This window comes from Lycorma delicatula, chromosome 6 (genome assembly GCF_047948215.1).
Source record: "Lycorma delicatula isolate Av1 chromosome 6, ASM4794821v1, whole genome shotgun sequence".
NCBI lineage: Eukaryota > Metazoa > Arthropoda > Insecta > Hemiptera > Fulgoridae > Lycorma > Lycorma delicatula.
The window spans coordinates 128281999-128858714 of NC_134460.1; the positions used below are offsets into that span (position 1 = coordinate 128281999).

The window sequence follows — 576716 nt, forward strand, 5'->3', positions numbered from 1 at the left end:
AATGAAGTGTAGTCAAGTTTCAGTTTGACCATTCCTGAGGTGTGTGGTTAATTGAAACCCAACCACCAAACCACACCGGTATCCACTATCTAGTATTCAAATCCGTATAAAAGTAACAGTATTTACTAGGACTTGAACGCTGGAACTGTCGACTTCCAAATCACTTGATTTGGGAAGAAGCGTTCACCACTAGACCAGTTCGGTGGGTTAGCGTTCCCCCACGGAGGCCCCGGTCATATTAAAGGGAGGTCGCGAATTTAGCCTACAACCTTACACGTAAAAAATAATGAAATCATTTTACCAGAAAAAAAGTCATTTACTTTAAACACCTTCCTTACATTTATAAGTAGAAAATAAATTAATGAGTTGGTTGCTTTGTTTTTCATTTAAAAGTTTTACGTACGTCGATCTACGTTAGAAACACACAAAAAATTGTTTTCAAGTAATAAAAGGCGATTCCTATCTTTAGTTTTTAGCACAACCTAGACAAATTACCCTTTTCACAAAGCTAAAACGTGGCGAAAAGGATTAATATTTTCAATGCTTCATGACAAAATTTTCAAATTTACTTCGACAAGCAAGCCAAAACGTATCTTAAATGTGTTCAGATGTGAATTGTAGTTGTACAGTTTTATCGGTAGACATTTGGATGAGCTGGTCGTGAATCTCAATTGGGAACTTAGCAGCTGCAATAACGTTTTCACTAAATGAATTCAGTACCCATCTCTTTGAAAAATCATTCTTACCTTCCGGGAAGTATTCCGCCAACTAAATTTTTAGCTCACGCAAATCCATCTTCATGCTATGCAAACTGTGGTGAATAGTTTGGATAGTTTGGAAGGACATTTTTTCAATGTCTTCTTCATTCAAATGTTTCTCAATATAATCGGAAGTGAATGGAAACATATCAGAATTTTTTCTTTGAAGGTGAATAATCCTGATATTAAGCTTTTTAATGAAAGCATGAACTTTCTAATTAATAAAATGTTTATATCATGTCCTTGTGAATTCACATTTACATCTTTTAAGTCCGAAAATACGTTTAAATAATAGTTTAACAAAGAGGCTATTCAGTAATGGTTGAATTATAATAAAATTAACCATTTTAACAGCTTTACAAAGAATTTGTTTGAAATTTTCCCGCATATTTTTTTTATGGCAAGAGCAGGTCTGTGAAGGAAGCAGAGCATCCATTCCGCCCTTAGTGTAAAACGATCTTTTAATTTTTTTTCAGAAATCCACTGTTCTTTCCTGTTATCACCTTTGCACCATCACTACATACTGCAAAACCTTTTTAACAATCTATGTTATAATTTTTAGTAGCTTCATAAAAAACATCAAAAAGACATTGTGTCCTGTTGCACGAGTAGGTACTGATTTACAAAACAACATATTTTCTTTGATTGATCTGTTCCTATCGCATCCATTTCTTACAAAACGTAAGAACTGAGAAATGTTTGCCATATCTGTTGATTCATAAAATTGAATACTAAAAAATACATTTGAACTCACTTGCTGGATTATCTGATTGCGACAGCCATATCATCGATTCGCCTTGACAGTGTGTCGTTAGAAAGTGGAATTCTTTTCAATAATTTTTGCTTCTTCCACGCCTGTTAGAACACTGACAATATCAATTACAGCAGGCAATAAGAGGTTTTCTGCGATTGTAAAGGATTTGGACAGTTTATCTATTCTTAATACTATGAGATAAAATGCTTCAAGTTTATTTTAATCAACAAGCTTCTATTTGATTTACAAATAGAAGCTTGTTGATTTTTCATGCTATTAATTTTCTTTCGAAAAATTCCAAGGGATTGCTTTTCTCATCCGGATGTTTAGTTTCAAAGTGTCGAATTAATTTTGATGACTTCATACTTTCATCGAGAGGACAAACAACGCCCTGTGACTTTTCAATGAGGTAAAACCATAATTTAAGTAACTGTCATTGTATAATCTTATTGTTTTATTACCAATCTATTCACAGAATGTAGGTGGTTCAATTCGTTTTTCAACAAAGTTATCCATTTTGCACTGAAATCTAATCGAGAAAAACAGTCACACCGTTTGACCGTACACTAAAATACCGAAACTCAATTATTATTATTTTCAACGAAACTACTCTTTTAAAAACTTAAATAAAGGCGCTTGCTCGCATTCTAAACTAAAATGACGTTATGCAATCCCTTACGCTTCTTTTATACTGCTGACAAGACGACGTGTTCAAACGTATCATATGCATGTTCGAACATAACGCTCTCACAAGGGATATTATGCAAGTAGAGCAAATTAAAAGAAGCACAAACACATCATATTGAAAGGTGTAAATTTCTCATGTTTTTACACTCCACTCATGCATGTTCATACCCGTCATTAATGTAGCTAAATAATTTTAACTAGGTTTCATTGGGTAATGGTTGGGGAGTCGCGCGAACTATCCAATATTTCGGAGCTAAAAAGGTTCAGAATCACTGCGTTACTATTAGCCACTACTATTCATTGTTACGTAATTTCCAGATGGTGAAATGTTACAATTTTAATTTTATTGGAAATATTAGTTTTAAGAAAACCTTTATTTCTTAAATAATTAAATATTAAAACTTTTTTAAAAAAAAACCGAAACAAAGTTGTTATACTTTCCTGACATTGGTTATTTATTCCTACATAGTTTAAAAATAATGATACATGAAAAATTTAAAAAAAACCGATATTTTTTTCTGCTAGTCCACCCCCAAAATCACCAGCCAAATTTTTTATTGATTTTTCTACGTTTACTGTGTTAAATTGAAGAAAATAAAAAATTTCCACTGAAAAAAGTACATCCAATAAAAAGTTACCTAAGATTTATTTTTTGGGAGTAGGGGTGTATTATGATAAAATTTTATTGTAATATTTTTAGTTTAAATAAACCAAAAAAGGTTTTACAAAATTTAAAACAAAATTGTTATTTTTAAAGTTTGATTGACTCCAATACCTCCAATATTCCCAAAATTATTTTTTTGAGTCGTTTGTATTACTACTACTATGACTAGAAAGACATACAAAAATCGATTAAAAAATATGCAATAAATAAAGAGATAGTTTTTCGATATTGGAGGAAAAGGGAGAATTTGAGGCAAATTCTGGAAATATTGTCCCCAGACCTTTACCAACACACTAACAATACACTAACAATATAGATGAGTTTCTGCGTCAAATTTCATTAAAATCGGTTAATCCGTTCAAATTTATTATGCTTGAAGTACGCCAGCACACGTACATACGTAATTATAAATTAAATATTATTAGTGTTTATGTTTTTTTGGGGACCCCCATTTTTTTGTTTTTTGGAGTTGCTGGGTTATGAAATATCGAGAAATGCAAAATATTCATACCGAATTTTTGACTGATTACCAAACTTTCCTTTCTGCACCGTATCTCTAGAGCTGTGATGCCAGGAAAGTAAAAAATATTTTTAACTCAATCCATTGTGTGAAATATATTGATAAAAAACAAACTATAAAAATCTGAAAAATGTTATTAAATAAATTTATATTTCCTATTAAATAACTTTTTTTTTTACATTTTCCATTCTTTACATAACATGTAAATATTTTATATTACATAATTATTTAATTGATAATCATACAATTTTGCCTTCTTCCTTTTCTTTCATTAAAAGAATTATTTATTTTTTCAATAGATTTATTGAAATAACGTTAACGAAAATCGATCTAAAAGTTGTCAATTTTTAACATAATAAATGTTCGCCTGTAAAAAATACAATAAATGATTTTATTTATTAAAAACTAGGCAAGAAAATGTCAAATAACAAAATATCACGGAACATTATTTTAATAGATTTATAGTGTATTATTAATATACAATGCCATCATGAAATAATTCTTTTCCAATCCTCATGACATTGATTCTTCTACAAGGACAACTATATCTTTTTTTTACGTAGGTATATTACGTGTTAATATATAATAATACATAGACTTAAATAATAAATCCATTAACTTTTCAAAATTATCTTTTTAAAACACTTCCTGATATAATAAAACTTCCAATACACTTCATATAAAACGTTACGTGTAACAACATTTAACTAGTTCCACTATACCACAACCATAGTCAAGGTCTGATGAGTAATTTTTTTACCACAAAACAAAATGTTACTTTCCTTCTGCCTTTTTTATATAAATAAATATATTACAACCGTATAATATAAATATGTTAATCTGCCTATGCTATGAAAAAAACTTGTTATACCACAAGTACAACTCACACTGAAAAACAATTTTAAAATAATAATACTAATTTTCGGATAGATTAGTTTCATTAATCGAGTCCAGCCTAATTCTCTAAAGAGATATTTTTATGGATCACGTAATTTTTTTAACAAGTAATTAAATAGGAAAATTTCCGGCTTTTTAAAAATCCAAAGAATTTGGAATTCTAATAAAAATAGCTGTACACATTATTGGTCAAAAAATTTTTTACTGGAAAATGAATTATCAATCATTTAAGTTTTAAAATGAATTATCTTGAAGTCAAACAGGAAGTAAATTTACAGGTTTATTCATTATAAATCAATCACCTCTTCACTTAAAACGATTGTTTTATTACCCATCGAAATTCTCCAATCAACATTTCTGCTTATGATTACCAGTTCTTTACATTAGTTATAATCAGTTCTTTGTTAAGAATTTGAAAATTCCTAAATTGTTAAAAACCTTTTTAATTAGCAAGTAATTTAAATATTTAAACGAGTGATATTTAAACAAGAAGTATTTCATAATTTCTTCATATTTCAACAATTGAGGACATTATTAGCAACTGAGAAAGTAACACATATTTCAACTTGGCGGTAGAATCAAGTGCGCATCTACATAGTTACAGAATTACTACTTTATGGCATGTTTGAAATTTTTGTACGTCATATTGAATCAAAATCTATATATATATATATATGTTTTTTAAATAGAAAAGACATGTGATATACATGATTTTACTGTAATATTTTACGAGAAAAACAATATCGAAAACCGTTTCTCGATAACCATTGACAAAAAATACAAAATTAATTACAAAACATACTTAAGTATTTAACGATCATATTAAAAATGTATAATAAAATAATTATTAAAAATAATTAATTATTTAAAAAATTACTAAAAAATTATTACAATAATAATAATTAGTATTATTTAAAATAATTATTAGGAATAATTAGTAAATTAAATACGTAGACGTACTAAATAAAATAACTAAAAAATAAATAACAATATAGAAAGCGTTAATGAAAACACATATTTAAATACACGTTAAACGGTTATGTAAAAAATTAAAGGTGGTTTATATTTATTAAACCCATCTTATACATTCTGTTTACTGCCGACTTGCCAATTATGGCAGATACAACCGTTGCAGCGTTTGCTGACGATACTGCATAAAAGTCCAGGTACTGTAACTCATTATATTCAAGATTATCTCACTCTCCTCGAATCCTGACTTACAAGTTGGATAATAAAGATTCACGTCACATTCACTCTTTGAAAAGAAACCTTTCCAACTCTTACTATCGTTAACATTCCAATTCCAAGTTCTACAGATTGTAAATATTTCGGTTTTCATCTTGACTGGCGCCTTACTTGGGTAAAACACATTAGATCTAAAGTTTAAAAACATGTACTGGCTAATAGGACATATATCTCGTCTCTCAATACAAAATAAATTATTGATCTATAAATCCATCTTGAAACAAATTTGGACTTATGGGCTTGAATTGTGGGGTACAGCAAGCAATTTCAATATTGACATACATGAACGTTATCAGACAAAAACACTGCGAAAAATATTAAACATACCTTGGTATATAAGCAATAACCTCATATATAATGATTTTAAATTACGAACCGTTAAGCAAGAAATCTTTCTGATCAGTCAACGATATCAAAATCGTTTGGATTGGCATCCAAATTATATGGCAGTCAATTTATTGGATAATACTATCAGCGATTTTTCAAGATTAATGTGAAACAATATTCTTGATTTGATATATCGATTCAATTAAATGATTTTATAAAACACCTTTACGAAGTCCTCTTCAATTTTATTTCTTTTCGTTGTCAACCTTTAAGTTACAAACCACTGGGTCTGTAGCTTCTGAATGATCATTCCAAATTTAGCTTATTTACTTATTGTCCAATTTTAATTCTGAACAGATTGTAAAGTTCTGTAAAGTTGTAATAAAAAAAAGAAAAAAATGGTAATTACTATTATTCAAAAACTCATGGTTTGATGAATTTTTTGCTTTCGTTCTACCAACGAAAATTTTTTAATTTTATTTTGTATAATTATTTTATATCAAAAAGTTTTATTAAAAAATTCTGTTACTTGTATGTGATAGATTTGTTTATTATTCCTAGTGAAGTTTAGTTTTAATTTCAGTGCCAAATTGAGGGTATTGTTTATTATCATGTATTATATAATAATCCTAATAAAGGCAGTTATTTTTATACGGATTTGAATACTAGATCGTGGATAACGGTGTTCTTTAGTAGTTCAAGACTACAGTTCATTTTCAAGACTTACTTCATTTGGAAATGAAGTAATCGAACTAATCCTCTGAAGTAATGCTTTACGGTGGTTCCGGAGGCTAAACAGAAAATGAGAGAATAAATAATAATCAATTTTATCTTCTTTGTTGTCATAAACTTGATGCTTAATATGTAATTAAGTTTTTTTTTTTGTTAATTGAATAAACATTATTGGGCTATATAATTTGTTGCCCAGCCCGTTGCTATGGAACGGCTTCGGGCTGGCCCGGGTAACAACTGTGAAACGACGTATGTGAACCAATTATTAGGAAATACGTTTTTTTTTTGGAATTCCACAAGGGATCCCAGGAAAGTTTCCCGACGCAAACTGATTAGGGATAAGATCATTGATGACATAAGTGGAATCTCAGGGAGTGAAAGTGGATCTGACTGGGACGTCATGAGCCTTCCTACAGTGACTCCTGAGAGGCAAACGATTCCTGTTTTATGTAACCAAAAGTGTCATGAGGAGATGTTAGCAATAACTTATCTCATTCGAGCATCTACCAATGGAGAGGTCTTCCGCAACCGTTGAACATGCAGAACATATTAAACCCCTATTGTCGTACTGTACGGAATTGTTGACATCAAAAAGTTATATGAAAGTTGTATTTCTGTTTTTCTTGCTGATTCAAGGTGATCTCAATGTGAGAGTTATAAATAGGAAACAGCCTCGGATTTTCTCTAATAGCAAAGAAAGTTATAAAAAAATTATTCAAGTGATATGAGAAAATAATCTTATAGGTCACATTCATGAGACGAGATGAAAGAACATTCAGAGTGGTTTTGAGAAGCGTAGACCACTCTATTCCTTTGACTGTAATAAAAGAGGATATTGGGAGACAAGGTCACAAAGTTAGGAGTATTCGCAACGTCCGTCATAATTTAATTTTAAACTCATGGGTTACACTATAACTGGTATAAATAACACAAAAGGTAAGGCATATTATTTAAAAGAAAAACCTATACTGTACCCAGAAAACAAAATCTTAAGACCAAAAAACATTTAACATTAAAAAAGATATGTTTTTCTATTTATATTTCTTAAATGAAACTTAGTCAATCGTAATCCGGTGCCCTAAATACCAGTAAACATTTAAAGAAAAAATAATAATAGGCGAAAACTTCAATGAAATTCAAAATTTAACTAGCTTACGTAATAATAAAGAAATGTAATCAAAAATATTTTATAAATACCCTTTCTGATTTTTAAAATCGTTTACCAAATTCGTTTTTTGTGAATTGAAAACAAAAACAAAATTTAAATTTATACAATAAAAATATTGTTGATTATATTGTTCATCACTACCCTAGAATATTAACTTAAGAATGAATCGAATAGTAAATTTAAATCTTTCAATATTTCAGTCAATATTATTAAATTTATTTCCATTATGAAAATCCAAATCCTCGTCGAAATATTTATAGATAACAAATTAAATATTTACTCCTCTAAATATATTTTATTCCCATGAGTTTATTTATTTTTGTAACCAATATATATTTTTTATCTCAAAATAGAATTTACAATCAGTTACAATCAGTCATTTACAATCAGTCTAAATATATTTTATTCCCATGAGTTTATTTATTTTTGTAACCAATATATATTTTTTATCTCAAAATAGAATTTACAATCAGTTACCATAACTAAATATGATTACATACAATCACATGTAGAGGAGAGGCTTTCACCGAAGCACCTCAAAATTACATTCTAATATTCCAACACAGAACATTCAGTGTAAGTACAGACAGTAAGTTAAGTCAGAGAACAGTACAAATGGCAGCTCCACGAAAAAAAAACAATCTAAAGGATTAATAAACAAGAGAATCGATGAAACACTGAGAGAAAAAAAACTAAAATTAATAACGAAAGAATAATAAAATTGAACGAGGTGAAATAATGAACTAACGGTTCACATTCAATTGAAGTTGCTCCAACTCAAATCACATTGTCACAAAGTTCCAACACGTGGAGTCGTTTTGTTTTAGCCTTCTAACGTCTTCTCTAGAAAATTAGTAACTAAATAATTTACGTGGTTGTTTAGCCGCAATTTATATTTTGTATCGAATCGTATTTCTTCTCGAACATACGGTAAATACAAATATTCGTGAATCTCACTGTTTCTTACGAAACAGGGAGCCTCTGTTATGCTCCTCTGTAATTTATTTTGGAATCGCTGTACTATCTTAGTTTGTGATTGAAATTTTACTGAATTATTCTTATCCAATAAAAAAAGATATATATATATATATATATATATATATCTTTTTTAACAGTAATGTACGGATTATATATATAAAATCCGTACATTAAATTTGTTTGAAAGAGTAAAAATTTTAATTCGAACAAATTCAACTTGATGTTAGGGTTTTCTGTTCTACTTTGTTATATTTCGTAATTAAAAATACCTAAAATGATAATAATTTCAGCTGTCTGTGTTCTTTAACGATAAATAAGGAATTCCTCAGGCTCGGTTTTAGGACCTGTTTTTTATTCCATCTTCACAGTGGATCTTCCGACACCGGACTATGTCACTGAAACCAATATAAAAGTAAATTACTGAAGCTATATATAATTCCTACAGCAACCTCTATTATGGTTATATAAATTTGATATACAGATATTGAATAGTATTTTTTTTTATTTTTGTATTTATTACAAATAAACATTTACTGAACTGTTAGCCCACCGGATTGGTCTAATGATTAACTCGTCGCAAATCAGTTGCTGAACATCGGATTTTCAAAGTCGAAGGTTCAGAGGTTTAAATCCTAGTATATTATTTGCTTTTATACGGATTTAAATACTAGACCAGGATACCACTTTGGTGGTTTTTGTCATCTTTTGTTTCCCCGTCCCTCAGAGCCGGATCCTGAACTACACATAAACTCAGCTCCGGGGAGTTCCCTCGCCTCAAATTACCTCGGAAGGACGCAAGTAGCCCAAGTAAATTACCCCCCCCCCCAAACAAGTAGCCGGGAGTCTGGCTTGCCAAGCCTTAAGTGAGGAGTTCCCAAAAGGGAATTCCCCACTGGAAGTCCGGTCTAGATGCCTTGCCTCTAATGGGAAACCCCCAGAGGGATCCCCCACCAGGACTACGGTCTTATTTTTTCCCGCAATGGCATCTCAAGGGAGTCCCCATCCGATAATCGTAGATGGAAGACCGAAGCCTCTCACCCTCCCGAGTGAGGCTGTCTCTCAAAGATACCATGGCGTTCCTATGAAGACACAATTCCAGTTGCAGATGAAGCCGTCTTACATCCCCGACCTCCAGGCGCATGACCATGTGATTTGAAGGACGAGCATCAAGGTTCCTGCTTGCAATCGTTACATACATGGCCGGCTTTACCGCACGTAAAACAATAGCACTCCTGTCTACTCCCGAACAACACTTTGCCCTGTGGCCGGAATTCCAACATCGGAAGCAAAGTTCATCGGAGGCACGCCGCATTACTCGATAGGCCATCCACCCTATGCGGACGTGCCCATCAGATAATAGTTGTTCGCCAGGATAGGCGGCACTGCCAACGTGACCATCTGTGTGGAACCATAAGCCGGCCGGATTGATAAGACAACAGTCACCGACTCACCAATTGTTTTGCGAAGGGGGTCCTTGTGGGGGGGGGGGTTGTTTATTGTGTGCACTAGTTGAAAAGATTGTTACATTACAATAAAACATTACAATAAAGAATAATATATATCTATATATATAGTCTGTAAATATTTTTTTTTAAAAACAGTAAAATATTATAATTCGAACAAATTTAACTTAATGTTAGCGTTTTCTGTTCGGCTTTTTTATATTTTATAATTAAAAATACCTCAAATGACAATATATTTGCTAATTTGAGCTTAATATTACAATGTTTAAATTTACCGTTATCAATAAGGTGAAAACTGAAAACCATTTTCAACCCGATAATGATTCATTCAAGTAATATAATAGTGATAAAACCAAGAAAAATAATACAAATAAAGAACTATGCTAAACGATCATTAAAATAATTAGAAAACAAGACTACATTACAAAATCCGTTAAAAAAATATTAATTAATAAAATCTAAAACTATATGGCAGTTTCCATTATTAAATAATCATGCTCAGTCAATATTAAAGAAATAATACCCAAAAAAATGTAAATAAATAAGTTATAAACTATTTATGTTCAAATTTAACCAGTTGAATTTTTAATAACCAATTTCTCAGACCTTAATAAATATTTAAATAAGCTGTATAAGTTAAAGTAGAAGGTTTTTTCCATTTCTCCGGATATTCATTATTTGAATAACTCTAAGAGAGAAATAATTTTCACAAATTTATGTGATTAATACACGTATTAAAAATAAAATTTACCACCCAAAGAATTCTTAATTCTAGATGAAACTTGGTTTAATTTTTAGTAATAATGCTTCTATTTATTTTTTTACATATTATTTTCTCAGTATCTACTGATGATAATTCTACAAACAACAAAATGGCTATCTAGTTTTATTATTCTAGTATAAAACTACAAATGTAAATTTGTGAAGTTGTTTTGTTTTCCATTTCAAAGGAAAAAAAATTAATAAATTGTATCTTTCAGAAGTTAAAAGTAATACAAACAGCCGTCTTCCGTGGCGCGAGTAGTAGCGTCTCGGCACTTCATTCGGAGATCCCGGGTTCGAATCCCGGTCAGGTATGGTATTTTCACTCCCGCTATAAATCATTCATTTCATCTTCTGAAGCATGCCTAACGGTGAACCCGGAGGTTAAACAAAAGAAAAACAAAAGTAATGCAAACAAAGGATTTTTTTAGCAGTTAAAAAATAAATGATTCTTACCGACGATAAAAAGGATAGAAAATTGATATTTTTCACATAATGCCTATATAAATCAGAATAATTAAAAAAATTGTTGTTTATAAGTTCAAACAATCGAATTTTAGAAAATTCCCCCCCCACATATCCCCCTAACATATAAGCTTCCACCCACATTTCATAACAAATCATGCTAAACCATCCCAGAAATACCAAAAACAAATAGATGCTAACAAATATGCACAAATACAAATACAAAAGAAATTTAAAAAGCAAATTTAAAAAATTTTTAGATTCAAAGAATTTCAAAACTGTGAGAAAATTTTCTGACGAGGAATATTTTTTGGACACAAATCAACTGATTTCCTTAAATTGTATATAAAAAAGAATAGTTTTATAATCATTAAAATACGAAATTAATGGAACTTTAATACGTATATTTTTCTTTATAACGAATTACATACTAAATTTTCTCATTAACACTGAGTTGTTTCAAAGTCAGATTCTGTTAATCTCTAATTATAATATGCTAATTAATAAAATTTTACTTCGAAATTAAAGGTAATATTTTTTATTAAAGTGATGTTGAAACTTCCAGTGATTTTATTTCTCACATAAATATTACTAACTAATTTTTGTACTGTTTTTCATTCACTGATCAGATGTTTTAAATTTAATTTACGATGAGATCATACTATTATTTATTTTAGGCTGCAATAAATTATTTGTCCATAATTATTGGAAATTCTATTTGAAAAAATTAAAAAGATTGTTGCAATTGGCAGACCATGTATTGAGTATATAAAATAATAGAAGATTTTAGACATCCTCCTTCAAATAGTGTTTTTTTTCGTTTAATAATGTGATTAACTCTATGTTGATTTTTTTTTAACTTTTTTCTTGGATTACAGTCAACCAATAGGAGGAGGCTCCTTTTTCAACAGCTACACAAAAACTAACAGGAAACCAAACCATCTGCTATTAGCCTAAGATTTATTTATAAATAAATTAATATTTATCGTACATGAAAATTAATAATCTAAAACGGTTATAATAGAGAAAAAAAATTTTCTTTAATATTTTTATGAGCGTTTTTTATTTATATTTTAATAGCTAATAAAAATAATCTGCAAATGAAATTTTGCAAAATATTAATCAGTAATTATCATAAAAAAAGTTTCTTATTCAATTTTACTTTTGATTTAACTGATAAGTAAATTCTTTTTTGTTGTTTGCAGAAAAAAATAATTTTTTCTGACGCAATTACATTTCTTAATTCACAGAATAATAAATCATAGGTGTATTTATAAATAATATTATTTTTTTAAATATTATAGAAATACCTGTTACAAGGATAATACTATACAGTTTTTATTAACGCATCTTCGTTTTTTTCCACCATAAGTGAAGAAAAAAAGAAGTATTATTAATGAAAAAAAAGTAATCAAAATTATGTAGAAGAAAGAACAACTAATTTTTTTATAATATAAACTTAGACTTTTTTTATAATATTTAAAAATTCTTGCAAAATAATTGAAAATATATCTGAAAATAAAATTTAAAAAAATAAATAAAAGACAAAAATCCCTATTGGCACGCCGGAAGGCGGAGGTAGATTTCACTGGTGCTAAGTAGGGGATAAAAAATTTCCACTTTAAAGTTAAGGTAGAAAAACTTCAAATTTACTCAATACAATGGTTGCATGTGAAAAAAAATTTTCACATGTTTATCATACGACAAACCCCCACCTTTTTACAATTTCAGCAATATTTTGGTCATCCCTTGTCATATCAAAAATTGTTTCATACAAAGCTTTAAGTAATTTTTAGAGAACTAACCGACCACTTTAAACCGATTCGGTACTGTGCCTATTAAGGAAATGATGATTTTTTTGGTTTTAGAAATCCAATTTTTTCCACTCTCTGAGTCAACGGTTGGTGATATAAAAAAGCATTACTTGTATAATTTTTAGGTCCTTATCCAATGAATAGTAGGAACTTTATAAATTCGATATTTTACTTAATAAGAAAGTTATAGCGATAGTTTGTTTTTTTCGAAAAAGCCCCCCATTCTACCCCCATGGTCCACTTTTTCCCATTAACGAACTCGACCGAGAAACTGGGTCGTTATATTTTATGTATCAATTTGAAAGGGATTGGCGCATAATTACGGCAGTTATCGTCTCCACAAGAAAGTGAAATATATATATATATATACATATATATATATACACACGAGTATTTAACTTTTAAACTGACAGTGGTTTTGTGGTCTGGAAGATGTGAAACGCGAAGATATATCTAAATTTTCTAAAAAGTCGAATCATGGTACCTATTACAATAGGTAGCTCTCTTATGAAATCTAACTAAACAAGGATGATGTTTATAGTAGTGTTAGACACTACGCCACTACAATCTCATAACCACCACCACCACCATAACTGAAGTAAACCAGACATAGACGCCGCACAGTTCCACCGGATTCTTTACATTATTACATATCACGGTCAACACAATCTTATTCAGTCTCATTTCTTATGTGATAGTAGTTACTGCTCCGTTTTCTTTTCAATATCACACCGTGTAGCATAGTTGCACTACTTTAATCAGTTCAAATATTTATCAACACAAAAATTATTCCAATAAATAAATATTCTACATATTGAGTTATGATAAAGAAGTGCATAATCAATCAATAAATTGTAAGTACTAAACAGTTTTATATATAATTATCAATATATTTTTTATTTTTTTTTTAACTTACGTAAAGCTATTTTTTTTAAACGTGAATAAATATTCTCTAAATGTTGGCGAATTATTTATTTACTATATTACGCAGCCTACTATTACTTAATCATTCGTAAAAACATTAAACAAATGTTTTTCCTATAATTCCTCCTTTAATTCAAGTTTTCGTAGTATCATTCTCAAAATTATTATCATAAATTTTTAACATTAACATATAAACATCATCACTTAATACTTTTCTTATTTAATTTAGGCTATATAAAAAGTTGATCACTTGTAATTAATTTCAATTAAAGTTAAGTACTTATTAAATTTAAAAATTTATGTCCTTAATAAAACTATTAAATTTCTTTCTTCTTATTAGGAGGATGGTATATTCGTTTATGTTCTTTCTTACATACGATCAGTGTATTATAAAATTGTAATTTTTATTGTTTAGATCAAATAACCGATTTTATTTCTATTACACCGGTGATTTAGAAAATTTTTAACATACGGTAAATGCAATTAAAAAAGCTAAACTAAAATTTAATTTAATTAATCTTTGAAATTAAAAAAATTTAATAAACGACATAAATTAAGATTTTCCGAAAAAATATTCTTACACTACATATAAAATTAAAAAATCTGATGTGGTCACCACATGACTTCCTTGTACGCCTATTAAATTACATATACACTTTTTTCTTTTTTTTTAAATGAAAAGTATATAAAATTTTATTTTATTAAAAACTTCTGAATTTTTTTTATTGTTATAATTGAATAATTATTTATTGTAAAATTTTTTTTCACAATCACGGGTTAATAATTATTAATAAATCAATATATATATAAATTTAAAAAAAATTAAGCCTTCTCTTGTAAGATCCAAATATTTCAATAATGAAACTTTTATTTGGCTATAATTCTGGAACCGATGAAAACAAGTACATTTATGATATATCGTTGAAAAGCTCTCAATGAGGGCTTATTACTGCACTTAAGAGTTTTGGTTCAGTCGATTGCAATCAAAGGGGAGGTGCATAACTAGATGTTAAAACAGTCCTACATCCAAAATTTTAACATCCTACGGCTAATCGTTTTTGAGTTATGCGAGATACATACGTACGTACGTATATACGTCACACCGAAACTAATCAAAATCGTTTCAGAGATGGTCAAAACGGATATTTCCGTTGAAATCTGAAAACCGAAATTTTTCACGATCACGATACTTCGTATAAGGAAGTAAAAACCGAAACCAATATTAAAATATCAATAATTTAAAATAATTTGAAACTTGTTCATAATTCTTAAGGTATTTCTTATGTAATACTCAACCACGGTATAATAACTTCCCAATAAAATAAATTATTTAAATTTAGTATTTTATATTATTAAACCGTTTGTATCTTAAGAAACCTAGCATCGGATGTTTGAGTAAGACAATACAAAGGCAATATTTATTGGAAACCAGGAGAGAATCCATCCTAAATCTTACAATATTTTAAAATCATTCATCCCGTATTTTAAATATTCAAAATACAAGTTATACAATCAAAAATAATATTATTAAAGAAAGTAATTTTTTTGTTACCAAGAATTATCTAAGTTAATTAAAAATAAATTAATCTTAGGGTAGTATTTTTAATGTAATTCAGTATCTTTCAGACACTACTCTTACATTGGATTTGGTTTTCATAACGTTCCTCTTCCGTGGTAGCTTTACCGTTGTTTTCAGTATCGTCTTTAGTAATTTTTATTTTAGCCATTTCCCAGATATAAAATATATTTAGAAATAATTTACACGAAATAAAAAACAATTAATCACAATTATTGTTATTGTAATAATTGTCGTGAAATACCAGAAATTTAGAAAAAAGAAATCTTTTTAATTATTTTTTTACAATCTTTTTACCTATAATAGCTGATAAATAATTGCATAAGTATAATTAGGTCTCAGTTATATAAGTTAAAAAATAATAATTAAATAAAATGTTATAAATTAAAATAAAACAGTTCGTTTAAAACATTACACAGTTAATATTTGTTTATATGTCTATAGTATATCATTAAAAAGAATATATTAAACCAAAATTAATAACGCATATTATATTTTTATTCCTTTTATAATATAGCATACTTGACAAAATATTTTTTTTTAACAAAGGAGATTTTCCAAAAAAGTTTTGATTGCAGAAAAAATTAACAATGAATTTTTACTGAAATTTATTTGCCGGGATAAATTATGTTTAGGATAGAAATCCACTGAATCCAAATTTTATTATCAGCAGGTTTTACTTTAACTTTTATTAAATATAGACAGAATTAGTTAAAATTCTGAAGTTCAAAAACCCGTATGAAGAACAGTAACTATTATTCAGAATTAGCTTATACCAACGATTGTATTTGTGAATTTGAACGATTTTTAAATGATAATTTGCATTACATAGCCAAATAATTATTCTATACGAAATTTGTTATTCAACATTTGGTGAATAGAAAACAGAAATCATCAAACCCCAATAAATTATCGACTAACGTTAACATTTGTAATGATAATCTTTAATAAACATTATGAGTAAACAGATCTTGCTTCAAAAATCCTTAAATTAATTAAAAATTAGTGAAATAGATTTTCTCATCAAACAGTGTATCAAAAAATAAAAAGTTTATTTTTGATTATTTTCAATTAATAAAATACATACAAAATATTAATAAAAACTCAATGAAAAGAAAAATAAAAACTCATAAATATTTTTTCGAAGTAATATTAAAATAACTTATAACAACTTATAAACTTCCTTTTTTTTGCTGAATTCGTTTATTTTCAGTCAGCTCCCTTATTGAAGCTATAATTCGTACTTTAACTTTAAGCCTGATAGTTTTAATTAATAAAATATTCTATAAATATAAAAGAATACTTCTGAAAGAAATGACATTACAATGAAGATGCTAGTAAACTATTTTTCTTAATTTACATTAAAATTAATTTATTTTATTTTAAAATGAGAAAAAACCCGATTATTGTATTAAACGATTATTACTTTACTTAAATTATAGTCTTATACGTACAAACCCTTTTAATATTTACATGCATGAGATTAAGATTTACTAAGATAAAGCCTTGAAAACAAGTTTAAACAGTTACGATAAAAACATAATATATTTATCTACAAAACGAATATATATATTACAATAAAAAAGACTTATAAATTATTATTTATTAAACAAATAAAAAATATATGAAAACTGGCTACGTCTTTTAACGTGTAACATAAGAAAAATAATTGATAAGCGCTTAGTAAAGTAGTGAGCGAATATCGCTGCCTTCAAATATCATTAATGTAACTGTTACAAAACATAATAATAAAAAAAAAAAACAAAACAAACTTAAAAAATAAAAACAACTTCCGACATGAATTTTAAATAAGATAAACATTATAATAATAAAATCCTGTTGAAACATTTTAAAACAAGATGCATTTCCGCGTTACAAAAAAAACAAACACACACGCACGCACGCGCGCGTTTCAATATTCTGGAAACTGGATAATACTATCGGTTTATGCAAATAATTCACGATAAATTTAATTATTCACAATTGTACAGAATACGTATACGTAAATTTCATTCATATTAATGCTAATTTACTCAAAACTATATTATAAAAAATAACGAAAATTATTTACTACTGAAATAAGTTTAAGTTTTTATTAAAACATTTAATTCATAAATTGAAACTAATAATTGTGAAAAAATCACCAAAAAGCCTTTTTATTTACATACTCTTATGGTATTATTATAAATAATATTCGGTTTCAATCACTTGTATGAGTAATGTTAAAATAAATCGCTTTTGACAAAGGTTAATGATAAAACATGTATATTTACACAAGCTAGTCGTCTTACCTAGAACCTATATTAAATTTTTTTTCAAAAATAAATAATTATTCATTCATTAGGTAAAGTATATTTGTTAGAACTTTTGAAGAGTTTTAAAAGAGGATATATTTAAAGGGTCAAAATTACGTTGTAAATTATAACAGAATTTAAACAAAAATTGGTGCAGCTTTGTTTCATGCATTTGACATTTATTAGTTGTAATTTACTATAACAGTTAATTTTAAATATCTACTTTAATATAATTTTAGTAAATTTTTATAAATCTTTAATTTCTATATAAATCGAAAATTATTTTGACTCAAATTATCGTAGTTATGGGGGAAAATAATTCTGTAGATAAAAATATTAAATTTTATGCGTAGAAACATTCAAGAAAGTTTCACAGAAATTAAAATCCATGACTATACTCATTTCCATTATTAAAAATTTATCATCAGAAAATATAAAGTATTAATTAAAAGAATTACAAATACAAATGTAAAAGCAGATTTATTTATTTTTATTAATATTTACCATCGGTACCTCATAGGGTACCTTGATTATCATTAAGATAATTACGTGAAGAAAAAAATAATAATAATTAACGCATACATAGGTTCAGCACCTCATATACAGATAAAGCACTAAAGTTCAATACTTAATACAGCACCAGGAACAAATCACAGGTAGAAAAAAAAAAACAAAAATAAAAACAATGTCAATACATAAAAACTACTCTATAAATAAAATAAATATTTCTCGATAATGGAAGTTGCTGTAGTTTGAGGACAATTAAAGAAAAATTCACTACACAGTGACAGATTCATTCTGTGTTCCTACTACTAGGTTCCTTCTCCCGGACACTCCTCTGGTTACATCTTCCAGGTCCAGCCCACGGAAGCGTTTTAATTGCCTGATGTCATCTCTGTTGTCCAACAGATTTACTACCAGATAATTTACATAATTCTAATCCCGGTTTATATCACGAGCTAAATTTTTGGATCTCTTCGTAAACAGAAGGTAATCCTAGATAGTCTTGATTTCTCTATTCTTAACAAACACTACACCTCTGTTACGGTCCTCCTTTACAGTCATCTGCGAAAGCAAATGACTGTAAATACTGTAGTAACACTTATTCAAACGTAATACCTATTTCAACATAATTAAATAAAAATAAAAACCTTCCAAAAAAAAAAAAAATTAAAATTTGTAAGTTTTATCAAATTTTCAAGAAAATATTACTTTCCAGTTTTAGCGGCAATCTTAGTTATTTTATGATTAAATTACGAAATAGCATTTATCAAGTCTAAAAAATAATTTTAAAAAATACGTTGGTGCCGTTTTGGCCACTTATATGATGTAATAATTTAACCGAAGGATTGAATAGTTACCTAATTCCAATCCTACGTTTCTTTAACCAATTACAAATATTTTTACTAAATTTTATTACTTACACTTTGCAAAAACTAATAAAATTTCTTCTAAATTAGTCGATTACGATATAAAAAAAAGCTTTTATAAGAATGTACAAAATTGAAAATGTACAAAATAGATATAAATAGTACATAGAATTAATAAATGATTAAATTTATTAATAAATAAATTTAATAAAGAAATTAATAATAAATTTATTAATTTTTTTTTTCCCGAAGGACAAGAGATTTTAGCTATACGAGTGTATTAGTAGTGTATTCCTACTTCCCCATTTTCGCATTACAAAGGAAGTAGGTTCTCCATATAATTTTGTATAAAGCTATACCACCACCGACTGTAGAATTATATATACACAATTTCTATTAGATGTCATCTAATATATAAAAAATAAACAATCCAAAATTTAACAAAATGTTATTTTAAATTTAAACAAGGATGTTTTACTCGTAATTAATTTTTTTTAAATTTGATATCTTGATTAGTTGAATTTAATATCTACCAGTTATAAAGCTACAAACAATAGCAATAAACTTGAAATAAAACTTTTTAGACGTTCCACTTCCTGTTTATTTTTACATCTCACTTATGTTTTATTTAATTTAATTTTTCGTATTTATTTGCTTACTTTTTTTTAAATATTGATTTATTATTAATAATCACAGCAGTATATATTATTTCTAAACAATTTAAAACTAAATTAATTAGTAAAACATTTGAACAACCTTCAAATTATTACAACTCAAAGCTATTATTAGCTTAGCTATTAAAAATAACATGAACCTGTAATAAAATTGTATTTAAAGTATAATAAAATAGCTTAATAAACTAGAAATGATGGCAATGATTAAAAATATCCACTTTGAATAATATAATATGTGACAGTCAAATATTTTATTAATGCGATATAAAAAAAGGAAATAAATATTTGTTTCATCAGTAAAAATCATTTGTAATAATAAAATTTTCACCATTTCTTCTTTAAATTAAACAAACTTAAAGTTCTTAGTTTGCTCTACGCTTCAATAAATTGCAGTAAAATTTTAAAACTTATTTAGTTCTTAACACTCTGAACTTAATATTGAACAACCATTCATAATTTGCAACCACTTTCTTTTTGAAAATATAAATTTCCTCTTATGATAAACTTCGTTTTAAAAGCCTTCTAAGTGAAAAAATTAAATTATCTGTTTTGAAACGAAAGAATAAATGATTGTTACAACTATCACGCAAAGCTCTATCGTGAAAGAAATGTGTAAGCTAGATGGAAAAGGTTGAGAATGTTGTATAATTGGCATTAACTCTTTCCAAATTGTATAAGGTTGTTTTTGTATGTACTACTACGCGCTAACTAAAGCCTATTGATTTATTGTTTTTTTTTCCCATGTACTAAAAATTCAAAAGACTGTGATAACGACGTTTTTATTAAAATCCTGAACGATATACTGAAATCAGGAAATACACTTAAAATCACTTTGAATAGGTTTTAAATTAATTAAATATTTATTATTACATTTTTTAAATAATTTAAAAAAAATTGTTTCTCATTTATAATAGTATAAAAACTCTGAGTATGTTCATTTTTAATGTATTATCTCTTTAATTAGATATTAATCCAAAATTTTTACATTTTCACAAATATTCCGCAACCAATTTTCGGAAAACCTTTACTTTGACTTAATTTTCATTGAAATTTTCTTTGCACTGTTAAATAGAATATGGATGACAATGTTTTACTTATTTCTATAAGAATATTGGAGCAAAAAAAAATTTCTTTAAACTATTGTAACTTCTGAACTTTTTTTTATTAAAATGTATGAAAAGATATAACGAACATATTATATCTTAGAAACAATGTAGACAATTAATTATTTAAAAATCTAATAGATGTTGAATACCTCTTTAATACAGTGAATACAGTGAATACCTCTTTTTATTTACAGTGTCAAATTTCCAAATTTATTTAAATCGTATTTTTAATTTTTTATAAAACGTAATGCATACAAATAAATTCAGAAAAAATAATCAAGCACATTATTAAATTTTTCACGACTGATATATGCGTTTTAAAAGGTAATGTATATCTTTTCTATTGAAGTGTTATAAGTGCATGGAGAAAAAATTTTTATTACCCAAAAAAAAAAACAATTGCTTGTAGTCCCATAATTTAATGTAAATCTATTAAATTTTGATATATAATCAGTTAGACTAACTACAACGTTTTACGAAAACAAATATTTAATCATATTTTTAAAATTCCATACCGATAACTATTTGTTCTTCGTAAAAACCGATCTCCGTGGCGCAAATGGTAGCGTCTCGGCCTTTCATTGGGAGGTCCCAGGTTCGAATGCCGGTCAATGGCATTTTCACAAGCTGCAAAATTGTCGTTTCATTTTATCCTCTGAAGCAATAGCTAACAACAGCCCCGGAACCTAGAAAAGTTAATTTTGAATTTTAATAATAAAAACTGAATAATGTACTTCATTACAATTTACCATTAATAATATTGGATATAGATAATTTATTAAAAGAGATGAAAACAAAAATAAATATTGTTACCGTAAAAAAGGGAATAAGGACATTAATTAGTAAGAATAGTATAAATTTAAACATTACGTTTTTATAATAATTAAAGAACATTCTCTAGGTTACGTCTTATATAGTATAGAGTATGATATCTACTTAAAAACAACGTAAAGAAACTGACAAAAATATTTTCGTTTTAATGTGAAAAAAGTCTTAATTAAACTTTTTTTATGTTTAAAAAAATAGGCAGTATTGCTAATTAATAATTTTGATAACAAATCGATGATAATAACATTATAACAACGACTAATATGATAAAGAATTAATGTGTAATATTATCACTTGTGTCAAGAGATCACGGTCAAATAATATAACATATTTCAGTAAAGAATTAATTTGAAAAACTATTTACCATTTCAAGTTAAATTAAAAAGACAAAAAATTTAATAATTCGGATAATATTGCATAATATTTCTGATATTTGTTTTATATAACGTTTTTATTTATATATGTAAATAAATAATTGAGTTTGAAATTAATTTTAATTTGTATTTTACTGAACATTATTTAGATTATTTCCTTACAGTAGTACAGTTACAGCAGTGCTCTATTTTGCGATTAGAACTAACAATTATCTTAAAATGAATTTTTAAATCAAAATATGACTATTTTTGCTAATATTATGAAGATTGTTAGTTTACGAAATTTACAAGCTAAAGAAATAATTGACAAGTCATTTGACAACATTTAAGCTGTACCGTGAGAAAATAAAGAATTGTTTTTTCTATAAGACGTCGAACTTGTTAAAAATAAAAGAAAGATTTTTGGAAATAATACATTTTTTTTTTTTCAAAATAACTAATAATTCTTTATTTTAAAAGATTTTTTTTTTTATCAAAATAAAGTCGTAATTTTGAGTTAGCAGTAAGAACTGAACAAAAAAATGATTGTAATATGCAGTACATGCGTATGTAAATATAAAAGCTGGCAAAGTATTGCATGAGTAGAGTTGTGGATGTCACTGCGATCAGACGTGCTTTCAGAGCTCCGTGTAATAGTGTTTTTTTGATTGGTTTTTTGGTAATTTCACTGGATTTGGACATAGTAATATATCGAGGTAAGGATAATGGACTGACGTACAAATTGTTATGAGTTTTGGACATGGACTACAAAAGTTATTAGAGTTTTTTATATTAGACATAATCTTGTATTAAGTGAAAAGTTTTACAGTTCTTTTGGATATTTTGGTGAGCTGTTGAGGACCTAACAATAGTGTAATACCTACTAGGAGTCATTCTGAGTTATTTCAACTCGGCAAAGTGTGTAAAAATCTATTTTGGATTAGTTTTTTAATAACTTTTAGGTTATACGTGGTACTAATATAAAAGGAAAATTTTCTAAGTGGTAAGCTGTGTCTTGTCTGCTACGTCACAGACTATACTGGTGAACAACTTGTGAAATTTTTCATAGTTAGTATTCAGAGAGAACTTTTTCCAAGTGTTATAAGCATATTTTACACGGGCTTTTCCTTTTTCCTCCATATCTTCCATAGTTTTGACAATAGATCCAAAATTCCTTCACATCTTTACGAATCAAAAACTTCCCGACCTTTTTGACCCCCCCCCCCCAATTTTGACCCCTCCCAAAATTTTTTGACCTAATATTCGAACAGATACATTTTACCTCCCCCAACCCCCGCCGGCCACCGAATACTTTTTTTTTGGGGGCACCTCACCGTGTGGGGTATCGCTCAACGCGGAATTGTCCGCTGACACCAAATCAAGGACATGAGACGTCGAGGCTCGTTACCTGTAGAAGATACAGCCTCTCAAGGGGCTGGAACCTCGAGGCGAAGTACAGGAAGGTGAGAGATCCCGACAGAAGACGTAGAGGGAATGGATATTGGGGTTACAGGAGTTACAAGCCAGGACAAGACAAAATGGAAACAAATAGAAGGACGAGGGGCTAAAAGAGCAAGGGCCGGATCTTCAGAAGAAGAGGAGGCTCCCCTCACACTACAAGAGGTCACCTATAAATTAGGTAGTGCATTATTACAATTGAGACAATGGACCGGCAAAGCGAGCGTGACCGCTATCTAGGCACATGAAAGGGAACTGAGCGACATATACAGAGAATTACAGAGACTGAGTGAAGAGACTCCGGATACGACTACCCAAGGTACACAGACAGAAGGTCAGTACAGAAATGAGATGTCTGACAAACTCGATGTCGATCTTTCTGATAAGCAGTTAATTGACAGACTGTCTTCACGATGGTCATCATGGGTGATGAACCGTCTAACCCAAATAAATGCTCCAAAAATAGGGGAGGACAGTTGTCATTTTGTTGACTTAAATGGACTGAGGCCTAGCAGCCTCAGGGTTAATAAAAACGAACTGGTTTTTCTTTAAATTTCCACTAGAACACTATCCGAAAAATAGACACGATTTAACCTAATCCTGAAAACCATAGCACGTTAATATATTATTTAAAGATAGATAAAACGAACAATTTTTCTATTTTAATTTTTCAGACGTATTTTGTACAACGTTGAACTTAAACAAGAGAGACTTTTAACGAAAAAATAATTCGTCATTAGACAGCGTTGCCTAAATGTTTTTTCTTACACAACCATATTTTCTACCGACATTAAGTTATAATCTAAATTATAGTCTAAACAGTTAAATAATTATTTTAAAAGTTTAATATTTTTAAAAGTATTAATAGTGAAAAAAATAATAATACATATTTTATTTCACTTTACTATAATTTGTGATTAATTATGAAAATATGAAATGAGTATATTCGGCTGAATGTTACGTTAAGCTAATTTAAAAAAATAATTTGTAATAAGCCAAGATGATATCAAACAAAAGTTTTTTGAGGTGCTTTTGGTACACTGAATCTTTATGAAATAACATTGTTGCTTTATATATAAAGTAAAAAATATATTTTTTTTAAATTCTTTTCTTTAAATTTATTTATCTATCTTTTTCCTGCTGTACATAATTATACAAACAGAAGAGTTCAAACAAACAGATTTTGCATTCAAAAATTAAGGAAAACTTGAATATATTACCGAAGCCGTACAACTGGTTAAGTATAACATTAATTTTCGAAATTTATAAACATTTTCAACTTTTCACATAAAACTTTTAATAAAAATAAGTATTCTTAATAAAATCTTTTGCCTTTGATGAGATTGTAATTAAGTATTTTTTACCTTATTATACAATTTTCTTAACAGAAACCACAAGTCATTTGAGTTTGCATAGCGGTAAAATTTTAATACTTAATTAAAACTTAAATTATTAGTAATTAAATCATATATAAGTGAGAAAGTTTGTGAATCAGTCTGTTTGTAACAGCATCACACCAGAACCAACCGATGAATTGCTTTCAGATTTTCAGGATACATTTTTGTTATCCCAGAGAAGGTTTTAAGTCGTAGATTGAGGCCCTAGTTTCCTTTGGGGTTAAGATCTTAAAGATATTCATTAAAAAACAAAAATGAATTCTTTTACTTCAATTCTGTGGTCACCATGAAAGCAGAAATATAATGAAGTAAAAATTAATTCTTTTTTCTTTAATGAATATCTGTAAAATATTTAATATTCTCATAAGTATTACAACAGCGAACACGTCGGTGTTCCAGATATCGGAGCCCTGACCGCCTAGTTGATAATAATACTATCACTTTTAAATTAGTATAAGTTACAAAAAAAAGGAATTTTTCTTTCGTTAAAAGAAAAAGATTGTAATTATAAAACGAAAAACCAATTGTAACAAAAATCATTAAGATTTTAGGTATCGATAAGTTTATTAAGATAAAAATCTCTGCAATTTATTTATAAAATCAAATTATTACATATCGCATTTTTTTTTTTGTCTTCAGTCATTTCACTGGTTTGATGCAGATCTCCAAGATTCCCTATCTAGTGCTAGTCGTTTCATTTCAGTATACCCTCTACATCCTACATCCCTAACAATTTGTTTTACATATTCCAAACGTGGCCTGCCTACACAATTTTTCCCTTCTACCTGTCCTTCCAATATTAAAGCGACTATTCCAGGATGCCTTAGTATGTGGCCTATAAGTCTTTCTCTTCTTTTAACTATATTTTTCCAAATGCTTCTTTCTTCATCTATTTGCCGCAATACCTCTTCATTTGTCACTTTATCCACCCATCTGATTTTTAACATTCTCCTATAGCACCACATTTCAAAAGCTTCTAATCTTTTCTTCTCAGATACTCCGGTTGTCCAAGTTTCACTTCCATATAAAGCGACACTCCATACATACACTTACAAAAATCTTTTCCTGACATTTAAATTAATTTTTGATGTAAACAAATTATATTACTTACTGAAGGCTCGTTTCGCTTGTGCTATTCGGCATTTTATATCGCTCCTGCTTCGTCCATCTTTAGTAATTCTACTTCCCAAATAACAAAATTCTTTTACCTCCATAATCTTTTCTCCTCTTATTTTCACATTCAGTGGTCCATCTTTGTTATTTCTACTACATTTCATTACTTTTGTTTTGTTCTTGTTTATTTTCATGCGATAGTTCTTGCGTAGGACTTCATCTATGCCGTTCATTGTTTCTTCTAAATCCTTTTTACTCTCGGCTAGAATTACTATATCATCAGCAAATCGTAGCATCTTTATCTTTTCACCTTGTACTGTTACTCCGAATCTAAATTGTTCTTTAACATCATTAACTGCTAGTTTCATGTAAAGATTAAAAAGTAATGGAGATAGGGAACATCCTTGTCGGACTCCCTTTCTTATTACGGCTTCTTTCTTATGTTCTTCAATTATTACTGTTGCTGTTTGGTTCCTGTTTATGTTAGCAATTGTTCTTCTATCTCTGTATTTGAACCCTAATTTTTTTTAATGCTGAACATTTTATTCCAGTCTACGTTATCGAATGCCTTTTCTAGGTCTATAAACGCCAAGTATGTTGGTTTGTTTTTCTTTAATCTTCCTTCTACTATTAATCTGAGGCCTAAAATTGCTTCCCTTGTCCCTATACTTTTCCTGAAACCAAATTGGTCTTCTCCTAACACTTCCTCCACTCTCCTCTCAATTCTTCTGTATAAAATTCTAGTTAAGATTTTTGATGCATGACTAGTTAAACTAATTGTTCTGTATTCTTCACATTTATCTGCCCCTGCTTTCTTTGGTATCATTACTATAACACTTTTTTTAAGTCTGGCGGAAATTCCCCTTTTTCATAAATATTACTCACCAGTTGGTATAATCTATCAATCGCTTCCTCACCTGCACTGCGCAGTAATTCGACAGGTATTCCGTCTATTCCAGGAGCCTTTCTGCCATTTAAATCTTTTAATGCTCTCTTAAATTCAGATCTCAGTATTGTTTCTCCCATTTAATCCTCCTCAACTTCCTCTTCTTCCTCTATAACACCATTTTCTAATTTATTTCCTCCGTATAACTCTTCAATATTTTCCACCCATCTATCGACTTTACCTTTCGAATTATATATTGGTGTACCATCTTTGTTTAACACATTAATAGATTTTAATTAATGTACCCCAAAATTTTCCTTATCTTTTCTGTATGCTCCGTCTATTTTACCAATGTTCATTTCTCTTTCCACTTCTGAACATTTTTCTTTAATCCACTCTTCTTTCGCCAGTTTGCACTTCCTGTTTATAGCATTTCTTAATTGCCGATAGTTCCTTTTACTTTCTTCATCACTAGCATTCTTATATTTTCTACGTTCATCCATCAGCTGCAATATATCGTCTGAAACCCAAGGTTTTCTACCAGTTCTCTTTATTCCGCCTAAGTTTGCTTCTGCTGATTTAAGAATTTCCTTTTTAACATTCTCCCATTCTTCTTCTACATTTTCTACCTTATCTTTTTTACTTTTATCGCATTTAATAAGTGATAAATAGACACAGATTCGATTAGGTAAATCGAATATCTTTCTGTTTTATATTTCCAAATTAATTTTGATTGCATTTAAAAATTTTAAAAACAATAGATTTTAATCTCTTTCAGAAGATGGAATTAATATTAAAAGAAATTAATTTTAAATAAAAGAAATCGTAGATAATATTAAATAAAATTAATAACACAATAACGACTGGATTATTATTTCAATAATCTAGTCTTAATGATACCAAAAGAAGGCGGAGAACGTATAACAATTTAATAATTATACATTCTATAAATAACGTTAAACTTTTACACTTTAACCTAAAAGAACATACTTTTTCGGAATTTCCAGTAATATTATAAAAGTAATTAGTTATAAAAATGTTTTAAATCACATACTTTCAACCTTGAATTATTGGCAATGATTTTATCATCTTGGAGGTTAAAAAATTTTGTGAAGGAAACTATAATTAAATATTATTAAAAAAATATATGCATCACAATTCAAAATAAATTGCAAAATCTATTGTTTTATTTATTTTTTTTAAGAAGCATGTCCTTGGCCTTTGTGTTTTTATGAACCACTTTTTACATGCATATAACATATTTTTTAGGGGACAACATATGCCATCTTTAAATACTGGTAAATAAATAAAACTAACTTTAAAACAAATAAAAATCGGAGGAATCTAAGTCGGAACCACAGCCTCAAACCTTTAGAACGTAGAATACGTTACGAATGGTGTAGGGCTGCTAATGTAACCCACTAGGTTTGGTCTAGTGGTGAACGCGTCTTCGCAAATCAGCTGATCCTCATTCATCCTCTGAAGTAATACCTGAGGTGATTCCCGGAGGTTAAACAGGAAAAAAGGGCTACTAATGAGCTATAAAAGACAATGTGAAAGATCACAAATTTAGCTTTAAAAAATACAAAATTTTATTGACAATATTATCACTCAAGTTACACAGTTGATTTAAGCAAGACATTATTTACAACAGATCAACGAAATAAGAATAGCTGAAATAAGACAAGAGCTCGACATTCTGATGTTCGGCATTGGTGATTTTATACCTTTGGAACTGCCATAATCTGTTTCACCCTCTGGTAGGCGTTTGCACGTTTAACACCCATTTACTGTGACATTTCGTCTAAACAAATAATTATCACAACCTTAACTACAATTTTTTTTAGCTTTTAAAAAAATATTATCGTTATTACAGTTAATAATAGATAGTATTCAATGAAACAGCTTTAATGACACATTATTCAATGTTCTATTACATCGAACCTAAGATATACTAATTTTTGTGTGCATCGAGCGGCGCAAAACAAGTCTACCCCCCCCCCCCCCCCAACTCACTAACTACACGTTGGCGACGAAATAATGTGCTTATGTTGTGCAATCTATAATTTTTGTTCCTTCATTTGTCAAATGGTATATCGTATAACGGTTGATTTTTTATCGTTTAGAATATATTGTAATATCAAACCTTACATGAAAACGAAACACTCGATTTTCTGGTCGGGGGCTTACTGCTGGCCAGAAAAGTAAAATATATTGATGTGAACGCATATTTAAGAAGGAAATCAAGTTACTAAGAACTGAATAATTTTTTTATTTTTAATTCAGCGCTGACTTCAAAATTTGTCATTTGAATAAATAAATGTTATTATTATTTTTATTACTTACTGCTTGTTTGTTTTAAATAATTAAACATAAACAATACGAATTAATATAAGTTTCAATAATTGAAGCTAAGTCCTATTAATAAGCTTAGTATTAATAATTTTATATTAATCTTACAATTTAATTAACTGAGGAAAAAATCTCTCGAAAATATTACCAGATGGGAATCGAAAGAAACAAAATTTAGCGAATTAAATAAATATCAATCAATATAATTTACTGCCGAATATAAAAAAGGAAATGTAAAACCCCAGACTTTTTACCCTAAAAAAGTCATTACAGTATATGTAAGAACAACTGTTGGAAAAAATACTTTACTTAGATGAAAATGGAAAAATTGTATTACTTACTGTTATTATAATAAAATTAAACTACTAATACATAAATAAATTAGTAATACAGTTGAATAAATAATTGTAGTATAATTTTACAAATATTTCTTAGAATTACTATTATTATATTATCATTTAATTAGTTGTTGAATAATAATTGTAGACTTTTATAACAAATGTTTAAAAGAAATATAATTATAAGATTGCAAAAAATTTTATCATTATGTAATAGCCCTAAAAGGCAAAAAAGGTCATTTAAAATAGTAATAAAAACGTGTCATTAAAAATAATATCACGTCCATTAGCAGTTAACTGATGAATATCAAACTATACTTAGGAATATCATATTACGAGTAACTTATTAGTAAAAACACATGGTTTTTTTAATAAGAATCTGGAAGTTAATAATTATTATTATTACTTTTTTTTAGTCATGTTGCAACCAAAAATAAATGGTTCAAGGGCTGCTCGTCTACTTACACACCTGTGCACGCTTAAGCACCCGCGCGCGCGTACACACACATATACACAGTCACGAGAACATATATTTACAGAGATAAAAATTTTCACACAAGCCTATGTAACGTTTATGTTATCATTTCCGGTATTACGACGTTCAGGCTTGTTTTTTATTGCAGATGTAGCTTAAAAATATTTGCCCAATATATTCTTATTTATAGAGAATTTTTTTGTTACATATATACTTTTTAAATGTCCATTCATTCCTTAGTGTGTCATTAAAACAAAATATATTACAAACAAAAATTACAACCAATATATTACTACAAATATTTAAATTGCTTAATCAGTTTTAAGAATTAACAAAAAATTGGTCTTTAAAGAAATTATAACTGTAAAAAAATTATCAGACTTTTAGTTGCCTTTCTTTTTAAAAACAGAATTAATTACACATAAGAAACAAAATTATCATGATCAAAGCAAATAAATGATAATCATCAAGATAAAAAACAATGATCAAATTATCAGGTAGAGTGTTTTGAGAATATTCTGTTTTCGTTTTACGTATAGATACTTTTTCGTACAAACAAATGTGTTGTAACAAAATAGTTATCCCATACTGTGGTTGTGTTTTAGTAAACGCGATCAACAATAATTACAATAAATTATCAATCGATCGATCGGTACGTCATCTAAAACCATGTTACTTATACGTTAATCAGTTATAAATATTATTCTTACCAAAATACTACGTATACCATTCTCAAATTATTTATGGTCAATTGTATACCAAATTTATGTAAGTAAGTTCTTTTCAAAGTCTGAGAATACACAACTAAATTACATAAATATGTATAGTCTGTTAAAAACATAACACAACTCTTTTACATTCCCCTCTAAGTAGCGCTATAGCTCTAGAAGGGAAAGTATTGCAATCGGTTCAATTTGGACATATGCGGTGGTTTTCATCGAATTTTGACGGTTTGACAACGAAGTAATCGAAAAAAAAACCGGATGGAAATTTTCCAGATGTTAATGTTCGTATGTAAATGTGTGAGTTCGGTGTTAGTGAGTTCGATATCAGCAAAAAAATAAATAAATAAAAAATGAAAATTTAACCAAAGTAAGAAACATTTAGTTATCAGTAGTAACATTCATACCTAAAAATTACTTCTTATACTTTACACTGATCCTATTTTCACCAATTTATTAAAAATTAAATTCTCTAAATTCTACAGATTTTATGCATTTTCATTTTAAACCGGTAAATTTTTTTTTCATATCACATTTAAAAATAGGATTTTTTTAATTGGAATTTAACCCTTTATTAAAAATAATAATCTGTCAGATAGTATGGCTTCAAATCCTTTTTACTTCCTTGTAGGAAGTATTGTGATCGCGAAAAATTTCGGTTTCCAGATTTCAACGGAATATTCATTTTGATCATCCCTGAATCGATTTTAACTAGTTTTGATGTGACGTTTGTACGTACGTATGTAATTTCAAAAACGATTAAAAAACGATTCAAAACGATTCAAAAACGATTAGCCGTACGGTGTTGAAATTTTGGATTTAGGACAATTGAAACATCTAGTTGTGCACCTCTCCTTTTGATTGCAATCGGCTGAATCAAAAGGGTCCAAAAAACTCGAATATAAAAACGATTTGGATTTTGGGCTTTTTTTTAACTACAGTAATAAGAGCTCATTGAGAGCTTTTGAACGATATATTATAAGTGGTACTTATTTTCATTGGTTCCAGAGTTATAGCCAAATATAATTTTAATTAATGAAATATTTGGATCTTACAGGAGACGGCACATCGATTCGAATCAGACATCTCGTTTATTTAGCTTTTTTTTAAAATTTAAATATATTGATTTGTTAATAAATTATTAACCTGCGATTGTAAAAAAAAAATTGTAAATAAATATAATTCAATAACAATAAAAAAAATATGAAAAGATAGAAGTTATTAATGAAATAAAATTTTATGTATTTTCCATTTTAAAAAATGTGTATATGTAAATTAATAGGCGTAAAGGAAGTCATGTAGTGTCCACATCAGATTTTTTTATAATTCAAGTCAAATTTCATCACAATTTAAATTTTCCCCCAATTATTTACGCTTTTGAAAATGTACCCGCGGTTGTATTTAATGAACCTTTGAAAAAAGGTTTTCACTGATAGCGAAATTGAGAAAAATCATATTTCCAGATGGATGTTTTTTATGATTTTTTTTTTTATTATTGTTAGAGTATTTATACACTATACAAATATAAAATAAAAACTATTTATTATACACGCGCCCAAATATACACAAAAAGAGAGAGTTTCTTACATTGTTGTAGGTTAGAATAACGTAAAAACCTTTCAGTTTTTAATAGATCTATTACAGTACAATCATTATATACAATAACTGGATTCAACATTTTCCAATGAATACACAAGACGTCCATATACAACACATAAAAAGCTATGATCTTGAATGAAAAACGTAAATCTAAGTCAATGCCATTGAATAAAACAGAATGTCTTAGCTGCAAAACAGATACACGAGGTCAGTACGAAAGCAGTCAATAGAAAGTAACCAGACCAATCAAACTACTTTCCCGTAATTATAGGAAAAAAGAAATCAAATCAAGTATTATATTTCTGTTTTTTTTTGTTTAAATAAACATTTTACAACTTGAGCTTACAAGTAAATATAATAATACGTTTTTATTTCTTAAAATTTATAAATAAAATAAGAGATTTAAATCTCTATTATATATTTAGCAATTTAGTAAAGTTTATTTTTTAGTAGTTTAATCAATAAAGTAAAATAAAGACACGTTCTCTACTTTTTATACCTTCACGTGATATTAGCAAAAAAATATATATTTTTTTTATGTTTTGTTAAATTCAAATAAAATTCTTCAATTATTTTTTAGTTTACTAAAAATAAAAAATAATTTAAAAGTCCTTTTTATTTTTTATCCACATAAGATGGGTGAGAAAAGAGAATTTTTTTTTTTTAATTTCTAAAATCAATAGGAGATGCTGACTAAATAAAAAAAAAAAAACAAAAAAAAACTAAATCTTGCGCGAGAAAAGACTGACGTTTCGTTATTTTATTTTGTTTTCTTTTGAAAACGTATCAACTGTCAAATCTAGATTTTACAAAAAATCCATTAAAAAACAGTTAACGTCGTAAACGTATAAGCATCAAGTTTAAACTCACTCACCACTGTGACTCACTGAAAAGCGCGCATGAAATATACACCACTACAGATTCAATATAATACTTTTATTTATATTTATTTATTTTTTTTTTTTTTTTTGTTTGTTTGTTCATCTGCGTTACCCCCCCTCTGGAACCGGACCCGCAATTAAGCATAAACACAGCTCTAGGGGGACGCCATCGCCTCAAACTATCTCGTCAGGAACTAAGGTTCCCCCCAGGTAGCCAGGACTAGATCTTTCAATAATTCGCCATGCCTCTAATGAGAGGATCCCAAAGGTATCCCTCCACCGGGACTCTGGTTTTTACGCCTCGCCTCTAATCAGGAACCCTCACCGGTTCAACGGTCTTACATTCCCCACCGCCTCGCCTCAAACGAGGAACACTCGAAGGGATCCCCACCGGTACTACCGTCTTAATATTCCCACCATGTAGAACCCCAGGGAATCCCCGTTCATCAACGAAGGTAGGATAACTAAGCATCCCATTCCTCCTTAACGGAGCTGTCCCATCTCATCCAGACCTCCTCGCAGATGGAACCTCATTTCGCTGGCGAAGCCCTGCAGCCATGAACCCCAAAGGAACGGCTCCACACGTTACAGGAGGGACATCTGGCCTCTTTCTTCCAGCACCGAAACCACCTTTCTTTTGACGACCAGCGAATCACCCGGAAGTTCAGCCATCCAGTACGGACACGACCCCTGTGTCAGCAAAGCACCCACCATAATGGGCGGCACACCAACCGTCGCCACCTGCGTGGCGACATACGCCGAGTACATAGAGGGTACGTCGATGGTCATTGAATCTCCAGCGACCTGGTCCAGATCACGCACCAACTCCTCCTCGATTGGTGAGCATATCCACATTCTTTCGCCAATAGGTGAACCCTTCGAGCACCGCCAGTCGATACCGCGGTACCCTCTACCTTGTCCAGGATTCCCTGCCTAACCTTGTCCGCAGTAGCACTTAAATCACATACCCGGATGTTGAGATCTTCCTCCTGACCGTTACGAGCAGAAAGGATCCCCGCCACACCCGGTTACACGCTTCGTCTAACTGTCCGGAGGAGATCCGCGTAGGACTTCCCCTCCGCTCTTACAACCACTGTGGCTGTTGGCTGCAAAAACTTTTTCACTGTGGCACTACTCGCCATAGCCTCCCCCGTGGACGTTTTCTCCAAATAGACAAGGAGTGAAACCACACTCCTTCTACTAGTATACTCTACCAGACGGTGCAGGAGCCGTCCCACTGTCCCACCCGTCCGGAAGGCTCACAAAATCAGACAGCACTGTCCTTCATCACAATCTGGGCGATGGCCGAAGCAAGATTATAGACTATCTGAGTCTCATCTCCAGGTATGTCAACCACTATGACATGCCTTTTCCCTCCAACATCCAGGGTCCCACCAACAAGGTCAGTAGCACTGGTCTGCCGCATGAAAATAATATAAACATTATATTAAAATACACATACCCTATCATCATGACCCTCAGAGTAGGTAACGAACGCTACCTAAATACGTCAAATAATTAACAATAGATACCGCAGATAAAGAAACGTCAACGTTCCAACTTGTAGCGTCATCATAACGAACCATGCTACTAACTTGTCTCGCTCAAATTTTTTCGACCTTAAATTGAGCGTAACTCAAGAACAGCTCATCTAGTCTTCACCAAATTTTCACATGCACTACTTGAAATGCATATTACAGTATATCTATATTTCATTGTAATTGATCTAGTAGTTTTGGAGATTTTTGACCAAAAAATTTTATACGTAGGTCCATAAACAAATAAATATATTAGGAAATCACAATTTAACTGAACGATAATTTCGTAACTCATACATCAAATCGTAAACAAAATTCATTTTCACTCCCACCATGTGCTCGATAGTATTACCGTAATTTTCTTCGAAAATTCGGTTAAATATATAACACTTTATATCGAAAATCATGGGTTTTTCGTACTATTTACATAATTAACAAGGGGAAAACCCCTCATATTTTGATTTTTTCTATTAAAAAGGATTTAAGGACGCTTTGGAAAAATCAAAAAGCATGAAGCATAACTACAGAAAACAGTAAACGGTACAACGATATCCGGTACAGTAACCGGATAATGAATGAAATTATGCTGATCTTGTCAGAATGGTAGCGTCTATGATTTCCATCCGCAGGTTTCAAGATCAAATCTTGAACACGTATGCTATTTTTGACAAGCTACCAAAATTCATTATCGTCCATCAGCAACTGTTAATTAGGTAAAAATTATTAATAAATATAAATATACAGTAACATAATTACAATTTTCTTAACAAAAGAAAATTAAACTAAGTTACAATTATTTACCTAAAACAAAAATATGTATAATTTATTTTTATAGAAAACAAACTATTATAATCAATTAACTGGCAAATAAAATGTTAATTATATAGCACTTAACTAACTCAATTTAATAATAAAAGATAATATTAACTTATATAATAAATTACTATAAACATAATAATTTGTATGTTATCTAATTTTAATGAGGTTTTTACCATATTTTCAATGAGCACAAAAGAATAATTCTATAAAATTGTTGCATATAATTTATTGTTTATCAATTATCTAATAAAACATTAGATAACTGATAACTTTTGTTTTAATCTATCTTTAAAAGGTCAGTTAATCTACCAAAGTTCAATAATAATATGCATTTTATTCTTGAACTTGTTTGCAATTTTATCACTATAAACATTTAACGATAGAGAAAAAATATATATATATATATGGGGGGAAGAGAAAGAGAGAGCATACTATAGAGAAATTTGTTTTTTTTTTATTAGACGTAAGCATTTTATTTAAAATTGATTGACTAAAATTTTGTACATGCAACAAAACAAAAAATATTTGCCTTTTTGTAACAAATAAAAAAGAAACCGTCAACCTATTAAAAATAAAACTCAGTTTTCGATCGCTTTGAAAATTTATTAATATTTATAAACTGAAATTTTCAATAGTTATAAAAAGAAACAGGAACATTCGAAATGTTCTAGAAAATTGAAATCCATTACAGATATTGCAGCGCTTCAAAATTATCTGTAATCATGTTAGCCAAAAATAGCTTTCAGATATAAAGAATATTACTTAATACATTAATTATTTAAGTCCTCTTTAGCAATTATATTATGAGAATGTACAAATTATATCAAATAACCTCATAAAAAAACTGACAACACAATTGTAGGACTTTCAGTTACGCGGCATTTTTTTATGCATGGCTTGCAACACACATACACACACAACTTAATTTAAAATATATATCATTTTATTTAAAAATAATATTTTTTTGTTTATTTAATTCAATGATTCTAACTAAAGCAAGCGCTCATACCGTATTTCATTCGCAGGCTTGTGGCGGTACTAGCGGCCACTTTAAATACTTTTTTACACTTTAAATATTATTCACTTATTTAATTCTACCGCTCACCTGTCACGTCATAACATAGCAAACGACTACAATAGCTGTACGTCAGTGCTACACTACTGCTCCTTATGGTGACAAAAGTACTACTGAAGTAGAATGTCCACTTAGCCACTAGTTTAGAGTATTTTTTGGGGTGGGGTTGCGATTTCGCAAATATTCTGCTTTGCAAATATTAGTATTTTTTAATTCTTAACAAATGTGCCTAAGAAAAATAAGACCTTACTTAGGCAAAATCTCGAGATATTGAGGGTGAGCTTGCTCTACAGCCAACCTCCTTTACCTTTTAAGTTGAAAATATAATGGTATTAATGCCCCATACATAGAAGTAATCTGATCAAGTTTGGTCAAAATCGGTCTAGTAGTTCTGGAGATATGAGATTTAGAATGCGACACCGAACACACACTAGTACATACTGACATCGGGAAAATTATCATCCATTTTTTTTGGCTTCCTTAGGTGTTAAAACGTCGAGATCCGGTGAAAACCGCATATGCCCAAACTGAACCGATTATAATAGTTTCCCTTCTACAGCTATAGCGCTACACGGGAAAGTAATATAGTTATAAACAATTAAAAATAATATAACATTAACAGGTATTATGGATATTAATACGAGTTCATTACTGACCAATTTAGAGGTAAACTACTTAAAACTCATAAAAATCTAATTATGTGGAATAATGAGCCGAAAATTAATTTTTCAACTTATTAGAAAATGGCTGAATTCATCTTTTGATATGAAATGAGATAACAGAAATGTATTGCTGGCTATATCTCTAGATAAAATATGATTAGCAAATAACAGCAGTCTAAAGTGTTATCAATGTTATTTAAGCTTTTTCTCCTTCATGAAATGAGGGGTTATGGGTATTTTTTTAACATGAATTGTGCCTACTTCACGTTCCGTTAGAATTAAACGCAGACTGACCCAAAAGCACAATATGAAAATGTCATGTAGGTTTAACTTCATTAAGCAGGGTGATTCAAGAATAACTGTTTTTTCTTCTATCCCTGATTGTCTTTCATCAGAATGGTCTGTACCGTACTATCAAAGAGCATTTTTTTGTTAAAACATTTTTGTTAAAACTATTTAAAATTTTTTTCGCTAATTATTAAAACCTTAAGTATACTTCCAAGGATTGTAAAACTAAATAATTAAATTTTACCACTATTCATTGTAATTTATTAAGAGAAAATAGTAAAAAGAAATAAAAAAAAACATTCCTTCTCAGATTCACTGAAAATGCAACAATTTTTAAAATCTTTTAATTATTCTTTCTCTTTCCGATAAATACAGGCTTTCGCCCAGCCTTTATTTTTGTAGCGTATGAAAAAATGCTGTCTAACCGGAATGGAAACCCAAAACTCTCTGGATGAAAAGCAGAGATGCTACAACTCCGCTACAAAGGTCAACGGAATGTAAATTGGTAAATTAGTTTTATAATTAATTAATGACTTTAATTGGAATTAACGATACACAAATCGAAAAACTCTTTGTGTAGTTTTACTTTTTTCATTGTTAAAAATTGATGCAATTTTTTAGAACACCTTTGCCCGCTAAAATGATTGAAATTAAGGAGTCCCAAGTTAAATACTAAAATCTTTGCGATAATTGTAAATAATTTTTATAAAATTCTTTCTAAAAGTATATGCTTTCAATTAAATCACAAATTTCCTAAAACTATTAAGCATAAGGTTACACTGATAGTTTAATTTCTTTACCCAATCATCGACTTTTATAAATGAGTTTTAATAATTTAATTTAGTTTTTAATAATTTAATGAGTTTTAATTTCATTTTAATAACCTCTACTGTACTATATCGAATAGAATACTTCTTTCAAACACTCATAAATTTATATTTGAACACAGTGCAAAAATAAACGAAAAAATATCTGCCACCATATTAAAATAAAATAACGCAATTGATAATATATGATGATAAATTAGGATCTAAATGCTATTTGATGTATACTGACTATTAAAAAATTCAGAATAAAAAACTATTAAAAAACAGAATAAATCTTCGATATGGTTTGACATTTAAACAATAACCAGAAGACGGAACTCTTCCGGACAGATTAACTTCAAAAATAATTGTAAATAAGGAAATAACAACAATTTATAATTATAGAATATATTAATATCGCACATAATGGTTAAATTATTTTTTAACTTTTTTTATTTATTATTCGACTTTCTGTTTATCATAAAACTCACAAACCTTTAAAAATATCCGACTACAATCTTATTTTAAAATCTTTAATGACTCACGACAAGGTTAAGTCTAAATGAATATAAATTACAAAAAAAATTTACTTCCCGAAATTATTATCGAATAAATTTAATTATGATTATCTTATTAAAATGAAATAAAAATTCTGTTATTTTACAATAATCAGACACAACAGCAGATATTTCAGACATATATTACACAATTAATGTTTGCTACATTGTACTTCGTCCATTATTAGTTTAAATAATTATATTAATTAAAATTAATCTTCCTTCATTAGAAATAAATATAAATACTAAATAAGAAAAAATTCATTAAAAAAAATCTGATCTTACACCACATGATTTCCTTGTACGCTTATTAAATAACATATACACATTTTTGCTGCACTTCCTTTAAACGTATTTCATTAAACTTATTTCATTTGAAGGTGAGATACGATCTTCCAGTTCTTTAATAAAGAATTTTTTTTCATTTTTTTTTTTTTTATTGAATTAAAAAAAAATAAAATTGCATAATCTGTATAAATTTTAAATAATTCAGCAAAGGAATTTTTTAGACATATTTTATAAGTAAAACACTGATCAAAGACTATTATTATTATCTCCGAAAAATATAATAAATAAATAAATAAATTACAATAATGATCTTCGGAAATTATTTATATTTAAATATAATATTAATTATATTTACTACACATTATTATTTACATTATTACACTAATGTAAAATAAATTAAATGAACGACACGTCAAATATTAAATAATGAATTGACCTAGGTTCAAAATTCGTTGGTAAACATAATGTAATATGAATAATATTCATATAAAAATGATCACCGGTTACGCCTTTTTTAATATTTAATAATTAATTAATACAATTATAATTAATATATAATTATATTATTTAAATTAAAAACAAAGGAAATGAAGTTCGATTCGAACCGATGTGTCTTCCACTTGTAAAATCCAAATATCTCATTAATTAAAATTTTATTTTGCTATAACTCTAGAACCAATGAAAATAAGTACCACTTATTTTTCATTGTTGAAAAGCTCTCAATCAGGGCTTATTACTGCAGTTTAGAAAAAGTCAAAAATCCATTTTTTTTTTTTTGGATTTCAATCATTTTTGGACACTTTTGTCCAAAAAGACTGCAATCAAAAGGGGAGATAACACAACTAAATGTTACAACAGTCCCAAATTTAAAATTTCAACATTCTACAGCTAATCGTTTTTGAGTTATGCGTACGTGCAGTACAGACGTCACGCCGAAGAAGTCAAAATGGATTCAGGGATGCTCAAAATGGATATTTCCATTGAAATCTGAAAACCAAAATTTTTCGCGATCACAGTATTTCCATTACTTCGTACAAGGAAGTAAAAAGTATAAATATAAGAAAAAATAAGTATAAATAGCGTACACAAACAGAATGTTAAAAATAAATAAAACTGCATAATCAGAATAAATTTTAAATAATTCGGTAAAGGAATTTTTTTAGACATATTTTAGTAGTAAAACAATGATCAAATATTATTATTATCTTCAGAAATTTTCGGGGTATAGATTACAGTTTTGTTCAGATCCAAGACCCGAACGTAATTTGATCTCAAGTAAATAAAATTACAGAATGTATGTGATATGAAAAAATATAAACGTAATAAAAAAATATTGATGAAACATACACAAATTAACAAGAAAATACATGAAAATATTATAATACCAATTTAAATAGTTTCTAGAGTGGAAATAAAAATGTAAGTTACCGAACACACATTCGGATGTGATCTATCTAAAATACAGAATAATAGAACAAAAAGTCGTAATTCTTATAGCAATAAATTTAAAACACAAAATAAACAAACTTAAAAAAAACCAGGAAGCTAAATTAAGATTAATACACAAGAATAAATATTTTTAAAAAAAATTATATCTATTAAATAAAATATTACTAATCAACCGTAGTTCATTGACAGCATCAAATTTATAAAAAGTTTTAACAGGAAAAAAACTCAAGGTACACAACTTATGTGTTATAGCACTATATTGTAACATTTAAGTGGTAGGCATTATTAAACTATACTATTAATGTTACTATATATAGTGTCTAAACTTTATAATATAATTACAACAAATACACGGTGTAGTTGTAAATCCTACTGACCTTACGTTTAGATATTGCTAAAGTACTACTACACTAATGTAAAACAAATTAATTGAATGACACGTCAAATATTAAATAAAAAATTGACCTAGGTTCAAAATTCGTTGGTAAACATAATGTAATTTGAATAATAATTCGTTGGTAAACATAATTTTATTTGAATAATATTCATCTAAAAATGGCCAACAGTTACGCCTTCTTTAATATTTAAAAGACAACTTCATTGATAATTTATATCCGGACTGTCCAAAAATTTTTAAAAAAGATTTCTATATTATATAATATATTACATTAGTAATGCTTATTTTCATTTTATTATAAAAATAATCTCTATTTCTTTGAAGCACATTATTTTTATTTAAGATCCGGTGTAAATTATAATGCATTCGGTAACAGATCATAAAAGAGAATTTTATCTTCCGTGTCTAGGCTTCAGCCTCCGAAGTCGTTATAGTTATAATTTTGGGGTATAAATGTGATAGAATTTGAGACACGTTTCTTTAAAGTCGCAATGATTTTGTTTTACTTCTAATGGGAGGAACGATTAGAAAAGTAGGTAATTAAGATCATAAAAATGATCTGATTAAAACCTAATTCATTTTTGGTAAAGTAGGTAATATTTCTTTTAATATAAGCATTAATTAAGCCATTTTAAAGTTTTACTTAGAAATATAGCATCTGGTTGTAGTGGATTATAAAATTTTATTAATTTGACCTATTTTTTATTTCTTTTACACAAATCATTCTTTGCAAACGAAATTAAAAAAAAAGAGAAAAAACTGCTTCTATAAGAAATAAAAGTTTCATTACTTACAAAGAAAATAAAAAAGTTGTTCAATCAAAATAACCATTAATATTAATTAGAAAATGTGGAAATTCTTTAACAAAAAGAAATTAAAAAGAAAAAACTTTGCATTGTAGTTAATTTCATCAAACTACGTCACCAAATCAATTGAAAAAGTAAATAGCTTTATTTTTAGTCTATATAAGTAAAAATGTAAATGTTCCTTTGTTCAAAAAACTTAAATCTCCGAAAATTCTTCACCGATTGCTTTGAAATTTTGACACAACATAACATTCGAACACGCCCGTGTTATTATATACCTAAGATGTCACACCTGTGACACGTAAAAACATGTTTTTTTTTTAAAAACAGCGCTATATGTTGGATTTAAAAGCAACACACACTATACTAAATATTTTACGATTCCATTTCAATGTTTCCGATATGTGTGTCCGCTATACACTAAGAAACTACTGTACCGATTTACGCACGAGGAAAAAGGAGAAAGGGAAAAAACGAAAAATATAAAAGGGATAAAGAGAAAACTGAAAAATAAAAACTGGGGAAAGGGAATGGAAAGGGGGAACGAGGAAGTGGGAAGGGGAAGAAACTTGGTGAAGGAAAGGTAAAGAGGGATGAAAGGGTGATATGGTAGAAAGGGATTGGGGGAAAATAAGGGAATATGATAAAAATGAAAATGGGAAAAGGAAAAGGGGGAAAAGGAGAAAGAATTCAAAGGAAAAAGGGAAAGGATGTTCATTTTGTTAATGTTTTATCAAGCTTTCAATTGTGTTCATTTAATCTATATATACTCAAATCTAGCAATAGCGAAGCGTTGCCGGGTCTGCTAGTATGAAATAAAAGAAAAATAATGATGATAAATAATAACGATATTCAGCCTGGAACTGGCAATTTGGATTTCACGATTATTATATTTTATTTTTAGAATTCCTAAATCAGTATACACTAAACCTCATTTGAAATTAGATTTTAATATTTTATTCATAAATCCGAACTTATAATTTTTTTTTAACCAACTTAAACAAAGGGAATTCGACCCGCACGTTTTTATTCTGCGGATTTAAACTTTTCTTGAGTTTTTTTATTTTTCTGTTCAGCCTCCAAAACCACCGTAAGGTATTACTTCAGAGGATGATATGTATGAATGTAAATGTGGTGTAGTCTTTTACAGCCTCAGGATTGAGACCGATTAGATTATCCAAATAATTTAAGGAGAAATGTGTTAAGGAAAATTAAACTATTTTATTATTATTATTATTATATTATCTATTATTTTTAATAGATTATAATACATTTTTACCTTCTTTAAGTCATGATATCTTAGAATTAGGTTATTATAATGCGACACCATAATACAACCTGATATTAAAGTATTTTCGCGTGGAAATTCAAGTAAATTAAAATTTTAAGGCTAAATTATAATATGCTTGAAATAAGATTAGCTCATGTTTGGTAATTTTATTTCGTTTCATTTTATTTATTTATTTTATTATTAAGACCTAATTTTGTTGCCATGAAGTTCATGCTGAAAAACTTATTTGCTTTCGGGAAGCAGTTTTGTTACAGGCTTACCATTTGTTAATAAAAAATAAAACAAACAATTAAAAAATCATTAAAAAAATAAAACCGACTTCCAATAATTTGCAGTCGACTTCGAAGAATATAATTTTAAAGAATAGTTTAAAAAAATCTGATGTGGATACCACATGACTTCCTTGTACGCCTATTAAATTACATATACACGTTTTTTTGCTGCTTCATTTAAACTTATTCATTTGAAAGTGAAATACGATCCTCTAATTCTTTAATAAAGTGAACAGTTACACAATTGCATGTGGACACTACATGCATCATGTTTTTTGTGTTGTCCGTACCAGCATTGTTTATTAGATTATATATTAATCTTGTTTCACGTCGCTTAAGAAGTTATGTGGTGCAAGTGAAAACGTGTTGGATCCAAAATCATATACACATCGGTTCGAATCTGACTTCATATAATTTTTGTTTGCAATCTTTTTTTTTTTTAATTTAAATATAAAGATTTATTAATAATTATTAACCTCTACAAAAATTTTGAATTAAAATGAAAAGTACGTAAAATTTTATTTCACTAATTACATCTGATTTTTTTTTATTCAAAAAGAGGTTAATAATTATTAATAAGTCAATATATTTAGATTAAAAAATAAATGTTAAAAAAAGAAAAGGAAAAGAAGTCGAATTCGCGGACCGATGTGCCTTCCCCTTGTAAGATTTAAATATTTCATTAATTAAAATTATATTTGGCTATAACTTTGGAACCAATGAAAATAAGTACCACATGTGATATATCGTTGAAAAGCTCTCAATAAGGACTTATTACTGCAGTTAAGAAAACGATTTTGGACACTTTCGGTCCAGTCGATTGCAATCAAAAGGGGAGGTGGTACAACAACCCTAAACCTAAAATTTCAACATTCGACGGCTAATCGATTTAAGTTATGCGAGATACGTACGTACGTACGTACAGACGTCACGTAAAACTAATGAAAATGAATTCAGGAATGGTCAAAATGGATATCTCCGTTGAAATCTGAAAATCGAAATTTTTCGAAATTACAGTACTTCCTTTACTTCGTACAAGGAAGTATTATATAGCATAGCTTTTTATTAAATTTGTCTTTTTTTCAACTTACTACCATATGCTATATTATATATTTATATGTAAAGGGTATCTAACTAATTATTACTGAGCTCACATAAATTAATCTCTCTCCATATCCACTATACTTTGTATAAAGAAATTTAAAATAAGTTTTAGGGAAATCCTATAACCTTTATTACAACAGCATTAGTAATGAGGCCAGCCGCTAATATTTTGTCCTTCTGACAACCATATTTCTTGTATTCTTGTACTTAATACCTGGGTTACCTCTACAAAATAATTAATTTTAAATGTCACACCTGTTAATTTTTGTTTGAATAAGTTTGGAAAAAACATACAAATATATTTATAACAATTAGATATACAATTATTACAATATACAATTATTATACACTATATATACAATTATATTTATATTTTTATATAATCATATACAATGTTATGTAATTATGAGATGTACAATTATATTTACAACATTTATTATATCAGTTATAACAACAATTAACTGGAAAAAGATATTAAAATTTACATATAAATCACTTTTAACAGTTTTTCTTTTTCAGATATATATAAAGTTAATTGAACTGATAATAACTGAGATATAAGGTTTATAAATGTTTTATATTCATTTTTTAATTAATGAAAAAGCAATTTTAGTGTAAATTTTTTTAAAGCGTAACATTTATAAAATATTAATAAAAACAAAATGATATACCAGTTGTTAAAAAGAATAATCATAAAATAAATATTTTTTTTTAAAATCAATAAAATTGATAAATTAATATTCAAAATAAACCTGCAAATAAAATTATGTAAAATACGTGAAACTTATAATTTCAATATAGTAAAATAGATAAGTACATCTGATAACACCATTATATTAATAGACTACAATACATGCACCATACCTACACAGTAATTTGGTTTTTTTATTATTTTATTTTCCTCTGTTATAAACATGCAATTTCATTTTATTAATGTAATTCATATTAAAAAAAAACTGAAGGGAAATTATAATTAGAAACACTTTTCTGATTCTTTTTTTTTATCCATTTCACATCTTATTGATTGGTCTTACCGAAGACATCTCGAATTTACGCTGATGTGAAATAAGCCCTAACCTCTACCAAATATCTTCTTTTTTTTCAATATCTTCATACAGTTTTGGCGTTCTAGAGCAAAGAATCCCAATTTTCAAGTGCTGTAATATAAACCAACCCTCCGTAAAAGAACTCCGCGTTTTTAAATTTAATTTATTTTATTGTACTTAGAATTACAAGTGTATGTTTTTTACTACATAAATATAAAAAGCCTAAAGTTTTTTTATCTTTAATATAACTCAATAAGAATACAGTTTACAGCTCTGTAGACGTCAAACCAATGTTCGATTTCATTCTATACTCTCCGGCGAGCATGGGCAAGTGACTAGACTTACTGTTGTACGAGTCAAAGGAGTCTCAAAAGAAGAAATCCATCGCAATCAAATCGGAACTTTGCGGTGGCCAAGTGATAGGAGATTCTCTGTTTATCCAGCCTTCTCAGAATCTGTCGTTGAGCTGTACCACTTCTGAATGTTGTGGAGGAACTCCATCCTGTTGAATAATTAGTACCTCCACACTTTCAATCTACGAAAACACAAAGTTCTTTAACATATCTGAGTACACTATGACCGTAAAAGTATGCTCATGGGAAAAAATGGACCAGACCTTTGATTACACACGATACCAAACTAGAAATACATTTTTGGATAGTTGGGGACGGATTCCATTAATTCGTGTAGGTTTTCTTAGCCTCATACTTGACAATTTTAGCGATTCATGACTCCATGAATATAAAATACTGTTTAATGAGAAAATAGAATGTGATACAGATAGTATACATCAGCAGAAATGAAGTCTAACGTGGTCGTTACAAATTGAACTCTTTGTAACTTACCGTTAGGTTTAATTTTATGATAAAGCTGTAGTTTTAAAGCACGAAGTTTCAATCGCTTGCCAACACCTTTGACAGTGCTTTATGGAACAATTAGTTAAAGACTAATATTAAGAACTGAACGTTTAGGACTTTGTTAAAAAGATAGTCGAATTTTTTTTGTGTTCCGGTTTTCAAAAAAAAACTGTTCACACAACTTACATATGCTGTCACCGTTGAATTTCTACAATAGGCTCACGTAGAGTTACTTTGTATGACAGTCATTAATTTTGTTTCTGTCAACCAATACACGCACTGTACTTTCTCTTGTGGCAACGCCATAGTAGTGAAGTCCGGGCTCATAATCGCTTGCCTGTGCAATAGTCAACGCAGCCGCTATCTGATGAGGAATGCGTAAATTAAAAAAATATTTTCTTTCGTAATAGTATACGTAATTTTTGATGTTTTTTTTTAAGTTAAAATTGGAAATTTATTAATACAGTTTTTCAGAAAATTTCTCCTTACATAACTAGATAGAAAAAACCTCTAATTTTTCACAGTTTTATTTTTTTATCGTTGTACGGCGCATTCACAGTTCATTGTTACTTTCACCGATTTTAATATACTATAATGTATTGTTAAATTAAAACTTTTTTTTAAGTAGTAAAAATAAATAAACATGTTTCTGAGTAACGTATAATTATATTCTTAAGCAGATTTTAAAACTTTATTTATATATAAATGTAACACCCAACAGTAAATAATATTAAAATAGTTATTGAAGTATATTTTGCTGCTACAATCCCTTTTTATAATAATTCATCTTTAATATAATAAAATATATATGTGTGGGAGTGGGTTATCAAAATACGGTAGCTGGAGAACCAACCGTTCGTAACTATGAATCATTAGAAAAGTAAACAAGTGCTGCAACCTACGTGAAATTGATATCACTACCTAACTTAACAAGTTATTCACAGTAGAAGTAAAGGTATTGCTGGTACAGTACAGGTTCTAACCAATATTCTTATTTTTAATAATGTACAACATTAACTATTTTTGTTTCCTTTCTGAGAATATTTTAATGCCAAGGTTATAATATTTATATTACGTAAATATAATAAATTGATAATCAGTAGACGTCTTTGATACCTAATGAATAATAGAGAAAACAATAAAATATACAAACTTATTATTAAAATGAATAATTTATAATTATATTATTAGTACATTCAAATAATAAGTATAGTTAAAAATAATAAAAATATATCGGATAACAATCTAAATCAGCTAAAAGAATTATTATAAAACCTACAGAATTATTCTAATGAACTATATTACTGTAATATTTTTTATTAATGTGAAGAAATTAATTTTTTTATACATTAAAAAAAAGATGCAGTATACTATATTGCACTGTATTTTTAGTAAAAAGAAGCTTACACGTTTTTACGATCAAAAATTCAGTGAAATATACAAAAGAAAAAATCCTAATAAGTAAAAAAATTATATTTCTGTGCAGTCGTGTTGAACACATCAAATTTTCTTGATAAAAAATTAAGACGTTATATTTAAGAGCTCTACATACACATTCACAGTAGTGTACAAATTAATCCGAGCACAGATACTACTTAATAAAAAATAACTTTATGTAGAAAAAAATCATATCTACACAATTTGTGAATATCTAGTAATTAATATGTTCTCCTTTATTCTTAATCATTTCATGTACACGATTTGGCATCGAATAAAAAAATGTACTACACATTTTATTTATTTCATCATGAAACCATACCGATATTATTGCTTTAATGCGGTTAATTTTTGGTGAAAAAATTCATTTTTGAGACTATTCGAAAGATTTTTCTACTTTTTTGGCATTAAGGCATGGCGCCAAATCTTGTTGGAACAATCCATTGTCTCGTGGAAATTTATTTTCAAGTTGTCTTATAACCCTTTCCTTCAGAATTTTGATATATATCAAACACTTTTCAATCTACCATAAGCTGAAAATAATAAACAAGGATCTTCAAACGTGAAATAATCCTAAAATACTTTTTCTGGAGGTGTTTAACTGATTTTGGATATTAGCCGGTGATGTATTTTCATCTGATGCTTTTCTAACTATGAAACCCTTTGACCCTGAACATAATAATGTGACTCTTCGGAAAACATAACATTTCTCTAGCCGGCTTTGGTCCAGTTAGCGTGTGTTTTGACCCATAAGTACATTTTTTGCACACTGCTGGTATTAAACGTTTTCATTTGAGCGACAAGCTTTACGGCTAGATGCAAGAAGTTGGCGTCTAAAATTGTCACGTGTAAATCTGTTCCACTGGCTACTAATTCTCGATTTAACTCCACAGTTGATAATTTTAGAATAAGTTTACTTTTTCCCATTAAACCGATCTTGTGCTGGAGTAGTTTTTCTTTTATGGTTACATTTTGTCATTTCCTTTGAGGTGAAAAGAACCAGTTTCATTAAATTGTTTTAAAATATCATTTACTGTCCGTAGTCCAACACCACATTCAGAAGCAATTTTTCGTTGGATCAAACAGATATGCTCAGAACGAGAAAAAATTTTCGAACGCTTTCTTAGAGCTATGTTTATTTTTATAAATTTAATACACAAAAACAAAAAATGGGAAAATATGATTTTATAATAAAAAATTAAATAAAATTTCACAAAACAATACTTATAACAAGAAAATTGCTAAATAACCAAAGAAAAATAACCTCAAATTACACAGAAAACTACAGAATGGGTGTGGTAAAGCAGTGTAGCCGCAACATAGAAATAAAAAAAAATTCACCGTGTTCGTATTAGTTTGAAAGCTATTATAGAAAGAACACTTAATAATTTATGCAAGAATCAGGTATTAAAATAAGCGTAGAAAATGTGACAAAGAAAGATGTAATAAAGAAAAGGACGATACAAGGTTATATTATAGCCTACTTCCCTTGCTTTTGTAAGATTTTCTCTAGCTAGTTTTTATATATAAAACAAAGTAATGAAGGAACTGAAATAAATAATTTGATAGCGGAGTAACAGTACAGAGAAAAATAATTTAACGTTAAAATTTGCTAAGGATATTTTTATTTGAGCTTAGATAAAGAATTTAAAAAAAATAATAATAAATTATATGGATTTACCGAAGGAATATTCGTTTTATAAATAAACACATACTAAAACCATTAAACGAGTAATAGTTTTCCCAGAATCACTTGAACCATTTTCAATTATTTAACATTAAACAATGCATTTTTTGGAAAATGAACACTTATTACTGTAATAAAGATGAATTACTTGTAAAAAGGATTAAATAAGCACTTTTTTAAAATTTTTTTCAATAATTTTTAAATGACAAAACCTGTTATCATAAGGATTTTTTTTTTTTTAAATATACGAAATAGTTTTATACGTAAACCAGTGAGAATAGTAGCTGTGCGTGTTACATACAGTAAAAAAAATTACAAAAATATATTTGATTATTATAGAAAAAATTATTTTTTAAAAAAGCTTTTATTTAACTAATATTAATATTAACATTAATAAAAAAAGGAAACAAATTAGAAAAACCCTCTAAAAAGTAAAAAAATAATAATTAAATCAAATTGAGAAATTAAAAAAATATATATAATATATTAACAAATATAAAAGTGCACTGAAAAGTAAAAAATAAATTATATAAATATCTAATAAATAAATTTAATAATTATTAAATTTTAACGCCAACATACTTGGCGTTTATAGACCTAGAAAAGGCTTTCGATAACGTAGATTGGAATAAAATGTTCAGCATTTTAAAAAAATTAGGGTTCAAATACAGAGATAGAAGAACAATTGCTAACATGTACAGGAACCAAACAGCAACAATAACAATTGAAGAACATAAGAAAGAAGCCCTAATAAGAAAGGGAGTCCGACAAGGATGTTCTCTATCTCCGTTACTTTTTAATCTTTACATGGAACTAGCAGTTAATGATGTTAAAGAACAATTTAGATTCGGAGTAACAGTACAAGGTGAAAAGATAAAGATGCTACGATTTGCTGATGATATAGTAATTCTAGCCGAGAGTAAAAAGGATTTAGAAGAAACAATGAACGGCATAGATGAAGTCCTACGCAAGAACTATCGCATGAAAATAAACAAGAACAAAACAAAAGTAATGAAATGTAGTAGAAATAACAAAGATGGACCACTGAATGTGAAAATAGGAGGAGAAAAGATTATGGAGGTAGAAGAATTTTGTTATTTGGGAAGTAAAATTAGTAAAGATGGACGAAGCAGGAGCGATATAAAATGCCGAATAGCACAAGCTAAACGAGCCTTCAGTAAGAAATATAATTTGTTTACATCAAAAATTAATTTAAATCTCAGGAAAAGATTTTTGAAAGTGTATGTTTGGAGTGTCGCTTTATATGGAAGTGAAACTTGGACAATCGGAGTATCTGAGAAGAAAAGATTAGAAGCTTTTGAAATGTGGTGCTATAGGAGAATGTTAAAAATCAGATGGGTGGATAAAGTGACAAATGAAGAGGTATTGCGGCAAATAGATGAAGAAAGAAGCATTTGGAAGAATATAGTTAAAAGAAGAGACAGACTTATAGGCCACATACTAAGGCATCCTGGAATAGTCGCTTTAATATTGGAAGGACAGGTAGAAGGGAAAAATTGTGTAGGCAGGCCACGTTTGGAGTATGTAAAACAAATTTTTGGGGATGTAGGATGTAGAGGGTATACTGAAATGAAACGACTAGCACTAGATAGGGAATCTTGGAGAGCTGCATCAAACCAGTCAAATGACTGAAGACAAAAAAAAAAAATTAAATTTTAAAATTAAAAAGTAATGAAAAAATTTAGTTAAATAAAAGCGTGGCGCAGTTTTTATAATTTATTTAAAACAACGCAACATTTATTTTTACAATAATTAATCTTCATTTTCATTTTCAATAACGACGCGAGGAGGCGGAAAGGTCTGCTGGAACCTCTCCAGTTGAGACTGAATATCTTCAGGTAACAATCTGGGAAAATACATCCACTCGCTTTCTTTGTACGTGTTCTCACATAGGTGAAGTTCATCTTCGAATTCTGCTAGTAACTAAGCCAAATTGAACGCACTCTTTCCGCAAAAAGTTTCATTTTAATTAATTATGAATTTTTATTTAATGAATTCATAATTACAATTACAATTATAATAATGATAATACTTGATAATAATTCAGAATACCGTCAAAATGTAATAACATTGTGCAAGATTACTAAATTTAATTTTTATTTTTAATCTTATTAACCCTTAAAGGTCATCTCAGTGCAAATTTGAACCATCAAAGAATTAAAACTTGAGTTATTTTATTACAGATAAATAAAGTATATACATATACTAAACAACCTCATTAAACAAAAAATATATTTCAAAATACAGCAAATGTCTACAAATACTTATTCGAAAACATTGTTATAAAAACTGCGCCACGCTTTTATTTAACTAAATATTTTCATTACTTTTAATTTAAAAGTTTAATTGTTATTACATTTATTTATTGGTTATTTATTAGATATTTTTATAATTTATATTTTACTTTTCAGTGCATTTTTATATTTATTAATATATTATATTATTTTGTTTAAAATTCTCAATTTGATTTAATTCTTATTTTTTACTTTTAAGAGGGTTTTTCTAGTTTTTTTCCTTTTTTTTATTAATGTAATATTAAATTTTTATTAGTTAAATAAAAGCTTTTTTAAAAAATTATTTTTTATATGTAATCAAATATATTTTTGTAACTTTTTTGTTTTTTTGTAATTTTTTTTGTATTTTTTTTAATTTTTTACTTTTAAGTCTTAATGAAAAATAAACTTTTTCATCCAAAAAAAAAATATTCTTAACAATATTTATATCTGAATTTTATTCTTTGTTCAAGTTTGTTTGTTTATTAAGACTAAAATATAAAAAATTTATTTTTACACATCGAAGATACATACGTGTACCAAATTTCAATCATTTTCATACCATAGTTCATGAGAAATGAAAATTTTCAACTAAATGCATGAATTTAGCATAGGGGTAGTGCGTGGGGACATGGGGGTGAGTTATGACTCACCCACGTTTAGAAGTAACTAAAATTCATTAGATGGTTATTGATTATTTATTAGATGATACCGGAAGTTTCAATTGAGGTATGCTTGAATAAACAACAATGAGATTTAAGGACTAGAACATTATTTTAACGTTATAAATAAAATCAAAAATGACTAATCTATAGTAATTTCAAAAAATAAACAACCTCTTTCGGCATTATTTTATTATCAGCATAAAAATGACTGATTTTCAAAAGTTTTACCACGACTTTGTCAAGTTTTTAAATATATATTTATACATTTTACTTTTGATGGCAAATAAAATAAATAGTTTTTTTCTCCGGATGATTTATGACGTAACTTGGAAAATTCTTTGTTTCTTTCTTTTCCTGGTTAGCCTCCTGTAATTACCTTTCAGATAATACTTCAGAGGATGAATGAGGATGATATGTATGAGTGTAAATGAATTGTAGTCTTGTACAGAATCTCAGTTTGACCATTCCTGAGATGTGTGGGGTTAATTGAAACCCAACCACCAAAGAACACCGGTATCCACGATCTAGTATTCAAATCTGTATAATAATAACTGACTTTACCAGAACTTGGAAAATTCTGAAGTGTTTGTTTTTTTACTTCCTTGTACGAAGTAAAGGAAGTATTGCGAAAAATTTCGGTTTTCAGATTTCAACGGAAATATCCATTTTGACCATCCCTGAATCTATTATGTCTAGTTCGGCGTGACGTCTGTACTAAGTACGTACATACCTTGCGTAACTCAGAATCGATTAGCCGTAGGATATTGAAATTTTGGATTTAGGACTGTTGTAACATCTATCTGTGCATCTCCCCTTTTGAATGCACTCAATTGAACCAAAAGTGTCCAAAAAACCCCAAAATTAAAAAAAAATAAATTGAATTTTGAACTTTTTCTTAACTGCAGTAATAAGCTCATTGAGAGCTTTTCAACGATGTTTCATTAGTAGTACTTATTTTCATTGGTTCCAGAATTATAGCCAAATGAAATTTTAATTAATTAAATATTTGGATCTTATAAGGGGAAGGCACATAGGTCCGAATCAGACTTCGTTTCCTTTTTTTTATTTAAAATATTGATTTATTCAAAATTATTATTAAAAATTTTACAATAAATAATAACAATAAAAAAAATATGAAAAAATATCAGAAATTATTAATGATCTAAAATTTTTTGTACTCTTCATTCAAAGAAAATGTGCGGATGTAATTTAATAGGCGTACAAATAATTTATGCGTTGTCCCACATCAGATTTAGTGAAACATCCGATTATTCCTTTTTGTTTTCATTTTGTTAACGAATACATCTTAATAAATTTAAAAAAAACATAGTATTAGATAGATAAAGACATACATTTATCTAAAGAGTAATAAAGGGACTTTAACTCTATCCTAATATTTCAGTTAAGAATGTTGAATTAATAATTCTATATATATTTAATGTTAACTAATATTTTAGCAATTGTGTAACTGTCTACTTCTCACTTTATTAAAGAATTACTGGATCGTATCTCACTTTCAAATAAAATAAATTTAAATGAAGTGCAGCAAAATATGTGTATATGTAATAATTTAATAAGCGTACAAGGAAGTCATGTGGTGACACATCAGATTTTTATATTAAGTTTGTATATATTGATTTTTATTTACTTACTCCATTTCAGTGACAATGTTTGATAAGTAAAACTTAATCTAACATTAAAAAACGGGTCATACGTTTTCTTCGGTGATCTTTTTTTCAGTACTAAAGAAAGATAGATGGATGAACTGTTTTTGTATGATTGGCTTTAAAACTTATTGGATTTAAACTATCTTTCAGCACAATTTAAAGTAGTCTTTCTGTGCAAGCTTTCAAACGATAGTAACAATGGTAATTATGATTTATCGTAAACTATTAGTTCTAAACCTTTTTCTGCCTGAACTCATTTCAGTCAGGTTTATAAAAGTATCTCTACGTAATGTTTTTATAAGAATATACCTAGAGTTGGTTAGACACTGCCTGAAATTTCTTCTTTACTGATTTTTATGAAACTCAACAATTATTATATTTTCATGATAAAAATTTAAGGTAAAATACAGATCTGAAAGTAAAATATCCATTTCATATAAAGTGGAGTTAGATTAGATGTAGAAAATCATTTTTCACAGTTTTATTTAATAAAAATAAAAATTAATTCTAATATTTAACGTAAAATAAGATATATTCTGAAGTAAAAAAACTTAAACAAAATAAAATAATTATTTTCCAAATTGTTTTCTGTTCTAAATTCAGATAAGTAATCTGAATATTAATTATTATTAAATTTCCTTAACCCAAAGGGAGAAACATCCATCAAAAGAGACAGTTCTAGCCTACTTACTGGTCTAGTAATCTTATTTTTTACACATACTTTTTTGTAAAGTTAACCAGATAAGCCAGTTTTTAAATAGAAAAATTGGAAGAATTCCTTAAGGCATTCTTTATCGAACAAAAAAAAATCATGAGCTGGCCATATTCAAAAAGAATATATTTTTTTTTAAGTTTATCCCTTCAATTAGAGTGTATATTGCTTATCGTATAAGGATATCACAAATTAAATGACTTAAATAAACTGGTTGGTATAAATTAAAAACAAATTTAGCCAACTCATATTAGATAAATGTACAAATTTTATTTAACTCACAAAAAAAGTGTACATGAACGTTAATGACATGTATCCCTAACAAAACACCAACTGTTTACACAAAGCGCAAAAATTTAAATATCAAAATGCGTATACATTTATTTTTAAAAAAATATAGATACATACATATAAAGTGATTTGGAGAAGTGTTATGTGATTAAAAACATCACGCACTACGTGAGCGGGTGACACGCAGCACGATCCTGGGAGTAACGTGAAATAAAAATTCAAATAAACATGAATCTGGAAATTAATTTTTTTTAACTACGGACAGATAAAAATTTTTACTTGATTACGGCTTTATAGGTAATTATTTATTGATATGTAAAAATTCTTGGTTCACAATATACGTATCATTTAATTAGTAAATTAAAAGAGAAAATATAGATCGCAAATTATTTTCTTCAATAGTTTCAGAGAGTTATAAAAATCAAAACAATTCTTATATTTCCGCTGGGATTAAAAACATTAAATTAAGTGTTATTTATGCCCATCCTATCATTGTCACTTTAACACTATTTTAGTACTTAAAAGTAAGCTGTTAAAAGTAAAACCATGTTAGGAAGTGCAACATTTGGGTGAAAAACCGTACTTTGGTTTAGCAAAAAAAAAAATTAAATATTTGTTAACGTGTAAAATAAATAAAATACAAATTTGAAAAGAAAATATACGTTTACGAAATAATATTTTTATTTAATAAATTTAAAAAAAAACTGGTAATGAGATTCTAAACCAAATCAAACGTCAAAATTTACTTAACCCTAAATCTAAGTTAATTTAATTAAACCTTTCTCAAAAATTACTGAAAATAAAGTTTTATATTTTAGATATTAATACCACAAATGTCTCTTGTAGGATTACATTATTTTATATTTAAACCACAATAAAGAGTTAACTTCTCATTTCCTGAAGCTTGTAAAAAAGCATTTTCAGACCCATTTTACTAAATTATCATTCTTCTCCTAGAAAGAAGCTTTATGAGAGTATTAAACTATTTGTGAATCAGTCACATTTTATCATACGAATGATTCACAACCATAATAATGCAGGTGACTACATGAGTTACTCCCAAAAATTAGGAAACGTTTTTCAAGAGTAATAAGATCTAATGCTAGGCTTTTTAGGAAGAGTAAGGGGTGAAGCGGTTCAAGAGATGCAGGTGATATTCAGCCCTGCAAGTAACAGCCTCACTATGTTCACCAAAGGTTGGTTGTATAGACCAGATAACACCATTACTTTCAAAGAAATAACTCTGGTCCCTCCTTTACCTCTAGTATTTTACATCGTATTAAAGACTAAGATCGTTAATGTAAAACGGTAAATTAGATATCTTTATTTTTTTTAAACAACGTTTTATATAAACTCCTTCAACTCAGTAAGTAACAATTTATGAAAAAAATATTAATTTAAAAAATTGAATTTAATTTTTTATTATATATTAATTTATATAAGGATAAACATGTTACATCCTATAATTAAAAACAGTAAACTGTATATTATAAAATTGTATATTAAATAAAAAAGTAAATAAAAATGAAAATCATCACTAATTTAACCAAACTGTTAAATAAGATCTATGATAATAGATAGATCTGTAATAATATGATTTGATGTAAAATATTTTTACCATAAACTTTGTAAGAAGAAAATGTTTTTTGTGAGAGAATTCATAATATTTAAGTGAAGTTACAGTTACTTAAATAGCACAGCTTAAGTTAATATTTACTTGCTATTCTATGATGCAACTGGTCTAAATCAGGTTCAAATCTAAATCATATTTGAATTTTAAATTTTATATTACCGGTTTTCTATAGTCTTTAATAATTGATAAACGCAATGTTTGAGGAATAGTAATTTCGAAAAGGGAAAACTAAATTCCCCTATTCATGAATTTAAAGTGTTAACAAATTTTAAAGAGATCAGTTGATAATATTTTCCTTTAAGTGTAGCTGCCCAAAACAACCTCAATATTCTTATTTTTTATATTAATACCTTTAATACATAACGATGAATTACTTCTACGTATAATATCCATAAATAAGGAAAATCACGGAATTATCTTCTCTGTTTAAAAGAATATCACACAAACTATGTACTTCAAGGAAAAAAGTCTCTTTTTCCTTATTCTATTAAAGATGAGGAGAAATATTTAAGTCTACATCGAAAAAAAAAGACTGAATCATAATTTAATTGGAAAACAATGAATAATTTTAAGACAACTGGCTTAAATTGGCATTAATATTTAAAGTATAACATAAGTTAATAATCGATTAAATGCACTTTAAACAAATAATTCAGTATGTTGTATATCTCACCTAAAGAGGCAAACAAGTTTGGGGCAGAGCTGTACAGCACCTATACACGCAAACAAGCTATATTTATAAAACTAAATTAACCACTGGGTTCAAGGTCAGAAATGAGAAATAAAACGTGACTCCCAAGAAAATTATATATTTTAGTTCAACTTCATAAAACAAGAAATAAATTTTGGATAATAAATTATAACTTTACCTTAAGAAAAATTATGTACATTAATTTATAACATAATTATTAACAAGGAAATGTTCACTATCATAAAACAAAATAATAATTAAAGAAATATTAAATAAATATAATAAAACTGTTAGTGGTAGGCATATAATAAAGATATCAATAATAATTTAAATTTTACGTGAGAAAATAAATTTTATATTTATTATTCCCGTATCGATTAATTTTACTTCCATTATAATAAATTCTGACAACATAATGAAAATAATAATAAAATTTGTAATTTGCGAAGCTTTTAAAAGATACTTCCTTTAAAAAAATATAAATAAATATTTTTTATTATAATAAATCTGTAGCAGAAAAATGTATTTATTATTATTTACCTGTTGTATAAAACTAACAAATAATAACAAAAAAAGTAAACCTTAATTAATTTTAATCAAACGGCTAATCAATTTTTTTTTTCATTATCCCATTTGATTTTGAACACAAACATTACGCTTCTCCTAAAAAAAAACTGACAACGTAGTTGTAGGACTTCCCCGTCACTTGGTTTATTTCTGATGCACGGCTTGCACACACAACTTAATTAAAAATATTTATCATTTTATTTAAATATAATAACTGTTGTTTATTTAATTCAAGGATTCTAAATAAAGCGCACGCGAATACCTTATTTCATTCGCGCGGGTGTGGTGGTATTAGTGGCCATTTTAAATACTTATTTACACTTTAAATATTATTCATTTATTTAATTCTACCGCTCATCTGCGACGTTACAACGTAGCGAACGACTACATAGCTGTAAGTCAGTTTTATACTAGCGCTCCTTATGGTGAGAGGGGGTATTAATGACACACTTTACCCACTTAGCCACTAGTTTATTTAGAGCGTTTTCTGGGGTGGGGTGCGATTTTGCAAAACTTTGTTTTTGGAAATATTATTTTTTAATTGTTAGTAAATGTGCCTAGGAAAAATAAAACTTTAATTAGGCAAAATCTCGAGATACGGAGGGTGACCTTGATCTACTGCCTCACCTCCTTGACCTTTTAAGTTGAAAATTTAATGGCATCAATGCCCCATTTATAGAAGTAATCACCAAGTTTGGTCAAAATTTGTCGATAGTTCTGGAGATATAAAGTGATTTTGGATATGAAACCTAACTCTGAACACACCTACACACACACAAGTATATACAAACATCCGGAAAATTTCCATCCGGTTTTTGGATTCCTTAGTGTCAAAATGTCAAGATCGGGTGAAAACTGTATATGCCCAAATTGGACCGATTACCACACTTACCCTTCTAAAGTAAAAGTCTTTAAGTATAATAACAATATTTTTTAAATTTTTTTAAAAATTATTTTTATAAAACATTTTTTTTATAAAAACATATTTTTATTTCTTCAGAATTGGCTTTAAATTAATATTAATAATAATAATACATGTTTCAAATGGTTAACATTTTTTTTTTTATAATAATTTTTTTAAATTCTAGTAAGGGTTTACATCTGAATAAAAATTTAAACAAACAAAATAAAACTGACGTACGGAGTTTTACAAACCAAATTTTTTCGAAAATATTATTTCAAAATTGATGAGTCGATAAACTTCTCAGGCAAAAAATAAATATTTGTTATAATATTTTATAATTATATATATTATATTTGTTATAATATATTTGAATTAATATATATATATATATATAACCATAAACGAAACAAGCAATTCAAAATCAGCTGATGTTTGAAGTCGAGAGTTCTAAATTTCGAGTCCTTGTGCGGCAGTTGCTTTTATACGGATTTTAATGATATACTGTGGATACCGGTGTTCTTTGATAGTTGGGTTTCAATAAACCACATGTGTCAGGAGCGGTTGACCTAAGTTTGTTCAAGACTACATATAGACCGGTACATTTACATTACACTACACTACATCTGCAGTTACGTTAGACCAGTCAAGCCGGTAACAGTAATTCCATTTGCTTATTAAAAACACACACCCAGACCCGACAGGATGCAAGATTTGAGGACAAACATAAAAAAATTTTAAAAAAAATTGAAACAAACAGGAAAAAACATTATGAGTTAATATAAAGCATGTAAAAATTAATAAACAGAGATTAATTAAAAAGTACCAGACATGGCATTTTTTACACACGCTACAAAAAATTTATCTCATTATCAATCATTGGTAGCTGTTGAGTGTATCAGCCAGAAGAAACGGAATGTAGAGAAGCTAATTACTGTTGGTATTTTGATTCTTCAAGTCAATTACAGATATTCAACATATCTACTCACTGATCTGAGGGAACAGATTACAGATATTTAATTGTAAAAAAAGATATATATATACTAGAATATACATAAAAGAAATTTAAAATTGATTTTTAATGAATAAGAAGAGATTATATACAAATATTTCGTAATTAGTGACAAAAAAGATCGATAATTTTTTTAGGTGTAGTATTTCGATAAAGTTTTTTTCGTATTTTAGTGTTCTGTGTTTTCATTTCAAAACTGACCTCCTTAATTCGTTCTTATAAACAAATCATTGATACTTTCTACAGTTAAGTTATTAAAATATTTATATTACGTATAAAAGCTATATTATATTATTTTATTTTATTTAACTGAATTATCTACTGTTTTATTATTTATGATCATGTAGTTATACTTAAGTCGCTAATGACTATAATTAGTGATGCGACTATAAATAAAAACATAAAAAAAAATTATTGTTTTAATTAATTTAATTAATTATACTTGTATCATTTAAAAAAACGACTTTTAATTAGATTGTAAAAATAATAAAACCATTTTTTATAAAATTTTCACATGCATAACAACAAATAAACTACTACAGCAAATTCAAATTTTAATGGAATTTTAGCAGTTTGAACATTTTTGAGCTACAGATTTAATTCATACTATATAAAGAAATAATTTAAGTGAATGATAAAAACATTCATACGTTTCTTACCTCTAAAATAAAGAAAATTCAATTTCATCCGCTAATCCCATCATAGAGCCAAAAGTAATACCGTACTTCTCTTTGAAAATTCGGTATAAAAAAACTTTTAATTACCTTATAAACATATGTTTATTGTGGTTTTATTATTCTTTTTTAATACTTATAGCGCAACGTAGGAGTTAAAAGTTTACAGAATATTAGCAGATTACGTAATAGAAACTTGCAATTCTAATCAAGGATAGCATTAATATGTTGTTCTTCCATATTAATGCTGTAATGCTTCTGTCTTTTTTTTTTACATCAGTAGCATGAGCCACAAAATTAGATATCACTATCTTAACCTTTGCTAAAGGCCGAAGTTAAAAAAGTTTATAAAAACTTTAATTTTTAACTATATTGAAAATTATTTATTTAATTTAAATATACTGAAAAGTTATCATAAAAAATTCATACTTTTTAGTCCATTTTAAAACGTGCCCACACATCCGCATAAGAACGCACACACATACACATTTATTAAACATTTCCGAGCAAATCATATAATGTGTTTTAAATAATCAAACAATTTTCATTTTTTAGTTCAGAAAAAACGTCACGTACTATCCAAGTGAAACAGAGTAAAACATCAAGTTTTTTACTTCTATTTTACTATTGAGTATTTTCTCTTCCATTGATTGAAAAGAGCTCTGCAAAAGTGATTGAAAAGAACACTCTGTTTGGTCGTATTTTTATTTTTTCGTCATATTCCATACGTATTTTCAATATTTAAGATGTAAAAAGATTATCAAAGCGAACTAATAATATTATTTAAAACAACCGCTCAGGAAAATTTTTTATATGTATATACAGTAATATAAACAGAACCAGAAAGCAACACAGGAATATGTTATAACTGCACTTGTCATGAAGTAGATCTTGAAGTAAGTGAAAAAATGGAGAAAACCAGTTTGTTGAAGAATTTATATTTGAATTAATGTAAAAAAGAATACATGATGATTGATCCTGTGTTACATCGTGTAACATTTCCGTCCCAGTTAAACGTACTCTACCTCTATGGCTTGAATCTGCACTGCTCACAGATGGCTTTTAATAGACTCATCGGGTTGGTCTAGTGGTGAACGTGTCTTCGGAAATCAGCTGATTTCGAAGTCAAGAATTCGAACGTTCAAATCCTAGTAAAGGCAAACTTTTTTACGGATGTGAATATAGATCGTGGATACCCGATGTTCTTTAGTGGTATTTTTTTCTCTTTTATTTTTTTTTTTTTTTAATTCCATCCCCCTAGGCCCGGACCCGCCGCGGAAGCACACTCGGTCCTAGGGGTGCCATTGCCTCTAACCTTCCGGGCGACCATGCCGAAGCCGGCTATGCCGTCCCCGGCACGGGGTACCACCCGGTCAGCCGGGTAATAATTATGTTTAAATAAAATTGTATGATTTTTATATGAAAATTAGTAATTTAGTCTGTGATTGAATATATTTAATCTAATACATTATTATTAGGTGATAATAAATTTAATATATTGATTTAAGATCAAATTATCCGATTTTTAAATATGTTATTTGTAATTATGCGATTTAGTAGTGGGCGTTTTTTGTTTTTTTGGATCTTACGAAAGAATTTCTAATTTGGTAGCTTTAGAAAAAGCCAGACCAAAGGTTGAAGCACTTTTATGGGGTAACATTGGATCTCATTACCCTTTCTAATATAATTCAGTATAAATATATTGGAAACAGTAGTAAGCAGAAAGAGAAAATCAAAATTATCATCTAGGTAATATTATTTAAATATCTTAACTCCTGTAGGGGAAGACCTTATGACGATCCCGGTCGCCACACCACCCCCTCCGTTCCAAGCCTTGATGGGCTTTACCGGAGGCTTAAAAACGCACCGATGTTTCCAATTCGTTTACAGCAGTACTCGGTTTGTCTCCCATCTGTTTCTAATTTTATATATTCGCTAGTTTCGAAACTGCCAAGTCTAAGCCCTTGAAGCATTTTTTCCAATAACTTTGTTTATGCTTGGTCCTCTTTGCAATTCTCGCTGGGCAACATCGTCTTCTACTTATGGTGGTTTGTTAAATCTAAATACTGAATAAATTAGAAAACGAAAAAGCTTTCACTAAACATTTTGAGAAAACAGAAAAGCGTTTTAGGAGCCAAAAAGTCATAAAGGTTCTCAATATAAATAAAAAGAAAAAATTATCTATTTCTAAAACTAGATTACTTTTATTATATTTAAACCATCGTTATCAGCAGCAGAAAATACAAAGGAATTATTATACAAATAGATGATTGAACTAAAAATTGATACTGATAAAAAATGATAAAACATTAATTGTAATTAAACATTTCAATTGTTTAATTACTTTAATATCTGAATATTTTACGATTTAATTATAATTAATTATTCTTTTTTTAACGCTCTCTGATTTTCAATTTATTTCAATAATATTTGCGTAGCTCTTACTTAGTATTATATCTCAGATGACAAAAAAAATTAAACAGTTTCATTTTGGTTTCAATTTATCTGATTAATTTTCTTTAAAAATCTAAGATTTAGAAAATGAATTCTTAAGTAAGAATTTAAATTTTTATAAATTTAACATTTTATAAGACGACACAGCTAAGGTCGCATAACCAACGAATATCCTGGTGTTTTTGTTAAGTAACACCATATTCCTGCATCAATGCAGGAGATCGGTTTCGCATCTTGAGTTAGAAGGGGATCTTTAGTAAAAAGGCAGTCGCATACTATCTACATACACGGTTTATGTAGAATTTTTGTAATGACTTGCCAACTATTTGCCGATTACAAGTAGTATTATAGTATATTTTACTCGTATTTGTAATATTTTAGATAAATTTTAAATTCAAATTATTTGTACATTAAATATTTTGAGAACATTTTCATATTATTCCATTGGACTGGTCTAGTGGATCGTCGCAAATCAGTTATTTAACAGCTGATTTTCGAAGTCAGAAGTTTTGAGGTTTAAATCCTAGTAAAAGTTAGTTGCTTTAATACGAATAGTATTCAAATCCATATTCAAAGATAGTGGATACCGGTGTACTTTGGTGGATGGGGTTCCAACCACACCTCTCAGAAACGCACACCTCTCAGAAATTAATTAACCACACCTCTCAGAAATGGTCCGCCTGAGTCTGTATAAAACTACACCTCATTTACATGTCATAAATATCATCCTCATCAAATTGGACCGTGGGGAAGGGTCCAATTATTATTATACGCTATTTAAACAAGATTGCAATATACATATCAGAAAAATTAAATAATTTTCATGTTGATATTTACTTAAACATAATATAAATAACCGGAATGTTACAAAAAACCGTATAAACATTTTAAAATAGAATAGCTGTTATAATATTGTCAGTATTATTATTAAAGGGAAACGGTGTAAGTCCATAAGTTCCCACAGACACACAGTTTCCTCGTGCTCTTTCAATAAGTGCTCAAACTGCAAACTACCATCCCACCTCACTCACTCTCTTTCTGTTTAGCCTCCAGAGCCACCGTAAGGTATTACTTCAGAGAATGAGTGAGGATAATATGTATGAATGTAAATGACTTGTAGTCTTGTATAGTCTCAGGTCAACCATTTCCTGACATGTGTAGTTAATAGAAACCTAACCACCAATGAACACCGGTATCCACCACCTAATATTCAAATCTTAATGAAAGTGAATTGCCTTTACTATGTTTGAACCTTACAACTCTTGACTTCGAAATCAGCTGATTTGCGATGACGAGTTTATTCACTAGACCAACCCGATGGGTTCACCGGCCTGCAAACACTTTTGAACTCATTGCTGTATATTCCTGATGACATTGTCCAGAATAGCCGCAGTAATTGCTTCACAAGCCATTTCAATCTCATGGCGTAGTTTCCACTAGTGATTGAGGCGTCTTGCTGTGCACTACCTCCTTGTCGATCCCCACAAATAAAATCTAGGGTTAAATTTGGCGAAAGGGAGAGTGCTCAATGGGGCCCATTCGTTATACCCAACGTCCCGGTAAAATGTTTTCCAGGTAGGCGCGCACATTTGAATAAAAGTGTGGCGGAGCGCCATCTTTTTGAATAAGAAACGGATCGTCATCAAACAAAACCCTAATGAATTTAATACCTTTCTTTTTCCTGTTTAGCCTCCGGTAACTACCGTTTAGATAATCCTTCAGAGGATGAATGAGGATGATATGTATGAGTGTAAATGAAGTGTAGTCTTGTACATTCTCAGTTCGACCATTCCTGAGATGTGTGGTTAATTGAAACCCAACCACCAAAGAACACCGGTATCCACGATCTAGTATTCAAATCCATGTAAAAATATCTGGCTTTACAATGAATTTAATACCTGAACAGACGACGCTTCACTTGTGGCTGTGTGAGGCCGTTCTGATCTTGCCTTTCATCACTGTTCTTTCCCTTTCTAACTTATCTCACAAGTGAGCAATGCTTAGGCGTGTTGTTGCTTCAATTCCATATTCCTGCCTCATTTGTCGTTACACTTCACAGACATTCTGGAACCTCCAATGCCACTTGAAAATGTTTTTTCGTTTCTGAAATGATAGCCGTGTTTGTGTTATCGTTGCATTTTTTAACTGATTATTAGCATAGTGTAGCGCATCATATCGATTAACAATAACGCCATCTGTTCTGAACGATAGTGCTACACGTTAAAAGCGTAGCCAATACTAATTGAAGCGTATCGCTTATAATATTGCTTTTATATATGCTTTTATTAGTATGCTTTTAATTTTTTTAAAAGCTTGGTATATATTTTTTATATTAACAATGCTTCTTTAAATAGGGAATAATAAAAAAATATGGTTAAAACTAGTTTGAATTCTAAAAACTTGAAATACCTGCAATATTATTTTATTTATCGTTTGTGATAGAGTGATGTAAGCATTAGTAATACTTCAGGATCCCGTTGGTTTTTATTGTGGTCATCCAAGGAAAACAACTGTCAGAATGGTTGAAAATCAAAAGTTATTACATTATTTTTCATTGATTAATTTAAAGAGTTATTAAAACCTGAATTAGTAATTAAATAATTCATAAACGTAATCTGTGTTACAGTTCTAACTTATTTAATTTTCACCACCTGACTGCAACGCTATCGCTTTGTATTTAAAAACGTGAAGAAGATATTTAAATCTTCATAAATGTATGAAGTTATTATTTTCAATCTGTAGAACTATAATCAAATCGAATTAACTTCAAACAACAAACCGTATCTTTTTTAAATCGAAAAATAATTTTTAAATAAGCGTGAATTCATAGAAAATGAATATGTAATTTTTTAATAGAGAAGTAAAAGTTAAAAGGTAATTAGTTAATTATAAGATTAACAAACACAAAAATACAAAGATATTAATTATTTACAGGAAAGGTTCAGTTAATTTAAAAAAAAAACCAAAGCCTTCGGTAGAAATAAACAATTATACGGTAACCATATAATAAATTCTCTAATATTAAAACAAAAAGAAAAAAATCTAAAATACTCTTATTTTAACGTTTTCTAGCGATGTAAAATAAAAGAACATATTGTAATTTAATTGCGTTGTTAAATTAAATAAATATGATTCATTGTTATTGATAAATTCCCAAAGTGTCTTATAAAAGAAAATTATGACAAAGATTAAAATCAAATAAACAATACCAGGAATATATTTATTTAACATATTGATACAATTATTATTCTTTAAAGCGTGTTAAAATTTCCATTATTGTACGTTTCTACATTTTAATGAAGTTAATATCTACTTTATGAGAATTACAATAAAGGAAATAAATAGTTGGAAGATCAATTGATTCCGACCAAACTCTTTTCATTCAAAATTATGAATATTTTACTACGGTACTAAACAAAGCTAAATTTAAGGAAGACATTTTAATATTAAAAAAATATAAATTTATTTTTTTCATATCGTCATTACATATGCAAACAAGGTCAGTCAATATGACTTGATAATATAAATGAGAAATATAATAATAATTTATATATGAATTTTTTTTATATTACATATAAAAAAATTCAGTAAAAAATATATTTCCAACAAAAATAATAAGTAAACACAATTATGAACTTTTATTTCATTATTTATATTGAATACTATCGTTTAATATACAAAGCAGTGATCTGAGGAGACCGTAAACAACTCCCGTTAACCTCCATTTTAGAAATCGGCACAACACATACACACACACACCCACACACACACAGATTAAATAAATTTTTTTTTGTCTTCACTCATTCGACTGGTTTGATGCATCTCTCCAAGATTCCCTATCTAGTGCTAGTCGTATCACTGCGGTATACCCTCTACATCCTACATCCCTAACAATCTGTTTTACATATTCCAAGCGTGGCCTGCCTACAGACTTTTTTCCTTCTACTTGTCCCTCCAATATTAAAGCGACTATTCCAGGATGTCTTAATATGTGGCCTATAAGTCTGTCTCTTCTATTAACTATATTTTTTTCCCAAATGCTTCTTCTTCATCGATTTGCCGCAACATTTCTTCATTTGTCACTTTATCCACCCATCTGATTTTTAACATTCTCCTATAGCACCGCATTTCAAAAGATTCTAATCTTTTCTTCTCAGATACTCCGATCGTCCAAGTTTCACTTCCATATAAAGTGACACTCCAAACATATACTTTCAAAAATCTTTTCCTGACGTTTAAATTAATTTTTGATGTAAACAAATTATATATCTGACTGAAGGCTCGTTTCGCCCGTGTTATTCGGCATTTTATATCGCTCCTGTTTCGTCCATCTTTAGTAATCCTACTTCCCAAATAATAAAATTCTTCTACCTCCATAATCTTTTTTCCTCCTATTTTCACATTCAGTGGTCCATCTTTGTTATTTCTACTACATTTCATAAATAAATTAGATTAATTAAATTATATATTTTCTTGATGTGAATATAGCTAAAATTATAATTACAGTAAATATCATATATAGCGTTAAACGATACTAATATCGTTATAATAATCGATAGTTACATTAACCGGTATAAAGTAGTGGTACTACTTTAATATGCATTCTATACGGATATCCTAATACAGTAATAATAATAATTTATTTAAAATAATACGGAATAATACGAGTAATTTATTTTGTCAAAAATATTACAAAAAAAAACTACGCAATAATAAATGCAAATACAGCAGAGCAAAACAAGAAAGGCAAATATTGTAAAAATTACTTTTTCTGCAAAAGGTCGGTTATTTTGCTTTGTTTCGAACATTTTTTATTGTAGTACAGTTTTTAAAGGTTCTTTTCTAAATCAAAACAAACACTCTTTGTTTTTCATTAGAAACTTCTGTAAAACTAAGAAATCGGCAAACGTTTTCATTGCCGCTAAAACTTCTGGATGGCAGGTTGATACTTCATCGCTGTCGCTGTCGTTGCCTTCATTGTCATTACTTGTTCCCGTCTATTTCTACTAATACTGAAACCACTATACATCATCATCTGTAATAGTTTCATGCATTTCTAAATTTTTTCCAACCTCCTGATAATTTTCAAACAATGCATTTGACAACGATTGGTTTTCCAGAGTTATTACCCCATTCCGCTAAAGATTCTTCACATGCAACGTCAATAACTTCGCCAGCCTGTGGTCAGAATAGTTATTTGTGTTTCCGTCTGTGTTATTTGTGTTCAAATCCGTATAAAAGTAACGACTTGTATACGGATCTGAATACTAGATCGTGGATACCGATGTTCTTTGATGGTTGGGTTTCAATTAACACACACTCAGGAATGAAATTAACACACACTGAGACTGTACAAGACTACACTTCATTTACACTCATACATATCACCCTCATTCATCCTCTGAAGTAATACCTGAACGATAATTCCCGGAGGCTAAACAGGAAAAAGAAAGAATCAACTAATTTAACAGTTATTTTAATGGCTTTTTTTAAATACCACTTTACGCCGTCAATTTATGGTTAATTTCTAGTTCCTTAAATACTTTTTAATGCACCTTAACAATATTAAAGAATAATTTTTTTTATTATTTTGAAGTGAAAACTTCTTTAGGCGCGTTGTGTCTGAATTTTTGTACATACGAATTACATGGGAACGTGGGGAAAAAATCGCTGACTCGTATTTAAAATCTGTAACGTAACGTAAGACGCTAAGCATATCTCACAAAATAAAACAGATGGCGCTGATGTGTGACCGCGTATTTTAAAATAGTTTTAAATTGTTGGTTTTAGCTAATTTATAGATGAAATCATTTTTAACAATTAAAAATTAGTTTGAATTAATAAAATATTTATTTTTTGCAGTAATAATTTATAAAAATTATTAACAATTATTAAGTAGGTATTTACCTACTTAATAATTTTTAACTCGATTCAAATAATCTCACATCAATCAACGCCATCTCTTGCATTTTACGAGAACTTACAAAGACCAGCACTATGTATATTGTACATTCTAAAATTCAGCAGATTCAAACATTTTCTTTTATACTCGTCGTATTTTTAAATTTAACAAATTAATACACAATAAAAATTTCCTTTGTATACATTTAATTCACGTAGAGTTGGGCATGTAAAATATTATAATAGGTTATAATATATATATTCTGACCAAGCTTTATAATAATTTTAAAAAAATATTTTATTAGGATCAGTTATGGAGCAAAATGAAGATAGATGTTATAGTTCAATAAACAGCTGCAAAAGAGTTACTGACGATGAAAGCGAAGATGAAAATTTGACTTATTAAGTATTCAAAAAAGGAAAACATGAAGAGAATGACAGTAATAATGAAGAAAATGATGAAAAAATAGTGACGAAGTAATGGCTAAAAATGAACATTCAAAAGAATTAAGAAGATAAGTAGTATAGGGAAAGTATAATCAGCAGTATAGGGAAAGGCATAACAGAACATTTTCTCAAAAAAATGAGCATTCTAATGAATTAACAAGAATGCGTCTTCAGTGATATAGAGAAAGGCAAAGAACAATTCTTCACAATCAGAAATGTCTGATGAAAAAAACACGAAAAAGAATTAACAAAATTACGTGTACGAAAACATAGAGATAAAACTGAAAATTTCTAACGAAAAACAAAATAGAAACGTAATCGCAAAAAAATTCACAGAGAATTAGAGAGCACAGGATGGAACAATTGCATGCAATTCAAACTTCACAAATTGCAGGACCATCAACAGTAGATGTTCCTCTTTTTCCCCATGTTCCCATGTAATTCATATGTACAAAAAATTCTGACACAACGCGCCTAAAGAAGTTTTCACTTCAAAAAGTAAAAAATATTTAAAATTCATTAAATAATTTTTTTTAATTTTTCCAAATAACTGAATAAAATAGACATATTTCTGAATAAAGCCATTTGGGAAACGATTAGTTCCAAAATTAATTTAGGATAATAGATAAGATTAATTTTAAATAATTAATAGTGTCCATCTTTAGTTTTATCTTGAGGAGGGGGCAACTTCACTTGACCTCATTAGAGTTAGAATAAAAAAATTACGTGCGTGTTTCTACTGAACATATGGTTCGCGTCCTGCTGGTTAGTTAGTAAGTTAGAATGCTTCCGACCCGATTCGTCGGAAGCATTCTCAGGACCAAGTAGAGCGACCAGAATAGTCGTGAACCAGGTGAAATTTAGGTAGCGGCCTTATCAGACTAAGATAGGAGGATTCGGCCTGAAATATGTAAAACGGTTACCCTCAGAACTTTGTTCTAGTAAAAGTACGTTCTGTGTAAAACGAGTTCTGGTAGAAAGGGTGGTTTTAGTCGTTAGTCTGCTGATGGCGGTTTAATAAGTGGGTGTCCGGCACTGCGTGCGTAAATTCATTTCCATCTTTCTCTCTCCCCAGAAAAAAATTATTATTATTATTAAATTAATAATGAATTATGTTAGCTTATACACGCAATAAATTACGTTGGTTTTCCTAAAAAGTAAAAATAATGCTTTTATATCCTATTTTATTTTCTCCATTAATTTAATAATAAAAATAATAATACTTAGTTATTTTAATGAAGTAAATAAATTAGAGAAATAATGGAAATTTTTAAAATACGTAGAATTAAATTTTCCGTATGTATAAATGAAAAATAAATAAAAAATTATAAAAATTATACTTTTTAATGACAAAACTAACTACTAAATTGCATAATTCATGCTAGATTACCTATAATTACTAAATTCTTTCAGACATAATTTCTATACGAGTAAATTAAAAGTTAAATGTTAAATGTTAAAAGTTAAATTAATTGTTTTTATTATCATATTATCACTACTAATGTATAAAATTATAATTTTTTAATATAATACTACTAGTGGTAGTTTTCAGCTTCTATAGGTTGATTTAAAAACAGTAACACATTATAGGTTTATACAATATTGCTGAAATTAAGACTTTTTTTCAGGCTGCTATAAAATTAGATTGCAATGTACAATCTAATTTTTATTTTTACAAATAACTAATAAAACTGATTTTTTTAAAACCCTCATAAATACTTCAATTTTTTTTTTTTTTAATATTGTCGGCAATAAAGTTAAACTACTAACAGCCTAATTTGAGGTAAATAATAAGTCTTACTTTTTTACAGACTTCAGAAAAATTTAACTTTAAAGAATAATCAAGGACGTATTGTTTTCTAATTTCAACTGAAGATATTTATCCGGCCTCCTTGGCGCGAATGGTAGCGTCTCGGCCTTTTATCCGGAGGTCCCGGGTTCGAATTTCGGTCAGGCGTGACATTTTCACACGCTACAAAAATTGTCATTCATCTCATCCTCTGAAGTAATACGTAATGGTGGTCCCGGAGGTTAAAAAAAACTGAAGATATTTAAGTTAATCTTATTATTATTTTTTTAATTAATTTTATTTTACATTCTTTTGGTTTTAAAATATTGTAAGATTAGCTTATTTATTTATACTGACCGTATAAAAAAGTTGTACGCAAGGTATGAAAAGATGAGATATATGCAAATTGGTAAAAATAAAAAAAAGTACACAATTAATACTACTACGCAATCTGAGGAAATGTTCGCTACAATGTGGGAAAATTCATTAAAATAATCCACTTACAGAAAAGAACATGTATACATTAAAATACATATATGGATTTAATTAAAGATCTTTTCCTTTTCTGAAACCGGATTAATCTCAGAAGATCTAAGCTACACAAATAAAAATTGGTTAGTCAAAAAAGAGTTAAGTATACATATTTTTTTTTTTTTTTACATAAACAGCTTAGTTCAAGGTCTTATAACTTTTAAAACCTTTTTTTTTACCTCAACCCAAATATTTTCTTAAAAAATTTAATATGTATATGTCAAGAACTGACATGATGTTTTTAGCTGAATATCACTTAACTTTATGTGAGCTTGACGTGCCTATACCCAACCGTATATTCCCCAATATAAAAGGCAACGGAAAACAGTTTCTCTTGCCAATTTTTCAAGCCTAAAAGCATCAGTGCTTTTTATTCCTAAGAGTGGCCATAGCACTTTTTGAAGGACTACTGGTTCAGATCTGTTGCGTACATTATGACACTAATCATATATTAAGTATTATTTTTAATAATATTCTTAATATCAGATTAATTTAAAAACTTACAAACCTTCAGAATTAAAAATTCTACAAGGTAAGCAAATGAAAATTAAGTAAACTTTAAATTATTAAAAGAAAAATTTATAGTGCAAATAAAATTTGGTTGCAATAAAGAGAAAAAAGGATTAATTATTACTTTTAAATGAATGAAATATTTATTAAAGAGAAAATATTAAGAAAGACAATACAGATTAGAAATAAATAAAGATATAGGCAAGTAACAACTCATCGTTTTGTACTTGAAAATGGTAAACAAGAAAATAATTAAAATAGCCCACCACTTTCTTCTTTCAATGAGCGTAACATTGGCCGTTCAGTGACACTTGTAGGTCAGAGAGAAAAAGTTTGATTTTTTAAAACTGAATTTTTTTTATATGAATTATATTTTTTACTCATATTTATTTTACAACACAAGTCATATTCTTTCGTTGTTTTCATAGTAGTCAATAAATTTGCAACAAATCTTTTTTTTTCAGTTATATTAAAAACAAAGTGAAAGTGTTTTTATTTATTTTATTTTTTTAATTTATTTATATTTTGGAATACTCTGAATCCATTCTATTAAAAATCATAAAATATAAAAAATAAACTTTGCGTGTATGGAATTGTTGATGGATACATTTTTAAATCTGAGGAACAGTTAAATTTTTTTGTAGTACTTTATGTATTAATTAATTTATTATAAGGGGTATTAATTTATAAATAAATAAATAGATAGATGTACAGGTGAAAAAATATTGGGAAACGGTACATTTTGAATGTGGCTAGAATTGATGAAAAAACTTTGTTCGACTTTAGCCAAATTTTTTCAACTTATTACTTCGATTTTTACTTTTTTTTCTAAATTAGACCTATTAAATTAAATCTATTGATAATAGTTTTTACTGCTAATAAAATAAATTGAAATAATTTATTCCTATTTCTAAAAAAACAAATTCTTTATCAATTTTTTTATTTTGCCTAATAACAATTATAATTACAATCGGCTTTCCTGCGGAGCCAAAGTAAGTTTACTGACAAAAGCACGTGATAAGAAGGTCCTTAAGGAACCCCCAAAATAAATAATACACAATAAATAGTTGCAAGCAAACTTAAATTCAAATATGAAATTTCAAGCTCAGTCATTATCACAAACCATTAATTTCAGCACCATATAGTCCACAAAACAAACATTAATAACAAATAAAAAAGAAAAAGAAAGAGAAGTAACAAGAAATTAGATTCGACACCACTGAACTTGACGGTGTTAGATCCCAAACTGTTACGCAGACCGTAAGTAGAGTACATGGGCTCGTTTCATCCCTCGGATCTCTTTGCTGTTATCGAGTAGATTAATTGCAAAGTGGTTTACATGATTCTTAAGCCTCTGCAGGTATTTGACATTGCGCTGTTGTGCAATCTCACGAACCGATGAGAGCTCTAGATAATCGTGAATCTCATCATTCCGCGTGAACCACGGAGCTTCGGCAATTACCCTCGCTACCTTGTTCTGAAATCGTTGTATAATTTCTACATTACTTGTACTAGCCGTTCGCCACAATTATACACCGTACGTCTAGATTGGGCGCAGGATAGCCTTCTAAATTAAGATCTTGTTGGATAACGTGAGGCCTGTGTTCCTCTGTAGCAGCCAACGAAGTTTCCTGTACTTTGCGTTTAGCTGTTTCCTCTTCATCCTCACGTGACACTTCCAGGTCAAACGCCGATCCAGGTGAAGTCCCAGATACCGCACAGTCTCCGTTTGCGGGATCAAAACACCATCGAAGTACACACCGGGACAGTCACCTCACCTTTATCAATTTGAATATTTTTTCTTCTAAAGGACATGTTGTTAGGGAGAAAATAGTTTTGACTTAAATATAAAAAGATAATACGAAATTTATATATAAAAAAAAATAATTTAACCACTTCTATGTTGAATTTAATTACTTAAAAATTTCTTCTGAGGACAAAGTAGGATGGATACTTTTCCGGAAAGTTAAAATTAAGGGAATTTTTATACTTTTTACTGGTTTAATAAATTGGTGAAAATGTTTAGAACTTTGTTTTGAAGTTTTTTAATATAAATATGTATTGGTAAATTGAAAATAATTCCCGATTTAGTCTGTGAGAAAGGCCTTAGTGAACTTTCTATTCCACGAGGATCTCAATAAAGTAAAACAATATCTACATCAACGTTCAGCGTACTAAAATAATTTTAAAAGAATAAATTACACCTTTATATTATTTTTTTTTAATTATTTCAAATTTTAATTTAATCGTCTTTGCAAAATTCTGCTTGCCATAATATTAATTATAGTCTTATTTAACTTCACTATCATTCTGATTTCAGACTTTTTTATTTAAAAACTTCGAACTTTATTCAAAAAATCAATCTTTTTTGTCCCAGCTGGCTCTTTCCCGCCCATTTTTCACGTTTCAGTTCTCAATTCTATGTCAAACAATAATTTGGCAATTAAATTTATTAACTATTTGTCGAAAATAAAAAAAGTGCTTCAATTGGATAACAATAAATTCAATATTCGGACTGATTTCTTATCAAAGCTGTTCTTTTTACTTATTTCCACTTTGAACACTACTAACAATAACTTTTCAAATATTTCTATTGCTTTTTTTTACAAAAATTCTAAAATGCGTATTTTAGGTGCCACAGCCTAGTCCCTGAAAGTAGCCTGACTCAGCACAAAGCTACTCTCAAAAATTGTATTGATATTCCAAAAAAAAATAACCATTCAGACCTGACTTATTACTGACAATGAATTTTTAAATAATGAAAAAAAAATTGTATAAAGGTGAATTATCTATTAACTTTATCAATTAGGATAAATGATATAGATAAATGTAAACTTAAATAAGAAAACATGCATGCAAACACGTATATATACGGATACCTTATTATATAAACAGATATTACGTGTTTTTAAAATTAAAAAAAAGAGATATATATATATATTTGATATAAGACATTACTTAATAAAATTAAAATAAATATAAAATGCTTAAAGATAATTGCATTGAATTTAAATACGTAACTGATAAAAAAAAAATAAAAAAAACTTACATAGTACAATTGACTACTGAATTTTGTTCTTTTTGATCCTACTAATGGAATATAATAAGGGTATTGAACTAAATTACGATTTTAGAACGGTGAATGAGCGAGTGATTGACACAAAAGAAATATTTTCTTTCAAAGTAAAGTTCATTAACATAACCCTGAACTTTTTTTCTCGTACAATAACAAAACCGTTTGATAAACTACATGTTTATCAAATACATATTTTAACATATTTTCATGACTCAAAATACAATTTTTATCAAATCACACCAAATAGACTGTACTATTTACACTAAAATAACATTGAAAAAAGTTTAAGCAATGTAAATAAAAAATATATATAATTATTAAATAAAGAAAATACTCAATCGGCTTACAATCTGACAAGACAAACTTAAACATAATACGGTATATATATATATATATATATATATATACCGTTAATAACTACCGTCTATAACATACCGTTATTAACTTGCGTAATTCAGGCGCCTGAATTTTTAAGCATATTTTTTTTAAATATTAAAAAATAAAATATTCAGTTAAATAAATACCATTTTCTCACAGATTACCACATTTTAGTTTCTTTATAAGCCAATATGAGTGTGTGTGTGTGTGTCTCTCTCTCTCTCTCTCTCTCTCTCTCTCTCTCTCTCTCTCTCTCTCTCTCTCTCTCTCTCTCTCTCTCTCTCTCTCTCTCTCTCTCTCTCTGTGTGTGTGTGTGTGTGTGTGTGTGTGTGTGTGTGTGTGTGTGTGTGTGTGTGTGTGTGTGTGTGTGTGTGTGTGTGTGTGTGTGTGTGTGTGTGTTTAAAAGAATATTTTATGAGTGATTCATAATCAATGCCTAGCAAAACCTATTGAAAATAAATTGAGTAAATATGATTGATAATATACGATGTAAATGAACATTAAAAGTGAGTTTTTTGAAATTCCAAGTAAAGAATTAAAACGGAGAAACAATGAAATTTACTATTTTTTGATTTTATCGGTAACAGATGAAGACATCTCCCTGATTTTTGGTGTGTGTAATTTTCATATGAATGGATACCTAAAAACCAATTTCTATTTTTTTTTTTTAATTTCGAGTTTAAAGGGTTAAAATGGGGGTACATTAAATTTGATTATTTTTTTAATTTCTCTGTAACCAATGAAGATGTTAACTGAATTTTTTATGTGTGCAATCTTCATGCAAATATATAAAAGCCAATTTCTAGATTTCAACTCGAAAAGAGGAGAAAAAATAAAAATATTTCGAAAAAATTTTGTAACTTTTTCCCATTTACGATTTTACTAAACGAAATATTCACTCGATTTGGCCTTACAAGTACTCTTCAGATAAATATTTACGAACCATTTTCGAGTTTTTTGAATTTTATTATTTTAAGGGTGATTTTCATATTTTAAAAAAATAAATTGTTTTTTATATTTTTGCCGTTTTATGCTACCGCTACTGAATCAATCGTTGTGCGATTTGGTAACATTGTGATGCTAATTTATGTTTGTAATTCTAAGAATATGTATTTCGCGAGCAAAGCCGCGATAGGAAATCTAAAAATAAATTAGTGGGTCCTGTACTAATCAAAATGTTGCTCTAAAAAAATTACAATACAATGATAGTTTTTATAAAGTGAACAGACTTGAATTTTTATTTATCATTATTACTCTTACAAGCATGAATTTAATGAACACAGAGAGGTCCAGGGGACAGAGCCCTGACCGCCTAACCATCCCCTTACCGCGATGGGAATCGCAAGTAACCATTTAGTGCGGGCAAAGCCGCGATGTGGATGCTATATATATCCAAACACAAAGTAAGCATTAATACCTCAACAATCATTTGAGAAGACGAAAATAAGTAATTAAATTAGATACCTCAAGAATCAACGGGAATCTTAACGAAAATTACTATTGGTTATCATCAAAGAAAACACAAAAGTTGTGAAAACAATATGAACTGTCGTAATTTTGTAAAAAAAAATACCCCAATTGAGATTAAAGTTATATCAAATACAGGCCTAACATTTTTCCATAATTTTGTAGAGTACGCATTTATAAAACAGAATACAATTTAGTAAAAAAAAAATGTTATTCTCTTTTTTTTTTAATATAATTTCCAATTTCTTTTCCTAACTTAAAGAGTTATTTATAACAGTTTTTTAATATAGTTAATATGTTAGAACATCAGCTTTTATTATTCCACTTAATTTCAATTCCTTTTGACCGTTCTTAAATGATCGTCTTTGAAAAAATAATGTTTTCTTTCTCTGTAAATATATATTACAGGAAAGTTTTTAAGGCTCAAAACAGGGGGTGAATCATATTTACCGTCAGAAATATTTTCCTTCTCTTATTATTAGACCTTTTTAAAAATAAATACAGGTCACCAATTTCTCTTAGGGAGGTTAGTATATCTGTAGGACTTAAGTCACGCCGATTTATTAAGTTTTCCTGTAGTCTAAAACACATGTCGCATATTTTGAATATTTAAGTAGTTTTATGAATAAGAAATTAAATTTCCGCCGTCTGTGAAATTCATTAGCAAATATAGTTCTAAATATGTTAATTTTCATAACTGAAAGATTTCTTGACTTTTTATACACGATTTTACTACTGTGATATAATTTTTTAAGCTTGAAGTCATTTTGAAAAACAGTTTGAAGATCGAAAAAACTTAAGATCTCTTAAAATGTGAAATTAAAAAGAATATAAAAAAGACTAAATATGAATTCAAACTACCAAATAATTTACCGGATATTATACGTACTTTCATCCTACATTTAATACTTAAAATACTCTCAGATTTTAAAAATAAACTAATATTACAAACATCATCTAACTGCACAAAAAGTATTTTATAAAGTAGATGTAATGTATAAAATTCGAATTATTAATGTCATACTGAAACGAAAATTTCCTTTGTATTTCTCAATTGGATGTTATAGTTCCTGAAATATAGCTGTCGTATTACCTACTGAAAATCTTTAAACCTTTTTAATGATATCATCCTTAGATACTCAAATAACCACGAAACAACTACAATTATTTTATACTAGTATGTTGTCTTATTAATCAATTTGTCAATACAAACAAAGATTATTGCGAAGCATTATTTTGGAAAGATTGAGTTAAACCACCCCGCCAACTAAAATATTTACGGGGACGACAGACAAATGATTTAAGTTTTTAAGTGATAAACGGCGTCTACATTGTGCATGGTTGTTTTTGTTTGGTAGTATTTTATGAGCAAATGAATTCGGGCAAACTTGGTCTGAGCTCCCAAGGAGCGAGGACAACCGAGACACGCCCGTAGAATATCTCGAAGGCACCCCTAAATATTAAATAAGTAGGCTGTAGTGACTAGTTTTAGAAGAGGAATAATTTTGCAACAATTCTTTCATACTAAAAATTGTTATAATCAAAATCTCTTTAATTTCGCGATTTCCTTCGTTCATATTCCATCAAAGCTTTAATAGCTGTAAAAATATCATAAATATTTTAATTTTAATAAGACCTGATTTTTCAGTAAATACATGAAAAATTATTAAACATTAGTTTATTTTGTAAAGAATTAAAAAAATGGATTACAGAAAGATCAAACCAACGCTTTTAATAATAATTTGTTACGTAAGTTAGAAATGTTAAATATTAAACTGCTATCCATATTAGTTATAAACCTATAATTACAGACATAAATGATTTAGATATTATCATAATAATTATCCAAATAATTAATAAGTATTAGAAAAAAAATGAATATAAAGATAATTTTTTACACTTTTATTATTATTATTGTTTATTTTTTTTTTTTTGTGTATAATAGGACAGCTACATAAAGCCTTTGTATATTACACAGTAGTACATAAAGACATATACAATAATTATAATAACGTTACAATAAGTGTAAGTTAAGAAATTAGATATAAATTATAAAATACAAAATTTAAAATATATATAGTTCAGAATACAATTTTTTATAATAACACATTTTCAGATTAATATTAATTACATTTCATAAAAATGAAAGTAATAATTAGTGTTTTTATTATGTTACACTATTTATTATTATTGTATTAGTCTTAGCATATATGCAAAAGTACAGATAAATATGTACACATAATTTAGTATATAATAATTACATAGTCAACAGTTCATAAAAAATTCAAAAATCACAAATTTAAAAATGCACATTGTTCAGAATACAATTTTAAATAATATATTTTAATAATAATAATAATAGTTAATAAAAAGTAACTTACCTAATAGACATAGCCTTCTCATCAAGTAACAACATCAACACTAAACACAACGAGAAGCTACAGAAATATACAGATGTTGCTTTTGAAATTAAAGAAATGTGGAATCAAAAAGAAGTTTATATAATCCCGATAATTATATGTGCGGAGGGAATAATACATCTACTTTGCACAACAACAGTCTTGAAAAACTGAAGATCCAGTGGAAGTCCCACGCGCTAATCTAAAGGAGCATGATAATTGACACCTGCCATGTTGCCCGGAAGGCACTTAAGTCAAAAATAGCAAGCCTAATCTCGTTGGTATAAATTACTCCTAGTTTAAGGAATGTCACCGGCAAAAGTAAAAGCTGTGGAAGTGTGGGATAATAATAATAATAATAGTAACAGTAATAATAATTAAACAATTTATTATCAATATTCACGCATAGAAAATTTTAATATCAAATCTCATCAATTAGAAGATAATATTTCTACATTTTAACAAGTTATATAAATACAAAAAAATTATTAAAAATACATTTTTATAATCATGTCCTATTATTATTTTTAAATATTTTATTATAAGTTGTTTTTTCAAACCCATCCGGTTGGTCTAGTGGTGAATGCGTCTTCGCAAATAAGCTGATTTCGAAGTCGAGATTTCCAACATTCAAATGCTAGTAAAGTCGGAGTAACTTTTATACGGATTTGAATACTAGATAATTGATAACGGTATTCTTTGGTGGCTGGATTTTTCAATTAACCACAGATCTCAGAAATGTTCGACCTGAGACTATACAAGACTACACTTCACTTACACTCATACATACCGTCCTCATTCATTCTCTGAAGTAATAGTTGATTCTGACGGTTATTCTCGGAGGCTAAACAGGAAATAAAAAAAAATAAGTGGATTTTTCAAAAGAAGTGCTTTTTTGCCAGTGTATTCAGGAAATATTTATTTTAATTCAGTTTATTATTAATAAAAATAACTTTTAGTTTTTTTGAAAAAATTTCCGCCCGGCCTTTCCTTTAAATAGTGATTTAAGAAATCCAGACGATAAGTCTTTAAATGCTGTTAACAAGTTGCATTCAAAAGATATTAGTTAACCCTTGAGATAAATTTCAGCAATATTTTATTGAAAGAACAAAAACGTTTCCAAAAAAAAGCTAATTAAAGTATTATCGAAAAAAGGAAATTTAACTGCAATATGTTTATGATTATTATTTAATAATTACGTTAAGCCGTAAGTAGAATATTGAGAAGTAAATTATATCTTAAATACAGAAAGATTCAGGAGGAAAGGGAATAATTTGGGAACTGATTCTAGAGCTTGAAATAAGGAAAACAAGTTCATACAACGTCCGAAGCTTTGTTTTCGGGATACGGCTAACGAAAAATAAAATTCGCCCGAATTTCAGTTCTCCCAGTGAAATGAGGTCATACTTAAATTTTTACTAAACTTAATGGTTTTTTTAATTTTTTGAACTGAAAAATCGAATAAAACAGATCCCAGAACTGTTACGTATTTATTATTCATTTAACAAAGTTATACTTAGAAACGTAAAAAACCTGTTTTACGTCATCGAATTTTTCGGTATTACGTTAGAAATCATGAAAACTGTAGAAGATACAGTTTTGGAATCTAAAAAAAAAGAAACCATCAAGTTTACCCCTTATATACTGCCATAAAAATTTCAGTAAGATCTCCTTTCACCGGGGAACTGAAATCCGAGCCAAATATTACGTAACCCGATAACTACGCATTTTCGGACATATGTTTGTATGATTTTTCCTTATTTCAAACTCTATAATCAGTTCCCAAATTGTTTCCCTTTTCTCCTTTTCTTCTCTTCTTTTCTTTCTTTTTCCTTTTTAGCCTCCGGTAATTACCGTTCAGATGAGGATGATATGTATGAGTGTAAATGAAGTGTAGTCTTGTACAAGTTCTCAGTTCGACCATTCCTGAGATGAGTGGTTAATTGAAAACCAACCACCAAAGAACACCGGTATCCACGATCTAGTATTCAAATCCGTGTAAAAATAACTAGGACTTGAACGCTGGAACTCTCGCCTTCCAAATCAGCTGATTTGGGAAGACGCGTTCACCACTAGACCAACCCGGTGGGTATTCCCTTTTCTCCTGGATCACTCTATACGTTACATTAATAAATAAATATTAAGGATGCATATCAGGATTGTATAATACCAGTTAGAAAAGAAAACGAAGATCTGGAGTAGAGATTGGTAAACACAGATGTAAGAAAACAAAGATAAATATCAGCTGTATTATTATAATTATATGATAATATGTATTATTAAATACATATAATGTATTATTATTATATGATATCTATTAGGATGGAGCCGTTAGAGAATAAAAAAACAGACTAAGGATTTTAACCCACCGGGTTGATCTAGAAGTGGACGCGTCTTCCCAAATCAGTTGAATTGGAAGTCAAGAGTTCCAGCATTCAAGTACTTTTACACGGATCTGAATACTAGATCGTGGATATCGGTGTTCTGTGGTGATCGGGTCAAACTCAGTTAGACCATTCCTGAGAATGGTCTAACACCTCATTTACAACAGCTCATTTACACTCATACATATCATCCTCATTCATCCTCTGAAGTAGTACCTGAACGGAAACTGAAGCAGTAGTACCTGAATTCGGAAGCTGAACAGGAAAAAGACTAAAGATTTTAGAAATTGATGAAGAGTTTTATTAGCATAATTTTTTAATGATTTTTATATTTGCTAACAAAGAAGTAATTACATCTGATAACGAAGATTCTTTACAACACGCATAGTTTTAATTGGATTAAGATAATTGAAGAATACAATTTGAGTATTTCCTTCATTAACACGGTTCTTTCTTATCCAGTAGTATATAAATATTACTTTTATATTATATATAAATATTATCAGATGAAAGTTTTCCGTTGTAAAGAAACATTAATATTTCTTTTAGCCAGACCTCAGGGGCAACGGCTCATCTGCATGTATAACAACAAAAAAAGATTAATAATAATGATAACTAACGCAGGACAACAACAACCGTAAAAGTAATAATAATAATTTATGTTGACCTTAGATCTTATCTTTTAAGATATAAATTACTATTTGATACAAAAATTATTAAGAAATTTAGTAAAGAATTCAAATTTTTAAGTTAAAATATATCAAAATTTACAGAAACGGTTGTTAAAAGAAAGGCTAACAAGTTTAATAAAATGCGAGGTATTAATAAAAGAACTCTATGAATTAAAATAAGAAGAAATAATATGATGATGAAATTGCATAAATAATGGCGTTACCAACTAACTGGTCTATATGGTAATGAAGCCTGGTTTAAAGGTTGAAGGTTGATGAAAAGGTTATATGCAGGCAGCAGAGATTCGTTTTGTTCGATATATCATCGGTATTACTCGATAAGACAAGACTATACGTTGAAATATATTTAATTTAAATGAAAAACCCGCTGAGTATAAATAGAATGCATAATAATAATTTTAAAAAAATATTAGTGAAACAGAAGCCAAAAGGATATAGAAATGTAGAAACCTAATTAAATATGGATAGTAGTATTATTAGTACAGTCTTTAAGCACTCAAGTGTTAAAAGGCTTGAAGTGTGAAGAATAATAAAATGTAGAATATGAATAAGGCATTATTATTTATTCAATTTTTTTAGACATTTAATTGTATATATAATTTTAAGATTAACAAAATTGGAAATTGAATAAAAGATCTGTAAATTCTGGCGTATAAATTAACATCATTTAAAAAAGATATTTTGGAAGATTAGAAATAGAGTTGCTAAGTAAGTCAATAGAATAATTAATGAACAAATAAATATTATTCTATTTTTAACTCAGAGATGGAATAATAATAGAATAAAGTTCATCCGGTATTACAATGTAGTAGTAATCTTGAAAATATAATCAACATTAATGACCATTTCATAAGTAGATATTACAATGATAAATTTTTATTTTATATGCTTTTTTAAAGTAATATTTCATTAAAAGGTTATAGGCCTATATTTACTAATTAAAATCACGATAATGACATCGTAATACTAATATAATATACTTCGTATTAATTAATTTATGACGTACATAATATTAATTAATTACTAAATATCTGGAAGATATTTGACTAAATGTAACAGTATGCAAAATTTTTACACCTAAGATATACCTGATGTACAAAAAAGGCTTTGGGATGAGGTGTATAATGTTGATTTAAGGCTAGAATCGAAGAAAAAAAGTACACTTTTAGTTGTACACATGGCCGTATATTGATTCCCTATCTTTTCGATTGACAGCGCCACTAGCAAATATGACGACACCTGAACAGAATTGTGTTTTGCAGTTTGTTAGATGTGAATCTGTATTAACAGTTCAACGTGCATGCTATAGAAAGTTTAATTGTGATCCTCCGAGTTACAGTAACAGTTACCGAAGGCATAATCGGTTTAAACAACCGCATGGCTGTGTAAAGGGAAGATTACGGGATGACCAAGGATATCCAAAGAAAATATTGAACGAGTCTGGAAATTTTCCTGCTTTAAAAAATTTGTTAGAAAGGCGGCCGCGAATCCAATGCCGGTGATACAATTTAGAGTGGTTTAAGAAAACGCGTCTACAGCTACTACAAGCATACGCATTAAAGTGTTTTAGCTCTATATTTAATAAATTAAATTAAAATTTTGAAGCCTACCGATTATGCTGCGCGTGCCGACTTCGTGATCGAAATGTTGTCGCATGAAGATGACGACTTTCTCGATAGTATTGTGTTTAGTCAGTATTTCATCTTACTGGAAGAGTTATCACGCATAATCCCCGTATCTGGGAAGGAAAATTCCCATAAACTCTCACAATACGAAAGGACTTTCCAAAATTAAATGTTTTCTGTGCAGTATCCCGACGGCAAGTTTGTGGGCTTAAACAAGCGTAAAAGAAGTTGCTTATTTAGATATGCTGGGTGTACGTTCATTTTCTCAAATGCAAGATCCTCTGGATCATTCGGGATGGATCTGATGTCGGAGCTTGTTTGCGATGGCCTCCAAGTTTGGGGTTTGGAGTTTTATAAAGGATCTTATGTATATAACTAGGCTAACTACTGATGTACTGATTTGAGGCACAGGATTGAAGTAGCTGTGGCTTTTATTAATCCAGATATGTTGGATAAAGTACGGGATGAATTCTCCTTTACGTTTAATATGTGTCACATCATGAAAGGTGCTTACATTCAACACCTAAAGGACCTAAAAGACAAGCCTCTTCCCCTACGAAGATGAAAGTCTTCCCCTACAGAGGCAGGATGTTCACATTGAACAATTTTAGGAAAAAACTGTATGGTTTACTCTTTCATTTTATTTATTTCAATATTGTATATTAAAGTAAGAGATAATAAATAGTTTTTCAACCCCGATATCCTTTTTTGTACACCTCTTTCCTTTTTTGTCGTCTTTTTCTGTTTAACCTCCGGAACCACCATAAGGTATTACTTCAAAGGATGAATAAGGATGATATGTATGAATGTAAATGAAGAATAGTCTTGAACAGACTCAGACTGACCATTCCTGAGACGTGTGGTTAACTGAAACTCAACCACCAAAGAACACCGGTATCCACGATCTAGTATTCAAATCCGTACAAAAGTAACTGCTTTTATTAGGATTTGAACCTTAGATCTCTCGACTTCAAAATTAGCAGATTTGCGATAACGAATTCACCATTAGATCAACCCGGTGGATTCTTTTTTTTACAGCAGCACTATTAGATTTAACAGTGTAATTTGTAGTACACCAAAGCAGGAGTAGATAGATTAAACAAATCGCCTCATCACTTTAACGTTTATGCTTGGGATATATTCGTTAGGATAACATACAGTTAGACAGAACATATAATGAAGGGTGTATTGGATGAAGACCGGTTTGGATATGGAAAAAAAATCGTTGCAGTTCCCAGACAACTAATTTTAAAAGGAAGTATTAAGATGAATAGCTAAATCTGAAGAAAGTATTTTATAATGTTTTTTGATGAAAACAGGATAACCATGCGAAAAGAGAAGAGTTATTTATTATCGGTCAGGAATCAGGTAGCAGTTCTGCAAAAGATGAAATATGGTAAAATCGGATCACAAAGGATCAGATGTCCCTACTGATTTTCAATTTGTGTATAGAATAGACATACTATAGAGTGTAAATGAAAATTTTGATATTTCAAATTACCTAAGAAGTGAAAGAAAAGATATTAAGATTTGCTCTTTTGACAGAAATAAATAATGAATTAAAAGAGATTTTGATTACCATAGAATCACAGCTAGAAGAAGAGGAATTCAGTACGGAAATAAATAAGTATGAAACAAAGATTATGAAATGAGACAGAAATGTAGATTATAAGGAATTAAGATAAGGCAATTCAAATTTTTCTTATTTATAAATCAAAAAGAACGGACGAAGTAAGACAATCATCACAACTATGGCACAAAGATAAGTTACTACTATAAATATTGATCTAAGAATTAGAAAGTATATACTGTAGTAAACTGCACCCAGCATAATTAACTTTGTGGTGGAACCGGTTTGTTGAACGTAACTAGTAATTAACATTTTATTCTTGTAACGATGATACTTACCAACATGTCCCAGATTTACAGAACCATCAGGTTGTAAAAGAACAAAGTTTTTCATTATATTTTGGACTAGTTAATTGTATTGTTGTTATTTATAGTACATTTTAGACCGCGTTGGCAACTTTCTTAAAACTATTGAAAAAAGAATTCACATTTTCCCGTTTTAAAGCTTTTATCGGCTCGGCTTGATACTTGATACGGGAAATACTGTCAGACTGTACACTGATGGAATGTTAAATATAAAAAAAATCATTAAAAAATATTTAAAAAAATAGTTTTAAATTTATTACTTTCATTACTATTTTTATTATTATTGATTTACTCATAAGATAATAAATTTTATTAATAGACAGTGCCCTTGCCTAAAAATTAACTATTAAAGCATACGAGTATTACTTAATAAGTTCTTTAAAAACCATTCATTATAAGTGTTGCAAAACTAATAACAAGTTATAGTAGGTTACACTTTGTTATTAGATAATAAAAATTTTCCATAACATAATGAATATATAACTGTTAGTAAAATTACAAAAAACAATTACAAATTACAAATTAATCATATTATGAAACATAATACGTCTATTCTTTGTGATACATTAATATGTTCTTACTTTCTCTTTCTTCGTTGCAGCCTGACTATTCCATTCTCATTCTGTAAATAGATTCTCTAAAATCAACTTAGTTGATTAAGGCTCACTTCTCATCTTAATCAACAGACTGTAGTATTCATACACATACACATGCGAGAGCGCTCGTGCGCAGTTGTACACAAACCTCTTATTTCTCTCTAAAATTTATCTAACTATTACTTAATCTTAACTAACTGTTGATCTCCTTATCTTAATCCTTGCCATAGTATAATAAAACAATCATTAAGAGTTCCTGATCAGTAAATCAATAGAAATATCTTAAATTAATAGTATATATACTAATCTTATCTTGATTTTATATACACACATATATATATATATATATATATATATATATATATATATATATATATATATATATAAGAATGGAGAAACCATACGTTACTGATTTATCTCTTGTTTGTCAAACCAATACACATCGGTACATTATACCAGAAATAGTATTCCATTCATGATAACTGAATGGCATTATAGAATGTAGGGCAACAGTTCAACAAATATAAATAAAATTTAAACTATTTCTACAAATGAGATGCAGTCAACGAATGTAGAATGAATGTTGTACACATAAATATCTGCATCTGAATATAGACATATTATGTAATTTTAAGTGCAATAAACAAATTCCACAATTGTATTATGTATAGAATAAAGAAAAATTTGCTGAGTATTAAACAGTAATACAGTACTTTTTTAAATTTTTAAATTATTTTAGCAAAAAATAAAGTACTATTATCGGTTAAAATGTAACATCCTCCCTCATATTTCTCTCGTCTTAAAGATAATTTTACATCCTTGAAATACCAGTTAGAAAAATCCCAAAATCTTAATTACAAATTTTCCGCATGTATATGATCTCTAATTAGCTCTTAATATTTCGAAAAAAGGTTTAACTTAGTCATGAAATTTAACGAAGTAGTTTTGTATTACAGAGATGAATGATTCTACAATATTTTTTAAAAATCGCTTAATGTTAGAAATGAGATATGAAAATGCTATTCTCTTGGGAAGCTGAACATAAAATTACCATAAAATAAATATTTTATTAGTGCTTGTTTTCTAACTTATTTAAAAATAATCGTTAAAAATAGGCCAGTTATTGATAATAATATCTTTTGAAAATTACTCTGTCCATGCTTAACATATTTTTAATAGATAATCCTAACTTTTGATTCTTTTAATCAATTGACTACTTTTTTTTTATTGCTTAATTCTAAATGAAATGTTATCAGGATTAGAAAATATCAGGATAGAAAACCAACCCTTTTCTATTCTCATCAAAGTTTCAGGTTAATAAAGCTTAAAGCTAAAATTTTTTGTAATTTTTAGTAGGGGTACAAGGAAGTCATGTGTTGTCCATATCAGATTCTTATTTATTTATTACCATTATTATAAATGTTTGAAGGCATTTAATAAAAATACACAGGTTTGCTGGATTTTGTTAAATATAGATTAAAAAGAATTAAAAAATAATAATAATTGCACTTTAATTATGGTATCTGACCGCGAAATAAAGAAAATTCAAAATTTTGGTATTACGTGGATGGTGAAAATAGAACTGAAGAGGAATCATATCAAATAAGGAGAAAAAACAGAAAAAACTGGTAGAGCTGGGGAAGATAAACTAACACACCGTACGCGACCGCGCAATGGCGGCTCCATTATTGTGGAACTGCAGCACCCCCTATTTCCACTTGATGTTATCGATAACCTATAATATAATGAGTCCTTTTTTCTTTAATTCTTTCTTTATGCTTGTAGAATACATAATCAATAAGCTTAATGTCAGTAGCCATCCCAAAGTTTATGAAAAAGATACAAAATTCTTTGTATAGAACTGTGCGCTTCACAGTTCCAGTGACGTGGTGTTTGTCTATTGTGCGCATGCGCACATAGGAAGCTGCACGCAAGGCTGCAAGGGAGAGAGAGCACTGTCGCTACCACAGTGCCGACCCTGGCGTGCTGGTGGAAGGTAGTTTTTTTTTTTACTTTGGGTGTGTACGGAACATTCCCTATTCGTTCACTTTTCTAGTTTAGTCGGTGGAAGGAATATGAAAGTGGTTTAGTTGTTTTTTTCAGTAGTGATTCAGAAAATGGCGAAAAGCAAGGGCTCTTCTTTGATTGCCAAATCTGTCCAAATACACGCTGGAAGGGCGAAAGAGAAGGTAATTAGTAAAAACTAATTAATTATTTGTTTCTGTGTACATAGAAATTAAAATTAAGCAACATTGGACTATACTATTTTTAAGCGGACATTTTATTAAGTTATTATCTAATAATACTAAAATATATTATCTGTATTGAAATTTTATTACTTATTCTGTTAAACTAATAGCAACGAATAAAGCACAATGTGCTTAAAAACCGTGTACCATATTTTTGAATGTGATGAAGTGTAGAATTAGATTATTATTCTGCTTCCAGTTATTCTATTTGATTCATTTTAAGGTTCTTTTATTTTACAGAAAATTATAACCATGGCCTTGAAAAGGCCCAGAAAAAATTTTCTGGAGCAGACCCCCCCCCCTCCACTAATTTTAGCTACGAGCCGTCACTGCGATCGTGTAGCCTACTACATAAAAGATTGCTAAAAATTAATTTTATTTTATCGTAAAGGAACTTTTATTTTCAAGCTAGACAAGCTCTTATCAGTCGCCCCATAACCGTAGTTGAAGTCTTTTACTTTCGTTTCTTTTTCCTGTTTAGCCTCCGGTAACTACCGTTTAGATAATACTGCAGAGGATGAATGAGGATGATATGTATGAGTGTAAATGAAGTGTAGTCGTCTTGTACATTCTCAGTTCGACCAATCCTGAGATGTGTGGTTAATTGAAACCCAATCACCAAAGAACACCGGTATCCACGATCTAGCATTCAAATCCATGTAAAAATAACTGGCTTTACTAGGACTTGAACGCTGTAACCCTCGACTTCCAAATCAGCTGATTTGGGAAGACGTGTTAACAACTAGACCAACCCGGTGGGTTTGAAGTCTTACTGTATTTGTATAACCTAACCGTAGTCGTTCACTTTCTACTTAATGCAAAAATTGCTTAATTAGTAATGGTTCGCAATTTCTTTTTAACAAAGTAAAAGTCCTCTCTCTTTTCTACTACAAAATTCTTCTCTTTTTTTTTTATTTACTTTTTGGTTGGTGAAATTACACAGAAACTTTGAAGCTTTTACGTGGAATATGGAAATGGAATTTTGTAGTCCATGAAAAATGTCTTACCGGCATAATAATGGAACAGTGAAAATTCAAACGTTACAGTGAAAAGAAGCTAAAATGACTTCTTATGTTTAAAAGAAACATTAGTATTATAGTGCATAAAGTTCATTCTAAGAGTAAGCTACATAAAATGTTCAAGATTGTAAATTATTTGTAAAAAAAAAAAAAGAAAAAAAAGAAGAATAGATAAAACAATAATTATACAACCATCCAGTGAAGATCTAAAATATAGTTAATAAGACGCATGTAGTTGAAGGTCAGTACTAGTTTTGTGCTACCAGTATACGTGATTCATGTAGTAGTTTTAATAGTTATAGAACTAGTTTTCATGGATGCAAAATGAAGGAATATCACATCCTACGTCTTAACGTTCTGGTCGTATAAAAAAAATTCTTTTTACAGAAAATATAAAACAGATTACAGATTACAGAATTTCAGAGCTTATTTTATTAAGTGGTTAATCACTTATAAATAATTTTTAATGAAGTTGTTCAGCAGCTTTCATAAACAAAAAATAAATACATAAAAATTATAACAAAAGCAACTAATATTTAAGAAAAATATTTTACACTATATACTTAGCATTACTAGAATTATAAAATGAGGAAAGAACGTAGCTTATAATATACTTTTATTCCGTTATTAAAACCAGTTTATTACTTTTTCTAGTACATAAAAATGAAAGTAAAACTGAAGCAACTTTTAAATTCTTAGCGTTGTTTATTTTTATAATTATAAAGTTTTAAAACTCAAAGAAATAATTATTATTGATAATTAAGTTTATAACATAATTTGAACTTCTACCGCAAACACGCATTTAAACTCAAAATTATATTTTAACTAACATTGAAAGTTAAAAAAAATAAAAGTAAAGCTTAAAAAAATAAAATAAATGTATGAAACTACACTCGTCTACTCTTTTACTATAACTGAACGCAAACATATACAGAGCGTTTCATAATATTCTTCGGAGTTTCGAAAATTCATTAACAAAAAACTATTTCGTGAGAATAAAACAAGAACTGTACGAAAGAGTACTTCAAATAGTTTTTTCCACATATACTAGGCAGTTAGTAAACCATTTACTCGCTAGGCGTCGACAGTAGAGAAAATGGCTGCCACGGGAAGCGAGAAGTCGTTTGTTAGAATTTCACTGGTCAAAGTCAGTAATTTCTGTGCAACGTGCGTTTCGGTTGAAATTTCATAATGAGCCACCAAGTGACAATTCAATTCGTGCACGGTATAAACAATTCAGTGAAACCGGTTGCTTGTGCAAGCGAAAATCAACTGGTCGTTCATCAACCTCAGAAGTCAATGTCGAACGTGTGCGTGCAAGTTTCATTCTCAGCTCGTCAAAATCGACTGCAGCTGCAGGCAGCGAATTAGGAATTCCGAAAACAACAGTGTTGAGAGTTCTCCTTAAACGTTTTTTATTCAAACCGTACCATTTTCAATTAATCCAGCGTCTTTCTGATGGAGATCAAACACGCAGGCTCGATTTTTGTTTACAGTTTGTTTACAGGAAAAGATGTTGTTAGATGAAGGTTTTCTAAACAAGATAATTTTCAGAGATGAAGCTATTTTCTATATTAGTGGCAAAGTAAACCGTCATAACGTGCGTGTTTGGGGAACTGAAAACCCACACGCTTATGTGGAACACATTCGGGATTCTCCAAAAGTAAACGTTTTTTGTGCGATCTCTCGTGAGGCAGTGTATCGGCCGGTCTTTTTTATTGAAACGACAGTAACCGTGATGATATACCTGGATATGTTACAATTATGACTTATGCCTCAGCTACTCAACGACTTCATTTTCCAGCAAGATGGTTGTCCTACCCGTTTTCATAACGAGGTTCGACAGTACCTTAATACAACCTTACCTCGGCGCTGGATAGGATGTGCGTCTGAAGAAGACCAACTCATTATGCTGTGGCCACCAAGATCACCAGACCTCACGCCGCCATGTGATTTCTTTCTCTGGGATTACGTGAAAGATAAGGTGTTTATCCCGCCAATGCCGCACGATATCGCTGAGCTAAAGGATCGCATAATCAATCCAATCAATATCGAAAATTACATGTTAGAACGAGTTTGGCAAAAGCTAGACTTTCGTGTTGATGTGTGCCGTGTCACCAGAGAACCACATATTAAACATTTATAGATTTTACCAAAAACTGTTTGATTTCCTGCATCACCTCGTACAACTTTCATTTAGGTAAGTGAGAAATACTTTTTTTGTACTGAATTTTTTTAACTTCTAAGAACATTATGAAACGCCCTGTATAACACATGTAAGTAAAGTTCATTTAATTAAGGTGAATTTACATACTGTGCTCCAACTGTACTGCTATTGTTAACCGTTAACAGGTTCAGTTTGCATATAAGTATACAATGAGTGTTATCAAAATGCGTTTTAAATTCTCATTCCAGCGTGGCCACCTCCTAAAATGATTTAATTAAAAAATTGTCTGTTGGACTGGTATGATACCTAACATAAAACACTGTATCGTATCTATTAATTTATATAATATATAGTTTTTTTTTTTTTTTTTTGTCTTCAGTCATTTGACTGGTTTGATGCAGCTCTCCAAGATTCCCTATCTAGTGCTAGTCGTTTCATTTCAGTATACCCTCTACATCCTACATCCCCAACAATTTGTTTTACATACTCCAAACGTGGCCTGCCTACACAATTTTTCCCTTCTACCTGTCCTTCCAATATTAAAGCGACTATTCCAGGATGCCTTAGTATGTGGCCTATAAGTCTGTCTCTTCTTCTAACTATATTCTTCCAAATGCTTCTTTCTTCATCTATTTGCCGCAATACCTCTTCATTTGTCACTTTATCCACCCATCTGATTTTTAACATTCTCCTATAGCACCACATTTCAAAAGCTTCTAATCTTTTCTTCTCAGATACTCCGATTGTCCAAGTTTCACTTCCATATAAAGCGACACTCCAAACATACACTTTCAAAAATCTTTTCCTGACATTTAAATTCATTTTTGATGTAAACAAATTATATTTCTTACTGAAGGCTCGTTTAGCTTGTGCTATTCGGCATTTTATATCGCTCCTGCTTCGTCCATCTTTAGTAATTTTACTTCCCAAATAACAAAATTCTTCTACCTCCATAATCTTTTCTCCTCCTATTTTCACATTCAGTGGTCCATCTTTGTTATTTCTACTACATTTCATTACTTTTGTTTTGTTCTTGTTTATTTTCATGCGATAGTTCTTGCGTAGGACTTCATCTATGCCATTCATTGTTTCTTCTAAATCCTTTTTACTCTCTGCTAGAATTACTATATCATCAGCAAATCGTAGCATCTTTATCTTTTCACCTTGTACTGTTACTCCGAATCTAAATTGTTCTTTAATATCATTAACTGCTAGTTCCATGTAAAGATTAAAAAGTAACGGAGATAGGGAACATCCTTGTCGGACTCCCTTTCTTATTAGGGCTTCTTTCTTATGTTCTTCAATTGTTATTGTTGCTGTTTGGTTCCTGTACATGTTAGCAATTGTTCTTCTATCTCTGTATTTGAACCCTAATTTTTTTAAAATGCTGAACATTTTATTCCAATCTACGTTATCGAAAGCCTTTTCTAGGTCTATAAACACCAAGTATGTTGGTTTGTTTTTCTTTAATCTTCCTTCCACTATTAATCTGAGGCCTAAAATTGCTTCCCTTGTCCCTATACTTTTCCTGAAACCAAATTGGTCTTCTCCTAACACTTCTTCCACTCTCCTCTCAATTCTTCTGTATAAAATTCTAGTTAAGATTTTTGATGCATGACTAGTTAAACTAATTGTTCTGTATTCTTCACATTTATCTGCCCCTGCTTTCTTTGGTATCATAACTATAACACTTTTTTTGAAGTCTGACGGAAATTCCCCTTTTTCATAAATATTACACACCAGTTTGTATAATCTATCAATCGCTTCCTCACCTGCACTGCGCAGTAATTCTACAGGTATTCCGTCTATTCCAGGAGCCTTTCTGCCATTTAAATCTTTTAATGCTCTCTTAAATTCAGATCTCAGTATTGTTTCTCCCATTTCATCCTCCTCAACTTCCTCTTCTTCCTCTATAACACCATTTTCTAATTCATTACCTCCGTATAACTCTTCAATATATTCCACCCATCTATCGACTTTACCTTTCGTATTATATATTGGTGTACCATCTTTGTTTAACACATTATTAGATTTTAATTTATGTACCCCAAAATTTTCCTTAACTTTCCTGTATGCTCCGTCAATTTTACCAATGTTCATTTCTCTTTCCACTTCTGAACACTTTTCTTTAATCCACTCTTCTTTCGCCAGTTTGCATTTCCTATTTATAGCATTTCTTAATTGCCGATAGTTCCTTTTACTTTCTTCATCATTAGCATTCTTATATTTTCTACGTTCATCCATCAGCTGCAATATATCGTCTGAAACCCAAGGTTTTCTACCAGTTCTCTTTATTCCGCCTAAGTTTGCTTCTGCTGATTTAAGAATTTCCTTTTTAACATTCTCCCATTCTTCTTCTACATTTTCTACCATATCTTTTTTACTCAGACCTCTTGCGATGTCCTCCTCAAAAATCTTCTTTACCTCCTCTTCCTCAAGCTTCTCTAAATTCCACCGATTCATCTGACAACTTTTCTTCAGGTTTTTAAACCCCAATCTACATTTCATTATCACCAAATTATGGTCGCTATCAATGTCTGCTCCAGGGTAAGTTTTGCAGTCAACGAGTTGATTTCTAAATCTTTGCTTAACCATGATATAATCTATCTGATACCTTCCAGTATCGCCTGGCTTTTTCCAAGTGTATATTCTTCTATTATGATTTTTAAATTGGGTGTTGGCAATTACTAAATTATACTTCGTGCAAAATTCTATAAGTCGGTCCCCTCTTTCATTCCTTTTGCCCAGCCCATATTCACCCACTATATTTCCTTCCTTGCCTTTTCCAATGCTTGCATTCCAATCTCCAACTATTATTAAATTTTCATCTCCCTTTACGTGTTTAATTGCTTCATCAATCTCTTCGTATACACACTCTACCTCATCATCATCATGGGCGCTTGTAGGCATATAAACGTTAACAATCGTTGTCGGTTTAGGTTTTGATTTTATCCTTATTACAATGATTCTATCGCTATGCGTTTTGAAATACTCCACTCTCCTCCCTATCTTCTTGTTCATCACGAAACCTACTCCTGCCTGCCCATTATTTGACGCTGAGTTAATTACTCTAAAATCACCTGACCAAAAGTCGCCTTCCTCTTCCCACCGAACCTCACTAATTCCTACTATATCCACATTCACCCTATCCATTTCCCTTTTTAAATTTTCTAGCCTACCAACCTTTTTTAAGCTTCTAACATTCCACGCTCCGACTCGTAGAATGTTATTTTTTAATTTTCTGGTGACCCCTTCCTTAGTAGTCCCCACCCGGAGATCCGAACGGGGGACTATTTTACCTCCGGAATATTTTACCAAGGAAGGCGCCTCCATTGTTGCTATGTGAAAATGCAGAGAGCCACATTTTCTTGGAAAAAAAGCAGCTGTAGTTTTCCATTGCTTTCAGCTGCGCAGTACTCAGAGGACTGAGTGATGTTGATACGGCCGTTTAAGTCATTGTGACTCACGCCCCTAACAACTACTGAAAGAGCTGCTGCCCTCTTTCAGGAATCATTCCTTAGTCTGGCTCTCAAAAGATACCTCTCCGATATGGTTGCACCTTCGGTCCAGCTACTCTGTATCCCTGAGCACTCAAGCCCCCTCACCAACGGCAAGGTCTCATGATTCATAGAGGAGGTATATATAGTATATATATACATATATATATATATATATATATATAGTATATATATATATAGTATATATATAGTAATATATAGTAGTAATATTTAATTGTTTTAAATCTGACAAAAATCACGATAAATTTTGTTTAAATATATTTAATATTTTTTTTTACAAAGTTATTTATATAAAGAATCAAGAAAACTTTTGATATTGCTGTACTACAAACACGGGATTCCCTAGTAATAATGGGGATAATGAGTACTGATGTAAATCAAAATGTATTTTTACCCAACTACAGAAAGGAGGACAAGGTCTACATAACCACCTACTTGTACGTAGGTATTATATATGTATGTATGTTACCACCTACCATCTAAAGGAACCCGATCTTTGCAAAACAATTTCTTATTATTTACCAAGATATTTTTTAATCATAGATAAATAGAGCAATGAAAAAAATTACTAGACTATCAGAATAAATTAAAATATTAAAATAAAACTTTTGTAGAAAAAATTTCTAATTCGGTATTAAGGAGCAGCTGAAATACAAATACTCATTTTTAATGCAAAAATCAGAATTTAAAAGATAACGGCGCTGTTATAAAATACAACATAATTTTGTCCCCATCGAGGTCATCAATGGGTATTTTTAAATTTGTTTAACGACAGGAATAAAATTATAAGAATTCATATCAGCCATGAGTATTTTCACATGAAGCCAATTTATTTGTTAAATTATTAATTAAAAAATGTACCTACAAAATTATTCAGAACATTACCAAAGGAAATAAAAAAAAAAATAAAAAAATAAATTTTATTGTAACCTGTATTTTTTTTTTTATTTTTTTTTTAAAAGGCTTTTAAATCTAGAAAAACTAATAGTTTTACTAGATATTATATTAAGGAATTCAAAAGAAATAAAGTTATTACTTAAAGATTTTTTTTCTTATTACATCACTTTTTTTTTAACTTAATTTCTTACAAGTTTTGATAACAAAATTTACGCATTTATTAGTCATTTAACAAAACTATTGCATTTCAACCGTAAAAAATAGTTTTTCGTCACCAAAACTTTCCTTTTTAAGTTGGATATCATGAGCACTACGGGAGATATAGTCCTGGAACAAGTTTTATCGATTTTTCATATCAAAAAACATAAAAAGCCATCCAAGTTTACCTCTTAAAAATTTCATTATGACCTCATTTCACCGGGAGTACGGAAATCTGGGCCAAAGTTTTCGCTAAGTCGATAACAAAGAGTTTTTTGGACATATTTTTCTATGACCTTATTAAAGAAAAAAGCTATAAAAGAAACAAAAAAAGGGCTGAAATAAAGAATTTCAGTTCTCTAATTATTTCCCTTTCCTTCTGAATCACTGTGCATATTTAAAATAATATATATCATAAATTTCTAACTATTATAAAATTATTTATTATAAACGCTTTGTACATTTACGTTATTTTTATTTTCAACTATCTAATTTTTTATAGTCAACATATAAAACTGTTAGTATACTAACAAATAAATAATAGAGTATTGCAAAGTGAACTGTTAGATAAATAGAATAATTAACAATAGATTATATTTTATTCGTTTTTTTTTATTATATTTACAAAAAAAAAATTATTTTAAACTTTTGTGTTAATTTATCACGGTGGCATTATTATTTAATTATATATAACAATTACGATGGTAAACTCACAACAGGCTTGTCTATGGATTTCTGTATTTAAATATATTATACATAATTACATTTTTATATAATATGCATGAAGATGACGAATTTCTCGATAGTATTGTGTTTAGTCAGTATTTCATCTTAGTGGAAAAGTTAACACGCATAATCCCCGTATCTGGGAGGGAAAATTCCCATAAACTCTCACAATACGAAAGGACTTTCCAAAATTAAATGTTTTTTGTGCAGTATCCCGACGGCAAGTTTGTGGGCTTAAACAAGCGTAACAGAAGTTGCTTATTTAGTTATGCTGCGTGTACGTTCATTTTCTCAAATGCAAGATCCTCTGGATCATTCGGGATGGAACTGATATCGGAGCTTGTTTGCGATGGCCTCCAAGTTTGGGTTTGAAGTTTTATAAAGGATCTTGTGTATATAACTAGGCTAACTACTGATGTACTGATTTGAGGCACAGGATTGAAGTAGCTGTGGCTTTTGTTAATCCAGATATGTTGGATAAAGTACGGGATGAATTCTCCTTTCCGTTTAATATGTGTCGCATGATGAAAGGTGCTCACATTCAACACCTAAAGGACCTAAAAGACAAGCCTCTTCCCCTACGAAGATGAAAGTCTTCCCATACAGAGGCAGGATGTTCACATTGAACAATTTTAGGAAAAAACTGTATGGTTTACTCTTTCATTTTATTTATTTCAATATTCTATATTAAAGTAAGAAATAGTAAATAGTTTTACAACCCCGATATCCTTTTTTGTACACCTCTTTCCTTTTTTTGTCGTCTTTTTCTGTTTAACCTCCGGAAACACCATACGGTATTACTTCAAAGGATGAATGAGGATGATATGTATGAATGTAAATGAGGAATAGTCTTGAACAGACTCAGACTGAGCATTCCTGAGACGTGTGGTTTACTGAAACTCAACCACCAAAGAACACCGGTATCCACGATCTAGTATTCAAATCCGTACAAAAGTAACTGTCTTTATTAGGATTTGAACCTTAGAACACTCGACTTCAAAATTAGCAAATTTGCGATAACGAATTCATCATTAGATCAACCCGGTGGATTCTTTTTTTTACAGCAGCACTATTAGATTTAACAGTGTAATTTGTAGTACACCAAAGCAGGAGTAGATAGATTAAACAAATCGCCTCATCACTTTAACGTTTATACTTCGGATATATTCGTTAGGATAACATACAGTTAGACAGAACATATAATGAAGGGTGTATTGGATGAAGACCGGTTTGGATATGGAAAACAAATCGTTTTAATTCCCAGACAACTAATTTTAAAAGGAAGTATTAAGATGATTTATTTAATTATAAGGCATTATTATTTAATTATATACAACAATTACGATGGTAAACTCACAACAGGCTTGTCTATGGATTTCTGTAGTTAAATATATTATACATAATTACATTTTTAATTATCAATTTATTTTAACATAATTTTGAATTTATAAACATTTTTGTTTCTACTTTTATGCAAATAAGTAAATTTTAGTCAGATCTTATATCACTTAAAAATTTAAATACATTATCACAATTACAATTCTTTCAAAAGAAAAAATGTTGTTTCCTTAAAAAGAGATATTCACGGAATATCATTGGGAGATAATGAAAAATAAATGAACAGTTTTTAACTGCTAAGAAATTAAGGACAAACTAACTTTCAAACTACTGAAACTTAAAACAACATTTGCAGTGGGTGGTTATACGTACAGGTAAATGACCTTAAAATAAAATAAGCGAATGAGAGGTGCCGGTTAGTAACGGGGTAAAGTATACATAAATGCATTTACCATATATGTTCGGTCATCAGCCCGAGAGACTTGTTTGACCTGTACCTTCTGTAAAATATCCTCATGAGTTGTAGCGGAATCATTTTCATGAAATGTAGGTCATTAAGATCTATTGATCAAGGTTTAAGGAAGAAATATGTTTTATATGAATTATACGAAATAAGAGATCTATGATAAATCAGGTGGGATAATTATTTAAATAGGTTTAATAATTAGAAAGCAGGAAAAAGTAACATTATATTATTATGCAAGAATAAAAAACAAATGTAAAATATCACGGCCAATGTCAATATCAACTTCAGACTTATAAATAAATGTATCGATTTTTTTAAAAATATGTTATAAAAATAAAAAAAAGATCACGTGCTGTATTTAGTATGTCATTATTTATCTAAAACGTAATGTGTACGCGGCAATTTAGGCTATGCCTGAGATTTCATGTAACGAATTAAAAAAAGTCAACAAAAGTTGAACTTGATTGCAACAGGAGCAGCTGTTATCAGACGAACGTGTTAAAATAAAATGCTGTAATCTCTACACACGAAAATTTCAACTGTTACTGGTAGACAGAAAGCATCTTATGAGTCAGAAAGCTAATAATAAAAAAGCTTGAACAAGTGAATTAAAAAAATAATAATACTGTTAAAACTTGCTAGCGAACGACATACAAATTCAAAAATAAACAATTGTACACATTTAAAATACTAAAAGCCAATTGATGAAAATTATAAGCTTTAAAATAGAATTATAAATAATGTTATGTAATTTTAATATAAAATTTAATTTGGATTAGTCTTACCACAAAAAAATTAAATAATAAAATTGTATTAAATTCAAATTATTCAATACGTTCGATATCTTGTACAAATATAATACTTGTTACGTATGTGCAAACCAAATTAAATAATTTTTTTTTTATTATTTCAACAAATTTGTTTAATTATTAACGGAATAAATACTTGTTTATAGTCCTCTAATATGTTGATAAAATTATTTAAATTAGATATTTAATAACGGTCTATTACACAGAGTGTATCACGAAGTTTTGATGGGAATTTCATAAGCTATTCTACTCCTGAAAATAATGGAAAAAGTTCATATAAATCCTAAAATGTTTCGTTTGCGAGCAACGGCTAGTGAAAACTTTCACTCGGATTTCAGCTATCCCGGTAAAATTAGGTCGTAATGAAATTGTTAGGATGATAATTCAGGAGCAGAATTATGGATTTCTTATGGTTTTTGGCCTGAAAATTGATTAAAATAGTTCCCAGACCTATATGCAGTAGCTTTTGAGAAATATGGTGTGTAGACCAGTAAAATGGAGTTAAAAACCCTGCTTTTATGTTTGCCGTACAATAACTTTGTTAAATGGGTAGTAACACATAAAACCCTTAAACAAAACTGGTACAGAATTTAAATCAGAACAAAATGCTGTAAGGTAAATTGAATAAAAGAAAGGAAAGTTAGAAAGATTCGAATTTTATTCAGAAACAGTGTACAACTGACCAAAGTGTATATACGTACAAATTTATAATAAATGTTCAAAAATGAGCCCAATACTTTCAACACATTTTTTGGCACGTTTCTGTTCTTCTTTTGTTGTTCTTTTTAGTTCCTCAGGGCTTTCCATAAGTTGCTCAGCCGCATCCATAATGCGGAAAATTTAATTCCTCACAAGAATGTGTTTCTGTTTTGTATACAATACTTTTCATTCATCCCCAGAAAATCCTATCCGCTAAGAAAGACATCGGGCACTGATACCTTTCTTTCTTTTTTTCTCTTTAGCCTCCGGAACCACCGTAACGTATTACTTCAGAAGATGAATGAGGATATGTATGAGTTGTAAATGAAGTGTAGTCTTGTACAGTCTCAGTTCGACCATTCCACGATCTAGTATTCAAATCCGAATAGAAGTAACTGCCTTTATTAGGGCTTAAGAACGCTGGAACTCGCGACTTCCAAATCAGCTGATTTGGGAAGACGCGTTTACCACTAGACCAACCCGGTGGGTTACGTGTACTGATGCCTGGACTAAGCTAAACTGCATCATAGTAATATCATCAATAATAGCGTCGTGTTGGACAGATAGTTCGTAGCTGGTATGAATACTGGGTATTGAAGTTGTTTTCCGAAGACTGCTAAAAGTTTCGCTAATTGTTTTGCGATTTAGAATCCTGCGATTCAGAAAACGTACTTCATATTCTGCTGTACCTTTACCATTTCCCAAAACCGAAAATGAATACCATACAGCGTATTCCTCTGTTGTAAACAAGTACCACATTACTTCAATGGTAAACCGATCACATTCAATCTAAAACTCAGAGAAAACCTTCATTAACGAGACCACAGTTCGCAGTACCCGGTATACTGAATGCTGTGAACACTAATACAGTACTGTGCATTCTTGATCAGCTATTATTATTTTATTACCAACTATGAAATAATAATTTTTTCAAATAATTTATTGTACTTCTGTCATTAATAAAATAAATTATTATCTAAGTAATTTTTATTTTAAAATTGTGAATTTTCCAGTTTTTTTTTAATTTTTTAACAGCAATTTTTAATACTAAATTTTGTTTTTACAAAATATTCACATAACAAAGAAAGAATTTCGTTTTTGTTTACATAAAATAAGTACTTTTCTGACGAATGTTGATCAGGCAAGTGCTGCCTGATCAACATTCGTCAGAATCTGCCACCATGTGATGTTAAATATTAGTTTTTACTTCTTTTCAACATAATTTGTTTGTATTTTGTTAAACATGTGTTTTTATTCATTAATTATTAGTGCGTAACAAGCAACCATACTATAAGGCCTAGTCGCCAAGCTTGTTGGATTCAATCTTATTATATTATCGTAAGATGTGTTAAATTATGGCGGGCAGTATTTTGAAACACATTCACCGGGTTGGTCTAGTGGTGAACGCGTCTTCTCAAAGCAGTTGATTTGGAAGTCGAGAGTTCCAGCGTTCAAGTCCTAGTAAAGTTAGTTATTTTTACCCGGATTTGAATACTAGATATTGGATACCGACCGGTGTTCTTTAGTGGTTGGTTTCAACTAACCACACATCTCAGGAATGGTCGAATTGTGACTGTACAAGACTACACTTCATTTACACTCATACATATCATCCTCATTCATCCTCTGAAGGATTATCTGAACGGTAATTACCGGATAATAAACAGGAAAAAAAATAAAGTATGTTGTAACGTACTGTTTCTAAATAAAATGCAAATTTTTCCAATCTTTCTTTGTTTTATACAACTTATCTTGCACCTATTTGTTCAGAATTAAATTCTTCTACATGTTTTGTTTAAAATTTTTATATACTTATTACCCATTTAACATTGTACGTCAAACATAAAAAACAAAGTTTTTACCCTAATTTATTAGTTTTACTCCAGATTTCTAAAAATCTACTGCAGATACGGTTCTGAGACCTATTTTATTCAATTCTCAGATCAAAAACCATAAGAAATCATTAATTCTGCTTTTTAATTATCGTCCTAAAAATTTCAGTACGACTCATTTCACCGAGCTACTGAAATCCAAGCGAGATCTTTCACGAGCTATAACTCACAAACGAAACATTTTATGACGTATGTTTATATGAACTTTTTCCGTTAATTTTACAAGTAGAATAGGTTATGAAAGTTCCAGGAGAATTTTGTAATACAGTATGTATATAATCACAACATGATTTTTTCCTGTAGACAGAATGTGAGGCCAACTTGGAATAATCGTCGATTAATGATTTAGGTATATTATTTATTAATGTAAAAACCTATTGAAATATAAATTTAAAAAAAAACTGGCAAGTATTGCATGACTTTCTCGACTATTAATAATAAAAATTACAAATTTAGAGCCAAAAAACAATATATATATATATATATATATATATATATTATGAATAAAAGATTTTAAGAAATATTTTTCTTAAAGTATTAATGTATGGGCTAAGCGTAAAAGATTTGTTTGAGTAAAGTTTTCTCTAAATCTAAAATTCCCTTCAATAACGGCTAAAATAAGAAAAAGAAAATTGTCAAAAAAGTTTTTCTACATATTAGGTCCGGGTTCTATGATTCCAAAAAAAAATTGTAATATTTCTTGGTAACTCATTGTTTAACATTTATTATGTTTATGGTGAAAAATTATTTTTAATCAACTTTTGATATTCGATCTAAACGAGCTGTCAATTTTTTGCGATAAAAAATCTAATGTTTTTGTAGGAAAAAGATAATCATAAAATTACAGAATAGATTACGTAATTTTTCAAACTAATAGAACGAAGAAAATCAAAGTACGTTTTAAAATTGTTTAAGAAAAAAATACTTCCTTCTTTAACAAATTTAATTTTATTTACATCAAACCATCTTTCCACCATTTCAATATGTTTTTTAACATACTCTTTATTTGATTATTTGATTTTGGATTATAGAAATTTATTTGTGAGTGCAATTCTTACTTACTGAAACTCATAAACAAATTTCATAAAATTTCTAAGGTTTCTGAAAACCCTTCTCCGTTTTTTTTTTTTTTTTTTTTTTTTTTGTAAACCTTTTCATAATATATTTTATTGTTGTAGTACGAGTATATATGTTACAATTTCTCAAATAATAATTTAACACAAATTATAACAGAAAGTACTATTTTTAGTCCAGATATTTAGAAAATCATATTACATTTGACTTGTCTGTTTTTATTCTTATCCATATGTTCGATCATAAACCTATCTTGCATATTGAATTAAATTACGTATTTACTGTATTAAATTACGTCTCGGCCGATGGATGTGGCTGTTATGTTGTTCTTCCTGACACCGAGATATTATATAAACTTAATTATGTGTTCTTTTGCGAACACTCCGCCTTGAAAGTTATGGAAACCCGTAGCGATGACAGCTTCCTAGTAATTATAGACTGTAAAAATGTATTTGAGAGCTTGAGCTGCAAACGTTCTGATCCATCGTCCAGATTATTCATGATATCCTTTCAAGGATAAATAAGACTGTGGTACTGGTATGAATCCCTGTCCATTGTGGCATCCGAACGAACGGGCCGATGAGGCTGCCAAGAGAGCTGCAATAAATGGCATCCGAATACAATCGACATGTGAAAGAGACTTCATGAGATCAGTCCGTGTAAAAGTGCGGGCTCAGTGGAATAGATTCTGGCAGCTGAGTCCTCCCACGGTATTGCATAACATCCGGGAGAATGTGCTCGAGAAACCTCTTTCCCCGAGCAACAGAAGAGACCAAGTCATCTTATCTCGGCTAAGTATTAGACACACCAGGATTACCCACGCTCACCTACTTGGCTCTCCTCAGAAGATCTGTGAGGCTTACAAGGTTAAATGGTCCGTATACCACCTGCTCTTTGATTGCCCAACCTTTGGAACCGTCCGACAAAACTTAGACCTGGGTTCGGATATGAAATTTCTATTAAACCAGAACGAAGGTATAAAACGTCTGTTGCGGTTCCTCTCCTACAGTGGAATGAAGAATACGATTTAGTGTTTTTTGTATTTTATTTTGTATTTATTGTTGTCACTTGTCTATGTTTATTCTTTGTTGTTTATGATTTTTGTTGTTTTATATAATACTAAATTATAGTATATCTGTAGTCGCTAATGACTATAATTGTTGTTGCGACTATAAAAAAAAATTACGTATTTTATGCATCTTTCGATTTTTTCTGATTTTTTTTTAAATGAATTTCCTGGTTTAAGAGTGAAATAGCAAATCATTTATCAAAAACATTTTTAGAGATGAATACGAAGAATTTAAATTGCTCTTATTATATTTTATTTTAATTTTCGTTACGAATCCAATTACCTTTTTTATCAAAATAACTTTAAAAAATAAAAATCAAATAAAATCAAAATAACTTTAAATTTATTTTAAATAACTTTTAAAATTATAAAATTAGACTGCAGTCACCATTTTAATAAACAGTCTATTACCGTTTGCTAAAAAAAAAGTTAAAATAGGGAAAAAATATTGCTGTATTTATAAAGGAATGTTATTAAGAGATATTTTACCTAACATGGAATTATTAACCAAATAATTACATAATTAATTATATAATTTGGATTTAAAATTACACTTATGTTTACACTTTTAACTAGCCGTACATTAGATGTAAACTCTTTAAATTTTAAAATCGAATTAAAATGCGAAGCCTTGGAAATCAACCGACATTATTAATTATCTACATATAGGACACCACCATTATTTAAGGTTACTATTTTTTTTTTATTTGAAAATTTCCCGACCTCAATAGGAACTCATTACTAGTAATAATGCAATTGAATAATATAACGTAAAGTACAATAGTAAATGAGATTTTAATGAGTTAAAAACGAAAGTGGAATTCTGAGTAAAGTATCGTTTATAAGTTCATAATATCCTGAGAATGAAAAATCTCGACTTCATTAGAAACTAACTAATGGGGAAACACATCAGTTTTTAATGAAAAAACTTACTAAACATCTTAAAAAAAGTTATGCAATATAATAATTGAAAATTATTTTTTCAATCCAATCATTCTAAGCTCTATTTGTGTCATTATGAGAAAATAATTCCTTTTTATTGAAAAATAATAACCAAAGAGTATCAACTTTTTTCACATTTTTTATATAAAAATATTTATTTTTAATTTTCATACAGTTAAACAAATGTATACGGAAACAACTGATTATTTCTACAATCGTTAAACATAAAATTACTTGTTTGCTTGTGTTAAAATCTTTTAATTTTAATTTTTTAAGCAAAGGTACTCAACAAAATACTGTAATAAACGACTAAATAAAGTAATATTTGTATATTAAGATCACAATTTCAAATATTTTTTGACTTTTTGAAAATTTGGGGGTACATGTATCTGGAAGCTTTTTTACTGATTAAAATATTCACTAAAATTGATTTTAAATAAATTAAAATCGAAATTTACAAACTTTTTCGATATTTTTTTTTTTAATTTTAGAGCCTAACAGGGATATTAAGTTATTTTGACTTGATTGTTCAAAAATATACGTTTTAAGCATTACAAATGAAATTGCGAAATATTTTGTTTTTGTTTTTATTTTTTAATTTTTAAGACTCCGATACTCAAAGAAATGCACTCGAATAAAAATTACTTTTTTAGAAAATAATCTCTAAGCGGTGATAATAAATTCAAACAAAGAACTTTTCAAAATATTTAAAAAAATAAAAAGATAGGCTACAGCCATAATTATAAATAAATAAGTTTGTTATTTTCTAGTAAGGAGTTGAAAAGTTTTGGCTACTTTTTTTTTCAAGAAATACTAAGATGTAAATGAAATACTATGATTTTTGCATTTTAAATGCAATGGGTAACTTGTGAAATGTATATATATTTAAAATAATTATTTTCTTTTTTTAATTAAAAAAATATGTTTTGTTACCACAATACCATTTGAGTGGGACGTTCAAACATTTTTATAATGGTATAAAGGACGATTGATCTAGAAAATATAGGTACAAAAACCTCCCCACTAACTCTTTTTCTGAAGCGAAGATATAGCTAAAAGAATAAAAATATATAAAGCCATTTTTTTGGCATGAGAATGAATATTAAATAAAAACTATTGGTAATTTGTGATCTTGATAAAAAAAACTTCAACTGTTGTAAGAAAGGTTTTTCGCTTAAATTCCACAGTAAAGATTTTAAATTTTAATTCTCCCCAAATAACCCCACCCCTTTTTCAAATTTTTGAAATCATTTACACATTCTTTCCCCTCCAAGGTAGTACCTGTCTACCATGTTTGAAGAAAATCGGTCAACGGGGCCCAGAGTTATAAGTCTAAATGCAGGTCAGTATGTACAAGCAATTGTTATACAAATACGCACTGCATTGTTCATACGCACAAAGACCGTCTGACAAAAATAGATTTGTTTAGACTTGGGAGCATTGGAATACAGATTTTTTTCACAGATTGTTTACAATTTATTAAATAATTATTACTGTTAATTTTTTTTTAAAATGTCTCCTTAAGGCAAAATATTTTAGATTTTTTTTCATCGAACTACAAACTTTCCCGTTAGAGCTGCAGCAGCACATATCACTATATCCGGGAAAGTAAAATTCAAACATTTACAGACATATTTTTTAAAAGCATCAAACAAAAAACCAATTTGTTCTATTTAACTCAGAAGAATTAAGGATTAAAATATCATGAAATCCAGGTACCTATTGAATTATGTTCATGAAAATCTACGAGAACAGCTAAACGCATCATTTTTGTATAACTCTAAGCTTAAATAGTATTCAATATTTTATTAAGAAAAAATTCAGAATATTTTTTTGTGGAAATATATTACACACATATTTTTACGCAAAAAAATATATCGGATTATGGAACTACTTGACAACTTTAGAACAATGTAAAACCCTGAACTTAGTAACCAAATTATAACATTATACAGTTAATTATCACCAAAGACTTATGTTTTTAATTATTTTATATTTTACTGCACTAAATATTTTTATTAATGAACCAGGGTAAAGAATGAAACCAGTAATTGAGGTATGTCTTCAGATAGGTAATACATATCTTCGAGGTATATATGTATGCCCTAACAAAAAAATACAATCAATTTTTACAGAAAACTTTCTGTAAAAGTAAGTTTTTGAAAAAGTAATTAACAATTTTTTTATATAAAAATATTAAATAAAAAAAAAACAAGTTCTGGATCTGAAACAAAATAATGTAAATGACAGAAGCAGTATTCAAAGATTAAATGGTACACTACCCTACACAAAAGTCATGTGATATAACCGAGAGAATTCAATAAAAATTAACTTTTTAAAAAACGACCAATCTTCAATAAAAAAAATTAAAATAATTTTGCTAACCCTGAAAACGTTTACGTTAATTCCCTGGGTTCTGTATAAAATATGTGTAATCTCTATTACACCAATTTCGATTTGACAGATCTCGATAATTTTTAATTTACAATTAAAGGAGAACTTAAAAGCTTTATTAAGTCTGCGCGTCAGTAAATATTTCTAATGGTGAATGCTTACCACAAAAAAATGACTTTTGATCGTATTAGATAATAATTTCCAATAAGTATCACGATTATGGGTAAAATGTTACATTTCGTATAATGAAAATTTCCGAATTAATTTTGAGGGATTAAATATAATAATTCTGATTTTTACAAGTTCTTAAGAAAAATTACTTTTTTTGACCGCGAATAAAAACTATTCATCCATTTCTTGATTTTTTATTTTTAACCAGTATTGAATGAATAGTTTGCTTTTAGACTTTATGAGAAGCATTTTATAATGAAAAGAGCTTTTTTTAAATTAATTTCAATTAATTTTTATATCTGCTTTGAAATAGGAGTACACGTTTTTTCACTCGCTTAGTTAATATAAAGTTGAATTAAAATCTTTAAAAAATGTTTGAATCAAGTATTATTTCATACTTTGAAAATGTCCACTCATGGTCCAAGAAAAGTACAATCTACTCAAAGAATGATAGATTTCTGAAATAAAAATTAATTTTTTTTTTATTTCTGCCAAAAATAGAAGTTTTCAAAATATTTTATTTAAAATATGCTAAATTTAAAACGAAAATCTGCTTCCATAGGTAGAAAGTGAATAACGAATACATTTTGTGTTACTAGCAAACCGTGGTAGAGCAATTTTCATGTCCAGCCAAACAACCGATTCAAGTTTCAGTTTTAAACTTAAATAATGTAAGAAGTATTAATATTTAAACGTTTATACGTTTCCCTTACCCTTTTTTACCAATCCTACTGTAACAGCTTTCATAGAATAAAAATAGCATTTATTATTTTTCCATCAGATTTATTATAATATTATAATAAGTTGTAAAATTATTATTATTATTATATAAAAGATTTCTAAATAATATATATTTAACCATATATTTTGTCTATTCACAGGTTCCAAATGTTAATGAAAAAATCGTATTTCAATTCACTCAGAAGGTTCCAAATTTAATACAGGTAAACAAAAACTTTATAAATTAATGAATTTATAAAATTGTTCAATAGTTTGTAAACAAAGTCTAATGTTATTATAGTTAACCTAGTAAATTGTTTGGACAGATTAGTTAAATGAAAGAACAAGGAAATTCAAAAGAAAAAAGAGGAAAAATTTTGATTAATAATATCAAAAATAAAAAAGAGAACCGATTTACGTAATTATTGGTAGAAAAATTTGTTGAGAGGGAGAAAGAAAAATTAGTTTTTTTATTAAAAAGTTAAGGGGGTCCTACGAGTGGAGATTGTGTAATGAGGAGGTGGATATGTTAAAACAAGATAATAATTATAAAGAAAGGACTCAAACCTGGTGAGAAATTATCAAACAGGGAAAAATTAAATTTCAAATATCGTACGATTTCTAAACACCTAAAATCCCAATGAGCAGTCGACACTATTTTATTTTAAAAAATTAATGAAATGAAGAATAACAGGTGCTTCACTATTCATACTATTACCTATTATTACCTAAGTTTCTATTAAATTCTTTTAATTGTTATTCCTGCAATAATTCAAAGAGGTGTAGCATATAAACAGAAATAAATACATCAATTTGTTGCTTAATACTATCTATCCTAATTTTTATTTGGCGTTTCCAATATATCTCAAGTCCAAGAGAAACGAACCAAACCTTTTTTAACTTTCAATAACGATTTTTAATATGTAGCCAACCCCTATGATGAAACGGTGTTATTAGTATAACTACAGATTAAGAAGGAAACTTTTTAAACTATCATACGACTGAAAGCCGCTAACAACTTAATAGACTTGATTTAATGAAGAAAAAATGGAAAATCACATTTAAATTACCATAAAATCTTTACACAATTTTTGGTATACAAATTAGTCTTTCTTATAAAATCGGTTTTATTCGTTCATTCAAAAACGTAAAACGTTACTTACGGATTTAAAATATTTAGAATATTTTTGCAACATTCATATTTTATTTCATTAAATACTTTATTATTAAAAACTGTAACATTTTTTTTTTGTTTTGCAAAATTCTTTAAAATCTTCTAATCATCGTATCATTTTTTATCTCATTAATTATCGAACCAGATTTGAAACATCATTCTTGAATCTTTAATTGTTTTTAACTCGTAGTTTACCTTTTTTTTTTTACATCTAATATCAATAAATTATAATTACACAAGGTGATATTAAGTATGGAAATGGCTTCACATTTCAAATCTCAGGGATATAGGAGATAGAAACAAGTTGTAGCAAAATTGCTACTTTATGGTACGTTTGAAAAATTTTTATCCGCCATCTTGGATTCACAATATTGATTTTTTTTTATAAGAAGGTGGACATGTGACACATCATTTTAATCATGTAAAATTTTACGAAAAAAACTATGGTGAAAACCGTTTCTCGACAAATACCTTGGTTATCGAGTTAAAAGCAATCAAAGTTGCAAAAAGGGAAAAATCACATTAGTAATAAAACTACGTAAAACGCCCCATAGCTACTTTTTTTTATTTCGTATTATCTGTTTAAATGAATAAAGGATTTTTGTATGTTTAAACGAAACATTTCCAGATCATTGAATAGGTCGAAGAAGATCTGAAGAATGATCTGCCAAATCTCAAGATTTGTCTCCTCTAGATTTTTATTTGTTTTTGTTACTTAAAACATAATGTATACAATACAAAACGTGTAAAGATTAATAACTTGAATACGAGTATAATTGACGAATCTGCACTTATACCACGAAACATGACTTAAGTTATAACCGGATATTACTTAAGATTAGAATACTGTCAAGTGGAAGCATTTTGAATATTTCTTGTAGAACGGAATGCTTTCAAAATGTATTATATTAAGTAATTAAGGACCAAAAACATTTAATTAAATTTTAAAAATTGAATATTGTGATACTTAAAGTAAATAATATCAGTTGTTGACCTAGCCTTTCAATTTGTAGCACTGTTGAAAAATATTAATTCTTGTCTATGTAGTGTTATTTGTTATTGTGAAGCTTGCTATTATTAGTGTTTGGACCATTAATTCCAACATTAACTGTTTAAAGTTTGCTATTGGTTATAATGATAAAGATAACATGAAATAAAAAAGTTACTACAGGGAGTTTTTACTTCGTTTTATTGCTATCACGATTTTACCGTTTTGCAATATTTATTTTAACTTTAATTCAATATGGCGAATCCAAGATGAAAAATGTCAAAACACCATAAAATATTAATTTTGTAATATTTTGACAATGTAGATCAGCACTTGTTTCTATCTCGTACCTCTCAGTTTTGCAACTTCATCGTTGGCGGCTAGAATACGGGACTGGCGGGCCTGCGGCGGGTGTACCTCTAGCGACTAATCGGCGATAACCATGACGATAGCCGAAACGGGAAACGGCGAAGGTGATACGTCTGTGTTGTTGGGCTGGAGTGTTAAAGGCAGGGACTTGACTGTATTTATCGGGATCCTGAATTTTCGGTTGGTACACGAGGCTCGAAACGCTGATGGCTCGTTGATGAGTGCGTGTGAGAGGCAGCTCCCTAGAAAATATATCAGGAGAAGCCGCCCGCCAGTTTACTGGTGGACAGTCGAAATCGCGTATAAACGTAGGGAGTGCTTATCGGCTAGGCGGGGGTCTATGAGGATGCAGTACAGCTTAGCTAGGTTAATATACACGGCTAGATTAAGCCTTGTAGCTGTAGGAAGCTACAAGAACTGTTCAGGATGATTAAAGCTAGGGAGAGAAAATATTGGAAGTGCTTACTTCAAAAGATAGAGGAGACCCCTGAGAAAAACCATATAGATTGTTAGTCAAGACGATGCTGAGATCAAGGTCCTCAATTACCCGCGATGTCTCAGAGGTTGCAAGAATAATCGAGGAACTTTCTCCCGTTGGGGATGTTGCACTGGAGCGTGAGGAGGTGGATATGGGACGATGTTCCCAGTGGAGGAACTTAAGGCAGCCGTGCATCGAGTTCCCTTGCAGAAGGCATCTACTCCTGACCGCTTACCAAATGCAGTTTTTTCAAAGCAGCGATTGTAGCTGTGCCTGAGATATTCTTAAGGGTATATAAAACATGCTTGAGCAAGAAGAAGGGATATTCCTCAGACCGAGACCGATATTACTTCGGTCCTTAGAAAATTACTTATGATGGGGATTTTAGCGTCTCACTGCCCCCTAAAGTAACGATAATTGAATTTTCAGACGACATAGCACTTGTCAGAGGCTGATATCCGGACGGAGCCTGTCTGAAAAATCGGGGACTCCTACACTGCTATTGGAGCTTGGATGGTTGAGGCAGGACTCAGCTTGACCCCGAAGAAATTCCAGTTTGTGGTTATATCCTCTGCTAAGCGTATAATTACCTTGTCAGTCGACGTGAATGTGAGAAGAATAGAGTCAAAGAATTCAATAAAATATCTAGGATATAGGCTATAAGCAGAGCCTGCTTGCAAAAGCAGGCTCTGGAAGCTGCGGAGATCTTGGCGAGGATGCTTCCCGTGGACTTAGCGATCGCACGCAGGAGAAGGCTACGAGAACTTGGTGCTTGAATCCGACTGAGAGGAGAAAGGCGAGTTTGGCGATCACGGAGGAGTTTATGAGAGCATGGCAAGAAAGATGAGACGGATGTGAGAAAGGCAGGTGGACCTACAGTGTAATAAAAGATATTGGAAGATGTTACAGAAGAACCCACGGCTCGCTGGATTTTAATTTAAGTCAGTTGCTGGCGGGCCATGGGAATTTTAGAGAATATCTACTCCGTTTTGGGTTGTATTCCTCAAATGGATGCCCCAACTGTGAGGTTGAGGAGTCGGCGTTACATGTGTTTTTTTTTGTCCTAGTTATAACACAGAAAGAGAGGAGATGATGGATGCCACTGGAAAAAACGTAATGTTCGAACCACAGGAACTAATGGGTATTATGCTGTGTGGTGAAGAACATTATTCTGCCGTTTCCGGATTTGCAAGAACGGTAATGACGAAAGTACGCATTATAGAGGAAAATCGTAGGCCCAGAAGGGGTCGTCGAAGGGTGCGGGGGCGGACAGGCACGCGGCTGAACGCCTAGGGGGTCTTCCGTACGTGTGGGGGTCACCTGGGTGCGATGAGGTCGTGAGCACTCCACTCCCGCATCAGATGGTGACCCGTGAGGTAAGTTTGCTGTAGTGTTCGATGTGCCTGTGATGTGTTGATGTGACTGATTGATGTGATGTGATATGTGGAATGTGTAGCGTGAGGTATGTATTCTGGAGTGATGAATCAGATGTCGTGGAATGTGTGAAATTTTACACATTTTAGTATGATGTGAGGACTTTAGTCTTTAGTGATGTGAGGATTTTAGTGGGTGTGTGAGGCAAGTGTCTGTTGATTGTGGTGTCTGAACGTGTGTGAGGGTGTATTCCTCCTTTCTGAAAAAATGCACACCAGCTGTACTAGGAAGAGTGGATAGCCAGGAGAAGGAGGTTTAGTCAGTAGTGCGCAGGAACACATATGCATCTAATAACCTGCGGAACCTGTTAGGGAGCCCGACACTGCCTAGGCGCCTGTAAATGGGGTTCCTCCACCTCTTAAAATAAAAAAGTATCTCAGTTTTGAAATACAAAGTCGTTTCCATACTTGAATATATTATCGTGTGTGTATAAAGAATGTATCTCGAAATTCTCCCGGGACTTTCGTAACCTATTCTACTCGTGAAAATAATGGAAAAAAATCATATAAACATATGTCCTAAAATGCATCGTTTGCGATTTACGGCTAGTGAAAAATCTCGCTCGTATTTCAGCTATCTCGGTGAAATGAGGTCGTACTGAAATTTTTAGGACGTTAGTTAGGGGGCAGAATTAGTGATTTTTTATGGTTTGGACTGAAAAATCGAACTGGTTCCAGAACCGTAGGCTTTCACTAGCCGTAACACCCAAACGAAACATTTTAGTGCATATGTTTACATGTACTTTTTCAATTTTTTTCACGAGTAGAATAGGTTATGAAAGTCCCAAGAGAACTTCGTGAGACATTCAGTATATATAAATATATATATATATATAAAATGATGGTTTATGAGCATGAACTAAAATATATTTTAAAATTATTAAAAATTAAAATATATTTATAATTTTATTAAAATTAACTATTTATTAAGTATTACAAATTAGAGGAATCTGTACATTGCAATCCTAACAAAATTTTCCCAACAACATCTCAGTAATTGCGTTTTAAATTATTTATAATTTATTATTTACATATGAGAGATATAATAATATTTTTTTAATAAAATACAAAAACTTTAATTTTAATAATATGATTAAGATATTAGGTGCAATACGCTTCAAATAATTTTCAAAATGTACGTATCTTTGATAATTCAATCCAATGAAGACTTTTATTGAATTTAAAAAATTCTTTACGAATAATTCATCTTTTTAAATTCTAGCCTAAAATCACTGTCTTAATATTTCTTTAATGATGGTTTAGAAATGTTTTTTTAAAATCTTAATTGACATTAAAAATATTTGAACGAATTTAATAATTAATTATATTAAGAACTTTACTTCAAACAATATTTGTTTGTAATAGCTTACCATCGCTTTAAGCCATTTATAAATTATTTGAAGTGAGTTTGCTCTTTTGGATAAACGTAACAGTATTAAAGCTTACGCAAATTGGTTACCCAACACATGCTGGTAATATAATGACGTATATATACCGGAATTTCCTGGTAATACAGATGCAAATAAATATTACTAGTAAACAAGTCAATCAAAATTAATGTAAAGCAAGTACAATTTTAATTATATAATTAGATGAATATATAATGAAGTAGTAAAAATATACTACCTCTCAGGTAAACCTAGAGCGGCAAATATCTTAGGTACATAAATATTAAATAGCACAGGAAAAAATCAACTACTACCAAATTAAAATACCTTATTCGTCGTAAAAAAAATATTAAAACATTTTCAAGGTTACCGACAAATCTTAATATTCGTGGTTTACAATGTAGTTTAATCTTGCATAATGAAACTTGATCTCCAGTAAATTAAGAAAATAACTATAAAAAAATGAAAAACAAAACAACTAGTTAAAACTTGTTTACCAAAACGTTATTAATTCTTTAACAACGTAGTATATATAATAGCAGATGAAGCCTAATTTCAGAACCATTTAATTTATTAAATAAAAATCCCCAAAAATTTTGTTCGGTAACATTTGTCTCATTTTAATGTATTATAATTCCTATTATGTAATAGGAATTATAATATTTGTGATTGTAATTTTTAATAAAGAAAAGCATATTCAACTTTTTCCAAATGTTTTACAAGTTATATTACTCGGTAGTAAATCCAATCTACAAAATATTAATTTGAAAAAGCTACTTTTTTCAAATAATATATAATTAAGATGTGACAGTTTTATTTTCATACCTTATTATTTATATCATTTTTGTAAATAAACCAAATCACACGATTCTTACAGAGAAAAGTTTTAATATATATATTAAAACTTTAGCACCCTTTATAAAGCGTGCTAAAAATTAATAACTATTACTTTCTTAATCTTTTCTTTTAACAGATTTTAAAAAAAGGATATAGTAATTTTATTTATTATTATATTTTTATTTATATTTAAGTCTTATTCACGACTACTAGGACTTTTGAATTTTGTAAGGAAAATTTAGTAATAGTAATAAGGGTTCTACTGACGATAACCTACCAATAAAAGATTTTTTTTTGTCTTCAGTCATTTGACTGGTTTGATGCAGCTCTCCAAGATTCCCTATCTAGTGCTAGTCATTTCATTTCAGTATACACTCTACATCCTACATCCCTAACAATTTGTTTTACATATTCCAAACGTGGCCTGCCTACACAATTTTTCCCTTCTACCTGTCCTTCCAATATCTTCCAGTAGAAGATATTTTAAACAAAAACTTACACGGTCAGTTGAAGGCTTGAGGATATTATTTTGTTTGCCAACATTACTTTTGTTTCTGATGAATTCACTAAATAAGTTTTTAGCGTATGAAAAATGTAATTATTCGGACAAGGGGTCCTCTAGATGAAACGCTGAGACATTATCACTCCGCTAAGAAATTGGCAGAGAGAGATATTATATTTATTAGATTGCAATAGCGTTAGTAACTGATTTTTAAATAATTTCATATAAATAAAATTATTAAAAAAAGATTAGTTGGAGACACGAAATAAAAATAATAGATATTTCCGAATTCCAGAAAACCTTAGCTTACAGTCGAAAGTAATAACCTAATTACGGCTGCCAGTGGATAGAAGCGGTCCATTCGCAGGTGCTGGGCTTTAGTCTATCAAGACAACTATAATGCAGACTTAATCGCATAAAAGCCGGATATGGTAGTAATACGAGTAATTACGTTTTGAACAAATGGGTATGTTTTGTCAAATGGGCTGGTTATGAGTGTGGTGAACCGCTCCAAACTGTTGAACATCTAATCAAGTAATGTCTGCAACGAGAATACAAGGGATATCCACAAGATGTATTGTGCTACCCTTACCTGGAGTCGAATGACTGAAAAAAACTGAATGTAAATTTATAACTAAAATTGAAATTTATAATCATACCTATATAAATATTATATACTCCGTTATTATAATTATTTGAATAAATAGTTTTAATATTCTGGACACAACACATCTACATAACGTACGATAAATAAATAATAGTCTTATATACTTTCTCTGATCTTTTTCTTAGTTTTATCAGTTCGCAGATATTTTCTCCTTTGTTTCATAATTTTTTTTTTATATATTTACTCGTGCTTTAAATAAAAATAATACTAACATACTTAAAAATAAACATATTTAAAAAATATGAAAAAATTATTCAAAAGACGTACTGAGATTTAAAATTAATAATATTCAATTCGACTTTAAAAACTGACTATGAAATCTGCACTAAATTAAGAATTGATAAATTACTAGTTATTTTTAATTTGACGCGGTCTTCAACGAAAATTCGAATTTATTTAAGAAAACTATTATTTTTTCATTGTGTTCCGTTCCACGTCAAGCAGTTCGGTGCTGCGATCTAGTGGGTTCTAGCGCTAACCGGAAGGTGAGGCCGTACTAGTATTCTCCGTTAGAATCCCGCCCAGTGCGGTCGCATTATTCATTTTGTCCGGATGGGCAATTAGTGTTAGCTATAATCTACGTTAGGATACCGCACAGTGCGGTCGTGTTTTTTCATTCATTTCAGTCCAAGGGGACTCATAGTTTCTTGATAATGTCAAGTTCAATTACGACTAAAGTTTCATACATTCTTAAGTTTAATGTAACTATTGTAAATTAATTAAAATGTCAAGGGTGACAACAAATTAAATATAACGATTCAAGTAAAACATAGCGTTGCTTCATTTCATCATCTACCATCTCATCAAAAAATACAGTCCACACTAACTCTAAATTCTACCATATCTTATTATGGTCCCCGGGCCGGATAGTCAAGTCCAGGGATCTACCATATCTTTTTATGGTCCTTCGTCACCGGATCAAGCAGATCGATGTGTCCCTCTGTATGCCTTACGTAAATCTACCTTGCAATGAATTCGCAAGGTAGGATTCGTAAGGCTGGATCAAGCGATATTTATAATTTTATTTATAAGTAGTGTTAAATAGCATTACTTAATCTTTCATAGGAACTGTGAATGTTAATCTTTATCGGACTGTGTACATTCAGGAGTACGAGGGGCATTAGGATAAAATGCGTAAAATTCAATACTGATTCAACAATCAGGGCACGCATAAGATTATAAAAATAGTTGATACACACAAATTACCGAACAGTGAATCTTCAATAATATTAAGTTATATAATAAGTCAGTCTTCAACAATAATAATGTTTTGTGAATTTTAATGTGTAGAACTATACTGGGTTACATACGTGCACTCAGTTGCAAGCAAGCAGTCGCAATCAAGGTCAATATCAGCGAATGACGTCATATCGAGTATACATTAGAAAAACAACTTTATCACAACTTATCAATTTATTTAATATTATCTCTATCAATACCGTAGTTTAAGTCAAATGGAATTTAAAGATTTAATTAAGAAACGAGGTATTATGAAAAACTGCATAGCAAAAGTAAAATTATTCATTAATAATTTTAATTTCAAATCAGACGGTTACTATAAAATTCACTAAACTATTAGAATACGAAAAAACATTTTTTGAAGTTCAATCTGAAATAGAATTGCATAAAGATAAAGATTTAGAGGATATTATTTTTGATAAACTTAAATTAAAACATAAAAAACTAGAAATTTTTTTTTTTTAATTTCAAACGCAATTGAGTCAAACAAAATAATTGACAAACCCAATCAAATGACATTAAAACCTTAAATTAAAAGGGCTCAATTAAATTGAGCCCTTTCACGGTGACGTGAGAGCATGGCATAATTTTTTATTTTTAATAGTTTAGCCCATAACCGCAAGGAATTTTCCGATGTTGAAAGATTTTATTACCTTACAAATTTCTTAAGAGGTAATGCTTTAGATGTAATAAAAAATTTACCAGTAACATCTGAAAATTATGAAACTGCCATAAACTTACATAAAGCTCGTTATGACAACAAACGACTAATTGCAGCTAAACATGCTATAGATATTATTAATCTGAAACCATTAAAAAAGGACAATTCTGAAAATTTATCTAAATTCATTGATCAAATTAATTCAAATATTAATGCATTGAAGAATCTAAATATTGATTATTTAGAATTTATTATGATACAGTTAATTACTCAAAATTTAAATTTAAATACTTTAAGAGACTGGGAAAAAACATTTAACAATTTCCAAAGTTAAAACAACTCATTACTTTCTTAGAATGTAAGCGTAAACTACTTGAATCCACAGACACGATGTATTAAAAAATGTACAGCCGCCTAATGTAGGTTTTAGCGGCAAAAAATATGATTATTCAAAACCTAGTTCTAGTACAAATTAATTTTATGTAAATAATTCTATGTGTAGATTATGTAAAACTTGCAACCATCCATTGTATCAATGTAAAAAATTTTTAAGTTATAATGTTAATGAAAAAAAAAAATTGTATATTTCACAAAAAATTATGTCTTAATTGTTTAAGTAAACAGCACATTGTAAAAAGGTGTCAAAGCAATCGTAAATGTAAAAAATGCTCACAGAAGCATCATACGCTAATTCATTTAGATAAAACGCTGCAAGAGTCAGCAATTAAGTCTTCTAAGCCGAATCAAGCTCCTTCGGCTAATAGTTCATATTGTACTTTAAAATCAGAACCTAACAAGTCTGTTTTACTTCCAACATCTGTAGTTAACGTTAAAAATAAAAAGGTAATTTCATCCAAGCTAGGGCCTTACTTGATTCCGCTTCGATGATTTCATTTTGTACTGAAAAGTTTGCTGTTAAACTTGGGCTTAAAACAAACCTGTTTTAATGCCGATCACAGGTATTAGTAATGTTGTCAGTAAATCTAAGTTAAATGTTGATTTAAATATTAATTCTAGATATGAAGACTATAATTTTAATTTGAAATTTCATCTACTGACATCTATTACAGATCTGTTTCCAATCAAAATGAAGCCTCTTTTCCTCAAGCTTGCCAAGTAATTAACCAAGCTATTTATCTCGATGATCTGCTCACTGGTTGTGACAACATCGATCAGTTGTCACAATTATACAATGATATTTCGTTATTGCTTAATAAAAACGGACTTTCACTACATAAATGCCATTCCAACGTTCCAGATATGTTTGACAATTCTGATTCTTTCATCAAATTAGACAAAGATGTAAACATCAAGACACTTGGATTATTTTGGAATCCTCAAGGTGATGATTTCATTTATCAATTCAAACCAAAAGATGATAATTATTTTTATACTAAACGTTCTGTTTTATCAATTTTTTCTTCATTGTTCGATCCTTTGGGTCTACTTGATCCTACAATCGTTCCATTTAAAGTGTTCATCCAAGATTTATAATGCGCTAGCCTTCAATGGGATGGAGTTCTTCCCGCTCCGTTAGCAGAAAAATGGAATTTTCTATATTCTCATCTCAAATATTCAAGTAATTTTAAGATTCCTAGATGAGTTAAAATTAGTTTTAGTAAAAGTTATCAATTACATGATTTTGTGATGCAAGTAATAGCGCAAAAGGGCGTGTCTTTTCATCAGATCTGTTGATAGCAATGAACACATTGAAACCCACTTATCGTGTTCAAAATCTAGAGTTGTTCCAGTCAAGCAAATCTCTAGTCCTAGGTTAGAGCTGAATGCGGCTCTTCTATTATCTCGTTTATTCAATAAGGTTATTTTAGGTATAAGATTTGATTCAATCCACTTTTGGTTGGATTCTCAAGTGGTACTTTACTGGTTGCCATCGCTTTCTAATCGATAGAAAGTATTCGTCGCAAATAGAGTTGGCGAAATTCAAGAGCTAACTAAGGAATACTTATGGAAGCACATTCCTTCAAGGGATAACACCGCAGACATCCTGTCACGTGGTTGCACGTTTTTTGCCCCCCCCAAAAAAAAATAAAAGTTTTGGGGATAATATTCGTACGTACATACGTATGTACATATGAACGTGTGGTGGCATGTTTGAAGCTTATTAACATTTGACTGGGTAAAATGGTTTTTATGAAATTTGGCACAGAGACTCGTATATATGGTGCAACTTTATGGTAAAGATTTGGGGTCAGTATCTCAAAGGGGTGGGATAGGTAGCTTCTTGGGGTTAATTTTCACAAAGTTATGCAAATATAAACCCATTTTATCATGCTTATCTTGCCAATTAAAGGAAAAAATTGCCCCCAAATTCTTCCACTTCCATAAAAATCGAAGAAAGCTATCTTTTTATTTATTGCCTATCTTTTAACCGAAATTTTTGTCTTCCTAAGCAAAGTAATGTTAGAACAGTGGTCTAAAAACAATTCTTTGGGAGGACTGTATTGTGGGTCGATAAGCCAATCAAAGTTTAGAAATATAAACTTTTTTAATTAAATTTGTTTTTAAATTTATTTAAACTTTTAATAATAATACTACAATTAAATTTTATCATAATTCATCCCCATCTCTAAAACAGAAATCTTAGGTATCTTTTTATTAGCTGTACTTTTTCCAGTGGAATTTGTTTTAATTTCTTCCATTTCACACAGTAAACGTAAAAATATCAAAAACGTTTTTTGGCAGGTCATTTTAGGGTGGAGGAGGAGAAAAAAGTAAAAAAATCGATTCTTTAAATTTTTGTAACTTTTTTTCATTATCATTATTTTTCCGCTATATAAATACATAATACCAGGAAAGTATAACATCTTTAACACCTTTTTTCCACTGAATGTTTTAATAATCAAACAATATAAAACCATCGTCGTCGTTTTCTTTTTGCGTCTCTGTTTTTAATATATTAACATAAAACAGCGAAATTTATTGAAATTAATAATCATCTAAACAAATCAAATGAATTACTCACTTTTTTTTAATCTAAGAAACATCTTCTAATCATATATTTACGCTTAAGTCTAAAAACTTCTAACTAAAACCACATTTAACTACATAGTCAGTTCAAGAATTCTAACATCGTAAAAAAAAGCAATGATATACATTTATTTCATAACCTCCATTTTTAACATCTGTTAGAAATAGTAATATTTTTACTTATACAAGGAATTTGGTAATTATTGAAAAATAGTAAAGATAAATCACGATTTTTACATTGATATGAAATAATTTCACATTTAGTTTGCCATGGATTTTATCATATTTTTCATTAACAGAATAGCTTCTATTTTAGCTTCAGTTAATTTTTGAGTATGAGGATTATCCTTAATATTAAGTCGAAATTAATTGTGTTATTGAAAAATATTATATTTATATTTTCACATAGGGCAGTACCAACCAGACAATATGTGTGACAAATATGTGACAATATGATATGTGACAAATATGTGTTTTAATGTCGTATATATTTTATTGTTCTAATTTCTTCACTTAGTAAAAAATAAAATAGCAGGTAATATCAAGTAATTTAATACAAATAAACCTGTTTATTTTTACATACAGCATTTTTTTTTTTTTACTTTCTTGTACAAAGTAAAGGAAATATTGTGATCGCGAAAAATTTCGATTTTCAGATTTCAACGGAAATATCCATTTTGACCATCCCCGAATACATTTTGACTAGTTTCGGCGTGACGTCAGTACGTACGTATGTATCCAGCATAACTAAAAAAAAATTAGCCGTAGGATGTTGAAATTTTGGATTTAGGACTGTTGTAACATCTAGTTATGCACCTCCCTTTTTGTTTGCAATCGACTCAACCAAAAGTGTCCAAAAAAGCCCAAAATCAAAAAAATCTGGATTTTTTATTTCTTCTTAACTGCAGCATTGGGTGCTTTTCAACTCTATATCATAAGTGGTACTTATTTTCATTGGTTTAAAAATCATAGTCAAATAAAATTTTAATTAAAGAAATATTTGAATCTTAAAAAGGAAGGCACATCGGTACGAATCTTCATCTTCTTTTTTTTTAAATTTAAATATATTGATTTATTAATTATTTAACCGTGATTGTAAAATGTTTTACAATAAATAATTAAACAATAAAAATCACAATAAAAAAAACTTATTTAAAAAAAAACAGAAGTTATTAGTGAAATAAAATTTTATGTACGTTTAAAAATGTGTATATGTAATTTAACAGGCATTATTGCATATGTGTAAAGAACATCATCACTGAGGCATACATGCCCGATCTATAATAAATTGCCAAAAATTCTTATCTTTTAATCCATTACTCCTATTTGACGTTAATAAAAACTAATATTTCAGCAATTGTGTAACTGTCCACTTTATTAAAGAATTGGAGGGTCGTATCTCACTTTCAAATGAAATAAGTTTAAATGAAGTGAAGCAACAAATGTGTATATGTAATTTAACAGGCGTACAAGGAAGTCATGTAGCATCCGCATCAGATTTTTTCATCAAAGTAAAGCTTAAAAATATTACAGGAAAAGTAACTTTATAACAATACAAACATCATATTATTTTTGCATTTAAAGATAAACTTAAAAATAATTAAATTAATAAAATTTATTTATAACGGTAATTAAATTTAGTCATAGCCATTAAATAAAAATAAAAAAAATTAATTAATTGTTTTTATTATATGTGAAATATTATTTAGATAACAAGAATGAAATACACAAAGATTTAATTAATAAAATAAAGATCAGATTTTATCGTTTAATTACTGTTATTATTATTATTATTGATTCTGTTATTGTTTAACCCGTTTATACCGTTACTTCTAGGTTATTTATTGTAAATCTTAGTGAACTGCACTACATACATTCACAAAATAGATTAAAAAATAAATAATATATACTATGGAACCTTCCTGCAAAAAATATTGGATATATTTAAACACAAAAAGGCACTGAAATTAACTTTATCAAAGAACGTAATTCATACAAATAAATGTTTGAATAAACTAAAATAAGGTAATAAAATTATAGATTTAAAAACGCTTCGTGAAAAAAATTAAAATCTTAATAAGGACTGTAAAATAAGAATATCGTGCTTTTAAAACTGTTTAATATCTCTAAATTTTGACTTACAATAATCAATCAGAAATAAAATGAAAGAGTAATTGTTTTCAATGTGAAAACTTAAGTCACCTCAGCACATATCTAACCGATAGAAGAGTTTTAATCAACATGTCTGTAATAATGAAAGTGACAGCTCCTTTAATCGTATGCCTCAAATCGGGTAGATAAGTAGGTAGCGGAGGTACGTACAAAAGATCCTTTATAAAACCCAATATGAAAAAAATCACATCGGTGAGATCCGATGACCTTGAAAGTTTCCGTAATTGTAAAAATTCTGATAGATTTTGTAGTACTGTAGAAGCCGGATGCGTGCGTAACAAATGATAGTGATTCATCACTTCGTATAGATGTGGTTTGATAGCTACGGAATTGGCTACTATGGCTCCACTGTTAAAATTTTAAACATTGAACGAGTTTCTCTTTTTTTTATTGTTGTACGATGTTTTTAATATACAGTAAGGAATTTAAATGGAAAATTATACCGCTTATTTCTAGATTATAAATTTAAGAAAATTATTTACAATAATTTTTTTTTTTAATACTTTTTATAGTCGCATCAAGAATTAAAGTCATTAGCGACTTATCGGTGTAATGTAACTGTACCGGTAGATGTGCAGTCTTAAACAAATTCAGGTCAACCATTTCTGAGACGTGTGGTTAATTGAAACCCAAAGAAAACCGGTATCTACGACCTAGTATTCATATACAAATAAAAATAAAAACAACTACCTTTATTAGGATTTGAAACTGAGAACTTCGACTTCGAAATCAACTGATTTATGACGACAAATTTTCCACTAGACCAATCCGGTGGGTTAAGCATAAATTTTTTCTGATCTTAAATCTTTTTATTTATTTATTTCACTAAAAACAATTCTTCTTCTAGCTGTGTTATACAGGCAAATGAAAAGTTATGTAACAATGAATTAATTAATTGATCCACTGAAACTGGAAATTTGCTTTCAAACTGGTAGGAATTAATGGATGGGTTAATAATACTTATTTCTAGCATTATAGCTATAACGTATATATAAAACAATAAAATAATCTCTCCTTATTTTGTCTTTCAGTAGCAGGTGTGTTATAAAAAGATCATCATGCGTTTTACACAGTCAACGTGCATTTATATCTAAGAGATATTTTAAATTGCATTTAAAGTATCAGGAGGATTTTCTGTAGATTTTTCTTAATCAAACGTACCCAATAAACCAACAATTTGACTAATAGTCGCTTAGTTTTAGAGAAACAGGTAGTGTACATGAACGAAAACGATCAGGCCAGCTAACAGTTTAAATACTAAATCTTAAGAACTTGTTCGCCTCGAAATTTCACAAAAAATTTCAGCAAATCGGAATTGCATAAGGTAGTGTTTACAATGTCACAAAGAAATTAAAATTATGTCCGTATAATATTCATGCTTGTAGGAATTGCGAGAACCTGAGCATGGAAAAAGAATTTATTATTGCAAATGGTATATGCGTTTGTTCGCGGTAATATTTGAATTTTAAATAACATTTTATTTATTGATGAGGCATGGGTTCACCTAAATTGTATGTATTTAGCCAAATGTAGATAATAACCGATATTGGAATGCAGAAAACCTCACGTTTTCTACGAGACTATATTATATTGAGAAAAAATCGGAGTTTGTTGAATAACTTTTCGGAAGAGATTAAGTGTTTCCAACATTTTACTGTTTAGCCTTCGGGAAAAATCGTAAAATATTACTTTGGAGGACGAATGAAGATGATATGTATGAATGTAAATGAAGTGCAATCTTGTACAGTCTCAGGTTGACCATTCCTAAGATGTGTAGTTAACTAAAACCCAAACACCAAAGAACATAGGTATCCACGATCTATTATTTAAATTCATATAAAAATAAAATAAATATAAATAAATAAAATAAAAACCTTTATTTGGATTTGAGACTTAGAACTCTCGACTTCGAAATCAGCTGATCCCGATGGCGAGTTCACCACTAGACCATTCTAGTGGGCCAAACAGTTTACACTTCCCAACACTACCAGTAAATTATAACTGACTTGATATAAGGTGAACGCGGTTATTAATTGCAGTCAAAAATTGCATCAGCTCCCACAGCGAATAACACAATATTGCTATCTCGTGAGTCCCTTGGGAGAAAATAATTTCCTGCGGTTTATAACCATCTATATCTCCAGACTTATCGTTTTTTCCTTGGAGTTATTTAAATGGAAAAGTGTTTACAAATAATACTCGTACAATTGATCGACTCAAACGGAACACTGAAGTCAAAATATCCCATATTAGCGCTATATCCATTAAAAATGTGGCAGGTAGCATGAAGAAAATTACTGATCTTTAAGACTGGAGAATATTCCAAACATTTATTTTATGTTAGTTATGAAATTATGAAATATCTATTTATCCCTCAAGATTTAATAAAGTTTTGTGACACATTGGTATTTATCTATTTTTTCCCCATATAGGTTGAATTACTTTTCGCTCACTCTCTAACTTCATGTAGAACAGTAAAGTTAAACAGCATGATTACGTCACTTTTTTGTCTTATAACTAATAGGAAAGATGCTTCGCAATAATCGGCAAAAAAATGTACGGGCCGGCTTAAAAAAAATATGTTAAAATTAACACGAATTAATACACACTGAACTAATTATTAATTTCTGTATCAATTATTTATTTATTAAAAGATAAAATGGTGGAGTACAAACATGATATTGATTGCGAGAAGACAGATCGAGTCAAACAAGTAACGATTTTAAATTTTTCAATGCTATGAAAATCTAATCGATCAAGTAAGGAAGATCATAATATTATTTAATTGATTAACATAAGTTTTTTCATGTAATACCATAAACCAATACCACTTTATCGTGTTTATTCGTGTGTTTTTTGACACTCATAAATAATTTACTGTTAAAAATATTATTTTTTCAATAATAATTGCATCAGAATTTTAATTAAAAAAATCTGTCTACTATGTGATGTACAAGCTAACTATGATACATTTCATGTTTTCCAAGGTTAGTTTAGAAAAAGAAAAATAATAGTATAATTTTTATAGTAATAGAATTTAACATTTTTGTCGTTGACAAGTAAAATAAAACCATGACTATCTAATGTTATATAATCTATATAAATAAACGTAACTAATATGGGTGTGTGATATTGAATATTATTTACTACCTACGCAGTTGTAAGATAAAAAAATCGTATAGGTATTGCTTATACTACAGATAAACAGCGTTACTATTAAACAAGCACAAAGACTTAACATTTAAAAAATAGAATAAATTTATACATAAAAACCATAAGTTAATTAATTACATTGTTTTTTACATTTTTCGGTTTGTACTAAAATTTATTAGTTATAATTAATTAATTGTTTTAAACTTTAAAACAGGCCGGTAAAAAAACTGTTTAACAATATTATAGGGAATACCATTTAAAAAATGCATCAAACCATACCCTGCATAACAGTAACTGAAACATGACATTAAAACTATGAATTTTACAAGTTTTAGGATGGATTAGGGACAAATAATCGAAAGTTATGAGTATTATACAATGCAGTTGCCAATTCTCGGGAAATTACGTGGTAAATAGTAAAGTATTAAGAATATATTTATCAAAAATCTGAAAGAATGGTCTAATTGTAGACCCATACGTTTGTTTTGAGTGGTAGTTAACAAAATCTTAATCACCAGAGTGATCGCCTGTAGAAGAAGCAGATTTTTTAAAAATCATCTTCTTTTTTAATTTGTTCTTTTAAAAATGTATTATCTGCATCTGTAAAGCAACATGTCTTGACCGACTGATTCATCAACGCCCAGCAAACACTACTTAAGATAAGTTTATTAATGATTGTATACATGTTCTTCTTACGGTGTAAGTGCAAACTAAGATAGATTTTTTGAAATTCTGATTTTAAAGGGCTAATATGGATTTTGAATTTTTTCAGCAATCCGGCTATTTATTTTTTAATTTCCCGGTAACAAATGAAGATATCAACTTAATTTTTTGTGTGTAATCTTCGTGTAAATATCTAAAACAAATTTCTAGATTTTTTGAAATTCGACCTTGAAAGGGGGTTAAGAAAGGTAAAAAAATATTTGAACTATGATTGCAAATGTATAGTCACAAATTTTCCCCGTTTCCGACTATATTAAACGAGATATTCACTAGATTAAGGCTTGCAAATACTCTTCAGACAAATATCTAAAAAAAGAAATGTTCGGATTTTTTGAATTTAGATTTTTAAGCGGTGCCACGATGCACGGCGCGACGGCTCAATCAATACAGCCACTGTTTACTGTATGTACGACGTGACTGGCTGCACCTATCTCCGGTTACTTGACAAAAAAACATAAAATAAAAGTAAATAAAGACTTTTTTTTTAAAATGAGAAACGAAGTCCGCCCACCTCCTACTGGTGTTTGTCGAAATACGGATAACCAGTTATAACAATATTTTTAAGATGGAAACCAACTGTTTTGAAACCCACATTCTTAGATCACTCAAAGTTACCGGTCCTGTACTGACCAAACTGTAGATCTGAAAAAATTACAATACACTGATATTTTTTTTATAAACTGAACAAACTCTAATTTTTATTTATCATTATTATTCTCACAAGCATGAGTTTAATGAACACAGAGGGGTCCAAGAGACTGAGCCAGATGGGCAAATCTGTGGCTAGATGGGAAGGGCGAATGAAGCGTTCCATGACCGGCTAAATACACCCCGACCGCGACGGGAAACGGAAGTTACCGTATAGCGCGAGCGATGCTGTGACGGGGATTTTATATATATATATATACGAGGTGCAACAATAAAGTAATGAGACTGATTTTTCTTTGCAAGATGTGGCAACCCTGCAGCTTGCGTAGGCACACCATCTTTGACCTTGGTCTATAAGCTACTTCTAGTCCAAGCGGCACATTGATGCAACTGCTCAGTCGTGAGTTGTGCTGTAATAAGTGAACACGTGTTTGTGTCTCTCGTCACAGAAATTAAACCGCAAAATATTGCGCAACGGTATGCCATTTCTTTTTGCGTTAAATTGTATGAAAACGCGACAACTTATGGTAAGCTTCAGAAGGCTTTTGGAGAGGAGGTTATGTCAAGAGCTCAAGTTTTTCGGTGGCATAAAAGTTTTAGTGAAGGCAGAACGAATGTTGAAGATGAAGACCGCAGTGGACGACCATCAACCTCACGGACAGATGTCAACTTGACCAAATCGTACGATCTGATCGAAGATTATCCGTGAAAATGATTGCAGAAGAACTCAACATCAATCGGGAAACGGTTCGTCTAATATTAACTGAAGATCTTGGTACGAGAAAGATTTGTGCAAAACTGGTCCCCAAAAATCTCACATAACAACAGCGAGAAACACGGAAAAATGTGGCAGCCGATCTGTTAGAGCAAACGGAAATCAATCCAGATTTGTTGAGCCGTGTTATCACTGGTGATGAAGGTTGGTTTTTTTCAATACGATCCAGAGACAAAACGCCAAAGTTCGCAGTGGTGCTCAAAGGGATCACCCAGACCAAAAAAAGCTCGCATGTCAAAGTCAAAAGTGAAATGCATGCTTGTGTGCTTCTTCGATACCAAGGGAATTGTTTATAAAGAGTGGGTGCCTCCTGGACAAACAGTTAACCAATATTTCTACAAAGAAATTTTAGAAAGACTTCGTAAACGAGTTTACGAAGTCAACATTGCTGATAATTGGATTCTGCATCACGATAATGCGCCATCCCATACTGCTCTGTCAGTACAGCAATTTTTAACCTCAAAACAAATTTCAGTACTACCACAGCAACCTTATTCACCAGATTCGCTTCGTGCGACTTTTTTCTATTTCCAAGAGTCAAAATGGCGGTCAAGGGACACCATTTTCAAACAACACAAGATGCCCAAAAAGCTGTGATGAGGGTCTTGGAGAATATTACAGAAGATGAGTTCCAGAAATGTTACCATCAATGGCAGAAGCGCTGGAATAAGTGTGTGCAATCAGAGGGGAACTACTTTGAAGGAGACAACACTAAACATGACTAAAACGGTAAGCAACATTTTTTTTCACATCAGCCTCATTACTTTATTGTCGCACCTCGTATATATATATATATATATATATAAAAATATATAACTTCTCTCTATATCCAAATTAACCAAACCTAAATTTCTAATTCAGGCAAATTGATTTAGTTCATTTCTATAAGATTCTGTTCAAATTTCTCTCCTTCCCTATTCATCTTAAGACCTCCTTAATTCGTACTTTTATCAATTCATCTAACTTTACAACAAACAATTCATCTATGGTAACTTTAAAACTCTAATTTTGAAAAAAGTTGATGACTTGACTTTTATGCAAATTGGCAGTTTTTAAATTTGAGTAGAATGTACAATTACCAATGTATTATAACTGTATATTATCCAATATTTTTAAGTTTTTTAGAAAAGGTTTAGCTTTCTAATGCAAACAATTCAAGAATTATTGCAGTTAATAAAATAAAATTATTTCTCATTAATGAGAAAGTTAAAAAGAAAAAAAATTGAAAAAATTTTAATGTAATGAATGATTTTCAGTAACTGGGTGAAAGAAAAAATAAATATAATAAAATTTTTTGTGTGTGTCGATTGGTGCCAAAAATAATTATAAAATGTAAAATCAAGTTATAATAGTCCATACATGATGAAAGTACTGTATAACAATTAAATTTTATTGTTTTATTTTTTTACTTCTACATGACAACTTTTTAAGTTATTTTACTGTCTGTCATGATAACGGAAGTAATAATTTTTGTTAAATTTATTGTAACTCCTAAACATTTACACTAAATGGCGAATAAATGAGAATATAAATACAGAATCCATTATCAGAATTTGCCAAAACATTTTAATGTTATAGGAAAATCCATAAAAGTACAGAAACAAATTTGTAACAGCATAAAGTAGCAGGAAAAATGCTACAGAACTGTAAAGAGACCCCCATTAAAAAAAAAATAAAAAACGTATGTAATAAAATTCAACACAGCAAATTCGAAAAATAAAATAAATATCAGAAACTTTTTTATTTTATTTAGTAAGTTTTCCAAACAACATTTTTAAGTTTAATATACATGAATAAATTTCGAAAAGAACAACATTCTTCATCGCCTACGTAGGCTATAAATAAATAAAAAAATTAATAAATTTCCGCTAACATAAAGTCAATAGTTTACTTAATTTTTCAGTATACCTGAGTTATACCTGATAGTTACCAATGCACCTACTCATAAATTATTCTATGATCAAAACTCCTACTCATAATTCCAAAAAAAGTCAATAAATTTTATTTCTATTACTTTCCTTCCATAATTCTAAAGCTATGCTGCAAGAAGGAAAGTACCGTAATCAGTCAAAAAGTGGGGTGCGGGTTTTTATGTATTTCTCGACGTTCCCTGACTCAGTGACCGAAAAACAAAAATAAAAGTGGGGGGTAATGTACGTACTGTACATATGCATGCACTTCTGTTGACCTGTTTGCTTAATAACTTTTCAACATATAAACAGATTTTCATAAAATTTGGCATAGAGACTCGTGAATATAGGGCAATTTGTTGGTGAAAGTTTGAGATCAATATCTCCATGGGGTAGAGTAAATAATAAAAAAAAATTGCAAATAATCAAATGTAGTAATGAACTGTTTACAAATAAAATCCTAATTTTACTCATTTTTATTCAAATTATTTTAATCATTTTGTTCAAAATTAAATTAACTTCTTTATAAGTTTTATTTAAAAATTGTATGTGCTTATTACCCATTTAACAAAGTTTATTGTACGTCAAACATAAAAAAAGGGATTTTTTATCAAATTCACCCCAGATTTCTCAAGAACTACTGCAGATACGATTCTGGGATCTATTTTATTATTCTATGTTTTACGTAAAAGATCATAAGAAATCACTATTTTTTTCTCTTCAATTAACGCCCTAAAAATTTCAGCACCACCTCATTTCACCAAGGCAACTGAAATCCGAGTGAAATCTTTCAGTAGCCGTAGCTCGCAAACGAAATTTTAAGGCATATGTTTATATGATCTTTTTCAATTATTTTCAGAGTAGAATAGGTTATGAAAGTCAAAGTTCACACGTGCTCTTCGTGTGTGTGTGTGTGTGTGTGTGTGTGTGTGTGTGTGTGTGTGTGTGTTTGTGTTGAATGTACGTAACGTACATTCAATAAACCGGTTCTTGGCTTTATTAATTAAATTTATGGAAGCAATTTTCTTTAGTATGTAAGACTGCATTATACGGGCATGAATAAAAACAAAAAAATATGATCATTGTAGTTTATGGCATTATGCAAAATATTTTTATTTTATTCAGTTTCTAATGTGTTATTTTTTATAAATGAGCTTCTTTTTTTAATTAAGAATTTTAAACTAGAAAAAAAATAGTAAGATAAATAAAACGACTACTTATTAATAAATAATGAAATAGTTACGAAAAAATAAAATGTTTAATCTATATATATAAAAATGAATGTTTGTCTGTCTGTATGTCTCTTATGCCTTCATAATCACTATATAATCACTATTTGGAGAAAATTGCATTTATGGGATCGGATTTGGGTCATGTTTAGAATATATATTAGTTACGTGAAAACAAATATTTTTACAAAACATGGACCCGCTAGGTGGTGCTAGAGTTCAGATATTTGAAAAAATTGTATATGGACCGATCTGGGACATATTCAGAATACATATTAGTTATGCGAAAAGAGAAATTTTTGCAAAAAATATACCCGCTAAGTGGCGCCGGTGTCGAGATATTTACGAAACAAAGAAAGAAATATGCAATCTTTCTTCTTCTATAGATATAAAAGGCAGTGTTCGTATGTGTGTCTGCTATAGACTAAAAGACTACTAGACCGATTTACGCTACTGGTCCGATTTAAAATGAAAGAGGGGAAATTAGGAAAAAGAGAAGAAGAGAAAAGAGAAAAGGTAAAAAGAGAAAAAAGTTGAAAGGGAAGAAGGGAAATAGGGAAAAAGAGATAAAGTGAAAGGTTAAATTTTATGAAGTTCCGTAATATTAATAGTTTTTAATGCTTTATCAAACTTTCAATTGTATTCATTTAATATATATATATATATATATACTCAAATCTAGCAATAGCGAAGCATTGCCGGATCTGCTAGTATATATCTAATTACTAATTGCATAATATTTTTTACATTATTTTACGTTTAACTTGACATAAAAAATCTAATCATTTTTGTTAAAGTAGAATCTGCTCCGTAAATTAAATTTCATTGGAATCTAACTAGAAAATAAACTGTTATACTTATCTGGTTTCGGATGGAACTATCGAAACTTTTCGGAGAAATAATTTTAGAATATGTCTACTCAGACTGAATAAAATAAAAAATTGTAAACTTGTTAATCTCTCATTTCCAATCCGAGAGTTCTAAGGTTCAAATCCTATTAAAGGCAGTTATTTTATACGGATTTGATTACTAGATCGTGGATACCGGTGTTCCTTAGTGGTTGGGTTTCAATTAACCACAAATCTCAGGGAACGGTCGATCGGAAATTGTACAAGACTACACTTCATTTACATTCATACATATCATCATCATTCATCCTCTGAAGCAGTACCTTGCGGTGATTCCGGAGGCTAAACAGAAAGAACAGATTAACTTAAATTGTAACGTTTACAGAATATCTATCACCCATTAAAGATATTTCACTCACTCAACTTTATTAATTCGCAAACAAACACGTAAAAATTTAATGAAATCTTCACTGATAGTGATAAAGCATCAGAATAAAAAGAAATATAAACTATAAGAAAAATTGATAAAAGCGTAGTTCTATTTTTATGAATTTGTGTAGAACAAGCATAATAAGAAAAGTACTTGTTTCTAATTAGAGTACATGAAACATTTTATATTTTTATCAGATAAAAACTATTTTTGAATAATTAGATAAGTTTAAATACTTATTTCAAGTAGTATTCATAATTTTAGTTTCCTACTTTTTATAAGAAAATTTTGGATTTTGGTAAATAAAAAATCAAGGTTTTTTTAAATGGAAGAAAATTGGTATATTATAGAATTTTTGTACACCTGTGTCATGAGTTGAAAAAATATAAATGCCCTTATATTAAATTAACTACCGATATTTTTTTTTTTTTTTTAATTTTAAAATAATATTCAAAAATAATCTAATCATAAAACTAGCTTAACAGTTACCAGCTTACTAATATTATGTTAATCTGATCAATGAAATTGTGATTTAAAATTATCATAATTATTGGGTAAAGAAATTTTATATCACCGCCTACTGAAATAGTAAATATTAACAATAATACATTTTTGGAAAAGGAACAACAATATCTCAGTTAACAACATTTCTTATTTAGCGTTTGTCTTTATGTCTATCCAACTCAACCCACCGGGTTAGTGGTGAATGCGTCTCCCCAAATCAGTTGATTTGGAAGTCGAGAATTCCAGCGTTCAAGTCCTTGTAAAGTCAGTTATTTTTACACGGATTTGAATATTAGATAGTGGATATCGGTGTTCTTTGGTGATTGGGTTTCAATTAACCACACATCTCAGGAATGGTCGACAAGACTACAGGAATGGATGTACAAGATTACACTTCATTCACACTAATACATACCATCCTCATTCATCCTATGAAGTATTATCTGAACGGTAATTACCGGAGGCTAAACAGGAAAAAGAAAGAAAAGTCTAACCAACTCACCGTACATCTAACAAAAGAGTATAGTGAGCAAACGATAAGTTTAAAACTATCTTCAAAGAATAATAGAACAATAATTAAAAAATTTTTAAATACTGTTTATCACCAATATACATCTCCAAAATTTCTGAGGAAAAGCAATCTTTATTACGTAATAAACTTAAGGAAATAAACGCACAATAATTTTTTAATAACATTTTCCTCCCACCACCTAGGTAAAAATGCCTTGATTATCCGAAAATTATGAAAAAGATAAAGGCCTGCTGTCAGAAAGGGGGGTGAGTTATTTTACAGGTGACAAGTTTTGTGGTACCTTGGAGAATAAGTATAGTTCTTTTCAACAATACCTTTATTTTTGATCCTTTAATTCCCATTTCTATTGTGCGATTATACCTGCTACATCTATCGAGAATGTAGAATCAATGCATTCTTACTGTGTGATCTGTTAAGGGGCGAGTTATTTATGAACTGACCTCTTGATAATTTCGGTTCTGTAGCTACATGCTTTATCATGTAGCTACAATGGTTGCCAAATGCTTATGGGATAAAACGAGGTCTTCTTACATCTCCTAAAATAAAAATGTTTTATATCTTCTTTTATTGATTAAAAAATTACTGTGTCATCACGTATGTTATTTTTTAGTAATAAATTTTAATGTTACCTACATCAACCAAATTGATGGAAAATACTACTAACAGCTTAATTGGTTATTCGGCTGACTAACCGTCAATGATGATGTAATCATATACTTTATAGCTATAAGGGGTCTGAATTCATAATAATGAGACCTAAAACCTGTCAAGGCCTTTTGGTGACAAGAATAGAACAAAATTACAAACAAGTAAATAACACGTAAATCAGAGGCATTTTCATTAGTTGCCTTAAATAAAGAAAAATATAAAATGAATAGGAAAATGATGATTCATAATTTCAAATGCAGCAATAAATATGAAATTTATTGTAATCATATAATTTAATAAATAATTTGTAAGTTTTTGAGTCGTACAATAGTTATAAAAAAACTATTTTGTAACGATTAAGTCTGATAATAATTCCAATTTTAACTATTACATATTGGATAAAATCAGTTGCCTTACTCTTAATTGAATTTGCAGCCTATTTGGACTAATATAATCTGAAATTAATTTAAAAAAATAAACTCAGTCATAACACCATATTAAATTAAATTCTGAAACTTAATAAGTTAACTTTGATTACAATTTATGCACATTATGAGCTGCTGAAATTTCTTTTTACGGCTAATATTAACAGATTATCCGGAGGTAAAATATTTGTCAGATACCTCTCAACATTAAATAAGTCGAGAAATATTATGAAATCACCAAAATAGGTCTTATTAGACATTTAAATATGTTCATTAAATATAAAACTTTTAATAATGAACATTAAACAACAACAACAACTTACAGATAAAAACAATAATAAGTTTATATAAATATTTTTTTTGTTAGTTTTATCTTTCGTGAATTTTTTTTGTTAAAGTTTTAGAGCGCAATTGAATAAACCAGTATAAAATGAAGTACCGTCAATTACACATTATTATTATTTATACAATTATCATAAAAGATGATAAAATAATATTTACTAATTAATTAAATATTATGAATAGATATTTATTATTAAATCATGTTGTTCTAATTATAAAGCAAGGCTGTACTTTTTTATAAGTGACTTAGTTTTTATATTATTTTTTTGAATACATAACTACAGAATTATAAGTAAATTGTAAATAATTATAAAACTCATGTCAATAACAAAAAAGTTATTACACACAAATCTTTTTTAAAACTCTCTTTAATTATTTTTTATTTAGTTCTGAGTTGTAGTAAAAAATGTAACTAAAAACATTTACCAACTAAAAACTCGTATATCCACATAATTTCTTCGTTAAAAAACCCACCATGCTTCACAGGGAAACAACTGTGTGGCACTGTATTCTTTTGTAATTGGCGGTTGATTTAAACAATTTTTATTTTTGTTTATCACAACTCATTTTCCATCCGTTATAAATTAAAATTACAAACATATGTTCGTAAGAAACAGTACAGTGTTCAGTGTAAAAAATGTACAGTGTGAAACTAAAACTTCCTACTTTACCGAGTAGAGAAATAAATTTTATTTTAAAAATGGCCGCAAAAATTGCGTTAAAAATTTTTCGTATAAAATCGAATCATTTAATATCCTGTCGTGTGTTCGCGGCTCGATTAGGATATTGAGAGACTGTAATTGAAAATCTTTATATAATTACAATTTATTGGTTTAAAAACAAGACAAATCAGTAATAATAATAATAATAATAGTAAACGACAGTCATAAAACAACTAGTAAAAAAAAAGTATAGTAATCACAAACATTATAATAATCATAATAATATTAGTAATAATAATAATTACAGACAATAAAAATACATCTCACAACAATAATAAGAATAATTACAATAATAGCGACAGTAAACTATAATAATAATTTTAAATGTCAATGCACAATCATAAATGTCAATAATAGTAAACAGAGATTAAATGCAAAACAGAAATTTAAAGTAAGCGTCAGGATTTATTCACAAATAAATAAATAATGAAAACCAGAATTCAGTCCGGTTGACAAAAGATATTACATGACCGCTAGTCTTAACACTTTTAACCCCCAGTCTTATATTAACAATAGACAAATAGGTAACACAAGTATGTAGTTCTTTCACTGGAAATACCTTTGCTGTTCACAAATAAAACAACTCTAATAGTTAACGAATGAAATTTGGTACATTATCTCTTTCACTTACAGTTTTAGATTAACTCACCGAACTATTTCTTGTTTTCGTGTACTTAGAATTACTCGTGGCGTCACCTCAGTTATATCGAACTTGATTCACATCCCAAACCGGTAGGGGAAGACACCCGCCTTGTTACGCTTGCGGTCGCCACACCACCCACCACCCCTTCGTAGCCATGATGGGCTTTAACGGAAGAACTTAATTCACAGTGGAAATTCGCTCCTTTACTGTCCTCGCAGAATGCTCTCGCAGACTCCCCTCGCTGAACTGCCGTCGCTATCGTAACGTCTCGCTTGACTGTGGTTTGCAAAACTGATCTTTAAATGGTCTTACCCGGAGTATTTGTACTCCTATCTTCTTTACCTGCCGGACCAGACCCAACTCGAAGGGTGAGAACGCAATTGAGCCCTTTCGTTCCCATGCATTCCTAACTTTGGTCCGGTAACTCTTCTCACGGTACAAATATTTGTTTATTGTGTGTCAGTGGGCAGTATTACAAAAGACGATTGTTAAGCGGACCTGTTACCTTTACTACAATAGTCCCTTTTTGGATTCCTCCCATTGTTGTATTTTCTACTACTTAATTGGTAAGAATCTGTTACTCAAGTCCCTAAACCGGTCTTGTTATAATGCCAATGCTTACAGTTAATATTATGTTTCATCTGTCTCTTTTCCAAAGTAAAATAAAATAAAACCGAAACAAATATATATAAGCAAGTTAATTCTTTGTTATAAGAAAAATTATTTTTATAATTATATGATATTGCTATCAGAAGTCAAAACTTGAGTAGTAGCGAATTTTATCGAAATCATATATTTAACAAAATAATTTTACATTTATCATATTATTACTGTAATACATAATAATTATTATGGTAATAATGTATAATTATTAATTATTACTTACTATATTACCGTATTTTAAATATAATACGCCTATTAAATATATAATTATTTTATCTGTTTTCAAATCTTAATTTTTAATTCACTGTTATTAATATATATTACCAAAATGTGCGCCGCAGCGCCCCGGGGAGCCGCGGTCTCTTCACAGAGGCGCCGCGAAATATTGTAAAAGCTTCATAATTAATTGAACCAAGACATTTATTAATTTAATGTCTTAAAGTAATAAAACAGTGAAGATACACGAGTTTTATTTATTTTTATCTCTTACTTACGAGTAGTCATACTTTTTTACTTAGGGTAGGGCGCCATGGAAAAATTTTAATTGAAAAAGGGCGCCGCGACTCGGAAAAGTTTGGAAACCACTGGATTACAACATTTGAGCATACGTATTCCTTCAAAGATATATGCGTCAATGTTCTGGTCGGTCTGCACAAAACATCGTTGCAGTGTATGGGAGTGTAACAATTAATCCTTAAACACCAATACGCCATCAAGCACAACAATTAAAGATTCACGGCCTCCAGTACAACGAATTTTGAAAAACAACAAAATTCAATTTACGCAAGATCTGCTTCCGTTATTATTATGCTTCCGATTAGCTTTATGATCAATAATGTTATTAAGCTTAATAAAAATAATATTTTTATGTTCGCTTCATAATCCGTAATGCGAATGAACTGATATTACGAACGTTCAGTTCATAAAAGATCAAGCGTAGTATACAACTAGCACAGAAGAAATAGAGCAATGAGACTTATATTTGGTAAGAACTCAGTAATCAGATAAAATGAAATATTATCGGAATAATCGAAGATAATTAAACGTAAATACCTCTTATCTACAAAATACATTCATTTAAAAGATGGTACGAATTAAATTAAAACTAGAAATAAAATTAAAATCAATAAGAAATTGATAAATTAAGTTAAAATATTTTATAAAATTAACTAAATAAATTTAAAGAAAAAGCAGATTTAGATTAATAAAAGTAAAAGAGAAACTTGTATAATTAAACAGATATTTAAAGTATAGGTGGCAGATTCTAGAAAAAACAAAATAGGAATTAAATATCGCTGTGTTAAAATAAGAAAAAATTACATCCGGGAAAATTAAATGTAAAATATTATTAAAGTTTCAAAAACATTTTATATTAATTAATCTATTTTAAAACGAATTTAATTTTTTTTAATGGAATTTTGTAACCTTTTTCCGTCTTAATCCACTTAAAAAATATATATATATTTTTTTTTTTAGAAACATAAATTTATTCCATAAAATTCCACCGTATACAATAACACGAATAATGAATTTTTGAACATGATATATCCTTAAAAGTATTTTGATCATCTTTTAAAATGTATTAATAATTTTAAAATTAATTAACAATTTCTTAAATTAATTAATTAATTTATTAATTAATTAAATATATTAAAATTATTTTTAATTAATTTTTTTTTCATTTTTATTTTTAAGTTTTATAATATGATGTAATAGTTTTAACAGGAACTGCAGATGATGACTCATAAATATATTTATTATTTAAAATATTACAATGTTAATAATAATTTGTACTATTCTGAATCAATATGATGGAATATGCGTTTTCGAAAGAAAAGATATTAATGTTAATAATATTGTTTGTGGTGGAATTGCAGAAGCCAATTCCATAACCTTGACTATTAAGTATGAAGAATTCATTATAATTCTAATAATTTTAAATATTTATTGTAAATAAAAATTCTAAAATAATATTTTAAATATTATATTCAACATATATTTCTTAAAAATATTTATTTATTTAAACCCTAATAATATTGAAATGCAATTTTAAAAATCAATAGAATCGACCATTGTAATATCGGACAATTCCTTAAACTAAAAACAGCAGTAAATATTGACAAAAAAAAAACTTTTAAATCTGAAAATAATAACTTTCTATATAAAGAAAGAACCTGGTGTCTTCAAGAGAATACATCTGCTACCTGTTATTAAAATATTGGGTCCAGCGGAATCCTTTGTCGATCAAAAAATAAAATTTGCTTTAACCATATTTGTATTTTTTTTTTTTTTTTTTTAACCTCTCGGATCCGCAGTTGATCATTTTTTCCGCAGAAGATAAGATGAATACTTTGTAGCGTATATGAAAAATGCCATGCCTGACCAGGATTCGAACCCAGGAGCTCCGGGTGAAAGGCCAAGACGCTACCACTCGCGCCACGGAGGCCGGCAACCATATTTGTATTAAGTTTCTTTTCCCATCATAAAATAAACTAAAAGACGACTCTATCTGAGCCAAATATATAGTGGCTGAAATTTTTTTTAAATACAGTAAAAGAGGTTATAAAAAAATGCTTCAATTTTATTCAGATACTTCATAACTAAGTTTGTAAAAAACAAGAATGAATTGAAAAATCATTTTACTATACACAGTGTTTCAGGACGTATTCCTCAAACTTCACACACAGATTCAGGATATCAAAATGAGCAAAAAGGTTCAACTGATAATTTTTTGATTGTTTTCATTTCCTTCATTAAATGTAATAAAAATTATTAGTAATAGGTAATAATAGTAAATTAATAAAAATTATCAGCTTTCATTATGCTTACAAGCGTACTGTCGGGTTAATTGTCTGCAATAACACGATTGTTTGTCAACAGATTTTTATAAATAAGGTGTCATTTTGTTCAAAATAAAATGCTTAATAAATTTTATAATAAGTAAAAATTTGATCAAACAAATAAATACAAAGATATTGAAGATTAAAAAATAAAGTGACCGCTATTTTGAAATTTCTGAAGGTGACGTTTTCAAATATTTTTATTTTGTACAATAAGACACTGGTCTTAGATTTTCCAAATTTAATTAAAGTAGGTTTACCCGTTCCTGATAAATAAATTTTTGTTGAAAATCACAAAGATTTCCAGAAAGAAAACAAAAGTAAAATAGGACTTACGTCGATATGAACTTTTTTGCTAATTTTAGTGTCCTGAATCAGTGCCTGGAGTTCGGGGAATACGTCCAGAATAACCCGTATACTAATAAAATATGGAGTTTTTATTAAAAAATTCAGTTTTTTGATGTACACATGAGTCTTTTCCCAAAAAAATATTTTTAATTCAATGAAATAACAACAGGTAAAACACTTATATTAAAGCATTAAAAAAGATAGTTAAAAATATATAAATATGATGTGAGACTACCAACTAATGCTAAATTCTAAAAAATTAAAATTTATCAAAATAGGAATAAAAAAAGATCCAGCTTATCAAGAAAAAATAAAAGGAACTTGACAGCTTAATTTAGATAAGGTTGAAATATTTGTTTTTAATACTAAGTACTTTAAACTAATACTAAGTACTTAATTAATACTTAAAAGATTTAATTATGTAATCTCTATTTATGTACCCTATTTATGTTTTATTTAATTTTATTTCAGAATTAATTTCATTTAGTTAAAAATTTCCAATTAAAAATGACTATACTATTCTAAAAAAAACTTGTACGAGAAGAGAAACTGAAATCGTGTTTAAATTCAACCCTTTAAATTATTATGGATTTACTGTAAACTTTTAAACAAAGCAATAATTTTTTCTAACTCGTTTCCTGTGTTTGTATTTAGGAAAAAACTGAATGAGTAGAGTTAAGGTTAGGGTCATTCAAGTCTCACACCTCACACTTATATACTTCCCGGAAGACGTAGACAGAAATGGCGTGAATTCTTAGAAAAGAAGAGAAGTTCCAAATAAGTACGATGACTGTTTAAATACTATTTTCTGGAAAGGAAAAAAATATTCTTATTTTCAAATTAAAGGTGTAACTTATTTTTATCATTACGTATAGTACAAATTATCATTAAAAAATACTTTATTACATTTTTAAACCGTGAAAAAGTGATTTTTCAAAAATCATAACAGAAATCTCAAATAATGAAAGGAAATAAAAAAATTGTTGAAATCCATATTATATTAGTAAAAATGGTTAGACCACATATGTACCCAAAAAACTAAATCTACTTTAAGTTAGTATCTAAATCTGAAGAATAGTTAATAAATGTACATTATAAAAAAACATTTCATTAATTAAACAAACGATTTAATAATTAAACAAAAAAATTATTGGGTTAATTCTGATCTGAAATCTGTAAACAGAGTTGAAATTATAAAATCGTAAGGAAAAGATTACAATCGAGACTGTAAGCTATTATTAAATAGTTATTTCTCCATTTCAGTAACGCTAACTAACAAATTATCTGATAGTATAATTATTATCTGAAAACGTACTGCAACCACTGTGAATCTTTGCAAAAGTTAATGCAAGTTAAGTTAAGTATCAATATCCACCTCTATAAAATGAGACAACAGGACTGTTTTCGTGTATCTCAACAGAAATATTTAGGCTTACTTGAGAATGGAAGCATTTCCATTGCCAATTTTATTTAATCACCATTTATCGAAAGGCGTCACTAGGGCCCCCGCTGGTAAGTATGGCAACTTGACAGAGAGGCGATGACGCTACTTCTATAATCTTTAAAAGAGGATTTCTCGACATCTTCCTTACCTTCAAATTCATTGTATTAAATAAATAAGAATGATTTTGGATATATGAATTGCGTTTAAGAATCCTGAATAAAAATGTAATCTTATGCACAAAAACGTTTTTCGATTAGCATTCTTGTTTTTTTATTGGAGCGCATCAAAGGCAAAGGCCCACAGTAACTACTCTAAAGATATTCAGACTTCAGAAGTGGTCCGACCGAGATCAGCTGATCCTGATCGGTCAAGAACGACTGTACCAATTTTCATCATATTTTAACATGCATATCTAAATTTCAATGAAACGGAATGAAATGGAAATTGTTTCGCGTAAAAATTTTTTACATAGGCATATATAGATATATATATATATATATATATATATATATATATATATATATACAAAACACATCACGTCAAGTTATTTTCAAGGTTTATTTAATATTTGATTTATATTGAACACGTTCACGCATACAACTACGCTTTTTTCAAAACAGAAATTTGTCTCCGAACTTAATTTTAAAATAAGAGATCTTTTTTTACAATAATGATTATTTATGAGCAAGTATGACTTTATGGTCCGCAATACTTTGTAGATTAAACTTTCATCGGATCATTTTCCTACTACATCAAGTTTCTTTTTCATTTCAATATATGACATTTTTATTAATTCTACGTGAAACTCTATGTACAATTCCATCTTCAACTCCTTGCAAAAAATGAAATCAAAACATATCCCGCCCATTTTATTTTTTCATGATTTATTTAATATTTATATTGAACATTGTTCATGCATGCAACAATGGTCAAAATCCCGTGTGTTTTCCATTGAAAATAAATCGAGTAACGATGTTGGTCGATTCCATTTTTTCTACAGGGATCCCATTTTAATACGAGACATATTTTTTTATCCTACAACGTATTCTACAGGATGAATTCAGTAAAATACGAAACAATGGCGACTCGTAGCTAAAATTAAGGGGAGGGGGGAGGTGCTGCTCCAGAAATTTTTTTCTGGGCCTTTTCAAGAACATAGTTAATATTTTCTGTAAAATAAAAGAACCGAAAAAAAATGAATCAAACAGAATATCTGGAAGCAGGATAATAATTTAATTCTACACTTTATCACATTCAAGAATGTGTTATTAAGTGCAACACACGCGGGAACTACCTTCCACCAGCATGTCAAGGTCGGCACTGCGGGAACGACAGTGCTCTCTCAACCCTCGCATGCAGCTTCCTATGTGCGCATGCGCACAATAGGAAGTGGCCAAACACACGTCAAACACGTGGCCAAACACACGTCATTCAAACTGTGAAGCGCACAGTTCCATACAAAGATTTTTGTATATTTTTCATAAACTGGGAATGGCTACTGACATTAAGCTTAAGGATTATATATTGTACAAGTATAAAAAAAAATTTAAAGAAAAGAGGATTAATTTTGTTAAATATTATAGAGTGAAAATATGGGGTGCTGTAGTTCCACAGTGTCTATACGCGAGCCGCCACTGTACACAACACTATTAAGAATACTATTTTAAAAAATAAGCTGTGATGCACTTTGTTTCACACACTTTGATCCCATCTCTTTCGTTTAGATAATATATAAATGGTTCGCAAAAAAACATTAGCTCAATAAAAATATGTTTCGGCATAGAGTTGTAAGTAGAAAAAAAAGTCTTATATTGAAATATAAAAGAAACTTCATATAGTAGGAAAATGATCGAATGAAAATTTAAGCTTCGACAGAATGTATATTGATTTCATTTTTTGCATAGAGTTGACGACGGAATTGTCTATAGTATTCCACGTAGATAAAGACATACTTTCTTTTTCCTGTTTAGCCTCCGGTAATTACCGTTCAGATAATTTTTCAGAGGATGTATGAGTGTAGTCTCAATTCGACCAATCCTGAGATGTGTGATTAATTGATACCCAACCACCAAAATCACCGGTACCCACGATCTAATATTCAAATCCGTATAAAAGTAACTGCCTTTAATAGTACTTGAACGCTGGAACTCTCGATTTCCAAATCAGCCGATTTGGGAAGTCGCGTTCCCCACTAGACCAACCCGGTAGATTTATCGGGTGGGTCTAGTGACTGACGTCTTGGTTTATTACTGAACAACGCCCAACGAACCCACAGGGCAACCAACCTAAAGCCGAAAGAACAGAATATACCGCATAATTCTAAAGTATATTGCAGAGTAACTTTCCGAACGCATTATTTAAGAAACTACCACCCCGTTTTAAACTATAATTTATGCAAGAACTTTCACAGGATAATTTTGATCGCCGAGTCGAGTGCTAAACTCGAATTAAACTTTTTAATTCAAAAAGTAATTATTTTATTTCCCCCATCACTCTTCTGATAACCTGTACAGTTTCCTTTCGTTACTGAATATTCCACATTATATATAGGAAAAGTACCACATTATACTACATTCGTCTCTTACTATACGCTTTCATACACAAATAATTTACAGTTAACAAATATTTGTATACCGAAATGTTATTCCATTCATTATATTACAATCAATAAAGATGTAAACTCCCAACAAGAATAAGTCATATTTATTTAGATTGAATACGTGACATTAACAACATAGCTAAAGGCGGTTTGTAGCACTTAAGTTGCAGTTTGATGAAATGACGATTTATTTTTAATCTTATCAATTAAAAACAAAACCATAAAAACAAATAATTAGACAAAGCTATAAACAAATATCCAGACAGTACACTTGTAAAATGATTACTTTGCATCAAATATTAAATTTAAACTTTGCAATGGATGGTAAAATACCAACAGTAATAATAATTTAAAGCTTGAAAGATGGTAGTGACAAGCGTATATTTTACCGAATTTTTTAATAATAAATGTATAACTTTCATCATATTATTTAATGACTGTGTTAAATACACATTGTACGAAGAAAATTAAATGCAAACTTACAGAAAATAAGGATTATAAATTTTAATGAAAGAGATAAGGAATTTTATACATTTTTCCAAAGCTAAAACAAAAAAAATAATTGATAAAAAAATAAAGAAGGTTTATTAAAATTAGAAAATATTACATGTGTTAAAACTCAGCTTAAAATAAAAATCTTTAGCTTTTATTTACTGATGAAAACTTGTACATTAATGTTACCGAATACCGGTTAACCTATACTACGTAGGCTTCGATTCTCATATTTTACGTATGCAACCCACCGGGTTGGTCTGGTGGTGAACGCGTCTTCGCAAATTAGTTGATTTCGAAGTTGAGAGTTACAACGTTCAAATCCTAGTAAAGGCTACGGATTTTTATATAGACTTTTATACGGATTTTAATACTAGATCTTGGATACCGATGTTCTTTGGTGGTTAGGTTTCAATTAACCACACATCTCAGAAATGGTCGACCTGAGACTGTACAAGATTACATTTCATTTATACTCATACATATCATCCTCATTCATCCTCTGAAGTAATCCTGACTGTGGTTCCGGAGGCTAAATAGAAAAAGAAAAAAAAATTTTACGTATGCATAAATTATATGTTAAGCTAGTTATTTACGTATGTATATTGCTCGTATTTCAGTGTATTTGGATGTACAGTGTTTTTACGTTGTCTCGTAAAACCAAGTAATAAATTTGGATCCAGTATTTAATTAAGAATGATTAAAAATATTTCATTGGTTACATTACAAACCCTTAAATATTATCCATCGAGGAAAATTAATGATGGAGAGCCCAACATTTATCCAAACCATTTTTTTTTTGTCTTCAGTCATTTGACTGGTTTGATGCAGCTATCCAAGATTACCTATCTAGTGCTAGTCGTTTCATTTCGGTATACCTTCTACATCCTACATCACTAACAATTTCTTTTACATATTTCAAACTTGCCTACCTACACAATTTTTTCATTCTACCTGTCCCCCCCAATATTAAAGCGACTATTTCAGGATGCTTTAATATGTGGCCTATAAGTCTGTCTCTTCTTTTAGCTATATTTTTCCAAATGCTTCTTTCTTCATCTATTTGCCGCAACATCTCTTCATTTATCACTTTATCCACCCATCTGATTTTTAACATTCTCCTATAGCACCGCTTTTCAAAAGATTCTAATCTTTTCTTCTCAGATTCTCCGATCGTCCAAGTTTCACTTCCATATAAAGCGACACTCCAAACATATACTTTCAAAAATCTTTTCCTGCCATTTAAATTAATTTTTGATGCAAACAAATTATATTTCTTACTGAAGGCTCATTTCGCCTGTGCTATTTGGCATTTTATATCGCTCCTGCTTCGTCCATCTTTAGTAATTCTAGTTCCCAAATAACAAAATTCTTCTACCTCCATAATCTTTTCTCCTCTTATTTTCACATTCAGTGGTCCATCATTGTTATTTCTAGTACATTTCATTACTTTCGTTTTGTTCTTGTTTATTTTCATGCGGTAGTTCTTGCGTAGGACTTCATCCATGCCGTTCATTGTTTCTTCTAAATCCTTTTTACTGTCAGCTAGAAATCTAAATCTTATCAAATAAATATTAAAGAGATTCTAGATTAACTAGAGCAGTATTAAACTGAAATATTTCCGGTAGCCTACAGTAGGTGTAAAATATTAACTCCCAGATTTATTAAAAATTTTAAATAAAACTAAAAAATTTTTCTGTACGTGACTGATTATTCTAATAAATAATATCCCTTATTGTAGATATCAATAAGTTGTATTCTATGTTATAAATAAAAATTAATACTTTTGATTTTGACGCTATCTCTTTTAAGTACTTGACCTTTTTAATTAAGATCTTATTTTGCACATCAAAACTCCTAAATTTTTCTTCTCACAATAAAGGTATATATATTAGGAAGAATATACCAGTAATTGGCCAGAATCTAATGAAAATACAAAATCTTTGTACCGTATTCCAAAACCGTAATATTGAAATTATTCCCGAGATAATTTAAGAATCTAATCGTACAAACAACTTAAAAAATTTAGTTCTCAAAACTCAATTTATAATCGTATACCGAATTTTATTGAGTACATTTTTAAATTTTTGAACGATTTACTGAACTTTATTACCAGTAATCGGACGCAGGTAGTTAGTTAATTCTACTGCAATGTTTAAAACTGAAATAATTCCAAAATCTTCTTTAAAAAATACAAGGAAAAATATATAAATACTTGTAGGGAAACACATACAATATAACATATACAAAAAACACGTCTGTTTAGGTGTTTCTTGTAGAAACCTGTTTACGTGTTTCTGCACGTAAATTATTAAGCATAATTTTTATCAACGATAGACATTTAAATGAAATGATTTAAGTTAGTTTTTCATTACAAATTAACTAAAATAAACCAAGGCTCAATAACCAAGATAATATTTAACCAAGTAAACCGCCTGGTCACACACACTAAGTTTAATCAGATCTCATTCAGCGGAAAAAATTGACAGAATAGCCATCATTTACCTCAGTTAATTCATAAATAATAAAGAATTCCTTCTAAGTAAAGCTGCATTATGTTTATTTCAGTTGGCTTATTAGTAACAGCAAACCGGTATAATATGTAAAATATAATATAATCCCACATTTTTTTCATGATTTTTAAAAATAAAAAAATATTTTTTTTTTTATAAAATAGCAAATATAAACCGCTCAAGAACCCTTTATAAGAAAATGTAAATCTATGACTACATGAATATTTTGACTTTTAAACAGTCATCATCAGTATATACCAAAATTACACATTAATACCAACTATACCATAAAATAATAAATTACAAATAGGTTAAAAACAATGTGAAGTGTACCAACCTCTATTAATTATAAAGAAAATTTACCTACATTAATGAAATGAAGCAAAAAAAAACTTTTTTTCTATCGTTTAAAATATTTATATATGTATACGTATAATCATTCTCTCAAGAATAATAAGCCATGCTTCCGGGAAAAATGAGGAGTGAAGTTTCTCTGAACTTTCTTCTTGAGTTGAATATACGTTTTCAAAATCACATACCAAAGCCACAGATATGTTGGTAATTGTTTTTTATCACAAGTAGCTATGTAATGAATTTACAAATTTACTATCAGAGAGAACTTCATTAACTAACAATAGCTGTATTTCAAAGGGTTTGTGTAGGTCACAGCCATTAGAGAAACGATAACACATAATGGAAAGAACAAATCTATTTAGTTTTTCTATAAGACACAATATCTGCATATTATATGAATAGTTTTACACACAAATATTCTATTTGTTGTCATTTTGGAAATATTTTAATTCATAAAATATTTCTGATAAAATATATTACCAGCTGATGAATTTATTTTAGTCGAGAAAATGGATTATTTTTTTATTTTTTATAAAATCTTTAAAAGGGATCACTGTAGATCCATTTACGCGATCGACATTCTATTATTCCGACTAATCGAGAGTGTACTGTACTATCAATATTAACTAATAAATAAATAATAAATCTGAAAAATAGCCCAAGAATTAGCTGTTTTACAGCAAATGGGGAGAAAATCTTTAGTAACTTTTCTACGTACAATTTAATAATTCAGAATTAAGAATGTGTATATACGTACGTTAAGTGATTACAATAGTAAAAACCTTTAGATAATGACTTGATATTAATCAAAAACTTTCGAAAATAGCTAAGTAATTGTTAATTAATAAAAAGTTCCAATTCTAGGCTTATCAGGGAAAATGATGCGTGAAGTGTTTTCCCGTTAGCTTTTTTAAATATATTGATTTATTAATTATTATATATTTATTTAATTATTATTATTTTAATCTAATTAAAATTAAAAAATGTTAATTAAATTATATTTAAATTATTATTTTTATTATAATTATTTATTTTTTTGTAAAAAAATGTATGAATTCAATTAAAAAAAAAAATATGAAAAATATCAAGTTTTTCATGAAATAAAATTTAATGTACTTTTCATTAAAAAAAAAAAAAGGTGTAAAGGTAATTTAATAGACGTACAAGGGATGTTGTCTGCATCAGATTTTTTGACCATAGGATTGGCTGAACAATTAGTATCATTTATTATTCTTAATAAGGAAAAAACTCGTAAATAATGTCTTTTTTACCTCAGATTCTTCACATGTTTCATAGACAAATGTAAAATCTGAATAGATAGTATAAGTCAGACTATTGTATTTCTTTATATTTTAAAATAATATGTTATACACACACAATACCTCAACTGAACAGAGGAAAATGCACGAAATAAATTTTATTAATCACGAAAAGGAAGAATAAAATTTAAAAAGTTAATTGTTGACACTAAACTGAGGTATTTAATAATAATTTTCTTTGTCGTAATTCAGTGGTGAAAATAATACAAACATTAATGTCGAACTAAAGCTATTTTTTATTAAATAACTGATGTGATTTTTTTCCAATTTTGGATTATTAAGGTAGTAGATAAGGTTTGGATCCAAGTAAAAATATTATTTACAGTTCAACTATATTATTAGTTAGGTTTGCCTTAATCTATTTTTATTTTTTTTTCTAACAGAGGTAATTAAATTACAAATAATAATATTAATAATGTATCATTTGCCTATTCCAAAAAGTATTTAAATAGGGTTTTTAAATTTAACGAAGAATTAATAAATATACCTTTAGCCCTATTCTGCCATCTGCCCGTAACAAATTGCTTCCGTCTCACACTCCTTAAATGATCACAATTGAATGCTTTCCCCAATATCCCCACCACTATACCAAGTACCCCTCTTAACGTCTGACAACGACGCCTCTCACCGGCCGTCGTTACATACTTACCCAGTTTGTATCGTGGCATCGTTCGCGTTAACGAACGCGCCGCAGTTGTTTGCTTATTGATTTCAATAAATATTATTATTGTAATCATTTAACAACAACAACGATATCGGTCAAATATTAAATTACGTTCGTAAGTGCGGTAAAATCAAAGCGGAGTGTTTTTATTTTATTTTTCAGTGCTACCGTTTATAAGCATTACGTTACTATTATTAAAAATGAAATTTACAGCTCAACGGTATATTTTTTAAGATTCATAAATACATAGATATATATATATATATATTTTATTTATACTTAAATAATTTGTTTTAAAAAATATTATATTATTTTAAATACAAATACATAAACGGTAATTAAATTATAAAGCACCAAAAAAACCCGAAGTAAAAAAAATCTTATTTAAAAATTATAAAAATAATAATTTTGAAAATTAGAAAAAAAATTAAAACTTTTTTAAGTTTTTTTTTTGCTTATCTAAAACAGCAAATACGTTTTTAATCTACTGAAGAAAGTTGCAACAGAAACCCAATAAAATGTTCAAATCTAAACTAATTAGTACTCATATTCTAATAAAAAATTGAAAATTAAAGATGAAATAAATGAATTGATTTTTTTTTAAATATAGATTTAGGCTGTCTTCTGAGACCATTAAATAATAAAATCATTTTGGTTATCATTAAATTAAAACTAAAAATTAAATTAATTAAAATTTACTGAAAAAAAAATTCATCAATCATTTGACAGAGGCACTATTATTGCTTTCTCTGATGACAATGGTGTTTCTCATTCATCCACAATGGTAAACAAAGTGAAAACTTCACTTATAAAGATCTGAATTTTGATAAGTTTGGTATATCGATGTGAAACAATATTTTTGCCTCGGGGTAAAGGCACGGGAAACCATTTCACTTTTATTTATTAGTTAATCTAGCCACGTCAAGGTTACGAGTAACTTATAACTGACGTCAGCTTATGATCTTTTTTGTTAAAAAAACCTCTCGTACATGTAAATTTTAATGTTTGTAATAATATAGGTTTTGATTACTTTTAATGTTGGTAGTTTGTGTAATGTTATTCTTCCGTGTAAATATTAACGTAATTTTTACATATTAAATGACTTCATACATCGGTTTCTACACTACATTATTCCAGTTGATAATTTGATTGGGTTGATATTCAGTTGGTATTTTACATGGTGACCTACACCATGTAGTGGTCTACTTTATTGTTCCAAATTTTGTCTACAATTTTTACAATTTATTCATCTTTGTGCAAATTAAATAAAATTAACTAAATCTGGGCGTCTTCACAGATGATTATATAATCTAATTTCATTTTTTATTTATATCTATTTCACTTTAAAATCTGTTCATTTCAAATACCTTATGTGTAGGATTACTCTGTATTATATTTCAATTATCTCTACTCTTTTCTTCTAAATTTTTCCTAATCTTCTATAATTTTCTTCTCTAGTATTAATATTAATTATACAAAGGTTTAAATAAAAGATTTTTACTTCTAAAACAAAAATGTTAAAACAAACGGTTTTTTTTATACGAAAACATAAATGCTCACTTTGCTTGTAATAGGCTTATGATTTGTATTACTTCTTTCATGCGTGATGTATATTTAATCTAATACAAATAATAATACTTATTTTTCTATAAGTATAATTATACCAATCAAAATGTTTTTAATAATGTAAAATTAAGTAAGGCTTGCATATTAATTCTGATATTTAATAAATAAATAGCAATTTAACTTTCTAAAAGGTTATGTTAATGGTTATGTAATTAACCATTATGAACTTATTTTAAATACATTATAAACGCATTTAAAAAGAAAAATAACAATAATAAACATTAAGAATAAAACTGAAAACAAGCAGGCACATATTTTATTTATTTACAAAAAGAGTTTTATATTTACTAACATATTTCAAAGAAGCTAATTAATTGGTAATAATTAATTAATATTAAGACTAATTAACATTCTTTGCAAAGTATATTATTATAAAACTAATTTTATTAATTGTAAACAAAATATAAGTAAGAACCCAGATTTAATATAATAACACAATTTTTATTATTTTTCGTAAAATTGTACATAAATGGATTCTATAGTGCAGAATTAAAATAAGTTTTTATAAAAAAATCCCAGCAATATTAAACAAATAATCTCAACCAATAATAATTAAGTACAAATCCACTTTCTTACCCTTTTAAAAAATAATGGAGTAACAAACATTATGTTACCTTGCTCCTAATTTTAATGATAAAATTAAAATATGCGGTAATATTTATCGCCACGTTCAGATGGACAGCTGTATTTCTCAGCCGAGTTCTTGGCCGGAAGCATTATAAAAACACAAAAAATATACCCACTTTTTAAATAATGGTAATTATACGATTTTTAAGGAGATCTATCATTCGTATTTATTTTATTTCTGAATTATTTTTAATATTTTTTTTAAATTTAATAAAGGATGTTTGTTTTAATTAATTAATTATAATCTTTAAAAATAGATATTTATTCGAAGAAACTGGTCTTTGTAACTATGTATACAAACAATACAGGTAAAGTTGATTGTTTGTTTATGTTTTGCCAACATGAAATATAAAAATTTCCCAATAATACGGAAGTTTAAAATACCAGTTTTTAAATTAATTTGCTGTCTTTATTAAGGAAAATTACAACGAATGGTTTGTTTCTTAGATGCTGTAGTTAGATCCTAACATAAAATATTCTTATTTTCTTATAAGTAAAAACTGTTTAAAAATAAAACGAATAATGAAATTAAGCAGAGAATAGGAATTATATTGTACGTTTAATTAAAATTACAATAAAACCATTAAAATTATAAAAAACTATAATTAAATTGTAGCTGCTGCTTGCAAATCTGTGACGTTCAAATTTTAGTTTCCTAACGTCCTTCTTAACCTGAATCCGTGTAATTCTTGAGTTAGACAAACTTACTACTAGTTTAGTACCTTATTCTATGCGGCTGCTACAATCGTATTGTGTTAAAACAAGATACAAAGGTGTATGTAACTGTAGTTTTTATTACATGGAAAATTTTCCCTTTTAAATCATTTTAAAAGTTCATCAAACTTACCTATCTGTCTTCATATATATTTCTAATATTTTTATTTAAAAACATTTACTTCTGTATCTTTTTTTTTACCTCCGCGACCACCTTTAGGTATAACTTGAGTGGATGAGATGAATGACAATACGTGTGAAAATACCATGCCTGACCGGGATTCGAACCCGGGACCTCCGGATGAAAGGCCGAGACGCTACAACTCGCGCCACGGAGGCCGGCTACTTCTGTACCTAATTTTTTTTTATCTTTCTAAAATTTTTATCTTTAGAAGAACTTAAATGACCCAAATGCAACTTAGTACTGTTTTGTAAAATTTAGCTAAAAACTTACAAAATGAAGTTATAAATTGATGTTTTCCAATTCCTCTTCACACAATTTTTGATCTCTATAAATCTATATCATCATCAATATTATTCTTTACATCAATGTTTTAAATGTATTCTATGTATTCCTGACCTTGAATCTTTTCTATTGTTTGTGTTTCACAAAGTGCTATAATCCATAATAATTTTATATTTTTTTATACTAGCCTTCAAATAAATTTTAAAAAAGTAAATAAAGAAAACAATAAAAAAATAAATAAAAATGTCTTTCCGTATACATAATTTAAACCCCAAGGAAATTTGTATTTCTTGTTACAGATAAACGGTTGACGTATTCGTAGCAACCAGATTTATTGTAATAAATATAGCATTTTTTTAACAATTTAAAAAGACAAAAATAATAATATGAGATTCTTTATTTTACACGTATGTGTATTTTTTATGTAACAGTATTCCTTTTTTCAAAAACTCAGATTTTAATAATTTTTTTTTTTTGTCTTCAGTCATTTGACTGGTTTCATGCAGCTCTCCAAGATTCCATTTCTAGTGCTAGTCGTTTCATTTCAGTATACCCTCTACATCCTACATCTCTAACAATTTGTTTTACATATTCCAAACGTGGCCTGCCTACACAATTTTTTCCTTCTACCTGTCCTTCCAATATTTAAAGCGACTATTCCAGGATGCCTTAGTATGTGGCCTATAAGTCTGTCTCTTCTTTTAACTATATTTTTTATATTTTTCCAAATGCTTCTTTCTTCATCTATTTGCCGCAATACCTCTTCATTTGTCACTTTAACCACCCATCTGATTTTTAACATTCTCCTATAGCACCACATTTCAAAAGCTTCTAATCTTTTCTTCTCAGATACTCCGATTGTCCAAGTTTCACTTCCATATAAAGCGACACTCCAAACATGCACGTTCAAAAATCGTTTCCTGACATTTAAATTTATTTTTGATGTAAACAAATTATATTTCTTACTGAAGGCTCGTTTCGCTTGTGCTATTCGGCATTTTATATCGCTCCTGCTTCGTCCATCTTTAGTAATTCTACTTCCCAAATAATAAAATTCTTCTACCTCCATAATCTTTTCTCCTCCTATTTTCACATTCAATGGTCCATCTTTGTTATTTCTACTGCATTTCATTACTATTGGTTTGTTCTTGTTTATTTTCATGCGACAGTTCTTGCGTAGGACTTCATCTATGCCGTTCATTGTTTCTTCTAAATCCTCTTTACTCTCGGCTAGAATTACTATATCATCAGCAAATCGTAGCATCTTTATCTTTTCACCTTGTACTGTTACTCCGGATCTAAATTGTTCTTTAACATCATTAACTGCTAGTTCCATATAAAGATTAAAAAGTAACGGAGATAGGGAACATCCTTGTCGGACTCCCTTTCTTATTACGGCTTCTTTCTTATGTTCTTCAATTGTTACTGTTTCTGTTTGGTTCCTGTATATGTTAGCAATTGTTCTTCTATCTCTGTATTTGAACCCTAATTTTTTTTAAATTATTTTAATAATTATTTTTTTTAAATCTTTAGAGGAAACACCTGCCATAGTCATTTATATCAAATAAATCAGTGAAAAATTATTAAAAAGTATAATTATAAATTCCCATGGACTTTTGAGGTAATTTTATTTTATGTTTACTTGTGTTTTTTTTTTTTTTAATTTGGAATTCACTCTATAATGCAAAATCTGTAATTTTGCTATTCGTGAGAAACAAACAAAATTTGTTGGAAGATTAAAGGAAAAATATATTGTTAAACAAATAAACTCATTAATTCTAAAGAATCTTAGTTCACGCTATTATATTCACTTTTTAGGAAGACGTTCTTTTTTTTAATCTTTTTTTTATATTAGCACCCCAAAACTCTTCGTCACAAAATCAATTGTTTAACAGCTGATCTTCGAAATGGATGGTTCTAAGGTTCGAATCCTAGTAAATGTTAGTTGATTTTATACGGAATTGAATACTACACAGTAAATAACGGTGTACTTTGGTGGTTTGGGGCTCAATTAACCTCACGTCTCAAAAAAATGTTTGGCATGAATCTGAATTGTTTTAAAAACTTTGTTTTTGTAAGATTATGATTTCAGTCGTTTAATTAATTAAATTATCAGATTGCTTATTTCATTTTCTAGCTCTAAATTTTTTCCAATTTAATAACTTATTTTTTAGTTTAACTTTAACTCCAAAAGATTTCTAATTCTTTTTTTTTAATACTTTTATTTATAGTTGCATCAACAATTAAATCCATTATCGATTTATCGGTGTAATGTAACTGTAACGGTAAATGTGTGGTCTTTACCAAACTCAGGCCGACCATTCCTGAGACATGAGGTTAATTGAAATCTAACCACCAAAGAACATTGGCATCCACGATCTAATATTCAAATCCGAATAAAAGCAACTACCTGTATTAGGATTCGACTTCGAAATCAATTGATTTACGACGACGAGTTTACCACTAGACCAAACCGGTGGTGGGTTTTTAATCTTTTGGAATATGAAACAAAGCACTTTTAAAAAGATTTTATATTAATGACATCTTTTATTTTTGGACCCAAAATTATAATTGTTATTACAATTTTGTAATTTTATTTTAAAACCTTTTTAAACGTGGCCGATATCAATTGATTTAATTTGATTAAAAGAGAATAGTCCAGCATTAAAAAAAAAAATTATGCGAAATTCATGTCGTATTTTTAAAAAAATACAAACATAAATAAAAAAAAATAATCGGACCATGACTCTAACAATAGTGTTCTAGTTTCCGTAAATCACTCATATGTAACGAACTGTATTAATACTACTATTTTATATAACCTAAATTTAAATATTTTTTTATTTTTTAAACCAATATTTTATTTTTTCTTTATTAAAAAAAATGTTAGCAATTTTAATACGAAAAAAGGAAGTTAAGAAAAAATTCACAGAAAATTATTCTTTTACTGAAAAAAATAAACATTACACGTGCTGCTTAAGATAAATGATTGTTTTTTAAAAATGACAAATTTTTTTGTTATATTCATTAACCAATTAATTGCAACAAATTAAAATCGTACAAATAATTAAATTACAATAAATAATGCAATACTATTTGGTTAAATCCTTGATAAGTAACATGATAAAAATAATATATTACCTAATGTTATTAATAGTTCCTTTTTATTTATTATTATTTTCCTATTACTTTTATGATTTGTGGTATATGATAAAGCTAGAATGCCTGCTAAATTAAAAAAGATAACTAAGTAAAATAAAATGGAACAAATATACAATTAATATAACCTAATACGTAAATAAATATATTTTACGATTCAATAAATTTGAAGTACAACACAAAACATATTTAATATAGTCGATAAATAATAATAATAATTAGCTTGCTATTAACCTATTTAATATTTTGCAACGTTACGTACTCATAACACAAATTACTCCGTTCACTAAATGTCATTTACATTAAGAATCTCTTTCTTTCTCACATATTTATTTCTATTCTTTCGCAATTCTGATAAATAGATTGTGCAATAGTTTCAAAAAAAATTTGATGAAAAAGAATTAAGATTTTTTCTAAGTATAATGTCCTGTTTATTATTTTCATTATTTTCTATAAACTGTCCTTCTTTTATCAATCATAATCACTTTTAATGTTTCCGCTATAATTATGAATATATTAACAACCGCACTTTTACTGATTAGTCTCCACAACAACTCATCTCTATGTAGTTTTCACCTCCACAACAACCCATCTCTTTGTAGTTTTCAATTGTTATAACATAAAACCATTAATAAGTTACTTTATGAAATACTGTTATTTTATTTATTCCTTTGTCATTAAGAAGCATTCATCTACTCCAACATAGTTGCAATTTTTTTCACTGACCAATTTTTTCACCCGTCCTATAAAATTTGTTAAAAGCAATTATTTTATCATAAAATAATATATCATTCTAATACCGAGACACCAAACGTTTATAGATAATACAGATTGTCTATCAAAGTACCGCAATCAAATACTTGCACGCGACGTGTAACGTTACTAAACAGCCGATGTTCCGGTAACTGGTATTGAATATAAATTAATCATACAGAAAGAAACGCTTATTAGAATCTCTTGTACGTTTGGACCGACGTAATGTTGTTGTGCGAATAATTTTGAAAGCATGTGGATGGAATATATGACTGTTGATTAATATAAGAATATTTTTCAGAGTATTTAGTACCACGGGGCAAGGCTGTAAATTTAGAAGGTATAAATAATGCCAAAATTATTCCGTCAGCCAATTAAGCTTTAGATTCAAGAGGGACTGGCCCTTAATTATAAGAAAAAACAAGAAGATTGAATTATCAAATCTCAGAACTCTCTGCTCTGTTCTGTACATTTACAGAACAGATCAGAGAGTTTTCAGAAAGCCAGATATTCTGTAACCTGACAGAAAATCTTTGCTGAATTTGACCATTGTCTTGTGCCTCCTCAGGGCGAACTTTGGCTTCCTCCTTGCGTAACGGGTGGTACAAGGTCTGGACAAGTCGGTCGGTGATTCGTCCAGTGATCTACTGCTTATCGACGAAGAGGTTTAGCTCGCTTAAAACGTTGGTGTACTTTTAGTTGTACCATGACAGGTCTGGTGATACTTTAGCTGAAACAAATGGTGGTCCTGGACCAAGTTCTCAGCTAACACAAAATTGTTGTTCTTTACAAAGTTCCATTGTATATGGAGAGGGTTGATTTTCGTATCCCTCAGGTAGGCATACCAAGTTCATCGTAGAGTTTGATTTGCAACAACTAATTCTGACGGATAAATAGATCTTCACTGATCCTTCACTCCTTCACTGATCTTTGTGTTAATCAGAATTATATAAACATAATTCCCTTCCAAGAAAAAGATTACATTCATTCAAAAAATCTCGGTTACTAAAACTTTCAACTATTACAATTAAGTAAAACGTATCATTCCTTTATTATCAAAAATTTTATGAAAAACTTAAGACGTTTATTTGAAGGAATTTTTACTGGAGCAATCCTAAACAATTTTTATTTGAAGCAATTATTAATTTAAAAACAATCCATTATTGGATTAGTTAAATTATTTTCCTGCTATTCAAGTTACAGCAACGCTGTATACATCAGGTACATATGTCAGCTACAATTTTAAATTTAGTGGGCGGCAAATGACTGCATCAATCAAAGCCATAGAGTTAATTGTTAATCACTTGTGGCTACACAGAGGATGCCCAAAAATATGCTTAGCTGTCACTTCTACTTTAGCTATCTTAGCCCGAAAAGAATGACAAGAATAGATTGTGTAATGAAACAAATACGTATTCCGTTTCATTGTGTTAGAATGCGTTATGTAAAGTGTACTTACTGTCTCTGTCCAGTTGGGAAATACAGATTATGATTTCAGATTGAAATTTTTAATTACATTTTATGTTTCAATCGTTGAAAATCACAAGGTATTTTATTTTCTTGCCATCAAATGATATACAGTCAATCATAAGATGAAAGACGTGTACATAATACAGTATACAGTAGTTTCTTCTCTGGAATTTAAATTTATTACAAATAATGTAACTAATCCAATAATGGATTGTTTCTAAATTAATAATTGCTTCAAATAAAGATTGTTTAGGATTACTCCAGTAAAAATTCTTTCAAATAAATGTCTTTCGTTTTTCATTAAATTTTTGATGATATAGAAATGATACGTTTTACTTAATTGTAATTGTTGAAAGTTTTAATAACAGAGATTTTTTTAATGAATGTATCTTTTCCTTGGAAGGGAATTTTGTTTATATAATTCTGACTAACACAAAGATCAGTGATGAAGAATTCAATTTAAAAAAAAATGTATATATAACATATGGAATTAAAATTCAACTTAGCTTGAATAAAAGAAGATAAAAAGCTAAGGAAAAGGTGTCATGGTTAGAAAATTTAGAATATAGAGAACATAAAACCTAGTAGTAAATTTTGAAACATTTTGAGACCTAATTAAAAGAAAAAAAACCATATAAAAATATTTAGTTTAACCAATATCATCTGATAGTTTTTCCGACAAAAAGAAGGAATTCTGATAAATTTAAATTATGATTCAAGCTAACGGAACTCATGAAATGAGAACAAAGATAAAAGTTACATGATTCATTAAAGTGGGCGTTTCCTTACCCAGTAAGATAAAATAATCAGACCTTGTAAATATCTGTAATTACATAAAATAGACAGTAAACATATTTTTATAAATGTATTTTTAATTTTATTGCTAGTATAACCTATGATTACTTAAAATATTAATTGACTAGAAAGTATGTCTTTACGAAACTTCATTTTCTTAATGATAATTGAGAGAAATACTTCATATGCGGTAAAATATTTTTTGTTACTTCATCACCAATAAATAATATATTTATCTATGTATTTATGTATTATGTATTTAATTCTATCAGAATATACCTGCGCAATGGAAATATTTAAAGTAAAAAAAAGTAAAACTATAATGAACTGAAGATAATATAAGTTTATGAACTTATTGGTAAAGATAAATAATAAAATACAAACAGTACTATAAAATCGTTTTAATAATAAATAACTTTATAAATAAAGCCATAAGATAAACAAAATATTATGTCAGAAAGTGTAGTTGAAGTTTTACCATGTGCAGGAGACGGAATCAGTTGTGGGAGGTCGGATTTTACACGACCGTTACCCCCGGTAGTGACAAGGATTCCTACAAGGGTGGAATTGACCACCCTGACAAGAATGGCTAAAAGACCGGCCGTTGATATCGAATTTCAGGATCTTTCATACACAGCAGGTAAGTCAATCAATAAATATTACTAATACTATATATATAAACCTAAAATACATTAATATTATTTATATAATACATTATCATTAGTAAAAAAAGTTGCATTAAAAATATTATTGTTCTTAGTTTTATTAAGGAATTTATATTAAATATTTATAAATTTTTAACGTTTTTTACAAACCTTAGAACAAAAAAAATATTCTAATTTTTTAAGAGAACAGCTTGTGGAAAATATAGTGTTTCAAAGTTTCTGACATTTTTTATTTGCTTGATAAATTAATTCGCCACGGAAGTTACAGAGAAGGTTGAACGTGGGAAGATGGAAATGCAATTTTGTACAGTATGAAAAATGCCGTGCCTGACCGGGATTCGAAACCAGAACTTTCCGGTGAAAGGCCGAGACCCTACACCACGCTAAACAATTATATCGATTCTGATTGCTATCATTTTGAAAAAAATAATATAACTAAAAAAATTCATTACAAAGTACGTAATTAGAAAAATTTATTCCCATCAAAATAATTCTTACAAATTACTTTGTTTTCAACTTATTTAAGGTGTTACAAAGTAATTTATGAAAATTATCATAATTCAAATTATATCTTAACCTAAAAAAATATGAAATAAGTTATAAAGAAAAGCAAAAATATCAAACTATTTAAAAAATGACAAACCTGTAAAGTAATCCACAATTTTCAAAAAGAAATTTATTTGCTATAAAGAGTCCCGAATTCTTAAAAAAAGATTGAGACTAGAAGTAACAACTCACAGGTTAATCAACGAAGAAAACGTCATGAATGAAATACGGAAGAGCTATTTACAAAAAAAAAAAAATACAGTGTAACCCCGCTATAACGCGATTATCGAGGGACTTACGTGACACCCGCGTTATAGGCTGATCGCGTTATTCTGAGAAGTAAATTTTAAATCACAAAGGGAATCGATTAAAAAAAAATAGGAAAAAATCAAGTAATAATGGTTTAATAGAAAAAGCCAATACAGTATAATGTGCACTTACACAGAAACAAGTTAAGTGCGGAAGATACGATATTTTTTCTTTGAACGTAAATTATTTTTTAAAATAACAAGTTATTATTTTTTGTTTCGCGGTTGTACGTTTCTTCTTTATAATATATGACTTTACACTTTTGTAAGTGCAATAAATGATGATCATCACTATCACTTTGTTGCTCCATCCATGTTATTACACTACTTATATTTTCCAGAACGTCTTTTATTGAGGGTGTAGACTCCGTAACAGCGACCTCAGCGGCACCTTGCTCTTCTTCCTCCGACAAATTATCGTTAGGTTGTAGAACGGAGTTTACAATTTCTTTGTCGGTCATGTAACGGGCAACGGGTGTTTGATTGTCTTCTTGAACCCACTCATTGAGATCACTTAAAGATAATTCTTGCCCGGTTGAATTTGACAACTTCAGTGCGTGTTCGTCAGTAAAAATATGAACATTTCCTGTTTCAATGTCTTCTGTGTTACTCTGTGACAATACCGACCAACAATTTTTAATTGTAATAGCATTTACGTTACTCCATACTGTTCCAGCGCTGTATACAACACTTTTTAATGACAGTTTTACGAAATTCTGTTACTTGTAATTCTGAGTTAACGATAGCGGTCAGTAGCTCTCGTCGGTAAGAAGCTTTAAATGCCCGAATAACTCCTCGGTCTAATGGTTGGATCAAAGATACGGTGTTCTTGGGTAACGGGTAAAAATATTGCGATTATTTTCCCATCTGTATTTCAGCAAGTCAGTAGGCGGATGAGCAGGGCAATTGTCAAAAAGCAATAAAGCTTTTTCTTCCAAATTTCGAACCCGTAGATAATTCTTAACACAAGGCACAAATTCGTCGTTAAACCACGTTAAAAAAATATTACACGTCATCCAAGCATTTTTACTATTTTTAAAAATAACCGGTAATGAATTCATATTAACGTGTTGGAAACAACGTGGGCTGGCGTACTTGCCAATGAGCAACGGCTTCAATTTATAATTTCCTGACATATTGGCACACAAAAGAAAAGTTACCCTTTCTTTGTTCGTTTCACACCAGACTTATTTGGTGTACGCTTCGCATCTAATGTTTTTGTTGGCAATAGTTTATAATAGAAAGCAGTTTCATAAGAATTATACAACTGTTTGTCACTGAAGTTATTTTCTTCTGTAACTGTAATATTGTTTGTGGAAAATATTCAGCTGCCGTCGCATCTGCTGCACGAGATTCTCCTTCTATATTTACTTGGCCTATGCCATGACGGATTTTCTATCTCGATAACCAACCGCTAGAAGTACTGAATTCTTCTCCATTGTTAAGTTGTTCATGAAACTTTAGTGCCTGAGCTTGAAGTATTGGCCATGATAGCGGCACTACTTCACTCCGTTTTTACAAAAACCAAAGGTACATACACTCATCTAAAACTTTAACATCACCGAGTCTAACCTTTTTGCGATCAAGTTCGACCGTCGTCTACCGAATCAATAAAAGAACGCAGTTTATCTTCTTTCACCCAACCACGTACAGTACGTACATTCAGTACACCGAGTTCCCGGGATAAACTGACTTTCGAACGACCTGTCCTAATCTTTTCAATAATTTCTAATATTTCCTTTACAGAATACATTTTTGGTTTAGAAATATTAGGCAAATACGAATTAATCAAATACTACAAAATGTAATAAATTAACCGACGTAATAAAACTTAAAGATACTGATAAACACAGTAAAAGCAAAAGCAGCTTAAAATAAATCAAACATTCAGTTTCCGTATACTATGCCTTGTACAGGCAACACATTAATGGTCTTATCGTTGTTACAGGAAATGAGTCATGTACAGTATATCATAAGAATTTCTCCTATTACTGTATTAGAATCGCAGTTTAGTTTTATTAAATCATGTTTTTGGGAATTCCAAGGCTTTCAAACTGGTCGTGACTAACTGATAGATGTTATATTAGAAGAGTATTGTTGACAATTTCAAATGATTTATGAAGGGTTTTACATCGTTATCGAATACAGTGGTCGGGTGACTAGCATTTCTTCATCCTATTTTATTTTTTCAGATATTAAAATATTTTTTGGGGAGCAATCTGCGGCATATTGAGCCGCGTTTTAGCGGGGCTGTACTGACTGTACAATGCTTCTTCAGTAATAATCTTTATTTCAAAATAAATAAAATACAGTTATAATCTTTATTTCAAGCGTAGTTCCGACGATCACGTCCTAGTTGTAAAGTATATAAAATTTTAAAATTTTCAGGTACAATTATTACGAACATTTTTAAATAAAAAAAAGAGTACATATTTTCTCTGATATTTTGTGATTTTTATAACATACTAAATAGTTAATCGTAAATCGAAAAAATTCCAAGTTCAGATACTAAAACTTTTGAGTATGAGATGGGTTTTAAATTGATTCATATATTTAACATAATATATAACTTATTAATTATCATATTATAGATGTTCAACTAAGTCATATCCTTTAAAATATTTGTTAAAAGTAGTTAAGTAAAAGAATAGTCTGAAAATCACATTACATCTGTATTAGGCCTAAATATTACGCATAATATATATTAAGAATAGTTCTATTCCTAACTCCAATAAAAGTGATTATATTTTCTTGATTCAATAGATTTTAAAAATATTATTAATAATTATTTTTAAAAAAGATGGAACCGAAATCAAGGCCGTGTAATGTGATACTGTATATAAAATTATAAGATTCCCACTGTCCCTACCGATGCTGTATGTTATACATAATGAAATGTTATAGTTGGTCTGAAAAGTTTAAGACGAGATATCTCGTTTTTTTATGATTTTATTAACGGTGCTACACATCCTGTGGAGAAACTCACATTACCTGTCCTACAGAAGACCATACAACATCATCTAACGTGACACAATATCAGGATTCACATTGTCCCTACCTCTCCGCCGGACGGGAAAAAACTTTTTTTGAGAATTTTCAGACTGACTTTTTGTGTTTAAAAAGTTTTTTCAAGATCATGGTACAAACGCGAAAAGCAACAAGATTTATTTGAATCGGATTAATATGAAAATAGTTATGCGCGAACGAACATAAAAAAAATTATACGGACCGAAGCTTTCTTTTTTGATGTCGGTTAAAAACTTTTAAGCATGACGGAAATGTTGTAAAATTTATCTTAAAAACTATTTTTACAATCGAACTGTAATATTCAATTTGAAAACTTTCAAGGCATTTATCGATCACTAATATTATCTTAAAAAATTAAACTTAAATATAATATCAATTTAATGTTTTTTTTTTTTTTTTTTTTTTATATAAACATTAAGATTAGAAAGCTCTGGTTTTACTAGAAAGCAATTCAGCTTCAAATTTGATTTTTTGTTTAACAATTAGATAGGAAAAAGTGTCCTCCGTAGATCTGTAGGCAAACCACGCCAAAGAAGACTATACATGCAGTAAATCCAAAGTTGACCGTGTCCTTAGTATCGGAATTATCAGGATTATCTACCTAAAGAGAGTTCACAAAACGTAAATATACCTAAATCTTTTGTGAGATTTAGGTATATTTTAGTACGGATAAAACAACTCATTACTATTAATTATATTGCGTTGACTAGCACATAAATCGATGTAGAAACAAACTGCTTTTCTTGCAAAGCAAATTAATATTTGTTTAAGTATAACGGGAACAATTAAAGAGATTGTACATTTTTTTAAAAAATCAACTTAACCGTATGGGGTTAAAAATGAAGATGATCAAATGCCCTCTACAGAAAAAATCTATTTAAAATATTTTCATTGTGTTGTAAAAGAAAATTAATTACGAAGCATTATACATGTATTAAATGTTTATACAACAAAATAAAATTAAGTTTTAAAGATGTCTAATTAATTGTTCTTTCATTTTATTTTAAATTATAATTGTTTCTCTTCCTAAAATATTTAATTCTTTTGTTTTATAATATTATACATTTTGTTTTAATAACTAATTAAAATCTCCCACGTTTCGATATGTTTTATATTTAATAAACTTCGAAATTTTTACGTTTGTATTTAGCTTTTTATAAACTATTATAATATCGTATTTTATTCAAAATCAAATTCTCTACAAGTTTTGTTTAAAATTGTTATATGTTTATTACCCTTTTAACAAAGGTATTTTACGCTAAACATAAAATAGCGCGTTTTCGACCAAAATCATTTCTCTTTTACCAAAAAATTCTCGAATACTACTAAAAATACAGTTCTATTCTACATACTTTTTCAATTTTCAGGGCAGATTTCATAAAATTATTAAATTTATTCTTAATATGGGTCCCAAAAATTACAATCTGGTTCATTTTTACCGAAAGCGCTAAAATCGGGATGAAATCTTTCTTCAACCGACACTCACTAACGAAGCGTTCCCTAACCAAGTTTATAGTCAACTCTCTTCTTTAGTTTCACCAGTAGAATACTTCCTGAAAGTTTGTTACATTCTTCGTGAATCATTCGGTTTATGACTATTTTGTTTTTAAAAATTAAAAAATGGATTATAAAAGTAGTATTTACACTTTGTAAATTAAATGTTGTAATAGTTACTAAAAAAGAATAAAAAATAACCATTATAGGCATTTTAAGGCACGAAACCGATTTTAGTAACTGTAACTTTTAGTAACGGATTTTAGTAACTTTCCATTTCATTAGAAATAAATGTACTGATGATACAGTGTTATTTTATCAATAACAGAACGCAAATATTTATCATAAAATAAATAAATAAAATAAAATTTCTTAACGAAGTTTTATTTATTTTATTTTAATCTATTTATATATTTGTTCAAGTACTTACGTCATTTTCAAGAGTATTATTAGGAATGATTCATTATTTTATAATTACGGTAAATATGTAATTTTATTTTAAAAGGAAATTTTAAATAACATTTTATAATTATTACTACGATATTGAAAAATTAATTATTTTAATTAAGAAAAAATTACCAATTTAAAAAGATTTATTTAGGAATCACACTAATTAACTTTAATATTAGTAACTGAGTTAAACATGTTTTGTTAAGAACATGTGATTTAAAATTCTCGAAAGAGTTTACTTCGATCGTAATAATGATTTTAAGAAAAATTTGTATTCTTAACATCAGTAATTCAGAGTTTTGAATATATTAAATAACATAAATTTCTATTTATTTTATAGAAATACCAATAATTTTTATTTATTTATTTTTAAAAAACCTTTGAAAATTAAGATAACAGTTGATGCAAAAGTATTAAAGTAAATCGTAGATTCTTAACCTTTTTTTTGGAAAAGAACTATCAAAAGATACATTGTCAGTTGCGAGTTTGCCCGTGCTATACAGTTACTTGCGTTTCCGCATCGATCAATTTTATATTTTAGATTTTTTAGTCAGGTGACTGGAGGCGGTGCACCCAGTCGCATCGAAAATGTAGTAACAGTGGTTAACTGTTTACTTCACACCCCTTAAAAAATCGAAATTAAAAAAAAACCCGAAATTTTTTTTTAGATATTCATCTGAAGAATACTTACAAGCCCAACTCTATTGAATATCTCATTTAATATAGTCGGAAATGGGGAACATTTGTAATCATTGTTCAAAATTTTTTTTATGTTTCTTCACCCTTTTCCATGTTGAATTTCAAAAAAGAAATTTGTTTTTAGATATTCACATGAAGATGACACACACCAAAAATAAGTTGATATCTTCTTTGTTACAGAGAAATTAAAAAAAATAATTAGTAAATTTCATTCACTCCATTTTACCCCTTTAAACTCACAATTTCAAAAACTCCTGCCTTGGTGTGCATTTGCACCGTAAGAAGAACATGTATACACATTTCATCAATTTATCTTCATTCGTTTTTGTTGGCCGTTGATTATGAATCACTCATGACATCTTTAATATATACAGAAAGTATAAATATTGTTAATGATTATTTGATCATTTATTTTTTTAAATGATAAATTAAAAAAGTAAATAAAGAAGAGAATTTTTTTTTCTTCCAATAATATATATTAGACAATATTTTGTATCGTTTTCAGTCCAAGATAATTAACTACCAAAATATCAGTCGACGTCTTTCTCGTATGTTATGTATAATCAATTATGAATAGTCCAAGGTAACCAGTTTCATCAACTAAATTTACCTTAAATAACAAGTGATTGGTTTTATGACTGACCTCGAAACAAAGATTAATCAGAAAGTAATTTAAACTGAATATTTGTAATTACCTATCCCGTTAGTTAATATTATTGCATTATATATTGCCGATAAATAACAGTAACTAAAACTATTACATATTCCAGCTTTTAATTATAAAAATACAATCACTGTATTTAAAATATAAATTTTGAATAAAAATATATATTTTTAAATACATTTGTAGGGTGGGGTACATATCCCCGCCCTGTATGAGGAGTTTAATAAAACCTAACTTGTTTTGTAAAAAAATTATATTACGCTCTTCAACATTCGGTATATGCGTTTAAAACCTAACCTATTCGTAGACACACGTAATAATACTCGTATTAATATACTATTCGTAATAATATTACGAAAATAGTTTTTAATAATTTATTTATTAGAATTAAAATATTACCACGGTAATTCGATTGTATAATACAATATTATATGTTCGATTACATTTTTTAAAAAACCTGATTTAATCTGAAGAATTTCAGACTTTCAGGCTTACTTTATATTTCTAGCCTACGATACTATGCTACATACAATACTACTAAATCATATCTACATTGAAAGAGAAGATAATTCAAAAAATTTATTTTCTGTTTTTATTTTGCAATTTTTTATCTTTCTGGTTCTTTCAGTTAAATGTTTACCAATCTCGTTTGATTATTGGATAAATTAAATTTAGGGACTGGTTGATACGTATCGATAATGTTAAAATATATTCTGAACAAAATATTTCCAATTAGGAAACTATGTTTATTAACTATATTTTATAAAGTTTAGTCCATCCAGTTTGAAATAAATTTTTTAAGAATTTTTCTGGGTTCATTTAATAAGAACGTGTAAAATAAATTGTTGTATTCAATGTTTTCATAAATACTCATTGTTTGATTGAAATTCAGCAATTTATTTTAAAACCAATAACTCAGTCTATTCAACCAGTCCCAGAGCTATCCTTACGTCACTTAAAATCCTAATCAAAAGGATATTAGAGCTTCGCTCCTACCAAAGCTCTAAAAAGTATTTTAATTATTCTTAATAATTAAAAAATATATTTTTATTAAGCTTATGTTATAAAGAATTTTGAATGTTCATTTATCCTGATTCACGTTTGTGACGTTTTAATTTATTTTAATTATAAAAATTGTTAACCAATTAAAAAACAAATTATAATGATAAGGAAAAATTGCGAATTATTTGTTATAAAATTTTAGAAAAAAAAAATTAAATTTACTAGAAATCTTTCACAATAACTTCTTTTTATTGTAATTTAAAATGGTGTAAAAATATTTTACATTTTATATCAATAATATGAATTAAAATCGAACTTCCCGATTCATAAAAATTAAAATATAGCTTTAAAATTTGTAAATCCTTTTCAAAAAGCCTTAATTAATATACTTTATATTACTTCCTTGGGAAGTTTTATAATCGCGAAAAAAGTTTTGTAATACCCGGTTTTCAGATTTCAACGGAAATATCCACTTTGACCATCCCTGAATCCATTTTGGCTACTTTCGGCGTGACGTCTGTACGTACGTATGTACGCATATATCTCGCATAACTCAAAAACGATTAACCGTAGAATGTTGATCTTCTGGATTTAGGACTGTTGTAATACCTAGTTGTGCACCTACCCTTTTTATTGCAATCGACTGGATCTAAAGTGTCCAAAAAAAGCCTAAAATTCAAACAATTTGGATTTTGGGCTTTTTCTTAACTGCAATAATAAGCCCTCACTGAGAGCTTTTAAACGATATATATATAAGTAGTACTTATTTTCATTGGTTCCGGAGTTATAGCCCATTAAAATTTTAATTAATGAAATATTTGGATTTTACAAGAGGAAGACATCGGTTGGAAACCGACTTCATTTCCTTTTTTTAACTTTTTTTTTTTTTAATTTTAAATATATTGATTTAATAATAACTATTAACCTCTGATGGTAAAAAAACTTTTACAATAACTAATAATTCAATAATAACAAAAAAAAATGTAATAAAAAATATAAATATATAAAAAAATATGTAATTTAATAGGCGTAGAATGTTATGTGTTTTCGACATCAGATCTTTTTTTATTGTTTTCGAAGGAGTGGCGACAAGACGCGAGATATACGTTATGGATGCATCCTGTAAGATGGATTCGAAAGTGTTTAGGATCAATCCAACATTTAATGGGAAAGTTTAAGTGAATTACTTGTCGTAAAATTCAATAAATTAATACTCGGAGAGTAATTAAAAAATATATTATAATTCTTTTTTTAAATTAAAATCAATATGTTAGCTTTATTAAATTTTACTTAATTTTCACTTTTTTAAACAGGTAATGCTGTGGAAAGTGAAAATGGTAGAATAAGGGTAATAATTAACCAAAAAATGTTTATACTTTTTCCAGATGTTAATGATGTATAATATCAACAATTTTTCCTTTACTTACAGATGTAATGCTCTGATTAATAGGTACAGTAACATATATAGAGAAGCAACTACTATCATTCTACGGTCTGAAGTTACGAGACCTACTTAAGCATAGTAAAATCAATTTTTTTTTTTAATTCTAATACAGAAGTGATCCTTCCATAAGATGAAATGAGGAATGAGGAATTTCAATAAACTAAATTTAGATTGGAAACTTAAATTTGAATTAAAAATATTCTTAATATTCTTATTCGTGCTTTTTTTATAATACCATGGTGAAGTGATTTCAGATCACTCTGATTCAGTTTTTTTTAAAATTTAATTCTTGTAGCCCACCGAAGTGGTCTATTGGTAAATTCGTCATCACAAATCAATCGTTTAACAGCTGATTTTCGAAGTCGAATTTTCTGAGGTTCAAATTCTAATAAAAGTTAGTTACTTTTATACGGATTTGAATACTACAGAAGGTACCGATGTACTTCGATGCTTGGGGTTCAATTAACTTCACATCTCAGGAGTGGTCGGCTTGAGCCTATACAAGATTACACCTCATTTACATGTTATACATATCATTTTCATTTCATTCTATCATGGTATGGGGGTTGCTTATTGTTCACTAGTTGAACAAATTTCAGCGTACACATTAGGAATAATAATTTATCTCTTGTACTTATATTACATTTTATTTTTTACCAATATTATTTTTGATAATTTTATTAGGATATTTTTTATATCAATAATTTTTTTCGTCTGTTGTCCATTGACCGATCACAAACCAAGCTAACAGGGACGATTTTCCCTGCTTTCGATACGGCAATCCATTTTTTTTTTCACTCAGTTACTAAGATACTTGCGTACAAGCGTTTTCAATTGTTGTGTATTTCAGAAGTTTAGCAGCTTCTTCTGGTATTTCAAACTAGTGAAAAATAAAACTGGTTTGTAATGATTACTTTATGTACCACCTGAAGTACTAATTTATTTGGTAAATTCTTAAGTTATTATTATTATTATTGCAGTTATTTTGTAAAGCTACAATATACAGATCAAGTTGAAATAAAAGGTAACCTAAAATTACTTGTAATAGGATTTTATATCCTGTATTACTGGCTTATTTTAGTAATTAGAGTTCAATTTAGGTTTTAATTTTCTGACTGGATTAACATGAATCTAAAAGGTACTCATTACTTTAATGGAACCAATTAATCTTATCATGAGAATGATAATTTTATTTTTAAAGATTAAAATTAAAATTGTATCTCACGTTCGATTTTTTCATAATAGGCATTGCAAAAACTACGTACATAGTAACACAAACGTAATTAGTACTTGAAATTTTTTTATTCGAAACAGTTTGCTTGTAAAGAAAAATACCAATAAATTAGTATTATATGAATAAAATATATATGTATAAATTTTTCCGTCACAAGATTATTAATAAAAAATCGGTAATGACATTGCTAAACTTTCCTGGTAAATGATGACCCGAAGTATCACCCCTTCCCTCATTTTCTCCATCGCTTTGACAGCCCAGACTTCTAACTTCAATAAATAGCATACTCGTAAATGCCCAATGTATAAAAATAAACTTGCTAAATTCAAACAATTTTGATCCAGTCAATACCTAGTTATTAACCCAAGCAGAAGCTAGCTAACACCCGTACGCAAGAAAAAAGGGATTCTTTACTTCCCTTGCATATGGATGCAAGGGAGTAAAGAATAATTTACCCCCTTTTTCCATTTCCCGATATTTTATATCCTCCCGGAATTCAAAAAACCAAAAGAGTATTGAAAGACGTGTTTGGTAGATAACTATACGTTTTGTCACAGTAAGTCGATTTAAGCTTGATACTGTTCTAACTTGATCATTTCTTCTGTTATATGTTTGTGACGTTTTAATGACCAAAGACGTTTTCTTATTTTCATGACAATTTTCGTTAAAGATTCATTGTTACTAGATGTAACGATGTGTCCGGCGTTTTTTTTTTTAATAGTATCTTCGTTTTAAAACAGCAGCCTGTATTGGCTGTTGCGAAGAGGACTAATAAGACCTATTTTTATATTTATAAATATATCTATATAAAATCATAAAAAAAGACGATATAGTGGAATGATTTCCTGAACAGTCGTAGTCATTGTTGCCCATTAACATTGGCAAAAATAGCATTCAATTTTGCAAATTCGCTTCACTTATATTTAAAATTCACTTTACAATTCAATTTCGTTTTTGCTTAATTTGTTATATTCAATAAAAATGAGCGAGGTCTAAAGTTCACATAACTACTGGTTATGTGAATAGATTAATGAAAAAGATAAAAAGTATAAACAGTTTTTTCTCTTTAGTAGGTGAAAAATAATTGGTAAAACGGAGTAAAAGTAATGAAATAAGGCTGATTGACTTTAGTTTTCAAACAACATAAAAGAAAAGTAATATTAAATAAGCATATTTACTCGTATCGTTTCTGCTAATAAAAAATAACATTAGGTGTTTATTACTCTTACGTAATGTTATAATTAACAGCGACGTGTGACAAATTTTGAAAGCTAACATTAAAACATTCCAGTAAAATGTTATGCAACACCGGAATTTCGTATTACGTTGAAAAACATAAATGTAATAACATAAAAGTAATTATACTTACAAATAACTAGGTGTTAAATATACTGAAAATCTTTTTCAAATAAAATTTGTAGAAAAAGATTAATTTTAAGTTAATAATATAAAAAATAAACGAATGTAATATCAACAAAATAAGTTTTTTTTACTAAAAATATCATGAATAATAATAATAATTAATTATTCAAAATTACTGTAATGGTTATTAATGAACAAGTTATTTGCACGCTGCATAATCGAATTACGAAAATAATGAAAAGACTAATTAATTGTTTCTCTTACATTACTTATACAAATATAATACTACGTTAATAAAATATAAAAAAAGATTTATTCAGGAAAATGTCAATAATAAATGAATAATTCTTTAAGAAGATTATTTGAATGTAATTTTACTTTAGTTTTAGAAAGTAATGTATAGTAATGTTGCGTAATACGAATAATATTCTAGTACATTGTAATGATAGGTTTAAATCTTTGTCACTAAAATGTATTACAACATTATGTAAGGATAAGTCAAATTACTGTAGGGTTTTACTTACTAGAATATATATTTTCATTTATTAAAATCAGAAGATAAAAATTAAAAAAGATATTATTTATTTTAGGAGTTATTAAAAGGCTAAGATTTGTCGAATCGGTATTTCACCTGTTTGGCTTACTGATACAATAAATATTAAAAAAAAACCGAAATGATGATTTGATCAAAAGCATGTGGTAGCTTGTAGAAAGGACGAAATATTCAACATACGACTTTTGTAAGAGACGAACAACCCCACTTATAATAAAATCAAAGACCTCAAGATAATGGGTGTCCATTCCCATCCCGCTCAATAATCATGAACTGCCTTGATCATAGTTAAAAATTTATTAGATACAGAAATATCAAAAAAAAATTAACTGAATTACAAACTTTTCAATTATTCTTTTACTGGAGGTAATAATAATAGTTTATTAGTTCATTAAACGAATAGTAATAATAGTTTCACCTATAAAATAATAAAAATCAGCATAGGGCTAAAGGAAATCCAATCTGATCATCGTATTCATAAAATTTAAGTTTTAAAACTACGATATGCTTATTATCTTTTAGTGGTATAGTAGACTTTATTATGGGACCACGAATTATGAATAAAATTTAGTAAAAAAAAAAAAAAATATTGAAGATTTTTTGCTCATATCAACTCCAGTATTATTAAGTTTAGTTTTAAAACAGTTAAACTATGACAGTTCATTTTTAAATGATACGTAATCCTTTTGTGGTTTACTGACACCACAAGTTATAAATAAAACACAGTAATATAAAACCAGTTTTAATTATTATTGTGGCATTGTGTACAGTTACTAATAAATGATAATATTTAGATTAAAACTGCATTAGGACAATAAACATTTTTTTTTTTTATGACAAGATATATGTTAATTAAAATACAACATTTTTAAATAGTTGGTACAGTGGGGTGAAAATAAATTTAATTGAATAGTTTAATAATACACCTGTTATCCCAAATAACCTGAGTACCTGAGAAGAGAAGATTAGAAGCCTTTGAAATGTAGTGCCATAGGAGAATGTTAAAAATCAGATCGGTGGATAAAGTGACAAATGAAGAGGTGTTGCGGCAAATTGATGAAGAAAGAAGCATTTGGAAATATATAGTTAAAAGAAGAAACAGGCTTATAGGCCTCATATTAACGCATCTTGGAATAGTAGCTTTGAAGTTGGAGGGATTGGTAGAAGGGAAAAATTGAGCAGACAGGCAACGTTTGGAATATATAAAACAAATTTTTAGGGATGTAGGATGTAGGGGGTAAACCGAAATGAAACGACTAGCACTAGATAGGAAATCTTGGACAGCTACATCAAACCAGTCAAATTACTGAAGACAAAAAATAAACAATGAACTTTAGGTGTAGGGTAAATACCCCCCCTCATGTTTGAAACAAACCTTATTCTATCTCTCTGTTTACGCTTAGGATAAGATTTTTCAAGTTTTATGTAAATTAAAAAAAAATATATAATAAATCGAAATCACATTCTTTTACAGATTTTATTTACCGTTATTGTTGGATACAAAAATCTATCTAACACTATAGGAAATAAAATCTCGATATAAATAAAGTTCGATTTATGTTAATAAAATATTAAGAATGAATAATCTTATTTGTAATTATTAAAAAAAAAAAAATCAATTCGATAACAAAGGTAAGAAAGAGTGCACATATCACATATGTAAGTATACTTAAGATAATAGATAAACCAGTTAAAAATATATATCTACTATGCATTTCTCTACATTCTAAGGAAATTTTTTTTCTTTTAACTGCAATTATACCTGTTTGAATTTTCTCCAAATGTTTTTAAATCTAACCTAACAATTGTATAATAATAATAAATTATCCAAACTTGAATAATATTGCTTATGATATAACTATGTACAAACATTAACTTCACATTACAAAAATCTTACAGGTCAATAAGTCTGTAAATCGATTTTATTTATTTTTTTACTATAGATTACTCTTTAAAGCTTACTTAATTATCTATTTTTATTAACTAAAGTATGAGGAACGGCTGAAATGTAATACCTACTGGAACAAAAAAGGGTGACCAAAATTCCCACAAACCGAGAGGCGCTGTGATCTTGTAGTTTCATTCTCCTACTTAATAAAACAAAAAAAACAAAAAAAAAATCCTTAACCACGCTTTCTCAATTTTTATTAATCATCAGTTAAGTAGAATCCATTGTACGTGCTAACAATACGCGGCTAAAACTATATGCAGCGATTGAATTTTAATCTGTAGGAAAAATGAACGTTAGTGGCATTCATCACCGTCAAAATTTCATTTATGGTGATGAAACTGTTAGCAATCGTTTGTATAGTGGGTACATTCTGTTTAAATGGTGATAGAAATTAGTAGAGTTAGGCGCGGGGTCTCTGATCTTCCGCGTGAAGCCTTTTAGCTTAGTCCTGAAGGCTACGTGGTAGAATTAGGTGTCTGATGTCTTCTTTGAAGGCAAACATGACTAGTGCGGAATTTACGGATGTGGATGTCTCTCGAGACATCTGGATGGTGGCATCTCACGAGGCCAGACTGATGACTGTGGAATGTGATCAGTTTGAAGGCAAGAAGATGTCCTCCGATTAAAAGCCATTCAAGGCTAGGAACAGAGGAGGTGGTGTAGCAACCAGATACGCTACGAGGCGGGATTTCTTCTCGCTTGGGGGAGGGGGGATTGTGATGATGAAACTGTTGAGGAACCAGGGGGGGCGACTGGAATCGTCACAAGACGGGTGTCTCCCCATACGGGGTTAGGATGATGAAACTATTAATCGAAGTATTATGAGTGGATGGGAAATAAAATTTGGTTCATCAGAAGCTGGTAACGAAAATATTGAGGATGAACCTAATTGTAGACTAGTGTATACGATTTATGCGAAGCACCAAAGGAAGTGGAAGAATTGATTTAAAATGACTGTCGTATCACACAACAATGCGTCGCTACCCAGAAAGGTATATTGAAAGAACGGGTAAGATACATTATTGTAAAACTATTGTCAAATTTGTTGGCGGTGGATGCCACGCAAACTCAAAGAAAATTATAAACAACAAAAGTAATGTTTCAGAAACGTTATCGTGTACAAGAAGATGACTTCCTTTTCAATATTATGACGGGAGACAATAATATTGTCTCCCGTGTACCGTTACAACCCAGAAAAAACAGCAGAGCATGAAATATGGTTCCTGACAATCAAAAAAAAATTCTCTTAACAGTGTTCTGAGATTCCAAACACATGTATGTGACTGATTACTGATACGTATATAAAAATGACTACACGTGGAAAGTGGGTTGATTGTAAATTCTGTGTGATGGATAAAGAAGTTAAAACACTTTAGGCGGTGTGTGCGTCGTGTTCGATAAACCACTTAGCCGATAATTCTACAACACAATAATCCTTGGCTGCAGACATTAAGAAGTGCACCCGGCAAGTCTCTACTGAAGTTGAAATTTGAACCTACTTCATACTCTCCATGTTTAACAGATTTGGTGACCTGTGATTTTCAATGCATACCGCAATTAAAAGGAATATAAATAGTGTTCATTTCACTGCGGATTCCATTCTTCATTGATGGAATGAGAATACTAGTTCACCGTTGATAGAAATGTGGAAAAATAAATGTAGGATTTTAAAATAAATAAAATGCAATTTTATGTTGTATCTTATTCATTAGACTCTTTTCATTTACAAATTATGAGCGACTATGCATTACGTTTCACCCAACCATCGTAATTTAAAGATAAGATGCTGATACAGGAATAGTTTACCGTTTTCTGCACTGCTGTAACTAGTAAAATTTATTATTGAACAATGGTATGTTTGCCTACTAATAATTAATCAACTATTTTAAAAGTTACTTCTTCGAATATTTTTATGTGCAAATTATTTCATTTTTTCGCGTACTCACAAAACCTCTTACATGTAACCCAGTTTGAGAACTAGAACCAGTGTTCTAAATTTTATCAGTATAAGAATTTTAAAATAAAAAAAACAAGATCTCAAAATGTGCACAGGTTTCTAGTTCGTGGTAAGCTGACTAAAAGGTTTGAGTACTGCTGATGTATGAGTAAAGTAAGTAAAATTTTAAATATTTGAATCTCACTAAATGAATTATAAATCATTTCATACATTTTTTTTTATATATTTGTGTGGACAATAAATGCATATTTTTTCCATTAACTTATATTACAAAAAGAAGAAAAATATGTTTAATAATGCTGATGTTAAAAAAATAATGGGGTAAATGACTTCGCACATTTCCTGTCCATATGCATATTTTAATCAAATATGTATTTATTCTTTACTTACATTGTGTTTAGCCTACCATAGCTTAAAAATAAATATTTGAAAAAAAAAACAATTATCCTTCAAGATAGAGGAATATTTATCTTGGTAAGAGCAATATTCTGTTCAAATTTTGAAATTTATTTTTTTACTTTGTCTAACTTACTCTTTTACTTTTTCTCTACAATATTTGTTTTTACTTCCTTGTAAGAAATAAAGGAAGTATTGTAATCGCGAAAAATTTCGGTTTTCAAATTGCAACGAAAATATCCATTTTGATGATCGTTGAATCCAATTTTACTAGTTAGGCGAGACGTCTATAAGTATGTGTAGCCTAACTCAAAAACGATTAGCCTTAGAATGGTGAAATTTTCTATTTCGGACTGTTGTAATATCTAGTTATGCACTTCCCCTTTTGATTGCAATCGACTGGGTAAAAAATGCGTATACAATCTGAACTCTAAATAAAGCGGGGTTACAATTTTGAAATATTTGGATTTTGGACTTTTTTTAACTGCAGTAATAAGCCCTCGTTAAGAACTTTTCAACTATGTATCATAAGTGGAACTTATTTTCATTGTTTCTAGAATTATTGTAGTCAAATAAATTTTAATCATTGAAATGTTTAGATTTTACTAGAGGAAGGCACATCGACCCACCGGGTTGGTCTAGTGGTTAACGCGTCTTCCCAAATCGGCTGATTTGGAAGTCGAGAGTTACAGCGTTCAAGTTCTAGTAAAGCCAGTTATTTATACATGGATTTGAATACTAGATCGTGGATACCGGTGTTCTTCGGAGGTTGGGTTTCATTTAACCACACATCTCAGGAATCGTCGAACTGAGAATGTACTAGGGTACACTTCATTTACACTCATACATATCATCCTCATTCATCCTCTGAAGAATTATCTAAACCGTAGTTACCGGAGGCTAAACAGGAAAAAGAAAGAAAGGGGAAGGCACATCGGTTCGAATCCGACTTCATATATATGTATTTCTTTTTATTTTTTTTTTAATTTAAATATATCGATTTATTGGTAAGCTATGATCGTTACTTATTTCTTTCTTATTTATTTATTTTGTTACTTATGATCGTTATTTATTTATTAACCTATGATCGTAAAATAAATTTTAACAATAAATAATTCAATAATAAGAACGCGAAAAATATTTTTTAAAATTCAGAATTTATTAGTAAAATGAAATTTTACGTACTTTTCATTGTAATTCAAAAATTATCCGATACGTTCTTACTTACGAACATCACATATCTGCTTGACCGACGTGAAGCAAAATTAATATCAAATGCTAAGGAGATTTTCAGGACCATTTTTCTTGCGTATAATTGAATATTGCGTGTTAGTATTTTGTGATGAAGACACGTAAGCGGTGTACTATTCACACACGCAATATGGTTAAAATCGGTGTCCCGAAGCCCCTGTCTTCCCCTTGTTAACTACAGTAACATGGATCTTAGTTGCCTTATACTAATTTAATAAAAACCATTTCTTTTACAAAAAATACTTTCAACAATGACAATGATTCAGTGTCTTTAAAGCCTATATCCATACTATATACTGATGGTGGAACAAGCATTGCTCATTATTCGGAATTTTTACATAAAAATTTTAATGTCAGTCTTTTGAAACCAAAGTATAGACGAAATGTGAGGCCTACTGAAAATTCACAAATTGTAGTAACAAGTGTTATAAATTCAGAATAAATATACAAAGACAAACTCTCTACACCATAATCATTTTAAACCCAGTAAAAACATGTTAAAAATATAAACTAAAAATTTAGTAATCTTTCCAGTTTTGTTTTTATTATCACTGAATTTAATGAAAAAAAACTTGGTTCTCCATTTCTCCTGTATAAATACATAACTTCTTTTTTTATTTATGAATTTTTTTTTTTTATTATCAAGTCTGCTTGATAATAAATATCAGTATACAATTTAAAACCTTCTCCTATTTCGTTTTTGTTTTCATTTTGTTGATGGTTATATCAAAATAATTCAAAAACCATAGTATTAGATACATATAAGATTTACATTTATTTAAAGAATAATAAAGGGACTTTTACTTTATCCTAATATTTCAGGTAAGATTGTTGAATTAATAATTGTATAAATATTTGATGTTAATAAAAACTGATATTTTAGCAGTTGTGTAACTGTTTCACTTTCCATTTTATTAAAGAATTGGAAAATGTGTATATGTAATTTGATAGGCGTACAAGGAAGTCATGTGGTGTCAACATTAGAATTTTTTACACATAAAAATGTTAAACTTTCTTTTCTAGTAACAAAAGTATTCATTAATTACTCGTTTAATTTTCAGTATTTGTCAATTTTAAGTAAGTATTTTTAGTAAGTTTTAATTAGTAATAATAAAAAACTAAACATTCGAATTTTTTTCTAGCCTTTTATAAGTCTTTGTTCTGTATAGACGTTTTTATTTCACTTCTGAAATCTCATTAATAACAATACATTTTTCATAAGCCTACTCATTAGAATTTTGGTCAAACTCGTCTAGCCGCATACATTACTTCCTCAATGGATAGTGATGATAATCTATTGTATTCAACGAAAACCTTGGCGTACTCTGACTAACGTGAAAGGTCAGGCTTGAACTAAATGCCACAGCTTGACGTGGTTTTAAGACATAAAAATTGTCAACGTATAAAATTTGAATATTTTGACCATAGAATGATCTTAATTTTAAATGTAATGTGAGTTTGTTAGTACCGTATTTACGTGAATTCCTGTGGTTTTTTTTCAGATGAAAATGTTAATAACTGGTTCTGGTACTACTCAACTATTCGTAAAATAGATTTTTTTTTAAACTTAAGCCTTCAAAAACGGATACAAATTTAGTAAAAAAAAAAAAAAACATTATTTTAAACAAAAGCATAATTTTTTGTTTGCCCGATCCCTAACAACATACTTGAAAAAAAAGCCGTAAAGAAAAATTTCCGTAAAGGAAATTATTTTACTCTTATAGTTTATAATAATCCAATGTGATATAATTATATTTGTATTTAAATATATCTCTTTAACCGCGATAATTATTTTTCATCAGAATAAACTTTACTCGGTTAAAAATAATAGTGAAAAAATTCTCAGAAAAAACTCGTGGGGGGGTATGATTACCCGAGATAATTATTATTAAACCAGTCATTATACTTCAAATAACCTGACTGCTTAAGAAATACAATTTTAAAAAAAAAATATTTTAATTTAGGTTACAAGTGAAAATATATCTGAATAAGTCATCTTTAACAATTTTTCTAAACGTTAAATTTAATATATAACAACGTTGTAGTCAACGTTGTTGACTACTATAACGTTGTATGTATAAATGTTGAATACTAACGTTGTTGTATATTATACAAATAGGTATATTTTATTTTAAGCGTTATGATATGGTATACTTGTCATGAAGGAGCAACGTTGTAAGTGAAAGCTGTATAGAGGATTGTGCAGTTGTTTTGCCATCTCTACCCAACTAAAAATGTTTAAATAAGAAACAAGAAGAAAAATTAACATACGTTTACGGAAATATAATAAGCACAGATCTTTAAAAGTCACTGAAACTTATATATTTATAAAAGAAATATATGTGGGAAATTATCTCAAAATATGATGAGTAAAATAACGATGTAACAAACAATGATAATGAAATTTCATTTTTGTTACCGGATATATTGTCCACCGTGCAACAGAAATTTCTCTTTTATTTAAAGAAGCAATAAATCTCAATTGCATAGGAGCCTAAATACATGATAGAACCGGTAGTCAACATTAGTTCTAGTTTTCTTGTATTTGTCATGGACAGAAAGGATATTAGCGTTATTGACACATCATTAAAAAATCAAATTTAAAATAACACATTATGTTTGACTGCATATTACAAGTGATAATCTTATAACTCTTCATAGAAGAAAAATCATAATCTTATCCAAATCATAATCCGTAACAGTATTAAAGAAGTGCGAGGTACCGGAGAGCATTAATATATATCGCCTGTAACACACAGTGATTTGCCAGTTGTTTATACAGGACATTCTGCACTAAAATTAGCAAAACGAGACCTTGATATAAGTCGGTTTATTCCGATAGAAAACATATGTTTTTACAAAATGTTTTAAGTTAAACTTAAGTGAGTGAACACCTACTACTGAAATTTGTATACTTATTTTTTTATAACACATATTTTAGTATCGTTCACAGATCTATTACAGATATAGCCTTTCGTTTTCTGTTTAGCCTCTGGAATCACCGTAAGGTACTTCAGAGGATGATATGTATGAATGTAAATGAAGTGTTAGTCTTGTACAGTCTCAGGTCGACCATTCCTGATATGTGTGATTAATTGAAACCTGACTACCAAAGGACACCGGTATCCACGATCTAATAATCAAATCCGTGTGAAAGTAACTGATAATACTAGGAATTGAACCTTAGAACTCTCGACCTCTAAATCAGCTGATTTACGATGATGAGTTCACAACTAGACCAACCCGGCGGGTTATAGTTATAGCATATACCTCTTACACACACACACACACACACACACACACACACACACACACACACACACACACACACACACACACACACACACACACACACACACACACACACACACACACACACACACACACACACACACACACACACACACACACACACACACACACACACACACACACACACACACACACACACACACACACACACATATTTATATATATATAAAAGGCGTCGTAAACAAAATATATTACATAAATTTAGATTTTTATAAAATTATTTTTTTTTAATGTAATTCAGGCTATTTTTTTTGTGTGTATATTCATTAAATATACTAGAAATAAAAGATTTTCTTTTACGATACCTTTGTGTCATTAGCAAATGCAATAGTTTTAATTTTTTTTTTTTTTTTAAATGAAGTACATCAGCTTAGTTACAACGTTACTTTTTATAAATAAGTAACACGCAGTTACCTCTATGGGAAGATATTAAAAAAATTAATAGTATATGTGATGATTTAAAACAGGTAATTTATCTTTTTTGTGGATATTAATTATTATTATTAGGCATTGAGGTTTTTTTTTTTTTGTAAGGTTACAACGTTGTTTAGGATAACCAATTTATTTTTAATATAAAAGAAGTACGTAATTAATTTTCATATTCTTCATGAAAAATATAAAAATAATCGTAATCCATTATTTTTAAAAATTAACCAACGATTTCTTAATTCAATAAATCTATTAATCTTACATTAATATTTATAGAAGTCCATTAGATTTATTGATATTAAAACAATTTATTCTAGTTAACAAATAATGGCAATGAATTCAATTATCATTTGCATTTAATTTGAATACCATTATTTTCATAACTTTTATTTTGAAGGCCAAAGGTCAACGTTCATTTTAAATAATAAAACAACCGTACTATTTGTTCCTTAAGTAATTGTAATTTATATTAAATAAAATAAGATTTATACGACCTTATAATAAAAAGATAAATTCAATTTTATCTATGTTTTAAGAAATTCAAGAACTAACTCTATACTGGAGACCACATTACTAAACTGATCTTGTTTATACATCCTTCCAAAGAATAAATGAATGAGTTTATTATGAAAAGAGGACAAAAGGGAATGTATAATCTTTTTCTATTTTATCATTTTTTACCCGTAGAAAGACACGCTAACCTTCCTGTGCATAAAGTTGAAGGCCTGGCCTATCGCTATATTTTAACGCTAACCGCTCCTCGATATTGTCATCTTCCAAAATTTTGTTAAAGGAATGTTTTAAACAACTGCGTAAGGGACCAATTCATCAAAAAATAGATTAGGCATGATGGCGTTTAGATTATCATATGAATCAATCGATTAAGAAGAAATCTACACCGGAAGCAGCAGTAGGGTTTTACGAATACGGAATAAAATTTTAAAATTTTTTTCAAATTAGAATATATTCATTATTATAAATAAACAAATATATCTTTTGTTTATTAGTTTATATTTTTAAAAGCATGTTATGTAGTTTTATTTGATACTTTAGTATTAATAAATTTATTTTTTTGTATACAGAAATAATTAGTACAAATGCGGAAATTTCTTGTATCAGTGATACCGTATAATAAAGATGATTCATCAAATACCTATTTCATGAATGTTAATTATATTACATTCCAGAGTTCTAGGAATTAAAAAAGAACATACAAGGAAAACTCATTATTCTACCCGTGTAAAAATTGTAATTATACTTAACTGAATAATTAGCAATGTAATTTCAACTGGTATACTAAATTGATATTTATAGGTAACATATTTTTCGCGTGTGGCTACGAACATGCCTAGTTGCTTAGGAAATTATTTTTTTTTAAATTCAAAAAATTGTTTATTTTGGATTCTTGTACGTTATAATAGCGTTCTTAAACGGCTTAAAAGCATTCGTAAACGTACAAAATGTTATTGCAAAGGTCATATTCATGAAATTGTTTATTTCTTAATTTTAACTAATTTATTTATTACTTCCTTCTACGAAATAAAGGAAATATTGTGATCGCGAAAAATTCCGGTTTTCAGATTTCAAAAGAAATACCCATTTTGACCTTCCCTGAATCTATTTTGACTAGTTTCGGCGTGACGTCTATACGTACGTATGTACAAATGTATCTCGCATAACTCAAAAACGATTACCTGTATGTTGTTGAAGCTTTGGATTTAGGACTGTTGTAACATCTAGTTGCAGCTCCCCTTTTGATTGCAATCGAATGGATCAAAAGTGTCTATAAAAGCCCAAAATTTAAAAAAATTGAATTTTGGACTTTTTCTTAACTACAGTAATAAGCCCTCATTGAGAGATTTTCAACGATATATCATAAATGGATGGTTATTTTCATCGGTTCCAGAGTTACAGCCAAATAAAATTTAATTAATGAAATATTTTGATCTTACAAGAGGAAGGCAGATCGGTTCAAAACCGACTTCATCCCTTTTTTTTACTTTTTTTAAAAAATATATTTATTTATTAATAATTATTAACCTCTGATTGTAAAAGATTTTTTACAATAAATAATTCAATAATAACAATGAAATAAAAAAAAAATATGAAAAACATCAAAAGTTATTAATGCAATAAACTTTTATGTACTTTTCATTTTTTTTTTTAATGTATATATGTAATTTAATAGGTGTACGAGAAAGTCATGTGGTGTCCACATCAATTTTTTTTATAGAACAAAAAGTTAAATTTCTTTAAAAAAACGCGTAAAAATTCCTTTCACTCGCTTCGAAAATTTTATTCTTATTCATATATGAAGAAAAATTCCACACTTTTATAAAACCTTTTTTAAAAACACACTGCTTGGCGCTACCATATTCCTAACTTTACCGGTATTATTTGGTAGTATGTGTTTTTAAATTATTATGAAGTATATATAGAAGAAATAGATACAAGAGTACAGATTCAATACCAATTACTTAATGCCCAAACAATAATGGAAATTTCGTGGGACGAAACCTACAGGTGAATAGAGGTGGTGGACTGGCAAGTTCCGGGTTTAAGCCTTACAAGACAATTGTGGTGGCAGACTTAATCGTGTAAGAACTGAATATGGTAGATCTAATTACCTTATGAACAAGTAGAGCAAATCACCTACGGATTGATGTGAAATTGTGAGCCTCACCAAACTGTTGAACATTTAATTAATTATTACACATAGTGAGCATACATGGGAGATTCGCAGCGTACATCGTGCTAACCCCCTGAATGGCTGAAAAAAACTGGATGTTAATTTGTAGCTATATTGAAATCTGTAATTATACCTATGTAAATATTATACATTTGCTACTACCCATATTTGTGCGCGCGCGCGCGCACGTGTGTGTAACGTTTGCTTTCATTAAATGATTACCTACCTATTTCTTTTCTATTTTATTTTAGATTTTTTTTTTACTTTTATATAATGACTATAACTTGTAAAATTGATACGATAAATTACTTCTTTTTTTTTCATAAAAATAGATTCATAAATTTACAGGTTTTTTTTGTTTTACTATGTAGAACAAAATAATAAAATGTATATAACCTTCTGTGCAAGATGCAGTTGAGTAATAATAGATTATTTCAGTTTTAAAAAGGAATAAACGACTCGGAATATAAAGGTCAACTAAGTTTGAATTATAATTTTATCATAAATTTAAATCAAATGTTTCTTTATTCAAATATGAAGTACTTTTTTTTTAAAAAATAAATTATTTATTATCAACTTTTTATAAATACATCCTTAAATCATATCTTTAAATAACTAAATGTAATAAAATTAAGGACAAGATTTTAAAGAAAAAAATACATAACTCGCTCGTAATTTACTTTCTTTAACTCAGTATACAATACGAGTAATAATAATAATACTAATAAAAAGAAAAATATTATAAACCTTCATAAATAAAGCAATAAAAAATAAATAAAATTTTTTTAGCAAAAATACATAATAATTTTTAATAAAAAATTATTTTCTTTTATACAAATTGTGAAAATATGAACCAGAAGATTCATTTTATAAAATTTGCAACTGAATATTAGTGGCTTAATTCAAAATAAGATTATTCCAACGTAAGCAAGAATAATGAAATATTACGTATTAATTCCATCGATTCCTTTTTGACTTTTATCTAAAAAAAATCTGATGTGGACACTATATGACTACCTTGTACGCTTAATAAATTACATATACACATTTTTTTCTGCACTTAATTAAACTTATTTCGTTTGAAAGTGAGATACGATCCTCCAATTCTATAATAAAGTGGAAAGTGGACAGTTACGCAATGGCTAAAATATTAGTTTTTATTAACATCTTTTTACAATATTTATTCAACAATCTTGCCTGAAATATTAAGATAAAATAAACGTCTATTTATTATTCTTTAAATAAATGTATATCTTATATCTATCTAACACTAGGTTATTTAAATTATTATGATGTAAACTTCAACAAAATGAAAACTAAAACAAATAATCAGATGTTTCACCAAACCTGATGTGGACACCACATGACTTACTTGTACGCCTATTAAATTACATACACATTTTTTTTTTAAATGAAAAGTACTTAAAATTTTATTTCATTAAAACTTCTGTGATTTATATATATATATATTGTTATTATTATTATTTATTCTAAAACGTTACAATCGGAAGTTAATAATTTTTAATAAATCAAAGAATTTAAATTAAAAAACGGAGATTAAGTTTAATTCGAACCGATGTACCTTCCCCGTATAAGATCCAAATATTTCATTAATTAAAATTTCATTTGGCTATAACTCTGGAACCAATGAAAATAAGTACCACTAATGAAATCATCATTGAAAAGCTCTCAATGACGGCTTATTACTGCAGTTAAGAAAAATTCCAAAATTCAGTTTTTTTTATTTTGGTCTTTTTGGACACTTTTGGTTCAATTGATTGCAATCAAAAGGAGAGATGCACAACTAGATGTTACAACAGTCCTAAATCGAAAATTTCAACATCCTACAGCTAATCGATTTTGAGTTAATCGAGATAAATACATACGTGCTCCTCGCCGTCACGCCGAAACTAGTCAAAATGGATTAAGGGATGGTCAAAATGGATATTTCCGTTGAAATCTGAAAACAGGAAAATTCCGCGATCACAATACTTACTTTACTTCATACAAGGAAATTATGATTCTTACAGCTGTTTAACTTCTAATAAATCAAAATGTAATAGAAATATAGTTACGCCTCACCTATAATTATTTAACGTAGTTTGTTTTTAGCTTTCAAAAGAAGGAATTATATTTTTAGATTTCATTAATAATTAATTCTTTTATCTGTTATAATTACCCATTTTGACCATCCCTGAATCCATTTTGACTAGGTTCGACGTGACGTCCACACTTACGTACGTATCTCGCATAACCCAAACACGATTTGCCGTAGGATGTTGAAATTTTGGATTTAGGATTGCTCTAATATCTAGTTGTGCATCTTCACTTTTGATTGCAATCGACTGGACCAAAAGTGTCCAAAAAAGCCCAAAATCCAAAAAACTGGATTTTGGACTTCTTCTTAACTACAGTAATAAGATCTCATTGAGTGCTTTTCAGCGTTATATCTTAAGTGGTACTTATTTTCATTGATTACAGGGTTGTAGCCAAATAGAATTTTACTTAATGTAATATGTGGATCATATAAGGGGAGAAAACACATCGGTTCGAATCCGACTTCATCTCTTTTTTATTTTTTTTTTAACTTTTTTTTTTTATTTAAATATATTGATTATTAACCTCTGATTGTAAAAACACCAGCTTATATCTAGAGATATAAGCTGGTGTAAAGGCCAGCACCGAACACACGTACTTACATTAAAGTACGGGAAATTTCTATCCGGTTTTTTGGGTTTATTAGATGTCAAAGCGTCAAGATCCGGTGAAAATTGCGTATACCTAAATTGGACCGACTGTAATATTCTCTCTTCTATAGCTATAGCGCTACCTAGACGGGAAAGTAATATTATTTTAAAGATTTTCATTTTAAAAATTATACGAAATAATTCTTGTTACTAATAATAAGTATTTTTGAGATTAAATTGTAAATTGATCCGTTCGGCTGTTTTATTAAATTTACTGCATGGAAATTAAAAATTTTGAAAGGCAATATTTTATGCGTAAAATGTTAACCTACCTTTTATTTTAAACATGCAGTATAATAGGCATAAATTTTAAGATAAAAATCTGTAACTCTACACAACTGACATTAAAAAAGTACGCTACATTTTTTTTTTTTTTTAACCTTGATTTGACAAAGTAAATTTATACATATTTTAGTACTATATGCGAATAATGTATTATTGAAATTCTTTGTTCATACATTTTCGTACCGTGGTAAGTGTAATCTCTTTGACTTCAGTTCTTGAAACAAAAGTCTTGAATATTCAACCAACCATAAATTTTGTTAATCTGTAAGTAATTTTTAAATTAAATTATATAACATGGCTAATTTAACTTTAACTACGAAAGCAAATAAATCTACACTCTTTTATAATACTCTCCGACAAGCGGACAAGTGAGCTAATAAACACAATGCAGACACAAGCAGCAGAACACGTAAGTCTAACTACGTGACAAGCCGGCGAGCGAGCCCACAAACATAATACACACAAGCAGCAGAACACAAAGAGAAATACGTAGAGTTAAAAATATTCAATACTCTTAACGAAGTAAGAAATATTTCGAATAGGTCATATTAAATACAAAACAAGGATTTGTATATTCCATAGAAGTTTTTTTTAATACTGTTCTCAAAATAAACGATCTATTCTAAAATGTCCTTTAGAAGCAAAATGTTTTAATAGAAAACAGTTGACAGCAGATAGCAATATAATTCATCAAGGAACACATAATTTGTTTTTTTATCTTTTTCTTATAACATCAGACATTCGATCTTTTACGTACACTCGAATTCAATGTAGAGATTCCTTTTTATTAACAAGAGATAAATAAACAACAAAAAAGGATATTTAAAATGAAAACTATTTGAAAATATATCTACCCGTTTACTAGAAGAATCGTGTTACTCTTCATTTTTTCTTCAAAGGAAAGGGAATCAAAAAATTAATAAAAAATCAACTTTGTTTCTGGTTAAATGATAATAATAAAATTCATTTAAATTTTAAAATCCAATGTAAGTTTTCAGTCGACTTTTTGTATAACAAAGCAGAAATGAAATTATATTAAAACAAAATCCTAAATGCAAATCATATATTTAAAAAAAAATTCCGGAACCTGTTCTAAATGACAATTAATAAAACTATTTTTAATATTTTTTATACAAGTTTACGATATTTGTTTAGGTCAGTAAAATTTAAAATAATAATTAAAGTTGTAATTTATTAAAAAATTTCATTTTAAATATTAATTTGTATATAAAAAGTTAAAAGTATTAGTTTCTCTATTTAGAAATTTTATCACTCGGATTCATTTGTACCTGATTAAACGGTGAAAAATTGAGGTATAAGTTTTTGTGATAAACAAGGTTTGAACAAGATATTCTATCCAGATATTTTATTTAAATAACTAGAAAAAATCTGATGCGGACTACACATGACTTCTACGTATACCTGTTAAACTAGATTTACAATTTTTTTTTTAAGTAAAAAGTACATCAAATTTTATTTCATTAAAAATCTCTGATATTTTTTGAAATATTTTTTTTTTTGTTATTGAATTAATTATTCATCGTAACATTTTTATTTACAATGAGAGGTTAATAAATTATTAATAAATCAATATATTTAAATTTAAAAAAAAAATCTGATGTGGACAATACATGACTTCCTTGTACGCCTATTAAATTACATTTACACATTGTTTTAAAATCAAAAGTACATAAAACTTTATTTCATTAAAAACTTACGATACTTTTTCAATTATTTTTTTATTTTTTTGTTATTGAATTATTTATTATTCGTAGTGAGTTTTTTTATAATGGGAGATTGATTTCCTTACTTCGTACAAGAAAGTAAAAATAAATAAATTATAAGAAATCAATATCAAAATCTATAAAAATAAATGACAATCTTCGTTTTGTGTGTGTCCTAATAACTCGAAAACTATTTAACAGATTTCGCCGAAAATCTCAAAATTATCTGAGAAGTGTTTACATGTTATTAGTTCCATATTATTTAATAATATAATAATAATTTATAAACATACTATTTAATCACATAATAACAGTCTGAGGAAGTCGATATTGACATAGACAACGGTCTATAACGGCAATGACAATCGATATAAACGATATCTCTCGATATATACAGCGACATTAAATTTATTAAAAGAAGTTTTAGGTTATTTATTTCTACGTTTTTTATAATTTTTATTGTAAGATTGGTTAGTTTAAACGGTGGTAAACATTCTGGCAATAGCGAAACAGTAAGCCGAGTCCATTAATGGTGTTGTAAGAATTTATCTATAATTTGCAATTTTAGCCCGACAACAAATTTACTATTAGTATCATCACCTAACACACTCGAGTCATTTTTAATATTATACAAAAGATTCATTCCTTGGTGGATATTGTGAAACGAAAGAAGTAGTAATACAAGCTGTTAATATATAAAAAATATGCACATACATATTATGTAAATTATGTTAATATAATTATGTAGAACATACATATATATTACGTTAAATTATGTTAATATAAAATGTCACATTTATATTACGTTAAATTATGTTAATAATATAAAATGTCTTACCACATAAACAATTCCAAAGCCATCAAAACAAACATTACGCGGTTACAAAATTTGTAAACAGTAATTCGTAACAGAAAGTTTTACTTGGTTAAATATAACATTTCAGCGCGCGGTGTAGTAACGACAACGTTGTGTACCTGTTGATACAGGTCTGTGAACACAGCGATGGTGCGCATGCGCACAATGCTAATAATTCCGTTGCTGCGTTAGCTCACTTCTGCCAGCAAAATAATTTAACGTTTAAATACAAGCGTAGACATCAACATAAAAATTTGTTGGATTACTAGGTCTTGAAAATAAAATACAATGTTTAAAGTTTATCCCTTTTATATATTAGTAACACATTTGAAACCAGAACTCAAAATGTAATAACAAAATTATCTTATGATTAAATATGATAGTATGGAAAAACATTTGAACGAAAAACAACAAATCACTAAGAAATTGAAAGTTCCTACTAAAGCCGTTATCGTTTAATTTAGGAGCTTTTTTTAAAAAATGCTATTAAACAAAATCCTAATCGTTTTAAAAACCCGTAAAATTAGTCAGACAAATATTTTATAAAAAAAAAAAGAGCTCAAGTAAAAAACGTTGAGCTCCCAATTCTAAACATTAATAGCAGCAGTGCTCCATGTATACTAGTCACCAAGTCAAATTTTAAAATTTTTGGTTTAGCCAATCCCGAGTTATTAGATACCTAAACATACGCGCGCGCGCGCGCGCGCATTCATTTGTATGAACAAACATAAGTAACTTTATGAAACCTCTTATTTCATTATCCCGTGAGTGCAAAAAGTGATATTTGACATCAATATTGTGCTTTCTCTTGTAGTAGTATATATAATAGCATAACTGCCGGGATAATAAATAAAAAGGGGATTGCTAAATAGATAAAAGTAACCATTTGATTTTTTTTTATTCCAGTTATTGCTTTAATCACATTTTATCGTCTATTTTTCTTCAATTAATTTCGATTTTTTTCTTTAATATTCTATGTAGTTTAATTTAATTAAATAATTTCTATAGTATTCATTTTAAAAATACAATTGTTGCAAATATATACCCATAAAACTGATAATATTTTTATGATATCTATATTATATGTTTATGTTAAATATTACAAACCTAACTTTTGTATGCGACGTAACATGAGTCATAAGTCACTCCCAAATTATAACTTAGCCAACCTTAAGAATAAAACAAAGCATCTCATGCTGGGATTTTATTAATAGTGGAAGGGAGGGACTAAAATAAATTTCCGTTAGGCAATTTGACATCAAAATAGGCTGTATTTGAAAATCCTTACCTACCGATTGATCTTTTGTCCATATGTTAGGGGTGATGAGGGAAGCTTAACACCAGATTTTTAACATCCGCCCTCCCATAGATTTTTGAAAAACTCGAAATACTCAAAACGTTTTTGAAATGCTTTTTTCTCTGAATCTATGCATTTTAGAGAAAAGTTTTTCAAACAAAAAATGTAGAGGACATTCTCCTCTACAATTAATCTCTTTGAAGTTATGCCGTATAATTTGAAATTGAAATACTAGGTGGCGCCGAAGTTGTATAAAACGTTGTAAACGGAGTAAACGACTAGACAGGTTTCGAACATGTACCCAATTCACAACATTTTCACACTTTCACAAGCTACACTCCAAAACGGTAATTCGTACAAGAAAATTGTATAATTAAAAGTTGTCTGCTTTTTTGAGAAACAACTTTTCCAAATGCAATACAGACGATAAACAATTTTTTCCTGTGAAAAAACCGAAAAAACACGTTTTTTACAACTTCAGCGCCACCTAATATTTCAATTTCAAATTATACGGCATAACTTCATAGACGTTAATTGTAGAAGAAAATGTCCTCTACATTTTTTGTTTGAAAAACTTTTCTCTAAAATGCATAGATTCAGAGAAAAACGCATTTCAAAACTTTTTGAGTTTTTCAAAAATCTATAGGAGGGGGGGTGTTAAAAATCTGGAGTGAAGCTTCCCTCATCACTCCTAACATATGGAAAAAAACATCAATCGGTAGGAAGGATTTTCAAATAAAAATACAAATTGACTGTACTATTTTCAAGCTATGCACTTTGCATATCAACATATTCAACCCTACCAACTGATGCCTTCATTCTGTACCTCACTGCGTCTGGCTGAATAGTGACCATCATTACTATCAAGAAAAGTAACTCTAACTGGCGATTCTTGAATCTCGAATGCTTTACACGCGTCAATTTCATAAAAAAAAAGGCTTATATACATATAGTGTAAAGTAACAAATGAATGTAGCCATTTCCGTATTGAATCAGTGCGTTATGTATAATGCTTCAACTCAGTAGAGTAATATATATTACGTACCGATAATATCTACCTAATATATCTAATACTGGCATTTTCTATAATTGTGTATAGATAATGCTGATAGTTTTTTTTTTGTATATAATTACAGTAAAAAGTAAATTAATTTATTTAATTTATCCTAGTAGTTTATCATTCTAGAGCTATGCACAGGAAGTATGGTTATCAATCAAAAAACGGAGTAAAGTTTTTTTTGCATTTCTCGACTTTTCATGACTCAGGGTTCCCAAAAAAACAAAAAAAAAGTTCGGAGTGGTGTTCATACATATTTTCATGTGTTGGCGTGTTTATAGCTTAATAACTTTTGACCGGATGAACACATTTTGATGAAAATGAAATTTTATAAGGAGACTCTTGTATATGAGGTAATTTGTTGGTAAACTTTTGGGGTCAATATCTTCAGTTGATGGGAGGGGGTTTAGGTAGGGTCAATTTTCTCAAAATTTTACAAACATAACGCCACTTTATATTAAGTTCAGTACATGCGTGCATGCCTATCTTACCACATTTTTTTAATTTTTACAAAAATTCCCCCTTCACCAAATATAAAAAAAGCTATCTTTTTACTTATTGCATATTTTTAATCCCCTTTTTTTATGTCTTCCTAGGCATAGTAGTAGTGCAGGCGACAAAAAAAATATTTGGGGCAATATTGGAGTTAGGGAACCGATCAAAGTTGAAAAATATAAATTTTTTGAAATTTTTTGGATTTATTTCAACTTTTAATATTATTATAAGTATTAAAAAATATAAAAATACTACATATATAGTATTAAAATAGACTTTTAGTAATAACATTAACGTAAAATTTTATCATCTAATCCTTTTTCCAAAAAAAAATCTTAGGTAACTTTTTAATGGTTGTATATTATTTAGTAAAGTTTTTTTGGTTTCTTCCATTTAAAATAGTAAACGTAAACAAATTCTTGGAAGATGATGTTGGAAATAGGAGATCAGAAAACATAAAAATACCGATTTTTTTGAATTTTTAAAACTATTTTGGTTTATTTAAACGTATAATAATAATTTTATAACAAAATTTCATCATAAATTACTCCCACCCGAAAGTAGAAATCTTAGGTAACGTTTTTCATGTATAATTATTTGTCCACTACGTAAGCATAAATAACCAATGCTAGGGAAGTATTACAACTTCGTTATCAGATTTTTTAAATAAAATGTTACGGGTTCAAAAAAGTAGGAATTTATTACTTTCAATCACTATTTTTCAAAGTGGTGTAATGCTCAGTATGTCTTTGAAAACTATCGATCCTGGATTTAACTATGATACTTTTCTCCTCGTCGTTTTATATAAAATTAGGCAAAATTTTACAAATAAACTTATTTCCACGGTTTAATTGAACTTATTTTTAACGATTATTTATGTATTACAAAGTTTTTTTCCTTTATATTTGCAAAATATTTAACGTATATTTAAAAACTGATAATACTTTAATTTGCTAATACCTATTGCTCTAAAAATTATTTTATTACCATTATCAGATTAAAACTCACGTCATCATATACATATTTTCTGTTGAACTTTAAAAAGTAAATATATTTTACAAGAACTGAACAAAAAATTCATCTTACCTATAATCATACATTTAATAAAAATTTAACTGCAAAATGAAAAGAAATGTATGTGAAAGATGACACGAACTTAAATGAAAGTTATTCACCTCATAATATAAAGGAAAGATTTTAATAATAATATTTATTTTATGCATATATGTATATGCGCGTTAATTATATTAATATATTTAGTTTATTTCCTGTAATTTTTCTTAATTTAAATATATTTTACTGACGTTAAACAAGTGAATAACTCCTATATATATATATATATATATATATATATATAGAGCAGTGTACATGTTACAGATGCATAGGCAAAAAAAATATCTCAGTGTGAACAACCGCATATCCTTTAAAAATATTACACCATAACGAATAACATCTAAAGTGGCGACGTATAGCTGTGCACATTGCGTGCGAGAGAGATAAAAGATAGGACGGGTGGAACTGTTTTATAGTCGGTCAGTTTTTTACGAAAACATCTCGTATAGCTAGTTCCCTATATGAGATGCGTACTTAACACAGTACGCAGTACATTGTCAGTGTTTTCAGGAAAGTTAATAGTGCGGTAAGCCAGCCGTCAGCTTATGTTCACAACGTCATACGCCGCCCGCTATAAATAATAAATAACGTAAAATAAAATTGCCACACTTCCTGAAGCAGAACTTTACAAATAAAATATTTCAAGGTTAAGGTGTAAAAATGTAAAGTATTTACAACCTTAAGGAAAAATTAGAAAAAATATATTATTTTTCTATTAATTTTTTTTATCGTGTACTATAGAATTAAAAAAAAAAATGCTGTGCACTTACATGTTACAGTAGATAATTGTTTTGTTGTACTCGTGCAATTATAAAAGCAATAAATATTATTAATAATGTATTTTTCTCTGGTAAATATAATTACGAAATTATCTAGATCATTTTTTAAAACCTGTTCATATCATTCCGTTTCTCAATTTATAAAACGAAAAAAGTTTTAATACATTGTATTATATACAGAATCGCTTAAACGATACCTACAATTGTTCTAAGTCTACGCATATATTCTATCACCTAATAATATTTTATCTGGACTACAAACAAAAAAACGACATCGACTAAAACAATACTGACAATCTATTAGCAACTGAGATCTGACTGAACAATGCCAACAACGCAGTTCGTGAAATTACCCAGTGTTGTATTAATTCTTATTATAAAACCGATACAGAAGGTTAACTGCCATAAGGAGAAAATGTATCAGACACTTTAGTTATTTAAATCACACTATAAAAAATTATAGTATGATTCTAACCCAATCTTAACAGAAATGGAATATTAAATGTATCTGATAACAAAATCACATCAGTAAAATCATGATTATCATTAATGATGATTCATCATCATAATTAATATCATTTATGATGATGAATCATATAATTAAAATTATGATGATGAAATTGAGGCAGACTTTTCATAAAGGATTTAGAAATCGGGGAAGATTCTTAGAATTAATTTCATACACAAATCAGATTATGAATGATGTAATACTTTGTTATCGGTTTTTAATTACAAAACAAACCCTCTATTTATAATCAAATTTCGATAATAAAAACATTATCAGTACAAAATACAATAAAAATGAAATGATTTAACGATCTAAAGATGTTGTTAGCTAATATGTTATCTTATTGTTGTTGTTGATCTAATATGTTGTTAGCTAGCCCTTGGAACTTTTCTTTTTCCTGTTTAGCCTCCGGTAACTACCGTTTAGCTAATACTTCAGAGGATGATAATATGCATGTAAATTAAGTGTAGTCTTTTACATTCTCAGTTCGACCATTCCTGAGATGTGTAGTTAATTGAAAAACTCAACCACCACCAAAAGAACACCGGTATCCACGATCCAGTATACAAATCCGTGTAAAAATAACTGGGTTTATTAGGACTTGAACGCTGAAACTCTCGACTTCCAAATCAGCTGATTTGGGAAGACATGTTCACCACTAGACCAACCCGGTGGTTTTGTTAGCTAGCCCTGTTTCTCTAAAAAACTCATGATCATATAAAATTAAAATATTTGTCTACAGATGAATAGATAACGAGTGTGAGCCAGTATGTTTTCACTGCTTTTGTACTCATATAAGTTAATAAGAATTTTGGAATTCGATATTTTTATTTGAAATTAATGAACAATTTTTTCAGTTGGGAATGTATAATAAAAATACTGCAAATTATGTAATAATATTGGTAATTCTAAGGTTTAGTTCACTAATATTAGTAGTCTGCTAAGTTACCCACCGGCTTGGCTTGGTCTACTGGTGAACGTGTCTTCCCAAATCAGCTAAATTGGAAATCGAGAGTTCTAGCGTTCAAGTCCTAGTAAAGTCAGTTATTTTTACACGGATTTGAATACTAGCTCGTGGATACCGGTGTTCTTTGCTGGTGGTTGGGTTTCAATTAACCATAAATCTCAGGAATGGTCGAATTGGGACTGTACAAGACTACAGTTCATTTACAATCATACATATCATCCTCATTCATCCTCTGAAGTATTATCTGAAAGGTAATTACCGGAGGCTAAACAGGAAAAAGAAAGAAGAAGTAGTCTGCTAAGTAAATACGAAATATTACTTTTTTAATTATGTTTAAAGAAGTTTCTTCTTTAATCATACTTGGAAACGTAGTTTCTGTAATTTAAATCCATATGAATATTTATATTTATTCTGACCAGTAGAATTTATTTTACTGCAATTTATTAAATTTATTTCGTCACGGTACACTGCATATTTTCCCTTTACATTAAAGAAGTAAAATTCCAAAGTGACATAAACTGTAAGAAAAATTTTAATTTTTATTAGGATAAAAAAAAACTTATAGAATTTAGTAATTAACCGATGATAAATGTACAGAGTGTCCTTAAAAGGTGAGGCCAAACTCTACGAAGTGATTTTCTCTAACATATTGAAGAAAAAATGTCTAGCAAACATAGGTCCGATAAAAGCATATTTTTCTGTATGTCTGCCATTTTGTATTTCTTAGGAAAACAATTATTTTTCAAGAACGGTTGGAAATAACTCAATAGAATTTATTACTTTATTTTAAACTAACATTTTTTAATAGGAAAAAAATAACGATATTCTTCGTTAAAAATTTCGAAATGGCGGTCGTAATTCGTAAGATATTTAAGATTAAAAAATTAAAACTACTGCCATTTTGAAATTTGTCAACAAAGAGTATTGTTATTCTTCCCTTATTAAAAAATATTAGTTAAAATAAAGCACAAAATTTTATTGCGTTTTCTCAAACCGTTCTTGAAAAATAATTGTTTTCCTAAAAAACAGAAAATGGCGGATAGACAGAAAAATATGTTTTTTCGGGCCTATGTTTACTGGACATTTTTTCTTCAGTATGTTAAATAGAATCACTTCCTATAGTTTGGCCTCACCTTTTAAGGACATTATAATATATATATATATATATATATATATATATATATATATATATATACACACATAGTATCGTAAATATTAAATACAAGTTCAAATAAAAAACAAAATATTTTTAAAAACTAATAAAAACAAAACAAATTAAATTTGAGGATGACCTTGCGATATATCTGAACTGCGTCATTAGGGAAGCTGACAAAGAAAAAAAAATAATCGTTTTTTACTGTGGTGGAATATTTCTGAAATGCGAAAGATTTTTTTTTATCACTTAAGCTGATATGAAATCGTAGTCATTTTATTGTCACTTCAAAATAAAATACGATAATTCTGAACTCTCCACACATTTCCTCTGAGGAATAAATTAAACGTAGGCAAATCTAATCTTAATTTCCTACCTAAACTAACGGTGATTATATTTTTTTACATATAATACTGTAAGTAGTACTAAGTAGTTTATACACAACAAAAACAATCAGAAATTTTTATACGAAATAAAACGCATTTTCAGTTTTATGATAAAGTTTTTATTTTATTACTTAAAAATATTTACTTTTTTAACCATTCACTATAGATTAAAAACTCGGGTTTAATAATACTTAGATACATGAAAGTAGCACCAATGGAAAGTCAAAAGGTTTATATTATATGTGGCGCACATCACATCACATGTACTCAATGTGAGTTCCCTCTGTCACGCGACACAGATCGAGCCTGTAGTCCAATTCCCGCCATATACGTGTAACAATGGACGATCCACTAATGCAGTGGCCTCTGTGATGCGAGGATGAAGATCCTGGATGATAGGTGATTAACGGTGGCCGATACACGTGTTTGACAAAACCCTTGAGAAAGAAGCTACAGGGAGTACGATCGGGAGAACGTGAAGGCCAACGCAATCGTTCACTACCGTCACGGCAAGCACGCACAATCCATCTCTTTGGTAGTTGCCTATTCGGTTCACGTTTGACATCTACCTTGAATTTCCTGTTCCTGTTGTGAATTTCTGTGGACTTCAAACGAAACTCTCTCACACGCTCCACAGTTACCTCGTTTACTGGTGGACGGGCGGTTGAATTTCGCTTATAGGTCTATTCGTTTGCTTTAAAATTAGAATACCACTTAAGAATATTTGGCACTATGGGTGCATCTTCACCAAATTTCCTGCTAAAATTAAGTTACTCAGTGATAACAGACTGGCAAACATGAAAATTCAGCACTCAAAAAGCCTTCCTGACTTCGTTGGCAGCCATTTCTCTCCTATCGCCCTAGCAATGAAATCAACATGCTGTACCAACCGCTAAAAATGTTTGAGTTCCCCTTACCACTGATGCTGAGAGTTATTAAACGTTACATTTTCAAGTTGTTAATCGGAAAGAGCATTCGTAATAACCCTATAATTATTATTACAACACTTCTTTCTTATTATTTAAAATATCGAAATTAAATTCCAAAAACGCTTCATGAAATTTTCATGAAGTAAATATAACTTTATTTTTGTACGTAATACTGAAATTTTTAATATATTTTTATTGCTAATAGATAATTTCATCACTATAAAAGGAAAAATATATAAACAAAGGATAAAAATAGAATTTAAAAAACAAAAAATAAAAAAATTTCTTATTTGATTTAACATTAACAGATGAAAAAAGTTGTAATTATCTCCTCACCAATCATTAAATGACAATTTTCCTACAAGCCCATGAAATAATTAAGGAAAGTTGTAGTAACAGGCAAGCTACATCTAAATTAATTAAAACAAATGCTTACTCATATATGTAATCTTGCCATTATAGAAAGAGGTAAGTATTTATTTACCCCTCAAAATTTTAAAATTGTATTCTCTGGAAGCGATTACATGATAGATGTTCTACATATGTACATATATATAATGTGTGTGTGTTTACGCGTGGGCTAGAGCAGAGTGTAGGTATATCGGTACAATATATACCAAGCAGTAGTCTGTTGTAAAAAATAAATCGTTTTGAAGTAGGAGCGTTTTCTAATGGTGGTTTTTTGTGGGTTTCACTATTGAGAGGTAATTTAAGAACTAGTGTAAACCAGTTTTGAAACGACCGGTGAAGAATTTGAAATGGGCACGATTTTAATTAGAGTTGTATCCTAAAATTTTTTACATCAAAATTTGTTTATTTTTTTTTAATGCCAATTATAATTGTCTCGACTCTCCCTCCCTTTCCATTTAAAATTTTTATTTTGCTCTCTGGTTGCTTGGGGAGTGGTCTCATGCCAAAAAATACACTGTTTGGAGATGAACCATTTTCTGAATTTTATTTTCTATACTTAACATTTGAAAAGTCATTTAAGGGTTGCCAAATTTTTTTTTTAACATCTTGTGTGTGTGTGTGTGTATATATATATATATATATATACTTATGTAATATTAAATTCTTGTGAACACTTTATTTAAATAGCCGAAAACGTAATAATGTGTGACGCTTTAAGCTATATATTTATATACCCATAGTGTCTGTATATGTATATTCGGCTATTACTTTTAAAAAGATGTTCACAAGAATCTAATATTAGTTTCTTACAACAACCCATAAAAATAGTAGTAAATTAAAAAATCGTTTTAATACATGTACGCCCGCAGCTGCATACAAGTCTTGAAAATAATAATAATTATTCATCGTAATAAAGGAACGTTTTCATATTATTCAAATTTTTTTTTTTTAACTATTTTTAAGATAATTCCTTTTGTTTTTAAATTAGATGATAAAATATTTCTCGTGGTAGTGCCTAATAACAATTATTATATTCCTAAAGAAATATAAATATTGCACGTTTTAATATTTATTTAAAAAAATAAATGAATATTACAAAACACGTCTTTATTATAATAAAAATATAAAAGAAAACTTCTCTATCTTCTGGACACTAACTTGATTTATAGGTTACCAATAATATTAAAATTTTCAAATAAATATCTTAGCAGGGGATATTGAGATAAAGGATAAAATTTCCGAAATAAAAACTGAGAGAAATATTTTTGTAATGTCAACCGCAGTAGATACATTTTTTACTATACAATATCAAAATAAAATGTTAAAAAATAAAACATCAACCCATTGCTAATAAATATTTTTTTTAAATTTAAGTTTAAATGAAACACGTTTAATTCACACCGTTGTAGACTACCAACAAAGCATTAGGCAGAATTTTTTAATTAAATGATAGCAATAGTAATGCTAATAGAGCAACAAATTCTGTTGATTAGTTCATTTTTGTAGACCTTTAGAAAATTAAAAGAAAATCGACTAATCTACGGGCTTTAAGAATTTAAAAATATAAAATAAAACTTCTAGTACATGTATCAAAAATTAAATAAAAAATTAAATTTTAACAAATTTTAAAAGGTATTTATTTTAATTATATAATAAAGTTACATATCTATACAAAAATAATTTGATTATACAAATTTCACTTAACGTGATAATTTTGTATAACCAGTTACTCGTGTAAAATGAGAATTACCTATACAAGGAAAATAATTACGAGGTATTTAAATACTGGAATATACTTATTCAAGCAGCAAGATAGATATCCATAAAAAATAATTATCATATATCAAATAAATTGTATTATCGTATTAAATTACGCTAGTGTATTCATATATATTATTAAATACAATTACGGGCAAATTGACGTTCCTGTTTCATTTTCTTATTGTCTGGAACTTTTTTTATGTGGTTCAAATTAGTGCAATTTGGGTATATATTGGAGGTTTCTCTTAATCATTATTATTATTTTCATCAATAATCGTTATTTTCCGATATTAAGATACAAAACCAATAATTTTGTTATTAAAAATAGTTAAAACAGCCTTGAAACTTGTTTATAAGTTAAGATATTTTAATTAAACTAAATATGCTATCAAACACATTATTTGAAATTTTTACTTACGTAACAATAATTATATTTTAAGAATTATTCTATATTAAATAATTCTATTTTAAGAATATATATATATATATATATATTTTTTTTTTTTTCTTCTACCTCCGGATAAATCTAAAATTTATAACCTATCGTGTTGGTCAAGTGGTAAATTCGTAGTCGTAAATCAGCAAATTTCGAAGTCGAAGGTTTCAGGTTGAAATCCTAATAAAGGTAGTTGCTTTAATTCGAATTTGAATACTAGATCGTAGATAACAGTGTTCTTTAGTCAATTAACCACACTACTCAGGAATGGCCGGCGTGAGTTAGTTCAAGACTATATATTTACCGGTACAGTTATGTTACACTAATTTGATGAACCTGTTGCGAGTACGACCCTTTATCCGTACTGGGATTCCTCCTCATCAGAAAAAAAAGTCGCTAATGATTTTAATTGTTGACGCGACTATAAATAAAAGTTAAAAAAAAAGATAAATATTTAACAACCCTACATTAATTACTTATGTGGTTAAAATATAAATGAATGTCTGTAACAATTAAAAATTACTAGATTTTTTTTGTTTATCTGCACAGTTAATTAGTATGTAAATGTCATGTAATGCCACAAACATACGTATTTAAAAACAATCTTCAAGCTTGGTAATAAATCTTTAATTTAAGAATGTATAGAAAAAATATTCGTTGATATTGTTTGTTTGTGGTGCACGATTCGTGTTTAAAAACGGAAAACCAAGAAGCCGAATAATCGTGATTGTCATCGATACGTCGTATGAAAGTAGCACAAATATTAACGATAAATGATTAACAAGAATATACCTGTACTTTGTAGTATAGTTGATCATTATCCGCCCATTGGTAATACTACTTGTAATAAAAAAATATTCCCGATTATTATACACAATATTTGTTCCTTTCTAAAACAACACAGAATGATACTGTTGCAAAGATATCCTTGGCTCTCTTCATTACGATATCCTTCTGAACTATTTTACCAATTGGATATAATTTTCAGTGTTTAAATTTGTGTTTTACCACCAATTAATAAATCTACTAGAATATGTGGATCGTTATTTCAAAAAAATATTTATCGATTGAGATTTTCTTTTTTTTATAAAATATTATTTTTTGTTTTTAAACTTTACAATTGTTAATTAATTGAACAAAAAATATTCTAATTAATATTGAAAGTAATCATGTAATGAGTTTTTAAATTTTCAGAGAATATTTAAATAAATAGTATCTTCGTTTACGTAACTTTACGCCTAGAATAATATTTATTCAAAACTTAACTGGAAAAAGCTTTTTCGAAATAAATAAAACAAATATTTCCACGTAAAATGTAAAGAATTTTATTCGTTTCTCAGATAAAAATCTTAATTTTAATTTCAAGATAACTCCTAATTTATAAATTAGTCATACAACCAATCTTAATAAAAAGCATTCGATTATAATCCACAACGAATAATTTTCACTTGAAATTTTTGGAACCAATAGTACATTGTATTGCGATAAATAAAAATATATTTACTGAAATTTGTAAATTTAATGCTAATTACGGAAAAAACACTTGATTCTCATCAAAATCATTTAAGAATAAAAAATCTATTAGTTTACGGAGAAGTGGATAAAACAAAGCATTCAATAAAATCATCTTAACAACATTTATATTAATAATAACTATTGTTTTTTTTTTTTTTTACAAAATTTAACTCAATATGACTATGAAAATAAATTACCAACTTAACAGTTTGCTACCGAAGTTATGTACCTTACAACTTGTGCAGCACCTTATTCTTTTAAAAAGAAAATCTGATGTGGGAACTACATGACTTCCTTATACGCCTATTAAATTGCATATACACAATTTTTTTAAAATGAAACGTACGTAACATTTTATTTTACTAATAACTTCTGATTTGTTTTCATTGTTATTGAATTATTATTTATCGTAATTTTTTTTTCCCAATGAGTTGTTAATAATTATTAATAAATTAATGTATTTAAATTAAGAAAAGAAGAAGAAGTTTGAATCGTATCGATTGCCATCCCTAGGATTCTAATGTTTCATTAATTAAAATGTCATTTGGGTATAACTATGGAACCAATGAAAATAAGTATCAATTATGATATATCATTGAAAAGCTCTCAATGACGACTTATTATTGCAGTTGAAAAAAAGTCCAAAATTCAAATTCTTTTGGATTATGGGCTTTTTTGGACGCTTGGTTCAATCGATTGCAATTAAATAGGGAGGTGCACAACTAGAAGTTTCAACAGTCCTAAATCCAAAATTTTAACATCCTATGGCTAATTCTTTTGAGTTATGCGAGATACATAGTACGTACGTACGTACATACATACATACATACATACATACGTACGTACAGATGTCACGCCGAAACTAGTCAAAATGGATTCAGGGGTGGTCAAAATGAATATTTCCGTTGAAATCTGAAAACCGAAATTTTTCGCGATCATAATACTTCGTACAAGGAAGTATAAATCTGATGTGGGCCCACATCACTTCCTTGTACGCCTACTAAATTACATATATACATTTTTTTTAAAAATGAAAAGTACATAAAATTTTATTTCAGTAATAACTTCTGATTTTTTTTCATAAGTTTTTTTTATTGTTATTAAATTATTATTTATAGTAAACTCGTTTTTACAATTTTACGTTAATAAAATTATAAATCAATATATTTAAATTAAAAAAAGGGTTAAAAAAGAAGGTTAAGTTTGATTTAAACCGATGTACCTTTCCTTTCTAATATCCAAATATTTCATTAATTGTAATTTCATTTCGCTAACTCTGGAACCAATGGAAATAAGTACCACTTATGATATATCGTTGAAAAGCCTTTTTTGGACACTTGGTTCAGTCGAGTGCAATCAAAAAGGGAGGTGCATAACTAGATGTTACAACAGTCCTAAATTCAGAATTTCAGCATCCTACAGCTAATAGTTTTTGAGTTATTCAAGATACATACGTATGTACGTACAAACATACATACATGCGTACGTACTTACAGAAGTCACGCCGGAACACGTCAAAATGGATTCAGGGATGGTCAAAATGAGTTTTTCCGTCGAAATCTGATAATTTTTCGCGATCACAATACTTCCTTCGTACAAGGAAGTAATAACTGTGACAGGCGCTACTGACGTATCACATGTCAACTATAAATAAAAAAAATAATTTGTAATAAGTTAAAATATAAAAGGTAAAAAAACAATTAGGTAAACAAATTAGAAAAAAACATTATCCAATAGTATTTTTATTTAAAACTACATTCCTAAGTTAATGATTTTTTTAGTAACTATTCTTCTTTCAGTGAAAACAAAATTAATTAAAAAAATAATTAAATTGTTTAATTCGAATAAAGTTAATACGACTTAGACCTCCAAACAGTTCTATGGTAATTAAAACAAACTATAAGTCAGTTCACGTATTAATCAATCATTAAAGTCAGTTCATATGTAATATGAATGAGTTTCTTACCTATGAATGCTCCATGAAAATATAAATGGCCTTAAATTATATTTTACAAAACTATTTTTAAACAATACACGTATACATATTTAACATTTTCTGTTAACCTTGAAATACATTTGACAATTGATAAAAATAATTAAAATACCTTTTTTAGTTTTTAATAACTTATAAATTACGTATCTGAATTATTTTTATAGGTAATTAACGCCTAATATTTTCTTTTGTGGGTAGAAATAACTAATTACAGGGACAAATTTTCAAGGTGCAAAAGACAACAAGTTATATTGGGATTCCTGGGTTTCACAAACGTTTTTACTTGTAATAAAAATAGCTTAGTAAATAAAATTGAACTAAGTTTGATTATAATTAGGTCAAAGTCAAAAGAAAGTATTTACTAATAAAGTTACGACGCTAAAGATAATAATCTAATACATTATTAAGTTTTAACACTAGACTTTTTTTATTCATTTATTTACATTTAATTTTTTAAATAAAAATCAATATCAGAATGGGTTTTTCATTTTAATAATAATCAAAAAGTAATAAATTATTTGGGAATATATAATATAACAAAGCAGTACTTGAATAAATTTAGAATAAATGTAGGAAAACCTATCTGATTAATAAAAATTTACAATTACATAATATGAGAGTTGCAGATCTTATGGATTTTAGCATTTGTTTCAATTAATCGTCAGTAATGAATGCAGATCTCTGAGCGAGACAAAAATAAGGCATCTTCATCGAATAAAAAAAAAACCTACTAACAGTTTATAAAAGGTTAAGTTATTAATAAACTAATAAACAAAATTACATTTTGTTAAAATATTTGATAAATGTATTTTTATATCAACAGACAAAAATATAAATACGGTTTCAAAATTTGAAAGAAAAAATGATTTATTTTATTTTTAAAAATGTTTTTTTATTTCATCAAGACAATGATTTCTCGCCAGGATTCGATTCCGGGACCTCCACACGAAATGATCAGATGCTACCTACTCGGCCACGGAGGTCGGCTCCGTTTTTACTTCAATAATTTCAAGAAACAACTGGTATAGCTCTTTCTTTAGAAGAAAAAAAAATGTATATATATATATATAAATATATATATATATGTTTTTATTTCTAATGAAAAATACATTTTGCTCAAATTTCGTGTTAAAGAGATAAAATTCAATCCTTATGTAACGTATAATAATACCACTACTAAAATTTTAGATAAATGTTATAGTGGAGAATAAATTCCATAAGAAAATTAAAACAAAAAAATCGAAAATCAGGTGTAAAAAAACATAAAGAATTTTGTGTGATTGCTATTATTATTGTCCTAGATTTAAACTGAAACTTTTTGTTACCTCAGTTCTTTAAAAACAAAAAATATTTTTTTTTTTAATAAGAAAGATTTAAAATTTCCAAGAAAAATTACTTTTTTAAAAAGTTTTTTTTATTTATTATTTTACTTTTACAATAGTAAAAGTATGGTAAAATTAAATTCGTAAACATAAGAAAAAGTATTGATTATTTTAATACTTCAGCATATCCTTTTTTTTTTTTTTATTACTTCCAGGTCCGCAGTTAGGTATTGCTTCAGAGGATGAGATGAATGAATTGAAGCGTGTGTGAAAATGCCATGTCTGACCGGGATTCGAATCCGACGCTGCCACTCGGGCCACGGAGGCCGGCAGCATATCATATCCTAGAAAAAGTTTTAATTTTACTTTTGTTCACAATCTTAGCTATCTTACCGAAAAAACCTAATATGAAAAAAAATGTATCATTCAAAATATATACTTTGAGTAATATTCTTATTATTTATTACAGCTTATTAGCCCATACAACATCTGATAATTATTAGAATTAAGTAAAATTGTGAAATAAATAATATAAAATACTATATTAATATGGGGTTTTAAATGTAGAAATCATAAATTTATTCGTAAAATTTATGCCATTAAAATTATACATCCATGAGAAATTACGCAATCAAAATAATGTATTGGAATCATTAATATGAACAATATGAAAAGAATATTTTATGAAAACTAATCTTAGGTAAAATAGTAAAACTAAACCTTGAGAAGACGATATAAATTTGTTCACTACTACTTTTTATTTTTTTATTTTTTTTATTTTATATAATAAAGGAATAATAATATTTGTTTAATACAAAATTAATCAATTATCAGCAATTTTAAATGTAATAAAAGTAAATTAAAAATAATCAGTTACAAATTGAGGAAAATAATAAAAAATAACAATTTTAGCTTTTTTTTTAAAAAAGTAACATTAACCCAACACAAAGCAAAATAATTGTGAATTTTGTGCTTGTGTGTACGAGCGTGTTCGTGAGTAAGAAAGAAAGAGATCGAGAGAGAATCTGCGTATAATCTTAGTTCAAATCTCAGAATAATAACATAATTATATACATCCAACTAAGCTCCTCTCTGGTTAGTTTCAAAGAATTTATAATAACAAAAGCAGAAATCATAAACTTGCGAGTGCTCTGTCTACTTAAAACGGAATAAATTTATATTATATTTGAACTGATAAATACATTTTTTAAATATTGAAATAAAATATAAAATATCCACCAATTATTTATTGTACTTATAATACACAGTTTTTGTTGAAAGGAAGTAAGTTATTTTTTAACGTAAAATACAGTTGGATAAGAGGATTCGAACGGTGTAAAATATTCTACATTCCATTTACACAGAGATACGGTTTATTAGTATTTATAGTTTTTATTATTATTGACAATAGTAGACGAAATTAGTTTATCGTTGTATTCCACAAATATAACAATGAGATAACGAACGTTAAATACAGATTATCCTACTGATCTGATGGAATTATCGTAGGACGGGCATATTAAACGATTTTATATTGTACTGCATTTAGAACGTAAAATAATTTTAAAAAAAATTATATAATTTAATCTTTATAGTTCTTTTAATATCGGTTATAAAAATTATAACTACTAGTTATAAATAATATTATTACTACTATCGCCAGCAATGGTTATATAATGTAAAACAAAACTCGCTGTATTTGTACGATTTTTTGTGTAGCATGTATGCAAGCACACTCGCCTCCCTACATACTATTTAACTACACTTACTACGCATTTTAAAAATATTAACCAAATTTATAGATATACATTAGCGAATAAAACTTCCACCCAGCAAAACAAAAGAAAAAACTATTCAAATTTTGTTTAGAAGATTATTAATTTAATATTATAAAATAACTACTTCATTAATAATAACTGTTCATTTTTTTGCTGCATTTCATTTAAACTTATTTCATTTGAAAGTGAGATACAATTCTTAAGCAAAGTGGACAGTTACACAATTGCTAAAATATTAGTTTTTATTAACATCAAATATTTATAAAATTATTAATTCCACAATCTAATATGAAATATTAGGATAGAGTAAAAGTCCCTTTATTACTCGTATTATTAGATCAGTATTATTCGTATCTTCGTGAGTTGCTGATTAACAAAATTTTCAGATTTCTGGTATGTGGTATGACTAAAAGTTAATGATAATTAAACTATTCCGTTCAGTGAACTCCTGTATACTGGTTACAAATGTTAATTTCGACCTTACGGTGTAAAATATTCAGTTTTTTTTTATTGAATTATTTGATGAATAATCAAGAAATGAAAAAGAAACAATCATACAGGAAAAAAGAAAGATAACGTGAAGAAATATGTTTAAAAAAACGACAAGAAGATGAATATGAAGAGGAAAAAAATGTTAAAACCAAGGAAAGAATAAAAAGATTGAGAGGATAATTAATATAAAGAGAGAGAAAATTTTAAAACTAGAGATCGTGTACACAAAATAAGATCATAAGAATATATCAAACCAAAGAGCGATTAAATGATTGGCAACAAAAAACAAATAAACGAAGTGATGATCGACTTAAAACAGTGATGATAAAATTAAACAGAAATTTCAGAGTAATTAAATAAAATTAAAAAGAAATTAAACCAGAAAATCCAAAAATAATACGATTCTAAATTATAATTTTCAATTAATATTATATAATCAGATGTTTCACCCAATCTTATACATATACACATGTATAATGCCTAGTAAATTACATATACACATTTTTAAAAGTACATAAAATTCTATTTCACTAATAACTTCTGATATTTTTTTTTTTATTATTATTGTAATTTTTTTATAATCAGGCTATAATTTATTAATAAATCAAAATATTAAAATTAAGAAAACAGTTAAAAAAATTAAATAAATAAAAAAATCCTTTCGGCACGCCGGAAAGCGGATGAAGAAATCACCGGTGCTAAGTAGGGGATACAAAATTTTCACCTTAAAGCTAAGAACAACTTCAAATTTACTCAATACGTCGACGGTTGCATGTGAAAAAAGTTTCAATGTTTAGCTTGCAACAAGCCCCAGCTTCTTACAATTCCAGCAACTTTTTGTTCATCCCTTGCCGTAAGGGCTGGTTATATCAAAAATTGTTTCAGACAAAATGTTTAGATAATTTTTGAGGACTAACGACCATTTTAAACCGATTCGATACTGTGCCTATAAAGGGAGGTATGATTCGTTTTTGTCTTCGAAATCCCATTTTTTCAACCTCCTGGACCAATTGCTGGTGATATAAAAAAATTTACTTAGATAAGCTTTATGCCCTTATTTAAATAATAGTAGGAACTTTAAACGAATTGGATATTTTATTTAATAAGAAAGTTAGAGCCATATTTTATTTTTTCGAAAAAGCCCCCTATTTCCACCCCCATAGCCCGATTTTTCCCATTAACGAACTCGACCGAGATTTTGGGTCGTTATATTTTATGTATAAATTTGAAAGTGATTGACGGAAAATTACGGCAGTTATCGTGTTCACAGGAAAGTGAAATATATATGTACATAAATAAATGTATATATAAACTTATGAACAGACAATGATTTTTGGGTCTGGGGGATGTGAAATGCGAAGATATATTGAAATTTTCCGGAAGTTGAATCATGGTACCCATTAAAATAGTTGGCTCTCTTATGAAATCTACCTAAAAGAAAAGGAAATGAAGTCTGATTCGAACCGATGTGCCTTCCCCTTATAAAATTCAAATATTTAATTAATTAAAATTTCATTTAGCTATAATTCTGGAGCCAATTAAAATAAGTAGCATTTATGATACATCGTTGAATAGCTCTCAATGAGAGAATTATTACTGCAGTTAAGAAGAAGTCCAGAATCCACTTTTTTTGGATTTTGGGCTTTTTTTGGATCAGTCAATTGCAATCAAAATGGAAGGTGCACAATTAGACGTTACTTTCTAATCCAAAACTTCAACATACTACGGCTAATCATTTTTGAGTTATGGGAGATACATACATACGTACGTACATACATACATATATATATATGTACGTACAGACGTCACGCTGAAACTGGTGAAAATGAATTCACGGATGGTCAAAATGGATACCTCCTTTGAAATCTGAAAACCTAAATTTTTCGCGGTCATAATACTTCCTTTACGTCGTACGAGGAAATAAAAAATTTGATTTAAAATTATAATTTTTCTTTTTTGAAAATCATATATTTTCATCAGTAATATAAGAGAGATTTTCTACTACATTAAATCAATATGAATTATTAGTCTTGAATAAAGATGACATTAATAAATAGGTTAAATTTATAATATTAGTTAATTAATGATGATCTATAGACGTAAGATTAAATAGATAGGAAATTAGAATTGAGGAAGCAATGAGGAAAGTAAACAAAAAATGAAGTTTATCTTAACCATTCTGAAGAGGAATGGCTATTAACATAGAGGAATGGTTCTGGGACATATCATGAGAGGAGAAGAATATTGATTGAACTGTATTAGAAGGTACGTAAAACGTAAAAATTATAGATAATTTAAAAAGTACAGAAAAGTTTGACTGGGAATAGAGATAAATGAAGAGGAGAAATTATAAAGGAGTTTTCTCAAGGCAGCATTACATTATTAAGTGCATCAGAAGAGAGTTTTTAGTTTTCGAAACGAATAAAACTTCAATTCTAATCTTTTGGACACCAATACCTTTTCTGCATCCCAGATTACAAGTTTTTTTCCTATTTAATTACATTTTTTTTTACTCACTTTTCGAAGAAAAGTACGGTGTTCTTTTGGTTGGATGGTGAGAGTGGGAGGTAAAAATGAATTTTCTTTTCGTTTTGAAGTATGAGTAAGAAAATAAGATTCACTTAAATTGGGGTTTCCTTATATATAAATATATATGCCTATGTATAACATTTTGTGACTAGAAACTCTCCAAAACTACTAGATCAAATAAAATAACGAAAAGTCGGTCTTTTATTGGCTTTAACTCCGGTTCCTGTGAACTGAATCGCCTGAAAGTTAATAGGATTTCCCGTTAGGTTTATATCACTCCACCAAGTTTCGTCAAATTCGGTTAAGATTTGCTTCCAGTAGAGCGGAGGGAAAATAACCTTATATATATAAATACATAAAACAATACCGGACACAGTAACAATTTTTTATCAGATATGTTTTGGTAACGGTCACTATTTAACAACTCTTTTGGTTGAAGAGAATAAAATATAATACAACATTAAAAGCAATTTTCTTTTAGGAATATCATAGTTCGATTTCCAAAGTATATATATTTATTTATTAACCTTTGCAAATATTTTTAAACGGTTTTTTATTCACACGTCTTATAATACAAAATAAATCTATCACAAAAGAATTTCTTCAAAAAAAGGAGACAAAAATTAGTATTACATTTAAATAGATAAAACGGTAAAAACTGATTTATAGAAAACCATACGAGAATAAAACTGGTTTAGATTAACTACATGACAAGCTGCTCGAATATTATTTAATAATGTTAAAAATTATTTCAAAGAAAGATGTAAAAAAAATTTTACGCTTAAAGATAAAAAAGAAAACTATGGACCGTTATTAAGACCAGCTGTTTAAAAGATTACTTTCCGATTAAAAATCAAATAGTATTTTAGTCATAATAGCAGTAGAAAGCGGAGAAAGTGGATTTATTCTCACTTTAAATCTTGAATCTATACTGAAATTTACCTTTATACTTTTACCTTTATAAATTGAATCTTGTATAGACGCATGTTTATCCCTACCAGCAAAAAAAAAAATAACATATAATAAAAATTACAGGATAATTGCATAGAATCGTACATTAAATATAGTACATTTAATTGCGCATAATGAAAATAAATAATAATAATATTAAATTATAAAACATAATGTAAAATCTACATATCCAATAAAATAAAGTTTTAAAATAAAGTATTATATATATATATATATTAAAAACAAAGGTTTTTTGTTTTATTTTTATTGAAAAATATAAAATTACATTAGAAAAGCAATTTGTAGAATAATAAATTTACGAATTAAACTAGTCATATAACTAATAATCTTCTCTTTGTATCTTTCTTTTGTTACTTGAGAAAAAACCCACAAGAAAGTATAGCTTTCCCTAGTCGTACAGTCGACATCGTTCAAGCAAGAATTATTATGATACAATTCTGAGAATATCCATACATTAAAATATTCATAACCTGTATTTTTTTTTCACTATTCACAAAAAAATCATTACAATAAGACAATTAGATTAATAAATAATAAATGTATTTATAATTTTAAAAACGAAAAATATTTTAATTATTTATTTAAAAAGTAATTATTTATTAGACTGATGACGACGATATATACAAATTATTTCGCTCGTTTTAACATATAACGAATGAAATTAAATATATTATTATTGTTTTAATTATAATTTTTCATCTTGCAGTAAGAGTACATAAATTCAATTATTATAGAAAGTTTTTAAATCTGAATGAGTCGTCTAATAAAAGTCACGGGTGAATGAAGATACATTAACATTTTGAGTCGCTTATTAGAAACAACTGCGATAAAATATAGCCTGAAAAAGGCAAATAACCCAAAATCACAAATCTGATCTATTAAAATAATGTGGACAATGTTGATGCAATAGATGGATTAAAGATGACAAGCAGAAAAAATATGTCAAAAAGTAGGAAATTGTGGTCTAATTTCTTGGTTAAAAACAGTAATGAAAACCATCGTATTTATTTACTTTTTTTATATATTCGACACACGTAATTATTTTCTAAACTTTCGCAACTTTCCCTCATCACAGTATTACGACATACTGCAATTTCATTTTTAAAATGTATTATATAAAACAAATATTTACTACAGTATATATATTATATTTTTTTTAAAAATGCAAGTATAATAAAAATTACATTATATATAAGCTCAAAGAAAAGTAGTAGGAAATATACATATATATACATTATATTATTAAAATGATAATATATATATATATATATTACAATTAGTTCCTTATTATAAAACAATCGGATTCAAATCCAGATATGGTTACCCATAATTCAATTTGAATCTCAATCTTCCTGAGAAACATTAATTATTAGGTGTTAATTGATGACATTGTCTCAGTATTTGATGATTATAACTTTGAAAAGAGAATCTGTTCAACTCTAATTAGGCTAAAAGATTATTCAATACATACCATTATTACCTTAACGTAGATAATTAAAATTAAAGGAATAAAACTAAAAAAGGAACAGACAATAAAGGCAGACAATACAAAGTCAAAATCAATAGAATATATATTTTCCCCCATTTATTAGTTTAAAATTACTAAATATAATATTTTAAGATGCATCTGATTAAAACATAAGTAATTCAGATAGTAAATAAATTAAAACGATGCATCATTTATTATGTATTTACAATAAAAACCAGTTTACAAAAATATAATTTAAAAAAAACCAGTTCAATTTGTTAAGAAAATTATAATAGGTTATAATAACAAATAATTCGGTCTAGGTCATTGCTATTTAGTCTGCTATATGTATAGTCTAATCTGTATCTCAGAAGAGTATAATTATTGTCTACTAGCCCAGGAGGTAAAGTGAAAGCGGAAATTACACACATTCAAGTTTTTTTCCTTTATAACATGTATTACATAACAGGCATTAGTAACATTTTACTTTCATTAACACAGACTTACAAAGGATAGAAATTTAAAAATCATTAGCTGTAATAAATATTTTTTTTTTGTTACATTTCATTAAAAAATAATTATTAATTATATAACTTTAATATTATTTTTAAAAAAAAACATTTCAATTTAATGATAATAAATCATTTTTTACAAAATTGGGTCAAAACATCTTAAATATGGAAATTAAATACTAAAGGATGATGAAAATTATTGACAAGAAAACAGTTAGGTGGTTCATATAGGTAATGCTACTTTAAACCTTTTTTTACTACATCTACATTTTCTTTTTAAAAACTACTCACTTTAAAGATTGTACACTTTTACATAGCTACATAGTAATTACTACTATTTACATTTTAGAGAAAACTGGATAAAATTATTTCGGAGAACAAGACAATGGGAACAGAAAATATGATACTTATCCTGAATTTGTTTTTATTTTCTTGTATACCGTTACATAAAAATTTATTTAAAATTATCTGGATTTGAATATTTTGATATGATATAAAACTAAATTTCTGTTTAATGTATACCAAAAGCAACTTATCTGGTAAATACTTTCTTAGGATTATATTAAAAACATACACAGGAAAAAACATAAAAATGTATATCAGAATAATTAACCCAGGAATTCAAACAACATGCAATCAAACTGAAAAACATTTTATTTCAATGCTATATTTTCAATAAAAAATGAGTAATATTAAACATTTCATAGGTACTGAAAAAAAAAGAAAAAAGCACTTATGTTAATAAAACATTATTTTAAGAATTATTATTGTTAAGGGTACGGCAACAAATATTTCTTAAGTGTACTTTGGAGATAAACCAACAAGCTAAGGTTTGTTATCAGAAAGTGATGGAGGCATAGTAATCCTATTTATAAACAATTTTATTTAATAAATAAACGAATCGTTACTCACTTTCAGGTCTGATTGGGAAAGGAACGGACTGTTTCCCCATCGCTCTTGGCCATACATATATCTATCTCTGTACTACTATTTGGGCTTTATTTAGCAACTAATACTAATTTTTATGTTTATAGACGTTTACATTGATAATACAATATTTGTTTCAGTTTTTACGCCGTTTTTTCTCATAAGATAATCGCCTTCTAAGATTAGATATACTTTTACCTTTAAATTATTCCCTTTCTATGATCTATAGAGGTGTTGAACAAGGGACGCTATGAGGCGCAGAGGCGTAGAGTGTATGTTGCATTTTTCAACGTAGAAAAGGTGTTTGATTGAGTTAGATGGAATAAATTACTGCTAATTTTGGAAAAGAAGGGAATTGACTGAAAAGAGAGGCTACTAATAAAAGAGCTGTATTATAACTAAAGAATAAAAGGAGACGAAATGATTGGAAGAAAGGGACTGGAAGGGGAGTGAGACAGGGATGCTGCCTGTTACCACATATCTGGAAGAAATAATTAAATGCTATCTGAATGGGAAAAGAGGAATAAAGATCGAGGAAAGAAGAATAAAATGTATACATTTTGCTGATGATATGGCGTACTGGCGGAGAACCCAAGTAAACTAAATGAATGCATAATGATTTAAATGAAACTTGCGAAAGTCAGGGTATGAGGATCAAAAAAATGAAGACAAGATCTATGGTATTAGGTTGAAAAGAAGAGAGGATTGAAATTAAGATAGGAAATGAAGTTTTAGAGCAGGTGAAGAAATTTCAGTGCTTAGAGAGCTTTATAACTGATGACCTGATTTGCGCAGTAGAAATTAAAACAAGAATACAAGAACTAAGCAAGCATTTAATAAAAAGGGATGTATGCTGTGTGGAAACTTAAACTTAGCGTTAAGGAAGAGATTAATGGAGTGTGATGCTCAATGGAGCTGAAACGTAGACGATGAGAGAGGCAGATAGAAAACGGATTGAGGCTTTTAAGATATGGGTGTGGCGCAAAATGATGTCAGATGGCGTAACCATGTAACAAATAAAGCAGAAAATGAACAAATGAAGAAAAAAGAAACGTAACAAATGAAGGAGAGTCGAAGAGAACAGGAAAATGCTAAACGTGATTGAATGTAGGAAAAGGAATTAGTTAGGACATTGTATGAGAAGAGGGTGTTTATTAGTGGATACGATAGAAGGCTTGGTGAACGGAAGGAAAGGAAGATGAAGGAAAAAATTTCAAATGATGAATGGGATTATGGAAAAGGAAAAATATGCTGAAATAACAAGGTTTCTGTCCTTTTTAAAGAAGAGAAAAAGATGGAGAGCAGCAGTCGTGCGGGACCTGTCTCAATGCCAAAACACTGTGAAGCAGTACGAGTATCATCTTTAAAACCATCAATGCAACTGACCTTTAAAAATATACTCTTTAGATGAATTTAATTATTTTTGCATTACAGTTTATTATAACTAAAATCATGTACATTAACAATTTAAATAATAAATAAAATAATAAACTATGTATAGAAAAACAAAAACAAAAAAAACCAATGATTAAATCAATGCAGTAAAAAAATATCCAACAGAAATAAAAATAACTTCGTTAAAACGAAATACAATTATAATATAAAGCAACGTAAAAAATTTAGTTGATTTAATAAAGAAATAAACAGACAAAAAATAACATAACGATTTCTAAATTTACGTAGTACGATTATAAATATTTAATAAATGAAATACAGGAAGCGGAAGAAAACTTTGAAAACTGCTTTACTAGCTTTACAGATAAAATATAAACACAAAAAAATGTTTAACCAGACGGCCTTGTCTTGGCTCAATAGCGTGTGTAACAAGTTCTAACTCTTTCTCTCTGCAATAAAACAAACATATTCGTTTCTCTTCCTTTCACCAATATCACTTTTAAAGAAAAAAATAGAATCCATCCATAATTTTTTAGTTGTAAAATGTTAAATACAAAGTGATTAAGAAATAATTATTCAACGACCTATAATCTTCTTTGATAAAGTATATATTTCTTTATATTAAACAATTTTCTTTTCCCCACTTTTATTATTAATTAGATTTTTAAAGCGCTAAACACTTTTTTTAACGATTAATTAAATTATTTCAACTAATTCTGATATTCTACGGAGATAATCTTAATAATTCATGCTTTCAACAAACATTTCTAATATATGGTAAAGGTTTTTCTTTATTACTCATTTTATATTTTAAATAATTAAGTTAATTACAAAAGTTTACTTAGTTGATTGATGTTTAGTTTTCATCGATATAGCTGATAGTATTTAAGTTTTTAACAATTATTATACGAGGTCAATATTTTCAATTAAAGAAAAGTAAAAATATTATTTTTAATTGGTTGATTTTATTTCTTGTTAAATGATTGTCTACTACCCCAAACCGAACCCTGAGAAAAATTCTGAAAATGAAACCGACAAAAGTTTTTTTTCTGTTCTTTTATTTGTAATTCTTTTTCCATAATATTTTTAATTGTTTTCCCAGTCATTTAATACTAAAATATTATTCCATTAACGGTGAACGAATTCCCAATTTGAAATTTCAAAACATGATTATTAAAAATCAAAAGGTTGAGTTTTTAACCAATCTTAAAAAAGAAGTGGTTTTTAATTCAACTCGTAAACCAAATTTTACTAACTTTAATTATGTTTTTTAAGTTTTTATTTTTAAATTATGTTTAAGCTTTTTATTTCAACAATTTTCTTTTTAATTTATAGAGGAAATTCTTACTGAAATCCAGTTGTAAATTTTTTCGGCTTGTATATTATTTTATTGGAATGATGAGATGGTCACATAAACTTGAAGATTGTGCGTGGGATATGAAAATGATTTTTTTTTAGCGTATGAAAAATGTCATACCTTACAGGGATTCGAACCCGGGACCTCCGAATGAAAGGCCGAGACGCTACCACTCCTCCACGGAGATCGCTTTACTTATGTAGAATATTTATTAAATTAAAAATTATTTAAATTTTTTTTTTTATTTTATTATTGTTACTATTGGATCACTAAAGCATAGATAACAAAAACCCTCATTTTATTCTGATATTTATTCTTCTTCTGGTAATTACACGTCTATCCTCAATTACAGCTACTCTAATTCCTTTATTTATTTATTTTTATGATAGGGCATAAAGTTTGGTGCAAGCGACAAATTGACAAGTTTGACCGGGTTTCAAAACCAAACTCTGAATGAAAGGCAGAGACGCTACTACTCCGCCATCAAAATATTATTGAACAAGCATTTATATCACTGAGCAACGATTCAAAATTTTATCTCGCGAAAAAAAGAATTGGTTGGAAAATATATGTGAGGAAAGAATGTACAGAGTGATTCACGAATAATGTAATAAATTTTCAGGGCATGATCCATTGATAAAAATAAAGAAGAAAGTTCATATAAATATAGATTCGGAAGCGGTTCGTTAGCGAGTGTTACTTAACGAAAGATTTTGGCCTTATCGGTGTATCTTCGGTAAAAATAAGCCAGAATGTAATTCTTGAGACCAAATTTAAGAGGTAAATTTAGTAGTTTTTTTTTTATGAAATCTGATCTGAAAAAAATGGCCCAGAACTGTATTTTCAGTAATTTTTAAGAAATCTGAAGTATTAAAGATAAAAGACTGGAGGTAAAAAACAGACTATTTTATATTTGTCATAAAATATCTTTGTTAAATGGATAATAAATACATAAAATGTTTTAACCAAAATTTGTGGAGAATTTGATGTCGAGCAAAACGGCATGAATAAGTCCACAGAAACTAAAAACAAAGGTAAGAATTTCGAAGTTTATTAAAAACGAAATGAAAAATTTTAACTAACTATTAAACAAAACAATACTACAAAAAATTAAATAAAATGTGTTAAAAAAATAAACAATCGACATTAAAAAAAAATCAAATAAAAACACATCAGTAAAACAATTTATTAGACATATTTAAAACTAATTAAAAATTTATTTTATTTTATTTGTTTAAAAAAAATTATTTCACGAATTGGAATACTGATTTCAACAATGAAGTTTTTTGTACTGAATATTATGTCAAACATGAAATAATATGTTTTTCAAACCCAATCTTTGTCTTTTAATATAAATTTCTTTAAAACTACTACAAATATATTTCTGGGACCTATTTTTTTTTGGTCAGATTTTTTATAAAACCATTAAATTTATCCGTTAATTTGGATTCCAAGAATTACAATCTGGCTTAATTTTACCGTAAGTGCAGAAATCAGGCCGAACTTTTTCGGCAGCCGACACTCACTAATGAAGCGTTTCCGAACCTATATTTGTATGAACTTTTAACAATAAAATATATGCTGAAAGTCTGTTAATTCTTCTTGCATTGCATTCTTGTCTTATTTAACTATCTATAACTGTCTCTTTAATTTGTTTCTCCGTATTTGTTTTCTTATTTTTACCAAGACGAAGATTTAAGAAGTTAAGTCACAAAAACATGTCTCATACAGACAGCGCCAGCGTTTAGGTCTAATCGTATTTTAATTAAAAGAAACTTTAAAAAAATAACTACTAAACAGAAAAGTCTTGCACTAAACATTAATTTTTTTTCAATTAATTTCAATTATTTACAGTTCATAGTAAATTAAATATTAATAGGTTGCTGGTATTTGTTTTTAATTTAGCATAAAATTCAAAAGTAAAAAAGAACTGAAAAAGATTTTTTTTTGTTAATCTTTACTGATGTCTATACGTCGGCACAAAGTACAAATATAATTACACAAACAAATTTGTTGAACTGAAGTTCAAGGTTATTTTTTTTTATTTTTTATTTTTTTTTTAATAACTTGTCCAAACGAATCTACAAAACTACAAAAAAGATGTAACAAATAGAATATTTAAATACCATGGAAATTAGTTGCACTTGAAGGCCAAATAAAGAATTAATTTTCTATATGTTATCATTAACAAATATTTATTAATATTTCGAAATCAATTATATTTAAAACGTATTTCACATACATGTATAAGAGAGAAAGATGTTAAAAATAAAATTACGTATTCACAATATTATTTCTTATTGGCTGATTCAATCGTTTCAAATCATATCTCGTTTTACACATCCTTTCTACAATAGGAAGTATCTAATAAAAATATTTGAAAAATTCAATAAACGATTTATCCTAATAATTTTTAATTCCGTACAGGATTTTTCTAGGAAGTAATAAGTATAAAAGTTCTTGATCATGGAGGTCTTCAGTAATATTTTAAAAAAACAAACACAAGTTAGGTAGCTTTATATAATATAAATTTAAATTAAAACCTAAAACAACTTTAAAGTTAATTTTTAAAATCAGATTTCATATATTCAACTTCATAAAGATAATTAATATTCAGACAACTTCATGTTGTTAAATTTATTTTTATACGTATTAAACCAGTTTAATATATAGAATAAAAGTCAGGTAACATTTTCATAGTGTAGGTTTATATTTTATTTTAAAATGCATTACTTGCTATATGAATTTAATAAAGTAAAATACAATAGTTAAAAAACTACTTCCCAATGTCATAAGCAGGTAGCAGATACATAGTCCTTGACTCAAATATCAAAAATTATTTAGAAATTATCTAGAAAAAGAAATTATAATAATATGTAATCCCCGAATTTAAGATATTCCTAGTTCAAGCTCGGTATAGTTAATTAACTTCATTTCTTTATATCTCCTTACTTATTTTTATCAAGTATAAATTTCTTGCTTTTCGCATTTCTAATAAATGGGTTTTTTATTCTGACAGTTTTTATTCTGACAGAGGATCTAACCATATTAAAAATTATAATAATAATAAGCAAAGCCTAAATATTTTAGAAAAAATTAAACCAATAATAAAAACATCTTGGAAAAAAAGAAATTCACAAATATATAGAAAAAATAGGGAATTTAATCCAGAAAACAAAATTACAGTTTTATAGACATTTATGCAGAATGAACAGTCAAAGATTGATAAAAAAAAATTTCAAATTTCTACATAAACGAGCCACAATGATCAACTGGTTTAAAGAAATAGAAACAGATCAAAAAACATCAAACGTGTCTAAGGATCTGTGTAAAGATAAATTTAGAAAAGTGATTCGAGAATCTAAGTTTCCAGACAGAAAGAAAAAGAAGGGTATAAATCTGAATAGATGGACGGAAGAAAGGCGACGACAATAACAAATCAAATGAATGAAAATCTTTTGGGAAAAGAAAAAGAACTCAAAACTATGCAAATATGATCCGTAGAAGACGGAACGAAAGAAAAAAAGGCCATCTTTTGAAAAACGTTATAATAACTTACGATTCTTATTTTCTTTAAGTCAGAGCCAACTTAAAGCACAGTAGCTTTTGTTTTTTAATGTGGTTCAAAAAGTGTAAATTTAAAGGAGAACTGATTAGTGTTATTTATTACATTTTAGTGAATTTTTAAAATTAGTTTTATTATAATAAATTTTACTTAACTGTATGAAATATTTTTCTATCCGATCTTAGTAAGATTCCTGATTATAAAAGAGACCTTAGTAAAGTTGCCATCTGTAAGTAACCCTCTTTTCATATTTATATGGTTGCTTAAATCGATGACCCATATTTATAAAGGTAATTATTAAAATCCCAGGTAAAATTTATTCAATTTTATATACTCAATTAAATATTGAGTAAATAAATTTTATATTGGAACAACACATAGTATTCAATTCTCTACTAAAATTAGCAAATGAAAAAAAAATCATAAAAATGTGTTATATTCTGCTTTTATGAAAAACCTGTTATATTAAATTTCAATTAGATATAAAATGCCTAAAATTACAACGGTACTAAGTTTTAAAAATGTATTTGTAAAGTAATACAATAATTAAATAATAATTTCCACTTACCAACTATATTTATTATTATATCCGAGCGCTTTTGGATATTAATCCATCATCAGGAACATTTATGTGTTACAATTATTTCCTTCATAAATTAATGTATTAGATGAATTTTGAATTTAAAAAAAATTAAAAATAAATAAATAATTGATTGTCGAAATGTAAAAATAATATCGACGTTGTCCGTCATGTCAGTATGAAGCTCTCAGTTGTTATCAAACAATGAAGGACATCAATGACAGTTGTTATCAATGACATGACGGACAACGTCGACATTATTCTTACATTTTGAGATCAATTGTTGTATTTGTAGTTTTTGTTTTTAAAAAATTCAAAATTCATGTAATATATTAATTTGTGAATGAAATAATTATAATCCATAACATATAAATGTTTCTGATGATGGATTAATATCCGAAAGTGCTCGGACATAATAATAGAAATAGTTGGTAAGTGAAAATTATTATATAATTAATATATGTCAATACCAACGGGCGATGATTAATTATAAAATTCATTTAAATTAATATACATCCTTTTCAATATAATAAACCTAAAAAATGTACCTTTACAATTAAAAAAAAATTTTTTAATTATTCGTTTTAATTTGTAATGTGGGTATAAAAATTATTCAAATAAAAAAAAAATTCTGTTTTATAATAATGAATTAACGGTTTATATTACAAATATAACAACCAGCCATTACTACCATAATAATACTTGCTGAATCATGTTCTTATGTCAATAAACAAATCTTTTAATTATTTATTACATTAATAGAATAAAAAATAAAATAAAACACCCCATCAGGATAAAGTATGGACCTAACAAAAGATTAGACATTATACTACAAATTGATGTGGAAAACACGAGTAAAGTACATTAACCATTTGCTAAATAATTACAATCATAAACGGATAATAAAACTGTAAAAACGATTTAAAACGAAATCTTTGATATATTATGCAGAATTGTTAAAAAAAGTATAGTTCAGCTATCATTTATATACAGATTACAATAAAAAAAAAAAAAAAATATTAACTAATTTTAAAATGTTCAGTTATTTACAAATAGTTGAATAATCTTAAATAAAATAATTAATATATGAAATAACTGTGAAAAAATAGAGAAGATATTCTTGTTCTTATTTATAAGAGCATTAATAAAAAATTATTTAAATATGTTATTTTTATACCTTGTAATAGAAAGTACCCCAAATTCAGACTATTTTGTTTAAAAACGGTATAATTTAAAAACTTATTAACAGAGTAACGTTGATTCTGTTAAAGAAAATATTTTAAATAACTGAGAAAAATCTTTTAAATCGGCCGATAATTAGCTAAAATTAACAGAAGGTAATAAAATAAGGTATTTTTATGCACTAAGTAATTGGGCTGAGTCAAAGCGAAAGTAGTTCTGTTTTTTCTGATGTGAAATGTAAGCTTCAGTATTTTTCAGGAATAAAATGTTTTTTTGTTTTTTTTTTTGTGTAGGCAGAATATTAATAGATACAAACACATTAATAAGTTAAAATTACTAATTCATTATGTTATTTGTTTATATTATTAGTATATATGACGCAAAACAGTAATCTGATAGTCCATTTTTAGCTTCTTAAAAATTAATTCTTATCTGTTATAGGAAACCCAAGAGATATTTACTTTTTATAAGGAATATACATAAATATAAAAAATGTTTGATAATAACAATTTTTAATTTTTTTTAAGATGTTTCAAAACGGAAGAATATGATTTGATTTTGAAAAATGAGTTGATTTTGAATCTAATGATGATAATACATGAATGTGTGGTTATCATTTAGTATTATCAAAAAGAAAGATTGCATAATGTTAATAATTCAGTGTTATTTCATGTACGCTTAGTAGAAAATATTTCGTAACTATGGTTAATAGAAAAACAGTTTTTAATAATCAAGCTGGCTAAAACACCTGTGTCGTGAAAGAAGTATTTAAAAAAATATTCTCATAAAACTAAGACATATATAAATTTAATGTTAAACTACAGTATGTCTAAGAAACATAACTCAACATCGTATGTATGTATCTGGTTTAAGTTAAACTTTCACGTGGTGTATATATATATATATATATATATATATATATATATATATATATATTAGATCACCTGAACTAAATTATCAGATATTTTGTTTCGCTTCGACTGATATGTCTTTAACTGTATGATTCATCTAGTAAAGCCTATCACTGAAATTCTTAGTATTAAGGATGTTGCTTAATAAGTAAAAAAAATTTAACCACCTGATTCAAAGAATAACTAACTCCTGCGGCTTGAATAAATTAGCATAACTACCATTTAACAGAATTTTGTAAGGTTTTCTTACTCGCCTCTTTTTTCTCCCTCCACCCTCTGTTATACAACAACATCCATATATATATTTATTTATTTATTTATTAGATAGGTTATAAAAAATAAAATAAATTACAATACAAGCTACATATATTGTTTTCTCATTACTTATATATTTACTCAACACTCATTTATGAAATTAATTTTAATGCATAAATTAAAATAAATTTTTATGCACGTCAAAGTACTATCGTAACTTTATTTTCAAGAATACCTTGACATCAGGCTTGATTTTGTAAATACAGCTTGTTTCTGAAGCGAGTATGTAACAATCTAACAAAGGAAAAATAGAAATACAAATGATAACGCGGCTGAGTTCGGCTCATCACCTTATACTGCATTACTTATTTCAAACATTACTTATTCCAGACATTATTTCATAAAATCTTAAAAAAGAAGATAATTAGATTTCATTTTACATGTGTTTTACTGTAGTAGTGAGATATTGTTTAACAAAATAAACTTGAGTTTTGAGTTTAGATCAAAGTTCAAGGAAATTATCATAAATCGCTCGTGATCGAGGTTCAATCACGTGCAAAACATTTTATTGTAAAATATCGATTGTATTTCTTTTCTTTAAACTGAGATCGAAGGTGTTTCTTTATAACAATTATTTTTTTAAATCTAATCTAACAGTAAGAATAAAATACTGTTTTTTTTTTACAGTACAATGTAGTTTGACATTTAGATCACATTACAATTATCTTGAATATCGACATTTGATCACGTTTGTACTTTGTACTGATAATTGCTTTATATATTACTTTTTTATAAAGTAGTTTTTCGACAAATGCTAATTTTGTACTAAATTATATAAAAAAAATAATTTGTTTATATTACATATACAAAAATAAAATAATTTTCTATTACAAAAAAAAAAAAAACTAAAGATTTTATTTTGAATCTTCATTTTTATTGTAGTAAAAAAAAATTAATAATTTCCTCGTACTTTTAATAATCTGAAATGTAAACAATGTATACATTATCTTGATAACGTGAAAATTTATCCCGGTACGAAAATTGGTAGACTGGATTAGCTTTGTAAATAAAATAACAAACTATAACATAAGTTTTATAAGTAAGGTTCCAAAAATGAAAACACAATAACACAACTTACAAAAAAAAATTTTTATAATACAAATTCTTTTAATCTGTCTTTTGTATTAATTGATTAGAAATAAACTGTTGAATGTTCCAATATTTAGTAATGATTCCTTTATAAGGGAATACTTTAAAATATGAAGGAAGTAGTTGAAATAACAAATTTTAATTCATAATGTACTATTAAAATAAATTAGGACACACTCAACATAAAACATAATAAACAGTACATTAAGATCAAATTTTTTTATAGCACTCCGTTTACGTCCATGGCGGAGTAGTAAAATCTATGTTTATCATGATTGGTATTAATCATACTCTAGAAAAATCACCAATAAGCGATATTAATTATTCGTTGACAAAAAAATAATAATTTTTATGTTATTGTGCAAATTTGTTTTATTTGGATGAAGAAATTAATTAAATCATATAAAAATCAATAGTTGAAGTTAACATTTGAATAATCTGTTAAAGTATAAAATCTCATCGATTATTATTTAAAAATAATATCACTATCATGGAAATGCGTTTCAAAATTTTTAGGAATGCTTGTACATGAATTACATTTCATAAAGTAATAATAAGCAACCAGTGGTGGCTCGCGTATAGGAACTGTGGAACTGCAGCACTCCCTATTTACTTTTGATATTATACAGGTGATTCAAAGAAACGGGAAATTTTGAAAGTTGTGTTGGTAGCCGTGGGCGATTGTTACCACTTGATAAGTGGCGCCAGCCTCTCTAACCTAACCTGCCATTTAGTTGTCATGGATCCTTGGAGTGGTGCGCAACGTGCATTTGCTATCAAAGAGTTTTACAAAAACAATGACAGTCTGGAGGGAGCGCGTAGAGAATTTCGCCGTCATTTTAATTTGGGACGGCACGACCGTGTTCCATCAGCACATGCAATTAAAACATGGATATCTAATTTTGAGGAAACTGGTTCGGCAATGAAAAAGAAACCTCCAGGCCGTGAGCGAACCGTCTGTACACCACAGAATGTTCAAGCTTTACAAGATGCTGTCACACGAAGTCCACATCGGTCAATCCGTCGTCTCTCAGCATCTTTACAATTGCATAGTTGAAGTGTTCGAAGAATGTTAGTGAAGGACTTGCAGTACCATCCATACAAGTTGCAGATCGTCCAGGAACTGAAACCGAACGATGCAGTTGTGCGAGCACATTCTGTAATAAAATGCTTCAGAAGATAAATGATAACGAAGAGTTTGTTCACGAACTGTGGATGTCAGACGAAGCGCATTTCCACCTCAGTGAATTTGTTAACAAGCAAAATTTCAGATACTGGGCACAAGAAAATCCTACTCAGCTAGGATTTTCTTGTCCGTTGCACAGCCAGAAAGTGACCGTGTGGTGTGCTATGTCATCTTACGGTGTTATAGGCCCTTATTTTTTTGAGGATGACAACGGTCTTGCGATTACAGTGACGACATGAAATAAAATTCATTTTCTAAAAAAAATTTTTCATTAACGTTATTTAATTTTTAAAATTTCCCGTTTCTTTGAATCACTCTATAGATAATGTTTAATATTATGAGGCCTTTTTTAAAATTATTTCTTTATACTTGTACAATACATAATCCTTAAGCTTAATGCCCGTAGCCATCCCCCAGTTTATGAAAAATATACAAAAATCTTTGTATGGAACTGTGCTCTTCACAGTAGTGTTTGGCTGTTGTGCGTATGCGCACACAGGAAGCTGCACGCGAGGCTGCGATGGAGAGAGAGAACTGTTGTTCCCGCAGTGCTAATCCTGGCGTACTGGTGGAAAGTAGTTGTTTTTATACTCCGAGTGAGTATGGAACGTTCCTTGTTCGTTCCCTTTTCTAGTTTAGTCGGTGGAAGGGATATGAAAGTGGTTTAGTTGTTTTTCCAGTATTGTGATCAAATATGGCGGAAAGCAAGGGCGTTTTGATTGCCAGATCTGTCGAAAAACACGCTGGAAGGACGAAAGAGAAGGTAATTAGTAAAATCGAATTATGTAATTGTTTCTGTGTACATAGAAATTTAAATTAAGCACGTCTGGTCTATAGTGTTTTTAAGCGGACATTATATTACGTTATCTATAATACTATAAAATATTATCTATATTGACATTTTATTATTTATTCGGTTAAACCGAATACGGTTATCAAGCACATTGTGTACCATATTCTTGAATGTGATAGAGTGTAGAATTAAATTATTATCCTGCTTCCAGATATTCTATTTGATACATTTTTTCGGGTCTTTTATTTTACATAAGACTTTAACCATGGCTTTGAAATGGCCCAGAAAAAATTTTCTGGAGCAGCACCTCCACTAATTTTAGCTACGAGCCGCCACTGAACGCAACACAAATTGTCCTATATTATAACTTATTTAAACAACGAAAATTTCGCAATACTAAATAGTCAGTACCGGAATACATCACGAGGTTTAAGTTACGTATCATCTTTTGTACATGAATCATTAATATTTGATGAAGCTTTATATGACTTTTAAGTATGAAAATATGTACCGTAGTAACGTAGACGACTAGCACTTGCCTTTATGTGCTACAGGAAAACAATTCGAGATCAACCTGACCAGTTAGTTAACGGTCCCGGCTTCTAAATTCCCAGCCACTATTATTGTGGTTGGATTATAATTATATTCTCATTAAATCCTAGTCGGATGATCCAGAAACATAATAATTTTCATAGGGTTACTGTAACCACAACCAGCAACAGTATATTCATTGAAGAACAAGGAAAGCAGCTACCTACGACCACTGAATCAATAAAGCTACGAATTGTGAGACTTCTAGAATATTATACAAATGAAAAACTACGAAAATAATATATTATTTAGTATTAAATGATAAATGTAAATAGCTTGGTTAACAATTACGTAAAACGAAATAAGCTTGAACTCGAGAAAGCATTCGGTTGCTTTCATGTAATATTAATCAAGAATGATAATACAAGAATTTAGTACAGAAAGATTTCAAATCAGTTTTATTACTTTATAAAAGTAGCTAAGGAGACACAAAAACCAATGATTGTAAAGTTAATTTCTAAGAAAGAAGTTGGTTTGATTTCCTAGACACAATAAAAGTGAACGCGTATCACTACATATATATATATATATATTGACTGGTTTAATGCATTTCTCAGTACCTTTCTGAGACATTGTAATCCAATTTTTTTTAAATCCTTAATCCTCAGTTACCTCCTTTATGTATCCTAATCTTAATCTTCTCGGGGAATTTTTACCTTCATAACCTATTATCACATCAAATTATAATATCACTAAGATTTGGCTAATGGAACCTTTACGCAACATTATTTTTTATGTAATTAATATTTTACTTCAGAAGTTTCTAATAATTTTAATAATAATTAAAATTAATCATTTCTATATATTAATTATTATATTCTCAGATTAAAACAAATTATTTAATATTATTTTAATGAGAAATCACTAAAAAAATAAACGTTTTTTAAGTATTAATTAAAAATAATAATTATTTTTAAACAATATAATATACTGGAAGGTCAATAATTATAAAAGTATAACAAAATGATGACAAAAAGAAAATCAACAAAGAATTTCCGCAACAACTTGCTTCTTTTTAGTTAAATTAGCATTAAATAATTAACACTTCATTAAAAAATAACAATAGAATGATATTTTAAATCACTTGTTACAGTAACAAACTATATATTTTAGCATACAAAGCAGTATTCCTAACATGTAATATGCTTCTCTAGGATTACTGTGTAATGAATATTTATTTCTTTAAAAAAAAAAATTTGCTTACTCAAGACTACCGTTATGCATACCAATCTATTACTTTTTAATCTATTCTTTAATTAATTATTCATAATAACTCGTTTCGTTCTGATTAATTAGAAATGTAATTATTTATCAGTCTTTTATTCCTTTAGGGGAGTTTTCAGGAAATTTCCACTTTAAAACCATATCAATTAAGACATCAACAGTATTAAAAATGTTCTTGGAGAAATATTCAGCATTATGGATTTTTCCTTCACAATGTACTTTCCAAATTAAATTTAAATAAAAATTTGTTACTGTAGTACAAAAGTCCATAAATTCATAACAATTATTCCTTATAGAGGAAGTCAAATAATTATTTCACAACGTGGACTATGTTTGTACTGGTCTGTATTATCTTGTTTTGAAAAAGTTGTAAAATTTTCCTTACCATTCATTATTAATATATATTCCAAATTCTGCTGGTGTAAATTAAATTAAAATTATTAAAAACAGGATAAAAATTTTTAATCGTGAAAAATACATTTATATCATGTATTTTCCAAGTTGAACATAATTAAGAAGATATTTTTTCTTAAATTCCGTGAAAGAGTTAATTTATCTATTAAAATTAATAAATCATTGAATAAAATTGAAAAATGTAGAATTAAAAAATTCTTTTTGATGTTAAGACAGAGCATAATGTTACCAAAATCAATAACGTAATAACATGTTGCTTTATTTTTTTAAAATTATTACAAGGTTTTAAGGAATAATACAGTTTTTTCATAGTGAAAAGTGTTTTCCTCAGTTAAAATTTATTTTATTATAAAATTCATTACCAAATAAAAAAAACCCATTCAGCAGACTGGTAGATTTCACCAGTGCTAACTAGGGGATAAAAAAGATTTTCATCTTAAAGTTAAGAAAAACATCAAATTTACTCAATACGACAATGGTTGCATGTGAAAAAATTCACATGTTTAGCATACGACAAGCCCCATACAATTCTAGCAACATTTTTATCATCCCTTGCCGTAAGGGTTGATCATATCAAAACTAGTTTCAGACAAAAATTTTAGGTAATGTTTCGAGAACTAACGACTACTTGAAAAGGAATCGATACTATGCCTATTACGGAAGGTATGACTTTTTGTCTTCGAAACACCATTTATTTTCACCCCCAGGGCAAATAGTTGGTGATATCAAAAAACTTTACTTATATAAGTTTTTAGGTCCTTATCCAAAGAATAGTAGGATTTTTAAACGAATTCGGTATTTTACTTATAAGAAAGTTATAGCGATATTTTGTCTTTTGTTATTGTTTTTTTTAAAAGCCCTTTCCATTTCCACCCTCATGGTCCAATTTTTACCGTTAACGATCTCGACCGAGATTTTTGGTCGAGTTATTTCTAAGGAACAATTTGAAAGTGATAGGCGCAAAGTTACGGCAGTTATCGTGTGCATAAGTGAAATATATAGCTCAAAAGTATATATATAAAAACTTTTGAGCTGACGTTGGTTTTGGGATTTGGGGGAATGTAAAACGCGAAGATATGTCAAAATTTTACGGAAGTCGAATCATGGTACTCATTACACTAGGTAGTTTTCTTATGATACCTTATGATATATCTACCTAAAATGTACACCACAACAATAATTCAATATTTCAAATGTTTGCAATACAGAAATTTTATAATGATGTTTGAGGGTTCTAAATCGTTTACATAAAAACTGAGGTTTTATATGTTTTAATTTAATAAGATGATATAAAAAACAAAATTCATTTAAAATACATAATAATGTATAAACATAATTTTTTTAATCTGATTCTAAATAAATCTTTCGTTCTCTTGACCTCAGCAGTGAACAGAATTTTCACTTATTTTCCTATCTGTTTCGCTAGATTTTTTTTTAACGCTCTAATATATTTAAAACACTAAAAATACAAATACTTTAGTACTTCTGATTCAGCTACCAAAATTTCTTTCTTTAAGAGTGATATCTTCATTATATAGCAAGACCCTGCGATGAAAACTGTTATACTCGATTCACTTTGACCTATCCTGCTGTAAACAAACCGCACGGTGTTGTAATAAACTGTCTCGAAAGTTACGCATACAAATTACATGTTTTAATGTTTTATATCTTCATTTCGCGCAGACTGAATTTGGCAACAGCTATATTTAAAGTTATATCGCTGTTGACAGAACACGATAGACGATGAAGTATTATATAAATACTGGTGAGAACAAACAAACCGAGTTACCTGGCTGCACTAACACAGTCGTACAAGCTGCAGTAAAATTTCACTACACAGAAAACAGCTAGAATAATTCTTGTACTGAACACGTATAAGGCAGTTATTCTCAATTGGGCGATAACGTTCCCTTGTGGACGCTGGAGGCCTTCAGGGGGCCGGTAGCAGGCTTACAGAAAATTGGGGGCGTTGAGGCAGTCTAGGAAGGCAATGACTGATTTTTAAAAAATGCAGAAATGATGTTTTCCTGATATTACAAACTAAAATTATATACTTACTACACTACTACAAAAAATTAAAGGGACACCTATATTTTATGATAAAAAATGATTGTATTCGAATTATTTTTGCAACCACAAGGCTTAAAGAGACGAATAAAAAAGCTTGAATACTTTACTTTTTGACAATACACTTCAGATTTAAAAAAATCATCAAATAATTAAAAAAATCAGTGAGAAAAAGGTTTAAAAATTTGAAAGTTTTTCTTCGTGTTTGGTCGAGCGCATGAGGAAAACGATTTTTTTTTCAGTAAACAGCATTAAAATCGTTTAAAAGCCTAAGACTGTAGCTCTGTTTAATTTCTTTTTTTGTATGTCTACGATTTTTCTGAAACGAAATATTCCACTTTAAAGAGAAAATGCAACTTTTGTCTTTAATGTTGCATGTCTCTCGATCTAAGCAACGTTTTGCTTAGCGTTTTGATCTAGTTTTATTGACAAATTGTAAGGTCTTTAATGTAGCGGTTGCAGTTTTTGACTTTTGTTTATTTTGTACCGAGGTATTGAAATGTTCAAAGATTGAGACTGTAACAAGTATCACCCGTTCTCAGGTTAACCCAAGATCATGTCACAGTCTCAATCATTAAAGATTTCAATATCTCGGGACAAAATTAACAAAATCCATAAACTGCAACGCTACGTTAAAGACCTCACAATTTTCCATTAAAGCTAGATCAAAATCCTTTAATTTCCATATTTATTTGTATCAATACGTTGCTTAGATCGGGAGATATGCAGCATTAAAGACAAAAGTGGCCTTTTCTCATTGAAGTGGAATATTTCGGTTCAGAAAAATCGTAGACATATAAAAAAAAAGAAATTAAAGCTAAAGTCTTAAACTTTCAAACGATTTTAATGCAGTTTACAGTAAAAATTCGTTTCCCCCATGCGCTCGATCGAACACGAAGAAAAACTTTCAAATTTTTAAAACTTTTCTTCTCACCGGTTTTTTTTTAATTTGATGATTTTTGAAATCTGAAGTATATACTGTCATAAAGTAGAGTATTCAAGCTTTAATTTATTTTTTATTCATCTCTTAAGCCCCTTGGTTGCAAAGTTAAAACAGTTTGAATGCGATCATTTTTTATCATGATATATTGGTGTTACATTAATTTTTTGTACCAGTATTTAATGTAGCAATAGTACGAAATAAAAAAATAAAACGGTTTTATATAAATCCGTATAAATACGGATACGGTTTTATATTTACATAAAGTATATACTTTATATAGCCACTTTACTAACGCAAGTTCGAACCTCCTATTGTTCTTTGTAGCAGTCACCAAATGTGTTATTTTGACGACTTATTATAAATATGTCAAAACAAATGAGTATTTATTATATACAAAGGATTATTATACAATTCTCAAGAAATGAAAGACCGACAGGAAATATATAGACAACGCAAAATAAAATTGATGTTGAAAAAAATAAACAAATATATTTTTAATTTTTGAACACGTATTAACCAATTATCGGATATTATATATTTTTATACTAAATTACAGATTACGTCATCCTGTTTAAAATGCCGTTTAGTTTTTGAATCATGTAGTATTTCTCAAACATGTTTTAAAAGATCTAGTCATCAATGCTTAAATCAATTTTTATATGACTAAGTTGCACGAGTTAAACAACGCGATTTGTTCTAAATTGTATAAATTAATAGGTTTATCGGTGCTTGTTCTAACTTACTCAATTTGAATTCTGTCACATGCGGTAAACGAGTAACTCCATGTTTATACCTGTCGGTGCATTTCAAACCTATGTAAAGGCAGTAATTGTTTCTTTTATTTCCATTAGCAGTTTCCCGTGCAATCGGTTGCAAGTTTTTTAAAGTTAATCTTTCACTCACGTATTTCTTCCATGTAGGAAGCATGCTAAGTATGCTTCCTACATGGACGAAATACGTGAATAAGCCTTCCAGGCTGCAAGATAATTTTAATAAAATGCACTAAGATAAGAAAGGCAAAGATGTGACCTATTTTTAACACCTGGAAAAGAAGTACTTAACTCAGCAGTCATATCAAAACATTTTTCACGGCTTCCAAGTAAGACGACGACGGACTTTGAGCTTCGTACAATATCTCATTGTTAATTGCCAAAACAGGCAAACCACACACTATTAGGGAAGATTTAATTTTACCGGTAGTAAAAGAAGTAATAACCATTGTGCTCTATAAACCAGCGGCAGATATTATCCGAAAGATTCCTTTGAACAATAGTTCTGGGCAGACGAATTGATGAGATGGCTGAAAACATCGAAAAATCATTATGCAATCATCTGAAGACTTGCCAGTTTTCAATTCAGTTGGATGAGTCCACTTTACCAACTAATGAAGCATTGTTATTGTTATACGTGACGTTTATCAAAGATGAGAAAATATTTCAACAATTATTATTTCCTAGAAATTTAGAGACAGATGCAAAGGTAGAAACCATATATAATACACTGAAAACATTTTGTGACAATTAGGAAATCCTTTTGAAGAATATTATGTTAATTGCTACTGACGGCGCTCCGGCTAAGACAGGGCCTCACAAACGCTTCATAGCGTACTTAACACGTTGACTGCTGCAATCTGTAAGGAAAGTCACCGGTTGGATACCGCAATGTATAATGAAAAACATTCCCGTCAGGCCGTAAGAGATAAAAACTGATTATGGTGTGCTGATGCATACGTTTAAATATATATATATGTGTGTGTGTGTGTGTGCAAAAAAATTTCCACATTTCGTTAGAAGTTGTGTCAAACCAGTCAATGGTTTGATACAACAATAAGGACAATATTGACGCAGCAATAAGAATGTTTTCTTCTGTTTTAAAACATGAAATAGGTAGCATTTCTGTTGATTTCAATAACAATCATATTTAAAATTTTATCATCAAAAACTCTTTATAAATCTCAATTATTGTCAAAGCTTCTTTATTTTGAGGGAATGAATCATGATAATTATATTTTTCTTGATCTTTGAATTTGACATGAAGAGGTAATTTGGCCTCGTCAACTTCACGCCATTCATCTTCTGTCGTTTCCAAATTTTCTTCTACTTTTCTGTCTTTTCGTCTCAAAAGACTGGTTTGGAACCAACTTACCATTATCGGATGCAGTGTCTGAAACGCTGTCAGGCTCATATTCAGATTCAGATAAAGAAAATATACTTCCTTCATCGTCACTATAAAATATGGCAGTTCTTCGTCAGTCAGTACCTTTTGTTTTGAACTACGAGATTTTAATCCGCTACATCTAGGTTGACTATTCGTAATGAAATGAAAAATAATTACAGTATATATTCGTAAGTGCGAAAATAGCTAAGAGCAAAGAATTGTTAATGCAGTCTTGAAAAAAATTAAATAATCAATAACCGGTAACAAAAAAATTAACCAAATTCTAAACTAAAAACCATAATGAAATTCAACTACACATATATAATGAAATGTGTTGATGTAATATTAGTCTTATTTTCACTAATCTTAATATAATGTAGCATACATAATAAACGATAAAAACCCTACTAATAAAACAGTAATTAACTATGAAACTTACGAAAACACTTAGAACGGGAATCAAACTACAAAACGCAACATAGAACTAACCATAACAAGTAGACAGACAGGAAGTAATTAAACAGAAAATGAAGTGATATAGAATGGCACAAGTCTATAAATAACATTATCTGATATTCCTTATAGACCGCAAACATAAAACAAAGCGTTCACAACAGGCCAAGAAATATTATTATGTACATTGTAAAATTAATGCTGAGAAGCCAGCGGGCCTACTCACGACCTATAATTATTACAAACCCGAGTAACGCTGGCGCATCTCACGGCAATCAACGTCATAAAAAATAAAGCTCCAGACGTGCTTGCTGTACATTACGTCATTCATCGCCAATATTTAGTTGCGAGAAACCTGAGTAAACGCCTGCATACATCACTGCAATGTGTTATCAGAGTAAATAAAATCAGAAACAACTCGCTAAATGACAAATTATTTAGTCAGCTTTGCGTTGCCAATGACGAAGATTTCAACTGTTTGCTACTTAGCACAGAAATGCGCTGGCTATCAAAACGTATTTGTTTGTCTCGATTTTACAGTCTGTTTGACTCTGTGACAGAGTTCCTGGAAAACAAAGACACAGAGTTGCCTTGCAACCTCATTAGTTCAAAGAATGATATTGCGTATTTGACAGACCTAAATAAATCTTTTAATGATGATAGTTTAAAAGCTATGATAAAAAAATGTTAATTTAATTAAGTTATGTCAATTAAATGTTAAGTTATAAAATAATTTAAAAAAGAGGTATATTTATTTTTTGTGATTATTATCGAACTGGAGAAATAATTATTTTGCACTTAAGGGAATGCTTTACAAAAATATAATTAGATGTGTAATTCGTTTTACAGAATAACTTCTCTTCTCAAATCTAGTTTCTAAATGTTCATTGGCTAATCATTTCTAATTAATGTTTAACATTTAAAAGCATTAGGTATAATAATAGGTATAATAATAACAGGTATAATAATAAAAATACATTTATTACACGTAATCTAAGCAGCAAAGATAAAAGAAGCTACGACAGGATAATTACAAAATTACACTTACTTCTACTAAAATTTAATTATTTTAATGGCTTAATAATAAAACTACAAAGAAATATAAATTAATTACTGGATATTTATATGTAGAAAATTATTTACGATGGGTTACACGAGTATAATTTATAAAGTGTAATGTAGACTACAACCTTGAATTTTTAACAACATAGCAAGTAATATTAGGTGGAATATAAAAATAAACAATATGTCATGCTTTAATAAGATTACAATTTTTTTTGTTACTATTTGAAACAATTTATTAAAACAAAACTGTTATAAATTAATTTATATCGATAAAAAAAAAGATAAATAATAAATATATTATTACTAATTTATTTTATTTCAAATTATTAATGATGCTCATTACATGCAATTTAATAGGGAAGTAAAATGTATACCCACTGTATTTTTCTGATTTTTAGACCACTCTTGATTAGTGATATCAGCACTTAATTTTTTTTTTGTTGTAATATTGTATAAGCACATAAATTTAGATATTTTTTCATAAAGGCGGATTTTATGTATACAGTGACACTTCCCAATAACGGACTCCTCTTAATACCAGACACATTTAGATTCCCCGGAAGTTTTATAGTGGTATTAATTGATAAAATACTTCTATCCATTTTTTATACATTTTATCCATTTTATTTTATCCTTCTATAAATAACGGACGCAGACAGTAAATTTATCTATAAAAACTGTTCAAACAGTTCTGAAAAACGGACAGTAGGAATAAAAATGTAATTTTCCGTGTTTTATACTCAGTGCGTCTAATTTGTTTATCTGTTGTGAATTGCATCACTACCCTCGTAGACGTTGATGTTATGATATCAATCAGTAATTTATCATCCAGCCTGATTCATCATCAGTTGCTTTGCAAGTGTATGCTGTACATTGAACGTGTGTAATATTTTTGTTAGCACTGTATTTTTTCTTCTAGTACATTTTATATAATTACGTTTACTGTACGTCCAATTTTTTGTATTTTATAGAAATCATTACAACCACCGTAACCTCAACTTAATAAAATATGGCAAAATTGTTTTTGCCATAATTTCTATTTCAATAAAGGTTTGTTACCTTATTACTAATTTTTGTTACCAATTTCACTTTCCAACTTTACTTTTTGAAATATTAAAAAAAAGTTGATAGCTCAATTTGTGTCTCATAGCAACCGGTGGATAACGAGACACCAATTGATGTCTCAGAATGTTTAACATAAATGAACTGAATTATAATATCTTTTACTAACTAACAACTGATTGCATTTATTTTTAATTCTACAACTCCAGAGTTGTTTGAATACTACAAAGTCACTCTCTTTGATTGAATGTGAAAAGTCACATTTTATTGATAATTATACCTAGAATTGAAATCTTTTAAGTAAAATTTGAATTTATTATTTTTGAGAGTACTTGATATTAAAATTTAACTATACTTTGTCAGTAAATAACTAAAATTAATTCACTCACATTCCATTACAATACTTTTCAATTATGTTTATTTTGCTTTTTATTTGGAAATTTAAAAAAAAAACATTCTTTAATTTCAAATTTAAAGCAAAACTTCTGTGCTACATACAACATAAAAATATACAGAATTTTATCTTTAAGGTAATATGTAATTTGATATAAAACAAAATTAAAAATAAACAATAAATAATATTGCTTCTTAAGTGTAAAATTGCACTAAGACATCATTTGATGGGCCGTATTGGATTGTGAAGCTGAGACATCAAATGATGTCTCATGGCATTTATGTATGTATGTATGTATATATATATATATATATATATATATATATATATATATATATGTATATGTATGTATGTATGTATGTATGTACATGTTACGTATGCACGTATAAACGTGTATGTGCATACACGAGATTGAGTTTTAATATTGAATTTAGTAAGTCTTGTTTGTATAAACAAACAATACTTTATTGAAATAGATAACAGCTAAGGAATTTTTCCACTCATCCTCTAACTGAAAGCGGTCTTTGAAGATACAATATAGAGATCTATTTGTTTCGTTTAGAGGTGATATATCCTTTTTTTTTATAGTTTGGTAAAGTTTCATTTCTGTCAATGGTTCAACGAGAATCTATTTCGCCTTCAGTGGTTTTAAAAAACCCAAATGGAGCTGAGGACGAAAATAATTTTTTTTTTTTTGTCTTCAGTCATTTGACTGGTTTGATGCAGCTCTCCAAGATTCCCTATCTAGTGCTAGTCGTTTCATTTCAGTATACCCTCTACATCCTACATCCCTAACAATTTGTTTTACATATTCCAAACGTGGCCTGCCTACACAATTTTTCCCTTCTACCTGTCCTTCCAAAATTAAAGCGACTATTCCAGGATGCCTTAGTATGTGACCTATAAGTCTGTCTCTTCTTTTAACTATATTTTTCCAAATGCTTCTTTCTTCATCTATTTGCCGCAATACCTCCTCATTTGTCACTTTATCCACCCATCTGATTTTTAACATTCTCCTATAGCACCACATTTCAAAAGCTTCTAACCTTTTCTTCTCAGATACTCCGATTGTCCAAGTTTCACTTCCATATAAAGCGACACTCCAAACATACACTTTCAAAAATCTTTTCCTGACATTTAAATTAATTTTTGATGTAAACAACTTATATTTCTTACTGAAGGCTCGTTTAGCTTGTGCTATTCGGCATTTTATATCGCTCCTGCTTCGTCCATCTTTAGTAATTCTACTTCCCAAATAACAAAATTCTTCTACCTCCATAATCTTTTCTCCTCCTATTTTCACATTCAGTGGTCCATCTTTGTTATTTCTACTACATTTCATTACTTTTGTTTTGTTCTTGTTTATTTTCATGCGATAGTTCTTGCGTAGGACTTCATCTATGCCGTTCATTGTTTCTTCTAAATCCTTTTTATTCTCGGCTAGAATTACTATATCATCAGCAAATCGTAGCATCTTTATCTTTTCACCTTGTACTGTTACTCCGAATCTAAATTGTTCTTTAACATCATTAACTGCTAGTTCCATGTAAAGATTAAAAAGTAACGGAGATAGAGAACATCCTTGTCGGACTCCCTTTCTTATTATGGCTTCTTTCTTATGTTCTTCAATTGCTACTGTTGCTGTTTGGTTCCTGTACATGTTAGCAATTGTTCTTCTATCTCTGTATTTGAACCCTAATTTTTTTAAAATGCTGAACATTTTATTCCAGTCTACGTTATCGAATGCCTTTTCTAGGTCTATAAACACCTTAGTCGTTAATTTCTTGGAACGGAAAACATTATTTGGCCATTAAAATTTACAAAATTAATTATTAATGACTTCTTTTTACATAGTTACTTAAAAGCAATAAAATTAAATCATGCTAAAAAAAATAATGGAATAATAAGACGATGTTCGATTTATTAATAAAAGAAATATCACCTTAATCGTAAATGACCGGAAGTGACGTTAAAACCAAACATTGCTCACATGCATTTAAATGAATACTTTATTTTATAACCTTTAAAATAAAACCTGTAAAAAAATTTGATTTTTTTTACGTATCTGAAACAACCAAACAGAATAATAAACAAATAATACTAAATTCGTAATTACAGTTTATTATTCATAATCAGTAAAATTTTTGTATCTATTAACAAACCATAAAAAAAAACATTAAAAGTAAATAAATACAATAAGCTGATACACAGATATTTAAAAATATTATTTTTTAAGAGTATTATATTACTTCAAATTCCACACTAATATTGTAATCTTCAATACGTTTAATACTGTATACTAATTGCTTAATACTGAAATTTCTAACAAAGAAAAAAGTAATTTTCTAATAATTTTATTATACTTTTATAAAATAAAAAAATAAGGTTGCAATATCGCAGTTTTAGTTGATCTAGTACAATTTTCCAGTACACATCCCTAAATAAACCCACTAAAATATTTTGATTGGATAACTATTCCTTAATAGAATATTGCCGAAGAAAAGTAAGTAAATACATGATACCAGTCATCAAATATGTTTTAATTCTTATCAGAGGCTCTCACATCTTCCCTATCTTATTTCTAAATAATAGTTGTCTTCACATAATTGCCTAACTGCCTAGGTAACTCTCTTTTGCAATTTACAACTGTAACCTGTAATGTAGATGATGGACAAATGGATATTAAATTGAAACACAAAAACTAAAATAAATATTGAATCTCTTTAATGTATTTATTATAACCTACTTATAAACAGGGATGAAAATGTCGTCTTAAAAACCAGTTTAAATATAAATTTTAAGTTTCTTTCTGGCTATCCACTGTTCGTATTAACATAACTTGTCTTAATATATAAACTAACAGCTTTTAATATATATACTAACCTACGAATCTCGCCTGTTCTTTCCTGCTACGATCAATATAATGAATAATTATTTACAGATGTGACTGTAATACTTATTTATTTTTCTTTATGTTAAAAGACAAATAAATTCCATTTTGAATTTCTTGAAATTGTATACTTTGAAACGTTTTTCTTATAAATCTTTCATACGTCAAATTGTCTTCTTGAAATTTTTACTAAAATATCACGAAAGGAAAAAGTGAAATTATATATCTAAAGGCTTTACTGGCAACACGCCAACAAATTATCGACATACACCATGCAAAAAGGATGATACAAAATTTAGTTGTCTGGTTTCAACGAATTGGATACTTTTTTAAAAAGTTTCCTTAAAAAAAAAAAATTAAAAGCGTACACTATTATTATAAAAAGATTTACCAGATTTTTTCCTGGAACACGTAAAATGAATTCAGTAAAAAGATTAAGATGAACTTTTTCCTTGAAAGAAAGAAATACATGTTATTAAAAAGGAAATAAAATAAAACTGACAGAAATTAATTAGAGGGTGGACGATGGTTTTCCGTATGAAAGCCTGAACCTTTCTTTAAGGCTGTAGTACGAAGGAACTACTTTGTAGCAGAAAATTATCAAATTAAATTTAAGGTTGGTCAACATAAAATCATTTCTATCATGGTAAATTTACTCAAAATCACGTATAAGTTTCGAATAAAGAACAACATAATTTTTAAAATATTTATATATTATGTATCTGGTTTTGATTTCATATTGAAATTCTATTAAAAGATAAAATCCTTTTGAATAACCATATATATATATATATATGTATATATATATATATATATATATATATATAGGTTTCTATAAAAATAATTCAGTATCACACAGTTTTATCAGTTTCAAGTCTAAGCTTCTTTTATAACTATCACTACATCAATCAGTTAAAAATAAATAAATGTGAAGAGATTAAACCCATTTATTTGCTTCAGTATATATACGTGAATTTAAATCAATAAATTTATTCGCTACAGAAAATAAGCATAAAACATTTTCAATATTATTTATGGTTTAAAACGAAATAAGCTTACATTTAAGTAAAGAGTTTTATTTTATTACAATTACGTACGGTTACAATATAATAATAAATCTTCCTTTTATTTCTGGAAAGATGAAAAATATGATAAATGATTTTCTGACTTCGTTTTATATTGTTCTCTCTCCAGTTCTTTAGATTATCTTCATTCATTTATTTATTTTTTTAAATCTCTCATTTTATCTTTTTTTTACTGTTAGGATTGTACTCATATTAGTTTTCATATTTCAAATCCTTATCAACAACTATTTTTTAAGCATTTCTTTTTAATTTTTATCTAATTTTATTTCTTTTTTTCATTTGATTTGATGTACTATTTTCATTTCAATGGCGGCTCGTTCCTAAAATTAGCGGAGATGATGCTCCAAAAAATTTTTTTCTGAGCCTTTACAAGCCAATGGTTAAAGTTTTCTGTGAAATAAAAGAACCGAAAAAAATGAGTCAAATAGGACAGATGGAATGAGGATAATAATCTAATTCTACACTTTATCACATTCAAGAATATGGTTCACGGTTTTTAAGCATAATGTGCTTAAAACCGTATTCGGTTTAACCGAATAAACAATAAAATGTTAATGAAGATAATATTCTTTTAGTATTATTAGATAACTTAATAAAACGTCCGCTTAAAAACACTATAGTCCAGTGGTGCTTAATTTAAATTCTATGTACACAGAAATACTAATTATTAATTAATTACCTTCTCTTTCGCCCTTCAGCTTATTTTTGGACAGATCTGGCAATGAAAGAGCCCTTGCTTTCCGCCACCTTTTGATCAATACTGAAAAAACTACTAAATCACTTTCATATTCCTCCACCGAATAAACTAGAAAAGAGAACCAACAAGGAACGTTACATACACACGCGGAATATAGAAAAACTACCTTCCACCAGCATGCCAGGATCGGCACTGCGGAAGCGACAGTGCTCTCTCTCTCTCTCTCTCTCTCTCTCTCTCTCAATCTCTCTCACTCTCTTTCACTTTCTCTCTCTCACTCTCTCTTTCCCTCGCAGCCTCGCGTGCAGCTTCTTATGTGCAGATGAGCACAACAGCCAAACACCACGCCGCTGGAACTGTGAAACGCACAGTTCCATACAAAGATTTTTGTATCTTTTTCATAAACTGGGGGATGGCTACTGACATTAAGCTTAAGGATTATATATTGTACACTTATAAAGAAAGAATTAAAGAAAAAAGGACTGGTTATATTAAATATTATCGATAATATCAAGTGGAAGTAGGGGGTGCTGCAGTTCCACAGTGCCTATACGCGAGCCGCCACTGTTCCATTTGCAAACTAGCTCCATAACTCGGAGCTCTTAATGGAAGAAAAAATTTTTATGGGATGTGGTATAATAAAGTTTTCAAAATTAAAATGATGTCACCAAAATTATGAAATAAATCTGAGATAAAAATTTATTTTTTAAACGCTTTTCACATATACTTTTTAGTAATAATCTATTTAGAAAGCAAACAAATTTCCTGAATTATGGAGGACGGGATAACCACTCATCCTCTAACTGAAAGCGGTCTTTGAAGATACAATATAGATCTATTTGTTTCGTTTAGAGGCGATATATTATTATTTTTTTATAGTTTGGTAAAGTTTCATTTCTGTCAATGGTTCAACGAGAATTTATTCCGCCTTCAGTGGTTTTAAAAAACCCAAATGGAGCTGAGGAACTCATCGCGTAAAAGCCACCATACCTATTAATTTAAATAAATGCAATACAATAATTATTAAAATTATTTGAATTTATAAGTACAATCCAACTTATCAGCGACAAACTAATAATATTTATCTCAATAAAACCATATTTAAATTTAAATAGAAATTTATCTATTTCCTTTACTATGTAAAAAAATTATTTCACAACAGAAATCGGGTAAATAATTTATTTCTTTACACTATCTGTCCCAGTTTTTCTTACGGTTCTGCCACAAATAAAGCACCTAAGCTACAATAGACTATTCATGATTTGCTTTTATTGTTTTTTATGAAAAGATTTCTATGCTTCCTCTTCATCCAATCCATACACTGAATAAAGTTAAATATCAGCTTTACTTCGTGGGCTTAGTATACTGATATGCGTTAGTATATTCAGCTCTATGAAGAATACGAATAGGAAACCATTTTCGCAACTTCTAACTGATATTTACCTTTTATTCCTCGTATGGGATGTTTAATACTCATAAGAATGGTTGTACCGTCGAAAGAGTCAGGTACTGTCGTAAGAGGTTGTACATTTCAGGTAAATTACATTTCTTTTATGGCACGTAATAAAAATTTATTTCCTGGTAAGTACTAACTAAATTAACAACGCGTAGCTTCTAGAACATTGAACTTTTTAATAACCTCATACTATTACATAATAAAACGGTAAAAAATATAATTTTTTTATTTAAAATTTAAGGGAGAAAACCAACAGGGAAATAAATTATTCTCTCATAAACTAATCTCAAATAAGAAAAAAGAAATAAGTAGGATATTCGAAACAGTGTAATTTATATGCATAATTGTGTCTGGAATTACAAAAATTGTACAGTCAAATTCATTTTAAAAATTAAATTGTTTCCGCTTTAAAATAAAACACACAGTTCACCACAAAACGTTTTTTTTTTTAAATGATAGGCAAAAATATTTTCTAATGTCGGTTAAAAACAAATTAAAATTTAAATCTAATTTTTAAAAAGACACCAAATATATAATTAACAGTCACAATTTCATATTGGCTGCGTGTTTATGTGTAGGTGTGTGATTTTTATGTTTTATTACATATTGTTTTCTCTTCCTGGATTAATATGTATGCGCAAAACTGTAACATACATAGCCTGCATAATAATTCCAGCACGACCTGGCGGTAATAAAATTAAAAAGAATAAAATAAATAAATAAAATAATCAGAAATTAAAAAAAAGTAACTTTTAAATTATATTATAGTTATTTCACGATACATTTTTCTCTGTACATAATAAAAAATCTGAAGTGGCCACTACGTGACTTCCTTGTACGCTTATTAAAGTACATACACATATTTTTTTTTTAAATTAGAAGTACATAAAATTTTATTTCACTAATAACTTTTGATTATTTTCCATATTTTTTTTTTATTGTTATTGAATTATTATTTATTGTAATTTTTTTTTACAATCAGAGGTTAATAATTATTAATAAATCAATGTATTTAAATTAAAAGAAAAAGTTAAAAAAAAGGAAATGAAATCAGATTCGAATCGATGTGCCTTCCCCTTGTAAAATCCAAATATTACATTAATTAAAATTTTATTTGGTTATAACTGCGGAACCAATGAAAATAAGTACTACTTATGTTATATTGTTGAAAAGTTCTCAATGAGGTCTCATGAAAGTTAATGGCTTTTTAGGGCTTATGAAGGCAGTTAAGAAAGAGTCCAAACGATTCCAATAAAAAGGGGAGGTGCACAACTAGATGTTACAACAGTCTTAAATCCAAAATTTCAACATTCTACGGCTAATCGCTTTTGAGTTGTGCGAGATAAATACGTTTGTACGTACAGACGTCACGCCGAAAATAGTTAAAATGGATTCAGGAATGGTCAAAATGGATATTTCTGCTGAAATCTGAAAACCGAAATTTTTCGCGATTACAATACTTCCTTTACTTCGTACAAGTAAAAATACACGTTTTTAAAAAATATATTATCACTTTATTGCCGTAAACTTTAGATATTTTGTAAACTATACGGTGAATTATATTAATTTTATCGCCTATATCCACTTAGCGACTCAATCATTACCGATTATATTCTCCCAAAAAAAAAATGGAATAAATTCTTTACTATGAACGTTTTCTTAGTCTGACCAGTTTAACTAAGATTTGTCCAATTTTCACATTGATAATGATAAAACCAACCTTCGATATGACAAATAATACTTGTTACATACATATACATGTTGTTTATCAATATTACAGGATATCTGTGGTTTCCTATTATGATAAAGAAAACACAATATTTTAAAATACTGTTGATTATTTCAGTAAAATGACAGTTTTTTAGTATCGCATTAATGTGTTTGGATATGGTTTTGGAATGCCTCGGTTCGAGGAATTCCAAAACCATCATATAGCATATGATCAATTTCCGATAGAGAGACCTTCTAATTCATAACAATATTATCAAAGAATAAAATTCAAATTGAACCGGACAATTTATGATTACATTAAATAGTTCTTATTATTTCTACTTAAAAATATTCCTCTGTTAACCTGAAGCATATTATACATATGTATAAGTTAATGTATTCCATTTCATATTGGAAATGAGTATATAAATTTATTGTTTTACACTAGTATTTTTTCCTAGTATTTATTGTTACTGTGATGAATGTAAAACACCTACAAAAATACTCCAGCTATAGCTGCTTTCTCTGAGAGTAATGATGTTTTCTCAAAGAATAAGCAGTATTTTTTATACGATTACTAAAATGAAGGTATCACTTATGCTGAACGTCAACTTTTTATGTAAAAAAAGGACGACACAGTGCCTTATTGGAGAATACGATCACTTCATTTCTTATTAAATTTTCCTATTAAGCCTGCTATAGAACAGTTATTAGTTTTGAGATTGACTGTATCATTTTCAGAAGTGACATGTGATCCATATCATGTTATTTGCAATCATTACGATTGTGAAGTTTTACATAAAAATACTTAATCGTTCATAAAGTATAACTACGAATAAAAATAAATTATTATTCATTATTAAAATAAACTTAATTTCGATTTATAGGAATCTATAGCGTATTATTTGCTACATTAATGTTTGTTGTTAAACAGGATTAACCTTTAAATTTCCAAGCGAAAGGTTGACCGAACTAATTTAAATTTAATGATATCGACCTAATCGATAATAACTCTCTAAGAGCTATTTCTCTGTTTTGGGCTAATTATTATAGACACAGCCTGACCTCATATGTCAACCAATTGACATATCAAATAACATGTTATATTCTAACATTCAGTACATAAACAAGAGATACAGAGGCTAACGTATTCCGATTCAACATATTGCACTATATATCCGGTGATTTCCGGAGTATTATTTAAATCAATCGGTCCAATAAGTTAAGTGTGTTTTTCTTCCGTGTTGAAAATGTGTTTGAAAAACTATTTTTTTTTTTTAAGTTATTCTATTATCATAAAATGCAAGAATATAATTTAATAAAACCGTGATATTTAATTAACACCCAGAAAACTTAAAATCTTCAATTTGACATTCACTCTAAATATGGATTTAATAAATCTAATTGAAAGTTTATTTCATAAAAGTATCGTAAATTATGTTCCCTTAAAGGAGTGTAACAGTTTTTAGTTTAATATCCTACCAATCTGAACTTTTAATTTTGCTACGTAAAATCCAAATTATTTGATTATGTGTTACGAAACTTGAACACACTAACGATTTTAATTTATTATATGTACAAAGATAAATAGTTAATCTAATATGTTAAAACTGTTAATGTAATAGTAAAAGTTATGCTTAGATTTTTTTTTAATTTGCTCTACTTGCATCAACGTAAAAAATAATAATAATAATAATAAATAATGAACTACAGTTTCAAAATTAATGGAAGTAATTCAGTCTCAGCAATGCTTTGAATAAAGAGGTTATTACTGTGTTAACAATGGTAGGGATTGGTAAGAAACGAGAGATAAGTTTTACTCAATACTCAATGTTGTAGCCTACACTTTCTCTTGGTTGTTCTGTCGACCAGGAGAGAAATCCAACTTAAGACCATCCGCGTGACAGATTATGTAATTTTCATTCAATACAAGATAAGGCGTAGTTAAATATGTGAGTGTAACATAATTCGTACGCAGTATATTATTTACTGAAATCATCATCTGAAGATAATTTTTTTTTGTGATATCATAATGAATTTTTGATCTAAACGACCAAATATAAACTTTCGTAATCATCAAGGATAAACAAAAGTGTGTTAGTGATTGCGTTTACAGACTGACGCATAAGGAAATGACCGACAATAAATTCTTTCTTTAATTATTGTAATTTAAAATATAAAAAGTGATCCGTTAACGAATTAATTAAGAATGCAAGTAGATTGTTTTTTAAGGTTTTTTTTTAAATAAAAAAAGAAAAAAACTGAAATGCAACTTACGCCTAATTAATTTAATTACATGTAACAAACAATAACAATTACGACCCATTCAATACAATCCATTTTTCCATTTTTAACCAACAAAATTTTACCGGGTGATATACAAGGAAGTTAAACTGTTTTGTCACTAACGTTACCTAATCAGATAACAAAGTAATAATAATGAAATTGTTTTTAATGAATGCTCTGTTAATAGGCGAATATAAATCGCAAAGTGTTTTCGCAGCCTATATGGGGAAAATCTACAAAAACTTTCTTTTCAAGAAATGTTCAAAAAAAAATTATGATAAAAGATTTTAAAATCAATAAATTTAATTAACTAACGGCAGTGAATCAAAAGTAAAGAATTTATTCGTTAAAGAGTAAAATAAGTATTGATGTAAAATTTCGGTTAGAGAGGACCGCTTTCAAAATATAGTAAGAATATAGATAACTCAAATCTTAAAATATTGTTTGACCCAAAATTTGTTTTGTGTTGTGACATTTCTGTTATAACTAATTAATCAGATTGTGACTTTTTTAACGAGTTTTGTTTCACAAATACAAGATATTATTTTTTACTTAGAAAGCTATTCAACTGCGTATATTGATTATTTTGTAACTTAAACAATTAGGTGAGAGTGTAAGATGACAATAATCTTTTCATCATTGGTAACCAATAATATTTACTGTGTAACTTTTTCATATATAATCACTAAATTTACAAAAAAAATTTGTCTTAAATATCACATGTAAGGTTTAGATTTTCATATACTGATTATGCCTATATACAGAGTGATTCAAAGAAACAGAGAATTTTAAAAATTAAATAACGTTAATGAAAAATTTTTTTTAGAAAATGAATTTTATTTCATATAATTGTACAAATGTTGCCATTTTAGGATACATACATTTTAGTTTATATTTTGAAGACATCTTCCAGGTGACCCCACAAAAAGTAATCGCAAGCTGAGAGATCAGGCGATCTGGGAGGTCATCTAGTGTCACCATTTCGTGAAATGACACGTTGTCCAAACAATCGGCGTACAGCTGCCATCTATATTCGTGCAGTATGTGACGTTGCTCCGTCTTGTTGAAACCAGGCTGTGCTAAGAATTGGTGGAAATCTCTTTTGTTGTTCCACAACAAAGGTTTCAAGCATGTCTACGTAACGAGCCGACGTCACTGTAATCGCAAGACCGTTGTCATCCTCAAAAAGATAAGGGCCTATACCACCGTAAGATGACATAGCACACCACACGGTCACTTTCTGGCTGTGCAACGGACAAGAAAATCCTAGCTGAGTAGGATTTTCTTGTGCCCAGTACCTGAAATTTTGCTTGTTAACAAATTCACTGAGGTGGAAATGCGCTTCGTCTGACATCCACAGTTCGTGAACAAACTCTTCGTTATCATTTATCTTCTGAAGCATTACATTACAGAATGTGCTCGCACAACTGCATCGTTCGGTTTCAGTTCCTGGACGATCTGCAACTTGTATGGATGGTATTGCAAATCCTTCACTAACATTCTTCGAACACTTCAACTATGCAATTGTAAAGATGCTGAGAAACGACGAATTGACCGATGTGGACTTCGTGTGACAGCATCTTGTAAAGCTTGAACATTCTGTGGTGTACAGACGGTTCGCTCACGGCCTGGAGGTTTCTTTTCATTGCCGAACCAGTTTCCTCAAAATTAAATATCCATGTTTTAATTGCATGTGCTGATGGAACACGGTCGTGCCGTCCCAGATTAAAATGACGGCGAAATTCTCTACGCGCTCCCTCCACACTGTCATTTTTTTTGTAAAACGCTTTGATAGCAAATGCACGTTGCGCACCACTCCAAGGATCCATGACAACTAAATGGCAGGTTAGGTTAGAGAAACTGAGAATGTACAAGACTACACTTCATTTCACTCATACATATCATCCTCATTCATCCTCTGAAGAATTATCTAAACGGTAGTTCCCGGAGGCTACACAGGAAAAAGAAAGGTTAGGTTAGAGAGGCTGGGGCCACTTATCAAGTGGTACCAATCGCCCACGGCTACCAACACAACTTTCAAAATTTCCCGTTTCTTTGAATCACCTTGTATAAGTTAAATAGAATAAATAATTTTTAAAAATTAGTCGATAAAAGAAAATTCTTCGGTTTGAAAACAGTTCACTTCTTTATATAAATATTATAATTTTATTTAATGTGCATTGTAAGTAATTACACAAGTTTTATGGATAATTAATTCAAATACAAGTTTTACATAAAAAAAAAAAAAAAAAAATAGACATCAGATGGTCTTGAACTTTAGACCGGTCCGATTGAGGTATAAAGTGCCTCGTAGTTACCATTGTAAATGACAAATAACTTGAAAGGTTATATTATTAAAGTAACATATGTAAATTATATTAAAATTCAAGCTAAACACTGTTTACAAAATGAAGACGCCTCAGTTATTTACAATGATAAAAAAAAGTTACTTTATTTCCATCCTAGAGATTTGTTCGCAGGTATGTCTTGAATACCATACATTGCATGATTATCTGTTATTATCACTGTTCCTTTTTAACAGAAAAAAATGAAAAAGACTATTTCCAGTTTTCAGATACAGTTTCTTTCAAATTTTTACCAACAATATATAATTTACGTTCTGCTTAGAGAATATTTTAAAAACACTTATGTACAATAAAATAAAATTTAGATGTAATTTTGCATCATGAAATTTCAATAAAAACAAGAAAAAAGAATACGAAGCATGCTAAAATGATGAAATGAGTAGACAGAATGGATTTGTCACACTATGAGAAAGAAATTTAAGGATGAAAATGATTTGAAAATATGAGACAAAAATGGACCTGTTATTTCCCATACCACTCAGACATTTAGATTCCCAAAAATTAAATTATCTTTTATTAGAGATATCTAGAAGAATACTAAAAACGTATGAAGGTACCCAAGAACTATGAGAATGGAAATTCATTTTAAACAACAATAAAATTATTAAAACAACGCTGACATTACATGGACAGTGTCAGTTACATATTTTTGACAGAAACCTTAGTAACCTGGTACCAAAAACTAACTAAAATCTTTGGATATGTTTAAGATTTATATAGTATTAATATAAGGTTTCATGCTGTCCGTAGAACAATATATGTTCTCTTATAAAAAAATTCTCTGATAATAATTAAGAAGTCAAATTAATCCAAGTATTGGAGAGGGTTCATTTAACTTGTTATCTTTAGTATCACTTGAGATATAAGCTAAAAGGAATTTTGAACTCGAATAAGAAGATAAATGTTTAATTTATTAACTTAACATACACTATGTGGTATGAGATGTACGTATAGATAAGTTTAAAGTAAACAAACCTTATAAATTAAGATGAGAAGACATCTGTCTGCATACTTTTACCAACTTGTGAGAAGGAGAGGAATCAATTACTTAGTATAACATGAATACTAGCAGCACACACCTTAGATGTTATAACTTATTTACTATACTTTCAATATTGGATTTTGTTTTTATTATTAAATATAAAAAATAGACCTATATACTTCAAGAAAAAAAGTAGAAAATTCATGATAGAAAGCAAAATTAATATCAACTTTCATTCACAACCACTGTAATGTTCACAAAGTTATCTTGGTCATTATTCTGTTTGTAATAAAATAAGATAATTTAAAGTATGGTTAAGAGACAAGCTAGTTAATTTCAATAAATAATAAATCTTGGAGAATACATATGAAAAAAAATTTATAGTTAGTAACACATTCAATGAATTGGTTTGCTTGAAATTAAACAGTAGTCCAATGAAGAAATAGTATTAGATATTTATCACATTTTGTGTAAGAGTTATAAAATGGTATTCAGACTGTGGTGTTTACAGTATGGACTATTAAAAAAAAAATTAATTATTTGTAATAAAATATTTACAAGAATTAATACAAATTATAAACTACTGAAATTATTTCAATAAATTATCAGTAGTTAAATCAAAACAATACCTGAAATCATTCTGTTAAGTTATAAGGATTCTTCTTCATATTATTTGTATGTGATACAACTTGCAGTATTTTTTAATATTATAAGCAAATATATTGTTATTTTTACATTAAATTCACTTAATTTCAATCTGAGTGGAGAAATCACTGGGTATTTACAAGTAATCATATATAATTTCAGTTTACACCTCTGAAATTAACCATTTCCTTTGTGGTTTTAAATGGATAATATATACTTGAGAAAGTAAATATATGCGATAAACAAAAATTCTGAATAAAGTAGTAACTGCATTCATGTTAACCTGATGGTATGCATTAATTTTAACATCGTAAAGAACAACAACTTGAAAATAAAAAACAATATGGTCAATATTATCTCATTATATATCTCATTGTAATATATCAGTTATCATAGATCATGAAGTTGTACAATACTGCATGCATTTACCTTGAGGATGAGTTTGTCATAGGGGATTAATTTAATGAATGAAGACCTCTAGCAGTAAATCATATTTTAAATTAGAAAAAAAAATTGGTACAATTCTAATCGCTTCTTACAGTGAAGTCAGTCACATATTGGTCTAAACAAATTATTATAATTTATACATTTCATTACAATACACTGTAAATTATATTATTCAAAAAGATAATAATCATAGAATGTTAAACTGATATTACTTGTACATTAATTCTACTTTCTATGTAATTTTATTTTTATTATGTCTACTGATAACAAAATTTCAAGAATTTATGACAATTATCACAGCATCACTAAAGCTTTCATTAGTAGAATGCGATTAAAACAACAGCAAAATAAGGAACAGCATTCTGTGCTGCACAAGTTTTTATGGAAAAATATAAATTAACTGCAGTTACTATTTCATAAAGTAAATAATATATATGATAAAAATGCAATGATATGAAAAATTCTATAATTTTCCAAACTGGTTAACACAAACACGTTGATTAAAGGGAGGTCTGTTCTTACCAATTATTGATATAGGATATATCTATTCCTAGAAATCAAGTAAATATATAAATTATCCTGAAATAAGTTTTTAAATTAGATTTGAAGTTCCGATAGAGCTTCAGGTCTCTTAGATTATTTGAAAAAATGTTGTATTGTTGAATGATATGTAGAATAAACTTCTTTTTAACTTATCATATATCCTGCCATTAATAAACAGTGAAAGTTGTATAAAAAAATTAATTATAATTGAAGAATATATATATATATATATATATATGTTACTGTCACTTCACACATAAGTATATATAGCATAAATATGGTATCAGTTTGTTACTGTGTATCGGTATCAATTAAAAACTGATGAACTAGTAAACATGTTTACCTTAATGCAAAAATTTAGAGACAAAGCAAAATAAGATAAAAAATTCTGATATGAAAAGTCAGATAGGTGATATCGCTTTAAAAATTATACCCTATTACTCCATGCTGAAGTACCATTTTTTAATAAGCAAAATATTTAAAAAATGATAACACAAAACAAACAAAACCATGCTATTTTAATAAGTTGTGTATGTTTCATGTGTTTAATATATTTTAATGTTTTGTGCAGACAGGCGAAAAATTATTAAATCCATATCAGGATGTTTCAAATCAGGAGAAATGACAGCTATCATGGGTCCATCAGGAGCAGGCAAAAGTACTCTAATGAACATTCTTGTAGGATATGTGTAAGTTACAAAAATTATATTATTTAAAAGTTTTGCTTGTACCGTAAAATGAAAATATAGACCTGTATTCAAATCCCACAAATTAAAGAAATATTATTATAGTTGAACTAACAGATAAATAAATGAAAACTCTTCACTCAGTTGCAGTTTTTGACAACTTTATCTTACTGTTAATTAAATCAACCTTACTTGATTACATTGTATTATTTGTTATTACTCATTCTAACTACTATTAGGAACTGAATTAAGATGCTATAATTTGTTGAGGCAGTAGTTAAACAGGTTATGCGATCAGATTAGTAGAAGTAGAGTATGGTGTAGTTTCTCGGTTCAATGTCTGATACACTGATTCACTATGCTAACACCTGGAATCTCCGTATGGCGTGTAAATACATCATTCATGTATTAGTCAATAGATAATTCCAACATAAATATAAAAGTGGGTACAAGCATAAATTAGGTCTAGAAATAAAAGTTGACTGATTGATGATTAACTTTCATATTATGTCAATGTAACATAGAGAACGGAATGAGATGTTTTGTGGAAATCATAAAAGAACATTATTTAAATATAACCCATCTTTTTTAGGACAAATTTATGGAGAAATTTCATATGAAATGGTACCTGCGATAGTTGGACAGTTATTATATTGGTAGCTATGATAATTGGACAGTTTTTAAAAACTAAAGCAGTTTTAATTAAACAAATTTTTTCACCATTGAAGAATTCCTTTTTCTCTTCAATCAAAAATTAGTTAGGTCTAAAATTAGATTATATCTAAGTTTAACTTTTAACCCATCAGGCACCAAGTCCACAGGGCATCCTCAATTTTATTTTAGATTAACTTTTAATAAATAAAAGTTATTTTGATTACTTTCAAGAATATTGCAAATGTATAACATGAGACTAAATTTTCATATTTTCTTTTTATGAATTTCTCAATATGCAAATTATTGAACGTAAGTTTTATTTCTTCAACGTGGTACATCATTAACTACTGTAAGTGGCAAATGGAAAGAATGGTTGTGGAGTATGTATTGTTAAAAACATAAATTGGGATTAAATTTTTGTTAAACGGAAGAATAACTTTTCATTATTAAGAAATGAGATCTCAAGTAGAATTTTATGAATGCCAAGATTTTTGTCATCATCCAGGTTAACTCATTGAGTTTTGTTAAAAATCATTTATATGATGAACAAACTGGCAAAAAATTGATTTTTTTTTGTCTTCAGTCATTTGACTGGTTTGATGCAGCTCTCCAAGATTCCCTATCTAGTGCTAGTCGTTTTATTTCAGGATACCCCCTACATCCTACATCCCTAACAATTTGTTTTACATATTCCAAATGTGGCCTGCCTACACAATTTTTTCCTTCTACCTGTCCTTCCAATATTAAAGCGACTATTCCAGGATGCCTTAGTATGTGGCCTATAAGTCTGTCTCTTTTTTTACTATATTTTTTATATTTTTCCAAATGCTTCTTTCTTCATCTATTTGCCGCAATACCTCTTCATTTGTCACTTTATCCACCCATCTGATTTTTAACATTCTCCTATAGCACCACATTCCTAAGGTTCTAATCTTTTCTTCTCAGATACTCCGATTGTCCAAGCTTCATATAAAGCTTCCATATAAAGTGACACTCCAAACATATACTTTCAAAAATTTTTTCCTGACATTTAAATTAATTTTTGATGTTAAAAAATTATATTTCTGACTGAAGGCTCGTTTCGCTTGTGCTATTCGGCATTTTATATCGCTCGTGCTTCGTCCATCTTTAGTAATTCTACTTCCCAAATAACAAAATTCTTCTACCTCCATAATCTTTTCTCCTCCTATTTTCACATTCATTGGTCCATCTTTGTTATTTCTAATACATTTCATTACTTTTGTTTTGTATTTGTTTATTTTCATGCGATAGTTCTTGCGTAGGACTTCGTCTATGCCATTCATTGTTTCTTCCAAATCCTTTTTACTCTCGGCTAGAATTACTATATCAGCAAATCGTAGCATCTTTATCTTTTCACCTTGTACTGTTACTCCGAATCTAAATTGTTCTTTAACATCATTAACTGCTAGTTCCATGTAAAGATTAAAAAGTAACGGGGATAGGGAACATCCTTGTCGTACTCCCTTTCTTATTACGGCTTCTTTCTTATGTTCTTCGATTATTACTGTTGCTGTTTGGTTCCTGTACATGTTTGCAATTGTTCTTCTATCTCTGTATTTGAACCCTAATTTTTTTAAAATGCTGAACAATTTATTCCAGTCTACGTTATCGAATGCCTTTTCTAGGTCCATAAACGCCAAGTATGTTGGTTTGTTTTTCTTTAATCTTACTTCTGCTATTAATTTAAGCGCTAAAATTGCTTCCCTTGTCCCTATACTTTTCCTGAAACTAAATTGGTCTTCTCCTAACACTTCTTCCACTCTTCTCTCAATTCTTCTGTATAGAATTCTAGTTAAGATTTTTGATGCATGACTAGTTAAACTAATTGTTCTGTATTCTTCACATTTATCTGCCCCTGCTTCCTTTGGTATCATGACTATAACACTTTTTTTGAAGTCTGACGGAACTTCCCGTTTTTCATAAATATTACACACCAGCTTGTATAATCTATCAATCGCTTCCTCACCTCACTGGGCAGTAATTCTACAGGTATTCCGTCTATTCCAGTAGCCTTTCTGCCATTTAAATCTTTTAATGCTCTCTTAAATTCAGATCTCAGTATTGTTTCTCCCATTTCATCCTCCTCAACTTCCCCTTCTTCCTCTATAACACCATTTTCTAATTCATTTCCTCCGTATAACTCTTCAATATATTCCACCCATCTATCGCCTTACCTTTCGTATTATATATTGGTGTACCATCTTTGTTTAACACATTAATAGATTTTAATTTATGTACCCCAAAATTTTCCTTAACTTTCCTGTATGCTCCGTCTATTTTACCAATGTTCATTTCTCTTTCCACTTCTGAACACTTTTCTTTAATCCACTCTTCTTTCGCCAGTTTGCACTTCCTGTTTATAGCATTTCTTAATTGCCGATAGTTCCTTTTACTTTCCTCATCACTAGCATTCTTATATTTTCTACGTTCATCCATCAGCTGCAATATATCATCTGAAACCCTAGGTTTTCTACCAGTTCTCTTTATTCCGCCTAAGTTTGCTTCTGCTGATTTAAGAATTTCCTTTTTAACATTCTCCCATTCTTCTTCTACATTTTCTACCTTATCTTTTTTACTCAGACCTCTTGCGATGTCCTCCTCAAAAATCTTCTTTACCTCCTCTTCCTCAAGCTTCTCTAAATTCCACCGATTCATCTGACACCTTTTCTTCAGGTTTTTAAATCCCAATTTACATTTCATTATCACCAAATTATGGTCGCTATCAATGTCTGCTCCAGGGTAAGTTTTGCAGTCAATGAGTTGATTCCTAAATCTTTGCTTAACCATGATATAATCTATCTGATACCTTGCAGTATCGCCTGGCTTTTTCCAAGTGTATATTCTTCTATTATGAGTTTTAAATTGGGTGTTGGCAATTACTAAATTATACTTTGTGCAAAACTCTATAAGTCTGTCCCCTCTTTCATTCCTTTTGCCCAGCCTGTATTCACCTACTACATTTCCTTCCTTGCCCTTTCCAATGCTTGCATTCCAATCTCCAACTATTATTAAATTTTCATCTCCTTTTACATGTTTAATTGCTTCATCAGTCTCTTCGTATACACACTCTACCTCATCATCATCATGGGCGCTTGTAGGCAAAAATTGATAAAAATGAGTAACTTTTTTTAACTGTATATTAAATGTAAAAATATCATAGAAATATTACTCTGAAAACAATGAAAAATGAAACATTATTATTATTATTTTTATTTTTTAACATACATTCAAAACAAAAGCAGCTTTTAAAAAACAGGAAAAGAGGTTTTTTAAATCGTGTCATCAAGGTATGATTAAAGAAAAAATTTGTATTTTAATATACTATTCATAGAGCTTCATCGAGTCAGTAATGTTAAAGTGAATTTGTACTATTTATTTATTAGACATACTTGATAAAATTAGGGCCAAAACAGACCTATTTTCTACTTATTCAGGACATTTAACATTATATATAATAAAATTTTTTTGTATTTGCTCTAGCCTTCGAACATAGCATATCAAAATAACTAACACCTAAATATTTCTAAAAATAAAAATTGTCTAAGTAACTAGGATTATATTAAGCAGTACTTTTTGAAAGCTATTAAAAATAGAAAGAAATGAAAAGATAAAATATGGCATATAATTAATTTTTTTTTAATACTTTTATTTTCAGTCGCATCAACAATTAAAGTCATTATTGACTTATAAGTGTAATGTGACTGTACTGGTAAATCTGTAGTGTTGAACAACTCAGGTCAAGTATTCCTGAGACATGTGGTTGATTGAAACCCAACCACCAAAACACACCAGTATCCACAATTTAGTATTCAAAGCCGAATAAAAGTATTCGAATAATTAATTTGTTTTTCTAATAAGTTAGATAAATAAAATCAACATTTTTATTATTTTTAGGAATTAATTTATTATTAAGTTTACTAAATATATCCTCAACCATATCCATAAGCAGTGATTCTATTAATTTTGAGCATCAAAGTGTTTTAACTTCATCAACGAAAATAAGGCTCAGAATAATAATAGATTAATAAGGAAACAGAAAAAAATTAGTATTTTATATAATAAAAGAATAAAATTTTTTCCAAGTAATAAAAAAATTTTACAAGAACATAAAATAAAATTAATTATATACAAATTACAATTTATAATCTTTTACAAACATATATTGTTATTAATGTGTATCTTAATCACTGTGTAGAAAAATGCACTGTACATTTAGGTCCATTGTGATTACACATATTCACCTAGTTGTGCTGTAAGCAGTATGAATCAATTGTCATTACTTTAAATGAATGATAAAAAAATATATATATAAAATTATGGTAGATTTTTAATTATTTTTCTACTGCTGTGACTAATGTGATTTATGTTATATATTTTTTAGTAATATCTTTTTTTTGGGCATTTTTATTTTAGAACAAACAAAGTAATGGAAAAAATAAATAGGAATAATAGAGTTACATGGTATGACAGTTCAAAATTGTTGTAATTTAATAAGATTTTTAGTTTTTTTTAATGTGACTAGTGTGATTTCATCATCATGAAATCAGCCTGTAGTACAGGCTGGTGGCTGGTCCCTTACTACGACTGACTTAACTCACATTTGTCCAAGCCTATTCCTTCAACCCCTTGTAGTTTTCAAACTTCACCTCATCTATTAATTCATCCTTCTTTTTCCTTGCTTCATTTCTTCTTGTAATGATCCTTTTAATATAGTTTCAAGATTCGACTTCCAACCAGTAGCCTTTTCTTTTGTGTACTTTCCACAGTGTTATTTTATGTTAATTTTTAAAGAAATAATTTTTTTTGCTTTTGTATTTTAGAACAAATGGAGTAACAGGCAGTATTTTGACAAATGGATTTCCACGGCAGATTAAATTATTTAATAAATTATCAAGTTATATAATGCAAGAAGATTTATTACAACCAAATTTAACAGTTAAAGAATCAATGGTAATCGCAGCAAAACTTAAATTAGGAAACGAACTTTCAGATTCAGATAAAAATGCAGCTGTAAGTATTTATGTTTCTATAATAAATAAAAATAAAATACGGCACAAATTAATAATAAAATATGACACAAATTAGCTATTTAACAGCTGATTTTTGAAGTTGAAGGTTCTGAGTTTAAATCCTAGTAAATAAGTTATACGGATTTGATTACTAGACACTGTACTGGTGTACTTTGGTGTTAAATTAACCACACATCTCAGGAATGGTCAGCCTGAGTCTGTACAAAACTACACTTCATTTATGTGTCATATATATCACTTCACGTTATATATTGGGCCATGGAGTTCATTATTGTTCACAAGTTAAACAGATTACAATGTACATATTAGGAAAATAAAATAAAATCAGAATGATGATTATTTTACAGTATAAAAGTTATGAACAGAAGATCTACATATTAAAGAATAAGCACTCAATGAAATCCTTTTTTTATTTTATTGATGTCAAATTAATTTCAGAAAAGAATTTTTTTAAATTAACAAATTATTAATAATTAATTTTGATTAGCACACAAATATACATTGCATAAATAAAAAAAAGGTAAGTATACCCCATAAACAACAAAAGAAACTCTTGTAAAAATTGTTTACATTAGGAAATCTAGACCATACTTGTACCACAAAATGCAATATTAATTAACTAGAAAGGCATCAGTTAACTAAATGATTTACTTAACTGTTGCTTAAGTTCATAATTACTTCCAAGTCTGTATCTGGTTGAGTATTACGAAATTCCATATTACCAGAGAAAGTGTTATTACTTCTTGAATTGAGAACACTTTGATCATTTTATTAATTATTTTTCAAGACAGTATTCTTCTCAATTTTTGCACAAATTCTATTGATCTTTCTCATTCTCTTCTGAACACTGGTATGTTGCTGACTGGAAGATAAAAGTACAACTAACTGGGACATAAGCCTGGAAGTTATCATTTGACGGCCAGTCTTAAGTGAAAGCTTGAAAGTTGCTGGAGTATATTCTTTCCAAGTCATATTTTTAAACCTATTTGAGAACTAGGTTCATCAATAGTGTATTGTAAGATAATTTAAAATATAATATTTTTATAAATGGAAAAAATCAAAAAAATCTTTATTCTGTAGAGTGAATTTATTTCACAACCCAACATTTTTACAACTAGATTTTTTTTATTGTTTTATGTAACATTAATTCAGGACTTATAATTTTATTCCATTATAATCTTTATAATGGAATAAAATCTTTATAATTTTATTCCATTAATCACATTTTACTGAATATGTTACATGTCTTTAAAGATAAATTAATTTTTAATTTACTAATTATTCAACTAAAAGATTCATTTTTACTTGATAATCAAATGATATTGTTGTCCATCTGACCATAAACAGTTACCATTAAAATCTATAAAAAAAAAAAAAAAAACATTACAACTGATTTTCTAGTGGCAGTGAATCTATTAACCATAAATAGCACAAAAATGCAGCTTTTCTAGCATATCACATCAGACATGTAAACATATCCATATCAGCTGACAGCTGTAAAGAAGAATTCAATACAATAAGATATTTAATGTGTTGAATGCTATTGGCTATTTATCCAAAATTACAGCAGACATTTTAGATAAAATACAGAATAACAAAAACACACTTATTTTTTGATAAAGATGAAAACGCTAAAATATACTAACATTCACTTACCAGCATTTTTAAAAAAATAATGTCACTGTCATCAATCATTTTTTTTCCGAATATCTTGTAAAAAACTGGATACAAATAAAAAGATACTCAACACAAGATCCAAATTTTATATATTGCATATAAAAAAATCTCAAACTTATACATTTGAACAAAATGAAATTTCAAATGCCACTAAATTTTACAAAAAAAAAAATTAAACAATTAAACATATCACACATTAAGTATACTAGTCTCAAATACTGAGTATTCTATAATGACCATTGCCTGCAACACCAATAATTGAGAAGCTTGATCAGTGGTGGTACTCAATCATTTTTTAGAAAAAAATAATTTCTGATAACATATTTTTAATATCCAGGTGAGCAACAGAAAACCAAACTGAGCTGGCTCACTTATTTGAGTCTCACTTCTAATGCTGGTCCAAAATTGGCACCTCTCAAGCTTCTCTCTTATCTCCTGCTCAAGCAGTATAACTAGAGCGTGTTACTACTCTTGTCTATTGTTGTCATTTGTAAACTCTTGATTTTCAATGGAGTATAATTTCATTCTTTGCAGTTATTTTTCTAAAATACCTTATTCGATTGAGGAAAGGGTTGCTATAGTAGAAGATTATGTATGTGCTGGATCCTTTCTAGAAATGCATTAATATTTGCAAAACGATTTCTGAATGTCAGTATCCCAACAAAGAGAAAGTATCCCAACTGATGTTCAGAAATAAGATTTGATTAAAAAATGCTGTAGTTTAGTTTCAAAGGCAAAACGAAACAGGCAACTTTATATTCAGACTCCATAGGTCACAACCAATATTCATTGCCAGTCTGAAAAAATCAGTAGATAAATTATGACAACACAGTGGTGTAAAATATAAATCTTACCATACGATTCTTCATGATTTAAATTTGAAACCATACTGTGCAACAACTTAAGAGAACAGGCAAACTGATGTCTTAATTATTGTGACTGGCTTGTAATATATATATATATATATATATATATATATATTTATTTTTTTTCTCTTTTTGTATATAAAACCAAAGGATAAAAATGTTTACTAGCACGCATTAAAGCATCTTTTACAAGCAAGAAATGTCTACAGAGAGTGGTAGTCTCCACGTTCCTCAGGTTTGATTTGAATTTAATCTGCAAGTTTCTCATACGTATTCAAGCCGAATGTATATAAATTTTAACATCAATTTTTAAGTTATTAAATTTTGAAAAGATATTAAAATTAATAAAAATTTAATAAAATTTTGATAAGTATTAAAAAATATTTATTTATTCTCTCTATGATAGATAGAGGCTATGCCCATTTATAGCTGCTACTCTAAATCCTCTTTTTTTAATAAAAATGAATTTTTAACATGTGAAAAACACTAAGTCTCACCAAGATTCAAATCCAGGACTTCTTGAATGAAAGGTGGACGTACTAGTACTTAGAAAGAAAGGTTAGCATTATATGAGAAAATAGCAAGCAAATAAGATGCAGGGCCATATTTTCATTGACATACACATATGTCATTATTACATTTCACTATTACGTTATCAGAACTCTTGTTTAAATTTATAAACATATATATAGTTCAATATTATAAAGTGTTTATTAACCATACATATTTTTCACAAAATTGTTTAACAAGATGTAAAATTTCAACTTCCAATTATAAATTTAAAAATTTATTTTTTCACAGGTAGAAGAGATTTTAAAGACACTTGGACTTACAGCTTGTGCTGACACATACACTGAAAAATTATCAGGTGGTCAAAGAAAAAGAGTGTCTGTAGGTTTAGAACTTGTAAATAACCCTCCAGTTATATTTTTAGATGAACCAACAACGTAAGTATTTGAAATTTTTATGATTTATGACAAAAATTATATTTAACTTGTACTTTAGTTTATACATCAAAATTAAAAAATTACAAAACTTTTAAAATATGGAAAACCGTTCTTTTCTAGTTAAAAGCAAATATTTTATAATTCTTCTCCCTTCATTAATATTTTTATTTTAAATTTACCTTATTTTAAAAGCAACTGTCTTTTCATATTGTCTTTCTAAGATTTAATTAAATTTCAAGCGTCTTTAAAAATGCTAAGATAAATTTACAATTTGAATGTGACATTTATCTCTCATTTGTTCATAGGAATTGTAAATAATAGCTGAAATTTTATCAAATGAAAAATGTTTTTGTATAATTTCTCTAGCTGTGATTTGTTACCTTGGTTATATCAGGTATGGTATTTGAAAGAGTAATTTCACAGAGAAATACCTCTGTGTACAGTGAGATTAATAAGTACACTTATATAAAACAGTTATAATAATAAATTACAGTTTTAAAACAAAACTTAGAGAATTATTTCATGAAAATAACGAATTTGCAAATCCATATAGTATTATAAACATTTTTAAAGCTAGATATTGAAAAAACATGATCAAAACGCAAAAAGAAAATGTGTTCAAATAGCATCCAATGTCAAAACTCCTTTTACTAGAAACATAAAGATCTGTACTGGGAGTCTAATGGACTGAGGTAGTGTAAAAATTAAATGCTTACCTTTCTATGGGATGTTGATAGATACTCATAGAAACTATATAATACACTAATTATATTTCTGTAAAACAAATTGTTAGGGATGTAGGATGTAGAGGGTATACTGAAATGAAACGACTAGCACTAGACAGGGAATCTTGGAGAGCTGCATCAAACCAATCAAATGACTGAAGACAAAAAAAAAAAAAAATTATATTTCAATTTTATTAGTTCATAATCGTGTCTCCCCACAATTTTTTTTCAGATTCTTGTAAACAATAAATTGTAGAATGTTGAAAGATGTTACGTGGCTAAGTTCGTATTTTCACCTACTAGCTACCAATAGGGTATCAACAAAATGAATTAGACTACACAATCTGAAAACTTTCAGTTTATCACTACATTACAGTTATGAAATCAGCACTTCTGTTTTTTTTCTAAAAATTCTACTATCAAATGTAGTTATCAATTTGGGCTTCCAATACGACTGTATTTGTATGCATCCAGTAAAAGAAGTATGGGTTCTGCTGCACTATATGAACGAACAAGGGAAAATATTTAATAATCATCTACTTCATCAAAACAGAAATATTAATTACAATAAATAAAATTAAAACAATTAATTATAGAACTATGAGAAACCTAATCAGATGATGTAATGCATTAATATATAATATGTGTAGAATGAATGTCATTTAAGAGTACTTACACTTATATTCATTTGGCAAATGATCAGATACGCCAGCTAGTGATGGCACAAAAAGAAAGGTTGCTCCAACAACAAAAGAACAGATATAAATCATAACAGTATGTTTATTGAGCTGCTCTCTACTTTACATGAACAATGCAGTTTTGTCATCTCCTATAACATAACATAAAAACATACAAAAATGATGAAATGAGTAACAGTGAGGTGTTACAATCAGCTCCACTATCACTTAATCTTATGTTATGAAATACTACCTAATAAATAATGCTAATCACAACATTGGTTTTATGCACCTTCATAAAAAAATTTCTATCCTGTACATTTCATTTTTTTCATAACACCTAGTGCTAGTTGTACAGGACAAAGACCATTCAATTCTGTGTCAGAGCAGTTGTTCCTGTGAAACAACATAAAATCACTGGTACGTTTTAGTCATTGTTCCAGTCAACACTGCTAATACCACTAATACTAATATGCATTTAAATAAACTAATTTAAGTTAGTATATGGATGTGACATCTGAAAAATCATTCTTATAATTCATTAATTCAATGATTGACATTATAACATTGCATTATTTCAAACATTCATCACAAAATGTAAATATTAAAGTTATGAAGTAGAACATAGGTAAATTATTTTTTGTCATCTTTTATTAATTAAAATGCACATAATAATTTTTAGGGGGCTTGATATTGTTACAATGAATCACTGTGTACAGTTATTAAAAAATTTATCAAGGCAAGGACGTACAATAGTATGCACAATACATCAACCAACAGCTTCAATGTTTAATATGTTTGATAATGTATATATGTTGGCAAAAGGAATGTGTGTTTATCAAGGATCATCACAGCAACTAGTACCTTTCTTAGCTAGTTGTGGATTACAATGTCCATCATCTTATAATCCAGCAGATTATGGTAAGTTAAAGAATTCTACACTAAATACTTAAGAAGTAATGAATAGAATCAAAGAAGAATAAATGATCTTATAAATCAATCATATTTAAATACATCTTATTTATTTATCTAGCCATCTAAGTACCCCTCATTAACAAGTTGGTTATTAAGTAAACAGACAATAACCAGGCCATGATTTATCATATTAGTTGTACCTAATGGTAGTCATATTGTCGCTGGCTTGCTAGTATAATGAGTTTTGTGAATTGTGAGTTTATGAGTTTTTGTGAGTTGTGAACATTTAAGAAATATAACTTTGTACAATATACAGTATAAATAGACGTACACTCCTAGTATCTAATTAAATTAAGCATTCACACACCAAGTTTTAGATTAAGTATCATGGTATGGACAAAAAGATTTAATAAATATGTATAAAAATTAAATTTAGTCAGTTAAATTTTAGATTTGTAGATTGCCTAAAAAAAATTCCTTTATTTTATTTAAGCTATTTTAAATTCAATAAAAGACTGATTTAGAGGTCTAATTCTGAAGGTCTTATTTTAGCTGATTATAACTCATGAAATCCATAACCATAAAAGATTCATCCATAAAAGAATTTATGACATAAGTTTTTATATATATATATTTTAAAATAAATTCTTTTTAGACTCATACTCCTTTGGACTACATACAAATATATTTTATTAGATCAACCAAAGTACAGAATAAATAAAGGAGGATGACTTACCTTATCCCACTACATATGCTGGAGGGCTTTCACAATTTACTCGCATCTTCAGCTGTATTATATGTTCATTTATTCATCTCAAATTACATTACAATTTTTGTAAAATAATAACATATCATGGATTTATTTATTTTATTTAAAATTTAAAACCTTTAATCTTCTTATTTTTAACTTTTATTCAGTTAAATTAAAAATAGGCAGTATAGTAAAGTAAGTTCAGTTAAGTCGACAATATGTGCAATTGCTTTACTTAAAATTATTTTCATAGGATTTTAATTTGAATTTTAATTTGATTTTATGCCTTGACGTCATATTTTTACATATGTAAAAATTTTTACAATTTAATTTTTAATATTAATTTTAATTTTTCATACATCACAATAACAAATATAAATAAAAACTCAGTGAAAATAGCTCACAAATATTTAATGAATCTGTTTATTATATAATGAACAACAAAACAACAAATAAAGCAACACAAGCAACAAGCAATTAATTGTATTTATAACTAGCAGACCTGGCAATGCTTCTTTATTCCTAGACTTGAGTATATAACTGTATATAAGTATATATATATAGAAGAAGAAAGTCTGTTTGTATTAGATGAACACAATTGAAAGTTTGATAAAACATTAAAAAAATGAACATTATGGAACTTCACAAAATTTAACCTTTCACTTTATCCCTTTCCTCTGTTACCCGTTTTTCCTTCTACCATTCCATTCTTCCCTTTTCATCTTTTTTCCTTTTCCCTTTTCTGAAATTTACCTTTTCACTTTTTCCCAATGTAATTCGATCCAGTAGTTTTTTAGTCTACAGCGGCCACACATGCGACCATTGCCTTTTATATATATATATATATATATATATAGAAGAAGAAAGTCTGTTTGTAGATTTGTTTGTTTTGTAAATATCTCTTGACACTGGCGCCACCTAGCGGGTAATATTTTTTCAAACGTAAATAATGTATATTCTAAATATGAATCAAATCGGTCCATAAATAAAATTTGTCAAAATATCTCAGCTCCAGCACAATCTAGGGGGTCCATTTTTTCAAAAAATATTTCTTTTCATGTAACTAATATATATCCTGAATATGAGCCAAATCGAACCATAAATGCAATTTTTCTAAATATCTCGACCCCAGTGCCAATTAGCGAGTCCATTTTTGTAGACGTATTCCTTTCCATGTAAGTAACACATATTCTAAATATGAGCCAAATCAAACTATTTATACATTTTTTTGAAATATCTCGACCACAGAGCCACTTAGCATGTCCAAACTAATTCAGAAACCTTCACGGGCATGTGCACAACAACTCAACAGTTTCACTGCAATCGTATGAATGGTATAGGAATGCATACAGTTCAAACAAACAAACATTCATTATTTTATATATACATATATATATGTAAGATTTTGTTGTTTATAACACAACTTTATTAAGATTTTCTGTTGTGTCCCTTATTTCTTCTAGGTAAATGCCAGAGTAGTTAATTTTGTTACCACTGGAATAGCAAATCTTACTATTCCTGATATTATATGTGTATCTTGAAATAATATTATGATCTGAATGATGAATTTATTTAATAATGAAGAAGAAAACAAAAGCAATGAACAGACTACAACTAATGTGAAGTTCAAAAACCAACACACAACAAAATAATTAATAAATAAATGAATAGAATACCTTCAAATGTAAAGCTGTAAGAAGCAATCTCTAAATATTATGCTAAAAAGTTAAAAAGATAGTTATAACAGTAGTGATACAGTCTCTTTCAGAATTCTTTGTTTGTTAAATCAAAATTGTGATTCTTATTGCTATTAATAAGATACCTTTTTAAGAAAACAATTTTGGATATAACAGCTCTTAAAAACAAAACTATTAATGTTTCTCATCGTTATTACTATTTGTTTTCCTTTCAGTATTTGAGGTATTACAGTTTGATATTATTAAAGTCATGACAGCAGAAATTCAGAATGGAAGAGTTGTGAGGTTTGATCCAAGAGATGACAAAGAGCCAAGATCAAAGTTATGTAAGTAAGATACAACTGTAACGTTAGAATGTGCACTAAAATAATTAAACTGATTACTAAACCATTATAATAATAATAATACCTTATTATAACAATAACATAGACAACGTTTTTAGTAGCAAAAGGTAGGAAATACTTTCATCCATTTTACCGCCAATCCTTTACCTTTCTCTTTAAATATTATTTTATTTCATGGCTGTTTAAAGCTATATTTGACAACAAGCAAATTTAATACACCATCTGCTATCAATAAATTTGAAGTAAACATCATTATAAACCTAACATAAAAAAAATAATAAAAACCTTTATGTTAATGTAAAATAATTGTATTTTTACAGGTTGTGAGGTTGTGATTTGTTACCTAAATTAAGGGATATCAATCTTATTAAAATAAAACACTTTCTTTATAGAACATTATTTATGCTTTCTAACATTTTTAACTATTACATTTGCTACCAGTTTAAAATAAATCTCAGTTCCTTAGAACTTATCAATCTGCTTTAACAGAAAAGGTAAAAATTTTGTGCATAAAAATACACATCTTTTAACTGTCATGAAATGCAGATAATTAAACTTTAAATAACAACAGCAATAATCTTTTTCTTAATGCACTAGTTAATAGGCAACTAGTAAACTAGACAACATAGTCAACTAGTCAACATAGACAATTAGATATAGCTTTATATCTTTCTTTACAATATTATTTACTATTGAAACAGCTGCAAGTGATTAATTTAAAACATACTGTAATTTCTATGAACTAAGTCTTCAGAAAATTTGTTGAAGGTTAATTCAAGTTCACATGCTGTAACAACATTCACTCAACTTGTTATAATATTTTCAAAAGTATATTACACTTAAGAAAAGTAAAAAAAAAATTTAATGATTACAGTTTTCAAAAAGTAGTTCATGTGATAATATAGTATTGTAGTAGCTCTGATGAAAATTTTTCATTTCTATTTTACTATTACGCTTTATAAAAAATTATGATAGTATAAAATGATTAGAATAAATTAGTCATTAGGCAATGGTTTCCGAATGTCTAGATTGAATGAGCTAATTATAATTTTGCCATCAGTACATGATGGGCTCAAAAAGAATAAACTCTATTCCTCCATGATACAGCAAATTTTGTTAAATTTATTAATAACATTGAACATTTTATGCAGAAATTTATAATTATTTTTAAAACACAAACAGCAGCCAGTATATATTTTATTTTATCATTTTTTATTATTTTTCTGGAGAAAACTATAGATTTGTTCTTTTCATTTACTTCTTCTGTAACTAAAAATGCCTTTTATATCAAATCTTCTGTTGTATTTGTCAACTGCCTCCAGTTAACCAACTGATGTTTTTCTATGTTTTAGCTTACAGCTAGACTCTGACAGATAATAAAAGAACATTGAATTCATCACAATCTATGCTGGATAATTATACCTAATATTTTTGGTTTAAATAATAATTTTTCTGATATATATCAATAATGTACTTATATGAAAAAAAACTTTAAGAACCAAATTAAAAATCAGCCTATCAGAAACTATTATCATAAATGACTAATGACAGTAGACTTTTTTTGAACTAACTTGATTGAAACAGATACCATTCTGGTCAGGAAAGAAAATTGTGAAATCTTGTAATACTATAACAATTACCAATTTCATAAACATTTTTAATATTGAAAAAAAAATAAGAATAACATAATTTATTGTTAATTCTTGGTTCAGCTTTTGTATATAAGCATATGTAAGGGATTAAGGTTGCTGCTTTATTTGATAATCATCTTAGCTCCATGCTGAGCTAACATTTTAGATAACCTATGTATCCAAATGAACTCCTTAGACAAATGTTTGCTGGAGAGGGCTATCTTGTTCCTATTTATACAAATAAAAGTCAGTTTTAATATAATAAAAATTAAATAATTCTGAAATGCATGTAATAAATCATATTAAAGCCACAATTAAATTATGAAGAAATAGTTTGATATCAAATTGCCTCAGTTGTATTTAATTGTTTGTTTAAGATTTCAGTTTCACTTATTTATTTATTGATCATTTATAAAAATTTTATAAAGTATAAATTTGCTCATAAATTTCAGTTTTAACGGAAAATTGACATTACTTATTTTTTTGTAGTACGTACTGCACTGTAGAATAGTGCCACAAAGTACGAAGCTCTGCACTTGACGACTAACACTAATTACAAAGTTCTTCATGATCATCATAAAAAACTGTGATAAAAGATTTTAGCAGGTTTACCAAATGATATAGTATAATCATCATCATACGTCTGATTTTGTTTTGCTTTTTGTATTTTTATAACAAAAAGTGAAAGAAAAAATGTATTATTTAAAAATTTTCATAACTTTTTGAATCGGCAGCACATCATGAAATGTAATGTATCATATAAACCCAATGATGTTCGTATCATGCAGTCTGGTATATTTTTCAAATACATAGATTAAAAGTATAAGAGAAACTCAGTTCAAGGAAAGTCTACTAAATTGATTAATAACATAAATTAGTAATTAAAATAATTAATAATATATAAATAATTTACTAATTGTTGTAATAACAGATAACAATGACAGCAACTGTAATGGTGATGGTGGTGATTATAACAGCGCGGGTGATGGTTGCAGTGATAACGGTGATGGTTGTAGGGGTGATAACAACAGCAATAGTAATTAGTAGTAATAATATAATAGCAATTAAAAAATGCCAGTTTTTTTAACTAATAATTTAATACCTAATTTTATCCTAATACCCTTGCTTATTCATCTGAATGTTTAAAACAACTCACTTTCTCCTTCAGAGAAGATCAAAAAAAGAATTACCATATTTATTCGAGTACCCCTCGCACTTTTTTTCTTGGAATTGGAGAGAAAAAATAAGGGTACGGGGCTTACTTGAAACATAGCCTTTAGCCAGGATAATTTACGTAAAGTAAATGTTTTCTTAGAAGTACCTAAATTCAATCACATAAATATAGTTACATTAGGGTTTCGTCTATCAATACCGGATGTCGCTTATACAGAATACATCCTTAATTATTAACATCCTGTTCATATTATCGATAGGAACGAAGTTAAGGTATTTTTATAAAACTGTTCATTCTGTATAGGCTGCATCCGGTTCTAATGACACTACAGTTACAGTTATCAGTTACCCATCGTCGTCTTGACTATTCGCCATAGTCATTGTGCTGTTTGTATATGTGGACGGTTATGTGCATTTTATCTGTTTAGTTTATCTTGTAAAATTTAATACGGTGATTTAATTTAATAACGGCATTAAAATGAGTACAAAAGGACAGTGTCTATGATATTTTACAGTAAATGAAAAACTGCGCATTATAGAAGAGGCTGAAAAAATTGGAAATCGGGTGGCAGGAAGAAAATTTGACGTAGATGAAAGCTGCATTTGAGACTGGCGTAAGAAGAAACAACTTCTGGTGAAAGGCGCTGGTAATAAAAGGGATTTTTCGTGGCTGAAAACCAACATACACTTACATAAAAAAAAAATTGTATGACTTTATTATGGAAAAAAGGAAATGCGGTTATGCTGTAACGACAGAAATGTGTCAATCATATGCTCGTTAAATCGCTAAATCATTGAATAAAGTTGATTTTAAAGCAAGCTGTGGATGGATAACACAATTTTTTGCATGAAATGATTTGTCAATAAGATGAAAGACGACCATTTTTCAACGACTTCCAGGCGCTTATGAACAAAAAACATTACATTTTCACAAATATATAATAAATCTTAGAAAAGATAAAGGCTATTTGCCTTCTCAAATAGGAAATGCTGATCAAACCCCTGTATATTTTTAAAGGCCATTTGACAAAACCGTAAACAAAAAAGGTGAAAAAAGTGTTACGATTCGCACTGGTGGTAATAAAAAACAAAGGTGTAGTGTTATGCTTTGCATTACTTCTGATGGATCAAAATTACCTCCATACATTGCTTTTAAAAGAATAACTCTTCCTACCATACAGGTAAATGGAGTTATTATCAGAGCACAGGAATCAGGTTTGATGGACGAAACCTTAATTTTAGATTGGATCAGGTGTGTATGGCATTAGCGATCAAGAGATTTACTTAATAAAAAAAATACCGGTGTGCTAGTAATGGATAGTTATTGGGGGCATACGACTGATGAAGTGAAAAACATTTTAAAAAGGGGTATGACAGATCAAGTAATAATTCCAGGCGGACTGACATCTCTATTGCAACCACTAGATGTCTGGATTAATAAACCGTTCAAATCTGCATTAAAACAACTGTGCAGTAAATGGATGTCTGATGAAAATTTCTTTCTCACGCCTACAGGAAGAATCAAACGCCCAGATTTTCACCAAGTTTGTGTTTGGATAAAAGATGCTTGGGAAGGTATTTCCATGGAATTAGTAAGGAAAAGTTTTAAAAAATGCGGAATATCTAATGAACTTGATGGTAGTGATCACCTTTGGCAGAGTGACATGGAGACTAATGGTAACTCTTCTACAGACATTGACAGTGACGTTTAATTAAAAATAAAATCCCATATTATAAAGTGTATTGAAATGATCCTTTTCAACATGATACTTTCTTTTCGTTTTACTGGCCTACCGATTCTGAACTAAACTAGTACTTACGGTAATTAATGTAATATTAATATTGTAATTTAAATGAACGAATTCAATGCTTTACTTTCTGAATATTTTCGTATTTACATATTTTTTTATCATATCTGTTGCACTTTAAAATACCAGTATATACTCAATTTTTTTTTTTAGATTTTCGGTCCGGAAAATCGAGGTGCAGGGCTTATTGGGTTAATGGGGGGTACTCGAATAAATACGGTATTTTAAAATGTAATAAATGCATTAAAATTTTAATTGTTACATGAGAATTTTTTTTCCTTTTTTTGGAAAAAATTGAATCCTTTGAAAATAATTAAATAAAAACTACAAGTAGTAATGTATTTATTTAATTGTTCACATATTATGTCATTTATTAGAATTAATACAGTAAATTATTCTGATTCTTTGTCAACTTCATATAAAAATTGTAATCAAAGAATTTACACCTACTAAAAACAATGATCCAAAAAGAATGAAAACAATGCCTTTCTAAAGAAAGATTATGATTCAATAGTTCTGATGCCAGCAGATAGATAATGTTCAGTAAGAAAAAAGTACAAGTCAACATTTGAATGGGCAAGAATAAAAATACGAACCAGTCAATACTTGGCTGTTTGTAGAGTATTATTTACAGGAAAAGCAGAATTTATAAAGCAGAATGAATAAAAAATGAGGAAGAAAAAGGTATTAAATTATTTGTTTACAATTACTTATTTTTAATGCAAAATACATTACAAGAGTAAAACAGAAGATTGCTAACTTTAAAAAAATAATGTTAGTACACTTTTTCAGAAACCTATGTCAGTAGTCTTTTTTTTTCAATTGTATGTATTGTTATATTATATTTCCCATAGATATATGGGAAACTTTGTCATTAAAAAAAAACTACAACTATATAAACCTAATTTAAAAACTACAAAAAAGATATGCTTTCTAATGGTAATCTTTTTTTTTGTTGAAATTGGTACCAAATAATAAGCAAATAAGCGTAACACATTACTACTAATTCATAATTTTACATTAATTCATAAAAAATAGAAATTAAAAAGAATTGAAAAAGAGTATATTGATATTTAGTGGATTTAAGTCTGCTTTATTTTTTATTGTTTTAATTTAAAATATGGGTAAGCCTACAAGAAATGTTACTCCTATAAAAAGAGATTAAAAGAAAATGTAAATAATGAAAATGCTGCATTTTTTTTTTTAAATAAGGAAAGACATGAAAACAAATATAGTAAAGAAATATCTTCTAATTGTGAGTGTGAGATTATGCATTTTATCTTCATTCCCTAGTAAAAACAATTTAATCAAATTGTGTTTAATAAATTTTTAGTATTGTTTTAAAAATAGTAATTTGGTTTAACTATATAAAGTAGAATAAGGAAAATTCAATTGGAATAAAGAAAATATACTTTGCATTTCATATTACACATGTGTGTTTTTCTTCATGTATTTAAGAATTGAAAAAGAAACAAACAACATATGTCTCATAATATTTAGAAATTATCCACTCTTTTATGTTTTTAAGTAAAAACGTATTTATCACTTTACCATATTCAAAAAAACATCTCTGCACTAATTTTTATTCATTTGCTTTTTCCCTCTATTTATTAAATGCTCCTTGTGTGCCCATCTGCAATAATAAATAAAATGTATATTTTAATAAAATAAGGATTAAGCTTTTTGCTAATTTTGTTTATTTATCAATTTGAAAAATCAACATGATATCAATTTCTTTATCAATATCAATAAATAAGCAATGTTATTCTTAAACTGCACGTTTTCCTTATTAGGTTACAGCAATTGGTAGCCAGGTTCACAGAAAAAACATGTACATAATATTTAGAAATTATTCGTACACAATTTCATTATTTAATCAGTAGCTAATGTTTTTATTTAAGATTGTGCTTACTGATCAGTTCGACTAGTCCTGAAACAGTATCATTGACTAAACTAGAACATTCAATAATATGAACTCTAAAAAAAACTATTTGTTTGGCTGGATTTCATTTTGAACCATTCATCCAGTCAGTTGGTTGATGAGTCATTAACACAGACTGAATAAATATTTGAATAATATGAGGAATAAACATCTGACAACATTTTTATGAGAAAACATAAAATTTCCTCTCTATGAGAAACAGAGACAACTGGTGAGAATTATACATTCACACAACCACAATATAAATAATCAATAATCATTATAACAAACATGTATGTCTCCCTTCAACATTTAAAATTCTTCTTCAATAATTCATATTTGGTGAGATAATGGTCGTCTAAACACTATAAATTCAAGTTTTCTTCAACAAAACCCTCATCATATTTCTTTTGTACATTTGTTGGTTACATCGTCACGCATATGTACAATGATGTAACATGTATCCATACAACATGCAAGTGTACATGCAAACTAACACATTTATCAGCCAATTACACTAAAGAACTCAATACAGTAAAACATCTTGGACAGGTGTAATGGCTACCTATGTATGTCAACAAACATTTATACAAAATTGCCAACATTTTCAGTAAAGAAGATTCATTAACTCTGAAAAAAGAGCAAAATACACTTGTATACAGAATATTGGCCCAACTCAGCTTTATTGTTTTCTGTTTAGCTTCCAGAACCACTGCAAGATATTACTTCAGAAGATGATATGTATGAATGTAAATGAAGTGTAGTCTTGTACAGTCTCAGGTCGATCATTACTGAGATGTGTGGTTAATTGAAACCCAACCACCAAAGAACACCGGTATCCACAATCTAGTAATCAAATTCGTATAAAAGTAACTGCCTTTACTAGGATTTAAGCCTTAGAACTCTTGACTTCGAAATCAGCTGATTTGCGATGATTAGTTAACCACTAGACCAGCCCAGCAGGCTTGGCCTAGCTCACCTGAGAAACAGTTTCTTCCATCAACCCAGGTGTATACAATTAAACTAAAGTGATTGCACTATATTCTGATTAAACAGATGACATGTACAATCATTTATAAAAAAGAAATATTTATAAGATCACAAAGAATACAGAATCAATGTTTGCAAATCACCACATTGAAACATACACACATTCAAAAACATAAAAAGGAAAATGCAAATTTTACATGGTACAGATGGAAACCAAGATCTTAACACACTGAATATAACATGAAATAACATGAAATGACTGAATAACATGAAATTTGTAAAAATCTAGATTTGACACAAATGTATTAAATAAATATAGATCTAAAAGGCTTCAGTTGTAAATGTTTAATAACTTTTAAGTGGTATTATGTTGTTGGTTGAATATTATTACAAATTATATTGTGTCGAATTATCTTCACTTTGATTTACTAAACTGACACTACTTTTCAAGACTATGTTTAAACAAATATACTTTTTTAAAGGCATTTTAACTACGAAAGAGCTCTGAAACAGGTTTTGTTGTTAATGTGAATAACAATTGTGATGTTTCATATTCATGACTGATGTGAACCATTATTTATGATTTTATCAAGATGCAACCTAGTAGCAGTATATGTTAGAAAGTATTTTTATCTTATTTGATGTCTTACATTTTTTTCTATTTTATTAAAGCTTTTATAATACACTACAGCTTTGTCACACTAATAGGATGTTGGACAGATGAGTTATACTCTTTCATCTGATGAAATACAGCAATATGAAAGCACTTATAACCTAGAGAAAAGAGATAAGACAATAGAAAAATGAATGATATTTAAAATATTTGTTAATGTTTCACATATTTTTTTCCTAGTAATTATATAATAGACTAAAATGTAAATGTATATTTTTATATTAGGTCGGAAGGAGACAATAGCAACAATGCCAAGTGTATTCGGTTCAGACAGTGATGCACTACAGTTTCCAACCTCATATTTTGAACAAGTATTTATTCTTCTAACTAGAATGTTAAAACAAAAATGGAGAAATAGTGTAAGTATAAAATGGAGAAATAAGTTTTATAAAATGCTCTGATTAATTCAAATATGTCTGTAGTGTAGCTTAAACATATTTGAAGAATATGCTATAGCATAGTTTTAAAAATCTATACTTTTAACTCATATCTGTAAACCATATTAGCAGAACTGAAAGATAAGATACTGAAATTTCAATTGTTAAAACAGTTTAAGAGAACAATTTGCTGTCAACATTAAATTATGTTTGTAATATATATCACTTTAAGCTATCCCAGTTACAGCTTCTTTTTTTTTTTTAACATCCCCAAGGCAACTGGTCCCTGCTGGTTAGAATAAATCGGTTGCCTCAGGATGTTGTGGCAGCAGCCTGTCCCCCTAGTTTGGCCCAACCCATAGGCCACCCACCGGAGTCCCCCTGGATTACAAGGACATCCTGACTCTCTCTTCTGGGCAGCCAAAATGCTCCTCCTCAGGGAGGCTATCCATCCTCATTCATATCCTACTAGGATCCAGGCATGCCCTCTCGCTCCGCAAGGGTCCCCCATGCCATCATTAGAAACATCCCGACTCACCTGCTCATGCATGCAGGCAAGCCAGGATGTCCTAGACAAGGGGGGCTGTCTACCTGTCCCTACACGCTGCCACGTTTTGGATGTTTTTTCCACTCTGGCATTCCAGAGAAAGACACACACAGTCACAAAAACAACAATCCACAATAAATATAAATATGAAAACTGAATAATATAAAACTAAATGTATTTTGATTCAGATAATATATGTATAAATGTATTTTGATTATTTAATATATTAATCATTTATTATCTTACATATCATTTAAATTATCAAAATACAAAATACAGTAAACACAAGAAAGTAAATCATGAAAAAGAAATTAAAACACCAGACATAATACAAGAACACAATATAAATCATAATATATAATTCATAGTCATAATCTTAAAAAGGGGGAGTCATCCTCCCCCTTCTGGGTTTTGGGTTACTATGCAAGCAGCTGACTTAGCCACCTCGATCCATCCTTCCTGAGAGCGGAGCATGTAGCCTATGACCATATCAAGCGTGATCACCACTAAGAGCTGAGACCGGAAGGTGTGATGCTATGTATCAGCAGAGCCACAATACCGGCATGCTGCAAACTCCCTGCACGGAACCTCGCCAGATAGGAACCAAAATTTCTATTCCCAGTTAGGAACTGAGAGAAGCAGAAGTCAACCTCCTCCCCGCATTGCCGTCCCACCCAGTCCTTCATCTCCTGGATAAAGCACCTGGTCCAGCTGCCCACCTCCTCTGCCAGCGAGATAGTATCCTTCCTTTCGCCTCCTGTGCATATAGTCTGGCAAAATGGAGGCCTCTCTCCACCATCAGTAGTTGGTGGAAATTACACCTTCTTTCATAACTGATACATACATTCATTATTATTCATAAATACTATGTATATATATATATATATATATATATATATATATATATATATATCACACACTGGAGCTGTGAGTGGTTGATGAATCTATGATCTCACAGGATTTAACAGCATCCTGTGCAAATTACAGCTAGTCTTTCACCTATGGATTCACCTAATTTTGTTCATTATATTCATCTGGTTATTTACTAGTTTCATTAAGAATTCTCTTAAGGAATTAGAAGCATACATTTCAAATATTCTATGTTCTAACTGTATTTCAATTGTAATGAAATTTCAGGCAATCAGCATTCAAGGATTGATTACAACTGTTTATTAGTTTTATTTGGTTTTAACTGTCAGTTTTGTAATGGATGATATTGTTTTAACTTCGTTCATCCAATAACCTTCAATTTGGTATAGCGATTTTGGCTATTTGATAAAGGATATGAGCATTAGTTTAGACAAAACTCAGTGGAATCAGAACTTAAACCATGATAATAATAAATCAAGACAACCAGTAAGTAATAGGTAATAAGAGAAAATCCAAAGTAATTAAACCTTTAACTTGGATTTGAGCAAGGTTTAATATAGTCTTATCAATGACAATATCAACCAACAGATTAAGGTAGTGAGAAGTATGTCCCAGCATTATTAATTATATAGTGCAATTAGCCAAGATTCATTCTCAAAATAAGTTATTAAAACTGTCTTAATAAAACAGTTATCAAGTAAATGCAAATTCATTTAACACATTTATGTTCACTTCTGTTTCAGACGGCATTGAGCTTACAATTAATTCATCATATATTCTCAGGAATTGTAATTGGAGCAATATTTCTCGGAGTTGGTAATAATGCCTCCAAACCATTTGAAAATTTTAAATTCGTCCTCTGTGTTGCTGTATTTTTCATGTACACTCATGTGATTACACACATATTAACATGTAAGTTGTTTAAAAATAAATATTAAAATAATACATAATAATAATAAATCTGATTAAGATGGTAATAATTTTGAAAAACATATCAGTTACTTATGATACACAGTAATTGCATAGCTTTAAAGGTCAGTGTCATTCATTTAATATATCTTTCTGATGAAATTTTACTTGCCAGAAGTAAGGTTACCATTAGAAAGTGCATAAACCAATAACTACAGCAATTTAATTTGTTATTAATCATGGGATGCAAATGTATAAACCAGCAGAAGTGGTGGTGTAGAAATAAAAATAAAAAAAATTAGTACGTACAAATTGATGACATAAAGCCTATTGAATAAATGTTAAAAAACATTATTCTTATAATTTAGTTGAGAGATATTTGTACTATTACAATTCTGATGAATCTATTATAAGTTTTTCTTTTTAAAATTTATAAATATCTGACTTTGCATAAAATAATAAACATACACAATAAATAAACAGAAAACGCTGCAAAACAATACTTGTAAATATGAATATGTTTGATATTTCACTAACAGCATAAGTATAAATAAATAAAAAAAATTACTGTGCTGTACTGTGCAATAATACACAACAACAAAAGCATGAATACAATATTTATTAAAAAAAAATTCAATTTTGTTACAGTAGTTTGTGAGGATTAGATGCAAATTGTCTAACTACAGTTTCAACTACTTGCTCCTAGTTAGCAAAAACCCATTGTCAGTGATTGCTTAACATAATTAAACTATTTAATCTGTTTTCACCAATGGTGCTTCTTGGCCATGTTTTAATTTGACGAAGGGAGCTAAATGAACATTCAATAGTACTTTTGCAGAGCTGTGAAAGCAATATCAGCAGAGCCTTTCTAATAGTTGGAAAAAATGATTCGCACTTTTTTAAAACCTTAATTATGTTTGGCATTTTCTGAACCTCATTCCACATTTTTAACCACAATTACTTTTCTCCTTTAATGCCTTCTAAATTGTAAAAAATTGCATATGATGAAGTACTTTTAACTCCATTCCTTTAGTGAAACATCTCTCATGTTATTCGGATGGAAATTTATCAAAGGGGATTTGTCTGCAGAAAATCTGACTTCTAAATATGATATGATGGAATCCAAGTAAGCAACTATTTATTATCTTCCCCAAAATTTGGATGGATTTTTAGCTGGATGATTGCTTCTATGCTTCTATCAGCCAGCAGTGTGAGTGGCAGTTATATCAACATTTAAATACATTCCAATGTCATCTGCTTCTTTTAAAATGGCAGTTGTGATGTTCTCTTAATCTTCCCGATGAACTTGTAGCATGTCAAGAATAGTTTGAATGTGCTGGTTGGCTTTGACTATCTCAAATGTCTTCAATTGAAGTGCATTTGCTATGGGTTCCAGTATAGTGGAATACTTAGCAATTAATGCTTTTGGCAATATAAATGAAGATCTGTACACTGCTCCATTTCCTTCTTCAACTAAGGTCTCTAATGCATTTATAATATCAATGAAGTGAATCTTAAAAATACAGATACTCTTGTCTCCAACCATCTAGTCTCACGCAATTTGGGAATGCTAACAATAAGCTTGTGTCCTAAAACAGACTCACGAAAAAATGTTATCTCTTTCATAGTTCCAACGCAGTTTCAAATTTATGGAATAATGCTTGAGATGTTCATGACAAAGTTAAGCTTGTGTGAAGAGTGGAAGCAGAAGACTTTTTTGTACTTTGTCTCAAGATTGCCTGCACACTCTCTTCTTTCTAAGAATTGGTGTAACATTCATCAAAACCTAACCCAACACTTATCAACACTCGACACTTGTCAGGGTCGACATAAGTACAAATTTTAAGTTACATGATTTTAAAGTAAGAGCTGCACTTAAGTAAATTTACGGTACATGGACAACAAGTTTAAAAAAAACATGTTATATTTGTCACTTTAGGCTACTTACCAAAAAATGTTCTAATATCCATTTGTTATAATAAAGTAGATGGCACGTTATTCATTCTAGAGCTTTGTTAACGTAATAAAACTTTGGCATATAATATTATAATGTAAAAATAATCCATTACAATAATAACACAAAAAATAAATTACCTTCATTCAATTTCACACATACTAGAACATTAATTAATATTTTACAGATACTGCCAAATTAGCAGAATTATGATTTCAAATGTTAGTCTATGCTAAGAAATCTTGTTATCAAAAACCAACAATAGCTGGGGATGTTAAATTAATTTTTAAAATAAACAAATTAAATTAAATGTATAATTGGTTTATTCAAACACAATCAAAATTAAACCCTTTCTATATATAATCTATGTATCAAATTTGAATTCAAACTTCAAACTGATCGATTGAAATTTTATCACTTGCATATTACTTAATGACAAAGAGGGTCACTGAAAAAAATCGTTTTTGTGTATGTCTATAATTCACTGTTTTTAATTTCTAATTTAATCAAGTGCAAAATAACTGATTTATTATTTTTCTTTTTACAGTACCAAATGAAGTGAAATTATTGAAACGAGAATACTTCAATAGATGGTATGGGCTGAAAGCTCATTTTACTGCTCACACACTTCACACAATACCAACCACAGTAAGCAATATGTAATATTAAATAAGAAGATAGAATTGTACTTTATTATAAGTAAATGTTATGAATACTAATTCATCAAATTGCCAAAATTTCAAATAATTTGAACCTACTAATGTATCCACAGTTCAAAATAAAGATATAAATTATTACACAATTAACAGAGAAAATATTACAGTTCTCACTGCAATCTTGTAGCGCACTGAATAAAAGTTCTAATATTCATCGAAAAAATGTTAACTAATGGTTAATAGTAAATATATATCAATACTGATAACAATAAGAAATAAAAAAAAAATTCTGTTTTAAACCAATAGAACCCCCCCCACCCTTTAAATAACCTGATATTTATAAATTTACAAATACTTAATATAAAATTACAATAAACAAAAATGATTAATTTCCCTAAAGAGTTGAAACAATTAAATACATTTTTCTATGTAAACAATCAGTTTCATTTTTTTAAGACTATGACACATGTAAAACACTTTCTGTTACTTTTACACAGATCTGAATATTAGATTGTGGATACCAGTGTTCTTTGGTGATAGGGTTTCAATTAACCACGCATCTCATCTCAGAAATATCGACCTGAGACTGTAGAAGACTACACTTCATTTACATTCATATATATCCAATGAAGTAATAACTTATGGTGGTTCTGGAGGCTAAACAGAAAAAGAGAGAAGTACAAAAAGACCAATCAAGGTTGTTTTCTCTGAAAGTAATGATGTTCACTGTATAGCCAGTCCATTATAGTGAATAGATTGAATGTGTCTTTTAAGGGAAAGCATCATATACATTTTAGTGGGCTTGGTATAGTGATATACAATAATAGTTTAATTAGCTCAGTGATGAAGACAATGGAATATCATTTAAATCCTCAGTTTAGACATCAAATATGGCAAGGGACATGTTTTTCCTAATATTTAATATTTGTGTATTATGTTAGGGAGTGACTTGTATTTCATATTCAATCATCTACAACCATTTGCTTATGGTGCCAACACTCATACACATAGAAATGAAACATGTATTCTAACTCCAATTAATTTCATGGAACCTACAAACTAAGGATTTATCTAATCTTTAATTTAATAACGTAATAAATTATTTAATATTTCCAAAACAATGCTAACTTCTATGTTATACATCGCATGCAATCTATCACTGCCCTGAATGAAGATAGTTCTTTATAAAAGTCAAACATTGATATATATATTTTTTTCAATTTGTACTGATGTAATATATAGTTATATGGTAGTGTAATGTGACAAAGAAGTTAAACACTTGACTTTCTAAGTTGAATGCCAGCAGATCTAAGGCCTGTAATCACTTATATACTTTAATTCTATTTTTCAACCCTTATCTCCTGACTTACATTTACAGTTGATTTCTAATTAACAACTATTACAGGTTTAGTGAATTGGAATATGACAAAGCTACAAGTATGCAATGTCATTCACAAACCGAATATGATTTAAAAATATACAAATTACAATTCCAACCAACAATGTAATTAATTATTACGTTTCAGAAGTTATTTTTCCATCTTCAGGAACATCTGAAGATAACAAGTGAGATGCTTTTATAGACTAGATGAACAAATGTGTGACTTATTTTATAACATGACGATTGATTTTACATTTATGGAAATTTATTTTATTTTTGCTTTAATATACATCAAATTAACATGTGAAGTGAATAATTACATAAAAGTTTATCATTTGTTCCTGAAGATGGAAAAATAACTTCTGAAAGCGCTAGAATATAATAATCATTTACATTGATTGGTAAGTGGAATTATAATTTATACATTATTATATTACATATACCAACAGGTCATGTTAAATAAAATTATTCTAAGAGATTTGTTCAAACCAAGTAAAGATGGACTGAATAATTTATACACTTTTAGTTCATTATTAAAGTAATTAATTTTTTCTTTTTTCTTATCATTTCAGGTATCGTTAACCATGATATTCAATTTCATTGTTTATTTTATGGCTGATGAACCACTAGAAGTAGGCAGGTTTCTGTGGTTTTCTTCTTTTGCAGTTGGTACAGCACTAGTAGCAGAAGGTCTGGGAGTACTTATAGGCTCCAATTTTAATTGTACTGTAAGTATTAAGTGCTTTGGTATTATGTAACTTAAGTATACATAAATCCAGTTTTCCTTCTTAACCTCAAATTTCTGTACAGTTCAGTATAAAAAGTTCCTCCTAATTGAAATGTAAGAAATGCCTAACAGTGTGTTTAAGAATAATTAATGTTTTGTTGAACAGACTTCTCCCAAGGTATTTTTATCCATTGTACATATGAATAGTTTCTAGATGTTAAAAACAATCATAAGTTCTGGGAAAATACATATTTCTTACTGATATTCTTCTACCTGCATACTGCAAGCAGTTTTATTCAGGCAGAATTATGTAGTTTTAGTAATCATGCAGCAAGAAATACACTAATGTTTTCATAATCATTTCATGTTCTAATGGAATAGTGATGATTCTTACTAAGTCTTACCACCTGCAGATTTGATTCAGTGCCAGTATTCATAACATAATATCAATTTATATATCTATTATACATCATGTTTTAGGAATGATTTGTCTTTTTTTCCACCTGTTCACAAACTGATTTCTTGCCTAAAGAATTCATGCTTTTGAACTTCCCTTTTAGAAGTTTTTGAACTGAATGGCATTAAAAAATTGAAAAAAAAATTTATCTGTTTTTTTTTTATAACTTTCAATTGCTACGTGCTGTTTTTAACCAATTTTTATAATGTTAACAATGATTAGAAATTGGAATCTGGTTATAAAGTGACCATGGTAATGCAATTGTAGAATGAAGTGGTAATATAAAAATGTACAGTAATTAGTAATGAAAACACAGAGAATAATTATCATTTCACTCAAGCAATGAATTTATAGAATACGACTATTTGTTGGATAATTAGAAACAACTAAAATAATTACTTCAGATAATAAAAGCTACTACAATTGCAATTTAGATTATTTATAGCAATAAAAGTATTGCATCTGGGCAACTTAGATTAAAATGTAATTTAATTTCTTCATTCATTATCTATGTAATGCTTTATTACGTGATTGACTGGATAATTATTTTTATAATTATAAATAATATACAGCATAACATATAATGATGATGTGTCAGTATAAAAGGACCTGAATTTAATTGCAGAACCAAATTTTATTATACTTATTTTATTATTATTATATTTGTATACTATCACCTCATTAAGAAAAAAATAATATAAGACATTTTTTAATTGTTGTGTATTTGTAATAATTTTTTTCAGTGGAATTTTATTGTGATAACATTCACTGTTAAAAATTTGTAAAAGGTAAACAATATTAAAAAATTCGGTGGAAATAGCTGAAGCAAAGAGAATTTACAAATGAAGGTGTTCTCAACATAGTTATTGCTAGGTTCTCTGAATAAGATGGAACTCACCTACTTAATTTTATAGAGGAGTTTTATGATCTAATGATGGAACATGCATTCACAAAGTCCAAGTGCAAATTATGCTTCACAATTATGTGGTGCATTCTGTTCTTTCAGCATTAGGTTGGTTGCTCTGCAGGTTTGTTGAGTGTTGCTCAGTAATACGAGGTTTGTAAATCAAGTAATGAAACAGAAATGAGTAATACTAATTATGAGCAACATTATGCAATCAAGTTTTGTGCTAAACTCAGTGAGAAAGCTACTGAAACTTTTTCAGAATTGAAAAAGGATGTATGTAGATGAGCTCTGTCACAAGCCCAAGTTTTTAGGTGGTTTAAAGCATTTTCAGATGGCTGGGATTCCGTTGCGGATGATCCATGCTCTGGAAGACCATTAACGTCAAAAAGTGAAGACAATGTTGAGCAAATCAGACTTGATACGGTACGACTGGCGATTAGCTGTCAGAAAGATTACAGAACAATTGTATTTGTACAATACCACAGCCCATCAAATTTTGACAAACGAATTGGACATGAAAAAAGTTTGTGCAAAATTGGTCCCAAAAAACCTCACTGTTGAACAGAAAAACAACAGGGTGGAAGTGTGCCACAATCTTCTAGGGTGAATTGAAACTGAACCTGATTTTCTAAAAAATGTTATTACTGGTGATGAATCTTGGATATTTGAGTACAACCCAGAAAAAACCCCAGAGCAAGGAGTGGCACACTTCAGACTTACCATCCCAAAAAAGCAAAAATGAGCTCAAAAATCAAAATCATGTTAATTTGTTTCTTTGATAGTAATGGCAATGTCCATAAGGAGTTTTTGCCTACAGAACAGACTGTAAATCGATATATTTACCGAGAAATTCTTGAAAGACTGCGGAAAAGAGTTGCCCGTGTGAGACCAGCGATCAAAGACAACTGGATGTTGCATCATGACAATGCACCTTGTCACACTGCACTCTCAATTAATGTGTTTTTGGCAACACATTCCTGTGTTTCTCAACCACCTTATTCACCTGACTTGAGTCCCTGCGACTTTTTACTGTTCCCGACTTTAAAAAACACCTCAAAGGACACCATTTTGGAACAGTCGAAAACAAAAAAAAATGTAACCAACCAGCTGAAGGATATTCTGTTTTCTGAGTTCCAACATTGTTATGAAGAGTGGGAAAACCGTTTGCAGCATTGCATGGCTTCCCAAGGAACTATTTCAAGGGTGATAGACTCCATGTATTATTGGATTGTAAATAAAGAATTTTTCTGAACCAGTCTCATTACTTTATTTACAGACCTCGTAAACCAAGATATCAGTTGTTGAGTTGTGATTAAACACACTTCGTTTTGTTTGTTGGAATCAATATTTGCGAAAAACGTAATGATTCTTGTGATGATTTTTATACATGCTAGTAATGTCTATGTAGTAAATGATGTTTATTCTATTCTATAACTATTTCTTTTGTATCAGATTTCAAGTTTTGCAAAAAAAACCACAAATTATTAATTTCTTTTATTAGTTTATTCAACTTATAATGAACAAATTTCCACTGTATTACTTTAATTTGATAACTGAAACATTAAAAAAAACTATTTAATCATTATAAGAACAAAACCTACAACTTTCTGATCAGTAAAACATTTGTTTTAATATAAATTTAGCCTACAGAAAATTTCTGGTCATCAACTGACAGGTGTAGTGCCTCATGATTACTAGTCCAACTCTAACTTGAGATTGAAGAAATTTAATTGTATTCACTTCATTTATTAATACCGAATATGATTTAAAAATGTTTGAAACAAATACTTGGTATAATATCACAAAGTAATGAGTTTGTAAACACAATTTTTAATTTTTCTCTTGAAAAATATTGTAGGAAAATATGGTGTTTTATTTCTTAAATATTCATCTTGTAAAGTATAATAAAAATACAAAATTAGGCTAAGGAGATTTTCAGCCAGCTCATAATTTCCTTCTCTGGAGGGTATGGATGTTTTAAATCATAGGCCTCTGCAAGTTCATTTATTTTATCAAATACAACTTTATTACACCCTTTGTTAACTGTTGGGCACTAAAAAGTTGAAAATCTATTTCCTGACAACACCATTGTATTACTTAAAATTCCATTATATTATTTAGCAAATTACATTTCTGCTGGCCTGCTTAAATATAATGAACTGAATTACCCAAGTAATTCTTTCAAATTTTTAGCTGGCAAATCAATTATTGTAAATAACCAGTTCATCAAATTTTACAACACCTAGACATGTGAAAGATATATGATGGAGAGGAATGTGAAATATTGGCAACCCATTGATTCAGTTTCACTTTCTCAATAACAAAAAAAAAATAGTAATTTAAAAAAGTTCTTAAATTACTTTTTCTTTGAAACAACTAAAAAAAAAAGATTGAACATTATTAATTACAAGCATTTTGAAAGTGTTGTCCGGTCATTATAATGTGCCAATTTTCATGAAAAAATATTTGGTCTTACTTTTGAATTACTAGATTTCAATTTACATGTCATCTCTTTACACTTAACATTTTCTCTGCTGTTAAGATAGTTAAAATGATTAGAAAAGGATTTTTTTATTCTCCTTGTTTGTGAACATCAGGAAAATGGGAAAAACAAATTGATTTCATTATTTTCAACAATTTATAAAGTAAGAGTCAAGGAAACTATTAAGTCAACTATAAATTAAAATTTATATTTATAAACTTTATTACGGTCTCTTGGTGATAGAATAATATATGATGGGCTTAAAACAACATGAGTCTTATCAATAATAAATTGAGAGTTTTTTAAGTTAAATGTGATTATCCTAGTATGTGAATAACATACTAGGATAATACTAAGGGGATTATGCATATAAATGCATAATCCCCTTGATAATTCTATAAATTTTGCTGTAATAAGTCAACAGTTACTTTCATTAATTAAACAATAAGAAAAATAAAGAACCTACTTATTAATTAATGAAAACTAAGGATAAAGTATTTAACCCTACTTTATTTCAATAAAATTCATTTGAAATTAGTGATAAATAAATATAACCATAAAATATAACTTTTAAAATAATTTAAACAAGCGATGTGTTCTAAAAGACAAAGACCATCTTACAATGAAAAAGTAAGTTTTTATACATTACCATAGAATGCTGTGCAAACACAAAACCATACATATTAAGTTTACCTTTTGTTCTCTCAAAAGGTTACATTAAAATCATGTTTTTGATGCATAAATAACTTTTTACAAAATATTTAATACAATAAAAATAAAAGCATTAAATTCTAAAATATTTAATACAATAAAAATAAAAGCATTAAATTCTATCAGATTAATATTTTTACAACTTTTAATTTACATTTCTTGCAGAACATATCTGAATAAAAAACTTATTTCATTACACTATACTATAATTTCAAATTAATGGCTGAATAACAATCCAATCAGTTAAATTACATCAGTATATTAAAAAAAGTACTTGATAAGTTACTCATAATGGAAGTAGAATATTTTTAAAGCACTGAATGATTGACTTAAAGATCAATGAAGCAAATCTTATTTTAAAACATATAAGGGAGAAAAAATGTTAGTCTTAGTCATAATACTATTATGATGTATATTAATTAAATATATGTTTCTACAATGTTTTACATTACACAAAGGTTTTTGTAATAATTTTACTCCAATGACTTTACCTTGTAAACTAAATTTCAATCCAAATATTAAAGAAATTGAATGTAAAAGGAAAAACAGCACATTTATACTTTTCAGGACAAAAGAATTGTATTTGAATTTGTAATGGTTAATATGGAACTGTCTATAAATATTGATATTTAACATGATTATGAAATACATTGAATCAAAATTATCAAGGAATTATTATTCTAATTCTTTAATTTTATTATAATTTCCTCCTCATAAATTATTTAAATTATACTATACAACTGGGAATTATTGCATCTAAAAAATCTGATAATGTAATATTTTTTGCCTCTTGGATAAAACAGTAAACTAATCCTATAATTTTATGGTTCCACACAACAGCTAATCTCAAAAGTGTCCTGAAAATTAGTTGAGTGAGAAAAGGATATAATGCAGACTGTCTGAACTACATTTAATAAATGTATATTAATATCTAATTAATATACTGTCAATGTTCAAGCTCAAAGTAGTCAGAAAAAATGCAATGTTTCAATGATGTAGTAGAGGATTGCATTTGTATTAATATTTTACGAGAGCTGTCTTACAGAACTACCTACTACTGTAAGACTTGACTGAAATTCACTGTTATATATGCTGTTAATCAAAATTTGACTAATATTTATAAGTAGTATTAGGACTGGCAGTAGTCATATACTTGTATACTAAACCTATGGCAGTACTTGTAAATTATTTTATCCATATTAAGAACCTTATGTATAATATAAATCTGAATTTAATGTACATTAGAAATAGTGGGTGTCTGAGAATTATCTGAATAACTCTGGTATTGATTAAACAATTTATTTATTAAGATACAAAAAAACAGGCTGCATGAATTTAGAAACATTAAAACTGCAAGTTTTTTTTACCAGTAATCAAATACATTAAATGTGTGCTGCATTAGTATTCACGAAATATCCAAACGGTAATTTCATGTCACGTTCGTTGTAACATATCCACATCTATGAGTTCAAATGAGTTAACAATCCTCTCCTTATGGTCATCAATATTCATTTCATAAGTTTTTTGTACATTATCCTTGATGTAAAAATCACATGGAGTTATATCCTGTGGTTAAGGTGGCCAAGCAATCCAGTGATTTGGGAATGTGTTGTTAAGGGATTCACACATTAACAAATCCCAATGTGGCGGCACTCAGTCTCATTGGAATATGATTTCGGGTTGTAAATCTTCAAGCCGAGGATAAACAAATCTTTCTAAAAAGTCCAGATGGATGTTCGCATTAACTGCTGATTCCACAAAGAAAAATGGTCCAATCATACGATAATGAAGCAGAACACTCCAAACGGTTCAGGTTCTCTGATCCTCATATTCAAACATTTCACTTTTCCACACGTGAAATGTAGCCGTGTCAGAAAACAACTTTTTTAAGTTAACAATTATTATTTTCAATCATTTCCACAGTAAATTCCTTTCTACCAGTATGATCTTATGGTATAATATATAGTAAGTAATATTTGTAATTTATAAGGATGCAATTTTAATCGTTTCTTCAAAACATCAAGAATGGTAGATTGTGGAAGATTTAACTTGCAGGCTGCAACTCAAGAGTTCACTTCCCCGGGTTGCGAACAAAAGACTGACAAATGATTTCAATTTTTTCATGATATTTTGAGCCTTATGTTTAACACTTGTCAGTTTCTTTAAATTTAATCATACCATGAATGAATACTTGTCTAGAGGGTGGTTATAATTTATACACAGTTATAAAATTGTGTCTGACTTTGTTTAAGTAAACCATTCTCTGCATTGTGCTTTCATGCAATTAGGTATCCAATTGCAGCGCTATCTAGTATTTGTCAAGGGAAACTTTATGAATTACCTGTTAGAGTCCAACCATTAATTAATAGGACTACTACTTTTTCCTAATAAGACGTCAAAGCTGTTCAGATAATTCTCACACATCCAGTGCTTAAAAGGATTGTGTCCTTCAAAATATGCTTAAATATATCCATAATTTTTATATTATTTTACCAAATCAATCTATCAAATTATATAAATGTATGTTTTTCACAGAACGGAGCTGTAGTTGGACCATCAATAATGGCATCTATACTTATGGTGTCAATACATGGAATGGGTTATGGATTATATATAACACAATTTATGCAAAATATAATGAAACTGAGTTTTCTAAGATTTTCATTGGTTGGAATGATTACATGTTTGTACCAAAATGGAAGAGCCCCACTGGAATGTAAGGATGAAATACACCCATACTGTCACTACAAAGATCCATATATGTTAGTTCGAGATTTGGGAATGGCCAAACAAAACATAGTAAATCAAATATTTGGTCTTATTGGATACCTGTTATTGTTTAGACTGGTTGCTTTTCTTTCACTTAGATATAACTTAACTCTAGATTTTCGCAGTCATGTGTTTGGTTATGCAAAAAAAATGTTTAAGAGAAAATAAAATATCATATACACTGTGTACCTGAAGACTCAATTTTTATACATATATTTTGTCTTATTCACAAGACATAGCACGTAAATTAAGGAATTATAAATACTTTTTATAATTATTAATAAATTATTTAACTATTTAAAATAATGTAATTTATTTCTTATATCCCATCCTTCATTCCTTTCTAGTTACCGTGCAATTGTTTCTTCTACCTATCCACATTAGGTTATCCAACCAGTTGGTGTATCTGTTCCACTCTATAAATTCCTCAGTTTGTTTTTCAACATATTGTTCTCATATTATTCTAAATAAAATGAAAACAATACCCTTGATAATTTTTCTACCTTATTTTTAATTTCAGCTTCCAAGCTGTTAACAAAGTTAGATTCTGTGATCCAGTGTTTATAAAATTTCATTTCTATGCTTTATTAAAAAATTCAATCTTGTGTTGCAGAAAATAATTTTAATCTTATTCAGAGTGCTATTAAAGGCTAAAATCAAGTTTCTTGTTCTTTCAGGAAGCACCTATTTTTGTTTAAAGAGATTAGATTAAGGAAGGATCTTTGTAAGTTTAGGGCAATAAGGTAACTAGATCAATGAATTGTGTCTTAATTTGGCCAGCTTGGATGGTAAGTTGTATATGGACATACCCTTCCTTCAAACCCCTTGAGAGCCGTTTTCCTTCACAAGGGTCCATACAATTTAAGAAAAAAAAAACTGACTTCAAAAATCAGGAAAAATGCTAGTAAACACAATTTTTGTAACAGCTTTGTATTTTTAAAAATTCAATAGTTTCTTAATGAAACATTTTATAAAATTTTTAACAATTTCTAAAAATCTTGATTTCTGAATAATAGTGCAGTTATATAGTAGCAATAAATGTTCAGGATCTAAACAGCATACAAAATAGTAAACAGATTAATATGAAAGTAGTTGTAATTCAACAAATCAATGTGATAATGGTATGGTATAATGGGTAAAAACTCATCAAACTTTTTGCCAAAAGTACTGACTGAGAATACACACAACTATGAGAAGTGGAACAAAAAATAAGTTACACCCTTGTCGTGTTCTTGTATTGAAAGGTTTATATTAATGTCTTGTGATGGCAGCAGTGGTTGTGTTTCTTCACGCTCCTCCAGAAGCAATTCTGTACGACATTCATACATGTGTAGTGTCGTTGTCAATATGGAGTGTCCTCTAGGTTTCATCCAGCATAGAAGTGCATTCAGTAGTCCAATTTTTGCAGGCAAAAAATTACAATTGTGAAATTCATCGCCAAATTGTTGAGAATGTAATGTCAAGCCCCATGATCACAAAATGGTTCCAAATGTTCAGAAACAGAAGAACAAATGTGAGTGACACATACGATGGGAGCCCAGCACGGAGCATGCTGAGTGTCCTTCAACTGCAAACATGACAGATAACATGAATGAAATGATCTTGAGTAACCGGCGCATTAAATTTAGAGAGATTGCAAGTGAACTTAAAATCAGTTATGGTAGTGTTTGCAATTTTTCATGATCAGCTTGGTTACTGTAAGATGTGTGCCATATATCTGTTGACTGACAACCACCAACATCAATGTTTTGCATCTGTTCTTTCTTTTCTTCAACATATTCTGGGATTGGTCCACAGTTTTTGAAACAAATCATCACAGGGAATGAGAGCTGGGTGCTTTATTACACTCCCGATACTTAACGAGCATCACATGAATGGAGACATAAAAATTTACCACAGCCAAAAAAAAGTGAAAACATCCCCACATGTTCGAACGGTTATGCTGATAGTCTTTTTCGATTCTAAGGGAGTTGTTTACAATGAATTTATGCCCCAAGGAACAACAATCAATGCTAAATCTAACTGTGAGACTAAAAAAAATTGTGTAAAGCCATTAAAGATTGAAGACTGAGAGATGAGGTTGTTTTTCTTCACAATGCTACCCCTCATTCAGCTCATGTGGCAAAGGAGTTACTGCAAAAATTCAAGTCGCAAGTGTGGTCTCACCTGCCTTACAGCTGTGACCTAGCACCCTGCGACTACCACCTCTTTGGTTCTCTCCAGCAAGACCTGGGAGGGGGGCTTTTTGCTAATGATGATGAACTTAAGAAAGTGGTCCTTAAATGGTTGAAGGAAATAGGACAAAATTCTTATGAGAGTGAAATTGAAAACTTGTCAAAATAAAGAGAAAATACAAAATAAGTCTATTAGATCACATGTCCTCCCAAAATTTAAAAGTTATAAATCAATCTTCACTAATTAATAGCTTCAGGTTAATGAGCCAACATGGCATTCTTCCATGCTGCTCGATGTTCATAAGTTTGTGAAACTTGCTTAATTACAATACAGTTCATCATTGATAAATCATCACATTTTCTTTTTCTTTTCTGTTGCCGCAGAGTATATTTATTTTCATGTAAATCTAACGCGTAAGTTAGAAGAGAGGAACAGCTATTCCCATAAATGACCAATTATAACATCACTCCAACAAGTGTTTATTGTTTGAAATATATAAAAATGCAGTGTCAGTTGCAATGTAAATATTAAGTGTGATAATAGTTTAAATCTGTGGTTTCCAAAGTGTGCCGTGGCACATTGGTGAAACATGAGTTTCTTTCAGGGGCGTCACACAATTTTACTTCCAATATCAATTCAATGTAATAGGACACAAATTCTTGCGGAGCTGGGGCAACCATTAAGTTACTGTTTGTGGAAGTCTCTATAAATGCTAACTAGATGATGCAATACTATCAATTGTCTCAGTACTTCCTCCTATTATCTATTACTTTGCGTTTACATAAATAAATGCTTGTATTAAATTAGTATTTGGAGCTTTTGAAGTATTACTGAACAGTGTTGTGATTAAGTCAAATGAAGTTTTCAAAGTATTTTTTCTAATATGCATTTCTAAAAATGGATTGGTCTTTACTAACAACAATAAGTGTTGTAAAAGTTAAAATAAAGAAGGCATGTAAACAACCAGTGGAGAGTGTAGAAGTTAAAAATCAGGAATGATGAGGAATTATGAAGATGGACAATCATTGGATGGCCTTGGATTATATACACTCAGCGCCCTGACATCATATAGAATGTTCTCAGAAAAAATTATTTAATAATAAATTTGTAACAACTGCTATTCAAAATAGGAGCTATATAAGTATGTGGTCTCCTATCAGGTTTACACTTTACTAAGTGGTCTACCACAGTAGGTAACCTATTGTGACAAGGTTAACAAGCATTAGGTTATGTTGACGACCTAATGATTCCATGTACTTAACTTAGTACAATATCTTCATAACCTAATGCTCGCTGTTTAACTAACATTAAATATACAAATTATGTACGGCTCAAATTATATGCCTGGCAGGAATGTAAAGCTTTCAAACTTTTTGGTTTCATTTTTTTTTATATCACAATGGTATATCACATACTAAAGTAGCAGCTCAAAATATTTAACATAAATTTGCATAGCCATTATTGCTCTGGTCAAACAAAAATATGCAGTCCAGTTATCTAATTCAAAACTAGACAAACAATTAGATAAGACAGAATGTTTATTCATTTATCTATGAAATTAAATAATAAAATTATGACACCAAATGTTTCATTTGCATGCTAGTAGAATCAGTCAATGAAAAATAATATTATTTTGATTATGAAAGACATAATATTACAATTAGAAAGAGTTAACAAAAAATAATTAAGATAAAATAAACATTTTTTTGGGGGTCTCTACAGGAATCAAAATCCTGTTACATACAATATCTACACAGATTTCATCATTGTTGCTAAATACCATACACATAATTGTAAAGATTGGTAACAATAAAAATTTTTTAATGTTTTTCCTAGTGCAACAACTCATATTTAAGTACATTCAACAAATGGGGTATGTGAATCATACTCTACTTAAAGGAAACAGCGTGTTAAAAATCAATACGTTAATGTTACGTAACATTATTTATTTTAGTATCTGAAATGGAACTTCCTAACTGATTTTCATGTAATTACAACTACCCTCTGGTAAACCTCAAATTTCAGTTCAATAATAATCCACCAGCATTCAATTTTTCTTTAATAATTCTCCATAAATATAAAATTGTAATGGAAATGCTAATTATTTGCTTCTCAAAGATTTTCAGGGAAGAAATCTTCACAACATGAATCCGTTTGCAGGAACATATTAAAACTCATCTCTCAATGAACTAATTTAAGTTTATCTAATAAACTGAATGTTTTTCTTACACTAATTTCACTTTTAGTGGATAAAAATCCTTTGTAATTGTTTCCTTTACACTTAATGCTGTACAGATATGGTAAATTTTCAGAAACTGGTATTTTCCAAGACTGCAAGGTAAGAGATGTACCTTGCCGATTTGCAGATGGCATAAAAATACTTAGTACATCAATAATTCTTGTTAATGCCAGATGCTAACTAAACAGAAATTATTATTTTGCTTCATGCCAAACCCAAAGGGATACCAATTGGGAAACTTATGCATGCACCTTTTAACCTTCCTCTTAAAATTTCATGTTTTGTGGATATTTTATAGTGTCAGTGTTTTATCTAGAACTACTTACTACCACTATTTTACAAAATTTAGTTGATAAACTTTGTCAATTAAAAATTAATGTTTTTTTATTGGGTGATATTGTAAGAACTAACATAACTTAAAACAAAAACTAACTACACCATGCATACACTAATAAAATATCACTTAATTGTTTTATTACAGCTAAATAAAAACACACAAATTGAATTTATGTGTGCATGTTAAGAAAAAAAAAATGTTTTCCTGTAGTAAAATTTGATCTAGGAAAAAGCTTGAATTTTTATCATGTTATTCCCATGCTGAATTATAAATGGGTAATAAACGATTTACTAATATAATACTGAATACATTTTTTTAAATTGTGCTAATTACAAATATATGTAATGGGATGAACTATTACAGTTACAGCAATACATTCAGTGTTTGATGTTTTAAAGGGTGTTTCTTAGAAAAACTATCAAGCTTAACCAATGTAAGAAATTTTCAGTTTACTGCTTAATATCTAAGTTTTAATTTTATTTGAATGGAAATTTTACACATAATTGAGAATTATTTACCACAACATATTGAATATATTGTTTATACAAAAAATACTTAAGTAAGATTGGTATTAGAGTAAAGATTATGTATGTGGTTTAACATAAATATAAGCAAACACAAATTTGGAGTTAAAATTACCTATTCTTAAAAAAAAATTTTTTTGAAGTGTTACTTTATAGAATTCTAATGTTTATTAAACAGATTTTATTCTCCGTTGATGGTAGTAAACATTATTTTTCAATAGAGTAAAAATAATAAAATCATAAGTTACACAATTCTGTCCTTGGGCAGAATATGAATAAAGTATAGCCATTTTGGTCATACTTTTACCAAAATGAAAACTTTAAATGGGGTAAATGTAAAAGAAATATAGCAGTAAAAGCAATGTAAGCAAACTGGTTACATGATTACACTGATACATAGTTTTTATTTCTTAACATGCGATACATGATTTTAATTTTTTTTTATGCTGAAAACAAATATGAACTCTATCACCCACCATGAATAGTTAGCATTTTAAGCTCCTATATTGAATTTTGTTAGCTTTTTTTTTTTATTGTTTAACTTTGTAAGCTATAAATAAAAAATACTAGACAAAGAATTAATACTTAGCATAATCACATATTATGACAGCATATCTAATACTGAAGAGTGAGCCTTCATGGACAAGTTAATCATGTGTGGAGGTCAAAACATGTTGTTTGTATTAAGCACTGAATTTAGGAATGAATTAATTTTGTTCAGTCTTATTGCCGTCATAAATTTGTTAACAGCGCAGTGTCATAATGCCTTTTGTTATGCATGTGGTGAGTTTTCCAATATTCAGTTAGAACATACCTTTAATTAAAAAAGCATATCATTTGTACTTTCAGTGTAAAATTGGTGATCAGGATAGGATAAGATGTGGGCTCCTCATATAGTATGCACTAATTTTTCCATCTATTTAAGAGGATGGCTGAAAGGTACACAGAAGGCTTTGCCATTTGGTGTACCTATGGTTTGGCTTGAACCAAAGGATTATGTAACATACTGTTACTTTTGTTTAAAAAGTGTGTCTGCAATATCTAAAAAAAATCTAAACATACTTTAAAATATCCTTCATTGCAATTTGCAATCAGGCCTGTACCTCAGAATGAAATTATTCCAGTTCTTGAGCCACCTGTCCTGTGAATATATGTTTTGAAAGCAGCGATTAACAATCAAGCAGTACTGAAAAAGACAGCAATGATTTTGATTGTTGAATTATCTTCCAATAAGCCACATTTTATATCACAAGGTGAATTAAATGACTTGTTTAGGGATTTAAATTTACCAAAAACTGAAGGTGAACTGTCAGGATCAAAACTGCAAGGTTGGAATTTATTTCAAAAAAATTTCTCAGTACTTTATTGATGAAAATTATCTGGTTTATTGCACAAATATCAATGAGCTTATGTTGCACTTAGGAAAAGTTCATAAACCTGAGGACTGGTGCCTTTTCATAGTTTTGTTCAAGTATAGTTTAAAAGTGGTTCTACTACAACAGTAACGAATATCCTTCGATACAAATCGCTTATGGTATTAATTTGAAAGAGGCATATGATGTAATGAAAGACATTCTTGAAAAAATAAATTATACAAAATATAGCTGGAACATATGTGGTGATTTGAAAGTTATAGCCTTTTTGTTTGGCTACGCTAAGTACATGTGTTTTCTTTGCGAATGGGACAACCGAGCTCGGGATAAACATTATGTTTCCAAAGAATGGAAGAAACGAAACAACTTAATTCCACATAGGAAAAATATAATTCACGAGTCCTTAGTTGAACCCAAAAAAATACTTAAGCCCTCTCCAAATCAAGCTAGGACTAATGAAAAATTTTGTATAAGCAATGAAGAAATATAGTTCTGGATTTTTGTAAATCAGGCAGAAATTTCTGAATGTAAGTGAAGGAAAAATGAAAGAAGGAATATTTGTTGGTCCTCAAATACAAAGTAGAGTTGGTCAACGATGTAATCAGACAATTATATTGTTAATCAACTCCTTACTTCATACAGACCTATGAGATGTAATATCTTTAAAAATACAATTTTTTTTCAATAATATCTGGATTTTTCCCGGGCAAGACACAAGTGATGAACATAGTGAACATTTCCACCAATACATTTCAGTGATGGAAAGCTGCTATATAGGGAAATTAAATACTTGCATGCTAGATGATAACTGCTGGACATTAATTCAGGATGTGCCTGAGGCTGTTTATAAAAGAAAAGCATCAGCAAAATTATTCAAACACAGGTATGGCCATGCAAAATTTCTCCCTCAAGTTTTTTTGCAGTGCAATTTATTTAAAACTAAGAGCGATAGAAAAATTGTATTTACAATCTGTAATGTACGCAAAAAAACAATTTAAGAAATGGTATCACACTTAGAGAAACATTAAATAATTTTTTTTTGTGCTATAAACAGAGGCTAGTTAACTTAGTTATCTTTGTTTTTGTAAGCAAATTATGAATGGAACCAAAAGCAAAAAAAAAAAAAAAAAATCACATTAACACGTTCTGTATGGTTGTTTGATATTAACAGAATTAATTGTCTAATTCTGGAGTAAACTAATCTTATCCTTGGAGCAAAGAGGTAAGCTGTTACAAAACGACAGCTCTTGTCCCTGTGGTCAAGAACACACAGTTTTACAGAGTGCTCTATTGGCGTCCACATCAATCTTTTGTAGCTACATAGTTTACTATACTATACTATGCTGTGCTGTACACTACATGAAGTACTTATTTATCTTGCCCATTCTTGACTCCGCAACAAGAACCATGGTTAGAGTAAATATAACTTTTTTGAAATTTTTTACAAAAAAAAATTATGACATTATACAATACTTTTTATCAATAAACAAAAAATCACACACACACTTTTATTAAGAATAAACCAGTAAATACATTTAAAAATCAAATTAGAAAATTTCAATAATAAATCAAATTATTTTGTTATCCATAGAAACAATTTCAGAAAACCTAAAAGATTTTTAAACTAATTTTTCTAAGCTTAAAACATATAAAATGTAAACTTTTACTTTGATATTTTTTATATATTATAAAACAAACTTTAAATATATTTTATAAAAAACAACTTTTTGGAAAAGTTATTCTAATAAACAATTATATCATATATATGAAACTGTGTAGCACTAAAATATATTTGTAGATTATTTGTTCGGGCATCAACATTAAGAGATTAACTAAAAAAAAATACAAAAAATAGGAATTTTTGCAATGTGTTAAAAAACTGTCACAAACCAAAATCATTATTACACAATTTTCATTAAAATAAGTAGGCCTACGTCATTTATTACAAAATCAAAATATATTACTATAATAAAGCATCAAAAATGAATTTAATTTGTAAAACAATATTATTTTTAAAAAAGTACCTAAAATTGAGAAAAAATTCAAAGTTTAAATTGATCTATAAAATTTATACTTTTTTATAAAATTATTATACATTATGAAATAAATTTAAATGATAGTCATTGACACTCCAAGCACAGTCCGGGGTTTCACATTCACCACAGTAACTTATTACTAATCTTTGAGTAATAAGTGCTTTTTTTTATCAGCCTCTTTGCTGCCCATATTTTATGTAATTTTAAATAACACAGATTTTCCACTTTTTTCTTGCGGTGCCTTCAGGTCTGACGTCTTGGAGGAGTAGGTTGTTCTCCTGCAAGAAGGCTTGTCATAAGTAGAGTGTTTTTGTAGATCAACACAAAGCATTGACAACAGCAGTTCCACATAATACTTCAAACATTACTTTTCGATACCACTTATTTGATTTCCTTAAAACTGAATAATACATGAACATTTGATCACAGAGATCTATCCCTTTTTTGGCTACATTATAATCTTAAAACAATGAGGTTTTTTGATCACTTCATTATTTCTATTAATTTTACCACTTGTTTTAGTGTTGCGTCGTGTTTGGGATCAGTTGTCAGCATTCATAACCTGATGTTTATCCATCCACTTCATATAAGTTTTATTTTACCTTACTGAAGACCAAATATAATTCTGATCATAATCACTACTAAATGGTTCACTTTCACAGTCAGGTTGCATCTAAGCTAATGCAACTTCTTTCCTCATGAAGACATAATGTTATTTTATCTAAAGAACAAAATGACACTAACTAACTAGATCAATGATTGTACACAAACTGAGGAGCAGCATTGTAACACCAAAATAATTAATTGAACGATCTGACAAGAATCAACATGTCTGTATTCAATGACCCTATATGATGCAAGACGTAAGAGCAATAAAATATGTCTTCTAACATGCATGAATGATCTTGTCTGTTTTCGTTATAGACTCTTGAGAGCAAGAGCCGCTGTAAATATATAACTTCATAACATAAAATCGGGTCTTGGCGCTACACACAAGAATGTTATGCATAGAAACGGCTATTGACCCCAGGGTCAAGAACAAAATAATCAATAAAAAATTAACACTACATGGCTATTATTTTTTTGGAATACATATAATGAGTAAGAAAAAAACAAATAAAACAACCCCACTTTTGATTAAGTTATACCAAGAATTACACCAGCCACTAGTAAATGAAATTTTCTTGACCTCAGGGCCAAGAACCATAAGTACTTCAACAGCATCAAACTGTTTCAATTTATCTGAAACTGATAAAAAAGCTTTTAATCATTTAGTAACAAAACAAAACAAGTCACTTTGTTCCATCTGTATATAAACTTCCATATGGGTGTACCTAGACCATGAACTTAGTATTGACAAACAAGAGTTGAAATTGAAGAATATCTATTCTTCTCACCACAAGTGTCAGAATTTAGTTATTTCATTAATTTCTAAAACATGTCTTCCATATCACTAATTTTGTTGAAAACCACCACCATTATTCATCAACAAACAGTATAACCAAAACATCCAACCAACACTAGTAAAATGTGACCATCTGCACACTAATTTACCAATCTTAATTTTCAAAGATATCCTTATTTACCACCAAATTACAGGCAAAAATATGGTGGACAAGAATAGCTGTTCAACATAAAAAGGACTCTTAGGCTATGTGGTAGTTTTATGTTGACTGCCTAAAAATTTCCTATGCGAAATGTTTAGTTGTAATATTGTGCAAAGTTTTCAATTCATATTAAAAGTTAGTCACTACTGGGGAAAATAACAAGAGATTACGGAGAAAACAATTTTTTTTTGCCGACAAAGTTATAAAAAAATCTGGGAATATATTCTTATGAATTTGACAACCTTTACTTCTTGCAATACTGTATCTCAACATAAGATAAAAAAATCTTACTTTTTTAAAACCATGTAGGTTATATTCTTGTTTCTGAAGATCACTAGTATACTCCTAATGGCTTGGAAAAATGATTAATTTCAGTTTATTACTTAAGGTTTAATTTTATTCAATGAATTACTGTACTAGATAATAATAGCTGTGAAAGTGGAATTCAGTACAGCTATACTATACTCCAAAGCAGCTGTAAGCAACACCATAGCCTCTTCTAATTATAGGTATATATTTTTTTGGGAGAATGAACCTATCCATGATCTATTTTAATGATAATTTGAAAGAACATTTTTATTTTTTCTTGTAATGTTCTGGATGACGACTTCTTATTTTTATGGATATTTCAATGTTATTTTTTTGTAGCAACTTATTTGAACCAGAGGCATCAAAAAAATAATCCTCTTTATTTTGCTTGCAGTTAAACATAATATTTACCAGTGCATAGAATTATTACAAATCACAATTTTCAAACCATATCTAGTGGATTTATTTGAAATAAACATTCAAAAGGTAAATTTTCTTCTACACATAAGCTTGATCATAATACGGTTTTAAGTTGGCAGTGAATGTATCTCATAACACACAAATGCATGGAAGTTAAGACCTACCACTATCTTCTGTAAAGATAACTTGGGTCAAAAATTTAAACATAACACTTGAAAGTTTAAGTTTACTGTAAATGCAAAGAAAAGCTTGATATTGACAATAGGTTGTACAAAATCTGTTTATATGATTCATTAAAGGTTTGCCATTGAGTAGACCCCAGGAGAGATAGTTACTGTCAATGAGTAATATTGCGGAAACATTAATATCAAACTAATTTCATACATACGGGAATAAAATGTTTAAATTATGCAATCCTGTCTGGTATACATTACAATCTGCAGTATATTCAGGGAAAATGCCTGGTAGACCAGGCTGTGCAATTCATTGATCCAAATGAACACTCACTTCTAGGGGCACACTTCGAAGTAAATTTTTACTATAGAATTTAATGCAGCAAAAAAGCACATAATTGGAAACAAAATTAAAGTGGAATTGTAGTTGCAAAATAGAACGATAGGCGGTGATGTCCATTCTCTTACCACAAAACATACATTAGAAATGAAACCAACTGGTAAAAGTAATAGATCAGGAGAACCTGTGGTCATAACACACTACAATAAAGGAAAGCAACTTCATTAAATGACTTATTACCTTTCACCACTCTGTAAACAATTAGGTGGCATTTGAAGTATTATTAAATACTTCCTCTACAACAATTTTCAAGGAAACAAATGCTGGGAATTGATCAAAATGGCAACCCAACTAATGAAATAAGTATAAAAACATCACAAAAACAGAAAAGGACAAAAGAATCTTTGCATTAGGAGTTTTGTATAGTTATGCAGACATCGCTCAGAAATTGTCAAAAGTCTCAACCCAAGTGGAACATTTATGTGCTTAAAGTGTTTCACAAAAACTCATTAAAAATATAATGAAACTTTTTAGAAAACTAAAATAGTGTTACAATTGATTGATCTTTTTAATGAGGATTACCAGCACCTCTTCATAGTACACAAAAATTATGGTGTACATGAGGAATGCCAGCTATCTCACTTTTTTTACCTTCACATGGTGTATCAATAAAATAAAGTTTTCTTATCAATTTTCAAGTTATTACATTTGGTACCTGACTAATGTTCTATGAAATTCATTGGGAACCACTGACTAAGAGTTGCGGATTGCAAGCAATCCTTACAGTAGCAAACTTGTTAATATTTCTACTAGAGAACATATGTTTTTATGAATGCTCAGACAACTGTCTATTGTTTTACATTTTCATTAACAAATATGCAGGTATGAAAAATTTGCTACTTATATCACCAACTAAAATGTAAGGTACAAGGTGTATGGGGGAGGGGGGTTTGACTTATTTTACTCAGTACTGATAGTGTCCTAGTACATATGGACAGTATGATAGTATCATATGGACAGCTTTTAAGTGATCAGCTGAATGGATATTCATTACAAATATCTTAATTTTTTTTGTATATTTTAACATTAACATTACTGAAATTCAGAAATAAAGTATAAAAATGTAAAGAACATAACAGCACAGAGTTAAAATTAAACTAGAGAAAAATCTTTCTCAAGGTAGCTTATTTAAAAAAAAAAGTCAATTTACAACATTGTGGCATACCTTAATTGTCTACAAGATACATTTAAGACATAAAATACATTTCAGACAAGGCCTTACTTAAAAAGTTTCATTATTAGAGATTACCAATTCCAATAATCCCTGTAACCATAAAGGTGTTATTCAAATTAGTAAACTGATACAAATTTCCTTCTCCAATGATTTTTGATAAGACTGACAATCTACAGGTGATATTCACCTTCTCTTTTTTTTTATCAGGACTGATAAAACATTTTTCCCCAGAGAATTTCTGGAGGGTACACAAATTTTTCAAAGTAAATCATCATCTTAAAAGTGATTAGCAACTAGGCTGTGGCCAGAAAATTTTTATTTTGATTTAGTATTCCATAAAGCTTTGTATCAATAAAGAAATTTCTGTTACTCAAACTTCTAGTATTAATTTATTGGGGAAAAATATAATATACTCAACCTGAAAGCTTTCCCTCAAATTCTAAAAAAAAGTATATTATTTTACAGTATATAATAGGATATATCTGTAAAAAATTACAATTAAAAAAAATGTGCAAGAGTGATTCATAATATAGACTAAGTGATACTACCAAAGATTAGTCAAATTCCAAATAGTACAGTACAAAGTATTAACTTGCCATAAAATTAAACAAATGAGAAATTATTTGGTAAAATTTTCACATTTGCTAGGTAAACAATATGCTGAAGCCTTTCTTATATAACCTGGTCTACAAAATAAATGGTTCAGACATGGAACACTAGCAATAAACATTACTAAATAAACAAGGCTGTACAGTTTTTGTACAAATCACTAATAGAGTAATTTTACTTAACTAACATCTGCAAGGGAATATTATATTGACAATTTTCTGAATTGTCAATATATTGACTTTGTTGTAATATATATTCAATTGTTCATTTTTAATGAATTAGGAGTTAGGTTTTTTGTTGAAGTTGTACCTGAATTTAATGACACTACAAAATGCTGCTTAAGGCTCTTTACCTTGTTTGCAATGCATAAAATCTTGAACACAACACAGCAGTGAAATTAGTGATAGGCAAGTTTATCTTATAAATATTTCATATAAACTTTTACAAAAGTAACTTTCATAAAAACAATGCTAAAATGGGCAAGGGTAGAGGTGTAACTTTCACATTCTTGCCATAAACCTTCTTTCACTGGATTTGAAAAATTCAGTGTAATTCAGTTTAATACTTATAGTTTGCCTATTGAGAAAACAGTTTAGCTTAGTCAAAAAAGTAAACATTTTGTGGACAAGTTCACACAATTTCCTCACCATTCTTATTCATATTCTGTTACTGTTGCAGTGCAAGAAATGACCATGGCAATATGTTCGGTACAAATTACATCAACATTCCTTTGAATACCTCTGAAAAAATTCCTTATAAGAAGTCATCATTGTTCTCGCTTTGGGTAAAATTTCAAGATTATTTTAGCTACATGAAACTGCTAAACCAGAAAACATTTGGCAGAATTCTACACAAGCAGTGGTGGCTGGTTTGGTTTTATAAACTAACTGCTCTTTCACTCAAAAGCATTCCACAAAAAAATTGAAAGTGATCTTTGGAAGAAGGCCTTTATGATATAAATAATGCAAGCTCTCAACCCGTGCTTAAAGAGAAAGTGCAATTATCAAACAAAAAAAGATGGTAATTGTTTCATGGTTAAAGAAAATACTCATATTCCTGAATTGATGTCTATTATTAATGAACACAGAAAAATAGACTGCGACCTTAAAGTTGTTAAGACTGCCAATGATAAAATTAATTTGATTATAATGTTTCCAAACTTTTGATCATGTAGGATTAAGGAAATAGTTTCAAGACGTGATACAGTAATATCTTATTCAATGCAATATTCAAAATGACTTGACAAAACCTGCCTGTAAAAAAAAAAAAAAAATTTGGTACTGCATTATTACTGTGGTGTAGGGAGAATGAGAAACTTCAGGCTGAAGGGGGAAAGAGTATGAAGTACCTTCATTGGCAATCTGTGAGAACCGAAACAATATGCTAATATTACATTTATTTATTCTCACCTAATGAAAATGGAACTATACAGTAGAACAACTTGCAAAACCATAGTTTTTTCACAATTACAAAATGGGTGGCTGAAACAACAGACATATTTAAAATTTTAAGCATACAGAATATTTTTTGTGGTAAAATGGGCATTGTTAAGTACTATTTCAGTTCTCCACTACATTGAGAATTTAATCATTATCCAGGTTATGTACATTACACTTTCTTCACAAAATTATTCAAAACAATGTTTATGCTACTATAGTCATTATACAAGATTTCCAGTTTTAACACTTTTATGTTGGAATTTATCATTTAATAACAGTAAGCAAATTCTGTTATTTCAATAAAGTATTTATAATGACACAGGTGTAAAAATAAAGCAACTAATATAGTTTTGAGTTGTCATTTTATTTTAATGACTAAAACTACAAAATATGTACACTAAAAAAAGGATAAAACATACACATTTCTTTACATTAATACATAAAAACATGTAGAAAATTACAAAATAGCAGTCAGCAACTTATAAAACAAAATGTTTTACCTTCCTTTAAGAAATCCACCAAAACTGAATGTTATACACCTTGATATGAACATGAACTAGAACATTTATTTAGGCAAGGGCTAACTACATCTTAAATCTTACCTTTCAGGGCTAATTTGTGTCTATAGTCACAGTAAATTAAAAAAAATACTCCACTACCCTGTAACTTTTTGATCTTTCAATTTTAGTGTAGTTTAACAATACACCATAATTAAATTTTCATGAATGTTCTTTGGTTTCACTATTTTAAATCTTTCACAAATTTGTCAACTAAATAAACAATGAATTTTTAAATTAAATAATTAACAAGAAATCAAAATACATATTTTTTTCCAACACTTAAGTAATAACTATTGTTTCTATAGGACTCTTTCAACTCCTTATCACCTTTTCTTACAAACAAAATCTATGTGTTAAAACAATTTTGTGCAATGACAAAAATTTACCCACATACTCTCATTTGAGTGTCAACATACCCAAAAAAATTCAAAATTTCTAACAGTTCCTACATATGATACTCAATTTAACATCAAGGGCATATTAAACATTATTATCTAACACAATCTGCTATTTAACAATTGTATCATACAAATACATTTATAAGATTTTCATAAATTATTCTTATATTAAAGTGAACATGCACATCTTACAATTCTGTATGAAGCTAATTTGTAACATCAATAAACTGTAGCAGTAATAACAGACTGTAAGTACTTCTTTTAGAAAAGAATTACTTACCAATAATTACAGCGAATACTAAAGAGCATTTGGGTTGCGTAACCAGACTTTGCCTTTTTTCAGTTATGTGAATATGAATATTTTACAATTTGTATTAGATTAGCTGTTGAATTTATCGATGTTTGGTTACATATATCGTCAACGTATTATAATGTAACTGCTGATTATTTTTTTTTATAATGAAACAAATATTTATGATAATTTTTTTTGAAGTATGTAGTTATTACCGTAGTGCTGTTAAGGATTTTTTTTGAATGTAAATAAATAATATTAACAGTTTATAATGTCGAAGAAATAAGTAATGTTTCAATACAAATAAAACTGCTGTTAATGTATATTAAGTAATACTGTTAGCCGTAAAGAAAACACAAATTGGCGCTTCAGTGCAATAGAGCTATATTTTTACTAACAGTTGTGGTTAATGATAAAATAGTTAAGTAACAATTTCACCTTCGATCACAAAAAATTACTATATAAATGAAAGGAAGACAAAACTAAATCCATTGTCACACTGAGTCTGTAAATGAACTGAAATTGTTGATGGCGAAGAGGCGACATGCTTGCCGAAGAGGATCAATGACGTTGCATCAGCGTAGAAACTTTTCAATACATACTTCGTCGCATCGTACTGAAAACATTCGACATAAATGTAAGGCACCGTTGCAATATGTATAGATAAATAAATAGAAATAATAAAATATTACATAATGTTAACGAAGAATTTGTAGAAAGCTCCTTATGGCTGCGTCGTATGATTACAGTTAAATGAAAAGCATGCAGATCAATATTTCAACAAACAAAATATTTAATTCTAAAAAAAGAAACATTTGCGTTAAAATTTATTATAGAAATATATCAGTGATGATTTAATCGTGTGCTTCAGCTATTTAGTAGAGAATATAAAATGCTACTTTTTTGTTTGTTTTAAATAACGTAGTATTTAACGTTGTTCAGAAGCGTATAAGTGATGTACTACACCTAATATTTTAAACGAAGACTAAGCAACTTCCATTACTAGGCATACTTTTTGTATCTGGATGGTTACTAACAATAACCATATGTATAAATCGAAGCCAAAAGCTGTAATCAACACTTGCATCACCCACAACTTAATTTTTTTTAGAATTAGTACATCATAGTATCAATTTTTTTTAGTAGAAATGTAATTGTAATATAGAGCGAAGCATCTAAAAACAACCACATTCACGAAACGCATTTAAAAAAGTATACAGCAACATATGTCTCAAAATATTACTAAGGCAACATTCAAATAAAATTTTTATAATACATTCGTAAAGCAGCATAAATAATGCCAAAATATTTTCTTTATATAATATTTTCTATGATCCTTTAATAAGCATACATACATGAAGATTATAGTTCACGTGCCATACTTGCGCAGTTAAATTAAAGCTAAAGACAAGAATAAGTATTACACATTACATAGAAAAAACCGACATGAATGTAAAGAAAAAACCATGGACCACTCCATCTTATATTGCTTTGCGTTGCCTTTTTCCTAAAATTTTAACCTTTAAATTTTAATAAATTTCATACTAATCTTAATATCTATTATCGTCAGATGTTATCTAATAATTATCAACGAAGGTTATCTGCAACACCAACCGACCCACCTTTGTTGAGATTAAGTTCTGCTGAAGTCCTTCAGGAATTTGATTGCTCGATACAAGTCACTGCTGTAAAAGATATCTTAATCCCTATGTAACAGAAAATAATGAATTTATAACTGGAGCAAGTTAATTCTATATGTAGCACAAACCACAATCCAGTTGACTGTGGGTACAGAAATAGAAATTGGTTAATAGATTCTACAATAACCATCACAGCAAATCAAGTGATTTTTCATAATAGTATTAGTTTCTTCGAATACAGTGAACTCGCACTTAAATGGGAGAACCCATCAGATAATCTCCAAATTACTAACAAATAAATTTTTATTTTTAGAAAACAATCATATTTAGTTTTTGTCAATGAAAACATCCAATCCAAATTAAAAAAAAGATAAAGTATTACAACTTTTCGGTTTTATATCTGTATATTTATATATGTATAAAATAGCCCAGCACTTAATTTATGGGTGGGGGGGGGGATCAGCATGGCTAATGAGAACATAATTCTAACAGACCTGCTAATTAAAATTTTTTAATCATAAATAATAGCTTTCATGTACAAAATACATTTGCAGGGAAAAAAAGATTTTATCTTGTTTTTGGTAACCTAAGAGAGGTTCATGCAAAGATGACATCAGAGGTTCTCTGTTGCCCATTTACAAATTCCCAATTTATCATTAGAAATATTTATCTCAATCATAGGAATTAATGAATTTAACCTAACCTTTTTATCTCTAATTTCCAAATATAATTGTCAACATTTTAATATAACTAAAAACAATTATAAAAGTAATAATTTAAGCTTCTTACATAGAATACAAAAAAATTAATAAAATTTGTTGAGTACTGATATCAGTGCTTTCTTTTATACTATCCCAGTTAAACGAGAGTGTACTGTATTATGATATCAGTACATTCTTCAATGTTATCCCAGTTAAATGAGAGTGTACTGTATTAGAAGTTAAATGTCTCAAGAAAAATTGCTCACTTACAAAAACTTCACAGTGGATATAAAATGAGCTAAGAACATCCAACTATCAGGCAGGGAAGAAGTCTTTTACAGTGAATTTTTAATTTGGTACAATATGAGGCCTGGAAAACGATCTTTAATAAATTGCACAATTATCTAGCAATGTAGTAGTTAAAACTTTGTAGTTTTAAATTACAAGTTAAGAATGAATAACTTCACATGATAAATTACAGAATTTAAAATCTCATCATTTTAATCACTATTTAGACATGAGACAGAATCTTGAAACATGTTTTATAGCTTAAGACTGGTTTCCAGGTCTCTATTAAAAGAAAAATGTGGAATTTGCATCAAAATTTGGTAAATAAATAATAAAATAAATTAAAATAAAAAACAAATTTTTTTTTTCTAAGGCAATTTTATGCTAAAATAAAAACAATTAAGAAAATGAACCAAGCATGAAATTTAAAAAATTTTGCCAAAGTGAGAATGGAGAAAAAGATGCCATACATATACATGAAACAAAATTGCATTTAACTAATGTATACTGGGCAAGATGTATGAAAACACTTATATATTTTTTAAACAATAATCAGTTCAAACAGAAATTCAAATAATATGCCTGTTATAATGTTATTACTGCAGACAAAACATATTACCTCATATATGATAATCACTAACACGATATAATAATTTACCATTTAATAATGAAAAAAAAATTGTACCTTTTACCTAAGAGGGGACACACAATTACACTAACATACTGATTTTACCACCTCCCACTTCACTACTCCACCTATAGGCAGATTTCATGACTATAAAACCCTCATTAACAAACTGATCCCGATTACACTCAGATCTGATCCATCAGCCTTTTAAATACTTTATATACTGTAGTAAATGAAACAATTGGGCAATATATTTTTTATCATTTTGAATGTATGTATTGTAGTAGTACCTTCCACGCCCTACTGGTGATCGACTGCGGTATCTTGCACCAGAGCTCCTCCCAGAATCTCCGTAATAGCCATTGGTTTCATATCCATCACGAAGTGAATCACGACCTCCACCTCCTCCACTACCACCATAAGTGCTTCCACGGCTACCACGATATCCTGATTCCCCTCTACTACCATATCCATCCCGTCCTCCGTAACCATCCCTGTCATAATCATCTCTGCTAGATCGTCCCCCATAACTACTGCCACCTCGGCTCGACCCTCCAAATCCAGAGCCACGTGATCTACCAGAATCAAAATCATCATATCTGCCTCCACTGCTTCCTCTTCGACTCAATCCACTACTACCCCCTCTTCCACGAAAGCTACCGCTACGGTCAAAACCACCCCTACCACGGCTGAATCCCCTATCACCATCTCTACCACGAAAACCACCACCTCTTCCTCCTCTTGAACCCCCCCTTCTGCCCCCTCTACCACGACCTCGTGATATTTCTACTCGAAGTTTTGGTCCCAAAAACGTAGAATGATTTAAAGAATCACACGCAGCAATTGCATCATCACGATTTTGAAATTCAACGAAGGCAAAACCTGGGGGATTAAACGCAACCCAAACGCTGTTTAGTTTCCCGTATTTTCTGAATTCATCTTCAATATCCTCCTTCTTGATACCATCACTCAGCCCGCCAACATAGACACGAGTACCTCTTACAAATTCTCCCATCTAAACAAAAAAAATCAATAATATTTGTTAGAAAATTATTTTATTTTAGAAGACTTACTTGCTAATATTTATAGAAACCAGTTATATATTACACGACAGCAGAAGCATCTTTCTTAACATTTACAGGTTGAAGTTCTTGGAAGATGTGTTACTTCATTACAAACATAATTAACACATTTGTTATTACACAAATTTGGTAATTTTGTTAAATAATCAAATAACATTTTTACAATTTTTTTTTTACTCCAAAAAATTGGAGGTAAAATATAAAAATTCACAATCAAGTTAAGATTAACTACAATTAAGAAGAGATTCTTTACAATACTGTAATTTAAGATATGTAAATATCACCATTCAGTCAGAAGTGTACCATAAGTTAAATGGTATGCACAGGCATTAAATGAAAGCAAAGAATCTCAGATTAAACTTTAAGAAGAACTTAAAGGGCCTGTTACCATGTAAAAGAGTGCCTGCTCAATTTCCCATGAAGTTTTGAACATCAGCCTGCTGAAGTTTACACAGTAAAATGTTCAAACTTAATGTACTTTTCTGATTACAGTAACTTTTATCATAGTTCAATACTACCATTTTGTATTTAATTTAAATATCACCTCTGTTAAGTTTATTTAATGCTTATTAAAAAGGGTTAACAAGTGTTAGATATATGAAGTTTTGCCCAGAGAATAACTTATTTTTGATGCTACTTTAGAACTATCCCACCTAATTTATTGTAAATAGCAACTAATATTATGAATTATATACAAATTGTATGATTTCAGTTAGACAAGATTAACAAACAAATCAACCATTAGATAACATTTCATTACACTTAACTTCAAAATAAACTAACACACTTTTTTTTACACTCACTACTAACATTAATTAACTGTAAGAACTTAAAAAATGTTTGATTAACAGTTTATCACTAGCAGACTAATACCATCTAATGTAGACACTAACAGATGTGATCTAGACATAGTATCAATGTCTGCCGGCATATAACATTTTAACCATCCAAGTCAGTTTCTAAGTTATGTATTTCTTAAATGTGGCCCTTTTCTAGCTAACTAGGCAATAGGATCAATCGCAGCACTAAAATAAACCCTAATTAATAATTATTATAGATAGACCAATGCGGGTTGGAAAATAAGAAGCAAATTTTTTATCACAAGCCATACGTTTGAAATCATTGTTTAACTCGAAAAAGTGATCTTATTCACCTCACTTTGAAAATTAGGTGAAGGAAATTAATATTTCAGAAATATAAAAACAAAACAATTTTAAAAGCTTACAACTCCTGACTAATACGAATAAATCTTTTTTGGAGTAAATTAAATTCTATTAATTTAGACTAAGAAAATGAGCACACAACTTTGACAAACATACTTTGTAATGTTCTTAGAATAAAACTTTTCCTTGTATGATCCACATTCTTTTTTATCACATTATTACTGAAAGCAATGGAAAACCACAGCTGCATTTGCAATGCAAAGTAGCTCTCTGCATTTTCATACAACAAAGATGGAGGCGCCTACCTTGGTAAAATATTTCAGAGGTAAATTAGAGTCTAAAAAAAGGTGGAAGGTTACAAAATTTAAGGAATGAAATGAATAGGATAAATGTAGATGTAGTAGGAATTAGCGAGGTTCAGTGAGAAGACTTTTGGCCAGGTGATTTTAGAATTATTAAATCCACTTCAAATAATGGGCAGGCAGGAGTAGGCTTCATAACAAGATGATAAGGAAGGGAGTAGAGTATTTCAAAATGCATAACAATAGAATCATTGTAATAAGGATAAAATCAAAACCTAAACAATGATTGCTAACGTCTACATGCCTACAAGCACCCATGATGATGAGGTAGTGTAAACGAAGCAATTAAACATATAAAAGGGGATGAAAATTTAATAATAGTTGGAGATTGGAATGCAAGCAATGGAAAAAGCAAGGAAGGAAATACATAGTGGGTTTATACAGTCTGAGCAAAAGGAATGAGAGGGGGCAGAAGAGTTCTGAACAAAGTAATTGCCAACACCTAATTAAAAATCATAATAGAAGAATATACACATGAAAAAAACAGATTATATTATGGTTAAGCAAAGATTTAGAAATAAATTCCAATGCAAAGCTTACCCTGGGGTAGACACATTGATAACCTTAATTTAGTGATAATGAAATTAGATTGGGGTTTACAATCCTGAAGAGGTGTCAGATGAATCAGAGAATTTAGAGAAGCTTGAGGAAGAGGAGGTAAAGAAGATTTTTGAAGACATTGTAAGAGGTTGAGTAAAAAAGATAATGTAGAAAATGTAAAAGAATGGGAGAATGTTAAAATGGAAATTCTTAAATCAGCAGAAGTGAACAAAGAGAACTGGTAGAAAATCTTGGATTTCAGAGGATATATTGCAGCTGATTGATAAACATAGAAAATTAAGAATGCTAGTGATGAAGAAAGTAGAAGGAACTATCTACAATTAAGAAATACTATAAACAGGAAGTGCAAACTAGCAAAACAGTGGATTAAAGAAGTGTTCAGGATTGGAAAGGGAAATGAACATTGGTAAAATAGACAGAGCATACAGAAAGTTATGGAAAACTTTGGGGTACATAAATTAAAATCAATGTGTTAAAGATGGTACACCAATTTATAGTACGAAAGGAAAAGTTGATAGTGGAATATATTGAGTTACACGGAGAAAATGGTGTTATTGAAGAGGATGAAAGGGAAGAAACAATACAGAGATCGATTTTAAAGGAGCATTAAAAGATTTGTGGCATAAAGGCTCCTGGAACAGACAGAATACCTGCAGAATTACTGTGCAGGGCTGGTGAGGAGGCGATTGATAGATTATACAAACTGGAGTGTAATATTTACAAAAAAGGGAAGTTCCATCAGATGTCAAAAAGTGTTGTCATGATACCAAAGAAAGCAGCAGTTATATGAGAAGAATACAGAACATTATCTTAATTAAGCATGCATCAAAAATTTTAACTAGAATTCTATACAGAATTGACAGGAGAATGGAAGAAATGTTAGTAGACGAATTTGGTTTTAGGAAACTTATAGCGGACAAGGGAAGGTATTTTAGATTTAAGCACTCAGATTAATAGTAGAAGAACATTTAAAGAAAAACAAACCAACAACATACTTGGCATTTATAGACCTAAAAATTTGACATTTGATAACTTAGACAGGAATAAAATACAGCATCTAAAAAAAAATTACGGTTCAAATACAGAGGTAGAAGAACATGAAGCTGTAATAAAAAAAAGAATGTAGTCTGACAAGGATGTTCCCTATCCCAGTTACTTTTTTTAATCTTTACATAAAAATTAATATCAATATTTACATAATGATTAATATCATTAACTTAAAAGAACAATTTAGATCCGGAGTAACAGTACAAGGTGAAAATATAAAGATGCTATGATTTACTGATATAGTAATTTTAGCCAAGAGTAAAAAAAGGTTTAGAAGGAACAGTGAACAGCATTGGATGAAGTCCTACGCAGAATTACTGCATGAAAATAAAGAACAAAAGTAATGAAATGTAGTAGAAATAATGATGGACCACTGAATATAAAAATAGGAAGAGAAAAATTCGTAGAGGTACAAGAATTTTGTTATTTGAAGTAGAATTACTAAGATGGACAAAGCAGGAGCGATACAAAATGCCGAATAGTATAGGCAAAGAATCCTTCATTCAGAAATATATCTCTTATTTAATAAAAAATTAATTTAAACATCAGGAAAAGATTTTTGAAAGTATATGTTGGAGCGTAGCTTTATGTGGAAGTGAAACACGATTGGAGTACCTGAGAAAAAACAGGAATGTTAATCAGATGGGTGAATAAAATGACAAATGAAGAGGTGTTGCGGCAAATTGATGAAGAATTTGGAAAAATATAGATAATATTATAAGACTTATATTATAGGACACATTAAGGCACCTGGAATAGTAGCTTAATATTGCAGACAGGTAGAAGGAAAAAAATTGTGCAGGAGGCAAAGTTTGGAATATGTTTTACATATTCCAAACGAGAGTATTAACTATAAAAAACCCCAAATATTGCAAACACAATTTGTGAAAACCTAAAATTTAATTAGTTTATAATTTCTAAATTGCACAACTTTTAAAGCCCATTTAAATTTTATACCCTTCAAATCTGCTGAGGCAAAAGTAACTAATATTTAATTTTTAATTAGCAAAATAACTGTGTTAAAACCTAAGTTGAGTAAAAAAAAGGTAAACATTTATTTACCTTCTTGTAAATACTTTTTTATTTGGCAAAGAAACTTTTGCACAGACATGTATTTTTATAAAGCTGTACATGATACTACAGGAAACTAAAATTTCAGTCTGTACTTTTAACTACTCTAGTAGTTAATGCAATACAAATAAAAATTATAACTCAGCTTTTTTTAATCAGTATAACAATATTCCTGTAACTTGATAGCTCAATGAATTATATTCTTTATCTGAAACATATGATTAACGGATACCAAATTTTGGATGCTACAGCATATAGAAAATTTATGTAATTTCAAAGGAATTGAGAGATACCACAAAAGCCTGCCTTCCCAAAAAATTAAACTAAATCTGATTATTTTCCAATTTCAGCCTAACAATCTCCGTAACTTATATTTGTCATAATGACTGCTGCAAATTGTCATGTAACTGATCTTAAGATTCCATTTATATAATAATGCCGATCTATTAATAACTGTGCAATTCTAAATCCTATTCTATCATATGAAGAACATACCTTTACATTTTATGGTTTCCACTAATAGTAATTTTGCTTCACTAAACCCAGAAGTAGAATTTAATGTGTTCATCTACATTTTTGAGAAAAACCTTCTGCAAGTGCAATTATTAAGAAAAATTGATTTATTCATAGTTAATGAATAATGTACTTTTCCATTACTGAATCTTCTCACTGTATACAAAGTCAAAAATACTCAGGCATCTAAGCTCTAGTGCTTGTGGAAATTTATTTAAGTCTCCAACAAAGTTGTGATAACAAAAATTGTAAGTTTTATATCCAAATAATTCCGATTTAATTTAAATGTAATATTGGACTAAGGATTGAGAAAAAGCGATTTCAAAAAAAGTAAAAAATTTGTTTAAAATAATTACTCAGTTCAAGCAGAAATTGTTATATTAAGAAGAAAGGAAAACAATCTTATATTTGTGAAAATTGGCTAAGATTTAAGATAAAGGATAGAAGCTGAAAATATTTTTATATAAATTAAAATATATAAAAAAACTTTTGCAGTTCTGTGCAAATAATTAGATTATCATTTCAGATGCCCTGACTTTCTGTCAGAATGCACTATACACATTTGATAATCGAGTAGAACCTATACAATGCTGCAACAGAGTGTATTTATCGTCCAACCTTAAATTGAGCCTAGCTAAAGAACAATTGATCAGAAGAAAACTGTACACATTCCAAATAAATGTAAATTAAACCGAGGTAGCATTTTGTTCATTTGTAAAACACACCCATAGACTAAAAGAACGAACATTTAAGCGTATGGTACAGCTATTAGAAAAAGCATTTTTCACTCAATGTAGCTCTACTGTTTATGCTCACTGCAGTACTAGATTTTTGTTTACTGCTTTTGAAAGCTTTCTGCTTTAGATATTTGATGTTTTACAGTAGTAAAAGAATATTTTATGACTAAATTAAAATGCAAATGTGGGTGATTATCCTGAACCAAGACCTATGGAAAACTAGTAAGATGAGAGGGTGAGCAAGTTTGTTACTTCCAAAGGATTGCTTGTTTAGGCCAAAACAACAGGTCTAAAGTGAAAAGGAAAATATTAAAAACCTGTAGAGTGGTAAGACTTAATGAGCAGGATGCTTATCTGATGGGCTTGACCAAGGTTTGTTGTTGCCAGACATAGGTTATCAGAAGATTATTTTTTATGTGAAATTTACTGTTACCACTTTTAGTGGTACAAGATTTGTTTTCTATGTTTGACTTCAAAATTGACAGTCTTTTTACACACTCAAGAGGGTAAAGCAAATAAAGGGAGAAATGAGGTATGTCATTTGAAGCTTTTTGGTAATTTCAAAGTGTACTTTGTGAAACTATCCAAAAGCCTTAAGTGAGCAGCTGGGTATGTGGAAACATCACAAGTGTATTTACAGTCCTGCAATGTCAACTTTATACAGACGATTTGCTACACACCAGATGAATTAATATACCTTTTTTTAAAGATCGCCTGGCCTGGCCAAGAACAATGATAAAAATGACTAGTGGCATTGAAAAAATTAGGTTTAAGGCTAGTTCAGTTAGTCACACATTCTAATGTAAATGTAAGAGATGAAGAATTTCTTTTTGATTTTTTATGTTGGCGTTGGAAGAGGGGAGGGAAGGGCATTCCATGACTTTTCAGTTTTTGATATACAAAACCAATAATTATATATATTTGGCATTAATCTGTCCTACTTACCTAAAGGTATAAAATCATTACAGATTTAAAAAAAAATTGAGGTATACCACCTTTTTCTTCTCACAAATCAACCAATCTTCAGTTATACACACACCACCAATTTTATATATAAGCACCCCCCATTGTGGAATTACATTTCAAGCGAAATTGTATTTTCATTCCTCATACAATTGAAAAAAAATTCTATTTCACCCTCCCACCAAACACTTGACAAATATATTGTCTAATAAAAAAATCTTCAATAGGAAACACTAATAAGGCAAGAGTTAAGATTTTTTGGTTATGTACTAAGACATAACACTGTGCCAATGCAATTCCTGGTTTTCAATGATTTTTGTAAATTCTCCTCCCATTTAATGTTAAACTGTATTTAAGCTGGCATACCACTTGACTAGTCAAAAGCATAATCAGGTTTTATGATTAATACTACCCGAACCACTTTTTATTAAGACACCACTTTTTATTAAGACTAAACTTTTTAGACTAGGCTTTTCTTGTTTCCTCCTCAATATTGCATATCATTTGGAAAAAAAAAATTTTTTACATAAGTTTTTTACCAATAAAATAGTATTTCCTATTTGGTTTTTGCACACTAGTATGTTATCTGAAATTCGATTAAATTCAATTAATTATAAGGGTTAAGTAATTTTAATCATGTATATTCACTACCAGGTATCTCCAGGTGAAAATTTAATTCAAGGCAGTGGTGGTAGTTAAAAACAAAGACCCCTTTGTTTTATAAAAGGGGATTTTGATCCAAAATTAATAAATTTTAAAATTTACCAATTTAGTTTTTACAAACTTTATGGACGTTAAAAATGCAAGCAATCGCAGCAAAAATAAACCAAATTACCTAAACGATAAGAGTACAATTAAGTACCTACAATAAGAATCTCAATTTTCGACACATTACAACCATTAATCTTAAAAACTTTTTTTTTATTACTTTAACTCGTACGTTCTGACCGCTGTTTAGGTTTGCTTGAAATATTAATTATTAGGCAATTTATTCTTTGTATAAATAATTTACCCCTCACTTTTTTAGTATCTGAATTAAAACAATTCATTTTATAAGCCAGTGGCTATAAAATTAAATTATGTAATGGCTGTTTTAAATTATTACGATCTCATTAAACGTTTTGAATATTGCTTATTTAGGGGCTACAACCAAATTTACAATTAATTGCGTCCATAATACGCAGGTCTGTATCATTCGCATCACAAAAGGGCGGTAATCCCATATCAAAAAATTCGATGAGAATTACCTTACATTTTAAAGAATTAACGTTTTCTTACTGAGCAATTTCTAAACCAAATAATATTAAGTAAATGAAAAATTTTAATAGCTTATAACACTCGAACTTGGAGAAGTCAAACCGGGAATGGACATCCAAACATGAGATCGAAATAAATTATGAATATTTCGTAAAATGATAAATTCAGGTCAGTAAACAATAACACCTTACACTCTAAAAACAAATGCTAACAATTGGCTTTCATTAAAAAAAAAACTATATAGTAAGAATTACCTTAAATAAAACTTGAATCAGCAGCCGTCTGAAACACAGAACACCATCCAAGAATCAATACGAAGAAGAGGAAGAACAAGCCGGCGTCACTTTGTAATAAGGGGTTCACACAACCATAGCCAGAACTATTCTCGACCCCAAAACCTTTTCCGGTACTTCAACTATCAACCTTTAAAATTTAATTAAAGAACTTTCAAAAATAATATATTTTGTATACACACATTTAATTGCTTTTATTTTTATTGTTTATGTTACAAGGTAATTATCAAACAAAATTCACATTTAAAGACTAACAATATTTGTAGTCTATTTATTAAATTCATGTTGTGTAGTTTTCTTTTTCCTACCTTAATTTGGGTATAAAATTTGTATTTAAGTATATTAAATTTTTTCCTCGAAATATATATAACTCGAATTGGAGAAGATAAATAATAAAAATAAGTAATATTCAAGAGCCCTCTGTCGGCACAGAGAAATACCAGCTATATGTACTCTTACACTACTGATATTTGTTATTTGCAACTATGTACTATATATTGCTTGCTGTTTTCGACTGGTTACAGATATGTAAGATTTTTGACAAATAATGCTTTATGTGAGAATATCAAGTATATTATTGTTAAAATAGACATACACATTTTTTATTTATTGAAAAAAGGTATAGCAGTATTAATAGAGAGAAAATAAGTCTTCTTTATAAAATTTACTGAATTTTTACTCAGTACGAAGTTATTAGAAGTGTGCGTTGTTACAACTGATCATTGGGTTGTGAATGAAACAGCTGATTGTCAATTTACTATTTATTGATCCCTAAATTAACGATTAGTGTTTCAAGGAGTTATTTATTTTTTTCTTTATTTTAGTTGAAGTGGTGTTTTTGGTATAAACAGATGAACACTAAAGTGACAAAAATGCCGGCAATGAGGGATACAAATGTAGTGAAGATTGCTGTAGAAATGCAAGACCAAGTTGCTCAGCTTATAGAATTCAAACAGACGCAACCGCTGGCAGCTACAATTCAGGAATTATGCAATGGTTGGGGATTAACAGAACCAGATCAGTATGCGTTGCAATTTTCTGAAAATAATAATCAAAATTACATTACGGAAAAGAATAGAAACGAAATTAAAAATGGTTATGTGTTGAGGTTAACTTTTTCTCCATCTAGAACTGCTCATGACATATTACAGAAGCTGAATTCTGGATCCAATGAGGAAAAAATTACAGCTTTACAAAAATTATCCAAGTTGAGTACAGATGTAACATTTGCTCTGGAATTTATAAACAAACAGGGTCTTGCACTGATTATTAATCTTATTGAAAAAGCAAAGTGTAAAGGTGAAATGTTAGCACATTCACTAATGTCATTTGTTGAATTAATGGACCATGGTATTGTATCTTGGGATATATTAGAAACACCTTTTATAAACACTGTTGCTAGTTATGTTAATAATCCATCTTCTGCGCAGGACAGTAGAGTCGTGAAAGCGTCACTTTCAATTCTTGAAAGCATTGTTTTAAATAGTTCAGGGAAGTATGGACAAGTAGAAAAAGAAGTTGCTTTCACTAACATTATAACACATTTGCAAACACAAAGTCCAGTTATTCAGCAGAATGCCATTGCATTAATCAATGCTTTATTTCAAAAGGCAAATCAAGAAAAGAAGAAAGAAATTGCGGCTGCTCTTTGCTCAAAGCAGGTTCGAAATATAATTATGGGAAGTGTGATTCACCCAGCTGGAGGGCAGGTGAGTGGAGTGCTATTCTTTTTTATAGAATACTTGCCGGTTTATTTCCATCTTGAATATAGATTAAATATATTTAAAATCTTCAAAATTTTTTAGGTTTTATAATATTAATTTTATTGTATTTTTGGCATTCTGTGAACTTTATGCTAAAATATATTAATAATTACCCAGAATTCATGGAATTACCTCCAACAACATTTTGGAAGGTATTGTATAGTTCCTTCATCAATGGACTTCTAGATGTGTACTACAGGTTTTACTGACTGTAAAGTTGTTTAAACAGTAATCACACTTTATCATTCCACTCTGTGTTAACTGATTCAGTGTAATTATTTAAATAATTATAATTTCAAAAAAAATACATTTCTATTTTTAGTGTTTAAAGTTGTCTGTTGCTTATTTATTTAGATGATACTAAATTTATTCTAATATATTTTTTGGATGAAAACATATGGAATCTTGTAGTTGCAATGGTTTTTTACATTGTACATAACTGTTTTTGTTTGCTGCTGGCTGGTAAGGTGAGATTAACTATTGAATGTGTATTATTTAATTGTATTTGTCTATTTATAATCTTAAAAAAATGCTTGAAAATAAAACATGATAACTCCTTACATTATGTGTAACACATCTTGGCTTCTTGCTGAACCTTTTAAAGAGGTAAAGCTATTTTAAGAGTAGAATTTTTAATTTTCTTACATTTTACAGTCCAGTTGAGGTAAATACTGGAATTCAGTTCTCAATATATGTTTAACAATATAAAAAAAAAGTTGGGGGTTTGCTCTTAACAATTCCCAAAAGTGCTGTTTATTAATCTATGACTAAAAAAGATCGATTATTGCAGTAATTAATAAGTTTTTATCATTTGATTTTGGATAACCACTCATATTAAGGAACCAAAATCTTTATAACGTAACAGAGTTCAAATTGAGGTAAGCTGTGAAAAGTAACTTTAAGTTTCATGTAAAGGAGAAAACTCACAGTCAGTAGTCAAACCTTTACATAAGATTATTTGAAATAAATAAATTAAACTTCAAACTGACTTCACCCATTTACAAAACTTAACATTTATTTCCAGATATTGATGATAAAATAATTATTTCATGTCATGGTGTATAGATTTGTAATGTTTAATTGCGTGGAAAGTTTATAAACAAACAAGGTGGAATTTTTTTCAGATTACACAAGAATGATAAGATGCATTTTTGCTGTGCATTTCTGAATACTCTAATTATGAATATAACATTAAAAATTGATATAGAATAAAAATTATTTTGAATTTTTATGCTGTTTTTCTTTTTAAATAGGTGGGAACAGAGATGGCTCATCAGCTTTATGTGTTGCAAACGTACATATTTGGATTGCTAGAACAGAGAATGAATAAAACATTAGATTCTCAGGTGAAGTAAATTATGTTATAATTTTGTTGTTGGTGATATTGTTCTAAGTATTTTGTCTGACTCAATGTACTCTATTCTAGTTTCTTGAGTAAACAATGTTGTCTCTGATAAGCAGTTGTGGATTTTTTTTCAACCTCCGATTGTACATCTAAGTAAACAAGAGATAGGTGGGAGCCAGGTCTGCACATCGTGTGATTACACCCTATATAACCACTGCAACCTCTGCCATTGCCAGCTCAATTACATTGAGCTGAGCTACAGGCAATTGAATATGGTCGCTACGATTGACGCTCCCATCGAGTGTGATATGTTTTCTGCAACAGAAGAATGTAGCACTGCTGAAATCCATCGCATAATGAGTCTAGGGTATGGTAAAAACTTCATGATTGATGGTAGTGTACGGGAATGGTTTAGGAAATTTACAGAAGGGGGAAAGAACGCATGTCCATTGCTACTTTACATCTGGTTGAACATGTTGATGAGTTTGTCTGTGACAAACGGAGGTTTATGATGTTCTGAGTGAACTCTTAGAAATCCCAGAAATTACTAGGTCTTCTCTGTACACAATTGTGACTAAAGACCTAGATACAGGAAACTGTATGCATGTTGGGTGCCAAAAATGTTGATAAGTGATGATCACAAAATGTGATCATCACTTATCAAATAACACAGCGAATGGCATCAGCTTTAATGTTTCTCACACGTTATGATAATGAGGGGGGAAGAGTTTTTAAAGTCTGTCTTTACTGGTGATGAGACTTGGATCCAGAATGATAATCCAGAAACCAAAGACCAGACTAAGCAATGGTTGCACACTTCTCCAAACAAGCCTAAAAAGTTCAAACAGACACTGAACAACAGGAAAACAATGGCTAAAGTTTTTTTTTTTGGGACTAAAGGTATCTTGCTGGTGGACTTTATGAAGGAGAAGAGAACAATAACAAAGGAAGTTTATTGTGAATCTTTATGTCGCCTCCAGAGCGATCCAGAACAAATGAAGAGGCACACACTCGTCCTGCATGGTTTTGATCCACGACAATGCACAAGTATTTTCACAATGATGTCTATTTGTGTACTGAGCTACTTGCCAATTGGTTTGATAAATTTTTATGAAATTTGATGTGGATGTATATGTGCAATATTTACTGCTTTTTGTTTTCTTATTTTTTATTAAAAAGTTGATATTTGGATTTAATTTATATTCCTAAACCACTCCTAGTAGGAAATGTCCAATTCACTCAAAGATAATCTTTTTCTCTTTACTTTTTTTGGTAGCAATGCACAGTGACTTATGTAACAATGATAAAAGCCATGGTTCTTTATTAATTGTAAAATAAATAAAATTGAATATAACTTAGTAATTTTTTAAATTGTTAAATTGTTGGTTAAATACATTTTCAATTTATTTATTGTATCATGCATAATGCATATTGAAAAAAATAAATGTTTGTGGAAACTTCATTTACTTCATTAATTTCTAAGATAAAAAGTTCAAACAAAAACCACATTAATCTGTGTAAAACATAATAAAATAAAATATTTTTTGGGGATAATACAGATTAGTCTTCATGTCACACAATTAGTCATAATGTTTTTTTAACAAGAACTGAATTACATTCAAAATTGAAACCATTATGATTATCTTTTTTCTATTTAAGAAGTACCTGAAGTAAATAAATGAATTATTTCTGAACAGAATTTTTCGCTGATGTTGGAGTTACAACTAATAGTTGTAGTGAATTTTAATCATATTAATTCTTCAACACAAATTATTACCCATACTCCCTCATCTTTGGAATTCTGGAATGAAGTACTCTGAGCATGTGGATGAAAGAATGTATCAGGAATGTACAGAAATGTATTTTTCATAGTTATCAGCAACTGCTGAGTTCACTGAATGCTGTGTAGATTTCAAATACATATTACACAGAATTTCTGTAGGGCTTATAGATGTTGTTTGTTGAATTTTCTTAAAAGTGTCTTTTCTTCTGTAAAAGAAGAAAATATTTGACATGTTTAAAGAAAGGGTACACTTCTAAAGAAGATGTACCAGCAACAAATGTTTGCTTGTACCTCTTCTGTTGAGGTATAAAGTATAGTTATCCCTGAAGTATGATTGAATTTATTTGGTGAAATTTATATACTACCAATAGGTGTATATTAATTTGAACTATACTACTTTAAAATTTCTAATAAAGTAAAAAGAATATTTTTTAAACCTTTTAAATACATAATTAGATATCTTTGTTATGTGTTCCTTTTGAGTTATTTCAGTTTGAATATAACCAATTTTTTGCAAATTACAATATCAAGGATGTGTGAAATGTAAAGAAATGATTTGTAGGTTACAGACTTTCTCAGGAGGTTGTCTCCTGTAAAGCCTTTGAAAAAAGAAAAAAGTGAGTATCTGTTCCCTAAAAATACTTAATTTCAGAGTTGAGATTTTGTGTTAATATATCTTAGATTTTTAATTATATTTTTTGTTCTATTTCCTTCAGTATAGGCTAAAATATTGAGCTTAAAATGTAGTATGTTTTTTGTAGATTAACATGGCTTTCATGTTTCTTTAGAAAGTTCTAATAGGTTTAACAGTTTTACCAGTAACCTGTGCTTTGTTTGTAAATGTTTTATGGTGTGTAAAAAGTATACCTTAAGCTCTAAAATCAGTATTTGATGAATTATAAGCAAACACTGAAAAAAATGTGCCAGTGAGTGCTTTTTTTGTTCAAGATTCATGGTATATAACAACCCAGGAACAAATATTGGCTCCCCGAATACAGCAGAAACCATTTAATGTGGACATTTTTGATCTGTATGACAAGATAACAACTGAAAAATGTTATTGCAGCAGCGGGTTTGTATTTTCTGACTTTTATAACCATACCTTCAGAAAGGTATACAACTTCTTTTCACAAAAGATAGCATAAATATTACATGGTGAGAATAAATAAATTTTTGGGCCGCTTGTTTTCAATCAAACTTTCACCTGTTACACTATTGTTTATAAAAAAAATTTTTTTAATGGTGAAAACAAACCCTTCACGATGACAAAGAATGGGATTTTTATCCACTTTTCTTATGAGTTCTTCAGCTTTTTGTTGTTGCATCATGGTATCTTCCACATTCACATGTTCATAGATGTTGTGAACTACTTTTAATTTGAAATAAAACTGATTTATTTTTAATGTTGCAATTTATCTTAAAATTTAAGTTTTCATTTGATTTTTAGTATATTTAATAGTGTTAAACTTTTAGAAAAAGTGTGCTGAAATTTTAAAATTACACTGCTTCTTTAAACACTCATTTTTGGTAATTTATCTTAATGCTGTAAAATGGAAAGTTTTTCTTTGATATTTAAATTATCACCTTTTTTTAAGTCCACAGTCACTGCTATTTCATGGATATTTACCAAAAATAACAAAAAAGCGAAAAAATTATGATCAATCGTTCACAATATACACATTTTATAGCCAAAATCTTAAATCTTTTTAATCTTTACATGGAACTAGCAGTTAATGATGTTAAAGAACAATTTAGATTCGGAGTAACAGTACAAGGTGAAAAGATGAAGATGCTACGATTTGCTGATGATATAGTAATTCTAGCCGAGAATAAAAAGATTTAGAAGAAACAATGAACGGCATAGATGAAGTCCTACGCAAGAACTATCGCATGAAAATAAACAAGAAAAAACAAAAGTAATGAAATGTAGTAGAAATAACAAAGATGGACCACTGAATGTGAAAATAGGAGGAGAAAAGATTATGGAGGTAGAAGAATTTTGTTATTTGGGAAGTAGAATTACTAAAGATGGACGAAGCAGGAGCGATATAAAATGCCGAATAGCACAAGCTAAACGAGCCTTCAGTAAGAAATATAATTTGTTTACATCAAAAATTAATTTAAATGTCAGGAAAAGATTTTTGAAAGTGTATGTTTGGAGTGTCGCTTTATATGGAAGTGAAACTTGAACAATCGGAGTATCTGAGAAGAAAAGATTAGAAGCTTTTGAAATGTGGTGCTATAGGAGAATGTTAAAATTCAGATGGGTGGATAAAGTGACAAATGAAGAGGTATTGCGGCAAATAGATGAAGAAAGAAGCATTTGGAAAAATATAGTTAAAAGAAGAGACAGACTTATAGGCCACATACTAAGGCATCCTGGAATAGTCGCTTTAATTTTGGAAGGACAGGTAAAAGGGAAAAATTGTGTAGGCAGGCCACGTTTGGAATATGTAAAACAAATTGTTAGGGATGTAGGATGTAGAGGGTATACTGAAATGAAACGACTAGCACTAGATAGGGAATCTTGGAGAGCTGCATCAAACCAGTCAAATGACTGAAGACAAAAAAAAAAGTATATATTAATATAGATGCCCTTCCTCACCTTAGCAAAGAATTACAAAAATTTAGATCTGATTTAGCATTTTCTTATTAATTTATTTTTATTTCCTGTTTAGGATCAAGATGCACATGATAAAATCAAAGAACTTAGAAGAATAGCATTTGATACTGAAGGCATGAATGCTACAGACACAACAGTTCGTAGGCAGATGGGTGTATTTGCAAAGGATTATAAGAAACTTGGTTTTAAATATGATATAAATCCAGCTTTAGATTTTACTGAAGCTCCTCCTGGTATGTTGGCGCTAGATTGTATGATTTATTTTGCACGTAATCATACTGAGAGTTACACAAAGGTAATTTGATTCATTGTATTTATCGCTTGGGGCTATTTATTTAACATTTTTTGTCTTTTATTTAGGGTTTTTTAAAAATATTTCCTAGTTGTTTGAATGTTAATATTCTACTTATTTTTAGATCCTAGTAAATTCCTGTAAAATATTGTTTCTCTGTTCATCTCATGTCTATATAGTTGTACAAAATTTAAACTTTAGCTGATTTAATAATACATTTTTCTTGCATTTGCAGTATTAAGTTCAAGAAGTATCCACATAGTAAGTTCTAATGGACTGCAAAAAAAAAACTTACAAAGAGTTTTTATTGCTATTTGAAATACACACCTTAGTCTGTACTTTTACAGATGTTGTGGTGTACCTAACCCATCGGGTTGATCCAGTAGTGACCTCGTCATCACAAATCAGCTGCTTTTGAAGTCAAGAGTTCTAAGGTTCAAATCCTAGTAAAGGCAGTTATTTTTATACGGATTTGAATACTAGATTACATATACCTAAGTATAGGTATAACATAGATTAGTTGTACCTATAACAGTAGGTCTTAGTACATAGTACTAAGACCTACTTATACTAGATACTGGTGTTTTTTGGTGGTTGGGTTTCAGTTAACCACATGTCTCAGGAATTGACGACATGAGAATGTACAAGCCTACATTCATAGATATCATCCACTGAAGTAATGTGGTTCTGAAGGCTACAGAAAAAGAAACACATGTTTTGGAAAGTTGTTATTTGTGATAATAACCATGTTTTAACAGCTTAATTGACTTAGCAGTTGGCAGATTGTGGAACTGCTAATCAATAAAGTTTAGCCTGTAGGGTGGATTATGGTATTATTCCATGCCAAAGGTCAAGATGATTTTACATTGTGATAGCTAGTGTGGATGGGCGTTGTCATGAATCAACACAACTCTGGTAAACTTTAGTATCTTAAATATTTTGCAAATAGAGTCTGCATTAATTGCAAAACTTTTTAAACAAAATATCTACTAGTAAAACTCCATTTTTATTCCCAAACATTGTGCACATGATCTTCCAATGGAAAATATTTGCTTGAATTTTATCTTTGTTGGTAATGAAGTGTGCCTCAGCTCTGTGGGCTGTTGTTTCAAATAAGGAGTCATCTATGATACCTGCTCTTTTTCTCCACTGACTAAATATCTCTAGATGTCATTCATTGCCTTACACTTTGAGTTGTGTAAAAAAGGCTAACGCATTGCTGCTGTTTCATTTTGTGTTGTTCCGTAAGCATCTTTAGCATGTATACAATTTCTGATAGTTGAGTTTTCCAGAAATAGTTTGTGAAGAAGTGTACGTGTAATTTTTGAAAAATGTAGAAATCCTCTAAATTACTAATTCTCTCTTAAGCTGTACACACAAAATTGCTACTAACAATAGTGACCCCACTCTATTCATCATTGTTTATATTTTTGCATCCTTCATTAAAAAGTAGCATCCTTTCCATACTGTTGAGTTACTCCTTCATGCTTTACATAAATTTCATAAATGTTTTGGTAATTTCACCTAGTTTAACGTTCCTTGCACCCAAGAAATGTATCGCAGACTGAATTTCATGTTAATGAACATTTTGATTTGCTTTTATTTTATAAATCACACAATCACAGTGTGTTAATGTGATATGTATTTTTTGTGGTTCATAGAAATTAAAAATGGATTAAAAGAAGAAAGTGGGAGTACTACAGTGACTTTTATTCAGCAGATTATGTGACATGGGTATCGATTTACTTCTAAGTAAATTCTGTACTCATCTACTTTATTTTGGTACATGATATAAATAAATTGAAAAGAAAACAAAATTGATCATAACAAAAGTGATGTATAATTCTGTCGTAAAGAGTCAAACTGAATTTATCAGCAGTCTTCTGTATTCATGCTGAAGTTGACATGATCATGGTTGAAAATAGAAATTTACTTTTTGATATTTTTTCACTCCGTACTCAATGAGAAACACATGAACAAAATGTTATACTAGCATTACTGTACTGCAATATCATTCTTATGTATAAAGGAAATGCAAGACAAAGTTACACATTCCTTGTATCCAAATCCAAAATAGACGACAAACATACTTATTACCCACTAAAATGTAGACACTTACTTGCAACTCACAGCGTAAACACAACTTTTTTACAGATGCTATATCGCCTAACATACATGCACTATTGTCAGACAAAACTAAATAGAAGAACTCAATACCTAGTAAAACATCTGGCACAAATTGATAGCTACTAATTGTCACACATAGACAACTTGCCGCATAAAATACAAGACGAAATCAAAAATATACCTTGAGACAGGAAATATGCATCAACCAACAGATACACAAAATTGTCAACATTTTCAGAAAATAAGATTACTTTGTCTCTTTCAAAATTACTAACACATTGATGAATATAGCAATCCTGAAATTTATAATTAAATTTGCAGTGATTGGACAAATGCCACATTAAACAGACTATAGACACACATTTACTCATAGGTACAAGAAACAGATATAGACACTACACACATAAACCTCACCACCAAACTCCAAACTTTAAACTTCACCACTAAAACACAGTAACAGAAAAACCAAAAAAATGTAATACAATATATTTATTTTTTGAATTTAATTAGCACAGTGGTCAATACCACTGAGTGGTATTTCTTCATCAACTATGTTAATGAATTATATGAATTTAAAAAAAATATGTATATATATATATATATATATATATATATATATAAATAATATTTGATATATTTGAGTTTCTGATAACAGTGTTTCAAAGACACTGATGAAAGTGCTAATAATTAGCTCTAAAAGCTCTTTGAAAGAGCAGGTTTCATTAATTTGAAGAATTTAAAATAGTTTAATACTTTAATAATTTAAAACTTATCATATTCTGTCATAAGAAGAATATTAACTACAATATAGATTTAAAATTGTAAGAAAAATGGAAAATACTACTTTTAGAAAAGGGTAATGTATTTCAGTCTAAAAAAAGAAGTACATTAATTTTATATAAATGTTATTATCTAATAATGACTGTGGGTATAAAAAGTTTATAGAGAGTTAATAAAATCTCCATTGCAATATACTAATGTAAGAGCAGATTAAAAAGCATGTTTTGATAAAATGTTGCTGTCTATTTGAGGGATTAGTTTAACTCTGTAATATGGCATAATTTGTAACTTATAACGTCTTGTAATTGTGATGTATTTTTATTTTTCTGTAGTTGTTGAATGAAACCACCTGAGATAAAGAAATAAAAATATTACGGAAAATTAATTATTATGCCAGAAATGATTATGCTTAGTCTGGTTTAAAAGTTTTGCGTACTATCTGTCCCTTATGCGAATATCAGGTAGTAGTATATATTAGAAAAAACAGAAAACTGTGTTTGCTTTTTAGAAGCAACATTGTTTCAATTTCTAATTTAATAGCCTTCATATGTTATAGCGGACTGATCTTTGTTTAAACATAACAGAAGGCATGATGATCAGACAGTCCATGTTTATTAGCATCACTGCTTCTATCAAATTCCAAACTTATTGACAGAAGAACATTTAACTCCATTGTTCTGTTTAAATAATACATACTTGAAGTTCTGTTGTTACAGAAATTAAATATAATTAAAAAATCCTGTTATATTTTCTAATTAATTAATATACCTGGTGATCATTTGAAAAGTTACCATATTTATCTTTTAACAGCTATCAGTCCCATCATATTTTTGTTTGCAGCATGTACACTATTCTTGGGGAGAACCTTTTTAAAATTATTTTCCGAGGGTGGAACCCACTCTCTCCACTACACCTACCCCATCTCAAAAATCTTAAATGGCAATGGTATCATTTAATTACATTAATTGATAATCTGAAAAAAATAATGAATTTTGGTGAAAAGAAAATAAAAATTTGGGCTAGGTAGGAAAAACTATTTGAGGTGGTATTTTTTTTTAAATTTCAGTCCAACAAAAATAACTATAGAATTACATGATATTACTTTGTAAACCATTTGAAATAGTCATAATCTGTAGATTAAAACTGTGAAAATAATTTTTTAAATTATCAACTCAAAATTTTGCCCTTGATTGTTTTTTAAATCTTTAAGGGTTGAAAACTTATTTTTTTAAATGAGATGATGTAGTTTGTAACACCTCATTGGAAGGCTGTTTGAATGACAAGTAATTTGGTACAAATAAAATAAAAATTGGTTCACTGATATTGAACTTATGATTAAAAATGTGTTTTTTTTTTAGATTATGTTGGGATACAATGTTGAAATCATCTGTTCTTAAAAATATGGATTTTAGGTTTCTCCAGCATTGTAAAAACGTACCAGTAAACACAGCATTATAAGTTAAACATACGAAAACCAATAATAACTTTACTGGCAGCATGTTGAAAAATTGATTACCTTATTATAACAGGTTATAATTTTCTGCCAATTATTGAGATCTTAGTTTTGGTAAATTTTTGCAAATTTTATTCTTTGATATAGTATGCAATTAGTGGCAAAAAGTATTTATTTCATTATCATGTTTTATTTAAATTGTTGTGTTCTTTAGTTAAAATTGGCATTTGGTTTATGTTATTGTTATACCATTTGGACTTTCATTTTTTGTCTTTAGTAAAAAAAGAAGTGTGCGGGAGCCAAGTTGGGACTGTAGGGTGGCTGGGACAGTGTTGCCACGTTAGATGTGGCCAGGTAGTGCGCCATGGCGAAGGCAGTGTGGGCTGGTGCGTTGTCATGGTGAAGTTTCCAATCGCCATTGATGTCTGGTCTGATGCTCGGATTCTTGCTCCCAGTCTCTTGAGAACTTCTACGTAAAATTTAGAGTTAACGGCTATCCTGGGAGGTACAAATTCATGGTGGACGATCCCCCTGATGTATAAAAACACAATGCGCAATGTCTTGATCTGTGATTTGCTCATTTGAGTCTTCTTGGGATGAGGGGACATCGAGGTGTGCCATTCGGCACTTTGCCTCTTCATTTCAGGGTCGTACTGGAATATCCTTGTTTCATCTCCCATAATAGCATTGTCAAAAAAGTGAGGATCATTTAAAAGCAATATAAAATTATCAGAAAAAACTAAAAAAATATATATAAAAAATGAATACACGCCACAGAAAAAATTAACAATACTGACATATACTACAAATAATAAATTAATTAAATATATTAATAATAATTATAATAAAACATTCAATATTAAAAATTCTAAATTTAATAAACAAGGTGTGTATAGTCTAAATTGTAAAGATTGAGATATGATGTATATCATTATAACAACCATAAATTTTCCATATGCGCATAAGAACACATCGATGGTACTAAAAGCAATACCCCAAAAGTTCCAATTTTGCTAACACTCTTAGATAATGGTCATACATACAAACAAAATAATTTTATAAAAAATTTAGATATTTCCTATAATCATTTTAATAGACATAATTTAGAAAAATTTCACACTGTAATAACCATAATAATTTAATTAATGAACAAAAAATTTTTAAAGAAGATAAATTACTCAATACAAATATAAAGAGGTAATAATCATAAACAACTAAAATATCATTTTTGATAACAAAGCTTCCCTTAATTCTACCAGAATTCACTATATTGTCTTGTAATTATTTTCACTATGACTGTAATTATTTTAGTTTTTGACTTACTATATTATTTTTATCTCCTGATGGTCTGAAATAAACTGAAATATCTTGAGAAAATAGATCTTTTTTGCTGGTAAGGTGGATATCAAATTTTTAATTATTTTTTGTTCTATTAAAAAAAATTATCAACTGAGAAACCATGTTTAAAAAAAAAATTAATATTTCTTCATGTTAGGAAGCTCATTATTGAAATAAAATGAATTAACATTTTCTGATTGTGGTTTTAGTAAAATTTTCCAACTTTTCAATTATTTTCACATGCTTTCAAGTCTTTTTAGAGCTAACATGTTTGCCATCAATTTTGTGTTTCTTTATTGCATTAAAAATTGTTCTTTCACAAACAACTGTTGCACTGCTTGCTTTCTGAGCAATTTCTCTAACTGCAGTTTCAGGATTCTTTTTTTAAAGTTGTATATAAATTGCTGAATATTTTTTTTTTTGGAGCTACTTAAGGGTTTTCCTGATTTATGTTTCACAACAGAATCATTCATATTTAATACCTGTTTGGCACAAAAAACACATGGTAGATTAAAATTAATGAAAATAAGACTGAATAAAACTGTTATAAAAATGAACTATAAAACTGTATCGTACTATAAAGAGTAACACGATAACAAAAATTGAAATTCTTTCACTGAACTGAATAATCTTATGAAGAATTACAAATGATGTTATTGTTATTAAACACCAATGATTCAACAAAATTTTTAATTTATTAACATTGGCATGTCATGGTTCCAGACAAGTGATAGCTTACATATATTGTTATATGTAAAGCAATAATTGCACTGTGTGAGTGACAGAATGATTCAAACTAAACTACTGGTATGTTTCATACATGCTGAATCCTATTTATATTTGCTGCACCGTTTTTTGAGACAAACTACAGTTGTCTACATTTTCCATGTAATTTGAAGTATAATTGGGTATTGTGTTAACTCAATAATGTCATATTTAAATGCCTACACAGCTGACTTAGAAATCCTATTTAAATTCCCTGGCAGTATGTTGGAGAACACGGTAATACATAACAAAAATCATATAAAATCAACCAATAAAGATTTTTCATTGAAAATTTACATGAACATTACTAATACAGTAAACTCACCACCTGTGATGCCTTAGTATGTTTGTTGAGTGTGGTACACTTCAAAAAATCTTTCTATATAAAGAGCAACACCACACTTTTTGCACTGCCATACAGTTTCACTTCTTTTTCCCCTACCATAGCATACAACTCACTGTTTTGTCACTTTTTTTCTTTTCTGTAGAGGGAATATGAATTGAAAAGTGGGCTCACATTTTTGCCTGCAGTCTCATGGGGTTGGTACTGGTTGAAGGTTGCCCTCATATGCATTAGTTTTGTTACATATTTTATCAAACAAAGGTTCCATATATTCTGAAAAAAATTTGAAGTTCTTAAGGGTGGATCTGACTTGGACTTATTCAATATATATTCACAAACGCCACTATGTTCGATAAAGGAATATGTAATGGGGTTATTTTAAGTTTTTGTCCAATTCCAATAACTTTGTTTTTTTCTGCGTTGCAGTATGTACGCGCTTAGAAGGGCCTATAGTATCATCGCTTTCCTCACTAATTAAAAAACTCACTAGATTCACTAGAACTATCACTACAACTTTAATACTATATCACTATAACTTTTATTCATCATTAGAAAAATCACTATTTAGAACACTTTCTAAACATTTTGTCACTATCATCACCACAAAACCTTTTCTCCACCATGATGGCTACTGAGGTCATCAAAGAAATACAAACAAACAGATAATTTTATTTTGATAAGAAGCAGTGAGCGAGGCTAGAAAGGGAATTTATGAAAATCACATGTCTCCACTTCACTGCAGAATACATTACAATGCCATCTATGAGCTACAAACTGCATGTATATGGAGCACTGCAGCATTGCGACCTGAGGTCGTCATATGACTTAACGTGCCAAAAAATCGCATGACAACCTTTGGGTGTCATATGATTAGAATGGTTTAAAACTATCTGTAGTGTATTAGACTTTATTTAAATTGAAATGTAGTTTGCTTGTAAAATAAGTATAGTTAAATGCTTGTGATGATTATGGTTGTAGGTTGTTCTTGAGAACTCCTGCCGAGCAGATGAACACGAGTGCCCATTTGGTAGAACAAGTATTGTATTAGTAAAACTTTTATGTGATGTTTTGAGGATTGGTGAACCGCCTAGTGATCATGGGCAGAATTACTATCCTATGTTTTTTACTCATGATCATCCTTTTGAAGAATTTTTTTGTATATGTATTGTTCTTCTCAATAAAACATGGAAGGAGATGAGAGCAACTACAGAAGATTTTGTCAAGGTATAAGAATTATAAAAAAAACTATAGTCTTACAATGTATTAATTTCCTGTGCCATTAGATATCAATTATTTGTCCTATTCAAGGTCAGTTTTGTCACAAATATTTATAATGTCATTATTAAATAGTATGAAATAGAATGAAGTAATATGATTGTCATAGTGTTTTAATAAATTTATTTTCTTTTAATAAAATAAATAGCATAACCCTATTTTTTACAGAACTAGTTCCTCAGACATTAAATCTACTCTTGAGGTTAGCTTTGTTAAAAACTAACCTAAAATTGCAAATCATATTCTATCAATAAAAATTTCTATCTTCATTAGTATCAATCTGATTTTAAATTTATGTTCTCAGCTTCATATCTTATACGAGATTGGGAATTTTACAAGTTCCTGTTAATAATAATACTTTTGCTCAATTAAACTAAATTTATAGAGGCATAAAATTATTGAAACTGTTAATTGAAGTAAAAAAAATGTCTTACCTTAAAGCATTTAAAGTTAACTGGTAAGAAAGATAAAGAGTTAATTAAACAATAAACCATCAGTTGTGCAGTGAAATGAGTTAAAAAGTAGATAATTTTAGATGTTACATTTTTTTATGATTAACTTTTAATTAGGCATAGCTTCATTTTAATTATGTATTTAATTAATTCATCTGAATGTACTTTATTATCTTGCAATTTTCTTATTGTTATTCTCTTTGTTCTTATAAGTAATATGAAGTTTAACTTATATAATTCACTCGCATATGCCTGTAACTACTGTGAAAACAAACAATTGTTGATCCAGTGATGTTCTCTTACATTGTTACTAGTATGAACTAGACTATTTCCACCACTTAAGTTTTTCTTTGGTGGGGAGTAAATAATGATGTAATTGTATTAATTTGGTATTTATTTTGTTATTTTATCAACATTGTATAATGTTCTATTGCAAATAAATAAAATAAAGGAAATGTTTACACATATTGAACTAAGAATATCCTAAAAAAAACAACAAAAACAAGTAATATAGATATTTTATTCAATTGGATATATTCTTTGTAACATTGAATTACAAAACAGAATTACTGCAGGACTTTCAAGAAAAATCTTGGTTTTTCTTGTGAAACTTAGAAAATCTGATCAAACTTCAAAATTATAAATAAAAAGGTTATACTAGCAATATTATTAAATAAAAATAATAATTTTATCAAATAGTAGTGATGTAAAAATAATAAATAAAATAATTACATAATAAAATAAATTTTAAAGATGTTAATTGCTAAATATTTAAATTTATAATGTATGCAAAAAAATTGTTTTTTTGCATAGCCTTGATCATCAAGCATCAAACTATGACCTAAAATAAAATTTATGGAAAAAATTTCAAAAAACGTTCCTGTTAAATACAAATGTTTGCCAAGGAGATGACCTTTCACCAATCAATTAGATGGCCTCTCTCATCTATTCCAATCAACTGTGTATTGAAGGAAGACAGTGATAATGTATTAAAAAGGAAATTAAAAATCTCAAAGTAATCAAATCTTTTAAAAATGCATTTCTTTAACAAAAAGTCCTTATCTAGAAATGCAAAGTTAAGAAACTGTTATACCATAAGTTTGTAAGCTTTTGAAGGAGCTATAAACCATAATTTATGATGAAAATGAAAACAAAATAAAATTCAGATTTTTAACTTAACAAAGAACATCCCAAAATGTTTGTAACGATCCCTTTACACCAAATTTTCATTAGTCCTCGCAATTAAAAATACAGATGACAGAAAGTTATTAAAATACCATTTATTTTTGAACAGACAGACTATTTCACAAAATTATAAGTGGATTAATTAAGGTGGATATCACAAATCTCTGTATATACAACATCTTATTATCTTAGTGTATACCTTTTTCTGTAAAACTTGAGATGAACTTGGGGCCTGTTACACCCTTTTTAGACTTTATTATATTCTTTTTACTTTTGTTAAACATTATGTTTTTAGTTTTACATTTAGTTTAAATTTTAATTTTATAGCTGTGATATTAGTTTTAAGTGTTTTTTTTAAAGAGATTTTAGCTATGATATTAGTTGTAAGTTTTTGTTTAATTTCTTAGTTTTTAATTTAGTTCCAGTATGTTTTATTTGATATGCTGCTTTAATTAAAATCAGTTAATTATTTGTTGATGTTTTTGTATGTTTGAATCATGTATTAATTAAAAATAATTGAATGTAAAATTGTTCTACTCCAAATATTAATTACTGTCGCCTTTTCCAGAGCTTACTTAATTAAATTTTCTTGTGTCCAAGATAGTAGTGCTCATATTCAAAAGTGCTCATTTAAATTTAACCAGTGTACAGATCTGAATACCAGTCAATATTTGAAACTACCATCATATGATTTTTAGCCAGATGCTTGTGTATTGTACATGAAAGTACACATTTAAATTATAAGTATTATACACTTATGCTCTTAACTGATACAATGTTGTTTAACAATTTTTCTTTTAATAGGTATTCAGTGTTGTGAAAGAACAGATTACTAGAGCATTAGCTTCTCAACCTGCTGGTCTAGATAAGTTTAAACAAAGATTACAAGTATTAACATATGCTGAAATAACAAACTTATGGCAACAAGAACGGACATCACGTGAAAAATGGGAGTCACATGCAAGACCAATTGTTGAACTTAAAGAACAGATTACCCCGGAGATAATGGAATTGATTCAACAACAACGTCTTGGATTTCTTGTTGAGGGAACGCGTTTTACTAAATACTCACAGAGAGGCCAGGTATTTATTTAATTATTTTTTATTGTTTATTAAAAAAATTAAATAATTTTGATAATAAAACTTTAATAGATAGTTCATTTTTCTTGCCTATATATAAATTAGAATGCTGTATTCTATTGGGTGTGGGGCTCTGTATTTATTAAAATGTTCTGAGATTGATATTATCCAACCAGCGAACTCATAAAAAATCTACATACAGTCACAGAGTATTAGCATATTAGATTTTTTTTTCGGCTTGAAACATTAAATTTTATTGTATACTCTTATGTACTGCTTCTTGGTTTGTCCACTATTAAATACTAAAAATTTATGATTTTGGATTTGTTATTTACTAAGTTACTCTAACTTTAGTTATCAAAATTATTGACTGACTTCAGATCCCTAATATTCAAATCATGGGAAATATATCTAAGCCCATTTTCAATATTGATGACATTGTATTTACTTTCATTCTTTTAATGATAAACTAAAGAAAAAGTTAATAATTATAATAATATTTTGAATGAAAAACTTATCAAGATATTGTAGTGTTATTCCTGAGATTATAAATATTTCTTTTAATAAAACTAAATGTTTATTGAGAAAATTAAAGAAAAACTTATAAGTGTGAGTAAATTAAAATGTAGTTTGAGTAAATAAAAGTTCACTGTAGTATGTATAATAATAAATTATATTAGTAGTGATAAAAAAATAAAAGAATTTTAATTTTTATCAAAAATACTAATTATTATTCGATATTGGTATTATCCCCTTCAAAGTAGGTCCCCCAAAGGTTCAACACACACATACCAGCATTTTTTCAATTTTCAAAACATTGTGGAAAGTCGTTTTTGGTATGACCCTAAGTTCATTCAGTGAGTTTTTTCTTTATTTCATCTGTTACTGCAGATTGTTATCCTTTAATGCTCTCTTAATCAGTAGAAGCAAGAAAAAGTCAAAGGGTGTCCACTGTCTGGAAAATGTCTGGAAAATGTGAAGTTTGCGGCATTAATATGATGTTATTTTTGGTAAATAATCATGAGTAATAGTAAAGTGTGAGCTAAAGCATTACTGTGGTGCAAAATTTATAATTGTTTTACACATTTGTGGTCATTGTCGTATGATTAAACTGTTCAAAACTGCTAAGTAATACTGTTTATTGACCTTGTGGTTTTAATTAATAATTGAAGATGCCATTCTTAAAAAACAGTTAGGAGAATCTTAAATGCAATTGACTTGGCATGATTTTTTTCATTTCATTTCTTCAGAAAGTTTTCATTGGAATGATGGATATTTGTTTCAATATCATAGCTGTGCACCATGTTTTGTCATCTGTTATGATATGTTTGAGGAATCAGCTAACAATTGTTTTGTAAAATTTTTGTAATGTTGCAGTTCAACAATTCAACAGTTTTGGAACACTTTTCTTGCTTCTTGTTTCATACCCAAAATGTCGGTCAAAATTATTTTACCTCTTCAGCTGCTTCCCTAATAGTGATTTGACAATTACTGATCACAATATTGTTTATTATTTCAATATTTTCATTGGTTGTTGATCTGTTGGGATATCCAATCCTTTTGTTGCCTTTGACATCTTTCACGGCCTTCTTGAAACTGTTTGTTGCACTCGTAAACCCTTGGTGTCGACATAGCATTCTCACCAAAAGTCTTTCTAACATCTTCACTACTTTACTACTTTTTATTCCATTTTTAATGCGAAACCTTTGTCTTTCATTTTCAAACAAAATTAATCCCCACTTGTAATGAAGTATGTCCGAATTGGCAAATTTGAACTATGTGTTTAATATAGCTGAAAATATTGTTGTTATTCATTTATAGATGGCACTGCCATTTCTTGGGAAAAAGGTGAACTTAGTCCAAAAAACAGCATGCAGAATTAAAAAAAATTCTCTTAGTTTTTGATAATCCTACATGTGTGGTATACAAATATTTTAATAAGCCCAGCTATTACCCTTGCTGCTTGTAGGATTAAAAATTATTTTCATTTGAATTTTGCCTTATAATATATTGTACATTGTAGTTTACTTTCAATTATTTTGGAGAACAAAGATTTTGACAGTGAAAATGTAAAAAACGTTGTATGAGATCAAGTAAGTAATCTATTTTTATTGAAATTTTTACAGATATGTTGTTATTCACTTTTTAATTTAAAAATGATTTCTTCTAATTATAATTTTAAAATGTGATTTTTTGATTGTGTCAAATTTATTATTTCAGTATAATTTTTTTGCAGTTATGGTATTTGTATTTTTAAGGACTAACTTTATGACTTAAAATTGATTATTATTGAATTAATTGATCATTAATCATAATATAATTGATCATAACTTAATTGATCATTGATTATTGAATTTGACATTTTTTTAGCCTTCTTCCAAACAACATTATCTTTTTCATAGTTTTTGTTTAGAGTGTTGGTTTTTCTAAAGCAACAAAATTAAGAAATGTATGAAAAACTATAAGTTTATTTTTTAATGAGAGTAGAATTATACAATAATATATATTATTTGTAGCTATAACACTGTTAATATAAAATTCAGAGCATAAATTGTGAAAAAGAAGGTTTGCTAAAGTCTGAAGTACGGTGAGGAATTTCCTAGATTTAATTTATCACACAGCAAAAACTTATGTAGTTAGAAATTGCATCAACTGGTAAAATTCACTATTGTGTTACGTAGATTTCTGTATTATAAAGAAGTAAAGTTGTTTTGTGCTTACTTAAAGTTCTTCAAATTATTATTTTATACAATTATTAGAGATATACATTTTTAGACATTAAGTTTTTACAGATATATTTTTCAAAAAAAATTGTTTCCTGTTTTTTTTTTTTATTCACAGCGTTTTAATAAAAGAAACTTCTAATGATTTAATTTATATTTATCCTGTATTATAGAGAATTAAAGATAAATTTTGGTATGTTCGACTTTCTCCAAATCATAAAGTATTTCATTATGGGGACTGTGATGAGAAAAGTGTTCCTACATTAGAAGAGCTACAAAATAAGTTGGCTGTTGTTGACATCAAGGCATTAGCAACTGGAAAAGAATGTCCACACATGAAAGATGTCAGGTACATAATATATATACAGTGTGCTGTTTATTGTTTGCCCTTTCTTATTTTAGGATTCAATTAGTATTGCATAAATTGTTAACCCCATTAATAAATTATTAACTGCTCTTGGTTAAATCCTGTTTAAAATTTTATCATTATTTATGTGATCTGTAATATTTGTCTGTAATATAAACTGTTAGCATCTTGTCTTTTATTTGAAAAGCTCTGGGTTCAAATGATCAGGTTAGTTAATTTTTATCTCATAAAAAAATAATTATAATTTGACATAATGTATCATCAAATCAATAGTTATAATGAATAAATAATTATTTTTTAAGTATGAATATTTTTAAACTTTATTCCAACATTTTGTTTTATCAAACTTTCAAATCTTACTGAGTTCTCAGGAAAAAGATGAATAAAATTTGTTAAAGATTCTTGTATAATAAATATTTTATTAGGATAAGTAATTTATTTTAGTGACACATTGAACCAGATTAAAATAAGGAAATAGGAGGAATTTACATTTCAAATTAATTTTTGTCACATAATCCAACTTAGAATCAAGTGTTAGTATTGTTGAACTGTAATTCCAAAAGAGTATATTGATATTTATTCAGGAAGACATTTGATCACTTTATGACATTTTGATTGATTAGAAAGTGCAGTCAATCTGAATTTTTCTAACCTTCTAATATGCATTAATATATTTTCTTACTGTACAAGTGTTTTCAGACATGGTCTATATTCTACATAATAATATATATATTATTATTTCTTTTTACATATGTTTAATGTTTCTCTTGTGATCCCTATTTGTGATCTATTTGTGATCCCTTTCAATGAAGTGGTTAGTGTGGTAATTGTTGGCTATATTACAGTGAAATTAAATCTTAAAATTTTTTTTAATAACTTAACACAGGATAGTGAGCAAACACAATACAATAGGGGTGTACAAATAAAACTTCTCTCACAACCTAGAGTTCTAAATTTGTCAAGCAGCATGCAGTTTTAAAAAAACGGTATGTGCACACATAAACAAACACACATGGGTGCGTGCTCACACACATATAAAATAATCATACTATTAAATAGGACACACAAATCTGTTAGGTTTAATAAACCCATGGCCATCATTTAATTAACTGGTTCCTGTAAATCACCAGAGTTAAACAATGCAGGAAGCAGTTTCATTCATGATGTTGAAATTTACTTGGCTAATGACAATAACAATTTTGTCACTTAAAATCTTATGTAAAATTTCTACATTTTGTTTCTTTTCCTTTAGCTAAATTGATTTTCTTAAGTAGAAATTTATGGATTTTGTTAGAAAGAATTTTATATTACAAATTTTAATTAAAAAATATAATTCTAGTTTTTTATTCTGTTAATTAGTCAAGGTTAGATATAAAAAAATAATATTTAAGAATAATATTCATGTAAACATTTTTTGACATAATGAAAGCAATTTTGGGTAAGCCAGTACTACAAATAAAAATTGATTAAAGAAATACATTTCAAACATACATGAATCTTGATTTCCACAAATTGAACCACATCCTTTAGAATTATCTTTTTTGATACAGGCATATTCATAAAGTAAGGGCCGTTTGGTAATTAAAAAAAATTATGTCGTGAGAAAAGGCTTGTATTTACAGTTTTAGTTTTACTTTACTAGATATCTACTTCACTTTTTCTCATAATCGCCATTCAGTTCTAAGCTCTTTTCGTAATGTTACATCAGTTTCTATACCCGCTCTGCATAGATGTTGAACCACCTGGCAATTTAACCAGTTGACAATGACAGTCTTGAGTTCCTCATCGTTTTCAAACTGTTGTTGATCAAGCCACTTCTTCAAATACAAGAAGAGGAAGTAGTTGCTAGGTGCAAGGTTGGGACTATATGGAGGGTGGTCAAAAAGTTCCCAACGAAAATCTTCTTCTTCTTTCTTAAGGCAGCGATGCACGTTGTTGTGAACAAGGATTACGCCAGACGACAGTTTCCCATGTCATCGATTTTGGATCGCGCATCTCAGTTTGGTGAGCATTTCGCAGTACATGTCAGCTGTAATTGTTGATCTGCGTTCCATGAAATCAACCAAAATGATGCCCTTTTTGTCCCAAACAAACAATAGCCAATATTTTTCGATTCTATTATGGAGATTGCTTAAACTTTTTCGGTTTTGGGAATTTTAATGGCACCACTACATTGACTGTTGTTTCAATTCTGCGTTGGTATAGGATATCGACTTCTCGTCATCCGCAACAATGTGGGAAAACAAATCCATCTCTATCTTGTTGATAGCAGTCCAGAAAAAACACATGTCCACTGCACATTCTTTGATCTTTGTGTTGGTTGGTGAGCATTTTTGATACTCACCTTGCATACAATTTGTGATATGCGAGCTTTTCTGTGACGGTAGTGTAGATACGAATGCGTCTAACATGTGTAAATTCATCAGCCAGAGAATTAATCGTCAATCGCCGATCACATCGCAGTTTGCAGATGTGAATCCCCAATATATGTTTAAAACTTTTATGTACAATAGAAAATTCAATTTGAAAGAATTTACTCCAAGTGATAATCAAGAAGAAAAATCCACCACTTTTAAATAGTACATTCTGGTTTAAGGCTTTAGGGAACCCAAACCAGTGTGCAAAAGTGAATCAGAAAAATTTTTAAATATCCAAATGTCAAAGTTTAAATATAAATATTTGTTTGGAACTCTAAATGTTTATTCTAATCAAAATCTGGAAACAGAAAAAATTTACTAAAGTTTTAGAAGAATGTAAAATAATTATTGTTGTAGTTCAAGAAACTAGGTATTTAGATGAAAACATTCTCAACTCAAAAAGTAACAGAATACTTAGAGGAAAATCTGCAGAATTTATCCTTAAAAACTGCCATTTTTAGGAAACATATTCTTTGTCCATAAGGAGTATTTGAATTAAATAGATGTTAAATCCTTCTCCAACAAGATCTCTATTTTTAAGGTATGTGCAAAAACAAAACCTATTATTGTAACATCAATTAACCAGAACATCAAAAACAACCTGGAAAAAGTAGAAGAAAATTTCTAGAATGAAAAATCTTGAATAAAAAAATCTTGAAAAAATGAATATAAAAATTCTTCTAAGAGATCTCATTGTGCAAACTGGATGGGAAAAGAAATTCAAAAAAGCAGTATGAAATTATCCAGATCATAAAACGATGAATCAAAATGGTAAAAAGTTAATTAACTTCTGCAGAATTTCCAATCTGAAATTAATGTAAACTCATTTAAAAAAAATTACTTAGAAAACAGAGAACTAGATTAGTCTGATTCCAAATCTTGGAGAATTTCAGCTTGATCATGTAGCAATTACTAAACAAAATTTTTAACAAGTAATGAATTTAAAATTCCAAAGAGATGCAAACTTGGATCATTATCTTTCTAAAATCAGATGATTTCTGGAGAACAAAATGAAAAAATGCAATATTTATGTAATCAAACTGATTAGAGATCCTAAAAAAAATAAGAATTCAAGAATGTAGTATCAGGAAATTTGTCTGAATTAAAGAAACAAATAAAAATTATTGCACAGAATACTAACACTGTACTATTAGCCAAAAGGAAAAAATATAATCACTGTAACTGGTGGGATTGGTGGAATGAAAAATTAGTCAGTGAAATGTAAAAAGTGGAAATCATTCAAAAATTGAAAAATTCAACTGTAAAGAATCATTCCAAATTTTCAGAAATGCCAAAAACATTTTGAAAAAATATCTGAGTAAAGTTACAAAAGGATTTCTCTACAGATAGTTCCAAATCAAAATAAAATGATATTGATACAATTGTTTTTGTGTAGAAAATAAAATGGAAACTTTGGATTAAATAATGAAGAAAGGTGAGAAATTTTTGCCATTTATTTATTTTTTAAATTCCTAAACTGTGAAAATCTAAAGAAAGATAACTATTGAATCCAAAAAGCAACAAAAAACCGCCAAATTCAGATTCTCTGTCCAAAAAATAAATCAATTGAACCATCAAATTATTAAAAAATAATAAATATGCTAAAGAATATTCAATAACTAAAGAACTATTAAAAGTAGACAGACAAAATTTAACTTATTTGTGGTTAATTTTCTTAAAAATTTGGGTGGAGGGAAAAATTCTCACTAACTGAAAAACTGCTTAATTCACTCCTTAGATAAAAAGGACCCAATAATTATAGAGAGATTTTTCCTGTAACATTCCTTCTAATGTAAAACATTGAATTGGCTGAAATTTAACTTAATCTTCTCAAAGAAATAATGGAAAAACCAGATTACAAATCTCCATAGAAAAAAAATTAATTCATGAAAAATATAAAAAGTGCACTGAATTCATTAAATCCAAACTGGAAAAAAGCATAGAACAAGATTTTAATATTGGACTTCAGGAAAAAGTTTCTTCTTATTCTTCCAGTAAATGGCTTTAGGATTGCATAACTGGTAATATTAATCAAATTTAGCAGCACTTGCTTGTTTTTGAAATGTGTCATATTACTGAGTATTTTTAAAAAGTTATGTTTATGTTAGTGTATTTATTTAAAAGTTGTTGTGCCGTGAAAATTAAAAAGGAATTCATATTTTAAAATCTTATTGCAATAAAGGGAGGAATGCAAGGAACTCAGACTGCCAAAAAAAAACATATAATCTTTAAAGACAAGGTACAGTATCAGCATGTGTGGCAAAAAGATGGTTCAATTGTTTTAAAGTTTGGAAATTTTGATGTCAACAATGTACCTTGTTTTGATTAGCTAGTTACTGAAAAAGTTATGAAATCATGGGAAAAATATTGCAAGGCACATATTAGCAATCGTCATATCAGGAATGAACTAAATATTGATCATAAAACAGTTTTAAACCATTTCAAAAAGGCTGGATATAAAAAACTAAGTGTTTGGGTGCCATATAATTGAGAATGAAAAATTTAATGGATCGAATTTCAAAATTCGAATGAAATCATTTTTGAAACAGCTCTTTTAATGAAGTTGTTTCAAAAATAAATTGAAACCGTAACAAAAAATGGATCACATCCAGCAATAATGTATAGAAAATATTGTGGTAAAAACAAGCTAAAGCCCCACAAACATTGGCAAAACCAGGATTGATGCTCAGAAAAGTTATCCTGTAACTGGTGAGATTGGAAAGGAATTCTTTATTATGAGCTGGCCACCAGTCTAACTATTCATTCTAACCCATCTACTGTCAACAACTGGAAAGGTTACACAAAGCAGCTGAGATGAACTGACCAGAATTTGTTCAGTAGGAAAGGTATCATCTTCCAACGTAACATTGCCAGACCCCACGCACCTTTGATAATCCATCAAAAGTTGAGAGAGCTTGATGGAAAGTTTTGATGCATTTACCATGACCTGAATCCCAGAATTCCAATTGTTCAGTCTCTACAGAATTCTCTTAACAACAAAAAGTTGGATTCAAAAATGGGCTGTGAAAATCACTTATCACAGTCGTTTATCACAGAAGTTCTACAGTGACAGGATTATGATTTTGCCTCAAAATGGCAAAAGGTAGTCAAACATAATAGCACATTTTTGATTTAATAAATCTTATTGCAGATATACAAACTTGTTATTTTTTTGCATTAAAATACGAAGAAACTTTTCCCTATCCCTTTATTTAGGAGAAGAAATAATAAAAAAAAAAGACTTGAAAAAATGAGAATCCATGAAAGAATCTGAAGAATGGTTATTCCATATGGAATCCACAATGAAAAATTCTAAGAAAACCTTAGGACCCGCAAAAGAGAATGAATCGTGGATAATGAAAAATATATAATTTTAAAAATGTATAAAAATCCAAAAGTTTTTCAGATTCGATAAGAAAGAAAAGATTAATGTGTTATGGGTATCTTACAAGCATGGACGAAGATAGATTGACAAAGAGATTAATTGAATATCTTAAACAGTAAAAATTGAATTAACATGGTTGTTAGAAGTTTAAAAAGACTTAATATAAACTTAGATTTCTGAATAGGAAATACAGTATTGTGAAATTTTTTATGAAGAAGTTTAACAATTGGAAGTTTCTAAGCCAAAAGTAAAATGAATTAAGATCAAGAAAGATAGAAATAGCACAGTATAGGACAATAATATAGGAATTAACTTATTTGTATTGTCATGTTACATACAGGTAAGTAATATATTAGCTCTACTTAAAAAAAAACTTTTGTTCTTACCCCCATAGATATTGCTTAGAAATGGTAAAATATGAAAACTATCAGGAGCACTATCAAACATAAACTACTTGGGCAAGAAAATTTATTCTATTAAAATAATTATTCATGTGTCTGAAGAACTTAACTTATCAAGACTTTCGTTCATGAGTCAAGTGAAGCTCCACCAAAAAATAACAGGGAAAAAATACAAGAAAATGGCATGCAGATGTTATTCACAGTAATGATATAGCTTCTTATGAAAGATTGTGACTTTTCATTCACTAAAAAAAAAAAAAATACACTTAACATGATAACCGGTAATGTTGTTTTGTTATGCATATTTCTTCATATAAAAGCTATTTTCACTATTAAATATTAATTAATTGATATTACCTGACCTAGCCCAGGTAAATCCTGGAGCCAACTCAGGGGCTCCTCGGGGTTAAAAGGCAGAGATTTTTAAAAAAATTTATTTAATATTATTTTATTTAATCTAAATTTAATTATATTATTTTTATAATATTATTAATTCGACTGATTTGAACCATTCATTTCCAACCAAGCTCACACAGTGATAGACTCACAGTTCACAGTTCATTTATTCAATTCATTTGTGCTCCAACCAGCAAATCTGCACTATTAAACATAATTTTTTTATTTTTTCAAGGTTTTTCGACACGAAATATTCTAAAACCTAGTTATGCCTAGAAACATGGGTAAATTTTTATCTAAAATAAATCACGGTAAAACATGGTGTAAAACAAAACAAAAACATGGTGAAATGGTCCATTTGTTTTTTATTTGTTTTTTGTCAACATATATATCATGATGAAGGTGATAAAAAATATTATAACCAATTTAACTGACATCAAAACCACCAAAAACTACAGTTTCATTTTAAAAATGTTAGTTAATCTCATTATGAAATCAAAAAAATTGTGAGTAATGCAAACCCATGAAAAACACTTTCAGAGGGAAGTTATCGAATCTGAAAAAAAATGATATGTATAAGATTACAAAAGTTTCCATAGCTTCAAAATATATATAATAAACAGTTTAGAAAAAAAAAGTGAAAAAGACAAGGAAGCTACTCAAATGTTAAGAGCACATCTGTTTAGAGTAACATTATTTTGTAATTTGAACAGTCCTGTGGCAAGTTAACTTTTATAATCTTAAAAATATCAATTTTGTTTTGGATTCAGGACAAATTATTTTTTAAGGGATACCTTCATAATGTATGTGTTTTTCGGCAGTTTGTATTATTCACAATTTTTTTGATTTCATAATGTTTTTGTCATAGGAGATTCACTAACATTTTTACAATGAAATTTTTTCTTGATCGTGATAGATTTAATTTAATCTAATGAGATGAACTAGATAAAAATAATGAAATAAAAGCTGAAATCAAACCTGGCAGACCTATTGTACAGTGTTCAGTATCTGTACAACAAGCTATTGAGAGTAAAAATTATACAATTTTCAAATTCAGATCCTATGTTCTTGGCTTTCCTTTTATAATTTTAACTGAGATTTGGATTGATAGCAATTGCCAGCAGTATTGATTTACTATGTAAAAAGCGCTAACTGTTTTCTGTTTTAATTAAAGTGGTTAATGAGAAATTATACACTAATAATAATTAGAATTCATTTTTTAGACTGCTCCTTTATTTCATTTTCCATAGGTCAGTTTGAACTGTCAGAATGCAGATGTTTACTTTCTTGCCAAGATAAATTTCCTGACATTTCTTCATCATTATTGATTAGATATTATGATTTAAAAAAAGACCTGTAAAATATTATCTGTTTACAGAGGTCGTAAAACAACTCATCAGCTAGCGTTTTCTCTAACATTGGATTCAGTGGAAGTTTCATCTCTTGATTTTGTTGCTCCTGATGAAGAGACGTTTGATTATTGGACAGATGGCATTAATACACTTTTAGGTTGGTATTTTGAGTATATTTGTATATTTGATGAAGAGGTGTAAAATGTTGCAGTTACATTGTAATTTGTCTTTTAAAACACAGTTAGCCCATGCATCCAGAAAGTTATATGTCGGCTTACAGTGATGTTGGTGTTACATATTTTAAGAAGAATAATTAGAAAAGTTAAGTTAAGAATAATAGAAAACTATGCACAATAATAGATTAGTTTATATGTTACTTTTCCTTACAATTATAACATGTATTAAATATTTGTGCTAATCTTTTTTAATGTATTAAGTGACTCTTGGCACAACCTCAACATTTGTTGATGTTATTTTTGTAAATAATGAATTGGATTGAGAAAGAATTCTTTTTAGAATTATGGTGTAGATATAGTTATGATGTAAGTATAAATGAATCTGAATTAGAATTCAACGTCATTAGAGCAATGATAGGTATGTCCTTTTTTAACTTAATGTCTAAACGTTTAAAAAAAATAATGAATTAATTTATCCTATCCCTCTTTTTTACTTTCATATATAGACCTAGATTTATATAGCAATAATTCCAGGATTATAAAACAGTGAAACCGGTGTAGCGTTTTTCATGAGAATCAAGAAAAATAATCATGTTTACAGGAAAAGCTTGTAAGTGTGAAATGTTAAAAATTAGGTAATTCTTGTTGTCATGAACTACCTAATTGAATCTTACCTCTATTTTACACTTTCCTGATCGCACAGTATAAACCACCATTCACACTTCATGGCAGAATAATAGCAATTTCACTTTTCAACTGGAAGGTTCTTGATTCAAATCCCACACTTGGCATTTTTTTATGTGACAATGCCATTTAAATCTCTCATAAATTGCTCTTGTAGAACTTTAAACTTTGAGAATATGCTTCATTCTTATCCTTCTGCTTTTATTTTCCAGCCATACATTTGAGTTAAAAAGTTACAGATCCCTTTTTTAATAATGTTTTGTTATGATGATCATCACTACTGGGCAGTATTTAGTGGACTTAGCTGGTGTTGATTTTTGGAAAACGTTTTTCTCACATTATTAGTTTTATGTGGTCTGCTGTATAATGAATACTCTTGGAAGTCAGGTGACTTATTTTTGGTTTTGACTACTAAAAAGGCATTGTCTATAGATAATGTTAAGACTATAATACTTTATGTGTATATAGGTGAAATATTTTTTTTGTATTCTCCCTCATCTGTAGATTCTCTTCATTACCAGGTGATTCCATATTCCTTAATTTATCTTCCTTAAGAAACTTGAAAAAACAATTTCTTTGCTTCCTTAAAACCCTTCTAAACTCCTTAACTTTCTAAACTTCCATAAAAACCAACTAATCCATTTATTCTCCTACATTATCAGATGATTTTGTTTTATATGATTTATATCTTTCAGAAAGATACATTTAGTGTAATTAAATTTACTATGCACTGGATTCAGAAGTTTAAATACTCACCTACCTAAAAAAATTGTAAAACTGTACAATTTTTTACTACTTTTGATATTTTAAGAACAGTAAATGAAATACTAAAAATTAAATTCAGTCTTTTATAAATTTCATTTATGGAACCATGTATATCCTACCTCTTATGAATATGTTTTAGTCAATAATTGAAAATATTGCTCCTCAAAAAATGTTGCTTTAAAATCTGATTTGTTCTTGACTTAAGTCTTACAGTTCACCTAATGTTAGAGCTATCTGGGTAAATTTACAACTGAAATCTTCCCCAAAGTTCAATAAATAGCTTTGGTAAAACAAATCAATCCAGTGAATTTCTAAATTTATGTGAAGGTTGATACAAACAAATATAATTTATACATGTGTTAAATTAATGATAATTTTTTTACATTACATTTGAAGTTATATTGATGTTATAATTTTTCTACAAAAAATTAAAAATTTTCCTTTAACAAATATGGAGGTGCCTTCCTTGGTAAAATATACCGTAGGTAAACTAGTCCCCAATTTGGATCTCCGGGTGGGGATTGCTAAGAAAGGGCTCACCAGAAAATTAAAAAATAACATTCTATGAGTTTAAGTGTGGAATATTAGAAGTCTAAAAAAGGTTGGTAGGTTAGAAAATTTAGAGGGAAATGAATAGGTTAAATGTAGATGTAGGAATTAGCGAGGTTCGGTGGGAAGATTATTATAAAATCATGTGACCAAAAGGACTTTTGGTCACATGATTTTAGAATAATTAACTCAGCGTCAAATAGAGGGCAGGCAGGAGCAGGTTTTGTAATGAACAAAAAGATAGGGAAGAGAGTTAGTATTTCAAAAAGCTTAGTGATAGAACTATTGTAATAAGGATAAGTCCTTATTGTTAACAATTGTTAAGTCTGTATGCCTACAAGTGCCCATGATGATGATAAGATAGAGTATGTATATGAAGAAATTGACGAAGCAATTAGATACATAAAAGGGGATGAAAATTTAATAATAGTTGAAGATTGGAATGCAATTATTGGATAAGGCAAGGAAGGAAATACTGTGGGTGAAAATGAGCTGGGCAGAAGGAATGAAAGAGGGGACCGACTTATTGAGGTTGCACAAAGTATAATTTAGTAATTGCCAACAGTTTAAAAATCATGTTAGATGAATATACACATGGAAAAAGCCTGGTGATACTGGAAGGTATTATGTAGATTATATCGTGGTTAAACAAAGATTTAGAAATCAACTCGTCGACTGCAAAGCATATCCTGGAGCAGACATTGATAACAACCATAATTTAGGGGTAATAAAGTGTAGATTGGGGTTTTTAAAAACTTGAAGAGAAGGTGTCAGATAAATTGGTGAAATTTAGAGAAGTTTGAGGAATATGAGGTAAAGAAAATTTTTGAGGACATCGCAAGAGGTCTGAGTAAAAACGATAAGGTAGAGAATATAGAAGAAGAATGGAAGAATGTTAAAAAGGAAATCCTTAAATCAGCAGAAGTGAACTTAGGTGGAACAAAGAGAACTGGTAAAAGAGCTTGGATATCAGAGGATATATTGCAGCTGATGGATGAACGTAGAAAGTATAAGAATGCTAGTGATGAAAAAGATAAAAGGAACTATCAACAGTTACGAAACACTATAAATTGGAAGTGCAAATTATCAAAAAAATAGTGGTTTAAAGAAAAGTGTTCGAAGTGGAAAGAAAAATGATCATTGGTAAAATAGATGGAGCAAACAGGAAAGTTAAAGAGAATTTTGTGGTACATAAATTAAAATCTAATAACGTGTTAAATAATGATGGTACACTGATTTATAATATGAAAGCAAAGGTCGATAGGTGGGTGAAATATATTGATGAGTTATACAGAGGGAATGAATTAGAAACTGATATTATAGAGGAAGACGAGGAAGTTGAAGAGGATGAAAAGGGAAATACAATACTGAGATCTGAATTTAAAAAAAAGCATTAAAAGATTTGAATGGCAGAAAGGCTCCTGGGATAGACGGGATATTTGCAGAATTACTGTGCAGTGCAGGTGAAGAAGTGGTAGATTATACAAAATTATGTGTAATATTTATGAATAGGGAAATTTTCATCAGACATATTATATTATTATCAAGAAACCAAAGAAAGCAGAAATAGATAAATGAAGAATACAGAACAGTTAGCTTAATTATTCTTGCATCAAAAATCTTAACTAGAATTCTGTACAGAAAATTTGAGAGGAGAGCGGAAGACAAATTTGGTTTCAGGAAAAATATAGGGACAAGGGAAGCAATTTTAGCGCTCAGATTAATAGTAGAAGGAAGATTAAAGAAAAACAAACCCCAACATACTTGGCATTTATAGACTTAAGATCAATTTAAGAACACTTGAGATGTGGAGTAACAGTGCAAAGTGAAGAGATAAAGAAAGATGCTGCAATTTTCTGATATAGTAATTCTAGCTGAGAATAAAAGAGATTTAGAATAAACAATGAGTGGCATGGATGAAGTCCTACTCAAGAACTACTACGTGAAAATAAACGAGAACAAAATGAAGGTAATGAAATGAAGTAGAAATAATGTAGATTGACCACTGAATATAAAAATAGGAAGAGAAAAGATTATGGAGGTAGAAGAATTTTGTTATTTGGGAAGTAGAATTACTAAAGAAGGACGAAGCAAGAGCGATATAAAATGTTGAATAGCACAGGCGAAACGAGCTTTCAGTCAGAAATATAAATTGCTTACATCAAAAATTAATTTAAACATCAGGAAAATATTTTTGAAAGTATATGTTTTGAATGTAGTTTTATATCGGAGTGATACTTCGATGATCAGAGTACCTGAGAAGAAAAGATTAGAAGCTTTTGAAATGTGATGCTATAGGAGAATGTTAAAAATCAGACAAAAGTGACAAAAGTTAAAAATGTTCAAAAGTGAAAAATGAAGAAGTGTTGCAGCAAACTGATGTAGGAAGAAGCATTTGGAAAAATATAGTTAAAAGAAGAGATAGACTTATAAGCCAAATATTAAGGCATCCTGGAATAGTCGCTTTGATATTGGAGGGATAGGTAGGTAGATGGGAAAAATTGTGCAGGCAGGCAACAACGTTTGGAATATGTAAAACAAATTGTTAGGGATGAAGGTTGTAGGGGGTATACTGAAATGAAACAACTGGCACTAGACAGGGAATCTTGGAGAGCTGCATCAAACCAGTCAAATGACTGAAGACAAAAAAAGTACTTATAAAGAATTATGTGTACAATAAATTGAAAAGATTATACAATTAAAAATTAGAATGATAAGTGCATCATAGATTTACAATAAATTGAAAAGATTATACAATTAAAAATTAGAATGATAAGTGCATAGATTTTTGTATGTAATTTTAGATAGTTTGGTGCTTATCTCTGAAATTTAAAATTGCAGTACATTTAATTGGAGTATAGTTAGCTCATTTTTTCCAAACATAAATTTTCAAGAAAAATATACATTCATTATTATCTTTTGATTTTATTATTATTTTAATTTTATTCAGAATTATAATTTGTTATTTGTTATATTTACAGGTAATAAAATGGTTAGTAAAGAAACAGATAATGACTTAGAAACATTGCTATCGATGGAAATTAAGTTACGTCTTTTGGATGCAGAAGGAGTTGATATCCCTCAAGAACCACCACCGATTCCAGATGATCCACCTAATTATGATTTTTGCTATGATATTAAATAATTTCACTTTTTTATTCATGTTTAAAAAGACGCATGTTATATTAATGTTATCGAATTATAAGTATTTATTACCAGTTTGTATCTGCCAAATAATAACCTAGCCATATAATTAGATTTTAATATTAAGAAGTATGGTATCTCAAGTCAGATTGGGATAAAATAGTGGATTTGTGATATGAATATCTAGTACATATATTTAGTTTATATTAGTATTTTATATATATATTTTGTGATGTTTATGTTATACAATGTGTATTAATTATTATTTACCTGAAGCGTTACATTTAAAAATGGTTTATATGTATAGATGAGGATTATGTGAATGCTTGTATCTGTTTGTGAGTTTGTACCTGTTTTTTGAATGTATACAAATGAGTGATAGTATGTGTGGGTTTGGTGCTCTAAACATAAAATTAAAAAAAAAAAAAAATTACCATCCTGTCCCCCTTTTAATTAGTGTAATTATTATTGTTCTCAGAAAATCGTTTGACAAATGAAAATTTATATTCAAAAATTATATTATTGGTAACCTCTTTTATTAACAAAAAAAAAACTCATTTCTTTCTTAGTGCAAATATTACCTTCCTTTTTTTTGAATTGAAGTTTAAAATAAAATGTATGGTACGTTAAGTTTAATACCTTAAGTAATTAACAGATAATTTAATTTTAAATGATAAAAACTTAGATAGTTAGAGTGACTAGCACTAAATTCTATGAGGGATATCTCTAAAGTAAAGACTGCTGGGAAATTTCACTCTTTAAGATTGGCGAACGTGTGTCGTTCATGCCCTGCAGTACACTGCATTGTTGTCTGTAAGTTATTGTGTTGCAGTATCTTTGATTACGTATGAGTTATTATGTTATAAAATGAATAGGAAAGTCGGTGTTGCTGCCAACTGTGAAATACATGGAGTCATACGTTTTTTAAACCATCACAACGTTTAGCTGGATGAAATTTGTAGGCAGTTGGTTGTTGTGTATGGTGATAATGTAATGAATGAAAGAAACATCTGAAAATGGTGTGAAAGGTTTAGAAAAACAGAATTAATGTGGATGATGAAGAACATTCAGGGAGGCCTTTGATAATCACTGAAGACTTGTTGAAATGCGTCGATGATGAAATCAGAAAAGATCGTCGTTCAACAATTCCAACCTGGCTCTTCTCTTTCTTGATATTTCAAGAGCTGTTATTGGTTGCATTGCTCATGATCATTTAGGCTGCAGAAAGGTTTGTGCACGTTGGATGCCGTACATCTTAATAGATTGTCACCAAAAAATCTGAATGGAATTTTTGATGCATTGCACAGAAAAAGGTGATGAGTTCCTTAATTCGATTGTTACCGGAGATGAAACACGGATTTCGTATTACATGCCAGAGTGAAAATGGCAGTCAAGTGAATGGCTTCATCCTCAATCACCAACCAGACCAACAAAGGTTAAGCTATACAGCCATTTGGATGTAAACTGATGGCCACAATCTTTCAGGATCGGTTTGCTGATTGATTTCATGCCACATGGAACAACTATAAATGCAGAAGCCTACTGCAAAACTCTACATAAGTTACAATGCGCAATTGAAAATCGGCAAAGTGGGCAGCTGACTGACAACGTCGTCCTGCTGCATGATAATGCACGTCCACATGTTACGGATCTGACATGTGATTTACTGATAATGTTTTGATGGAAAATTTACAATCACTCACCATATGGTCTGTACTTAGCTCCTTTTGATTACCATTCGTTTGGGAAATTGAAAGAATTTTTGAGTGGTAAGCAATTTGCAGGTGACAATGAACTTAAAGATGCTGTTAATCAGTGAATAAATGGACTGGTGGTAGAAGAATATGACGAGGGTATATTGAAGGTGGTGTATCGCTATGATAAATGTCTTAATTCATGTGGCGATTATATAGAGAATTAGTATAAGATATGTAATTTAAGAGAAATAAAAAATATTTATAAAGTTTTCAGAATAAATTTTTAAATGGTTTTTACTTTAGAGGTAACCTTTCGTATTTTTGAAAGTTTTTCTAAGTTTTAAATTAACATAAAGTGGAAGTTTAAGTAAGCCATCAAATTCATTTCACCAATTATTATTCTTTTTGGTAATTATTGCCTTATACCTAATTAAAACCATCATATTTCCTTTTTTTATAAGAAATTAATCTTTTAATATATGAATGATATCAGGATCTGAAGCCAGAATCTTCCAGATTAAAAGTATAGATACTATCACTCCATTATTGACCAGATTAGGAATAAATTTATGCTTATCCTTGATTCATCTCTCTTTACATATAGGGCATACAGCTTGATAATATATTAGTTTCATTTATATTTAATAAGTTTTAAAGTGCTTTTCTTCAGATTCAATTAAAATTTCTGTAATTTTATATATAACTGAGAATAGTTTCTAGATTTTATCATCCTTCGATTTTGGTGCCACCTTAATTCCCACCCATTTTTTTGTATGAATCTGACATATAACATACTATTCAATCTTGTATTAAAGCTTATTGCATATTAAAAAAAAAAAAAACAGACAGTTTATTACTGTTATGATACCAAATGTTTTAAGTTGTATGTTTGTAACAAAAATACCTTGCTTATATAATTAAATCAAAATTAATTGTGGTTTTGTAATCTACATGAAATATCTAGAAAAAACCTCTTACAAATTTTTAGAGGTTTTACATTTACATTTTAATTTGTTAACATGTTCATTGAATTTTTCAGCAGAAGTCAAGTCAAGTCCCATTCTGTTAATATGACTGAGTAAACTTATTAGACACTAATAAATAAATTTCACTGTATTATTCAGTTACCATTCATTAAAAATTTTTTTGATGATTTTTTTATATGTTGAGTATACCATAAAAATGCTTTTAAAACATCATAAAGCTGGTGGTAAAATTAAGTTTACTTTAGTTATTGTTTATTAATTAGTGTTTTCTATTTGTAGTATTATTCAGCACTAATTGTTAAAAAAAGTTTTAATTACTACTAATGATATATGAAAAACTGTTGTTTTTAAAACAAATCAAACTAAATTTTTAATTCAATAGGTGTGTTTTAGTCACTTAAAAATATTTTCAGCAGTGTAGATGTAAATTTCGTTAGAGACTCTTTTATTCTTATAACAATTTATTAAAAAGAAAATTCTAACATAGTTAAGAAGCAAGATTATGCAAATCAAGCAGTAGCAGAAAATATTTTGAAATGAGTAAAAATCCTGCATTATATTTTACACTTTGTTCATTTTTATCAAAAGAATTTTATATTTTATTTATTACTTATCATCATGAACAACAAAATCTTTAAATAGTGTACCTAGTATATCAATTTATTATTAATTTTTTTTTCTGAGTTGATTCCATCATTAATTTTTATTTTAGTATTTCCTTTAGTATTACATTTTACTATTGATTTTTTTTTCAGTATTTTTGGTTTCACCATTTATTAAATCATTTTGGCAGTTATAGAAATAGGTTTATGTAGCACTTAAATTTTGAATATAAATTCAAAACGGTTTTGGCATCTTGGGTAATATATTTTATGCACAGAACCCATTCTTTGGTTTTTTAAAAGAATCAAGCTTTTATAAAATAATTATATCAAGAATACAAATATTAGCTATATTTTATAAAAAATGTATTATGTTAGGAAAATTGGAGAAAAATTTTTATGACTTTATGTAATTGATGCAAATTTCAGAAAAGAATGAAACTTTATCATAATCATTTTAAAATTAAACATCGAGCTAGATTGCTCTAGTTTGGGTTAGTAGACATTATTTTGTGATTAATAATTAACCTGAAATTAATGATAGTTTATTTAATTTTCAAAATTGATATTAATTTGCAGCTTGTTTAATAATTACAATTATAATTTTTATGTAAGCATGAAAAGAAAAAGAAAATGTGTGTAATCATTTAATTATAAATGCTTTAATTTTTATTTAAGAAAAAAACAGTCGTATAGTAGTAAACTATCATGTTAAGTATATCTAAAAATGTTAATTAATGGGTGAAATATACGAATGATCAATTAGTATTTAGGTTTGAATCTCAAAATTATGAATACAGATTATAATTATGTCATTTAGAATTATTGTTGTTACTGCAATGTTTTTTCATTCATCTTTGTTTTCAATGTCTAATACATCCTAATATGTTTATATAATTTTGTTTAGGGCTAAACTTAAGCTGTGTTAAAGGTTAAACATAAGCGTGAATGCCTTGTGCCTAAATTAAACATATGGTTTTCTATTTACTTCTGTTAAATTGAATCTTTTCTTTTGAATCACTTTTTAGGCATTCTGTGAATAATTATTTTGTTTTATTATAGGTGTATTGATTATTGATGCAATCCTTTTTATTTCATTTTAAAATTATTTGCAAAATTTAAAATAGATCTTACGTAATAAGCCAATTGTAGCAGTATTTTTAATCAAATGTTTCCAGCTTATCTACAAGTTTGTATATGTTCATTTGTTGAAGTGTAATTCTTCAAATGTGAAGGAAATGTATTAGCATATTAGAAGTTTTTTACTACTAACTCCTGGGAGTTTCCTTTTTCAGAATTTTTGCACTTTTTTTTATTTATTGTAACTATAGCATAAAATAGTGAACATTAGTGAATTTTTCTAGTCTTTTATTTTTTTTTTAATTCAAAAAGATTTTAAGTTACTTAAAATTATGTAAAAATTTAATTTTAATTTACAAAATTGCACTATAAGTACATCTAAATGTGTATTTTTAAAGTTTCAAAAATATAATGGTAGTATAGTCCAGTCATAATAATGTGTTTTCATCTTTTTTGAATACCATTCATTCCAAGTTTTCTCAATTACATCTAATCTCTTTCCCCTGAATTGTAAATGGTTTCCCTTCTTAATTTTCATAGTTAATAACTTGGAATTTTAATTTTTCTTCTACTTTTGGAATGAAAACAATTTAGATTTTTAAGGGCATAAAGACGCCCTTAAAAGATTAGTTGGTGGAAAAGATTTAGTTGGTGCTATATTACCAACTAAAGAATCTTCCAAAAATAGAAGAAAAATTAAAATCACAAGTTATTAACTATGAAAATGAGAAAGAGTTTAAGAAAAATGATTCTTTCACCATGAATTATGAACAGTTCATGGTGAAATATGTCATAATAATTTATTTATGAGTGAACAAGTTATTAAGATGGATGGTTATGAGATTTTAATGAATGATATAGTTATTGTTGCATTGTTTAATTAAATTCAGTTTTTCTATCTATGCTTGTAATTTATTTATTGTTCTATTGATGATAACAAGCTTCATGCTGAATTACAATCGCTTTAAAAGAATATTTATTTTTTATATAAATTTTAGTTTCTTTAAAAATAAGTTTTTGCACAATATTGTTATTACATATTTTTAGGAACTTTTATTATTCTTTACTCATTAGAGACTATTTTACAACTTACTCAATAATTTGCACATCCAGTATAGTTGTAGTTTTCAAAAATGTAAAAGTTTGAAATGGTCAGGAATTTAAAAAAATTGTCATTAAAATTATTCTATCTATTAAGATTCTATCTATAAAATATATATATATATTAAGATTCTATATATTCTATCTATTAAGATTATTAACTCACATATTAGATGGAAATTATTTTTTTAACTCAAGCTATATGATTTTTGGTTAAGGGTTCTTGATTAGCCATAAAAAACTAATAACTATCTTTATTGAACATAATCAACTACTGATAAATAAAGATAATTTAAATAAATAAACCACTAACCACAAAAAACTCAGAGAAGCACTTTCACCCTGATTAGTGCATAATCACCTGGATATAAAATAAATATTTATAAACTACAAATAATACGAGTAATGCAGTAACTAATAATTAAAATAAAGTGTCTGATAGTTATTAGAATGATCAGTTTATTATTTACTGTAGTAATATATCTCTATAATCTGCAGATTCATTTGCAATGAGTTTTCAGTGCTTTCTCTCTTGAGCTATTCCTTTTAGTTGTTTGTAGCTTGGACTGATTTTTACAACATTTTTTTTAACATTTCACCTGTAGTACCACAGTATAACATCTGAAATGCTTCTAAATCCTTTTTTTCCATAGTTCCAATAATCCAACTGTCAGCCACACACATACTACATTCCAGACATTTGTTTAAGACTTTTGCCATATTTTTAAACTAATGTTGGCACTTAGTAGCCGCTATGTTTTGTTGAAGGCTATCTGTGCTAGACTGACTCATGTTTTATAATTCAGATTGATTATACAATCTGGTGTAATGACTTCCCAAGTATTTAAATTTTTGGATTTCCTCTAAAGCTTCACTTTTTAGTTGTATTTTGTACTCTTTTATTATCTTCTTCATAAGCCATTACTTTTGTGTTGGCTTTATTGATTTTAAAATTGTGGTAAAAATCTTTTGTATTTTTGAAATAGCAACATTCACATCATACTCATTTCTTATAATGACTGATACGTCATCTCCAAATCTTGGCATGTCTATTTCTATCCCCTGGATTTTGGTTCCTATGCTAATTTCTTCTGTTGCTGCCTCCGTTGCTTTTTGGACTTAGGATTGGTGATTACACCCTTGTCTTACTCCTTTTTGTTTCTCTTCTATCTGTATGCTGTTGTTATAATAGATTAATTAATAATTAACTATTTTAATCAATCTAATAATCACTGTTGAAAGATACTTTATATCAATATCATTTAACTCAATGCACTGTACATTTTATATGTAATTTGTAAATATTTTTATATTTTTTTATTATATTCAGCTTGACAATAAAATACTTTTAAAGAAATTGTGAACTTTTTTCTGGTTGGTTGTTACTTAAATTATCTTATTAATTTATGTTTAAGAACTTCTTAAATTCAGTTGTATAATGTATTCATTTTGATGCTTAACATTTTTAACTGAATTCGGAATAGTTATAAACTTTGACAGGCACGATGGGAAAGTTATTGTTTTGTGTCTTTTTTTAATAATTATTATTACTGGACATTATTAACGATTTATTGAAATTAAAAATGTGTAGATTGTTTAAATTTGATTAAAAATACAGTTTTGTAAAGACTGTGAATTAAGATTTTAGATTAAATTTTTAAATTATTTTAAGTAGTTTCATAATTTTATATTTTGAAAAACACCATTGCTGGAAATCTATGCATTGTTTAAAAAATAAGGATAGTTATTGTAAAAAAAAGAAAGGAATCTAAGAATCTAAATTTGGAATATTTTGGAAAATGTATATGTGTTAAAATGATTTTTTACTTTCTTATTTTATGTAAGTTATTTTTGGATATTATCTTTTGATATTGATATTATTATCATTATTATACAGTATTGTAACCCTATAATATGTAAATTGTTTTTTACTTGTGAATGGCAAGTGAAATTTTCATTTTTGTATGACCTGTTTCAGGATTATTACATCATGTTAAATACATATCAATTTTACTGAAAAAAATTATTAAATTTTAAAATTTATGAATTGGTGAAGTGGTTTTAGCAAATTTTATTTAATAATTTGTCAATTATATGTTTAAAAAATATATTAATTTAATTAATTAAATATACTAAATTAATTTTAGTATACCTGAGAGACCTCAGATAATATTTAACTTTTAATCATTTGTTTAATTTTTTTATTTTTGTAAGTACCTGCTGTGATGCAATAATTCATTTCATAAATGAAGGATTCACCTGCTAAAATAAATAAAAAAATAAAGCAGGAAGTAATTTCAGATTTTTAATATAAAATTTTACCTGTTTTTGATTTGAGATATCTTAAGCAGAAACCTGAATTTAAAAAATACATTTTTTAAATTAAAGTTTTCATTTGCAAATACGGTTCAATTAAAAGTTATTGTTTTAAATTGAGCCCTCATGTATCTTCCTAAAGCACCCCCAAGAGGCTGCTGATGTTGCAATTCGGCAACTTATCAGGTCAGTCTGTGAATAAAAATTCAGTAATTTGCACGTGGGCCTGACAAACTCAGCTCAACCATTCTTGTTAATAATTTTAGTCTGTGTTCAAATTAAGTGTTTTAGTGTTGTAGGTGTAATTTTAGCCAGTTGTGTAATCTAAAATGGGAGGAGAATGAGTTTTAATAGTAAAATTGTCAGAATTATATGTGAAAATTTAAGTGAAGTTTACGATTCTAATGCTGTTTTTTACTTTGAACTGTTTAGTAACCATGATAGCAATAGTGAGTGTTAACTTAGTGATGGAGAAACAGAAACTGTAAAATCGGAATTGCCTTTTGTTTCTAGTGTTCCCATGCCCATTTCGGCCAATGCTGCTGATACAGATTCAGATATGATGCAATCGCGTTTCTGTTTGGGTAGAGATAAAATTCCAAATAGAGGAAAGAAGTTTTCCTGCAAAATGTCAGAACTAGGCATTATAATACAGTTTCCATGCACATATCCGACAGTGTGAGACAGCAGTGATTTGTACACTCACCACTAGAATGCTGATTACTAGAAAGTGATCCAAATATGGCTTATCCCACAAATATGAATGAAATAAATGCTGATTTTGGCCTATTGTACATAGCTGGAGCTCTGCATGGGAATAAAATGAACATTGAAGAATTGTGAATACTGATGAGGACTGGTGTAGAAATTTTTAGAGCAACTATGTCTTTGAAGATATTTAAATTTTTGAACCATTGTGTCAGATTTTGCAACATAAATACCAGAGAGGAAAGAAAAGCTACAAATAATCTTGCTGCTTTGAAGAGCCTTCTTGATATCTTCATCTTAAATTGTAATAAATATTTCAATCCTTCAGAAAATATGTTTTTACAAAATGTTGTTCCCTTACAGAGGATGATGCAGATTGGGAATATACATCCCCAATAAGTCAGCGAAATATGGGTTAAAGGTTTACATTTTAGCTTGTTTTAAGACCTATGTTGTGAAGCATTTGAAAGTCTGTGCAGGTGTTTGTAGCCAAATGGATCCTTCAAACTCTGTAATAAAATTGATGACATTGTTTTGTGGCTTACAAACCCAGCAAAAGGCTCTGAATGAAGTCTGACAATTGATAATTGGTTTAACTGATAATTAGAAGTTGAAAGATGATAATTTCAGTATTGAGGGGACATTAAAAAAAAGTAAACCTCAATTTTTGCCAGACCTCACATTATTTCATATCTATGTACCTATGCATTTTTGGTTTAGAAGAAGAAAGGAGAACTGATCCGCAACAAGGGAAAAGAGGAAGATGTTATAATTGTAAAGACAATAAAATGAAATAAGTGTGGTGGGTCTGAAGCATGCAGAAATAGTGAGTGGAGACTGTTTCAAAAAGTAAAGAATTTACTGATAATTTCATTCATCATGGGTTTCTCTGCTAATCTATGTCAAATAAAAGCTTACATTGTTATCTTTGTAAATATGCACTTAAGATATTAAAAAAATAGGAGTTTTCATTTTTTAGATAACCTTTTATTCAAAATACTTACATTTTTACTATAATAAAAATTGGTATTTTTTTTTATAAATTGCTAAAAAATAGCTAAGCCTTTTCAAAATTAAATGTTATCATATGAAATAAGATAATTTGTATTTCACTATGATTTTTTGTAATAAACACATTTAGTATTGATATATTATGTTTTATTTCTTTTTGTATGAATATATTGGCTCAAAAATGTATGTCATGAAAATCAGGTATAGTCTTGCCCAGACTCAGGCCAACCATTCATGAGATGTGTTCCAAACCACCAAAGTACATCGGTATTCACTGTCTAGTAACCAAATCTGTATAAAACCAACTATATTATATGAATATATATATATATATATATATATATATTCATATATATATATATATAAGGAAATTAAATTTTAAGTGAATGTATTTTTGTACTTCTCATACATCTAAATGAAAAGAAAATCAATTTCACCTTCCAACGCCACTATGTATCCAAAAGTAAAATGTAATTTTCTTAAAAAAGTTGGTTAAAATGATTTTTTAGAAATTATAACTGTGATGATACGAGGGTTATTTTTTTTTCAAGGTCTGATCGGTCACGAAATTAAAACCACAGTGAAAATAAAAAAATTTTTTATTTGTAACAAGTACATAGTTACGCTATTTCTCTACATAGTCGCCACTCCAATTTAGACATTATTGTAGCGTGGTACCAACTTTCCAATATCCTTATCATAGAACGGAACTGCCTGTGTTTTCAGCCATGTTTCTACGCTGGTCTGCAGCTCGATGTCTGTGCCAAAATGTTGTCCTCCTAGTCAGCATTTCAGGAAATGAATCGCTCAATACAGAAATTGTGAACCAACGATTTTCTCGAATTGCCTATCTACTTGCTGAACAGGATCATCGGTTGACACTTGCTTCCTTCCCTGACCGCCTGCATCATTTACATCTGTATGTCCTGCTTTAAAGTTCCTGCACCATTGTCACACTTTGCTGTCACTCATTGAAGTTTCACCGTACACATTACTTATTCGTCGATGAATTTCAGCTGCACTACACCTCTCAGCCTGAAGAAATCGAATTACCGCACGCACTTCACACTTGGGGGGAGATGCTATTGTTGTAGACTTGTTTACATGCTAGCTGCGTGTTCAGAACTAAACGAAGTGACTCGGCGTGATTGAAGGCCATACTAGAGACGCTGCGCAACACATATGTGCAAAGGTTCATCCGATTTTTGCGCAGGTTTTTATTTCGCGATCGATTGAACCTTGAAAAAAATAACCCTTGTACATAAATTTAAAGCATGTTTTACATGTTTAAAAAAAAGTTTAACTAAGATTATTTTAAATGCTAAAGATTTTTGCTTAAGATATAATAAATAAACAGATGAGACTATGCATATGCAGCAGGATCATATTATAATTTTATGGTAGTAACCAGTTTGTAGATTAATGTGATCGTTCTGTGGTAATCTTAATGCTAGAAACCAGAAAAATGTCTGACTATGAAAAAATATATTAAGTAATTTTTAAAAAAAAATTGATAGATGCTACATAATATGTCTGTATTTTTCATTTAATCAAATGAGAAAAAATATTACTGATGAAGATTATGTTTTTGGTATATTTTTAAGTAATTGAACAATGTAAGTTTGAATCAGGATTAAGACTGATCAATTTTTTATTAAAATCAAGTCAATAAAATCAAAAAATCATTTCATTAAATCATTCAGGAGTAGTAATATCTGGAAATATAGTAGTTAAGTCTTATAAATATATAGATAAATATTTTGTAATTTTTTTTGTTGTACATTTGTATCATAATGATATTAAACTTATGCTCTGATAAATTGCAATTAATAAAATGTTCATCTTGTTTCCTCAAAAAGTTAAATACTCGTATTTCACAATTATGTAGTAGAAATAAATTGTATATGTATTTTTAGTGAAACAAATTGCGAGTCAATTCAATTCATTTTCATTGCACAAATATATATATATATATATAATTGTATAATACTTGATTTATATGTACAAATTATAATGTAATGTGTACAGCATAAGTTAATTTAAGAAACTGTGATTTTCTATATAAATATGTCATAGTATGTGGTTATATTACTTCGCAGTTGATGTTTTTTAAGATTTAAATATTTTGTTTTTATATGCATCATTTACTTTCTGTAAGAAGTTTTACCCCTAATTTAGGTAGTAAAAATTGGATTACAACCAGTTAATAGGTTTAAACCTGTACTGTACTGTTATAGTAACAATGTGTTACACCAGCTATTACTCTAGTTATATAATGAACATATGTGAATTGTTAAGTAGCAATATGTTTGCTGATAGAATATTTTGATTTATTTTTGATTGTTATCATTGAGTTTAGCTGCATTATGCATTCTTTTTTATCTTCATCTTCTCTATTATATTGTTTTCCTAGTCATACTTATATTAGATCCTGCAGTTTACAGATTTTTCATTGTAGATTTACTTGATGTACTATTGTAAACTGATTAAAAATAATTTTGAGTAAAATAAACAGTATTTGCAGTTAAGAAGTGTTACTTATTCTCCAGTTATTGACATTTGGCTACAATCTCTGCAAATTTTTTCATGAACTTGAGTAACTCAAACTGAACAAGTTGTTCTGTCCAGTCCAGTTTCAAATTTTCTTTATTTGTGACTTCTTGTTTGGTCGTAGTTTGATGTGGTATTTTATTACTGATTAGTTATTAGAACATGTTTTTTATAGTTTCAGAAAAGTAAGTCTTGTAAAATAGGTGTTTATCTTTTGTTATTACTATTGATTAGTAATCAGTATTTAACTGTTAGGTATAGAAAATTGTTATTAGCTATGTAATCTGTCCGTGGTATTTACAAAAATCAGTAGAAAACCTAAATTTAGAAGTTTGTTAAGTACTTTCATTGCCTAATCTTCAGAAATATAGCATCATAGGATAAATTCAACAGTCAACAAATATGTATAACTTCTGAACAATTCTGGTTTTAACTTTCACCTCAACATTAATGTTAACAGCTATTCAGCACTCCAGATGATACATGCATTTTTTAAATTTATTTTCTTCCTGTCAACGGACTATTATGATGACTAATATGTTGCTGAAGTTGTTGACTATGGTGTCTCATGACTTGATTTGCTCCAACCTCACAACGAAGTCCTGATCAAAAATACTTGGTACATATTACACAGTTGAGACAACAGAGCTAATTGTTACGCACACTGCATTTGATCTATAATTCTATTTGAATTTTATTAATTGGATATTACATTTGTGAAGATGTTTTTATCACTTTATGCAACTGTCGTTCCATATTTCATCACCTGCTACTAATTCTTCATCTATACACTCCTTGGACCCTTTTTGTTGCCAAAGAGGCCTAAAACAATACTTTTTTCCACTAATTATACTGAATTTACTTTGATAATAATCAATTTGGAATTCCATTGGCAAACAAAATTTGTGAATGGTTATGTGATGTTAAGATTTTGCCCTTCACATGATGATTTTTAGAAATATTTTCACTTTTTTGGGTATATAAATCTGACACATGAATCTATATATCTGATCACAGATTAAAGAGAATGCTCATAATAATGTTTCATACATCTTTGTAATTAATATCTTGTTCAGAAAATAATACATAATTTATTTAAAAAAAAGGAATATATAAATGTATAATTTAGTTTCTTTGCATTTTTTATCGAGATATGTTTCTTACCTTTTTGATTTTGTTGCAAATGGTCTATTTTATATGCGTTATTTAGCCTGCAATATTTTAAATAAAAATTCACTTCTTTAAATTTTGATTTTTAAGTCCATATCAAATTAGATGAGATTAGATAAGTTTTTATAGCTTTTTTGCTTCTGACATCAAAAAGTCAAAATTTAAAAATTATTTTATACTTTTTACAGTTTTTATTATTATCGTTTAATAGCATAAACTCACTTTTTTTAATCATCTTAATTAATGATTAGTAGTGTTGTTGAAATAATATTATCTGATTTTACTAACTTTTTGTAAATAGAAAATTCTAAAAAGAAAAATGCTAATCATTAATTTCATAGAAATTTTACTGTTTTCATTTTATTTCACTTTACTAAAGATTCAGTAGAATTTGATTTAAAATTTCAAAATTGTTGGAGGTAGAGTTTAAAATCATGTTTTATTTAAAATGAGAAACAGTACTTATTTATTATATAGATACTTCTTTAAAATATTTCTCTACTTAAAACTAGAAATTAAGAAAATAGTTGAATTTTTCATCTCTGTCATGATTACTATGGTGCTTGATTTAGTAATATTAACTGTTTGATCCTATAATTGTAACATACTCTTACAAATTAAAACTAGAACAAAGTCTGTATTGTCATACAACTACTACTTCATGGATGAAAAATGTGGTAATATTTTGATGATATTATCAAAGCATGGTTTTTGTATGCCATGGTTTGTTTCTGTTATTTAATCAATCTTTCATCAAATTATAAATTATTGATTTATAAAGGGTAACTTAATTCTAATTTATTTTTCACAGAATATGTAGCACAGAAGATAGAGATTTTATGAGTACTTCTTTGTTTGCTTAATTAACCCTCTAATGCAGGTATCAGGTTGCAAAAGTAGGAAATATGTGTATGTATAAATTGGTTAATTATTTGCAAATATAAAATAATTTGGAAACTATGCTCAGTAATAAAATAGTATAAAAAAATCTTAATTCAATTTGAAGTAAATCCTAGAAAAATAGGTATTGTGTAATAGATGAATAATTTTTGAAATTAATTTCACATTTATATATTAAAATTAATTTTTATATTTGTATGGCAGCCAAGTAATTTATTGTACAAACATATGAAGCTAATCTATTTCCATGATGTTTTTTATACCCCTACTACTAAAAAATTGTTAACAAAAAAAATAAGTTGTTAATATTATAAGAATTTAAATTATTCAATTATTAGTTGTCTTAGTAGATGCAAGTTACACTGGCTATGTGTTGGACCAGTTGCAATGGTAAGTATTAAAATTCTAAAATAATGGTCATTTTATAATGTTATAACTAATAATTTTTTTTCCAAAGATTTGTAGAAAAATTTAATTATTGTAGATTTCAGTTCTGTAGTCCTTTTATTAAACATTCTAATTATTTTCTGTAAGAAAATTAATAAATTTTAATTCATAAAGTACATTTCTAAACAATATATTAAATATAATTGTAAACTTTTGTAAATCAAACTAACTACGTATTTTAATCATCTGTAAACAAACCGAACTAAATTGTGTTCCACTCATTGTTGTTAGGGCAACTGAAAATATTTTGAAGTAAGTTTTTTATAAATTTTCTATTTCAAAATTTGGTTTGTTTGTAGTTACAAAAGTAAAATATATAACTAATATTATTGCCAATTTTCATGGAAGATTATTCTAATTATAATAAATATATTATTTTAGTATTTATTATACTTTTATTGAATTATGTTATCAGTTTTTAAATATATTGTCTTTACATACTGTCATTCCATTTTTTACTTGCATTCAGTATATATTTATTTTATATCTATGATTATATTATAATGTGTTTTATATTACTTTGTTTTATTGGTTACTTTTATTTAGCGTGGAATTTTAAAAATAAATTGACTTTTCAGTAGCACAATTTATATTATTATTTATGATGAAAAGCATGATTATATATTATTGTACAAATAAATTTTATAAATGAATCACTATACCTTGCAGTATCTTATTTTATTTTCATGTTCCGTTGGTGGTACATAAAACTGACGTTTTTAAAATTAACCATACCTTTATTTTTAAAAAAATATTTCTTATAGTTCATCAAAGTTAAACAATATTAGTTGCATCTGATGTTTTAATGAATATCTGTTTGTTACAAATTGCTAAAAATGCTATGTGAAAAGTTCACACTATAAAACTAAACCCAGTATAAATAAATCTGCATTAAATTATGACAAATTGGAATCAGCATTATATTAATTCACAATTGAATAAGAAAAAATGAAGCACACTTTGCAGTGGCCTCTTATTTCTTTCTTCATAATATTGAATATGGGAGCTTTAACAGTAAGCAATTAGAAAGTATTATTTCCTGCTTGGAAAGATCTAAAGAAGCGACTTTTACTAATGTATTGACTAAGAAAATTAATATTTGTTACAAAAGGATATGTATAGTTCGAGATAAGTATGTAACTGGAAGAGAAATCTAGTTAATTATGTCATGGAATAATGTTTAGAAGATAAAAATTCTCTGAGCAGATTCTCTTAACAAATAATCAAAGACAACAGGCTGCTACAAATACATTGATGTAAATCAATTACTACCAAGTAGAGAAGCTCTCGTTAATCAATTACTGATAAAATAGGTTTATATATTTTATCAGCTTCAAAACTGGTATCTTTATTTCCATTACACTGTGAGTAAGAAGACTGATTTTGTGCTGTTTAAAACAAATGAAGTGTAAAATTTGAAGAAATGGCTTGTAATCTTGTGCAACATCAAAATAGTAAAAATGAGATGGATTGTCAGGAACTGCTGCATGGAAAAACCTGGCCCATTTATTGTCATGGTGTAGCACTGAGTTATATTGTAAACATCTATTGTTGACTCATGTTATCATGCAGTTACAATTCAAATACACCTGTGATCTAGAAGTTTTTTTGCTCTTTTCTCTTCTAAAATTTCTCAAACCAGGCAGGTTGAGTGGTAGGATACAAATAATTATAATCTCAGTTGATTTATGATCATTCATAAATGAAATCAGACTATATCCAAATATTAAATGAAAAATTTTAATCAAACATTTGGCTAAGTATTTTCAACAATGATTTTCCTCAGTTCAAAACAAAACTTAATATAATTACCAGTTTTTAAAACATAAGAACTGTATAAATACTATAATCAGGAATCCATTTTATTGGCTAGTATATTGTATTCAAGTTGCTGTAGTTGCTGAATATTGCTCAGTCTTCCTCCTTGATAAAATTAAATGAAACATTTTGGGTAGTAAATCATTTGATCATTTACACAATTTAAGGAAATTCAATATATTGAAAACATATTAAGTCTGCTCTTTTATCAGTAATTTAATGTTATTTAATTAAAAAAACCAAGGCAAAAATTATGATTGCCTATAACATTGATTGCTTCTGCAGTCTTTATTTAAAAAATACACAATTACAATAAAATAACTAGTTATAAATTTATTTTACATTATGTATATGTATTTTTATAATGTATATTTTTTTTTTAAATTTGCATAATTGTTCTAAAGAATAATTTAGATAAAACATTTTTCAAAATTCTTTAAAGAATTTGCTTAATTGTTCTTTAGGTGAGTATCATAGTTATATTTTATTGTCTTTGTTACTGATAAAATTTTTATTTTATATACTGTAATTATATTATAATTTTGTACCAATTTGAAGTGAATATAATTCATTCATATTAAGTTATAAAATTTTATTTATGTATTCATTCCTTTGATTCGCTTGGTATTAGTCCCAATTATGGTTATTAATAAGGATTAGAGATAACATTTTATTGCAAAAATGCCACATCAAATAGGATTTGAATTAAAACTTTTACTGCTGTTCTACAACACATACCAACATTTTCCTATGTTAAGGATAGAAGAGAGTGCCCCAAAAAATTGCAGGTAAAAAAAAATTTGTAAAGACAGTATGTATTACTGTCCAGTTTATACTGCGTTACCAGCTGTTTGTTTGAATAGGAAGTATTTTCAAATGTATATGATAACACTTAACATTATTTGGTTTCTTTAAATGTGGTTGTGTGATGTTAAAAAAATTGTCAAATTTTATTAACATATTCAGTGAGGTTGTTCAAAATAATGCAGACATCATAAGCAGATTGGTACTAATAAAGAGAGCTTTTAAGCAGAAAATAACCTGCTTATATTAAGTATAGATCTAAGAATTGAAAATACATTCTTGATTATATTTGTATGGGCTATAATGGATTAACATGCATAATAGGGAATACAAAAATACAGGTGTTTGAAATGTGTTAAAACTAGAGGATGTTGAAAATTTTAGATTTAAATTTAAAATTAAGATGAGAAAAATGTTTGGTGGAACCTTGTAAAGTATATGATTAGCAGAGGAAGACAAAAACTGGAATATATAAAACAGATGTAGCAATATATTGCAGTTAAGAGATTAACTTGAAATACAGGTATAGAAAATAACATCAAACCAATTAAAAAACAAAAAAAAAAGACTGTAAAGTTAATAATGTCATTTGTTTAATGTACAATTTTTATTGGTCTGATTTAGTTTTGTTGTGCTTTTCATATTTAGTACATAAGATTGTTATTCTTTTATGGCTGTCACTTTAGAAGATTTAAGTGATACTTTCAGAGAGGATATTTTACAGAGATACTGATAGAAGTTTGACAATAAATTAAATTCCAATATAATTAGTAGTTTAGTTTTATTTATTTTAGATCTCTTTTTATAAAATAATTATTCGAAAAAAATATAATTATTTATACGCATAAACCAGGTAACAGAAATATCTTTGTTACACAGCATAATACATAAGCTTATGAGGTAAAATTTAATTATGCTTTATTTCTTCTTTTAATAAATTGTCTAATTATTTAAAAAATCTTTAACCATTTAGTTATCAACAGTATTATATTGTTGATGTGTTTTTAAATAATAGTGATGATTAGATGAACCTGAAGTTTTTGCATAATTTAATATGCACATAAATAAAATGTTTAAAATACTTTGCAATTGTTTTCACAAAATTCTTATTTATTCTGCATAAATTTTATTATTTTCATTTAATTGTTTCAGTATTACTTCATATAATAATAATAATAGTTTTATATTAATATGAAGCACAGCGTGATCATTTTACCTATATAATTTTTACACTATATATAATTTCATTATAGACTATAATACAGAGATGCTTACATTTGATTTGATCCATGGAATATATTTATGCACCGCAAGAAATATATCTAATAGCAAGTATTGGAAATATCCACCATTTCCTGAATGCAGGTCTGAACCCTTTGCACTACATTTTTTGACACCTTTGTAGGACATCAGGACTAATGAAATTAATCACAAAAAATATGGTCTGAAAGATTTGGACCTGCCTTCAGGAAAATGGTGGTTATTTCCAAACTTGCTGTTGACATTTATCTAGTTGTGCATAACTACATTCCATGAATTGGATGAAATGTGAGTATTATTATAGTCTATAATGGAATTATAATGTTTAGAACCATGACGTGCATGATAAAATGATATCATTGTATAATGACTCCTTTTGTTATTCATTCATTTGTAATTAATTTATAATGCTGCTCAGATTAAGGTTTTTCTGTGGTTTTCCTTGATTTTTCTGGACAAATGCTTAGTAGTTCTATATTGTTATTTATGCACACTTATGTTATAATATGAATAAATAAAGTGTTTATTTATTGTTAAGTGAAATATCCACTTAATTTTAATAAATTTTTTTTTATAATTATTGTTTATAACAATCTCTATTTAACCTAACCTCTCTAGTCACTACATTCTTATTACTTTTATCTGTAAATTTATTTTTGTAATTTATGTTTATATTCTTTTTAAATTATTCATCTGTGCTTCAAAATGTTATAATGATCACTATTCTATCCTATCATTAACTTGATCATATCCTTTAATTTATATAAATATATATATGTATATAAAATACAGGAAAAATGTGTTTAAAAAATTGATAAATTATCAAAGAAATTATTTGATTTTTTTGGCTGCTTTGGTGGTTAGTAGGAAGTAAAAGTTTTCAGATATGTCTACAACTGAATCTCCTGTAAATTCAGGTCTGAGAATAATTTATCTAAAATAGAAGAAAAGTAGAAAAATAAAAAAAAGTAGATAAAATAAAAGTGATTTATAGTTTTATTTGAAATGGTCATCAGATTTCATAAGTTATTAGATTATGTTCCATATTATAAAATAGCCTGTAATTTTATTTTTATTTATTTAATGTTTGTTTAACTCAATTTTTATAGCCTATTTATACCTTTTTTTTATTAAGGCATCTGTTTTTACAATGTTTCACCGTAGAATTTTTTTTTAAATTTTAGATAAAATAAAAGATGGAAATTTATTGACATAAAACTTCTGTTTTTTATTGCAATTTATATTTTTCTGATCAATTTTAAAATCATTTGTTAATTGTTTTATCTATCATTTTTTAAACTATTTTTCATCACAATTTATAAATTCAAAACCAAATGTGTATTACTTAGTTTTTACATGTTTAATTCCATTAAAATATTATAATAAAAAATGTATTTTTTTGTAAAACAATTCAACGTGTTTTTTTTTTTACTATATGATATCGGACATCCTTTTGCATGTATTTTAACATGGAAGAAGAGATCATAAAAGAAATGATAGGTGAAAATAAGACGGACCATGTGCTGGGAATTGAACCCAAAATCAAATGATTCAAAAAGCAACCTGGTAATCAGTACACTATTGAGCCAGCCATTTTAAAAACATAATAATATTTTTTTTTTATTTGATTAAAATCATAATTCAATCACTGTTTTAACAACCCCTTCCCCCTCCTTATAGAATAAATTTAAATTGTAATATTGATGGTGAAATAATATAATTTTTTTTTTTTTAACTTTATCTGTGTTATTAAAAAAAATACTGAATAAACTCATTTTTCCCATATTGACTTATTGAATATATATATATATATATATATATATATATATGTATACACTCTGACATCACTATATACATACACACACATCACTGAATACATACACTTTATATATATATATAAGGTGTATAAAAATTTACACTTTCTTATTAAAAATTATTATTTTTAAAAAGAATAATGTTTTAAGTGCCATTATAAAAATAGTTATTTAAAGAAAAAGAAAATATTTTATAAAGTTATACGTAAGTACAATGGTTTTGCATATTACAAAAAATAAAAAAGTAATGCCAAGTTATGATCGATTTTATTAAATTATATCAATAACCTACACAAAAAGTAAATAACTGGTATAGAGTAAATTATGAACTGATGGGTTGCCGTGTCAACTGAGTGCTCCCAACTTCGTAACATCAATAACTCAATAACTAAAAGTCTCAGTGTAATAGAACCTACAGTATTCACGCTCCACGCTTTAAGCATTTTTATATAAAATTTAAGATTATCGGTTCAGTTATTTGGACACTTGAAGAATATAAAGTTTAATTGACCAACATAGAGACATACACTTATGTATTCATCAAATATCATTTACATCTCGTAATCTGGTTAAAATAAAAAAAAAACATAAAATAAAAAAGTAATTGATAGATGAAACCATTACTTGATGAAAAGACATTATAACAAAAGAAAATAAACAAATATATTTTATTTGGTTTTCAAAAAATTATTAAAAAATCAAAACACCTGTTTAAGTAACTAATACACGAGTATTCTGTTTGTAACACGTGAGGTAGGTACTGTGTACCTAAACAGCTATTGAGGTATTTTATAAATAATTTAGTGAAAATAAAATAACATATTGTCGACATTCTTGGCTAAGTAGGTAGAGGCAGCATTTCGTCCGAAGGTTCTGGGTTTGAATCCCGGTCAGTCATGGCAATTTTTTATACGTTACCAATTTCCATCGGGCTAATGACCATAGCTATTGATGACTGATCTTGCATAACAAATAAATAATTATTTTATTTTATAAATAAAATTAAGTACGAGTGTTTTGATAATATTTCAAATTTGAAATGAAGTTACAAGGTGAAAAATTATAATTTTTTAATTTTATAGTGTTACAATACACAAATATATTTCGTATTTTGAAGTTGGAAATGAAGAATCTTATTTTATGAAACAGTTTTCCGCTTAGCTTTAAAAAAAACTATTTCCGAATTTATTTCTAATTTTTATGATTTAAAAAAGAATTTTAAGTGTTACATGTTATTGTTTTTATCGTCATACATTTTTAGATCAAATGAAACAGTATGTTTAGACATTTTTTTTACAAATCACAGAATTCATATTTAAAAATAATTAGTAGTTTTTCTTATTAAAAAAAAGATGAGTTATTGAACCTATCAAACTTAGTTTAGTTCTAATAAAAAAACAAAAATAAAAAAAACTAACGAATATTTAAACTATGGGATTTTATTACGTTTATAGTCGAACAAGCATTTTATAATAAATTATTATTATTACTAGTTTTTATTGGTCCATACATAACTGACAAGCAACTGAAATTATATAAAATAAATTGATGTCGGATAAAACGAGTATTGTTGCAATAGGAAAGAGAACGAAGGGGGGCTTCGGGTTGCCCGACTCGTTTCTCCTGATCACTCTCTCTTTCTCACTCTCTTTGCCACTATTTTCAAAACGGGTAGTAAAGAGGGTGGATGGTAGAATGGAGACCAATGAGAAACTCAGACGTATAAATGCGGATTGCTCTGTGGGAGTTGTCACCCCACTCCAAATCCAGCCTCTCTCCTACAACCATTATCTATGTTCTCTGCTTTGCTCCGAGGCCGCCATTTTGGAGAGGCAAGGATCCACCATAGTTTTGTATTTGTGTGTGTTTATGTGTATTTGTATCTGTGTTTGAGTATGAGGTATACTGCTTTTGCAGAAGAGACTTTACTCGAACCCCCGTCCGTTCGTCTTTTCTCGACTTACTCTCCACCCTCTGAATGTGCTTTCAAGGAGTCCTACCGTCTTAAAAAACTTGTAACCTTTAGACTTTCTCTTATCTTTTATTACAGCCATATTTTATTGCAAAAGTAATAAAACTAAAATTTTAAGAGGAGGGAAATATATCTCATTTTAAAATTTTTCTTAATAAAGATTATTTTTACTGTGGTCGGTTGCACATCGTGAATAAATTAAATTCTTTAAGGTCGTATCAAATTGAAAATATTGGATTCAAGAAACATATAAAAATTACTATTAGTAATACAGCGAAGAAGAATTAGTGCTTTAATATATATATATATATATAAATATATCCTGTGGATCTTATAACTTAAACTAATGAAACAAGTTTAAGATGATTTCTTTTAAACATACAAAGAAATAAAGATAAATATAAAAAGAAAGTAAACATTAAGGATAAATATATTTTTAAGAACAAAAATATCCTTATAAATGACAAACCGAGGATAGACTATGTATAACACTGGTTAATATTCGTAAGGTCCTACGTTAAGGATTGGTCCTCCTTTTAGAAGAAAATACGGTAGCCTTGTCATATTTTTTATTGCTAAACACATGGGTTTGTATGATACACTTGTTTTTTATTTCTATGGATGGACTAGATAAATCAAAATAAAATATATAACTAAAATGAATGGAAAAAAATTTGTTATAATAAGATTTAAACTTAACGAAAAACGGGTTAAAATAAATTAAAAAATCTTTTTATATTGAAATAAATTATAATGAAATTTAAAATTATCCCTTGAAGCCTTTTGTGAGGAATGTAGGAGTAACGCAATTTACCCACTTTTCTCAACCATCGGTAAACAAGTGGCTGATAATACTAGGATCTCCACTTTGACACATTTTAATTTCTTTTATCAATAAGAAGAGTAAATTACTTGATTTGTCAAACAACAAAAAAAGATGTTAGAAATAAAGCACATATACTAATTTTAAAAAACTGAAGAAGATATTAAAATAATATTATTTTAAGCGTAAGTTTTCTTTGGTTCTTTTATCTCAAACGATAAACCCTTTGCTAAAACAAATTTGAAGAAAATCTGACTTATAATTAATGAAATGCCGAAAGGAGATTTTAATTTAATTTAATTTTTTGTTACTTTGTTTTGTGACATAGTTAAGGCCAAAAACGTTTTCCAATTTTTATTAATCTGCAGTAATTTATCATGCTACAACTCAGAACGACATATGTAGTAATGATGTCTCTTAAAACTGTTGGTTTTAAACTATAATTCTAAGGTAGGAGGTGATGGTGAGGTGGAGGACGCTTCCTCCACTAAGCCATCGCTATTAACAGAGTGAATGCGTGGCCCTCCCTCTGCTTATAATTGACCCACTTCTATCGTCATCCACCAATCCACCAGTGTGTTTCTAAACGGCTACGCGTTAGTTACTTATCTTTCTTTCTTTATTCTGTCTTAAGCGTAATTTTTTTTTTAGACCGTTCTTCTACTATTATATCGTATCCTGCTTTCCTTTGTACACGTTTTACACGTTTTGTCATCTTATTTTCAGAAAAATACAAAAATAAAAATACAAACAAAAATGGGGTGTACTAGTAGTCTTGACAATGATTAGTAACGTAAGATGTACCTAAGACCAAAGTTTGCGACATAACTGAGCAATGAGATTAATTATTACAATAAGACTAGTCAATCTGCGTGGTAATGTCTTGGCCTTTCATCCAGAGATCCCGGGTTGGAATGCATGGCATTTTTCATACGCTACTAAATTTCCATTTTGTATTCCTATGCACAAGCTGCGAGCTTATATGGTGAATTAATCATCTAAAAAAAAATTATCATCGGCTAATCGTTGATAATTACGCTAGGTAGTTTTTTTGTACTTTATTTTAATTTTCACTTTATTAATTCAATTTCGCTGAAGAATTTGATTCGGTAAATCCAGTACAATACAATTGAGGACAATTGTTTGTAAACTACGGTTATGAAATAGTTATCAATCATTTTTCAATAAAATAAATTTATTAAAAATTTATTTCCTTTTTATTTGGTTGGAAACTGTGTAAAATAGTTGTAATTAATATCTTATAGGATTTTCCTTTTTGGTAAGACATTTTCTATCACGAACTTTTTTCAAATCAGCCGTTTTTGAGCTATTTATGGATATAGATTTAATTAAGCGCACGCATGTACATATATTTTTTTCTTGGAGTTAGTGAGGAAAAAAAACAGCTTAAAAAGCAAACGTCAAAAACTCTCAAAACTGCAGTACTTTTCTCCTTAGTTGAGAGGGAAGGCAAGGTAACTTTATGTAAATAGATAAAAACGTCGTTATTAATTATAAAATGAATTGAAGTATATCTATATACGTATAAATGTGTGGATTGTGCTTGTTCGCGCGCGCGAATGAGCGAGTGAAATGAGAGAGAGAGATAGATAGATAGATAGTAGATAGATAGAGAGAGAGAGAGAGACCAGTGAGAATGCATGCGTGTAGATGAAAATGAGTTCAGTTTAAAAAAAAACTATACATTTTTTGTGTTGCGTTGTTACCGTATACCTAAAAACTACCTAAAACTAGTCAAAACTCACTTCCGAGGACGATGAAGCCATTCTAAAAAATTACAAATATCCCACGGCAAGAATATTCATCCTCGGAAGTCCTCTTTATTCATTTCCAACGGTAAATTACTTCACTTCACATTTTTTCTTTAAGGAAAATAGAGAACCAAGTGGTTTCAACGTTGAATTTTTATCGAACCGAATATACTACGCATGTCTGAAATCCAGCAAAATTCTGTGAATATTCATTCGTAAAATTTATACATTCACCATTGAAACTAGTTATACATTACTCTGTGAAAGCAGATTTAGCTGGTGATTTAGATGTTTTATATGTGTCATTACAATCAGAATGATATATGGGTTAGCATGCAAAACAGCAAATATATATTAGTGATCTTTTGAACCGTTTCAGTTTTTCATTCGAAAGGTTCCGTTCTGAGTTCAAACTGCAATTAGTGTTATATTATTTATGCGCTAGAAAAACTTCATTTCATATTTCCACGTACAAACTTGTAGGTTTATAGGATGACTTAATCACATGAAAAAAAATTATATTTATTATAACTAAAGTAAAAAAATATCATCTAATTATTATTTACAATTGAATTTAATTATAAATGTTATAATTTCACAGCGATTATTATTTATTTTTTGTTATACTTTCCTAAGTATTATTTTTTTAAATTGTGCAGCAAATGCTATTTAAAATAATGTTCGTGGATATGTATATATATATATATAGAGAGTATGTGACTGTGTGTGTGAATGTATAAATATTTATGTATAAAATATATGCGAATATAATAATTTAAACCACATCGATGAATATTTTGACCTTGTGCATCACATTATTTAGCTTTTGGTGGGGAAAATCATTCCATTACATGTTTCATAGATATAGCTTGAAATGAAATGTTAATAATAGAGCTGATGGAGGGAGAATTGAAAGGGTTTTCTCCCTGCTGCCCTTCACCATCACCGTATCAATGTATGTAGGTGGGAGGGGGTGGTTTAGAGAGAGATGAAATGATAGGAGAAGAGGATATGAAAGCGTGGTAGAGCGTTGTGATCCATTTGACACAAATAAAAGTACTATACGTAATATGTATGTTCTATCTCCGCCCATTTCGATGTAATCAATAGCTATAGTCATAATAACGCATTTACTAGTCTGTATGCAATTTTTGTCGGTGTACAATACATGTGTGTTCGGGTTTGATGATATTTTATCCTTTGTACAGATGAATAGTTAGTTACGTAAAGCTTTCAACAAATATGGAATTTAATTGCTATGAACAATAAAATATAAGGGTACATACATAACATTAGTACTACCAAAAAAAAAAAATATATAAAAATTCAGTTAATTCAAATTTATCAAAATTTGACGAAATATTTAAATTGTAAATTTTAATTAATGAGAAAAATCCAAATGTGAGGTTAGAAAAAGTAATTAAAAAATTATTTTACCTTTTAGTGTAAAATTTTTGCTTCACAGCCTCATTTTAAAATCATATTTTATTTTAAAATACGTAAATAAAACGTACGAAAGAAATAATTGTACTTACAAAAAAATATCACATCTGAGTTTACTTCAGGTGTAATTCAGTATAATGTTTGCATTCACATATCAGACCGTCAGAAATAAATGGTTAAAAATAAAGAACCATAAATAATATAATTAATTAATTACCGATACGAAAATTTTAATTAAAAATTTATAAATAATTATCTTCTTGGATTTGATCAGTTAGTTCCCAAAATTTTATGAATGCCAATTTTTCAAAGAATTATTTTACCAACGATCTTTACCCCGGTCATAAAGCTGTATGAAATGAGAAAAAATCATTAATTGAGCATCCGTTTTTAAAGAAAGTTACTTAAGAATTAAGATTCATGATACCTATAGTTTAATTACGTATCTGAACTTTTTGTAAAAAATTAGAGCTAGACAGTTAATTTATAAGGTGAAAAATAAATATTATACTGATGCATATACGTTTGAATAATGAAGACTGTATTCTCGTAAAGATGATTTTATTTTAGAGTTACCTCTAAATAAATAATAAGTTATTTGTTGATTTAATTATTGAATAAAATCATCAACACATTTAAATTAGAAGGTATTTTAATTTTATCGCTAAATGTAAATGTAATTATCTACGCCGATGATTTTTATGGTTCAATGCAGAGATAAATTAGCCTATGTACATACTGAAAACTGAACTGCATGAAACAAACTCTAAGTTTGATTTATCGAAGATAATTTTGTTTCTGGAAAATTATTCCTTGTTGTTAGTGGTCATGTATAATAGTTAGAGTTTTGGCCTCTAGATTGGTCGTTCCTGGGTTCGATTCCCATCAATTTTCTGGTATTATTTTTAATACCATTTCTATAAAATATATGTAAAACAGGCTAAAAAAAGTAAATATAAAAAATAAATAAATGTAAATAACCTAAAAAAGAATATTTTTTAAAGTTTCCCGGTGAAGATGACTGAGAAAATGATGAATGAATGAACAATGAGGTTTTTAAATATATAAATTTTGTGGGTACAAAAATAAAAGTCTGTCAGATTTATGTCATTTCTACTGATCTGATTATATATGTATATTTATTTTTTTGCCAGCAACATTATTTCTATTTACAATCAGTCCCAATTAACCGGAACCATAAGTAAATTTCATTACAATAAACAAATGACATGCAAAAAAAGAGAGGTTACCATGGAAATTTCTTAAGAATTTATTAGTGCATACACATGTACGCATATGTATAAATATCTCGTATAGTAATGTCAAGTAATTATAATACAGATAAACAATTAAATACACTGATGAGTCTAAAGTACATCGATCAAGCCCATAATATAAAAAGAAAACAAAAAAACACCAAGAAGTATATCTCATAGTTATAAAAAATTCTCAAAAATCGAACCAAACGAAGAAATATTAGAAAGAGAAAAAAATTAAAAATAAATATAGGTAAAAGGAAAAAATAAAAATAAAAAAATTATGAAAACAAAACGAGAAAATTTTTCGAAACATAATGTAATGGATTCACCTATATCTTGAACTTAAAAATCCGATACGTGCAGACGGTTTAGGCGCCAAACGTTCTTAAAGAGGTTAACTGCGAGCCAATTCACATATTTGTTAATCTAATTTGTATTTTGTACTGAATCGTTTATCTTCTCTCGAACGCTCGGCACTTCCAAATAACCATATGTTTTAATGTTTCTTATAAACCACGGCACCTCTGTTATAGTTCTCAGTAAAATAATATGAAATCTCTTAAAGTTGTCAATGTTACTCTCTCTTGTAGTATCCCACACCTGAATGCCGTAAGTCGTGATAGGTTTCAGGAATGTTATATACAATAATTGTTTCTTCGATAATGATAATTGCGACTCCCTGCCTAGCAAACAGTACACCTCCTTGAATTGAAAGCTGTTACTGTGTTTCCCTGTCGTGAGTCCTATACATCAGACGGCGATCTAGATGCAGACCCAAATATCGCATGTTGTTAGAATGCGGGATGAAAACGGCATTCAGTTGAACTCGAGGGTAGATACTCCCTCCCGATCTGTTTTAATGAAACTAGAGGTTTGATTTGGTTTAGACTCGGATTAAAAATTACGCTGTTTAGCATTTAAAACATATCCCGGGAGAAATTCACCTCCATTGTGAGGGAAAAACATTTCATTTTTCTGCCTTTTTCTCAAGTGAATATTACCTTACCGAAATAATGGGCACAAATTTTACACACACACACACACACACACACACACACACACATATATATATATATATATATATATATATATATATATATATATAAAAAATCTTCGCAAAATATTTATCTACAACATTTTTTGATACGATTAATATTTTTCCCGTTATTGGTATTCGTATTTTGGTTATAATATCGGCTTAGAAGGTTGATTGTCATCATAATTATGACAACACATCCGTTAAAATAATAATAATAAAAAAAATAAGTAAAATAAGACGATAAAACTGTATAATTTGTGACGGTGGTATTTTCTAAAGCAAAAATGTGTATAGGACTTGAAAAATGCTTTTTATTTATTTATTACTTTTTCATGTGAAAATAATACACTGTAGAGGGGATGATTATAACATTTTTACAAAAATTGGTACGGGTCATTCAGCCTCATCATTTCAATAAAAAGGTTTGAGAGCAATATTCAGTTTTAAATGTTTTTCCTATTTTAATTTTTGTAAATATACAGAATGTATTACGACCTACTTCCGGTACTTTTAATAACCTTTCCTAGTCGTGAAAAGAATGGAAAAAGTTCATATAAACAAATGCCCTAAAATGCTTCGTTTGCGAGTTACGACTAGAGAAAGATTTCCCTCGGATTTCAGCTACCTCGGAAAAATGAGGTTGTACTGCAATTTTTAGAACGTTAATTAAAGGGCAGAATTAGTGATTTCTTATGGTTTTTGAGCTGAAAAATCGAATAAAATAGAACTGCCGTATCTGCCATAGTTTATGAGAAATCTGGGTGAAAACCAATAAATTAGGATAGAAAAACCCTATTTTTTTATGTTTGACGTACAATAACTTTGTTAAATGAGTAATAAACATGTAAAACTTTTAATCAAAACTACTGGAGAATTTAATTCTGAACAGAATGGTGAAAGATAAGTTGAATGAAACAAAGGAAAGTTAGAGAATTTCGAATTTTATTTAGAAACAGTACATTACTACATTTGTCATAAAAGTACTTATTTAATGTAAATATAAAAACAAGTTCTTTTTTGGTGATGTGGAAAATTTGTAAAAATAAAATTTACTATAAAAAATTTCTGAAAAAACTAAAAAATTGGAAATTACAAAAAAAAAAAAACATTAGATACGAAGTTTTTTATTAAGACAAATACAAAAAAATATTTGAAAAATTATTATTTCAAAGTTGGCAATAAAATAACAACAGCTGATCAACAATGCGTAACACTGTAGTAGTGTTTAAATCATTCTGTAAGGTAAATTAAATACATCGGGAACTGTGAACTGTGCTGTCGTTAGCGAAGGTTTTATGTGAATTTTAGTTTGAACGTGAACGGTTTGTCATTGAAGTAATGCTGTACTTATTTGCAGCAGAATAATAAGCTGATATTATATTTTGGTTATGTGTAATGGTAATGCTACAAATGCTGCAATAGAATATGAAAAATATGTTTTCCGAATTGCGGGATTCCAGGTCAAAAAACAGTTAGCGCAACTTCTCGCAATCTTCGAGAAATAGGTTCACTACCTGCTATTTGGACAGTTACGTTCGATCTGTCCAACACCGGTATTATAAACTTTAACAAAATAAATTTTATTCTTATAAACAGACAATTCAATATCTATACTCTGGAGACGGTCTGCTTTGCTTGGAATTCTGCAACTGATGGAGTACAAATCGACAACTCTACATGTTTGTTTTGTTTACCAAGAAGCAAATTTCACTCGAGATGGCGTCAAAAACTTAAAAACTTACGCAATGAGCATACATGGGCAGAAGTAAATCCTCATGAAACGGTGGAAAGCAATTTTCAACACCGATTTAGCGTCAATATATGGTGCGGTCTTCTTCACAATCAGCTGTTTGGACCGTTTATATTACCTGGCCGCTTAAATTGTGAGGTCTACTTGCTTGCACATTCTTAAAGAAGAATTGCCGCAGTTGCTTGAAGATCTTTCTCTACCTGAAAAGTATACTTCCAGCACGATGGCGTCCCCTCCCCACTAATTTCACCTGGGTAGCTGAAATCCGAGCGAAATCTTTTTTCACTAGCCGTAACTTGCAAACGAAGCATTTTAGGACATTTGTTAATATGATTTTTTCCCCATTATTTTCACGAGAACAGGTTATGAAACTCCCGGGAGAACTTCGTGATACACTCTGTATAAAGTATTCTACCCAATTTCTGTTGTTTGTTCCCACGTTTCTTTGGTTCTCGTGGATTATTACTGAGCAGCTTTATTAAACAATTTAAATTAAAAAACCCACTTAGCAACAATTTTTTGTGTTCAAGCGCTTTCGAAATAGAATTCCATCATCAGGAGCTTAAAAAATGTATATTATATTCTTAATAAAACTAAAACTTCGTTGTCGTATGCAAAGTTGTTTATGTAAAGTATATAAAATATAACAATGGACGTCATGTGTTTAAAATTGTGTCGACTTAACGTGCTGTCATTATGTATGTCTCCACTGTTATGATAAAGTGGAATGGAAACGGTATGGTCAACTCACTCTATAGTTATTATTTAGTTCTTGCTTATACAATATATAATTATTAAATCTTGTTTGTTCGTTTATTAATTTATCATCGTTAAAATATATGGTACTTTTCTAAATTATTGGTAATGTGTATATTATTTGAAAAATCGAGTATGTAAATCTTTATTAAATTATCCAACAAGTGAATTTTATATCGTTTTAATTTAGGGTGAAATCTATAGTAAAAAATTGTAATGGTTTCAGTAAATAATGTAATATTTAAGTCATGATAAGAGAGTAGTAGATAAGTCTTGTGAGAAAATAGTATCAGTTCAATCAGTTTGATCAAATTGTAACGCACATATGTTTTACTAAGTTTAATTGTGGAATCGGAATAATTGTTTTTAAAAAAAGAGGCGAAGTATCACGTTGAATAGAGAAGGTAGGTTTACAGATTATGTAGGTTTATTTTAATCTTCCTATTTTTTAGCTAAAAACAAATTTGTGTTGTATTGTGCAATAGATAAGAACAGCGTAATTTGCAAAAGCATTTCCAGAGTCAGAGAGGTCAGAGTCAGAGTCAGAGAGGTGTCAGTGTATATATTGTGATTTTGACTTAACAATTGTGTAAGTATTAAATAAGAGTAGCGATTATATAGAATCCTGTAGAATATCGGTTGTATTAGCAAAAATTAAGTAGGACGTATATTTTTAATTAACTAAAAATGACATTAAAGTGAGAAAGGATTTCAAAACAAGAAAAGAAGTCAATAGAGGCATTGTTTTAAATTTAGTCAAGATTTATACGTACTAAGCGCAATCAAAGGCTTAACTATCACCTAGAAAGGTTTCTGTAGTGCAAAGTTGGCGTTCAAAAGCGGGTACAATACAATCGATTACTCTGTATAATTGTTAAACAGCTGTGTGGTAGGATTTGAAAACGAATTGATACTTTGAAAGACGACTGCGTAAGAGTCAAAAAATTGCACATCATAGTACAAGATGAGAAATAGGTTTATATTAATTAGTTGTATATAGTAGTTTAATAAGTTTTAAAAACATAGTTAAAACTGAAAGCTTTCATTGCATCGACTAGTAAGTAGTCCTAGGAAGGGTTATAAATTTAAGTTAAATATACGATGCTCTCTCGAGGAAGTTGCATCAGAAATTCATCGGTTATTGTCATAACCAGAAGGATTTTTTTTTATTTAACCTCCAGGTCTACCGTTAGGTATTGCTTCAGAGGATGAAATGAATGATCTGTGTGTGTGTGAAAATTCCATGCACATCGGGATTCGAACACGGAACCTCCGGATGAAAGGCCGAGACGCTACCACTCACGCCACGGAGACCGGCAAGGTTTTTTGTTTGGAAGTTTTTAAATATATCCAGGAGCATAATATTTAGTCCATTTATAATCAATTGATATTAAGATCTGTTTCTAGCGGAAACTAATACAATACTGCTAGAACATTTCTTAAATTTTATGTATATAAACCTTTTAGTTCATTATTTAATTGATGATGATATTTTCTTTTTAAAGATTTCAGTCTATAGCGTTGCTATCTGCGCCTCCACTTTCTGCTTTCTTGATAAAGTTTTCTAACGTGACAGAAAGTTGGGTTTAGTAATAACAGCTTGATATAGGGTGCTGCTAATCCATTGTGATGGTTGAAATATAGCATAGAATAGCCAATAGAATGTTATATCGTTTTCTATTTTCAATAGAATTCTGAAATTGAGATTGTCAGTAACGTTCTGAAATGAGCTCCAGTCCATAACTATTAAATAATATTTTGAAAGTTTTTCAAGTTTTCTTTAAAAAAAAAAAAAAAACATGTAGCAAGTATAACGCGTAGGAGTTGCAGAGTATTTTGGTAACTAACTACAGAAGTTTGAAATTTTTTTAACAATATTCATTCAAACCAATTTATTTATTTATTTTCTATTTTTAGTTTACAGCTTGATTTTTCGTTTACTTAATTCTCGATAGGTCAATTATCTCAAACTATTATTTTATTTAAAAAAATAATTTAATAAAGATTAATTTTATAATTTTTATAAATACCTTCGTGGTTAATTAGACTGAAAAATATAAAGTTTTTATTAATATAAGAGTCATCGATAAAGGTTGCAGCAATAAAACAAATCATGTCTTCCTATGTAATTGAAATAACGTATTAATTGAAACTGAAAAATAATCGAGATATGATCAAGTTTTTTTAGACGTAACCGGTCGTGATCTTCAGCCGATGTGCACAACAGCACAACGCACAACGCCGTTGGGCCACTATCAGTCAGTGAAATGAAGTATAAATCAGTTATAACTGTTTGACGGACTTTCCGACATGTTTATGGCAAGATCCCTCTCATACAAACAGCATTAGTCGGTGACACGAGCAGTTTAAAGAATCTGGCAAGGTGGAAGTGAAAAAGTTCCCCGGACGGTCCAAAACGAGTGACGAAGTAGTTGAGCGTATACGCCAAAGTTATTTAAGAAGCTCTAAAGAATCCTGTGCTCTGGACTCCGAGAAGCCCAGATTTGACACCCCAGACGTCTTTCTATGGGGATAAGTTTAAAACGTTGTCTTCAGTGAAAAAATCAGAGATGTCCAACACTTAAGACAACGATCACGGGTTGATATTGCCACAGTTACGCCTGCGATGATCCAGCGGATCTGGGCAGTTATCGATTATCGGCTGAATGTTTGGAGAACGACTAATGGAGGTCATAGTGAAACATTGTAAGATATAGAAGTAAACTTTTTAAGTTGGTGATTTTTAAAAAAAAATACTCGTTTGATTATATCTAGTAATTTCTGAGATACGATTTTTTTAATTTGTGCAATATTTTTTGATGACTGTATATTCATTAAAGATCAATATATTTTACAAGTAAAGAATATTTCAATTATATAAAACAAAATTTGGAACTTTAAAAGACTCAAAAACCGTTAAAATATTATACATATTTATGTAAAATGTTATTACAGAATTTTATTGTATGTATGTATATATATATATTTTTTTTTTACGAAATCTTTTCAAGCACTTTGATACCCTGTAAATGATATAATTTACAGTTTTTATATGGAAAATTGTAATACTATCTTACATTTTAAATAGGGTTTTGGCTTTTAAAGTTTGTGAATTATTATTATATATAGTAAAACGTTAATTTTTTTTTCTAGAAAAGTTATTTTATTCACTTAAATGTTAGAACAAACACTGCTTAAATTATATTTCAAATTCAAATATTACAGTTTCGATTTGATACATATCCATTCAATTTCACTACGGAAATCAGATGAAAGATTTATGTCATACTTCATTGAATATTATGTTTTTTTAATATATGTATAACTTTAAAGAATATAGACTTATATATCATTGAATGTATTTGTCTGTTAGCTCAATGATCTGTCAGTCAGCCAGCAGTCTATCACTTTGTTCTCATCATTCTCATATTTTCACTTCGCTTATGATCGTGAGCTCCCCCCCCCCCACACACACACACTGTGTATATACATACACTGACAAACATAATTGAACGAGTTGCTATGGTTTTCATTTAAATTTATAAACTTAAGTTTTCAAAATTTCATCGGAAAAATATTTTAAAGATATAGTTCAAGAGGGTAATTAGGTATATAAATTAACTCAAAATAAACATTTAACAGGTGTTAAATTAATTTAATTAGATTAGAATTAATTACATTTTTTTTGTTCGTACTCATAAAAGAAGCGTTGGAAATTTATCGTTTGAATTTCTTGTTCTGAAAAAATACTTCAAGAATTGTACTTCGTAATACTTAAATGTGTTATAATTTAAGGTGTACGTATGTATATATATAACTAAGGTCACGTAATATTATTATTTTATAAAAGTAGTATAATATTGCTCAATAACTATTGAGAATTGGCTGAGTTTTGATATACAGTTAAACTAAAATGAAAAAGTCGATGTATTATTAAAAAAAATAAGTTTTAACGTCGGTAATATTTTAAATAAGATTTTGGATTTTAAAGTTTGTAAATGATTGTTAGACTTAGTAAATCGTCCATTTTTCCTGGAAAAGTTATTTTATTCAGCTGACATTTTAGGATAATTATTGTTTAAATTATGCTTCTCTCGTTTATACCTCTAGTTACTTCAGAAATTTATATTAAAAAAAAGATAAAAGAAGTGTTCAAATATTTTTTATTTTAATAAATAAAAATTCAAAACCTATTTTTTCCAATATTTATTTTTTTATTTACTCGTATACTTAATTTTGATTGTTTGATGATTTACTTAACAAATATAAATAAAGAATATTGCTTGGGAGTATGCTGTGAAAATCTGCTATGATAAAAAAAAAATAACCTGACTGGGATTCGAACCCGGAACGCTCTGGATGAAACCTTCACATTGTCGCGAGGTTTGACATATTTCTTAAGAAATAATTGAAAGTAAAACTTGCTTCTACTTTTTGACCAAAATATCGTTGAACAGAAATTAATACACAACTTTTTGTTTTAATATTGTAACGTACAGTTAACTGTTTGCCAATTCACATACTGAATGGTTGAATTAATGCAACATACGATATCGATTTAGTATCATCATCATTTTTCACTTTCCTTTAATCCAAGTTTCCTCGGGTTGGGTTTTCTACAAAATTTCTCCATCTGCCTCTATCCATGAACCATCTCTTTTCCTTTACTCTCACCACATCCTCTCCCTTGTACACTTCCTCTATAACAGTATTTATCTATCTCATTCTTGGTCTACCCCTTCGTCTTCTATCTGTTTTTTCTGCATGGATCACCTTGTTTGGTATTCTTTTCTCATCTATTCTTTCAATATGTCCAAACCACCTGAGCTTTAATCTTCCAATTGACTCGACAAGGCTTTTCAATCTCAGTTGATCTCTAATCATATTGCTCCTTGTTGTCTTCCCTAACATGCTTCTCTTAAATTTCATTTCTACTGCCTGTACTCAACCCTCCATCTTTCTGCCAACTATCCAAATATCTGCTGATTTGGCAAGAATTGGCACAATGTATGCTTTATACATAATTCTCTTACATTGCCAAGTTATTTCCTTGTTCTAGATCAGACTTCTTACACGATGGTAAAATCCACTTGCTTTCTGTATTTTTATACTTATTTCTTTAATCATTCTCCCATCCTCAGAAAAAAAAAACTCTTCCCAGATAAGTACATTTTTTATTCTTTCTATTTTTCTACCATTCACAGTTATGTTCATTGAATTGCCCTTTTTTCTTTCTTACACAATCACTTTACTCTTCTCAATACTAAAGTGCATACTAAATTTCTGAATTTCTTCTTCCACACATTTATTGCGCATTCTATATCCCTTTCAGACTCTCCCCAAATAACCAGGTTGTCTAAAAATAACAGGTTGCTAGTTTCCTCTGCTATTTCCGTTTTAACTTTGTTGAATATTCCATCCGTAGTTATAAACAAAAGTGGAAATATCACACTTCCTTGTCTCAACCCATTCTCTACCAATCTGACATCCCCATTCTTATCCTGACGCAACTCTGGCACCCCTCACACTTAAGTTAACTGTCTGAATGTCCGGTTTATCTACATTTATTTCTTTTAGCACCTGCCACACAACTTCCCTATCCTCGCTATCATATAGCTTTACTATGTCCAGACGCCAATACTAATTTCTTATTTTAATCCCACTTCTTCTCACTCACTTATCTCAGCGCAAATATTGCATCTGTAGTGGATCTATCAAATCTGAACCCCATCTGTTCCTCTCCCAACTCCCTCTACGTCTTCCTTTTGATGAGGTTTTCGAATAGCCTTTCAAACAGCTTCGCCATGTGTGGAAGTAGTGTAGTAGTGCAATAAATACCTCAGTAATTATTACACAAGTAATTATCGATTTAATACATAAATAAAAAATCAAATAAACAAAGAGAAAGTGCAGTAGTTAAGTAGTTTAGCATAAAGTAAATATATTTCTTTTACAAAAATAATTCTTTCAAACTATCTGTATGTGAAGAGGTATAACTGAAGCAACGATACTATACGATAAAAATACGAACTAAAAGTTTCACAGAAAAGTAAGAAGTTGAAAATTTTAGTTAAAAATTCATTATTTTTATGTTTGAAAAGAAAAATTATATTAACGTTTTATAGAAAATAATTTTGATTTATATTTAAATTTAGAATATTTTTCCGGTAAGTTTACGTTAGTAAAAAGCAATCTGATTTATGACTATCATTTTTCAGTATTTAAGTCTTTTTGATAAGTAAGCTAGATCGTAAAATCGTCAAACAAAATTTCAGATCATTTTTAAATTGGTGTAAATAATTTCCAAAATATTATCTAATTAGAATGAACATGTTTTATGTTTAAATAGAAATTACAATCTAAAATTTAATTAAAAAAATGTATATTCCGATTAATTTTGAATTAATTTTCTTTCTTTTTGTATAAGATGTGTAAAATACAAATTTATTATACTTCCAAATTTTTTTTTTTTTTTAGAACAAAATAAATGATTAATTCATTATTTCAAAGAAAAAACGGATATAACTTCTTTGAATGGCGAAAAGTATAATTAAACGATTCCTTTGAAAACCAACTTTGTATTAATTAAAACGAGATAAGTTAAAATTAATTTGGGAAAGTAATAACGTTATGCAAGGGAAAGAAAACGAAACTTAAGAACTGAGAAGAGAAGTAAACGCGGAGGTAGTAAAAAAAGAAGGAGAGAAATATTGAGAAAAATAAAGTGAGAGGGAAAGAGTGAACTAAAGATTGCTTTAAATAGCCCACTTTATCTGCTCTGCTAGTAAAACAAATACTTGTGTAAAGACAAAATGTACATTTTAATATTAATATTTATTAATATTAAAATGTATGATTCTATTATTTTACAGAATAACAGCATTATTTTGCGAAAATATGAAAATACCTGGTATTTGTGTTGTTAAATAATGGAATAATTTGGATTATTTTTTTGTTATGTATAATAAAGTGCTATTTCATTGAGTCCTTGTGTTTTATATTTTCGAGTAGAATACTTCGTGAGGTTGCTTTACATTACATTTGCCTCAGAGAGAGACTGAGAGAAAGAGAGAGTGAGAGTGACGGGGGAGGGATGGCGAGAGAGAGAGAGAGTGAGAGGGTGAGAGAGAGAGAGAGAGAAGTGAAGATCTGCACAATGTAAATAACTATATTATAATAAGAAGTTCAGTGAAAATCGGTTCATATGCTGTTAGTTATTCGCGTTAACGTACAGGATATCAATAATTTAAACAAATAGCCAAACAATTTAAGGTTAATTATCGTAATTAAATAAAGCATTAAATTTAGTTGTTAAAGATAAAAAAAAAAAATCAATATTATTACTTTAACATAGTCGTTTTCGTTATTCTTCAAAGCAAAGGATTCCCCAATTTAACGAGATCACTCACACACGCACACACACACACACACACACACACACACACACACACACACACACACACACACACACACACACACACACACACACACACACACACACACACACACACACACACGCACGCACGCACGCACATACATACATAGATACATACAGACACACACACAACAACAACAACAACATCTTCATAATATATATAAAACCTATTTCTGGAAACGCTTTATATACTATCTGTGTTTTTTATGTCTGTTTACGTAAATATTAATATTAGAAGAACGGATTGAGAAATTTAAATAGAATTCATTATACGCGTTAAAATAAACATGATTGATTATTATTATACTAACAGGATTTACAAGTTTCGACAGTTAGCCAAAAGGAATAAAAGGTAAATAAAAGCAATAATTAAAATAAAATAAATAAATAAAAGCAAACATTTGCCTTAAAAAATATGAAGAAAAACATTTTTTTGATGGAATAACTTTCAAGCTTAAACTTAGACAACACATAAAGAATGCTTTAAAAAAAAATAATAATTCGTAGGTTTTTAACGTGTTACTCTTAGAAAAATGACGTTTAGTTAAATTTAATTAACTTCATTTATGATTACTCAACATTTTTAAATGTTGGGAAGTTAATTTCAAAATAATATTTATTCAGTTTAATTTATGTGGTCTTCTTGCTCTAGCTTTTTATTCAATAACAATTTCGAATGTTTTTTTTAAAGAATTTTTTTTGATTCAATTGATGTATATTCAATCATTTGTATCATTATATATCATTATTTGTATCATTTGTATCATTATTTGTATCATATATATCATTCAATTGATATATATATATATTAAAAAATTCTTAATATAAAATAAAATTAATTTTTGATACGTTTTTCTTTAAATAACGAAATAATATATATATAAATAGTAGTTCTTTTCATTTTAATTTCCATATTTATTAAAAAAAAAAAATTGACACAATATGATTCTTGGGTTAATTATCTTTCCATTATGGGATTTTAATGTTGAACAATATCTCCTATAATTCGGGTATTTTAATTATATTTAAATTTAAATAAAAATTTTACAGTGAACTTGAGATTTTAGCTATTATAAAAAAAATAAAAAAATAAAAGAAAAACGAAATTAAATTTTTTTAAAGAAAAAATTAAAAGAAATGAAATGCTGCTATTGATTTAAAATTAATATTTCCCCCGTTTTGAAATATTTAAGAGAAGAGGTTTTATACTTACATTTGTAAGATAGAGTGTTTATTTTAACTATTCCAAGTTTAATTAAAATATTTAGATCGTCTTCTCATTTGAATCTCTATTGAAACAAATACAAAACTACAGATAGACTGAAAAATGAAGCGTTTCCAGACATACTTTTATAAGAAACTTTTTGTTTAAATTTGTACAACAAAATTTACTTCTTAAATTTGTACTTGTATTTTTTCAGGGACACTCTATCAATGCACAAATATATGTAATCAACGTACATCATCTATTTAGAATTTGATGTTTAAACACTTTTATTTTATACGCTGATGATTTTCAAACAATTTCAGTTATATACTTTGGAAAATTGTATCTACTTTGACACAATTTTATAATGATTGAGAACTCCTATTAATTGAAAGTCCATTTAATTAATGGGGATTTACACTGGCACAGTAAATGTCTTACAATGTTAGATAAAAAGAAAATGGAAATTTAATACTCCTTTTCAAAATTTATAGAAATATGCTTGCGCAAATTTTTCTGCAGTTCGTTCGACAATAATAAAAATTAAAATACCAAAAAGATTTTCTGGAGACATATTTCCATCGTCTTAGAAATTTTTGGTTTTACAGTGTTTAAAATATGATTTTATGGCTAAAATTTAAAAATCAATAATAATAGTAAAGAAATTGAGAGAAAGAGAAAAAAGAGAACAAAGAAAGAGAGAGAGAGAGAGAGAGAGAGAGTGAGAGAGAGAGAGAGTGTGTGTGAGTGAGGGGCTGATGGACAGACAGAGTGAGATAGACAGACGGGCAGACAGCTTGACAGACGAATAGAAAAGTTTTATACCTCATTTAAAATAGTACAGGTTTACATGTAATACAGTATTCGACAAAATACACATACACTGAATCATATTAAAAGATTGCAATTGTGATTCTGTATATAATTATAACGCACAAAAAAATTTATCAAAAAAAGTTTTCTAGCTTTGTAATTACAATTAATAAATACTTGGCTTGATTTGTTCATTCCTTGACTTTTGTTAAAATATTATACGATAAAAAAACTAAATATGAAAAACAATTGAAGTCTACATCATTTCTATACTTAGAAAAGAAGCGCCTGCACGTTGTAAGGTATGCAATTTTAAATACACGTGACAGTACGCAGTCGTAGATTGTACTGCGCGAGTTGACGGTTATAAGCTATTTTACATTTATGCCATTGACGACACAAATTTGCAAAAAAATAATTTAAAAAAAAATAACAAAAAAAGAAAGATTATTTTTGTTTTGTTTTAATAATATATTAAGTAAGATATTGCGTAAGATGAAAAATAAAATATTTTATATTTAAAATCGGTTCAGCAGTTTTGGAGTTATAAATATAAATAATATTCAACAAAATTGTAACAAACGAATTTCTTCCGTGAACTGTTAACTAATATTCATCAGAATTCGCTACTAAAGAGAGTACATTTTATTATCTCTGACTAATTATAGTACATTGTCTTTAGAGAGTGAAGGGTGGTTGAGGGTGTACTGTGTAATGCTTATTGTATAATCTAGCCTCTATAACACAATTAATTAAATTTAGTAGTTTTTATAGGAAAAACAGCTGTGTAGATGATTCCTATGTTAGCTTACGATCGGGTAGGTAATTAGTTCAATCCATCGGCTTGGTTTAGTGGTAAACCCGTCTTCCCAATCAGCTGATTTGGAAGTCGAGAATTCAAGCGCTCAAGTCCTAGTAAACTCAGTTATTTTTACACGGATTTGAATATTAAATCGTGGATACTGATGTTCTTTGGTGGTTGGCTTTCAATTAACCACACATCTCAGGAATGGTCGAACTGAGACTGTACAAGACTACACTTCATTTACACTCATACATATCTTCCTTATTCATCCCTGAAGTATTATCTGAAAGGTAATTACCGGAGGCTAAACAGGAAAAAGAAAGAAAAAAGGTAATTAGTTGAAGCGGTGTTTAATGAAAATATAACATGATCAGGGCGGGAATCGAATCCAAGACATTCAGTTTCAGTTGGTTGCTCTAATATTAATTAATCTAAGCAGCTTTAGGTATGAAACGTATTTTCACCAGTACATTATACATATGTGTGTTTATTATAAGTTTTGTAATTTAGAAAGTTATCTTACAAGAATAAGAGCATTAGTACTTACTAGAAACCAGTGAGTATGATTAGATTCTACATTTTTATATACCTTACGTATATTTGAACTAAACTGATGGAATGATTCAATCCAATTTTTTAAAGAGTAATAGAGATTTTTTAGTTAGTTTCATTATGCCTAATCTACCAGCCCATTACTATAATCTTGATCACAAAAATTAGATTTTCAAACTATAATAAAAAATAAATAAGGTAAAAAAAATAAAAGTTAGAATTGACTGATTGCTGTGAAATAAAGATGTGCTCTAGTTAAGTTTGATCAAATATCATAGATTAGGAGTAATATTACTAATTGAAATCGTATTTTATTAATGTTTTGGTTTAAATTTTATGATCTCTTACCAATTATAAATGGACCGACTATTCCGATTGTTTTCCTGTATAAAATTATGAATGACTGATCGTCAGTTTAACTGAAGATACTTTTGGTTATGATGGATCCGAGCCGGGAAATTAATTTCCATTAATCGAGCCAGGATGTTAATTTCCATTAAAAACAAAAACACAACGGAAGGCTGAATGTGAAATTTTGTCGGATGTTTTTGTTTTGGTATAGTTTGTATTCAATAAATATTATGTCTAATTTTAGATCATGATTCATCTTTAGTTAGTTATAAAAAAATCATAAAAAATTAATTAAAAAAATTATATTAAAAAATTTATATATATTAAATATAAATATATTAAAAATCCACTCTTAGCATAATTTTAATGATAGTTTTGACCAAGGTTTAAATAATATTGAAATTTAAATAAGAAAATATAATTTAAAGTCAACTTGTTGAGCCGTTTTTTTTCATATCCTACTTGATATACTTAAAAAAAATATGTATTTTCCATTTAGGACAAAATATTTATATTTATTCAAGTCGGCATAGCCCTAGGTCGCGGGATGAGTAGGACCAAGGAGTTGAGTATCAGTGCCTTTCGTTGAGATAGATTATCTAGATAGAAACCGATGCGTTTCTATCTAAATCACAAAACTTTACGTTTCCCATGAAAAAATTAACATACCAAACAGTGATATTAAATGGAAATATGATATTACAATTTTAGGATGTTAAGTACTTGGAAATGTATCTGAGTACGAAATCATTTGGAGTAAGCATATATAGAGTAATAGTAAACAGTAAAAATGAAACCGTTTTTTTTTTTTTTGGCTTTTTGGTGTGTTTACAACTGTTTTTAAAGGACAAAGCACCTCTACATAAATGCGTAATAGAATTTGATATGAGACTGAATTCTATGGGATCAACGTGTAAGCTAAATATTCCAATAAAACAATGATTTCAGTCAAAACAGTAAGCATAATCACATACTGCCACAGTATGTTACACATGTAACCCTTTATCCAGATCTAAGAATATGAGAGTAGAAATAATATCTCATAATCTCAAATATCCTCCTGATATTTGAGATTAAATATTGAGATTAATATTAAAAATTAGAGACATTAAATATTTCTTTAGCTATTATTTTCTTCTTAGTCAAACCTTTCTTCCGTAAGTGATGTAAAATACAAGATGAAGAAACAACAAGTTTATAAAGAAGAAACAACAACAAAGAAGAAATACATGAAGAAACAACAGAAGATGAAAAGACAAGTGAAGAAACTACGAGTATAACAAATTTTGAGGACATGTTCTTCGGGTTTATTTATATTTATTATTGAAGTTTTAGTTTGAAATATATAAGATGATTATTTGTGGTTAAAAATAAAGGAGAAGGTTTACATAAACATAAGTTTGGAAACGCTTCGCTAGCGAGTGTCGGCCGGCGAAATAACTTTCCCTGATTTCTGCGCCTTTGGTAAAATTAAGCTGGACTGTAATTCTTAATACCCAAATTATGGGATGAGTTTAGTGATTTTACGTGAAATCTAATCTAAAAAATTGAAAAGAAATAGGTCCCTGAACTGTATTTTTAGTAATTTTGAAGAAATCTCGGGTAAAAGACATAAAACTGGAGTCAGAAAACACATAGTTTTATGTTTGGCGTAAAATAATTTTGTTAAATGGTCAATACGTTTTAAATAAAACTTATAAAGATCTGATTCTGGGTAAAATATGAATTAAGTCCATAGAAACTAAATAGTGCAAACATAAAAATTTCGAAGTTTATTAAAAAACAAAAAATATTAAAATATGGCAGATTTTAACTAAGTATTAAACAATATCGCAGATTCTTCGTGAATCACTCTGGATAATGATGAAAAATAAATTACTGTAATACTAATATGTTTTACTAAGTCAGTGATGGTATGCTAAATGAGTATTTTTTTCTACAAAAATATTTATCACAGATTTAATTCACTGATAGTTGTTATAAACTGATTATAGTTTTTCCTTAGTTATAAAAAATTACACAATTTTTATAAAAAGACTATGAAAGACCATTTTTTAAATTTTTTTCAGAGATGTATATCTCTTAATATTTAATTATATTTTTTTATAAAAATATAATAAATTACAGCAGATTTAAATAATTTTTTTAAAAATTTCATATGAATAAATAATAATAAAATTTTGTAGATTATTTGTAGTAACATTTTTTATAGATTAAAAAATTTTAAGTTTTGGAATTCCATTAAACTGATTTAATTAATGAGAATTTTAATGGATGAAAAATTTTCGAAGAGATATTATTCAGTGAAGAATTCAGATATTTATTTTAACATTTTATTTTTCCTAAAATTTATAATTGAAAATAAGGATGAACTGATTTTTCAGCCTTCATGTATGTAATAATAAAGTTCAGATTTTATGAAAGATAAATTGCTGACAACAAGACTTACTGCTAATACATAATATGAATTCAAATGAGTTATCTCCTTTTTCTAAATCAATTATGATAGTGATCTTTTCCAAACTGTTTTATTTAAGCGATGTTATTATTATTATTATTATTATTACTATTTTATTCAAAAAAATTATTATATTTTTAACACAACAACAACAACAACAACAACAACAACAACAATAATAATAATAATAATTTTATCTCAATTTTTAATATCGGGGCCCTTTACACCCCGTAAGTGTTGTGTTTGTCTTTGTTGTTTTTGTCTTAATGTATTTTGTGAAGTTTGTGCTTTTAAATAAAATGTAAGGGCCCTTTACACCCTTACATATGACGTTCCAGATGGTGATACTAATTTCTTTTAAAGAATGTGTTGAGGGCTAATGACCCTAGCAGTCGATGCCCGTAAAAATCCAAGAAAAAAAAATAAAAATATGTATGAGAGGTTTAATGTTGTGAGTAATGAGTTGATTGATGACCATTAAAAAAACTTGACGATAGTTACAAAATAATCAAACTGGATAAAGATTCATCAGTTAGGGTAATAGATAAACAAACTCTTAATAAACAAACAAGCCAAAACAAGGAATTAATCTGGATAAAAAATTACTATAAAAAATTTTAAGGTGAATAAAATTTTATATTCATTTTAGTTAGTTCGTTAAGTGTATATTGATATACAAAATTTTGGCTTAAATAGCCAGTAGTAGCTAGCAGTATTTTCATTCGAACCTAAATATATCGATGAAGTTGATGAAGTCATTTTATGAGTACAGTTACAGTGTTAGTGGTTAATTACATTTCTTCAAATAAATATACTTCACATTTTTATTGATCTAGATAAGATGTTAATTTTAAAATACAATAAATTTAGTGTTTTACCTCCCCCATAAAGTAATAATAAATTCAATAAATAAAAATGTTAATTAATTAAAAACATAGATGAAAAAAACTTTTTATATTATAATAGTGAAACTTTTTTACGTTTCATACATCAAAAAATATATTATTTACAAGAGAAATATTATATTAAGATAATCTTGTATAAAACCCTAAATAGACTTCAGTTTTAGAACTTGAGTTATATTTAAAATAATAATTAATACAAACATTTATTTTTACACACTTATGTTTGGATGTATAATCATCAATCTCAGTATAGATGTTCACACGTTTGTAGCGAAATAATTACATTTAAGAGTTTGTTCGTTAATTTTCTAAAAATATAAGAAACTATTTAAAAGATTGTAAGAGGAAACATCACAAATTCGATAGACAGAAAGTAGTAAAAATTAATTTTAACAATTTGCTTAACTCGTAGTATATTGGTCATTTAAAATTATAAAAAAGCGTTAATTCTAAATAGAAATAACTATATTAAGTAAACATTACATAATTATCACATTTTGGTTATCGATTGTGAATCGGCATGGAGTCGATAAATATGTTTAGATATGGATAAATGAAGGTCTTAAAGAAAGGTCGCCAGCGCTATGTAAGGTGTGGTGGGACGATTGGGATGGGGTTTAACACGTGTGTAATAGAATCTTGCAGCGGAGAAGTCTTGCAGAAGGGGGGGCCGGAGGGGTTCCCGGGCCCGGCGTTCCCTCTATCGATCCACCGGCCCCGAGTAGTCGAGGGGGCATAGGGGAGCAGACCGGGGGAGGTAGGAGGCGGTGGGAAAAGGGGGTCTTGTGTCCTCACCATTGATTTCACTCGGTGCTGCTGCTGCTCCTACTTGCTTCTTCAACAACCATCCAAACTCCCCCTAATACCCCTCTGTTACCCCTTAACTTTACCCCCTTTCTCAATGCTAGCGCCATCTTGCAACAAACTAAACCTTTCCTCCGCTGCGCCTCCTATCCGCACACTCCCAAAACAGTAATTCAACCGAACTTTTTGTAACTTGCCAACGAACTGATGTACGTACATGCACACGCGCTCGCTCGAGAATAGATATATATTTCTCTCTCACACAAATACACACCACAACACCCGAGTTCTGCCGTGTCTCTTTCTTGTATGCTTTTTCCCCTCTATTATCAAAACAAAATAATTAATTTGATAAACGGAGTAGGTGGAAATTAAATTTTAATTTTATATGTTTGAAATATAATTTTTTTGTTTACAGTCTATATTATTAAATAATGATAAGCTATTAAAAAATATCTAACACACAAAATAGACACTGTAACATTTCTTTTTATCGTCAGCATATTGATTATATATAAACAAACATGTCCCTTTTAAATTTATATATTAGCTTAACTATCAGATATTCCTCAGCATACCTGATCTTATTATTTATTACCCAGAAGGCAAAAAAAAAAAAATTCCATAAAAATATTGTTTAAAATTTTATTCTCTTTAATTCATAAATGCTGAATTAAATGATTTTAATTGAAAGCGGTTATAAAATAACTTTTTTACACTATTTGATCTTCAGTAATCTGTAAACTTAAAAAAATAACCTCAAAGGATAAATTTTTGTTGCCCCAGGAGCTCATTCAACTGAGTAATAATGATGATCAGTGCATTTATTAAAGCGTTTGAATAATTTGTGACTGTGTATTCATGGTATTATTCTATATCTTTGATTCAAGTGGGCAAGATATTTTAAGTAGAAGCGAATTATTATTATAAATAATATATATTAATATTATTATATAATAATATATTATATTATTACCTATATTAATATTATTAATAAAAACCATAATGCATTATAATTTAACTAATACAGGTAACCTTAATTTTTTGACTTGTACTGAAAGGTACACTCATTCAATCAATTCATTACCTTCACAACTCATTAGCTGAGAAAATCTTTTAGGATGAAATTGTATGATTATTAATACTTTATCATATACTATTGGCAATCAGCCATTTACATGTTCTGTGAACTGTAACAAGTAATTCATACCAATGTTATTAGATTATATGATAAATTTTATAAAGACGTTCATAACAATTTTGTATTTATATTTATTTCGTAACACAAAATTCAAACAAAAATACAAAGAAGTTCCATGAAATTTTTAGGTATATCACAAGAAATAGTAAATCGAATTATAGGTTGAGAGTTGGTCTTTCAGATGGAGTGAATGGTATGTCGTTGTGGTAATTTTTTTTTAAATTAGGTATTATCTTTATTTTTAACTGAGATAAAAAAAGTAAATTGTTAACTGCACACTTCCAAACGATAAATAAAGAAGGCAGGATATGATTAATTTATTTTAATCTTCGTATAATGGATTTGAATTTATCTTATATTAACGTATAATTAGGAAGAAAGTAAACAAGAAAAATAGGATAAGAGAGGAAAAATAATAAATTTAGATATATAGTTCATATCTTTAATATTTAAGACGTACACCCGGTTTGAACATTTAAGATAATAGAAAGGAAACAGAAACGTAAAAGTAAAATAAACTAAATGATGAAATACATAAAGGAAAAATTACAAAAAACGAACTATTAGAAAATAGAAGTAAAAATTGAAAAAAAATAGTCGTGGTGTATTAATTTCAAACTTATATGTTATTGTAAACTTAATTGTATGAAGGGAACGAGGATATTTTATTCCTTCCTTTCCCTAGATGATCATTAAATTTGTTCCTAACTCTATCTTTTCCACCTTCAGTGAGACTTACGATTCGTCAGATATTTGAAAAATTCTATTGGCACAATCTAAGAATTGGTTCTTTGTCAGACTATAGTTAATTGTACTCATTGCACATATTACATTGCACTGTATAATATTAAACATTAAATCCGAAAATGAAAGATTTATTTAAATGAAAGTTCTTATTACAGTTATTGATCGTAACAAAATTTCATCCTCAACGAAAAAATATAGTTAAGAAATTAAGTAGTGTACTCACAAAAATTAGTTAACTTGTATCTTTATTGTTGTAGTTAAAAAAGTGGCATTATATTGCTTTACAACAGACTGTTTACACAATTAAAATTTGTGATACGTCTTTTCCTGTAATGAACAAACCATTTGTTATAATAGCGACATAGATTGAATTACTCGAGGAAAACCAAACTATTAACATGTTCATACATTTTAAATATATTTGAATCAAGGACCTACAGAATTAAACTAAAAGATTAAATATTTAAAGTGAATATGTATTCTATATTAAAAAAATAAATAATAATGTAACTTTTAAACTTACATTATTTAATCTATTTATGTTGCATTTAGTTCTAGAAAAGAATAAGTACATTTTTTAAGCATAAGTTTGACGGATGGCCTATGTGATTTAAAGATTTTAAACGTTTTTTTAATAACCTTGCAAATCTTGTTTTTTTCATAAAAATTATCTATATATGTATATCTATAGACGTTTAGAAAAACTAACGAAAAATTTTAATTAAATTAACGACGAAGATTTAAAACAAACTATTATAGTTATAAAATCACTGATACATACATATGTGTTTGAAGATAATTTTATTTGTTTACTTAATTTTCTCTGAATATATTTATTTATTTTAATCGTGATGTTATATTTTTTTACTTATATAAACTGTTTAAATGAAATTTAAAGGTAGGCGCAATATTGCGGTCAAAATTAAAGTGCAGTAGAATGTTAAGAGGGAGAATTTTAAGTAGGAGAGGAGATTGAGCGAGATGGTGAGAGAAAGAGAAAAAGCAGAGGGAAAAAGTGAGAGAGGGAATAGTGATAAAGGGAAACGGGGGAAAGAGAAGGCTAAACAATATTTCTCCCTCTGAAAATTTTCTCCTTTCGACAAAAAAGTTTTAAACTTGCTTATTGTTTCATCAGTTAAGCTGCCTAATAAGAAAGCTAGCCAAGTCAGTATGGGTGGGGTTTGGGTGGTAGTTTTGTGATGAGGGGGTGAATGAAGAGGGGTAGTGGTGCTGATGGTAATCGATATTTTGAGACAGCTGACTACTACTACTATTCGGACTGCATACACTCTATTTTATTCATTTCTGCAGGTAAACATAATCTTACTCTTTCACTTATGTTAAAATAAAAACGAAATAAAGCCTGTACAGGCTTTATGATTTTTTTTTTTGTTAATAAAAAGTATTATCAAACATTTTTCTTTTACACTTCTAAAAGTTACATAATAATATCATTACATAACTTGAAAAAAACCTAACGAAGAACAACTCAGGGAATAAAAAATGTAATAACAAATTATCAAACTCAAAGTTAATAACAATTATTTAATATCTGAATAATGAAAAATCAAAAGATCTCTAATTTCGAATAAATAAATCGATGAAAGATTTAACTTATAAATGAATTTAAAATTCACCTCCTCCTCATGCACACGTGTGTGCGTCCCCCCACTCGTACTGCCTCTCTGCGCGCGCGCAATATGCACACATTATATATGTACTACATATGTAATACAATTATTATTTTGAAGTTATAAAAATAATACGAATATTTTAAATAGACATCCACAACTGAAATTAAACCATCGTTTTGAATTCAAAGTCTATAATTAAAAAAACAAATGGCGGAGGGATTACTCGGCATAAACAAAAGCACTATCATAAGTTGGAAGCTTACAAAGATTTTGGTGAGAAGTGAAATCACACGACTAATTCATTAGTTAAGTAAGATCTTGAATACAAAGAAAATTTTTTTAAGTTTATATTAAAATAATTTCAAACAGAAAATTCTCAAAAATACAAAAAAAAATTCGACTAATAGACAATCGACATTAATACATACTGGGGAAATAATAAAAGTAAACGAAAAAAACAATTTTTACGTTGTGTTTGAAGTATTGCTAATTTTATTTCAATTTCGAATTTTCTTTTATCGTTAATTTTATTTATTTATATTTTCGTTTTATTATTTATATTACTACCAGCCGGTCAGAGCTCGCTTCGTTCGTCCTTCCCTTCTAGCTTTCCCGTCTGGAACACCGATTTGTTCGTTATCCTCATGTTTGTGAATTAATACTGATATATGTAAATTAAAGTATACATATACTTGTAAAAGAAACTAAATTGCAATAGAAATATTAGTATACGTATAGGAATTAAAGTACACAGAATTTTGACGAGGAAGAATTTACAACTTTATCTCCAAGGGGGTAAGTCCTCGATCTACGTCTTAAAACCTTCCCTGGGATAACACAAATATATCCTTAAAATTTGAAAGCAATCGGTTGGTCGGTTCTCGCGTGATGCTGCTACAAACGAACAGACAGAACCTTTCACAAACTTTAGCATTTATATATTAAATCTACCTTTACTAATTCTTTTGTATCTATTACTTTATGGTGATTTTTTTTTTTTGTAACAGTTTATGAAAATTTTTTATACACGATCTTAAAATTATTTTTATTTTAACTTGTAATTTAACAGGGAATCTATAGGAATGAATTAAGATAAATTTTATTTATAAATTAGTTCTTTGGTAACTCATAATTTTATAAAATGTTTGCCCAACCCTTGTTTGTAAATAAACTTCCATTATACGTATTTACATATTTTCAAAATACGAAAACTCCATAATTTAAAAAAAATAATATTTATTTTTAACACATTCTTATAATACTTTTTTTCAGTAAAGTTTATTTGTATATTAAGGAATAATTGAATATTTCTCTAAAATTATTTTGTCATGAAAACAATTGTATTTTGTTTAAATCACTGACATGAAAAAATTGATTTTAAGGAAAAAGTTTTTATAAATGGTATCTTGGAACTTAATTTTGCTTTATAGTTTATTTTAATAATCGTTCAGAATACCTGTTTATTTGAGATTATGAACGATTGTCTGTCAATCACATTAAACTTATGCATTCATGTAGAAAATTACCCTTCATGCATTGATAATTTGATTTTTTAATTTTTCAAAAATCGTCAAAAAATAAATATTGATATATATATATATATATATATCAATAAATATTGATATATATATATATATATATATATATATATATATATGTACATACTTTTACATATATTTGTATGTGTGTGTCTCTCTCTCCCTCTCTTTGTGTATGTATGTACATAAGTACGTATGTACGTATGTATGTGTGTGTCTCTCTCTCCCTCTCTTTGTGTATGTATGTACATAAGTACGTATGTACGTATGTATGTGTGTGTGTTTTCCTTAATTTTATTAATATGATCTATTTTTCTGGAAAGGTAAATACATATTTTATCGGTATACTGAATGTGATGACATGCATTTTCGGATGTGTGTATGTGGCCGTTTTCGGGCTGTAGTATATGGTAACAAATTTAATTTCGTTTGTAGAATGATTAAAATAATAATATTATTAAATAATGCTGTACAAATTCGTTACGTAATCAAAGATAAAACACAAAGAGAGGGAGAGAATTATATAATGTACGAGGACTATGATATAAATACAATACTACATAAATATGTCCAATTGTATCCAAGCAGGATTCAATTAAATCTGTATTTGATTTTAATTAAAAAAAAAATTAAAAATGAAATATCCTGTTGTGTGTCCTACAATTTTAGGAGCTCTAGGAGTCGTTATATAACAATATATTTCACAGAAGAAAATTAAATTTTAAATAAAAAAATGTATGGGCTACTTGATAATTAAGTCTTATTTTTAACACTCAAAATTATTTATAGATATTAAACTTTATCTAAAATTAAAAGGTTGTATCTAAAAATTGCTTCCTCATGAAACATACGACTTAACATGCCACGATTTCTACAGCAATAAACTTCAAAAATCAATTATGTCAAAATATTCGATTTAATTTTACAGTGACAGATTAAGGTTTAATTGATTTCTATCGTAAAAGTTTTGTTATGAAAATATTACCAAATTTTATTAGTAAACCACAATTTCATTTAATCTCTATTATCAAGAAAATTAAAGCTAACAAAATATTAATGGAGGAAAAACTTCGTGCATGCTTTATAGTATTCATTACTGAAGTTTTACGTAGTAAACTGTTTTAGCGTTAGTTTTAGATAACGGTTGCATTTATAAAGTTGAGAGAAAATAAAACTATTTTTATTATGTTTTTTGTTTGACTTAACAACATGAATATTATAATTTATACACCAATCATGAATGTATTTATGAATAATATTATGAATATTTTGATATGTACAATTAAATATGTGATTGAAATAAGTAATGAAGATACATTATTCTCTAAAAGAGGAAATGTATGATACAATAGCTGAAAAATAATAGTCTTCAGTGGGAATATTTTTTAAAAAAAATCTACGAAAACTATAAATAAATAAATAAAATAAAAATGGATATGCACAGTATGTTTAAAATCATAAAGTAATTTAAAAATACGAGTTATCAATTTTATAAAGTAATAATTTAAAAAATTTTGAATGCAAACATAAAATAATATCTTAACATTTTAAAGATAAATTATTAACATAATAAAGTTATTTGAGATCTGGAAATTGTTAAAACTGAACAATGCACTGATAGAAGAATCTTAGCTTAAAGGGAAATTTAAAAGAAAGTTTTATCAAGTTTAATAAACTATTTTAAGTTTTCCTAAAGAGACATTTCAATTCCCAAGTTTTTTTATAGTTAATTATATGCTTTTAAATAAATAGAAACAGATTATTAAAGAGATTTTGCTTTGAAAATTTATAAAAAATTTTAAAAAACAAATACTTTTTAAAAATAAATTGTTAAAAAATAGTGAAACGAAAATAATGAATAACAAAACCAGATTTAAATTTCACTTCTACTTTAAACTAAATCTGAATAATATATGATATTACTGCAAAGATTACGGTATTAAGATCCATATAAGTAAACACGGATTAAAATTTCTCTGATATTTCACATGTCTTCAGAGATATTAAGTTAGCTTGAAATGTTTTAAAGGTTAGATATATTCGTTCCGATTATAAGTTTCATCGTCTCATAAAATAATTAATACCATATAGTCTCCATCAAAATGTACATTAAATTAGAGGGTAAAATTATAAGAAAATGTACAACTGTTATGTTTTTGATTATTCTGAAAAAAAATTTCGTAATAAAATATTTAATAATTACATAAATAATTAATAGTATATAAAATTAAGGACATTTAGCAGATGATCTTTATGTATATATGTATAGTTTTATTTATAAAAATATGAATACTACTGATCTTTATATCCTGTAAATACATTTTCTTTCCGTTTCAGATGCTATTTCTGTCTGGACCGATTTAAGATAGGGGCGTGGCACAGAATTTCATGATATCTGTATTTGTAATGTCCCTGTGCTCAGTTTACTGAGTTTTCGTATTTGTCGACCAATGGAAACAGTCGTAACTGCGTCGACTCTATCTACAATTCAACTGCGTGCCGTTTCGATTCCATTTCAAACCCCCACCATTACTGCTGCCTCTCTGTTTCAACCCCCCTTGATCCTTTGCTTCAGGAACCCCTCTACTTCTCTCTCAACTGTTCCCCTCAATACTGTTCTGCACCGCGTATGAGATACATAAAACTACATTCAGATTTTTCATTGAAATCTTTTCAGTAAAAATTTAAAAAGGTTTTTATGATTTCGTATATACTTGCGAATCACTTCACTTACATGTCTGAAAATTCATTATGTAATAGAAAATGCATACAAGGTTAATGAACGACTAAATAATAAATTAATAAAATGATAACTTGCTGTAAAAACATAAACAAATTTCTATTAATATTTTTAGTATTATCACCTTATCTATCCAAAAAAATTCCAATGTTAGAGAAAATGATTTTTTTTTACATAATCCTATATTTTTTAATATGAATTTAATTATAATACAGAATGTTCAAATTTTTACCCGATGAGTCAAAAGATGAATTTATTAAACAGCTTTATGGAATGGAAAAAGATCTGCAAAATCAAATAATTCATGTTAATTTCTGTTTTGTAATATTCTGTGGATGAAAAAGAGAACCATTCTTTATTTCTTTTTTGCGATTTCTTTTATTTTGGCTAATTTTTTAAAATATAAATTATAACAACTGTATATAATATTATTGAGTTTCACAATTTTCATTTTATCGATTTTCTCATACATTCTAATTTTACATTTTATAAAACAGAGGAAAAGTCGCTGACCCTTCCAAGTTATTATTTATTTTTTTTAACAAGACAATATTATTTAAGTTTAAAGGATTATTTTAAGGTACATAAACCATCTTTTGCTTTAATTTTTTTAATTAATAATTTTTTTTGTTGGGAAGAATAATTGTGATTTAGTTTTTTCTATTACTTTGTATTGTTTTATTTGCATGTTTTCAGACATAATTATAAAGAGAATTTTATGAAGTAAATGACCAGCTTATTCCTATTGTACTAAGAATTTCTATAAACTGTGTAATGAGGAAAATGTAATTTTATGCGTTATTTTATTGAAAGAAATTGCGGCATTTAGTAATGCTTCTGATGGTTGAATTAGATATGAAGAGTAAATTTAAAAAAAATATTTTGTTTGCTATGAATCAGTAAATCTAAAAATAACATTTAATAGATAACCCAAACAATCCTATCGATCTCTACGCAAAGAAGACCATACGTTATAGATCCGACTGATGCCCGATATTTTAACTATTGTAAAAGGAAATGCAAAGAAAATTGATGATTTTTGATCATCCGATGATGACCTGCTTCTTTTTCTGTTTAGCCTCCGGAACCACCGTCAGGTATTATTTCAGAGGATGAAAGAGGATGATATGTATGAATGATGTGTAGTCTTGTACAGTCTCAGATCGACCATTCATGAGATGTGTGGTTGCTTGAAATCCAAACACCAAAGAACACCGGTTTCCACGAACTATTATTCAAATCCGTATAAAAGTAACTGCTTTTCTGGAATTTGAACCTTAGAACTCTCGACTTCGAAATCAGCTGATTTACGATAACGAGTTCACCACTAGACCAATCCGATGATGACCTTTTTTTTATTTTTTAACCTCCGGAACCACCGTTAGGTATTGCTTCACAGGATGAGAGGAATGACAAGTAGCGTGTGAAAATACCATGCCTGACCGGGATTCGAACCGGAGACCTCCGAATGAAAGGTCGAGACTCTACCACTCGCGCCACGGAGGCCGGTATACGATGATGACCTGACGTAGATTTATTTGCAACAGATGTTACAAACATCAGATGATTTTTGTTTATATGGTTTTATAACCGAATTTACGCAGACGTGTGATGATATTTAATGAGATTAATAAGTACAATACAGTTAAAAAAAGAAATAACTTAAAGTAACCAGTATAGTTGAAGTGAAGTAAAAAATAATCATATTAAAAAGAAAAGATATTTTCAACGAATTTTTATATATTCAAATTATTATTTTTACTCAAAGAACCTACATTTTTTTTTCATTTGAAATTTATTTTAAAAATCATGTTAGATTTTCTCAGACGTTTTTTTAAGATTATCAAATTAATACATAGATTCCGGATATTCTAGTGAGTTAAGTAATATTGATCTATTTTCCAGTAGTTAGAATTAATACTAATAATATTTAACCTTGAACAACTTTGATTATAAAATTATCTAATATGGTACCTAAAAATTATTAATAAATGGTAAAGTCAGATGTATATAGCATATAGTTTGCTTGAAATCTTAAATTTGCCTACTGTTATAAAAAAAAAAAAAAAAAAATCTAAAAAATGAAGTAATGTTTCAGCAGCAGTTAAAACCTAAAAACGTTGGAACGTGTTCTTATCACGAAATAAGTTTTGTTGTATGACCAACAGACTATGAATGAAACATACGTAATATTCTAAAAAGCAGTTTTTAAATTGAATAATTAAAATACCGTGACACTAAATACTATTATTATGGTATTATTGATTATTGGATTAAGAAATAAATTAAAATTGTTTAAATTCTAAATATTACGAACGACTTACAAATTGTTCTTCTAGAAAATCTTTCGGAGATATTTCAGCAAAGGAAGTAGTTTTGTTGAACAATTAGGATGAAAGATTCTCTGGAAGAACCTTTCAAATATGAAAATGTTACTTAAAAGTAATTTATTAGTAATTTTTAAGGGGTTATCTCGCATTTCAAACATGTTATTAATAAAATTTAATACGTATGGTCATCATGTTGTGGTTGACTGTCCTAAGGGAGTTTCTTTGCCCAATGTCCAATTCACTGCCTTTTATTTTCAGCTAAACCTTTCTGTTCCTGAGAGCTCTTATTTCCTTTTAAATTTTCAAAAATCTTACCTCTGTCGTTATTTTTTGGTACTACCAGCATCATTTTATCAAAATCTCATCTCTTTTCTTTTGACCTGTTCCAGCAAGTTTTCCTATTTTGGTTAAGCGTTTATTCTCCTCATTACATCTTTACTTTTCGTTCTCTTATGTATTCAGTAAGTAATTTACATTACTGATACAGTAAAATACTTCGGTGTACGCTTTATTATTTGTTTTTTCTTTTTTTAATATTTTAAGTGCTTACATTTTAGCACTTATTTATTTATATTATTATTATATAATTTATATTTCTTAAATATTAGAATAGAAAGAACTAAAAATTATTTTTGAATTTTGTTAAATTAACTTTAAATATAGTAATTACGTATCGTACTAGAAGTTTAAAACATAATCTAACATCTCAAGAGAGATAGATTCTACTACGAATTCTTCTTATAAGTGATAACACAAACGATTACGTAATAATAATGTAATCATATAACGGCACGTAATCCCGTTTAATTAAAGCTGTATAAAACAAAAAAAAAAAAAAAAAAAAAAAATGCGTGATACATATACAAGTTGGGAAATACCACCCTAGAGTAAATAATTCAATGATTTCATTGCTATTCTTCATTTCTGTTAAAAATGAATACCCTATGAACTGAAATGAAAAAAGTAAAAAGTGAAGTGTTTCTTTCATCAGAAAAAACAACTTTCATGTTATTAAATTTTGCCACCAAATGAAGGGTCATGAGATGAAGGGAAAATAAAAATTGCAGGAAAATTTGGTGAGAGGGGGCAGACGGATAGACAATGTATTACTTATAACGATTAATTAAATATTTGAAATATAAGATTATTAAAACGTAATAGATTGTAAAAATCACTGTTCATACTATTTTCACAGATTAAATCTTGATTCTAACATTTTCTTAAAATTGGTTTTTAACATTTAATTATTGTTATTATTCATTAACTCTTGACTTTAACGTTAATAATATATAGATGTATTCAGGAAATGTGATTTGAAATGAGGTTTTGTTTGTGATATTCTTAGTAATCGTTAATATAAACCGGTTTGAAAACTGTAAAATTTATTTAATGTTACATTCAGTTGGAAAATATTACTGGATATTCTCTCCTTCAAGACAGGGTAAATGGTAAGAGATGCAAAGCATAATTATTTTCTTTCTTTGACATTTAACTTCTCTATTATTTTAAAAAAACACCGAGTAATATACATATATATTACTAAAGAGAAAAAGAGAGGCAGAGAAATAAAGAGTGAATTATACTTAAGAAATAGAGAGAGAATACTTTTAAGAGAGATAGAGAGAGGGTGAGAGAGAGAGAGAGAGAGATACACTTAAAGAGAGATAGAGAAAGAATGCTTAAATAGAGAGAGAATTATATTAAAGCATAGTTATAGTTGTAATATATTGCAATATTTTTCTCTCAATATAATCGAATGAACATATCTATATAATTTTTTTTTGCCAGTAAAGATATTTTTATTTACAATCAGTCCCTATAAGCCGGAACTTTAAGTAAATTTGAAATCTGATTACAATAAGTAAAATGTTACGCAAAGAGAAGTCTCCATGGAAATCTCTAAGGAATTATAGATTCATACACATGTATGCATATATATATATTCATATCTTATTTAGTACACTCAAGTATATAATAAAGATAAACGATTAAGTACACTGATGAATCCAAAGAACATGGATAAGTTCATAACATAAAAATAAAAGAAAGAAAACACGAAGGATATATCATAGTTACACAAAATTCACAAAAATCGAACCAAACGAAGAGATATAAGAAAGAAAAACGAGAAAAAATTAAAAAGAAATAGTTAAAATGAAAATATAAAAAGTAAATAGTAAAAAAAAAATGATGAAAACAAAACGAGAAAATTTGTCGAAGTATAATGTCCTAATGTAGTGTATTCATATAAATCTCGAAGAACCTTACAAATCCAATACGTGCAGCCACTTTAAGCGCCGAACATCCTTGCTATTATCCAAGAGATTAACCGCAAGCCAGCTTACACGGCTGTTTAATCTCATTTTGTATTTGGTACTAAATCGTAGTACTTCCTCTCGAACGCTCGGCACTCCTAAATAACCATGTGTTTCTTGTAAATCACGGCGCCTCTGTTATAGTATTCAATAACTTCATCTGAAATCGGTGAAGATGTCAATGTTGCTCTCGCTTGTAGTACCTTATAATTGATTTCCGTAGGTCAAAATAGGTTTCAGGAATGTTGTATAACAACTGTTTGTTTGATAAAGATAATTCTAATCCCCTGTTTAGTAACCAGTACATCTACCTGAACGTAACGTTAATCTATTTCCGTTTCCACCTGAATTCCTCCAAGTTACTCAGCGATCCTGATGCAGACCCAGGAGTCGCATGCTGATAGAATGCGGGATGAAAACCCCCATTCAGTTGAACTGGAGGAAGGGTGGTCAAAAATACGATAGTAATTAATTTTTCAAAAATTTAACCGTTTTTCAATTTTGTTTTACCGTGAAAAAAAATACAATAAATTTTATTTAGTTAAAATTGAGTAATTAAAAGTTTAATTATATAATTTAAAAAAATATATTACTAATAATAAAGTTTTAATTTTTCAAATACATGAACAATATATAGTGTAAATATTTGAAAAAAAGTTAAAAATAAAAACAAAATCTTAAAGAAGGAAGAGGCGGTAGTAAATTTTAAAGTAATTATAGATACGTACGAACGTACATATTGCAGTAAAGTGGAATTGCTTTGCATAAATATAAGAAGTTCAATTTCTAGTCTATACATACAGCGCGCGAGTTCATAATTCGAAAGATATTGCAGATATAGATTTACGAACCTAATAAAAGTTAAGTCCCGCTTTACCTTTATAACAGAAGGAGGGGGCATTAGAACTCCATAAAACCTTGTTTTATGTTCGAGAGCTTCCCACTTTTAAAAAAGAGGCTGCTTGCTTGCTATGCCCTTCATTCTTTGAAAAAGAACCCTGGTCGTTGTCGTCAGATTCATCTGTTGTAGTAGGCAAGAAATAATCGTCTGTTCCCTATTACCTTTTCGTTTTCAGTATTTCATTTTTTCTTTTAAAAAGAAGAGAAAAAAGAAAACTGAAATGAGACTGTAATCACAAAGTCTTGCTTTAATATATTCCTCTTTTTAAAAAATTCCATCTCTGAGACAATGTTCTACTGTAAACAGTTTTTATTAATCTGTACAAAAATACTTACAAAAAGTACACGTATAAATAATTCTTTCTTATAAAACTTATATGAATACTAAAATATTTATAAATACTAAATGTTTATATTAAAAAAAATATCAAAACATAATTTTTGAGAAGAATTGAATGGACAACATTTTAAAATATGTCTAAGTATATTTCACTGAATTCTTTTTTAATTTAGCCTTAGAAGTTAACATTGCTTTTTGAAGAAAGTTTCTTGTAAAAGTAATTCTTTTTTTTTACTGACTTAATTCTGGTAATTCAGAATTATAAATAACTTCAAAAAATAATTTGAAATGATTTATAATTTTAGTGTTATCGATAATAAAACTGATACAAACAACTAAAATTTACACGATTAATTTACTTATAAACGTACATTTTTATATTCAATGTGCTGTATTATTTAGTATAAGTATATTATTCTTTTGAAACACACAAATCGTTATGAGAATAAACCGTTTTATAAAAGCAAATTTAATTAAATTTTTTAAAATATAAACTTGAATTACGTACATCAATAGTTAAATGTTTATTTCTTTCCCAATGCTTACATGTACTACCATTTTTGGTATTTAAAGGAAAAAATCATACGGTTCTATAAGTTTATAAAAGTTAAATAAAAAAGATCTGGCAATGTTAACAGTGCAATTTATCTGCTGGGGCTAATTGATTAATCATAATAATCGAAAGTAGCCAGCCTCATATTGAAAATTACAACCTGACAAACAGTAACTGAGCTTACAGCCTATTCTGAAGTAACTTCATCTTAAATTATAATCATAAGTAAATTAATGGATAATATACCGTATTATATATATATATATATATTAGCGGTTGTAAATTTTTTCTTTAAAAAGAAATTCCAAGTGTTATGTCCATGAAAAAATCTAAACAAAGATAAATTATTTACGTTTGAAAATTTAAATGTAAAATATATATATTTAACAATTCCATGTAATTTATTATCTTTGTCGATTTATTAATATATGTTTTTTTAGCTTTCATACCGTATTTTAATAAAGTAATTTGTAATATAACTGTGTAATTATTGTTAAAAGCTTGTCGATCTTTCATAGCGACTAAAAAAAAACTTTTAATTTTTTAAATTTCTACAGTAAAAGAATTGTTCAATTTAAATTAGCATAAAAACATGCGTTTATATGAAAATCTTTTCCTATTTTTAAATATTATAAATATAATTATAAAAGTAATTAAGTATTATTTTTATGAAGAAAACTGATTTTATAAAAGGATAAATTTTAATTTCAGTTGATAAAATTATATTAAAGCTGGTTCTGACGTACAAAATACAGGTTTGGGGAACTTCATTAATTCTTGAATAATTTCAGTTATTTAAGTTTTTGAATTAAAATATTTAAAAGTCTCCACCAATACCATCCAGTGATATGTTACAAAGTAAACAATGTAAAATAATCTCAACGGTAAAATAACAATTTGTCCAGAGAAGAGTAAAATAACACCAAAATTTAGTATTACATTAAAACCAATTAGCAGTCAACGTCAAATGTAACAAGCAATGTTCAAAAATTAAGACAAAAAGGAATAAATATCATTCAGATTTATTTAAAGCTAAAAATTCATCACTTAAGTTGTATAGAAATATTATTGTATTTAAGTAATCAAACTTTATAATATTTTTGGAATTTCAAAAACCAAATATTTATATTTGCTGAAATTTTTTTATAAATAAAACTGCTAAACGTTCTTTATGTTACAAAAATTTTACCTGAGTAACAAGATTTAAAAAACATTGGAGATATTTCTATTTGTTCCTTAATTTTTATATTTTCCAGAAATATTAAACTTATAAATATGATGCATAAAATATTATATTTGTAACTATTAAAGAATGGAATTATGCTTTATGGATTGATTATTTGTCTGAAATATAAAGAAAAAAAGAAATAAGAATCGTATAAAATTCAGGGATTTATAATAAAAGTAGAAGAGTAAGTGAGTGGGAACTGTAATAAAAGTAGAGTATCTATTTTCATTGATTTACATGAGAATATAGAAGAAGCGTAAAGAGATACGAGAACAAATTTTAGAGGAGAAAGTAATATCAAATTGATTTGTTTTTATAATAATTAAAAATAATCTTAAAAAAATAAAAATAAAAATAAGATTATATGAATTCACTATTAGAAAAGAAACTACCTAGACAAAAAAGTAAATAAAAATCGAAAGTAACTGCATGTTAAAATAATGATTGCTGTTAAATGTTACATTAGAAAGACCGGAAATGTTAGAAAAATTACCAGAAGTTGAAGAATTATTCCTATGAAACAAAAAATTATCAGATTCAAAAAAATGATTATCTTTTATGAAACGTAGAGATACGAATTAGAAAAAAATTAATATATATACAAATTTTAGAGATGGAACCCTTTTTTTCAGAGCGAAACAGAACAGTAATAAAGAAAAAAAAAAAAAACAGGATTAGAACATATTTTACAATAATATGGTTTTATGGTAACATGATAAATAAAAATGGGTTAATAAAGTTTGAAATTAAAGCTTTTTATGCCAAAATGAGAAAAAGGGAACTTTGAGGAAGTGTCTTGTAAAGAAAAGAATTATGCTGATAAGCTGCACCTTTAAGCCACCCAGAATTAGCACGATAGTAACGAGAGTATAAAGTTTTTCATAATGACAAAAATATAAGCGATAAAAAGATTACAGTACGTAAGGAATTTCTTGAGAGATAACATGCATCAAGTATTTAATATTAACAAATAGCGCACTACAGAAATGAATGATTTTCTTCATCCTATATGGTCTTACATATGCATCCAATGTGATGCAATGGATCGTTAGATTTTCTGACTTAATTAAAAAATTATTGGTTTCTTTACAAAAGAATTTTAATAATATCAAATACTTTGAGTAGTTTTCTTTAGTTACTTTACATTATTGCAAAATAATTGATTTCATATTTTCTTATGTTAAAAAATTAACTACAACTAAATAAAACACCCAAACATTTATGAAAACCAGAAGGTGACATTATGTTATACATTTGTATGCATAAACACTTTCTTTTTAAGTGCAAATTATTAACCTATTATTATTATTATTAATATATGTGAAGATTAAATGAAGTTCTATTGATTATCTGACAAAATAGTTATTTAGTGTCGTTATTTTTTCACTGGAAAATAATTATAATAATATGTTTGATGATACAATTTCCCTATAATTTAATATTAGTTTGTCATTTTAAAATTTGTTAAAAATAAAATTCATACAAATATGGCTGAGCAGTAACTATAGTCTTAAAAGTGACTAAAATTAAAAACATCTCTTAGTTATTGTTAATTCAAAATAAAACATAAATTGCCATTAAAAATTGAGATACATAATTGTATATTTTACTCCAACTCCACGGTATTAGTCTAATGGTAAACTCGTCGTCGTAAATCAGCTGATTTTGAAGTCGAAGTTCTCAGGTACAAATCTTAATAAAAGTAGTTGCTTTTATTCCGATTGGAATTGTGAATACCGATATTCATTGGTGGTTGGGTTTCAATTAACCAAACGTGTCAGGAATGGTTGGCTCAGGAATAGCTTGTTCAAGACTACAAATTTACCGATTACAGCAGTTACATTACAGGGATAAGTCGTTAATGGCTGTAATTTTTGATGTGAATTTAAATAAAAGTATTAAAACAAATATATTTAAATAAAAATTTAGTTTTATATTTAAAAATTATTCTAAGTATCTACTTATATTTTTTATTTTCTCTTCTTAATGTGTACGTTGTATTGTGTTCAAATTGTGAACAAAGCAACTTTTTGGCTCATGAGATGATAATGAGTGTAAATAAGTAAAGTAAATGCGTGTAATTTTGTACAGACTCAGTCCGACTATACCTTAGATGTGTGATTAATTGAACCTTAATCACCGAAATACATTAGTATTCACTGTCTTTCTTATCTTTACTGCCATCTGAACCTCAAAACGATCGTCTTCGAAAATCAGCTGTTAAACAGCTGAATGCTACGACGATTTTACCACTAGACTCATTTGGTTTACTGTTATTTTACAAAAAATAAAAAAATTAATAAATAAAAATCATTTTTCAAAATTTACGAGTAAATAATGTGTTTTTATTTCCTTGTACGAAGTAAAGGAAGTTATGTAATCGCAAAAAATTTCGGTCTGTAGATTTCATCTCCTTTTTTATTTTTTTAACTTTTTTTTTACTGCCTTGTACGAAGTAAAGCAAGTATTATGCGAAACATTAGGGTTTTCTGATTTCAATGGAAATATCCATTTTGACCATCCATGAATCCATTATGACTAATTTCGACATGACGACTGTACATACTTATGTATCTCGCGTAACTCAAAAACGATTAGACATAGGATGTTGAAATTTTCGATTTAGCACTGTTGTAACGTTTAGTTGTTCACCTTCCTTTTTGATTGCAATCGAAATTAAAATTAAAATTTTAATTAATGAAACATTTGGATCTTAAAGGGAAGAATGAATTTGGTTAGAATCAGACTTCATCTCCTTTTGTTTATTTATTTATTTTTTAACTTTTCTTTTTTAATTTAAATATATTAATTTAATAATTCTTAACCCATGATTGTAAAAAAAAAATTACAACAAAAAGTATTTAATAATAACAATAAAAAAAACAGAAGTTATTAGTGAAATAAAATTTTATGTACTTTTGAAAATGTGTATATGTAATTTAACAGGCGTACAAGGAAGTCATATAGTGTCCACATCAGATTTGGTGAAACATCTGATTTTTTAATATTAATTGAAAATTATAATTTAGAATCTGTTGATTTGAAGTATCGTTTCGTTTTTAATTGTTTGTGATTGTATTTAAAAATTAATTTAAGATGAGTGCTCCTTTGTCCGATTGCACTAAGAGAAATCAGTTCAGTGGTTTCTCATTTCAAAAGATATGAAAGCAGAAGGGATTGGTAAATTAGTTTTAACGATATGAAGTGTTATTTGAGTGGAACAAAGATCCTTGAATGTACTGATCAGTTAAAAATATTAGAATTTTTGCGTACGATGAACAACTGATAGGCCTAATCTGTTTGAAAGTTAATTTATGATAGTATTCTACGGTATGTAACATCAGTTTTTATTTACTTCACGCCTAAAGGTGAAACCATGAGAAGTAAAAACTACATATGTAAGAAGGTATATGCGTATGTAGGAGGAATTTGTGTCGCCCGCTTTTTGCCTTACATCTCAGATTGACCAAAACCGATTTTCTCTCAATTTTGGCTCAAGAAATTCTAAATATGGGAATATTGGTCATCGTAATTTTTTCTCAAAATTCTTTTAGGAAATTGGGGATATCGCGAAAAAACAATTTCGAGTTTCTTCTAAGGCATTTTAGAAAAATGTTTTCTTAGGCAGATTTTATACATAAATTGTATAAATAGATCAAAAAAACCTTTTTCAAAATAATCAACCCCCAACTCTTAAAATCGAATTATAAATATGTGTATTTTTTTGTCTTTTTGCTCTATCTCCCTTCGGTTTTAATATATCTTTATTAAATTTTTTGGTATTTTGTATATCATATTATAAAGGCCTATCAAAAAATGTCCCAATTGTCCCAAATGTCCCAATGTTACAATTTTCCCAAATAGTAAGCCCCGGACCTTAAACAAAGAAAAGCTTTTTGAAAATTTTTACGTTTTGTTTATCTTTTATTAGACGGAGTGTTAGATTTAGAGAAAATCGAATTAAACCTAAACCTGTGAATGAATATTTTTAGAATTTAAAAAAAAAAAAAATTGTAATAGATTTTCAACAATATATTATAAGTGGTATTTATTTTCATTGATTCCGGGGTTATAGCCAAATAAAATTCTAATTAATGAAATATTTGGATCTTACGAGAGGAGACACATCGGTTCAAATTCTTCCTCATCTTCTTTTGTTTTTTTTAACTTTTTTTTTAAATTTAAATATATAGATTTATTAATAATTATTAACCTCTAATTGTAATAAAATATGGTATAATAATTTATGGTAAATAATAATTCAATAATAACAATAAAAAAAAAAAAATGAAAAAATATCAGAAGTTACCAATGGAATTTTATGGACTTTTCATTTTAAAAAAAAAAAAAAGTGTATATGTAATTTAATAGCCGTACAAGGAAGTCATGTGGTGTCCACATAAGATTTGTTTCCAAAGCGAAAGACTGCGAATTTTTTTTTCAATAAAATCTTATTCAAAATGAGTTTAACAGTAAAGCAAATGTCTTATAAATAAAAATCAGCGTCTGACGTAAAAATTAAATAAAGGTCAGATACATGAAAAATTTATTTTTATTTAACGAGATGGTGACGACAATATTGGACACCTTTGAAAGAGATGGATGGAAATATTTACGCGGATTCGGTCGTTAAATGTTAAATTATACGTTTTATAAATGATGAATTAAAAAATTTTACCTCTAGAAAATCAGTTGCAAGAATTATATTCAGCGATATAGTTTTCTGAATATTTTCAGCAGATGAAAATATTGTCTGATACACAAACAGTAGGTTCTGAGTTCGAATTCTGTTATACAATTCGATATGTTTTATCACAATTTTACTAAATTCTCAATACCTCATACGTTTTCAGAGAGCTTGATAAAACTCTCTCCCTTAACAAAACTAATTTTGCAATATATTTATGAAAAGATTTTGACTTTTTTTTTAAAATTGAGAATGTTATCAATTATATTTTTATCAGTTGTTGTTTTCTATTTATCTATATTCTGATTTTCTCATATTGAAGGAAGACAATGCATTAATTCATACAGAAGATCTAATTCAAGAAGTACCAGTCAGAGTTTGAGAACAATAATCTTAACTGTACAGTGCTTTTTTCGTGATAAGTACGAGTGCATTAGAAATGTTCTTTGTACATCTGAATGTAGACTGGTTTCAACGGAATTGATTCAGAGATGTACCATAGTGGTCTTATAAAGAATTAAATGGTAAAATACTTACCTCATAATTTTCTCTAGTAAACATATCAGGTGATATTTGTTATTATTCACAGTGGCTATGGCATTTTTTTTATGCTACTAGAAACTTTTGTTAAGTCACCTACAACTAAGCTTTTACCAAATACGGGTCATTACGTTGTCTAAAAACTGAGTGTGAAGAGGAAATTATATATTAATTGCATAGCTTAAAGCAATTAATTTAAAAGTCACAAAAGCTCAAATACGTACATTAAAAGGTTTTAAGAATTTAATTCACAAAATGTATTTAAGATATAGTTTTTTTTTTACCTCCATGACCACCTAATGGTGGTCTTCTTCTCAGTGGTCTTCTCAATGGTGAGGTATCTTTCATCCTTCAGAGGATGAGAAGAATGACAAGTAGAGTGTGAAAATGCAATACCTGACTGGGATTCGAACCTTGGACCTCCGGATGAAAGGCCGAGATGCTAACACTCGCGCCACAGAGGCCGGCAATTTTAATTAATTGGATTAGTTATTAATACTAATTTATATGTTATATAAAAAATACACTTTAAACAACTCTTTTGTTTTGCCTTTTAAAATCGTAGTAACAAATTGTCAAACAGAATACATTTGAAATAAAAAGTGGGGATATCTGCCAGTTGCTTTATGCGACTGTCAGTTGCAGCAAAAAGTAAATACGATTGGTGGAAATGTAGCAGGGGGTTGGGACATTAGGTGGGGAAAATCCATTTGGTTTGTTTGGGTGGTGAGGGGTGGCAGACGAAATGGAAACGAAAAACAGACCGACGCAATTTCAAATAGGGAGGAGCATCTCGTTACAACTGTTGGAATGAGAACTTTCAGTACGATTGTCACTGAGGCAGGGATAGAATAGAATCTTAAGCTTCATTTTAAAAACCGATCGATTAACCAAGGAAAAGTTTATTCGATAGATTAATTTCAACTGATATTTATTTTAAGTAGAGCAATATATGTATTATCTTAAATGTAGCTATTAAAAAAATGTATCAATCAAAATAAAATAAATAATTTTCAAAATGATGTAGGGAAAAATGTTATTACTATGTAAGTAATAAGAATAACATACTTCTGATAAACTGTGTCATAACTTACGTTACCACATAAGTAGAGGAATTAAAAAAAATTTCGTTCAAGAAATAATCCGCAAGATAAACAAAAATATCCTATTTTAGAAGTAAAATTGAGTAAACTGTTTCATGAAACAATATCCAGACAAACTTCATTGTATAACTAATATGTAGCAATCATTTATTAGCTAGTTCCATGAAATCTTATGAAAAAAAGTTTACAAATTAATGTATTTACTTCGTAATATTTAAAATGTTAAAATAAAAATGTAAAATTAAAAAAAACCTTAAAAAGCTTTGGATACATTAAATTCAATAATATTACAAGTTATAGGATAAAGCAAAAGATGGCAATTATAATTATTAGAAAATGACAATTGTCCCTTTAGAAATTGTATTTTATATGATTATATAAAAGTAATAATACGAATGTACTTTCTATATATATGGTAATTTACAACGTAACACAAGTATAAAAAACTTGGAATTAAATAAATTCCTAAATAGGAAACATCTTACATAAATCAGCTGAAAAAAAAAAAAAAAAAATCAACGATTTAAAATAAGGTCAAAATTTTAGAAGAAAAAAATAAATTTGTAGGACAAAAGATGATTTTGTTTCATATAGATTAAAAAAAAAAATGTTTCCTAAATAATATAAAATATAAGTTTATCTCTCCAGTAATTTATATCGTTATGCAGTTATATTAATAGCCAATAACCATTTCTGTTAACACTGTTAATGTTACTCTATTGACAAGAAGTTCCTATGTATAAAGAGGAAAGATACAAAACACGTAGACCTGCATCAATTTCAGCTTATGAAACATAGTGGAAAAATAAGATTGTTCTTGAAATCATTTTCTTTTAATTTCTCCAAACAACAAAGAGTTCACAACAAACAACAAATTTTAACAGTTCACTGGTGGGATTATCTTAAAACATAAAAAAAAAATAGAGCACCAGATACTCGTACCTATGGAAAAGTATCCTGAACTTAAGTTAGTCATTTTTTCAAATGCCAAAATAAATTACGATATTTTCATAAATACATTCCTTCATTAATGTTGATTTTATAAAAAATAATAATACAATTTTTCAAGCATTTAATAAACAACTTAAAAGGCTCTAATTTAGTATTGTTTCAAGTACTTATTTATCATACGTTATAATAATATAAACTTACAATTTAAAATTGTTGGTAAGTGGAAATATATTTGTTTATACAAATTATATCAATACCAACGGTGTCAAATGTTAAGAAAATTGAATATAACTTAAATACGGAGAACAGAATTGAATAACTTTTAATAAATCCTTTAGTTAAAGCGAGTTATTTTAATGATGAAAAGTTGTAGAAATTAACATGAACAGTACATTTAAGATATAGAATAGTGGTAATACAGACTAAGATATTGATAATAATGGTATTGTACAGATAATTATTTAATATGTTTACACAAAAAAAATTATCATATTGTAAGAATTTATGTAGTTAAGAAGGTTTTCATTTTAAATATGATTTTCCTGATTATTAATGTAAATCAGTAAGAGCGTTAGAAATTAGTTATTTATACAAAAACGATAAATGACATTTTTACAATGACGAAAATATTCTACAAAAAAGTTAAAAATATTATAAAACATCGAATCTTAAAAAAATGTATTTTTTATTCCTAATACATTAAATTATTATATTTTTATTTTGAGAACATAATACATAATACATAACAACAGATTTCAAGCAGAATTACAGTTTAGTTTTGCCCAATTTCAGATTGAAAATTTTTGACACAGTACCATTAATTGAGATCCAATCAATAAAGAACACTTTTGAAATTGTTCAAAATAAGATTTTAAGTAGGGACAACTTTAACTCGATTTGAGCTAGCAATATTATAATTTTTATAGAAAGATTATTAACTAAAATTATTAATATCGGACGACAGAACTTAACGGTTATAGGACATCACGAGACATAGTCATTCATGAAAACCCATTCCAAAGAATAACTACATCTTATTTTACACTAACTACACATGATTGAACTGGTTGGCTTCTTTAATAAGCTGAAAATAAAAATTTCGTATGAGCATGTCTTTTTTAAAAACTATATCTGATATTTAGAACTAAAAACAACTCATTTACTCTCTTCAACAAAGGGAGTGATTGTAAAATTAAAATCATTACTTTCAGAGAAAGTAATTCCAGATTAGAGCGATTCTTGTGCTTCAGATGTTTCATATGGGTAACAAACATAACAAAGAATGTTAAAAATAATCGTAAATAAACGAATTTATGTGAAAAATCTACTCATAGGGAGAAATATTTTTATAAATAGTTTAGTTAAAAAAAAAAAATATTAATAATCTTTTTAAAATAGTTATCCCATAAGTTATATTTTCAGTAAAAAAATTTGTACTTAAATTTTACTGACTATTATCTCGTAAAAAACTTAGTAAAAATGTTTTATAAGAAATATTTTGTTTTTATTTTGTATCTATGAAGTGTAATCACGACAGCCTCCAACACGATTATAAAATTATTATCCTGTGTGTGTGTGTGTGTGTGTGTGTGTGTATATATATATATATATATATATATATATACATATACATTAAAGGGCAGACAGGTTATTTGTATAATTGGACGAAAGCACAGAGTATTATTACATTCAGTGCGTCTTGGCAAGATGTCAGCCCACTAGCAGCGCCGCTGGTATTGATCTCCCGTGTCACTGTCCCCCACCAGTTTCCCCCCCCGGTTACCCCCTCCTAAATTGCGTATTCCCCGCTGTTTCTACTTCTGACTACTTTCCACTTTCCACTTCAGCCCCAGGCTTATTCTTTGTTGTTCTCCCAGCCACAGCCTTTAAAATTATACCCCTTTATGTTTAGGGGGGAGAAAGAATGAAAGCAAATATTATAAGCGGTTTCATAACTTATCTGAACCGGCATCCAGTTTTTTGCAGATAATATAAAAAAAAAAATAAATAAATAAAATAAATATTAATAATAATAAATCATATATATATATATATATATATAAAAATAAGTAATATTATTTTCATCAAAAAATTTAAATATGTAAAAATATTTAAAAAGAAAATAATATTTTTTATACGGTTAGAAGCACACCAAATTTCTGTAGATCAGCAAAATGAACAGTCGTCGTAAATTTGTTTTACTGATAATTATTTTTTAAACATATTATATTTTTTGTTTTAAAATAAATATCTATCATCTAAATTTGGGCAGATAAGTGTAATTTATTTTATATAATAAAATTTTCTAAATTAAACAACCTAAACATATAAAACAAATTTAATATTTTTACAATTTACTTTTTAACTTAATTTACCATATTTCGATTGAAAATAAATCAAACGTTTATTTCAATTATGATAAAATTACAGAAGTACTTTAAGAATTTTTTTAACTGACTTCACACAAAACAGGAGATTTTCAATTCTATATCTATGATTAAGCCTTTCAATCAAATAATGTACCGACTTCGGTTATTTTTATTTTATTTTGCAGATGAAATTCATTTGGTGGCTCCGTTGTGAGTCTTTTGTCTTAAAATAAGTAGAAATTTTTTTAAATGAACATCGTTTACACAAACGATTTGAAGATCTATATATCTTTTTTTTAATATAAAATTGTTATAGCTTAATGCATACAACCTTATTAATGTCTTTCAAATATTAACAGAATTTTTACATAAAAATTAGTTGGAAATTTTGAAAAAATAATAAATAAAATCATATAATGAAATTCTCTTAATTCCTATAAAATAAAGAATTATTACAAATTTATAAAAGTGCCACGTTAAACGCTACAAATTTTAGCTTATGATTGTTAAAAAAATGAACAGATTGTATTTTTTTTCTTTATTTCCAGGCCTGAAATCTTTCAATAATGTATATATATATATATATTGATTCTTTATGAATATATTTATGGTATTTCTTTTAATTAAATTAATCATAAAAAGGATAAATAAAATAATTTTCTTATAAGTAGCTTTTCACCCCTTCTATCTATTACATAGGCTGTACACGTATCTTTATATTAAATAAAGAAGTGGGTCACGCTACACTACCCTAATTTTTTCACCTAGTTATAATAGATATGAACAATTTATATTAATGTTGGTGAGTTTTTATACTAATTTGTTTTCAAGTGCCATCTGATTTGTTAAATCCAGAGTATCTAGTGAAGTCCCAACTTTAAATTAAGTAAAAAAGATTGTAACTGCTCAATACTACACACTTAAACAATGTTGAAAGAAAATTGTTTGATTCCATTCAGAACCCAAAAAAAGAGAATTTTAACAAAATAAAGTAAAAAAAAAACATCAAAACTTTTCCTGTGTATGATTAAATACATCATATACAGTAAGTGTATGTGTGTTTGAAAAGACAAAAAACATGGATGGAAGTAAAGAATTTATCAAGAAGATTTAAAATGAAATGATAAGAAAAAAAATGAAGTAAAGAACAAACTGAGTCCATTTTGAAAGGCGACGGGGTATCGATTTCAAATTACGCCTGGCAAAACTCGATTACGGGTAAGCCTCGACGGGAAGTAACGACCCCGCCAATTAAACTGACGTTAAAGTATTACTATGCTTGGTACTTCATTGAACTTCTCTCAGCCCGTCTTACGAGATTAACTGCGCCCTCAGATTATGTCAACCAACCCAACGAACCTCTGTCTTCTCCATCTTACGACGTTTCCAAAACTTGAAATAATGCGTAACGTACCTAAAACTATACGTACGTTAAACCCCGACCAAAATACCCATCTTATTACTTCTATATTAATGAATATTGGGAACGGATCAGGAACTTCTTCTTTATGGTAAATATAATCTGCAACTTTGTTATTATTTGGTAGTTAGGGTAATTGAAAAACAACACAAATTAGCTAACTTTATTCGTTAGCTGAATGTTTTAAAAATAATAAAACATAATTCCAAAAATTAAACAATAGAAAAAATTCAATTAAAAAAATAATGTTTAATATTACAACGACAGTATGTTTGTAAAATTGTAAGACTAATGAATTAAATGTTGCATAACTAGTTTATGTAATAAAAATAGAATATGCAACTAGCTTACTTACCGCCTTAACAGCTATTTTTACTTTCTTGTACGAAGTAAAGGAAGTATTGTGATCACGAAAAATTTAGGTTTTTAGATTTCAACGGAAATATCCATTTTTACCATCTCTGAATCTATTTTGACTAGTTTCGGCGTGACGTCTGTACAAACGTACGTATGAGCGTATGTATCTCGCATAACTAAATAACGATTAGACGTAGGATAATGAAATTTTGGATTTAGGACTATTGTAACATCTAGTTGTGCATCTCCCCTTTTTATTGCAATCGACTTGATTGCAACCAAGTTAGGTTTTAGTATATTTTGAAAAAACATACAATTTTGCTTTACCATGTATATATGAATGCTTATAATTCAACTAAATTTTGAGGTTTTCCTCCTTTCTAAAAATCAAAATTTTATGTTGCGGTAGCTTAAAAAAATTTTAAAGTGAATTCTTCTCAGTGGAAAAATAAGCTTTTAATATAAGATTTATTTATAGTTTATTTGCTAATAATAAATGAAATATATTTTCTCTTTTTAATTATGTAGTAAATTATTAATTAAAAAAATATTATTTTACACTTTTTCGACGTTTAGTTGGTAAGAGAAAGTGTCATCTACGGTAGTGATGCGGGTTTCCGAGCCTACCGTGTGTAGCATGTGTAATATATTTGAACCTATTTCTTTATCTCCCTTCCCTATAAGTGCACGTCTAGCCTATCTACAAATTAACTATGATTCAAAACTCTTTCGTCTTACCTTGAGCCTACTATTTTTATAAAAAAAAGTTGTATCAACGTTCCTAAAGTAAAAATATTAATCTGCCTACCCGAGCCTATATTGTTATGTATGTACGTGTACCTGTCTACGCTATCTAGCCTACCTACCCTCTCTCCACCACTGCTTTCGTACACTTCGTAAAAATATAATTATGTACCACTCAGTAGATTCTATCATGTTTTAAGTTCCTGGCGTGATAACAAGATCGGAAAGGAGGTTCCCTCGGTAAATTCAACAAAAAATCCATTCCAAAAACAAGACCAATAGTGCGTATATAATCTAAATATGATTTTCAGAAATGAAAATTAACCGGGATGTTTCTATAGTAATAAAATTTATTCATCTTTATATTTTCTTATTATTGAAAAAAAATTGTTTGATTATTTTATTTCGATAAATTACACAAGCAAAATTTAGTAGTCAGTTATACTTATTTCTTTTTCAACCCGTTCATTGAACAAGAAAATAGAAAATGCAAAATACTTATTCAAAAATTATCAATCGTGTTAAAATTAGTGAATAGAAAATTAACTAGATAACATATTCAAAAAAAATTCTAAGAGGCCAATAGAGTCCTACAACGCAAGAAACTAGAAAATGAATGAAACAAGGAGACAATTTAAGTTTTTACAATAAAATGGAACACTACTATTTATAATAGGTTGGTTAATGTGCGAAAAAATTGAGTCTAGTTAAGTTTTAGAAACACATTTAAAAAAAAACTAATTTTAATTTCTATATTATACTATAAAGAACTCATCTATACAACTAAACGTATCGTTTATACATTAATAATAACTCAGAAAACACGATATCAGTGTCCTTTCTGCTTTATACTATTTCCAAACCCCGCAAATTTATAAACTAGTTTAATAAAAAATTATAAAAATTAGGATAGAATATGGGCGTTGTCTCTGCCTCATCAGTATTGTGAAATAACAATTACCATAATTTTACAATACTGAAGTCGGCATAAAAATGTTTAGGTATATTTCCTGCTAGGTATTGTTTCACATCGAGTCGAAATGAATTGTAATTAGTTGTTTTACTATTATAATTTAAAAAAATACTTTTTGTAAATTTGGAATAAAGACTGAAAAAACAAATATGTCAACGAAAAAAGAGGTTAATTAAAAACTTGCATTCAACTGCAACGTCTCCAACATTAACAGCTATTAACTGCCTTACAACATTGAATCCGCTGTCCAATAAGAAAAATATTATACATTACATACGAGCACGGTCTAAATTCTCATAAAAGAACTTATGTTTGTCCTTTAACTTAGATTACTTGGTTAATTCTGATGCATTAACTGATCTCACGTAAAAATAAAGATGTAATATAAGATATTAACGGCAATTATTTCTTCATTTTTAAGTGGGTTTTAAAAAAGAAAAACGATGAAAAAGTAAAGTATTTAATTTGGCATATGATTTTGTGCAAGCACAATAAAACTTCAATTCCAAATATTCTTTCCTTAGTTAACTTTTACTGCATACAGTAAAATATATATCTAAACATTTCTGGACAAATATATATCTAAACAATCTGGAGATTTTCTGCAGAACAGTGATTCTCAGCCTTTTTAGATCTACGACCTTCAAAAAGTAAAAAAAAAAATATATTTGAATAATTCGCGACCCCCAACCCCAACCCAATAAAACCTAGTTAAAACTATGTAGCTGCGTTGATAGCGACGGGTATGAACATGCTTTTATGAAGTGTACAGTCATGAGCAATTTATAAGTCCCCCTTGATATGTACGTGCTCCGTGTAATTTAGTCTACTTGCATAATATTCGCTGTAGAGCGTCATGTTCGAAAATGCATATGATACGTTTGAAAGCGTCGTGTTCTCAGGAGTATAAAAGAGAAGTAAGAGACTGCAGAACGTCAGTTTAGTTTTGAATGCGAAGCGTGTATCTGGTTCTTTTATTTAAGTTTTTAAAAGCGTGGTTTGTTGAAAATAATAATAATTGAGGTTTTGGATTTTTAGTGTGTGGTCAAACGGTGTAATAATTATTATCGTAGGCAATTATTATCATAGGTTCCAGAGTTATAGCAAAATGAAATTTTAATTAATAAAATATTTGGATCTTACAAGGGGAAGGAACATCGGTTCGAATCCAACTTCATGTACATATATTTTTTTAAAACTTTTTTAAAAATTTAAATACATTGATTTATTAATAATTATTAACCTGTATAAAAAAAAGTTTTACAGTAAATAATAATTCAGAAATAAAAAAAAAAACAATGAAAATAATCAGAATTTATTAATGAAATAAAATTTTACGTACTTTTTATTTTAATTCAAAAAGTTGTACAAAGAATTATTAATAAATCAATTTTTTGAAATTAAAAAATGTTATATGTAAAAAAATATATGTAAATATAATATATGTATGAAGTCGGGTTCGAACCGATGTGTCTATGGTTATGGATCCGGCACGTTTTCACTTGCACCACATTACTTGAGCGACGTGAAACACAATTAATATGTAAACTAATATAAAACGCATATACGGACACGACAAAAAATGCGATGCAATGTGGCGTCCACCACAATCCAATTGTGTAACTGTCCACTTTATTAAAGAATTGGAGGATCGTATCTCAATTTCAAATGAAATAAGTTAAAATAAAGTGTAGCAAAAAACTGTGTATATATAATATAATAGGCTTACAAGGAAGTCATGTGGTGTGCACATCAAATTTTTTTTGTATCTACATAAGAATTGTTTTATCACTGATGTTTTTATTTTTTTGCCGACCGATTCTTTACGTAAATTTAATATAACGTTAAGCTAAATAAATACTAAAAGTATACTCGAATACAAAGTTTGATCGGTTAAACTAATGAAGAGATCATTTTTTTTATTGGGTAAAATATTTCTTGGTTTGAGTACGTCATCGAAAAAACTTATATCTAGCGATGGACAATATTCTGTTACATGAAAAATAGTAAAATGTATAAAATAACATATATATATATATATTTAGTGAGCGATGTAGAATTTCCAACTCACTTCTGTCATAATAATTGTTTCAGAAAACAACAACGGAAATAAATTATTTAAACACAGATTATAAGAATTTTATGTTAATATATAATTGTAAGAAATGAATTACCTTAATTCTAATTATCTGTATTTTGTTTTATTAGTATAAAAACCATAATGGTTGTAAGGAACTTGAAATGATTAAAAAGTCAAAAAATGATGAACCCTTTTTATGGATAACATGACATTGTGCCAGGATAATTAGGATAAGTTGGGAGTAAAGTGATATCTCATTACATTATTTATTGTCATAAATACATTAGTATTGTTATATTAGTATATTAATGTGCCAGGCCCCTCAGAGTAGAGGTGATATTCAGGGCTACAAGTGGCATCTTCAATTTTTCACCAGAGTGACTAGTAATAAATTGAACGTAAATAAACTCCGTGAAAGCAACTCTGACTGTAATGCTGCTTATATACTCAGGTGCTTTGCTTGCGTCTCAGCCATAATAAAAATTGACAGTAGTTAGTGTAAAGCAACAAATTAATACATCGATTTCTTCTTTGAAATATGGCATACAAACTAAAATTTAACTGGAGGAATTAGATTATACATAATAAAAATATTAAGAAAAAATGATGAATTTAAATATTAAGACTGATAAATTTAAAACAAACAGTTTTATTTGAAACATTTAAGTAGAAAAAAAATGATGGGTCAAGCAAGAATTACATTAAAAGTAAAGTAGAACAAATAAAGAAAACAACTTTCCTTGAGGAAAAGACGTGTTTCTAGTAGAATGTTTTAAGATATGAAAATGATATTAAAATATATATACGAGTATATATTTTTTTCTTCTTCTCCCCCGGGCCGGATCCTGCAGTTAAGTATTACACAGCCCAGAGAAGTGTCCTTTACTATAACGGCCTCCACATCTCGGCCCGCCGGTCGGATCTCACTTTGCGCCCGCCTCAAACCCCCATTGTAGGATCCACCAGGCCTGGATATTCCGTCCGTGGGTCCCCACTTCGGGAGCCGGAACTTAGTCTTTATGCCAATGCCTCTAACGGGGGACACCCTGAGTGGGGCATCCCCGCCGGGACTCGGTCTTTTTCGCTCTGGGGTGCGAGAGTGCCCGTGCCTCATCGCTACCGCCCACTGAGCTACAGCCCTCTGCGGACATGTAAGCTACACAGAGCTTACATGTCCGTGACATGGTGGCAATGAAATAGTTATAAATATAGTTTTATAACTAAAACTACTAAGTAAATAAAAATTGTGTAAATACTGAAAGTTCTGCGACCATGATGCCTTGAGGAAATTCCCATTCATAAATAAAATCCAAAAATGATACAATTTAAAATAATTAGATTTTAAGTGAATTAAAACTTCAAAGTTGACTGTTACTGTTATTAATTGTAATTAGTTTATAGATATTAAATAATAGTTTAAAGATATTATTATAGTTATAATAGTTTTTAGATATTAAATGTTATTCAAATATTTAAATTCATACTTAATACAATTGGAAAAGGAAATGAACATCTATTTGTCTAATAAGCTAAATTAACTACAGACTGATAATTTGAACTTACATCGTTAGTATTAATAATTGTAATATTATATAAAAAGAATTTTCAGATCAATTTTTTGCTAAAAGAATTTTAAAAGAAAATCTACAACGGTAAAAAAAATCATCGAAATTTACTCAGACGAAAAGAAAAGTACAAAACTAAAGTTAAACAATATAAATCCAAATATTTTGAATTTTGTGATCGAAATGTATAAGTTTAGTTTTTCAATTACAGATAAAATAGTTATTCATTTGAACTAGTAAAAATACAATTTAGTTATTTATTAACTTCTGTGATAAGAAAAGGGATAATGGAATAAACTTATGAATTAGTTATTAGGATTGCAATTAAACACACCAAATAAGGGGTCGAACATTTTAAGTTAAAATCTCAACAGCAACAAAATCAACAGTATAATGAATTCTAGCTCACGTTTATCTTGAAATCTGCATTGCATTTCTACCCAGACACAAAACCGTATTACAAATTAATTACGTTTGTAAAAAGAAAAAAAAAATGATAATAATTATAATAAAATACCGAAATAAAAAGAAAAATGAGAAAACCTTTAAAATAACATTATAATTTAATAATTCGTTTTTTATTTTTAACCAGTGATTAAACCTTTAAAATAACATGAAGTTTAATATAAGCCAATTTCTATCTATTTATTGCCAAGTCAGCGCATTCTTCTAACCCGAATTCCATGTATATATCAGAGGTATAGATTCGTACTGTATTTAATAAGGACTCAATTTCATCTTGCGATTTATCGTACAATTTTAAATCGTCGATGCTAAGAAAGTGGTTTAGCTTTTTTGAGGACTTGGAGACTTGGTATCCGTTGCCTGTTTTGTTCATAATTGTGGACAATGGTACTAATGCGAATATAAACTGGACTGAGGAGAGTGAGTCTCCTTGGAATATATCGCGACGAATGTTAACATTGGCTACAACCTCTCCTCCTTTTTTTTTGTTTTACGGAAGTGGGAAAATTTGCCTCAGCCGAACGTCCAGTAACCCGTACATACTGGGTGTGTGGGGTTCACCGCATGCACGGTGGGATCCACTAAAAATTTACTCCCTCCTAATGACGTGGTGACAGAACCACATAATAAAGTTATCATTGCCATCACGCGTGTCAACGGGCACACCTGTATAGCCTTCGATCCACAGCTTCAGGCGTCCCCCGAAGGCACCCAGCAGCGAAGATTTGGTTACACCCCCTCTGCCCACCACTGGAAGCTGGCCTACCACCATCACTCACCAGCAATACACTACCCTCTAATGCTCTTTCTCATTCATCTTCGTAGAAAGAACTTCCCGGAACCAACTACAACGTCTGTTCCATTCGTCATCAGAATTAAGCATCCTTTCCATCACTTCCTCTGGGGAGATTTGTCCACTAACTGGGCGCATCTCTGCCTACTTCGGACACTCCAAGAAAGTGTGTTCGACGTCATCTGGGAGTCCAGAATATCGATAACCCGGGGTCGTGTGTCTCTTCCTGGCGTACAGGAACTTATTGAACGGTCCATGGCCCGATAACCATTGGATCGTTCAAATGTCCGTCTCCCCATGCTTCCTATCACATCATGTTCTAATACATGGAATTAACATATACGTCCAGCGACCAGTCGACGCATCGTTCCACCTAGTCTGCCAACGATCTAACAAGACAGTTCTAGGCACAGCTCTCTCTACTCCCTGATATCGATCCCGCATTTCCTCCGCACAAAAATTCACCAGAGGCATCCTGGCTATCTCCAGCACTGCCTCAAGTAAGATAGTGGGGTACGCCTGCGCTACTCGGATCGCTAGCCGTCTATATGTCCTCTCCATCCTCATTCGATATCTTGCGAACCTAAGGGTCTCTGAACATACCGAGGTTGCATACAACATCGCTGAAATGACTGTGGCAGCAATAATCCGCTGCTTGGAGACTTTGGGCTCCCCGATGTTGCCATCAGCCTGCAAACCGCCGAAGTCACCCGTTCGGCTTTCCTGATTAATTACTTCACATGAGTCGAGAAACCTCTTCCAGAGCTCATCCAAACACCAAGGTTTTGATTTCCTCGATAAGACCACCTCCGTACTTTAAGCTTAACCGAAAATTGGGGGATCTTTCTCCTCCCTGCCATCAGGATCATAATTGTCTTGCAAGCCGAAATTTCCAGTCCCCTGTCCTTCATCCACTGGACGACACGTTGCAGTGTTTCATTCGCACGAGTCCGAACCTCTTGGACATTTCTCCCCGACACCACAACCGCAAGGTCATCAGCATAAACCGTAAATTTAACCCCCGGAGGCAATTAACCCCTAAAAGGCCGTCGTAAGCCACATTCCATAACAGGTGGCCCAAGATTGACTCCTGGAGCACCCCTCTTTCCATGGCCACGACGACCTCTTTTCCTTCCTCTGTAGTAATTCTCATCTCCCTATTGTCAGGTAATCCTGAATCATCCTGACGAAGTAGGGAGGAATCTTCTTATCCGTCAGACTATCTAAAATAACATTCCACTTAATGCTATTGAACGCATTTCTAGTGTCGACTAAGATCACTAAAGGTATCTCTCTAGTGTGCCTCGTCTCATTTACAGCGTTATTGACCATTCCATAACAACCTTAATTGGGTCAATGGTGGACCATACCTTCCTGAAGCCATACTGTCTCCAGGACAGCCCACCCCGCCGCTCTCACTCCATATTTAGTCTCCTGGCAAAGAAGGCCTCAATAAACTTCCCAACGAATTAATTAGGGAAATTGGGCTGAAGCCCTCCCTCCTTCAGTACCAGAACCAATCTGGTCGCCTTCCACGTCATCGGGATACTCTCCCTATATGAATTTTCACATGGATACCTCTCCTCCTGGTATCAATTTAGTTGTCCAAATATCCATTGCCTTTCAATGAATTTCCGGATGCTGTTGCTGATTCCTACAATTTTCAAGAATTTTAGAATTCAGTCATGCGGTAAAGAGTCAAAGGCTTTCTTTCATCTATACAGGTCAATTATACGTTTGTTTTGCGTCTTTTACAATTTATCTAGGATCATTTTGTCAATGAACAGTAAGGTCTTTTGCTCCTCTTAAATTTTGTTTGTTGCTCTGGTAAGTAAAGGTTGTTCTCTTCTCTAGGTGACCTTGTATTATGTCAGGTTTTATTACTGTCATTAATTTTAAAATCGTAGGAAGGTAGGTTAATGGCCTAAAGTTGCTTGGGATCTTTTTTCTTGATCTTGGGATTCTTTTCTTGGATCTTTTTGTTGATTGATGCGTGTACAGGTACAACACTAGTTAGTTTATTATATGTATATATAATAATTTAAATGGATATGATTTATTATTTCATAATATAAACTTTATCCAAAACTTATTACTATTGAAAGTACACTGTACAAAATTTAGGCTATCAGAAATGTGAAGAGAAAACAACAAAACATTTTATTCCGTTCTAAAGCAAGTTATATCTAAATAAACGGATTTCTTTATTTCACAATATTAAATAGTACAGGCGGTGCACTATCCATTATAACTAGATAATTGTAAAGTTAAAAGTAAAATTACCCCTGTTACTTATAATTAAAAGGATGTAATTAAAAGATTTAGAAAATCTTTTACAGAAAGAGAATATTTAGCTTTAATTTGAAGAAACTTTAAACAAAATTAAATTAAATAACAGAAGAGATTCGTTCTTGGCATATGTGATCCTAGTCATACATGATAAGTGTACGTGAATATGAGTATTATACAATTTAAATAGAACGTGTTATGAATGCAAAATGATATTATTCATAGAATATCATGAAGACCATGTTCAGTTGGGCTAAATGCTTATGGGAATTAGTTGGCAGTTCTATAATGTAACGGTGGGTAGAAGAGAACAGACATTGCAGCCCCGACTCGCAATTGCGTTTTCAATCAATATGGTAATAATTTTCAGCTTTGAACTCAACCGTTCCGTCATTTCGCATTGAATTTGATAGAAGTAAAGGGCTAAGGAGTGGGGGAGAGAGGAAGAGAAAGAGAAGGAGATAAAATAAATGAGAAAGGGCAAGTTACAGTTAGATGGGTGTGGGTGAGGGAGAGAGTAGAGAAAAGAGAGTTCTATATGTATTGCTTGAGAGAAAAGAAGAGGTAAATTTTCTCTTTTTCTCCCTCGAGAGATAAAATGAATGAGCGTCTCGGAAGCATAGGATTTTGATATCCTTTGTTTCTTTACATGTATGTTTTATATATCTACAAAACCTACAGGTTTTGTTTTATACATAAAGGCTAATATAACAAGCGTACTTACCTAAAAAATTTCACTGCAGTTTCAAACAAAATAAAATAAATTGTTTCTTTAAATAATCGAATTAGATATATATTTAACTTGAGCCTGTTTATATATATATATTTACTGATGTGTTGTTTTATTTTATAATTGATTTTTTAAAAAAAAGTTTTATAAGGGGTCTGATCCTGTCATAGATGTACAGATAGAATAGCAACCCGCCTGGCTAGGAATCAGCCTAGGTGCTTACTTTGCCAAGATAGACGTTTTGACATTGAGCCCCGGTTAGCTGAGATATCCGCTGTTAGGATGAGAATGGATTTGTGAAAAACTCTGTGATGCAGTTGTGGTGTGGGTAGGCATTAACCTCTCTCCCAAAATAGACCACAGCATAGAGAAGTAAGATATATTTCCATTAGAGGCTGATTACATTTTTGAATCTGTTTCTTGATTTTTAAGTAAATCAAGAGAACTTTCAGTAAATTGAAATGTAGGAGATAATTGTCGTTGTTCTGATCAACACTTGTTTTGCTGGTATGAGGATAGTATTTTTGGTGTTTAAAACTCACTGAAGTAATGATCTAAGTGCAAAGTCTAATTAAAGATAGAAAAAGCTTTTGCGTGAAACCTTTGGTGTTAGAGGAAGGCGCGGGGATCACGCTTCCGCGAATCGGTGAATTTGATAGGTGGTGAGGGTTGTAAGTTATGCCTGGTGGTCGTGGCCATACAAAGACGATGATAGTAGATTGTGTAAATACACTGATGGAAATATCTGCCGAGGCATTTGCATTGGTGGTATCCTGACAGTGACCCAACTGATGACACAGTTGTGTTATCAAGTTTAGAGAGCCTAAAAACGACCTCCGGTAAAACCCATCAGGACTAGGAACGGAGGGGGTGGTGTGGTGATCGGGATCGTCACAAGGAGGGTGTATACACCCTCCTGTACACCCTGTATTTCCCTCCGGGGGTCAGAAAGTTAATTTTTTCTAAAATATTTAATATTTTTGTTTCGAAATATTGAAAATCTAGTTTCGCGTAATATCTAGTTAAAATCTGACACATTTTAATGTGTTATTTTTTAAAAAAAACTTCACAATTTTTATGTTTGCATTTGGTTTCTGTAGTTTTTATTTTAAACAAGCAATTATCTAAGTCGGGATGGGAGTGCTAGTATATCTTTTCGCTTAATTCACGCCATCGCGTAATTCACGCACCTGAATTTTTAAACAATAATTTAAAAAAAAATCTAATGAAATAAATATTATTTTTTCACTATCACATTTTAGTTTCATTATACGCATTGTAAAATCATTTCCTCGCAGTAATCACGCATCTCTTTTTAGTTAAAAAGTTTTGGTCAAAAAAGTGTGCGAAAATATTACGCGAGTAAATAGGGATAAACGGTTTATTTCTTTAAACTAATAAATGATTTTAACTTGGAATCTGAATGTTGAACGATTTAACTTCAACAATTTCCAGTTTAATTTATTGTTCAAAAATATATTTCGAACAATTAGTTTTGTTACAACAGATAAGTAACAGTTTACATTATAAAAATATTTTCAATTTTCCTATAACAGTAACAGTAATTTCCAAAATATTATCAATTTAATAATTAAAGCACGGACGCAGTTTTAAAATGTAAAGAAACAGTATTTTCATTTGTATTTAATTCTTACAGAATATTTAGTAGTTAAAATTATTAGCCAAATTGAAGTGCCTTATTGAAATTAAAAGTATCGTTTTTGAAAATTGTTTTTATTTAAAAAAAAAACACAAATAAAACCAGTCATACGAAAAAATAAGAATTTATAGTTTTAGGCTTTTATGAATGATCTTTCTTATTTTATGTGAAGACTGTACTTACGAAAAGCTTTCACCTACGTAAAAGATACATAGGTAAATATCAGTATGTATTTACCAGCCTTCACTTCCATTGTGTGAAATTTTAATAATAAATATACTTAAAAAAAGGGCTTAAAAGATTTATTAAATGCTTTTTCAAATATTACTTAAATTGAAAAGTCAACGACAGATAAAAAACCTATTAAAGAAATTTCGGTCCCGACTTCATAAATCTAAAATTAAAAAAAAAAAATTGGAATGTCATTTTTAAAATTTTAATTGCGTTTTTTGTAGTCGGTTTTTTTTAAAGTTCTTTTTTTAGAGTTTTCATTTTTATATAACTATGGGGAGACCTACAAAAAAACTGGCCGGTAAAAACAGGGCTGTTGTCATGAAAAAAGTTTTAAAAAACTTAGAGTAACTAATACAGTATAAATGACGGCTCTACGTATTATTTTTTCAAACCATAAATTTTCCTACTATTTCTTAAATTACCAACTGAAACTATTTTATGTATAGGAATATTATGAAGCAGTTATCATAACTATAAAAATCCAGTATTAAGTAACAATTGTGAGTACATCAAATGAATAAAATATGTAACTATGCTGTCTGTACAGACAATATATTTTTCATTAATGATAAGTGGAAAAACTTACAGGAAGACAGGTAGAGAACAAAAATCAAAATAGGTCCTATTACTTAAGAGTAAAGGTTAAACACAAGTAAAAAAAGAAAAAAAAAGAAAACTAACCAAAGTTTTTGTTGTTTTTTTTTAACCAAGAGGTATGTGAAATACAATATAATTATTTAATTTTTAAATTCTGATGAAAAAATAACTAAAGAAAGTGTGTTACTTCAATTTATGAATTTCTAAAAAAAAAACTTCAAGGAATTTTAAGAAAACATTTGTAATGAGATAACAGAATTATAATTTATACATTGGAATTGTTTTGTCAGTGTGGAGGGTGGAATTGTAAAAGAAGATATTTTGGTAGTTAGAATGAATAAGATTGATACTTTAAAGCGTCTAATCTTGTCGACAGCGAGATGGATTGAGTGATTGGCTAATGCAATGGAAGAGAAGGAAGTGCAAGTGGTACAAGTAAACAAAATGAATGAACGAATGACTCAGTCAACTGAACTCGTATCGTATGTCTACTGAATATTGCCTCAGGATGACTTCGCAAGACCCGTTGTAAAGAGAAACAGAGCGATAGAAAAGGGGAGAGGAACAGTTGAAGCGTTGTTTTTTTGGTAGGTGGAGAGTAAGGGAGGGGGTGTTGAAAGCAATTAAGGTTGTATCAATCATTGCAGGAGTGTCCCGTGACGTCATCAATCAACAGCCTGGACAAAAGCCCGGGAAGTGAGCGCGCACTGTGTCACCGCAGTATCCCGTCTCTCCTATCGTCTCGTCGTTCCTGATTTCATTCAATACAACGTGCCCTGTCCATTGTACTGTGCGTATATGATTTAGGGACATGTTTTTAGCAATATTATTGTAATATAATTATTTCGTTTTTTTTTTTTATTCCATTTGCCTTTGGGCTAAAAGCTTTTACAACGGTAGTAACCCTCCCTAAAATCCTACCTCTGTAACCGTCATATGTATGAGATTTAACTTTCAATTGTTAAATCAATTTCATTCCATCACGTAGGTTGAAATACAATAAATTATATAATAAGCGAAGCAGCAATAATGTGAAACTGCATAAATATCGTACCTGATAAATTTGAAATCAATTTTCCAAAGTTTGTTTCATCGTAATTTATTTAAAATTTAGCTAAATTCAAAATCTATTGATGAGGATCAGCTCCTGATTATTTTAATAATGTTTGAGTAAAATTTGGACGCTACATTAAATGATTAAATAATTTTGAATATTGTACTATTCCTATTTATCAACTATTTCGTTAGAACTTAGTAAGAGTCTGCAGAACTGGACGTCATGGCGAAGTCAACGAACTATGTTTACAGTTCTAAACATGACGTAACCTACAAGTGAAATGAAAATGGGGGAAAAATAATAAAATAAGCATAAAACATTTTATTTCAGTTCAATTAAATTTGTAATAAAGAATACTTTCAAAAAATACCTCGAATTTTGTTAGACAACGGTTACAATTTTCATCCATTTGATGAATTGCGGGACTCGAATATGGCACTTTTTTCTCAGAAAGGTGGATTTATGAATCGCGCCGCTAGGTAGCAGTGCATGATGTACCAGGTAGCGTACAAAAATTGATTATGTATGTGAAATAATAAAATTTAAAAGAAATTACGCTACAGCTTGTTTTAATAGTAAATGCTCTAATTTAAATGAGTGTACTGAAGATGAAACAATTTTTTTAATTCGCATCACTTCATTAAAAAAAAAATAAAATAAAATTATTATATTACAAGAGATTATAGGTGCTAATAAAACACAAAAAACGCGAACAGTAGGAAAGTATTTCAAATGTGGTACGAATCGCGGCGCTAGTTACATGAGGTCGAGGTCGGGATCGGGTAACACATAGTTGCATTTTTACCCGCTCTGTCTTTGCGTTCTTTTTATTAAAGTTTCTTGAATTTTTTGTTTCGTTTTTTGTTTTTATTGTTGGTTTATTAGTTTTATTATTATTTTGTTGTGTTCTTTTGAAGTCTTCAGTTGTTTTTTTAGTTTTTAATTACAATTTAAGAAGTTGTTTTTGGTAGTAACCTAGTGTTCCTAAAGGTTGCTAAGGTCTGTTTATATACGTAAACAAGTTTATTTACATTTAGTTTGCAAGACGTACGATAATATTTAATTATCTTCAGTGTTTGAGTTTCTTTTTTTTTCTGTGTGACATGCCTAGGAAGAAGGATAAGGCGTTGGAAAAGTTGGATGCCTTACCTCGGGGCGCCAGGCGTAGTTGTTCGTCAAGCCTCGAGGTGAGTGCCGACGAGGCGGATCGTAGTATGACCGACACTGAATGCCTCTGCAGGGCGTCGGGGTGGGCTCCTTGGGATCCAGGGGGATATCTTGGTCAGGCCGGGTTGGTTATGAGCCGGCTGGAGGATTCCCTGCATCCCGCGACGAAAGGATGGAGCTGGCTGAGCCTTCGGCCAAGAGAGTTATTGTACAAGCGCGTGCAGTGGAGCCGGAGGAGACCAATATACCTCCTACAACTATTAGCCCCCCCCCCCCCCGTGAAGAAGAGGCGGGGCCTAGCTCGCTCAGAGGCTGAAGGAGGCCTGACGCCCATAGATAATTGTGATGGGTTAATGGAGATTGTCAACAGTTTGATGTCACTCAGTGAGAAGGAAATTATGAGCACGAACGTGGTAAGAAGCCTGGCTACGACGCTCAGAGACAGAGCCAGAGACGTGGTCGGTATTGTCCATGGGCTGCCAATCGTGGCTAAAGAGACTGACAACAAAGTAACGCAGACGCTAGAGGTGAGTCAGAAGGAAGTTAGGTGAAAAAGTAGATAATGTACTGAGTTCGGGTGCGATGGAAGATCTAGAAGCAGTAATGGGGACCCGGTGGCAGCGGAACAGATTCCAGACAGTAAAAGTAACTCGAGGTACACCTCCGGCGACGGACGATGGAAATCAAATTTTCCTGGTTCCTGGAAAACAATAGCAAAAGAGGTATTTATATACGGATATAATACGGGAGGTGGCGTCGAGTATGGGAGACAAACTGAGCACAGGAACCGCCTTATCTAACGGCACAGTGGTTAAGGACTATCGTAATACTGAGTATCTCTATCCGGAGGATGCAGATGAAGACAAAACTGCAGTATTTGTCGTAGTTGTGGATGAAGGCAATGATGAGGTAGGAGACAAATTCTCCAAGATATTGAAATTCTGGGCCAGACGAGAGGATAAATCAAGGGAAACATGGTCCTTATCGATAAAGGAGGCAGACCAAAACAGAAGATGCAGAAACCTAAGACAACTCTAGTAACGATAAAAAAACTGGCGTTAGTTTTGCAGACCTCAGCCAGCAAGTAAAAACGGTTCTAATGAATGACCTTGCTGAGGATATTATGTCAGTAAGGAAGGGGAAATCGGATATGATGGAAATCAGGATCAGGAGTACATCTATGAAGAAAGAGAATATTCTGAGACGTCTAGGTACCAAAATTGAAAACGGGGTTGTAACAGAATCGTGGTTGGCTACAAGATTGCAGAACAGCGCTATTTCACATCAAACGGATGGACTCAGATACCATAGTGGAAGAAATAGTAAAGGCGATTCGTAAAGAGGTGGGGGCAGATACGCCGGTCCGGGTGTCAGGATTGAGACCGGCTTACGGGGCGACCCAAAAAGCAACCAATCACCTACCGGTCCCAGAGGCCAAGAAATTGGCAAACAAGGACCGGATAATTCAGGGATGGCATTCTAGCAGGATAGAACCCCGAATGGATGACATGCGTCATAGAACCCCGAATGGTTTGGGCATGCGTCGGCAAATTGCAAGGGAACCAACCAGGCCAATCTCTGCTTCAATTGCGAGGGAGCAGACTACAAGATTGGTGAATGCGTAGAGCCTAAAAGGACTAAACAGTCTAGGGTTCTTTTAGACCTTTAGGCCTAAAAGGAGCCTAGACTGTTGCGTAAGAGGACATCTGTTGCCTAGAGTAGTTGCGTAAGAGGACACCGGATCGGAGGCCGGGAGTGTGAACATCATCGAGTATGAACTGCCTTCAGATTAATGTTGGCAGAAGGTCAGTCGCACATTTTCGCACTGTTAGTGTGGAATGTTGCGATGGGGAAGAGCATCGACTTAATTTTGGTAGCGGGACCGAACCACAAGAAAGTCTGTAGAGGCTTCGCTAACTCTATATACGTATAGAACTTCAAAAATTGTAAATAGGTTTTTAGTAATTATGTGTGGGACGATACTTAGAGTTATCTCTAATCAAAACTTACCGTATAAAATAAAATATTTTATTAAATACTGTATTCCCAAAATAAAATTTTTAACGAAATTAGGAGGATAATTCGTTCAAGAACAAACAACTCTCAGCACAGCAAAGTCCAGGAGTTTCATCATTCGACTTTTTTTATTTCCTTTTACAAAGTAAAGGAAGTATTGTGATCGCCAAAAATTTCGGTTTTCAGATTTCATGGGAAATATTCGTTTGGACCACTCCTGAATCCCCTTTTGTCTACTTTCGGCGTACGTATTTATCTCGCATAACTAAAAAACGATTAGCCGTACGATGTTAAAATTTTTCGATTTAAGTTGTAAAATCTAGTTGTGCACCTCCCTTTTCATTGTAATCGACTGAACCAAAAGTGTCCAAAAAAGCCCAAAATCCTAACTGTTTGGATTTTGGACTTTTTTTACTGCAGTTCTAAGCCCTCATTGAGAGATTTTCAATAATATATATATAATAAGTGGTACTTACTTTCATAGATTATATAAGCTATGAAATAGCCTATATGATATTATAGCCAAATGAAATTTTAATTAATGATATATTTGGATCTTAGAAGGGGAAGGCACATCGGTTTGAATCAGGCATTATCTTCTCTTTTTTAACTTTTTTTTAAAATTTAAATATACTGATTTATTAATAATTATTAACCTCTGATTGTAAAAAAAATTGCGATAAATAATAATTTATTAATAACAATAAAGAAAATATCAAAAGTTATAAATGAAATAAAATGTTACCTACTTTTCATTTTAAAATATGTGCATATGTAATTTGGTTGGTGTATAGGAAGTCATGTAGTGTTCACATCAGAGTTTTTGAGCATTGCATTGGTTAAATATTTTAATCACGTTACCTTTCAGAAGTCTTTCAAATTTAGATACTTAATTTTAGTGTGATAATCAAAAGCTGCTTTGAGATGTAACACATTTCACGAAGGTTGAACTCGATTTTTAGCCGAGCGTATACATTGCTCTTAAAGTCTTTGAGAATTCTATGTAATAGTTTCAGGTGATTTACGATCATAAACTCTAGTAAAGGTTAATTTCTCTATCTGTAACCTCGGCGATCTAGACTTTATAAAAATATTAATAACAAACTGAAAGTCGAATCTATGTCTATTATATATATGTACGGCTTGCCCTAATGGAAGTTCTTAGTTCACATAATAACTTTATAAAAAAGTCGATATTGACATCGAAATTCAATATTACTCAAACCATCAAAACTATGTTAAACCAGTAAACCGTTGTCATTTCATTTAATTTTATTATCAAACTAATTTATTTTTACATATATTACGAAATTAATACAGACTGATCTTTTATAGACAATGACATTAAATTTAATAAATTGCGTAACTTCTAAAAAAGTCGATATTGATATAGAAACAATATAGACAATATTTATCGATTTAGAAAATACATTAAATTTAGCAAAAATAGTTCTAGATTATTTTTTATACATTTTTTAATTTATGATTTATATAGTAGTGAGATTGATGATGTTTGACTTTTAAATATTTTAGGGTCATAAGAAAGCTGTGGTTAAAATTTAGTAACGATTGTTTCAGTAGTTCTCGCCGATATCGGAAACGTAAAAGACAATTGTCTATTTACATAATTGCAAGATTATTTTTTTCACATCAAAAAATCCAAGTTTCATAAAGTTACTTATACACACAGCTAGACGTTAACAAGAACTTACGGACATTAAAAAAAAAAAAAAAATGGAAACTTTTATTAAAAATCAATTTGAGTAAATTGTAAACTAGTTTATAATGTATTTCAAAGGAAAAGTTACATATTTTCCCTATAACATTATATAAGAAAAATATAATAATTCAATTGTGGATAAACAAGATCGATAGGTATCTATAACATTACTACGAAAAGTGAATGTATGAAATAAGAAAAAGATGTTACGGAAGTGTGGGAAGTATAAGATAGTAGAGAAGAGGGAGTTAGTTGAAGAGCTCTGATGACGGTCATAAGAAGGACTGGTTGGAAAAGGGGCATGGAGAAAAGGGATGGATATCTGGAATAATATTTCCATAGAGCAAAGGATGCAAAATGGCGCGATCCATCATGGTGAGTGAAGGATAAGGAGTGTGTCGGGGTTGGTCGGCGACCCTCAGGGCAGTTCCTCACAGCTGACCCCCCATCCTTTTCTAAATCTAACCCCCATATATATTGACCGGCTTCATACTAACGTTATTCTTTTTGGGACATTCAAGTCCAAATTATGCTGAATAAAATTGAAATACGCGTGAAAAATAAGTTCCCATAATTTATTAGTCTACTACTTCTTTTCCACCAAAAAATATACAGCTTGAATAAATTTATGTCCTGTAAATTTTCTTTGTTATATGTTTATATATACACTTTTTCATTCGAGCATTCTCAATAAGTATAAAAATAACTCACCTTATCTAAAATAAAAGAAAATCTTTCAAAATACATAAATTATTAAAAATATACCAAATATAATTTTGCATGCGAGCGTTTCTTTTAATGAAAATAGAATAATTTTATATTAAAATAGAGAGAGAATTATGAAATTTAAATTAAAGTCTCAATCATCGTTATAGACGTAGGAATTGTAAATTAATACTAAATTCAATTTGTCCTTATCTGTTTTTTGAAATGATATTTATTTAAAAGATATGACAAAAGAATACAGTGATAAAGATTTTGTAAAATATATTAAAAATATACTTGTGTATACATATATATAAAAGCCGGGCGTTCAGATCAGTCCAGGCGAATCCCGGAGCCAACTCAGGTGCTCCTCGGGGCCTTCCGGGGCCAAGGGACCTACTCCATAGCCGCAGAGCTCGCCATTACCAATTTGCCACGGGGACCGGCGCCCTGAACAACCGCACTGCTTACTTGCGGTCTCCATTCCTATCTACACAGAAGGGTCCATCCCCTGCATCCCCGCACTGTACATTATCCTCGTAGTTGGGAGAATAATACTGGTAAATAATAATTATAATATTCAGGTTTTATAGAAATCTGAAAAGGAAAATAAATTACAAAAGATAAAATAATAGCAACTAAAGTACACACACCTTTGACAACCAACAATTCATAACTTATTGCTTTGCCGTGATAGCAGAAATACGAGTATAATAAATAAGTAAAAGGATTAATCTATTTTTTCCTTAATGATTTTATTTAATTCACAACTTCAACCTCCTTGGTGGCGAAGAAATAAGGAATACTTTTAACATATTAACCCTCAAGGGAACTAAGGGCCGATGGATTAAAACCTTCTCTGGAATAATACGAATGTATCCTGTAAATTTTAAAGTAATCGGTCGGTTGATCTCGCGTGATGCGGTAACAAACAGACAGACAGATTTTATATATATATATATATATCCATACATTTTCGAATAACCGCGTTCTGTTAGATCGAGAGTGTATCTAATGCATGCAAAAATCAACCTTCAACCGACTAATAAATAACCTGTTTGAATTTTGAAAAATCGGATGATTTTTTGCAGAGATATTATAAGAGTATCGCATTGTACCTTCCAAAATAGCGCCCAGGGACACCCGTTTGTTTCCAGTTGATGTTGATCATTGGTCTAGTCTCCCATCAGGTACTCGTTCACATCACCGCTTCACACGCCGTTTCCACGGGAAGCCCATTATTGTTAAACAGAAATTGTTTTAATTTATTTAATATTATTTTTTTAATGTAAATTAAATTTTATTATTTTTGTAATATTATTCGTTCGATTGATTCGAATCATTCAGTTCAAACCCAGCTCACAAGTAACATAGACTCACAGTTCACAGATCATTAATTCAATTCATTAAAGTTTGTGCTTCAATAGGCAAACCTCTACTACCAGATGTATATTTTTTTCGATATAAAATATATACAAAAACCTTCTCATTTATGCCAAGAAACATGAGTAAAAATTTGACTGCGATTATAGAGTAGTTTTTTTGTTTATCTCAAACAAAAACCTTCTTCTTTTTTATATAATAGTACATATATATATATATATATATATATATCTGTAATTAAGTGTTATATACTTAAAAATTACGTTTAGTTAATGTTTATGGTCGTTAACTATCTATATATAATCTCAAGAAAAAGATCCGTGAACAAGTTTTCACTAGAATTATTCATGCAGGAATCTATCTTTAACTCCAAGGAAATCTACTGAAAAACAAAGTAACCGATTCAATACAGGTTTAAAATAATCAATTTCTATTGTACCAGTAAAAATCACAATTTTTGCTTTTACGATTTTCTTTACAAAAGAAAGGTATTTTAAAAAGTACAAGGAAAAGTATTTTAAAAGGGCAATTGAAAATTAAAATATTTAAGTGTACTTTTAAATGAAAAATATTAGACGGTTTTAAACTGAACTAAGAAATAATAACATCGTTTAGTTTTAATTACATTGAGTGATTTAAAACTACTTCAAAACAATGAGAAAAGAAATTAATGCAGTGGCCCTAACAATTAAACCCAATTTAAAATACACAAATAATCAGCCGTTTTTAGTTTCCATTGCTAATAATAAAGTACAGTTTAAAACCTATACGATTAATGTAGTTTGTACAAGTCTACAGTTAATAGTTTAGGTTTTTAATGCCTTCATCCTTACCGTATCATTTGTTGTAGACAATACTGTTACTACATTTCTTTGCTGTTTACCTCGTTTTACTTCTTTTTAACACAGAATTAATCTTGGTACTGCTCCTACTTACACAATATTTCCTGATTGTATTGTTAACAAAAGAAATATTATTGGTTGGGAGGAAGGTTGCAAAGATGTGATGAATTATTTCTGACTTCCGATTAAGTAACGTAGCTTCAGGTTTTAGAATAGAGCTTAAATTTTAATACGATGGAGGTAAAATATCCAATTAAGATGGAATATCTATGTAAACTATCTAAAATGTCATCTGATTTTCGTGAAAGAAGATACATAAAACCTATATGATTAATGATAGGGATAAAAGTCTACTTACGGGAATATTATAATTTTTTTTCTTTAACGATTAATTTTGTTAAAGAAACTTACATTATATATTCAGAAAAATCAGTTTAAGGTTAAGTTACTCACATTCATGCAGTTAAACTAAAAAAAGAAGATATTAGTTCTAGGTTTATACATTTCTTAACATTAAACCTTTTGTTTTATTGAAAAAAATTATTCCTTAATTTCCTTTTCCGTATAAGATATAGCCTAATTAGATTTTTAATAATAAGTAAAATTCTTTTATTAGTTTTTAAAGTAATTGAAACTATAGCTATGTGTTTGTTTTACCAGGAACCCGCATTTTAAATCTTTACTAACGAATACATTTGTCAACCTGTGATATATTTTGCAAATTATACAGTAAAAGAGAACAGTTGTGACTAATTTAACTGATTATTTTCAATATAATTTTATAACAAACCAACCAATTTAAATACCTTATCAGTTAACAAAACAATAGTTATTTATTTATAATTAGAATATAATGGAAAATTTACTTAATTTAATTACACCACACATTCCTTTTTTTTTATTTCAACATTAAAAACATAAATGTATTTTTAAAAATAAAATATTTAGAAAAAATATACGTGCACGCTGTTTTATAAAAATAAAGAGTGTGAACATGTACATGTGATCCTGCATAAGCACAGATGAGTGTGTATGTGTACATAAAGATGGAGTTGGTAGTTATCAGGATCCCATGGGATGATAAGGAACCGTCTTGTCTGTCTAGATAGGTCCCCGGAGGTCCAGATATCCCAGCCAACTTAAGCTGCGTTTTAGTTTTTGCTCTGACAAAACGCCAGGATAAAACAATTCTCTACCGTTATTAATCCTGTGGTCGATTATAGCAGGCCGTTCTTGTCTCCGCCCTTCTAGTAAAAAGAACCGAAAGAAATAACAGGAGGTGAAGATAGAGCAGTAGAAGGAGAGATACAGGAGATGAGGACGAAAATGAATGAAATGGAAGGGGAACAAGAGAGGAGGGTGTTTGGAGAGGGACACAACCTCCTTTTAATACCTTTGTCTGGGGACTGATAAATGTCTTGTACCACCCTAGGGAGAATTAGTTTCATTTTCATTAAAATCAATTTCTTTCTGTTTTAGGTAAATATTACAATACAAAAGAAGTATGTTTAGAGATTTATTTAAAAAAAACAGAAAATACAAAAAGTTACTGTTGATTTCTTTACATTAAGACTAAAAGTAAAAAAAATTAAAAGGGCATCATAATTGAAACAAGTAACATTCTTAAAATTTAATAAACGAAAAAATTATTCCTGTTTTAGGAAATGTACACAATAAAATCTTTATGAAAAATTCAGTTTGATGAGGCCAATTAATGGTTTTTTTTAAAATATAAAACTAATTTAAAATAACAAGGAAAACATTTTCTTTAAGGCTTATTACGTATACTATTTCATGGAAATAAATATTTATTTCCAGCTTTATAATATATTTCAAAAAAGAACCTCAACTGGACCCGATTTTTTAGATGTATTTTTAGTTATTTGTTATAACCTATTCCATCGATTTTGATCATTTATATTTTATTATTTATCAGAAGTTTTTGTGCATATATGTTTTTAACTTTCTTCTGTACAACGTCTATTGAAGATTTTAAATTAAAAATACACGGTAATGTAGCTAATTAGATTTTTTATTTGTTGTTGTCATAATTACTTAGATTTTAATGCATAATGAAGTTTATTTAATTAGATGTACTGCAATATTCTAAGTGCCTTCATACAAAAATATAAGAAAATTAACAAGAAAATGTGAGATAGAGTCTTTGCTCAGCAGTAGTTACTTAACGCTCTTGTCTGCATGTCTTTTCCTATGTTTTCAATGAGTAGATTTCTCATTTTTAATGCTAGCAAATGACATTTTTTCTAATAGATACGTATTTTTTATGTTGGTCTAAATGTAGTTATACATTTTATATATTTGTTTATTTTTTTTACAATAATTAATATTTTTTAAGGATTAAAAATGAAGCATTTTTAAGGAAATTAATGCAGATATTAATTTATGTTATTTTCTTCTATAAAGGATCTCATAAAAATTGTTTAAAAACTTTCCTACCAAAACCTACAAAAATTGAGGCTTTAAAAAAAGTATCCAAATAATTTTCATATGCTTCTTAATATGTTTTTCCTTACTTTGAATAAGAAACAGAAAAGACAAGTTAAGGAATAGAAAAAAATAATGATAAATATTCTTTGTGGCAAGATGGTACATTTTTTTAAAAATAATAAATTTATTATGCCGTGGTGATAAAAAAAATCTGGTGATATATTCTAATAATACAAAACTCATTGTGAAATCGGACATCTATAAATTAATTTTTAAAAACAATAATTCTATTTTCAGGTAAATAAACTGAAATAAATAAAAAAATAAAAATAAATGTTAGGGCTATTTAATGTATTTCTACATATTTGTATTTTCTTGTAGTTGGTTTTTCTTGAAATAAATCTTATATACTAGTTTATATACGGAGAATGGAATGGGATGTGGTGAATGGACCACGAAGTCCAAGTCGGCGGGTCCGCCGACTACTACAGTTGTGGTCGGACCTTTGTTGAGGACCAGTTGTGGCGGAGGGGCGGACCTTTGCAGATCTTCGCTCGGTGAAAGGGGCAGTTTCACCGGGGAAACCGGAGTTCTCTCCGTCTGGCAAGGTCAAGGGGAGGACCGTGGATTCGGGCGGACAGTGGCAAGGCGGACCAACTCAACAAGGATATTACCAAAAAGGTGTAGGGTCCTACTACGGTTCTGGCTGGTAGGGACAACAGAAGAACCCTCATGGATGCCCTCATGTCACAGGACGAGTTTCGTCGGGAGCTTCGCAAGACGATAGATGAGTGGGTCACTATTGATGTCCTGTCAATGCGGCAGGCTTACGGCTCCACTGAGGTGGTTACACTGGCAGTGCCGCCAATCCTCGCGGACAAACTACTGTCTGATGGGCGAGTTCGGATTAGGCGGATGGCCTGTCGAGTGGTGCGGCGTACATCCGACCTTTGCTTCAGATGTTGGAATCCAGGCCACAGGGTCAAGTTCTGTTCTGGCATAGAGAGAAGCGACCACTGTTTTACATGTGGTAAGGCTGGCCATTTACGCAAGGACTTCGACCCTAGTTGCTTATCCTGTAAGTCAAATAGTCGTGTGCCTGGTGGTCGGGGATGTAAGATGGGTCCATCGGCAACTGGAACTGCTTCTTTATAGGAACATCACTGTATCTCTGAGGAACAGCCCCATACGGGAGGGGGATTGGGGGCCTCGGTCTCCCGCTTATTATGACTGGGTGGGGACTCCCTTGCAGTACTGTTGGGGGGAAAGTAAGACCTAGTCCCCCCAACGAGATCCGTTGTCCCCCGAAAGGATCCCCCCGTTGGGGGGATCCTTTCGGGGGACAACCTTAAGGTGGAACCTAAAGGGGTTCCCCTTTACATTAGAGGGGTTCCCCTCTAATGAGGGGTGCCTCTCATTAGAGGCATGGCGCCTAAAAGACCGAGTACCCGCTGTCTGGCGGGAACTTTGCTCCCGACGAGGTAGTTAGAGGCTATGGCACTCCTCAAAGCCGACTTTATATTTAGTTTTGGATCCAACTCCGGGGAGCGGGAAAAAAGGAAGGAAAAAATGTAAAATATTTATATATATATGTTGTTTCCTTTCGTCGAAACGAAAAATATATGTCAAAACCCCACATATGCATTTAGATTTCATAGTTTTAGAATTAGATTTTAAAAAAAAAAAAAATAATTTTAATTTTATATTAGATGTTTACCATAATTCCCCTTTTAAATATCATTAAAAAGGAACTTTTACTTACAAAATTCTTTATTTTTTATGCTTAAAACAAAAAAGTTTTGGTATTTTTCATAGCTGAAAATTCTTAAGTAAATGAAAAACTACTTTGATTTAAATTTTTTAAATATTAGGAAGTGCTCTTTTCCGACCGATTACTTTATTTTTTATAATTTTGAAAAATCATAATTCTGAAAATTTTATCACTAAAGATTTTACTAACTAACTTATTCTATTATAGTTTCATATAATTAAGGAATGTAAAGCAAATAAATAAACTATCTTACTTACCTTCTTTAGGTGTGAAGAAATAGTCGTTCTAAAAATAAATTGAAAATATGAATTATTAACTATGCAAAAATTAAATATTTTCTGTATAAGTTTTTTGGAAGAAAACAGGATTAAGCATCAGTTCCCATAAACTGCACAAGCACAATTGAGAGTTGAGAACAGTGGAGACTGTCATCAGTAGCTGATAATATAACCCATCGGGTTGGTCTAGTGGTGATCTCATCACAAATCAGCTGATTTCGAAGTCAAGAGTTCAAAGGTTCAAATCCTATTAAAGGATTACTTACACTTTTATACAGATTTGATACAAGATCGTGGATACCGGTATTCTTTGGTGGTTTTTTTGTGTTTTTTTCCATAGGAGGAGGAAAAAGCTCTGCCAGGCCCGCACTGACGGCAAGAGCAGGGCTCTCACCCGCTAAAAACTCTCCCCCTCTAGTCACGCAGGGGACAGACCTAATCTACATAGTATATACACAGCCTCCTCGCAACCACCCGGGCGCTCTTATCACCGAATGAGAATAGCCAGAGCGACGTCCCCAGGGGATCATCGGCGAACGACGACTCCGCGGAGCCCCCGCCTCCGTAAAAGAATTATGGCTGACTCCGCAGCCATAATTCTTTATTTATTATATTTATTTTACTCTTGATAATTCATGATTCTTTGGTGATTGGGCTTCAATTAACCACATGTCTCAGAAATGGTCGCTCCAGACTGTACAAAACTACATTTCATTTACATTCATAATCATCTTCATTTATCCTCTGAAGTAATACCTTACGGTGGTTCCTGAGGCTAAACAGAAAAGAAAAGAAAGAAGCTGATAGATAATCTAAATTTTCTGTTTGGCGTAAACAAAACAAAATCAATCACAACATTTTGGATTATATCCATTTAATATAATTGAATTAACTGTAAACGAGTCGACTGTAACCAGTTGAAAATATTGCATAGACTTAGAAAATGCATTCGATAAACTAAAGGATATTTTGGAAAACTGACAAACAATGAAAGGCATCAGAAAGTCAAAAAGAGGCAATGAAAGGTATCGGTTTCTAGTATAGTATTACATTATCTTTTTTAATTAATTTTTAACGGAGATTACATAGACTAAAAAGAGAAAGAAATAATATATAAATATTCGTTTGACATTTTATAAAAAAAAAAAAAAAAAAAAAAAAGCCTTAGAGATTCATGTGTAATCAGTTTTTATTTAGTTCAGTCCAGTGGATTGTGTAAATGAAAACGGCAGAGAATTGTGGTGGTCTGTGTAATCTAACTGATGACGCGAAGGGGCGTATAGCGAAAGTGGGGAGATGACCACTTCACTTGTTAACTGGTGATATATATGCAGAACAGTGCCAAACATCAAACAGATAGCCATCAAATGATGCTCTGAATCTGTATTATCATCTGCATTGGTACTGTGTTCTGTTTCGTAGCCAATGTAGAGACATCAAAAGCTCAAAGCTCTCCTCTATTGACGGTCACTATACTGTTCACAGACACGCCCCTCACACGCTGTCACTCATTTCCATTTATTCCTCTAAATATCTCTATCTTTATCCTTCATTATCTCTCTGAATATCTTCACAATAATTTATTTATTTAAAAATATGTAACTTTTTCACAAGCTAACTAAATCACTTCAGTAATGAAATGCAAGTAAAAAAGTCAAGAATGTAACTTCGTATTTGTGTTATTAAAATAACACAATACTTAGTAATTTATACTCCAGAAGTAATAAAAACCAATTCTTCATAATTAAATTATTTTTTAATTATGAATAACTACAATTATCATTACGTAGAATTACAGTTTTAATAGATAAGTCATCACATTCTGTAATTTTAGATCTTGATCATATCTTTTAATATTGTCATTGGTACCTCAAATTGCTCATTAGAATTCTTTATTCCAAGGAAATTAATTATTTTGTCTAAATAAATATTACTATTACTTGTTGATTCTATAGCGAATAAAATAAACAATAAAGACACTGTTGGTTTTATACATCAAAAGCCTTAAATTTAAAAAAGTGATATAAATTTTTTTTTTAAATTGTACTTAAGGAAACTTAAGGATATCTTCAAAATTCGGTAAGTTTAATCTATTTTTACGTATATAAAAAATAAGAATTAAAACAATTACATATTAAAATAGAAATACAGTTAAAACAATTGCATTCTAATCTTAATTTTTTAAATATCATGAACTTTGTAAATTTAAAATAACATAATTATTTTCATACAGCGATTTCATTCATATTGTCAATACAGCAGGAGATTAAATTTTTTCTCAGGACATTCTTGGTGGATTGTACAAAGGTCTTAACAAAAATTTTTGTGCAGTTTTTATATATTTTTTTTACCATGGTCGTTCGGAAATTTCTCCGCCTGACAAAGAAAGCACAACATTTTTCAACGTAGTCACCTTGACATTCTACACATTTTGATATGGTTCAACATTTTTACAATATCAAGATAATACGATTTGTTCAACTTCGCAACGTAAGCTGTTGTCTCAGCCTTGATTCGTCATTCGTCTTCAGGTATGGAAAGTGAAAGTATTCGCCGGAAGCCATATCTAGTAAATATTGTACATATAGAAGCATACTGAACCGTAGGTCATGGAGTTTTGAAGCAACAACCCGAAACGTATTTGCAGGCGCATTATCATAATGAAATAACACTTTATTATTAGCCCGATGTGGATGTTAAGTCTGAATAACATACTTTAATCGGTCGAGTACGGAAGCTCAATACTCCTACTAGTGATATTTCTGTCTTTTTCCAGTAAGTTTATCAGCGTCACACCATGAGAATTTATAAAACCATAGCCATGACTTCTTGTAGACTTGGAACCGTGTTTGCTTTCTTTCACCTTCTCCCACTCACTGTTTGGTCTTTGGTATCGTGTTTCATCTGCTGTTATAAAATATAGAAGAAACTCATCGAAATAGAGTTTAAATAAATGTAAATACTCTTGGGAAGTGTTCAGTCGAATGAGTTTTTTGTCAACTCTTAACAAACGCGGCACCCATCGAGCGGAAAGCTTCTTTGTACCCAAATAATCGTATAAAATTCGTTTAGATTTAGCAACCTACTTTTTATCAACGAAAACGAAGGTAAAGAATCCTTTAAAATGATATCTTACTATTTTTGTATGCTGTCAGGTTAAATTTTTTAAAACAAAGTACTATATTGTAACACCTCGAACGTTATACATTTTTCAGAAATTTCAAAACTTGTTTGCTTTACAAGATCACCACAAACAAGCAACTAAATGTACGCGTCTGAAACTTCATAGCACGCAATTTAAAAGATCACACTTGACAAAAATCATAGTCATTCGGTAATACATGTGCACTCTTGTGTTAGACCGAGAACTATCCGAACGACCATAGTATATTACCCAAAAGATAGTTTAAAAAAAAATACAACAAAATTATATTGTAGTTTTAGTAGATATTCACTTCTTAATAAAAAGATATTAAGGGTTAATATTTATTCTACAGATCAACTGCAACATACTAAACTTATTAAAACAATCAAACTTATTTAATTTGCTAAATACAATACATCTGTGCTGTCGTAAGTGAGTGTTAACAACACACATGTACGTATGAAATAGCAATAGGACTATTTACAATAATATTTCGTTCAAGTGGGATATCTAATAATTAATGCCATTTTTTTTTTTTTTTTTTGAAAAAAAGGGTTTAAAATTATAACCTAGAAATCTTGGTTAGTTAGAAATGGAGTACCGAAAGCTGTCTTCCTTATCATTCAGCAGAGTAGATTATTAGTAAGAAAAATAAAAAATTAATATAATAAAATCCTAACGAATATTACATTAATATTCACGACTAGAGTGAGAAGAGTAAAACCTAAATAAGGATTAATTTTCTTTCAGTTGTAAATATCTTACCGACAAGAAGTTTTTCTTTTAACGTTGACTTATTTTAACTATTGACAATCAACTGCTATGAACATAATAATTTTAAATTTTATTTTCATTTCAATTCCCATTTATGAAAATTTATATGCACTACTATAAAATTCATAATTAATCAGTAATTCCTGATGATGGAGGAATAATCCGAAAATGTTTAGATAGTCAATACTTACAATTGTTGGTAAGTGGATACTCTATTTTTATAAAAACAAGGATGCTGTACGTGGTCCATTGATGTCCTGAATGAAAAACTAAATACATTTATATATGCAAGTTATAAAATTTTCTCTTTTATTTAATTTGAAAAATACATCACAAATTCTAATTTGTATAAGTAGAAAAAAATATATTATTTACTCTTTCTTGAACAATTAACAGTGTGTACACTTGTACCACAGTAAAAATTTTAAATTAAAGGAAACTGAAATAAAAAAAAAAAAAAAAAAATGTTTAATGAAATATTATTTATCTTTATTTTAGAAAATGATCCGCAGGATTTGTTTCAACAACGGTAAATATCTTCCAACTTAAGTTACTTGTGTATATATATATTTTGTGTGCGTATGAGTGTGTTTGTGTATTTTTGTATGGTTGAAAGCGTCATAACGGTTTAAGAAAGGGGAGGAATATCATAAAAAGATGCCATTATGATAATGGCATTGATTATTGGTTGGCAATGGAACCTCTTTATGACCTTATAATGCAACTGAAGGCGTGGTTGTGCCAGGGAAATATATACCAATAAATGTGTACTCTGAAAAGATACTCTTCCAAAGTAACTTTAGATTTTTAGATGTCGTAAAATGACACATTTAGTATGTTAAATCTCAACGCTGTTATTGATTCTATACTTAGTTGTAGATTATTTTTTTAGAAGGGAAAAACTGTTATCTAAAGTTAATATAAATTTCATCAGATATCATAAACGGCTGAATATAAATATATAAAAATTTTTTAGAACATACAAATGAAATTTAAATGTAACATTTTTATAAATTTTTATATGTACTAAAAAAATTTCTCTAGAAATGAAATTGTGTGGAATAAGAAAAACATTCATTTCTGATTTGGACATTTTGCATAATTTAGGTTTTTGGGCTATTGTATTACTAATAAACTTGATGTGTAGTCAGATGTAAAGTATAAAGCTAGCTGCATAACTGGCTTTATACTTTACATCTGGCAAAATATCACATCCCTTATATATGCACATAAGGGATGTGACACAACGTGGGTACATTGTGTCACATCCCTTCTAAAATTAGACATTTGAGAGTTTAACGTATCATATAAATGATTCTATATTGGCACCTTTGGGCTCCTAACTTATAAAGTTTAAACGTTTGAATATTTGGATAGCTGTTAGTGGTTGTTAGTGACAGACCATCAATGCCACTTACCCGTTTTAGAAGATACTCCTAAAACATATGGGATTCCACAGACAATGCTTCCATTTATAGAAATTTTAAAGTTTTATTATTTTCTTCAGAATATTCATGAAATTCCTTTCTTAATCACAATAAAATTGATTTATTTTATTGTTTTAATATCTATTATACATACAAAAATTGTAATTTAAATATAACAATATTTATTTTCGTTTTCCTTTAGTTATACTATTTTATTAATATATATATATATATATATATATATATATATATATATATATATATATATAAAGCGCTGCCATATAATTTCTGAAAATAAATGAAACGATTATGAAAGGAGAAAGAAAAACTTAATAAAAGAATGGACTTAATAAAAAAATAAAAATATAACATACCAAAGGCTAAAACATTATACATCAACATAATTAAAAATTCTAAAAAATATTAACGAAACATCGACACTAAAAAAAAATGTCAAATGCCTCTTGAATTTGTTAAAAGGACTTGTAGGAAAACGATGGAAAGTAGTGAAAGTTAAATAAAAAAATTTTGCATAATAATTTTTGGGTAGTTTAGAGGAAAATAAAACTGCTACAGGTCTTTTTTATTTTTTTTTTTCGGGCTTATGAGCATTGATTGTCATTGTCATTAACTCTTTTTTCCAAACAAAATAGAAAAGATGAAAAATTAAGGGCCCAGTCAGAACATTGGTCTACTCCATCTTCCTAACGATCTCCACCTCAAATTCCAAGGTATCTGAGGTCTCCAGATGGTATCTTCCGATCCTCCGAAGTAAATTACGGATGATATTTTGCTGCCTGCATATCGAGCCAGGTGGTGCGGTGAGCAATGCATCAGTATCGAGACTTAATACACCCTCCCCTAAAGTGTGTGAGGGCGGCTGAAATGATTGCCCTCTCATATAAAAGCCTCCTGACTTTCGGGGGCACCACTGTTGCTTGTCCAACAGTCTCTTTTTCAATTATAATAACATTGTCTTCTTTCCTGATTCCTTGAATGGGCATTTTCTCTATTTGAATTTTAGCAAACATTACTTTAGTTCAGGCTTCTTCTGAGTTTTAACCTAATTTTCGATGGTTGAAGGCTCATTACTAGATTGTACAGAACTATTTTCTTTGGAAGCATCTGTTTTCATCTGATTTTTGGCTAACTTCTCAGGATGGTTGACTGTTTAATTTTTTGTTGATTGTAGATTTGACCATACTAGCTAGGACTGGCACCAGTTCAGAGACCACGTTTACTTGTTTAAAGGAAGCTGTAGGAGTTGTAGCAACCTGTGAAAAAGACGCACTATTTGGTTTTTACAAGCAGAAATTATCTAGCTTCAAAGTAGCTGACTCTCTGTATAGTCTTAATCTCTTAAATAGCTACTTCTTGCTATAAATTTCGCAGAGTGGTGCTAATGACAACTTACAAATACAAATGGGTCTCTGCACGGGTCATCGGGACAATGGCTCACCAAAAACACAGATTTGTTTCCTAGTACCACGTGCCGCTCTGTGTCCGAATCTCCGACATCCAAATTAGTCGGAATAATAATGAGTCGGACATCCAATCTTTGGAATCTATCGTGTATTTTCTCTCGACACTTCGGCTTATTGAAAGTCAAGACATGCGACGCAAAGAGTAGAACTTCTCCGTTGCCTCGTGTGTTTAATCAACGACATGCAAAAACTCCTTGTTCATGAAGTCCTCTACAATTTCCTCTTCTATACAGTTCAACAAATCCCCTGCACATGACTACAAGCTTTGAGGTATTCAGCCTATTACTAAGTGCAACCTTTACGGCCAAGACTTTGATCTTGACTTAAAATAGCCGTGACGATTAGTAGTCATTAGTAGTAGTAGACGATTAGTAGCCATGCACAACCGGCTTACGCGTGCCAACCGCTCACTTGTCATATATTTGGTAGGCGCACCCAGTCAACTACTAAAAATATATATTACATCCATAAACTAAAATTTATTTCGTCTATACAGTAATTCGCTGCCACACTTAAGTCGCTAAATGCCAGTATCTGTCCACCATATTAAAGAGCTTGGAACCTTAATTGGCTGGTGGCTAGCCATATTTATCTCTAGGTTAGCTTTCCACAGCAGTGCGGTAGGAGTCTTTTCCCATATGTAAACCACTGATGTCGGTTGAACAAAGCAACCGCATCAAGGAACTTCCACACGGTCCGACAATGCGAATTTTTATTACACCGTTTTATCACAGTCAATTTTTATGAAAAGAATTCATTAAATTTGTTTTAAAATGTAATGCTTTTTAAAAATCTTTACAATTTTGCATTAAATAAATCTTTGTTTGATGTTGTGATAAAATAATATACGGTTGATAAATATGTCATATAAAGTGTTATTTTATTAAATTATTATAATTTTTTTAAAATTTTTTACTGATTTTATACTTTTTATGGAGTGAATCTGTAGAAGTTAATTTATACAAGTGAACTATTTTCTTATGTATTTATATACAGTCTTATATTAATATTGTATTTGAATTATTGTCTTATGTACGTTTTATCGAGGGACTTCATTGGAAACCCCTCATAAAGTACTTATTGTAATTTTATTTACTTGTGGTTCCTTCTTGGAACCGACTGTAAATAAACAAATTTTTATAAAAAAAAAAATTCCATTTACTGATTTATTTTCATAATCTCCATTGAATACTTTCTCGACATCACTTTATTATAGGTACTTATAGGTAATATTATAGGTACTTATTCAGTACCTATAATATTTTTAATGATAAACAAATAAAAAATATAAAATTATATAATTTTTTATCCTGTTGAACTATTTATTAAAACCAGTATTACTGGGAATACTACTAGTAGAAAAGCCTGTTCTTAAATACCTCAAAATATATGAAAAGCTGATGAGGAAGTTCTTTTTGATAAACTTTTTGAATTTGATTCCCATGAATATTACACGCAGTAAAGAATATACAGAAACGAAAAAATAAGAAATTAAAATCGCAATATATGAAAAAAATATCGATCAAAATACTATCGTATAAATGCGTTAAATAGAAATTTAAGAACCAAAGAAGAAACGAAATATACCCTATTTAGTGGAGATACTATTAATCAATAAACATAAGATGGACTGTTTTCCAAAATAAGAATAGATTAATTTGTTGTTGCTTTACTCTATAAATCTCAGTTTTTTTTTCAGCTGCAACGCATCTAAAGCACGTGAGATGTAAGCAATTGTAATCAGTTTCTTTTTGCCAATGTAAAATATTATTATCAATCGGTAAGTTTGGAATGATGATATGCATTATACAAATACCAGTGAAGAAAACAGAAAACCTTTTCACTCTTTACTTCTTAAAAAAAATAAATCTAGGTTATGAATCTGGGCTATGAACACATAAGAGGGAAACTGTACCCCATTTTCCTGCCATAATTTTGATCCAAATTATAGTTCGGCAACTATAATTTAGGACAAAATGGGGTTTTTGAAAAGTTGGGCAAGCCGAATACGGTCCCTTCAACTAGATAGTAAATAAATAAACGAACAAAAAACGGAATTCCAAAATTAAAAAATTAAAAGCTGATATAGAACGCGTGATGTTCTATCTTGCTTTGAATGCTTTGAATAGCTAAACCACTTTTTGAAAATGATCTGTGTTTCATATCACGTCACCAACACAACCTATCATTAGAGTAACTTAGAAAAAAAAAACACAAAAATATATGTATCAGAAGAATTTATTTTCCTTTGAAACATATTTTGTGAAATAGAAATAAATAATTATTTATTTTTAACTAGTTAATCCTGAAGCAGTAATATATTAATGAATACACTCCTAAAACACCATGCATTTAACTGTCTTTAACGAAAGTGGTCATGAATTACCTTATTGTCTAACTTTATTGTCAAAAAATATAAGTAATCAGTGGGTTACGGTAACAAAATTATTCATCCATAATAATAAACAAACTTTAAAAAAGATATATCTTCATATATCAATTACTAGATTAATAAAAATATATACGTGTTTTTTTAAAATAAACTTCTTTTCACAATTAAAATAAAAATTTACTGCTGTTTGTGATTCTACCTATCTATAGTCGATACATATTTTTTAATTTTAGCATCATATCTGTTTTTTAATAAAATTAAATTTTTGATTATATTTCACAATTGTTACTTTGTAGCTAATACTATTTAGTTATTTGCTTTAAGCTTAAACATGAGTTGATTCAGGTTAAAGAAGAGACGGAGAAGGAGAGGAGTAAAAAAGAAGAAGAGAGACCTATATAGATAGAAAGAGAAAGATAGATTAATAGAAGCGGAAAGAGCTGTTCAAAGTGGATATCAGAGAGCTCCTAGAAAAACGCTGGTCGATGTTCTCTTTTGTCCGTATGGTATTATGGAGTGTGCTTTGTTATCAGATCTCAAGGAGTTCTTTGTTTAATTAGTCGCCACCTCTCTGTTCTCTAACTCCTTCCTATACCAGCAGCCCAAACCCTTATACGACCCAAACGAATAAATACCCATCCACCCTTATCCTTCAACTCGACCGACGATCTTTTACGTCATCATCACCATCATACAGAACAGTGTATGATGGATTAATATACCTAGTAAATAAATTAAATGGTTGACTAAAACAACTAAGTAAAGTGTTTTTTATTATTTTTTTTTTTAAAAGAATTTACTTAAAGTTTATCTTAAATGTAGGTTTATACGAGTATTATTTTATATATTTTTTAAAAATACCTGATTATTATGTTAGTAATTAGGTATTAAAATTAAAATAAGAATTTATTGCACGAACAATTTATTGCATTCCTTTTTTCCTGTTTAACTTCCGGGAATTACCATCAGGTATTACTTCAGAGGATGAATGAAGATGATGCGTACGAGTGTAAGTGTAAGTGTAGTCTTGTACAGTCCCAGGTCGACCATTTCTGAGATGTGTGGTTAATTGAAACCCAACCAGCAAAGAACACCGGTATCAATTTATCGCATTAATAAACAATAAGTTTACTTTATCCGGCATAAGAAAATTCACCTATCTTTTTATCTTATTTTTAAAAATTAAATAGTACAGCAAATGATATTTCCAAATAATTTACCAATTTGAAGTACGAAACAGAATATCAACAAAATTTCGAAATTGATATTTAAACGATTTTAGGTATGAAGTACGAAGATCTTTGAAGAATAAAACTTTCCTGGAGAGAGATTAATATTAATCAAGTTAAATAATAGCACATAAAGCATGTGTAAAGAATTAGGGCATTCATTATAAGACAATCCTGAACGATAAACCTATATATTGAAATTTTATATTGCAATAGTTGTTGGGATCAAAAGGAAAAACAAAGAATCGTAAATATTGTCGTTTAATAATTATATAATTTGTAAAATAAGACTAATATGGGAGAAAAAAAGTGGAGGTAAAAGAAAAAGGGAAGAAAAACGTGAATAAAATGATAAAGTAACAGAAGATAGACAAATAGCAGTAAAAAAAGAGAGGGTAGAGAAGAGGAGAATAAAAAACAAGAAGCAGGTGACAAAAGAAAAAGAACAAAAAAGAAGAAAAAGGTGGTGAAGAAGGAGATAGAAATTACGTGAAAGAAGGAAAAATTACACTCAAGCTACTCTTTGTAAAGAAAGTACATTTATTTTAAACCTTACCGTTTGTGAAAATATATACCATACTGAATATTAAGTATGGACCAATCGGAATAGAAAATAATTTATAGTTTATCGTATAGTATATTCTGAAAATTTTTGGGTCTTCGTTGAGTAAATTTTGCCTCTTTCATATTGATGAAATTTTATTTTTAAAAATGGATAATTCTTGATTGACATATTTTAAATTTTAGGTCTTCATATAAAATTTCTGGGACCATATAAAAACATATTTACATGGTCTCTAAAATGTTTTCTTATTTTTACTATGGGATAGATTTTGGAAGTTTACTTCTTCCATACGTTCAAGAAACATGATCAGCTTGAAAAGTTAAGTAAATTTTTAAAATGAGCATTTGCAATTTTTCTTAATTTTTTTTTAATATATTTCTTTAACAATAATAAAAATAATGAATTATTATGAAAAAAAAAATTGTTATCCTTATAAAATTAATTGCTTTTATTAGGATTTGAATACTAGATCATGTATACAAGTGTTCTTTGGTAGCTGGGTTTCAATCAATCACACGTCTCAGGAATGGTCAGCTTTTTTTTTTTTCTTTTTTTTTTTCCACTCTACTCCCCTGGGCCGGTCCGACTGGTTGATATTGCGCCACCCAGGGGAGTGTCTGGTAAACTCTAACGAGCCTCTCCGCCTACCGGCTGAACATCCGGCATGGCAGGTCGGCTCGCCGGTGTCAGCTCTTTTGAGTGATTTTCTGTTTACCCATTTGGAAACCACGACATACCTCAAATAGCCGTAACGTGGCACCGGGTCTTTTCTTACTCTTCTTCTTCATCGGAACCTATCTAAACCCTTGGAGTTCTCAGTGGATCATTGAGAACGACACACCTCAGCGTGCCGTCTCTCATCACTGAGGCTGTCCACCCTACCCTATTCTACACTAGGAAGGAATGGTATTCTATTCTTCTACTAAGGAATGGCCAGCCTGACTCTGTTAAAGATACATGATTATCGGTACATTCAACAGATATTGATGAATTGCTTATGACTTGAATTGATGTGACTATGAAAAAAAAAAATTAAAAATTTGTCATTTGATAAAATGATATTTCATCTGATATTTGATTTGATTTTCAACTAATTAATCAGAAATAAACAGTAAATGTTACGGTAAGGAGAATTAACATTAAAAAAACATACGATATTCTAAAAATAAGAAAATGAAAAAAATTTTATTTTTGATTTTCATAAGATTTTAATAACGACTACTGTTTCTAACACAGTATCTTCTTCGATGTTAAGCATGCAATACATTTTTGATAATGGTTTTTCATCTAGTAAAGACATCATCCCTTTTTATTGTTATTTTATACACATATTAATGACAGATTAAGTAATACGATTGCGCTTAAAAGATGTTATAAGAAAAAGAAAGCCCAGCTAATAGATTAAATACCGCAGCTGAAAGTCAGCTATTTATACAAACATCAGCTATTAAAGAGAGTCTCCTGACTGTCCGATAGAAAATGCTGCCACTCCTAAGAACCCAATTGGGAAATGCTTGCCCTGCTTGATGGCCAACATAAGATACAGATAAATCTAAGATAAAAGCTGACGTTTCTTCTATCTTTTTAAAGGTGAAGGAATAAGGATATAATTTTCGGGAAACATAGGGAAAAATTAACCCAAATAGTTTCCATCATATATTATGTTAGATTAGTTATCAGTTGATTAAAACTGTGTATATTTGTGTTTTTGCGTATTATGGAGTCTGTTTTACGACTAGAATATTGAAGAAACAATAAAGGAATTTATAGAAAAAGTTATAAAGCGGTTCGTAGTAAAAAAATAAAATAAACAATTTACTAAAGTAACATATATCTTTTTGTTGAAACTTTGTTGTATCTTTTAGTTGAAACTGAAATTAATAAAATTATTGAATTTTATGGTGTTACTGATAACACAAAATCAGTTCAAAAGAACACAAAGTGAAAGAAAAAATTCTCATGAAGAAGATGAGTACACATCAAGTTACGACAATCAAAATTTTATTATAAAATTTAGGTAGTAAAGTTAAAAATTATGAATAAGCTAGAATATCAAAAACTGCAGAAAAAATAAGACAAGAATTTCATCGAAGTATGAGATTTAAATATTTTAAAATATTTACAAAAAATATTTCTTTGCAGTATACATATCACATGCGATATTTGGAAATTAAAAAATCATTACAGATTGCAGAAAGGTAGAAAAGTACGTACAAAATTTATTGACGAGGAAAAGAACTACTGCATTTTTAAAAAAAAAATTAAAAACAACGAATAAAATTAGTAGTAAAAGTTTTATTAGAACTTAATTTTTTTTACTGATCTATTAAATATTTTCCAAATTTTAGCAAAATAGCTTCAAAGTTATAATATATGTTCATATAATACTTACGTTCTATACTCTTTATATGCGTATATATAAATACGTGTGTTTGTATTAGTAGAGTGTATTTTTCTCTTAGAATAAAAGTTGGCTGTAAGGGAAATATAAAAAAGAAAAAAAATAGAAGAAGCTATTCTTTATAACGATGACGAGTGAATAAAAAATGTGTGTTTTTCTATGAGAAGGGAATGTGTCATAATAACGGTAAGGGTGATAAACGTTTTGGCTAAGAGAGAGAAAAAGCATGAAGTGTGTGTGTTTGTGTGTGTTTGTATGCGGTTAAGAGAGAATGGAAAGAAAAAGAAAGTGTGAGTGAGATAGAGCAAGGTCAATATCCATTACTCGGGCACATAAAACCAGACTTTATCGCCATCTTGGATTGGTTAGAAAAAGGGGACGGCGGGGGGTTGTACTTGAAAACCCCCGACACTTCTTTTGTTTAACTCCGTGCTGAGTCCACGTTTCCAACCCCTATCGATAACGAACAGGGACTGAAATGTTCTTGATAAATGCATGCCTTATACACTTCAATCTGAATTATACATGCTAATAGTATGTTTCTTTTCTTTATAATAAATTTTCATCTTTATTTAGTCTTTCTTATTTTTTGATCTTTTAAAAAATTGAAAAATCTAAAACTAAATTAAATATAAATAGTTCCTTACTACGAAAACTAGATTTTTTTTACAACTTGCATGTTTTAATGAAGAAAATATTTATTTAAACTTTTTCATCCTGCTCGGAACAGGCAACATGCCAAATTGCAATTAAGCGGTTTGCACTATCCATTCTTGTATTATAGGTAAAGCAGTCTTGGAACAAAGCCATTAATTAATCCATAACTGTCAAAGTACTCCTGGATATTCAATTCCTGAACCACAATCCCGCAATATCACAGTACAAACATTATATTATTATACCCTTATCAACTGATAAGTTATTATTATATTACCAATAATATAATAATAACAAGTTATCTATCCAACTTTTTTGAATTATAATTTATCCTAATAAAAATTTATTCAAAATTTTCATGAATTTGTTATGAAGACACCAACAAAAAGTTATAAATCCCAAGACTCCAAAAAGAAAAAAAATGAAAGGTATTTCAAACCAGCATTTCGAATAGCACGTACAATAAAATTATTAGATCATTAACTACAAGAATTTCTATAAATAAACTTATTGCGGAATTTTTTTTGTTGATATCTTTGTAATTAAATTAAATTTCATCCATTTTGATGGTAATATATACTATGATGGACATCAACAAATAAAAATGTTGTAATTTGTTGGTGACGTTGTTCTTTTGGTGAAAAACAAAAATGAGAAAGTCTGAGTAGGATGAATTTATTGTTATAAAATAAAAAAATTGGTTTAAAAATAAAGTAAAACAAAAGTAATAAATTGATAGAAAGGAGGATGTTAAACGGTGAATAAATCAGAATTTGTGAAATTTTATTATTATTTTTAGATTTGGAAAATAAAAATCAGAGTACGGCAAACAGGAGGAGCTTTCATACAGAAAAGAAATCTGTTAGTATGAAATGTAGACAGAAGTATTAAAAATACATTTGAAAAAATATTATTGTGGACTGCAATGATTTACTATATCGAGATATGAACATCAGGAAAAATAGGAAGGAAATGAATATTAGTCTTTGAAATTCCTATTCCTAAGACTGGAGGGTGTTGAAACTAAGAAGATTGACAAAATAAGAAGTGAAAATGTCTTAAGATGAATAGGAGAAGATAAAAATTCATGGAAAATTTTGTAAAATACCAACCTTGACTGACCGTATATTAAGAAACAATAATTTAATTAATTTGTTAATCGAGAGATGTTCATTAAAGAAACGTACAGTATATACATTCGTACTATTATTATGTCATAAACATATTTTATTATGTTATAAGCACTATCATCACTGGGTTTTATAACTTGTCTAATCTAATGACCACATGTGTCAAGCACATTCAGTTCGCACGCGATGTTTTATCAAACAAAAAATAAACACTGACAGATAAGCAAAAGAATGAAAACAGCGTTAAACGGTAATATCGTTAAAACAGTAAAAATAAGCTTAACACAATAGTAACAAAAATAATTTAAAAAATATTTAAAAAAATAGTACTGCGAAAAAAACATGAAAATAGAGTACCTTCAACGACCATTAATATAGTCCAGTTCGTCTAGTGGTGAACGCGTCTTCCCAAATCAGCTGATTTGGAAGTCGAGAGTTCCAGCGTTCAAGTCATAGTAAAGCCAGTTATTTTTATACGGATTTGAATACTAGATCGTGGATACCGGTGTTCTTTGGTGGTTGGGTTTCAATTAACCACACATCTCAGGAATGGTCGAACTGAGAATGTACAAGACTACACTTCATTTACACTCATACATATCATCCTCTGAAGTATTATCTAAACGGTAGTTACCGGAGGCTAAACAGGAAAAGAAAGAAAGAATATAGTCCAGTTCATGACTCCTTTTCAATCGTCTAATGTCATCACCCTTTTCTAGCAAGTTCATAAAAAAGTAAGAAGATTTACACGTTTATTTGGCCTAACCATGTATTTAGAATTGAAATAGTCAATCTCATCACCAAAATACGGGATCCCCAGGTATTCACGTATTTCAGAATTTCTGACGAATTAAGGCGATTGGGTCACTTTCCTCATTATTTTTCTGTGACCTTTGGATCACTTTAATGTTGCTGTCACTAACTGTTCCTCAGATCTGAATCCCATACGTCCATATCAGTTTCAAGAAGCTCTTTTGAGCTTCTTCTTTTGAGAGACTACTGAGAACATCTACCCAATATAGGCTTTAATTTGTGATCAATCTGTTTCTTCTTCTCCAGTACATGACTTCACGTTATAAGTCGATCTAGGTATCTAACACAAATTGTGTGAAGAATTTCAACGTTATCCAAGTAGATAGGAAGACGGTCTCCTCTTCTAGTTGTAAAGGAAACGTGGGTAGAATTTGCCGGATGTATTTCAAATATTTATTTCAATTTGCATTAAAACAAATATTATAGAAAAGTTTTTTTTTAATATTTCTATTTATAATTTCATCAACAATTAAAGTCATTAGCGACTTATCAGTGTAATGTAACTGTACAGGGAAATGTGTAGGCTTGGACAAACTCAGGGCGACTATTCCTGAGACGTGTGGTTAATTGAAAACCAACCACCAAAAAACACCAGTAACTACTATCTAGTATTTAATACAAATAAAAGTAACTACTGTAATTAGTATTTGAACCTGAGAACTCTCAACATCGAAATCAGCAGATTTAAACAACGAGTTTACCACTAGACCAACCCGTTGGGTTAGAAACGTTTTAATTATCTTAAAGATAACTATAAAAAGTCAATACTCGTATTTTTACTGAAAGTTATTTTTCTAAAGGGTAAATGATAATTGATGTATATAGATACGAGTATATTTAAAACTTTCATGTTCAATATCTACAATTAATCTCTCCAGACAATAAGCAGATTTCTTGAATATAATTTTTCCTGATCGAGGTAACAAATAACTAAAAATTTGTTCAATTTTATATTATTTTTTATTTATATTAAATTTGTTAAAATAAAACATTTGGATGGCATCGCTTCATGGGACAACCGTGCTATTATTTCTTATAAGTTAAATGCAAATAATATTTATATACTTCTATTCGTTTTATCTACCTTTCCTAACATTATAAATAATTATTTTTTATAACATACAAGATTTATAAATAATCTAATATTATTTTCGTGCGAAATATATATATATTTCTTTGAGACTGGTGTATTAGTGTTTCTGTAAAGAATCTTGTTTGATATTTTATGTTATAAGATTGAGAATGATCATGGAAATTATTACCAGAATCTTTGAAAAATGATTTTGTTACACGTACCTCATTACTTTATTTTGTATACCCAAACTGGCTTGAAAATTTAATTGTATAATAAAAATCTATTATTTAGTGTTAATTTAAATTTACCTCCAACTATCCAGTAAAGTTAAAGGTTATTAATGTTTATAATTTTAAATTTTTATCGAAATGTGAACCTCTATATAAAGTTTATTTCATTTTATAATTTGAGAATTGTTGAAATGTACTGATGATCTGTTTTTGTCTCATTAATATAAATGTTACATGGTTTTTTTTTCTTCATTTACTCTCTAACGTCGTTTTTTGGTGACATTTTTCAATCACATTAAACTGGTTTAATGCCATACCTCTGATACATTAATGATTTATTAAATAGAATAACTTAATTTTTATTACCACTTTTTTTAAAGTTTTATTTACGATTTGTAACAACCAATTTATATTTTTAATATACCTAAAATCTTATTATAATTAAAAAAAAATATCTTGTATACTATTTAGTATAGAAGTAAATTATTATTACTATTATTACTTTAGTCTGATACTTAATGTAGAGCGTCTGTATAATATATACATATATATGATATAGGCGACCGTCGACATTTAACGACCTATCCAACGTAACGGAAATAAATGTAAGCCCTGTGGCCCTTTCAGTACAAACAGAAAATGTTGGATACTATAGTTACTTGGCCTTTTCGTTCGTTACATACTAGTAACTTGTGTTACCGACTGTGCTGAACCTCACATCAGTGCTACCGACTAAACAATTGCCGTTCATTTTGAGAGGGAGTATTAAGTTAACTTTGATAAATGGTTTCCAATAAATGGACATCGATTAGTGTTTATGTATGTATAAGCATAACTTCAAACAATAAGTTATGTTCACTAAATTGTTCTCGTTATTGATAATGGTCTTTGAAAATCAGTATTGGACTTCTCTGCTTTAGAGTAAAGAACAGCTTTTTTTTTTTTACATATTTTTATCTTCTTTTTTAAAAAATCAAGAAGATCGGTTTTTTGTTATTTTATTTTGAAAATTAAATAAATTTTCGTATAATATTTTCTTAAATTTTTATGCTAGAAATATAAAAAAAACATAAATTAAATGAAAAACTAAAGGAGGTATCCTTTTTTATTTTTATTTATACTAAAATATATTTTCTGTTTGTAAGAAAATTAAATTATTATAACTAAAATTTTATGAAATAATTAAAAAAAAACGAGTACCTTACACACACAAGCATTCAGTTTAAACTCACCCACCACTGTGACTCACAGCATAACCGCGTATGAAAAGTACACCAATACAAAGGCAACATAATTTCAAATTAAGGTTACGTTGTCAACAGACAGACAATTTGAGGTTACTCAATTTAAGGTCAACAACAGTTGACCTTAAATTGACCTCACTACTATAGTATATCTGATTTTCAGTGAAACTTAACGAATAGTTTTGAAGATTTTCGAACCAAAAATTTTATATGTAAACCTATATATTACATTTTAGCTGAAAATTATTTTTCACTTAAATTTTATATTTTAACTAAGCCTCATTTACCTTATCCTTATATCATTGGGCCGTGGAGGGGTTGCTTATTGTTCACTAGTTGAGCACATTGCAACGTACACATATGAAAAAAAATGTTTAAAGATTTTGTTCTAGATATTTTTGTAAGAGAATTAAGATAGTTGTGTTAATATTACTATAAATCTTTTATTTTTATTTTCATTTTCTTAAAAAATCAATTAAAAGTATATATTTATATTAAACTTAATTTATTTAAGAAACAGAGGGATTTAAAGTAATCACTATAATATTAACAGCGAAAAAATTTTATAATTATTTAGCAACTTCGTTGACTGACACATCTGAGATCGTAATTTACCGATTTAATAAATAATTCTTAAAATCTCTTAATAAAAAACCATTTCGCATTTTAAAACGGATAATAATTTTTTTTAAATTTGAAAAATTACAGATTTAAACTTTAAACTAGATATGATAATTAACAAGGTATGTTAATTTTTTAGGGTGTAAAAATGCCGGAATTTGAACCCAAGACCTCCGGATGAAAGATCGAGACGATACCACTTGCGCCATGGAGGCCGGCTATTGTTCAAGTTGAACGGATTGAACGCACATAATAGGAAAAATATCTGAACAGAAAAATCCTAAGTATAAAATCGGTCTTATAATATTACGTCTTACGATATCTTTATTTCATAGTAGTGTCAGTCTTTATCGGCTGGAGAGTCTATATCAATAATTATTGATCCAGATAAATCTTAACATTACATTAATTTTTATATAAAATAACAATTTAACAACCTTCCTTTTTTACATATAGTGTGTGAGTATAAAGGTTGAAAAGTGAATATGATAATTTTGTTGTGGATATAGCGACAGTATACGTAATGAATTTTTGACTGAAACTTCTAACAACTATACTATAATTATTTTTGTTATTTTAGAAAATTTCTTCCTTATTATTAGTTTAACCCCGATTTAATAGAATTATGGGAGTAGAACATAAGCTTAACAAGTGGGTTAAACTAATCTTTAAACTTAATTCTAAAACTTTGGTTCATTCTAAATTAAAAACACAACACCTATGGTAATGGTAGACTAATTTAAACTATTTTATTTACGAAAATGAAATGATGTATCAATAAATATATAGTTTTTAACTGAAAGAATTTTTCGTATGATAGCCGACTTCATTTATCTGTTTATTTGATCCGCATAAGTTTAAATTGGCTGAAAGAGTTATTTTTAGACTATTAATTCCAAATACATACAAAATGATAGTAAATCTAAAAAGTAAAAAATAAAAAAAATTATATAATTAGTTAATAAAAAGTACCTTTTATGCTTGGTTATTCTATTTAAAGATTTAAAAAAAATTAAATTAATGTTTCCGTAACTATAAGCCCTATACATTAATATTTATGACAATATGTTAGAAAATAATTATTCCAATGAGAACTGTTCGTGGATTAAATTAAGAAATTACTTTTGTTAAAATAAAAAATTATTAGATATTAGCTTACACATTAATTAAGAGATTGCGATTTTTTTCTTAATTGTAAGTGAAAGTGGAAAAGCAAATCATTATATGATTAAAATAATTTTTATAGTTATTATAATATTATTTTCAGTATGGGATAAAGCGTTAGTTTGTAATAGCAATTTTAATTTTTATGTTTACTGTATTTCTGTGTCTATATTTTGTGATAAATTTACAATCTTGAGAACTTCTTTTTACTGATTTACAATAAAGTTGTACGTTAAAAAGTTATTATGTGTTGAATTCTTTTTTTTATGTTATATTATTTAGTAAGCATTATTTAGTAAGTATTTGCACACAGAGTGCAACAATAAAGAATGTAATAATAAACAAACTGAATAACAGAAATATTAAGAAAAAGTAATAATAAGAAACAAGATATAGGTGATTGTATATTACTAGCATCCCGTCGCAGCTTCGCTCCCTCTATGCGGTTACGTTTTTCGTCTCTCAGGTCAGAGGATGTTTAGCTGGTCAAGACTCGCTTCGCTCACCTTTCCCGTCAAGCCAGTGGCTCCGCTCCGTGGACCTCCTGTGTTCATTAAATTCATGGTTGTGAGAATAATAATGATAATTCAAAACTAAAAGCCTGTTAAATTTATAAAAAAACAATCAGTGTATGTAATTTCTTCAGAGCAGTTTGGTCAGTACAAGACCTGAAACTTTGAACGATCTGCGGGTTTCAAAATAATCAGCCTCCATCTTAAAAATTGTAGTTTTAGCTGATTACCTGTCCGTGGTACGAGTAAAAATGTATTTTACCCGGTTTTTAGCATTACCCGATAATCAACATTGAGATGTTACCGTATTTCGTTTCTCATTTTTTTAAAAGTTTAACAGTTTTTTTATGTAATGTATTTTTGTCAAGTAACCGGAGGCAGGTGCAGACAGTCGCGTCGCACATACAGTAACAAAGGCAGTGTCTGTGTTGTTGAGCCGCCGCGCCATACACCAACGCACCCCTTAAAAAATCGAAATTAAAAAACCCGAAAATGGTTTTTAGATATTTAACTGTAGAGCATTTGCAAGCCTACATCTAGTGAATATCTCATTTAGTACTGTCAGAAACGGGAAAAATGTGCAATGATTGTTCAAAATTATTTTACCTTTTTTCACACCTTTCAGGGTCAAATTTCAAAATATCTAGAAACTGGTTTTAGATATTTACATGAAGATTACCCACACCAAAGGTCAAGTTAATATCTTCATTTGTTACTGAAATTAAAAGAAATTAAAAAATTTCCGGGTTCTAAAATCAAAAATACAAAAATAAATAAATAAATCAAAAATCAAAAAATCGTAAAAATACTAACTAAATCAAAAATCATAAATACTAATAAAAAACCATAAATCAAAAATACATTTTAACCTTTTAAAACCTGAATTTCAAAAAAAAAAACTAGAAATCCGGTTTTTATATATTCACATGAAGATTACATACTTCAAAAATCAAGTTACACCCAAAGTTACGGTGAAAGTGCAACTTTCATCGTAAGAACATGTACGAGGTGTGATAAAAAAATACGGTGAATGAATTTTTATAGCGGCAACTGCCGACGCTACATCCATATGCTGTAATTTGTCCAATAGCGTGATCAACTGAGACAGGCAGGGACAAGTTGTAACACGTTCGAGCTTGCCAGTCAGCTGCCAGAGCCGCTAGAATGAGGTTGTGTTTATCGTGTTTGTCGCGCAACATGGGTTTTGAACAACAGATTAACATTAAGTTTTGTTTTAAGTTGCAATAGAGTGCCAAAGAAGCTCACGAAATGTTAGAATCGGTGTACGGCGATAATGTGGTAACTTTGAAGACTGTGTACAAGTGGTATGACCGATTTAAAAACGGAAATGAGTCTGTTGAAGACGAGCAGCGTGCGGGACGTCCAGTAACCTCAAAAACAGTTGAAAATGTGCAAAAAGTGGAAACAATGGTTCGTTCAAACAGGCGAATGACTATTCGAGAGCTATCGGAAGACCTTAACATCTCGTACGGATCCGTTCAAAGCATTTTAACTAATGAATTGCAAATGGACGAGTGAGTGCAAAATTTGTTTCCAGACTTTTGAGTGATGAACAGAAGGAAAATCGTGTGTCAATTTGCATGGAGTTGAAGGGTCGTCTTCATGCAGATCCGGACTTCATGGCCAACATTGTAACTGGAGATGAAATTTGGGTCTATGGCTATGACCCTGAGACCAAAATCCAGAGTTCCCATTGGAAAACCAGTTCATCTCCTCGCCCTAAAAAGGCACGTCAGTCAAAATCCAACATCAAGGTCATGCTCGTTCTTTTTTTCGATAGTGAGGGCATAGTGCGATCAGAGTTCGTTCCAAGGGGAACAACTGTAAACTCTGAATTTTATAAGGGTGTACTGCAACGTTTGCGAAACGATGTACGCAGAAAGCGACCAGAAAAATGGACCAATGGCTTCCTTCTTCACCACGACAATGCGCCGTGTCACACCTCGCTTCTCATTCGCGGGTTTTTGGCCGAAAAAAGTGTTCCTGTCTGTCCACATCCGCCATACTCACCGGATTTAGCGCCATGCGACTTTTGGCTCCTCCCAAAAATTAAAACTGTGCTTAAAGGAAAACGTTTTGTCACCATTGCTGACATTGAGAGGGCCACGACCAAGCAGCTGAAAGCCTTTCCGAAAGACGTCTTCCAGAAATGCCTCCAGTCATGGAGTCAACGTTGGGATAAGTGCATTGCTAGCCAAGGACAGTACTTTGAAGGAGATTAAATCGAATTATATGTAACCTTATTACTTTTTTTAATAAAAAATTATTCACCGTATTTTTTGATCACATCTCGTATACAAATGTTCAATTTATTTTACCCGCCCGGTTAGTCTAGCGGTTAAACTCCCGATCACAAAATCAGCTGATTTTAAAGTCGAGAGTTCTAAGTTTCGAGCCCTTGGCAGCTGCTTTTATATGGATTTGATGCTAGACTGTGGATATCGGTGTTCCTTAGAAGTTGGATTTCAATTAATCACACGTCTCAAGAGTGGTCGGCCTGTTCAACACTACAAATTTACCGGTACATTTACTCTTACAAGCCAGACTGCGCACAGACACCTTGGCATCTGTACAGAGAAGTGTTTATATCATGTCACTGTGCTGTTACTCTGTAACCTGGTATACATAAATAAATAAATAACTAAATTTATCTTCAGTAGTGTTTGTGAGCGTTGATTATGAATTACTCACGACTGAAAATTTGTTTTAAATTAAAAACTTGTTTTTTAAAACAAATTTATTTTGTGTAAATTTTAGAAATAGTACAATGAAATTTATTCATATGGTTTAAAATAAAATCTTTAGTCTTTTTATTAACTAATAATAAAAATATGAGAAAATAAATATAATTGTGGTAAAAAAATTAATGTATATCTAAAAAGTAACTTATTATTAAAATAAAAATAATAATATAAATTAATTGAGCACGATTTAACTGCTATTACACAATAAAGTAGATTACCATACCATGGTATTTTTTTTTTTTTTGTTATAAATTGGATCATTAATATAACAAAATGTTTATAAAGTATAGAGCATAGCTAATTAATACTGGCTAAATTATAGTTGCAATCTTTAACCGGTTAAACTGCATATAATTAAGTATTAAATTATAAATGCACGTAAAGTTGATTATAATTCATTTATTAATTAAGCACTATATATTACGGTCAAATATTTGTATTTAGTACGTCTGTACATAAATGTGCATTGAGTATTAAGTCTGTAAATGTGATAAAGATAAAATAATATTTTTCCGTATAGATTAATTTATATAAAAATATTTGGATGTATATATATATATATATATATATATATATATTATATTTGTAGAGACTAATAAAAATATAATTTAAAACATAATAAAACCTATTAAAAATGCCCTAAAATGTAAAGTACAAAACTTTTCCAATTCTTTTATAAATTTCAATTTTAGAAACGGTGGGAATAAAAAAAATTAATAAAAAAAGCTTTTACGCAGTACCGCACAAGAAGAAGACTTTTCGTTTCCGAAGCATTCATTATTTCGTAGTCAGAAACGCACCGATTTCCAGAGTACGACGTACTACATGTTTGATTAACAAGTAGACACTACACAAAAGCATTAAGTTTCAACTTACTTACTACTGTGACTCACTGCGTATGCACGTATGAAAAATAAACTAATACAAAGTCAACATTAACTTCATGTTGAGATTATGTTTCTTTTGTTGACGTTAAATTGAACGTAACTGAAAAATGACTCAACCAATTTTCATCAGACTTTCACAGTACAATTTCAGATATACTACTAGAGCATATCTGAATTTTAATTTAATTGATTTACTATATGTGAAATTTTTGAGCCACAATTTTTATACATAGGCTATTTTTATAGATATGTATATAATAGGAATCCCAAATTTAAGTAATGGTATCTTCGTACGCCTCATACCTAAGAACGTAATGAAAATTCATTTTCACCCTCCCACCCCCCAATCGTTATGTCGCTATGCGACCGAAAGTAATACCATACATTTTTCGAAAAGTTGGTGAAGATCTAACAAATAACTCATTTTTAACTTTGTTCTAACTTCAAAAAGTTAGAATAAACGGTTAATACTTATTTAATTAAAAAAAATTACTCCTTTATTTTTAAGGTAGTTTTCGAATCAATTTAACTAATGTCAAATTTATTTTATTTTACGTTTTGTAATTTCAGTTTAATTAATAGGCTTATAAAAAAAAAAATAACAAAAAAAGTCTGATGTACGTATCTAAAGAAGCCGTTTAAAAGAAAAGTAACTGGAAGTAACCTGCATCTTGATAAAAATAGCAAAAGGAATGCACAGAAGCGACGTGAAAAGACTGCTAAGAAGCACGTACTAAGCGAAGGCTTTGTGGAATACGACAATTTGTATTTTTCCTAACTTTTCCATCTAATTTTCATGTAAAAGTTTTTTTTTTAAATATTAAAACTTTATCAAACTAAATATCATCGTGCAATTAAAATCTAATAGGAGTAATGATAAAAATAAAATAAAAAATTTTTTTATATCGTATATCTAACAATTTAAAAACACTATCAAATAAAGTCTTGGCTCAGTTACAATTAATTTTGATTTAGAATGAGAGATAATTTTGTAGCGCGTAAAAAAATCTTAAGCCTAAATGGGATTCAAAACAGAATCTTTCGTATGAAAGGCCGACGCACTATTATTTCAAAAGATTGCTGTTTAAAAAATTTTCCATTTATTTTATCTGGAAAAAAAACGTTAAAGGGACTATCAAAGGAATTTCCTTTACAAACAAAAGTCATTGAAATTGACCCGTTTTGTGAAAATTAAGGGTTGTAATTGTTTATAAAAAATAAAAAACATATTCTATTTGAAATTTTTCCTTGTTTTGATATGGGATCAAAAGTGGAAAAAAATGGCAGTAAAACCTGATATTGTTTTTATGATTTATTAGGTTTCCTGCTAAAAAAACTACAACAGTTAGAATAGACTAGTTTGGGTTATCCCCAAGCTAACCCACCGGGTTGTTCTAGTAGTGAACGCGTCTTTCCAAATCAGCTGATTTGGAAGTCGAGAGTTCCAGCGTTCAAGTCCTAGTAAAGTCAGTTATTTTTACACGGATTTGAATATTAGATCGTGGATACCGGTGTTCTTTGGTGGTTGGGTTTCAATCAACCACACATCTCAGGAATGGTCGAACTGAGACTGTACAAGACTACATTTCATTTATACTCATACATATCATCCTCATTTGTCCTTTGAAGTATTATCTGAACGGTAATTACCGGAGACTAAACAGGAAAAAGAAAGGGTTATCCCTAAATTAAATGGCCTGTTTGTAGAAATTCTTTAAAAAATTTTATTCAGTGAAAGTTTTATTCAGTAAAAGAAAAAAAACATGTGAATATGCTGCACATGATATGCTGTTAACAATCTGTTAAATTTATTTTTCTAAAAATTTATTATTTCACAAACACGTATATTACTTTCCCAGTTATAACAATATATGTTGCTATATGAGCTATAGCTACAACGGTTAAGTATCTAGATTGGTAAAAAAACCTAAAAAATTGGTCTTTTTTAAGTTTTGTGCCTTAAAGAGGTATTAAAAAAATTTTAACAAAAAATAAAAAAATAAATAGATTTAAATCAGTTGTATGTAACGTGCGAAATTTTTTTTATTTCAATAGTCCCATGTCCAAAAATTTACTTTTGTCAGACGGACGTTTGTGCTTTAGCACGTATTATTTGATCTTATAACTCTGAACACCGTTGACCGATGTTCTTCAAACTTGGTAGACAGGAACCTTCGAGGCGAAAGAATATATTAAAATTGGAAAAAGGGGTAGGGATATTTTGGCCAGAATAGAATTTAAAATCTTTATTGGGGCATTTAAGCAAAAACTTTCCTTAAAAGATCACAAATTATCAAAAATGTTGTATTTTACCCCACCCACAAAAGTGAATTTACATATATTAAATTTTAGCTATACGAGTAGCTTGCTTCAGATAAGATTATTGGGACTTTTTTAAATCTATGTTTTTCAAACCAGTAGTGGTTTTAAACCAGTGATTTCAGGCTTTCAAACCAGTTAAAATATTTTATATAAAATATTTTTGCCAATCCCACTCCAATGGTCTGAGGTAATAAAAAATGTTTTAAAAAGTTGTTTTTTTAATTTATCATCACCACTTTCGGTTTATTTTCTTAAAAATTAATTTTTTACTGAATGCTTCCCCCTTGAGTATAGGAGACCCCAAAATAAAATAAAATTTTTTTTTAACACAAAATTTCAGATTTTTAATTCTCTGATTTAGAAAAGAACGAAGAATGAGTGAAGAATTAAAAAAAACGTTCTTTTTTATTAAATAATAAAGTCACTAATAACTTAATACTGCTAATCCCTGATGGAGAAGCTTTCAAATTTAAAAAAAAATTTAAAGTTTTTTAAATTTATTTAAAACTTAGCGAATATTTTAATAATTAAAAACTCCCCCTGATATACCTATGAGTCCCAAAATTTCAAAAAGTCAAAAACATATTTTTCAAAATTATGATGATAATAAACATATATTAAAAATCTAATGTGGACACCACATGACTTTCTTGTACGCCTATTAAATTACATATACACATTTTTTTAAAAAATAAAAAGTACATAAAATTGTATTTCATTTAATAACTTCTGACAATTTTTCATATATTTTTTTTTATTGTTATTATTGAATTATTATTTGTCGTAATTTTTTTTTACAATCAGAGGTTAATAATTATTAATATATCAGCATATTTAAATTAAAAAAAAAAAAAAAAAATTAAAAAAAAGAGATGAAGTCTGATTCTAACAGATGTGCCTTCCCCTTCAAAGATACAAATATTTCTTTAATTAAAATTTAATTTGGCTATAACTCTGAAACAAATGAGAATAACTACTACTTATAATAGTTGAAAAGGTCTCAATGAGAGCTTATTACTGCAGTTAAAAAAAGTCCAAAATCCTAATTTCTTTTTACAAGAAAGTAAAAATTTTGGTTACAGCATTATTTTGATGAGTATTTTGGCCTCAAGAATTAAAATTAAAAAATTTACATACAATAAAAATGGATTTAAATGTATATTTAATTCATTTTTTCCCGAATGTGTATGTAATTGCAATCTTTACAACAAGTGAACAATAACAAACCACCCCCACGGTCCAATGAAATGAGGATGATATTTGTGATAAGTAAGTGAGATGTAGATTTAGCAGAATCAGGCTGATAATTTCTAAGACGTGTGGTTAATTGAACCCCAACCACTAACGTACACCAATATCCACTGTCTTGTATTCAAATCAGTACATACACACACACACACACACACTCACACACACACACACACACACACACACACACACACACACACACACACACACACACACACACTTATGTATATATATATATATATATATATACAGAGATAGAGAGCGAGGGGGGGTGAGAGAGGGGTGAGAGAGAGAGAGAGAGGAGAGAGAGTGAGAGAGATACACACACATACACTCACCATAAATTAGAAATTAATAAACCTTTATAAAAAGAAAAGAAAGACTTATAAACGGTTATTGAAATAAACTATAAACTGAAAAACGTTAAAAAGTCATTTACAAAAATCTACATATCTAAAAAATTGGTAATCATTTGAATTTTTTAACAATCAAGATTGGCATAAAATAAAAAAAAATTACTTACAACAATTTATTTTTAATAAATAAAGAAAAGGAATTATAATGAAGAAATAATAAATATTAGTTAACAGATAAAAAATAAAAAAATCCCTTTCGGCACGCTTGAAGGCGGTGGTAGATTTCACCGGTGCTATGTAGGGGATGAAAAAGATTCCTACATTAAAGTTAAGAAAAACTTCAAATTTACTCAATACGACAATGATTGCATGTGAAAAAAAGTTTTACATGTTTAGCATACGACAAGCCCCATCTTCTTACAACTCCAGCAACATTTTGGTCATCCCTTGCCGTAAGGGTTGGTAATATCAAAACTTGTTTCAGACAAAGGTCTCTTAGGTAATGTTTAGAGAACTAACCATCACTTTAAACTGATTCGATACTGTACCTATTAAGGCGGATATGATTTTTTGTCTTCGAAATCCCATTTTTTTCTACCCCGTGGGCCAATGGTTGGTGATATCAAAAAACTTTACTTATAATATTTTCAGGCCCTTATCGAAAGAATAGTAGGAACTTTAAACGAATTCGATATTTCACCTAATAAGAAAGTTATAGCGATATTTTTTTCGAAAAAGCCCGCATTTCCACCCCCATGGTTCGATTTTTCCATTAACGAACTCGACCTAAATTTTGGTTCGTTATATTTTTTGTATCAATTTGAAAGTGATTGGAGTAAAATTACGGCAGTTATTGTGTCCACAAGAAACGTTTATATATATATATATAAACGTTTAAACTGACGCTGGTTTGGCGCGTGGAGGATGTTAAATGCGAAGATATGTAATGTAGAACTTTTCTGGAAGTCGAATCATGGTACCCATTACAATAGGTAACTTTCTTTAGAAATTTACCTAATACTCGTACTTATGAAACGAATATTTCCAACAGTATTTATAAAATTATATTAAAACATACATCTAACTGTTAATTAAAAATTCTAAGTGTCATGTTAGGCAATTCCAATCGAAAGTGTAAAGATTCCAAACATTATAAAGACAGCCGTAACTGTAGAGATAATGGATAAAAAATGTTTCGTTGATAACTTAATTGTTAATTAATATTAGTTATTATTTCCTTATTATAATGTTTCACAATTATTTATTTAATATTTTTTTCTTGTTGTACACTTTTTTTTTTAGTTTTTACTAATTATAATTGTTTAATAATAATGAAATAGTTTTATTAAATTAATTATTTTAATCAGTTAAATATTGAACTTTTAAAATTTATATGATAAAAATATTATCCTAATATTAACTGTATTTGACTAATATCACATTTAGTACGTAACAGAAAGAAATTGAAATGATATGTTGATCTATTTATCAATTTTATTTTGCTAAATTTTGATAGAGTTCTCTGAAAAAATTTGACAAGAGCATTATATATATATATTTTTTTGTATTTATACTGCATCATAACAAATGGTGTTAGTTCACCGATTTTGCAATTGTAATACGCGGACTAACCATTACTGAAAGAATAGTGATATTAATTAATTGAACAGAAATAACACTGCACTGGGTTTTAAGGGGATTAAAATGTTTTATAAGTAATTCATATCTTTAGGTAGATTTAAATCTGTTCCCATCAAAACAAATAATGATGCTGAATGTAGCAAATTTTAATGCATTGTAGTTTACGCTACATATATTTACTTATTTGTTAATAATGGAAAGATAAATTTTTAATTTACATTTAAAATAAATACGCTGAGAAAATTTTATTAAAATATTAACTGAAATAAAATAGTTGGACTGGAAGAAGCGGAAATTTTAGATTTAAACAGATCATAAATTAAAAAAGAAAAACAGTATAATTTAAGTGTATAATACATCAAAATTATAAAGTAATAAATATTATAACTATTTTTAATAATATTGGTCAATAAATATATTCTTAATTAGAAATTAAATTACCAGCGTTAATTAGCGTAATGTAATTGAGCAATGTACAAAGAATCGATTATATTGATTTTTACTTCTTGAAACTATTAAGTAAATAAAATGCAGTCTAAATATTTTTTAAATAAAAATAACTTTATAATAACATTTAATTTATCTTTTATAAACAGTTGAACGGTAGGGTTAGATCTATACAAAGCAGTTGATGGTTGGAGGGTCCTTCGTAATCAGTCGGTCTATAATTGCCCTCCAGATGGCAGAACTGCAGCGTGCTAACTTCCATGAAGGCACGGGCCGATTGTCGTTATTATTTGTACTAGTTCACTGTATAGTCAATAGATTGCGTTCCAACTATAATTCAACATGATCTTCGAAAGATCATTCAGGTACCATACAATAAACCTAGTGGTACTACTGTATCGATCCTACTAGAAAGAGGACTTGTTACTAGTCAAAATTTATTTAATCTTTATCAATTAATATTTGTTTTGTATAAAAAAATCATAATTATTATTTATTGTTTTAATACTGTACATACTCTTTTGGCTAAAATTTAATTAACATAATTAAAAAAAAGTTATATAATAAAATATATATACATATAAGCTATTAGAAATGCCAATATTTTATTTTTGTACGTTTTCTAATTCGCTGCTTAAAAATAAAATTTTATTTATTCGTAAAAGAAAAAAAAAATATGAAGGAGCATCTTGTAAAGAAGAAATACTTTTCTGATTCTTTTTCTTTAGATCGATGTAGAGAAAGATATCTTAATTTCCTGCTTTATTATTAATTATAAAGAACAATGTAGTGATTTATTAAAACTTCTGCTGAACAAAACTAGTTACGTGTATTTTAATGAAAATATGGTCGTATAGAAAAAGTAAGATTAATGAGCTAAGTAAGTATTATTGTTAAGTGTACTAAGGTTGTATGTAAGTTTTACTTTTAATCAAACTTATTCCAAATTATTAACTTTTATTTTGTTAAAAATGATGAAACAACGTTTTATGTGTATTATATAAATAAAAAAAGAGAAATTTGCAAAATATTAGTTATTTTGATTCATAAACAGTCTAGATAACCCAGTTAATAACTGAATATATATTCCTAAAATTAAATCAAAAAAGACCTTCTTCCTTTTTTTGTGTATCTTTGGGCTATTTTTCCAGTATTTTCAGGATGAAAAGATTTGGGGCTAGATTAATAATTACTAATCTTTTAAACATTTTAATAATGAAAACAAGATCATTTATCTCTTTGCTGATTTATTCAAGACGCTACTTAACATCGATATCAGACAAAAAGTGGTCTATTTAAAAAATTATGTTAAGGAATATTATATTTAACTAGTAATTTTTACTTCATGCTTTTTCGTGTACTTAATAAAAGTTGATTGCGTATTTGATGTGTGCGAGCGTTCACGGGAAATAAATTATCATTATACATTTAACATATCAGCTACATCCTGACAGATTTATAAACATTTACACTGATTATCAGCCAAAAAGTGAAGTCAGTCAATGTACTATTTTTTTTCTCCAAATGTACTGCTTATTGGTATAAGCTTATGTACCGCTTATTGGTATAATCGAAGGTCGATTCATGCTTAAAAACATTTTCTAAAATCAAGAAGGCCTACAGATTTCAGAATTAGGACATTTATATTAATTTTGTGGATTTTACTGATTTACGGTAAAGAAAAAATGTTTAATAAAAAATATTATTTGTAGTTTTTTTATTATACATTTTTTCTTCAAAATACTATGGTATTTTGAAATATTTTGTAACAAATAGAGTTAAAATTGTAGATTATAATAAATCTGAAATAATTAAATTAAAAATTTAATTGGATAAAATAAAGATTTTTTGTCAATGAATTTTAATCCAAGAAGAAATATACTAGTGGATTATTTAAAATTATAAATTCATCCTGATAGTAATTCAATTTGTCTGATTATTGATTAACTTCAGGCTTTACTGTAATTTTCTATCAAATTGTTCTACCACACGACGAAAATTCCCGAAAAGGTATAAGAAAAGAGAAAAAAATGAACTAAAATAGGATTTGGAAAATACGTTAAAATCACAAAAAAGAAAAAAGAAAATGGAGTAGAAATTAATAAAATGAATATTCAAGTAAATGATAATCATTAAAAATTAATTGATTTTACAGGTTTTAATGTTTAAAAAAAATATTTAAATTATTCTAAATTTTAATAATAAATAAAAAAAAATATTGCACCGTTCAAATGATTTCACATTTAAACATTTTTTATGAATTAAAATAATTTTTGCCTGTTTTATTCTCTTTTAAAATCCAAAAATATTTTCGTATTAATCCAATACGTACGACTGGCCAGACACCGTGGTGCGAGTGGTACCGTCTCAGCCCTTCATCCGGATGTTCCGGATGAAGCTGTAATTTAAATGCTTTCAATATTTTACCAGTATATATATATATATATATATATTTTTGTCTTCAGTTTTGACTGGTTTGATGCAGCTCACCACGATTCGCTATCTAGTGCCAGTCGTTTCATTTCGGAATACATCCCTAACAATTTGTTTTACATATTCCAAACTTTGCCTGCCTACACAATTTTTCCCTTCTACTTGTCCCTCCAATATTAACGTGACTATTCCAGGATGCCTTAATATATGGCCAATAAGTCTGTTTGTTCTTTTAACTATATTTTTCCAGATGCGTCTTTCTTCTACACCATCTAGCGCCATTTGTAGGTTCTGCGAGGCTAGACTAGGGTTTCGTTAACGGCCAGGGTAGCAGTGTCATCAGCGAACGAGGCGACGATGCAATCATCCAGGACCGGAATGTCCGCAGCGAATATGGAATACAATACGGGGCCCAGCACAGAGCCCTGAGGGACACCCGACCCAACCTCAAAGAACCTTGAAAACTCGTCATTATATTTCACCTGAGCAAAACGCCCCTCAAGATAATTCCGCAAGACTAGGAAGTAGAGTTGAGGAAGTTGTAGCTTTAACTTGTAGAGTAAGCCAGGAATCCATACCTTATCAAAGGCCTGTTGGATGTCCATGAACGCCGCCGAGCAGAATGTCTGCTCCTCCAGACACCCGCTGATGACTCTATGTGATTTGTTTGATTGTGCTATGGCCACAGCTGAAGCCTGTGCAGTAGTAGCTTCTCAAACAATTTATATAAGACCAGTAACAGGCTAATTGGTCTGTAAGAAGAAACTTCCTGTGCAGGCTTCAATGGCTTCAAAATCATCGCCACCTGCGACACCTTTCCGCAGGGAAAGTAAGACGTCCCCAGAACAGCGTTAAACAGTTTCGTGATGTACTCGATGCCTTTAAGGGGTAGCATGACAAACATTTTGTGCGTCATTAAGTCAAAGCATGGGACCTTCCTTAATCGTCTTCCTTGATTGACTAATTTCTGTATCTCCCTTGCAGAAATCGGTTTAATCGGGAAGCTGATTGGCATCGGGCTGTCAAGGAAGTCGTTAACATCCACATCACCGGGGCCCTCTGCATCGTGGGGTCGGAACCTTACCTCTAGGTGTGGAGCAAACAGATTGGCCTTTTCTCTGTCACTCTTCGCCCACGATCCAGTACGTCTCTGTAGTGCGGGGAGCGTTCTTGATGATCGTTGCAGTCCCTTTTTTGCCTTCCATAAAGAGCATTCGTCTCCATTCAGTTGAGAAAGATTTCCTGTGTACTCCTTGAATGTATCGTCCCTGATAGTCCTCAACAACCTCCTCAGCCTCCGTGCCGTCCTATAAAAAAGAGTCCTATCTTCTGGCCTTCTGAAACGCTGCCAATTCCACCGAAGACGCCGCTTCGAGACAACTAGTTCTGTAACTTCCCTCGGGTAGATATTGTTTCTGGCTGAGTGCAAATCATCAGGTGTAGACTGTCATGCCTCCTCCTGCATGACTGATGTCAAAAAGTTCGTCGTGTAATCAATATCCCCAGGGGTATCGAGTGGAAACGGGTCAGTCCGTTTCTCTTCGATCCAATCCAGGTAAGAAACCCAATCCGTTCGTCTCGTATGAAGAATAAAACTCTCTTTCCTCCTTAGCACCGTCGTGCTCAATGTAAGTAGAACGGGCGAGTGGTCCGACGATGAATCATAGTTTTTCTCCACCAAAGTGTATGCAGATGATATACACGAGGTAACAAAAAAGTCAAGCAAATCCGGGATCATTGCCAGTATGTCGGCTGGAATCCCGATACCACGTCCAGGTGCAGATCTTGAACACATCTCTTCAGTGATCTACCCCTGCTGGTAGTCAACCGGGAACCCCAGAATGGGTCTTTCGCGTTCCAGTCTCCTCCGGCAATAAATCTAGAACCCATAGTCGCAAAGAAATCAGAAAAAACTCATCAGTTACAGTATGCTGTGGAGGGCAGTACACTGCGGACAGCCTAATAGGCTCCAACCAGTCTGTAACTTCAACCATGGTTGTCTGAATCTGGTCAGTGCAGAAGCCCGGAAGTTGATGCCGCAGAGAACTCCGAATCAGAATCGCGGTTCCTCCATGGGCCCTCCCATCTGGGTAATTTGTCACATACACAGAATAACCGTGAAGCCTGAGGTAATTCCGGTCAGTAATGTGCGTTTCCGATATCAAGACGACATCCAGGGAATTTGAAACTCTCATAATTCCTAGCTTCTCACACCTAGAAAGTAGGCCGTTCCATGCAGCGATTCGTAGAAATCTGGACATCAACAGATTTTGGAGAGCACCTGGATGAACAATGCTATCAGACTCCCAATCTGTTGAACCAGGAAGTCTCAAGAATTTGATGAAAGCCTGTCCAGCTTGTCCACACTGCCCCCACTAGCACACCTAGCTGCCGCAGCATACGTTTTATGGAGAGATTCAGGCTCCGCGTTGACTGTCCTCGGCACCCCACGACCCAACGAAGGGAAGGAAGTTCTTATCATCAAGCGCTGGGCCGGCTACCTTGCGGCTAGCGGGTTCGATTCTCGGAGCAAGTTGCGAGTTCCAATTCGCATTTCGCCTACGCTTTCTCTCCAATATCTCTTGATATACTCTACAACTTCGGTAATTCGCCAGATGGTCGGACTGGCATAAGGCGCAGGTTGCAGGAGTGCTCCTGTCTTTTCTGGGACACTCAGCTGTCCAATGGCCCTCCCCACATTTCTCGCAGCAGAAAGGCCTCATACAATTGTTCTTAGTGTGCCCATATTGCTGACACCTCATGCATTGCACGAGGCCTGTAAGCTTCCGTGGCGTCTCGAATGACACCTTGCCACCTCTTGACACCTCTCGAATTGAAAAATGGTCTTACTGTTCTTCTGTGTCTCCAGGTTCACGAAAAAAGTCGACGTGGGCTCCTTAGTTATCCTGTGGGTGCATTTATCAAATCCTTCACCCGATGCTCATGGCCTTCGATTTCGTCCTTTATCATCTCCAGTGGAATAGAGTGGTGCAGATTTCTGATTACAACACGAAAGGCTCGTTGATCCTTCCTTGTGAAAGTATGACCTATCAGATCGTGCTCTCGAACATGTTTAATCTTCTTGTATGCCTCTCGATGTCGCTAGAGATTATTCTCAGCTGCTTACCTCCAACCAGTCGAATGCTGTAATCACTCTTGCACACGGCCGCTTCCAGCAGCTCATACAAGTTCAGCACGTCGTTTATTCCGTAAAGCACAATGGGAGGAGGCTTAAATGGCTCAGGTTGGTTCACCACTTCCGTATCCTCTAGTGGAAGGCTTCTAAACTTATTCGTTAGTGGTAAGTGGCCATTGCTAGGACTACGATTCACCGTTTTTCTCCTTGGCACAGGTAACGTCCTCCACTGACTGGTAGTAAGCTGGGACTCCATAGTTACACTCTCGTTATCACTCGACGCACCTGACAGATTATTCGCCAAGTCTTCTCTAATAAGCTTCCTGCGCGTAGCCATCCTCGGGACCCTATCTAACGTCGGTAGGGACCACGTTTCCTGGACGGTACACGACAACCTACAATATCAGATGACTCCTCGTCTATCATATCTGCTGAAGGCACCAGATCTATATCGTGCAAGAACTAAACGTACATAAGCATAAACGAAACTAGAAACCATAAAAAGTAAACAAAGAAATAAGCAAAAAGTAAACAAAACAGTAAAAAAACAATGAACATTCCTTAGCAACGGAACGGCGGAACGAATGATCCTCCAAGAATATAGAAAAGAAAAAAATAATAATAAAACTTACACCTAATGATAATTAACTTCCAAAACACAACAACCGCAATTATAAAACAGAAAGAACATAACTAAATATAACATTAAAACAAATTCTAGCTAGATACACAAACATACGACTATCTCAAAGAACAGCTGACTTTAAAATGCTAAAGATTTTATTCCAGTCTACGTCATCGGATGCCTTTTCTAGATCTATAAATGTCAAGTATGTTGCTTTGTATTTCTTTAATCTTCCTTCTATTATTAATGTGAGCGCTAAAATTGCTTCCCTTTTCCCTATACCTTTCCTGAAGCCAAATTGGTCTTCCCCTAACACTTCTTCCACTTTCCTTTCAATTCTTCTGTACAGAATTCTAGTTAAGATTTTTGATGCATCACTAGTTAAACTAATTGTTTTGTATTCTTCACGTTTATCTGCCCCTGCTTTCTTTGGTATTATGACTGTAACACTCTTTTTGAAGTCTCGCGGAACTTCCCCTTTTTCTAACTATTACAGTTTGTATAATCTATCTATCGCTTCCTCAACTGCACTGCGCAGAAATTCTGCAGCTATCCCGTCTATTCCAGGGCCTTTCTGCCATTAAAATCTTTTAATGCTCTCTTAAATTCAGATTTCAGTATTGTATCTCCCTTTTCATTCTGTTCGACCTCCTCTTCTTCCTGTATAACACTATTTTCTAATTCATTTTCTCCATATAATTTTCAATACATTCTACCCACCTATCGACCATTCATTTTGTATTATAAGTCGGTGTAGCATCTTTGTTTATCACATTATTAGATTTTAATTTATGTACCACAAAATTTTCCTTAACTTTCCTATATGCTCCGTCTACTTTACCAATGATCTTTTCTCTTTCCACTTTTGAACATTTTTCTTTAATCCATTCTTCTTTTGCTAGTTTGCACTTCCTATTTATAGTATTTCTTAATTGTCGATAGTTCCTTTTACTTTTTTCATCACTAGCATTCATATATTTTCTACGTTCATCCATCAGCTGCAATATATCCTTTGATACCCAAGATTTTCTACCAGTTCTCTTTGCTCTGCCCAAATTATACAAAACTGATATAAATCTGACATTATTATTTAATTAATATTTTTAAAAACTGCAATTTCATTAAATAATATGTAACAAAATTATTATAGTTCATTTATAATAAACTTTGCTGCCAATCAAATTATAATATAAAAAAAAAAGAATATAAAACCAAGTTTATAAGCACATCAATAATGAACTAAAACTTATAATTAACTAATAATTACTTAGTTAAAAACAGTAAGATTTAAAAAATAAAACTTGTTTAAAAACATTATATCCTAGTTTTAATGTATTAAAAATGTTTTAATGTAAGTTAAAAATTCTAATAAAATTACGGAATATGTAATTTAATGATATAATAATAAATAATACAGAATTATATTGAACTGGCATTTATTTCATATTCTTTCAATTAATGAATATTAATTAATAATAAAATGTGTTATTAATAGTCTCAACTTACAGGACGATAAAATAAATTTCTGGTCTTAATGTTTTTCATTTATGTAGGTATAAAATTTATATTCTTTATAATAGCTATTCATTTTATTGGCCTATTAAATTTGATTCCTTTTAATTCATTTTATTATTTCTATTTTTATTCAATAAAAAAACAGTTTAGTTTACTTACTCTTTGTTAAAATAAATCTAGTTTGATTAATTCAAATGTTTAATGTACTATAAAAAATTCCGCTTCTAATTAATAATTTTAATTCGTACTACAATAAAAATAAAAGTATCTCACGCGTGATAAATTTCTCAAATACAGATCAAGGTTTGATTTGACTATTTTAAAATGTATTCAGTGACCTAGCAAAGTTTTACACTATTTTCTTTTTTCACAGTGGTTTTGTTAAAATTCCAATTCGCTGAAAGGGAAACAGAATGTTTCTTTATTATTCTTCTTTTTCTTAGGATGAGTTCATTAAAAATTTAACATTAATTTCAAAGTTAAACATTTTTTAACGAAACTATTTTAGGAAATGCCGATTTGAGTCTGATTAAGACAGTATGTCAAGTATTAATTTCATTTAAAGTCTATTTTGAGACAGATAATTTTGAAATAATACCAGATGAACTGCCAATGAAGGAGACTTAAAATAAAAGAAATACATTTATAAGTTACCATTCTTAATATATGGAGAGTGTTCCAGAAAGGTTCGTGTTAAAATTCGTAGGTTTTTGAAATTAGAACAGAAAAGTTTTTGACTTATTACAAAAATAAAAGATCAGAAAAATAATGCTGTATTTCAAAAATAAAAACTGCCTAAGTAGCAATTAGACTTTATGAAATTTACTTTATTAATATGAAGCTGAAACTTCATGTTCAACAACAACAATAGAGAACAACCCCAAAATGTTCCCTAACTTTCCTGTATGCTCCGTCTATTTTACCAATGTTCATTTCTCTTTCCACTTCTGAACACTTTTCTTTAATCCACTCTTCTTTCGCAAGTTTGCACTTCCTGTTTATAGCATTTCTTAATTGCCGATAGTTCCTTTTACTTTCTTCATCACTAGCATTCTTATATTTTCTACGTTCATCCATCAGCTGCAATATATCGCCTGAAACCCAAGGTTTTCTACTAGTTCTCTTTATTCCGCCTAAGTTAGCTTCTGCTGATTTAAGAATTTCCTTTTTAACATTCTCCCATTCTTCTTCTACATTTTCTACTTTATCTATTTTACTCAGACCTCTTGCGATGTCCTCAATCTTCTTTACCTCCTCTTCCTCAAGCTTCTCTAAATTCCACCGATTCACCTGACACCTTTTCTTCAGGTTTTGGTAATGAAACCCCAATCTACATTTCATTATCACCAAATTATGGTCGCTATCAATGTCTGCTCCAGGGTAAGTTTTGCAGTCAACGAGTTGATTTCTAAATCTTTGCTTAACGATGATATAATCTATCTGATACCTTGCAGTATCGCCTGGCTTTTTCCAAGTGTATATTCTTCTATTATGATTTTTAAATTGGGTGTTGGCAATTACTAAATTATACTTCGTGCAAAACTCTATAAGTCGGTCCCCTCTTTCATTCCTTTTGCCCAGCCCGTATTCACCCACTATATTTCCTTCCTTGCCTTTTCCAATGCTTGCATTCCAATCTCCAACTATTATTAAATTTTCATCTCCTTTTACGTGTTTAATTGCTTCATCAATCTCTTCATATACACACTCTACCTCATATCATCATCATGGGCGCTTGTAGGCATATAGACGTGAACAATCGTTGTCGGTTTAGGTTTTGATTTTATCCTTATTACAATGATTCTATTGCTATGCGTTTTGAAATACTCTACTCTCTTCCCTATCTTCTTGTTCATTATGAACCTACTCCTGCCTACCCATTATTTTTTTAGCTAAATTTAATTTTCTATTATTATATTAAAAAAAATTTGTTAAGTAAAAAAAAAAAAAAAAAAAAAAAAAAAAAAAAAAAAAAACAAAGAAAACACTAGAGTCGAAAAACACACTTTTTTTATGGTTTCCAAAAATTTACGAAAATGTAGAAAACTTTCCAGAGAATTTAATTGCGTATCATAAATTGCCTTAATTTACCATTGGAGCAGAAATATCAAGGTGAAATTTTAAATATATAATTTTGGAAATCATAAATTCATGGGGGAATTTATGGTTTTGGAAAATATATAAATACTGGGAAAACCAATGATTTAGTCATAATGAATTGTTAAAATATGTAGGGTATTCCAGAAAAAAGGTTTGCGTTTTCGGTTTATTTAACTAAATAAATTTCCGAACTAAAGTAAAATATCTTTTGGAAATTTAAATTTTAATTACCGACCGATTAAACAGAAATTTTCCAGAAGACTAAAACCCTTCATGGTAATTTTTTGCTATTATATTATCACCTTTAGTTTTAGTTGAACTTTTATTATAAACGGGGTAAAAGAGGAAAATAGTAGAGTTAATTGTTGGAAAAGATACTGACCTGGTCACTAAGTGATAAGAAACTGAATTTTTGCGTTCTTTACATTTGTAGCAAGCGAAATTCAGTTACGACAGGCTTTTCAGTTATATGCTGGTAATGGGAGTATGATAAAAATGTATTATATACAATGTAAGTAAACAAAAGAAAAAGATTATAAAACTTACTGTATGATAACGATCTTTCTAACAGTTCTTAAAATTGTCCGATTTGGGATAATTTTAAGAAAAATATGGTTTTTTATGTTTTAGTGGGGTTGAAATAACAAAAGCTATCGGAAAAAATAAATGTTCAAGTACGTGTAATAGTTTAAGAGAAAATTATTTAAAAATCATTCTTGAAATATCAAAAATATTTATAGACTGTTTCATACGGGGATATGTAAAAAACAGCAAGACATGATTTGGTGAATTAATTAGGTCTGACTGATCTGGCAATCACTGACTGATGAAATTGCTTACGTGTATATTGTATAGTGGTAATTTCTTAAAAGATTCGATAAATTAATAGATTAAGAAAAGTGATGAAATCGATGGAACTAAAATCGGTAAAGAAGAGGTCCTCTTTCTGAAGGAAGTTGGGTAATTTGGTTCAACAAGGAGACAACATTTGTTTAAATTTTCTATTCCTAGAAACGACGTTTTGACAAACAGTAACGGTAGGTGAGTGGTAGAAAACATAGAATTATCTTCCATTTTAAGGATATTCACATTTCATTGTTAATCACTGTAATATTCTCATTGATCCCATTACTGTTAACTTTTGCAAAATATCGAACGGTTGGGTAGAAAGACTGGTAACGAGACTAGGTTTGATAGTATATAACAACATTTGATTGTTTATTTGATTGAATTTATCTTCAAACCAAAGTACAATAAATTTAATAAAACAATTCAATACTTATTTTAGAAAGATCGCTCGGGAATTTGATGGAGATTCTGCATATAAAGAACCTCTTTCCAATTTTAACATTAATTCATTCAGAGAATGACACTTATCAGCGAATTTAATAAGTTTTTGTCATTAATATCCTTTTCGATTTATATTTTTTCTTTTGTTTGAAAGTTTAATAGTATACAAGCGTATATTTCAGTAAAACTGCAAGTAACTCAGAGTTACCACAAAAAAAAAAAAAACTGGCAATGAATTGCATAACTTGACCGGCACAGCTGGAAAAGTTTTGGATTTTATCTTTTAAAAACATTTCGTAAGAAAAATTTTGAAATTAACATTTTATTGAGACATTACAACATTTATGATAATTACAGTAAATAAATTCATTACTGATACAATAAACATGAATTACTTTTATTTATAAGCTGTAAATTTTCTATATTTAAAAACCAGTGCATGTATTCTCAAATCATAACTATGCTTGTAGAAAATCTTAAAAAAAGGCAAGTAACCATGCAGAAAATGTACGAATAAGTTTTTTTTATCATCATATTTAAAAGCTCTCTATTTACATGATGAAAGCTAATTTATTTATATGTAACATATAATAAATAATATTTTATGCTATTTTTTTTTGTATCCATATATCAGGCTTCAAAAGAATTGGCTTGATAAAATACCTTCAGCTAATAAAAGAGTAGACTGTTACAGGTAAGACTCGTATAAATGTTTGTGATTCCATTATACTCGTATTGACGAAAAAATATAATGACAAAAAACACCCAGGGCCAGAAAGACCCTTTAGAACTCTGATTTGGTTTTGAAATCTGTAAATTCTAATTATAAAACAATTTTTTTTTTTAAACGGATTTTATTCGTTCATCATCAGGAATAATGCCTTACATCCTGTAGATAAAACGATAAGAGTTAGATAATCTAATATTAATTAATCATACGCTCTCAAAAAAAAATCTTGGCTATTTTAAAGTGCAAGTCTTTATTTCAGGTTTAATTGAAAAGATAAGGAATGCTATAGTTTCCTTTATTGAGCTGCACATACGGTTGCATATCATCATTTCAAACCCACAGATGCAAGAGATATTAAGCCTTACAAGTGACACTTTTATTCAACTCATCACAGTGATACATTCAGTATCATGATAATCAGTAAAAATTCGGAAAAAGTAGTTCAGACTAGCCCTATTTATACTTGAAGGGAAACAAAGGTAACGTCCATAAAGCTAAGGAATTTCGGTCTTTTCTTCTGATTTTTAAATTGTTCTTTCATTCAGTTGTTGATAATTTTTTTTTATTTTTATAATATTAGCGTCCGTGGAACAAAATTGTCGGGAATTATATTTAAATCGATAAAAAAGAAATGAAAAAACAAAATACAATAGGGAAGAATTGAAGAATAGTTGTGCATTTTAGCTATTATTATATAAATGAATAAACATTAACAAAACTGCGCTTATTACGATAACAATATAGATCTTTGGAAACAAAAAAAAAAAATCATAAATAATTATTATAATTTTATCTATTTGAAGATAGCCTGCTTATCAAGTTATTTTAGTTTTTTAATCTTCTCACGGTAGGTAGAAAATTGCCTTTCAAGAAATAACACGAGATCATAGGGAATACCCTATATAAACTTCACATGCTAAATAATAATATATAAACAACAAAGATTCAACCAACAACAGTGAATGTTAAATTATTCAAGCGTTTTCGGATTTTATTCGCTCATCATCAGGAATAATCGATTAATTATAAAATTTACTATTGTGCATTTAAATAGTAGAATAGAAATTAAAATTAAATAAAATAGATTAAATTAAAGAAATTTAAATAATAATAATAGCTATTACTAGAAAAGGGATGTGTTATTTATCCTTACTTCAAAAATAATTATCTTCCTAATAAGATAAAGTAAATTTAAAATCTTGAAGGAGAAGAAATATTTTTGGATTTTATGACAATTTTACTATGCAATTTCTTTTAAATTGTTTTATTACATATTAAATTTTAATTTTAATATTTTTATATATATGTAAAACAATTTTTATTTTATTAGGCTGAATTTTAATTTTTCAATAATTTTTAGGTATTTTATGTTTGTATTTACAAATTTATATTACTATATCGTTATTCGTTTTTTTTTTAGAAGTTCAATAAAATATATTTAATCTTAAAATGAACAACAAATATATAAAAATACCACAAAAAACAAGTAAGCAATTCAGCTAATATTTTATATTTTAAATTAATTAGTTGGTCATTTAGAAAATAAGTAAAGACAATATTTGAAAATATTGTCATATCTTAACTATCTACTCAGTTAACCAACTAATATATTCATCTTTATATTAATATATATTGTATTCTAATGATTTCATTAAAATTCTATTTTAATATTATCATAAACATTGTAATTTTTTTATTTGCTATAAATGTATTCGCTATAGTTCTTTTTAACACTGTGAGTAAAACACAAATACACACACACGCGTGCGCGCGTGTGTGTGGAAAAAGAGAGAGGGAGAGCGAGATTGTAAATTATTTTTCATATTTTTTAAACAGGATTTAAATCTCAAGTAAAAATTGACATATTAAACTAAAAGTTCGTGTTTTTACGTTTTGAGCGTTCAAAACGCGTATAATTAAATTTCTGAACCATTAATACTGGTAGATATTATTCCTATAGAATTATATTTTGTTGTATAACATCTGACAAACAGTATTTTGATAAAAAGTGACACGTAATTTATTAAAATAATATTTAAAAAAGAAAGAGTTATTGAGAAAATCGTTATAATGCCTTAACACTTCAATTCCAAAAAAAGGAAAGATTTAATTCTGACAGATTTTTTCCATCTCTTGTTTTTTTTAATAATAAACAGTTAACACTTATTGTTGCAATAAAAAAAATATAACATATATTTCAAGGCTAAATGTATAAGTACTTTTTACTAAACTTGTCCGAAATATTTTATCCTCAAAAATGTATTTAATTTAGAAATAAAAATTAATTAATCTTTTTTTTGGGGGGGGGAAAAATTTCTCACATCTTAATACGATACAAATTTCCAACGTATTAAAACGTAAGATATTTATATTACTTTTAAAAAACTGTTTTAAGTAGTAGCTTCGATTTCTACTTTGAACAATAATAAAAAATTATGAATTATTTGAAAATTTGTTCATTTCTCCTCTTTCTCAGACGTAGTTTTCTTATGTTCCATAATAAATTACTTACATTAATATTAATAGAAATTATTTTCGTAATTAAACTAAAATAAACTAAAATTCTTTATTATAATAGAAAAAAATTTTTACAGCTCATTTATTTTAAAACGATTTTATGACGAGATTACAACTAGACCCCCCGGTCTAATGGTAATTTTGTTGTCATTTATTAAACAGTTGATTTTCAAAGTTGACGTTTCTGAGGTTCAAATCCTAGAAAAACTAGTTACTTTGATACGGATTTCAATACTAGATAGTGGATACCGGTGTACTTTGGTGGGGTTCAGTTAACCACACGTCGCAGAAATGGTCGGCCTGAGTTTGTAAAAGACTACATCTCATTTAGACGTCATACATATCATTGGTCCGGGGGAAAGTTGCTAATTGTTCATTAGTTGAACAAACTTCAGAATAAAATTTTCCTTGATTTTTAATAAGAACTATTGAGGCCAGCTGTAATTTTTGAGTCCTATTTGAATAATTGTCGTGGTTTGATTTGTTAAAAATGAAGTCATTAAGATTTTATGTAATAAAACATAATTTGCTCCCATAGTCGAATTTTTCCGTACAAATTATATTATTAATTTAATGGACTGAGATGTTATTGTATAAAAATTAAAAATGCCGCCATTTTGAAATTTAGAAAAATATTAAACACGGTATTTACTGCGAGTATCAGATGATACTCGCAAGTTATAAAAATGATGATGATTCAAGTTATAAAAATTTTGGTAAAATATTTCAACCAATTCTTGGGATATGAAATTTCTCTTCCGTAAGATAAAAGTAAACAAATTGTATTGGTCATTTATGTATAGCATCGTTCCGCTGACTTTATTGCACCCAATCACTTGAACGTTATGCCGTTTATTCATTTTAAATATTTTATAGAAAACACCACTCAACAAGTCTTGAACTTCATTTTAATAGCATCCGACTGGAAATATTTTTTTGTTCTTAATCATATTCTCAATTGAAGCATTATTATAATCAAGACATTAACGTATTTCAATATTCAAAAGAGTTAATATTTTCAATGTTAGTTTTTTAAAAACCATATGGAAGATCTGAAATATGAGGTTAATGAAATAATTTCAAGTTCTCTCAATCAGCAAAATATTAAGATTTTATATCATATAAGTAATTATAATAAGTTTATATATTATATAAGTAATTATATTATATATAATAATAATAATAATCATAAAAATAATAATAATAATTAAAAGAAATATGAATGTTATTGAATTCATTTTTAGGAGTGAAAGCAAATTTTAAGTGTATAACTTCCTTGTTTCTTTGTTTATTAAAATACCAATATTACGGTTGAATTATACTATTTTACTAATTTTTTTTTAACCTCCGGGAGCACCGTTCAGATATCGCTTCAGAGGATGAGATGGATGACAATTTTTGTAGCGTGTGAAAATTGCCATACCTAACCGGGATTCAAACCCGGGACCTTCGGATGAAAGTCCTAGACGCTACCACTTGCGCCACGGAGGCCAACTATACTAAGTATTAAACTATTTAATGAAATTAACATAAAAATTTTACCATCATTCTGCCTCTTCACAGGTCGTATATTCTATACCGTTGTATAATCGGTAATTTACAAAAAAAAAATCTGCATTTCCTAGGAATACAAAAATCAATGACTAATATTCATTTGTATAAAGTAGTGAGGTTCATTTTTTTTAAAGGGAAACCTTTATTATACGAACGATAAGTGGTGGGGGGAGAGAAATTTTATTTTAAGAGGGGAAGGGGCATCATTAAAAGAATGTTGAAGATCTTAGTCTCGTTTGTCTTGAGCCCAAAACCTGTGAACAGAATGTTGAACGGGAACATTTGTCACATGAATATTGCACTCAAAATGCAAATCGACTGTCTCCCTATTTGTTCTTTTGCAGAAGCACTTTTCAAACAGATCTGAAACAACGCCTATTTTGCATATCACGTCCTCCAGAATTCACCGCACCCGATTTCTGAATCCTGAACCGTGCCACGTCAGACGATATAACTATCCCCCTTCCACCCAACAACCATCAACTCCCAATAATCCCTTTATAAAAGTCACCCTTATACATTTTTATTCATAAATATCAAATAAAGTACTTTTAGTTCGTAATCGAAATTATGTTTTCCATTCATATAAACTGTGTTTACTTATTCGTATTTAAATCGATTTCTTCTGCATGATTAGAGTACAGACTTACAAGTATGATAAAAAAGTTAATAATAAAAAAAAAAAGTAATTATGGATAGATCCCAAACTGCAATCGATTTTTAATAACTATGTGAAAATATCTTCTGCAAAATATATATTATATTTATTTTTACAATGTTGTGAATTATAATTGTAGGCGTATTTTTTAGTTTTTCAATATTCATGCAAATAGTAAACACCTAATAATGTTTTAATTTATTATATTTTGTTTCTAGCAATCATTTTACGTTTATTTTATAAATATTCTCTTGACGCATTTCAAATAATGCTGGAATATCAATTTAAAAAAACTAGTGTCTGGCGTTTTTCATTTGTATTTTATAATTGGCATAAAATTAAAAAAAAAGAGTCCCTGCGTCTGCTTTCGACAACAGCTTTTAAAAATATTTTCATTCATCAGCATAATATTAAGTTACATGACCACAACCTGTTTGTAAAAAATTGGCTTGTATATTTTTTTTAAATTTTACTTTATTAGCAGAACTTTACTTTTTAGGAAAAAATGACACGAAATATCCAGGTGTAATATCGTGTAACGTTAACTCTATATAAAGAAAATATATTTAGGTTACATAAAATTATTGAGATATAAAAGTACACAATCTATATAAATGAAAATGTAAATGTTCGTTTGCTCAAAATCTCCGAAAGTTCTTCAGCGATTGCTTTGAAATTTTGACACAACGTTGCATTCAAATACGCGCGTGTTTTTATATACCTAAGATGTCACACCTGGACAGGTAAAAACATGCTTTTATGAAAAGCAGCGCTACCTGTTGGACGTATAAGCAACACACGCTATACTAAATATTTTACGATTCCATTTCAATGTTTCCGATATGTGTGTCCACTATAGACTAAAAAACTACTGAACCGTATTACGCGCGGGGAAAAGGGAAATAGGGAAAAATTGGAAAATCGAAAAAGGTAAAATGGAAGAAGGTAATAAGGGAATAAGGGGAAAATAGAAAAAAGAGAAAAGGGGAAACGGGAAAAGGAAGTGGAAAACTGAAAGAAGAAAAAATAAAGGGGAAAGGGGGATAGAGGCAGGAGGAAATGGAAATAAGGGAAAGTGAAATGGGAGAGGGAAAATGAATATGGTAAAAATAAAACGGGAAAAGAAAATGGGGAAAAGGGAAAGGGGAAAGGAAAAGGGCAAAAGGAAAGGAGGAAAGGCAAATGGGGAAACTTGAAAAAGGGAAAAATTAAATTTTGTGAAGTTCCGTAATGTACATTTTGTTAATCTTTTATCAGAGTTTCAGTTGTGTTCATTTAACCTATATATATATATATATATATATATATATATATATATATATATATGTTGTGTGTGTGTGTGTGTGTGCAGGTGCGTGTGTGTGTGTGTGTGTGGGTGTGTGTGAACAAACAAACATTTACATTTTTATTTATATAGATAATTTATATTTATGCATTGTTTAGACAGTTTCTAAGCAACTGTTATTTAATGTTTAATTCAGTTCCTTTAGAATTTCTGATAGAATTTCACGTATTGAATCTCTGCTGCTCCATTGACATCATATAAAAGCTACATCAAAAGAAATATATAGCTGAAAAAAAAGAAAAAGTTCACAGGTAAAGAGAGAATTTAAATAACACCAAAAAAACCACTGCAATTTGAAGTAAAGGGGAATACCAACAACAAAAAGAAATCCTAATCGAATTTAGATAAACTCAAGAAACATTAAAGATAACAACAAAGAAATAGAATAAGGAATAATAATAAAAGGTATTTATATAAAAGTTAGATAACGTCAAAAAAATAATAAGAGTAAACATGGTTGAACCATAACAATAATGGTGGGGTGGGATTAAGTGAGGTGGGGTGGTGGGCCCCCATCTCAATTTTTTGTTAGTTTTGAAGATATTAAGATGAAGGATAAAACGAAGTGCTTCGGTTATTATTAACTGATAATTCGTTAATGATTATCAACGACAAATTAAAACATGCCGTATATCGGCCAATTTCATAAAGTCTGAATAAAAATTTACAAAATGACCTATCTATAAACTATATATAATATACATTATAAGAAGAAAGAAGAAAGGAAATGTTACCCATCTATTTTGAAAAAAGATTGATTCATCTCGTTTTTATAAATTATGAATACGATGTAAAAAGATATTCATGCTACCTATTAAGAGGTTACGAAGAAAATCATGGTTGGACTATCACTTTTTTTATGTATTTATAAACTATCATTCAAAGTGTATTAAAATAAAAAAACAGTTAATGTTGATTATAAACGACTCACAACTATTTCTGTAATTTCTTGTACAAAATTATATTAAAACTATTATGATGATATTAGTGTTTTCAAAATCATTAAAATATACCTAATAAATTTTTACATATATATATATATATATATATATATATATATATGTAGCAATAGCGAAGCACTGCCGGGTCGGCTAGTTATTAAGATAAAAATATGTGAAGTATATTTCCGCTTACAAACAAATGTAATTAATTATTAAGTTCTAGCGCTTTCGGAAGTTATTTTTCCATCATCAAGAACATCTGATAAACTTGTATATAAGTATATTCACATCACATATTAATTTGATGTAAATTAAAATGAAAATAAAATAAAATTTACATAAATATAAAAATCTATAGTCAAGTTATAAATTAAGTCATACGAAAGCGTCTCAATTATTATCTAGTTGTCTAATTGTTAGACAACGATCGAGACGTTTTTGTCGACTAGATGTACAAATTTATGACTTATTTTATAACTTTACGATCGATGGTTATATTTATGGAAATTTTATTTTATATTTATTCTAATTTACATCAAATTAATATGTGAAGTGAATACTTATAAACAAGTTCATCAGATGTTCCTGAAGATGCAAAAATAACTTCCGAAAGCGTTAGAACATAATAATTAATTATATTGGTTGGTAAGCGGAATTATAATTTATATATTTTTATATTATAAATGCCAACGAGCCATGCTATATAAAATCATTCTAAATTATTAAGATATTTAAAGCACATTAAATCTAGAGGATAAGTTCAAACGAATGAAGTAAAAGGAATTTATGTAAACATTTATCATAATAAGTTGAAAAAGGAGTGACCAATGGTGGATAAAATAATGTAAACAAATAAGACGATAAAAGTGCTCAAGTAGTAAATTTGTTAGAAAAGTAATTTCCCAATCACCTAAGTATATTTTAATTTTATGATTAAAATTTTAGTACCAGAGATCTAATATGGGATTACCAGGGATTTTTTTTAAATGGATCAAATAAGGAAAAAAACATTTTTCGGATGATCCAAAACCTTCATTTGGAATCTGATGTACCTGATGAACCGTATATGTACCTATACGAGTGTATGTTACACTCGTATAGGTACATATACGGACTGTAAAACACTGTAAAAATCACTTAAGGTGATTTTTATGACTAAATTTTATTTTATTTTTGTTGTAAATACATCTTTTATATATTTATTTAATGTTTCAGATTATTACCTGTTGTATTACCCATACAGTATCATGAAAATGGATAGAAATAATACAGGTTAACAACCCCTATCATGTATCATAATCTATAAGAAAAAGAGTATAAAACAAGTTTTCTACTTAAGTAGAAAACTCTGCTTTGTATTAATACAATAAACTTCTTCCGAACAAAGTAACAAAGGACGATACAAATAGAATTCGGATTAAAACACGATGAGAAGAGTTATAATATGAACAAGCATCAAAAAGAAGTTACAGTAGAAGATAAAGAAAGCGTGACACTGTTTCAGAAAAGAAAGGTACAACGTCTATCCTCATTGCTAGAAACAATAGAATAAACAACAAAGAATTGGAAGGAAAAACTTAAAATGGAAAATCTATTTTAAAAATTTCAGGATATAAGGATTCACTTTTCTCTTAGTAGAGATAAGTGAATAATAGATTCACTTATTTCTTAGTAGAAATCAATGATTGAAAATAAATACTGAACGGTATGATTGGAGATAAATTCAGTCTGAAAATATATGATTAAAGCATAAGTAAAATCAAATAAATAAGAAAGTAGAATAACGAAGAACTAAATATTAACGTTGGAATTCGTAGTACATTAGTGGTGGAAAAATTATGTTATTTAACGAGTGAAATTACAAAGGATGTACCAAGTAACGCAGTTATCAAAATGAGATTGCCGTAAAAAAGAAGCATTCATATAAAAAGAACTCTCTATCAAACATAGCGCAAGAATCAGGAAGAACTTTTTAAAATATTAGTTTGGTTGTGAAGCTTTAGAGTAGTGAAACATGGACAACAGGAAAAACGGAAAGAAAAGAATAGTGAGTGGGCTTTGAAACATATTGTTACGGAAGGAGTTTGAAAATTTAGTGGGTTAATAAAATTTGAAATTAACAGGACTTAAAACGCATAAGAGAGAATAAAAAACAGAATTGGGTAATTAAAACAGATGACTAAATAATTAGATTGGCGGGCCATATATCAAGAAATCCAGATTTAGTTAATCTCATACGTAAAGAGGACGGGTAGAAAATAAAAATTGTAAAGGAAGACAAAAATTATATAGATCAGGCAACTACCTGATCTATATAATTTTTTAAATATTTTGTAGTAAATAGTTGGAGATTAAAAAATTAGCATAGAACAGAAATAAATGAAACCATTTAACAGACTAATGACAAAAATAAATTAAATTTATATATATATTTAAATTTAAAAATAATTTTTTTCCAAGTATATTTATGAAAAATGCCTGCAGTGGATAAAAAGATGCAAAAAATTGCATACTCTATGACAGTATTAATTTTCTTCTATATAAATATAAAGAAGAATGTTTTTGTGTCCGTTTGTCTTTTTTACAAATTTACAATTTTATTCCGATCGGGTTAAAATTTTGCAGACTGGAATAACTGGAATAACAGTTCCAAAAAAATAAAAAACCATTACCTACTTTTCATTTTGAAAAAACTACCCCTACCCCCATTTCACTCTCTCAGTGCAGCTTCTAATTAACATAAAATTTTGCGATTAGGTTTACAAAAATATATATTTTTTATCTCACAGTCTGTGTATATACAATCAGTTCCGATTAAGGAACCACAAATAAATTGCATTAAAAAAAGCAAGTGAAGAGGGTTTCAGCGAACACCCTCAATAAAGCGTACATATATAAACAAATTTCAGATACATAAAAAGTCTAGATGTATAAAAAAAAACACTTCCATTAATTGGGATACAAAAATTCAAGAGATCTTACAAGTTTAGTGAAAAAACAAACCGAAGAATTCATAACAGTATTAAAAAATTCACTTTCTACTAAAGATTTAAAAAAATATAACAAGAAAATAATGTTACTATAGAGATCAATGACTACTGAAAAAAATTTTTCAAATAGTAAGGGCGCTAGTAATGGGGATGTTAACGACTTCCTTGAGTGCCCGATGCCAATCAGCTTCCCGATTAAACCGATCTCTGCCAGAGACATACTGAAATTAGTCAACCAAGGAAGACGATTAAGGAAGGCCACAGGCTTTGACTTGTGAGCACAAAATGCTTGTGATGCTACCCCTTAAAGGCATCGAGTACATCAATCTGTTTAACGCTGTTCTGCGAACGTTCTTCTTCCCAGCGGAGTGGAAGGTGTCGCAGGTAGCGATGATTTTGAAACCCGGGAAGCCTGCAGAGGAAGTTTCTTCTTACAGACCAATTATCCTATTACTGGTCTTATCTTAATTGTTTGAGAAGCTACTACTGCCAGTGTTGGCAGTAGCCAGAATGTTTTTGGTCGTGTTGGAGAGTAAGGGGATAATTTCGGACCATCACTTTGGGTTCAGGTGTGGCCATTCCACAATCGAACAATCCCATAGAATCATCAGTCATCAGTGGGTGTCTGGAAGAGGAGAAATTCTGCTCGGCAGCGTTCATAGACATCCAACAGGCCTTTGATAAGGTATGGATACCTGGCTTACTCTACAAGTTAAAGCTACAACTTCCTCAACCCTACTTCCTAGTCTTGCGGAATTATCTTGAAGGGCGTTTTGCTCAGGTGAAATATAATGACGAGTTTTCAAGGTTCTTTGAGATTGGGTCGGGTGTCCTTCAGGGCTCTGTGCTGGGCCCTGTATTGTATTCCATATTCGCTGTGGACATTCCGGTCCTGGATGATTGCATCGTCGCCTCGTTCGCTGATGACACTGCTACCCTGGTCGTTAACGAAACCCTAGTCTAGCCTCGCAGAACCTACAAATGGCGCTAGATGGTGTCTGCGTGTGGCAGAAAAAGTGCAGGATTAAAGTTAATCTAGGTAAGTCGAGGCACGTCACATTTGCCATGCGGAGGGGTGACTGTCCCGGTGTGAACTTCGATGGTGTTTTGATACCGCAAACTGAGACTGTGCGGTATCTGGGACATAACCTGGATCGGCATCTGACCTGGAATTGTTACGTGAGGATGAAGAGGAAACAGCTAAACGTAAGGTACAGGGAACTTCATTGGCTGCTACGGAGGAACTCAGGCCTCACGTTATCCAACAAGATCTTAATTTATATGGCTATCCTGCGCCTAAGCTGGACGTACGGTGTAGAATTGTGGGGAACAACTACTACTAGTAATGTGGAAATTATACAACGATTTCAGAACAAAGTAGCGAGGGTAATTGCCGAAGCTCCGTGGTTCATTCGGAATGATGAGATCCACGATTATCTGGAGCTCCCGTCGGTTCGTGAGATTGCGCAATGTCAAATTCATGCAGAGGCTTGAGAATCATGTAAACCACTTTGTAATTAATCTACTCGATAACAGCAGAGACGTCCGACGGTTGAAACGTGCCCATGTACTCAACTTAGGGTCTGCGTGAATTCACAAGTGGAGAATTGATATTCAATATATACGGTGGAGTTCCCCAAGGTTCGGTTTTGGGTCCTCTTTTGTGGGTCCTCACCTTTGATGATATTCTACAATTGGACTATCCGCCTGGTGTGGAAACAATAGCCGATGCGGATGATTTGGCAGTCCTTGTACAGGGCAAGACGGGATTGGAGGTGCAGGAGAAGGCCAATATGGCGCTTGCAAAGATACATGAATGGTTGCAAGAAAAGGGACTTATGTTATCAATTAATAAATGTAAGTTCATCACGTTTACTGGTAGAAGAGTTATAGAACGTCTGAACATTGTTGTGAATGGACAGGAAATAATGGAGACAAGTTGCCTGAAGTATCTTGGAATTCTCTTTCAGAGAAATTGTGCCTTTTCTGAACATATTAATAGTATATGCAATAAAGCGGACAACATGATAAAAGGGTTAAATATGATCATGTCAACAAAGAAGGCTCCTAGAGCGTCCAAAAGAAAGGTGACAGCATCGGCAGTTGTATCATCTTTATTGTATGCAGTGCCTGTATGGTGGACATCATTACGAATCAAGAAAAAAAAAATAGACTTGTGAGAACGCATAGGAGGCTGTTGCTGGGAGGGGTTTCCGCTTACAGAACAGTCTCCTATGAGGCACTTTGCGTTTTGGCAGCAGTACCTCCAATCGACTTAATGGCCCATTACAGGGTAGAGATATCGCAAGGACTGGAAACTCAGGAGGCTAAGCATAGGCTGATAACTAGGTGGAAAGAAAGGTGGAGAGAGGTAGGACCTGCTGGCAGGACAAAACAGCTAATCCCTGACCTTGAGAGTTGGATCAATAGGAAACAGGGGGAGGTGGACTTCTTTTTGTCGCAGTACTTTACGGGCCACGGTAATTTTAATTATTACCTTCACAGAGTTGGGAGAAGACAAACGCCGGCCTGTATGTACTGTGGCATTGAGGACGATGCAGACCATACCTTCAAGGAATGTATCAGATGGATACAAAATAGACGGGACACAAATTTATCAACGATGAGACCTGAGGAGATTACGAGTAACATGCTACATAGTGAGGACAATTGGAAAAGAATTGAAGAAACTATCAGGAATATCTTAACAGTAAAAAACGAAGACGAGAGGAAACTGGGCTTCTGAGTGAATAGATTAGGGTAGGGTGGATAGCCCCAGTGGTGAGGGCTGGCATGCTTAGGTGTGTCAGTTCCAAGGATCCACTGGGGACTCCGAGGGAGAATAGGTAAAAGACCCAAGTGTAAAAGACCCATCGATGCGTCACGACTTTCCAAGGTATGGCGTAGCGATACAGAAGGGCAAATGAGACTCAAAAGACCTGACCGGTGGGCCGACCTGCCTTGCCGGACATACAGCCGGTAGGTGGGGAGGCCCATTAGAGTATAACAGGCACTCCCCTGGGTGGCGTAATACCAACCAGTCGGACCGGCCCAGGGGAGCAGAGTCAAAAAAAAAAGGGTCTGCGTAACAGTTTGGAATCTAACACTGTCAAGTTTAGTGGTGTCGTTTCTAATTTCTTGTTACTTCTCTTTCTTTTTTATTTGTTATTAATGTTTGTTTTGTGGACTATGTGGTGCTGAAATTAATGGTTTGCGGTTTATCACTGAGCTTGAAATTTCATATTTGACTTTGTTTTACTGCAACTATTTATTGTGTATTATTTTTTTTGGGGGTTCCTTAAGGATCTTCTTATCACGTGCCTTTGTTAAAAAACTTACTTATGGCTCCGCAGGAGAGCCGATTGTAATTATAACTGTTGTTGAGCAAAAAAAAAAAAAAAATGGTAAGACAATTACAAGTGGAAAAATACATAATATTGGGATAATAATTATGGTAATATCATATCGTACTAATATATAGAATTGAAAGTTTATTGTTAATCGCGCAAAAACTACTGAACCTATTTCGACGAATTTTGAAAATTTTTTTTCTTTTTTTATAGAGAAATAGAGTACAAAATAAACCGATATCATATGTTAATCTTTTTGAAAAATAAAGTAATATTCCAATTTTTGAAAAATATGATCAGTTTGTGAATCATGTAAATTAATTTATTCGCGAGTACTACTGCACCGATTTCGATGGATTTGTTTTTATTTTATTTTTACTTTCTTGTACGAAGTATAAGAAAGTAAAAGTACTGTGATCGCGAAAAATCTCGGTTTTCAGATTTCAACGGAAATATCCATTTTGACTAGTTTCGGCGTGAAGTCTGTACTTACGTACGTATGTATTTCGCATAACTCAAAAACGATTAGCCAAAGGATGTTGAAATTTTGGATTTAGGATTGCTCTAACATCTAGTTGTGCACCTCCCCTTTTGATTGCAATCAAATGGACCAAACGTGTCCAAAAAAGCCCAAAATCCAAAAAATACTTTTTTTTTTACTTTTTCTTAGCTGCAGTAATAAGCCCTCAATGAGAGCGTTTCAACTACTATCATAAGTGGTACTATTTTCATTGGTTCCAGTGTTACAGGCAAATAAAATTTTAATTAATGAAATATTTGGATCATACAAGGGCACATCGGTTCGAATCCGACTTCATCTCCTTTTTTAAGTTTTTTTTTTAATTTAAATATATTGATGTATTAATAATTATTAAACTGTAATTGTAAAAAATGTTTTACAATAAATAATAATTTAATAACAATTAAAAAAAAGTATGAAAAAATACCCGAAGTTATTAATGACATAAAATTTTATGTACTTTTCATTAAAAAAAAAAAAAAAAAAAAGTATATGTAATTTAATAGGAGTACAAGGAAGTCAAGTGGTGTCCACACCAGATTTTTTTATAGGCAATATTGTTATAAGTATATGCGTGCAAAGCCGTGGGTAGGAACTAGGTTTTTACAAAAGTTATTAAATAACCGTTTTTAAATTTTGGAAAATATTAAATTTGTGCAAAAGATGCCAAATTAGTAAGTCACTACGATTGCCTGGGTTATTTTGCTTTCACAGATTTACGGCTTTAGAAAATCCTTATTTTCATTTAAGAATTTGTTTTGAATCTCAGGGGTGATAAAATAAATTTATTTTCAAGGTTACGATATAATTAAAAACATTAACCTGCAAAGGAAGCAGTTTTGAAAATTTAATTATTTTAATAAATTTTTAAATAAAAGACTGTAAGATAATGATTAAATTAAATTTCTCAGGAGATCTTAGATAGCTCAGTTACAATTAGTCGCATTGAATCTTTGCCGATAAGGCTGAAACTAAGTAATTCGTTTCATAATTAATGTAATAGAGGTTGTTTTTTTTTCAAATCATTTTACTGTTAATTTATGAAATTCCTTTTAAAATTTTTCCTCAAAAACTTTTAAAAATTGGAGTAAAAATTCTGTTTTTTTCTACTGTCTTACTACTTTAACGCGTATAAAAAATTTTATTATAAAAACCTTTTATAAGATTTCATTTTTTTTTTTTATGTTTTAGGACAAAACTTTTCCAGTTATCAGTAATTTTTCAAATGATATTTACATCTGTCAGGAAATATTACTAGATAAAAACCGTGTATGCATTCGTTTTGATACGTTAATTTAATTAATGGAGTACATAATTTTGACTATATAGTTCAACATCATTATTAGAAAATTAGCTAATAACTAGTAGGACTAATAACTATAGAATAGTAACTATAACTAGATAGTCCAAAAATATCCAAATTTATCAAGAATAGTAAGAAGTGAATCAATAGTTGAAAAATAAGTCGATTTATAATTATTTTATTCTTTTCGTGGGAGTAAAAATGTAGTATAATTTTCTTAAGCCCATCTCCAGTTATTTTAAGATAAAATCTCAGTAACAACACAAAACTGAATAACTTCCAATTAATTGATTGAAAAACAAAATAAGAGCACCCATAATTTTTACTTTTATTACGAAACAAGTTGTTAAGCTTCAGATTTATCGACAAACACGTAACACAGCTGGTGTACTAAAACCATCATTTAAACTCAATTTTTTACTTACCTCGATTTTAATCATAGATTGCAGAATTTAAAATGATGTCATATATTTCATCACATCTGTACAGATTTATCTAATGTTTAAAAAAACTTAAACATTAGATAAATTTTCTAAATTCGTAAATAGTTACGAATTTGGAAAAAAGGAGTCAAATCAAGGTATTTAAATTTCGGATTAAAAAAAACAAGAAATACGCTTATATATGCACTTTTTCGATACTATATGCCTGTATCTAAAAAAAAATATGATTAAGAAAAATCATATAGGCCAAAAAACAAAAAAGTAAAGAAAAAACATAGTGAGTTTATACAATAGGCTTCGTCTGAACCAATAAAAAGTGTGTTGGCTTTTTCAAATGGGTGTTGACGGCCAAAGGTTAGCCGGTGTAATGAGGAGGTTTTATTACTTGGCGTAAATCAACAGTGAACAGACAGACGCCAGTGCTGCAAAAAGCATCCTTGTAATATATATCCCATGTGAATGACTATACTTCACACAAACAGAACACGTATTTATAACGTAAATGAGAAATGAATAAGTTTAACTGAGAAATATCTGTATGATATATTCATTTGTTAAATCGTTTATGGTGGCGTGAGTTGAGAATAAATAAGCGTTGAAGGATAGCGTTGAATAGTTTAGTTCAAAAAAAAAATCTTCTATTTCAGCACGATAAATATAATTCATTATTTTTATGATTTGAAAGGAAATGCAATCATTTAAAATTGGTATTTTAAAATAAAATATTGGAATAATTTATTATATTTTTTCATATAAAAAAATAAGGGTAAATAAGGGTAAATCAGGCTAAATTTATTAACCCACCGGGCTGTTCTAGTGGTGAACGCGTCTTCCCAAATCAGCTGATTTGAAAGTCGAGAGTTCCAGCGTTAAAGTTCTAGTAAAGTCAGTTATTTTTACACGGATTTGAATACTAGATCGTGGATACCGGTGTTCCTTGGTGGTTGGGTTTCAATTAATCACACATCTCAGGAATGGTCAAACTGAGGCTGTACAAGAGTACACTTCATTTACATTCATACATATCATTCTCATTTAACCTTGAGTGATGGAAAGATATCATCTTCATTCATCCTCTAAAGTATTATCTGAAAGGTAATTACCGGAGGCTAAAAAGGAAAAAGAAAGACTAAAATTAATAAATAATTAAAACGACAAGCCGTGGTGGCTTAAAAATGTTTATTTCTATACGGATTTTAAAAGTTACTGTAATGAAAACTTGTAACGGTTTGTGTATCTGTACCAAGAAAGTACGTCAATAAATGGGTTCACTTCATTTTTGTTTTATTGTAAAACGGACTATCTACTTAATACAAAGTAAAAATGATACAATGTTTTGACTTTGGCTGCTCTTGATTTTTTCGTTGGTGAATATTTTCATTAGTCTTCTGTCTAATGAAAGATACACAAATATAATTAAACAATATTTTACAATTCTTGCGTCTATAATAGTATATTCTAGAATAAAAAGTAAAATTATGTAAATATATTTAAAAAAAATTGTGTGTAATCAATAGCTTTCATATTTTGAGTTAGTATTTGAAATTAAATGGAACACATATTTTATATTTACTAAACAAGCTATCCTTTCCTTTTTTTAATAATAAACAAAAATAAGAGAAATGAAGTTAATGTTACAAAATAGTCAGTATCTTTATCATTTAGTCTTAAGTTACAAGCTATCAAAAGAGTAGTCATGTTAATCAGTTTCGCCCACTATTATCGAATATACATAAGAATAACTTTATTAGGACATCTTCTACTTATTCCGTAATAAGGTAGAATAACTTAATAAGGTTGCTTCACTGTTTTATAATGTTATCTCTTATTTATTATATTCATGCTGCAGTTAGAAAATATGATGCTTATGGAAAGATATCAGTATATTTCTAAATATGAGCTAATATGTGCTGCGTCGATTAAATTAACTTACCATAGTTAAAGGAAAGATATTTCACTAAAGTGGTCAGATGCAACTAAGAAATTGATGAAAAAATTGCAATTGGTTCAGTGATTGATATAAAAACTAATAATAAAAGTGTTAAAGACATTTTAATTCCGGATTTAAAAAATTCCACAATAAATTATTAGCAAAGAAGTAGTTTATTTTTTGAGATTTATAGCAGAAATTGAACGGAAAACCCTACCATTTCGGTTTAGCGCATAAAATTAAGGTTAACCTTAATTTAATTGTGCTAATAGCAGCTCTTGATTCGTTATAAAATAACTATTCTTCGAGGCAGGTGGAATTATCTACAAGAAACAAACAATTTTTTTTTTATTGAATCTGGTATAATATATTGATATATGACCGTTTAAAATTACCTTACTTTTGCTTAAAAATAACTTATGCAGATTTAAAACGGTTATCAAGATTTATGTCTGGTGCATGGTCTCCAAAACATATTTCGCTGGGCCTACATCATTGCAGAACATGAACACTAGTGTATATTTATGTACTTTTAATGAGTTTGGTGATTATTGTGCCAATTTAAAAAAAATAAATCTTGCATCAATGAAGTAATTATTGTGGTGTCAGTCTTCTTCATACAAAGTATAAAATGCTTATTAGAATTTGCACATTAAAGGTTATAGTGGAAGAAATTTTGATAGAAAAGCAATCAGTTTCAGGAGAGTTTGAACTACAGATTCTATTCTTTGGAGTCTTATTTCGGTAACAGGAAAAACAGTGTTTTGAAGATAAAGCTGTTAACGGTGCAATGTCAACGCTGTAAACGGAGTCAAGAGTTTCTTAACAAGAAACCAGGTCTCCTAGATCTAACCCACCGGATTGGTCTACTGGTGAACGCGTCTTCTCAAATCAGCTGATCTGGAGATCGAGCGTTCCAGCGTTCAAGTCCTAGCAAAGGCAGTTACTTTTATACGGATTTGAATACTAGATCGTGGATGCTGGTGTTCTTTGGTGTTGGGTTTCAATCAACCATACATCTCAGGAACGGTCGAACTGAGACTGTACAAGACTACACTTCATATAGACTCATACATATCATCCTCATTCATCCTCTGAAGTAATACCTGAACGGTAATTCCTGGAAGCTAAACAGGAAAAATAAAGAAAGGTCTCCTCTACCTCCGTGGCGCCGTTGGTAGCGTCTCGGCCTTTCATCCGGAGTCCCGGGTTTGAATCCCGGTCAGGCATGGCATTTTTTACACGCTACAAAAATTGTTATTCATCTCATCCTTATTATCATAATCATAATGTATTATCGTAATGATGAAATTCAGTTATCTGTTCAAGTAAATGTTTATATACACTTTCAATTGACTATCACAGAGAAGTCTCAACTAATGAATTTTTAAGTAGAAATGGATTACTATTAAAGGAAAAAGTATCATCAGTTTAAAAAAATATATATATATAAAAAAAACTAGACCTTAAATTAATATATAAACCCACAAATTACATAAAAGTATTACCTGTAAATTATTAAGAGTTGCGTTGAAAATCAACTGCAATTTTGACTTATGGAGTAAAGAAACACTTTGCATTTAAGAAAGATTTCTAGGCAAAATGATAAGAAGTTAAATTCAATAAGTACGTACTCTCACTCCTTCTCTTAAATAATAGGCATAGAATTGTTCTGTAGAGTGTATCAAGTTCTAATTTATATTTTAAACTTCAAAAACTTACAATTAAATCCATGTTAAACATGAAGCAAATATTTCTCAAAAATTTTTACCACTAGATTTACTGATAGTCCAAGATTCTCTCAATAGATCTCATCAAATGTGGGGATAAATGATTCTATAACTTATAAATAAAATGTAAAATTATATAAGATAAAAAAATAATGCAAAGAATCATTAACGGTATTTTTGATTAATCGCATTAGTACATGTCGCTTCTAAGACAACATTTAATTTATTACATGGTGAATAAGAAGAAGTAAAAGAAATAAAGAAAATAAAGGTAGGTATTATTAAACCGTTAATCAAGTAGTATACGCTTCTGTTTTGTTTAAATATGATTTAGTGCATTATGAGGAGGGATCGAAAACGTTGTCTGAGTAGTACAATTTAATTTTCTAAATCAATTTTGGAAGTATTGCTAAAATTTTAGTAAAAGAAGTTTTGAAGTTAGAAATTAAATAAATACTATAAACATGATTTAAATAAGAAAATGTAGTTTAAAATGTTAAGGGAAAACGGAAAAATCATGAATTAATTAACCGAATTAATGACTAGAAATTATCTAAACTATCTTACCAGTTTAACCTAGACGTAGAATTTTTTGAAAGTTAATATTAATATTTAACAAATTTCAGATAACATTTGGTATCCATTCAATTTTAAATGTTATAAACAAATACATTTTTATTTTGGCACCAAGTAGAAAATATTTTTTCAATTTTTATTCTTCTACAAAAAAACGAAGTTTACAATAAATAATTAATTTCAGTAATATATAGGCATAATTATAATACGATAAAAAGATTTATTACATTGAATACATTCAAAGAAGAATATTTTGAGAAGTAAATTTTGAAATTTACAAATATTAAAGAATTAAGCTACGGAATGTAATCTGTGAACAGTGAACTGCAAAATCAATTATCAATCATAATTAGGAATCAGGCCTTCGTGAATCTCTGTAATAGATGTGAACAGAGCAGTAGTTAGATGGCGTTTATGATGGTAGGAGTTGGATGTTAATTTATCAGTAACGGGGAACGGAGGATGGAGGGAAGAACCAAAGAGAAACGGAGGAAGGAAGAGAGGGTAAAGACAAGGCAACAGGTAAACACGATTACCAAAGCACATTTGTCTCAAGAAGGAAGAGGGGAAGACAACTGTGCTAGGGTGGCCCCGACTTTGAGTTGTTACTCTTAGTAATTGTGCGCCTAATGGACCGCTGTTTGTCCATTAGCCAAAGTCCTTGCAAACCTCCTACCATTCTGTCTTCTTCTTCTTCTTATTCATAGCCTCATACTCCTTATTCACCTTCTTCTCTAAATGACGACCTATTCTTGCACTCTCCCAACCCTACCTGCCGTGAACCACTTAGGCAAATCTAACATTATTCCTAACCGGGTCAAACCAAATTAATGTCACCATTAGATTATTTATAAATATTTTATCTAGGTGCCATAACAAATGACTGAAATAGTACGTTCAGAAGTAAAAGGAGAATTTATAACTTGAATATTTTTCACGTTTAATTTGTCTATTTCAATCACATATCCATTTCGTTATCATAAGAGATTGCATTCTTAATCTTTTTATCTACAAATAAAATATAGAGTATACATATTTTTTAATATTTTTCAGCAATTTTATATTAAAACTGATTTACTTTGAACTTATACTTTCATAAATTGACTAAAATGTCTTTATGTCGAAAGAAGCTGTATAATTACAGCGTAAAGCAGTTCGGGAATTAAAAGGAGTTTTTCAGTCTTGATAAAGGAGTTCTATTATTTTTACGAGCTTCTTAATTTGCAATGACTTTTTTATAATAAAAAGTTGTTAAACAAATTAATCGAACATTTATATAATTAGTAAGTAAAATATTAAATTAGTTAAAATTGCTTGGCTTTTTTCAAAAAGTATTAGATCGATTCTAAATGAATCACAGAAAAGTGCGTTTTCAGTAAGGATAAATTGAAAGTAGTACATACTCTTACATAATCAATATAGAAAAAGGATCTATAATATGTATATTGTAAAATATTTGTAATTATTAAGCTTTGAAAAATCTAACTACGTATACAAGACTGAGTTGTAGAAATCGAAGTTCTTTATATCCAAAATTTTCATGTATCATACATAGATATTTTTATTTGATTAACAACTTATTTAATATACTTTATACCTCCTTTTTAATTAGTTTAATTGTAATATTTTACCTAAGGGTTAATGTAAAAAATGAGCATGAGACGTATCTACAGTTTTTTATGTATTATGAACCTAAAACTTTGATTACAGTATATCTCAGTTAAGATAACAGTTGAAAAAAAAAATTTCAATTGAACTGGCAAAGAAATACCGTGTTGCCATCAAGAATTACGTCATCATGTCCACCACTACTGTTTCGTGTACGGAATTTTTAAAAGATTCATTGTGTTTTATTTATCAAACGATTAAATCATTAACTTTATAAGTTGATTTATTAATAAAATAATGGTATCTTAACTGAAACTTCAGTTGTTAAGTGCTTTGCATTATTTCTTTGATATTTTTTTTTCTTGATGATATCGCCACATAAGCCTGAAGCTTGTGCGTGGGATATAGAAATGGAATTTTTGTAGCGTATGAAAAATGTCATGACTGACTGGGATTCGAACCCAGGACCTCCGGATGAAAGGCCGAGACAGTACAACTCGCGCCACGGAGAAAATTTATTTTCAATTTATTGCATACCCTTTTCTTTTTCTTCTTATTGTTTCTCTGTTAGGTGTTACAATGTTTATAATTACTTAGTGTATGTGCTGCTTGCTACAAAAAAGTTATTTGTAATAATAATGTGTAATTTTAGGAGTTTCGTTGAGAACTCATTTATCGTGTGATTGCAAGTGTGACCCAATTTACACAAGGTAATGTAATCAATTATAAATAAACTTTGAAATTATAACAAAAAATTAATAATAAATTATTCTCATTATCATATTCAAAATATGACTACTATTAAAAAAAAAAAAAAATTATAAATACAATTAAATAATTAATGTATGGTTAATTTTTTTATAAAACTTTTTATATTTAGTTTGCATTCCGTAGCGGCCTATTTACGGTACTGAATATAAATTAAACCTTTTTTTTTATTCATGTCCTGGTCCAACTTATATGACGTCACATCCTAAACAATCAAACTGCAACACCTGCTCCATAGTACTTATACTAGTAGAAGTATAGATACTTCTACTATAGAATCTTACTTCTATTATAGAATATAGAATATACTTCTATTATAGAATCTTAATAAATATTAGAGTGAGTCAAACGAAAACATTTACAATCAGTTTGCTAACAGAACCTTTATTAGAAAGAGATATACCAAAATGTTATGTTCATTTAACCATAAAAATTTATTGTAAATTTCTATTTATGTCTCTAAAAGATTTTTAAAGATATATTAAAAAAAAAACTGTTTTAAAATTGAATTCTTAGTGATTTCAATCAAGCTACAAAGCTTTTCTTGATATACTCCAAAAACTAAACTACATTTGAACCATGACTAACTCTACAAAGATATAATTTTTTTGCTAAAAATCATTAAAATTTTTTTCTCTTTTTGTATTTGTTATGACACTTACTTAAAATTTAAATTACATGAATAATCGTCAGTAAGACGTTCAAAATAATTCTGTTCAAAATCTCATAAAATTATTTCCTGCACAATACTCTATAAATTTTACGAGATTACTTTGATTTCTCTCTTTTTTAGTCAAGCATCCTAAGTTTGTAAATACCAAAAGAGATCTATTTCTCATCAAAAGTAAGGATAGATTTTCCTGTAGATATTTTAATTTAAGGCCCAATTAAAATATACTTACATTCCTATAATCTCTCGTACAAAGTGTTACATTATATGAAACAAAAATAATAAAATTGATTAACACAAAGAACCGGTGATCCTGTTTTTTTTTTATTAATAATAATAACAAAAAGAGTAACAATAATAATAAAATATTATACGAAATACATATCCTTCGGCGATAATAATTAATCAAAGGTGTTATTATCATGAATATAAATCTATTCAAATTAATAATAATATAAGATAATGTAAGAAAAACTTTTAAATGGCCTTCTTATGCAACAAGTTTAAGTAAGTAGAACTGAATAAGAAGAACAAGAATAAAAAGAACGGCATCGACCAAAGAACAATTTATAATAAAATAGCTATCATATATACGTACATATACACTCGGTTCATTTGGGTTCATTGTACGTGAGCTCCTTAGTTCACAGATACCAAATAAATAGATATTATTATTATTTCGTGTTGTTTAAAACAATCAACTATGGGAACATTTACATTTAAATAGCCTCGAATAGTAAAATGCAAAATTTTTTCATAATGAAAATGTTAAGATAAGTTTTAAGTAAATTCTACATATAAAAAATATATTATAACTAATTTGAATAATTTCTTTTTTCTAAATTACTATATCGGATGTTAAAAAATTTAAATAAATAGAAATTTAAACTAAATAAATTCAATATATTGCTTTTTATTGTAAATAATTAATAAAAATTTTGTTGCTCAACATTCTGTTTCAATTCCAAAGAGATTAAAAAATACCGCTTTGAAAATGATAAAATTTAAAAAAAAATATCATTACCATGTTATTTATTCTCATATAATTAATTTGTTTATCCTGTATAAGGTAAAAAAATAATAAAAAGTCGAAAAAGATCAATCTAGCGTTGTAAGATGTCCTAAGGTTACTTTAAAACAACTCAAATAATAATATTTTGAGCTGTATTAAAAACAAAACAAAAGATTACTTAACATTCCCGTGAATTTCAGTTAATTTACGAATTAATTTTCACTTCTACGATAAGAGTTGAAAATCTCCTTTATTACTTTTACTACTAAGTAGGTAATCTAATTATTTACTTTTTAATGATTATGTTATGATTGTAAATGTTATTATTATAACCATATATAAATGTTACAATTTGACTAATAATTCAAAGGTATTCAAATCATTCTTTAGAAAATTATAAAACAACAGATGGATATTCAAAATTAAAAAAACACTTCTGCAAAAAAACAACATTGTTCTTTAATATAGGATAATTAAAGGGAGTATGGATGACAATTTTGTATATACGAGTAGTTTGTTTGTATATAGTATAATCTTTTTGTTAATTTTTTAAAATTTATTTAAAACATATATGTGTACATATATATTTATATATATATACACATATATTTATATGGCCTATGACGCTCCTGGTATATAACGATTCCAACTTGGGGTCATAAATCACAATCAATTCAACCGTTGAGCTGCTACGCTGGAATAAACATACGTACATACAAACACCCTAACTACAATACACTCCTTTTTGGGCAGTAGTGTAAAAATAAAATATTTTTATAAACGCAAATAATATCTTTCAAGTCTATAGGTTTAAATAGCAGAAGTTAATTTAAAAACAGAATTATGAAATAAATTTGAAAACTAAAAAAAAATATTGAAAAACTTCAAGTTATTTATAATTTTAAAGTAGACAGTTTTGATTGTTAAACAATAATAATCAGTAAACAGTAAGTTTAATAATCAGTAATCAGTAAACGGTAAGTAAACAGTGTTTACTAAAATCTCTTGAAAAAATATAAAAAAAAAGTTCAAGTGAGTATGAGAAAAGTAACAAGGCTAAAAACTAATATTATCATCATTTTTATCACTCAACTGGAATTATTAAAAAAAAGCATCATAAATTTTAGCCACCCGATATTTTTTCATTATTTAATGTTAATTATTTTTTAATTTTAAAAATTATAAGATTATTTTTTTTTTGTCTTCAGTCATTTGACTGGTTTGATGCAGCTCTCCAAGATTCCCTATCTAGTGCTAGGCGTTTCATTTCGCTATACCCCTTACATCCTACATCCCTAACAATTTGTTTTACATATTCCAAGATTATTTAAAGTTTATTAATAAAGTAATATTTTGTATTATTATTTAATTATTTTTTATTGCAATTATTATTACTTTCATTCATTTTGTTTTTAAAGTATTTGTCTTCATTCTTTTTGTTATTACTAATTTTTCAGTAGTTAGTGATAACAATTGTTTTAAAAACGAAATGGCTATCCATTAAACATTTTTTGATTGTATTTTAATTAAAATGTAATAGAAATTAAGTAAAATTAAGATCTTTTACTTTAGAGAAATCTCTTTATTTTTGCCATAATTTTGAATTTTTTTTCACAATTTTATGTAAAAGTTTTTTTTCTAGTGTTATGATACACAGTTAAATAAATAAATACAAAAACTGATTATTTCTATATTTGTATTAATTCAAAATTACTTGTTAAATTATATTTAAATTTTTTAAGGCAAGATGCTTAACAAAATAAAACAATAATCAAATTTTTTAATATTATGTTAGCAAAAGAAATTTCGAAAAATATTTTCGACTTTTTAAAAATTTTGTGGCTGATGATGAAAAAGTCCCTTGACCCATCAGGGAGCTTTTTAATGATTAAAATATTCTCTAAAATTAATTTTATATAAACGAAAATCGAAATAAAAAAAATTGTTCGATTTTTAAAAAATCTTGGAGTAAATTGCCCTAGTAAATATTTGAAATTTTATTTCGGATAAAATACCCTTCCTTTTTAAAAAAAATATAATAAAAAATATATGTAATTTAATAGACGTACAAGGAAGTCATGTGATGTCCACATCAGATTTTTTTTAATCAAATACAGATGGAGTAAAATCAAAACACAAAGGTGATTTCAAATTTTATATATTGGCAACACATACTGAAAACGCTCGATATGTACTTTGGTTTTTTCTAATTTTTATTATTATTAGTATATTTTTATAAACAGGAACTTGATTAAATACATTGTAACGCATAATAAAATTAAAAAAAATTAAAAATCTTTTCCCATTACTTTTTATTTTAAATTAAAAAAATAATAGGTTATTTATATTTTACTGATACTCATGATAACTTTAAATCAACAGGATTATAAAAGTAATCTTTAAATCTCATTATTATAAAAGTATTAAATGAAACAAAGCCTTATAATACGTAAATAGAGACAGTATCTACGAGATAATATGCATGCATTCGTAACTAATAATCACATGTACAAGCATTGCTAATAGGGGGATTCTACTCTGGGTCAATCGTTAATTTTTGTTTAGCAAGGTGAATAGTTAGGTGTTTTATCACAGTGTGTGGCACACATATTACAATTTCGTCGTAAGTCCTGTCAGGCAAAGTAACAGAGAATTAACACTCAGGCAGGCAGCTAAGTTTAAAACAATGGTTTTTTAATAGGTGACTTGTAAGGAAGGTAGATCGGCTGGCTAGGTCCATCCATTGCTTGCCGGGTGTCCACATTTTATAGTCTTATGTGTTGTGTACAACGATCGGCGGCGAGAGGTAAAAACCCTTCTTGTTGCCTCCTGCGGCGGCCGCTCAAGATAAGAGTTCATTAATTACAGACTTTCTGATTGGCTAATTAATACAGACAGACGCCGCCCAGAAATCTTTTTACTAATTGTCTTTTTTTACGGTAACCGCTAATAACTTCGATTAGTTAACATTCTTTTTTTTTTAAAGTTAAATGTACTATAGTATTGGGAAATGGCTGAATTCTAATTTTAAAAAAAATGTTATTCTTTATAAATATCTACCACTGTCTAAAACAACTTTGAATATTATATATATATTTTTTTAATCAGATAGGGTCTTTCATTCACACGGTGGTCGTTTACCCTTATAAATTACTATTACAATGCGTAACGGATTTTTTTGATAAAATAATACAACAATTAAATAAAATTAGCAAAACATGGTATCAGTATTAAGTAAATTACATAAAATATAAAAACAACATTTTTTTTATAATAGCCCATTTACATTCATTTATCGAAAATGACTTATTGTTTTTTCTTCGACCTTTTTTATCCACTGTTATAAAGGAATTTAATAACAAAAATGTTTGATGTAATTTTTTTTAATATATATTACATTTTTCTTAATTGTTCTAATTTTATTGTTATAGTTCAATAGAAAAAAATAAAATGCAATTTACTATTATTTACATGTAAATTTGATTTACATGATAGATCGTGCTATGTTAATGTTTTATGTTTTTAGGTATAATATTTAACGATAAAAGTTTACAAATTTTATGTTTACAATAGGTTATTGTTCAAACGAGAAGGTTTAAGCCTAAAAATTTAATACTTTAAGGACTAGTAAACAAAGAAAGTACGATAAGGTATTAAATTAATATGGCTTGAAAGAAAAAGTAAAGTACTGTAAAAGGTACGCAGACATAATAGTTATAGAAAACTGTCTTAAGGCTAAACTCTTGGAATATACGACTAAAGAATTAAAATAATATTAAACTTTTTCGATGTTAATTTTTATATATTTTTTCCCTTGTTTTAAAGATATCAGTTCATTTTATATTCGTCGTTACCTGGTGAACCTTAAGTCAGAACCTTAAATAAGTCAGACATGGTTGTACAAAACATTACAGAAAAAAACTGCTTTTCTCATTGATGTCACTTACCCATCTGATCACAATATTAATAAGGTTGAAACAGATAAAATAACAAAGTACAACCCTCTGGCAATAGAATATAATGAAATTTACAGACTGAACTCAATAGAAGTCATTTCCATTGTCATATCAGCAAATGGATTAATCAACAAAAATTAAAAAAATACATAGAAAAGATTGGCCTGGATCCTAAAATTATAATTCCAAAAGCCCAAAAATCAGTAATTCTGGAGACGTGCAGGATTGTTCGAACTGTGTTAAAATGCACCACAGCACTGATTGAAGTATGCCCCAATGGCCTCTCATATTGAAATTCCAGATGTGAAACAAAAAAAGACAAAAAATAATAATAACAATGCCCTGAGGTGGATAATCCTCACGTCCGAAACTTAATATCTACGTTCAGCGTCCAGGGCGGAAATAGCTGTACATAAGTACTATTGATGATGGTGGCTAACGGGGCTCCGAGTGTTTTCTTCGGAGGTGGAATTTTCTTCGGCCTGATTTCCAGCTGCAGGCTGTTCTACAAGGACTGGAGCTTTCCAGCCATCTGCAGATATGGAAATTTAAATGATTATGGAAACGGAATCACGTTATCTTTAGAGTGGCGACTAGGATCGAAGTGATTGCAGGTGTAACGGAGGACCTTCCGCTGTCCATATGCTCCCCGCGGTGGCAAGCATGTAGCTAAGATGCCCATGTATGTCGGCACATGTAGTCAGTGCAGAGATCGCGCATTTGCACTCTCCAGTCTGGTTCCACCGGATTGCCGGACCGGACCTCCAGGGTTGGTAACCCTGGAGTAGTGGTATACCCCGGCGGCTAGCTTTGCTACAGAAGGGATTGAACATCATGCAAACTGAACAGTCAACAAACGTGACAGAGTTTTCATGAAAACATCCTCGTCTTGAACCACCCGATTTACCTGAAGTAAAACGGAGGAAAAGTTATGAGACCGCAAGGTTAGAGGAAGAGACTAAATTTATACGGAGAGTTCTGTACAAGAATAGTGCATGTAAGCCAAAATAATGGATACTTTTATGTTCCGATTCGTTAAGTGCACTTACTGCAATTCGGAACATGAGTATGAAGAACGTCCTTATTGCAAACATCCTATCCATTTTCTACGTTTTAAATGGACAAGGACAGCGATGTATATTTGTATAGACTCAAAGGCATGCTGGTATTGCAGGAAACGAAAGCAGACGAAGATGCCAGTAAGAAAACAGTCTGTGATAACCTAGATAGAATTCCTGTACTAGTGGCCGATGTTAAAAATTGTCTAACTAAACAATAAGATACAGGTGGAGTAATGATTGGAGAAGATTAAATACCAAACTAAACGCAGTTAAAACTTCTCCATATAAATGGAAGAGCGATGTAAAGCTGACTCACCGAGAAGAAGTGGCGGTGACCAAACTCAGAATCAGTCATACGCGAGTAACAAATGCATATTTGTTTACCGGCGAAGAAAGACCAATGCTTGGTGTTTGCAATAAAGAACTTACAGTCAAGCATCTAATGGAAGAGTGTACCATATATGAGGACTTCAGAAAGAGGTTCAGTCTAAGTAATAGTATTGCTGCTGATTTGGAAAATGGAAATGAAGAAAAAATAGTTGCGTATCTGCACGCCAGTGGACTATTAACAAGTCTTTAACCAAATTCAAACTGCGTTAAGACTTAGAGATTCACAGACTGAATCTCTAAGTAAGTAGTTTAATTCTATGTATAAAAGGGGAGTCTTGAAGCGTGGCACGTATAGGGCCGGGAGGTAGCCCTTTTGCTTAGCACGATAGGGCTCGCCTGCATACAAGAGTGGAGGAGTCGGGGCGTATCCGATGATGGCATGGGAACCTTCAAGGATGGATGGAGGGCGCGGGAAAAAGGGTATGCGCAAGGCATGCCTGGAGCCAGGTACATAAGGACCGGGAAGGGCAGCCCCCCCGCCGAGGGGTTCTTTGTTCGTCCTGAACAGGTGAATTGGGCTTATGACGCAGGGGAGACCCTATGGGGGATTAAGTCCTATAGGACAATTTATAGGGGGGCAGTCAACTACCACGGCATCCTGAGGAGATTGATGTAAAGCTTAACGGCGGTTCCGTTTTCCTCGGGAGTGCTTAAAAACCAATATATATATAAGGGGAAAAAAGAAAATGCTGGTTTATCATGCCGTTCTTTTTCATTTATATTTTTGTGTATTTATTTTTTTAAATTTTAATATCGGGGCCCTTTACACCATGTAAGTGTTCTTAGTGTCGTTAGTATATGTGAATGGCTAAATGTTTTGTGTTGTTTTTTGGTGTTTTCAAATAAAATGTAAGGGCCCTTTACACTCATACATATGACGAACCTGATGGTGATTTAAACATCTTTTAAAGAATGTGTGACGAGAGATCTAATGACCTAAGAAGTCGATGCCAGTATAAAAAAAAAATACAATCATAAAATAAAATAATTAAAAATCAACAGCTATGATCATTAGCTCGGTAAAAATTTTTGGAGTATAAAAAAAAATACCATGCCTGACCGGAATTAGAATCCAGGACCGCAGCACGAAATGCCGAAACACTACCTATTCAACCAGGAAGTCGGCAAAAAAGAAATTTATTTTGGCAAAATAATATAAAAATAATTTTTTTTTTTAAATATGGTGTCTAAAAGAAAACTGTATAAAATATCTGTTTTCCTACTGAAGCAGTTTTATAAGTGAAACACTTTATTCTAAGGAAATATTTTCAGTTTCAACTTTAGATAGTGGCAAAGTTTCAATTTACTTTCCCGCTTCCTTCAGTCGTGCTGACAGAGTAAGTCATCCTTTCTAAGAAGTCACGCGCTAGCTGAGCTTTGTAGGGCCAAGAAACGGTTTAAAAGTTTAAATTGCACAAGGGTGTTAACTTTATAATTAACCGTAAGTAAGTGTGAGTGGATAAGAAGCAACCGAGGCACACCGTTTGCAATTAACTCGGTTGCAAAAAATTATCAGCTTTCTTGCTTTGACTTCTTCGTTAAAAGTCAGTTGCAGAACTTCCTTTGTCTTGAAACAAGTTTTACACTTCTTCAACGTACGTCCATGTTTTTATAAAGATTCTTAATCTTAACTTTCTAGACTATCAGCGAATATACAAATATGCATTGTGGGCTAAATTATCGCTTTATGACCGATCAGGTACACTAGTACAATCAAATTTGATACATCATAGAGTTACCACAGTTTGCTGATAAACCAAAAACTGTAAATAATTTAAAATTGTGTAATTTATTTTAAACAAAAAAAAAATCACAGGAAAATTACGCTTCTATTAATATAAACTACCATTTTTCTGTAATTAAAATAAAAACTTTAAATTTGTTTTTCAATTAGTTTGTAATCTTGATTTCAATACGAATTAATAACGCACACAAATAAATTTTAATATAATGGACATTATAATAACGAAAATAACAGCACATTGTATATTACCTTATTTTATGTTGGACATCACCGATCACATTAAAAAATAACTTTACCTTCCAATCTGTTTCCTTTTTTTGCCAGTATTCTTTAACTAACTTCAACTTTTCTTTTTGTGATCACTTTCTTCTCCTTGCTTTATCTTGGTTTTTCCCAAAAACAGTTGAAATTTTTTATTTTATTTCTGAAAGTATTCCGGTCTAAAATTTCTTCTTCCTTAATATTTAATTCTTTAACATTTTTTTGATTTCTTGAAACCAATTATTTTTGGTTTCTAATTTAAAAAGATAATTAAGGAGATTCTTTTTGTTAATTTTTTTGTCCTCAACTTTTCTTAAATGTCTGTAAAAATCTAATTTTCTTTTTCTTAAAAGTCCATTTATTTTTAAAATTTCTCGTAGATTCATTTATTTGATCTTAAGATATTTTGTTTATTTTTACATTTAGGTCCTAAACTCCTTTTTACAAGTTTTCTTTCTTGATTATGTTTTTCCAGTAGCGACTGTTTGATTGTCATCATCATTTCTACACCATATAAGGATTCTGGTTTAATAGTTGTGTTATTTAGGGTTTAAATTTGGCATTAAAAGAAGGGATTTATTATTTTATATTTATTACTATATCCTTTAAGATTATTTTAAGTCACATTAATAATAATGACACTAATAACGATGACACTATTAATATCATCAACGGTTATTTTAAGGTTGACTCGTTTCAGATTTTTCAGACTTAATTCGGGAATCAAATCCGATATCTTTGGTATGATGTAGCAGACTGGTGTATAATCAGCTGTACTATAACGAGACCGCCTCGGCGACCACAGGTGGAAAGTAAATAATTTATTCAAATCGTTACGTATTTATCCATTACACAAAGTACGTAAGCAATAAGTATTTATATCGCGAAATGTATGATTAATTATTCAAACAAAAAAGAGGATAATTAAAAATATAATACAAATTCTGTAAAAAAAAAAAAAAATAATAAAAAAAAATTAATTTAATTTTAATTGGTTCGATGAAATTCTTTTAAAGGGTCGATAATGTATAAAAATGTCATTGAAGCCATTAAAATGAACTTTCTCTTAGGCCGAAGTAATGTGTTGTATTATTAAAAAATGTGGAATAAGCAATTGGTGGAATTGAAATAATATAATAAACTAGCTGAATTGTGTGAGCTCATTAGCCTACCAGTTCGTTAAACTTGACTCTACTAGTCTAATCCTAAGCAGTGCTGTTTAAATACTAATTTAAATCTAATAACCTAATTTAAATCCTAATAATTGAAATTTTTAACTGTTCATGGAAAGAAATGTAAATAAAATTCAAACAATACTTTTTGTTTTATTTTTAATTAATATAATGCAATACGGAACACCTCTTAGTAAGTTTTGAGTTGATACCGTTTGAAATTGGAATTTGATGACTAATAAACCATTAAGTCATTTGACCTCCGATTTTTTTATTATTGTCGTTTCACACTTAATCTTTCTCCCAGCGATTAATCTAGAAAAATATATTTAGTATTATATTTCACTTATTTGATTTGGGTCTTCAGATATCTATTACAGCTCTTTTGATTTGAATGCAGCAGCTCTTTTTGTATATTCAGTATACACGTAGCATATTGTATCCCTGGATATGTTGTTAGATCCTTTGAAGTCGAGTAGTATTTGTGGGTTGATTGAAGGTGCTGTTAATGGTAATTTATTACTAACTAGGCAGAACTTTGAACTGTCTATCACCCGTACAACAAGCTCACTACCTACGCCACAATAATACAGACGAGATTATTTATTTTCTTATTAAAAAGTGCTAAGATGATATCGATTAATTTTTTTAAATTATGAAAAAATACCGACCCGGGTTCATCCTATCAGGCTTGAAATTAGTATACTATTATAATAAAAAATAAACCAGACTGAAAATCAACCACTTCTAAGGTAATTTTTTTGTTAATGATTGAATGTACCTCATAAGCTCGAAAAGTTTACATGGAAATATGCAATTTTATAGCGTATGAAAAATTCCATGTATAACCGGGATTATAACCTGGGACCTTAGGATGAAAGGCTTTGGACCTATTTCACGTAGGTCGACAAAATCTGCCCTAACGTATTAAAAATTACAGTATGTTTCAAACCATTCCAAATGATAATATATTGGAGATCTTTAGACATCAAAGGACTCTTGAGAAATAAAAAAAAATTATCTCTTATAAGGTTATTATGACTTCCTCTGATAGATAATTTTTCCTTGTATGTGTCTCATTTAGAAAAAAAGGTAACAAAAAATCAAAGTAAGTAGTTTAAAAATGGCCAAGGTTAAAAAATTTTTGAAACTTAAATTTTTATGTAGAAAAGGTGTTTTTTTATGAACTATTCAACTGTACAATTTTTATTTTTATTACGCTCAAAACCCCAAAGGGAGACAATAAATCATTCAATATCTCCTAAACTCTTCATCCGGTTTTTTTTGTTATAAAATTTATCTTTTTATTATTTTTAAATCAGAAGTTTGTTGTTATGAACAAAGAATTTCAAATTTGGTGTTACCCCATCAGATTTTATGATAATGTATATGTTGAGAAACTTAATAATCCAGGGTGATACTCGTATAACTTTTTTTTATTGTTGTATCTTCTGTTATATAAGCACTGTAGTAATTAGTAAAACAATATAATTTATATTGTCATAATTTAATTGCTTATAACACTGTGAATAAATAAATGGATAACAGATATGATAGAAATTAACCATAATTTTGAACAAAAAAGTTGCCTGCTTTAAATTGCAAGCATTGTCAATATAATGTTGGGATATAAGATTTCCATTGAGGTAAATACATTGTGAAATCCGTACTGCATAATAATCTGAAAGTGTTAGCTTGATTTTAAGCAGTAGAAGAGAAACTAGCTGCATAGTCAATTTGAAATTTTTATGTTGAAATTGTCCTTATACAAAGCATTAAGATCAAATGCTATTTAATTTTTAAAAACCTATGAACTCTAAGTAGACATTGTCTGTAATTAATTTTTTTATTCTAAATTTACTGTTATGCAGTTTTCACATGTACTCTTTTGAAATGCAGTTGCTATTCACTCTGAATAGAGCCTTCAGATAGAGTTTATATGTATCAATTTCGTTAACATTAGTGAAATAACGTCAAAATTCAATTTACCAAAAGTTAATATAGAGACTATTTTAATAAAGTTATAATTAAATCAAAATACGATCTGTAAATAGAATTTTGCAAGGAATTTCTTTTTTCTCTTCATTAATAAGACAGTAAGATAATAATTTAAAAATTAATTCTTTCGTTAGTGTAAGAATACAAAAATTATGATATTTTACATTTATAATTAACAGACTTTCTTCTTCTACACCTTCTTCCCTAATTTCACCGCGAAATTGAATTATTAAAAATACAGGTGAGGTTTTAAGTTTAGGCGCATAAAAACTATTTTAGAAGAGGAATGGTAGCGTCACAGCCTTCTATCCGGAGGTCCCGGGTTCAAATTCCGGTCAGGCATGGCGTTTCTCATACGCTAAAACATTCTATTCCATATCCCAAGCACAATCTTTAAGCTTATGTGGTAATACCATGAAGCTAAAAAAAGTATCGCTTTTTTGAAGTCAACCTTTTCAAATGTTCTGCTGTTTGAAAAGGTTAAAAATATATTGAGACAATTTTAAGGAAAAGAAGAAAAAATTAATAAAAAATATCAAAATTCCACCTGCAGTATAATAACAAGATTAAATTTAAAATAAATTAAAACCAATCCAACACCAGACAAATTTTTACTTAACCTTATGCAAAATCGAAAACCTTCTCTTAATTTCTTCCTAACAAAAAATATTCATAATTTTTTACCTGCTAAAAAAAATTATCGACTGCTAAAACACTGCTAAATTAAGACTTAAATTTAGCGATTAAAAATTATCGACTGCTAAATTAAGACTGCAGTTGACCTGAGGCGGAGAGACCGATGCCGGATGGCTATGGGCCGCCAGCCTTAGTTGGTTGGCGGCGGGGGCTCCTCAGAGTCGTCGTTCGCCGATGATCCATTGGGGAAGTCGCTCTGGCTATTCTAATTCGGTGACAAGAGCGCCCGAGTGGTTGCGCAGGGACTGTGTACATACCATATGGTTTAGGTCTGTCCCCTGCGTGACTAGAGGGGGAGGTTTTTTAGCGGGTGAGAACCCCGCACTTGCCGCCAGAGTGTGCCTGGCAGAGCTTATCCTCTTCCTACGGAAAAAAAAACTTTCTCTAGAGTTACTATGCACACCAAATAGAACAAGCAATGATAAACAAAAGTGTTTATTCTTGTTATTTTTACTTTTAAAATTATTTTGAATTTCATCATTATAATTTACATGGTTCTGGTTCATTATTTTATGTGCTACTTAAATTTCGTATTTTTTTCTTAATGTATAATTGCGGTGTCGGTGTTATACAGACAAAATAAGGAAAAAAGAGAATTCCAGATATTTTAGGATTCTAAATTTCCGTAAAATATGTATAGAGTACAAAATAAATTCCCTTCAATTAAAAAGCGCTGACTAGTTTTACGAGCACAGCAGGTTTCTTTCTAGGTACTATGTACCGACATTATAAGTCTATTTTAAATAATTCAATACATAAAACAAAATTCATATTCTAAACAAATTTTTTATCTTGAAATCATAACTGTTTAGCTAATTAAAAAGTAATAATATTTACCATATTACCTGCTCAATTACCTGCAGCAAACTGCAAAGTTACCTGCAAAAAATGATTATTTACGGCCTATATTTGTAATGATTTCTTTCATTTTTGCATTTTCTAATATATAAATAACTAGTAGACCCGGCAATGCTTTGCTATTACTAAATTTGGATATATATATATATCAGCATCTGCATAAATATATATATATATATATATATATATATATATATATATATATATATATATTTATTAAATGAACACAATTGAAAGTTTGATAAAACATTAGAAAACTGAACATTTCAGAACTTCACAAATTTTAACTTTTCACTTTAAAAAAGTAAGAATGTAAATAAATCCAACTGGCAAAACAACAGCACTATCTATTGGATTTAATTCATACCACTCTCTAAATACAATAGTCGATGGAAAATAACATTGTAACGAAAAGATATGGCTGCAAAATTATCACTATTACTACTGAACATTAAGAAACTTACAAAACCTTACAAAAAAATAACCCTCGTATGTATTTACTAGCAGACTCGACAATGCTTCGTTATTGCTAGAATTTAGTACATATATTTTAGTGTATATATATATATATATAATGTAGATTAAATGAACACAATTTAAATTTGGATAAAACATTAGAAAACTACGGAACATCACTAAATTCAACCTTTCACTTTATAAAAGTCAGAATGTAAATAAATCCAATTGTCAAAACAGTACTACCTATCGGATTTAATTAAAACTACTCCCTAAACACAGTAAACGGTTCAAAATACCCGTCAATAGCTTTAAATCTTCTCCGGACAACGCAGACTATTTTGCAAAACTCCGCGCGTAAATCGGTCCAGTAGTTTTTTAGTCTGTAGCGGACGTACCTAAGATCACCTTCTTCTTTTCACGTAAGTAATATACATTCAGAATATTAGCCAAATCGGTCCATAAATACAATTTCTCTAAATATCTCAATCCCAACACCAACTAGCGGGTCCATTTTTTGAAAAAAATATTTCTTTTCATGTAACACATTCTGAATATGAGCTAAATCAAATCATAAATACAAATTTTCGAAATATATTTACCCCCCATCTAGTGGGTCCATATTAACTCAAAAACCTTTGTGGGCGTGCGCGCAGTCACCAAAGTTTCATCGCACTCGGACGAATGGTATAGGAACGCATACGGGACAAACATTCATTTTTAAATATATAGAAAATTTTTAAACTAAATATCTAATTAGGTTTGAAATACTATTTAAAAAAAATACAAATATTAATATGTAATAAAAAAAGGATATTTAAATAAATATTTTAGGAAGAATAATTAATTATTAATTTTTAATAATAATTTTTAATAATTAGAAATTATGTACAAAAATACTTGTGTTTCATTTTAAAAACTTTTCACCTAATTACCAACACATTTATTTTTATGTTATCCTGATGACTTCTCTCTATGTATGTTTTATCTAAATATTATAATTTCTATTTACAAAAAAAAGAAAAAAATTATAAATCTTTTACCTATACATATAATAACATAACTAGGATCGTCCCTGTGCACGCATCATTCAAAACTACTGTACAAACTAACGGACAAATTTTAATACAAACTTTGCAGACTATACAGTTGAGATTTGATCATTATCTCCAATTAGAATTATCACGAAATTCCTAATTGGGATTAAGACATTAATGGTATTCATTGAAGAAAAAAATTCCTTTAAACTTCACTTTTTTCTGTTATCCTGGTAAATGAAAAAAATCTCAGAGTTCATATTTATATATAACAATCTCTAAATTTTAAATATTTTATTATTATTAAATTATTATTATCACTGAAAATTAGCACATTCAGAAAACTCTTATGGATTTTAATAGTTTTTTTTTGCTGTCGGTATTGGATTTTTGAAAGTTAAAAAAATATGTCTTCAGGAAATAAAAGTAACGTTTCTTAGGTTTCAAAATCTACGAAAAGAATGAGTATCTCGATCCTCTGATATGAAACAGCTGAAATGTGTGATTCTCAGTTACCTGCTGATCAGCAGCGCTACGCTCAGACTCAAGTTGCAATAAATTTGCAACGCAAGTTACAGTGAATTTCTCACGAGATCATACTGATGTCATTCTATAGCTATTATGATCGCATAGTGATAAAAGAGTTTTCGCTATAATGTATACAGATTAAGTACTCCGATCATGACAGAGGTGTGTTTTTTATTGTCTGAAATGGAAAGTGGTACCAAAAGGCCCTCACCCCGTTTTTTGCTCGCTCAGTGAAGTTTCTAACCAACCTCAAATTTTGCGATTAAATTTACAAAAATACAGGGAGGAAATAAAGCCGTTGCTATGGAAATCGATGATTATTGAAAAAATTATTTTCGAATAGTAGAACAATTAGAATAACTCCTGCAGGCCAAAGAAAGAAGCCATCCGTGCGTCAGAAACACCTGAACAACGGGAGCTTCGTCTACAGTAGGAGCGTAACAGAGCCGTTACGTCGAGCATGAGGGAAACGTTGGAGAAAAGAAAGCTTTCCAGGCTTTAGTTGTTATTTATCACTATTATTCTCGCAACCATGAGGATAACAATCACATCAGTGGCTCAGGGGATTCCGTTCTCTGGCTAAACGGGAAGGGTGAGCAAAACTAGCCCTGATCGACTAGAAAATAAATAAAAATTATAATGATAATAATTATAAATGGGTGGCGGTGGAGAAATTAATACAGTAGAAATTAAAAATACATAATAGAAGACTGTACATTTTTTATTTACAATCGGGTTTACATATGTAAAATTAAACTTAGCCTATGCCTTCCGGAGAATAATGTTTGCTTTTGTTGTTGATTATGGATAATTTTAGTGGTGGAACTAGACGCGAATGAGTGTGAGGAAGGAAAGAGGAGAGAGTGATTGAGAAAGATGTGTGTGTTCGTATATGTGTGTGCGCGCGCACTGTGTATGTATGTGCCTATCGTGTAGTATGGTAAAGGCTCAGTAAGATTTCTGAATAATGCAGTAAGCTAATCCCTGCAATATCCTTGTCTGCATATTTCAAACAAACCCCTTCATTAAAACCGTGGTCATTCGCTTACTTCCTGACTGGTCAACATTAGTTAGTTACTTGGTCTTAAACTACATTATATCTAACACATTAATCGACTACCTAGTTGATATAATGGTTGAAAAAAAAGTTTATCTTGTTTGTGGTTAAATGGTTAGTCAAAACTATTATCAATTTTTTTTTTAATAGTACTTTTCTGATATTGAAGAAAAAATTAATATATCCTGTTGCGAATTGAATAATGAATTTGTATATTACATCTTTTTCTTTGTTAATAAGCAATAATTGGAATAGAATTCAACCGCCTAATTAGGAAACCGGATTTGAAAAAGGAAGTTATTGCTTACAGCAGTAGTTACCGATACGGTTAAGCAAAAAAACAAGAATGAGAAATACAATTTTTTACTACCTTATTTTGGTTATTTTATAGTGCATAATTTTTAAAATGAATATGCCAATTATTATATTTTTTACTAATTTATCATAGAATACTGTGAATATGGAATAATTAGTTCTAATACAAAAAAAGGATAAACAATTTGAAACCTTTTCCAATTTTTTTCTTACAGTTAGTTTTAAATACAGCTATGATGGAAAAATGTAAATTAATATAAAATAACATAACCATATTGATTTTAGACCATCTAATGTGTCAGAAATCTGTACCAAGGATGATTCAGCCATTCTCAAGAATATAAAGCATTTTACATCAGGCTTATTTAGGATTTAGTGGTTTTTGTTAGCTTTATTCAATGAATCCAATTTACAGTTGCATATTAGCATGTCCAGCCTTACTGAAACTCAAATGATATTCATCCCTATAAATTACTCATTTACTCTCATTACTAAAAGGACTAGTTGTATAGTAAACATCACTACTCTCAGAGAAATAATCTTAATAATCTTATGGTGCTTTACATGTATCAGAGCTAGAAGAATGACTGGGTCAGATACTGAAAAGCAAAAAATTGGTATATACCTTTCAGATGTTAAACAATGTGTTATACAAATTACTTTATCTTATTACGGGAATAGAAGGATATTTAAGCATGATTATATCTAGTATATTTATTTTATGTGAGTACAGTTTACAAGAAAATTAAGTAGCAGCAATTCAAGGGTACGAATCAGAGAGATTATGTAAAAAAAGTGCCAGTACGGGTCTTGTAATAAACAAATGATTTTATCGGATAAGCAAAATTTCTGAATGGCATGATTCGAAACATCATATTACACATATTATTGTGCGTATTATTTTTTATTAACTATTATATGAGGTGATTATTTGAGTTTCACTATAGAACGTAATAATACTATAAAACTTAAAAACCACTACTATTTTAGCACCAATACAATATAAGTAGCCGAACATTTTTAATGGGTGTTGCACCTATTTTTAAAAATGATTGATTTCTTAAACATTCATAAATTTTTCTTATATTTGGAATATTTTTGTCTATGATGTTCGGTGATAATAATTATTTTAAATTATAATTAATATTATAAAAGTTGTATTTTTAAAAATATTATATTTTGATTGGTATATAACTGAAAGCTTAATAAAAATTATTTTATGACTATTTGGTTCGATTCGTCTTTAAAAAAACAATTAGGTTTTAAAAGAATTTTTTATGTACAAGGCTTAAGGTTATTATGGTCATCGTTCAGTAATGATGATCTATTGAAAAAATCTGATGTGGACATCCCATGAGTTTCTTGTACATCTATTAAATTACATATGCATATCTTTTGATGAAAAATATGTAACATTTTATTTCATTAATAACTTCTGATATTTTTTCATTTCTTTTTATTACTATTATTATTGAATTACTATTTATTGAAAACCGTTTTTTACAATCAAAGGTAATAATCATTAATAAATCAATACATTTAAATTAAAAAAAAAAGTTAAAAAAAGGAGATGCAGTCGGATTTGAACTGACGTGCCTTCCCCTTGTAAGATCCAAATATTTCATTAATTGTAATTTTATTTGGCTAAAAATCTGGATCTAATGAAAATAAGTAGTACTTATGATATATCGTTGAAAGTCTCTCAATGAGGGCTTATTGCTGCAGTTAAGAAAAAGCCAAAATCCAAATTTTTGTTTTTTGATTTTGGGCTTTTTTGAATACTTTTGGTTCAGTCGATTGCAATTAAAAGGGGAAGTGTATAACTAGATTTTACAGCAGTCCTATATCAAATTTCAACATTCTACGGCTAATGGTTTTTGAGTTATGCCAGATACATAACTTCGTACGTAAGTACATACATACGTACGCCCGTACCTACAGATGTCACGCCGAATCAAGTCAAAATGGATTCAGGGATGATTAAAATGGATATTTCCGGTGAAATCTGAAAAATCGAAATTTTTCGCGACACAATACTTCGTATAAGGAAGTAAAATCCTTCGTAAATGTTTTTGAAAAATTATACGTGATTTTCACGAAAAAAAATTAGGTTTTACCTCAGACTTGTGTTTGTATTCTTGAATATATGTTAGATAAAAAAGAAAATTTATATTTTAGGATTTGTTAGAAAAACTCTTAAGAAACTGTTTGAGTTTATTCATGTTACTATTTGATGGAAATATTAACCAGTAAAATGGAAAAAACTCTTCCGCAGAAATGCGCAAGAAAACCTATTTTTCGTGTCCGACACCATTACTGTTTCACAGTCAAAAACGCACTAATTTTCAGATTACAACGCACTATATAAGATCGATTAACGAGTAAATTCTATACATAATCATTAAGTTTAAACTTACTCATTGTGACTCACTGCGTAAGCGCGTATGAAAAATACATCAACATAGTCAACTTTTCATTTTGACTCTCTACAAAGTAACCTCAATTTGGGGTTACGTTGTCTGCTGTCGGTCTTAGCGTAAATCAATAATGACTTAACCGTCTTCATCAAATTTTCACATTCACAACTTCAGATACACCACTACAGCATATCTAATTTTCAATGGCCGGCCTAAGAAGGCGCTAGTAGAACGTCTCGGTCTTTCATTCGGTCCCGGGTTCGAATCCTGGTCAGACATGGGATTTTTCACACACAATACAAATCGTTCATCTCTCATCCTCTGAAGCAATACCTAACGGTGGTCCCGGAGGTAAAAAAAAAAAACTACTTGGTCAATGAAACTGACCAAGTAGTTTTACAGATATTTGAGGCACAAAATTTTATACATGATAGAATATTCCTACTCCTCAATCCTGAAAACGTAAAGAAAATTCAATTTTACTTGCCACCACCAATCACACTATTCAACTAAAAGTAATTACTAAAATTGAGGTTATGTTGTCTTTCTCGACCTTAAAATAAGCGTAACTCAGGAAAGACTCAACCAATCTTCATCAAATTTTCACATGCACAACTTGAGATACACTACTACAGCATATCTAAATTTCAAGGATATTGATTGTGTAGCGTAGGAAAGTTTTGAGCCAAAAGTTTGCGTAGGCCTATATAAAATTGTATATATATATATATATATATATATATATATATATATATATATATATATAAGGAAATTATATTTTAAATTAACGATATTTTTATATCTCTCATACCTCAAAACGTAAATTCAATTTCACCTCCTCAATCGTACTGTGCGACCGAAAAACCACTGCACTTTTCTTCGAATATTCAATAAAAAAACAATAAAATGAATTTGAAAATTTAAAAACAACAAAAAACTATATCTTAATATATCATTTTAAAATTGAATTTAAAACATCTTAAGTCAAGTTAAATTAAAAAAATTGGTTAACATATTATTTTGTAACTGAAAACTTTTAAAAATTTGAAACTAAGATTTTAAAAGTTTATATTTAAGGGTTTAAAAAATTTGTGGCTCGAAAACTTCGAAACTACTATAAAAATTTTATTGAAGTTTTGTATGATGTAGTGGTGTATTTGAAGTTGTGTGTGTGAACATTTAATGAAGACTGATTGAATCGTTCCTGAGTTTAGCTCAATTTAATGTTGACAATCGACAACAACATAACCTTAATTTGAGGTTTTGTTTTGGTCACATGGTCACAAAATTTATACTTTTTTACGTTTTTAGGTATAGGTTTACGAAAATATTATTCATGCATACAGTTTTGTGGCTTGGAAATATCCAAAACTGCTGGATTAATTTCATTGAAATTTAGATAAGCTGTAGTAGCGTATTGGACATTTGAAAATTTGATGCGTACTTCTTCAGTTACGCTAAATTTAATGTCGACAACAAACAACGTAACCTCAATTTGCGGTTACGTTACTGTGTAAGGGTGTAATTTTCATATGCAGTTATGCAATGTGTCAATGTGGTGAATGAGTTAAACTTGATGCTTTATGTGTAGGATCTACGCGTTAACCGAACGTAAGTAGTGCGTTACACTCTGAAAATCAGTGCGTTTTTGACTAAGAAATAGTGAGGGGGTCGGAAACGATAAATCGTTCTTTATGCGTAGAACTGCGAAAGAGTTTTTTTATTTCTATTGCTACACACATTTTAGCAATGACAGTATCAGCAATCAATTATATTAATTAAAACTAATAACGGAAAAGCAGATATACAAACTTCTGATGTTGAAAATTTTTGATAAAAGCTACCTTTTACCTTATTTATTACAAACTGTCTAAAATATTCTAAAGAAAAAAAATATTAAAAGAACTTCGAAACTGTAATATATACTATTGTTATTTATATGAGTTCACAAAAGAGTTTAAACTTGACTTAAAAAAACTTTTCATATTTTGTATTATCTAGGATGTTCTAAATACACAAAACCAGTCTTCATGAGACAAAATATAAAGGACTGTCTTAGTTCTGATTAATAAGTAATGACTCAATTTCTCATTAATAAGATGAGCTCATGGGAATGTTGAATTTCTCAGATTCATCTCTTTAAATATTTGAATAGCTCTATGTATTCGACTTAGCATGAGTTATGTCGACGAAATTAAAATACTCCTGGTCTTTTTTTTTCATGTTTTTATTTAATTTTAAAAAGTTATCAAAAATTATAAGGATTTATCTACTAAGTAAAGGCAATATTAATTTATATATAGTTTTTCTTTGTTAAAGGGTACGGTAAATTGTTGCTTTACACTAATAATTACAGTCTGGCTTATGATTGTAACGCTTATAATATATTTTCAGCAGAAACGGCAATAATTAAAATTATTCTTTCTTTATTTAATCATATTTAGTAAACAACATGTCTCTATGGTTATCTGAGCGAAGAAAACAAAATGTATTAAATGGGCTTATTGATGTGTAGATGTTGCTAAACTCAACTCATTAAAGAAGGTCACGCGAAATCATTTCACTACTCAGCATTTCCGTAAGTGCCTGGTATTAGACATTGTTTGTTCTTTATAATGATTGTGACTTATTTAAAACGATCCGTGACTAATATTAACTTTTAATAGTGTATTATTTAACAGATAAATATTAAAAAGTATTACAAATAATCTTTGGTTGTCTGAAAAAATTATTCCAGAAAATTTTCTTTTTTTTATGAAATAAACATCAGATGAAGTTATAATATAGATTGCTGACTGCTTTCTTAAAATCATCACTACATGTATTTGTAAAAATTACTCCATTTTTTCGTGGCTTTATGAAATCCTAAACTACTAAAATATTCATGCAAGTTGAAAAGAAAAAAACAAAACTGCCAAAATAATTCCTTGAGAATAAAAATCGAATTAATCTGAATCAGGGAAACACTTTTACCTGCAACGAAATAACAAATTTATGCTATTTTACTATTTTTCTTTGTTTTAATTTTTGTAATAGATTTTTTTTTAATTTGTCTGCTATGAAAGACTGGTTTCCAGTTCTTGTCATTGCGATTTTTGAAAATATTCTCAGATTGAAAGATTATTAAAAATTTATATGCTGACAAACATATATCAACCTTACCAAAATGTTTTGGAGTAGAATTTTTATAATACATTCAATTACGGGTCTTCGGTAATCAGACTGAATTATACATTATTTCATCCACAACATAAGGAGCTCAGTCAGCCGTAGATGGGATCAGAAATATAAGCTACCTTAATTGAGTGCCAATGTATGAACTCCGTTCGCATTTCGTAGTGGCATAACACTGCAGCAAGTACAACGTCGTCTGTTATAGGAGATCTATAGTTGTATGGAGTTAAACTGAGAGAGAAGAATGAAACCAGGGGTGTAATGAAACAATACATCATACAGGCGCTCATTACAAAGTTTCTTGGTCTCACATTCTGAAATGATAAATTTTAGATAAGAGCCAACGCCGAGTAAAAGCTGAGAGAAGACAAGTAGAGAAGAGTGTGTAAAGCGACTGAAGAAAGAGAATGCTGCTGCTTTTACTGCTGCTAGCTGGCTCATTGTGTTCATCGCAACCGAGGCCTCCTCTAACTTTAATTAAACTTCAGGGAAATATATACCCGGCTTACACACAGACAGAGTATGTTCTAAAACATAGAGTGTAGATGGTCGCCGCGCCATGTCTTGGAATTTAACCGACATATTACCTGATAAATCACCTCTTTGTCACCTTACCTACCACCTGATAATATATATAATATATATTATATGCAACTTATAAATTTGTGAGAAAATAATACGATTTATTGTTTGTATTTAAGTGCCATTTTTTCACGATTTCTATGGGCCTAATCTGGATTTTAACTACTGAATTACCTTTCCAGATATCAATATACTTCTAGCAAATGCAAGCACCACATAAATAATTTGAATGAAAGATCACTAAAGACTCAATATTACAGCAATTATATCTTAAATTAGACGATAATATTGAAACGAATCTATTAATACACAACTAAGGGCGAAAATGTACGTGTATAATAGAACATTTTTATATTATATAATATCAATGATTATTAGTATCGAAATAACAACAAAGTGATGATAACATGGTGTACTAACATTATAGTTTAATTCCCAGAAGGGTTATTCTAAAATAAATTCCCTGCGGTACTCCGATATTGAGGGAATTTTCGGAACACTGTCTCAATATCGTAGTAACATCATCAATGAAAACACGTCGTAGTATCCTTTGTAAACATACTCGATCATGTTATTTTAAAGCAATAATAAAGATGTTTTGAAAATACTGAATAAAAATAACATACAGCATAAATATTATACAGCATTGATTACTCAGAAGAAAATTTATTAAAAAAAATGAAATTGAAATTTTCAATAACATATTTGTAAAATAACATAATTATAACATTATTAGTTTAATTTCTGAAAAAAAAAACTTTCTTAACTGTGATAATAAATTAAGTTGATACTGAGTGAATTATTAAAATAATAAAGCGTAAAATAATAATAACTGGTAAAACTAAATAATAACAAGCATTATTTACTAGTATGGTCAAAAAAGTCCACTTAGTCTTCTGGAAAAGTTTAAAAAAATATACTCTTTTAACATATACTTCATAAACGTACATAATTTATCAACTTATCGAACACAAAAATTTTTATTAGCCTTTTTAATAAACCAGGTTATTGTATAAAAAACAAACTTAAGTAATACTGGACATTATTCGATAACCAGTCAATTACATAATGTACTACAATAAGCATTTAGCGGGATGGCGTAACGTGCTAACCCAAATATCATAGTTCTTAGTGAGAGCGTAAAGAAAGAAAAAACACATTCTTTGAGACCGATATTTGATATTTTGATAAATTTCACACACACACACACACACCCACACTCACACACACCCACACACACACACACCCACACACACACACACACACACACACACACACACACACACACACATACAGAGAGAGAGAGAGAGAGAGAGAGAGAGAGAGAGAGAGAGAGAGAGAGAGAGAGAGAGAGAGAGAGAGAGAGAGAGAGAGAGAGAGAGAGAGAGAGAGAGAGAGAGAGTTAGGTTCAACAATATTATTATTAAAATAATAATTACTATTATCTTTGCTAATATCATTACAGTTTCTATGTTGAGTACTGTTTACCTTTCTTAGCTTCATTCTTTTATCACATGTTGAAGCGTTTCGGAACCATTTCATTGTCCAAACATATTGTACTGGTACTTTTAAATTTCTGTTCATATTTATCCGGCGTTTAGTCAATGCTCCTCTTTATATTTGACGTCATGCCTTATCTGCCTTCTTCTTGTTTATTTGTTATTAATAATTATACTTATATTTTCCTTTTATTAATCTATTTCCTGTATTCAATAAGCTGACGTTCTTGAAAAGGACATCCTCTTGATTGTTGATCTGCTCATTTAGACCGTTTTATTGCTTCTTTCTAATTTAAAGATTTCTAAATGTTGTAAGCTGTTTCTTGTTCTTCCTTTAACACATTTGTGAATTAATTTCATTGATTCTTCCATTTTCATTGCGATATGTCCTTCTTTTATTAGATGTGTTGCATAAATAGAATCTTGTTTTTGATTTTTAAAAGATCTTATGCGTTCCATCTTTAAAAATAATCTTTCAAATGTTTATCTTTTGCCAATAAACCAATTCAGGGATTCATTTTCTTGTCAATTAGATGTAGAAGTCTAATGAAGTGCCTTCAGACTAAAAAGGATAAAATTTATGAAACTGAAATGACCTTATTTTCCATTCTTTGACAGTACATTTCTTTATTTAGTCCATTACGTATGAACGTAGTTAAGAAGCAAGGCCAATTAGATTTGAAGAATATTACACATAAAGTAAACAAATTATGAACCCATATCTGTGAGAAAATGTAGAGTAAGATATAAAAAATGAGATGCTTGTAGCCACAACGCGACAGGCACAGAAATGCTGAGCAGAATTTGTGAAAGATGTAAGAAATAAGTACGAATGTTGCAGAGCAAACTAAAATCACTAACCAAAAAATAAAAACTTCTAATTGTTTCAAATAATGTCAATGATATTGTATCCAAAAGTTTTTTTGATCCCACGCTTTTTGGGAAAACTTCAGTAAAAAGGTAAATAGATAACAAATTAATGTAGCAGCATATGATTTACATGAAAAAGATTCAGAAATACAAAAGACTAAGATGAATAAATTTTGCTGAAAAAAATAATTAAAAAGTTTCCAAAATTCCAGTTTCTAGACAACTGGAATTACTGTTTATCTCAAAAGAACAAAAAGATTTAGATCTGACTGTTATGGGTGTTAATAACGAAGAATCCTTTGATTTTGTATTATTAACTTTCTCTAAATTACGAATGTGTGCACATTAGTATATAGTAATGTACTTACAGCTAAAGGAAAGAAAGAAAATATTTTGGAATCCTGGCTCTGAAGTTAAATTCCTTTGATTATATCCTGCAATTTGCATAATTAAATACCAAGAGATGAAAAAGGTGATTTAATATTATTGATGTTAGAAACTTATCCATTCTATGAAAACCTTACCATCACAAAAATACAACTGATTAGGTTTTATGATATATTAAAAAGTGGTAAGAGATTAAAGGAAGTTGAAACTAAAGGTAATTTTTATTTGTAGAAGTAAACGTTTTTTTTTTGTTTTGCTAGTATTTATTACCATCCAAATCAATAGTAGGATTTATGGGACAACCTCTGTCAAATATAATCAAACCAATACAGGAATAAAGTACTCTAGAGATGGTTTTAATATGGTACATCATGCTGTATCATCAAACAATTCTATAAACGAAATGAAATTTGGCGCATTAATTAAAAAAAAAACTACGTAAAAGTAAAAATACTATTATGATAAAAAATAGAACAGCAGTTTTGATTTACATTATTTTGTATTGTTTTTGAGTTCACTTCCATTTCTTTATCGAATAATTAATTTTCTAAAGTCGATTTAAGCAATAAGACCTCCTAATATTTTTTGGAAAATTATTTTAATGACATATGCATTAAAAAAAATTTCGTACGAGAAGGGGATTTTTATGAATAGCTGGATTCAGAAGTGTTGGTAGGTTTTGATATCTTGGCTGGTGTTTTCTTAAATCAAATTTGTTTTCGTTATTAAATAAGAAAATTATTATTGTTGCAGATGATTAATTGAAAAATAATAATATGTATGTGGACTATAAAACAAACCTTTTTTTCTTATCGTTTTATATCGTTTATATATATATAGATATATAAATAAAAATATATAAGAAAAATATAATATTATATATATATATTCAAACGTTATATAGTTTTTTTTATATAGTAAAATAAATCTTAAATCAATAAAGATACTATTATTTTTATCTGAATTCTAAAAGATATTTTTTACAAATTAAAAAAAAAAATATTCTATAATAAAATCTGAAATATTACAATATCAAATAATTCATAAGAAAAATTTAATTACGTCTGAACAACTCAAGGTAATAAAAAAAATGTTATGTATGCAAAATAATATTTAAAAAACTTAATCAAGGGTATACAGGGGTAAGTTTCATATGTATGTTTTTGTGTTTAGATGTAAAAGAAGTCATTGAAAAAATATGTTATGAAATGTAAGGGATAAAGAAAAACTGGGTAAAGGAGAGTGAATGCGGTAGCACAACGTTACTGCGCGATGTTATGGGGTAAAGTTATTCAATTTGTTCTGGGCAGAAGTTTGTCCCCATAGAACACAACAGCCCACGCGACCCAACATTGCTTCAATTATTCATCCGGAGCAGGACAGATTAAAAAAAAAGTAAAGAAAAAAAAAATAACAAGCTCTGTATCCTGCTTTTCCCTTCCAATATTCGTTGTTATTATAAACATTAAAAATAATAATACCTGGTAGAAAGAAAAGAAAATATATTATGTATGTTTGTGTGTGTATAAATAAGTATGTCTCTTAAAATAACTTAACTTTAATATATTTACTTCTTTAACATTATTTTAATATTTTAAGACTGTAATCCTCAAAATTATTTAAACAACTTTTTTTAAAACAATCTAAACAAGAAAAACATTTGACATTAAAAAGTATTTTCTATTTTAGTGTCGTGTTTAAGAGTGTTGTTTACAGATCGATCATATTTATGAAAATCTATACATGTAATAGAATGACAACTGTGGTCGTTTCTGAGCATTTCACGCAAAAACTACTGGAAAATTTTTTAATAAAACTTTGCAGATATATACGTTATTGGCTTGGTAATTTAAAATTATCTTCAAATAGAATTATCACGATATTCCAAATGTGGGTTAAGATATTAAAGCTTTTCATTAAAGAAAAAAATGTATCTTACTTTACTTCAATTTTTTTTAAAAAGAATATCTGAAAAATATTTACTAGTTTAAATATTCTAATATTTTATTATTTTATTGTTGTAACTAGCTTAAATTAGAATATTTAGCGAACTTTTAAGGATTTTGATCGTTTATTTTGGCTAGGCTGTCGATATTGGATTGTCAAAAGTTAATAACATGATTTCAAGAAAGAGAAGTAACCTTTCTTATTATTAAAAGTCTGCTAAAAGAATGAGAGTATCTCAGTCCTTTGATACAACTGAACTGATAGCCTGGTAGTGCTACGCCCAAACTCGAATTGTAGCTCGTCTAGAGAGCTACTACGTCAAACTTTGTAGGAAAGAGAGTTTTTCATAGCTTTTTTTTATTTATTTATTTTTTTTCAACAACCATCAGAATAACAAATACAGCGTGGTCCAGGTGGCGGAACCCCCTGACTAGATGGGTAGGGCAAGCAAGGCGAGCCTTGACAGATAGTTTTCAATATTTCTGATGTTTAAAAAATTACGGTTAAATTATTAAAACTTTTAATAAAAGAATAATTAAAATAAAATTCATCTTTATTAGCAATATCTTTAACATTTCATGAAAAACTTAATTAATTAAGAAAAATCGTGAAAATTTAAGCTGATTAATTGAAAAAAGTAAATAATAAATATTTGTGGATTGAAAAATGGCGTAGCTCAAACTCAGTAGCAATCCCTTTTGTTGTTTCTCTGGATTTCTTTTCTTATTAACTCAAGATCTTTGCTATTCTTATAAATTTATTTTTGCCATACACGCGGTATTTTTTTCATCTTTTGATGAATAAATAAAACTAAACATATCTGAACAAAACAAATATTAGAAAGGTAAAGTTAATGCTGTAATTCTTAATTAATTATGTAAACTTCTACTTTGAAATATCTGCTTTAAATTAATGTTTAATAAAACATTTTTTGTGGAAAATTATTTTTAATTTAATGAAAAAAATTGAAAAAAATATGTATCAGTCAATGTTGTCTTTTGCAAAAATCATAAAAATTCATCCGTCATAATAAGCGATTAAAAATTTTTTCAAATAAACTGCTGGAAATATATTCTTTTATTAAAAAAAAAACTTTTAAGTAACCTAAAATACAATAAAATGTGACAAAATGGAAAAATATATATTTTTTCAATTATTCATTCAATTTAACTTTATAAAGTGGGGGTGCTCAATAAATAAGAATCTTAAGGGTTTTAAGTTTTTTTTTACGTTTTATTGTATTTTTTGACATAGATTTCATTTTTTTTTTAGTTGTTTTTTCATTATGCATAATTTTATTACATAATATAATGAAGATCTAATATAAATGTAGATTTTAAAAAAATCAATAAAATTCTGATTACTTTTTATGTCAATATTAATAGTTTGTACACAATTTTATATAACTTTAAAGTAAAATTAAAATTACCTTAATCATTAGTAATACTTTTTTCTTTACATTCCAAGAGTAATTTTTAATCTATTTTTGTCTTAATTTAAAACAGGTACGGTAGAAATCCGAAGAAGCTATTTTTTTTGTTATTACTATATTAATGCGTTCCAATTATGCAAATAAGAAATAAGTTAATTAAAATATATTCCAATTTATTTAATAGCTGGTAAACTGGATTTTTCTCGAACTATTGTCCAGTCTTTATAGGATGAGTTTATCTACCTCTTTTAGTATTATTAATATTATTTTTATTATTATTATATCTAGATTGAAATACCGATTTTAACGCATGAGGTGACAAGATACCCAGTTATCATATTTACAACCATACAGAAAACAATGATGCTTACATTATGAGCACGTAAGTAATGAAATAATTTAAAAATAAAAATAGATAAAACAACAACTGTTGAAATTAATAATTAATTTTATTGTTATAATATAAAAATAATTTAAACACCAGAATAATTTAGCATATTAACAATAACTTATTATTATACTGTTTAGCATTATCTACGAATGGGAAATTCTATTTAAAATTAATGAAGATTAATGGGAATTATGATGTTATACTTCATATCATACGTTTCCGAATTGGGGGCACACATAAGCGAACCCGAGCACATATATACAATTAAAAGTCTGATTATTTAATCAAATAATCAGACTTTTAATTGTGTATATGTACTGGATTGTATATATGTGAGTGAGTAATCACTCACTGCGAATATACTTCAACTAATTGTCAGAGGGTTTTTGAAAATTCCGAATAATCTATTATTAAGAAGAAATAAACTTTTACAAATTCTATTTCTGACAGATATTTTAATTAATATTTTTATCATATTTAACATTACAAAATTATCCCGTTAGCTGGTGAAAAATATGTTACATTAGCCATATTTAAAGAGATACACAAGTAAATGTATACAGAATACATATCCCGGGAGTTGGTCAAAATTTAAGGGACTAATAAAAACAAAATAAACAATTGATGTCCATCTTGCTTCATTTTCCCTTCGTCCGCACAACAATAATATATAAACAAATAATATCCGCATAAACAATAATATTCTACAAAATAGATTTCAAAATTTTACCTTTGAAAATTCAAAAATGGTAGCCATTAAAGGTTTTTAATCATTATTAGCTCCGTAACTATTAATTTTATAAAATAAAATTTTAAGGGTTTTATTGCGAACAAAGTATCACCTCATTTATTCAGATTACTTGGTAAATAACTGAGGTGTCAAATATTGTTAAAATTAATCGCAAAAATTATGCGTGAAAACAGGCACATAATTGTCAGACTGCTTATGTTTCACGATCCATTTTATTGGGAGTGGTAAGAAAGTAATAGGAGTTTTTTTTTAAATAAATGAAAGAAGTACTTCAAGTACTTCTCTCAGTGTTATGATTATTTTCTTTTGGCATTTGATAGCTGTTACTTTTAGTATACTTTAGAAGAAATTGTAGTTCTGTTTTCACCTGTTAGTTTATGGTTAATTTTACCATGGAGTTGCAAATATTTCGACATATTTAACTTTTTTATTTCCTTTAAGACAAGAAAGATGCCGAGGCTCACAAAGAGATACGTGAAGTTTATGGTGCTGATTGCCCAAGAGAACGCACATGTTAAAATTGGTTTAAAAAGTTCCACTCTGGAGATTTTTAATTCAAATCTGATCAACGAAAATCTGATCTGATCAAATCTGGTCGACCTACCTAAAGTCGGTGAAGACCAAATCATAAGCAAAACAACTTGACGGTTTTTACCCCACATTTCTCAAAAACTTCTGCAGATACGGTTCTTGGACCTGTTTTATTCGATTTTATCAGATTAAAAACTATAAGAAATCACTAATTCCGCTCCTTAATAAACGTCCTAAAACTTTTAGTACGACCTCATTTCCCCTGGATATCTGAAATCCGAGCGAAATCTTTCACTAACCGTAACTCGCAAACGAAGCATTTTAGGATATATGTATGACATTTTCCATTACTTTCACGAAAAGATTAGGTTATGTAAGTCCCGGGAGAACTTCTTGATACACTCTGTATAATTTATTAAAGTTCATGTTTTTATATATAAAAAATTGAGTTTTATATAGCACTACAAAATCGGAATTATTTTCTTACCAACCCATAACAATTTCATCTATACTTCAGTCATTTATCAACCGATTTGAACAAAAGAGGTGTCGGTTTGTTTGCAATAAAAGAATAAAATTATCTAATAAAAGTAGTTCTATTAAACTAAAATTTACGTAGATATTGATGATTAAAAGTTTAAATTGACGTCATTACGGAACTTTCAAAGATAAAATCTTCAAACTTATTTATTTTGTAGAAGATGTTTTTGTACTAGAACACCAAATATAATTAATTTATATATCGCACTTAAGATATAGATTTTTATTGAAAAAAAAACAAAGAAAAAAAGGAGGGTAAAGGGAAAATGAAACGAAACGGTATTTGTCTACATGAACTTTTCTTTTCTGATATTTTTAATTTTAAAGTTTGGCCAACTCCGAAACCTTTGTACTCTCGTGGAACCTGTATCGTTAAATGTAGGTTAATGTATTATAAATATAGATATAGAACTGTAAATATATATATATATACACACCGTACTGCATCGAATTTAAGACGCACAGTTTATTACAAATTAAATGGTAAAAATGTCAGGTGCGCCTTAAATTCGAGATGCGTCCTCAATTGGAGGTCTAATGCCATTTGATATAAACGCATAGTTAGTTAACTATGCTAACGCATAGTTAGTTAAGCTTAAGTTTTTGAATCAGTACGCCTGTTCAACTTCGAATGGAGATCAAATAGAAAACGTGAAAGAACATTTGTCATCGCGTATAAAACGTACACAAATTTCTAGAAAGATAACTCATCTCAACAGCTTTATCGCTGTTGAAATCATTAATTTAGTGATGAGTCATCGTTATGGAATTTGGGCATGTGCTCTAAGCATGATGACAAACGTTCTTTCACGTTTTTGTCTAAACTCCATTCAATGTTGAACTGGCGTACGGTATAGTACTGTAGTTGTAAATCGGTCCGTTTTTTTAATAACCGTTCTGTTTTACCTATTTGTTATGTTTTTCTAACAATTTCATTACCATGGAAAAGCGTTTTACATACAACGCAGATTTTAAACGCAAGGTTATTTTACGAGCTGAACAGATCGGAAATCACTGCTGAACAGATCACGGGTAAACAGCTATCGGTAAACGAAGCGAATGTGCGTCGGTGGTGCAGTAAGAAACAAAAATTATTTGCATTTAAATGAACGAAAAAATCTTTTTCGGGATAAAAACACGGAAAATATCCGGAAGTTGATGCTGCTGTTTTGCTATTTCAAGGAACTCCGCACGTCTTCCAGTGACAAGAGGTGAACTGACGTTAAAAGTCAGGGAAATTGCCAGGAATTGGTGTGAGAAATTCATGAAAAGGCAATGTCTGTCATTGCGTCGCAGAACCTCAATTTTTCAGAAGTTACCATCAGATTACGAGCATAAATCAGTGCAATATCAACGTTACGTATTCGATCTACCATTAAAGAACAATACTGTCTCATTCAAATTGGTAATACTGATGAAGTTGCTGTGCTCTTTGATATGCCATCAATCTACACCGTAAGTGAGAAGGACAAAACAAGTAACGGTATAAACAACTGGATATAAGAAAGTAAGAGTTATGTTGAGTGCTGACGGAATTAAATTATCGCCGTATGTAATTCTGAAGAGGAAAACTGTGTCAAAAGAAAGGTTCTGTGATGGTGTAATTGTTCAAGCTTAACAGAACGCCTGGATAACGAGCGATTTAGTGTAAGATTGGTTTGGACGTGTGTGGGAACGTAGACCGGGTGGACTTCTGAAACGAAACGGTGTGTTAGTGTTGGATGCTTTTCGTGGTCATTTGTCTGACAACATTGAAACAAAATTGACAAAGGAAAAATGTGATTTAGTTGTAATTCCTGGAGGTATTATAAGTCAATTACAACCACTGGATGTCTGGGTTAATAAATCTTTTAAATTTATATTGATACGCAATACAACAGCGGTTGACTGAAAACGACTACACCTTACACCAAGCGACAAAATTAAACGATCATCAGCAGATAGGCAGCTACGATTTTAGATTGGATTTCGAACACTTGGGATGATTTGCCATCTGAAATAGTTAAAAAATCATTCTAGAAGTGTTGCTTGTCGATTGCATCAGATGATTCTGAAGATGATGTACTTCGGAACCACAGTGACGCAAATGAATCCGATTCAGATGGAACAGACGATGACGACACGACAACAACACAGTAAACTAACTAACGAGACACGTTGTTTAGTCACGAAAAATTACTGTGATTAGAGATAAAATACCGTACTTTTAATGCTGAATACGTAGGAAGCTATTGATATAATATAATACAAAATATAGTGGTTATGTAAGTTCGATTTAGATGTTTTACTGCATATTTGGATTATTCAATAAATGCTTGTAAGTAGCTACTATTTAACTTTTTATATTCATTTTTCAAAATAGGATGAATTTAATAAAACATAGTGATGTATATAAAATAATTATATGACGTCGTAATTTATAATAAATAGATTAATCAGTATTTTAATATTCCTATTGTATATTTTTATTTTTTCCAGAAATCATCTGAAAAATTTAGGGCGCGTCTTAAATTCAATGGCGGTCCTAAGTTCGAAGAACTACGGTAGTTTAATATTTTATTTCTTTCCGCTTAATAAGCTGGTTAAAAAAAAAAATAATTAATTTTTTCTTAATTAAAATTCTCTAACTTTGCTCTATAATTATTTTTTATTTTATTTTTTCCAAATCTGAGTAAATTAAAGATTAAATGGTTTTGAATGAAAATATAAAATGTCTAACTGGTTTTAGGTATTCAAATTTAACAAATTTCGAATTATAAAATCAAAATTAAAGTTAAGTCTATATTTTATGATTTTTTTTCTTTTGTCTTTTAGTGAACACAATATAAAAGGTATAAAGTATATTAAGGCAATCTTGGAATACCAGTTACATAATAGAACAATTTAAATAAATGTAATATGAGATCAGAAATAGACTACATTATATATAATAAAGAAAAAATATAAAATTTATATAATGGATGTAGATGGAGATCTAAAAGATAAGTTTAACAAAGAAGAAGAAGAAATTAAAAAAGGAAGAAAAAGTGAGAGGAAAATTGATTGCTTGATTGATGATTTATTTCTTTATTTTGCTAGAATATAATTATACTTTTTTTTAATTTTGTATACTATACATATTAAAAAAGACAGACTTTTCTAATTATTTAAATTAAAATTATATATATATGATTATAAATTTATAGTTTACATAATTGTTATACAGTTTTTTTTTTTATTTATTGACGCAGAAATTAATTTATTATATATCATGTAACATTTTTAAAAGTATACATAATTCTCTGAAAACAAATTGAGTTTCGTTTAATTTTTTTTTTTCGCAGGATACACTTAAATTATTTTGTTAAATAAAATATATATACATATTTGTAAGAATATTAATAATTTATTTGAAATATATTACGAAATATAGATATAACGATAAACTGTAAATGTGGTCCACAGTGAGAGGGGGTCGCTGATAACGAAGCGTTAAAAAATTTATTATATTGCATTATAATACGTGTGGTGTAAGGCGTTAATATATTCTAACTACAGCATTTAAATTGCAATAATTTTGAATAAGAAGTGTGAAAGTGTAATAAATGATATCTTGATATAATAATCAATGAGATATATAAAAATTAGAAGAGAAAAAAAACGATAGTAGAGTTACTATGTTTAAAAACACATTAATAATAAACGTGCTGCTCAAAAGCTCATCTGTAATTTAATTCTACGTTTATTACTGTACTGTATATCTTTATAAGTTATACTATATATTTTTAAAAAAATGAATGGAACATGGCCGATTATTATTGCTAAATATGTTAAATAAGTTTTAATGTTGAGAGGTTCAACGATTATTAAGTTTTCACTATTCTATGTTACTGATTATATTTATGTACTAAATAAAAAAAGAGCCTGGGAATCGATTTGATCTGGGACAAAAATAATTCGGAAATCGTGTGAATAATAACCGTAAAAGAGTTAGTGTGACCTTTTTTGAACTTTAAAATATACTCTACGAGTCTCATTAATTCTTCTTTTTTTATTCTCTTTCATTTATTATCAGTCTCGATATTTTCTTGATTAACAGTTCTTATCTCATTTTTACATGATATTTTAAAAGATCGTTAATGTTCGGTTAACTAATGTATTTATTATAATTATATATAATTCAAACGATTAATTCCCTTACAAATTGTTTGTCAATTTTTTCGAAGAAATATTACTTATATAAGCTTTTAGACGCTATATCAATGATTATCCAATACATGTATATTACTGAAGAAGAAATTAAACTGGTCATGTTATCCTAAAACATGATAACTAATTACTTTTACCAGCGCTGCCTAGTCTTTTTTGTAACAGCTAATGATGCAAGTGTTGAGTTTAAAACTAAACTTAAAGTTGATAATGAACATCCTCGTATTTCTTACAATTTTTGAAAACGATTAAATTAGAATTACTATATTTCCTACCAATACAACATTCATTGATTCTTGGCAAAAATTATTCTTTGCAATTATTTCAGATATTTCCTTGAATCACGCTTGCTATACATTTTTCAAATATATACATTTTAAATTAAATCTAGACTTTAATTGTATTTTTTATACAATTCAGGACACAATTTTTAATCTTAGTAAAAATAAAATAAATATCTTAATAAATATAAAAAAAAAAATAAATTCGTCGCGAATTTTCCAACGCTATTTGCGTATAGAACTTCAAACCTGGAAAATAGTTTTTAGTAATTATATATATATTATCGCTACTCAAAACTAAAAGTAGAATTATTTGGATGAATAGCAATTTTTCATTAAGATAAAATTTCATAAAACATGATAAAATTTAAGAAACTTGCAAAACCTAGAGAACGTTTAGGCGTAGATTCACGTCTACGATCATAAATTCTAATAGGCCTAGAAGTTCTTCTTCCTATCTGTGACTTCGCCAACATAGTCCTTATGAAAAACTTAATACCAAATTGAAAGTTGAATTTTTACCAATTATTTGTATATCTTACCCTGATGGAACTTTTTTAGTTCGGGATATAATAATCTACAAAGTGCTACTTTACTCGCATGAAGATGGGTTCCTGCGGGTCGCCGCCAATTTGGATAATGATATTAGATTTACTAAAATACATAGTAACTTTCAAAAGAATTCGACATTGACATAGACAATGATCGATGTAGACTATATATATCATCATTATAGACATCGACATTAAATCTAATAAAAGAAATCCTAGATTATTTATTTATACTTTTTTTACTTCCTTGTACGAAATAAAGGAAATATTGTGATCGCAAAAATTTTCATTTTTCAGATTTCAACGGAAATATCCATTTTGACCATCCCTGAATCCATTTTGACTAGTTTCGTCTTGACGTCTGTACGTACGTACCTTGGATAACTCAAAAACAATTAGCCGTAGGACGTTGAAATTTTGAATTTCGGACTGTTTTAACATCTAGTTGTGCACCTCTCCTTTTGATTGAAATTGACTGGACTAAAAGTGTCGAAAAAAGCCCAAAATCAAAAAAGATTTGGATTTTGGACTTTTTCTTAACTGCAGTAATAAGACCTCATTGAGAAATTTTCGACTATATATATATATATATATATATATATATATATAGTCGAAAATTTCTAAATATATATATATTATATATAGTAATGGTATTTATTTTCATTGGTTCTAGAGTTATAGCCAAATAAAATTTTAATTAATGAAATACTTGGATATTACAAGGAGAAGGCACATCAGTTTAAAACGACTTCATTTCCTTTTTTTTATATATTTTTTAATTTAAATATATTGATTTATTAATAACTATTAACCTCTGATTGTAAAAACGTTTTACAATAAATAGTTTTAAAAAAATCAGAAGTTATTAGTGAAATAAAATTTTATATACTCTTAAAAATGTGTATATATTTTATTAGGCGTACAAGGAAGTCATTTGGTGTCCACATCAGATTTGGTGAAACATCTGATTATTTATTAACGTAGTAGAACGACTGATAACAGTCTTCATGAAATCGTTATCCAGGAGAAAATGAACATTTTTATTAGGTAATGTTGACGTTATTTACGCATTCACACACGATATACTTTTAGTGAATTTAATTAATGAAAGAATTAATAAATTGAGGATTCTGTGCGCGAGAAGTAATTAAATAATCAAACCTAAGTAGGTTTGTACCTAAGAATTATTATTGATAATCGATTAACATGGAAAAATCACATTATAGAAAAAAAGAGGATTAAAGTGGATAGCTATTCGGAAATAATACTTATGCTTATATCCTAGTTACTTTCTAATAATATTTTAACCTGCAATTACACCGGACAGATTAAACTACGGTTTACTTTTCTGAGAAGAAGCGTACATCTCAACAATGATCGCGCAAAAAATGTACTAAATAAATTAATAAGTATGAACATTGGCAAGAAATTTAAATCAATACCAACACCAAATATTTTTATAGAAGTAAGAATAATATTTATAGTTTGATATTTACATATTTTTAAAGATATTAGATTTACTTCTATTTATAAAAAGATAATTTTTATTGAAAATTCTAAGTTATAGATATACTAGGACAAAGTTTTAGAAGAAAATTGTTTTTTCTTTCGAAAAGGATAAAAAAAAAATAACATGTGAATGCATTAAACCTAAGATGTTCAAAAACTTTTATGAACTGGTCATAAAATGACCAGTTTTAAAAGTTGACTAGTTTTAAGACATGACCAGTCATGTCTTAAAAGACATGACTTTTAAGACATGTCTTACGAATATTATAGAAAAGAAAGAGCTACGTGTCAAGAGTATTTTCTAAATATTTTCAGTTTGTTGTGACCAACTGTTAGACTATACTCTCTGATTCTATTTAATTTTAAAAGTGATTTATATTTGAAAGAAATGCACGACTTAGTTTGTTGTATTTTGGAGAAAAGAACGGAAGTTCTATATTATTTTATTGTATTATACGTTCAAATTAAATTAATAATGACTATTAAAGTTTTTACTTCCTTGTACGAAGTAAAGGAAGTATTGTGATCGCGAAAATTTCAGATTTCAACGGAAATATCCATTTAACTATCTCTGAATCCATTTTGACTGGTTTCGGCGTGACGTCTGTACGTACGTACGTATCTCGCGTAATTAGCCATAGGATGTTGAAATTTTGGATTTAGGACTGTTGCAACATCTAGTTCTGCACCTCCTCTTTTGATTGCAATCGACAAAACCAATAATGTCCAAAAAAGCCCAAAATCCAAAAACATTTGAATTCTGGACTTTTTCTTAACTCCAGTGATAAGTCCTCATTGAGAGCTTTTCAAAGATATATCATAAGTGGTACTTATTTTCATTGGTTCAGAGTTGTAGCCAAATAAAAGTTTAATTTTTATGAAATATTTGAATCTTATAAAGGGAAGGCACATCGGTTCGAATGTGACTTCATTTCCTTTTTTTAAACTTATATATATATATATATATATATATATATATATATATATATATATATATATATATATATATATTGATTTATTAATAATTATTAACCTCTGATTGTAAAAAAAATACAATAAATAATAATTCAATAATAACAGTAAAAAAAAGAAAAATATCAGAAGTTATTATTGAAATAAACTCTTTATTTAAAAAAAAAGTGTATATGTAATTTAATAGGCGTACAAGGAAGTTGTGTTGTCCACATCACATTTTTTTATTTACGATTTATATAGTAGTGAAATTGGTGAAGTTTGAACTGTAGTAAACATTCCAATGATCATAAGAAAGCTACAATTAAAATTTCGAAACGATTGGTTCAGTTGTTTTCACGGTTTTTGGGAAGAAACAAAAAACGAAAAATACGTATCTTTACATAATAGTGAGACAAAGACAAAGAGTTTATTGTTATGTATAATCGGTATGTATCGTTATGGTTACTTAAAATCCAAGAACCACTTGGGTGATCTAAATTTTACCATTCTATTTACTAAACTTTAAAGAAAGTTATGACGTGAATTTATATATTTTATTGGTGTTCGTCTAGTAAGGTTCGAAAGCGTGTAATATTTTACGTATAAATCGCTGACTAAATCTCATAATTTAAGATACTCGTAAATGACGCCGGCTAATTAAATCTATGCAATTGGTTAAATTTTATTTTATATATTGAAAATCGAATCTATTATTAACAAAATATTAGTGAACTAACAGGAAATTGAATTGTTTTACAATTTCGTAGGAAGGTGAGCGGGTCAATTTTTTGTATTGGCACTGTCTATTTAGTCTATATGTAATTAAATTTTCGTCTGTAATTGCAAAGGACGCATTACATTTTTTATATTGTCTTTATGCTTTGTACCAAAACAGAAATATAACCAATTTTTTTCAATTTGTACCCTTAATAATATTAGCTCATTATCTTTATTTGTTCCTGTTTTCCTAATATTCCGAACCTTAACCGCATTGACGTCACATCCTTGTTTAATAAAGTTGTTTTCAACCGGAATGATCGAAATTTTAGCTATATCTTACGTCATTACTAGAAATTTTACCAGTAAAACATCTCCTTTTCGGGAACGAAAAATACATTTTTAATAATTACTTGCTCAGCAAAAAAAACTGATCGTGCTTCATCTTTGGTAATTTAAAAAAAATTAAATTACCAAGTTATTTTTAATAAATATAAGTTGTATTAAAATAAAATAATCCAATAGATAAAAAAGATGTTAGAGATAATTTTCCTTGGAAGTTTTGTTTTAATTTTGAAAAGATACTAGGGTGGTTCTACTCTCTTCTATTTAGTAATAAGTTTCATGGGGAAGACATAAAGAAAATAATATTTATATTCTTGTTACAAATATTTTTTTGGAATCTTTTTTTTTTTTAATTTTGACTGATGTTTCTTTCTCGGGAGTAGGCAAGAACTGGTATTCTAAGAACAGAAAGTAATTTAGCTTGGGCCTAATACAATGAATATGATTAATATATTATGTAACTTTGGGCTGAGATTCCAAGTAATATATCTGTCTTCCCAAACAATTTTAATATTTTATTTCTTTTATCCAGCGAACTACTCCATATTTTAAACAAATCACAGCCGTAGTATTAAAAAATATTTTTTACCAAGTTTTGACGTAAAATAAATAATTTTTTTATACTTGATCACTCCACTGTGCGGATTTAAGTAAAATATCTAAATATTGTAAAACTAATTTTATTAAATTAGAAAAATTCATAAATTTTAGTGAATTTAGTTAAATAATAAACGTTAATTGTATTTTGTATATCAATTAAGCTCTAAAACGGAAGTATTACTTTATACAATATTTTGGAATGAATGCATACTAATATAATGTATAAACAATTTAATCATTAACATCACCGCGTATTGATGATATCAATGTTTTGGAATAGATGATGTAACGAAATGCAAAGAAATTCGAAAATTAAAGACTTTTAAAGAAGAAAATAATCCTCCTGTGTGGCGATATACCGTAGAAAATTAGGTTCGCATGCGGACCTACGTTCGCATGCGGGAAGGTAGGTTAATAATCTGAGGCTTAACCAAATCTATTACATTTTAATGGCGTTTAGCTCCTCAATATCGGCCCTAATCTTCTTGTTCGGTTACAATTAATAACATATCTTGGTTTGCCATTTCTGACGTGAAATAGGCTACAGGTGAAATTATCATATAAAAAAGAACGCAACTGTCTACTGACCCAGATTCAACAAAAGCTTCATAAAATATCCGGAATTATATCGTACTAATTAATCAATTATTGTTGTATAAAACCTTTGAGTTTTAACAGCTTAGATCAACTAGTGTTTTCAATAATGGATAACATTAATTTCAAATATATAAAAAATGTCAAAATTATGGTTCGTAGCAAGAAACGATACGTAAGTATTTATTAAAAATCAAAATTTCTAAAAATCTGGTTTTTCGAACTTTTAAATATTTTATAATGATTCTTATACAAAAGTTTAAATAAGTTCAACAATGAATGAAAGATAAAAAGGAAAATTGGAAGGAAGTCATATAAATTTGTTTTAAGTAATTAGTTTTAATTTCCCTGATTTTAGAAAAAAAAATCATGACTAAAGAATATTTAATGACATATTACAATGTGTAATTATTTAATGTTTATTTATTTAACTGCAAATTTCTAGGGTTACCATTCACATGTTTTTATAATGAGGTAAAAATGCTTTTGAATTAAGACCAAAAAAAAGAAAATCAACCAAGTTTATTAACCTTGTATTTATTTAACTCAGTTTTGGCATGAAACAAGTTTTTCCAGATCAATATAAGTTAAAATTCTTTTTAATCTATAAAAAATAAAGACCAGTAAAGTAATTTAAAACATATATACATAACATAAAAACATACTAAAAAATGTCATAATAAATAAATGTACATATAAATTTAATTTCATAATAATTTATTAACGTAATTGTTCTGTAATTTAAAATTTATTAATTTTTTTATTTTATACATATTTATATATCAGAAGATTTATAGTTTAACGAGTTACAAGAAAGTGGATAGCCCGCATAAACGTTATAAAGTTTACATTTAAAACCATTAAGTTCATATTAATTAGTTATTAAAAATTAAATGACTGTTATAATATCAATTAATAAAAAAATTCAAATAGGTGGTAATTTTGTTTCTTTTTAATATAACGAAAATTGAACGCATTCATTTTTTTTTAATACTGTTGATGTTTTCATATAAACTTTCTAAATTAAATAATACGCAATTAAAAACAAATTTTATGAAAAAAAAAATTAATAAACGTTTTGTAACGGTACTCATTTGCTCTGAGTACCCCCATCTACTGGAATATTGAATATTAAGTAGTAATACATCGGTAGTAATACAGATTATTGCTTTTAACCTTTTTAAGCTTATTCAAGCTTCGTAACCTTTTTTGGATATTTTAATCTGGATATCAATAGGGTTACGGCTGAGTTAAATATTTTCATTATAATTCGGTTATTTGAATAAAAAAGAAGAAATTATTTTTTTAAATAAGTAAAACAATCAGTTAAAAAAAAAAAAATTAACATCGATATTATATAGAAATTTGAAAATGAAAAATTTCTATCCTTTTTTTTTTAAGAGGATGTCAATTTAAATAAAAATATAAATTTGTAAAAATAAATATAAGATAGACAAATAAATGTAAACATAATTAACATAAGAAGGCCTGTAAGTTCTCCTACATTTGAAGTGAATCAGTTACCTGCATCTGAAGTGAATCAGATGTTCTGCATCATCAAAATGTTTTATTTCGTTTCGCCACTTATTTTTGTTGGCTCTTTGATTTTTTCACTGTTTATTTGTTTAATTAGTTATTCTTTGTGTGAAAAGAATATTTTTTGGTGTTTTCTTTGTTTTTTATATTCTGAACTTGATCAACATTCTCTGAACTCATCTTTGTATGTACTTATTTTTGTATTCTGTATTATATGTATGTATGCATACGTATACAGTTCTTTGAGGGATTCCGGGGAAACCTCTTACTGCGTGTTATTTTTTTGTACTCAAATTTACTTTTGGTTTCGGTAAATTGGAACCGATTGTAAATTAAATATTGCGGGGAAAAAGAAGGAAAATGAAGCGTTGGGTCTCACTATCTGTTTGTTTTTACGTAAAAAAATCCATTACATATTATTATATATACGTACTTAATTTTATTGAGACATGTTAATTTGTTGAAATCAAGATTTCTATCACAAAACCATAGACAAACACACGGAAAGTAATTATTTTCTAAGTTTTCTTAATACAAACTTATGTGTTATTTTTCTATAACAAATTCTACGCAAAATCTTTTAAAGTATATCAGGGACTTCCTTTTTTTATTAAACATTATATGCGAACTTACTATTTTTTACAATTATAAATAAAAATAAACTTCATCAAATTATCAGAATGTATTTAATGAGAAAAATGTAGCTATATAATTTTATATTTGCGGTTACTTCATCATAAGCTCATGTAACAGATCTTATGGGTATATTTTAATAAATCTCTGAATGACATGATTTTCTCAATGGAAAGTGAACTAACGTGTATATTTCAGATAAATTTTTTTTTAATGTATAGTTTAAGTTAGTGAGGGAAAAAAGTTAGTTAATTAGCTTACAAAATATATGTTGCTTTTTTGCTAATTAGCATTTAATTATAAATATTATAAAGCCAGTTTTTTTTTTGTTTTAAATTTACGTAACTTTACACTAAATATCCAGGATAAAATATTCCATTTTTATTATTACATACAAAAGTCTGAGTCTATATACAATCTAACAATCTATACAAGAATCAGGCAGTAGTGATAAAAGTAAAAGATAAAAGAAAGAAATACTATTAAACAAGAGATTAATACAAGAATTCAGCCATCCAAATTTCAATTAATTTGTGTGTAGAAGTAATAATTTAGGAATTGGCAGATAAATTTGAGAGAGTGAAGTAACTATCCAATGACGATGTTCTATTGGACTGACTATTCTTCTCTTCACAAAAACCAAGCAAAAGAAAATTTGGAATGATATGATTATTTTTAGAAAAAAAATTGCAGAGGAAGGCAAAGATACGAATTTATAATCTAGATAACCCAGAATATAGGGTGTAGAAATCATTTTGCGGTTAAAGAGTTAACACAGAACAGAAGTAAACCGAGAATAGCATCAAACCAATCAAATGACTATACTTGGAAAAAAAAATTCTGATGTTGAGGAGTTGCTGTCCAAAAAAGTAGAAAAAATTAAATTGTTGTTCACGCTCATATCCTATTTCATCTTTTTACCTTAGTTAGTCTAATACAAGCAGTAATTTGACAAATTTTATGAATCTTCTGATATAAAAAAATACTTTTAGAATAACTATAGTACAAATGAAAATCTCAGTTATTGAATTATTTAATGAAAAACTAGCAAATGAAGTGAAATTTTATGAAAAAATAAAAATATTAATTACGACAAAAATAAAACATAAAATTTTATGAAATTTATCCTGATAGAATAAAATAATAAAAGTTTACAGCAATCTATCTGGTCATCTTTTGTTATTATAAAACATAAACTACAAATTTCTGAGTTTTATCAGAATTGTACAAGATAAGTATAAATATTCCTAATTATAAATAAGAATTTACGTAACATAAAGAAGGGTAAAGAAACTGAATAAAAAGAAGATATTTAATTTTATAAATAAAGATATAAAAAAGATTTAATTTATATCTATATTCTTTTTGAAACAAGCGAAAGAAATATTTATAATTATTACGTTTTTATATTTTTTATAAGATTCGATATAATAATATCTTGATATTAAGGGTTAAAAAACAATATAAAATCTGCTCACGATTTATTCTACAGCTGTAAACTGTAGGAAATCGAATAACTAAAATTCTAATCAAAAATTGTTTTTATTAAGAAAAAAATTATTAATTTAATAATAAGACGATAAACGGATGGATAGATTCAGGTTTAACTACCTGCCAATCAGAGATCACACACAAACACAAACACACACACAAACATTACATATAAGAACAGTCTCAGACCTCTTAAAGAAAATCAGAAGAACCTCTGTTAATTTTATTTCCATCATAAATCTTGGGACAGAACCGTAAGAAAAAAAAAGTAGTATATGAAGGGGTTTATATGGCGAGTGTAGTTAGTAATTACCAGAATAGCCAGGTAGAGCCATTATATGGGAATCGGAATTAATTCAAAACTGTGTTGAGGCTGTTGTTCTGGACGGATAACATCGATATTACTATGATAATGTGTAGTGAAAGAATGAGTTAAGATTGAGTGAGTAGCGTCTATCAACCTAACCTACCTGAGCTGTATGCGGTGTGCTGGTAAAACGCACTTACACATTTATAATATATATATATACATCACATATTTCCACAGACATGCACACACATACACATGAAACAAATAGCCGCCATCTTGCAAAATAAAAACAGGTAACATAACCTAACCTTTCATGACCAGCCACAACGTCTACGCAATTTTAATAACCGGAAACAACCCCTTTTTTACTTTCTTTCTTTATTATTTTTTTTTATGGAAGGGTTATACCATTCAACGCTTATCCACCCACGTTAAAATAGATATTTAAATAGTTTATTAGTAAAAGGAAAAGAAAACCGACAACAAAATAATTTTTCTTTAAAATATACTGGTTAAAAAAAATGGAGCAATATGAATTAAGAATTTTCATAGCATTCTGTACAAATTCATTTCAGTTAATATTTAATAATCTCAGAACTGTCGGTAATAATTTTTTTTCCACAAAAAATGAAGTGATAGTTTAAAAATTTATTACAAAAAGAATATTGCTTATACAAGAATACAAGTAAAAAAAAAAAAATTAACTAATTTTACTTATGTTATTCTGATATTAATAAACGATGAAATCACACGAATAAAACTAATAGATAAAAAAACACCTAATTCTGTAATTAGCAGGCTATAACAGCTCATTCCGTCGTACATTAACAACGGGACATTTTTTATGGTAACGTCGTACCGCAGTTTTATCAGTTTGTAACGATTTTTTGTTGATTTTTTCACTAATTTATACAATCTTAATAATTAAAATGGAATAAGAGAATGGTTATTCAATATGATATATTTTTATTTAGCCAAGAATTGACTGGTATGATGTTCCTCTCAATTCTTTTCTAATTTTATTCAAATCAACTTTTATTAACATATTTAAACTTTGGAACCTCAATTATTTGTTTCATATATTCCAATATTCCAAGCTTTGTCTTCTCTAAAATTTTTATTTTCTACACTTCCCTTATTTATCCAATTAACTAAACCTGAGGGTCTAATACAAGGCCCCGAAATAGTTTAACTCGTTGAGATTCGGGAACAAATTTCTTTCCTCTCCTACCGACTTAAGACCGCATTATTTCGAATTTTATCAACACATCTAATTTCTCTAACACCACATCTCAATTGTCTCTATACTTTTCCCGTTGTTTTTCCTACTGTCCAGGTTACACAATTCCCAACGTATTTTACCAAAAAAAAAATCAAAGACTTTCTAATTCTTTGATTATGTTCGATACTAGCACATTTTGTTTATGTATGAAAGCTTTTTATTGGTTGTGCCAATATTCTTTTGATCTCAGCATTACTTCGTCCATTCTTTGTAACATTACCATCTAAATAACAATATAATGTAACTTCTGGTACATTGTTTTCCATAATTTTTTATATTTAATTCCTCATTTTTTTCCTTCCTGTTACATTTAAATACCATTACGTTTACTCTTACTTATTTTCAGAGTAAATCTTTTAGAAATAATCCATAGCTAATAAGGATTTCTTCTAATTCATCTTCGGTTTAGGTAATTTTACCGAAATTAAATTCTACTTTATATGAAATAATCTCTACAGTTGTAGATGTATCATTTTACGATTGTGTGTTTTTCCTATACCAATATTTAAGCAAAAATATCTTTAATATGTTTATTTATTTTATACCAAAGTTAAACAGAGCTTTGTTCTAATATCAGGTTCTTAATTTATTAGTAGTATTTCATTTATTTCATATTGAACTGTTACTCGTGTTCTAATAAGCCGAATTATGTTTTATGAGTATTTCTTCATTTATGATTGGGTAAATCATTACAAGGAATTGATAATTACAAGACCAGTATATATGCTGTTTTTAGCGAATATTGTTAGAAATTATGATTGATCAAGATTACATCAAACTGTCTCTATGGGTACTTTATAGTAATAAACCTTCCAGTTTTCCCATTGCCATTATTATTCCAGTTACTGGAATTAAAATTGTTTTAACATCTACTTACTACAAAAAAAAAGATTTGTTATATTGCATTACAAACAACCATGCTGAATGATAACTGCTATTATCATTCAATTTTTAGGCAGGTTCCCAAGTTGAATACTTATAAAATCTGTAAATCTTAGTTTCAAACTAACTTAAGTAAAATAAAACATTGAAACAGTATAATTAAAATAGATTGCTATTAAAAGGAGCTATTGTTTTGTTTTACGTATATATAAATTATAACGGTTATAGACTATCAGGTTATTTAATATTTATTATTGGCATACTATGATTAATATATATCTAGGTTATGAGCTAAATAATATAACGGTGTTAAAGATATTAGTTTTCCCACAGAAAGTCACCAACTACACTTCTATTGTTCTGTAAAATAGATGCACAGCGAGGTGCAGCACAAGAAGTTGATAGTTAGTTCATCGGATGGATGAAGCTAACATGATGTAATGGATGGCACGGGATTCCTGGGCGAACGAGCGGTGTTCCATTCGCTTACTCGTTCTCTATTTCACTCTACATCTATCTCTCTATCTCTCCCTCTGCAGGAGTCCCGCTGGGACGGGACTCAGTTCAGCTAGCCGCAAATTAATCAAAACAAAGCTATTAATTAGTTTAGTTTAACTGAAACTCACCTGGTCTGGTGAAACTCTCTGTACACCATTACAACTTCAGTTAACTTCGGCATCATAACGATCCTGTATGATTTTATATTTATGAATATCCCGTTTTCAATTGGATGAAATATATTCATATCCGTAACAGAAGTGAAATTTATTAATTCTTAAATTTTATAATTAAACAGATTAACATTCATTATTATTATTTCTTAATTTTAAGTTCATATTTTTATTAAATTAATTAAGGTTCTATAATTGCAGTTAAATACTTGATCTTAGTTATAAAGAAGAAATTTTTTAAGGATAAATAATTCAAGAAATCTAAACAACGACATGACAATAAATTACATTAATTGAATAATAAAGTCGTAGAATAAATTGAATATGATAGATCTAATTGCAGTATAGCTTATAAAATAAGGTAAACAGAATCGTTTTTTCAAACTATAATAGTAATAACCATTTAAAACAGAATTTAAAGAAAATTATATTTCTAGTATAGTAAAAACGATCTCGACTGGTAAATAAAAATTTTCACTGGTAAATAATGAAAATTTCGCAAAATCAGAAATTTAACATTTATAGTAGTAAAATTTCTTTATTATCCGAGAAAATTTGTGATCGAAAAAATAAAATGAAATATGATTCGTAGTTATATTTTTAAATTTCTATGACAATGATCAAAGTTTTTATTTTAAATTAAATCCAAAAGAAATAAAATGTCTTTTAAGGTAAAATATTTGATTATATAAGGGACAATTCCTGCAAAATGCCACATTAGAAATTAAAAGAAATGGCATAAAATATTCCACGAGAGGAGATTAACTTTCATAGACTACATTTTAAGAATTATTTATTTCCTTATGTGTACATTGGAATCTGTTCAACTAGTGAACAATAAGCACCCTCCCACCACAGTCGCCGCGTTAGATGAGGATGACATGTAAATTAGGTGTAGACTTGTACTTTTGGGGGGGGGGGGGTTTCTGGGCGAAAAACGCTTCCGCGTTTTTATCGCTCGGACACGATGTATTTCTTGTTATAAAAAATAAGATATATCGCATTATATGTCTAAATTAAAATAAATTTACCATCTGCTTTACGGCAAATGGAATGAATAGACGAAAAACACTATTGTAATTCAAACAATTGCAATATATACTGTGACCCTAATAAATCGTAAAACATATGATAGCAACATTTAATTATCTCCTAGAATATACCGTAATGCCGAATAACAGATACAATGCACAAGGATGTGGTGCAATGTTAGTTGGCAGTCTCAGAGAGCACAAAGGGGTGCATCTGTTTGCGTCATCAGATATCCACGAGAACCCTAGTGTGTCTATTCATAAACGGCAGATAATTACCACCTCGAGAGATTAAACATGGTACTAAACCGTATTTTCTGAGGAGCTCCACGGTGACACAGTATTTTAATTGGGTGAAGTTTATTGTTCATGGTGGCATTACATTCATTTTATCACTCATCATGAACTATCCTCCTCAGAAAACAGGCAAGATTGTTCGAAGCGACGCGATTAGTGAAAGCAGACTGAAAAACAGCCTCCTTTGCTGCACTATCAGAGCGCTAATTGCCTGAAATCCCAATATGGCTGGGGATCCTGCAGAGGCTAACAGTTGTATTACGGTGGTTCATTTGCGAAATAACACGCTGAATCTTACAGACAACAGCTTGTCTGGAGCATATGCCACTAATTTCTTGAAAGGCATTCAAGGAATCAGAGTAAAAACGTACATGTCGAAATGTTGGGCTAATTAATTATATTTAAAGATTATTAATAGCAAAGAGCTCGGCGATGAAAATACTGGCGATGCTGGGAAGATCAAACATGTATGTTCCATTGCCTACTACAAAAGAGGAACCCACATAATTAACGTTTTTAGAGTCATCCGCATAGAATTTGGCATCAAGATTAAGGCTATTTATAATATAAAATTTTTTTCGCAAAATAACCAGATTTATGTTTTGTTTATTATACTGACAAAGAAACAAGTAGTAATTAACAAGACAAAGCCAAGGGGGGGGTAATAACATATTATTTTTTTATAAAGGTGGAGGAACCCCATTTACGGGCGCCTAGGCAGTGTCGGGCTCGCTAACAGGTTCCACAAGATATTATTATGTGCGTATGTGTTACTGTGTGCTACTGACTAAGCTTCCACCCCTGGCTACCCACCCCTCCTGAAAACCACTTATGCAACATTAGTTCAGGAAGGGGGAAACGCCCACTCACACAATCGGACACCGCAATCAAGGATCACTAATATAATCAGGGGGTAATGACATGGAGTAACAGTAATGATTGGAGGTAATTGTATATTTAAAGCTGAGAAAAGGCGATGAGCTCAGATGCCTAGAGAAGTAGATCTCGGATGTTCTTAGTATCGAATCAGATGATAGTTAGAGAACACCGCATTTGAGGTTGAAGGATTTTGTTGTGATTTAATAGCTACGTAACTTACGTAGTTAAGTTACGTAGATCTGCACTTACGTAGCTAAGCTACGTAAGTAGCTTGATTCCGTCTATTCGAAAGGTTTCACTTACCACACAGATTGGAACGAAACGCACCTATAGCAAGACGGATGGACAAATGATGGACTGCATTTGCATTCTAAGAGAGTGGACCGAGCGGACGAATAAGCCAGATAGCCGTAGTCCAAACGGGAACGGACTGAAGCTCAGTAGAAGCACAAAAATGCGTTCTCGATCGCTCCCCATCGAGTATAGATAAAAGTTTCAACATGTCCAACATTTTTAAACATTTTACCTTCAGCTCCTTTAAATATACTACCCAGTTGTCAAACCCAGTGTCAAACCACATTCCTAAAAATCTAACCTGTCTACATTCTCCAACTAGTTAACCGTGTAAAAACACTTGAAGGTCCTTCCATCAAGCATGAAAAGTAGATGCATTTCGTTTTCTCCGGGGAAAACGTGAATCCAGTTGTTTTACACCACGATTCTAAACGGGTTAGGGTTTTTGGAGCAGCTCCTCACTAGTAGCTAAAACTCTAGATGTTACTTAAACTGAGGTATCATCAACAAATAAAGAACACATAGCGGGTTTTTGCATGCAGTCTGTTATACTATTTATAGCTACGGAAAATAAGGTAACATAACAGGACACTTACTGTGGAATTCCGTTTTCTAGTGTGAAACTTTCACACTAGTTCCTGATATATGTGTTTAACCCCAACTAACAAAGTACACCAGTATCCACTATCTAGTATTGAATTCTTTACAAAAGTAACTAAACGTTTACTAAAAATTGAACCAATGAACCTTCGACTTCGAAAATCGGCTATTAAACAGGTTTTCTGACAGATTTTGTAATAAATTTTGTGATGACGAGCTTACCACTAGACCAGTTTGGCTTGTTTTAAGGATGAGTAGTAAGATAATAGAATTATCAAGAAAATTATCTTATTTTGTGAAGGAAGAAAAACTATAAGGATTTATTGTGATAAAATTAAGAAAGACTTAAACAAAGCAGGAATAAAAATTCCGAACCTATAAAATCGTGGAATAATCAAACCTTTTTTTATTAATTTTGGGAAACAGGATCTTCTTTCAAGTAAAAACTCCAAAACAAAATATTGTAATGAGAGATTTTCATAAGATGCTTAAAAAGTATTGATAGGAAAGGAAGCAGAATAATCCTACGAAAGGTGTTTATAACTGATCGAAAGGGGAAAAAGAATAAAGTGAACTTTTGTAGATAGGGCAACTATAGCTAAAGTTTCTTTGTAATGTTACTTTTATATCATGAGCGGTTTAAAATTATAAAAAAAAATACAATATATTGTTTTTAAATACTCTCGCTAACTTGAAATGATGTATATTTGAATAGATTGAGTTCAGACTCAATTTCATGCCAAATTATATATAAAACTGATTTGCTACACGATTCAGTAAACCGTTTGACCACAATATTATTATTCAGTAGACCGTTTGACCACAAAATATTATTCGCTATAATTGTGGCAATGAACGATAGAAAAGCAATTGTAAGCTAGAAAATCATAGGAAACTGTTACTAAACCCTGAAAGTAGTGTCAGGAAGGACTTACTTAAGATATGTTATGATTATTTATTGTAATGTAAGATTAATATTCATTCTAAAAATGTTTATTTACCGTTTTGCGGCGAAAACATCAGACTGGTAAAGGATATATCACTTAGTTGAAACTTAGTAAGTTTGATTTTGATTGGTTAAAAGAGAATTCTTCCAGCTTTTGTGTATGTGTGTAATGTCCAAGACAGATTGTGATTGAATAGTCATATTTCAGTTTAATACTTCAAAACCCTTCTTAGATTCATTTTCCAGGTTGCTCGTTGACTCTTTAGTATCTGAAGAGAAAAACAATTTTATTGCAATCTAGCCTTTATTTTAGTTAATCGATGTAAAATTTTTGGTCATTATTGTATTTCTCTCGTGTTAGGTGAAGATATAATGATTTCCTTTGGATAAGTTTCACTGCCTGAGTATATTTTAAAACACTTTTTTTATAAAAAGGGGTTGTTTATCTTATTTCGCGATATCTCTATAGGTGTCTGCACTTCTTATTTCTACCCTTTTCATCTTCCATCTCTTTTTCCTAGTGTTGTTCTGTAGATTTGAGTTTTAGATAAAATCGTCTTTAATAATTACGTTCATACAACATATGTTCGTTTAGATTAAGTTTATATGTAAATTTACTTCAATAGTTTTCTTTTTCACCTATAGGTTTGAAACCTTCTTCTTTGGTTTCTCATGATAATTTTTTCTTTACAGCTCTCCGACCTTTTAAAATTTGATCTTTTTTTACTTTAATATCCCACCCAGAACTATTTTTAAAATTTCTCTTTAATTCCCAAATTTATTTAGTAAGATTCTGTTTTATATTCAAATGTTTCCTTATTTATTCTACTCAGCTTTCGATATCCTCAATATGACTATTGTTTTCAGTTTTACATTCCATGCAGTACAAAGTTCTAAGTCGTCAATAAGTATTCCAGTTTATGAAATACTTATTATTGATTGATTTCCTATCGCAATTCTAAACTTGCCATTTTCATTACTTCTGTTTGTCACATCACCACTAAGTTAATATTATTTAATTTCAATTTTAATTTTTCTTTAGCAATTGGTTTATATAATTAATTATAAGGGTCTTTCATTTTCAGCGCAAAAAGTAAAATTGCATTAAAACTAAGAGAATGAGTAACATCAAACCGAATTCTTTTTTTAAATTTTATTACATTATATTCGAAAAATAATATCATTCAAATGACCTTGAACTTGAGCATGAGCCTTGAGCTTTGCTTGACACAACCAAGTCTATCAACAAAATTTTGCGCGACTTTCACACAAATCAGCTAGAAATTCCACTAACTTCTTTTAAGTCATCATCGTTATTGGTTTGTGGCTATAGATAAGATAGTGGCACCGTCTTATTGAAACCACATCTCATTCAAGTCAAACATTTTTCAAATTTGTAAATAAAAATCACGAATTATATTTCAATAACGTTCATTATTTACTGTAACGTTTTCGAAAAAATGGCCATCAGCCCAAAATCCACCCAAAATAATGATTTTTTCATATGTAATTGTCGCTCTTTGGATTGGAATCATCCCAAATAAGGCAATTATTTTAAGTCAAAAATGAGCCTCATCAGAAAAGATGATAATTGTTTTAATGAAAATTTTAATCAACTTCGAGTTGCTTAGAATCCACTCGGTAAACCGCCTACGCAAAAAATGGCTCGTAGCATTAATTCTTGAATTATTTGAATCTTAAATGGATGTAGACCAAAATCTGGATGCAAAATTTGCCATGTTGAAGAAGGCTCACCTTTTGCGAACGATGTGAACCGATAAATTTTGATTTTCATAAACACCTGCACTTACAGTAGCAATATTCTCTCCTGATTCCTTTCATTTCTTTTTTGGATTGGATTTTCAAGGAAATTTTCGTCGAAGTTTTTAACCAAACGATGTACTGTACTTTTGTTTAGCCGATTACGTACACCATAAATATAGCGAACTGCACACGATACGTAGCTGTAACAAATTCCACATTTTGATATACAATTGTACGATTAATGAGAATTGTTGAGGTGTGTATTATACCATGACGATTTATCATAAACTACGGAAATCAAATGACACTTGAAAAATTAAAAAAAAAATCAACGTCTCCTCCCAATTCTGTCAATTTTTTTGCGCTCAATTCGTCAGAGACCTTACTTATAAATTATTCTTAACTTTAACCAAAGAACAATATCATCGGGTATAATTATTATCTTTTTTTTAATTGATATTTTTTTTGTCCTTCTTTTATTAATATATCCTTTTATTTTTTTTTTGTTTTAAGAATTTAAAAAGGAGGTAGTGAAAGTAAAAGATTAAATTCTTGTTAATCCTTCTCATCAGTTTGTTGTTGGAGCTTACTTTTGAGGTGGTTTTACTTCTACTATAGAAATCTAGTCATGTACTCAAACATTACGCATTCTTAATATTCCAACTCAATTTTCTTTTATGTATTATGCAGAACTTGATTTAATTGACCCACTGACAAGAGGAAAAATTTTAATCGCAAAACTATGATAAAAGAAGTGTATAATACGACAAAGAAATTTAATGTCATTAAAAATAAGGAAACGTATATTAAGTTAAAGATATTTCATAACGTCAGACAATATATTAAAGAATATGACATATACTTGTTAAAAAAGACATCAATGATTTTTGAATATAAAGAAAATATGTAGAAGGATGAAGGAATCAAGAAGCGTGGGAAATTTTGAAAAAGCAGCAACAGTTACTGGATGGTTTCTTGGTACTTGAGTAGGTTTTTGGCCGTAGGGCGAGGTTGCACAAGTTGGTAAGTTGGACAAAGTTGGCTAAGTACCTGTTAACAAATTAACAAGATTTGCTCAATGTTGCGGCGGCCATGCCTCTGGCCCTTACAAACTCTCCCAAAACTTATACCGGATTACTTCTACTAGAATTTAACAAAAGTTTTATATACACCACGCTCCAATATAGTGATTCTCTTTATTCAATATAGTACATAAACAAGATAACATGTTATATCTAGACAGTAATTTATAAAATTATTTTCTGGCTACTAAATGATGACGTAATACATAAACTTGTAAGATTACTTGACATCTACTCAAAAGTAAAAAAAATATAATTTTATAAAACATCAAGCGTGATAAAATAATTTCAAAATTATAACATTATTATTTTAAAACACTTTATAAGTCAGTAAGAAATTTTAATTGGATTTTAAATGTTAACCAACTTGAAAGTTTATGACTATTTAGAAAAATATACATTCAATTTCAGATTAAAATAATCTGTTTTACTTAAAATGTCTCTTCCTAAAAGATTCCGGATATCTTCTTCTTAAACTTTTTAAAATAATTGAAGTGGTAGACTTAGAAAAGAATTTGTGTGGTACGATAATTCCACTGTAAAATGAAAATTATTTACTAAAGTTAACTTTACAAAAAATACTTAATTGTGAGAACGTCTTTACTCAAAATAAACAAAACAAAATTGGTGCAGTCAAGTTTTACTAAAATAAGAGAAACATTCAAACCATCATTGAATTGTTATAGTGTTCTTTGTAAATGCACGTTATTTAAAAAGAAGAAAAATTATTTAATACGCATAGGTATGAGAAAATAGAAACAAAATATTTCCTTAAGCAAGCATTCATGTATAAAAATTACTTAATATTTTAATTATTTTCTGAATGACTTTTACGTCCGGTTTTGGTTTTATTTATTCTATTAGGATTCTTTTTCAACCCAGTAATACTTGTTTCCGTTTACAGTATGATACTTTTATAAAACTTTTGTTTTTTATCATCATTTCAATACTACTAGTATTAATACGACATAGTTACGAAAAACTACGTCAGTAGTTAATTTGTTGTATGGAATGTTGTTCATAGCTTACGACGAAAATAATTCATACTACTGGTTCTACCATAAAAATATAATTAATAAATATTTTTAATAGTGTCTGTAATAAAGAAGGATTAGAGACTTTTCTTAATTTAGAAATCGAGATTCATTATGAAAATTAACAATTAAAAACACAGAAATAGCTAAAAAAATACTAGTCATACGACTATAATTTTTATCCCGACAACAAAAGAAGGAATATTTATGTATATCTTTACAATATCTATGATAATGGAATTGTAATTCATAAACACGTGCACAATTTTCATGAAATAAATAGAGTTGAGTAGCAGCGAGTACAAGAAGAAGAAGAATTAAAGAATACAATGGCTAACTTTAGTCGTTAAAATTTTATTAAAAAAAAAAAAAACATTTTAAATCATCGGGCTACCGGCTGGTTGATATGACACAATACGGTATTGTCATTTTGAATGATTAGGAAGTCGATATTATTCGATAAATACTTCAGCTCAAGGTAAGGTTTTTGTACATTCGCTGGATAAGAAACGGAGTCCCCGAGAGGTTTATTTACAGAGCCACCTTCTTTACAAATTACACAAATATCAAGGATGCAGTAACGCAAATTGATTCCTACAACTTTAATAAGGATCTAAATGAGGTCTACAAAAGAAACCACAGAAAGCAATTCCATCGAGGAAAGTGTCAAGGATAAGTGAAAAAGGATGGACGAAGAAGATAAAGAAGACGATATAGTCATAGAGGAATCGTGAAAAGATTACTTCATACACAAGAGTACCTAAAGGGCACCTCCAGGCTTAGACAGTCATCCTGTGCATAGCCCTCGGGAAATCAGGATATCTTTACACATGATGAGAGACGCACATTATTGATAAAAAAAAAAAATGATTTGAACAGTTTAAATAAATGTTGCTACTGTTGTTTTTCATCCAGATGCAACAAAGTGAAACTGAAGCGAAATTAAAATTAATCATTCCCGAACAAATGAATCGTAAGAAATATTCAACTAAATTATATAGATTATTCTATCAGAGTCCCAGTAAAAGAGGGTACCGAGGGATTAAATACAAGTATTTGTAAACCTATATATGTAATTAATTTTTTCAAACGCATCTATAAAGTTACGTCTGAAATAAGAAAAGCTGTGGGTTATAAATGATATGGATTAGTTGGATATACGTTTTAAATTTCGAATGAAATCGACACCAAGATTGAAATAACGAATTAA

The 576716-nt window shown here is 29.0% G+C and overlaps 3 protein-coding genes and 1 long non-coding RNA gene across 8 annotated transcripts in view; 2 read left to right on the forward strand and 2 right to left on the reverse strand.

The window, feature by feature from the left end:
• The first annotated feature begins 13864 nt into the window (after window positions 1-13864).
• Window positions 13865-292806, forward strand: LOC142326216 (ATP-binding cassette subfamily G member 4-like). Of its 4 annotated transcripts, XM_075368505.1 has the most exons (14): window positions 13865-14088; window positions 109760-109822; window positions 161360-161512; window positions 255139-255256; window positions 260749-260938; window positions 264303-264448; window positions 266533-266771; window positions 269429-269539; window positions 272120-272224; window positions 277979-278112; window positions 280291-280459; window positions 282958-283058; window positions 285020-285175; window positions 292267-292806. In XM_075368505.1, exons 3-14 carry the CDS (start codon window positions 161458-161460, stop codon window positions 292666-292668), a joined length of 1926 nt encoding a protein of 641 aa, XP_075224620.1. In that variant the 5' UTR covers window positions 13865-14088; window positions 109760-109822; window positions 161360-161457; the 3' UTR covers window positions 292669-292806. The 4 variants fall into 4 exon arrangements, with proteins under 4 accessions (XP_075224620.1, XP_075224616.1, XP_075224617.1 ...); XM_075368501.1 differs by lacking the exons at window positions 13865-14088; window positions 109760-109822 and adding an exon at window positions 151250-151482 and having other exon boundaries at window positions 161145-161512; XM_075368502.1 differs by lacking the exons at window positions 13865-14088; window positions 109760-109822 and adding an exon at window positions 151250-151482 and having other exon boundaries at window positions 161145-161512; window positions 272120-272191.
• Window positions 292807-307660: 14854 nt separating this feature from the next.
• Rsf1 (Repressor splicing factor 1) lies at window positions 307661-320958 on the reverse strand. Of its 2 annotated transcripts, XM_075368508.1 has the most exons (4): window positions 320833-320958; window positions 312113-312837; window positions 310188-310271; window positions 307661-309181 (listed from the first exon to the last, which is right to left on the reverse strand). In XM_075368508.1, the coding sequence occupies exons 2-3, from the start codon at window positions 312835-312837 to the stop codon at window positions 310265-310267; spliced, it is 732 nt and encodes a 243-aa protein (XP_075224623.1). In that variant the 5' UTR covers window positions 320833-320958; the 3' UTR covers window positions 307661-309181; window positions 310188-310264. The 2 variants fall into 2 exon arrangements, with proteins under 2 accessions (XP_075224623.1, XP_075224622.1); XM_075368507.1 differs by lacking the exon at window positions 310188-310271.
• Window positions 320959-321598: 640 nt separating this feature from the next.
• On the forward strand, window positions 321599-358615 carry Ced-12 (engulfment and cell motility Ced-12). Its single transcript, XM_075368506.1, has 8 exons — window positions 321599-322580; window positions 323888-323980; window positions 328441-328680; window positions 336462-336707; window positions 339200-339478; window positions 342372-342547; window positions 350543-350673; window positions 355672-358615. Exons 1-8 carry the CDS (start codon window positions 321723-321725, stop codon window positions 355833-355835), a joined length of 2187 nt encoding a protein of 728 aa, XP_075224621.1. The 5' UTR covers window positions 321599-321722; the 3' UTR covers window positions 355836-358615.
• An 89831-nt stretch (window positions 358616-448446) lies between these two features.
• Window positions 448447-576716, reverse strand: part of LOC142326670 (uncharacterized) — a 232638-nt gene continuing 104368 nt past the window's right edge. Inside the window, exons 2-3 of the long non-coding RNA XR_012756830.1 lie at window positions 475475-475607; window positions 448447-448587 (exon numbers count right to left, since the gene is read on the reverse strand). This is a non-coding gene — a long non-coding RNA (uncharacterized LOC142326670). The remainder of the gene's footprint in view (window positions 448588-475474; window positions 475608-576716) is intronic.

Excerpts from the sequence above, each read along its gene's own strand:
- Rsf1 (XM_075368507.1), bottom strand. The coding sequence starts at position 312,837 with ATGGGAGAATTTGTAAGAGGTACTCGTGTCTATGTTGGCGGGCTGAGT. Across the intron at positions 309,182-312,112 it reads TCACCAGTAGGGCGTGGAAG|TACGATGCGACGAAGTATGT; the intron begins GTACTACTACAA and ends GAATGTTTTCAG.
- Ced-12 (XM_075368506.1), top strand. The coding sequence starts at position 321,723 with ATGAACACTAAAGTGACAAAAATGCCGGCAATGAGGGATACAAATGTA. Across the intron at positions 328,681-336,461 it reads ATACTGAGAGTTACACAAAG|GTTGTTCTTGAGAACTCCTG; the intron begins GTAATTTGATTC and ends TTATGGTTGTAG. Across the intron at positions 350,674-355,671 it reads TGGCATTAATACACTTTTAG|GTAATAAAATGGTTAGTAAA; the intron begins GTTGGTATTTTG and ends TTATATTTACAG.
- LOC142326216 (XM_075368501.1), top strand. The coding sequence starts at position 161,323 with ATGTCAGAAAGTGTAGTTGAAGTTTTACCATGTGCAGGAGACGGAATC. Across the intron at positions 266,772-269,428 it reads TTATAATCCAGCAGATTATG|TATTTGAGGTATTACAGTTT; the intron begins GTAAGTTAAAGA and ends TTTTCCTTTCAG. Across the intron at positions 278,113-280,290 it reads AACAAAAATGGAGAAATAGT|ACGGCATTGAGCTTACAATT; the intron begins GTAAGTATAAAA and ends CTTCTGTTTCAG.